Consider the following 485,824-nt stretch of genomic DNA (forward strand, 5'->3'; position numbering starts at 1 on the left):
CAATAAAACAATTAATGCAATCAATTTGGTGTGATGTGTGTCTTGTCTTGTAAACCACTGGGTCGTTAACTTTAACAATGTCACTGTGCTCTCACTATCAAATTCAACTAAATTAATGTTCACGGAATAGGTATGAAGAATTCATTTTGCAGAGAGAAAATGTTTAATGCACTGATGACATTAAAGAAACAAGTCACCTAACCTTCAATTTGTTTGGAAGGGTTTTTGGCAAGAACTGCATATCAGTAGAAGGCAAATAAGAAGAAAAGAAAGAATGCACACCTAATGGCAGGCAGAAATAGCTCTTGAAGAAAAATGGGTTCTAGCAAAAAAGACTCTTCTTCTACGCACTCTTGTAAAGTCTGCAGGGAGGGAGGGAGGGTGTTGCTGTAGGTCAAGGGTGGCTAGCTTTTGTTCCCCCATATATTGCTGGGCTTCAATTCTCAGCATCCCTGAATCCCATTTGTCATGCTGGTAGGAGCTGATGGGAGTTGGAATCCAGCATCCTCATAGCACAGGGTAAACAAACCTGCTGTAGTGATCAGGCTTTGTATCGGGAGCTTTTGTGGCAGTTGCCCGTAGTTTCACAATACCTGAGATTTGACCATGGGGTCCTGTGAGAATTCTAATGAGAGACATGAGAGGGACCTACAAAAATTCTATCTCTACCTTGCCTTAGTACAGTTTGGAAGGCAGAAGTGTACCATACTCAGCCAACAGCTTTTGTGATGGAGTACTCTGGGCTATGGCTGCTTGCTTTTAATGGGGTCTAGAAATGATTTTTTTTTAAAAAAAAATCTGATCCTGGTTGCCTGTTGGCACATTTTTGACTTTTGCTTGGGTCTTGTGTCTCCCAGGTGGTCTTTATTTTGGGCTATTTGGATAATTTACCAGTACTTGCTGTGGATATGGGAAAAACACCTGCTTAGATGTGTGCATGGGGGGGTATTGGAAAGTATAAGAGTAGAGATGGCTACTGAAGCTCCAAGTATGCCCCAAACGAAGCCTCTCTGCTTCCTAAGACCATTTCTATGCTGTGTGTGCAAGAAACCTGATTTGCCATGCTTCTCATCACTTAGCATCTTCACCTTGCTCTTGGAAATTGCTTTCCCCTTGAGTATCTTGCCCTTCTCTTCAGCCATATTCAAGCTTATCTATTGTTTCAATTAATTTCCCTGCTATGTGCTTGGGTCCAAGGAAACACGTTGTTCAGTCTTCATGCTTCAAGCTGTTTTAGTCTTTGTGGAAACACTGTGTGCATTGCAGCATTGCTTCAACTCCAGCTAGTTCCTCCTTCCCATTCCCATGTCTCTTCTCCATGTTTGCTGTTTTCTTTTGGATAGTTAGGACCTTAAAGGAACATGAAGCTGTGCTCTCTCTTGCATTTCTGCTTTTTGAACACTTTTGCAGTGAAACTTGCTGACTGAGAATGCAAATACTGTACGTGCAAAAGAAAGATTTCATCTAAGCATAAATGCTCCTCTCTCACACTGGCAATACTTTAAGTAGGGACTGCTAACATAGAACCCTCTTGTGAAATAATGACACTGCGTAGTTGATTTCTGTGATACATTTCTTTGGTTCAGCAACCTTGCGCAGAATTCTCTTTTCACACTGTTATTTCCTTTGTCTCCCCAGTATGATTAATCATTGGTTCAATGTATTTGTATTGACTGGGTCGAAGATTTAATAACTCTCCCATGTCAGAGCTATGTACAAGCCCTTCCCAAGGGCATTCACTGTACCATCTCTGCTCGCACTGTTTACCCACCCAGCTACATGGTTTAATATTAAAGGGCAGACGTAGCATCCCTCTCCATCTCCTCCAGTGCATGAGGACTTGAAAAACATAGTAAACATTACAAAGAAACTTCAGGATAACTTGGTATACTGTTCAGAATTATTTCTGCCCTTGTTTAATAGATAGCTATGGTATGTACTCCAAACTTACTCAGAAATCAAATTAAGTTTCAGGGGTCTTCTCTACACATCAAGTTTACCGCAAGTAAGTGCTAAGTTAAAAGTGTTATGTAGAGTCCAAATTATGAAACAGACACATCTGGGACTTGATGAATACTAAGGCTGAAATAAAAAAAAAAGGGGAGAAACCGCTCCTTCTAGTTCTTCTCAAAACACTCCTTTCTGAAGTTTAACAGTGAAACTTTTCTGGATACACACATTTGGTAGATACGCTCTCAATATTTAACACTGAGCATTAGCATTTGACACCCAAAGACTTCTTACAATAGTGAGCCAGCCAGACTGACTCTAGAATTCGGAAGTTCCTTGACATCCGTCTCATTGTGAAAAGATCCACATCCTTCTGCAAAATTGTTAATGGCCCCATGATTCATCTACACATCAGATGAAACTAACTCCCACGGTTCACATTGAAAAAAGGGGCTTCTGGAGGCAACAAGAATGTTGTGCAGCAGGGCAGTCTTAAGCGTATCTGGCGCCCTGGTGCCGTGGTGTGAAGATCCCTCCGGCGCCCCCCGGTTCCCAGTGTGGCTGTCTGGCGGGCGCGGCGTGGCACCCCCTGGCGGCGCGGCACCCTGGTGCGTTGCGCCACCCAGCCTTGCCTTAGAGCCAGCCCTGTTGTGCAGTGATTACAGTGGTGTCGCTTTCAGTGCTGTTAGCTGCAGTGAGGCTTGTTCATTTTTGCAGGGGTGTGTATGCGCTGAGGCCTGAGCATATAAGAAATGCTTCCACTACCACCACCTTCACCACATCTCCTTGCCTAGGAAGTATTATCAGTTACTTGTTGCAGTCTTAAGTATACAGCTTCTGACTCTCAGTGGCAGCCTTAATGTTCCATTATTATAATTTTCTTTTGGAATTGTTGTAAAGTAATCTTTCTTTCTCGTATTCAAATATTTGCAGACAATTAGCATGCATCACAGAGATAGCTGGCTCTGCATAAGTAATAACCACAATGTCGACTATGTCTTTCATGCACCCTGGTTTTTGTGTAAAAACATTGTGGTACTTAGAAGGCTCTATTTATAATAAAACTAGTTATTCAAATGTTGGCTCCGTCTTTAGTGGAAGTGATGGACTCTTAGCTGAGGAAGTGCCTTGCCCCAGTGCAAAGCATCAAGGTAACAAGTGAGTTTTTCAGTAGGGCAAGGAGCCAGAAACTCATTAGACAACAACAATACATATGCAGGTAGAAATGTGGCAGCAGGAATGTGGGAGCTATTCTGTATATTGTGTCTTGCTGGACAGAAGTTGCATGTGTCCAGTGCAGTAAGCTCTTGGCACTAAGGACATAAGTTTGTTTCATTGAGTCAAGATAACCAGAGAAAGTCAGTGAAGTTGCTGGATGAGGTCTTAGGGACATGAGCGTGCTTTCCCACTCCCAAGTCAGAGTGCTATCATAGAGATTGAGGGTCTTGGGAATGTGCGGATTTTGGTCTTTCAAAATTCAGTGGTGCCCTGTGCAAGGCCAAAATTCGGTGCACACTCCCACCTCTCACCTTCCATTCTGCTCAATTCACTAAGTCATAGTTGTGACACCTTGTGGTTCCCCCTAGGCTTGGCGCTCAGTGCAGTGGAACCTGCTGTGTTGCCCAAATCCACCTCTGTCTTAAGAAACAAGGTCATCAGTCTGAAGAAGATGGAAATGATCCATTAGGAAAGAGGGACCCAATGCACAAGTTCCTTTCTACTCAGGCATCTATTGGGTACAACCCACAGCCCTCTAACTCATTCTATTTTATAAGTGGTGGGCTGTCAGGGGGTGGGTATCATCTCAGTTTTACAAGCCTAGCTGGTATAGGTATATCAGTATGTAGTAAGGGTATAACAAAAGGCCATAGGGGCATACAGCTTAGTATCCTGTTCCCACAGTGGTCAAGCAAACACTCATCAGAAGCCTGCATGCAAGACCAGTGCAGCAAAACCCCTTCTTCCTTGTGATTTAATTTCTTTAACCAAGATTATAATATTGTATACAATTATATATTAACAACAGTAAATTGTTGTAATTTCACAGCCTTCTTTCCTGATAGTAGGCGTAGGATCCCCTATTTTCCCTTTCCTCCCTTTTCTTGTCATGGTTGACAGCTGCCATTGGCTTTCCTGACAATCTGTTGAAACAAAAAAAAATTGCTTTACATTTTCGTCTGTGAATTAATGTGGAGAACAGGTCAGCATCTGCATCAATATTTTTTTACTGCCCAAGGGATAGGATAGTACTAATCAAATTTGGAAATATACCACCACCAGAAATCGTACATGGCATGTTGGTCTCATAATGAGTGCTTAGTAATCTTAATGTTACAAAGTTGCTTTGTGTACTGTAAAAATTGGCAGAGAAAATAATTATCCCAGTAAAAACAGCTTTTAAAAAGCAACGAGTAAATAAATACATATATTTATGTGCAGTGGGGTTGCTGTTAGTCGATTAGATCTGGCAAGATGATGACATCACAGATGATAAATAAAGCTAAGGGGACAATGCCCCCATTCCAAATAGCTTCAATTGACCGCAGTGACATCATCACTTAACCAAATGTGATTAACTACACCATGGCCTCACTGTTTCCAGAACGAAAAAGGTCACTACAAATGGGACTGAAGCAATAGCTATGCAAATCTGTGTCTAGCAGCAAATTGGCTCAAAAATAGTATAGCTCTCCGGAAACTTTTAACTTCATCAAAAAGTCCCTTTTTGCACTGAGATTCGAAACCTGAATTCAGCACAGCAATCTTCTGTATTGTATTTTTATGTAATTTATTTAGCATTTTAACTGCTTAAATGTGTAGAGGTTCTCAGCACACCTGACCTCTAGCTGTAAGAAGCTTCTTAGCATGAAAGAGCTACTGGTCACAGGGTCACAGTTTTTCTCTGCCATGAACTTAACAGATGGCCTTAGGTGAGATACTCTCAGCCTCACTCCCCACTGCCTTCCTCATTCTGGATAATGATACTGACCTGATGCAGCTTTTGCAAAGATTGTGGCAATAATTCATGTGAAGGAATTGAACACTCTAAAATGCTATATAAATGTCAGCTATTATTATGCTGAAAACCAAATGTGTTTTTTTATATATAAAAAACAACCTGCATCTTCTTCAGCATATGAAATCCTTAAAAAATTATTTTCACTTAAAAAGTAAGTGGTATATGTTTTGTAGCTATCATACAGAACCTATTAATGCAAGAAGTGCTGACAATAACAACAAAACACACATAAGCCAAGGTAGTTTACTTCTGATTAGAAGTAAGACTTTTATTCCAGAAGTCTTCTAAAGCAGAAAAAGCTGGGGAAAAGGTCATATTTACTAGGCTATAGTTGTGCAGCCCAACCCTATACATGTTTACTCAAAGGTAAGAACCTCTGAATAGCTCTCGTCAAGCATCGATCCTTATTTACTTTCAAAGCTTATGTTGAGGTTAGATATGCTTGTTCTTTATTAAGGATTCATTCCAATTTGTTTGCAGATAAATTAATGACAGTCATTCTTGATATGCTTGCATGGCATCCATACACAGGGTGAAGGAAGGGTAGGTAATTAAAAAAACAATAATAGTGCTTCCTGTCAATCATTAATTCACCTCAGACTTTCCAGTGCATTTCCTCATCACTTTCCTAACTGCAAAAAATGGATTTGTTGTGCTGGGTGACAGAATGCTTTAATCCACTTTAATTGTGCAAACTGTACAACTGTACATTGCCTGTACATTTTGCTTCATAATTTTCCTTCCAAGAGGGGACTTCCTTCCTTCCTTCCTTCCTTCCTTCCTTCCTTCCTTCCTTCCTTCCAGCTAAGAATATGGGGTTCTCTTATAGACATGGACCATGATGCAGTTGCTCCAAGTACACCATTATAATACAAAAAGGATTGTGTGACAAAGAAGACTGAAAACACAATCATATGTTCCTCTTTCTTTATCTAGTAAGCTCTCAGCTTCCTACCTACCGTGTTTCCCCTTTTTTAAGACACCGTCTTATAACTTTTTTCCCTCAAAAAAACACACAGTGGCTTATTTTCAGGGGGTGTCTTTTTTTTAAAAAAAAAGTGCTGGTACAACTGGGACCCACTGGCTCAGGATGCTCGGTGCTCTCTTCTGCACATTGCTGGGCGCGTTGTTGGCGCTGCCAGTTCCGAGCGCCTGCAGGGTGGGGTGGGGGTGGCAGTGCTTTAAACCCCCAACCCTGTAGAAAGCAATGGAAGTTATGGACTGTAACAATCCTTAAGAGGCGCAGGTCTTAAAAAACCCCTGGTATCACCCTTGAAGCACAGCCTTCCAAAGTCAGGGGGGAATAGGTCTGTTTAGACAAAGGAAAGGATCGGGGGTGATTCTGTGCCCTGGGACCCACAGAACTACTTTAAAAATCCCAACCTGGGGGGGGGGGTCAAATAGTGAAGCCCCATAGCCCTGTAGCAACAGAAGGCACATTCTGAAGCACCCGAGCTGTTCGGTTCCATAAAAAATCCAGGAATTGTAAAATTAACAACAATAATGGGGGGGCACTCTATCCAAAGAGTTAAGAAGGAATGGGAAAGTGTTGAGTTATATATGGAAAAATATGGAAAGGAAAGTTAGTTAAAGATAAAAAATAAATAATTATCGCAAGGGGAAAAATAACATCATAAAGGGTAATAATATTAAATATAAAATAGACAACACAACAGAAAAAGCAAGTATATGACTAAATGAGATCGCACAGGAGTGAGGGAAGTGGGGAGAGAGGGAGGGGGGTAAGGAATGGAAGGAGGCAATGGTTGGAGGAGGGTATAGGGGGATGAATTAAAGGAAAATTAAGACTGAGAAGCGCATGGTTTTTGTTTTTTAAAGATGCAAAGGCTTGCAATCAGCCAAAGTATAGAGCCCAACTTCTAGGAGACTGCGATCTACTTGCGGATTTATAAACTGGAGGTGATCTACCCCCGTTATATTGGTGTTCAGGTCAGAGTTGTTTTTAGAGAGAGGAAATATCCCATTTTTGAGGTTAAAGTAAAAGTTCCTGACCTTTTTTTTATAATGAGGAAATGCTGCTAAAACTCCGTTCTTCATTCCACGAAGGGGAGAGGGGGCGGGGCCGGGTGCTCAAAGACAAAAGAAATGGAAAAGGAGATAGCGATCAAATCCAGCCTCGCATTCATGCAGCCGTCGGGAGAGGCAGGGGCTGCAGCCGAGTGCTGCTTCACAAACAAACGGGGGAAAGTGCTTAGAACCCAGAGAATCCAGCTGAAAAACACGAAGCAGCAACAGCAATTGCACACACACCATCCCAAGCCAGCACAGTAACCAAGTCCCAAAAGCAAGAAAGGACTCAGCAAACACTGCTGCGGCCGGCGTTGCTGCTGCTGACTCGGGGAGCTCAGTGATCTCTTCCGCACAGCGCCTATCACTATGGCTTATTTTCGGGGTACGGTTTATATTTCTCAAATGCTTAGAAATGCTGCTATGGCTTATTTTATGACTACGCCTTAAAAAGGGGGAAACACGGTACTTTGAGCGCTCCTTGAAATAACAAACAATTTGCTCTCCTAATGGCTGTTTGTTTATTGTATTTGTTACTTTAAAAAAGAAGCCAGATTTAGAATTAGACCACAAAAATACTTTTTAAAGCCCTTCTGATTTAGCTCACTGTAGTCAGTTTAAAGATAAGCATTTGAACAACTCTGGGGGTATCTTTTTCCCTTTAGGAATTTCTACACAGAAGAAGAACAAAAGCCACGTATTGAGGGAACAATCAGAGCCATTTGGGTGATTGCATTTCTAGATTTGACAGGTAATTTTGGACATGACCATAAACCTCTATATTTTATTAATCCATTCTCTGCAGGATGGGATTTCTTTTTCAGAAAAGTGTGATTACAACTGCAGACCTACTTTTTCATATCTTTTTGTCTGTGGCACTTAATATGCTCACAGTAAGACACCATGTCAGCCAATACACCCATGGGCTCAAATACATTGCTTCATTGAGCTGTAGCTTGGTTCATTCAATGGTTTTTCAATCTCTTGGTGAATTTGTTAAATAAAGCGTGCAATTTTTTCCTTATTTCCTGCTTTCCTCCCATCCCAATATAGTGATAATACAGACAGCTGCTAATACTTTAAATATGGAAGCTTTTCTTTTGAACAGTTATTACCGAGAAAGCCAGCCTCAAATGCCATTTAATTCTTCTGATTGCTTAACATGGCTCTGTAAAACAGGCCATCTTAGATGTTGTGATAGTTATAATTGAGCGTAAAATTCTCTGCAAGGATAATACAGTAGGTTACTGGGATTCGTGAGGAGTTAGCACAAGATAAAGAGGTCAATGAAGGGTTAGTGGAATTTGATAGGATGCCCAATATAAATATCCAGATGAAACTACAGCTAGTTACTCAGTTCTTGATATCATGCCTTCACTGGTGGGGGTAGGAATCCCCCTCCACCAGGCTGTTCAAGGCTTTAAATTGGTCATTCATAGTAAGAATTGTGATAGAATGATATGATTTCACCACACAGAAGAAACAAATCTGACAGCTGAAAACAGGCAAGGTATTAATCTCCGAACACCACATAAGACTTTCTTTTCTTCCCATTCTGCAGTAGGAACAAAACCAGCTTCTCTTGTTTTTATTCCAGCTCAAATGTCATTGCTCAGGGAAAGGGTGATGAAAGAAAAGGAGAGAGAGAAAGGATGAGATGTGACAGGAAAACAGGCAAAAATGGAGCCCGTTGGTCCCTCTCAGTTTGCCTGAGGCCTAACATAGTAGACGGCTTCCCAGTGATTACATTCAGCCAAAAGAGCCCAACAGAGCAGCTTGCATACTGCATATCATGTGGGCATAACTGAGTGGAAAATTTCACAAAGTACAGTCTCATCACTGAGCGAGGCAATTATTATATTCTTTGGTGTTGCATTTGGTCTTTGATATTTTCTGACATGAGGAGTAGAAAGGGACAATTCTATTGTCCATAGCAGAATGGGTCTCTGTTCCAGTTTCTTTGAAGAAACCACCTTTTGGCATGTGACACATGGAGTCAGGTTTCATTCTCTTGGAGAACTCTTTTAAATACCACCATAAGGTTACAAGGCCTAAGCCTCCGTTCTGACATTCCTGGAATGGGAACATTAATGGAAGAGGACTCTCAGCACCCCAATTCATACCTTATGCCAACTGTTACCGTCTTCTTTTCTGCTGCATAAACCTATGCGCCCTGACTTTGGTGTAAGTCCCACTGAACTAAGTAACTTTATTCGATTTCAATAATAATAGATTAAGTTTATTTTAATATCAGTTAAGCTAATATTATAGGGTGGATTAAGCTACTATGACATTTAAACCACTGGGTTTATCACAGTATATTTTTCTGAATAAATTCTGTTGGCCTTCATCCCTAGTTCTGATGCCATAGCAGACAATAGAAAATCTCTAATTTCCAAAGGGAAATAAAAACTCCCTAGATGCTATTTTAGAGCCCTAGAGCAACAGATTGCACAACACCATAAAATAGCCTTTTCGTTTATGTTGCACAAATTTACCAACCAAGATTATTTGACCTTACTTTTGCAGGGTACTACTAATCATGGATTAGTTTCAGACATTTCACCCTGTATGGGCATTTGCCTGAATGCAACTGAACTTAAAGTGGGGAGAGCACATAAGTCACAAGTCCACCAGTTCCACTTCAGACCTTACTGTGTTGAAAAGGAAGTTCAGAGGGGAGATTCTAAGTATGTTCACCTAGATGTCCTTAGAAGCCCCTTTTCAGAACTTCTTTCTTAATAGATGAAGTTCTGAATTGGCACTGGTGTGCATGGGGAAATTGGGATGAGGATTGTGAACACAGTCCTGCCCCTTCCAGTTTTTAGCCTGCATGCATTCACCTCAAATGTCTGAAAACAAAGCCTTTATCCTCTCCCTATGCTTTCAGGATGTCCAAAGCTCAGCTTACATATTTCCCCAGGGAAATATTTGTGCATATGCTGTCTCTTCATCTAGAGCAGACACATTTCCCCAAAGGAATAGTTTTGGATATTCTTTGCATGCAATCTCAGGTTTCCCTGAATGGAGCTAGTCCTATCAACATTCTGAAGATGGTAGACACAAGCATGTAGGAATGCAATTAAAAATGTCTTCCAATTGGAAATATTTTTCAGTCTTTGGAAGATCATACAGTTTGAGCATCAAGCACCACCATTAACCCAATATAGCTCTCCCCCACTTTGCTAGTTAATATATCGTTTCCTTTTTGCTATATGGAGCTTGGATAGCTCATTTCCTATTATTATGTTCTTTTTTACAATGAGTCCTGCTGACAATTTGCATAATGGAATTGTAAAGCAGGCCCAAAGGTAAAAAGAAAAGAAAAGTCTAGGTGTCTCTGATTATGTGGAAGAAGATATTCACATATATTAAAACAGAATTGGAAGAACATGGCTTTATTCTGGTTGCTTAAAAGTTAGGATTTAGATGATAGTGAGATCATGGTAGAATCAGATATGACTTTTTATCCTGGGCTAAGTATAACTATCAGTATAAATTGGAGATTTATATTGAATGTCTTTCAGAAAACAGATAAAGATGCTAAATCAATAGAAATCTTTTAAAACTTGACTTAGGTTTGATCTTATTGTCATAATAGATTTCTCCCTAAAATAAAAATACAATTGCACAGTTGTTATTGTTCTTGTTTCATTTAAGGTGCATTGAGTATTTTGCTTCTCAATGAGCTTTAACTAAAAGGAACTTACAGGCCACTTAGCAAATATGGTGATTCATGGCAGAAGTTGAGATCCAAAGCACCATACACTCTTGCATTAACTTGAATGTAAGTGGTGCACAATAAGCATGCAAATGTGGATCAAAGACCATGGAAAAATCCTTACATTTATGGGAGGCCAATATGCTCACTGGCAAATCCATGCATGCAAGAAATCCTTCATGCTGCTACAAGGTGACTTTGAAATTTATTTATGCATGTTTCTTAATTTAAAAATGCTCATGGGGACAGTGGATCTTAAATACTTTTATTTTAGTCAATAGCTTCAGGTGTTGTTGGACTCTAACTCCCATCTATCCCAGACAGCATGGTCAATAGACATGACAGAAGTCGACATTTAAGAACACCAGGAAGGCCATGGTTCCCCATGCCTAACCTAAAGGTACCTGGTGGTCAGTAGAGGATGGTACTGAGAACTGTGGTGAGACTTCCATTTTACATAATGCAGCATTTGCTTATTGGCAAGAGTGAAATATTGAGAGCTTGTAACATTGGCATAAGGAGAACTCTACTGGCTCTCACTGTCTTTCTTAGCACAATTCAATTCACTCTTGTAAAACCCTGATAATGAAAGCCAATAGCACAAATCCAACAGCTTCAATAGACTAGGCCCAAGGTATATTAGCAAGCACCTTATCCTTTGCTTGTTGAATTGATGGGAAAAAGAAATGAGGTCCACTGAGTTGCAACATCCTTTAATGAAATCCCTTACCCAGAGATGCAAAACTGGTAATTATTGCTCTTTGTTGCTGTGTTAATTTTACTTAATTTTTATTATATTTAGAGCACCATTATAAGGAAATGGTGTACTGTATATTTTATATTGTAGTTAACTTCTCTGAGTGCATGGAGGCAGGATGTATATTCCAGAATCCATAGAAATAAATATAAGGTTCTTTCATTCTCTAATAAAAGACCTCTGTCAGGGATGTATAACATTTTGGACCCAGCAGGCCAGGTTCTTATCTGCCCTTAATCCATGGGTCAGCTTTGACAGGTGGGCAGGGGCATCCACCTGACCATCATCTGACATCATAATGCTAATTAACTATTTAGCTGAGTTGGTAGAGCATGAGACACTTAATCTCAGGTTTGTGGGGTTGAGCCCCATGTTGGGCAAAAGATTCCTGCATTTCAAGGGTTTGGACTAGATGGCCCTCGTGGGCCCTTCCAATTCTATAATTCTATGGTGTCAAGTGATTGATAGATGGCCCCATCCACTGGAAAAGGTGGCCCATAGGTTGGGGGGGATTGAACTCTCCATGCATCAGTTGATGTGCAGAGTTCAATCCTGCTTTCTAAGGTTGGGAGAGTTCTCCATGGGGAAGGTGGTCTCAAACAGGACCAAAGGCTAGAGGAAAAGACTTCACCATAAATAAATAAAATAAGTGTATTGTGGAATCTGGTTGTGGATGACCCTGAAAGTCTTGGCCACATTTTTAAAACTGTCTGACTCTTCTTGTTTTCAAGTTCAAATTCGCGTTGAGCTTTCATAGTTGTTCTCCCTCTGCTTTGTTTTATAGTGGATACAATATTAATCACCTTAGAACACATTTACCTTAATAGTGAAAAGGGAACTATTATTTGTTGTAAGGAATGCTTTGCAACTCAATCCATCCATTTCTCATTCATTTTAATTGCAAGGCAATATTTTACATTACTGGATAAGGAAACTTTAAGATGTTTAATTATTGAGCCTATAAAACAACTTATGTTGTAATAAGGTTTGCCTGGGTTTGTATTCAGGTTTGTAGTATTTGTGTGTAGGTATTTGGATATAAACTAGGCAGCTCTGCCCTGTGTACTGGCTAGTCCTGCAAGTCTTGTTTCCTCTTGGTGTCTTAGTGCAGTGTTTCTCAACCTTTTTTGGGCCACGGCACACTTGTTCCGTGAAAAAAATCACGAGGCACACCACCATTAAAAAAGTTAAAAAATTTAACTCTGTGCCGCCCTATATTATAATTATGACTCTAAGAAACACTTGCCAAATATTGCTTTCTGGCGGGCTAGTGCTGGGTATTGGCGGCCGCCAGGCTCGCTTGCACTGAGCTTTGGGAAAGAGGAGGAGAAATATTGCTTTCTGGCAGGTAAGTAATGTTTATTGGCGGCCGCCAGGCACGTGACAATGCAAATCGCCCTTCTCGTCGCGGCACGTCGCGGCATACCAGCCAGCGTCTTGCGGCACACTAGTGTGCCGCGGAACAGTGGTTGAGAAACGCTGTCTTAGTGTATCCTCAGACAGCCTCCACTGTTGCCATTACCATACTAGAAGTTGTATGGTACATGTACAGTATGGTTCCCCAGATAGAAACAATAAACTTCATAAACGTACCAGAAACAAAGGGTGGGACAAAGTAAGAGTGGCTTTGAATGGTCAAAAAACATAGGAATGGGTTTTTTTTGGGGGGGGGGGTTCTGAGAACCCAAAAGTTCTGCTTAAAAGCTTATCTTAATCTGCATATACAATGTTTTTTTAATGGTACACAGGTGATATAAAGTACACAAAAGCCCCATTCACACATTTACTCCCACGAAGCAGCAGAAGTGGGGTGATGCCTCTGGCTCCACCAATAACATTATATTGTTGTCGCCATGTTTCCCTAGATCTTCAGGTATTTACTGTGGAGGACTTTCTGTGGACAGCTACTAATGCAAAGCTATCCCTTTTCAGCCTCCTGTGTTCAACATGGGAAGGCCATGGGAAGCATGGCAATAGGACTTAATTTTGAGGACGGGGCCATTGCTGCTATGTGTGAGTGTCCTGCATAAATGCATGAACAGAGCTAAACATGGGCTCAAAGCAGGTACACAGATAGGAAGCTGTCTTATACCAAGTCAGACCATAGGTCCTATCTAGCTCAGGATTTTCTACACTGACTAGTAGTGGCTTTTCAGGGTTTCCAGCAGGAGATGCTGGGGATAGAATTTGGGGCCTTCTGCATGCACAGCAGACACCCTGCCACTGAACTGCAACTTAGTGCATCCATCAAGGTTTTCTCCCAGGGTTTAGCCTTTTTTTTTTTTTTAAATACATTTTATTCCAATTTTCCAAATTCGACAACTTAACAAAACCAATCTTTTATACAAAATCTTATATTCACATCTTTTACCTTGCTCCGCCGAGCTATGACTTCCCCCCCTCCCTTCATGCGGGTTTCTTGTTAATTCCCTTTTTTGCAGTTCCTTTTTTAACATATTGGTCAATTCGTAAGGTTTATTTTAATCCTGCGAGAGTTTTTAATGATCTACAGTTTTTCTCCATATAGTCCACATATTTACTCCAGTCCTTTTGAAACCTTGTCTCCCCCTGGTCACAAATCTTGCATGTCAATCTAGCAAGTTCAGCATAGTCCATCATTTTCATCTGCCACTCCACAATTGTAGGTAATTCCTGTAATTTCCATTTTTGGGCTAACAAAGTCCTAGCCGCGGTTGTTGCATACATAAACAGTGTTTGATCTTCTTTTCTAATCTCTCCTCCTATTATTCCTAACAAAAATGCTTCTGGTTTTTTTGGAAAGGTATATCTAAACATCTTTTTCAATTCGTTATATAAACTTTCCCAAAATCTTTTAACTTTTTCGCATGTCCACCACATATGATAAAATTCACCATCTTTCTCTTTACATTTCCAGCAACTTTTATCACTCATTCTATACATTTTAGCTAATTTAACTGGAGTTAAATACCATCTGTACATCATCTTATATACATTTTCTTTCAAGGCAGTACATGCTGTAAATCTTAAAGTTTGATTCCATAATTTCAACCACGCATCATATTCAATATTATGCCCCAAATCTTTTGCCCATTTAATCATCACTTCTTTTGTCAACTCATCTTTTGTATACCACTCCAACAACAGATCATACATCTTTGCCAAGGTTTAGCCTTAGGGCGCTGAAATGAATAAAATATGGAGTTTCCCTTGGCAGCTTACCTATGCAGGCACAACTGCTGAAGAACCATAGACAAAACCCTTCCTTTTTGAATCCATTAGTAGCTATTCCTCAGAGTGTGCTCCCTTCCTTCTGTCTGGGGTTATATCATGACACATGGGAGGCAGAAGGAAATGGGAAGAGCAGCTTCTGGAGGGCAGGAGGCCCTCGTCTTTCAAATCTCAAGTCCCACTGACATGAGTGGGAGCTGAAGGTGCCTGGTACCTTGCAGGACCGCAGCCCTTCAGAACGGCATATGATTAATACATGTTATGAATATCTATTAAATGTTACAGCAGGTTGGTGACACTCAGCCGTATCGCTCATTTATTACGAGCAGCTCTTCAGTTATAGGCTGAACAGGGGGTGAGAGAGCAACTGCACTGCAGTCTTAGATTGATGACACTTCTAAAAATTGTCCAAGCATGTGTGCAAAAATCTATCAAAATAAGAGTGTAATAAATGAGAAGGTAACTCTTACTGTGCACAAAAGCTGCAATCATGCCTCATTTCTCCTCCTCTATACAGGGGAAATAAACAATAGTCTACATAGGTAAATAACGATCTTGAAAGGAAAGATGGTATAGAGGAGGAATGGCACAGCTGTGTCAAGAGTCGCTTCTTTGTCAGGGTGAGGTTCTCAGCCTGGTGTGAGGAGCTGAACTGTAGCAACATCCAAATTGGGCTGTTAGAGGATTTCTTGCCTCAGGCCCCTCAAATTAATGTGAATAACTTCCATTAATCAGCAGGGAGCTATTCTGAAGAGTTAACACTCTGTAATGAAGGTTGTGGTCCTGCAGGACAACTAGATTGACAATAATGGAGAAGAGGCTGGGTTACTTATACCTGTGAGCAAGATCATTATGAACCAAGCCTTCAAGCCACATTGTCTGCTAGGCTGGGTACATGCCATATATTGAAAGCATATTCTCCTCTCCCCAAGAATCCTGGAAACTGTACTTCACCCCTCATGGAGCTATAATTCTCAGCACCATTAACAAACTACATTTCTGAGGATTCTTGGGGTTGTGCTTTACATGTTTATCATGTGCATAGCCTTAGTCGTGATGCTTATAGATCATCTCCAGAATCGGAGACAGCATGCCTCTGAATACCAGTTGCTGAGGAGAAACAGAAAGAGAGGGCTATTGCTCTTGCATGCTGCTTGTGAGCTTTCCATAGCCATAGGTCTTTGGTCTGATCCAGCAGAGCTCTTCTTGTGTCTTTAGGGATGTTTCAATATCAAAGCACCTTACCTATGTTAGATAGCAGTGCTGTACTAGTTGGTGCATGAAAGGATTGTGGCACATTTGCAATGAAAACACCCTCCCAAATCATTACCAGCCAGCCTCTTTGAAAACTTGAGATGATCTTTGGAAATGGTAATGGTTTGGAAGAAATGTCGTCTGGATTCCCTGCAATAAATGAGTGATGAATAGTGTCAAAGCCAGTTTGATGGGCTGCTACACAAAGGCTAGTGCAGAAACACTCAATTAACACGTTTAACATGGAACTGTGCACTGCTTAGTTGCCAGTTTGACAGTGTCATTTAATAGGCAGCATATGTGGCCTTATGCTGTATGCTTTTGCCATGGCTAAAATGGAAGAAATAGATCTTCACAAGCAATTTAGCACAGCAGAAGGAAGGAAATGTAGCTGTCTGGCATTTGTTTTCATTTCTGAATCTAATTGCAATAGATTTTGGACTAACGACACAGAATATGACATTCATGTTCTATACGTTTTGCAAAAACCTGACGCCATTGGAGAAGAAAAGCTACAACAGTTTTTATGACTACATGATAATACACACATCATAAATACCTTTATAAATAAAGCTGATCTTGCCTTTGACCATTAATGTTGTAGTGCAGGGCTGAGAAATCTATGACCCTCTATTTACAGGTAGGTAGCCGTGTTGGTCTGAGTCGAAGCAAAATAAAAAAATTCCTTCAGTAGCACCTTAAAGACCAAGTAAGTTTTTATTTTGGTATGAGCTTTTGTGTGCTGTTTCAAGTGTATCTGAAGAAGTGTGCATGCACACGAAAGCTCATACCAAAATAAAAACTTACTTGGTCTTTAAGGTGCTACTGAAGGATTTTTTTTATATGGCCCTCTATGTAAGAGCCAGCCAGTATGGCCAATGGTGAGGGACGGTGGGAGTTGGGAGTTCAATAATATCTGCAGTCATGTGGGCTTTAGCCTCAATTTATGCTGATGGAAAGGAGTGGGAAAGGGAGTGGCAGAGAGAGAGAGAGACACACACACACACAGAGGGATGGAGGGGAAAGGGGATGACCAATCACTTTGGACTCAGTTCCTGCCTACCATCTGCATGAGCACCCATCCTCCACTGGCATGCAGACCCTGACAATTATCTCAAGACAATTATCTTGACGGGCATGGGGGCATAGCTGCCAAGTTATCCCTTTTTAAAAGGGATTTTCCCTTATGCTGAATAGGCTTCCTCGCGAGAAAAGGGAAAACTTGGCAGCTATGCATGGGGGAAGGTTCCCTACCCTGCTCTCAGAAAGAAGCAGTGTTTGACACACTTGAAATAGCATACCTGCTTAGTTTTGGCTTACTTTCCCCCACTCAGACTGCACCACTGTGCCTAGAATGCATATTATGTTATTGAACCCTCTCTGGCCTACAAAGCACTTCTTCCACACATATGTGGGTGAAATGGGATTTAGCTTATCTGACTTGGAAATTTTTGGATTTGATATCCCGCTTTATCACTACCCGAAGGAGTCTCAAAGCGGCTAACATTCTCCTTTCCCTTCCTCCCCCACATCAAACACTCTGGGAGGTGAGTGGGGCTGAGAGACTTCAAAGAAGTGTGACTAGCCCAAGGTCACCCAGCAGCTGCATGTGGAGGAGCGGAGATGCGAACCCGGTTCACCAGATTACGAGTCTACCGCTCTTAACCACTATACCACACCACTACTTTTCTCTTTGCAGATTTTGTCTATCCAACAATCCATAGCTTCACCACAGTGAGAATATGCCTTTATTTCAATACAGGCGCATTTGTTTCCTCTTTAAACAGGGTTTCCCTTCTTGAAAGCCATTATAAGATTGACATTAAAGGAAAAGTAAGAAGTAAAACAATCATTTTCATTCACCTGTTTGGTAAAAAAACAATTAAATAAATGCTCTGGCTGATGAGATCTAAGTACTTACGCTTCTTCATGATGGAAAGTGAACACCCACTTCAGATTAATATTTTGTCGTGCAGAATGAATGTAAAGGTGCATCAATTTGTCTTTACTGTCTGTAATGGAACAAAACTCGTTTGATCAAAAAGTACAAAACCTACATTTACTAAGCATTTTGATCCATTGCCCCTCTGCCTATGATGAACACAGTATTAAATTTTAAATGATCCAAATAACAGAATAAACACCTCCTGGGTGCAATTTGTAACCATTTCCTGTGAATGCACATGCCAGAAATATAAGCATCCATTTGTAAGCTTGAGTCTTGCCCATTGTGGCTAGTAAAATATAGAAGAGAAGGCATGGCTGGTTGGGCCAAGGAGCTGATTAATATCTCCTTGTGTGAGGGGGCAGCCCCAATCATGTGAAAAAGGCGCTAATAAGACAATTATCTGGATCTGAATAATTACAGACCAGCCACAAATGTTCCCTTCCAGGGCATGATTCCCAAACAGGTCCAATCACTCTTAGATGAAATTGATTTTCTAGATCCATTAATTGGGTTTTGGCACTGAAACTGCCTTGGTCACCCTGTATGATGAACTTGTATGATAAGGCACCTGTTGATTCTCCTTGGTCTCCCAGCGACTTTTGATACAATTAATCATGGCATCCTGGAGTGGCTGTCTGATTTCGGAGTGGATGCTGCTGCTTTGCAAGAACAAGACTTGCTGAAGCAGAACCAACATGGTTTATGCAAGGGTGAGTCCTGTCTCACTAACCTTTTATAATCCTTAGAGATCGTCAAAAAGCACATAGACAGATGTGTTCCAGTTGACACTGTGTACTTGTATGAAGTATACTTGAGTTCTGCACCAGAATGCACAACTGGCAGGTGGTATAGCAGGTGGCTGTATCAGTGGTGGAGGATGGGACTAGCTAACATGCTCCTTCAACAACATCACAGGTGTTTTCAGAATGTGAAGCAGATCACATGAAGGCCACTTACCACATCGAGCTTCTGTTTTCCATGCTTACCTCGATACTCAAAATATCTCATTGTAGTTGGTCACATTCCAATTAAATAGTTATAACAGCAACAACCACACTGATTTGGTGAAAATAATCTCAAAATTAATGGTGAGTTTTACATGCCCCAAAATAACTTAAGTAACTGCCCTAAACTGGTTAGAAATGGCAGGGGTTTGCAAAGCTTTTGCTTGAAGCTTTCTGAATAGTCTACTAAGTGTGCAACAATAAGTAGGAATTTTATTTTCTCTCGGCTTTAGTGAGCCTGTTTCACACCTCCATGTGTAACTCTATGGAGAGTGAGGTTACTTCAGAAACATGGCAACATGATATGATTTTGTTGCAGAAAAAAAATGCATGTATGTGGTGAATGTACAGGTCTATTGTACCACAAAATACATGCCACATGAGTATTTTTCCAATGGAATAGTTTACATGGGATACATGGGAATTTTCCTACATCTGTTTATTTGAGTCACTTTTGGTTTCCTCTTCATTACCTTCATTCCCAGAGTGGGTTGAAACATACATGGAATTCATATATGGCATTGGTGTTTGTATATGGCAGTGATGTCAGGCCTGAGATGTCCCTCTTTCTTTTTCAGAGCTCTGGCCTTCAAGGAGCTTGGCCCACAAAAGTTTAGCGGACTTGCTCTAGAAGTTGGCCATCGCCAACAATAAGGACTTTATTTCTATAGGTAACCTTCACCCCCATCTATTTTTGGAATGCCAGGGAATCAATATGTTCTACCCAGAACCTTCTAATTTAAACCATCTTTAGAACACTGGTTGTTCAATATCAATTACAGCTCTTTTGCTTCACCTGGGAAGAATAAGAGATGAAAATAGTGTCTAGTTGAGCAATTACTGGGCTATTTTGAAAAGGTATGTTGAAGGCCCTTTTAATATTTAATGGAAATCATTGCTGGAATGCAGATTGGTTATCAATATATCAACTATCTAATAAATCAGTTAACCCCCCCAGCTGGCATCTTTTAGTGCATTACTCATCTTCAGCAAGTGTAATTGAGGATAAAAAAGTGTAACACTGATGGAGGCCTCTTCTTTATCTTCAGAACTCTTGTTTTAATTCTTGAACTGTCAATGGAAAGGGAATCTTCTACATTTAATTTCACACCTGTTGGATATCTTAAGAAGAAAAAGCCCTCCAGTTTAGTTGAATTAAGGTCGTGTGTGTATATGTAAATGGAAAAATCCTGTTAAAATGACTCTACCAAATTCATTGGTTGTATTCCTAAAAACTTAGTTCTACCAAACTGTTTTAATAAATTAATTCAAAACTAAATATGTAGGATCAGTGAAGTTTGGAGGTGTCGGCTTAAAAAAGATGTGTTCTCCAATAGAGCAAAGCCATACAACCCATATTACCTGCTCTAAGTTCCTGGACACCAGCGGTAGCCCATACAGTAGCCTCCATATATTGTTGGACCACAACTCCCATTGTACCTGGCCACACTGGCTGAGGCTGATGGGAATAATAACTCAGTAACATCTAAAGAGCACCATGTTAGCTATGCTAAAAAAATATTAAAGCTCTCTAAGCAAACATGCCACTATAATTCCTACTTGAGGCTAATTCATCTTGAAGGTTGGTTTCAAAGTTTGTTGAAATAGTTCCAGCTGCTTCAGTTCTATCTTCTTTTTCAGAAGAGCTTTGACATCTGAGGAAAGCATTGTGTTGTCTTCCTTTTTTTTGTCTTTTCCTCCCTGGGGTTGCCTGTTGCTCCTGGGAACTCTTTCTTCTGTTTAATGAGATATTTCTTGTCAGTTGCAAGGAGTAACCTTGATGATACCTTGATCTCTGTGTCTGTCTCTATATCCTTTTATTGCTGCTGCTGAATGGTGAAGATTTCTCCCAGAGATCCTTCACTGTCATAGAACCTTTCTAGAGTGTCAAGGATTGACTTCCAAACATCTGGTGGTCATTGATATTTTTGTTAGAGAGACATGAATGCTTTTAAACTTGACTATAGAGTATGAACCAGGATGCAATCCCTGGAGCTCTGGAGGGAACCCCACTTCCTCCTAAGCAGTTTTCTGAGTAATTATGTTTGAATATTTTTAAACATATTTGAATCTCAAACCAATGTTTGATTGTTTGACGAATAAACATCAAGGATTCCAGGGTACTGACATGGAGCTCATAGCACAGTCAGTGCATGTTTATTGGTACAGGAGGCTCCTCACTTCCATTTTGTTCAAAGGTTCTGAAGAAAAGTGAGTGCAAATAATAATAAGAATAATAATCCATGCTCATTTTGCTCTGTACATTCCACCCCCAAACCCGGGAGTGAATGCATTAATGCATTAATATAATGAACCTGCAGCATAATGTCTGAATCAAAAGCAGAGTTATCTTTTGGTATATTGCTCAACTCTTTTGTTTGTATGTTTATTCAAAAGAAGGCACTCATGAAGCCAGTGTCTCGGACTGGCCATCTCCTTATGTTAACTAACTTTGGATTCAAGCTACTGTACTCTGGTGAAAAATATGCAAGGATCCTTATCAAAAGAAACACCCAGTTTTTCTTCAGAGGCCATACTGCAGTTTCAGTATCAAACGTGGGGGTTAGTGCTAATAATTAGAATCAGAATTTCTCACCCGTTTTCTTTAGACCTTTCTGAAAACAAGGACTTCCGTCATTAATTAAAAAAATATAATCACTGGGCCTCGGCACTCAATTATGTCCAGAAACATTTGAATAATCAAAAATTGTTTGTCGGTTCTAAATATGACTCTGGTTTTGAGCCCTAAAAATTCAAATGCCATGTTGTAAAATTGTGCTAATGCAAAATCTGATGATATTTGAATTTTTCGTGTATTTTTTGTTTTCACATTCTGAATTTCATTTTACATTAGTTTAAGATTGATGGGGCACTACCACAGGATATACCGATTTAACTATGAGAAAGAAAATGTAGTCTATTGTTTCATAGGTAAACAGAATTTTAGCAAGTCTGACTTTTGAAACTCTATAGCACTTTGCCAGAATCCCTGTTATAGCCAGCAGTTAAAGTTACAGGTTCTACAGTGTTGAAAAGCTGGCTATCCTGGCACAGAACTATACTTTAAACCTTGGGAAGGGAAACTATGGTGCTCTAAATGTTGCTGGACTACATCTCCCATCATCCATGACCATTGGCCATGCTAACTGGGACTGATGAGAGTTGGAGTAAAAAAACAACAACTTAGAGTCACAGGTTCCTTACTCCTAACTTAAGCAACAGTTTGAGCCATTTTGAATGATTTATTGTTCCGGGTTAGTAGAACATAAATCATTTGGCTGAATCAAAAGCATTATTTCTGGTAGCAGCGCATAGGTTCAGAATAGTACATGATATTTCTTCCTGTACATCATAATTAATTGTACCAGCCACACCTAATGATGCTTACTGGTTTGATTCTTATTGATGTTATCCACCTTGGAGATTTCTAATGAAATGGAAAGGATGGTTTAAAAACCTCTCAATCAATAAGAAATAAAAAATATAACACTTCTGTAACTTACTGGTCTTTTCTGTGAATAAAATAAAAGCACTTGGATTATTTAGTGTAGAAGAATGTAAAGTAACATCCACTTAGTGATCTGGCCATGCACATCAGCAGATAGTTTCCTGAACATGGTGAAACTGACTGCATCGAGCATTTCATAGGTGATAGCAGTAATATGTTAAATTGAAATCTGTTACTTTGCGGATGTTGTTAGTGTTGTAGAGAAGCTTAAAAGACCCAGTTGAAAAATGAATGTGCAAGGCAGCTTTTAGACTCTAAATTGCAGACATGAGAAATGCAAGGATTACAGCATCATTTGTGCAAATGACCATAGAGGGTGACTGGCAATACATGTAGAACAATTGCTGCGAGAAGAGCTAAGGGGTGTAAGGGGACACAACAATTACATGGAGTCTAAAAACATCTGGCAACTATGATGTGTACATCTATCAGCACAGCAAATTTGCAATTAATTGTCCTAAAGATGGATGTTTGAGGAGGCAGCAAAAATTGGCCTGATATGCTGTGTCAAACATTTCTGCCAAGCTTCCTTTAATGCTAATAAATCATAAAATGTGGCCCAGGCAAGCTTTTTCATATTTAAAATGCCGCCCCCCCCCTTTCTACTTGTATGGGGTATGCTGATTTAATTTCTGTATGATAATGTTGCAGTCTAGAAGTTGCCGTCAGTAACCCCACACACTTGTGGATCATGTGGTAGACTTGTACAGGCTGAACAGGAAAGCTAAGATTTGGAAAGGGTGGGATGGAAACATTTTTATTCAATATTCCCTCAGAGGCCCAGTGCCCATCTCCACTGTTGACCTATATGCAGAACACAGCATATTTTAAGTATCTGTGCTTTGTGGTTTGGTCAGAGTTTCTAACTACTCGGGAACAAACAAAGCACTTAGGATTATGTTTGTTTATTTCATACTCAGAGTAGACTGATTCAAATCAGTTGATGGCTATATTAAGTCAATAGGCTTACTTTGATATTATTTAGTTGGATACAAAACCAAGTTTGAGTCAGGAAAACATAGCTAATAATTTCAGGTACATAGGCATTCCAGAATTCCCTCTCTGAAGCAAATGGGATCTTGGCAACTACCGTATGTTCCATAAATTGCAGAATTATTGTTACCTAGAAGTTTCTTAGATAGCAAACCTTGGCCTGTTTCAAGCAGGGCTTCCAGAAGGAACTGGGCAATGAAAACTCAATTACTGTCATGAGAACCCAAAATTCTTTTGAAGGAGGGATGATATCACAGGTGTTTTCACCCTCTTTTGAACTCCTCCCTAACAAAGGGCAAAAAGCTTAAACAATGAGCTTGTCCAAAGACAGGGAGAGTATATTTTAATAATTCTGTTAGCATAATTATAATAGCCGTAATTATTAGTTACTGGTGTGGCAGTGCAGGTGGGTCTGCAGTGCTGACCTGGCTTCCCAGCACTGTGAGCTGCTACTGGTTACTGAGAGCTGGGAGGGAACTACACCAGGAGCATCGGATTGGGTCCACCACTGCTTCTGCACCATGCTGCCTTACAGTCCCCTCTCTCAGCTGTAGTGTGCAGCACTGGAAAGCTAGTTCAGCAATGCAGGCCTGCCTGTGCTGCCCACTGCAACAATGATGGTGGACCTAACACATATACAGTGGCACCTGGGTTTAAGAACAGCCCTGTTTAAGAACTATTCGGTTTACAAACTCCGCAAAACCGGAAGTAGTATCCCAGTTTGCAAACTTTACCTCGGTCTAAGAATGGAATCTGAACGGTGGAAGATGCACTGGTGGCAGGGGGCCTCATTAGGGAAAGCATGCCTTGGTTTAAGAACGGTTTCGGTTTAAGAATGGACTTCCAGAACAGATTAAGCTCATAAACCGAGGTGCCACTGTATCTCGAAAAATTTTGAATGGGTTTTTAAAAAAGAAAAAACCCAACAGAGACTGGGTGAAATGTGGTTCAATACATACGCCAAAGTGAAAGCTTAGTCTGAAAAGCACAGCTTTTCACCTTTAGGCAAGGTTTATAGCTAAGATGACTACAAAAGCAAATATATTCTATGCATAGCTGCCAAGTTTTCCCTTTTCTCGCGAGGAAGCCTATTCAGCATAAGGGAAAATCCCTTAAAAAAAGGGATAACTTGGCAGCTATGATTCTATGAGCCTGTTCGTATTGCCCTGACAGACAGTAATTTGTATAATTTGTATTTACCAGTTCAATATATTAAAATAAAATGCAACCTTTTCCGTTTTAAAAAAAAGATTTTGAGCAGAAGATGTCCTTTAAGTAGGTGGAATATTGAAATAATGAAAAAAAAAGTTTTTAAACTCTTCATAGAATAATCTAAAGGAGTTTTTATCAGAAAGAGATAATCCATGGTCTATGCACATATTTTAAGAGGAAACATTTGGAGGAATATTCCAATAAATGGCAAAGAGTGCTATGCATTTATTCACTTCCATTGGAATAAGATTTCTCAATTATCAGAATGGATATGCCCCCAGTTTCACTGTATCTTTCTCAGCCACTAAGTGTATTCCAAAGGTTATTGAAAGCATGTTAATGCAAGCTCTGAAGCACACAAAAGCTCTAAAGATACTCCCTCTTCACCATTCTGAAGGCAGAGAGACTCAATTTTACAAATGAGTCAAAAGGATGCAGAGCCAAAGCAAAGACCCCAAGCTAAAGCAGAGGGTGGGAAACCTTGGGTGTGGAGTCAGTGTGTGTGTGTGTGTGTGTGTGTGTGTGTGTGTGTGTGTGTGTGTAAAAACCTCTAACTTTTGCATGGGTGGAATGTAGAAAGAATCATATCCGTTGCTCCTCTCGCTTTTGCCTCTGGCCCCCCACCCCCACTGGTTGCAGGAAAATTGTCCTCAAGGGAACGTGGTCTTCAGATTGAAAATGGCTCCCCATATCTGTCTAGAGTTCTTTCTGTTTCACTGTGTTACAGTGGCAATCATTCAGTTTAGGTAAATGACACAAGTTAGCAATCCACAGTAACAATGATTTTGTAGCTACCGTATCTAGCATGCTGACACGCTCTTCTCAATGTGGTACTAGAAGTTTTCAGGCTGCAAAATGATTGCCTTTAATCTTTAATATGGTTAAGCAGCAGGAGGTAAATAGACATTTGAACATAGCTTTGCTTTTTATAAGTGGCATTTAATATGTTCAGAATCTCCTAGACAACGTCTCTTCTGTACGATGCTTTTGGCTTTTAGGGTTTTAATTTGTACTGTATGCTAGTGAAATAATGGAAAGTTCAGAATATTTCCTTAGGGGGAAGCATGGTGTCTTGAGCCGGACCATCTGCTTACAAAATGGAAAGATAATTAATGGATACATTTCACCAGGACCTTCTCTCATGAAGGTCCCATTGAAATGAATGGGAGGTGTGTATGAAGCAGCATCTCTTGTGCAAGTGCTTGCTCAGAAAGTGTTCTCACTGGATTGTGGCCAATAACAGATCTTTATGAAAGAGAACTATGACTTAAAAAATGAAAACAAATGTTATTTCCCCCTTCACATTTGCTATACAGCTGCCATAGCTGCACCTGGCAAACTGCTTTAACAATTACTTCCTCTGCTCTGGGAAACCTGGGAACTGTAGTTCTGTGAAGGCAACTTGGGAATGCTGGGAATTCTTAGCATCCTCACTAAACTCCCATTTTCAGAATTGGAGCTCTTATGCACATTTGCACTGTAAATACAACAGGTGATTTAGAACTTCCCCTATGCTGCTGGAAAAACAACCTGAGATAGTATTACAGAGATCTGATCACCTTGTGAAATTAATACTCTGTTCTGAAATATCTACTTCTAACCATGACATTTTATGTTATTCCATGCTTGCTGTGTCCATACAAAAAAGGAGTTCTGCAGGCCAGGACTGGTGGGTAGGAACAGAGCCGGCCCAACCATTAGGCAGGGTGAGGCCACTGTCTCAGGCCACTTTGACTCTGACCTGTGGCTTACTCCTTACACCTGCCTTCTGGCTTGTCCTTTGGTTCCGACTTCTTTGCATGTCTTCACAATGAGTGTGTACTATAGTTCCTGGCTCACCTAATTCAAAAGTACCACTCATACCTTTAGTATGTACCTTTAGACTCATGCCCTTTAAAACATTACTCTTTTTATTTGAAAAAAGCAGGATAAATTTCTAGCCTTACTATTCAGCTGTAAGGCTCCCAAGGAGAAAACCTTTGTTAAATTACTGGTTCCTTCTGAACTGAATGCCCATGGGCTTTTGAAAACAGTGTGTATCTAATTTTTTTGTTCCTTTGTTTCTTCATTAAAAGAATCAAGGTCTCTTGACCCTGAAATGAAAAAAGAAAAAAACCCCACAACACTATCACAGTCTTTCTCTGCACACCAGTCTTGTGCTGATAGAGAATTTTAGCTATCATGCTGTGTCGTTCTGAACTAATCCTCCTTGCTAAGAAAACTTTGATAGATTTCAGCTTCCTTTTATTTCCCACCCAATAGCGATCATTGTGGCGCAAAATAATTTTGGAGGTTCTCGGGTAAGAAAAAAAGTGCTATTAAAGTAAGCTTTATTGATCTCTGTTGCAGGAGGTCTTATCACAGCTGACACCATCTGCGACTGCAAAAATGGCTTTTAACCAACCATAGAATAGTTAGTGCATTTAAGTGAAGATGGGCTTTTTCCTCCTTTTAAAGAATCAGATACAACAAACCTATCCTGGTGTGAAATTATAGATTCAAATGACTTGATATTTATTTCTTTAAAGTTCATCCATTATTGTATTCATTTTCTCTCTCATCTTATTTTGATTTCTGAGGCTTCTTTTAAAAAAAGAAAAAGAAAAGAAAAGAAAAAGAGGATGGGAAGAACTTAAAAAGTTAATTCCAGCTTATTGCAAACACATGGGATGCCTTTGTCAGGACGAGGAGGGTGAGCATATGGGAATTCTTCAAGGCTGCACTATACCATATGGCACATTATGTCTTGTGCACTGCAGTATACTTCAATATTCTCCCCCTAAATGGAGAACTAAATTTGCAATAAGGACGTCTTTGCTCTTTCAGTTCCTCAAGAAGTTGTCTTGCCTTAACTCTGATATGCATTCAGGCTTTGTGAAAGGGACTGCTATGGAACACTGCCATGCTCTAGGCACTATGCAGAGCATAGGCGATGTGGCACGTTTCCATTTTGGAAGTGACTTCTGTCGGACAAGGTTCACAAATCTTCTGGGCACTGTGCGCAAATAGGAAAACTAGACAAACTGTTGCGGGCACCGCACACCCCTGACAATGAAGCACACACTGCAGCCTGTTCCACGGGCTAAAGCTGAATACTGCTTTCACTTTGAAGTTCATCTGGAGGAGCGTTGAGGAGAGGACACTATGGGTGGCAGGGAGGCCTCTGTATTCCCATGTGTGTTGATGCCATGTCAGTAACACCTGCTGTAAGCCATTGGCCTGTGAAATGCAATTTAGAGTATTACTGATTCACTCAGCCGCATTGCCATGACAAGTCATGTAACTTCTTTTCCATTTTCCATGAACCAGAAGGCCGCAGATGTTGTCCGGCAGAACAAATCTCTAGGCAAGCTTAATGAGACAAATGACAAGTCGTTATTGAGGACACTAAAGTTCCCCAATAAAGGTTGGATTTCTGCTCAAAATCTATTAGGGCACTTTATGTCCTTCTCTTTCATAGCCTTCGAAACCTTCCATAAAAAATGTGTTTACTGCTGTCTCAGATGATGAAGTCAGATTTTAAGGTGTAAAAAAAAAAAGTTTTCCAGAGCATTTTCCCCTCTGTATTTTTGATTCATATTTTACTGCTTTGAATGCAAACACAGATGAAACGAAGTATGAGTCGTAACCGGAAGACTTGTCTTAAAAGATGACGCAGTTTTACCTTCCCTTAATGAAATAAGACGTTACTTTCTCAAAGATAGATGGGCTTACATTAGAACCATAAAATCAATAGGAAAGTCATGAATCCCAGTCCTCTGAATCAAGGTAACTTTCTTTATGTTGAAACATCCCAAAGATTGTAAAAAGAGCCCCATGGGGGTCAGTCCAAAAGCCTACATAATACAGCAATTGATGCCCACAGTAGCCAACGGACAGGACAAAAGCCTTCTCCCACTGTTCGTTTATTTATTTAATAAACTTATGCCTACTTTTTCAGAAATCTTCTTTACAAAGCAGCTAACACTGTGTTTAATTTTTTTAACGAGCATTATGATACATAAAACAAAAAATAGATGGAGAGGAAACTTTTATTCCATAAATTAATCAAATGAATAAAACAGCAAAGCAACATTAAAACCCAGAGCCGCACAAAATCATTTTCTCCATATATGTTACCCACTAAAAGCCACTGAAAGGAGCTGGGTCTTCCATGCCCTCGTAAACGTTGCAAGAGATGAGGCCTGTCACACTCTGAAAGGGACAGAATTCCACAAGAGAGGTGCCACAGCGGATAAGACTTTATTACAGGTGGTCAGCATTCTTAACAGGTGGACACCTAAGCCAAGCTTCTGATGTTGATCTTGTGGAATGGGCAGGTTGACATGACTGCACACCATTCTTCAAGTAGCTTGGGCCAAAACCATCTAGGGCAGGTTGGTGCCCATATTTGGTAGACTATCATAAAGAACTATAATTTCCAGAGTTCTCTGGGAAGAGAAATTCATTGTTAAACCACTCCAGGAACTGTGAGGGAATTAGGGTTCTTCTGAGAACTCCCAGCCTCCTTAATAAACTACAGTTCCCGGGATACTTTGGAGGAAGCCACAACTGTTTAAAGTGATATGATGCTGTTTTCGATGTCTAGTGCAGATGGTGCCCATGTCTCAGCATGTAGCACCTCACAGTTAGACAAATATCAATATTGTAAAGACATTTGTGAACATTTGCTGGGCCAAAATCCAATAACCCAACTGAATTACACAGTTATATTTGACGTAGCAAGGTCTTCAACAGCTTGCTCAGTTTTCAAGCATAAGCCCACTTGTGTGAAATTCAAACTGAAAATTCACTCCAACACAGAAAACGTCTTTCACATAAGCACTTCCACCTCTCATCAGCAAATACCTGTAGAGAGATGACATCTAGCCCTGTGGAAGACAATGAAAGGATCTGGTTGACTTAGCTGATTGCTGGTGACTTAATCAGTGAATTGAGGCAACATATTTCAGAGATAGGGAGATGCTTGCTTCCATGCAAGAGACATGGACAATATAGGTATATTTTGCTCACTCAAAAGAGGCCAGCTGAAGAATAGATCAATATGTATTCGTAGAAGATGCTTGCCAATACAGCACTAGTTCTTCAAGGGATCCCAAGCAACCAGCTGTTGGGTGCTCTCAGAGTTGCTAATGTCAGTTTCAAATAAGCAGCCCCACCTCAGACACCCCCCTCAATATGTTAAGGAAGAAGGAAAAGCATGTTGCTAAGCAACCACAGCACCCTGTTCTACTTACTCAGCACCTTGGCGAAATGGATGAGCTTAATATGGTACATATTTTATCAAAATGCTATAGGTGGGACAATTCCCTTGGGACAGTGACTAATCAGGTGTGTCTGTGTGCTTGGAGCTTCCCTTCCTGTCCTGATAAGGCCATGGAAAATGAAGTGCAATATACACTGCCTAGCTGATTTTCAGTCATTTTGAATTTCAAGTCCCGAACCTCTTGGTTTACCTCATTATGAACTATTATTATTATTTTTTAAAGACTCATCATGCTGGTATTTTCCATGTGAAATTGGCTGCTTAGTTGGGCACACAGTTATGGGAGCAAAATTTCCCATTTCTAATTGCACTGTGCACTCCAATTATGCTTATAATAGCGCATATATATATATATATATATATTCATTTGAATGTGAAGTTTCCCCTTTGTGATGAAAACAGAAGCCTTTGGAAAACTAATGTGTTTATTTATGTAGATGCCAGGATGCATTTATGGAAAGTGCTTTAACTCCAGTGATGCCAAGGCACTCTGCCCGAATGAGCCTATAGCAGTCTGCGTTCTGAAGCTGCCATCTCCCCAACAAAATATGTCTTCTAAGAACAGTGAAAATGAAATAATGTTTCACTAACCCCATGTGGAAGAGGGTGGGCAATAGCTCAAAAGAAAGATATTTTGGAATTTTATACAGTTCAAATACCGTGTTTCCCCCTTTTTAAGGCGTAGTCATAAAATAAGCCATAGCAGCATTTCTAAGCATTTGAGAAATATAAACCGTACCCCGAAAATAAGCCATAGTGATAGGCGCTGTGCGGAAGAGATCACTGAGCTCCCCGAGTCAGCAGCAGCAACGCCGGCCGCAGCAGTGTTTGCTGAGTCCTTTCTTGCTTTTGGGACTTGGTTACTGTGCTGGCTTGGGATGGTGTGTGTGCAATTGCTGTTGCTGCTTCGTGTTTTTCAGCTGGATTCTCTGGGTTCTAAGCACTTTCCCCCGTTTGTTTGTGAAGCAGCACTCGGCTGCAGCCCCTGCCTCTCCCGACGGCTGCATGAATGCGAGGCTGGATTTGATCGCTATCTCCTTTTCCATTTCTTTTGTCTTTGAGCACCCGGCCCCGCCCCCTCTCCCCTTCGTGGAATGAAGAACGGAGTTTTAGCAGCATTTCCTCATTATAAAAAAAAGGTCAGGAACTTTTACTTTAACCTCAAAAATGGGATATTTCCTCTCTCTAAAAACAACTCTGACCTGAACACCAATATAACGGGGGTAGATCACCTCCAGTTTATAAATCCGCAAGTAGATCGCAGTCTCCTAGAAGTTGGGCTCTATACTTTGGCTGATTGCAAGCCTTTGCATCTTTAAAAAACAAAAACCATGCGCTTCTCAGTCTTAATTTTCCTTTAATTCATCCCCCTATACCCTCCTCCAACCATTGCCTCCTTCCATTCCTTACCCCCCTCCCTCTCTCCCCACTTCCCTCACTCCTGTGCGATCTCATTTAGTCATATACTTGCTTTTTCTGTTGTGTTGTCTATTTTATATTTAATATTATTACCCTTTATGATGTTATTTTTCCCCTTGCGATAATTATTTATTTTTTATCTTTAACTAACTTTCCTTTCCATATTTTTCCATATATAACTCAACACTTTCCCATTCCTTCTTAACTCTTTGGATAGAGTGCCCCCCCATTATTGTTGTTAATTTTACAATTCCTGGATTTTTTATGGAACCGAACAGCTCGGGTGCTTCAGAATGTGCCTTCTGTTGCTACAGGGCTATGGGGCTTCACTATTTGACCCCCCCCCCCAGGTTGGGATTTTTAAAGTAGTTCTGTGGGTCCCAGGGCACAGAATCACCCCCGATCCTTTCCTTTGTCTAAACAGACCTATTCCCCCCTGACTTTGGAAGGCTGTGCTTCAAGGGTGATACCAGGGGTTTTTTAAGACCTGCGCCTCTTAAGGATTGTTACAGTCCATAACTTCCATTGCTTTCTACAGGGTTGGGGGTTTAAAGCACTGCCACCCCCACCCCACCCTGCAGGCGCTCGGAACTGGCAGCGCCAACAACGCGCCCAGCAATGTGCAGAAGAGAGCACCGAGCATCCTGAGCCAGTGGGTCCCAGTTGTACCAGCACTTTTTTTTTAAAAAAAAGACACCCCCTGAAAATAAGCCACTGTGTGTTTTTTTGAGGGAAAAAAGTTATAAGACGGTGTCTTAAAAAAGGGGAAACACGGTAGTAAATGAACCTGACACTTCCCCAGAATCCCGCAGATAATGGCTCTTTAAGTACCTTCCTTACGAGGTCCTAGAGCAGCTCTTTCTCTTAATGTAATTTTCTTAAAAGCCATATTTCGAGCAGGAAAAATTATACTATTATTATTAATAATAATAATAATAATTTATTATTTATACCCCGCCCATCTGGCCGGGTTCCCCCAGCCACTCTGGGCGGCTTCCAACAAAACAGAAATTCTAAAATACAGAAATCCATCAAACATTAAAATACAGAAATCCATTAAACATTAAAAGCTTCCCTAAACAGGGCTGCCTTGAGATGCCTTCTAAAGGTCTGGTAATTGTTGTTCTCTTTGACCTCTAGAGGGAGGGCATTCCACAGGGTGGGTGCCACTACCGAGAAGGCCCTCTGCCTGGTTCCCTGTAACTTGGCTTCTCGTAGTGAGGGAACCGCCAGAAGGCCCTCGGAGCTGGACCTCAGTGTCCGGGCAGAACGATGGAGGTGGAGACGCTCCTTCAGGTATACCGGACCGAGGCCGTTTAGGGCTTTAAAGGTCAACACCAACACTTTGAATTGTGCTCGGAAACGTACTGGGAGCCAATGTAGGTCTTTCAGGACCGGTGTTATGTGGTCTCGGCGGCCGCTCCCAGTCACCAGTCTAGCTGCCGCATTCTGGATTAGTTGTAGTTTCCGGGTCACCTTCAAAGGTAGCCCCACGTAGAGCGCATTGCAGTAGTCCAAGCGAGAGATAACTAGAGCATGCACCACTCTGGAGAGACAGTCAGTGGGCAGGTAGGGACTCAGCCTGCGTACCAGATGGAGCTGATAAACAGCTGCCCTGGACACGGAGTTGACCTGTGCCTCCATGGACAGCTGTGAGTCTAAGATGACTCCCAGGCTGCGCACCTGGTCTTTCAGGGGCACAGTTACCCCATTCAGGACCAGGGAGTCCTCCACACCCGCCCGCCTCCTGTCCCCCACAAACAGTACTTCTGTCTTGTCAGGATTCAATCTCAATCTGTTAGCCGCCATCCATCCTCCAACCGCCTCCAAGCACTCACACAGGACCTTCACCGCCTTCACTGGTTCTGATTTAAAAGAGAGGTAGAGCTGGGTATCATCAGCATACTGATGGACACCCAGCCCAAACCCCTTGATGATCTCTCCCAGCGGCTGCATATAGATGTTAAAAAGCATGGGGGAGAGGACAGAACCCTGAGGCACCCCACAAGTGAGAGCCCAGGGGTCTGAACACTCATCCCCCACCACCACTTTCTGAACACGGCCCAGGAGGAAGGAGCGGAACCACTGCATGACAGTGCCCCCAGCTCCCAAGCCCTCTAGACGGTCCAGAAGGATGTTATGGTCGATGGTGTCAAAAGCCGCTGAGAGATCCAGCAGAACAAGGAAACAGCTCTTACCTTTGTCCCTAGCCCGCCGGAGATCATCGACCAGTGCGACCAAGGCAGTTTCAGTCCCATGATGAGGCCTGAATCCTGACTGGAAGGGATCCAAATGGTCCGCTTCTTCCAGGCGTGCCTGAAGTTGTTCAGCAACCACTCGCTCAATCACCTTGCCCAAGAATGGAAGATTTGAGACTGGGCGATAGTTGGCCATATTGGCCGGATCTAAAGATGGTTTTTTAAGAAGCGGTTTAATAACCGCCTCTTTCAGCGGGTCTGGGAAGGCTCCCTCACGGAGAGAAGCATTTACCAACCCGCGAAGCCCATCGCCCAGCCCTTCCCGGCTAGCTTTTATAAGCCAGGATGGGCAAGGATCAAGGAGACAGGTGGTTGGTTTCACTCGTCGAAGCAGCCTGTCCACATCCTCGGAGGTAACAGATTGAAATTGATCCCACAAAACTTGACTAGACAGGACTCTAGCACTCCCCCGCCCCGGCCCTGCTCCCACGGTGGAGTCTACCTCTTCCCGAATCTGAGCGACTTTATCTGCAAAAAACTTTGCAAAATCATTGCAGGAGATCATGTGGCCCGTACTGGGCCCGGATGGAGCAGGTGGTTCCGCTAAATTGCGAACCACCTGGAAGAGTCTCCTGCTGCTGTTTTCTGCAGATGCGATGGAGACGGCGAAGAAGGTCCTCTTCGCCGTCGCCATTGCCACTTGGTAGGCTCGAAGTTGAGCTCTAGCCCGTGTCCGGTCTGATTCAAAATGAGTTTTACGCCACCGGCGCTCTAGCCGTCTCAATGACTGTTTCATCGCCCTCAGCGCCGGGGAAAACCACGGGGCTGTCCGGGCTCCATGCAATCTGAGAGGGCGCTTCGGAGCCAGACAGTCAATAGCGCTGGTTAACTCCGCATTCCAGCGGGCCACCAGGGAATCAGCTGAAAGGCCATCGACATGGGATAAAACATCCCCTACCACTCTCTGGAAGCCAATTGGATCCATTAAGTAGTGGGGGCGGACCATCTGAATCGGTCCCACCTCCCTGCAGAGGGGAAGGGTTGTGGAGAAGTCCAGTTGCACCAGAAAGTGATCTGACCATGGCACTTCTTTTGTTTCGCTTTTACTTAATGTCAGATCACCAACATCCATAGAGGTAAACACCAAGTCCAAGGCATGTCCGCGGCTATGAGTTGGGCCAGACTTATTCAGGGACAGCCCCATGGTGGCCATGCTTTCCACGAAGTCCCGAGCGGCACCTTGTAAGGTCGTATCGGCATGGATGTTAAAATCCCCTAAGACAACCAAGCTAGGTGTCTCCAGGAGCACATCCGACACGACCTGAAGCAGCTCGGGCAGGGAATCCTTGGTGCAGCGGGGAGGTCGGTACACCAAAAGGAATCCTGTACTGCCCCTATTGCCCAACTTCCAGAACATGCACTCAGAAAACTCAGTCTTACCAATAGGACGCCTGGTGCAAACTAATGACTTCCTAAAAATCACTGCAACCCCCCCTCCCCGCCCAGATGGCCTGGGTTGCTGTGCATAAGAGAAACCTGGTGGGCAAGCAGCGCCAAGAACGGGCCCATCGGCTTCATCCAACCAGGTCTCTGTCACACATGCCAGGTCAAATCCTCCATCCACAATCAGGTCGTGAATGGCAGTGGTCTTATTCGTCATCGACCTGGCATTGCACAGCAGCACCTTCAGGTCATGTGGGTATCCCTTGCTGATTCCAATATCCGTCCGGTCAGGACCAGACCCGGAGGCAGGGATAGTCCTCAGACAACGACTAAGTCTGCCTCCTCGGTAATGACATGGTCTGGTCTTAGCGTAACTCCTCCTCCTACCCGTGACCACTGAGATCGGTTGTCCCAGTGCATCACCCCCTGTGGAATCTGCCCCAGCCATTTTGCTTGCTGGGACCCCCTCCCGGGCAGCCCTGACCCCTCCCCTTAAAAACAAAATAAAACCTCTGTAAAAAACAGCAAGAACAGAACAAAAGAAAAACACAAAAAACACAATAAAACCAAAAACAATAAAAATTACAAATACACTAAAATTTAACAGATTCCCACACCCAACTAAAAAGCCCTCCCTAAAACCTATGTAAATAAAAAAATACAGTAAAACAATACAAAGACCGAAAATTACAAACATGTTATGACCATCAGCTTCAGGATAAGCTTTGCTGCCTCCCATAAAACTGCCTAGAATAAAGTATATTAACTCCTGGGGAAAGTGTAAATTTTCTTATAATTACAGATTGATTCTGGTGTTCTCACCTGCTCTAAGGCACTGGGAGACAGCAGGGGAAAAGGAGAGGATGGCGCAGCCAGCGGTGACTTTGCAACAGTGGAAAAGCAGGCAGCCACAACTCTCTTGGCGTTGTCGCCTTTCTCCACAAGCAAGCTGTTGAACTGAAGGTACAAAGAGATTGTTCACCCCCAATTTCTTGAGGCTCACAAAAGATCATGCATCCTATGATCTTGCCCCTAGTGTAACCGTGGAGGAAACTAAGTACAATGCTAAGCAGCAGCATAGCTCCTGGTAGTAGTAAGAGTTATGCAGTTCCACATTTGTAGTGGGACTGGTGCCAGAGTTCGTGTTGCTGGGCATCTGCTGTGGTCTGTACTGCCCATTTCCAGGGCCTCCTCTGCCCCTCATCCTCCTTGCTGTTGCTTCTTGTTCACCTGCCCTCTCCAAAAAGCAGTAAGGAGAAGGAGTAGTAAGTTTTGCATGCCTTGTCCTCTAGCTCCATGTGCTGGTGCTGAGTGGGCCCAGAGTAGGAGGCAAGCAAAGAGGGCATGGCAATAGTAGGAAGGAAAAGGGGCAAACTCAGGGAGATGGCTCTTGAAAGTATTTTCCTCAAGGATCTGCAAAAAACTGGAACCAGCAATATGCTCTAGCATGCATTCCCCAGATTCACACATTATGCAATCATTATGTGCTATGACAGGGGAAGGTAGCCCATCTAGGAGAAGGAAACTCTGATCCTAAACTTCTGCTATCTTGTGGCTGTACTCATTCTGTAGACTTAGGCTGCATCCAGACAGCACTTTATTCTGTTTTCCTGATGTCTCTTTACCTGAGCATTTCTGTGTTTTATGTGAAAGTCTTACACCGTGTAAAGGCCACTTCCGGAAATCTAGTGGAATCTAGTGAAAGGCCAGCATTCATTTCTGTTTTAATTATTTCCAGAAAAAAGCCCATTTGCAAACCCATTAACTTGGGAAATTGTAGAAATTTTGCATTGCAATTCCATGTGCTGAAACTCAGGACACTATTCTGGCATACAGTTATTTCCTACCATTTAATATTTAGCATGACATGTTGGTATACGGAACAAAAAGCCACTGTTGCATAATGCAACACTTGCAACCAGCTGGGATTGCATGACAGAGCCAGTTGCATGAATTGGTAGTGCCACAAGAGGATAGGCTTATTGCAATGAATTTTCATGAATACATTAAAAAAAAGCAACCTGATTCAGAAATGTGGCAAACTGAATTTAAGATTTGGAAAATGGAGATAAACCAAAATGGGCAGATCCATTCATCCCTGATCTGATCATCCTGACAGCCTGTGAAAAGACCCACAACCACCCTGTAATTTGGCAGCAGCTCCCCCTGGAGGTGCCAATTCATACACAATCCACACTCCCACAAGCAGCCACGTGAAAGTCTAAGAGTACCGGAACCTCAACATTTAATTCATAACCTACCTCATCAATTTAAATACTGACTTTCCCTGCAGACTTTGCTACTGTGCAGCAACTTCCTGTGCAGAAAATGAGTTTTTGCTGTTCTGAACAAGATTAGCGAATCTTAAATCAGATATGCTTGGCCTATAATGGACTTGGAAACCTTATAAATACATTTTCATTGCAAACATTGCTGGGCTGACAAATGTCGGTTTTGCAGCAGGTTTGTAGGGAAATGAAGAATGTATCATACAAGGAGGGCTCTGCTGCTGGTATGATCAACTCTTAAAAGCAAGCCGAGACCACCTTATCTGAGCCCTTTTATTTATTTTCTGACTGGGCTCTCCCAATCTGTGATTTTCTTCCACAGTTCTTGTTTTGTACATTATGAGTTGTAGCAAAGGTTGTGTTTTCCTGAGTACCGTATGTTGCAGGTTGATTGGACTGCAGAAAGTGCTACAGATAGAGGATGGTCTTTTCCTAAATCAAATTGCATCCAGCGAATGTATACCTCTGACTGTCAAGGAAGTGAGACAAGCCCAAAGCAGTGCATTATTGGGAAATATTGTAAACAAAAAATGTTGCCTTTCTTCTGTGTAAATCTGTGCAAATATCTCAAAAGAAAGGCTTCTATACCGAGTGTTGTGATAAAAGGGCTCTAGTGCCTAATCTAAAGCATCTTAGTGGGCAGTTCAGTTGAATGAATGACTGACTGAATGAATAGAATTTAAAAATGTCAGCAACACCACTGGCCCAACTAGTATGTCTTTTGAACCTGGTCAGCAAGCATATTTCTAAAGAGGGGCACAAAGGCTTCACTTACTCCCATGTGACCTGAGGGCGTTTTCAGATGGTCACTATTTTCCGGTGTGATTCAGTCACCTGAAAACATTATTTCATTACTAGGCTGAACAATTAGAGTCACCTACGTAACTTTTTTTTTTTTTGCAAAGCAGTTTGCCCTAATATGCTTTTTAGGTGTGCTACTTTAGCTAATACATGAATTTTTGCACATGTTACTTGGCTGGAGAACTGCATTGCAAAATTCAGAGAAGTGTGAATTTCAAAGGATGGCTGAGTTTCAGTCTGCCTTTTGTTTTGAAAAGTGTGTATTACATATATGTGAACTGAGTTCAGTTTCTCCCCTGTCCCCTCCTCAGGACAAATAATAGTTCTTCTCATGTGCAAAGTCAGGCTGTAGTAATCTGTCAGCCTTATGACAAAAGAACCTGAAAGGAACTGATGGAATATCTAATTTTAAAGTTGATAAATGTACGAGTTGTTCAGGAAGCTACCTGGATATTTGAGGAGAACTGATAAGATGCATAGGAGTCTTCTGATTACACATAGATTTCATTTAAAACCTTGTTTGTTGCTAGGGCTGTTTACAAAACACAGTGGGATGCCAAGGAACAGCTTTCCAGTCTGAACAAATAGATCAAACAAGTCTAATAGTAAACAATATGTTGTGCGTGCGCATGCGCATGCGCACACGCACACACACATTACTGACAATCTCAGAAGGATTGCAGCAGGAAGTTTACATCACTAACCTTTTCAAACATTTATCTTGACAGTACTCTTTTGGTCAAATTTTAGAGGGGGTGAGTGGCCCTATTTTGTAGAAAGGCATTGCAGCATACTGATAAAAAATGTTATTATTGGAGGATAATGACCATTGTTGGTGCCTCTTTATAACAGCGGTATAATGTTAACAACACAGAGGATTGCTTCAGTATAAATGAGCTCTGGTAAGGTCTGTTCAAATGTTTGCTTTCCTCCTACCTCCTCCTCCTCCTCCTCCTCCTCCTCCTCCTCCTCCTCCTCCTTCTTGTTTAGTCGTTTAGTCGTGTCCAACTCTTCGTGACCCCATAGACCAGAGCACGCCAGGCACTCCTGTCTTCCACTGCCTCCTGCAGTTTGGTCAGACTCATATCCTCCTATCTAGCTGCTGGCATTTCTAACAATCTGTCCTGGGTTTCCTTTTTACTTTCTACAAAGTTCTTGTATTCATATACAAAGCCCTGGAAAAATTGGGCCTAGGATATAAGGACCGCCGGAGGCCTTATATCTCAGCTCAGTTCCTGAGAACATCCAGAGGAGCACTGTTTGGTATCCTCCTGTGTTGTGGAGGTCCAGCTGGCCTGAGCTAGAAGACAGGTATTTAGTGGTGCTACTCCCATGCTGGGGAATTCTCTTCCAGCAGAGATTCAACAGGCGTCTTCGCCTTTGACCCCCAGGTATCTCTGGAAGAGCTTTTCCATTTGGTGGTTTGCATTTTCTTAATGTGAGTTAGTCATTTCTATGATTATTCAATGATGTGAGCAGAAGTGACTCAATTGGTGGAGCAGAGCTAAAGCAATGGCCTTCCTGCAATAGTATTGCTACTGCTTCCAGAAAGGGGAGATGCAGGAATGAGGTTCAGGCTGTGTATGGTTGTACCAGCGGGAGCACCACATTGGCTCTGCTATTGTGTCCAAGAGGCCCTGAAGTCCTTGCTTCCTCTCCCTTCCACCTGATGTCTCCAGGAGATTATTGCTGAAACTCCATTCCACTAGGTTTGGTGAATGACCCTCCATTGTCTCTCATGGAACTTCCAGGCTGTCCCCCTTTTCAGTTGGGATTCAATCACATGCTGGCAAATTCAGGTTGTGAAACTCAAACTGAATTGGTGCTGCTATGTAGCAAACCCACTACCCCCACCTTGCAAGCAGACATTTTGTGATCAGAAAAGTGATGGGGAAATGCAATGGAAAGTGCAAGATAAGAATTGCTTAGTCTAACCTCTCCACAAAACAAATCAGAACAACATTGTCTAACCTCTCCACAAACTTTGTGGAAACAAATCATAATGAATGCTCAAGAAACAGCTCATCTGGAAGCAATTATCTTGTTCTGGAATCTGGAGGATTCTCCCATGTGCTGTAGGACAGTGTTTCTCAACCAGTGTGCCTCCAGATGTTTTGGGACTACAACTCCCATCATCCCTAGCTAGCAAGACCAGTGGTCAGGAATGATGGGAGTTGTAGTCCCAAAACATCTGGAGGCACACTGGTTGAGAAACACTGCTGTAGGATATACTGAGAGGTTTCTAAACCTCAGACTGAAAGATTTCTGAATCAAGCAGTAAAATATATTATTGAATAAGAGGCATTTCCATTAACAACTCTTTCGGAAACTAAAACTTAGTAGAAAAGATAAATTATTCAGTAGGTTTTAAATACTGTTTGGAATTTTTTTTGAGGTTTTTATTTATTTATTTAAAAAAACCAATCATAAAGAGACGATGCAAGTATTGGCTTCACAGCAATGCATATGCCAACTGTGTACCCATGCGGACATGAGTGAGCATTTAGAGCCACACGCCATCTCACAGTGGAAAGAAATGGAAAATTAAACCTCTAATTATTCCACTGGAAATTATAGGATTATATGCAACCACCCATAGCAGATAGCGGATAAAATGCCCAGCTTTGTTTAGTGTGCTTATAAAAGTGTGCCGGAAGAGTGAAAACTCAGGAGTTACTTTAATTGTGCATGTGTGTTTTCAAATAAGCAAGACAATTACAGGAAACCATTTCCCCCATGAGATAAATTGTCAGGTACACTTTGCGACCACAGTTCCACAAACACCTGAAAGTTCCACTGAGCGCAACAGTATTTACTTTTGAGTAGGACTAAGGTTACACTGTTAAAAGACAGTGTATCAACATGTGCTCAAGGGAAATGAGGTTCTTAAAATGATGACTAACAGTCTATGTCCTTTTAAATGTGTTTGTGAAAGGCGGGCTATTAGTTTGTTTTGTTCTTTTTCTTGTTCATATTATGTATCTTGTGGTTTTGTTCTGTATTTTTGTGCTGTGAACTGCCCTGAGATCTTTGGCTGATCTTTGTTAATTAATAACAATGATATCCAATGTATGGTTGATTTAGAAACCTGAAATATGTCGCTCTCCTTTAGTCAGGATATTTGAGCCATCTTGCTCCAGCTGATAAGCAAATGAGACTGTATAGAACAGGAAAGGTGAACTGGGGACAGTATGTATGCACGTATGACTTTGTATGTATGACTGTTTATTTTCTCAATTTTTTATATAAATGAATCCACAAAACATCTTACAAAGCTACAGGTGTGCTTTTTGTAACTATCAGCTCAGGGCTTTGTATCGGTATACTTCTAAAGACAGGACTGTTTAAACTTGTAATGCCCATGATGCCTGGGATTGTTCTCCTCTTAAGGTCTTGGGCCTCCAGAAGGGTGGAAGTGAGCTGTAGAAAGCGGAAGAAGCAGCTTCCTTAGTATGGGGATGAAGTCTTTAAAGGAACAGACAGGAACCAAAAAGAAGGGGTGGAACAGGGTGAGAATGAGGAGGAGCAGAGCATAATTAGGGCCCGAGCGGTAGGTCCATCTTAGTTGGTCACAGGCTGTGCCTTTTACTTGATGTATAGAAAGATTAACAAGCTGAGTTGTGCATATTGATCCACTGTGAAAAGCACAGGTGCAAGCTGTCTGTTTTTCTGATCAGTTGGCAAGCGTAGTTGGTTGGCTGTTGTATGGCCCAGTGTTTGGGATTCCCCATGGCATCTGCAACCCTTGCTCTGCTCTGACATCATTGCCAGTATGTGTGGGTACCCTGTGTTGTTGCAAGGACGCTGTTACCACGATGGCAGACAATGCTGGCAGACAGCAAGTTGGCTATCCCTGCAATGGCCATGGAGTACAATTAGGCTCAGTCCCCTGAAGATCAGGACCTAATAATGTGAGCTACTGAATCATCTGGGTCAGGTTTTAAGTCCAATTATACAAACATAACTGAAGAGTGAATTGCAAAGGAGTGTAGTTCATCAAGCATTTTCTGCATTCCAGAGCCTTAAGAGATGCCAGCAGTGAATTATTCTCCTGTTGAAATAAACAGAATAAGATAAACCCAACTGACCTTTAATACTTTTGCTGCTCACAGTTTCCCCAGTGGAAATCATTCCCAAGTGAAGCTGGACTAGATCAAGCAAGTGACCTAAGCTTACCATTAGGCAGAGTGAGGAAGCAACATTAGAAAACAGGTACTGGGGGTGCCCCCTAAATTGTTCCACCATTACCATACTTCTGAGCTGGTATCCCAGTAGCGATAACAGCATTTGCTTACTGTTCTTCTGGGCTGCCCTGCCCCGACTCCCAGCATATGATGCACAGCACTGTTGTGAAAGGCCTCAATGAAGCAAACAGGCAGAGAAGCAGCCACTCTGTGCACGCTTGCTTGATTCCCACTGCCATTGCAGGGGGAAACAGAGGGCAGAGAGGTGCCAAGGGAGTGAGAAGTGGTGAGGCCTCTTGGCTGGAGTGGAAGATAGCGAGGAGGGTGGGTGCAGAAAAGGTGTGGTGTACCATAAAAACAAAAAATGTACATTAGTTGCTCTGCCTGCTTTTGCCTCTGGCCCTACCCACTCCTGGCATGTGGCTCTTAGAAGGCTGCCCAGCAGGGAATGTGGCCCTGAGGCTGAAAAGTGTTCCCCATGCCTTCTTTACTCACTGCTCTAACATCCTCCAATCACTTCCTCCCAAAGCAACTTTTTAAGCACAAAAAGAGTCCACTCTTACTGTGTTGTGTAACTTTTTTGAGTGTGTTTGGGTTCAGTCCTCCCCTTCTTTAATGTAATCCTTGAATACCAGGGATGGCTGCTATATGGGTGACCCCAGGCAGTTAGGGATGGTAGGATCTGTAGCTGAACAAAATTTGCAGGGCCATAAGTTAGCCACCTCCACCTTACCAACAGTAGATATGCACCCATTCTACTCTAGTTAGGTTGATGCCTGCTTGATTTATGCAGAGAGCCCTTCTTCTCAAAATACAATTCACAAGACACCTTTTGTTACTCACTAAAAGATAAAACCTGTTCCATTGTACTGAGAGTTTGCTTTAATGTTTTATTCCTAGACTCTTCTTTTTCTACAATGACTGTGAATGCTAAAAATACCCCGTCTAGACATTGATACTATCCCTTGCAAGCACCATAAACCCTGGTGTGAAGAGCTGGAAAAATAAGTTTTGTCTCATTGAATTCGCCCTGGCCCTCCCCAATGTGCTGTACAACTTTTGCATGTATTATGTTTTCAAAGTTGTGCAAATGCCTTAGAAACTGTTTTAATAATAAACTGATAACAAAAGCTGCATGCACACCAGACAATTAAAGCATCTCCACAAAAGAATCCTGGGAATTATAGTTTACTCCTCACAGAGCTACAGATCCCAGCACCTTTGACAAACTACAGTTCTTATGATTCTTTGGGAGGGGTGTGTGTGATTTAATTGTACAGTGTGTGTAGAGTCAAAATCTCTGAATTACTTCAATAATGTAAGGATATAGAGGTAGGTAGCAACTTGATCAAACGGAAAGTACTGTATTGTTGTTAAATGAATGACACCTGCTTAGATTTCAGAAGTGTGCCCCCCCTTTTAATAAAACACACACACACACACACACAAAACAGATGTGGGGGAAGAAAGATTAAAACTAACTTCAGGAACAGCTATGTTTGTTTACTATACCAGATGCTGATCTTATGTTGTTTATAATCTGGCACCTCTGAGAGAACTCATTGATTGTAATAAACCTGCTGTAGAGAAAGTGGTTACTAGGCTAAAACAAAATACAATGGCTGTTGCCCAATGAATCTACTATGGTACGTAGTGAGTCACTGGTGTCATATTTTGCTCCAGTCCTTCAGAAGCTTTTGTTGTGATAGGTCCTTATAGCCCATGCCAAGCCCACCTTAATAAAGTAGCAATATAGATTTGAGGCTAGTATTAAAGAGTCTCGTTTAAGTGCAGCATCTAACCCATCGTTTAAGCACAGCATCTGCCAAGGCAAATTCCTTCCAAAATATAACAGGTTTTGCCTGCATTGTAAAGATAGAGAGGGATGTGTATAGGCAAGCTGGAGGTACTTACAAAAGAGCCTCTTTAGTATCCCAGGGCAGGTGTATGAAAGGAGGTCTTTCTTCAAGTACAGTGGTACCTCAGGTTAAGTACTTAATTGGTTCCGGAAGTCCGTACTTAACCTGAAGCGAACTTTCCCATTGAAAGTAATGGAAAGTGGATTAATCTGTTCCAGACGATGAAAAACACCCCCTAAAACAGCAATTTAACACAAATTTTACTGTCTAACAAGACCATTGATCCATGAAATGAAGGCAATAATCAATGTACTGTACTATAATATAAATAAGACAGTACTGCAGATGAAAAAAATTAACATTTACAGTGGTACCTTGGGTTAAATACTTAATTGGTTCCAGGGTGCCATCCGCACCGCAAAAAGTACTTAACCCGAGTGGATAGCGCGCATGCGCGAAGTGCCGATAGAGCACTTCTGCGCATGCGCAAAGCACTCAGATTGCTTCTGCGCATGTCATAGCTGCAAAGTTATCCCTTTTTTAAAAGGGATTTTCCCTTATGCTGAATAGGCTTCCTCACGAGAAAAGGGAAAACTTGGCAGCTATGGCGCATGTGCGTGTGTCAGAACCCGGAAGTAAACACTTAACCTGAAAGTACTCAACCTGAAGCGTACTTAACCCGAGGTATGACTGTACACAGGACCTAGTATGTGTAAAGAGCTTTGAGAATTCAGGTTAGCACTTGGAATTCTGACCAGAAAGCAACAGGTAACCTCTACAACTCTTCAAGGACATATGTAATGTGGTCCTTACAATCCTACCCTGACTGCTGAATCCTGGGTCAGTTGTACTTTTTGACCAGTCTTCAAAGGCAGTCCTATGTAGAGGCTATTAGAATAACCTAGAAGTTACCAAGACATGAATCAACGAAACAAAGTCTCAATTGCCAGTTGCCCAGCTGGATTACTTAGCCCAGTGCATTTGCTGACCGGCCTGTACTTGTCGTTTGCAGTCTATGGAAGCTGGACCCTCAGGGAAACTGCACTATACATTGTTTCCCTCCCTTAACTGGCAATTCACAAACAGTGCTTAAGCCTGAGTTGTTACTTCCGACATTTTTATAATGTTTGTTATAATAGGATGTATGCATCCAGTTCTCCCTGGGTAGGCTGAAGTCGCAATTTAACTGTCTTCAGTGTGGAGACCTTTCCATGACCTGTCCTGCTTCTCAGATTAAAACAAAAAACAAAAACTCCCCCGCAACAATTTGCAACCACTGAGAGTTAGAAATTTTGGTTAAATTGTGGAAACTTTAAGGGAAAATTCTCACATGCTCCATTCTGGGTGTGCAGAAGTACTCTGCATGAGTCTTTCTGGTTTCTAACCTATATGGGGTTAGAAGACCTGTAAAAGACCTGATTCTGACAAGAGCTAGATCTGACAACAGCTAGATCACCCTTGAACCTGCAAGTAAGTGGTAAAGTCCACTGGAATCTCAGTCTATATGTTTGCAATATCAAGTTGCTTGTGGGCCTTCACTTTTATGAAGTTTGAGAATCTCTAATCAAGTTTAATCTGTTCTTAGTCTGTCAACATAACTCTCATTTACTTGCAAGGATGCAACTTCTGTTTGATCATATATGCATAGAGCTGTAGGGTTTTCGCTGTGTGTATATTTTAAATGCTTGGTTGTATAGCTCACGACAGCACCAGCTTATAAAATGTACAGATTGTAGACCAAGAAGAAGAAATTTTCATTAACTGCTTATGCATGTGGAATCAAAGCAAGCGAACATATTCCTTTCTCCTGAACAGGGGCAGGCTGCAATAATTTGCAGGAAATTAAAGCCATTTTTCCTTGCTTTGTATGCTTCATATAATGGTGTGCCAAGTTTGAGCCTGAAACAGATTTTAATGGGTACATTGCAAAACTTTGAAAAAGGTTATAATGAAGACGCAGGCAAACACTGAACCATCTCTGTGTAGCCCACTTAGATATGACATATGAATCTTTTTGTTTCGCATACAAGGATAGAACAGCTCAATCATCCATGCTGCCTAGCTACACTAGCCTTGCTGCCTCTGGCTACACTAGCCTTGCACAGAGTGAAGTAGGAAAGAGGCCACATTCTACAGCCATATCCCGACCCCCTCCTAACGTAGGACATCACAGAGAGGAGAGAGAATTTGACATCCATTATGCAAGCTAGCCTCTTGAAACAGCCTTTCTTGCTCGAATCAGTTAAATGTCAATGTAAAACCTATATTGGTCTGAATGAGAAATGCCTCTTTTCTCTGCTTTCTATTCTGCATGGGCCATGATCAGGCATTCATATAGTGCAGGAGAGGCTCAAAATCAATTTCAGCCTCATGGGTGGAAAATGCTTTCTGACTCCCCTATCCTGCCTTGCAATGATCATTACAGGAAAAATAGGGATGGAGGATTCAGTTCAATGCGTCCTCCTTTTTCTAGATCACTCTTGCCTGTCACACCCTCTGTGGTAGTGCATATGCTTTTTACAGTGGCAGATATATAATTTCACACATGTACAGATTGGGGAGATCAAGGACAGGGATTTGCAAACCTGTCAATTTCAGTTGTCTCAGTTTTCTAATTCCAAGTTCAGTTTTCTACATTTCTGCCGCATTTTCTTTTAAAAACATAGTCTTGAAAACAGTGTGATTTTCTCCTAATAAACACACATTTTGCATTCAGAGAGGATGGGCAAAAACTTGCACTTGGTCTCCAAAGGTGGCCAGCATATCCCTGCAGCACTGCACTTACAGTGGTGGTTTTGTGGGTACAGAGAAGAGCTAAAGTGGCTGGAGACTAGAAAGGATCCACCACAATGGGATGCTTAAATAATGGAGTGCTTTGCAGCTTTCTTAACATTCACAAAGTGGGGAAATCTAGTGAGGAGAAAATTACCCAGTCTGCTTAGCAACAGTTGATGTGAGCCCAAACTGCTGAACCTAACTTTAAGCCTCTGCCCCTCCAAATGTTGCTGAACCATAACTATCATCATTCCTGTCCCTTGTCTATCTTGGCTGAGACTGATAGGAGTTGGAGTCTCACTATCTGGTGGCCTACTGACTTCCTACTTCTGTTATAACACAATTATATGATCCTCCTTTGCACTGGGGCACTGTATACATTCACCCCAGACATCACCCCTCAATTATTTATGAATCATTTCCCCCTTCTTCATATGCCACTGAAGTTAAAAATATGATCCCCCCTGTCATCAGTTAAGAAGATTTCTTTATAAAGGGAATATACTAAAATGATACCACCGATCATGAATTTATCTTCATGAGATAGGGATGGCTTCATCCTTCATAAGTGTCATTGTGAAGCAAAGTTGAATAATGAAGCCACCTTTATCAAGAATAGATGGATTCAATTTCCTCTGCACCAGAATGTCATACTTGAAGCACATCTACTTCTTAAAACTCGCCTGTGGGTTTTTGCCCTCTCTTGCTCTGATGCAGTTTCTCCACTTTTCCCTCCACCATCCCTGCTTATTTTATTTTTGGTTCCTGCCACATAAAGCAAGTCTCAAAGGTCAGTTGTTCTCTGTCTTTCTTCATGTTCATCATTACATTTGTACATCACCTTTCCTTTGAGGAGCTCAAGGTGGTGTGTATTTCATCCTCATTTGGTCTTCATTTCATCCTCACAACAACCCTGTGGGGTAGGTTAAACTGAGCAATAGTGTCTGGCCCAAGGTCACCCAATGAGCCCCATGGCTCAGTTGGGATTAGAACTCTGATTTCACAGATCCCAGTCCAACACTCTAACCCCTACACCATCTTGGACCAAAGGGAGAATCATGCCACATGGCTTTTCTATGCAAACTGAAATATAGTTTGAAATGGCAATTGGGAGTGGCAGTTATACACCTGTGAATATGTTTATAACGATATTCTAGCATGTGTGCATGCTAAAAAAAAGTTGGAATGAACTAAGGCAAAAAGCATTCTTAGCAATAGTCCATGTGGGGATTGGGTTCAAAAGAGTACACAGGAGAAACACCACTTGATAGTTTGTTTTCAGCCATTTCCTCTGATGTCCCTAGGGCTGCCGCTATATGGAGAATCTCTGTGCCTTCTGGCTGCTGCCAGAAATGTGGGCTGGAGGCATTGAGAGTGGGGACTGCCATGCGACACTGGTCCTTTTCATGGGTTTTGGCAGCATTCCAGGGAATGTCTCATGTGTGGCCTGGTCTTGTGTTATTCATTTCCATGTTCAGGTGTAGCCAGTGCTTTCTCTCTCTAGAAAAATAGGTGCCAGTACTCACCATGAAGTTGTTGTAAGTGCCACACTTTTTAACAACAACAAAACAGGTGCCGGTACTGCATACCCTTTAGTACCCCTGGAAAAAAGCACTGGGTGTAATCCAAAACTGAAGGATCTGTAATATGGTGCAGGTGGATGAAGAGAGCAAACAGACCATTTTTTAATGAAATAAATTGGCTAGAAATAAAAGTATGGAATTAGGATTGGGAGAGTCTTTCATGGGGAGACTGTGGCAAGACTTTGCTCAAACTGCTCCAGATTCTAGTGCTCTGGACAACAGGACTTTGAGGATGCAGTTGCAGGAAATGAGTACTTAGGAAAGCACTGTAGCAATTGTTCCTGCTTCTCAACTCTTCTGTTTATTTTGAAGTACCTAAGATCTGAAAATGGAAATGCAGAAATAGTGATGAGAGGTGAATCCTTTGTACCAGTAATATATTTCTTTTTGTACCAATAGATGGAGCTCTTCCTTTTCATCTATGTTTTATCCCACCCAGTACAGCCACCTTTCTCTGGCTATGTTCCCCACAAGATATAACCTTCATCTAAACACCAGTCAACAGACATAATTATATGAAAGTTGCAGAGGCAGTCTTTGCCACACTACCTCTGTACATATTCATGTAGAAATGCCACTTAGCTTATTACACATGTATGGTAGCCTGCTGAAAATATGAGGGTGTTTTCTTGCAATCTGTCTCTCAATCCAAGAGAGCCTTAATATAATACCTTGCTGAATTCTCTGCAATATTCATGCCTTTTGCTCATCAACACAACAGTTGTACTGTCACAGCATATGGAGGTGGATCAATCACATTCTGCACTTTCAGCATTCGCTTTAAGAGAAGGAAACACACAGAGACTCAATTTTCAACCCAATTATGTACTAGGAAGGAAATTCTGTGGGAATGACCTTCCAGGTTTTAAACTCCTTAGAGAAACAAGGAAACATTTTCACATTATATTTACCTAATTGAGGAGATTCAGGCTATTAGATGAGATATAAAATAAATTAAATTCCATGGCAGGTGAACACCCTAAGGGTTCTTTGGTGCATTACACTATATTAATATTCTCCAAGACCGCTGCGTAAGCTTAGGAGAGCTAACTTCAAAATGAGCTGTATAGGCCACCTGCAGCAATTCCCCCCTCTTCTCTCGCTTCCCTAGTCAAGCTACAACGCTAGATAATTTTGCTCCAATTATTGATTAAATAATTGGCTTGGAATATGTCGGGTTTTAAAGAAATCTCATTCTCAGAACACAAAAGCAAGCTATGCAAGCATATGATAGAATGTCCTAACCTTGCAATTCTAGTTCCCATTAATGCACACATTGAAAAAGGTAAATACATTTTTACATATCCCTCTAAAGGCGGAGAAAGAGCAAAATATCTTATACTGGGAAAGGGATATTAATTCACAGGTCTTCTTAGAACCTGGTCAGAAGAAAGATAAAAGGTTTTAATGAGCAGCAAGGTTTTTTCCCCTGGATGTGTGTGCGCATCCATATGCATTTGCTGATAGGACTTTAAAACCGAGGGATTTCGTAATGCTCTTCCAAAAGGATGACTGGTGAAATGGAGCGCTTACTGAGATGATAAGGGACTAGTAGTTGGTGTTCCTTATTACTGCACTTTTGGTTAGTGGGGAACTTTTAATTAGGCTCTAGAATTTTAAAACTTGCAAGGTTATCAAGAAGAAATAATCCCAGTCACTAGACAGCGTCTTTAGTGGGGAATAGAAGGCGCATTTCTACTTGGAAGAAAGCAAAGCATTTCTTTACAATCCAGTTCTTCTTTCATGCCAAAGCTTGGCAAAGAGATCAAGTAGAATTATTCTCAGATGTCAGAATTTTGGCTGTTTTCAAAAGATCTTAATGATATTTTGGGAGCAGGTCAGTAAGTCCCCCCCCTACATGCCTATTTCTTTCCATCCCCCCATCCCTTGATATTTCCAGTTTCCATAGTTTAATCATTATGACTTAAAAGCCTGTGCCTCCTTTCCAATTATAGCATAATATAGGTATAATCTTTGCATAGTTTCAATAGATGCCCTACTTTCTGACTGTTTCTTTCTTTATAGTTACAGAGGCAGGCTGTGATTTCACCGTTGTTTAAGAGTTCATCTGCTTTATGCTCCAATCAATATATTTTCCTTTCTTCTCTGCTATATGATGAAATCAAGTTTCAAAAGGAGCAATGAGAAATGGGGTTGGCAAGTGCCACTGAGGTTATGGATTTCATCTTAATTCTTATTGCAAGTGCCTCTTCCGTGGTAGGGCTTACATTGTTCGTGCCAATTTACATTTAATGCTACAATGGAATGCAATAGTTTTACATCTTACTTTAAACTGCTAAAAATTTCAATATAAGACTGCTAAGAAATATATCTTTCCTGGGCTGCCACATCCCATGTTCATTTTATTTTTTCACATTGCATTTTTATAGGTAAAACACATTACAGGCATACTTTAAAACAGGGGTAGGGAGACTTTGGGCTTGACGGCTCTATTTTATTTTTTTGGGTAGAACCCCAGGACCTGTCAGCTAGAGCCAGGTACAAAAGGCATGAGGTTAGAATCAACCTCTGAGCACATTCTGAGTCCAGGAATTGATTTTCAGTACAGTACTGTGAGCACACAGTCCTTGCACACAAGTGTGCACTCCTGGCTAGCTGACTTATTTTAGCAGCATAGCCTAGGTAGAAGAGAAAAGTCATTTTGTTGTTGGTGTTGTTCAGCAACCTATATCTGCAAACATGCAATTGATTTAGAATTGGAACGCCTTGTTGATCTACTGCAAATCACCCAGAGCTCCACCAGTAGATCCCTATCTGCCTTCTGCCTTAAATCATTTAACATGTGAATCAGATCTGGTCTGTGGCCTTGGGCTGTTTAACATCACTCGGGCTAAGTCTGAAATTACCTCCAAGGTCAGAATGAAGGTGCTGATCCACCCTGCAGCTTCTTCTGTGGCACATCTGAGCTGGCTGCACATGAAACACATTATTTGCCAGAGTAAACACCAATCCAAGTGCTCCTGCTTTAAGAAGAGCCAGTATCTCTATTGGAGAGCTGGTGCTTTGCCTGGTTCAATCTCTAGCATCTCCAGTTAAATAAAAGGATCAGGAAGCTGGTGGTGTAAAAGATGTCTGCCTGAGAGGTGCTATCAGCAGAGCAGACAACAATGGGCCAATAGTCTGAGACATATCCAGAAGAAGAAGAAGAAGAAGAAGAAGAAGAAGAAGAAGAAGAAGAAGAAGAGTTTGGATTTGATATCCCGCTTTATCACTACCCGAAGGAGTCTCAAAGTGGCTAACAATCTCCTTTTCCCTTCCTCCCCCACAACAGACACCCTGTGAGGTGGGTGGGGCTGAGAGACTTCAGAGAAGTGTGACTAGCTCAAGGTTACCAAGCAGCTGCATGTGGAGGAGCGGAGACGTGAACCCGGTTCCCCAGATTACGAGGCTACCGCTCATTAACCACTACACCACACTGGCTCTCTATGAACAGAACTCGTTAATTTACAGCCTCCTGAAAGAAGCATTGCATGGAATGGTGGGCAGGGAATCCATATTGCCCACTGGTCACCCTTTGTAGGAACTTTGGAAGCTGCCTTATACAATCAGACCATTGCAGTGGCTCTTCAGGGTTTCGAGCAGGGAGTCTTTCTAACCATGCCTGGAGATTACAGGGATTGAAGCCTGGACCTTCAGCTTCCACAGCAGATACTATACTGCTGAGCTATAGCCCTTCTGTTTTAAGCCTGGTGTGGAGAACACATTTAGACTGATCCTACTTCTGTGAATGCTGGATGTTATTTGTATATACTGGGTAATTTGTGTTGGCTGATTAGATTTTAACTTGCACAGTTATTATAACTTTCACAGTGTTCTATGTATAGCTGTTCCATTTTTGCGGTAGGCTTTAGGACTTGCAGAGCTCAGTTGTTTACTTGCATTAAGCTAAGATACCTGCTTTATCATACCGAAGCTCCCATCTGGGGAGACATCTGGCAACCTTGAGATGAAAGGGCGCAAAATAAAATTTAAAAAAGAAGGAAGTTTCCGCGACCTCAGTGAAACACGTTCCTGACTCCTCAAGGGCCTGGGAGCATCAAATTGAAAACCTTGATACATTGCAATGTCTTTAAAGCACTCTTCCCCCCTCCCCCACTTACACCTTGGCCATACTGTAAAGCTAGAGAGAGAAAATGTAATAAATGACCAAAATCGAGTGTAGTGACATTGTATGGCGAATAAATTGAAGCATTTAGTCATAAGACTAGTAACAGAAGGAGAAGGAAATTAAGAAGCATAGGCAAGGGAGACAGAGTATCTAGCAGAACAAATGGATGCCATCATTTCTGAATGTGTCATTTTGAATTGAAGTAAACAATTGCTATCGGGATGCATGCTTGGACCTAGAAAGTCCCCCCCCCCTTTCATTTAAACATTACAAGAAATCTAAGTGAGTTGTAAACATTTGGGAACATAACATCTATCTATCTATCTACTTTTTAAAAAAATCCTCACTGATACTGCAGTACTAAAATTAGCATTACTACTGTATATTCCTGTGTATAAGACTACTTTTTAACCCAGGAAAATCTTCTCAAAAGTCGGGGGCCGTCTTATACGCCGGGTCGTATTTTTTATATGGCGAGTATATCCCAAACTATATATTTTAACTGGAAAAGTTGGGGGTCGTCTTATACTCCCAGTCGTCTTATACGCCGGAATATACGGGTTTCTCCAACCAGCTTCTGAAAGTATAACCACAGACATCTAAGTGTCACACAGAACCCCCAGCCCCCAGCCCTGGAGCAGCAGAGCAACACACCACTGTACCCCAAGTCCCAATGCTTGTGCTGGCCAGCGTGGAAAGGGCATTTTTATGCAATGTCATCTCTAGGCTGGGGCATCTAAGGGGACTTCAGATCCCATGGATGCAAAGACTCTGGTGCCACACCTGTTGTGGATGTTTCTCCCAGCTATGACCACCAGCAGAAAAACCAGCAGTAATAGCTTCCCATCCACCATGGCGATGCTAAGGGGCTCCACTGTGGAAGACCCTGCCCCATCAACCACTCTCCTCTTCACTCACAGAGACCAGTAGAGAGGCATCTGCACACCATCTTAAACCCTCCTCCTTCTCAGGCATCAACATCAGGGAGTTAGACATGTGCCCTCAGTGTGCTTTCCTAATAGCTTGGAGCAAGTGCAGGTCAAATTCATGTGGGATAAATCATGCTTGGATAGAGTTTACCCAGATCAGAACTGGGAGTCTGATCTGCTCTGACAGGGAAGCAGAGAATAAGTCTTCTAAAAGGGTACCTGGCATCATAGGTCAGGATGCCGCATTAATATCATGGGTTGGAAGGAAGACATAGGAACACAGGAAACTGCCTTACACTGAATCAGACCTTTGGTCCATCTAGTTCAGCATTGTCTACCCTGACTGCTGGTGGTTCTTCAGGGTTTCAGACAGGGTTCCTGTTCCTACCTGGAGATGCTGAACCTAGGACATTCTGCCTGCAAAAAAGATGTTCTACCAACTGAGCTATAGCCTATTTTTATTTTTGGACCCCAGAACTGGTGTGGTAGACCAGAGGATGTCATGTGGAGTTGGTATAAGTATCATAACAGGGAGCAAAAATCACAGCTCATTCTGATAATACAGTGGTACCTCGGGTTGCGAACGCAATCCGTTCCGCGGAGGCATTCGCTTGCCGAAGGCACGCTTCTGCGTGTGTGTGAAGCACCATTAGAGCGCTTCTGTGCATGCGCGCTCTGCACAGATTGCTTCTGCATATCCGAGCCCCGCGGAACCTGGATGTAAACACTTCCGGGTCCGCGCCATTCGTAAACGGAGGCGTTCATAAACGGAGGTAGGCGTAAACCGAGGTTCCACTGTACTTAGAATGTAATGTCTACACACAACTCAGAGATGGCATTGAGGCAATCCAATATAATACATGAGATTGTGTTCCAGAAGAAGACACATTTGGTATTACTTGCAGGATACAGGGATGATGGGAAGTTGATTTGGCTCCCCTTTGACATTTCAACATCATCTGATGACAATTAGGAGCAAAAAGGCACTGACTAGAAAACACTTGTTTTCTTGCAATTGAGTATGGACACAGGTTTGGGTGTAGATATAAAAATCTTCGCCCATAAAACCAGTTCAGGCTTTAAAACTTTAAAACTAGTGAGCGAATGTATTAAGTTCATTGATTAAAAGTTTGGGATCCTGGTCTACATCCCCTGGTATCTAAGCACAGTTTAGGCGATGCTACCCTTATAAGATGGGCTTGATAGATAAGGTGTCTGCTAAGTTGATTGGCTATATATCATGTGCTAACCTTTAATCTTTAAGATGACATTTTGTACCTCTGAAGCTTTAACTCAGGCAAGGTGGGAAAATGTGCTTCTTGATTTATTCAGTTTTAACTTGCTACTCTTACAGTATTTATAGACAACTTAAATGTCCTGGTTGTGATCTTCAATCATTTTAAACTGGCACCAATCCAGAAAATGTTACTAGGTCTTACGGCAACCAATGGGACAAGTTAGTTGCAACTAATTTAAAGCCCAAGAATTTTGACAGGATTTAGGTACGCCCACCTTTCTTTATATCTGAGTATCTATATCTTACTCATCACTGGGTAACTAGGACTTTAACCAGGATCCAATAGTTCTGTTATCCCCACTAAGAGAAATAATTGGTGGGAGGTAAATGTTTGAGTAGTGAGTTAGTTATATGATTGGTTAATCAAGTATCTAAATAAATGTCTTTTAAAATGTTTTAACTGAATCACATTTTTGAAGACTATGGGCTGGACATATTTTATTTTCCTTTATGGAAGGAAAAGTTCTACGTTAGCTTTCCTGTACAGTATAGGAAATTTAACCTGTATATTTATATTTAACAAGGGCTGGAATACTGTTATACATGCTGCCTCATGTTATTGCTTTATGGCGGGGGTGGGGAAACAGGCCCATGCAGAACTCACCTGAGGCCCAGGGTGGGAATCTTGTTAGAATAAATTATAAATGCAAACAAAAAAGCAGCCAGTCTATGGCAGGGCCCCCCCAAGGCCCGGGGAAAGTATACCCGGCTTTCTGCCCCCCTCTTCATGGGCCTGGTGGGGAAGGGACAGGAAAGATCTACAAACTGGGAGAGGCTGACCATAAGTCATGAAGAAGGGATGTTCCCATTCTATTGCGGAGTGAAGACATTTTCCCCAGGGAAGTTCTTTGAAGCATCATAATAAGGAACAGATGAGAGGGGAGAGGCATACAACTATGGACAAAGTATGAGCACATGTTAGAAACCTCAAGCTTGAAACTCATGTCAGAAGGAATGGTGAATCTTCCCAAGCTCTTAAAGTATGAGGATTCCATCTCATAATGAGGTGCAGAACAATCCTGGCTACATGGCTATAGCTTCTGCAGTTGTCTAGCTTTCCATCTGCTTTCTGTGTTTTCCTACCTATGTAGAGCCTACCTAGACCAGGGGTCAGCAACCTTTTTCATCCGTGGGCCGGTCCACCGTCCCTCAGACCATGTGGTGGGCCGGACTATATTTTGGAGGGGAAAAAAATGAATGAATTCCTATGCCCCACAAATAATGCAGAGATACATTTTAAATAAAAGGACACATTCTACTAATGTAAAAACACACTAGCTCCTGGACCATCCGCAGGCCGGACTGAGAAGGCGATCTGGCCCACGGGCCTTAGGTTGCCTACCCCTGACCTAGATGCTTTCTGCACGGTAAAACCCATTTCTGTACACTCAGTTGCTTTTCTAGAGTGCAGACATTATTGGTAAAGTGGTTGGAGTGGTTTCACATTTCCGTAATGGTTGGTTGTTTCTGCACGAAGGAGTGCTTCCGATATTATTACACATTGAGGTAAGTTGTGCTAGAAAGATTAACGGAGAGGAGAAAGAGTTACAGCTATGGACAAAGTGTGAGAGTGCTAAATGACAGAACTAGAAGCTTGAAATGAGTGCTGGCGGAGATGGGGAATCGTTCATGTGCTTAAAAAGAGCTGTGTCATAATCATGACATTGGGAGAGACAGTGATATGACTATCAGGCTTAAAGCAAATTTTTCGCTGGAGCAAATTTGTCCTATTTAGAATGCAGAAGGCCATTAGTGGAAGTAGTTGGCATATATCACTATGGAAGATGCATAGGTGAATGACCCACCGATGTTGTGGATAACATTATTAGGTTATATAACAGTGCAGCCAGACTAGAAATAGGTATACAGTCATACCTCGGTTTAAGTACGCCTCGGTTTGAGTATTTTCAGTTTAAGTACTCCGTGGACCTGTCTGGAACGGATTAATCCACTTTCCATTACTTTAAATGGGGAAGTTTGCTTCAGGTTAAGTACGCTTCAGGTTAAGTACGGACTTCCGGAACCAATTACACTCATACCTCGGGTTAAGTACGCTTCGGGTTGAGTACTCCGCGGACCCGTCTGGAACAGATTAATCTACTTTCCATTACTTTCAATGGGAAGTTCGCTTCAGGTTAAGTACGCTTCAGGTTAAGTACAGACTTCCAGAACCAATTGTGTTTGTAAACCGAGGTACCACTGTACTGTATTGTGAATGAAAAACTTTTCTGGCCAGCTTCAGAGATAACAGGGAATCACTATTTACCACTACATGTACAAGAGCCAATGAGAACTTCAGGGTCAAAGTTGCACTTTCTCTGTTTTTCCTCTGCTGCATTCCAGACAAGGAGACTGAAAGCTTCTATTTTTATTTTATTTTAAGCTAACCACAGTTCTGGATGCTTCAGAACTTTGGCTTGCTTTAGCTATAGTTAGCAAAGAACAAACTAGGATCAACTGTAGATATAGATCCTGGGTTATTCTTCAACTATGGTTTAAAATATAAACCTTCATTGAGAAAAAAACTATGGTTAATTTAAGACTGGAAGGGGAAGCTTTCAATCTCCTCTTCATGGTTACGAAAACTGAAGGTTGCCATGGTTGATACATGTAGTAGAAAACCAAGGTTTCCTCTTACACTTGTACCTGACCTAAGTGTGAAGAAAAAGGTGAGATTAACAACTGCAAACAATTTTAGATCTGGAAGTTTGTTCTTTAGGATTGTGTATTGTTTCTAGCCTTAATCATGCCCTATTTAAATATATTTCCATACACCCTGGTTTGGCTTTTGGTGACTATTGTCTTTTGATTTTGCCCTACATGTGTATTTACAAATTTGTCACAGTGACCTTGCCAATGTACAAAAATTAAAAAAAACTGGCACACTTCTCTACAAAAGATAAACACATACAAATGAACATACCATGCAAGATCAGTGCATTTTAAATTGTTCTGCCACTTTTATTTCTAACATAAATCATTTTATCTAGGTCTCACAGTGTGATCCTGGCTAGATAATAGATTTGAGAACGTTTGATGAAGCACAAATTGAAGACTGAAGGGTATAAAAGCTTTTGCATTTCCTTTAAGTTTCTTGGAACAAACCTGGAAGCGTCCACATTAGTGGGCATTGCTGTCAACTGGCACGGTGGTGATTTAAGGTTCTGATGACACATGCCATATCATGATTCTACACAAAGTTATGCAGCATCAACAAGTAGTGATATAATTGTTGCTATATGTTGTAGATGGATATAGTAGGACAAAAGCTCAAGTGATGTAACTACAATTTGTTTAGTTGGAGACTTAGTTCCTCATTTTCATGCACACCCAAGAGGACATTTAGATACCTTTGGGAATCCTGCAAACAGAACATGAGCACAAGAGCAATATCTTCTGCTGCAACTGCTATTCCGAAGCATTCCTACCTCCAGCCATGGTGGCAGAGCATAACCATCATGGCTAATAGCCATTGATGGTTTTATCTTCCATAAATTTGCCTGATTCTCTTCTAAAGCTGTCCAAGTTGGTGGCCATCACTGCCTCCTGTGGGGAAAAGTTCCATAGTTTAACTACATGCTGTAGGAAGTTCACACTTTTCTGAATCTTCCAACATTCAGCTTCATTGAATGTCCACAAATTCTGGTGTTATGACAGAGGGGAAAAGCATTTTCTCTCTCTCCACTCTCTCCAGGCCATGCTTAATTTTAGAAACTTCTATCATAGTTATTTTGGTTGCTCTTTCCTGAACATTCCCTAACTTGGCAATATCCTTTTTGAAGTGGGATCACAACTGTACACAGTACAGTTGTACCTCTACTTATGAATGACTCGACTTACAAATGTTTCTACTTACGAATGGAGCTCCGTCCGTCATCTTGGATGCTGTTTAGATAGGATTTTTTCTACTTACGAATTTTTAGATAGGGTTGCTTCGACTTACGAATGTTTTCTCCCAATGCATTCCTATGGGATTCGACTTACAATTGTTTCCGACTTACGAATGTGCGTTCGGAATGCATTAAATTCGTAAGTAGAGGTACCACTGTATTTTGAATGTAGTCACATCAAAGATTGGCATACTGGCATCATGGTATTGGCACCCCCCAGTTCTTTTCCTAATGATTCCTAGCGTGGATTTTGCCTTTTTTTACAGCTGCCCCACCGTGGATTGATATCTGCACTAAGCTATCTACTATGACCCAAAGGTTTTATTCCTCGTTAGTTACTACCTTTAAAGACCCCATGAACATATATGTGATATTAAGAATTTTTGCCTCAACAAGCATCATTTCATACTTGTTTACATTGAATTGTATTTGCCATTTTATTGCCCGTTCACTCAGTTCAGAGAGAGCTTTTTGGAGCTCTTTGTAATTTCTCTCTCCCTTTTTTAGAACCCTGAACAGTTTAGCATCATCAGAAGACCTGACCACCTCATTGCTCAGTCCTAACTAGATCGTTTATGAACAAATTAAAAAACACAGGTCCGAATACCAATCTTTGGGGAACTCCACTTTTTACATCTCTTCATTGCAAAAAAGTGCCCATTTATGCTTACTCTCTGGCTCCTGCTACTTAACAATTTCCTGATCTACAAGAGGACCTCTTCTCTTGTTTCATGACTTCTGAGCTTTCTCAGGAGTCTTTGGTGAGGTACGCTGTGGAAAGCTTTTTGAAAGTCTTTGTACATTATGTCAACAGGATCACTTCTATCTATATACTCTATCTGGCAAAGCTTTTGCAACACAGTGAAGAGCTTTGGAAGACTGAATATAGTAGGAGAAACAAGGGGATGATAAATATTCAAAACATGGGGTTGTTGGGGTTTTTTTGACACTGCAGGTGTAGAACACATTATTTTGATCCAATCCCATGATTTCTTCATCTTTTGTGAAATTCTTTAATTGGCACATGGCTGATTCTGTGGCACTTTGGTTGATGCTGAAATGTTTAGAATTCTGCAGCATTCTCTCGGCAGATATATGTTGATACAGAATCCAAACCATTCAGATCGGTGGAAAGATCTTCTCAACTCCTTTTGAACTTTATTTTCAATATATGGGAAAGCTGATGTTTTGAATTGTCTCTGATCCCTGTGGCCCAAGGGCTAGTTACGCATCAACTGCATTAGTGAATGTATTCTGAGGGAAACATTTGTCAGAAGGGGGTAGAAAAAGTGATCATGGGGAGGAGGGAAGTATTATGGGGAATGGAGTGAAGGGGCAAGCCCTCTGATTATAAATCTAAAATATTTAAATGATGGATTCACAGAATCCCTATTAGACATCAAAGCTGCCTCCTTATTGAGGGTATGCTTTTAATTTATAGGGCTTGATTCAGGCCAAAACTAAGTCTGATAAACTGTGTGGTGAATTCCCAAGATGATTAAAAAAACCTGACTCTGGTTTGTTGCTCTCCACAAATATGTGAAGTTGGGAAAGCAAAACTTAAATGGCTAATTCCTGAGGTAATTCAATGAAACTTAATGGATATGGCCAGCAACTCAAAAAGACACAACACTCCTTTTGATAAACACCAATTAGGCCACCATGTCGTGCTATTTCGTCTTTATTGTTCAGTTTCGGCATCTCCAGCTTATAGCAAAACAGAAAGCAAGTCTGTCCAATAGACAAAAGCAGCCTCCTCTTACAACTAACAAACACGAACGAGTCCTTTAAAAGAAGGGTAAGAAGGGAACCAGAAAAGGTGTAGCAACTGAGGTTTACAATGTAGCTGAAATACAATTTAGAAACTTCTTTCATATATTAAATTGTTAAAACGATGTGAAACTCTAGGCCATGAAATTTTTTAAGATCTCAGCACTATTAGTTTAATACGAAGGATGATGCTTGTTAAAGGAGCAGTCCTGACCAAAATGGCTGAAAGCTATAGACATCTCTGTTCCTTATTTGGGGTACTTTCTCCTGCCCTAGGTCTTTGGAAAGCAATGAAGCATTCATTATCAATGTGACAAATGATGAATGTTTCATGTATGAAAAAAATTAAGGTAAGCTTCGTGCAGATGATTGATCACTAAGAGGAAGGGTGATGATACATGGGGTTGCCAGATGTTTCTTCTGCTGAAGGATCATCATTTTTTGCTACTACACCACAGCCCCAAAGCACGTATGAGATGCTCCATTTTCCCACACATCACACTTCCATTAGAACATAACAGATTACCTTTATTTCAGATACCACATCATAAAAAATATTGCTTGCTTTTATATATATATAAAAGATGAGCCAAAGTTACTTCTGTCCAACTTCTGACCCACAAACACAGCCTAGCCAGTCAAGTTAGTATAGCAACCCTCCAAGGATTCTGTAAAACATGTTTTGGTGTCTGCATAAAAGAGCCAGTTGCCAAGTGTCTGGCAAACCACAAATGATTTGCCCAGTCACAAGTCTAATCTTAAGTCAGAGTGTGAAGTCATTGGCCTCATATGAAACAGCTCCCACAAGGAATTCTATTTGGAAGGTGCCATCGGTGGCTGGCTCTATGGTGCAAACTTTCTTTTTGTTTCTTTTTTGAGAGTTTTAGTAGAATGGAGAAGATTCGCAAATTTATCTACAGCTTTTATGCAGCTCATACAGATTTGTTTGTAGTGAGTAATTCTCAGCCAGTTGCTACTTCCTCAGTTAAGTTTTCTGTTACCAGCACAGCAGAAACAATCAGAAGAGGGCATAGCACCATTTTTTATGTTGTATAATATATGCTTTTATTTTCTGCTGGCACACACTCTGTGATTCTTCTGTAACGAAGGACAGTCAAAGCATTTGGTAAGTAAATCAGTAAGTAACAATATACACCAACTTTCCCCTCTCTGTAGCACCAGTAGACAATTCAGGAACAAAGGGCAGAGTCTGGTAATGCTCTGATACTATCTGCTTCTTGACAGATTGGAGACAGGATTTACTGCTAGACAAGCCAAGCCACGGGGTAGAGGAGGCTGTACCAGGCTTGTTATTCCTGTCTGCAAACTTTATCCAAGAACATTACTCCTGTTCTGGGTTGACTTTATCTCCAATTTCAGTTGCCGTCACCTCTTGTACATGTGGCAATTCAAGTTCAATGAGTTATGATGGTGACCATAGGAGGTCTAGCAATATGGTTTGCCAAGGCTGCCAGTCTGTTCATATATCTATTAGCTGCAATAGTTCTGATTTGGCACTCTAAAGATACGAATATGCTGATGACCCAAAATGTAACATATTTCTGCATCCTTACCATGTTCCAACATCAGGCTTCAAGCCAAATCAGTTGACCCCAGGTTGCCTTGCATTGAGAGCATCCTGGGAGTGAACAGCTGATTTGGGACTATTTATATGGAAAACAGAGGGAGACCACCAGAGATGAAATTAGGCCAAAGCTGATGCTTTTGCCCCAAAGGAACAATTTCTCTTTGCTAATGACAACTGCAGCACTGATGGAAAATTCCCCGTTCCTGTGTTCTCAGAGTCAGCTCACTAGACTACATGTAGATCTTCTTTTTCTTCCTCCTCTCCTTCCTCTCCCTCTTGATTAGCTTTCCTTTAACCTTCCAAACTGACTGTGCCTGCAGGATCGTGATGTTTTCATCAATTATATATTTTCATTTCATACCGGTAATCAATACTACTTCAGAATACTAATGTCATACAATATCTTTGTCTCGACTCCTAAATGAATTATAGCTAAATAATGCATTTTCAAGCAAGAGAACAAATGTACATTCTCCCCCCGAGCGCACAAAGAAACATGCAAAGAGAAATCACTGAACAATAAGGCATTGATTTTTCTGGTTCCAAAACTTTCATCTTGCTCAAAATAGGTAAAGACAACACACTACTGCAGGCAGTATAAATCAGAGAAATGATGTAGTGTATTATCCTCTTTCAAAAGCTGGCAAAAAACGCAGAGAGGGGAAAGCTCCAATAATGTCTCTTGTTTCTTCAGAACCAAAGTCAGCAGTAGCATTTGAAAAAGAAGGCAACAAATAAAAAAGGGAGGCAGAAGTGGAAAGACCCAAAGCTTACAGAATGTTTTGGGTTGTGTTTTTTTTTAAGGAGCTGCTCATTACAATTCTGTTACATTGTGGGAATATTACAAAAGCAAGAACATTCAGATGCCCGAAGTGACACAACATTGAGTCTACTCACCCAGTGCAATAGGACTGTGCAACTACCATAGCTACACAGTGAGTGGTGTTCAGGGTGCAAAATCTAGGCATTTGACAAGTAAGCATAGGTAGCACACATAATTTCAATCTGTTTTAAGCAATCTGGCACAGTATATCACCACACCTTGAATTAATTGTTGTATATATGGGAGTATTTCTATTTGGGGTTGATGCCTGTTGAATCAACATACAAAAATAGGATGATAATAGATAGAAATGTATGAGTGCAGATCTGTGAAAATATTCTCGCATATTATATTTTTTGCCAAAAGGATCGTCCTCGCTCACAATTATTTCAGTGCTCCAGGTAAGTGTTCTGTGTGTTACCTTCTGGAACGGACATGGAGGGAGCCAAGTAGCTCAGTGAGCACATACTTTGCTTGCAAAGGTTCCAGGTTCAGTTCCTGACATCTCCAGGTAGGCTGGGGAATACTCATCATGGAAACTCTGGAAAGTCAGTGCCAGTCAGTGTAGTCCAGGGAAAGTTTGCATAGCATCTTATGGATGTTGTTGAACTATGATTACTACCACTCCTGACCATTGGCCATATTGGCTGGGGCTGATGGGATCTGGACTCCAACAACAACTCTGGAGGGTACCACACTGGATACTCCAACATAGACAATACTTAAATTGACCATTAGTATAAGGCAGGGATGGGAAATCTGTGGCCCTCCAAATATTGTCCATTCCAGCCACTATGGCTAATACTCATGTATGAGGGGAGTTTGTATCAACAATTAGAGAGTCACACTGCTTCCACATTCCTGGTATAAGGCATCTTCCCGTGTTCCATCCATACTGACAAAGAGGATAGTCAAACAGAAGCAAAGGATGTGGAACATCAAATGAGCACTGTACCTTTCAGAGTCTTGTAGTTCTCTGACTGTAGCACAAGGGGAGCTTGCATGTGCCCTCTAAATTTTTCTCGCCATCCTTAATTGTAGGCAATTGCAACCCTATGCATATCTGTTCAGAAGCAAGCTGAGCATGACAAGACTTAGCCAGAAAATGTTTCTATAGATAGGGTAAACATCATGCTTATATCCAGACATATGTTTAGTGGTATCTTCTAGAATAGGGATAGGAAACATATATGGTCCATGGCTGCCAATATTTTTTACCTTGGACTGTGCAACACCATGAAGCTGCCATATGGAAACTCACCTGCAGGCCAATTGTTCTGAGAAAAAGAAGGGAGGAAAGCTTTTCTGAGAGAAAGACCTTGGCAGGCTCAGCGTAGCACATAAGCTGTGTGTTGATTACCTCTCTTCTACTTCAATATGCTTCTCTTTATGAAAACCATACCGACAGTTTTTAGCACAGCCGCAGAACGCTTGGGTTTGATTCCTCTTAACACATGCATCTCGTTTTCACCTTGCAAACACACACACACAAACACACCTGCTCCCAAATCAGTATTTTGACAGCGATGGTGTGTTTGCATAAATTTATTCTGCAGTCTTATGGAAACAGTGTATTAAAACAGAAGTACAGTTGAGATTAATTTTCCTGTGGGCTTTCACTAAAATACGATTATGCAGTCAATATGCAGTAAAAGTATAGATGAGCATCTTACCATTATTACATCAATAAAAGAATATGGGCTCTTGAAAGCAGGACCATTCATTTATTCTTTAGTCTTCTGACACATTCATGTTTTCCCTTATGTGCCTCTTGTCTTCAATTTGATGGCCACAAGGTGCCTTCAGATTCTTAAGGAATGTCTGGGGTTTACAGCTCAGCCTTCTTTTCATATGGACCCAATACTTCCCCAGGATATGTGCAAAACTGATGATCCAATAAGAGTCCTTAGGAATTCACTTAGAAATTTAACTGGATCTTTGGTAGCTAACAACTTGATTCAGGAGTTGTTGAAATGCACCTGCGGCGAGGGACTAGCTAATGTTTGTACAGTATAGATTTTCAAGACTCAGTTTTGGAAGTAGGAGATTACATTTAATAGGATTTAGGCACATGAGCGGAATTTGGACAGGTATCCCATAAGTACTAATTTATAATCCTTTAACTGTAATGGTGGGATCATGCAAGGGGAAGGGATTTTGTAGGCCAGGTGTTGGGGACCTTTGGCCCTCCAGATGTTGCCAAACTACAACTCCCATCAGCCTCAGCTAGCATGGACAATGGCTAAGATAAATGGGAGTTGTAGTTTGCCAACATCTGAAAATACAGCAACACTGGCTGTATTTTCTACTTGAGGAAAACAGTCTAGCTTATAAGGTGGAGCACAGGACAGGACTTTAGGGCAGACGTTGAGGGCCCTACTCTGGGGAATGAGCAGGGGGGGGGGGGGCTCCCAAATGCAGCAGGACTGGCTTACCACATTTTGAAGTATATATGCTACCATCTATTAATTAAATGCAGAGATTAGAATTCCTTAAATGCAGTACTGGCTATATGGCAAACACAACTCTGTTCTCCAACCCCTTGTGCCACTCACAGTCTCTACCATCTGTTGCCTGAGGTGACTGCTTGACTCTGCCAAATGGTAGGGCTGGCCTTGCCTGAACTCTCCTTTCCCTACCTTGATCGACTATAAGCACCTGCACCCTACTGTTAACTCCCAGATATTCTTTGCACTGGACAGAGTAAGGCTAGATAGGCATCGGGTGTGGTGTGCATGATTGCCCCATCTTCATGTGTAACAGAAATGGTTGGTCATAATTCAAAACTGTCACATCAAGCCTGTGAAAGACCTGGAAACATTAGAAGCGTTGCCCTCACCTGGAGTGTCCCATTTGGCAATGAACCTACAGCAGCTAATAGCCAGTGGAATAATTTGTTTCATATGGCAAGTAATTCACGTTGCCTACAAGTTTAACATAGGGTAATACTTTCATCTTCAGTTTAAGTCACTTAAATTCTTGAACATATAAAACTATATGGAATACAGACTTTTACTGCAGAAAAAAGATCTCATTGCTGGGGATATGTGGAGCGGCAGCTGCTTTGTTTATGGCTTTTGTGTTTTTATCTCAGAGTGTGAGGTTGGGTTTTATGAGTTAAGCGAAATGTTGGATGAGAATAATGGAGCAGAGACAGACCGACCCCCCTCCTCAGTGTGTTTAAAGTTTAAAATTCCTAATGTCATTTCCCTAGCAACTATGATGAATATTTTATATAAATTACTCATTACTGGGCAGGGGAGAGACCTTAAGAGGATGGAATGTTGTAAGGAACAGCTCTAGAAAACCCTGAGACATTTCTATATGCTTTAGATGGTTCCTTAAATCAGTGTTTCTCAACCAGTGTGCCTCCAGATGTTTTGGGACTACAACTCCCATCATCCCTAGCTAGCAAGACCAGTGGTCAGGAATGATGGGAGTTGTAGTCCCAAAACATCTGGAGGCACACTGGTTGAGAAACACTGCCTTAAATAGTTAGCAAATGTAGGTTGTATAGCCTTTCATGCCTCGTTTACCTATAGGGCCATGCATACAATTGTTGTACACAGAGCATATATTTAGGAATACAAAGCCCCCATGTGCATAGAGCTGGAGCAAGGCATCTGTTGTTGGGGTTGCTCTGTTTTGGAAATCGATGCCAACTCTTGGGTCATTGCCCATAAATATTTGCAAGTGTTTGGCGAGCATCCGCTTGCACTTTCCTGTCTTTGCATGATAATGGTAGTAGCACTACTTTGGATCATTGGATGAATAAATGAAAAACAGAGATGAACAAGGGTTGCTTTTCAAGTTGCTATTTAAAAAGAGATCAGCCTCCCAGGGCTGTTTCTTTTCATGTCAATGGAACTGATGCTCAAGGAAGGTTTTCATGCCCTTCTCTTCCTCCCTGCAGCCACTGTGATCTCCCCCAAAGCCTCTCCAGAGTGAGCGGGGATGTTCTCCTGAACAATGTGGGATAGGATGGGACACAGAAGTGTGGGTTGCTGGGAAGGAAAGGATAGGTGGCTACTTATGCATTGCCAAAAAAGGAGGAAATGCATCATAAATACAGACGGGGCGGAGGGGGGGGGAAGAGCAAACAGATTTGCATAGATTTGCATATGCTATTTTATACATATACAATGTTAAAATAATCCAGAGAGACCTAACAACTTCATCCACAGAGGGGGAAAAACTGTGATTAGGTGAACTATAATCTATAGTCGAAACAAAATAAAAAAATTCCTTCCAGCAGCACCTTAAAGACCAACTAAGTTTTTTATTTTGGTATGAGCTTTCGTGTGCATGCACACTTCTTCAGATACACTGAAATAGAAGTCCCCAGACGCTTATATGTAGAGAAAGGGTGGGGAGGGGTATCTCTCAGAAGGGTAGTGGAAATGCGTGATTGACTGACTGATAGCTGTTGACAACTGTAAACGACTGCAAATGGTCTTGCATGAAAAAGCAAGGGGTGAGATGGCTGAAGATTGCTTTATCATGTATAATGAGATAAGAATCCAACGTCTCTGTTCAAACCAGGTCTCTCCGTCCTGACTCTTGTGCTTGATATATGAAAGGGGTTGGGCGAACCCTTTTACTTCAGTCTCATTTCATTAAACTCAATTGCAAAAATCTGTGCTTTAGTCTGATAAATTCCGGTGGATGTTTTCCAAAATTGAATTAGAACAAAAAGCAGCTTAATGACAAAATGTTTTATTTCCTTACGTTTTTTGGAAATTATAGTTGACATAACTGAATCTCATGTGATAGCTTATTAAATCTTCGCTGGGCTTCAAGACCAGGAATTGTTTTTAATCTTCTTGGTGTAAAAAGTAGCGTCATTTTTTTTTGTTCTCCCGCTAAAGCACCACAAAAGGTTTGGAGTGGGTCATTGGACTGGGCTGATGCATTCTGATAAGAAAGTCTGTTTGACACCAGGAAGATTATTTTGTTCTTGGTTAGTTGAGTCATCTGGGACACTTGTCTATACAAGTGTATAGGAATGTGGGGTGGTTAAGTGATGATTTGAGTGCTATGTAATGCACATCTGACTTGCATGGTCTGAACTGGAAACATCTGGAAATTAGTGCTGTTATGATGCTCAGAACTGTATCATCTGTGTGGGAAAAGGACAGCTTAACGCACCGTAAAAGAAGAAGAAGAGGGGTATCTCAAAATTCCATTATTGATGGTGGGATCATGACTAATGAATGCAGAACTACACAGTTCTAAAATAATAAAAATAAAAAGGCGCGGTAGAATGTCGGAAATAAAGTAACATCCATGCATTCCTATAGCCATAGGTCAGTGGTAGAGCATCAGTTTTACATGCCAAATATAGGGCTAGGAGAGACTCCTGTCTGAACCCCGGATAGCTTCTGTCAGCCAGTGTAGAGCGAGTGTGTTACCTGTGGGTGCCCAAGGAAGGTCTTGGTAAATATTGCCTCAAAAATTCACAATGCATGATAGACCTTTTGGTCTTCCTGTTTAGAGCTTCTGTCTGTAAGCAAGTAAGTGCAGCAGTGGCTGATATAGGTGCCTCCCGCTTCCAACTGATAGTGAGTGACATACCTACACCATTTTGTGGTTCTCTTTTTTCTGCTCTTTTAGACATGGTAACCATTTTGTGTTAGGCCATGTCCCCAGAGCAGCTGTGACTGGCACCCATGATACTTTATCAAAATTCCAACTATGTCTGCTGACTTCAAAAGGTTACAGCAGAGAATACTGAGCTAGATAGACCAACGGTCTAATTTGGTATAAGACAACTTTCTGTGTTCCCTTTCCAATAAATATATTTTATGATTTTTGTCTAAGTAGATAAAAGAGGTGCAGCTATTAATAGGATACTGATAGGCATGGTCTAGGTCACAACCCAGAGATTATCTTTTAAAAGCTCTCAAACCTCATTTGCTTTGTGTATTTTCGTTCATCCAAGCCTTCTTTAGCATTTAACTTGTTCTCCTTCCTATGCTGAACTCACTGCAGCAGTCTATTGTCAGTATCCACCTCTGCTTCCTTCGCTTTTTTATGGTTGGCAGGCTTCTCCCAGACCCTGTTTTAGGAGATCCTTCCCCACCACTACCCAATTATGCTTTAATCTATTTCCAAATAAATATCTTCAGGATCTGAGGCAAGAACTCTGCATGCTTCCTACTCAAAGCAGTGATGGATGTTACATACTTAACATGTTCATTACATTTCAAAACCTTCCCTAATTGAAACAGCTCCTGAAACTTTCTTCCAGGGTATAATAAATGCTAGGATTTATCTGAAGCTTTATATTTTAATCCATTCTTGGTCTCATTGACTGTTTGACCTTCCTGAGAGATGCTGCAATTGCTGCCAAGGTCAAGCAGGCAGGAGGGACTCTCACATGAGACATGCCACAAGATAAACAAAGAGAGGATTACTCTGTAAGACCAGCACATTTCTCTAAAAGGTCATATTTTATGTTGAATAAAAAGACAGCATGGGCACTGCTTGCAAGGAGCGTTCAAAGAGCACTTTAAAGCATTTTTACACTTATTCACAGACATCACAAACCAGGTTCTAAATCCAAATTCCAGGAGCAAGCTCGTAATCTAAGATTTCAATTCCATTTGCCAGCATCCGAGCCCTCTGAGTTTCAACTTTTGTGCGTATGTCCATAAATTATTTCTACCTACAGTGGTACCCCCGGTTACAAACTTAATTCGTTCCGGAGGTCCGTTCTCAACCTGAAATCACTCGTAACATGAGGCATGCTTTTGCTAATGGGGCCTCCTGGTGCTGCCACACTGCTGGCATGCGACTTCCACTCGCACCCTGGGGCAAAGGTCCTAAACTGGGAAATGCAAGCTGTTGGGGAATGCAAGCTGTTTATTCAGAACAAAATGCAAAAATAATTGTAAATCAGGTGATAATGGATAAATGCAATATTCAAAAAGGAACAAGACAAGGATGTCCATTGTCACTGCTGTTGTTCGTCCTGGTACTGGAAGTTCTGACAAGAAGGATAAGAGGAGATAGAGAAGTAGTAGGAATAAAAGTAAAGAAAAATGAGCATAAATTGAAAGCATTTGTGGATGATTTGGTAATAACTGTGGAAGAGCCAAAATTTTAGACTTATTTTTAAACGTGGAGGAGTTTTGTGTGCTTTGCAGTGTGTTTTAAGCTTCACAATTTGCTTCAAAGGCATTGCCAAGAAGTAGGGCAAGAATGGAGAGCTAGAATAGAATAGTGGCTAAGAGAATCCTGGTTTGAACCTGTAGTGAACTCCATAGAGGTGCTTCCAGATGGGTATTTATTGTGAGATCAGTGGAAGACCTTGGCATCTCAAATTTCAGTGCAACACCAAAATCTGGCACCCTATGCCTCTCAATTTCTGTTGGACATTGTAGTTGTAGCACCTGCTGCAGTGCCCCAGATGCTCCCCTATTTGGTAATATCAGTACTTCTCATGCATGCAAGGGTGGGTTTCCCCCCTGAATCCATACAACATTGTTGGCATCAGAATACCACCCCCTCCCCAATTTAATCCAGATCTATCCTTTCCATAGGAAATCCCTTAAAAAAAACACCCTGTTGCCATTTACTCACTTGTGATATATGGATGACCTGGTGACTTCCAGCCACCATCTGAAAGAACTCAAAGTGGTGTTAGGCAATACCCACTCCCAGCAGAATTTGCAGAATGGGGGACCGATGTACCTTATGGGGTTGTTGCAAGAATTACAACTAGATAGGCATATGAAGTGCTTTGAACCCAGGAAAGTACTATACAGTTGTACCTCGGAAGTCGAACAGAATCCGTTCCGGAAGTCCGTTTGACTTCCGAAACGTTTGACTTCCAAAGCATAGCTTCTGATTGGCTGCAGGAAGTTCCTGCAGCCAGTCGGAAGCCGCGGAAGCCCCATCAGATATTCGGCTTCCAAAATAACGTTTGAAAACATTCTGGTTTTTGATCATTTGGGAGCTGGAACGTTCAACTCCCAAGGCGTTTGGGAGGTAAGGTACGACTGTACAAATACTACCTAGTACAATTTCCTCTATTTCCAATGTTCAGGCTGTGCGTTCTGTTGCTTATGTAGGCAAAACATTGCACCCATGCACAAGAAGAAGGTATCAGCAGGCTAGGGGGAACCCCAATGTTTACAAAAATACAAAAAAAAATCCTAGTGAACACTTTCTTAAAGTGGAGAACCCCCAAAATTTTCCAATGAGATTGGAGAATGCTCTGCAGCCTTGGAATGCTGATATAGGAGGGACAGAAAACCAGGACAGGGAGACAGAATAGAGCGACTAGAATCCTGAATAGTAGAACTCCACACTGCAACATTTTATTAAGTCTTTGAAATTGAACCATCCATCATTTTGCCATGTTTCTCCTGACACACTGACCATACTACAGTTCTTCTGCCAGAATCCAGCTTCAGGACCCTGCGGAATCTAACCAGGCTCACCTATCTCTACCTGGCTTATTCCAGTCACAGTTGTACATAGCTTTGCATTGTTGAGGAAGCCGCAGGGAGGTAGCACCTTTGTTGTCAAGCTTTGAAGCAAAAGTATTACAAAAACCCTGAATGCTGCATATTTAGGCAAGCAGCACATCATTCCTCCCGCTAACCTTTTAAGAGAAGATCCATGATTTAGCATACAAAACGGATTACCTTTCACCCCAATTAATGTTATAATAATGAGTACCAAAGGCAGAAATAATCTTTTGCCACTTATTATAAAGTGTTGCCAGCACAATCCCTTAAATTCAAGGCGTAGGTCATCAGCAGCTCTGACACAGTGGCAATCACACAGCTGAGGTTTACACCCTCCCAAAGTTTTTAAATAAAATGGGTCAATTTAATTTCCGGCGCTATCGGTATGGTGCTTGGAATAGTGAAGCTCAAGAGTTGGAAATAGCTAGAGGTCTCTCAAATCTGCTGAAAGTCGCACACAAAGTTTCAGGCTTAAAATGTTATGGTTTCCCCCTCTTAAAAAAAAAAGTAATAAAGAGTATTTAGTAAAGAGCATTTAGCCTTGAAACAGAATGGGGACAGCTTAGGAGGTAAAATTAACAACAGCTTGAGCTTTCGTAAACCCCTTGCAGTGGTTTAAAGGACCCACGGTAAATATTTTTCTCCAATTCCATTTTCAAGCTTGCCAAGTCAATTCCTGTTGTGCTCTCACAAGCACCGGGAAGGATTGTACAGCCATTATCCCCGTTGACACAGTCTTTTTGTCCTGTGCAATTCTAAACAACACACACACACACAGAGGCATCATTTTAATTGTTTGGCTTAATCTGATCCCCAGCCTCCTTTGCATTTTTTATCGCTACTGTTATTTATCTAATGAGTAATTATACTTGAGGGGGGGAAATAATGTTGGACGGCAAGCAGACACAGAGGGATACCTTAAATGCATTGACATATTGAAGCAAGGCTTTTAAAGAATGCCCTTGGACTTTCTCATAAAGGAGCAATTAGGCTGCCATTGGAGAGTCAGACTCCAAAGCAGAGGCATATTAGCCTCAAGCAGGAGTTCAGCAGTCAAGCCCGTACTCCCTTTGCTAATAAAAGGAATGCTGCTGGTTCAGAATATCCTGCAGTGAAGTAAAGAATTATACAAAGGACAGCAGCTGCCCCATGCCCACTTGGCGTCTCCAACAACTGACATTGTGTGGATTCAAGCCCCAAAGCCTGTCCTCCGTTCCAGGGCTCAGTTTGGGAACCTATGAAGAAACAATAAAAACACATGTTAATGTGTCACTTATCCCAGCACTTTTCTCTAAGGCAGTGGTTCCTATTTGGTGGTCTGCAGAACCTAGGGGGTCATAATGAATAAGTAAAGATTGGAGTTCTTGACTGAAGGTCACATACAAATACTGTACTGTAGTGGTAAGGCCAGAACTCATGCCGCCGTAATAATGTATCCCTGTGGATGGTTCAAATGGTACAATAGTTTCAAATAGTCTCGTCTGTGGTTGGATTTATTTATAGAAGTTTATAGTCAGATGAAGTGTATATACCAGGACAGGGCCCTGTTTCGGAGATTCTTCATCAGCAAGTCTTATAGTCACACGTGTGCATGTAGATCTACGTGTTTCTGTTTCCTGCCATCTTCTCTCACTCTCTTTTTTAAAAACAGTGGAAGTTAGTTGCACTGTGACCAGATCGCTCTGACGCCCCCACCCTCACAGCGTGCAGCATGGCTTCCGCGCGGCGCCCCGCCTGCCGGACCGGCGCCCTGGCGCCCCACACCACCGGGACTATACCCTGGCTGTGACTCCATGGCAACATGGTACCCTGCTGTCCCTAAACAAGTGTACTTGAGTGTAAACTTGCTGTCTTTCTTAGGAATAAAAAACAGACAGAAATGCAAAAACCAAGTGTAGGCTCTGTTGTGATCCTGACTTTTTGGGATGTGGGGAAGGGAAGACTGTTTGTGCAAGAGGTCAGGTAACTCTAATTAATGAACAAATAGGCTTTTGTTTGTATGTTTGGTTAAAGTGGACTTGAACATACTAGGATCCGCCAAGCCAAATGGAGCGCATCAGCCACAGAAGGCAGCACCCTGGGAATTCAAGAACGCTCATGGTGTACAAGGAGCGACTCCACCCCCATCGCTCTGCCCGGACACTGAGATCCAGCGCTGAGGGCCTTCTGGCGGTTCCCTCGTTGTGAGAAGCCAGGTTACAGGGAACAAGGCAGAGGGCCTTCTCAGTAGTGGCACCTGCCCTGTGGAATGCCCTCCCACCAGATGTCAAAGAGAAAAACAACTACCAGACTTTTAGAAGACATCTGAAGGCAGCCCTGTTTAGAGAAGCTTTTAATGTTTAATAGATTATTGTATTTTAATATTCTGTTGGAAGCCACCCAGAGTGGCTGGGAAACCGAGCCAGATGGGCAGGGTATAAATTATTATTATTATTATTATTACAAAAAGAAGGGTGAGGTAAAAAAAGCAGACAGGGAGGTTACAGTTGGCTTGATGAGCAGCAAGTTGTTTGTGAATGATCTAAACCAGCCTTTCTAACCAGGTGCCCTCCAGATGTTTTGAATAAGGGCATTTTTTCAGCCAGAACTGAGTTCCGGCATCTCTTGGGTGAGTTTGGCACCTCTTTTTCCAGAAAAATAGCACTGTTTGGGACTGCAATTCCCAGCCAGCATGCAGGAAAAAGCTGGTCTAAACTATTTGAAACCTTCCTCTCTAATTTGTGTCCGATGTCACGGAGCGCACAAAAATGTCAGGTGAATGCTATTGATGGACTGAAAATGCATCATTTGGCACTTCTTTTTTTGTCTCTATTTAGTGAAATGTAAAAGCATTCTATCAGTTTCTTGCTTTCAGTTCTCATCTCCTCTGCTGGTTGTAAACCATTGCAGAGGTCATTTTTAAAAGGTGGGCCTTTTGCTCCCTGGCAGGCCTTTGAATATTAGACTTCAAGTTTTATCTTACCCGGTCAGCATTATTAACTACATAAATGACTGCTGCTGTTTTCCTTTGCCATTGCAGTGAAACCTGAGCTACTAATTGCAGTGAGCTAATTTGGCAGTGGTATATGCACTTCCTTGAAGGCATTAGTTAAAGTCTATACCTTTATGTGCACAAAGAGTGCTTGAAAGAGAAAGCATACTGCCAGGGCAGCAAAAAGACGGAATCCTGTACCTGATACCTAATAACATACCCTATAATTAGCTGGAAACGGGGATGGATAGATTGCAGCAAATGGCAGGAGAGCCCGTACCTTCTGCAGTGGCACAGCTCTGTGAAACTTGGAGGTACAATATTTATGTTTAAGGATGTGCATTGAATATATACTGGACTCCTGATGAACAAGGCAATCTGTATCACTTTAGGTTTGTTGGTTGGTTTAATTAGATTCTCCTCTGTCTTCAAGGCACCATATAGTCATTTTGCAGCAATAGAGACTTAGTGTTGCCTTATTAAATAAGCGGACTCATTTCCTCACCCACCTCCCCAGCTTTTGTTAAGGAGAGAGTAGATAGCTGAGTTTTAACAAACCTCTCAGAGCAAAGTGTATAATGTGTTAGCCAAAACAATTTCAGGGACAGCTATTTGCTCAGGCTCTGCTGTGGAATGAACTCAAATGATCTGCACTCCATTGATGAGCAACTTCTGTACCCTGTTTCAGTAAGGGCAGTCTGTTGACTGGCTCTTCTCCACTACACCCACCCAATAGGGCTGTGGTCATCTATGCAGCACACTGCTCTCTCCTTAGGGTGTGGGGCAGGGCTCAGGGTCATTGGGCACCTACTGAGGCCCACACCCCAGATGCAAGTCCTCTGACTCTGCTCTTCTTTGCCCTTCACATCTCTCTTTGTCCATCCGCGCTGTATGATGCTTGAACAATACCTTACTATTTCAGCAGGCATCTTAAGGACAGTTTTCTGCTTTTATGATGATTTTGAATTGATCATATCCTCTGTATGACTTTGGTAATTTGTATGTACACCACTTAGAAACTTTGCCAATTAAGCTGTACAGTGGAAGCTCGGTTTGTGAACACCTCGGTTTATGAATTTTCAGTTTACGAACGCCGCGGACCCATCTGGAATGGATTAATTCACTTTCCATTACTTTCAATGGGAAAGTTCGCTTCAGTTTATGAACGCTTCCGTTTATGAACAGACTTCCGGAATCAATTACACCCATGCTTCAGGTTAAATACGCTTCAGGTTGAGTACTCCGTGGACCCGTCTGTTGTTGTTGTTTAGTCGTTTAGTCGTGTCCGACTCTTCGTGGCCCCATGGACCATAGCACGCCAGGCACTCCTGTCTTGCACTGCCTCCCGCAGTTTGGTCAAACTCATGTTCGTAGCTTCGAGAACACTGTCCAACCATCTTGTCCTCTGTCGTCCCCTTCTCCTAGTGCCCTCAATCTTTCCCAACATCAGGGTCTTTTCCAAGGATTCTTCTCTTCTCATGAGGTGGCCAAAGTATTGGAGCCTCAGCTTCACGATCTGTCCTTCCATTGAGCACTCAGGGCTGATTTTCTTAAGAATGGATAGGTTTGATCTTCTAGCAGTCCATGGGACTCTCAAGAGTCTCCTCCAACACCATAATTCAAAAGCATCAATTCTTCGGCGATCAGCCTTCTTTATGGTCCAGCTCTCACTTCCATACATCACTACTGGGAAAACCATAGCTTTAACTATACGGACCTTTGTCGGCAAAGTGATGTCTCTGCTTTTTAAGATGCTGTCTAGGTTTGTCATTGCTTTTCTCCCAAGAAGCAGGCGTCTTTTAATTTCGTGACTGCTGTCACCATCTGCAGTGATCAAGGAGCCCAAGAAAGTGGACCCGTCTAGAACGGATTAATGCACTTTCCATTACTTTCAATGGGAAAGTTCGCTTCAGTTTATGAACGCTTCAGTTTAAGTACTCCGCGGACCGTCTGGAACAGATTAATCCACTTTCCATTACTTTCAATGGGAAAGTTCACTTCAGTTTATGAACGCTTCAGTTTATGAACAGACTTCCGGAACCAATTGTGTTCATAAACCGAGGTACCACTGTATATAAAAAACTGAAATAAATGAAGTAACTGGTTTAAGTAATATTGACCATGAAGACTCTCTATGGATATGTACACTAGGTAATTTGTGTTTTGTGGCTCCCAGTTTCTTAAGTTCAATGCTGATATCTCTCTTCCCTTTCCTCACTATGTCCCATGGCCTTGCAAACCTCTGTAGGTACTTCTGCATATCTGACTTTGTGACTATCTAGATCAGGCTTCCTCAAACTCGGCCCTCCAGATGTTTTGGACTACAATTCCCATCACCCCTGACCACTGGTCCTGTTAGCTAGGGATCATGGGAGTTGTAGGCCAAAACATCTGGAGGGCCGTAGTTTGGGGATGCCTGATCTAGATCATTGTTGTGCTCCAAAATTTAAGGAATTGTGATTATACATTAATCTTGCAGCAGTTTGCGCTTTGAAATGGTTAAAACACCTGAAGTCTAATATTTGTGGTATACACATAGGATATGTAGGTATGTTGGGTATGTATTATATGTAATGTATCGTATTGTGTTTGTTAAGTTCTATGTAAATTGATGTATAATAAAGATTATTTTTTAAAAATCTGAATGTTTATCTAGCTGCAAGAGTGGATTCTCTATATAAGAACAGACCATATTTTGATGAATCACATGATTTGTGACATTAGCACATGCTCTGTATGTTTTTATCATGAGAAGAGAGTCATTGGTACAAGAAAGAAGAGTTCCTTCATGAGCTCCTGTAATATATGTGACACACACAAGGTGGCAGAATGAGCATAGGGCTACCTAAGTAAAAAGAATGGAAATGCCGCAAACGAAATGTTTTCCCCTTATTTTTGTTCATATTTCTCAAAAGCCAAGTGATTTCTAAATATGTAGAAAGGTGGATATGATTATTTAAGACTTCAGTCTTGCCAATCATCCCATCCTCTCCTAATAATTGGCAATTAAATGCAAATGTTCAGAGCTCACCGGCTACTTCTGGAAATTAATAACCCGGGCAACTACTCACACCCTCATTTTTATTGAAAACACGATTCTATCAACATATTGATTCTCTAAGTGAAGCTGAACTTTCCTCAGCTGAAGGACAGCTGCAAGAACATACCCCTCAATAACATTTCATTTTGCTTTATAGATTTATGGGCAAATTCACCCCTGATGTAAAACCAGAGGGTGTAACCCAAACAATCTTAATGGAGTTGTATTCGTTTACTTTGAGTATGAGTCTCACATTTATGATTAACTTTAATTCATCCATGTTGCAATCTACTTGTTTGGGCACAGCACAGTTGAGATTAAATCCATCCCTTGTCATGTCCAATAGAGTTACATTTTATGCAGCCAGCCCTGCTACTGGCCAGATGGACATCTAGCTAGAATGAACACAGTGCTCTCTGTCCTGCTGCAAGAATACATGCCAGGTTGATGCCCCCTCTTCTACTTTCCCTGTCTGTTTGTTTCAGTCTTTGAGTAGGAATGGGAGTTAAGGTGTGTCCAACTGCATGGATGTGTTGCACACACCGTTCAAACACTTCTTGCCCTCTAATGCTGTTGGGCCCCTTTCCCCAGAAGATCTCAGCCCCTTTCCTCTTCTACAACTGGTCATTTCAGTTAATAAGCCCATATATCTTTCATGCAAATGTTGGCAGTATATAATGTATCCATACATTACGTTTTCATCAAAATAAATTTTCTGAAGCAAAAGCTTCATGGGCTAGAGCCTCTGTTATTGTATGCATGAAATACTATCCTTGGGAAATATGTGTGTGTGTGTTGCAAAACAAAACAAAAAACAGGATGTCATATCCAACATGTCAGTAAAACTACAATTAACCTGTGCACACACTTTAGAAACCACAAATCGGCACTTTAATTCTTAGAACTATAGCCTGCCAGAATGATCAATTATTGCTATAGGGATGCCAACATATCCAACAATGTTAGTAAAAAGAGAGAACTTCTGGATACACACACTAGACACATTACCAATGCATGGCCTCAACCTCTTTGAGGATAGTACCTTAGCTTCAATAAGTTAAACCCTTCTGAACTTTCCACCCTCAAAACTCTATAACCACTACTTTGGAAACAGCATCATTTTTCTCAGAACAACTGATAAAGGTGGAAGCTGAAATGTTATGTTAAAGCCCAGATCTATTCTAAATATGTTGATGTTATGAAAGCATTGCAGGGTTCACAATGCCTTTGTGGGTGGCAGCAGGAAAGCCCTGCTACCTTGGCCTGTGTTGGGATGCTCATTAGATTGGAACACTGACCTGTGGAGGAGAGAAAACGTCTTGCTGCAGTTGGTTGCAGTAGTCAAGGAATATCAAGTCCAAACACAATGGTAATATATGGAGGTTATTATGCTACATTTTGTTTAGGCCACATGAGTGACAAATGGCCCCTGTCTTAAAGGCGAAAGGGTTTTTATCAAAGCTGGAAGCAACAGTAAAACTTTTATCCACTTACCGAGTCAGCCTTTGAAGGGCAAAATAACTCTCATTAGACAAAGAAAAGTTCTTTGATCACATTGAGTAGTCATTCCTTTCGTTTGCTCTTTCACTGATGGGATTTGGATAAAAATGCCTTAACTAGATATGATAAATGTACTGGGGTTCAGTGGCCAAGATCTTTACTCACTGCTCTGAATTCAAAGGCTTTCTCCATCTGAAATGTGAAATTATGTGCAGGCCTGACCCTACTCCTGCTAGAGAATATGTGGCTCATGGAATGTGCTCCTGAAAATATTAATGGCAAAAATGTCGGGTATGTGTTCCTGGAGCAGCGTCGCTACATGTCACCTGTTTCTGAGGGCATCTTGGAAATGCATTTACCTGTGCTAATGAGCAGGATGATTAAATTCCTGCTGCCTGTCATTAGAAAGTAGATGCTGGGTTTTCCCTCCCCCTCCTTTTAGCAGTTCATCCTATGTACAGCCACCCCACCACTTAGGTAGCATGTAAAATAAGGGTAAGTGTTCATCTAATGTATCTCTCCCATGGAGGATTCTTTGAAATGGATTCATATATGGATTCTGGTAGTTCTAACACAATCAAGCTTTTTCTGCATTGGACTGCCCCTTGCGTCAAGTGTCTAAGCTGCTTGTGCTTTGCCAGTTTCCCCATCTTAATTTTTTTAGAAGCTTGGCTAATAATATGAAAAATTCTATGCAAAACATACATACATTATACAAGCAATACATATAAAAGTCTGCATCTTTCTGTACTGTACTTATGCAACATATCTCTGCCTCAATCTCTACTGTACATCACAGTTATTTGCATTCTTGTAGGTAATCTGTTTATGTACTGGGTTGAATATGTATATAATATGCATAGAATATTATACATATAACAGTACATATGAAATGCAAGAATTGTTCATATTTTAAGCGGAACTGTGGGAGGGAAGTGCCACAATGAGGACTATGAACAAGAGAGGCCATTTGGCACCAGACCCAGCTAGTACTGGAACAGAGTGGAGGTTTGTCCTGTGGGGATTCTCTGTTTTATACAAAGGCTTCCTGGATGCCTGACTGCTGTAGCACTCTCTCTCCTGACCTGGTTGGCATTTGGTGTTTGATGTACACCAGTTGCTGAGAATCACAAGTGAGGAAGAGTGCTGTTGGGCTCAGGGTCTCTTTGCGGGCTTCCCATGGACATGGTGGACAAGATGGGCCTTTGACTGGATTCAGCAGGCTCTTCTTGTGCTCTTATGGGCATCACACTAATAAGGCCCAAATTTAAATAACATTTTAAGAAAACAATCTCTTAATTTATCTGTTTCTTATGTTCTCAATCTGAATTCGGTTTGACACGTTTCCATATCAGTTTCTGATCAAGTTGTTTTAAACTGTTTTTAATATTGTGTTTTAATTTCAAAACCCACCTTAGGGTGATGGGAAATAAAGTAAGTAAGTAAGTAAGTAAGTTCTTATGAAAAATGTTTCTGAAAGCATTTTTTCTTAATTTTTAATGCACACTTGGCCCTTTCACACATTTTTGAAGTTGGAGAACTGCACTGCAACATTTGTAGAAGTATGAGCTTTGAAGGATAGCTGTGTTTCAGTTCACTTATTGTTTTGGGAAGTGAGAATTAGCATACTGAACCAAATTTCTCCCCCATCCCTACTTAACCTAGTTCTCTGGGAAAGGGTATGATACAAACGTTAAAATAAGTAAATATATTTGTCCAGCTGCATTAAAGAGTTAAGTAGAAAGATGTGAGCATTTCAAGTGTGACTCAATAATCACAACAAGCTCAGAGACCCGGGTAATGGGCATGAAATGAATACTGTATTTTCTCTAAGATTGTACTTGAAGTTGCTTAATTTAACTGACTATGGCAAGCAGTTTATTTTTAGATTATGGATTATTTCTCTTGATGTTCCCCACTCTTTTCTCACTGCATATGTACATGCTACAGAACAGGCTGGCAGAATTTTTCGTCTGGCTTGATTCCTATCTTAAAACACAAGCTTATTTGATTGGTGTGGTGTATCTTAAGACTCTTTAAAAGATAAAAATAAGTAAGCACTTCATCAGACTTCCTTGTTTGTTTTGCTTCAGAGAAGGGAAGAGAGGATAACTGTGGAAGATATTTCCAAGCCAAGAGGCAATGGCAGTTCTAATTGTTCATGTGAAACTGTGCACATTTGTTGACAATGCTGCATTAATCTTTATCTGCAAACACATGTTTTCGTGAAATGCAGGTGAATGCAGTCAGGTAGATACTTCCAAGAGCTATCTTTTAATGTAAAGGGTTGGACCTGAAACAAAGCTAGAATAATCCAGCACTGCTTTGCTGTGCTCAGTATTTGTCATACTAATCTGTTCCTTTCATTTTATGTGAAAGTCATGGGATGGGGAAAGAGTATGTTTGGGCCAAGGAGAATGACATTGGATTGAATCTAGTCATCGCTGAGATGGTGAAAGAGACTAGAGGGGAAAGAGGCAATGTTACTGGAAGGTACTGAAATGCTATCTCTCCCTCTCTTTCCCAACTGGAATATATTCTCCAGTGCTGCACAACAGCTACCTTGACATAAAGGGGTGTCATGAATTTACCACATATGTGATTTGTAAAAGCCACCAATTCATCCTTAAGACTGTGCAATGCACAAGTGTGGTATGGAATTTTGTTGGGGAGGGAGTGGAAATATGACCAGCAGGTGAGGTACTGTTATTGGTGACGTGGAGAAAGAAAAAAGTGAAAAACAAATTCTGGAGAAAAAAAATCAAGATCCCCTCTAGTTCCATTAGTACAGGGACTTCTGGACTACCGGTATCTGTCTGTCTGTCTAAAAAGTTCAGGAGAAGGTATATGCTATAACAGATTATGACAGATTTTACTTTGAGCAGCAATATGTGACGCATGCATTATGAGTAAATTACTGTGAAAATGTAGTATAAGATGTTAGCCTTTACAGTTTTTGAATGAGCCAGTCACACTTTGTTTTAGTATTGATAAACCAGATGCTTTGAAATACGGTCCAGAAACCTGAACCTCTAACCACCAGGAAAATATCTCGCCATTTCTAATACTTGCTCAATGTTGGGCGGGAAAAAAAACCCTTCAACCAAATCCAAATTAATCTGCTCTTTTCCACCCTGTTTCCTGCCCCTTTGGAAAAAAACAGCAACATTTGGAATACACTCCCCCCCCAATCTAATTTTCAGTTTTCTGTAAAATGGTCTGATGTAGAATGGCTTTGTAGAATTTGGATTTCCAGCAGCCAATGTGGCTTCACTGGCATAATCTCATTGGCCCCAATGCAGTGGTGAAATGAAATGAATTTCTCCCCCTCTCAAGTTAGGATGCAGCAGCAGAGCCCAGCTCACCCTCCTGTATTTGCTACTGGAGAGTTTAGCCCTGCATCCTGCCCTATAGTTTGTTGAGCATCATTTATAGTCCACAGCAGGGGCAGAGAATCTTTCTCAGACTGAGGGCCCCATTCATATGTATTTCTAAGAACGAGCTAGCCTTACATCACAATAACATATTTATCTCGGAATACAATTTGTAAATCGTTTGAATCGTGAAACTTCAGGGGTTTTTTGTGTGTATTAATGCAGATCAAATATGGAAATGAATGCACCCCGGGAAATATTTCTACTGAAGCACAGATAATATGGTGAATGTTGTAATATTAATCCTGATTAGAGCCAATTTCTGATACAGATAGGAACAAACATGCTGTCCGGATTTTCTTTTTCTTTTCAGACCTATGTTCCTCCTTCAGCTCTGATCGAGGAGGTCAGAATGAAGGGCAATATTTGCAATCGATGGGTGGATTGCATTGCCTGGTGCTATTCCCACTGAAGGATGGGACACACTCTGTCCACAACATTCTCTCAAATCCTAACTCATGTGCCTTGAAATAAATCATCTACGGTAAGGGTGGAGCTTTTAAAGCTATTTTTACAGCCCATCTTCTTATGCAATCTCCTCACACCCTATCTTTTAATACCTTAAATGAAATTTCTCCTCAGCAAAGGCAACAACGGAACTAAATAGTGCAGGATGAGCAAGTGACTGATATGCCAGAATAACAAAAACAAGAGCATTAGGAGAAGTGAATGGCTGAGAGATCTGCAGCATAGCTGCCAAGTTATCCCTTTTTTAAAGGGATATTCCATTATGCTGAATAGGCTTCCTCGCGAGAAAAGGGAAAACTTGGCAGCTATGATCTGCAGATATCTGCTCTGTGATTAATGGTGGACAAAGGGAGAGACCAGGGTGATGTCCGTTTGGAACACAGAGAGAGGCAATTTTCTGTGATCCCTCCTCCCCCTGCAGTCCCCCTAAATTTGACCCAGAGGTCTGAGGCAACTTCTAGAGCAGACTTCAGGGTGCACAGGCAAATTGCTGGAGAGAGAGAGAGAGAGAGAGAGAGAGAGAGAGAGAGAGAGAGAGAGAATGACCTCTTCCTCTGTTCTGCTGATGGGTACCTCCCATCAACTGAATGCCAGTTAACTAGGGACTGACTTTCATGGCCTCAGACTGTGAAGTGGTTTATACCTATGTACAATAAGTAAGTAAGTAGATAGATAGATAAATAAATCCAGTGTGCATTAAAAAGCCCTATGTAGTCTTTTGAAATGATTCTACCAGAATATGGATCATTTGTTGCTGTTGTGGGCATCCGCCTGTCTTGAGAAACAATGGAGTGCACCTCTGAGGGTGAAGTCAAACTGCTGGAGAATCACAGTGCCTGCTGTGGCTGTAGAGACTTATAACTTGCAATTGCTGCCTCCCATGTTTTTGCTGCAATAGCAGCAGCTGTTTAATAAGGGTGATGAGTTATTTAATTATTAAATAAATAAATTTATATACTGTCCTTCAAGAGATCCCAGTGCAGTTCACAGAATAAAATACAACAACAACAACAACAACAACAACAACAACAACAACAACAACAACAACACCGCCAACCCTTTATCGGGAAGTCCCAATGTGGGTTACAGAGTTAAAACAGATTACAGTCATGGGAATAGGCTGGCCCCTGAAAATACACATCTTAGGTGTCAGGCAGTAAAGAGTTGCATTTTCAGCATTTGTCGGAAGCTGTATAGTGAAGAAGCTAGATGAACCTACCTGGGAAGGAAATTCCACAACTTAGGTGGTGCCACAGATAAAGCCCTTTTCTGGGCCACCCCTCACAACAGAAGTTGTGGAACTACCAAGAGAGCCCCTTTTGCTGATCTTAACACCTGAGAGGGGTGTGTGTGTGTGTGTGTGTGTGTTTGTGACTCTTCAATATTTGGGGGCTAACTTGTTTAGGGCTTTAAATGCTAGTGCAGCCCAGAAATGAACTAGCAGCCAATTATAATAATAAGAGTGCAGCTCCCAGGAATCGTTGAGGTGGGGAAGGAATGTACTTTAAATGCATGGCGTGCACCCAGTGTAACACAACTACCTGTCTGAAATCTTTCTTTAATATTTTTTAGCAGATGGGTGTGTTGTCAGAGAATCCCTCCATATTGGGGGGAGGAGGATCTCCCACTGATCTCAGTTTGCCTGACTAGCATGAAAACTGTATAAATGGCACACTTAGCACTGGAGTTCATCTGCATGAACTAGGCAACAGCAATATAATTTATATTCTAATCCACAAAGTCTCACGTCACGTTGGCATAGTGTCAACCCTTGGTGTGAAACGGCTTGCAACTTGCTCTCTTCCGTCTGGGCCTCATTACCCAGCCTCTTCTAAATAACCAGCATCTTAGCCTGCACATTAAGACATAGAAAGTCACTGACTGTGAATCAGAACTGATGTGACTGTTGCTTTGTGTAAGGCTTTAGATGTTTTCCTAAAGGGATTACCACTCAGCCATTAAACAGTGTTAGAAATGCTGATGTCACTCAGCAAGTTAAGGATAATACATATCCTTACAATCCCAAAGAAATAAAAGCACACCATTTATTTGGCTCCATTTTTAGCTTTCTCTTCTTGTTAGGGGTGTGGAACCACCAGTTGCTCCAACAAGGAAGAAGTAAAGACTGGAACTTTCTTTCTTTCTTTCTTTTAAAAGCAATGAGTTCACTGGAACTTCAATATACTTTTCCTGATTGTTACTGCAAAAAAACCGCTTTTGCAAAAAGCAACTGCATGGGTACGGATTGGTGCTATTCTTTAAAAATCCTGACCAAGCAAGAGCCTTGGTCAACTGTAGCATTCCCCAATGGATTGAACTCTTGCCCTTCACTCTATTATCTCCCCCTGCCTGCTGCAGTAAGCATGATTTCAGGTGTGCTGGTCAGCACAACAGAAAGGAGGAGGTGAAAACAGGCTGTAGAATAAACAACAACTGATCTCTCTCTTAATAAGGGGATGTAAAGAAGCCAATTTCTAGGTTGCAGCAGACAAACCCAGATATGACACATCAAACCAAAATGTCTGGGTCTGTTGGAAATGCAACACCAGAGATCAGCCAGTTTGTGACTTGAGGGTTAGTTCTGTTATCAGTAAGTCAGCTAACCAAGAGAGGTGGTGGTGGTGGAGCTGTTGCCAGGCAGAGTGGCCTGATGTTTGCTGCTGTACTATGTGCCCTGATTGGCTGTGCAGTTCTGAGGGAGCGACTCCTCTGTATTTTTAGTTGAATGCCTACTTGCTATGTTCAAGGCCTCAAGACAAAACCTCTCTGTTTATTTCTTCTCAGATTGTACACCACTTTTGTTTAGTTTCCTCAGAAAAATGTTACTGGGATTTCTTTTCTCTCTGGACTCTACATTATTTAAGCACTTTTGCAAACATGGAGTTCTAGTTGCTGCATACTGCTTACCTGAGAAATAGTTTCTCTGAGCTCCTAAGGTGGACAGATATAGAAGATTCCAGCGTCCTCCGTAGGAATGTCTACTGGACCTGGATATATGGTCTTTGTAGCACTGCATTCCCTTCTGATCTAGTCTTCTGCACAGGACTATATAGATGGCCCAGTGAGCACTGACTAGCCTCCTAGTTTACCTTCTCAATGGCTGCTAAATATGCATGAAACACTTCTAAGGAACATTCTTCCCTGTAAGCGAATGGGGTCATTTCCAGAGAGAGTAAATGATATTGCAAATGGGAATGGGATTTGGCTCACCAATCTGAACTCATGTAGAAGTGATTGTGGTGATCACGCACAAAATGGGATAGAATTCATTAGACAGTCTTTCTATACAGTCTATGGTTGTATATAAAAGTGTGACTTGGCTCTGTTTATGGAAAGAAAGAGAGATTTATGCATTTATGTAGCTGACAGAATCCAGTGATGTGCCAATTTCTTTTCTTCTTCATCGTTTCAATTGCCACAAGTGCAGTTTCTTTTTAATTCCATAGGATAGCTTGAAAATGGGGGTAATACACCCAAGGTAACACGAGTACCATTATTTTAATTATGTTTAACTACAAACGAGTGCAATCATGCTCTAATGGGAAGCATTCAAGTATCTCCTCAATAAGAGATTTAGAGACAGTAGATGTGATCATAGTCTTCTGTGAAGCGTTCCACCACTGAACATAAGGAAAACCGCAAAAAAGCTCAGTCCCCTTTCAATTAAATAGTCAATGAATATGTTAACTTATAAATATCATTTATTTACCACAGAGTTGATTGCACCTGAAGAGAATTTCCACAGTGCAGCCAATGCTTTCCTACTTTTTAAGCTTTTCCTCAAAACGTCAATAACACTATTAGAATAATGCAACTTTAAATTGTAGTTTCTTATTGCCACAGAACTCTAATGCAGCTCTTGAAGGGATTTAATGGGGTGTTGTGTTAAACAGCTAATGAAACGAGTGAAAATGACTCTATACATTGCATACATATGCATGAGAAGCGTATTCCCTCACACTCTGTGCCTTAGCACAGAATTTCCTGAGCACACAATTCATTCTTAAAACAAGTGTGGAACTTAACTTTAAAGGGCTTCCTAGATTGCCCCAAGAATCTTACCCAGAATAATACCTTTGGCAAATTAAACAATTGATAGATTTTTATGCTATGTGTTGGTTTTTGTTTTGTTTGGTTACTATGTTATGTATTTCTGTGTTTTTATATTGTAAACTGCCCTGTGATCCTTGGCTGAAGGATGGTATGTAATAAGTAAAAGCTAAATAAAACCTCATAATATGTGTCATTCATTCCAATATAACACTTCAAACTAAGCATAGTATTTGATATTCTGCCCACTTATGTTTCTGGCCCCACGCAGCACTGGTATATGATGCCCCCTAAAATGGTTGCCCAGAAGGAAATGTGGCCCTCAGGCTTAAAAGGGCTCCCCATCCCTGTTTTACATTGCCTTGGTAAGTTTGTGAGTGAATATGATCTTATGCAGTTGCCGTAACTCACATTCCCCCTTCACCATTTAATATGCCTGTGTGCTTGGAGACAAGCACAGATTTCACCTACTCCTTGTGTGAAACCGTGATAAGGTATGAGTCTCTTAAGAGTAGCATCACTGATTTGGAAACATGGGCTTGTGGAAGAGCTGAGGGGATGGGTGACAGTCAAGACCTTATCAGGATTACACAGCAACCTCCTGAAATACGTTCAGCTCAACTCCAGCTGCCATAAAATACTCAACCTACATTTTGACATGCAGTATAGGTTATTCATTGTGGCCCTCAATAATGGAATCATATGAAATTTGTAATGCTAGAGAAGACATAAGAAACACTGGTTTTGTGCAATTTTGTGAGTGGGTTTTTGTTCACGCTTCTTCATCCAGAAAGCCTTCTGAAACCCACCCCCCCTCCCTTTCCAGTAGCAGGAGATTGAGAAATGAGAAAAAATATTTCAGTGCTTGCTAACCATGACTGCCAGTCATTGTAATGTGTTGTTGTCTTGTGATTGGCACCCCACTACTTCCTTCCTTAGTTGAAAAGGATTTTGGCTGCCTCATTCCTGAGGGCACCACAGGGTCACTTTAAGAGTCAGGCACATGATAACTGTAGAGTCAGAATTCCTATACTTGGAGAAAAGCAACAACACCAAACCTTTTCAGATAAATGAAGCAGTTGCCTGTAATGAAGATGTCTGTTTCCACACCACCCCCACACAAACTTTTTTGGTTTCAAACACTCCCAAAAGCATTGGGGGAGCCTACTAACATTTTACAGACCTTGGGAATTCATTTTGTCTTCATATGTTCTTCATTCCCTAGGCATAGCATGGAGCTCTATAAATTAAATGTCTGTTTCTGTAAGCAGCCTCTTGTGCGGATGGAGGTTTGATTAGCATGTGTGTATCCCGCTGACGTCTGTCCGCTCCCCCAGCCACTTTGACAAACCCAGCCACCGAGTGGCATAGGCTTCACCGTCATTAACATTCTTTAGCTCTCCAGGAAATATACATGAAAGGCTAGCGTTTCCATTAGGCGAGGCAATGCTTGCAGGAAATAAAGACTGACATTCTCACTGGTAACTGAAGCAATCCAATGTCCTCCAAACAGAAAGTCATTTAATGAGGGAAGGCATGACCTGGCTTTAGACAGCTAATGACTGCTCTGTGTACAGAATATCTCCCAATGGAGCAAAAGTTTATTGGTATGAAAAACAATCCTCTAGGTTGTGTGTATATGTTGTTTTTTTAAGGGTTATTTTGGTGCTTCTCATAATCATGCTTTCATACTTCAGAACCAGAATATTGTTTGTAAAAGTAATTGAAAAAAAATGGCTGCCCACAAAGTGCTATTATTTTACAAAAACACAAAAGCATTAAAAAATAAACAAGCCCAGCACAATGGTCTTGTACATTGATCACATTTTAACTTCAGTATTGTGTGCTAATATATTGTTGTTTCTCTACCAGATTTGAAAAATGACAGTTATTTGTACTCCTGACAACTCTTCCTTCCTTCCTTCCTTCCTTCCTTCCTTCCTTCCTTCCTTCCTTCCTTCCTTCCTTCCTTCCTTCCTCTCCTCCCCAAATGGCCTGAGTATGTTAGTAATTGTTTTGATTGTTAGTGGTCTTATTGTTTAATTGCCATTTGTTGTGTTTTAAGTTATTGAGCAGTGGAAAGATAGAAGTGTTTAAATAAATGTATGTGGGTATCTATCTATCTACTGCCTGAAACCTACTCTACCCCAACTGAAAGCAGTTCTGGATTTCAGTCTTTCTCAGCCTTACTTGGAATTGTGGGGATTGAAACTGGAACCTCTTGTGTACAAAAGGTGTCCTTTAAATGTTATTACCTCAAATGCTTTTGAAGAAACAAAGTCATACTGTATTTGGAAGTGCTCTTGTGTGAACTGATGGAGTCTCAAGCCATATTTGGATATTTTCCTTCACATAATTACAGTGGTATGATGGCGGCAGCGGGGGTGGTGGAGGCATGTTTCCTGGCTCCACAGGGGTGGCATGTCCCATTTTGTCAGCTGAGGTGAAATGGGCATGTACTACTTCCTGCCCTCCTGCCACACTGCAGCCCCCACTTACGCTGCATGCCGGAACACCCCCTCACCAAACTTGGCAAGAGGGGAACGCTCCACAAGGCTTTGATGCTCCAGGGGTGCAGAAAACAAGCAGCAATCCTGTGTGCTGGAATGCCCCATGGCGAGAGGGGGCTTTCTGCTGGCAGCAGAAGCAGTGGGGCAGGTGGGAAGCTGCCTCTTGTTCTTTCGCTGCTTGAGGCAGCTGCTTCACCTCACCTCATGGGCCAGCTCTGTGGCCTCACCTCCTCTGCCACATGCTTGTTGGCCAGTCCATCCGCCTCTCGCTTGTGTGATGGGGCTTTACTTCTGAGAAAATGTGCATGGGCGGGGGGATGAGATAGAAAATAGCACAGGGCTCCTGCATCTGTAATAGTTGTGTGGAAGGGGGAAGTTGAATGGGTGTAGCTTGCCATGTTGGCTACACCAGCTGAAATTCTGTCTTCAACACAAATATTAAATTTAGTGCCTGGTCTTTTTTACATCTGGCCACTAGTCCTTGGGATGTAACATCTCCCGTATGTATTCAAGCTAAAAAAATGCAGTACACTAGTAGAAGCAATGATGGGTTTGCCAAGTGCTCTGTTCAAGTGTTGCAGGTTTAACCTTTTTTGGTGTTTTTTTTGGGGGGGGGGTAACTTGAAGTCCTACAACTACCTGCAGTCAGCTTGAATTTGACCCATCTTACATGTAACTGAGAAATCCCTTTGGTTTTCAGTAGAGGACTATATTTGCTTGGAAGATTTTGACACTTATTTTGGAAAAAACCTTTACAATATATAGTTCCAACATGGTGTATCTAATTCCTGGTTTGGCAGCTTGCTCCCCTTTGCTAGGTCTTTAATCTGCTCTGTGTGAGTGAACTGTGTTTTACAGATCAAGTGAATTAATGCACTAAGTTCTCTGGTGGTAGATTTCAATGCCTTCATGTACAGAGAACTTGCTCGTAAAGTGTGGCACATAAAGGAAATGTATAACAGACCTCCATAAAGTTAAATCTCCTAGTACAAGTAAACTCTTATCAATGGTAGCTTTAAAGAGCCATCTCTAGAAGCTGGACTGGATTGAAACTTCAGAATAACTCTTATGTTCTAAGATTTACAGTCCATTAGGAGATCTATTTAATATTTCCTTTCCTTGGCGCCTAATGGCCCTTAAAAAAAATGTGAATGCCTATTAACCACAAAAGTGACTCACAGCACTTTAAAAAGTGGATGATTCCATGCAGTGGGACATTGACAACTCCTGATTCTGCTTCTCTTATATAATGCCCCTTTGAAGTAGTGTTCTAGCGATTTGTATGTTCACAAAGGAAACCATCACTGACATCTTGTTTGAGATAGACATACCGGTACTTGTTTAGGGCATGGTTGGGGAAACTTTGGCCTTCCTTTTGTTTGTTTGTGAAGCATAACAACTACATTAGCAATCTGGCCCACTATCTTGCATCTTCCATCCACAGTCATTGTGGGGCAAGGAAATGGTGGGGAATATTCAGGTAAAATTCTGCAAAGTGACCTTCTTGGGGGCATAGCTGTCAAGTTTTCCCTTTTCTTGTGAGGAAGCCTATTCAGCATAAGGGAATTTCCCTTAAGAAAGGGAGAACTTGACAGTTATGCTTGGGGTGCGGGGAGAAAAAAGGAAGGCCAGACATTTTCTCTTAGGAGTATCTTCCTGGAAATGTTGACTCAGCTTTAGTAGTACCAGAGAGGAGAGCGCAGCAGATGCTTCTTAGGTTGCAGTGCATCACAGTCGGTTTTCCGGCAGTCTTGGCTAGCGAAAAAGTGGGGGAGTCCTCTGCTTCAAGCCAGTTGAATGCCCTGAAATAGGGTGTTGTAGGGATGGGGCCTCAGAAACCCTCAGGCCTCTCTGCTGTGCCAGCCCTGGAAGTGAGGCACAGCTTCTGGGGCTATGCACGTGATGGTGGTTCTGTCACTCCAGTTTTCCACAACTGCTGTTAGCCTGCCAAGGTATGCACACCTTCACATGGGTAAGGTGCATGGATTACAGTGAGACTTGCATTTGAGTTAGCCATGCAGTGAAATTGGGCTGTCTTGTCACTACACTGCATTGGCTTCTTAGTGGCCCAGGAAAATCATAAAACCAACTTCTGTCAGTAATGGGGCCATTGCATTGTTTGACTTTTTGCCATTACTTTCATTTTTTTTACAGCTGCAATGTGGCCTGTAAAGAAGGAAAATTAGGCTGTAACAACAACTTGGATGAATCATTATGTAGCAATAAGTTGTAACACTCCTATTATGGCTCCTTTCGTTTGCTGGGTAAAATATTGTTGCCGAAAACCTAATTTCCAAATGCATACACTTCCATTATTACCACATTGGTTTGGTTTATTTCAAACAACTTCCCTATTAAAAAATACCATTTTGCTAGATCAGACTTTGGCAGAAGTTTTGAACTCCCAAGTTTGAACTGAGACTAATAAAATGAGCCTTCTCATTTGTTTGCTTGTGTCTGTGACTATGTATATTGTGTTTTTGTTGGATCTAAATGATGTTAGATTGAGGCTTTCAATACAGTATTGGCTGAAATTCCAGCTAACTGTAATACAGAGACTGGAGTTATTCTTTTCTAAGAACTGAGGAAATAACTCAAATTGTTGCCACCCTTCTTTCATAAGTGAGTTCCGACTGACTCTTGTCTATCTGTATTTGTGAAGCCCTGAAAACATAACGAAGCTATTTCATTAAAATGCATCATTTGAGACTGAAGAGATGTCTGAATCTCTTTGAAAAATGTCCCTTTTGAACATTAAGAGGACAACAGGAAGAAATCCTTCAAGATTTCAATAGAAAGAAGATGCTTGATCCTGAAGGATCAATGTTATACATAGGGTGGATGCAAGGTATTTTTTCCAAGTTCATTAGTGATTTGGAAAGATGATATTGTTATAGACACATCTGAGGTTGTTAAGAAATGGCTTGCATTTATGTATGGTTTGTAAGAAGAATAGGAATACATGGATGTGTTTACTTTGTGCACGCCGTAAATAAAAAAAAAGTAAAGTAAAAGAGAAGGAGAAGCTCAGCTGGTGGTAGTTGCTTTGACCTGTTTTTGAAAACATCTGGAGATGCTTCACATTTTCTTCTTTAAAGTATAAGATGAAGGCAGGATCATTGTGATGACTCAAAGAGCTGCCTGCCTTCTCCGGAGTACAAGGAGGAACATGCCTTTTCTTTCTTTTCCTTTCTTTTTACAAATAGCAACTTGAAAACATTTGTAGCTATTAAATGCTCTGGAAGCATCTGTCTCCATCCTGCCAACAATGATGACTGGGGAGAGTGGTATCTACAGCAGTTTGATATATGCCCTTCCAAACTCTTATTGGCTTGTTAATAAAATATTCTGTGCTGCGCACTGATATCTCAAGTAGAGGAATTTCTCCGCTTTTCTCTTTCTTTTCTTAGGGGCTGGATTTGGCCAATTACAAGTTGCTGCTGGGAAGCCCGCAAACAGGACATGAGTGCAATAGGTCACTCCTGAAAAGTGACTAGAAACTACAACGTAAGTCTTTCATGCTTCCATTAAGTTTATGATGGTCACTTGAAATTTCTGTTCGTTTTGGCAACCTGCGTATTGGCTGCAAGCTGTATGCAGTCACTTCCAGCGACAGGGTTTAGCTTTTTTGCCTGCCATTCAAAAACTATGTTTTTGGTCGAGAACATAAGAATCTTCTGGATCAGGTTAAAGGCACATTTAGTACATCATTCTGTTCTCATAGTAGCCAACGGGTTGCTGATGGGAAATCCATTAGCTGAGAGCTTGCAAAGTTCTGTGGAGTCTTTTGGACAGCTCTGTTTGATTTGTGAGTACGCATCCATCTTGTGTACTATGAGAGAAGCCCAGAAGGCCTCAGATTGTACAACTTGGTTGACCTTGCATGTGAAAAATGCACAGTTGTGCAAGATTACATAAATTGGGTTCATGCGCGTACACGCCTGTATTTGTTAAATTTCATTTGTTCATTTCACACATTTTTTATTATTTTATTGTTTGTTAAATTTCTATACCACCCTGCATCTGAGGATCACACAGTGGGTTATAATATAAAAACACAAAAATACATAACATATTAACAAACAAAAACAACCCCCACTGAGCTTAAAAGGCCATAGATTGTTTAATTAGCCAAAGGCCTTGGAAAAGAGGAGTGTTTTTGCCTGGCACATAACGATACGTAACAAAGGTGCCAGGTGGGCCTCCACAAGTGGGGAGCCACCACAGAAAAGGCCCATTTCCAAGTTGCCACCCTCCTGACCTCTCATGGAGGAGGTACATGAAGAAGTGCCTCAGATGATGGGTCTGGGTAGGTTTATGTCATGGTTTTCACCCCCACTACCATACACACAAAGGGAATTACCCGCCTGGTAAGAATTGAGCGAAAAATTCACTTCTTCTTCTTCTTCTTCTTCTTCTTCTTCTTCTTCTTCTTCTTCTTCTTCTTCTTCTTCTTCTTCTTCTTCTTCTTCTTCTTCTTCTTCTACAAATGAATTCCAGAAAAGCAGTAGAAAAGCAGGACCTGATTTCTTTCTGCAGGGCCTGTAAAACAGAGTTGTTCCACCTGGCATTTGGCCTGGAGCCAACCTTATCCCCTCCCCCATTTACCTTTTCCTTTCCCCTTTTGTATGAGGCTGCATTTTTATTTTATTTAATTTTTTTAATTTTAATTGTATTTAGTTTTGTTGTTGAACTGTATTTTAACTAGTTGTTTTATATTTGGTGTTAGCCACTCTGAGCCTGGCCTTGGCTGGGAAGGGCGGGGTATAAATAAATTATTATTATTATTATTATTATTATTATTATTATTATTATTTTATTAGAACACAGATCAAGACCAAGTATGTTCTGCAAAAGAGAATTTGACTTTGCAGAAAACAAATGGGAAGCCAAAGTTTTTTTGTGACTTTGAAGCTTTCTGTCTGCCAGTGGGGTGGTAGGGACAGGACTCATTTACAATTCAAATGTGGCTTGGTTAATAAAGGATAATTTGGAGCTGGATGTGCATCAAATATGTCCTCTGGGTTGTAAAGATGGGACCACCCAGGCTTCAGCTAATATTAGTGTTTACATAATGTTAGAAGGAAGCTACTCTCCAATTAAAAACCCACTGTCTAACTAGATGCTAACTGGTTATATACCCTGTAGTCTAAATGTTAATAGCTTTGACCTCGTTCAGCTTTATCTTAATCTGCTTGACAGAGCAAGTGAACTCTTGGTTACACTATCCATGACAATTCCTTTTCCTCTCGCAGCATTTTTCTAACAGTGACAGAGCCACCTATTGTAGGCTGAATGAAAGCCTGTCCTCCTCCCACCCCCAGTCCCTGCAGCTATAAGGCTAAGTATATGAATGGCAAAACCCTTGTGATTGACGCTCTTTCAACAAAAGCAGATCCCGTTGACTGATGATAAGAGGCAAAGTCATACAACAGTGTTTACAGAACAGTGCAGGATAGCAAAAAATGAGCGATAAAAGCACTAATCTTATTGTTTCTCTAGATGAGACAGTGACCTTTTGTATTTGCACTTGCACAAGCCCACACATTGTACTCCCCACCCTCTATCTGAGCTTTTGGCTGCAGAAAAAAATTCCAGATTCTGAATGCAAATGTGAGCCAGTACCTTAAGCCACACAGCTTGACTATACTTTAGTTTTCGGAAAGCAAAATGCTCATTCTTTAGGATTGTTGTGCTTCTATTTGCTGTAAATCACCTCTTGCAGAAAAGTTACATTAAAAAACAATAACAAACCCTCTACATGTATAGTTGTAGAAGTAATAAAACATATATATCCCTCCTTTCCATCCTCTGATTCCTAAGTCAGACATAATGCTGGGCAAGTTGAACTGCCATTAAAGAGGCAATAACATTTTCCTATAGAAAACCAATGGGTTTTTTTTTTTGCCTTGTATTGAGTTGTCACCCTGGTTATGGGATGCTGCGTTCATTTCTGGACTTCTAATAAAAAGGATAGGATTTATATATGTCCCACTCATCCTTCAGAAAGACCAAAGTTTTCATCTAATAAAACCATCTACTCACTCACTGATCAGGCTGAGACCTGACATAATTTCTCACCACCATCAGTTATGTCCACCAATATGGTCTTTCCACTGCATCACATAGGCAGAGCAATGTGTGCAGTGCCTGATAAAGTTCATAGCCCGGGTTGGTGCTTCCCTGCCTGCTTGTTTGCTGAGGGTCCTTTTCAATGGTGCTGTCTGTGATGCAATGGGAGAAGATGCATTGGGAGAAGATGGCTAAGTAAAACAGCCTGCCTTCTCAAGTCAGCACCAAGCAAACATTGCTATGTGAAATCCCATCGAGATTGCAACATATACCCAAAGGAACCTAGAAGATCATCACTGTGTTGGTGGGTTTCCCTTGCTGGTTTAGGGTGGCTCTATAGCTCCTTTCGTACAGTGTTCACATGTTCATACTACTTATGGAGCAGGAGAAGAATCACAGCTCTGGCATCACCATGCCCTGCTGTCTCGGCCCAACACCTCCTTGTATGGAGCTGAAGGTCCATATGTACAGCTGTATGCCTGTAGATGCTCCACACAACCTGCTACAATTAGGACTCCCAGTTGCATGGTCCACTCATGTGTGTACAACTGTATGCCTGCAGGTTGCTTCTTTCTAGATGTTCAGCACTATGTGGGGCAGGGCCAGTGGGACATGGCAGTGTCAGGGCAAGGTCAGTGGTATGATACCACTCCATCAACACGTAAGGTGGATGCATGTAAGATATGCATAAGGTATGAAGGGGCTTATATAACTCAGTGGTGTCTCTGGTAGCAAATGTACAATATGATAACTCTGAATTCAGGCTAAAATGACCAGCATTAATTCTGTATTGTACCCCTTCACCTTTCTGATCTGTAAACTTACAAAATCTCTTCCCCCCCCCCCCCGCGCTTATACTGGCGATTTCCTCACAGCTCATTGCTCCAAATGTGTCTGAGCATTGAAGGACAATGCCATGCTGGCAGGCAAATGCTTTGGTCTCAAGGAGAAATGAGTTGGCAACACTCATGCAACAAACTCACATGATCTGTGGCAGGGCAATTCAACTTCAATTGCTGAATGAACAAAGCTGCTTGCCCCTGCTAACTAGAGATAGGAATTAAGCCACAAAACTAATGAACAGTATGGAAACAAGGATACATTGTCCTTCACTGGGTTTTTTTAAGGGGGGAAACTAGCATGTATTCCAACCCTGATGGTCAAAAAAGGCAACCACAAACCAGATTTTTTCAGTTACCAAAGCTCTGACTTTTATGAGCTGATTTCATCACTGAAAAAAATCTGTCTTCACAGAGCCATACAATTTTCATTAGTTAGAGATGTCCTGTACATTCCCATGTGTTGGCTATTTCAGCCTGTACAGGGGGGTTGGTTGGGAGGAAAAATCCCCCAAGAGTGAAATGCTACATGAAAGAAAACTTTCCAGTGGGCAACATCTGAGGGACAGAAACAGATTATTCCATCCGTGGGCAAGTAGTTTTAAATGTTTATAAAGTTTCTGTGTTCTGCCTTGTTCCAATATATTTAAGGGTCTAGTTCAGGGGTAGCCAGTATGCCCCCCCCCAATGTGGCTGGACCAAACTTCCTAAGACTCTCACCAAGTTGGATGAGGCTAACAGAAGCTACAGCCAAACAACGTTTGAGTACATGGAAATTCCATAAGGAGGTAGGAGCAGGCACAGGTCAATCTTTTAAAAATACACTGTGCAAATTAGGCACAATTCAAGTGGTGAATTTGATGTGCACACAGTGATGTAGCCCTTGACTATGTGAAACTCCACACAGGATTACTATGCCAGAACTGCTGAGTCTCAGCCATTGTGTCAACTTATGTGCTGTAAGTAACCAACTGGCATGAGCCAACTCACATAGAGATTCCTCTAGCAATAAAGTAAGGCTCAGATGCTACATAAAGCAGTACAGGTCCAGGGCAAATCCACTTGGATTTTGGCCTGAAAGACCAAGGGAAATGTAGGTGCATGGAAGGTAAGTTGTAAGCAAGCACAATTTGTGACACTGCACAACATTATTGCTGATCTTGGGAGATGTCTGTCAAGGCATCAGCCTTAGCTTGTTGGAAATTGCATTAACTCTGCTCTTAAACTGGCAAGTATTTTAAAATATTAATCCAATAAATGTATATCTCAAGGCAATTCATATTAAAAAGCAATAAAGTACCAAAATGATCAATAGAACAATGACAAAGCTAATTCATTTCAGCTGACACCTGACGAAATTCTACATGGTGTGTTTAAGACTGATGTGCCACTTTTTCAAGTTATACACGATGAGTCTGGTCCCCCATACCTGTAGGGTCTTAGATGGTTCTGGATTACAGGGCATGAACGCTTTATGTTGAACGGTATTCTGGAGTCCTGTATATGAACCACATGGGGCATCTCATCCACAATTACAGAGAGAGATCAAAATTATCACACAAGCACCTTTACTTGCTTTACTGTGCTTGCTGTATTCCACTTATTATGCAGGTGGCTGCCATTTTAATTCAGCATAACACAAAACTCTGCCATTTAATCAACATGTCTGGAGTTTTAAGGTAATGCTTTCGGGATGGCCAAATGCCTTTCAGAACTTTCTGTGCAATCAGCCGAACACAATTCTAAGTCTAAATTCAGTGGGATTGGAGGGTCAGCTATTGTGATGACTAGAGATCAACCCTTCCCTGGGAGTGGGATCAGACACAGGCATAAAAGATCTGGCATTTGGTTCAGGGAGTGTGGTTGAAGTTAACTGCAGTACCAGACAGCCAATTATACAGCCTGTTTAAATAGTTACCACCCTCAGTGGATAAGCTCATGCATTGTGTTTGAGGTCCCATTCTCCTGCATGTTTCCTTCTCCAGTGAGAAGCAATATAGACATATACTTATGGAGATCACAAAATCTCCTTTGAGTGGCAAGACAGACAGTTCTACCCTTGATTTACGGAGATTGGCTAGGTGTGTGCTAATTTACACAACCAGAAGTTTAGTTTGCAGGTGTGCACATTCATTCAAAAGTGTTTTGTTTTTCAGTAACTGAAGGGGGGCCTGAATTTTCCTGGGGATGACGGGTAGGAACTTGATACAAATGACACTATTATAAAAAGAAGAAGAAAAGTTTTGCAATCATGACAATTTCATTAGATTTAGCCTACATTTTAATTAAAGTTAGTAACATTTGCATCCTTCTCATTTTGCACAACTCTGTTAATGAACTTTTAAATGAAGGAAATTCAGTCTTGACTTGTGGGTCTCAGAGTTCCAGTCCATTATTGATATGCTTGTTTATTTATTCACATGATCCATCAGATGGTTTTCAGAGAATAAAAGTATATTTAGTGCTGAAATAGAATTGTATATGTAGCGTTTCGAAACAGCAAGAGATAAATTGTGGCTTCATTCCAGGTAACATGGCACCAAGATTTGGTTGAAATTCAATGTTCTCAACTCTGGCAACACTGCATTAGAATAGGGGTGGGGGATAGGCCATTAAAAGAATTCAGAAAAGATTTAATGTGTTGAAAGTTCCCTTAAACCCATGGATCTTGCAGAGATCACTTATGGATACACAGAGAATATGCCCAGATGCTACTGGAATTCAGCTGATTGTGGCTAGAATTCAACCATTCTATTGTGCTAGCAGAAGCCAGTGCAAGGATTCCCGCAAACACAGTGGGACTCCACTCCCATCTTCCCCCATGCACACTGTCCTATTAGCAGATCTGCTCTGGAAGGTCGGGAGAACCCTGATAACAGATTTAGGGGGTATGCAGGAAGAGGAACAGGAGAGAAGGTTCTGTTGCACAAGCAGAAATCCTTGCACTGCTGAAATCTTAGTCTTGGTGCCATGTTGCATGCAACCCTATAAATAATAAGGAACAATTTAGCACCTTGCAGCAGCTGCATGTTGTTGTTTAGTCGTTTAGTCATGTCCGACTCTTCGTGACCCCATGGATATTTTGCTTTATTGTCTATCAAGTATATTTCTTTTGTAAAAGTTGTTATTTAAATCCCACTCCTGGTATTTTCTGTACTGGGAAGATGTCTTCTGGAATGAGTATGGAGGCGCCTCAAAGGGAAATGAACAGGGATGCATCTTTCTGCTTCCTTTGCAATGTGTGTGTCTGAAGTATAGCCAATGAGAGGTAATTAGAGCTGTAAGCTTTAATCTGTTAATTGGTGCGATTAACTGATTAAAGCTTTAATCACAGATTAGGGGTTCAGCAGGAAGCAGGCAAGCAAAAAGCTCAAATTTTCACACACACCCTTCTTGGGTACTCTCAAGTACATTATTCATATGTTAACTGAGAGTGTGATTGTCATTGCCACCTGTAGCCACCTGTATTCTAAAAGGACTCCTCCAGACTGCTGGGTTTAAGGGGTGGTATTTTGAAACATATCACTGATGCAGTAGTGGACTTTCCACACACCATCCCAATAGTTGTTCTGCAATGCTTCCCCAGTGCTACCCTGTCACTGCTGTTTGGAGGTGTGTGACAACCCGGGTCCCACTCTCTCTTACTATCACAGCGACACAGGAACCCAGAGGGGAAAACACCCACCCTCTTCTCCTGCCGCCTCAAAAATAAACCCCTTTTACTAATGGGTTTCTAAGTAAGGAGAACCTTCCAGCCTGCGTGACCTGGTACCTTAAGGAACTCTAGGCTGTCCCACGGAATAACCTCTTGCCTCCAGTAAAGGGTCTCCCTCAGTTGGATTCCCCACTGCAGAAGTTTGCCCTATGCACTCTGGCAACTCCTTGGCACCTCAGGTTACCCTTCTAAGCCTCCTCCGTGTAACTTCAGGACACAAACTGCCACCTCCCTGCCTGAGGTGAGTTTTGCCCTCTCTTGAGTCACCACGGCTGTGAGTCCTGGTACCTCGCTGGAAAAATAAAGACGGAGCTCTTTTTGGCAAAAACAGAGATGAAGTTTTATTGTGTTAAAAACATAAGTGATTCTTTAACGTGTCATTTATTAATTAGCTTTGTTCCAGTTGTACAAAATAAACTCAGTCAAACATTTAACTTTAAGTTTTCCTAGCCTCTTCACTGTCTTCATACAAGCCACCTCATAACACCTCACCACACCTTCCTCCCTCTCCCTCCTAACTGACCAAACCGACACTCCCTCCTTTCAAACCGGGCACAGTCCCGCCCCCATCAGAGTTCTAAGTCAGTCAGGCTGGAGGTGGGTTAACTCTTTGCCAGCCGGGCAGAAATAAACATTTTAAAAGTGCTTCAATTTGTCACAAGGTGCCATCTCGTGCTATAGTGCAACGAATGCTGGACAACCCCCACCCATCCCCTGGAACATTTCTGTTATGAAATGTTACAGGATTTCAGCAGCTAGCTCCAGGACATGCACCATTGGGAAACAAAGCATTATGTCCAGCCCAAAACTTTTTGCAGGTACAAACAGTAAACACTATTGTAAGTTGGGTTGTGTATAAGCATCCCAATACCATCATGAACTAAGGGCATCTGGGGCAGGGGGGGTCATCCCTGAACCATAATTCCCAGCTTTTTTATTTGTTTGCTTAGAATAGAGAGCAAGTTCCAGCATTTGTAGAACTTGAGGTATGAGGCAAAAAGTACAGGCAGTATTCTTCACAATTTTGGTGAGAAACGGGCCTGCTCCTCCTTTTCCATGTTTTACTTTGCTTGTCCTCCTGGAAAACACCCCATGGACACCCATGATGTGAACACACATTATTAGGAATGGACACAAGGGATCAGACATAACAGTGTTTGAAACTGCCAGGTCAAGTGAGATGGAGGGATGGCATGTGAAATTCTCTTGCCAGTACAACTTTTTCCAGGAACGGTGGTGTAAGAATTGTAAGAATTTCCCATAAGTTATCCATTTTGTATGCATTTTGAATTTTTTAATACTGCTTGAATAATGTATTAATTGGGCTTATCTCCTCATTTTTCACTAATACTGTATGGAGTTGGATCCAATTGGTGCCCTTAAACTCATGGTAGGGTTTTTGATCTAGTGGAGGTATTCACTAATGTAGGCATCCCCAAACTGCGGCCCTCCAGATGTTTTGGCCTACAACTCCCATGATCCCTAGCTAACAGGTCCAGTGGTCAGGGAAGTAGGGAATTGTAGTCCAGAACATCTGGAGGGCTGAAGTTTGGGGATGCCTGCACTAATGGAAGCGGAGGGGGAGCAGTTTTTGAATCCCAGTCATATTCTGCAATCTCTTTTTTTACACCAAAGCAAGAAATTTGATCATCTACCCCTGAAACACTGTCCTCTGCCAATAGTTACAGTGTTTCTGTTGCAGATAAGATGTTGCAGTTTGGGGGGGGTTGGGCTAGAAAGGCGTATGGAATGATCCAGGACGACTCTTCTTATGTTTGGACCCAATATTAATATTCCAGGAGCCAAAACTGAGCATGGCTATGAGATAGTAATGATTTCTGATGGACATTTTCTTGCTCATTCCAGTGAATAAGTAGAAGCACATAAAAATGTCAAGACAATTACCTGTGGGGATATGCCATTCAAGTAGAGAAAATGAGTAAGTGTTATTGACAAAGTACAGGGGGTAAATGTGAATTACACCACTTCCAGGTTTCACTGCTCCAGGTTGCTAAACAAATAATATACAGAAAACACTCTGAAAGCAGGCTGTATCATTCTTTGAAAGCCAATTCAGCTGTAAGGCATCTCAGAGTCTCCTGGGGGCCCAGCATCATTCATCAGGAAGAGACCTGGCAAAGTGAGAAAGGAAATTGTGGAGAGGCCAGTGTGATAACTGCAAGTGTCATTGCTTTAGTTTATTATGAAAGCACGAATTTGTTTGCTTACTGAAAAGCTTCCTAGCTTCCAAAGAGAATCTAACCATGATGCAGTGTATCTTACACACTGTTTATTCCATGCCCTTAATGAAGTCCAAGAAAGCTTATGCCGTAATAAATTTGCTGGAACTTAAGGTGTCACTTTAAGCAGACTTGAAGGGGTAGAGCAGATGTGGATGATGGAGGTCCATACCACTTCCACTACACACTGTATGTTCATATGTGTTCTTCTGAATGCATGGAGCAGGTGTTAATGACTACCAAATGGCTTTGTTCCACTTGTTGTTTAGTTGTTTAGTCGTGTCCGACTCTTCGTGACCCCATGGACCAGAGCACGCCAGGCACTCCTGTCTTCCACTGCCTCCCGCAGTTTGGTCAGACTCATGTTCGTAGCTTCGAGAACACTGTCCAACCATCTCGTCCTCTGTCGTCCCCTTCTCCTAGTGCCCTCCATCTTTCCCAACATCAAGGTCTTTTCCAAGGATTCTTCTCTTCTCATGAGGTGGCCAAAGTATTGGAGCCTCAGCTTCACGATCTGTCCTTCCAGTGAGCACTCAGGGCTGATTTCCTTCAGAATGGATAGGTTTGATCTTCTTGCAGTCCATGGGACTCTCAAGAGTCTCCTCCAGCACCATAATTCAAAAGCACCAATTCTTCGGCAATCAGCCTTCTTTATGGTCCAGCTCTCACTTCCATACATCACTACTGGGAAAACCATAGCTTTAACTATACGGACCTTTGTAGGCAAGGTGATGTCTCTGCTTTTTAAGATGCTGTCTAGGTTTGTCATTGCTTTTCTCCCAAGAAGCAGGCGTCTTTTAATTTCGTGACTGCTGTCACCATCTGCAGTGATCAAGGAGCCCAAGAAAGTAAAATCTCTCACTGCCTCCATTTCTTCCCCTTCTATTTGCCAGGAGGTGATGGGACCAGTGGCCATGATCTTGGTTTTTTTGATGTTGAGCTTCAGACCATATTTTGCGCTCTCCTCTTTGTTCCACTACTATCCACTATTGAAACTAGTATAGGTAATTTGTTCAAGGTCATTTGATGAACTTATAGCTGGACTTGGACTTGAATTGGTGTGTCTTAGGTCCATGACCCTCCTCTGGCTATTGGACCGCATTGACTGCCTTATGTCACAGCGAGTGATTTGAGAATTGCAACAATAGTCATAAGTTAACAATTTTATAATTACAAGGTTACCGTAATACCCCCAAAATGCACAACAAACACAAAATTATATACTCTCTATATTAGCTAAAACCCAGACAATGCATATTTTCAGCCAGCATCTGTGGTCTGGCATCACTGCCATCATCAGAGAGTCATGAATATGGTCTGCACCTGTCCAGATTCAGCTGAACTTCCAGTCCATTGTCTTCAATGCCACAAATAGAGTTTCACTCAGAAATGGAAATTCCAGTGCTCAGCTAATGACTGAAAACCTGGAGCAGATTATCTCGCCTTAATTGTGCATCTGTTTACAGAGTTATGATTTCCATTCTGTGTCAGCTGTGTGTATATTAGCAATTGTGCTTATTCACCAATGATGAAAGGGTTAGTGAGAAAATTGACTGCTGGCTTGATATGTGTGTAGTCCAAAATCCTCTTTCAAAGTTCTTACAATCTTGTCAAGCTATTCAGCAAAGTGTTATCAACATTTACGGCTTCTTTAACTTTCTTTTGAAGATGGGAAATGATGAAAAGAATTTTTTTTTTGGATAGTGTGGAGGATCAGCCACAGCTGTGGTTCTATTTTCAAGATCCTTACTGATCCAATCATTTTGTGTGACAATTTCCCCTTTTGCCTTGAAGTTTAAAATTATAGTCATTAATTTTGTATGTCAGTTTAGTGATGCAAGCCGAATCAGCCAAACACCGTGGATCACTAATTTCCACGCAGTCGTCACCTCTGAATTTCAAACACTAACATATTTCTCAATGAAAGGTTTGGAATCTTTTCAACATTCTATTTTGGCTGACCTTTGTGTAACTTGATGTGAAAGATAAGAGAAACTGTACTTTGGAACTGTTTTGTGTAAACACATTTGAAAAGGTGCGAAAGAATTTGTTATGCTTCTGAATCATGTGCCATCGGAAATGGATTCATAGCAAACTGGATAGTGTCTATAGCAAATGGATAAATTATCAACACAAATGAAATTCCACTGTCATTTCTCTCTTTTCTTTTCTTTTTTTTAAAGTGGGCCTGTTCTATTCACACATGAAATAATATTTCTTTTCTTCTTCTTTGAATAAAAAAAAATCAGGCAACTCAAACAATATAGGTGAAGGAATTTATATGAGTTTTGCCTTCAGTTTTTTAAAAAAGTTTTATTCCAGATATGTTTCATTTATATACAACATTAACAAGAAAGGAAATATACCGGTATTAGAAAACTAAACCCTAGAGAGACCCATAAAAAGGTGTGTAATCAAGGCTAAAGATGGGTAAAAAGGTAAAGGGACCCCTGACCATTAGGTCCAGTCGTGACCGACTCTGGGGTTGCGCGCTCATCTCGCATTATTGGCCGAGGGAGCCGGCGTATAGCTTCCAGGTCATGTGGCCAGCATGACAAAGCCGCTTCTGGCAAACCAGAGCAGCACATGGAAACGCCGTTTACCTTCCCGCTGTAGCGGTTCCTATTTATCTACTTGCATTTTGACGTGCTTTCGAACTGCTAGGTTGGCAGGAGCTGGGACCAAGCAATGGGAGCTCACCCCGTCACAGGGATTTGAACCGCCGACCTTCTGATCAGCAAGCCCTAGGCTCAGTGATTTAACCACAGCGCCAGATGGGTAGACTGCAGTTAAATCAAAGGGGGGGGAGTGAAAGGGATTGGGAAATTGTGGGTGATATCCAAGTCAACAGTTCTGTTAGTGCAAGGACTTCAGCCCTCCCCAGTGCTCCTGGCACTCCCTGTACATCTGCTGGGGAAGGTTGGGAAGAAACCTAGAGCAGATGTAGGGGTGGGGTGAGGTGGAGACAGTGGGAAGGGTGGGGAAGTTCCATTGTGCAGCTAAAAGTCCATGCGCTAGAAGAACTGTTGAATTGAATACAATCCAGCATCAGGAAAGGGAAAGAGATGTTTCAAAAGAGGAGAAGGAAAGGCAAAGGGCTGACAGGAGGGAAAGGAATTTGAGGTGGGTGTACACGGTTCCTATGGTGTAGTAACTCTCAGTTCCTCAGTTCTTGTTTTGATGGTCATATTGTTTGGAGAATTGTTTCTGTTTGGGTAGGTTTTTTTCCAGGTTTCCTTATGACTGTGTTTTTGCGAAGAGACTCTTATTGCAAGGCTAGTAGATTGTGGTCCATTTTTTGCTTTCATTATCCTCCCCTTTGTTTGCTAATTAGATGCTATTAGGTCTTCCTTTCATTTCTCAATCCTGGATGGGAACATCTTATGATATTGCAGTCTTAAGTGCTTTGCAACTAGGCTTGCTCATTTTAGTAATTATATCTATTGTTTATCGCTCACATTATCAAACATGTTTCCTTGGACTGAAGAAACTGATGGAAGCAATGGAAGGAATAATTTTGTGCTTTTGCTAACCCCTCTGTTTTATAGACCACAAGGTATTCATTAACTTAGCAATTATTACCAGTATTTATTAATCACATTTTTAATCTACTTGTCCACTACGGAGCTCAGAATAGCATACATGGGATCTATTTCCTATTATTCCCACAACAACTCTAGAAGATGGCTTATGCTGAGAGATAGCAATGGGTCTGATATCACCCATGAGTTTTATTCCCAAGCAAGAATTTGAACCAGTGTCTCTTTGGTCCAAGTTTGCCACTATATCAACTGGGCAACTGGAAAGAATGCAGAATGTGGATATGTTTCAGTCAACTGAATGAGTCATTGGAAACAAATAGTCTAGACTGAAGAATTAAACTGAAGAATTGGTTCAACTCAGGAAGCTAGCAACTAAGTCGAAATTAACATGAGCAAATGTTGATAGATACACCAAATATTGATGATCAAAGGAAAACAGCCTATTTGCAGGAAATCAGATGTTGTCCTTGGCATTTCATGATTTGTATGATGTAAACTTGCAGGGAATTGTTCTCCAAACATAAGACGAGCCTGATGGATCAAACCAATGGCCCACTCTGTTGTCACTGTGGCCAACCAGATGCCTGTGGGAAACCTACAAGGAGGACACAAACACAGGAACTACACCTATGCTTCCAAGCAACAGGTATTCAGAAGCACTACTACTACCAATGGTGGAGGCAGAGCAGAACCATCATGGGCAGCAGCCACTGGTAGCCTTGTCCTCCATGAGTTCATTTCATTCTCCTTTAAAGCCATCCAAGTTGGTGGCCATCACTGCTTCCTGTGGGAGTGAGTGTCATAGTTTATGCACTGCATGAAGAAGTACTTTCTTTAATCTGTCCTGGTATTCCTGGAGTAGATGTGGTCAAAGCGTCATGAAGGCTTTGCCAACTTTTCCTTGTTCTCAGGCAATTTTCATCTGGAGTGGAACAGATTTATGGTATATCTGTTATTCCCAAAGTCTGTAATGCCAGCTGGGTCTAGGGTGCTACCATGCCATAACAAAAGCTTTGATGTATGTCAGCATAACGTTTAAAAATTGCTGTGAAATTTGGAACCGTCACTTACTGCTAGTGAAACATAACAATGCAGAAAGGTTAAGCACTTGAATGCAAAACCAAACAATGAAACAAGCAAGCAAGCAAGCAGCAAACAAGCAAGCAAACAAACAAAGAAACGGGGGGGGGGGGTGTTCCTCAATCTCTGCTCTAGAGAAATATATGACTACTATAATTTGTACATGCTTATAATAATTTTAGTCTCATGGGGTGTTTGACCAGTAATACTCATTTATGCTTCTTGAACCAAAGGCGCCACAAAGAGCCAGACTTGATTTGAAAGGCTAATAGAGAATTTGGCTTCTTTCCCGTACAAGAGGCAGGTATTTTATCCACTGGGTGCTAATGAAAAATTACAAGGTACTGTGTCACAAGCCTACAAATGGATTAGAAATTAAGAAAGGAAACAAACTCCATAGCACAGGAGGGGAGAAATTGGACTCTGGCAGCAAATGTGATCTAGTAAATGGAGAAATGGGATTAGATCCTAGACAGTAGCATTTAAGTCTTGCCCTTAATAATTCAGTGTGTGACCTTGATAAACTTGTCTCTCAGACTGTTGTTGTTGTTTTTAATAATCATTATAACTACTGGTTGTTTAATTTACATGGCTTATGTATTGCCCTTTGCATGGGACAGAGAGCAGTTTACAATAAAAACAAGCAGGTAAAAATACATAAAATCAATAAAACCAGAATCCATTTAAAATGTAGAACAACAAAAGACCAAAGGACAGCAATCAGGTCTCTCTTCATCTAAATGCCCCTTGAAACAGATGTGTCTTTGCCAACCATATACCATCAGTGTGCATTGTGCTTTGGGAGGTTACAATCTCTAATTTGACACAGAGGAAACAACAGAGAAAGGGGAGGGATGTTCAGGCTGTGGGCAAAACAAGGAAGCAATGTGCAGAGTTTTTGTTGGTTGTATGTTATGAGGCTTATTTACAGACTGAGTTACAGTCTTCTTCTTTCTTCAGGACATGGTGGAAGAGATTTTGAGGAGTTGGGTGAAGTTTAACTTGCACAATTTCAACTTCATGTGTATCACTGAAAATAAAAGGGGTGGCAGTGGGTGTTTGGGGGGGGGGGAAGCCAGCAATTCTACCTGCCATTGCACTTACCTTGGGAGAGCATTTGAAGGTGCAGGAAGAGTGTTCAGCAGAATTGGGAGAGTCTCCAGAAGGCTGTTTCGACTATATGTGATTTTGGCTTTATGCGCTATCCTTGGAATGTAATCCCTGTGTATGTTGAGAGTCAACTGGACCAGAATTGTTCCAAGAAAAACTTTGTGGCATAGGAGAACCCCCCCCCCCAGTACATTTGGATCAGAAAGAGTGCCTGCAATTAGTCCTATCCTCTTTGCAACTGGGATGGGTATGGCTCTGTGGATGTGACTCAGCACTTGTGCAGACTGTTTTCAGGCAGTGTGAGATATTTCACCAGGGTGAGGAGGAAGCACTCCATGAAAAGCTAAATGAAGAGGCGGTGGAGGATGCCAGGCAGTTGAAGAAGTAATGGGAGGAAGAGAACTATCAAGAATGGAAAGCAAACTAATAGTTCATTTTATGCTGCCTGAAGAAAGAAATCTTGCTGGCAGCACAAAGGCTGTTTTTTACAAACTGGGTCTGTGTTTGGATGATAGCTGGGAGATAAATATAATGTGGAACTTGGCACAAAGGAATCAAAGCCTGCCCAGCTTCTAGAATCACATCTCTTTTAGTCCTCATTGTAGAGAAACAAAAGAAGCCTTTAAAAGACCTGGTAAATGTGTCCATAAATTTTGCTAGCTTAGACGGAACAAGTAATGGTTTGAACTAAATTAAGCAAAACAAGCAGAGAATTCTGTTCTGTTTTCTTGGACTGCCTTTGAAATGAAATACAATTCAAGCCCCCCCTCCCCCCATCTCTAGGAACATGTTTGTCAGGTGCATTACAGATTATTTAGGCAAAGTCAACTGACAAAAGTCTCTGAGATGATAGGAAACCCGTGTATTAAACAGAAGAAAAAGCCAGCTCCAAGGCAGCAATCATAAACATACTTGAGTCAGATTATACCCAAGTGTGCTCCATAAAGGCCACATAACTCCTAGCAGTTAGCCTCCAGAAACATCCATGGTTATTAAAGGTGCCCACAGGTACTCCCCAGTTTTCCTTATTCCCATTTAATTTCCCACATCTTCCTGACAAAATGGCTTAGCCTTGCATGGACTTAAATGACCCAAGGACCTTCTTGGCATCAACATGTGCATGCATGTACATGTCAGACCAACCAGTGTCTGTCCTGGCCCAGCCACAAAGGATGCTTGCCAGCTGCATCTTTGCACTGACCAGGGGACCAGCATTCTTATTCAATTCCAGTGCTCTGACCGGCCTCTTCTATCCTAACAATGCTGCCTGAAAGGGATATGGAAGCAGCTTTTGGTACTTACCATTTTTACTGTGCCGGGGGGCCATGTGGCCGGAGAATTTCTGCACGAATTCTCATTTATCAAAGGCTTGCTAGATAATCCACCTCAAGTAATATCCAGCACAGGGATCCTTAGTGATACTCCCCATCATATTCTTGAAGCATCTTTTCCTTAATGTTTGCAGTACTGGAAACTAATACGAAGCTAAAATTCATCCATAATCCATCTTGGAAGTGATTTGATATACCCTGCTGAGAATTAAACACTGAAATACAGCACGGTGTACAAAATAATTCCTGTCTTAATACATTTTATGGCCCTCAAAGGAGTTACCACACAGTTCAGATCATCATTAGCTTCTGTCTTACTCAGATTTCTGAGTCTTTAATTTGAAAAGAAAATTAAACAATTTTCATTTGACCCACGACAAGGTAAGAGAGCTTTAACTCCACCCCCCCCAGAAAACTCCATAAATTTCAAAAGGCTCCTACTCAGATTATTTTAGGACTCTCACCCCCACCCCACCCCAGCTGTTTAACAACAAAATTGGGTCTCTTTTGCATTAATTTCACAGCTGAATCACGATTTCTGTTTCATGCATGCTGGTTAACCTACTACTATGTTCTCATGCATCAAGAACAACACTGGAGTGGGGAAATCAATTTGATACCACACTCCATTGAATAATTCAAGAGGTTTTGCTGGATCCCAACACTTCTTTGTACAAAAATGTTAGCATTAGAAATTGCTCTGAAAAATGCTATTGTTGAACCCAAGCAACTATTATTTTGAATAAGTCAGGTTGGTTCTTTAGGTATTTGATCATGATTCTGCAAGTAGCCAGAGTGCCAAAGGATTCAAATTGAATAGGTTTCTTCTGCTGATCTATACATTCTGAACAAAATGGAAGACATAAGCAGAAGGTGGTCTATAAAGACAGAAATGGTAATCTCTATAATTTTGCTTGCAATCCTGAGGTTCACTTAAGGAGGCAACAGTCTATGAAAAAGGTAGAGTTTTGAGGCAGTCTCTCTGCAACTCCTGGATGGTGGTGGATTGAGCAGAGGGGTCTTGGCTGTTTCACTGCTCACTGTATATCACTAGATAAAAAACAGTAAAAACACACACACACCCCATGGGTCCCAATATGGATATTTTATTGGAAAGCTACTTCTTACATCACTGCATTGTAAAAACTGTTCATTCCTACTCACAGCTTCCTGTTCTTTAACCAGTTACTGATACATAAGAGGACTCGTCTTCTTACATCATGACTGCTAAGCTTACTCAAAAGTCTTTGGTGAGGATGGTATCAAAAGCTTCCTGAAAGTCCACATACCTTGGAAAACCGCATTGCCATTTCCAGACCTCCTTCTCCCAAAACAGGTAGCATCACTTACCATGACATCACAACATCGTGCATTTCCTTGCCCCTGTTCGCAACAGTGGATTATCATGGTGAAGAAATGGTCAGCATTGTGATGGAATGGTACAGGGCAAAATGTTATTACTTGTTAGAGTGCTGCTGTAAATTCACTCTCCTCATTTGTTACCTGTTTCACAAGTAGCGAATCAGGAGATTTCAACATTATTATTATTATTATTACCGGTATTATTATTATTATTAGGGGGGCAGCAACCTTGGCAGAGCTTTAATATATATTTTTACACCACTAGCGAAAGTGGTTGCAGCATATTTTCCTTTCAGCAGCACTCACCATTTTCTCTTTCCCAGAATGCACATGATATTTGGGACATTCTGAGGGAAAAGTAAAAGGGAAGCCTGCAGTCAGAAGAAGCTTTGGTGCCACCAGCGCCTCAGTGGCACCCCCCCAAAAAAAAACATTTAAAAAATGACTCACTGTAACCATTACTGCCACCAACCTGTTATGAAATGTTGGTCTCCCTCTAGATTCACCTTTTCTGTGTGTGAATCCTCCCCCCCCCCATTTTCAAGCTGGAAGTTCCTGTTTGAAAACTTTTGAGTCAGCTAAATCTATGAACTGGAAAAACATTTTCAGCAACATTCCTGCCTCCTCGAGATGTACTGTTCCACCCTTACATTAGATTTTCCTTTACAAAAGTTTAGATGGAAATGCCTTGGTTAGAAATGATGGGAGCTTCCACATTCTATGCTTTACAAGGGCTCTAGGAGGGTAGCATTGCTTTCAGGAAGCTTTGGCAAAAAATCCAAAGAAGTTGTAGAACTGAATACTCTAAATGATGAGGAAAGGTTAAGGACCTTGAGTTTATCCTCATTAAAAATAGAAGACTTTGATGTGTAAAAATTACCAGAGAATTATAGCAATGAGAAATAAGAAAGAAAGGGCCAATTATTCTAGGGTAGTCCTTCTTTCCACCAATGTAGCCTTATTCCCTATTGTACAGTTAGTGGTGCTTTGCCCAGACCGAATGTAAATGCTGACGGATTGGGGCTTTTACCACTTCCTATGGGAAACTGTTGCACAGTATAATAGAAACTTAACTTTCATCGAGCTTTTACACCCCTGAATTTCACGGTCCTTTGCCTTTTCTTAATTTCATCCCATCAGACCTAGTTTTAACACTTTGAATAACTCTTAAGTAATTCCGCTCCCTGGGGTGTATGCCTTCAAATACATTATACCATTCCATTTGTCATTTCTTAGTCAAGCTCTCTCATACATATTTAATTCCTTCACTTCAAATTAATTTTTCCATCCCCCTAATAATATTTCCATTTGTCTATATCCTTTGGATTATAGAGTACCTAGGAGGAAAGTTAATTTCCGAGAAAGAAGTGCTTCAGAATAAATAAATAAATAAAGGAACAAAGAAATTGGTTAGGATGGCTGCTTTGTTATATCATGATATAATAGGGGCCGAGCAAGTGAAAAATATTTCAAGGACCAGCCCTCAAAGCACTTAAAGAAATTTAATTGCTCCCATATGAAGGAGTTCTGGTATAAGTGTGCTGAGAATATTCTGTTTATTCTGATTCTCAATTTGTGCTCAGTTTTTCAAGTAGTCCAACTGGAAACTGAAAAATGCTTGAGGGTTTTCACAGGTAGTGGTTGGCCACAATTAACAAGAACAGAAAGCTAAACTGGATGAGCTTTTGGCCTGGTCAAGCAAGACTCTTATTAGGTTCTTAAGAATATAAATATATGGTGTGTGTGTGTGTGTGTGTGTTACATCCTATCTCAACACAATGAGCCGTCCAAATGAAATGTGAAACTTCACCTAGATTTAAAGGCATGAACTTCCTAGGATTATAGTCTAGGATTGTTTCACAATATGACAAGTGTGTTAGTTCTGGGTCAAATGTAGCTGGGCTGGACATGAGCTTAATGCAGCATGTGGAGCAGAGCTGTGCCTTCTTTCCTGTGATGTGAGCCGAGCCAGGGCTTCTGCCATCCACACTACCCACTGCCCACGCTGTCGCTGCATCTCCCTCCTCCTCCCCCCATCACTGTGAGACTCTTGAAAGTAGTGGCTGCGGTGACCACAGTTTGGGTTCGTCCACAAGTGGCCAGCCCTCCTGCAGCTGGGAAGCCATGCTGCAACACTCCATTGCCACCACCAATTCCTTTGCCGTTGTTCCCAACATGTCTGCTGTGGTCAGTGCACTGGGCTACACACAGGGCCTCCTCCTGGCACCGTGCAATGTTGGGTCCAAGCCAGTTCTTCTGGCAGCACATTATGGCAGCAGCAGTAATACCCTTGCCTACAGTTCTTAGTCTTTCTCATTACTTCCAGCTTGCCGCTTCCTGTTTACATAATGTCCTTGCCATGTCACTGGCGTTTTTTACGTTGTCTAGGTGCTGAGGCTGGTATAGTCTATCAAAAGCACATCTCAAATTAGGACCATGACAGTATTTTCTTATATAAAGTTTATATAAATAAGGCATGCTCTGCTTCCAATTACATGGTTTTCTGATAAAATATATCGGCTAAATTGGCCTTTCCCCTGTTTCGAAAGCCTCTACTTACTGTAGCTAAGCTATCAAGAAGTAAACAAAGGTTATCAATGCCCCAAAGCATTTATATGTGATTCCGTTGTAACCCCATTTAATCTCGTTTCTTATCCTAAATTCTAAGCAGATGGGTGGTTGTGTCTTTTATCTGTCAGGTGCAAGAGTGTTGGAATTAGCTTGGAAATAAGCCTCTGTGAATTCATGCTTTAACCAAGTTGTAGCCTCATTGGCACACCAGACTGGCATTTACCAGTGATACTACGACACCCTGCAAGAGCATAGACAGTTTCTGCCTGGGGTTGCTCTTTGATTATATAAGTAAAACTCTGTAATGAGTTCAGATTGTTATGAACTGCTTTTGTCTTGCCGGAGCAATGCAACCTTTGGTTATCAACAGACTAAAAGCTGTTTAATTGTGGTGAAGTTTCCTTACAGCCTGGGAGCTGGAGTCCCCAGTGACTCTCTGTCGGTTGCACAGAGGAAGGAGGAGCAAATTGGCCTTAGAGACTAGGCTGTGGTGTAGAGAGCCAGTGTGGCGTAGTGGTTAAGAGCGGTAGACTCGTAATCTGGAGACCGGGTTCCCGTCTCCGCTCCTCCACATGCAGCTGCTGGGTGACCTTTGGCTAGTCACACTTCTCTGAAGTCTCTCAGCCCCACTCACCTCCCAGAGTGTTTGTTGTGGGGGAGGAAGGGAAAGGAGATTGTTAGCCGCTTTGAGACTCCTTCGGGTAGTGATGAAGCGGGATATCAAATCCAAACTACTCTTCTTCTTCTTCTTCTTCTTCTTCTTCTTCTTCTTCTTCTTCTTCTTCTTCTTCTTCTTCTTCTTCTTCTGAAAGAGGGCAACTGGCAGGAAGGCCCAGTGATGGTTGTTGGTTTCCCAATATTTGTACTTCTGAGAGCTTTTCCAGAGAGTTTGTGTACTTTCCCCAAGAGCAATGGTGAAGTGGAATAAGAAAGTGAGGAGTGCAGCTTTGGTACATTTTCTTTTATGATTTGGTGGCCTTTTATTTCATATACTAATGACAATCATGGAGCAGAGCTATTATCATCCATTCAATGGCAGATATGGCTATAATAACATCAGTGCTTCTGATTATTCTAAGTCTTAACAGAGCGCTAGGGAGGCAGGAGGGCAGGGAATACAGAATGATTTTATTATTATTATTATTATGCCTTGCTTATTGATTCCATTTTTAGTTTTCTAAACTTATAAAATCCATTTTTTTAAAGCAGCTGATTTTATTTAGCCTCTAGTGCAGTTTTCTGCCCACAGATTCGGATGACAAGAAGAGAAAAACCTCAAACAACACCAAGCCCTCTTGGAGGCTGCTACTGCCATTGTCTCTGCAATTGCATATCCCTATATTTCTAATACGTTGTGGAGACAGGGTTAAATTTGCCTCAGGGTTGGACACTATGGGCAATAGGTCTCCAAATCACCACATGGAAGTGAGTTTATACGCTAGAACTGAACCAAACCAGTCACACAAATCCTTCTCAAATTTCTTCTCTGTGACTTTTGATATCAAATATTCACTGACTATTAGAATGTCTGCCACCTGCCAAATATTTGTGGCTCGGGGTTAGTTTGTGATATCTGATTTCAATATGTCATAGTTGACAGCTAAGGAGTCAATTTTATTCAATATTTGCCAACATTTGACTGTTGACGAGCATGAGTATTTACTGGTTGAGGGGGGAAAGGCATGTAATTGGTGTTTGACAGTATTTGACTTGACAGGGAATAATATGAACAGGAATAAATGTTGACATTTCTTTGTATTTAGCATTTGCCTTTATTGATTGTTTCTACCTTTGTGGTGGCAATAGCTATTTGATACCTAACACCAGCACCCCAACATTACTGGCCTTTCTGCACTTACCTTTTATAGTTACTTGGTGGTTTTTTCTTTGTTGTTACATGCTGCCACATGTTGTTATTCAGCTGTCGTTCCAAAACAAGGTTCTAGAGTAATCCTTTTTTCTCCTACCATAAAAATCTGACATTTGGGCCTTTCTGTAGTTACTTTTTAATGTAGTATAGTTGTTGTGGATCCAAAAATTTAAAGAGTGAATTTGTAGGTGACTGTGTAAGCTTTGGGCACATGCTGCTGTTATTAGAGAGTGCGTGTGGGGTTTCCCTTTTCAAACTAATGGTGGGTTGTGCCTGTGCTGAGAAAGGTTCTACGGCTGTAGTCACACCCCTAATGTACCCTTGCATTCCTCCAGCCTGTAAATGTCATAAATATCCCACGAAAATTTAACAAAATAGATTGCACCACTTTTCTCTGAAGCTGGTGTTGTGGGACAGTGTCTCTGTGTATGATATAATCAGTTGCTAATGAGCCATTAGAGAGTTCCCTTAAGTGATGGCTCGTCCTCAGTTTTGGGGAATAAATCCATATGCATATTCCTCTGTGCATAGGGACCATGTCCCTTCACTGCAGTAAATACAGACCTCCCGCATGTACAAGTTATCTAGTGTGAGTGCAAAGGGTGAGGGCGGACTGAGAACATATTCATCATCCCAAGTTGGGTCACACAGAAGAAGTGTTTTGCAGATATATTCTAGATGGATGTTCCTCATAACTGGCCTCTATGTGCACTATTCTGTTGCACAATGCACCAGTTGATGCTGTGTGGATCATCCTGAAGAGAGACTCTGATTTTTTTTTGCTTCCCACCAAGCAGCTGATTGGCAATATGCAGTATTTTAACCACAGGTTGTTTTGCGTGAAGCCTTGGATATGAGCCTCCAAAATATCAGTAAATTGTATGGTTTGAGAAGGACAACCAATGTTGTGCCAAATAAGGATAAAAGAAATTGCATTCAAAAATTATCAAAGGGGCAAGAAAATGTTGCTGAAATTGTAAAGTGTGGGGTGCAAGATTTTTGTTGCTGTTACCTGACTTTCAATGTAGCTGAGGGGACCTGTGAATGTGCTTTCTTTTCTTTTACAAATTGTCCCTCCGGTGGTCTGTATTCAGCAGCTCCTGAAAGTTCAGTTCTGTTATTATACACATTTTTGTATGCTGCTTTCACTAATATAGACATTTTTTGCAAGTAATTTACCCTAACATAATGATTTTTTGTATGTTATTTCCATGCACATATGCCTCCCTCCTCCAACTTCCCCTTAATGTACCCATTTTGGCAAACATTGTTTGACTAGGGAACTGCATTGCGAAATTCAGGCAAGTGTAGATTTTGAAGGATGGCTCATTACAATGCAAGCAAAACCAAGCAAAATCAAATTTCTTCCCCATCCCTACCTGTGTGTGCTTTATTTTATTTGAGAAATCATCACTCCAGCGGTCTACATTCTGCAGGGCTCCTTGGTGCCCCCGTTCTTCCTCCCATGGATAGACTTTTCTGTGAGTGAATGAAGTTCGGAAGGCTGTAGACCATGGTCGTGACAGTTGTTCATTCTTTTCTTTTAAGTCCTTTTACTTTTAAACAAATCAGTGCAAAATGATTGTTTTCAAAGGTAAAAGGAAAGACTTCCCTTGAGAACAAAGTCAATGAACACATGAATCTCAGGCCCTTGGTATCCAGCCTTCCTGGCTTTCCACATGTCAGTTGAAGCCTGGGGGATGACACAAGGTAACTCCTTCTACTGGGCTTTTGCAGATCAGAAAACATTATCAGTGGGGAGCAGCAGAGATCATTGGAGAAACATATAATTTAAATAAAAAATGCACACAACTCTTGGCTACCTTGCAACAGTACAGGAAGCTCCAGCCTGAATTGTAGAGTTGGAAGTGACCCTGAGGATCATCTAATCCAACTCCCTGCAATACAGAAATATGCAGCCATCGAATATGGGGATTGAAATCTAAAGAAATTCTTATGTGCCCTCGGAATGAGTTAGAAAAAAGGAAAAATCTCTTGGATGGCAGGTTTCAGCATAGCACAAAAGAAGACAAACCAACAAGTTAATTTAAAACAACAACAACAAACAACAACAACAACAACAACAACTCTTTTTGTCTATATTTCTAGTGGCATGATTGTGCCTGCAGTCTGTGCTGCAAACATCAGGGAACTGTTTCCTCCCTGATTCCCTTCTTGGATGTTATGCGATGTGTCAGCAAGACACAATTTGCTGTACTAGAAATATCATTTACCTTAAACACTGGAACCATGTTTCCCTAAAATAAAGTAAATAGAGTTAGAGAAGAAATTAATTTGGCTCCCTGCACATTATCTAAAATGGGTTTGGGATTGCCGACTGTGTGTGTGTGTGTGTGTGTGTAAGCTGATATGATTGATTGCTGTGATTTCTTCAGCTCTGGCATTGGACAGAATGTGATTTCTGAAGGCAGTTCTACATTCTTTCATACTGCCTCAGTACAAGGGTGAAATGTGATGGAGTCAGTACCGTGAAAAATGCAAGCTATGTTGTAAAGCAGGGGTGGGATCAGGGCCTTGGGTCTCTCTGTAGTCCAGGGCCTTCACCATTATTGCTCCATCCCCTTCTTAAGTGTTTCTGCCAGCCTAAACAGTCATGGTAAATGCTGTGTGTGTGTGTGTGTGTGTGTGTGTGTGTGTGTGTGTGTGTGTAGAAAATCTGGCTTTTGTATGGTTGGAATATAACCTACGGGGGTAAAGGGTAGTGTGCTTCAAATAAAGTAATATACAGTACTATTTAAATGCATTTGGGGAGCTTTACTGTACCAGTCCAGAGATCTGTCTAGTCCAGCATACTGTTTCTTTGCTTTGCGAACATTAGTGAGTCTCCATGAGCATGACGTTTCACAACCAGGGGGAAAGGCCATTTCCTTTCTGTTATCTCAGATTGCAAGGACATCTGTTTCAGGTGGTTCACAATCTATCCGAACCACCTTTGTCATCGGGGCCTGGTAGGGACCCCAATATCTCCTGCAATGCATTTGCAAAGTTTTTTGCAGATAAAGTCGCTCAGATTCGGAAAGAGGTAGACTCCACCGTGGGAGCAGGGCCGGGGCGAGGGAGTGCTAGAGTCCTGTCTAGTCAAATTGCATGGGATCAGTTTCAATATGTTAATTAATCCAGAATGCGGCAGCTAGACTAGTGACTGGGAGCGGCCGCCGAGACCACATAACATCGGTCTTGAAAGACCTGCATTAGCTCCCAGTACGTTTCTGAGCACAATTCAAAGTGTTGGTGCTGACCTTTAAAGCCCTAAACGGCCTCGGTCCAGTATACCTGAAGGAGCGTCTCCACCTCCATCGCTCTGCCCGGACACTGAGGTCCAGTGCTGAGGGCCTTCTGGCGGTTCCCTCACTGCAAGAAGCCAAGTTACAGGGAACCAGGCAGTGGGCCTTCTCGGTAGTGGCACTTGCCCTGTGGAACGCCCTCCCATCCGATGTCAAAAAGAAAAACCGAGCTGCTTTCGCTAAAGCAAAGCCCTTTCCACTTCAGTTTTTGGAGGGGAAAAGTGTTGGTTATGGTCTGTAAAATACATTAATTTTTTGCTTCAGGGGGGGGGCAGCTGCCCCCCTGCCTACGCCCATGGGCTTAGTGAAAAGAAAAGAAAAGAAAAACCTGGCTGATGTCCTGCTAAGTCATACTCTAGAGCTGGCACATCCAACTCCCAAGAGACTGTGATCTACTACAAGTATATAAAAAACTGGCAGTGATCTACCCATTGTCACTGGAAGGGACAGAGTTTGGCTAGAGTTGTTGAGCTTTTTTTTGGGGGGGGTTGTATAGCTATTGGGAGGGTTGGCCAGAGTTGGGGATTTTTTTGGAGGGAATACCCTCACTAGGAACTGAAGCACTTACAATATCACGCATCGATAAAGACAGCATTGCTTCCATTTTTTGCATCAAACAACATTAACTGCTTCTGCAGCGCCGATGGAGGAAACTAGCACCAATGGCAGGAAGCAGGGTCACTACTTGCCCGTGATTGACCACGAGCGTGCGGTGATCTACCTGTCGATTGTGGTCAACCGGTTGGACAGCACTGCTCTAGAGCAAGGGTGACAACTCCCAAGACACTGCGATCTACCTCATAGAGTTAAAAACTGGCAGTGATCTACCCCCCTTTTGGGGGGTTCAGGTCAAAGTTGTTGAGCTTTTCTTTAGGAAGGAAAGCCCTGTTTTTGGGGGCCAACACTGTTGAAATGTTTTAGGGGAGCCAAAGTTGTTGAGCTTGTTTGTGGGGAGCTAGTGATCTACCAGTGATCTACCACAGACATCAAGTGATCTACTGGTAGATCACGATCTACCTGTTGGATGTGCCTGCTCTAGAGTATACCTACTGAATTTAGTGGCATTAAGTTATTTAAGACCATTGATTTCAATGGGCCTACTGTGAGTATGGCTAATGCTGCATATCACTCAAAATTACCATAGTATTTACTGCTTCATAAGAAACTTAACTTTTCCCCCCCATTTCTCATTTTAGCTGGAATCAGCTTTTCATGCTATGAATACACTGAGGTTTTGTTATCCAAGGGTCTTAACTGATTGTAATCTTGGTTAAGTCCCTGTTTACCACTCAAATAATAGATATTTAGATTGCATTTTTGTTACCTAATCCTTATCCCTTTCCCTCTTAGCAAAGCAAATTAATCTAACACTTTGCTTTGGTACTACACTTGTCATTAATTTCTGAAAAGCAGGTCTGGTATTCATGATTTCCTTCTGTCATGCGAAACTAATAGACTATTTCTCTATTGTATTTTTAAAAAGTTAAAAATAGGCTTTTGGTTGTGGGGAGGGTTCTAGTGGGAATGCTAACAGGAACTACTGATAGTATGACCCATACTTTTAAAAAGTAATGAAAGCAGGCTAACAGCTGGTTCAAACATTGCAAGCAAACAGAAGGTAGAAGAGACATGCACATCTTACTTAACCTTTATCCTACATTTCTGGGTCTGATACAATAGTGAACAAGGTCCCTCTGCCCTGTGGTGATCCTCAAACAATTAATAGAAACATAATGCTGGAAAGCTGTAGCACAACATGGATATTAAAATAGGCTTTAGAATACAAAACTCAACTTCTAGGCTGGAAAGAAGGCATTCAGCTTTTGGAGTGTTACAGAGAAGGGCTAAGAATACCTCTGAACTGTCAGGATTTTGTAAGAGGGATTCAAGAGCATACTGGAACTTCAGCTTTGCACAGAGCTCTTTAGTAATTAAATCATTTTAAAAATAACAACAAATGGGACTTCTTGCAGTTTTGAAAGTGATGGGATGAATAAATGTTTAAAGGGGAAGCATGTAAATCAGGCTGAATCATATATAGGGTATTACTGTCCCATAAACAAATCAGAACAAATACACAATAAAGACTGGACATAGTTTGACCACCCTGTAAACTACCGTGTTTCCCCCTTTTTAAGGCGTAGTCATAAAATAAGCCATAGCAGCATTTCTAAGCATTTGAGAAATATAAACCGTACCCCGAAAATAAGCCATAGTGATAGGCGCTGTGCGGAAGAGATCACTGAGCTCCCCGAGTCAGCAGCAGCAACGCCGGCCGCAGCAGTGTTTGCTGAGTCCTTTCTTGCTTTTGGGACTTGGTTACTGTGCTGGCTTGGGATGGTGTGTGTGCAATTGCTGTTGCTGCTTCGTGTTTTTCAGCTGGATTCTCTGGGTTCTAAGCACTTTCCCCCGTTTGTTTGTGAAGCAGCACTCGGCTGCAGCCCCTGCCTCTCCCGACGGCTGCATGAATGCGAGGCTGGATTTGATCGCTATCTCCTTTTCCATTTCTTTTGTCTTTGAGCACCCGGCCCCGCCCCCTCTCCCCTTCGTGGAATGAAGAACGGAGTTTTAGCAGCATTTCCTCATTATAAAAAAAAGGTCAGGAACTTTTACTTTAACCTCAAAAATGGGATATTTCCTCTCTCTAAAAACAACTCTGACCTGAACACCAATATAACGGGGGTAGATCACCTCCAGTTTATAAATCCGCAAGTAGATCGCAGTCTCCTAGAAGTTGGGCTCTATACTTTGGCTGATTGCAAGCCTTTGCATCTTTAAAAAACAAAAACCATGCGCTTCTCAGTCTTAATTTTCCTTTAATTCATCCCCCTATACCCTCCTCCAACCATTGCCTCCTTCCATTCCTTACCCCCCTCCCTCTCTCCCCACTTCCCTCACTCCTGTGCGATCTCATTTAGTCATATACTTGCTTTTTCTGTTGTGTTGTCTATTTTATATTTAATATTATTACCCTTTATGATGTTATTTTTCCCCTTGCGATAATTATTTATTTTTTATCTTTAACTAACTTTCCTTTCCATATTTTTCCATATATAACTCAACACTTTCCCATTCCTTCTTAACTCTTTGGATAGAGTGCCCCCCCATTATTGTTGTTAATTTTACAATTCCTGGATTTTTTATGGAACCGAACAGCTCGGGTGCTTCAGAATGTGCCTTCTGTTGCTACAGGGCTATGGGGCTTCACTATTTGACCCCCCCCCCAGGTTGGGATTTTTAAAGTAGTTCTGTGGGTCCCAGGGCACAGAATCACCCCCGATCCTTTCCTTTGTCTAAACAGACCTATTCCCCCCTGACTTTGGAAGGCTGTGCTTCAAGGGTGATACCAGGGGTTTTTTAAGACCTGCGCCTCTTAAGGATTGTTACAGTCCATAACTTCCATTGCTTTCTACAGGGTTGGGGGTTTAAAGCACTGCCACCCCCACCCCACCCTGCAGGCGCTCGGAACTGGCAGCGCCAACAACGCGCCCAGCAATGTGCAGAAGAGAGCACCGAGCATCCTGAGCCAGTGGGTCCCAGTTGTACCAGCACTTTTTTTTTTAAAAAAAGACACCCCCTGAAAATAAGCCACTGTGTGTTTTTTTGAGGGAAAAAAGTTATAAGACGGTGTCTTAAAAAAGGGGAAACACGGTATGTGCAGCAAATCAGATGAATGCTGGAGAAAAATATAATCTGGAAGAACTCTGGAAGACCAATCTTCATGTAATCAGTGGTTTTGTTTGTTTATTTATTTAAGATAGTTATATTCTGCCTACTTATTCACTTATCTAATTAACATACATAAAATCAATCTACAGAAAATGGGAAAATGAGACATTAAAGAGTGAACATAAAATCAAACGCTACCTTAAAACACCTGCAGAAACAAGAAAATCTTAGTGCAAGGAGGGTGCTTGTCTAATCTCAGATGGGAGGGAGTTCAACAGGCTTGGGAACACTACACTGAATGCATGGCTTCTAGTAGTTATGAGCTTGGCATCTGAGCCATGAGGACCAACAGCCAAGACTTCCACAAAGAGGTTAATGATCAGGTTAGAATATTAGGGATCAAGTGGCCCTTAAGATATCCTGGATCCATGTTGTGAAGGGCCTTGTAAATTAATACACGACGTTTGAACCTGGACAAGGAGTGTATAGGCAGCCAGCCAGTGCAAGCATGATTGACGTTTGCCTTTATACCCTACCTTTTCCTCCAAGGAGCCCAAGATGGTGTACATAGTTTCCCCCCTCCGTAAACAATCCCTATAATAACCCTGTGAGGCAGATAAAACTGAGAGGCAGTGACTGGCTCAAGGTCACCCATGTAGCTTTATGGCCAAGTGGGGATTTGAACCCTGGTCTCCTCAGTCCTAATCCAATGCTGTAACTGCTATGCCACACTAGCTCTCTTTTAAGGACTGGGGTTTTGTGCAGGCAAAAGTCTGTCCTCATCAACAGTGTAACTGCAGCATTTTGTACCAGCTGCAACTTCCATTCCTGTTGTTTCAGAGGGAGACATAGGAACCAGTCACCCACAGATCCTTTGCCTTCCTTGGATTAAAAATCAGTCTAGCTAACTGTGTCCAAGCACTGGTTAAGTTACTGCAAAACCACACAATCCAGATCTTATAGAGAAATAGAGTTGGTGTCTGCAGTATACTGATGATACTGTGCTCCAAAACCATTCAAAGCAATGTGCCTTGGGATTCCAACAAGATTCGACTTCCAGCTGATTGGCTTCTGTAGGTGGAATTGCGGGGTGGGGAGCATAGCTGCCAAGTTATCCCTTTTTTAAAGGGATTTTCCCTTATGCTGAATAGGCTTCCTCGCGAGAAAAGGGAAAACTTGGCAGCTATGGTGGGGAGCCCCATCTTGTCCTTTGCTCCAGGCAGCAAAACATCTTGGGCCAGTCTTCCTCAACAATAGACAAGGTAGCATGACAAATATGGGACAATGATGATCCACATTTAATTCTCAGAGTAATTGGAGTGTCAAGCAGAAGAAAACAAGGGAGTTTTTGATTTTGATTTTTTTTTAAAACCACATGGATACAACTAGACTATAGCATGGAACACAATAAGGCACTGAAGTAATTTCCCCCAAATAGTCTCCATTCCGTTTCAAAGAAACACTTTTACAGACTCTTTCAGTGGAGTCTGCCTTTAGTAGCAGATTTCTATTTCGCTTGTAGCTGAGCCCCATAATTCACTTAGATGAGTATTTGTGTAGTCTGTATTATTTGGGTGATGCTAAAGAACATGAGCCAACTTCTGACATTTAAATGTCTTGGTTCTTTTTTATGTATGTATGTATTTTAATAGCACAAAGGTTAGCCGGGCCAATGTTAGACTTGATGAAACTCCAAGAAGAGTGGCGAGAACTCTGCCCATAAGAAATATCTTTTCCAGCTTATTATCATCCTATCTTATATTTCATATCGCTGTCATCACAGAGTTTCCAGTTAAAGAAGACTGCAGAACTAGATATATGAGGGAAGATCAATGTAATACAAAATGTCTCCTCTGCATAAAACCCAAAGACCTTTTATAGTTAGTGGTAGATATGGGGATTGTGAGCTACAAATCCAGAGAAGGTAATGGAAATATGTTCATTGACTTCAATCAGGCACAGAACATGGGGTTACTCGACTCCAATCCAGAATGTTTACAATAGATGGGGTAGGGGTCTTCAGACATCAGTGGAGTCGCTGATAAGATGGGGCTTTGGATAATTCTGGCAAGACTTTCCTAAAGAAGTGGGTTGTGCAGCGCAGATTGGGGGCCTGGCAAATAGTTATGGGGGCACCCCTGCAAAACCTTTGCATTTGGATAATAACTTGAGTTTGGTGGGAAGAGAAATTTTTTCTCTCTTCAAGTTTTATTGTAAGGACAATTTACAATATGCCATAAAGGTAAGCAATTGCCAATCCCTTTAAAAATAAAAATAAAAATTGCTTACATATATTTCCCAAAGGAAATGGAATAGGTTTGTAAGCTTAAGAGTTACATATTTTTGAAGCATGCATTAAAGAGTTTATTTAAGAACAACCTAGCTGACATGCCATTCACACAATTAGCAATTTTAAAAGAAGGACCCTGATGTTACTTCTACTGTTCCAGAAGGTAGGACCTGAACCACTGACTTCAAGTTACAAGAAAGGAGATTCCGACTAAACATCAGGAAGAACTTTCTGACAGCAAGAGCTCATTGACATGGAACAGACACCCTCAGAAGGTGGTGGACTCAAATTTGGAGATTTTTGAGCAGAGGCTAGATGGTCATCTGCCAGGGAGGTTGGACTAGATGGTCCTAGGGGTCCGTTCCAATTCCACCATTCAATAATTTAATAATTCTATTATCATCTCAGTTGTCCTCTAAGGTGGCTACTATTTTGGTACTATTATATAAAAGAAAGCATAGGAACGTGCCATATGCTGAGCCAGACTATTGGTCCATCTGCCTCAGTATGAGGCAGCTTCCTCTGTTCCTTTATTGGTCACTAAAGTTGTTTTCTGTGATACCGTGTTTCCCCCTTTTTAAGGCGTAGTCATAAAATAAGCCATAGCAGCATTTCTAAGCATTTGAGAAATATAAACCGTACCCCGAAAATAAGCCATAGTGATAGGCGCTGTGCGGAAGAGATCACTGAGCTCCCCGAGTCAGCAGCAGCAACGCCGGCCGCAGCAGTGTTTGCTGAGTCCTTTCTTGCTTTTGGGACTTGGTTACTGTGCTGGCTTGGGATGGTGTGTGTGCAATTGCTGTTGCTGCTTCGTGTTTTTCAGCTGGATTCTCTGGGTTCTAAGCACTTTCCCCCGTTTGTTTGTGAAGCAGCACTCGGCTGCAGCCCCTGCCTCTCCCGACGGCTGCATGAATGCGAGGCTGGATTTGATCGCTATCTCCTTTTCCATTTCTTTTGTCTTTGAGCACCCGGCCCCGCCCCCTCTCCCCTTCGTGGAATGAAGAACGGAGTTTTAGCAGCATTTCCTCATTATAAAAAAAAGGTCAGGAACTTTTACTTTAACCTCAAAAATGGGATATTTCCTCTCTCTAAAAACAACTCTGACCTGAACACCAATATAACGGGGGTAGATCACCTCCAGTTTATAAATCCGCAAGTAGATCGCAGTCTCCTAGAAGTTGGGCTCTATACTTTGGCTGATTGCAAGCCTTTGCATCTTTAAAAAACAAAAACCATGCGCTTCTCAGTCTTAATTTTCCTTTAATTCATCCCCCTATACCCTCCTCCAACCATTGCCTCCTTCCATTCCTTACCCCCCTCCCTCTCTCCCCACTTCCCTCACTCCTGTGCGATCTCATTTAGTCATATACTTGCTTTTTCTGTTGTGTTGTCTATTTTATATTTAATATTATTACCCTTTATGATGTTATTTTTCCCCTTGCGATAATTATTTATTTTTTATCTTTAACTAACTTTCCTTTCCATATTTTTCCATATATAACTCAACACTTTCCCATTCCTTCTTAACTCTTTGGATAGAGTGCCCCCCCATTATTGTTGTTAATTTTACAATTCCTGGATTTTTTATGGAACCGAACAGCTCGGGTGCTTCAGAATGTGCCTTCTGTTGCTACAGGGCTATGGGGCTTCACTATTTGACCCCCCCCCCAGGTTGGGATTTTTAAAGTAGTTCTGTGGGTCCCAGGGCACAGAATCACCCCCGATCCTTTCCTTTGTCTAAACAGACCTATTCCCCCCTGACTTTGGAAGGCTGTGCTTCAAGGGTGATACCAGGGGTTTTTTAAGACCTGCGCCTCTTAAGGATTGTTACAGTCCATAACTTCCATTGCTTTCTACAGGGTTGGGGGTTTAAAGCACTGCCACCCCCACCCCACCCTGCAGGCGCTCGGAACTGGCAGCGCCAACAACGCGCCCAGCAATGTGCAGAAGAGAGCACCGAGCATCCTGAGCCAGTGGGTCCCAGTTGTACCAGCACTTTTTTTTTTAAAAAAAGACACCCCCTGAAAATAAGCCACTGTGTGTTTTTTTGAGGGAAAAAAGTTATAAGACGGTGTCTTAAAAAAGGGGAAACACGGTAGTTACTATGTGGTTAGGCTGAATCCCCACCTCTGCAATGCGATCACAGTGCTGCACTGGACAAGGCACTATATTTTTACCTCAGCTATTCATCTATAAAATCAGAAATGGCGAACTACCTGACAAGGTTGTTGTAAGAAGACTGCACACAAATCTTCCCATACAGGTGAAAAATAGTAGTTGGGAAATTTCTGACAAGAAAGGCAATAAGTTCTGGTCAGTAACTATTGCTCAGGTGTGTTCACGTAGATTCCTTTTAGCTTTTTGTAAATATGAAGTGTGTGTGTGTGTGGGGGGGGGATCAGTTTGCCTGGTTCATACAGCAGACCTGACAAACCCAGGCTCTTCTATGGCATTTTGAAGGAACAGACAATTTTCACTGGGTTTTGTGTCTGGACTAATCTGTAAAACAAACCTTGATGTGCTGCATTTGAAAAGCAAACTTATTTTGTGGAATTTGTGCATTGTCATTTCCACAGTAACAAAAATAAGAACCAATTTAGCACTAGAAGAACCAATTTAAAGTGGAGTTATGAGGCTGTATTTGTTTTGGTTGCTCTATGTCATTCAGACTCCAGATGGAGAGCTTTGTGTATTTAAAACAAAACAAAACCAAGCAAACAAAATCAGTTATTTTTGTTATCTTGGGTTATCCAAACGAAACAGGAAGTTAAATATAATGTGCCCCCCCCCAAATTCCACCTTTAAATGCATCAGGAAAATTCTGGGTCCTTCCTTCACAGAACATGCTATGTTTAGGCTTCCCACAATGAACATCACAAGGTTTCAGACTGAGGCTCAAAAGAAACTATGACTTTATTCAGAGACTAAGGTGTATATAAAAGCAAGAAAGCAGCAGGATGAACAAACATAGAAAGCCTGCATTCTCTCTTAGATGAAGCATCACACAGAGCTTATATCATCATGGCCTTCTCTTTTAAAAGTACAGCAGCCACACTCAAACTATAGTCCCACCCACCCATTGTTTTACAGTTTTAACCAATGGTTTTGTTTTAGTTTTGCCCGAGGACATCACGCATCTCAGGAAAAATAGGTATATCTGTTGAATCTCCTTCTTTATCATTCGGTCCTGCCCTAACACTATTAGAGAGTCAGTAATGGTGTAATGGTTAGAGTGTCAGACTAGGACCTGGGAGACTGTGGTTCAAAACCCCACTTTGCAATGAAGTTCACTGGGTGGCCTAGGCTAGTCACTGCCTCTCAGCCTAACCTTCCTCACAGTGTTGTTGCAGGGATTAAATGATGAGCTGGAGAACCATGTACACCACTACCTTGAGCACCTTGGAGGAAAAGGTGGGATATAAATCTGATAACAAAAAAAGAAATGATAATTAATACCGTATATTCCACCTTTCAGTCCAAGAAGGAATACCACTTGGTTTATAAACAAACAAAAGCCAAAGGCAAAATAATAAAAATAACACCAATTAAAAAACACAGCTACCTGTCACTGAAATATATAGTAAAACAATATCCATTATTAAAACATATAATAAACAAGCCCATTAAAAATAAGGAGGTGGTTAGGCTAATGTGATCAAGCCTGAGAAAGCCAGACAATTAAAGGCTATTTTAACAGGGCCAGTCCTACCATTAGGCAGATTGAGGCAGCCACCTCGAGTGGCTGGTTCTGGGTGTCAATAAGGGGTAGGAAAGGATAGGAAATGGTGAGTTACTGAATTGCTTATGCACTCAAGGGAGAGATACTTCTGATTTATTTTTATTTTTTTGTCTGGGGTGCCAAAATAAGTTGTCCAGCCTTGGGTACAATGTACCTTGACTTGCAAGCAATGCCACTTGCAATGTCTTGGGTGAGTCCTGCATTTTCACCACATACCCGCACTATCCCCTTTCCTCTAATGGCAAAGTGGCAAATAGGGGAGCATGGTATCAGTGTACACGAGCACAGAAGCTCACATGAATGCTAGAAGCACAACGACTGCTCTCAGTTCCCTGCCTATTAAAAACAACAACCCTGGAATATTAACATTGCCTCTTCTTTCATAGCTTCTCCCTATCTTTAATTAATTGTTAGTGCCTAAACCCTGGGACTACTTAATGCTGTGCCTCTCTGTACTGCTGAGCACAAAGGGGCCTTGATCTTAGCTGAGAACTATAGATAGTGCTGTCATATGGTGAAAGGATAATGGCAGTATTCTAATGCTAATAGATGTTTTTCCTGCATGCAAATTCAAAATGCAGTGCTTCTTCATGCACATGCAAACAAAATCTTTTTTCAAAAACTCACATCAAAATCTAGCAAGCAACTACTACGCTATGAATAATAGATCCGAGTACAGATTTAGACCAGAAGTGAACAATATATTTAAAATTAAACTCTGACCTTATGAGAAGGAGAACAGCTCAAAAAGGATGGTCATTATTTTGTAGGTTTGTGCTGTAATCATGCAGATAATGTCTTGGTCACTGTGGAATGTTTAACTGGTTAGAATAGAACTAAGCCCCCCCCCCCCGCCATCATTATTTTTTAAAAATAGCCTTACCGCTACATGTGCTGGTATATGGTATATGGTATATGGCTATTATCAATTATTATTATTGAATCACTTCCCATGAGGTATCCCAAAGCATTTTACTATATATTAAAAACAAATGTAAAAATCACAAAGACAAAAACAGTTAAGATATACAATTAAACAATGACATATATAAAATGAGTTTAAAACAATGGTAGCCCATGCATGAAATCTGTTCAAATCCAAGACGGGTAACAAGTGAGATAAGGATTTTAGAAGGCTTGTTTAAAGAGGAATATCTTTAGCAGGTGCCAAAAAGACAATAGATAAAGTGCTTGTCTGATTTGGAATAGGAGAGTGTACAGGCCTGATTCTGACATTGTGCAGAATAGACCTTGTGGCAGGATGGTATCTACAGGAAGCCCTCTTCTGAAGAACACAGTAATGGTTTGGTACGTAAAGGGTACTGGAGGCCGGCCGATTAGGGCACTGCCCCCCAACCTGTCTGGCCTCAGCCAGCCATCACCCAGTGTCTTACAACAGATCCAGGAGCTGCACTGGCCAGCAGTTTTCTCCTCCTCCTGCTTACTATTGAGTTCCATGCCTTCTGCCACACCAGTCACAATTAGAAAGTGAGATGATCTTTTAGCCAGCAGGCCTGTGCTCCCTAAGAGAGTCACAAGTAGACATAGAGCCTTAGACAACCGACCATACAAGGTGTAACTCAGTTGCCATAGTGATGGGCATGCAGGTAGGTTCAGCATGTTCACAGGTAGGAAGCAGCTTTCATGTTTCATTTTAAGCAAGCCTACATATTATACTTAGATTTCTCAAAAACTGCAACTGCAAGGGCCCGATTCTTTCCTAATCACCGCATTCGTGTATTTTGCAGAGAACAGGGGCAATTCAAGCACACACCTGCACAATGTGCAATTGAAGGGAAAAGAGAGACTGTATTCTGTGTTCAGGCATCTGTACTCGAGTGCGGCACTGCATCTTATAAGAAGTGGCCCTCAGGCATACTTAACTTTGTGTAAGATATGCTCATTCACCTTGGCTGGGAAATTGCTCTTCGCCTCACAAAAAACCTTTTCACAGGTGGGTCATTGGTACAGCTGTAGATTAACTCTGAAGTTAACTTTAACACCTGCACCCAATGCTGAAGTAAGACTCTCCACAGCATCACAATAGTATGAATGTAACTTGGATGCCTACTTCTAATATAATTAAAAGCAGATTGAGCAAAGTTCTCTTCTGTGCTGACTGATTTACAAAGACTGAAGGGTGATAATAAGTGTTCGTTTTAACATTTGTATGTCACCATTACTCCAAGATGGCCTCTTGAAATTTTTTCCATTCTAAATAAATAAATCACAGAACTATGAATAAGACTCCAAAATAAATGCAACGAAATCCCAAAAGATTAGTAGAATACATTAAAAGTGGCAGCTTGTTGAACAATATTTGGGGCAGTTAAATCCATTGGACAGATTGAAGAAGGATGTGAAATACTCCAGTCTTTTGATTGACATCCCAGTCCCAAGTTCAATAGCAAGCCAGCCAAACACTCTGCATAACGAACAACCAACTGGAGAATTTTGCTCAAGCTGTGGAAGCTGTTTTTCAAGGAAAAATAAATATAAAATGCAATGTCTCTTCTTAGGAAGGTGGAAGAATCTGCAGAAATAATTAAGAATTCTTCCCTACCCTTTTTCTTTCCGCATGTCTTTTCTAAGCATGCCAACAGCACATAACCCTGCAGAGGTCAGAGGCGTTTGCAGGAAGAAACCTCAACTTCAATTGTTATGGTGGATAGATTTCCCTTTTTCTTTTGCCGCTTTCTGACAAGAAGGTTCACATCCTTGAATCAGAAAGGGAGCTACTTCAGACTCATAAATCAGTATTACTAAAGTGTATCAGCCGATCTGAAACACTTTTACTGCAAATATTAGTGATAATATGGGCCTCTGGATTGCAGTGGAATATGGATGAGCACAAACCATTTAGGAACAAATATTCTTGCTGATAACTGACAGCCAGCCAAAAGCAGACCCTGATAAAGATAAATAACCTGTACTCAGGGAGATTTTTTGCATCATTAAACATGGTGAGCATATTAGCTAGCAGGGGGTGGAGCTGAATCCCTAAAGAGATAAATCTAAATTATGTGCACTGCAGTGATCATAACGGTAATGCACCATCTTGGCTAACTAGCTGACATCAACGGGGAAGGGAATTTCAGATTTAAATGAACCAAACTAAAGAGCATTGCAGTGCATGCATACAGATTAATTGGAACATATTCACGAACTTTGTAGCCCTTGGTCTACCTTTCATTTCACTCAGTGTCAAACTCAAGGAGCTTAGAATTTCCCTGTCCGTTCCTCTGCCCTCCCCACCATGCAGATTGATTAATGGCTCTTCAATTTGCTTTCTATTAATCACCCTTCATTACATTTGAATCAGTTTCTGCTGAAAGAGCCATTTGGGTGTGGGTAAGATGGAATTCTCTCAGAATTAACGGAACTTTCAAAAACAGGTAAGCTTTGTGTCTTGAGGATTCCTCTCTCATCCTATATACACACATTAAACTTTTGGGGACTGGAATAATTACACTGTATGGTATTTTGCTAGTAGTGCCATCTAAACTGAAAAATCGATAGTGTTTGACTATAGCCATGCACCGTAGCATTTATTAGTGGCAGTAGCAATAGCAGCAGTGTTTTATGACTATCCTGGCAGGTCAATAGAGATACCCAATTGAATAGGGAAATGGGATTTCCCTGCGTACCTGACAGTAATCAGCTCTCAGGTTGATGGCTGAGAGTGGTGAGCATCATTTGGTAGTGATATTCAACAGGGAACTCAGAGAAGCAATGAGTATAGGAAGCAACATGGATCTGTAGCGAAAATTGCAGGGGTCAATGTGGTACAGGCAAGTATGGAATTAAGTGAGTCTGCTTGTGCAAACCTCTTTCTCTATGGGCAATAGGACGTTGAGGCAGATGTTGAGAGCCCCAGTTGGCAGATTAAGCTGGAGAGTCCCCAAACTCAACCCAGTCATGTTCTCCCTCCATGCATTTAGCCCTATGCTTATGAGCAACTGTTGAAGTAGGAAAGCATAGCATCTCAAGAAGAAAATCTTTAGCCTCTCCCTCCAAAGAGGACAAACAGTGACCTTTTTGGGAATCTTTCTGAAGGAAATAAAGATAAGAATGATAAAATTCTGGCCATACAATTGCATTCCAGCTCACACTTCCCCAATACCTTTGGTCTACATTCTAAATAATCTTCAGTAGGTGTTAATAAATCACATTGACCTTTGAGGTCCACAGAAAGTTTGAAATAAGCACATAGAGATTAACCATCTTGTTGCTTCTGCTGCTACAATATGCAAACTATTATGTGCTAGGTCATGCCAGGGCAGGATTGATATTGCTTGCCAGCCAATTTATTAATGAAACCTTTGAACCTTTGGTTTACTGTGTATCTGCACAGAAAAATCCCACAAGAGCCTCTTATTTATAATCAGTAGCAAGCTGGTGCAGTTGCATTTCCCTTTCCTATCTGTTGGATGCCTGGAAATTCTTTAGATCCATTGTTAAATAGTGTTGGAAAGCAAATCTATCACACACTAATTTCCATTTGAAAAATCAATCATATATTAATTTCCTTTTAATTATGAATCTGCATATTATGCAAATACAAAGACAGGAATCTGCATCAAGCAATCCATACGTAATTATGGGGATACAAAAAAGGGGGCAAGTTTAACCAGTGATGTCAGCGGCATACATTTGGGTGCATCCTTAATGGTGTGCATATACTATCCATCATGCACCTGTCCCCATAGAACAACCTGTCCCAGGTTCATGGAAGAGGAATACTTGGGTCAGGTTCATCAAGGATGTAGCTCACCACATGCTTTGCAAGCGAAGGTCCAAGTTTAATCCCTGTCTTGCAGCATCTTCAGGTGGGGTGGGTAATACTCCTGCCTAAAACCCTGGGGACTCACTGCTAGACCTGTATGCAGCTTTCCTTGTCAGGTGGGGCAGCCACATTTCTTAGTGGGACTTTTGTGGATAGCACAAGCCAATCTTCCTGTCACTCACTGGTGGGTGGAAAGTGAGGGCCAGGCCAAGGGATGTGAAAGGCAGTGGCCTTCCTCTTCACTCCTCCTCCACGCAGAGGGTGTGCTGATTTACACAATCAGCTATGCTAAGAGAAAAATTAGTATGAACACCATGAATTAAATGACTTGCATATTTTTTAAAAAGGATATTAAGGATGCAGTAAACAAAGGGATACTAAAATATATAAAACAGACAACCAGACAACTGTAGTGTGTACATCAGTGGTATTCCTCTAGGGCTGTTTTCATCAAGCACTCAAGAAAAATAAAAGATAGTCACTAGGGACCCAGTTGGCGCTGTGGTTAAACCACTGAGCCTAGGGCTTGCTAATCAGAAGGTCGGCGGTTCGAATCCCTGTGACGGGGTGAGCTCCCGTTGCTTGGTCCCAGCTCCTGCCAACCTAGCAGTTCGAAAGCACATCAAAGTGCAAGTAGATAAATAGGAACCGCTACAGCGGGAAGGTAAACAGTGTTTCCATGTGCTGCTCTGGTTTGCCAGAAGCGGCTTTGTCATGCTGGCCACATGACCTGGAAGCTATACGCCGGCTCCCTCGGCCAATAATGCGAGATGAGTGCGCAATCCCAGAGTCGGTCACGACTCGACCTAATGGCCAGGGGTCCCTTTACCTTTACCTTATGTGAGTATAGTGAGTTCTTTAAAAAAGTATAGGGTAACTTAGCGTAGATATTTTTTCCAATCACTTTAAGTTATCTCTTTATTTCACCCTTTAGCAATAAGTACTCAATCCTGCTCTACTAATAATAATGACTGCCAAATAAAGAAACTCTTACTTCTTACTGCAGGCAAACATACTTCTTTAATGCACACAACAGAAACTGAAAAGCAGAGCAAAGGAAACTCCATGCCTATAATGCAAAGTTCTAATATCGAACTCAAGGGTCATGTGCTGTACAGATTGTTTCCCCCCCAGGATCACTTAAGAAATTATAGGGTAATTGTGATCATGAAAAATGCACCCACAGACAGGGAAAGTCTTGGGGCCTCCTCATATGTGGCTTTTGTTGTGCACTAGACCTGCCTTGTTTGCTGAATTTTTCAGAGGGTTCTATTCTTAAATTGTTCCTGTTCTTAAAGCAAGTTGTGACATAAAAGACAATGCCAGCTTCCATTTTAAAAGGACACACACACACACACACACACACACACACACACACACACACACTCCTATGGAGGGATGAAGCACAGCTCTTGGGTATGTGTTCAGTGGATCCTGGCTACTGGACTGCCCATCATTGTTGAGCAGGAGAGACCAATGATCTGACTAAGTATACATTCCACCTCCATCCCTATGTTTGTGCTTACTGCTGGAGCAGGTTGTTGTAGCCAAGGTTGCTTGAGAAATTCAGTCTTCAGTCACTCAAATATGAATGAGTCTAATCCACATCTCCCAGATTAATGTGTGGGTTGGAAGTTAACATGACTCTCAGTTAGGTATGACATCAATGTCTTGGCACAGTTCTTAGCATATCAAAATAGCTTGCAAATGTGGATTCCAAGAGACCACACATTTAGAAATGTGAACCTAGGGACCAGCATATGAACCCCCCCCCCCAACTCGAGGCATAATAGTAATCTCTAGCCCAGAGTGTCAAAGGAATAGGGTGGGGGAAACCCAGTCCATCCCTCTCTTCCATGTACTCTTATGATGCCAAAATCCTAGAAAAGGAACAGGCTCTGAGCCATTCACACATCTCCCTCATGCTCTTTTTGTTGGGCTCTTCGCCCAGATAAGTCATCTCCCTCCCTCTCTGCAAGGAGCATCTCGACACAGCACCAGGAAGGTTCAAGCTGAAAGCAAACAAATTCTTAAAGCACAGAATCCTCGGCCTAGACACCTAGTGCGGGTATCAACATACATCTGCAGACAAACACACACACACACACACACACACACCATTGCTTCTCATTTACAGCTGGAATAGGTGAGCACTGGCTAGGTGAACTATTACCCCATTTCCTGTCTTCCACAGTTCCATGTCCTCTCGCAGGCAAGCAAGCCCCAATAAGAAGTAATGACTCTTGGCAAGTTTCTGTACATTTATTTACAAAAAGATATATCCAGAGCCTGGCTTCTTGCCTGCTCGCATTTACGTTTGTTGGTCAGTCTGAAGTTTCGCCCCTTCCACAGCAGGAAGGACGTCAGACTCCCGGCTTTCTCCTTTTGCCCTTCCATTGCCATCTGATTTTATCCCAATGTCTAGATCGGGGACTGAGAGGCTGACATCCCATCTCCTCCCCACTCTCACTCAACACAGCCTCAGATCCCTGTTCATCTGTTCATCTGCTGATTGCCTAGCAACGCTCTGGCTGCCTTCCAACTCTTCCTCCTCTTGAGAGCTAAAAAAGTCTTCCCAGTGGGAAGGGGGGGGGTGTCACACAGTCCTTTCTCAATTCTGTCAACCAATTCTCATCTGCAGAATAGATCCCTCATTCACTTAGTTCAATCTCTGAGTCTAACTCATCCCCTGTGCTCGGGGGGGGGGGCATATTCCTGACACCCAATTGCCATGCTTCTACCTCTTTTCAGCTCTCTCTTTTCTCCACTTTACGAGTGTGAATGCAGTGGATATTAGGCACAAGTGGATTTATGTTTTATATATTGTACCAATTAGTGCATTGTATTAAATAATAATATGGGGGGAGTTATTGTGATTGTTTGTTATTATGGTATGTGCTTTTGTGTTTTTCTATTGTAAACCACCCTGTTAAAGTAGTAAGTATCCCTTCCACATCCCACTTTAATAAATCTGGAGCTTTGGCAATCAATGTAAGACCTTGGTATGGGTGTGAATTTCTGGATCCTGAAGTCTCTTAGGCACATGCCTATGGTGATATGGAATAGACCCACAAAAAGATTCCCCTTCTTGCAAGCATATTTAAGTGTCATTTGTGAAGAGTGTGCACGCACAAACACACACACAAGTTCCCAGAGACACATATGACAATTGGATTTCAGAGGTAGCTACATTTTTTAAAGTGTCAAAATAAGTCAGTCCAAGCATCTTGGCGTAATAGAGACAGTTCTATTGGTGCCTCTTCTACATAACCTATTGATACATGGTATAAAAGAGTGGGGAGGGAACAACAGTGTTAAAGGTGAATGGAAAGCAGACAGCATAAATCATGGCAAAAGTTTAATCTAACATGCTTTAAAACCAATTATATTTTTAATGCACTCCATCCTCAGCGAGCTCTCAGGAGGCATACACATATTGCTAGTGCTTTCGTTAGGATTCAATAAGTGACTTTAAATCTTTCAGCAGCAAATATTTCTAATCATTTGTAAATTTAATTAGCAAGAACCTGGGTTTTATTAGCATAGTTTTGACTTGTAGACTACAAAAGGGTATGCCAGCCATTTGCCAGATATAGTCTATCCTCTCTTTAGTTTCCTGCAAAGCTCGGCTCTGATTTTCAACCTATTTATGAAATACCAGTATGAGAATTGCAAAGGTATATGCTTTATGCATATATTCTTTCCTGGCCTCCTGCTTTCATATGTTATGAAGGATGAATAAGTCTTTCTGAATCTCAATTAACATAATAACTCTATTCAAAGCCTACAGTTAAGAAATACCTTCAGTAGGGCTAACTCTAGAACTTTTCAGTTCTAGAGAATATCAGCTAAGATGTTACACAAGGTAGGGACTGGTTTGGTGAGGAAAAATAAACAACAAACAAACTCTGAAAAAGGCTGAATGCCATAGCCATGATGTCTGTTTACAAACTAAATCCAAGATGGGTATCGTAAAGTAATTCTGAGCTTTCAAATTCAGAGAGCAATTCAGATGGGGAAAATTCCACAAGCGTCCTCAGTGCCAAGGAGTGTGGAGACGCATAGGAAACTGGTATGCAATGCAGTGTATTTCAGCAGAGTATGGTGGTGCCTGCAATTTGCTCTTATTTGTGGCCAAGGAAGAGGAGATGCGGAGTGGGAGATGTGGTCTTTGTGCAATCCAGACTATGTCCAGCTTGTGGTTTGGGGTGGGGAGTTGTTTTGACAGGTGAAAAGGCAATCTGAGCATTTTGGGAAGGGGATTAAGAAGGGGGGGGGGAGATGGGATGTACACAGATCTGGAATGGGGGAGCTTGCAGCTAGTGATTTGGGAAAGCTAACATGTGACAATGGAACTGGATGATGGCACACTTTAACTACAATAGCACTGTGACTTTAGGACGAAACTTTTTGATGCAACCTCTGAACACCTGGTAGGTGGCATGTTTGGCTCCCTGCTATGTGGCCATTGGAACACCAGGACCTGCAGAAGTTTATGAAGGATTTCCCATTCACTTCAGTGGAGAGACAAGTTTTCATGCAGAAAGGGCACAGATGTTCTCTCTGTTGAATTGCATGGGGAATCCCATTCACTGGTGCAAGAGGACTGACACATAAGTGCTGATGTGCATGGGTGGCAGTTAATCAGATCACCAATCTAACAAGATACCACTGTCCTTCCATGCTTATTGAATGTATTAATCTGCTACATCACATGTAGTGTTGTCTTGAAACTGAATTGAACCCAGTCATATTACTTACCAGGTTCCTTTGCTTTAAAACTAAAGGTAAAGAGATTTAACAAGTAAACTCAGGAAAACTGAGTATATCTAAATATTTGCAAACTTTTCATCTTTTAAAATCACATAGTATGTTCAATATTCAGCAACATTCCTTTCCAAATTTAATATTCTAAAGAGAAGATGAAGATTGAGGTCCAGAAAATGCTAATGTTCACCTCCGATGAACCAGTCAAAACCCAAGCACTTGAGCATAATATTTAGCTGGCTAATCGGAAATAAATAATAGTTTTCTATGATTAGCTGCATTGGCATGAGTACAGATTTTAAATGATATTTACTATTTTTGTATTAATCTTGTATTATTCATATGAGAATATATATAAACATTTCCCATATTGGATGTTCTGAATAATAGAAGTCATAATAATATGAGAAGAAATTATTTTAAAAGACACAAATGAAGATTGTTATTATTTTAATGTGCTCCAGTAATCTGTGTGGTGCTGCTATGCACCCATAAGGCCTTTCCCATTAACAGCTCATATAAATATTAGCTTTGTGATTGGCTCAAAAAGAAAAAGAAGGAACCTTTTATTTTGGTATGTCTTCTCATCAGCTGCCTATTCTTCACAAAACTGGAAAGAGTCACTCTCGCTTTTAGTTTTAATTTGATCAAGACAGAGGAGCAAATATAAAAAGGAAATTATAATTAAGCAGCTGCTATGTCGTGTATCTGAGCAAAGTTCTCTTGGCTCCACAATCAATTTTGTAAATGTAGAATCATCATAACCAAATCAACACTCAATATGTGAGCTTTTTCTGTGAGAAGGATGTTCTGGGTATATGTCATAGAGATGCCTACAGAATTTGATTTCTCTGAATCTGCAGCTCCCAAATGAAGCTGCAAATACTTGGATTTCACACACCTTTTTAGTGATACAGTTCTTGGCTCAAAATGCATTTTAAAATATGTATTTAATGATAAAATACATTGAGATAATATATATATATTTATGTATATAAATCACTATTTTGCAACAAGTATTTAAAATATGAATTTTCAAGCAGGTTTTTCTAAAACTTTTCTGCAAATTAATACAGAGTAGGATGGGATGGATTATGAATGGGTGAGTGAATGGGAAGGTGGCACAGACTGGAAATAATCTGGCAAATAAGTCACCTTTGGCATTTGCTACCACTTCCCACCTTAAGGTTGTATCCAAATCAGCATACTCAGGGTAGACCCACTAATATCAATAGACAAGCTAGTGTAATATAAGATGATTTCACTGGGTTTCCAATGAGTCTAATATATCTGGATTCAACAACAACAACAACAACAACAACAACAACAACAACATATTATTATTATTATTATTATTATTATTATTATTTATACATCCTACCTTCTTTGAGGAATGTGGTATGGCTATGTCGGGAACAGCCAATGCAGTGTTCTAGACGTTTTTGCTGGATGACAACTCCCATAATCCCTGACCACTGGCTGAGGCTGATGGGAACTGTAGTCCAATAACATCTGGATGGCACCACATTGGCACTGACCTATACCAACCCTGCATAAATCCCCTGTTTCTTGCTATTTTCCTCCCTCGCTTTCTTAAACAAAGTTTTTTATTTTGTCTTACTGACTTGTAGCCATGTAAGGAGCCTATGATGTGTCTTGCACTTCCTTTGCATCTCAGGACTTCTCATATGTCCTTTATAGCAAAGTCAAGGAGATTAATTGTGTCTGGTCAACTAGTTTAGAGCTTTACATCTCTCTGAAATCAACTCCCATGCAGATGGTATATTTTACAAAAACAAGAGCTCCTTAGTGGCTTGCACAATAGACTGATGTCACCTTCAAATTTATTACCAAGTTGTTCTCAACTTTATTATGCCTTTATAATTAAAGCAAGTAGTGGTATCAGACATAGAAAAGAGAGCCTTCTGTCTTAGTTAATTGACAGTTCTTTGGCTGTTCTGATGGGGGGGGGATAGCTTTTATGCTAGCCATTCTTTTTAACAGCTGTTTCCTCATTTTTCACATGTAATCCTAAAAACACTACTACAAGATTGTGCAATTTAAAAAGTAATGAAAATTTCGTAGCCGGCATGGATTATATTTGAAGACAGTCCCACTCTATTCTTTGAACTAGTTAATTTCACCGAAAAGAACCTGTAATGTGATATTTGTAGATGTATTAAAATTATTAAGGAAAAGAAGGCAGCATCATAACTTTTGTAATACTTTTGCATATATTCCTGGAAAGAGTATAGTAAACTCTATGACTTTGACCTATTCAGTATTTTACAATTTGGTATGCTAGCCATTTTCAATTTACTTCTTTTATAGCTTCGGTAGTCTATGAGGGGGATGTAAAGTGTTGCTCGTGTAATAGAACAATGAAAAGGTAAGCACATATAGTTAGGTGTACAACAAGTTGTGAGGGAGTTGGTGGTGCTGAAACTTCCACTTCTGAAAAAAAGACTTTGCAAAATAAGAAAGCAGTCCTTTACACTCAGAATTTTACTATGCTTCACATCCACACTTGTGTCATAGTCAATATGGACACATTGGAATCAATAGTATTTAGCTAGACGTAACTTACATCCCCCTAATTTTAAGGCCTCTCCTTCAAGTATTACTAAGTCTGGGTCTAACCCTATAACTGTGCATGATTTTTTAAAATTGTATCAACTATTCTCAGAACAAACAAAACTGGGCATTTTTCAGCCAACGATGACTTTCAGCCAACATCCTATTGAATTTAATTGGATAGATTTAAGAACATCTCACTCTTTCCCAAAGTAGATAATTAGTTTGACATAGTAATAGTAATATCCTATGTATTCTATTTTTTATTTTTAAAAAAGTTGACATGGAAATGTGAGTCACGGTATGCTCTTTCTAGCATTGACTTTTTTTTTTAAAAAAAGAGGCAGGATCCAGCCAAAGCTAAACATTTTTTGGAAGCACATTCCTAGAATGTCTACTCAGATGTAAATTCCATTGAGTTCAATGGTGCTTACTCCAAGGTAAGTAGGAATAGGATGGCAGCCTAATTTAAAAAGTGTAAACACAATCAAGTTCCGTCAATTGGATTTAGCAGTATACTCTGGATGTATATTGCTTGATTGTCAAGTTGGCAATAAGACTGTATTACACATCTCTTCAGGGCACAATACAATGTTTTAAACTTCCATAAAATAGAGGGCTACTGTAGCACAAATGGCTCTGCTTATGGGGTTGGGGACTTCCCAGAGTGCTGGTATCCAGATTTCTCTCAGTGTTACTGGGGAAATGGAGCAAACTAAATAACTGCTTAGCTAATAAAAACATCACTGCAGTTTAGTAATAGTTTTTGAGTTGTATGGCCTTATTTTAAGTTAGACACAATAAAAAAGCACCTGAAACCATATGGTAAAGGTAAGCACCCATTCAAATCTGGTGGAGACATGTGGTCTTTTCATTGACATACCTCAAAATAAGGAGAGTGATATGGAAGAGCTGCATCTGTGGCAATGGGCCTCAGCATTGGGACATTTTGGGAGGATCGGCCCTCTCTGTTGTCAGTATAGTCTGGTGGAAAGACAAGTTGCTGGCCTTGGTGCTGTTGGCTTGACTTGCTAAAATGCAAAATCAGTGAGCTGTTTATCAGTGTACATTAGCTAAGGGCCAAACAAGACAACAATGCAAAAGATCTCTATGCAGGGTTACTACCATTTTTTAAAAGTATTAGCAGCCTTTGCTCCTCTTTCCATCCTGCTTAGATGCTCTGGACACTACCAACATTTCACTTGATAACACAAATAATGGTAACATCAGAACAGTCCTACCACAACATGCTGAGAAATGCTTCTGTAGAGCTGATGTTGCAAGCAAAATGTTACTTAAGTTTTATGCCCCTACAGCCTGCAGTGTGACAATATCTGACTTCCTTATGAAAACCTTGGAAGCTATTGTCTTTCAGTGGTTCCATGTCATCCTGCACAAAAATATTCTGCCTTCCTCTTCCCACCTTACTGCAGACAAACCCACCTGTGGTGTGTCTTTCACATGGCAAAGGCTATTCCAAGTAACTTCACGGGGACTCTTTTTCCATGCCAAGCATTTTATTTAGCTCAGAAACATAAAGCTGTACTCATTACACCTGTACTGACCTTGCATCCCCTCTCTGGATAACTTCTTTTGGACTGCTCTTCTGCCAAGTTGCTTATCCCACAGTTTGATCAAAGTAAGTCATCAAAGATCCCATTAAAAAGGGTTGATGTCTGTAAAAGATGCAGTAACAGGACAGAGACCAGAGAGGAAATTAGGTGGATCTCTTTGATTAGGGCGAGATGCTAAATTCTGGGGTGGAAATGAGAATTTTACTTTTATCTTGGTGGGGTGGGAAGTGTATGAGGGACAAAACATTATTTCTTCTCCAGAAAGGATGTAATCAGAAACCTTTAGCACACCTAATACCAGGAGATTGTGATGAATAGTAGCATTCTTGCATTTGTTGCCAGTGACATCTGTTTCATCTTGTCCTGTTGCTCTCTTGCTGTTAGCATTAAGAGCAATTTTTGTTAGGAGATATGTTATCCTGATAATGCTTTCTTTGATTTAAGGGTTATAACAATCTCTCCTGTTCCACAGAAGTGACTTCTGAATTTTACAATGACAAAAATTGTCTATTCCATGCCCCCAATACTGGTGTAGCAGGATTAGAATTTTTCATAATAATACTGCTAGCAAACTACCAGTGTTTTAAAAATAGTATTATTGTAAATATTTCTACTGGTTCTTATCGTGAGACTACTTGATCTCCAGTCTACTTTTTTTTTTACCCATGAACTCCTGTTGTTGCAGCTTTCTTGTGTGGTGAATTTTCTTCATTTTATTGACCTGCTGGTGGTATGGCTAAACTCAGATTAACATAAGAAGATTATGCTGGCTCAGGCCAATAGTCCACCTAGTTCAGCATCCTGTTTTCTCTGTGGCCAACCAGAAGCTTGTGAGAAACCCACAAACAGGATTCATACACAGGAGCACTCTCCCCTCCTGTGGCTTTCCGTATAGGTTCAAAATGTGTGACTTGGGTGGTTTATATAAAAAATGCAAACAGAATTGAACCCCCCCCATCCCTACCTTGAGCTGTTATTTCATTAGTAGTCACACAAGTTCTCACTTAATTTGGGTGGCATATGTTTGAACATTATGGTCCATGGGGTCACGAAGAGTCGGACACGACTAAACGACTAAACAACAACATGTTTGAACATTGTTTGCATGACATAGAGTTAAGCCAGTTCAGCACTTCCTAAGGATGCGCCACCAGCTGGGATGTTGATAGAAGGATAATAAAAGTATGCTGCTTTAGATCACTAAAGATCACCGTGATGTGCTCCTTACCAGAGCTATGACGAGCGCTGATGACTGCTGGACGGATCACCGACTAATACGCTCCACGATGGCTATCAAGATTATACCTCAACACAGGCTTCAAGGAAGGAAACCAAGGCACAAAATGAACACTCAAGCCTGTCAAGATCCCATTAAGTGGAATTGCTTCCAAATGACTCTTAAGGACCATCTGCTTTCAGAATTCCTTGACATCGAGGAACACTGGACCAAGCTAAAAACATCCATTATTGCAGCCTGTGAACAAACGATTGGATACCAAACCAAGAAATACTAGGGCTGGTTTGATGAAAATGAAAGTGAGATTGAACGCATGATTGACAAGAAAAAGAAGGCCTTTCAGATCTGGCAAAGATCTTCCAAAGCAACTACTCTATTCCGAACTTAAAAATGGAAAGCGTAATGCTGGTGGTCAACAAAAGAGGTTTAAAGACAAGGCAAATCTAAAAAAATGTAGTATAAACACTGACAACTGGGAAACACTGGCCTGCGAGTGCTCCAGTTGGAGAACAGCCTTTACCAAAGGCTCAGGATGCAAGGGAGAAACATGCTAAGAGGAAGGCACACTTGGCAAATCCACACCGTGATCAACTCCCTCCCAGAACCCAATGTCCCCACTGTGGAACGATGTGTGGATCCAGAAATGGCCTCCACAGTCACTTACGGACTCATTGTTAAAACCGTGTTTATGGAAGACAATCTTACTCGGCTACGAGTGATCGCCAAATAATAATAATAATATGCTGCTTTAGGTACTGTGCTACAAAACTTTATGTTGCTATTAGCTTTGTTATTTAGAAGCAGACCATCTAATCTTTTTCTATTTGGCATACTTAAACTGCCTAATTGTTCCCGATTCCTCCTTAAGTGCTCCTAAGAACCTTCATGAATCTCTAGGGAATCTAGAAAATGGATTTGCTTTGTTGGCTGCAATCCCCAAGGAAATAATATCTGGATCATTTAAGTTGAAAACCAACTCCCTATGAAACCCCCATTTGTATGAGGAATGGGGTATGTGGCATACAATACGGCACTCAGATTTGGCTTTAATATACTTGGCTTCCTACAATCACTCTGACTTGAAAGGTGACTATGGCACAGGGGACGGGAGATTATTATTTATTCAATTTGAAGCTCCCGCATTCCCCAAAATGTGGGATAGAAATTACCTGATAGAAAGATCATTTGATGTCCTGGGCAATGGATAGAACTTCCCGGAACCCATGCAGCTATCAATCACCCAACATAACTGTGATGTAAGGGGAATTGTTTTTCTTTGCCCACGCAATTTGAAATCAAATCATGCAGGCAAAAGGTCATGGGTTTTCAGGTGCATCAATGAGCTGATCAGCAACACCTGAAACCCCCACTTCTTTTGCTCAGGGGGTTTGAAATTAAGCCATGTGGGGAAAGGCTAACAAGTTTGTTGTAGAGGCACCAGCTTCTCAAGATGATTAAGGGGCCCAACGCAACGTCCCGATGTCATACACACAACATTGCACGACATCATGATGCACGCAATGTCATTAGGAGCCAAGGGGTGAAACTTGATGCCCTCTGAACATTGAGGGGGGCGGTCTCCTAAAAAAACGTAGGCCCCCAGGTGCTGGTGGCTATGGTTTCTTGGCACCACCAATCAGATGGTTTAGGGATCATGAGTGGGGTGGGATTCACCTAACCAGACCCACCAGTGGAAGTCTTGCAAAAGGACTTCTACTTGAGCAATAGGGTTTCCTCACCTCTGCTGTTTTTGTATCCTCTGAAATTGACCTGGGGGGCTTGAGAGAACCTCCAGAACAGTACACGGGGAAGAGAGGAGGTAATTCTGTCTGGCAAGCTTAAATCCCCAAGCAGTTGGAGCAACTGGAAGAGCACAATGTTGAATTCCATCTCTTGTAACTTGCATCTTATTTGGTGGCTGTGTTTAGCTTGATTTCATTCATTAAGAAGAATTATCAATGTGTTTAAATAAACCAGACATGTGAATGGCAAATTGACCCTGCAAGTATAAAATCTGCAGTCTATCATTCTCTAAATATGGGTGGTGGTATGGATAGCTATATCCAATCTTTGGAAGATATGAAATCTTTGTATAATAATATGTTGCTGCAGTTGAAAAATCTCTGAATCCAACAAAGGTCACTTAAGAACAATCATCTTTCAATATGTGTGGGCTAAAGGGAACTCATTTGTCCCTGTCAGAACCATAAATTTTGGTGCTTCAGATTTTTCCTGTTACTGGTTGTGGAGGAAGTAATTGGTACTGGTGCTATGGTTTCTCTTCCCAACTTTATGGAAAATATGACATTTATGTCATATATTTGAGAAGCAGATGTATGTGTCTGTTGTGAATGTGTATTTTTATGTCTAAGGCTACATTCCACCTACCTGGAAGTAAGCACCATTGAGCTCAAGCGGGTCTTACTTTTGTGTAGACATGTAGGTGAATATGTTGTGAATTTTCAATTATTCTTGTGGTCAGAACAACCTGAACGATTAATATTTATATGGTGCAGGAAAAGACTCCGGTATATTATTGTCCCTCTGTGATTATTTCATTCCTATACTAGTGGAGTTTTGTGCTAAAAGAAATGTAAGCTCAAGAAGTAGAAAACGTCATTGGGGAGTTTAACAGATAAATGAATAAATAAATAAATAAATAAATAAATAAATCGTGCCTAGAGGAAAAGGTGACAGGAAATTGCTTGCAAAGAATGAGTACATTTGAGCATTTCTGAAAAAAGAAAATGTTCCTGGTGCCAAGCTTATATTTAAAGATGCTCAAAGGCTGGAAAAGAAAGTTCTTGTGAAATATATGAGGTATTTAGAACCATTTCGTGGCTAGTAAAAACTCTCCTAATGAAACAATGTATTAATTGGTTGGTGCTGCTCAAAGCAAACTCATATAAAATATTTAAATGTTTAGAGATACTCAGTGGCTCGATAACCTACTTTTAATAAACCATTAGAGTTGATCAGTCGATGGGAACCAGCGAGTCTTTCTTGGCAGTGGAAACTTTGCAGGCTAATAAAACCCAGAGCCGCTCAGTGGATGCAGTGCTGCTTTTAAGCCTAGGCTAAAATTAAGGAAACTAAATAAAGCAATAACTGTTGGCACGTAGGGCACTTTTATACGATTAATGACTAGCTGAAAGGAGCTGATGGCCCTGCATTGCACCTCAGTCCATTAACCCCAGCCGGTCATTAATCCTCAGGAATTGCCCTGCACCAAGAACCTTATTGCTCTTGTATGAAGCCAATGAGAGAAAGGCACTAGACATATCGCACTATGTTTTTCAGAGTAAGCCAGCTTTGGAGTTGGGCTTGTGCAGTTTTGTATAAATGACCACTGATCTTCTAACCTGTGTGTTAATGGGCAGAATGTTTTGAGTTAATCCTTTGACTCCCTTGTCATTGAAAAGGCCAACTGCCTCCTTAGGTGGCCTTCTGTTACTAATGTATTTAAAAAAATTTTTGTTGTTGGTCTTTATGAGTTCAGTAATGTGCTCCTCAAATTCTTGTTTAGCATCTGTTATTGTCTGCTTGCATTTCTTTCACCAAAGTTTGTGCTCCTTTCCTTTTTGTGCCACTTATATTTGGACAAGACTTCTATTTTTTTTGAAGGAAGGCATCTTGCCTCTAATAGCAGCTTTAATTCTGCTAGTTAGCTGCTCTGGCATCCTTTGGGCCTTGGCGGCACCTCTCCTGATCTGTGGTATACATTCTGGCTGAGCTTCTAATATTTTCATTTTAAGCAACTCCCAAGCATCTTGGAGAGATTTGAACATCTTGACTTTGCCTTTCAACTTCCCTTTTTACAATTTCCTTCATTTCTGGCAAGATTCCTCTTTTGAAGTCAAATGTGTTCATATTGGATTTTCTTGGCAATTGTCCATATATATATAGCTTGATAGCACTATGGTCACTGTTCCCAGTCATTTCACTGATCCCAGTCAGTTCAACAACACGTGTCCTGGGCACCACTTAACTCCAGGGCTGATGCCATTCTGGTTGGTTCCATCATCTTTCATCTGCAGCTAGCGCAGAAACTAGGTGGGCTGATGGAGGAGAGATGTAGCAATTCACAAATCCACTCTCTCACTCACTCACCTGCATGGTATTCCTGGTTGCCTATGTCTACCAAGCAAGTTTTTAAAGTAAGACTACAATGTTTCTGCTGTTGCTAGAGTGATCTCTGCTTTAGTAACTTCCTGGGTGGACTAGAACAGAAATGGGGAACATCTGGCTCTCCAGATGTTGTTGGTCTCCAACTCTTATCAGCCTTAGTCAGCTTGAACAGTGGTTGGGGCTGATAGGAGTTATAGTACAGGAACTTCCGGAGGGCCATTGGTTCACCATGCATGGACTGGAGCAATGCAAAATTTCTTTCCAAGGCTATTCATAAACTTCAGTTAGTTCAAGAATTTGCTGGATGTATCAAGAATATTAATCCCATGATGCAATCTTTTCCATTTGCCTTCAGGTGCAATTAAAAGCATTTCCTTTAATTTGGCCCATATCTAAAGAACCTGGGTATCTCCCCCCAACTGACCCTGTCAAGTCATTGAGATCCTTCCAAGATGTCCTTTTCTAGGGACCCTTCAGAGGTGGGTGGGAAGCAACCAGGGAATGACCTTTTTACTTTGATGGTCCCTCAACTTTGGAACGTTTTCCTCTGAGATATTTCTTTGGCACCCTCTCTCCCATCTTATCAATATCCACCGAAAACACTTTTATTTTCTCAAGCCTTGGGTAAACCAGTTTAAAGAAATCCCTCATTGATTTATTGTGGCTTTTAAGAGTATTGTAGTTTGTTGCTACAATACTGTAGTGATGTATGGAAGTGAGAGCTGGACCATAAAGAAGGCTGATCGCCAAGAATTGATGCTTTTGAATTCTGGTGCTGGAGGAGACTCTTGAGAGTCCCATGGACTGCAAGAAGATCAAACCTATCCATTCTGAAGGAAATCAGCCCTGAGTGCTCACTGGAAGGACAGATCCTGAAGCTGAGGCTCCAATACTTTGGCCACCTCATGAGAAGAGAAGACTCCCTGGAAAAGACCCTGATATTGGGAAAGATTGAGGGCACTAGGAGAAGGGGACAACAGAAGACGAGATGGTTGGACAGTGTTCTCGAAGCTACGAACATGAGTTTGACCAAACTGCGGGAGGCAGTGCAAGACAGGAGTGCCTGGCGTGCTATGGTCCATGGGGTCACGAAGAGTCGGACACGACTAAATGACTAAACAACAACAGTTTGTTGCTCTTAGTGATTCTATTGAATGTTTTATTTGGGGAAAGAAAGAGGGGAAATGTTTTAAAGAAATCAAGATTAGATAAAACAAATAACTTTCTCTGCGTAGCCAAGTTAAACCTCTTGCAGACAAAAAAGGCTGTAATATATGCACGTGTGCTTTTAAGCATGCATGCCATGTGCAGTGGCACATAAATCTGCAGACAATGGAAGGTGGTCTGTTAGGGCAAGTGAGGCACTGACATACCAACCTCAGTCTCTCCTTACCCAGCCCCCCACTTGCCTGCCAACTTCTTACTCCTTAGCCTCACTCTTGTCCCTTGTAGAACTCAGTTGGGAGGAAGATGGAGACAAAACTAGAATTATGTCTATCAGCGTCTTAAGCACCACTGATTGTTTGCCTCCCTGCCTTCCATCCAATGGGCACCAGCTGCCACTGCATGGAGAAGATTGTTTGAGGCTGGAATTTGAAAATTGAAAATAACAAAGCTAGCTTGTCTCACCCTAATACCAATCATTAGAGTCACTGACTGCTCTGAACCAGTAAGCCACATTCAGGTGCATATAGATGTTGCAAATCACAATGTACCTACAAAATGGGGCAACTGACAAAGAATCAGAACCATTTTAGTAGGAAGAGGTCTGCATACAAAAGCCCGATGTTGTTTAGCCAAACAGGGCCCAGAATAATACTTCTTAGCACTAGAGGGAGTACATGGTGATTCACCATGAAGACATCCAAGTTAATTTCTGTGCAGTCATAGTGACCTTGAAGACCACCTGGTATCAAATAATCACAATGATAAGAACTAATTAATCAGACTCCAGAGCACTGTACCCAGAAATCTAAGCAGAAGGCCATTTTAAAATAAACCAGGAAAGGAATATTCTTTAATGGATGCTTTTCACCGTCCCTCTTTTAGAAAACATGGATGGGCACATTTTCAGCTTAAAATGTGGAAAAATATAAGAACTGGAAGAGAAACTTCCAAGTATAACTATTCTCCATAAATTGACTGATGGTGGGATGTCTTCTTTTTAGGTATGTTACCTGTTTAACATTACACTTTCTACACATGTTAAGAGTCAAGTGTGCATATCTGTGTTTTCTAGAAGGAGCAATTATCCTTTGAATACTGCTGCTTCTCTTTTACAAAATTGCCTTTTCTTTTTACACTCCTGCTATTCCCATATAGTACAGACCTCACAATATATAACTGTAAGGACCAATATTGAATTTAAGTTTAACCCTATAGGAATGACCCTGGCACCCAGATGCAATCACTGACCATTGGACTACAGAATATATAAAGCTTGTTGCATTTGTCTTAAACTGCCTACAGGATCATAATTCTATAAACTATTAAATAAGCCACTTATGAATCCACATTAACAATTTTAGCAATCCCTTTTCGACTGCTGATAACATACTGGTGACATAGCAAAGGGAAATGAAAAACGTATTTAAGCCATATAAACAAGCACGAAAGAAATCAGTTTTCTGCAGTGAGAAAAGTTTAATTTGGAGATTAGAAACAATAGGTTTTGAGACAGTTGTTGAGTTTTGGATTTAGCAGCTCTAGTGATCAACTGGGGGTGGGCATATGTTATAGAGGATCGATGGAAATTATGAAATTAACCTTCCACCTGAAACTATCAAAATGGTGGTTTTGGTGCTAAATAGGCTCTATAAAGTTTGATGCAGGTATGTTCAAATGCCTGCAGCGTGTTTCTCTTCATATATCTGTCCTTGTTAACCTTGTTCTCTGTGCTGACTCTTAACTGGTTGGAGTGCGGTGTTTTTCCTGCTGTGGTAGAGGAAGAAAAATATTAGGCGGCCTCGAATGCACCATACTCAGGTCTTTCATGTTGATCTTACATGGGGAAATCTTTTTACAAACAAGGCAGGAAAGACACTTCAATCAGGTACTTGGGATAATGGATTTTGGGTTTGATTATCCAGCGTAATTAATGAGCTCTGAGTAAGAAGTGCTCATCATCACAAATGCTGCATAGTCCACCCATTAGAAAGTCAGTGGCAGTTCTGTGTTATGAATCAGTAACAAGGCTGCCATCTAATCGGGGTTTTCAATATATAGCATGGGCTGCATAGGTTGTTGCCCACAAAGTCAAAGGCAGGACTTTATATAGCTTCTGTTCTTTCTATTTGCCTCAGAGTGTAAACATGTGGTTTTGTGGGACTTGTCATGTGGGAGGCCACCAAAAAACAACAACTGGTGGCCTGTGGTTGCTTTTATGGGTCACAAGGTGTGCAGGCTTAGTCTAGAGATTTTTCAGAGATAAAGCAAGATATCCTTTGTGTCCCAGATGGGATATGTTTACAACCAAATCTAAAAATCTGTTGGATTGGGCCAAAGGCCCATCTAGTTCAGCATCTTGTTCTTATAATGGCCAACATTTGAACTTGCAAAAATATGCGCAAATGTTTGAGCTACTGTATTAGGAAGGATGGAGTAAAAATATAATTAATATATCAAGCAAGATTACAATAAAATATGTACAGTTGGAGAAATGCACACTTAAATCCTGACAAGTATTTATGAGGACCCTTTTGTCCATTTTGTTTTTGGTCACAAACTATATAGAGAACTGAACCTACGACATGTTTTGTTGAATCTAAGGCAGATGAAAGTATCCAGTTTCGCTGTTACAGATGCAGAATGGCATTTCTTTTGTCTGTGCTGCTCTCCTCTGGTCACTGCTGTGGATACACAACTTGACTATCTGTCTCCAAGCACTGCGGTCATCTACAAGGGATTCCCACATGGCCTGAAATAATGGATTTATGAATGAACACATGCAAGAGGGGTAGGGACAATTCTTAGCAGTAATAGCTAGGTTCTTTTAGATGTTTTCATGCCTCTGCTTGTGCAACAGGCTTTATAAGCAGTTGTGAAAGTCAAGTAATGTATTTTGATTTAGTTTCACTTTTCTTGCTCAATGTTCCAGTCCAGCGGTAGCCAACAGGGTGCCCTCCAGATGTTGGATTACAATTCCCATCATGGCCATGCTGTTTGGGGCTGACAGGAGTTGTAGTCCAATCACAAAGGGAGAGCATAATGCTGGCTAACTCTGTCTTCTAGTTTATGAGGTATATCAGGCCATCCATCAGCAGAATATGTCTTCTGTATATGGAAGGACACCTTTGGAGCCAAATTATTGCCAAGATTTGTTCCCTGTTTCCTTCCTGGGTGGAAAATAAAATCCATCAAAAAGAGCTTCTACCTTTAACTGCTATGGCAAAAGTGAGCTTGTAAAACCAGTGGTGAAATACAGTTGCTGCTCCACTGGATATAGGGCAGTCTTTAAAACAGGAAGACATTGTGACTACAGAGAATGGATAGGTTAAAGCTGCATTTAAGCTGTTTTTCTTTATTGGAGCTAGTTTGTCAGAAAGAGAGCAGCAACCATTCTGTCAGTTATCTGTAAGAGCAGAACTCTAATATAGGAGGAAGTAACAAATTACTATATACCGTAGGAAAGAGAAATGAAATGAACTTAACTTCTATCTAGAGCACACACAAACACAAACATAGAGCTCATCTATGGCAGTATGTTATTGGCAGATAACATTCTTAGCACAACTATGGGAAGAGTCATTTGAAACAAGGGCACACAAAATAACTGAAAAGTACATAAAGTCTTTCTTCCCTTCCTCCCATTTGGCACCCCTGAACACCTTGGGGGCAGAGTGACTTAATACAGAAATGCCTCTGTATATTAGAACATAGGGAAGAAAAATTGCTATTCAGAAACATCAGGCATATCAAAATATTGAGTGCTTTTAGAACTTGTTAATGAGAAATGGAAGGTGCTGAAAGATCCACAGCTGTGAAAGGAGTAGAAGGCTTTATGCCAGTGGTTTTGCCACTAGGAACAGAATTTACTACTGTTACTGGGTTAAATCCAATCCTGCTATTCCATGTGTGGAATGGTTTCTGATCTAGCAGAGGCATCTGCCAATGTAGGTTAAGGAGAGGTGGTTTTTTTAAAACTCATTTTCCCATATCCACTTCAGCCCTCTGCACCTCCCAAAAATCTGTTCCAGTGGGCTAGGGGACTGTCTAGAACAGCATGGAAGATGCTGTAGGGCAAGAAGGAATAATAAACCATCTTCTTTTATGCAAATAGATGCTCTGACCGGATCAAAATCCATTCTAGAAACAGAAAAAGCAGCATTAATTGCCACCCACTATTTCTACACCTTAGCATTCACTGGATTTGGTACCAACATTCACTGGATTTGGTATTTATAAAATAAAATATTTATTTTATGACTACGTCATATGACTACGTCATATGGGGTCACGAAGAGTCGGACACGACTAAATGACTAAACAACAACAACAACAACAACGTCTTAAAATAGGGGAAACAGGGTAAAAGAGCTGCTCAACCCAGTCTAGGTCAAACAGCATGAAATCACTGCTGCTGTACACACTTTACATGCTAGCCTCCTTACATGCAAGAAACCCTGCCTGGACTCCCCCAGTTGTGGAGCAACATCCACATTGCAACCTCAGCTATGCCCCATGAGTGACCTATTGCACTTACTAACTGCTTTAATCTCTGAGAAAAAACTGAATTATTAGCTTGCACTTTGGGGGTGTTATCCCCAGCCATCACCCTTCTAACACTGTTAGGATAGAAACAGCCTATATTTTGTGCTTAGTATAGAACAGAGATTTCCTATATGTGTTCTATAGGATTTATTTATTTACAAGAAATATTTTGTAATCACAGGGCGCTTTACAATATAAAAACAATAAATAAATAAATAGTAACAAACAAAAACAAATACCCCCTACAGTTTAAAATGCCATGGGTTGTCTAATTTGCCAAATCAGGTGGGAGAAGGCCTGGGGTGGGTGCATAAAGAGCATACCCTCCAACATCTCTCCGATGAAAACAGGGACATCCTATTCCATAATACAGTGGTACCTTGGGTTACAGGTCCTTCAGGTTACAGACTCCGCTAACCCAGAAATAGTACCTCGGGTTAAGAACTTTGCTTCAGGATGAGAACAGAAATATCGCGCGGCAGTGGCAGCAGGAGGCCCCATTAGCTAAAGCGGTACCTCAGGTTAAGAACACTTTCAGGTTAAGAACAGACCTCCAGAACGAATTAAGTTCTTAACCAGAAGTACCACTGTAATAGCAATAGCAATAGCAATAATTGTATTATTTTATTATTTTTGGTATACTCTGCCCCTCTGACTAGGTTGCCCCAGCCACTCTGAGTGGCCTCCAACATACATAAAAACATAATAAAACACTAAACATTTTTTTTAAAAAATACTTCCCTATTCAGGGTTGCTTTCAAATGTCCTCTAATGATTGTATAGTTACTTATCTCCTTGGCATTTGAGGTCGCATAACTCCATACCCTCCAACATTTATCCAATGAAAATAGGGGCATTCCAGGATCAAATCAGAAACTGGGACATTTTCTGTAAATATGGAACTGACCCTGGCAAACAGGGACACTTGGAGGCTCTGAGAGAGGGGAAATTCATCTGGAAGTGGTCTTTGCTTGCTTGCCTGCCTGCCTGCCCCTCCTCCTTCCTTCCCTCCTTTGCTTTCTCTGTCTGCGTGTGGAGTATGGATGGAGGAAATATGTGTAGTATGGATGGGGAAATGTACAGGGACAGACAATAGAGGCTGCCACTTTTATGGGGGAACATAAATACAACCTGTCATACTGACAGGCTCTTGAAAAGCCCAACTGCACTATATCTAAGCAATGCTCCAAAAGCAATTAAGCAAAGAAGGCGAGCAGATGCAGACATACACTTCCAGTCATAAGCAGCACATAAAATTGTTGCCGCCGAGTCTCAAAACTCCAGAGTGGTTCAGCGCCCACTCTTTTAACATTCCTTGTCTGATTACCCTGCTGTCCTGTTTAATCTGCAGAACCACAAAGCCTGCTATCTCTCGCTCTCTGGTTATCGTTCATTGTACCTACAAGATGCTGCTAGTTGGGCTGATAGCAAACAGCACACACAGAGCAGGTGGCATCTCCTGCTTCGTTATCTCATTCCTAACTAAATAAACCTCTTCTCCCTACAAGTCTATCAATAAAGAGAGAGAGAGACAGCAAGTAAAGGCTCAAAACATGTTGCTCATGCGTGTGACTCACTCTGTACACTTTTCATCTGAGACTGACAGCTCCTAGAGTTGGAATCTTTATGTTTACGAAAATGCAGGCACCTAAGGATGTCATGCTTTGAAGCATGCCATGCCTGAATTACAAAAGGGCAGATCCCCCATGTTTTGCTGCAGCTCTTTAACTACTGTTTCAGAGCTTCTGTGGGACATGATATAGATAACGAGTGTTGGGTGCGTTTCATTAAGGCCTCCTTTCTATCATCCCCTATTTGAAGCATGAACATTCCCCTGAGTTTCTTACCCCTAGCTAAGGAGTCTGTTTTTTAAAATAAATAAATGAAAAGGACCCATAGGAAATGTGCCCCTGTGCATGCAGGGAATTTTCTTTGCCCGATTCAACAAACTCTTAAAAAAAAAACATGTCAGGTGGCATTGTGTGACTTCCCACAAAGGCAGCATGAAAGGCAGACTGGGCTGAACTAATAGGCAGTTTTTTCTACAGTAGTACAGATGCAGCCATTGCTCCCATGTGGCACCTTTGAGCACACCTGGGCATTCTAGCATCCCCATTCACTCATTCTCCATGCATGGAAGAAATGCATACATCACACACACAGCCGGCTCCACGTCCTTGATGCCTGTGCATTTAGCACAATGTATCTAAAGGAACGGGACGCAGGTGGCACTGTGGGTTAAACCAGTGAGCCTAGGGCTTGCCGATCAGAAGGTAGGCAGTTTGAATCCCTGCGACAGGGTGAGCTCCTGTTGCTTGGTCCCAGCTCCTGCCAACCTAGCAGTTCGAAAGCACGTCAAAATGCAAGTAGATAAATAGGAACCGCTACAGTGGGAAGGTAAACGGCGTTTCCATGTGCTGCTCTGGTTTGCCAGAAGCGGCTGTGTCATGCTGGCCACATGACCTGGAAGCTGTATGCTGGCTCCCTCGGCCAATAATGCGAGATGAGCGCCACAACCCCAGAGTCAGTCACGACTGGACCTAATGGTCAGGGGTCCCTTTACCTTTATCTAAAGGAAGGCTGCTCGCCGAGACTGCATAAACAAACTATATGATGGGAATTTTCAATAATGCAAGGGTTAAGATAGCACAGAGTTCCAACGCACTCTTAGCTGAATGTGAGTATGCTCCCCTTTGCAGATGTCCTGCTATACGTATGAATATCAGCACACACCGTGCCAGGGCAGGTCCAGTAGCACAGTCCTGAACCTCCCTTGTTTGTGATGTGCTAATAGGAAAGCCACTCACACTTAACAGCAAGAATGACTCAGCAATTCTGATACCTGTCCAGTGAGGGTAAAATCCTGCTGAGATGAGCAGGATTCTAACTGAGCATTTGGGGGAGTTTAATTCCTGTGAAAGAGAGTTTCCAAAGTAATAATAGTTTGGAAACCATGTCTAGACCCTTTTTAGAAAGCAGTGCATGGAAGAACTGCATCTTTTCTTCTTTTTCCCAAGCGATGCTAACTGGGATGTGCCGGCCACTCTGAAATGTGAAGCAGAGAGATTGACCTGAAAGCTGTTTTTAGTTGACCTCAGACCTGCACAAGGAAAGTAATCCAGTTCTATTCTTTTTCATTTCCTACAGAACACAAAAGCTCATAAGCTACGGAGCTCGCTCGCAGCAATAAGAAAGCAGTCAGATTCAACCTTTACTTCACTTAAACAACAATTTAGCAGTTTACCTGCTTGCAGCTCTCCTGCTAACAAAGGATGAAAATTCTGTTCCTAAGCCTTTTGTGCCTTCTCTCTGCAATACCATGATAAATGGTGGCATAGCTCATTCCATCATTGAAATGTAGAGTCCTGTTCCTTCCCTGTGATTCCCCATGTGGTGCACAGTCTATCACATATCAAATGCTAAAATTTATTTTAATACACTGCTTCTAAAATAGAGCCTATTAAAATAAATCATTGACGTGTTTTAACCCTAGCCGCTCAATGCAAAGTCTGATGCCATTTCCAGATGGTGCTTAATCGCAGGCAGTGGTGGGCGTTGGGAGAAGACAGTTCCGTAATTGTAGAAACACCTCCAGGAAACACACTTGACCAGCTCATATGGACCAGACCATTGCATTTTTTTGGTTCATTCTAGTCCACGGACAGATCTGCTTGGATGTATGTCACAGAGGATAAGTAATGACTGTATAAGAGAGAAAAAATGGAAGGAAACTCAATTCTTGGCACCACGATTTAAGAAGGAAGGCAACTAAGATGATCAAGAGTCTGGATAGCCATCTTCAGATATCTGAAGGGCTGTCACATGGAAGAGGGGACAAGCTTGTTTTCTCCTGCTCTGGAGGGTAGGACTCGAACCAATGGCTTCAACTTGCAAGAAAGGAGTTTCTGACGAAACATTAGGGAAAACTTTCTGACAGTAAGAGCTGTTTGACAGTGGAATGGACCATTCCCAAATGGTCGGGAAGTTGTGGACTCTACTTCCTTGAATGTTCTTAAGCAGAGGTTGGACGGTCATCTGTCATGGATGGTTTAGTTGAGATTCTTGCATTGCAGAGGGTTGGACTAAATGACCCTTGAGGTACCTTCCAACTCTACAATTCTATGATGCTATGATTCTTAAATCTAGGGGAACTATACGCCTCTATGTGGGCATCAGAGACGTATACAGCGGTTTGTGTTCAACTGTGATATGTCAAGTTTATGGTTTGAGTGTTAGAAAAACAATTTCCCTAGCAACAGAGCTACATTTTGAATGAAAGTCTTCTATATCTCCTGTGATCAGTGCCTTGATCTCCTGTAAAACCTAAGAGACTATTTGAGGACTTGGAAGACATGATGTCTTTACTCCAGTAGTTCCAACAACCAAAACCTGAAAAAGTATGTATGTGTATGAAATAATATACTGAAATTTAAAATGTCCTAAAATGAGTTTTGTGACTTTTCTATCATTGCAGCCTTCAGTGGTAGTTTCCCATGAAATCCATGAGGTAGAATCATATGTCGGCAACTTTGTGTCACTTGAATATGTGCAAGATTCGTCAGACGTCTTGGATTGCTATGTATGCAATTTTGTCTGATCAAAAATCAGCATTGTTAATGTTATTTGCTTCTGAGGATCTTATCCCTAAATTTGTGGTATTTTCTTCTTGTCAGTTGCTACTCACTGAGAACTTGCACAATGTTGGAAGGATTCTAATGTGGGCTCTTCAGAGGAAAAGTGTATGGGATCTGAATATTGTTGTACATGTGCATGTTGTACATGCTGTACCTGTTGCTGAGAAGCTTTAGCATTTCCCCAAGTTATTTAATGTCATTTTATGCAGCAATGTGTAATCTTTCCAAGAGAAATGTTACTTTTGGGAAATCCAGAGCGGGGAAGATTGCCAGCCATCCCAACAAGGGCAGTCCATGTGAGATAAATGACTGAGCCCTCATGCACAGAAAGCTGTTGCTGAGGAATTGTGGCTGCTGCCACACCTAATCCTGGGGCAAGATATGCCCTTTATGAACTGCAACACCTTAATGGCCAATCCAAACAGCTACCTTCTCATTTCATGTTGTGAACTTTTGCGCTGTAAAGCTCACAATCAAGCCAACTTTAATTATATTTACTTTCCATTGATTTCAATGGGGAAAGCATTAAGGAAATGCTTAATTCCCCCACTAAAATCAATGGGAATTAAAAGTACTCCAGAATGTTCCCTCAAGTGTATACTGCATCAAGATACCTGCCCTGCAAATTAGCTAAATAAATCTATTATAAAGCATATTTGTGAATGTTTACATTCATAAATAGGGAAGAACTGAAACTGAACAGATGTAGGACTGAAGGCCAGAAGGGTTATAGCCCCATATTGACTAATTGGCTGATTCTAGGATTGTAAGTTTTTTTCTCTCTTTTTTTAGAAATCACAATGCACTCCTTCTTGGAAATAATTAAATGAGGAGAATTTTAAAGAGGTCTGACCAGAAAAGAGCTTGATGGATCAGAGCTTATGTGGTACAATAAAATCAGTAGAACATTCATACATATAGAATATAAGAACACAGATGGGTAACAGTACAGTGTATCCAACCAATATCAACAGGAGAATAATTTGGATAGACAGAAAGCAAATCTCACCAATATGAGGCAACAGAGCGGGGGAGAGTCATAGTGAACACTGACATTTTGGAAATTATGTTAAAGACAGGAATTAACTGGAAGTTGCTTGACCCAATGTTCTTATGACAGGAGACCTCTTCTGGTGTTCCCTTCTCCACACTGTTAACATCGGATGGAGGAGAAAACTCTCTTCTGTACTCTCCCTGCATCCATCCTCAAGTTAGAGGGTGACCATCTGCAGTATAGAGACTGCACTACCACGCATGGAGGCTCTGCACACATTTTGGTTGGTACTCTGCAATGCCAGGGCACAGGAGTACAGCAAGGCTTATGTGGCCACCCTTCCTTTGATTTGTTGTGGTGCTAGGGAGGTGTGTGAGCACGCCTACCTCCTGTTAGTTCCTTTGAGGGATGTATAGAAAGAGGTGCCTGAAGAAAGCCAGGGTGCTCAGTTCTCCTGTAGGCTAAAGTGGCCCAAAAACAGACAGTTGCTATATATATTGTTGATATACCTGCTTTTAAAACTTTGTTCCATGAATTTTTGCATTGCAGCTAGAAGCCAAGACATGGCATGAGCCAATGCACAGACAGGGTAGGCCGGATTATGAGGAATACAGATGACATACCTTGTGTAACAGATGCGGCAGAAGGATTTGATTTTTATGTAAAAGCTGTCGGGGGGAAGGAGGGGGAGTGACATGCACTGCCTTTCACACATTTTTGGTGCCTGCTCACAACTGGACTCCTTTGGAAGGAGGGGTGAAATAAAAATGTAATAGATAAAACTAAGGAAATAAAGGAGAGCACCTCTATAGTTCCAACAACTAGGGCCACTCTCTTCTTCTGCACTGTATAGTTATTTCATTGTCCACCTGTGCTAGGTGGCAAGATTGTTCCAGCTGTTAAGGTAAAGGTAAAGGGACCCCTGACCATTAGGTCCAGTCTTGACTGACTCTGGGGTTGCGGTGCTCATCTCCTCTATTGGCCGAGGGAGCCGGCGTACAGCTTCCAGGTCATGTGGCCAGCATGACTAAGCCGCTTCTGGCAAACCAGAGCAGCGCACGGAAACGCCATTTACCTTCCCGCCGGAGTGGTACCTATTTATCTACTTGCACTTTGACGTGCTTTTAAACTGTTAGGTTGGCAGGAGCTGGGACTGAGCAATGGGAGTTCACCCCATCGCGGGGATTCAAACCGTCAACTTTCAGATCGGCAAGTCCTAGGCTCTGTGGTTTAACCCACAGCGCCACCCTCGTTCCAGCTGTAGCTACACATAATTCTAGGATATTCACTGAAGCTTTGTTGTTGTTGTTGTTGTTGTTGTTGTTGTTGTTGTTGTTGTTGTTGTTGTTGTTGTACTGAAACTGTCCAGGTGTTCTGCTTGCAATCTAAAAATTGTGAATGGGGAAACATATCTGGATAAAAATCTGAATACACCTCACCACCTTATTTCTGTCTGTAGCTAATTAATGATGTGCAACTTGCAAGCTGCTCAGCAGCAGAGATGTATGCTTCTTCCTCCTCACACTTTTGCAAATAGTTCACCCTAGATAAGACATCACTTTAGCCGGGTTGGGAAAAACTCCTGCAAAAGGCATCCCTTTTACAGATGAGCAGTGCACAGAACAAGAACACTTGTTCAGAGTTCTGGCAGTGTTCAGACTGTTAGGAAGTTATCCTTCATTAGATGTACTCCTTCATTAGGTATACTACTGTACCTACTGCTAAAGGTAAAGGTAAAAAGATCTTCTGTTATCCTGTTCTGAACTCCCCCCCCCCGACTTTTTTTTAAATGTCAGATTCATCCACTAGGTGGCACCTGAATTCTTCCATCAGTCAAACTGAACCTTGTTCTCTTTATTGCAACATCATTAGCGTTCTCGTGCGCGCACGGCTATATTAGACCTAGGAGAAGTCAGCTAGTCAGAAATCTGAAGCAGTTTGAACAACTCGTTTTATATACTATTATATATTTATAAGTATCTTACAAGATGTTTATTTTGGTTTTGGGGCAATAGTGAATCATGTTTGGTGTACATTAAACCAGACTACGAAAGCTGTCGCATCCATCAATGTGCATCACTAATGCAGCTGTTATCCGTATATTTTTCCTTAATTAGGTTGGCTTTAAACTACTGCTAGCTTGTGAAGGAGATGTAGTGGTAATGGGAGTAAGTTACTATGTAGATTAAATATCGCAGACCTGATTTATTATTCATTCGAACCCCCGATGCACATGTGCAAAACAAAAACAGCAAAAGGGAGAGTTTCTGCACAAATTGGGACAGATTTTTTAATTAGGCCACAAACATGTCTCTCTTTGGAAACAACCTGCATTTGAAAGTTCAAAGACTTGGCTTGCAGTGGAAACGGATTTAAAGTTGATCAAGCCTTTAAATTACATGGTGTCCCTGTGATTAAAAGAATAGAGCACTAAACAGCATGCAGAGAGGGGGACAGATTTACAAGCGTCCTAAACCACATGGAATGCACTGTTCGCTAGTCCTTTGTTGAAATCAACTAATGTCTGAATGTTTTGTACTGTAAATTTTTGAGGGATCTAGAACCAGAGAAAGAATGTATGTTTTTAATGTCTGCACTGATTTTTTTTCCAGTCATCTGAAATCTCCTAATAAGATAATCTTGGTTTTGAATCTCTGTTTCTTCTCAATTCTCAGTCTTATTTTGACCCACTGTGCCATCCTCTGTGATTGGCTTGACAAAGGGCCAATGAGATTCAAATGCACAATATTGTTGGTTTGGATGGGGCAATGCCCATTCAAACCACTATTTACTTATTGATGCAAGTCACACATGCACTGAAAGAATATGTCAGGACACCATGCTGCATCATCCCACTCTCCAGTGCTGACTCAGGCAGCAGGCAATGTCTCCAGCCAGCCAGTCACGTGAAGGGGTCCTTCATGTGTACCAAGGTCCATATAGATCTCCTCCACCTACGGTAAGTGTGGAGTGGTAGAGATTTGGGCTATGTGGTATGACTCATAGGGATTGCTGAATTTGAGATTTTCTCATTTCCCCCAAATTAAGTTAAGTTCTCCACATTTTCACACAATTTGCGTTTGTTTAAGTCCTCATGGAATTGATCAGTATTTGCATTTGAATTTATCTATACATGTTCATATGCAATTTTGCCTAATAGACACATTTCCTCCAAATATTTTTGCATGCTATTTTTAGTAATATATGCACAGTTTACCCAAGTATATACATTTTTGTACACATGACTTGACCTAATTTTTTTTCCCTGCAGAAGTGTATGGTTTGGGAAACGGTTGTGTTTCACTCCATGCATTAATGAGAAAAGTGTGAATTAGGGGGTTCACCCTTAAATGCAAACTGAATCAGTTTTCTCCTCCATTGCTACTCTGTCTGTTCTTCCAACGTCTGACAGTTTACCAGCCTAAGCTATCTCAAAGTGTTGTCTGCTCATTCAGGTTTCCACCACCTGATTTTCTCAAATTCCCCCTCTTACTTCAATTCCCTCCCCTGTATCATATCCCATTTTTCATTTGGGCCTTCCAACCCCCAGTACAATTGCAGTGGGAGGAGACAGAAGTGAGAAGAAGCGGGCAAGAAAGCCATATTGCATGAGCAGTCTTCTGTTTGTTAAACATCTGGAAACCGCTCCTTGCCTTCATCTTCATGGGACTAAGCTGTATTACTGATTGACATTTCTGCTATTGAATTAAACTGGGATTCTGAACATGCTTATATATACGTTCCAAGACCACTGGAACAGACTGGGCTATTAGTAAATTTATAGCTGATGTGTTTAAAAACAAGGAAAGCTGCTTTTGTGGTTTGTATCCATCAAACCGAAAGAGGAAAACATGAACAGAGATTATAATAAGGGGCTGTGTGCACATTATCATTTATTGTGTCTCCAGTGTGATGCCATTACTGGTGTTTGAAGCCTTGCACACATGATGTTAGCTACAATCCCTATCTATCTAATAGGGTTTTTTAAATTTATTTTTATTAGAAAAGGAAACACTGCTGTTTCGTGTGGTTTCCCTCAAACCAGCTTCCATCTAATTTGAAAACACAAGCCATACTTAAGCTGAGGTGTGTACATTTGAGACAGCAATTGCACATGAGCAGATGACAACTCCATGAAATCAGAGTTGGGGGTTGCAGGTGTAGGGCATCCAAACAGGCGATGTGCACTGGATGCAGACATCCGTGTCTCCTCTGTGGTGTGTACAGCAATATGCAAAGGCAAATGCAGTGGGGGGGGGGGGACAGACTTGATGCATTTTAAGCCACTAATGTGTACATAGCAGAAATGTGGAGGGCAACAAAATAGCACGTTGACAGCAGGTCAGATCATTTTTTAAGAGCATGTAAATCTTCCCATAAAGGAAAGCTTAAATTATAAGATGCTGAATGTTCAGCCATTGTTATTCACCAGTTTTCTTTGTCAGTTTTACTATCCTGGAAGGGGGGAAGGATTTTTTTAAAATATACAGTAAAAGAATTAGCTTCTCATGTCATTGTGACCTAGTGAAAGGATCCCTATCACTTTCTTTTAGGCCTGCAGGCAGTTTGTCATTAATTAAGTTATCCAGAATGTAATTGTGCCTATATACATGAACTAGGCACATAATAGATAGAATCCTAAGCAAATATTAAATGTCTTGGCCAGTTTGAAAATGGCCTATCATATAATGAGAAAATCATGGCAAGTTTATGTAATCATATACCAAGTTGTTAGAGGCAGGCTGTATCTTCATCCAATTAAGCTAGATGATGGTACTGGGGAAATTGTGGGTTAATTTGTGGACCAAGAACATCCTTCATCACTCTTGTTTCTTGACAGAAAACAATTCTCCTTCACTGGAAGAATAAGCCAGATATTTCCCCAAAGGCCCAACTTTCCATTGCCCTGGAACTTCAAAATGCTGAACTGGCAATCTGACACCATAAACTTGCTCTCCCCAAAATATTAAAATTATCTTGAGGGATTTTTAAATAAAAAAATAGAAATCTGCACTTATAATGCGATATGCACCTTTCCTTTCATGCAGTTCCAATGACCTATAAATGGTTTTTATAAACTTCCTTAGTGTAGTCACAGAAGTAACAACCCAAGCAATAAAATCCACCCATCCTTAATACCAGAATTCACAGGGGACAGCCCAGCCAAAGTTAAGAGTTTTAAAGAGGGGCAAGCCAGAACTACTAGTGTCATTTTGCATTCTGCATGACTACTGCTGGGAGAAAAAAAAAACCTTTACCATTTCCAGGGATTTTAGGTCCTTGTTGTGAGCTCGTGAATGGGACGTAGAAAAAGGTGCCGAGAAATAGCAACCAGAGGAACAAAAGGGTGCATGAAATAAAAACAAATGTTCTGCAAGTTGCTGTGCTGCTTTTGAATTGCTTGCTTCATTTTGGTTCATCTCTTTGGCTGTGTTCATTGCGCCACTAGAAGAGAGGGAGAAGGAGCTAGCCTTTGAAGTGATTCATAAGATAATAGCTCTTGTACAAGTCACCTTCATTTCAATGGGACTTGAGCAATTGATCAGACACCTAGGAAAGTAAACTTTCTTTTAATATTGCTCAAAATTGTAAAATTGTGCTGCATAGCTACGAATATTGCCCAGGCAAGTGACATCATTCCAAATAGAGATATTAATTAGCCAATGCAGATGCAAACTCTGTTATCTCACAGCAGTTCAGACAAGTGTGTTTAAAGCTGAAGCTACCTATTAGCTCTACAATGAAGGTACTGTACTACACAACCTCTGCATTTTAATCCCAAATGCACTGGTCACCTTTGTTAAGTACATGTTCCTGAGCTGTCACTCACTGCCATACATACTTCCATGTCCTTGGTTGTTCTGCATCACAAAAGAAATGTGAATTTCAACACGACTCTTTTCAAGAAAACTAAAAGCTCCATTGTCTGGTGTTATCGATTTATCAGGTTCAAAGGCTCTTTATTTTATCCAAGCATTTATGAGCTAGGTGACCCTCAACTAAATAAAGTGTTTCTTCCTCAATTTGAGATGAAGTTCCCAACATTTAAGCCTAATACTGTCATTCTTTTCGACTTTGGCTACTGTACAGTTTTGAAGAGGCATATTTAAAAGGCATAAAAATATCGAACACCTTTGTCTTGGTTAACTGACATTTAGAGAAACAGTTGCAATATTTATTTGAGAAATTAAAAATGGTGACTAAATGCTCAGGTAGTAGCAACACTTTATAAAGGTCTCAGGCAGGTGGGGGGGGGCTGGTCAGGTGGGAAACATGACCTCTCAATGGGCTCAGCACAGTCTCTCCCCTGCTACAAATCCATCTCACTAAAGAAAAGAAAATTGATGCATTAACAGAAAATAGTGTGCCTTACTGGTTCTAAATGAATGCATTATCATCAGCATCATCCAGCAGATTCTAAACTTTGTAAAATAAGTAAATAAAAGCAGCACAGGCCCTGCCTACAGGCATACCATAGAGGATGAAAGCAAGTCAGGTTAGGTAGGAAGGTAAAGTAAAGCAGAGAGAACTCAACAACCCTTTATTTATGTACACTTCATTTTTCTGTATTTGATGACTGGCAAGTGAGTGTGTGAATTGATTCCCCTGAAAAACACAGTGCTTGAGGTGATATGAAGGGATATGATCCTAAATGCATCTAATTGGGTGTAACTCTTATTGATTTCAGTGCAACGTGCTTGCAAGTAAGGATGTATCACATGGCAGCCTTATTATTTTCAGGTGTAAGTTTCAGGAAACGGCTGGCTTTCTATTCCTCTCGTTCCCACATTATTCACAACCACCTGGTTTGCAGTGACATATCAGTTTAAGGCACCTTTCTCAAAACAGAATGGAAATGGAGTCCTCTTGAGTCATTGGATGTTGAATGTCTGTTTGATTTAATCTCAGTTTTAACAGTGGTTAGTGATCCCGGAGGAAAAAATGAAAACTGTTCACAGTGTTCTTGTACTTTTGCCAAAATGCCTTATTCTTAAATGTAGACGGTCAATCCAGGGAATAGGTGTATTGCAGTTTGGGTTTGTGGCTCATCTGGACTGCACCCAGATTATCAGCAGTCCTAACAAATGCAGAGAAACAGTGTTGCAGACAGGCTGCCAGGGATGTAAGGAAGCATTGCTTTCTGTTCTGCCCTTTTTCCATCACATGCAGTGCTGTTTCTCTTACGCTGCAGCTCATCTTCCACCAAAAGCTATGTTATTTGTCTTGCTGTAGATAAATTATGGAATGTACACAATTTACATTGTCACCCCATTATCACACTCCATTCAGTTCAATGCAAAGGAAACACAATGCAATTGGGGTTTGGGAATGTAATCAATAACACACTGTTTGTAGATTGAAAGCAGCAACAGCAGCAAATAGTGATTGAATTTACTGAATTGGCTTCCATTCCAGATAGAGGATGAATAAGCGAATAACAGGAACTTTCACTTCTGTTTCTCTTTTCTTCAGTTCAACAGGCATGGATGGGAAGACACATGTGTATGGAGCATGTTTTAGAGTGGCACCATCTCATAATTTGGCCCTGGCTCATGACACACTTGCCAGAAGACTGGCTACCATTGTTCAATTAAACTGTTTTGTTATGACAACATACAAGCAATCCTTCCTCCCTGTGGAGGCGGTCTCTTTACTAGACATTCAGATATGCAAATGCATTTATATACAGTATTGGTTAGTAACTAAAGGTAGAGAGGCCATCTTTCATGCATTGGTTATATATTTACTGGCATTTTATCTGGCTTTCCTTCATTTCCCAAAAGAAATGATCCTTTTGATGCAAACTGCAGCCCTAATTCAAGATTTTTTTTTTAAAGAGCTGTGACCTAGATTTTAAGGAGCAAAAAAGAGCTATTCAACTCTACTGTTTATTGGCTCTTCTGTTTTCACAGGAGTTGATGCTGTGAGGAATTTCAGCAATCTTGGTTCCTGTATTGAAGCAATTATTAAGGGAAGAAATGATCTGCTATTGATAAAGGGAAGAAAGAGAAAAAGGCACAGTTCATTCTTCCAGGCACAGGTTGATCTGTCCCCTTCTGTTCTCCCAGTGTGAACAGGAATCACGCTCACAAAGCAAATCGATAATCTGAATTAACCGGCAAATCTGCTTGGTGTCTTTGCACAAGTAAGACATGAGTAAATGGCAGTTTTCTTCACTCTGCTATGTCTCTGTGTAGTCATGGAGATATTTGGGGGAAAATTGTAGGAATCTATTTTACAGTATTTCACTTTCCCTACCAACTTTGCATGCAAAAATGAAGGATGAAGGAGAACTTTTTACAAAGTCAGTAGCTAAGAACACAAAGATAACATAGAACTATGAGAAAAGCATTAGATAAATAAATATGATTTTATAAATAAATAATATTTTATGTTTGAACAATATAAGGTAAAGGTAAAGGGACCATTGACCATTAGGTCCAGTCGTGACCGACTCTGGGGTTGCGCGCTCATCTCGCATTATTGGCCAAGGGAGCCGACGTACAGCTTCCAGGTCATGTGGCCAGCATGACAAAGCCACTTCTGGCGAACCAGAGCAGCACACGGAAACGCCGTTTACCTTCCCGCTGTAGCGGTCCCGATTTATCTACTTGCACTTTGACGTGCTTTCGAACTGCTAGGTTGGCAGGAGCTGGGACCGAGCAACGGGAGCTCACCCCGCCACGGGGATTCGAACCGCCGACCTTCTGATCAGCAAGCCCTAGGCTCTGTGGTTTAACCCACAGCGCCACCTGCGTCCCATATTGAATAATATACTTATCCATAATTTTTGCTGCGCTGAATAATTTTAATTTTAATCAGCTACAGCCCTTCCATGTATAGGCTAGCCTTGCCATGGTCCTATATCCTTTGGTTACCTCCTGTAATGCTACTTTTGAAAACTGTCCAGAAACTACAGCCAGTGCAGAATGCTGTTGCAAAGATATTGACTGTGCGGTATCATATAACATCCATCTTACAGGACCTGCACTGGTTGGCTGCGTGTGGTTTGGTTTTGTGTTTCTCAAAGAACATCCCCTCAAAACAACCAGGCCTCTTCTGTCCTTTGTTAACCATCACTAGTATGTGGCCCTCAGAAGGTTGCCCAGAAAGGAATATGGCCCTCTGGGTGAAGAATGTTCCCCACCTCTGTTATAAGGCCTCAGTCAGATTCCAGTTTTCATAGGAACAAGTTGCACACATGAGATGTTGCAACCCAGCCTGAATTGCTTCCCTACCATGCTGTGTGGACTTCTGCCGGTGCCAGGATGTCAAGACATGCATTTCCTTCTCCCTGCAGCTTCTAGCACAGGAAGGGAGGGAGCATTAACAGCTTTGTGCAGGCCCGGCTCTAGGGGTAGTCTCGGTGGCGCAGGGTTCCAGGCCGGCAGGAGGGCGCTGCATGTTGAAGCCGTGCGGAAGCCATGCTGCGCGCTGCGCCTGCCCACCAGGGCAGGGGCGCCGGAGCAATCTTCGTGCCAGGGCGCCCGGCCGGCTTTAGACAGCCCTGGCTTTGTGCACAGTGCTGGAAGATGGAGGGATATACTTGCATTGCCTTGGTAATGCAGGGGAGCTTTTTCTCTTGCTGCCCATTGGCTCAGGGTCACAATACCTCAAGGACTGCCTCTCCTCATATGAACGTATACAGACCCTGTGATCATCATCTGAGGCCCTTCTTTACGTGTCTCCTCCGCAAGAGGTCCGGAGGGCAGCAACATGAGAACGGGCCTTTTCTGCAGTGGCTCCTTGCTTGTGAAAAAGCCTAGAAAGAATAATGTCATTCCAAGCCAAGAGAATCCCCCCCCCCCAATTCTAAATGTGATACATTTTCTGTTCAAAGACGAAAGAAACCCACTGGGTGTGTGCCATCTAAAATACTTTTGGATTCGTAGAGAAGAAATAGGGAACAAACTGCTCCTTTTAAAAAATGACACATGGATCCTGTACTACAGTCTAAGTAAAAAGCAGGACCATGATCAAATCTTGCCCACCATTTCATCAGATGCCATTTTGCATTGCACAGCCAACAAGAATCTGGAGCAGAGTGGATGACAGCTTAACTGGGAAAAACAAAATGCCTTGAGCAGTCTCTTTCCTTGGTGCGACAATTGTTAGACTAATCTATGATCCTTGAAATCCTTATATCTGTCCCTTTGCTAAAGGAATGATTGTGTGTGTGTGTGTGTGTGTGTGTGTGTGTGCGCGCGCACACACACACACACACACACACACACAATCTCCTTCAGTAACCCAGTTGAAGAGGAATCTGATGAATTGGCAAGGTTAGCATCATTTGATACAGGTCAGCATTTTCCTTCTAGTTAAGAGCCTGACTTACATGAAATACCGTCATCTCTAATAAGCACTATCACAGACACTAGAGCCATGTCATTTCGTAAGACCTGATCCTGTATTTCTCTCACACCTTACAAAATACCCCTTCCGAACATAGTGGTCTAAGCATTTTTCTTGTCTGCTGGGTAGTAATTGACTTTCCAAAGATGCAGCAGTTTTCATTCTGAGCAGCCACCCCTCCCCTCAGTGCCTTCTTGGGAAAATGCTGCTGATATGACAATCAGGTGGTCGTTACACGAGTCACTGTCTCTGATGCAAGGGTCTCTCCATTCCTCATTTACAAACGCATTGTTTATCAAAGGATGGAATTTCCCGTATGCTATAATGATCAGTTATCATTGGCAAGGGGATCCTCTCACTCCACTGCAGCTACTTAAATTCTTTTTTTGGCAACAGAATAGGGTGATTACATGTCCTTTTAAAAATTATATTCTCTTTCTCACTCTTCCCCCCCTCCACTTTTGGGGGGATAGTTTTCATTTTGCTGAAAGTGACCATTTTTCAATTGTTACTGATGGGCTGAATTCTTTGTGCTGACTGCCAAGAAACTTTTGGAAATGTGCCCTGTTTCTCTCAAGAGACTACTGTAAAGTTTTCAAAGTAAAGTGAAAGAAATTGTATTTATTTGTGTTTAAAGAGCATTTTCTGTAAGTGAGACACACTGTTTCTGGTGAGCCTGCCTTGCTGATATTAGTCTTCCAAAGTCAGTGGTTAACCATTTCTAGAGACCATATTTTATCATCAATCTCACACCTTTAATTTGGCCCAGAAGTCAGGAACACAAGGAGAGGCTTTCTCCTGGTATGTTTTCTACTTGTATTTCATTTCACTAAATGTGATATTTAATGCTGATTGATTGTGACACCAGAGAAAAGTTAGAATTAGCTGGCTGAAATAACGATTTCCAGTGTCTTGTTATTTTCCTCCAAAAATACTGAATTAGTTTAAGATAATATGCATATGAATGTAATTTAGGAGTTGTGCATTTGATTATGGCTGCAATCCTTTTAATACATTATTGAAATAAGCTCCATTTAACTGAGTAGGACTTACAATAGGGTTGTGTTGTGAATATTGGTAAAGACAAACCAACAGACATACCCTGAATGCAAATTCACCAGCAGTTATTCTCTCCTTGTATAGGAAATGTTGTTGTTTGGCCTGCAGCAGTTCTGCAGTATCTAGCCCTGAAGATACCATAAGCCAGGGGTAGCCAATGTTACCCCTGTACCAGAACTCCCTCTATCCCTGACCATTGACCATGCTGACTGGGGCTACCATAATGGAGAGTTTCACCATATTTGGAGGACACCACATTCTCTTTCCCCACCCTTCCTATGAGCTATCTAGATCCAATAGTTCAGGATGGGTGTGGCACTGAAACTGCAATGGTGATGTTAATCAATGATCTCAGTCATCCTGTTAGAACTTTCTGTGACCTTTGAGAATGTTGGAAAGTCAGCAGATAGGTTACTAGGAAACTGCTTTTGAGTGGTTCCCATCATGATTGGCAAAAGGTCCCAGGGGTAGTTATGAATGCCTGGCTATAATCTGTACTGCCTGTAGGATAGGTATGGCTTAGCAAAATAAAAAAATTCATTCAGTAGCACCTTAAATTCCTTCAGTAGCACCTTCAGATACATCTGAAGAAGTGTGCATGCACACGAAAGCTCATACCAAAATATAAACTTAGTTGGTCTTTAAGGTGCTACTGAAGGAATTTTTTTATTTTGCTTTGACTCAGACCAACACGGCTACCTACCTGTAACTAGGTATGGCTTAGTTCATTTGAGCCCTGTTTTTTTTTTTAATAATATTTTATTAATTTTCGCATAATAAAAAGAACATACAAAAGCAGACATAACATGACAAATTTTCCACCTACTTCTGTCCACCCTCCAAGAGCCCTCTCCTCCCACAAGAGGATCCCCCGAAAAACAGGCAGTCGATAGTGGTTCATTTTTATGATTGAATTTCTCCCCACTCCTCCCTCCCACCCCCAGAACCCCCCCCTGCCACCAAGAGGCTCCAGGTTTGCAGGAGAGATGCAAGTGGGTATCCATCCGACCATCTATCTAGTCTTAATACTCCCTCATAAAAAAAGAAAAGCAAAAAAAAAGAAGAGGAAGAAAAAAGTAGGAAGAAAAAAGGCAAGAAAAGAAAAAAAAATTATTATTAGCTAATCATTTTTCATAAACATTATTTTTATGTGGGCTTCCCCGATCTCCCCTCTATCTGATTTTCATTTTGAATCATATTTAACAGTTATCTTATCATATTCCTCAATCTATTTTTAATCTTTCAAATCTTATATTAGTCTACTATCCATATTCTTTAATAATTCTCTTTTATCCCCATTTCTCACCCCCTTCCTCCCCCGCCCCCCAGAACCCCTCCTGCCACGAAGAGTCCCAGAGAGCGGAAAAAGGAAGGGAAGTGAGTCTTTTTCCAAAGTGGGTCCCTCCACCCCCCGTCCCCCCCACCCCAGAAGCCCCCCCTGCCACCAGGGGCCCCCAGCCCGGGGACGACCGACAAGGGGGGGAAGCCCCCAACCGTCCCAAATCGTCTTGCCAAAACCATCATACTCCCAATTACTATTACATCCAGCTTCTGTCAAACATACATCTTGTTCCCTCCCTTGCCACAATTTTCTTCCAAGGACCTCCTTATATTTTAGATCTTTTTTTTTCATTCCCAATCTTTAATTTATCAATTATTCTCAATTTTCCCTCCCCCTCCCCCGATCATGGCTATTCCCTTCCAATCCAACAAGTTCCAAAATCAGCAATCCAGTTTTCAATCCCTTTTTTTTTTATAAAGAACTTTATTCAAAAAATTTCAAAGAGTACAAAAACACATATGCAAATCAAATAAAGGCAAAAATACATTTAAAGTTCGTAGTTAAAAGTGGAAAAAAGAAAAAGAAAGAAAAAACAACAAACCTATACATAAAAATGCCTAGGCTCTACGGTACGGAGAAGAAAGAAAAAAGAAAGAAAGAAGAGAAGAAGAGAGGGAAAGAAAAAGAAAAAAGAAAAGAAAAAGAAGATAAAAATTTGATTCCTATTATTTGTAACACGCGTTCCTAGATATATTACTTATCCCTTGCTGGATTCTAAAGTAAATCTATACACAATTCATAACTAATAAATTCACATTATGATGAATTCTCCTCTTATAGTTTCTTTACTCTAAGCACATCATTAAATTACATTCTAAATTCTCTTTTTCCATATAATCCTGTACATATCTCCATTCATGCATAATTTTCTGCCTGGGTACGTCTCTAGTTATAGCTGTCAGTTTCGCCATCTTCAAATATTCGAGTAATTTTTCCTGCCATTCTTGGATTGTAGGTAATGCATCTCCCTTCCATTTCATTGCCATCTGAATCCTAGCTGCGGCACATGCATATAATAGAATATTCACTCTATCTTTTGGAATGTTAGAGGGAGTGAGACTTAACAAAAATAGTTCCGGGTTTTTTTCAAAGGTACATTTTAGCATTTTTTTAATCTTTTCGTAAATTTTATTCCAAAAGTTGGCCACCTCTGGGCAAGTCCACCAGCAATGGTAGAAAGTTCCAATTTTCTTTTTACATTTCCAACATTTGCCATCCCCTACTTTGTAAAATTTAGCGATTTTTTCCGGGGTGGCATACCACCTGTGGAACATTTTTAACATATTCTCCCTGATAGACATACATGCTGTAAACTTAGAGTCCACTCTCCATAATTTCTCCCATTGGTTTACAGAAATCGTTTTCCCGATATCCATAGCCCATTTTATCATGACACTCTTGGTCAATTCATCTTTTAATTCCTCTTCTAATAGGAATTTATACATCTTCCCCAATGGTTTCCCCCCCTCTTTAATTATCAATTCTTGGAGTTTGGACTCTTTCTCCGGAAAACCCTTCTCCTTATGTGTTTTAAAAATACTTTGAACCTGTCCATAGTGTATCAATTATTCTCAATTTTCCCTCCCCCTCCCCCGATCATGGCTATTCCCTTCCAATCCAACAAGTTCCAAAATCAGCAATCCAGTTTTCAATCCCTTTTTATCCATCCTATTAAACAATATATATTCATCCTCCTTCATCCCTCCCCTTTCTTAACATGTTTTTCAACCCAAATGTCTCTGTCCTCCCCCCAGTGTTCCCATCTTGTTTGCACATTGTTTTTCTTGTGGATTTCCTGCCACTCAAACAGCTCTTGTTCCACCCCCTCCGAAGGGGGGGGTATTCCAAATCTGAATTTGATCTTTCTTGTCTTGCATATCCAAACCATCATCGTCTTCTTTGATTAAATTATTGTTCGATTCATATGTCCTCTCATCTTCTTTCGCTGTTGATTCACTTATGTCCTGTTCCTGTACATCCTGATTTAATTTTTCCATTTGCTGTTGAGTCTTATCCATACTGATTTTTATTTCCCACAAGAGTTCCATAACTTTTCTCTGGAAACCAGGAGCGTAGCCCATTGTTGACATTTTCCCAGCTCTTCAAGGACAGAGCAGAAGTTGGAAAACAGGAAGTGGTCACCAATTGTAACTACTCCAATTTGAGTCAACTGGATGCAATAAATCCATTCCAACTTGTTACCTTGATTTTTATTTCAATCTGGCTGCGACAAATCCAATTTAAACAGTCCAATCTCTACTTTCCCTCAGTTCAGCCTTTTGTTCACTTAAAAGTCTCTAAAAGTCCGTTCCAATATTTCTTTTAAATCCTCCCCATCCACTTGCTGTTCTGTCCGGGTTGCCGCTTTCGGGAGGGGGGGGAGGGGCTTCTCTCTTTAATTTCCACTGTTTGCAGGGGTTTTCCCAGCTTAGTACAATTCTCCCCCTTTGCCCTGCCTCTGGGGGAGAATCCTATTTTTTCCAATCCTTGGAATTGTTTAGGCTGTAAACTTCCATTCCCTGGCATCGGGTAATACTCCTTTTACTGCTTCTTCTTATCATCAGTGGGGGGAGATCGGCTTCCGTTTTTCTGTCTCACCCCCGTTCCGAATTTAAGGTAAATTAAAATTTTAAAGTCCTTTTACTCACGGTTCCCGATCTTTTCAATCCTTTTTTTGAAAGTATCTAGCGCTCTCCGCCTCCGGTTCGGAGCTTCTCTCCGCGAGGGCAACGATCGCGCTCAAAATGGCCCCCACGACTTCAACCCTTCCTGCACCGGCGCTCTTATTAGAGCTTACCGGCGAGTTGGGGAGTCGGAATTGGGGCTACGCTGAGCATTTGCCCCAGTGACGCTCGACACTGGGTTCTATGGAGTGCAGCGCCGCTCCCGCTGCTTCCCCCCCCTCGCAAAGTCGGGCTGCCTCGGAGCTCGAAGCAAACCCCACCGGACGGCGCTGGCGCTAGACCGGAAGACATTTGAGCCCTGTTTTTAAGCAAATCGACTTGATTTGCAATTCCCAGACTAATATGATGACTTCTTCCATTATTATTTTTTAGGACTTCTCAGTGTTTTGCAATACACTTTTGGTTTAAAAAACACAAACATATGCATATAGAAAAATGCATACGAAAAGTGTATTTGTGAATGTTAAAATACATAAAGTGTATGTTAAAATACGGTCTGTCCTTGTGTTTAAAAACAAAACAGAATGGTGTGAAATGGGACAGAATCGATTTAGGAATAAAAATTGACATGGAGCATAGGAATAGATGGATCCATCCATCTTTACTACCATTCTATATTCTTTCTTGGACAACATGTATATGAGACCACTACACAAGATGTAGACATGGAGGCTGATGCCAGTGTGAATAGATGACACCCAGGCTTGGCTTTATCATTCATCTGGTTTTCCTGACTAAAGTTGAAGACTAGTGCTGAACAGAAATAGGTAGTCATATTGCCTGAACGTCACACCCTAAGTGAAGGGTATGTGATCCTTTTAACTGGAGATGTATGGGATTAATCCTGAAACCCTCAACACACAAAACATGCATTCTTCCACTAACCTGGAGGTTCCACTAACCTCCACATCTAGTCCAAACCTTATGTCCAAAAGCAAGACAAACTACCTCCTTTCCCCACCAAATCAGATCAGAAAGTCTCAGAAGCAGGGAATAGTCACTTACAAGAGGTATTCATGGAGCAATGCCTTCATATTACTCTTACTTGGTTATAGCATGTAATATCTCATTCAGAAGTTATGGGATAATTAAACCCTCGGGTTTGATATTTCTTTTTTTCCCCATGAAGCATTAAGGTCAAACTAATGCCAATGACATTATCAGACACCAGACCTGAATGTGTTTGTAGTCCTGATTAACTGTGATTCTTCATCCCAAATAATTCGATCAATGCAGATGTGAGTAAATTTGCAATACCTGTGTGTGCAAAGATTTGGCCATTCACTTCAGTATCAGGGACAGATACCTATATCCAGATGTGTAGAGCAGACCTCCAACTTGGAGGTGAGTGGTTGTTCCTTGGGCACGTGGGAGCTCTGCATGAGCAGCAGAGTTTATTCATTTATATTTTATTTATAGAATGATTTATATTCAGCCTTTCGGCTCCCCCAAGGCGCCCAAGGCATATATCTTTGTAGTGGAACCCTTATTTTATTTATTCTCATGGTAACTCCAAGGGGCAGAAATATATATCACATTTTACAAATGTGGAGTGGAGTGTCACCTATAATCATCCAGGTTAAGCAGAGTTTTAAACCCCAGTTTTATGTACTACCAACACACACTGAAATATTGAGAGTAAGATTTAATATGCCACCATAAACTGAAAAACACCAGATAAACTAAATGATGCAACAAGGTACATACAGCGGGACTTCATCTGTTACATGCTGTAACTTGTATCAATTGGACCTTCTCCCTTAACTTCAATTGATCTTGAAAGCAAGCCTGTTTGAAGAACCTAATTTAATAATTCAGAGTTCCTGCGGGGCTTGTAAATAAGAGATTAAGAAAAGACATTTAATTTAAATTAATAACAGCAAGCTAAAACTATATGTTTTGGTCTGTAAAAGTCAGAGATAATTAATATATATAGCTAATAGCGCAATTCCATTAATACAAAGACCAAAGTGGATTACATGTACATTTTCCTGATTTATATGGCCTCCTTTGGGTAGAATGGTCTACTGAGAAGATTGCAATGCATTTGAAGTTAGGCGAAATGGGTTTTGGGACTCTCCTTCAATCTTATGATTTTATAACTGTAAGGCTGAATTCTGCAGAAAAAGTGACTGCTAAAATGGTCAAACCAGTTTATTTGCTAAGTAAATAGCCTTGCCAGCTATGTTAAGTATCTGCTTTGTACAATGAATAATAGTCGGAGCCCCTTCTGGAATGTGAATGGAAGAGGTCAAGCCTTACCACCTCTCTTGGTTGGATAAGGTGTCTGTGTCTGAAAGAGAGCAAAGGACAGCCCATCTTGGGACTGAAACTAAAAAGACTCACCTTGGAACTTCCACATATGTTCCCCAAACAGAAAGGCCCTTGGATGTTCTGCTTGTGGTGCTGCCCTGCTAAGGTCAGCCAGCCATGGCCTGATCCTACCTCCCATAGCTGGTTGCCTCTTGTGTGCTCCACACAGAAGATGGTCTGATCAGGCCAAGGCTTCTAGCCAGTTCAACTCAGTTCAGTTTGCTGGAAAACTGGCAGCAGAAATGGAGAAAGCAGATGGTTAGAGGCTGTTGAAGGGACACTTCCTCTGTCATTGCTGCATCACTGTTGCTGCTGGCACCAGCACTGACTTGAGCAGCATGGTCTCACCTCTCTGAATGGGTCCAAGTCCTCATCATGCCATCCATTTGCCTGCCCTCTTCCCCAGAACCCAGTCAATACAAACACCCAAAAGGAGAGTGCAAGGAAAGTGGAGGATGCTGTTGCATCTCCTCCACAAGTTCACTGTTTGTCCGCTCAGTTCAACAAGCACTGACAACAAAGAGGATAGTCAGGAGGGTGAGGAGGCCCTGGGAATCAGCAGTGAGCCCCTGGGCAGGTGCTGTGGGCCCAGCAATACTTACACCTGATGACAATGTTGTTCAGCACAGTGGACACCCCTTGAACTGAGCCAACCTACTCCATTAACCTGAGCAAGCTGTCCCTGAAACCAGTGCCTTCCTACCCATCTTCTCCCCAAGTTACAAGCTTGGCATTACCACGCAACAAAAGGGTTCAGGGCAGGGCATTTGCATTTCCATGATCACAGCCTGAGATTCCTTTTTTTTTCTTTTTCTTTTGCAATGCGTTTTCTGAACAAACATAATGTAGCTAATCTAATTGCATCACACTTAATTGCAAACATTTGGGGATGGAGTAAAACAGACGGAATTGCGATTGTCACATACAGGCAATACTCTCTTAATTCTTCCTTAAAAGTTGGGATCCCCACTCTTAATTGCCTGGCATTAATGATCTCTTATGTCAGAAAAAGTTCAGTTTTAAAAAAAAAAGAGAGGAAGAAGTCACAGCGGAAAAAGAATGAGGAAATAATCTTCCAAAGAAAAACTTAACATGAATCTCTCAGTGTCAATAAAGATTCAGGAGTAATTAGTTACATGGATCACTGCTCCTGCTGAAGAATATCAGACACCCCTGGAGCTCACTCTACCTCCCTCCCTCTTTCCCTCATACATCCATATCTCTGGAGATAAAGTTTTATTTCATGCACAAAACAATATGTTTAAGTGCCTTTATTTTTAGCTTATCCATTATTTGGGGTCTGATTCTCTTGAAATCACTCTCCTCATTGAAATGCAAATAGCAGCTTTGGAAATGTCATTTATTTTTTATTTTTTATTGCCAGGACTATGGCAGGGGGAGAAAAAGTGACATTCCCATTCCTGCTCGCCACAGTCCAGAAATTGTTAGGTAAATAGCTGCTGCATGGAAGCCCAAACAAAAACTATGCACACTATTTATACCCCCACGCAATTAACAGTGCTAGGTTGGCTCTGACTTCTCAGAACTGCTTGTAAGCAAACTATGTTAGGTTTTCAAGCAGGCCTTATTTTGAAGACATGGTGGCTGTAAGGAAATGATCCCAACAACTCCAACATGAATCAAGTTGCATTGAACTAGCCCTTTGCACATGAGTTTACTGCTGCATCACAGTGATTATTGCTCTTTTTTATTGCTCCATTGCAATAAATATTGGAGAGAGAACTGCTGGGCAAGCATTTGGTTGGCCACTGTGAGAAAAAGCATGTTGGACTAAATGGGCCATTGCTGTGATTCAGCAGGGCCATTCTTACGTTTGTATGGGTTATTTTGCTCCACTAATTAGGTTTTTTTTTAATCTGCTAGACTACATTGAAAAGGTTCATCATAACTGAGGGGTACAATGCTTCTTATTTTGGTTGTGTGGGCCCATTCCCAGGAGACACTCTCAGAAATGCAGGGTGTGGGGCTGGCCACGTCCCCTGTGCTTTGTGGTTCCCAAGCATCCAACAGCCAGCTGGCTGACAGGCGCTTGGGAACACCACGCAAGAGGTTTGGAGGCCGGTGTGACAACTCTCCTGTCAATAATGTCCTGCTCACCGTCGCTCATATTTGATCTGTAAGACTGATCCAGATAATGACCTGGCCCATGGAGCCAAAGAGCTTCTACACAAAACAATGGAGTTCACTACCACAGGAGGTGGTGAGAGCAACCAATGGGGATGGCTTTAAAAAAGGACTGGGCAAATTCATGGAGAACAAGGCTGATGGCGGCTAGCTACAATGGCTATGCTCCACCTCCACAGTTGGAAGCAGTAATGCTTCTGAAAATACCTATTGCTGGAAACCACAGGAGGGGAGTGTGCTCTTGTGCTTGGGTCCTGCTTGTGGATTTCCCACAAGCTTCTGGTTGGCCACTGCGAGAACAGGATGCTGGGCTTGATGACTCATTGGCATGATCTAGCAGGATTGTTTTATGTTCTTGTGTTACCACTGAGCTGCATACCAACTCCATATAGATCTTTCTCACCTTCCTGACAAAATCTGTTGCTGATTCCAAAAGCCTGGCCCCATTCTAATGACTTTGCTACAGATTAAGGGTTCTGTGAATTACAACTGAAAACTTCCCAATGGACAGTGCAATACTTTTTCACTCAAATGCCTGTAAAGCTTACTCAAGCCTTCTAATAATTTTTTTGGTCTTCTTACCTGTCGAAACATTTTTGAAAACACTTTTGAGACCCAAGAACAAGTACACATGCCAGAAAAACATGCTCCAACTTTTCTTGACCTCTCTCTCTCTCGCTCCCCCTAATCCCACTAGAAAAATTCCTTTTCTATTCCATGCGTTATTCTAGTTACATAAGCAAAAATGCCCAAGAATGACCAGGAGTTGAGATTTTTGCTCTCTTGAGCACATGTAATCCAATATGAGCTATGAAAGGCTGATTCATGGATCTTTTTAGGTATCAGCAAGTTTTCTTTTAAATATTTCACTACAAGTTCCTTTTGCCAATGACTATCATTGTTACACATGAAATCCAAGAGAAAATAACCTACATTGGAGAGAGGAGGGGAAAAAAATTCTGCCCCAAGGAAAAGAGAAAAGCTGATTTTAACTAAACGTCTCATCAAAGATGCCATTACATTTCACAGAAAGCAATTAGCCTTTGTTTGTAAGCAGTCTGAGAGAGTAAATTGATCACATTTTTATAATAGCCACATAATCAATGTAGCAGATCAAGTCGCTGTTTCATTAGCTACACGCAAGAACGTTTTTGAAACACCCCTGCCCTACATAAACTTTCATGGGATCTCTTTAAGTGCAGTGTCTACTTCTGGGGAAAGACTTTTTATATGACTTCCCCAGTGGATCAGACATCCTTTATGTTATAAAAATGATCATGGGCTAGCACCATCCCTAAGGTTGCCAGGATAGAACCAGTAGATCAGTCTTCTTCAACCTGGTGCTCTCCATGTTTATAAGACTACTGCACCTTAAGCTGTAGCCAGAATGGCCAATTGGCAATTATTATGGGAGCTGCAGTTCAAAACATCTAGAGGGCACCCAGGCTGTTTAGATTGATTATATACTTTTACATGACCTGGCTCATTAAGAATTGGCAACATGGTTTAATCCACCCATTTACCTTTTGGGGTTGTCCCTTTCCAGCTTGTTATGTGGCATGCCTCTATTCCTGCTTGTCACAGCAACTGAGGAGAGTCAGTGAAGGATCAGGAGAGGACTAGAAGGGAGAAACCACACAGCTCAGTGTCCTAGTACACTGGGCCAGTGGTGGTGGTGGTGGTGGTGTCAGATTAAAGAGAAAGTGCACATGTTGCCACTTAGTGGCCATAGCCAGTTCTGTTTTGAACTAGATGTACATTTGTATACTTTGCACTTTTGATAAAATATTCAAAACTCATTGTTTTGACATGGCACATTTCTCCCCTGAAAAAGACAGTGTGAATACTCATATTTAAGGAATCCTGTTTTTATTCCACTGGAGGCCATTATCTTCACTAGGTCTAGTGTCTATGGCATCATTTTTCTTCCTCTTGGCTGCTGTTTCCTTCCTCCTGGGTTTGTCACTTGATGATCCCACCCAATCAGGGATCATCAAGAGAGTTGGATGATTACATGATGATAAATTTTCACTCGGTAGGTCTGGGGCATCATTGTGGGCACATAGGGAGAATTTTGAACAAATACGTGGGCATTTTTACAAGAAGTATCTTCACAGGGTATTTTCATTGGGATGATGGCATCACTGCAGCTAATGGGGAGAATATTTAATTATATGGGCATTTTCATGAGAAGTATGATAAATAGAGGACTTAAAACCACTGTCAAAAGGTTTACAAAAACCCAAGTGTTGCTTCACCTCAGCCCTCATGCGAATATCGTTTGTTAATAATTTGAGTAAGTGATCATGATTGCTGGATCCCCATGCCTTCCTGAAAAGCTTCTTGCAGCCCCTTTCAGTCTTATTTATATTCTGCTCTTGTACATGCTTTGTTTAAAGGCACTACATAATTTAGTATATGTAAGAAAATACTGCACTCGGCTTGATATAGATAGAAATCTGATGGGAGAGCTTTTTGCATGGATGTTGTGGAGTTGGCAGGGAGTGTCTGGAAATCTGATGGTACTCTCTGCTATTCATTTTCTCCCACCTCATCGTAAGTGTACTCTTTTCCTTGTGACCTCTGGAAAAACTGGTGTTACTGTATGATCGCAAGTGTGCAGCTCTCTCTAAAAATAAAACACTTCACATTGTTCAGCAATGGCTGCACACAGACATCAAGTGTCTATAGTGATAGGGAGGACAAAATTTCAATGCAGAGTATTCAAGTACAGAAATGGTTTCTATGATTGACGAGAAGAGAAAGGGCTGATTAAATTTTCCTGATAGCCTCTGAGGAAAGAATGGAAACCTGGAGTTTGTGTATATGAGTTTATCACTGAAAGCTTCTGTTCAGTCTGTGGTTGCTCTATTACAGTTGAAAATCTCTTCTCTTTTGGATTTGAAAGATTGTGTGTGTGATTGGGGAGAGGGGGAGGAGAAGAAACTCTTACTGAATCTGTAAGCATGAAGCCATAAAATGCAAAGGACGACGATGGGGTGGGGAATGCCATATTATCTGTGTACAAACTAAGGTAGTAGAAGGTTGAGGGGAAAATGTAATTTGTGAAAAGTACAATTGAGCTACAACTTGTATTATAACAAAACAAAGTGAGTCGAAAAGGAAAAGGAAGCATTCTGTGAAGCCAAATGAACAATCCCAAACTAGGTTATCAACGTATGATTTAAGCTCTTCTGCTGGGCCAGCTCTACCATTTGACAAACATACTATTGCCTCAAGTAGCAGATACTCGGAGGGTTTCAGCAGCAACCTTTCTCCCAGCCATTCCTCCTCAGTCAGAACATTTCCATTCAATGGAGATCAAAGCCAGGGCCGTCTTAAGCATATCTGGTGCCGTGGTGCGAAGATCCCTCTGGTGCCCCCCGCTCGTCCTGTTTCCCAGCGTGGCTGTCTGGCGGGCGCAGCGTGGCTACCGCAGACGCAGCAGCGCGGCACCCTCCTGGCAGCCCGGCGCTCTGGTGCCCTGCGCCACCCAGCCTTGCCATAGGGCCGGCCCTGATCAAAGCTATGTGTGCCACAAAGCCTGTTCTTGCCTCCTGAGCTTCATTCATATCAGGGGCAGGGGCAGATGCTGACCTTTTCTCAGTGTTGAAGTAAGATTCAATTCCCTGACCAGTCAGTTTCTGTACATGGAACTGGTGTGGAGGAGGTTCAGTGTTGTTCTTTGCTTCAGAGAGCAAAATGTCTAGGGCCAGTCAGGCTTGTCTCTTATTCTGGTACTTAAATGAAAAGGACTAGGCATCAGAGACTACAGCAAATGGGCCACTCATGGAGAACCAAGGGCTTACTTCCTTTGCAGTTTCGTGCAGTTTCTTCCACAGTTTCCTCTTCTTGTAGTTTCTTCTGCATAGTACCTCTCCTGTAAGTGGTTTGTGCACTGGGATGCTGGAGAGAAATGAGGCACTGGCTAATTCAAGGTGAGGTGTGAGACGTCCTTGTCTTCCTGTTGCATTGCAATATTGCAATCCCAGTGCCATGGCAAAAAGAAGCGAGCGCTAATACAGGCCAGCTCTTTTGCACTTTGCTCTCTCTGTATGATTGGAACGTAACTTGTTGCAATATTTTGAGGGAGAAATAAAGCACCAAGCAGTTTTTTTTAAAAAAGTGGGGGAACCCAGCTACTCAATATTTAAAAAATAGAGGCAAGCAAGCATTAAGAATCATAGAGTTGTAGAGTTGGACTCACCGGGAATGGCTTTGACTGACCAGCTAAACCATGTGAAGGTAGCTGATGGGTCTCAAACCCTCAGTGTGTTAGGGACTTCCCTTTCATGAAAAGATTGGTTCTAGCAGATTGAGCAGACAATACCAATAGTGGGTTCAATGGTCAAGAAGGAAGTTCCTTCATGTGCTATAGAGGGGAGTGAGGGGCAGATGGGGCTCATCAACCTGGGAAGGTAGCCCATCTAGAAGGAAAACTATGATCCTAATCCTTTACTGCCTTGCAGGGTATCTTAAGGAATAAACCCTACACAAATCTGTAGTGGAGTCTCTAAGACGGTTGGATGGTACCTTGCACACCTCCTTCTGGCAACTCCTGCAGCCAAGCTGGTGCAAAACATATTGCTCTGCTTTCCTATGGACCACATCAGTGAGGCTGAGAGGCAGCCCAGATTCTCCATACACACTGCCTGGGCTTGTGTCCCAAGCAGGTCACTTTGGTGCTGCTAACACAGCGGTTTGACTTCACCCTTGTAGGCACTCTCCATTGTCTCTCGAAGCAGATGGATGCCAACAACAAGGGCAGGGCATTGCATTTTGAGTACTGTGGATAGGAACCAAGTTTTGCTTCTCAGTGGCATAGCAAAGGGGGGTGATAGGGGTGGTCCGTCCCAGGTTCCACTCTGGGGGGTGACAGTCAGCACCCCACCCCACGACTCCCAACTGAGCCCCTCCAGCCTCCTGGTAAAAAGCCCGCTAGGCGCGGTGTGGCACACTGCGGTGAGCGGGCTTTTTACCTGGAGGCTGGAGGCTCAGGAATTGGGGGGCGCCGACTGTCACCCCCCTCCAGCTCCAGGGTGGCACCCACCCGACGCGCCGAGCGAGGCTTTCTACCTGGAGGCTCCATTTAGGCTCCGTTTTGAAGTCGCAGGGGGCACAATCCCCCTCTATGTTGTACGCATGCGTTACATAGAGGGGATCGCCCCCCCCGTGACTTCAAAGCAGAGCCTAAACGGAGCCTCCAGCCTCCTGGTAGAAAGTCTCACTTGGCGTGGCACACCCACTCCACCAGCGGGCTTTCTACCTGGAGGCTGGACACTCCGTTTAGGCTCCATTTTGAAGTCGTGGGTGTGTGTGTGACACCCTCTACGTTGTACGCATGCGCAGCTTCGTTACGTAGCGACACATGCGTCATTACGTAGTGATGCCCCGCCCCCTGGGCACGGCAATTTGCCGCCCCGGGTGACACAGCGGCTTCCTCCGCCACTGTTGCTTCTATTCCGAAGTGGCACATGCTGTCCAGGAGCCCTTTGGGGAGGGCAGGGTGTGGTGGTATGGCTGAACCAGGCTGATGAGAGACGAGAGACCCTTCTGAGCCCCTGTGACTATCAGCCAATGCCTCAGCAGGATGACAATTGGCCTCAGGCCTGGATACATCTATCAGTTCCCAAGACACCCTAGTTTTTAATGAGTTTTTAAAATGCTGATTAAAACTCAGGTTACAAAGGATGGAAGTGTGCAAAATGTAGAATATTATCTTGTATCCTGTGTCAACTCTTTTTTGCGACTTGTGTTGTTTTATAACTGGAAGATCACATCGTTTTATTCATTTTCAGTCCCCGCAGCATCCTAGTTTTTGTTTTTAAAAAGAGACAATCTGCTGATCATATTCACTCATATAAGTAGCTACATTTTGGAAAGTTCCAGCTTATTAGCTTCCTTACCTCATTCCTTCTGTTCAGTTTCCTTTGGTTTGGAAGGAAACAGGTCGTTTCTTAAGTTTACTGATAAGGGAATTACTCTATAGTCAATTAATAGGGTTTGTGTAGCAGACTTGAACCTGATCATTAAAAGAGTGAAATACACAGAATAACCTTGGTTTACAGGCCTCTGTGGGCAATTTATAAAACTTTTTAAGACATAAAGAAAAATGCTCTAATGGTGTATGCTTTTGTTCTTTACAAACCAAATAGTTGTTTCTCTTTAATTTCATGGCTTTTATAGTCATGAGGGATAGAGAGACCTTGAGTTGGTGATTCCCATAATGTATTTAAGTCTCTATAACTAGTTGACTTTTATGTTTTAAAAATCATTCTTTCATTTGCAGTGCAGTATTTTGCTGCTAAGGAGAAAACAAAACTGTCTTAACTCACCGGAGATCCAAAACACTTTGTACAGAGAAGTACTCAGATTAAGTTAGCTCTGGGGTGGCTAGCCTTTTGTGACCTGAGCACCATGTTCATGTTTTGCCAACCTTCTAAGGCAAGTGAGGAGAACCTTTGGCCTTCCAGGTACTGTTGAACCTCACCTCCCATCTGCCCCAGCAAAAGGGACCAATGGCAAAGAATGATGGGAATTGTGGCTCAGCAACACCTGGAGGGCCAAAGAGAGCTACAAAAATCTGAGCATGCTCCATTGTATGCTTATTTCATTTTTATTCCACCATTCCTCCAAACAAAGGAAGGTAACATACATAGTTTTCACCCTCTTTTATGCTTACAAAATGGGCCAAGATAGGTAGGATAGGTTGAGAAGTTGTGACCAGCCTAAGGTCACTCAGTAAGCTTTGGGGCTAAGCTGGATTTGTTTCAAAGCCCAATATGCTATATAAACAATGCTAAATAAAACCATTAGATAGATAGATAGATAAACTTTATTTCGGCCACATTAAAAAAAAGCGGACATGCTCTTCTGAGGCTGTGTAGTAATAATGGCTTCTGAGAACTCGAAGGCAGTGTGATGGAGTCAAATTATTGCCGTTAGTGAATATATTATCTATATTCCAGGTAATGATGGAGTCAACTTTGCTTGGGATAAAGAGATTAATTTTCTGTCCAGCTGTGGTTTCTTGTTAAACTAATTTTTACAGGGTATACACGGTGCTTCAGTGTGTTGCACCTGCAATAAATCCCCCTTTTCTCTGCCAACCATTAAATGTTCAGGAGCCCTATCCCTCTTGCCTCTGGTTGCCCGAGGCAGTGCCTCTCTATCACATCCAGTTTTAAATGGTGAGTAAGTTGGGTTAATGATCTCTCATGCAGTGTGAGCGCCGGTACATGCCATAGCAGATTGAAGCATAGAAAAACTAATTATCTGAGCACTATGCTTGGAGGTTTCCACATAACTGTTCTTCAGGCTGAAAATAAGAAGCTGAAACAGGTATAAATACAATTAAACAGGCTGTGTACCCGTTGAGAGGGTTCAGCCTGGGTTCCGTGCAACGGAAGGAAGTTCAGAAGCTATCGGAATTATTGGCTCATTAAGGAAAAACATTTGTAAGGAGAGGAGCCCTGCTGAATCAAACCAAGAATCCATCTTGTCAAGCAGTTTGTTTCCAACTGTGGCCAAGCAGATGCCCTCAAAAGCAGTGAAGGAAAGTAGCAGCCTCTTCCACCCACACTGGTTGTCCCTGGCATCTGGCTTTCGGATCTTGGTTTGGACACTTAGTGCAGTTTGGTTTTAAGTATGGCAACTGAGAGCATTATTATTATTATTATTATTTCATAAAATTTGCATACCACACTTCAGCTGAAGATCACAGTGCAGCTATGCAAAAAGGTAAGACAAAATACATAATAAAACAAAAACAAAGCAATAGACCCCCTCCCACAAACACATTTAAAATGGTGTGCTGTGTCTTGTGGATGATTATGTGGAGCAGGGCTTACCTGGGTCTCCCAATATTTGATTCAAGTTCTGGGCACCCCTGCCCAGAACAGAATGTAACCCTCAGGGTGAAAAGGGTTTCTGAGCCCTAATTTAGAACTGACTTTAATAGTATGCTGCTCTTACTATTATACTATTATTAATTATAATTATAATTATTATTAATTATAAACAACTTTTTCCTTTCTCCGACATGTAAAAGCTACTGGCAAGTATAAATTTGTGATTGCTGACTACTCTATATTTGGCAAAGCTATTGTAGAGTTTCCATTCTGGATCTGATGCCTTTCAGCACTTCTAGGAGTCAAAGCACATCTATTATCACCCCCGTGGTGGAAATGTGAGTTTATCGGGTTTTTTTTTTAGAAATCTAAGCCTGGATCAGTTTCCTTTTTCTTCTACCCTTGAGCTGATGCTACTGAAATGTTACTGGCATTGTTACTCAAAAATAAAAGTTGATTGTAAGGTGTAATGAACATAGCTGCCAAGTTTTCCCTTTTCTCGCGAGGAAGCCTATTCAGCATAAGGGAAAATCCCTTTAAAAAAGGGATAACTTGGCAGCTATGGTAATGAAATCAATGGAATTTATAAATAAATTGGAGGAGGAGAGGGCCAAAATTTAGTACATTGATCTCTGGTGTATTGAAGCTTTGATATAAGATATTTCTATGAAGCTGGAGTATCTCCAAATGGGATTAAGCAAGTCTTCCTTGGTAGAAAGAAACAAAGCTGTTTTGTCTTTATAATATATTTGTACAAGAAAAAAAGGCTTCAAAAGTTCCCCTGTCATGTTTCTGAAAACAGCCAGAGCCTCTAAACTAGAGCTTTGAACATACTGATGACACTAAGAATAATTCTATATTCCCAACTATTAAATGTACCCACAACTCTGTACAACATAATAATAACATCTCATCATAGCTGCCAAGTTATCCCCCTTTTAAAGGGATTTTCCCTTATGCTGAATAGGCTTCCTCGCGAGAAAAGGGAAAACTTGGCAGCTATGCACCTCATACAACACAGTCCATGGCTGTATACAACATAGGAGTGGTGATCTTTCTTCAAAAGCAAATTAGTTTATGTCTACTGAGTAAACATCTTAGCTACAGGGGGAACTCACAAAAATTTAGATCCAGCACTTCTCAGGTGGGTGGATATCATTGACTACAGTTAGATGTGATCTGGCTAAGAATGTCCATCTAGTCCACCAGCCTGTTGTCACAGTGACCAACATTTGGCATGTTAGCACCACTTCTGCTATTTCCCCAAACCTTCTGATCATAGAGCCAGATACTCCCCCCCCCTAATTTGTTGTATCCCTATCATACTTGCATTGATGTTTTCTGGTGGTATCTGTGGGATTATAGCTAAGCAGTTCAACTTTCTCAAAGTTGCTTCCAAACCTCAGGTGCCTTAACTAAGCTTCTCAAGAGGGAAATGAGTCCTGGATTATTTGTTTTATTTGCATTTAGCAACCCAATTATATTTTTGCTTTACGTAAGCTGCTTTGGTTGCTTTAGAAAAGCAGCCTAGAAATACTTTAAATAGGATCAAATCCTATATACACCTCTACTCAGAAGAATGTCTCAATGAGTTTGATGGGACTTGGTGCCAAGTTTTAGAAACATCAAGTGAAGGTTTGCTTGAAGAAATATTTACTAATCTTGCTGACATTCTGTAAGCCGCCACCTTCTCAGTTCCTGTAGCTGTTTTGCCTGCCGTCCAAATCAAATATTACTTGATCCTAAAGAGTGTTATATCGGAGTATACAGAACAAGTGAATCTCTTTCCGTAAAGTAAGGCAAGTCTTTGGTGTTGAAGACACCCAGAAGAGACTATAATAGTAATTACCATCTGTAGGTTTCTAGAAAAGCTCACTACAGTAATCCTTGATATTTTATTTAGGTGGTCACAGCTGCCAGCACAGATTGATGAATCTCTGCATCATCATCCTCCTCCTCGTCACCACCATTGTGCCTACATTATTTATTAGATTTCTTAGTCTCCAAGTGACTTACAACTAGGGTTGCCAGACTCAATAGAGGACAGGACTTCTGTGCCTTTCATTGCCCTGCTCTCTTTTGAGTCTGGAAACCTTAAAGAGAAACCAGCAGACCCTTTGTTTAATTTCCAAGCAAAGGGTCTGCTGGTTTCTCTTTAAGGTTTCCAGACTCGAAAGAGAGCAGGGCACTTAAAGGCACAGAAGTCCTGTCCTCTATTGAGTCTGGCAACCCTACTTACAACACATTAAGAAACATAAATACATTATACCCTTTTAAAAATCACCCAGAACACCTGTAGCAATTTTGGAGTCCTGCCCCCCCCAATTTAAGATTAACTCTGTGAGCCATGCATATATCCAGTGCTTTTTTTCCCCTTAAAAATGTTTAGGGGTACTCTCATTTTGATGGAAGAAAATCACCATTTTATAGTTCAAATTGGGAAAAATAAAGGCAGTAAATGGACAAAAGTACAAAGATTCACAAAATGTTTAGGGGTATGCGTACCCCTGCGTCTCTTCAGGAAAAAAGCACTGCATATATCTATTCAGAAGTAAGTCCCAATGCATTTTATACTGCTTGCTCCCAGGTAAATGTCCATAGGATTGCAGGTGGGTAAATGTTTATTATGCCTACTTATATCAAATACCTGTAAAATTACACAGTAAATTATTGTGCTGTTTTTCATAGCTTCCAGGAATGTGTGAAATATGTCCTCATGCGTGAATCAGAGTGAACAGGCTGATTACACACACCCTTAAGTGTAATATACTGATTTGGGTTGGTAGGCCAGAATTCCTGGCAAAAACAGCTACAGCTTTCTCCTTGTGCCTCTACTTATCAGCAAAAAACAGCTTGAGAGTTATTCTCCCAAGGAATTTTTCTGAAGTGGCTGGGGGGAAATGGTGGGGTCCTCCCCCCCCCCTTTTCAGAATGTTTAGCTGGGAAAAGATCTACTGATTTTGAGGGAGACCATTATGTGTTGCCTTTTAAAAATCCTTCAAGATTCGTTTTGCTCAGCTCTGATGATTCTGAAGCAAGTTTTAGTGAGGACCACCTGAAAGTGAAACATGCGACTACAGCAATTGTTGTCATTACTAGTACTTTGTCCTTGGAGCTTAAAGAAAGAAACTCCAGGCCAATTGGTTTGTGACGGTCCAGATCTGTGGTCCCACCCTGAAAAGCACAACTTTACTGCTCAAACCTAATCAGTGTCCCATTGTCGTTCAACAGCACACTTAACAACACTGAAAGGACGGTAAAACCAAATGAGCTCTAAAAATGAGCCCTTTTCTTAAATAAGGATCTTTCTAATCTGTTTTTAACTGGTCTTTTTAATAATGGTTAATGTCGTTGCTTTGTCACTTTGGATTATTTTAAATAGTTTTTTTATTTAGTGTGTGTTTGCATTTATTGTGTTTTTATTATATCTTGTGCTCTTTTGTGACCTTATATGTATGTGTATGTATGAGTTTGACCAAACTGCGGGAGGCAGTGGAGTGGAAGACAGGAGTGCCTGGCGTGCTATGGTCCATGGGGTCACGAAGAGTCGGACACGACTAAACGACTAAACAACAACATGTATGTATTTAAAATATTATTGTACTGCTTTTCATTTAAAAAACATGAAGCAGTCAGTGTGGCCCGCAACTTTGTACACACATGCAGAAGTTCTTGTAGGGAGCAGCAGCTGCCGCCAACATCACACCTATACCTAATCCTATAAACCCTGCAAAGGTGACCCTCAAAGTTGAACAGCCCCCCCTCCTCAAAAAAGAACCCTGATGGTATAGTGAGACAACCAACAGAAATCATGTGGAATATTCAAGGGGCGCGTTTTGCTTCTTTTTCAATAATAATAATAATAATAATAATAATAATAATAATAATAAATTTTTTATTTATACTCTGCCCTCCCCAGTCAAAATCGGGCTCAGGGCGGCTGACACCAATAAAATTACAATAAAACATAAAGAAGGAAAAACAATTAGTTAAAATACAGGTTAAAATACAATTTACATTTAAAATTTTAAATGCAGCCTCATTTTTTAAAAAGGCCCAAGTCAAAAACCATAAAGGAGGAAAACATAGGGACATGAGGATATTCTTTAAAAACATTTTAGTATGATATACCGTACATAGGACCAACCTTCTCAGGCAATAGCTTATGTGGCATGGAGTTTGAGAGTGACCTTGATTTAAAAACAGGTACCAGAATCCAGAAAGGTGAACATTCACATAACCATGCTGTTCACATAATTATTATAATCAGGCAGTACACTTATTTTCCTGACACTTGCCTGATGCGTGGTTCTCCCAGTGATTAACTTTTCATTTCATGCAGATGGTAGTCATCAGTGTAATAAAAGTTCATCATTGATAAAATCATCAGAACACGAATGGGTTGTTAAAGGGGTCATCTGATTCCACCAGAATATCCCACAGTCTCAATGGAATGCACCCGTCAAGGGCAGGGATTCTTCTTAAGAGGAAAATCACCTCTCGCATCAAGCTATTCTTGATGATCCTTGATGCCCTTTTGCTATGAAAGAATTACACAGGCATCTATTTTTTAGATGCGCATCTCCATTCCAGCTTCTTTTTTTATGCACAAGTAAGTTCTCTTAAAAATGTGCGCTCTTCTACCCATCTTCATTTTTTTAAAATCCATAATCTTTTGTGCTAAGCAACACAAAACCACATTACAATATGCGGCAGCTAGACTGGTGACTGGGAGCGGCCGCCGAGATCACATAACACCGGTCCTAAAAGACCTACATTGGCTCCCAGTACGTTTCCGAGCACAATTCAAAGTGTTGGTGTTGACCTTTAAAGCCCTAAACGGCCTCGGTCCGGTATACCTGAAGGAGCGTCTCCACCCCCATCGTTCTGCCCGGACACTGAGGTCCAGCTCCGAGGGCCTTCTGGCGGTTCCCTCATTACAAGAAGCCAAGTTACAGGGAACCAGGCAGAGGGCCTTCTCGGTAGTGGCACCCACCCTGTGGAATGCCCTCCCACTAGAGGTCAAAGAGAACAATTACCAGACCTTTAGAAGGCATCTCAAGGCAGCCCTTTTTAGGGAAGCTTTTAATGTTTGATGGATTTCTGTATTTTAGAATTTCTGTTTTTTTGGAAGCTGCCCAGAGTGGCTGGGGGAACCCGGCCAGATGGGCGGGGTATAAATAATAAATTATTATTATTATTATTATTATTATTATTATTATTAAAAAGACAACAATGAATGGGAAAAAATAATTTGCCTTTTCTTTGTGGCACTGAAAATCTTCTGTCTAAATCAGCCGCTTCACCCTTTCTCATTCAAGTTCCACCTTGCAAGGGTAAGTGACTAACTGTGTTTACCCTTTTGCAAAAGGGGGTGTTTTTCATTGCCCCCAATTATTAGCTCAAAAATGGAAGACAGAAGCCCAGTGAAAACAGAAATAGAACTTGCACATTTTTCTTTAGTGCATTGCAAAGTTCCATGGATTTTACAGTTGTTCTGTATAGATTTTTTTTTTTTTACTTTGAATCTGTCTCAGGCTTCACATCAAATATATTCACGTTGGCCTCCTGATGACCCCAAATAGGTCAGCTCTGGTGATGCATATTGAATAATGTGATTATAGAAGGTACAACCAGGCTAATAAGGTACAGTGTATGGAACTCTCTAGGAGCTTTGAAGTACATCTTTCAATTTTCTATCTTGCATTTAACAAAAAATAAAGATTTGTGCCAGCAGCACTTTTACCATCTTATTAACACAGCCATGTTGCTGGAAACTGACAAGAATTGTACCTGTCTTGTTTCTCGTGGTTATGCCCGTTTGGTCTTTTTGCAGTTATGAATGTCTGCGACATTCCTACAAATTACTCCACTGATTTTTATTTTATTTTAAAATAATAATAATACACCAAACCTAAAATGTTATCGTATCATCTTTTAACTTTTAAATGCACTGTCAAACAATAGAGTCAAAAATATGGGGCTGCGGCAGTTATTTCATATTAATGCTCCGAGTTCAAACAAAGTGTCAAGATGACTAAGTACAAGGGATTTTCAAAATGCTTTAATGTTGCCTCATTTCAAATCACTTCATAAGCAGCTTGGTAATGAGCTCAATAAATTCTGCTGGAAAAAAAATACACTTGCTACAAAAAAAAAGTAGGTTGCTATTTTATAATTAGCCCTCTGGGCTTGAGGGAAGGAGCCGTATTTCCTGTTTGAAACCCACTTTGTTAGCACTGTGATGTGGAGATGGCTAAATGAGTATGAAATATTGTAATTAAGTACATCAGAAGCTGTTTATCTTATCAGCAGTGTTTTTCTGCAAAGGCTGCTCCATTGACCATCAGTGTATTATCTCGCATGCACATATACACATAAATACAAATTTGTGACTTCCCAAGTCTAATAGGCACAGTTTTCACCAAACACTGTAGGGGGTGAAAGTGATATGAGAGCAAAGTTGTGGGTTTTTTATTTTAAAAAAGTCAGCGCTGGAGGTATTCCTTTCATGTTAGTTCAGCCCTGTTTATTCAAAACACAAATTCAGTTTATTAAAACTTCATTTGTTCTCATGAAAGGACATATCCTTTCTTAGTTCTGATGAAAGGAAATACACAGTCAGCTCCTCATAAGAATGAATGAGGGCTTAGACTGGTGCACACATGCCAAGCCTATCCCAAGATTCCCTGAATGCACCAGGTGTGCCTGTTCCATCCCTGAGATTCTTCAAAGGTCCGAAGGGAGCTTTTATCATGATGATAGCAACCTGATTGTGGTTTAGGCCAGCAAGCATGTTCAGCCAAATCGAGCTCATGTGTGGATGCTTTGATGAGGTGTTGTTTTTATCCATCATTAGAAAAGGAGCTGAACACCAGCCTTGATAATTTGAAAAGTAAGAATAGGTTTACTGTTATTGATTGACTGGGTTTTGCTGGTTTGCTCTGAAGACTGATGAATCTAGGTGGCTTTCTAGCATTGCTAGGGAATTTTCCTGCTGGTTTAGCTGCCATTTCAGACAAATTCTGGGTCTTTGCTTAGAATAAGGGGAGTGACTAGAGCCAGCAATCTAATTGCTTTCAAACATCATTAACCCAGTTGTATATTGGAAGGAGTACAACCATATTGGTTCTCCTAGACCTCTCAGTGGCTTTCAATACAATGGTATCTTTCTGGGATGCCTGACCATCCCATAACCTTGGCTCTATTTCCTATGGCTCTATTTCCTCCCCCAAGCTTTTTGACCTCTACCTGAAACTTCTGGGAGAAGTCACTGAGAGTTTGTGCTAAAGTGCCACCATATGTGGATGACGCAAAGTTCTACCTCTCATTTCCACCTCCTTTCCCGAAGGTGACTGTGGAACCTTTAAACCAGTACCTGGAGGCAGTTTCAGGGTGTATCAGGTGAACAAGCTGAAACTTAATCCAGACATTGCAAGGTACTATGGGTAGTTTGCCACACAACATGTACAGAATACTAAGCAGAACAAATGAAAGACAAACTGTTGGACTTCCATGTAGATGTTTAAGTGTGTTACTAGAAGGGGATTGAAATTTTCAGTGTGTATCTACCGGGCCTTAAATTTGCTAACAACTCTGTTCTGGACTAATTTAATTCTTTAAACAGTTTATTCTGCAATTTCTTTAAATGGAACATACCAAAATGATAATGTTTTCTCCCACTGGGTTACAAAGTAGAGTTTGCCTTCTTTTAAAAGTCTAACCTTTTAGTCTATCCAATCTAGCAACTTGCTTGCAACAATAGTCAATAAGTTGTGCCTTGGGGAAAATGGCACAATGCGATTGGAGCACAAGGCAATTAGGCAACCCAGTGCACTGAGAAAAAAACTCTGAGTGGGCTGCAGGTAGTATGAGAAGAACCTGGAGAATGTGATCTGATTATATCCTTTATCATGGCAAAAATGATCACTCATCTTAAAATAACACCACCATTAAAAATAAACAAATCCCTCTACAATACTTTTGAGGCATCTTTTAACTGCTGTAAATCACAGACAGCTTTAAGCTGCATGATGTACTATTTAGTTTTGAACTTGTGCATTTACTAGGTATTATCTGAAGCAGTTGACACTCCTGTTTTGATATGGTCAGGATAAAAGGGGGGATCTTTGGTTATTGTGTTGGTTATGGCAAACCCCTTATGGACTCAAGAGACTGGTAGGCTCAATAAACTTCCAGGATTTCCCCCCTAATGATTATATATTTAGCTTATCCTTGCTCCAAATAGCATGACATGACAAAAGTGGGATTATTTCATTCTGTCATCACAACAATCCTGTAAAGTAGGTTAGGTTGAGAGGGTGTCTGTGCCCCATGATTAGTCAGCAAGCTTCATGGTTGGATGAACTTCATGTTTGGACATGGACCAAAGTCCTGGTCCAAGTGCAGCAATCCACCCTCCATACTACAATCTCACCTGCTGGTGCCTGTTGCCTTCTGGAATGATAAAAGTATTTAGCGGAGTAAGAGGAACAGCAAGAGAGATAGAACAAACAAAGGAACGCGTACTGTAAATAACAGGAAGTGATTTTTTTCGTTTTCTTCCTTTTTCTTGTTTATCTTGATTTGTTTTTTGTAAATGTATTCTTTTGTTCTTTAAATTTTACTTTGTATTTTTTTCTGATTTGTTTTCTATGATTTGTAGTATTCATTTTCTGTTTATTTCTTTGTTATGTATGTTTTTAAAAACTGAATAAAGATTTGTTTTTTTAAAAAAGTATTCAGCTTTTGATTATGGCTAATGCCTCTGAGACTGCAAAACTCTACCCTGCGTTGCTTGCATAGCAAAAATATTTGCGCATTACAGACATGTTTCAGAGTTTCTCATAGTTCTTAATTCCAGGCTTATTGAATGAATGACACAGATTTTAGTGACTTTATATTTTCAATTACCATGACACTTCTGGAGAACATGGAACAGGAAAATCTTATAGGGAAGAAGATTTCAATTGAAACATCCTATGGTCTCCTTCACATGTGGAGCATGCTCCAGCTGCTGCAGGAATCAGATCAGGGCAGCAAGAAGAGACATTTTACACATCAGGATGAGTTTTTGATATAGAGGTACAGAGGCTCCTAGTCTAATTGCACAATACACAGTTCAACAGCCAGTCCTCGGCTCAGAAACATTTTCTGATATGAGCCTTGACCACAGTCTGTTCAGCAGAACTTGTGTAATCAATAACTCAATATCACCTTATGTGAACAAGCACCTTTTGAACATGTCCGGACCACCATTACTCAAGTCACCTTGCCATTACTGCAAAACTGTGTAGCCTATAACTATTATGTGGTCCAGGATTCTGACATTCTTACTGAAGGAGTGCCATTAAAATCAATGGAGCCTTTATGGAGTAAGGTGCTGTTTCCCATGAATAATGGCAGAAAGCAAAAAGAGGCTCAGAACATTTAAACTGGACTTGGGTATGAAGTACCAAAATACCAGCAATAAGTTAAACCTGTCACCCTTTCCTTTCTGAAGTGGCAGTGCTAAACACTAGACCAAAGTGCACTGTGTAGGCTTAAGAAGATGGAAGCAAACAGAGAAAAGAAACAGACATACAGTAAGATTGAGAGAGATGGAATATTCCAGTAGACTCAGATATTCAAAAATCAGAGGTAATAGCAGCAGCATGAATCATTGCAAGAACAGTTAACATCACTGTTTTTTCTTCTTCTGTTAACTCCTTGCATCGTATGAAAAACTTTGGCTTATTTTATTTACTGAAGCATCTAGTAGAGATAGTTGGGGAATTTATTCATAAAAGTATTTCTATATAGCTGCCTCGTAAAGTATAACGCAGCAACAAAAATGCGAAATAAGTGATGAAGGGGAGGCGGACAAGTCACAATAATTGTGAAGTCCAAGTCCATACCTAATTCCACCCCCCCCCAAAAAAAATTAAGTTCAAGATATTGCAGTGTCAGAATACACACACAAACACACACTCTCTCTCTCTCTCTCTCTCTCTCTGTGTGTGTGTGTGTGTGTGTGTGTGTGTAACTCACACAATTGCTTTGCCTTCTTGGTCAATTCTCCTCCTTTCCTTCAGAAGAAAACAATTGCAAAATACCAAATCCCTCACACTGTGTAGGGCAGCATTGCAACATACAGTAGTGGCCATTTTCACTGTAAAGAGGAGAGTGAGAGAATCACCCAATGCTGGATTGTTCCAAAACAGTATCTCTTGTCTCTAGAAATCTCTCTCATTATCCTCACAAGGACTCTTTGCCACAGATTTATCTAGTGACCGTTCAGTGCTCCCAGTCCTACCCCCCCGATTCTCTGGGATGCATTTGACAGCAAGGATATAATTGTTCCATTGAATTAGTCTAGCCATTTTCAAGCAAAACTGGTTTCCCCTTCTTTGAAGTTGGCAGATGAATAAATTTGTTTAGATTCCAAGCCTGTTCACATTCCCAGGACTGGGCTGGCACTTTCTCTTAGCAACCATGGGGGCTGATACTGTGGGAAATGCAAGGTAGATTGCAATTTACAATGAAAGATTTACAGAGAAGGAACTTTCTTAATGGCGGACTTGAATATCCTTGATTATCATGGCAGGAACAGATCTCCGAGCAGTGCCAAACACTCAGCCACAGAATTCCTCCATTGAGAGAGCTCCTTAATCTTCCTGTCACATTTGAGTTGCAAGGGAAGAAATCTTCTTCTGCAATAATTATAATCAATCGTCTTTTGCAGGGGATGTAACTTCGGTGCCATTGTTTACTTTTGCAATTGCAACCATATTGCACTTAGATTGCTGGAATTTTGTGAAATGTCATTATCTGACAGTTTAGCCATCTGCCCTTAGCCAGATGCTCCCATTCTCTAGCATGGCATGTCACTGAAAACAAAAGAGCATAAAGTAAACTAGTCTTGAGCTATTTCCTATGAGGGAATGTATAGTTTGATTTCTTTGTCATCTGGACGCTTTACTTCTGGGGTCCCTCCCCCTCAGAATTGAATGGTATTATTGTTCCTTTTAACTTTTCCTCAAAAAAAAATCCCATAGAGAATAACAATGGCTGTTTATCTAGAGCGGACTTGACATATTTTAACCCACAAATTGCATTTTCCGATGTGGTTATGATATTGTACTTTATAAATGTGTGGGAAAATAGGAAGCCAGTGTGGTGATTAGAAAAGAGACTCATGCTTACCAAGTCTGCATAGCTGAAGCTGAGCAAGCCAATCTCAACTTGAAGAGGTAGTTCCCAACAATGTTTAAGGCTATGGGGATTTGTGATACCTTAAAGTCTCAAAAATTATTTTAGTTATTACATTTTTCTTCTGTTTTTCTCTCAGGGCTGCCCCTACCATTAGTCAGAGTTAGGTGACTGGCCACCTCAAGCAACTGGGTCACATCCGCACAATACATTTAAAGCACATGGCTTCCACCAAAGAATCCTGGGAATTACAGCTCTGTGAGGGGCAAACTATAGTTCCCAAGATTCTCTGGTGGGGGCAATATGTTCCATGTATGGTATGGCTATGAGCATATTTTTTGTGTGTCATGAAAGGGCACTAAATATTATTTAAATGTATTATTGCATATTTACCACCAGTGATACAGAGAAGTGCTTGGAATATTTTCTACCTCTGGTGCTAAAAATGACTCACCCAGCCTTGGATACCCACCCCAAGCAGAAAAAAAAATGTATTGAGCCAGCTCTGGACAGCATATATGATCTCTTCATTTATCCTCAGTACAACTCAGTGAGGGAAGTTAAGCCAACAGTGATTTAACTGGCTAAAATATATTGAGTTTTGTGACTGAGCAGACATTTGAACCTAGGTATTCCTTAGTCTGAAGCCACCACTGATGCCCATTTCATCAAACCTGTCACTTTGATTTATTTGAAAAGAAATTTGGTTTTTAGAAATTTAACAAGCACAACACAAAAGGAAAGGATCCATAAGATATAATAGCATATATGGCTGCATGGTGGACAAGGATGGAAGGATAAGAAGATACTGGATGCAATTTTTTAAAAATGGTTGAGAGCAATTGAAATCTGCCACTTAAACCCACAGTGGCTGAAAGCTCACTGAAATCTGTAGAACTTAACTGAGCCTTCAGCCATGTCTATGTTTCTCAAGAGCTTGGCTTAGAAATTGATGAAGAGATTCTGAGTCAGTAGTGTTGAATTAGCTTGCAGAGGTAACACCCAGAGCTTGGAAGCTACTTGCATACTCAATACTTGCTGGTGGGCACTCTTTAATCCTAAAGCAATCACACTGTGAGGTGAAAACAACAAAGCTAAGTATAGTATAGGAAATACATGTTGTTGTTGTTGTTCTTCATTGTTGCTGTTGGCTATTGCTGGATATTGAAGAGATCCTATTCTAGCTAAGCTGGGTGTCCAAAGGAGCCATGCTTGCTCTTTGATCTCTGCAGAAAAGGAAGACAAAAGGAAAGATGACTCCTTCTCTCTGCTTCCGAAGTAAGAGTGTGATGAAGGGGGAAGCAGGAATCCTAAGAATATCAGCCTAGCACTTTTGGAGAGAGAGTGCGCAGATTAAGTTCAAAAGACAGTCTAGGAAATGTGGAGGTTCCTCTCCCTCCTTCTCCTATGTAAACCCCAGCAGCCTTTATAAGAGCAGTCTGCTGGATATGTACTCATCCCAGTGTTCAGTTGGATTTTTTTCTGCAGTCTTGATGCCTCATTGATGCCCTGCCCACCTCATCCCGGTGCTAAGTGATGCTAGTGTTGGGAGGATGGTTCCATGGCACTGCCCAACCTTGCTGGCCGTGCCTGTAAACAAATGGAAACCAGCATCCTTGTGTGATCTACTGCAAGCTCACTTTTTTTGCAGCAGCTATTTCCTCCTGTTAACAATACCTAGAAGAAACTTGTAAAGGAATGGATGAATTTTGTTCTGGAGAACAGAAAGAGGTATTGCCTAGTCTAGTGAAAGACATATGCAGATCTGATGGAAGCACCCTGTCCTAGTCTCTCCTGTTAAGATTCTAGTTGTTATTTCAGTGTCTTACTCATTTTGTACAAGCTGGTAAAATGACCTTGTAGAAATTAGACTGACCCTTGCTTGATTTATATGTCATTGCATGATAATCATTACAGCGATATCTCTTCTAAAAGGCAGAAGTGAAAGAGACAACCACTCCATCTTAGAAGGAAAGAAAAAAGAAAAGAAAAAAGGTAGCATGTCAAGAATAAATCTATTTATTTTCAAATCTCCCAAACGAGTTTTGATTCTGAAAGGATCATTTTCAGAGAGGAATATGGCCAACCCTCTCCCCAGAGAAGTGGAATTCAAGGATATACTTCCAGGGGATTTATCAGAATATTCTTTTATGGTTTGCCAATCAGACTGTGACTCTCATTGTTGCAATTTGTTTTGACTTTTTCCATCTTAGGCTATTAAAAAATTGTGTCTGCCATATTGAGGTGTAATAGTTCTGTCAGGTTATTTGTGTGCGTGCTGCTCCATGTAGGAGTGTGTTTAGACATAAGTATGCTGTGATACTCTCACAGATAATTCAGGATTGCTGTTTCAGAATTACCAACAAAACGCTAGCAGTGTTGGATTTTGAGTCACAGAACCCAATACAGTAGCAATATTCAAGAACTATTTATCACCAGTGAAATGAAGTGGAATACTCAGAGGGCATACATGATTACCTTCAGTTTGAAGGGCACTATTTGTGCATGAGTGTACCTGCATGTGAGAGAGACAGAGAGAAAGAGAGAAGGAAAGGGAGCGAGAGAGAAAGAGTAATTGTGCTAGAGATACACAGACTATTGCCCCCAAGGAAATAAACCAAATATATATATATAGAATACACAGAGGAATTATACCAGAAAGATATGGAGGTCTCGTACACCTCAGGTAGTGTGGTTGCTGACCTTGAGCCAGACATCTTGGAGAGTGAAGTCAAATGGGCCTTAGAAAGCATTGCTAATAACAAGGCCAGTGGAAGTGATGATATTCCAGCTGAACTGTTTAAAATTTTAAAAGATGATGCTGTTAAGGTGCTACACCCAATATGCCAGCAAGTTTGGAAAACTCAGCAATGGCCAGAGGATTGGAGAAGATCAGTCTACATCCCGATTCCAAAGAAGGGCAGTGCCAAAGAATGCTCCAACTACCGCACAATTGCCCTCATTTCACACGCTAGCAAGGTTATGCTTAAAATTCTACAAGGCAGGCTTAGGCAGTATGTGGACCGAGAACTCCCAGAAGTGCAAGCTGGATTTCGAAGGGGCAGAGGAACCAGAGACCAAATAGCAAACATGCGCTGGATTATGGAGAAAGCTAGAGAGTTCCAGAAAAACGTCTACTTCTGCTTCATTGACTATGCAAAAGCCTTTGACTGTGTCGACCACAGCAAACTATGGCAAGTTCTTAAAGAAATGGGAGTGCCTGATCACCTCATCTGTCTCCTGAGAAATCTCTATGTGGGACAAGAAGCTACAGTTAGAACTGGATATGGAACAACTGATTGGTTCAAAATTGGGAAAGGAGTACGACAAGGTTGTATATTGTCTCCCTGCTTATTTAACTTATATGCAGAATTCATCATGCGAAAGGCTGGACTAGATGAATCCCAAGCCGGAATTAAGATTGCTGGAAGAAATATCAACAACCTCAGATATGCAGATGACACAACCTTGATGGCAGAAAGCGAGGAGGAATTAAAGAACCTTTTAATGAGGGTGAAAGAGGAGAGCGCAAAATATGGTCTGAAGCTCAACATCAAAAAAACCAAGATCATGGCCACTGGTCCCATCACCTCCTGGCAAATAGAAGGGGAAGAAATGGAGGCAGTGAGAGATTTTACTTTCTTGGGCTCCTTGATCACTGCAGATGGTGACAGCAGTCACGAAATTAAAAGACGCCTGCTTCTTGGGAGAAAAGCAATGACAAACCTAGACAGCATCTTAAAAAGCAGAGACATCACCTTGCCGACAAAGGTCCGTATAGTTAAAGCTATGGTTTTCCCAGTAGTGATGTATGGAAGTGAGAGTTGGACCATAAAGAAGGCTGATCGCCGAAGAATTGATGCTTTTGAATTATGGTGCTGGAGGAGACTCTTGAGAGTCCCATGGACTGCAAGAAGATCAAACCAATCCATTCTTAAGGAAATCAGCCCTGAGTGCTCCCTGGAAGGACAGATCGTGAAGCTGAGGCTCCAATACTTTGGCCACCTCATGAGAAGAGAAGAATCCTTGGAAAAGACCCTGATGTTGGGAAAGATTGAGGGCACTAGGAGAAGGGGACGACAGAGGACAAGATGGTTGGACAGTGTTCTCGAAGCTACGAACATGAGTTTGACCAAACTGCGGGAGGCAGTGCAAGACAGGAGTGCCTGGCGTGCTCTGGTCCATGGGGTCACGAAGAGTCGGACATGACTAAACGACTAAACAACAACAACAATATTATGCTCATATGGCACATTAAATTAACATTATAGCACATTTTTACAGGACCTGTTACGGTTAGAGACATGTTGCCTGGCTATCTGCCAGCACACATATAAACAAGGGGTGTTCTGGGTGTTTTTGTATCATCTTCCAAACAGGGAGGGAAAGGTCCTTATTTGTGTAACCTTTCTCCCTTCTTTGTTTATTCAAAGGTGATAGGATGAATTGCTCTCCGGACCAGCTGCAGATAAGGCCTTGAGAGATTCCATTATATTGAACTGCAAAGGGTTGTGATTAGGATGCCTTTGAAGTCCTGGGCATGTTGCCACTGATGATCTAACAACTTTCCCTGTTTTCCTTTATCTCCTTGCCCTTTCTAACACCTTGTATGTGGGATGGCTTGTGAACTGAGGGAATTGATAAATAGTATCAGGGGAATAGATTTTCTCTGCATACTATTGCATTACATGGTTAACAGATTTCTTCTTTAAAGTGTTCTTGTAGTACTTTCAACTGATGGTGATTTAGGCTAGAGAATAGCAACTTGAGGGCCACTGGTTATATATATATATATATATATATATATATATATATATATATATATATATATATAAACTATTATGAGACTGGACCCAAGCAGAGAAGATACGCAGCAAGTAGGAGGCTCCTTTGGTGAGTTTCACAATGATCAATGAGAGTTTCATCAACAGTAATGGGCTAATATTACAGAAAGAGCTTTTGTGCATTTGCCTAATGAGGTTGGCTAATCATGAGTTGGCTTTATAGTTCATATAGTTTCACAGTGATCAATGAGAGTTTCATAGCAAGTAAGCGTGTTAAAGAACTTTTGCACTTATGCCTGACCATGCACATGAAGAACCTAATCTTTACACTTCAAGCTGGAGAAGAATTTCTCAGAGGAAAGATACTCAATTCATAGTATGCCTGAGCATTACAAGCTGAATAAATGCATATTTCAAACAAGATAATAGGTGACTTCACCAATTATTCCTAATAAAAATAAGGAACAAAGAACTAGCTCTGCCAAAACAAACAGCTGTGTCGTGCAATGTAGTGTCTAAGGCTGCAATCATATAACACTTAAAGGTAAAGGTAAAGGGACCCCTGACCATTAGGTCCAGTCATGACCGACTCTGGGGTTGCGGCGCTCATCTCGCTCTAGTGGCCAAGGGAGCCTGTGTACAGCTTCCAGGTCATGTGGCCAGCATGACTAAGCCGCTTCTGGCGAACCAGAGCAGCACACGGAAACGCTGTTTACCTTCCCGCCGGAGCGGTACCTATTTATCTACTTGCACTTTGATGTGCTTTCAAAGTGCTAGGTTGGCAGGAGCTGGGACCGAGCAATGGGAGCTCACTCCATCATGGGGATTCGAACCGCTGACCATCTGATCGGCAAGCCCTAGGCTCTGTGGTTTAACCCACAGCGCCACCTGCGTCCCTTCATATAACACTTCATATAACACTTACCTAGGAGTAGATCCCAGTGAATTTAATGGAAAATACTTTTGCAGACGATTGTACTGCAAGGATGTGCACAGAGAACTTACTAATTCAAATAGTACTCTTATTAGGCAGTCTATGATATGCTTTAATTCTGAAGCCTTAACCTTCCATCTTGAATGTATACAGGTACATATACAGACTACTTCAGAGGGTTGTTATAAGAATTGCTTAGATAATAAACTCACAGTATTTTGAACACAGGAAGCATCATATAAAACATGGGCATTTCTGTTATTTGTGATTTCTCATGAGCCCAGGGCAGATGCTTTTCTGATTCTAGTAAGTGATTTGCCAATAAAGTCACAATGGCTCTGGGCTAGGGAAATGAAGGTAAGTCTAAAGAGAAACTCACTTTAATATTGGAAGGTAAAGAAGTGCTCCTGGCATGTCCCTTTGTGGCTTAGAAAGTTCAATATACATATTAGAGCTTCTCCAAGGAGCTGGTGACTTTACTGATTTTAAAAGACACTGTAATAAGTCCAAGGCTGAAAACACCCTGTTACTCTTCAGAATCTCATTTTCTGTCCCCAAAACACCCTCCGTAGACACAATCACCTAAAAAAGCTGATACATAGCCACTGCGTGCCAGGATTCTCTCTCTCCAAGTATGCAATGGTTCCTACTGTCCAGCCTGAAACTCAAAGATGGATATTGTTTTGGCTCTCAGCAGGTCAATTGGCAGGCTAATACAGGTGTTGGGAGCCTTTGGCCCTCCAAATGTTGCCACACTACAACTCCCATCAGCCCCAGCAAGCACAGCCAATGGCCAAGTATGATGGGAGTTGCAGTTCAGCAACATCTGGAGGGCTACAGGTTCCCCACACCTGGGCTAATAACTGATCACCTGTGAGTGGATTGCAAGTGGATTCCCCCAGATTGGTTATTTTCCACCACTGCCTCAGAGTTGTGCAAGGTACTAGTTGGTTAAGTTTTTGTTTTGATTTCTTCTTTAAAAAGTCCTCACTTTTGTACTTCTCCCAGTTTTACCACTTAATAAATCTATTTCCAGAGGAGTTGTTGGAAGTGCCTGGTGAATAGTACCACAGATTCTCTCCCACTCACTCACCTAAACCGCTGAGCCAATCTGCTCAAAATTCTTATGAGAAAATGTCAGAGTCAAGTAGCTGGTGGTGACTGGTGAGCTTTAAAGAGGTGCACTTATGAGTCACCTTGCAGTGGACCTGCCTCAGAGTTAGGCCCGGTGGCAGCTATTCTTGTGTAGGTAACAAGCAGTGCAGCCAATCCTCTGTGAAGGGCATGCAGGTGTTTCATAGGGTTCCAGTAAAAAATGAAGTAGATCCTGCAAGGGAAAGTCTTTTCACCCCTGGCATACATCCCTGAAAATTTTCAGGCAGCAGAGAGAACAAGGGCTCTGGCAAAATGCAGCTGTCAGTTCAGCTGGCCCTTACAGTTTCTGTCTGCGTTTGGATATAGTTACAGAAATAATAAAGAACAGATAAATCAGTTGCTGCTCTATTGTTTTGTTAGTACAAGGCTGCTTTCCCCGCCCTCTAAAACCCTTCCTTAAAGGGAGGGAAAGTAAGCTCTCACCATGAGGTTATGATTTGGCCTCTGCTACGCATTCTCTTGACGCTGCTTTCCGCAGCCACCGTTTTGCAATTTCGTGACACAATGGCTCCCCTCTCTGCTACAGCAATCTGTTTCTCCTGAAAGCAACAACAACAACAACAAAACATTAGATAAGGGATCTAGGGCAAAGCAAACTGATATTGGATTAATACTGCATGCTAATCCCGCTTCCAGCACTATGGGGAGAAGCGTATTCATGAATAACCTGAAGAGACTTTTAAAAATCTGACTGCTAATGAAGAGGTGACTTCGTTTGATAGAGGGCTTTGACGCGTAAGTGAGGCTCAGTTCTTCAACCGGAGGCACTGCAGAGGTGATGCCCCCAGCAGGAATCTCCAGCTGCTCCAGACCCTCTGTACACAGCAGGGAATACGTGTCCTCATGTATTAAACACATTTTAATGAAGAAGAGTTATCTGAAGTCACTTTCCATTTGGTAAATGGTCTCATTTTTCCTGGAGGGGGGAACCACCCATGTTGAGTCAGGTCTGCTGGGCAGAATCCCTAAGTTCCTGCACAGGTGGAAAACTGTACTGTGCCAGGGGCCTAAATTTCTGCCAGTGCAGTTAATACTCTTGGTGGGATCCCACTGCTAGAATAAACCTTACACCAGAGCCAAGGAATCTTTTAACCTCCAGCTGTTGCTGAGCAGAAGCTTCCATCAGCCCTAGCAAGCCCGGCCGGCGGCCAGAGATACAGTTCAGTAACACTTAGAGAGCCAAAGGTTCCTGCTTTAAACCACTGGAGCACTGTCAGGGCAAGTGGGGAACAGTACGTGGAGAAAGGGTGTACGGATATGGAGTGGAATAGTGAGGGAATCCTATATACACTCAGGGCTTGTTGCTATTCCCACCCCTTGCAATGGCACAGCTTTACACAAGCAAAAGCAATGGTATAAGTTAAAATGTTTCCACTGCAGTCAAGGGAGATCCCCATAGCTGCAGGAAATGACAGGATTCTGGCTAGCCCTGCAGCCAGTCATAGCGATGTGATGGGGTTAGCGATGGTGGGTTTTTTGATTCAATTTGCATTTAAAGATGAACTTAACCAATTTCCATTTGTTGAAATAGTACACAAACTGAAACACAGTCATTCACTGAAATTCAAGCTTCTCCCAATTTTGTGATGTAGTTCGACAATCAAGTAATTTGAACTGCATATACAGTATTAGGATAAAGAATGCAGATAAATGTATGTATTGGTGAAAACAACACACAAAAGTAACAATCAAAGACTCCATTGCAAAAATGTATATATTGGACAAAATGGCATACAAAAATATGGTTGAGAAATTCACTCTAAACTGCTGGTGAATTTTCATGAGGATGTTAAAAGGATAATAATAATAATTCACAAACTGATGTGGAAATGTGGAGAACTGAATTTAAGATTGGAAAAATGAGAAGTTGAGAGAAACTGAACTTTACATATTAGTTCATCTCTACTCTAGGTCCCAAGCTAAGAAACTCTGATATGCTACATCAGGGAATGTAGGCTGAAAATACATTGCTTTATCATCATGTCTATAGAACTTGGAACACATAACTAGTTATAACTAGTACACTGGCAAAGGGACATTTTGCACATGTGCATGCACCAGGGCTGGCCCTACCATTAATCAAAGTGAAGCAGATGCCTCAGGCAGCAGATGCCAGCATAACTTTTATGTAGTAATTGGCTGGAATATACTGGTGTTTCTAAAGTGCTGCAATTAGAATAAACATATGGTTTATTACTGGAACGGGAAATGGCCATGGCATTTCAGATAATCCATACATCAGACACACAATGGAGTATTTCACATAATGATTATGTGATCAAACAAGAGAGCCTTTGTTTGTGTGACTTAAACTTACAGCAATTGATTTACAGTCCCCCATCTTCTATCTCATCTTCACAACTATAGTTGAACTGTTTTATGCAGGTGAAAATTGTCATATCTCTTAGCTGGCATCACATGAAATTCTTCACACCTCAAAATAAACCTGCCTTTTCTCCATATGCATTTACCACTCTCCAGAGTCTCTATTTGATCAGGTTAGAAGAGATGGCCAATTCCCAAAGACAAACAACATTAATGAACTCCCTTCTTGAAATATATCTTGAAGAGGAGGCCACACTGAGAGTGCATAACAACAGCTCTTTAAATATAAAACAGTTTATGGAAGGAACAAACCATCAGGTGGTTGTTTAGAACTGAAACTTAACTGCACGCTGCTCCAGAGCTGACTTAGCTCTTCCTGGTACAGCATCCCAGGAAGGCCAATACTCTGCACTTATTCTCCTCCATTCATTCTTAAATGATGATCTTGCCAAACAATTATATCCATGATGTGGTGGCAGAATGACCTACAATATAGATCATTTCAGCTGGCAGTCAGCCCAAAGATCAGTATACTTGAGTTCCTAACTACTGCTACTGCTTCTTGAATTTTGATTAAGCGTTGATTAAACACACGTACAGTATTCAAACAGTCTGGAGCAAACTTGGGTAGCTTTCAGATCACTCCAGAGGACGTTCCAGAAAGGCCCCTAGGAAGTTAGGCATTGTCTAATGAAAAAATTAATCAAAATGAACTAAAGCTGTGCATTGAATCTAGTTTATTAAAACTGGATTAAGTCTCTATGTGGATGTTGCTAATAGGCTTTTAGGATATGCTAGATTAGTTTAATTTAGCTAGGAGAAAGTTTAGCAGAGAGCTTTTGAATCCCAGTCTATGCAGCTCATGGGGGATTAGTGGGACGATCTAGTTTAATTAAGGGAGGACAAGTGTCAATGATCATAAGTCCTCAGTGACATATAAGTATTGTCAAATGGAGGAGGAGGGAAACCAGCAATAAACTTATGCAGCAGATGTTATCTATGCCAAAGGTGCTCAGCATGAGGCATGACAAGTCAGGCTTGTGGCACCTGAATAGAAACTTGGGAGCTTACAGGCTCAGCTCTGTTATAGTCAGACCTGCCAATTTCCCCCCTCTTCTGTGTTGCTCCATGTTGCATCCCAATAGGCTAGAGGCAAAACAGACACCAAAAGCAGACAAAGCACAAAGGATCTCTTGTTCCATGCACAATGGGGACTCAAGTTTCACTGGAACCCTTGCCAAACTTTTTGGTCAGTAATGATCTATACTAGAGGTGTGTTTCATCCCCTCCATGCATGCACACACATGCACATACTATCTCTAGGGCTCCCCCCCAAAAGTGTCTGGCTGTCAGCCCACCAAAATTTGTGAACACTGTTTCTGCTGACTCTCCCCAGACTTAGGAGAGAGGCAAGGTCCTTTCCCAAGCATAAGGAAGCTTGTCTAGCTTCTAGCACTGTGCTGCAGCAGTTTTACTGCATTGTGTGGAACCCAAGCAAGCTTCTCATATAACTGGGGCAGGAAACCTAGTGTTCTCCAGATGTTATTGGACTCCCGTTAGCCCCAACCTGCATGGTCAATGTTCAGGGATGCTGGAAATTGTAGTCCAACAATCTGGAGGTTTCCTGCCCTATTATATGGTCTTGGCAACTGGCAATGCTACTTTTTGCCTGTGTGAACTATCTTCAGATTATGGTGCCTAGGTAACCCCTAGACATTGTCTTCTCCCTGTACTGTTCTAGAAGGAAGGGATACAGGGAGGGAGAGGTGCATTTTCATATAACCTAGACAACACGGGAATCTATCCTTCCCTCTCACATCATGGGTGAAATTTCCACAAGTCTCCCAATGAAGCATCTCCCAATGAAACATCAGTAGCCCATGAATGAGGCTATGAAGTTATGTAGTTGATTTGCATCTCAACCCCAGTGAAACTGCCATTTTGTTCTAGAGCCTAAGAGCATACAGGGTGGAACCTAACAAGAATGGAGACCACACCACAGCTTCCTATAATCTGTGATCCTATGGTTTCTGAAACCTGATTGTGCCCCTACCATGCATGTGAAGAAAGAGCCATGGGTAGGCCTCTTTGCACAAGGCTGGGGTAGAGTGTGAAATCCATTGTGGATCCTACAATCTCTTTCAGAGCTCTGTCGAAATGAAATGGACCCATTCCATTCCCAACCAATGTGTTTTTGGGTGAAATCAAGCAGCTTCTCTATCCTGGTGCATCTTAAAATATGCTCACACAAATTGGACATATGGGCTTGGATCCTGAGAACTGCTAGTGGAAGGGGATTGAAGACTGATGACTTTTCTAACCCTCCTGCCCTGGAAATCCCCAAGCCCAGGAGAGTCATATCCCAAGGCTTGGGGGGGGGGCTCTTAATGAGGTAGGCTGTGGCTCAAGAAGCTTGGGGGAAAGGGGAATAAAAACTCCATAACCCACTCTATTTAGGAGTCCAGAAAAAAATTCCGAGAACTCAGGGGGCTAGCAGGAGAGAGGGGTCAGGAAAGTTGCCTTTCAACAGCCCTCTTCCTCTAACACTTGTTGAGAGCAAAGCTATTCACTCATTGACATAAGCACAAAACTAAGTTCAGTGGTCCACTGCAAAGCTCCCTAAAGTCAATTGAGTGGTGATGCGCTAAATTGCAGTTTGCTATCAACTCAGTCAAGCAGCTTTACACCTGAATCCAAGCCACTGGCCTGGATAGGAAACAGTATTCACCATGCACCTCAGGGCTGCATGAAGCATCTCAATGAGCATGCATTGCAGAATGAAAATTTAATTATAATGTATCCAGATATCAATTTTGTTGAAATACAAGGAGCTAAGACAATGCTGTAATAGCTTCCACTTCTTTATCAGATCAGGTGTTAGGAGGCTAGCACTATTATAAGCAGACATTTCTCCCTGCCCATTCCTGTTGCATTTGATTTCTTCCCATAGGAGTAACAGAGGGCAGCTCACATCCACAGCAGTCAAAACGAATAATGAAGAGGAACATTGGATTTGCTGGGAAGCAGGCCAGAGGCAGCCTATCACCACTTTCCCTGCTTCAGGTTAAGCTTGTCCAAAGCTTTGACTGCATGGGAAGTTGGACTTAATCTGTTTAGGGTTCCAAAGGGCAAAGACATAGATTTGAGATGAAAATAAGTATGTAGCTTCGTGTATTATATCATAATGACTTGGGGTCAGATTAGTTTATCCGTATGGCTACAGATCTCTGTCTAGGAGAGTTAATAATATCAGCCAGCATTTTCCCAAAATAAATGCATGGTTTTTTTTAAATAAAAAAAATACTTATATTTTACTATGCTGTAGTGTTGCTTGATTGCCATGGCTTACAATAAAGATCTTTGTGGGCCAGCCAAATACACTGCATGTTCGAGAGAACAAAACAGAATTCCAGACTCACTGAATTATTCCTCCCTAAGGTTTGCCATTCAAATTTCTTAATAACATATAAGAAAAATGTAAACTACCATCTCTGCTGATTTGTAGCTTAGACATGACAACATTCATAATTTCCCCCCAAACAATTCCAACCAGATCAAGCATTAATTACTTGGCAATTTTCTGAAGTATGATGCAATGTCTGAAAGTTGTCTGCTTTTCCGTTTTAATTATGTCAGTGGCACTGTATCTCAAACAGATGAAAATCCTATTGATTTCAATGGTACTACCCAGTAAGAATACTTTGGATTGAAGCCTAAATTGCACAGCAAAGGTATTTGTTTAATGTACCGTTGTAAACAGCTCACTCAAAGTTGAGAAAATGTCAAAATTGTCTACATGCATAATAGAAAAATTGAGGGTCCTTAATAATTATGGAGCTATTAAGCAACCACTTAAAGCAAATTAATCATGTCTCCAAGTATGACTGGTGATAAGTTTTAGACAGAATGTTTTTCTAGCATCACTGCCTTTGATGCCTGTCAAAGGAGGATGGAGGCAAAATGCAAAGATGGGTTATAAGTTCAGCAATTTGCTGTCTACCTAACCCTCGTTTCTATGTACATATATTTCTGAGATAATCTATGTGAAGGACTTCATACTCTCAAAAGGGTAGAGGCCAGATCTCAGCCTTTAATGGTCTAAGGCACTCACATAGGTAGGGTGGACAGCATTCTTATCTCCATAATAGGACAGTACCATTATTTGCACAAAGCAGAAGACAGGCTGAAGCTAAGAAAAAGTGGCTCACTTGTGGCAATGGTAAGAAGTGCAAAATTAATATTTTTTTATTTGTAGCCCAGTCTTTGCTACAAAATGCAGTAGAAATCACATCCATGTTAATTTTTAATCATTATTTTATTTCCATCTTGAGTTGGGTTCCTGGAAAGGGTCATGGCTGAGTGGTAGAGCAGCTCTTTAGCATTCAGAAGTCCCCAGGTTTAATCCCTGACATCTCCAAATTGGGCTGGTCTGAAATCCTGGAGAGCTGCTACCAATTGTGTAGAGAGTACTGAGGTAGATGGAACAATTGTTCTGACTCAGGGTAAGACAGCTTCCTATGTTTCTGTGAATATACGTGTTTTAGTTTTAAATAATTTCTTAAATGTGCATGTTGAAAAAATAAGTTTCTGAAGGAAAAGGCTTTGTGATGTGTTTGCCTAGTGCATATAAGAGTTACAGCCAGTGGCGTAGCATGGGTTGCCAGCACCCAAGCCTGCACGGAGGGTGGTGGGTGGGAGAGAAGGAAATGGACGTAGTATGTATGCACATTCAACTGCCTAATGGCGTCCGTGTATCCCAGGAGACTGCAGCCATAGAGATCAGGAAAGAAGAGTTGTTCTATTGTCTGGAGAGGTCACTTCCTGGTTTGCAAGGAGAAGCCATTTTCAACAGAGCCCAGCAATGGAAGGGGGCAGCTGTATTGAGGCAGCATTGGCTGTTGAAATTTTGCACCCTTAACAATTATGCACCCAAGGCAACTGTCCTTGTAGTCCCACACTCTATACCACTGGTTACAGCTGATACCTTAGAACAGGCATCCCGAAACTGCAGCCCTCCAGATGTTTTGGCCTACAACTCCCATGATCCCTAGCTAAGAGGACCAGTGGTCGGGGAAGATGGGAATTGTAGTCCAAAACATCTGGAGGGCTGAAGTTTGGGGATGCCTGCCTTAGAAGAAAGATTTACCTCCTATGGCAGTGTTTCCCAACCTTGTGCCTCCAGATGTTTTCGGACTACAATTCCCATCATTCCTGACCACTGGTCTTGCTAGCTAGGGATGATGGGAGTTGTAGTCCCAAAACATCTGGAGGCACAAGGTTGGGAAACACTGTCCTATGGAAGAGAGGAGACAGAATGCTTAAAAAAAAGATGGCAATTGCTGCCTGAAGTTTTCTGTTAAGTACTTGTATTAATATATATTGTGCACATATATATCTATATATCTGCATATATCTAAATCTGCTGCCTGAGTCAGCTGATCAAGAGTGTTTTCAGGGGATTATTTGTGAACAGTTAATCTAAGCAGTTAATTGAAGGTTGCAATCCTTCCAGCATTAGTTCTTTTTTTCATTTTGGATTTGAAATTTTGATCACATTATTAGGCCCTGAACGTATCTGTGTGGCAATCTCTCATCATGCTCATTTAGTAAGCAATTTGTCTCTTTTGTGAGAAGGTGCTCCTAGAGATCAGAGAAGCTTTCATAAACTTAACCTCCCTCCACAATGAAACCCTGTCATAATCCCTCAAAAATTGGGATCAAATGTGTAGGTCGCATGATACTTCAGCAGGCGGCCTAACCAAATGATGGGAAACTACAACAGTAGCATATTTACATGAAATAAGGACAAAAGATTGGGAGTTCATAGTAAGTCAGTTAGGGAAAGCTCAAATCATTTTTGAAAGACATTGGCAGTTGAATACTATAACTGCTCAGAGAGGATGGATAGCAAAGAGCTGGTATATTGCAGAAATAAAAAAAGTTCCCTATTATTCAACACTCCAGTGATGGAGAAATAGGTTTTGTATCCTTTAATAATGACTGGATAAAGGTGGTCAGATTTTGGAAATTACTGTCACAGGTATCACCAGATCCCTTTTGCCAGTCTCCTAGCAATCATTGAATTTTATTTATAGGAGGAGATGAGCCATCCACATACTAATAAAAAAAGATGAGAACATGCTCACCTGGAGAAGAATGGCGGAATCCCCCCCCCCCCTAGGATCTGTGGAACCATCATGTGACAAGCCAAATTAAGAAGATCCAAATGCATGGGTTTTTTTAATCCAAAATTTCCTAACCCCATCCTTAAACTCCTGTAGCCTGTCATCAAGCAGGTTAGAAACAACAATTACTGTGTATTTAATTGAATTCCCCAAAAAGTTAATGAAGTGGCAGGCTCTTTCGTCACATCAGAAGACAAAGAGACATCCAATTCAGATGCTAAATAAATAAAGGCAGGCATGATTCATCAATGTTGCCCAGGGCTGCCTTTTCTACAAAAAGGAAATGGCCCAAATAATGGTAAAATAAATCAGGTCCTACTCATTTCCTTGGTGCCTAATCTGGGGATGGACTAAACTCTTGGCTGCACAAAATATGGAACAATCCATTGGCACTGCCTTATCAAAGTAAAACTTGTCTTGAAGTGGGAAACAAAGCAAATAATAATAGAAGCTCAAATGGGTAAGCAGATTTCATATGGCCAGTGAAGCCCCATTCCATAGCTGTTGATCTTACCTACTTCAGAATAAAAATATCCACCATGAACTGATCAAAAGTAAAGAAAGGTGGCATCATTAAGTAATGCCCCCCTGCAGTATGACTAGGGACGGAAACTTCTGTTGATTTTGGTTCGCTCCATTTCTCATTGTTCCAATCTGAAATTCAGTTCTCCATACTTGCACTTTTTAAAAACACAGCAATTTGCACTTTTTAAAAAGAGAAATCCTCATGAAAATACTTCAGCATTTTACTGTCAATTTCTCCTAATAAACACACATTTGTGTGCAGTTTTGACTATTGTACTTGTGGTTTTTTTTGCAAATGATTGCTTTTAATATAATGCATTTTTGTATATTACTTTCACTAATATATTCATTCTTGTGCACACAAGGTTACTTAGAGAACTACATGGTGAACTTTGGATCCACGCAGATTTCAAAGGATGGCTGAGTTCTGGATCTCATATTGTTTCATAAAGTGTGAGTTTATCAAATTCAGCTCTAAAAGTGAACTGAATCAAATCCACCCCCCCCCCAATCCCTATGTATGACATATGATGCATTAACCAGAACTCATGTGACAGCTTTGGGGCAAAAATCTCAAAGAAGGGAGAAGGCAAAAGGGGCAACACTTTTGACTTTACCAATCCCCCACTTAATTTTAGAACCAGCTTTACTGCAACACTTTACTGAGCTCAAACACTAAGCAGCTATGAAGCCAAATTGCTTTTTGAACTCCTGTTCAACAATAGGATCAAATCCATGAAAACCAATGGAACCTATTTAAAAGTGGGCACTTTCATAACAATTGTATCATGAATTCTTTTTTTAACGGGAAGAGTGTGACATAATGTAATAAACCATGTCCTTATCTCTGCAGATAGCCTGGTTGTCCTGGAGTCCCTCCCCTGTGGACCGAAGCCTGTGGCAGGTGCAAAAGAAGGGTTTTTAAAAGCACAGGACCTTCAAGGTGAACTGGGAGAACCGGGTTGAGTCATGGTGTGGGATATTTCAAGATACATTTTTAAAGGATGCATCATTTTCTCCGGGGAGATTACTCAGAATGCAACAAAGGAAGGCCTTTCCTAATTAAATGCAACAGTACTTTTGGCAGTAAGGGGGCCAAGCTCTCAGACTCCGAGTCTCCTTAGATGGGCTCATTTCTTTGACAGTCTTTGGCCTTGACTTTCTGTCCTCAGAAATTCATTTCCAGCATCTCCTGCCAAACTGTCTTCTCTTCCTTCCTCTAGTTTATTTATCCTGAGCTCCTTTTGCCTGCCCTTTCTAACGTTTCCTTCCCTTCCTGCTGTCAACTTGACAAACCCCTCACTTGGATCTCAGCTCTTTCTCTTTGTTTTCCTCTGTATCCTTCCCTCGGCTTTTTGCCTCATCCACCTCCGAAGCTGAAAATGATGGAGTGACTTCATTCTGTATACCCACCACATCAGTGCGCACAGAGGCTGGTGTATGCACACAAGGATTGGTTTCTCCCCACATCACCCAAGTGAGAAGAAAAGGAAACAAGAGATTTTGTTTCCTACCCCCAAACCCTCCCTGATGAATCATTTCATGATTCTGCCACAATCCTTCACAACCTTCCATGACTTATTCCACTTATCTCACTTATTTCAGTGGGATTTTGAAGCAGTTTAGCACTGTGCAGGATTTCAGCCCACATCTATAATTTTCCTTGGACTAAATGTTTTTCAGGGGGGCAGGATTAGAGACAAAAAGAAAGTATTTGATGTGGAAGATCAAATTAATTCCATATAAGTAAAAAAACAAAACAAAACCCTCACAATTCTAGAAATGTACAAATTAAATTTTACTTGGCCATTTTGTTGTCATTCTTGATCAGGAACTCAGTGTTCCATTACAGTATCGGTAATGAAAACACTGTACTTTCATAACAGGCTGTTAGTATTCCACAAAGATTGACTAAGCGGGCTAAAATTGGATGTATTTGCTACATTTGATTTCCTAAGAAATGTATGTGTGAAAAAAGAGATTAGCAATCTATAGTGTTTTGTTAGACAGCATAGTACTTTGTGGTTTTCACCACATGTCTGAAACATCATATGCAAAACAAATTGCTTATCATATTGTACATGTCACTTTTCCTCCCTCCTTTGCAAAGCCTGGGTCCTGCATGCAATCTCTGAAATGGGATTGATCAAGTCTTAAGGAACCCAGACCTTTAGCTGAAATTCCTGCGTTGCAAAGGGTTGGACTAGATGACCCTCATAATCCTTTCCAACTCTATAATTCTATGATTCTAAGGGACCTTCCTCTGTCCCACTCTGTTTCCCTCTGTACTTGGCGGTGGGAAGTTGTGGAAGAGATGGTTTCATTTGTAATACAAAGGCTGCAGGAGTGCCTAAGATTTTCTTATGAACTTGCAGTGTTGGTGGGTTAAATTTAGGAGCAGCTAGGGTGAAGGTGCCCTGCCATTTACCAGACCTCCTGGCACTGCCATCACTGTGGGTTACCAGGAAGGGGAGATGGTAGGGAGGTTGCTCAGAATGGGCACATTAGTGGGAACACCAGAATGGCTCTACCAGAAGGTCCACTCCACACTGACCTCCCCACTACCTGGTCCCTTCACCCAGTAAGCTACACTGGCCCTAGTGACAGCAGGCTTGCACTAGATGCCCATATGCTCTCAGACCAGATGATCTCTGGCAGGCTAGACACAAAGGTGAGAGCTGTTTTCTATTTCTGCTGGATCTCTCAGCAGCTTTTGGCACCATCGACCATAACATCCTTCTGGACCGTCTAGAGGGATTGGGAGGTGGGGTCACTGTCATACAGTGGTTCCGCTGGGCTGTGTTCAAAAAGTGGTGGGGGGATGAGTGTTAAGACCCATGGGCTCTCACTTGTGGGGTGCCTCAGGGTTCTGTCCTCTCCCCCATGCTTTTCAACATTTACATGCAGCCGCTGGGAGAGATCATCAAGGGGGTTTGGGCTGGGTGTTCATCAGTATGCAGATGATACCCAGCTCTACCTCGCTTTCTAATCAGAACCAGTGTAGGTGGTGAAGATCCTGTGTGAGTGTCTGGAGGCAGTTGGAGGATGGATGGTGGCTAACAGATTGAGGTTGAATCCTGACAAGACAGAAGTACTGTTTGTGGAGGACAGGAGGCGGGCAGGTGTGGAGGACTCCCTGGTCCTGAATGGAGTAACTGTGCCCCTGAGGACCAGGTGCACAGCCTGGGAGTCATTTAGACTCACAGCTGTCCATGGAGGTGCAGGTCAATTCTGTGTCCAGGGCAGCTGTTTATCAGCTCCATCTTGTACGCAGGCTGAGACCCTGCCTGCCCGCAGACTGTCTCGCCAGAGTGGCGCATGCTCTGGTTATCTCCCGCTTGGACTACTGCAATGCGCTCTATGTGGGGCTACCTTTGAAGGTGACCCAGAAACTACAACTAATCCAGAATGCGGCAGCTAGACTGGTGACTGGGAGCGGACGCCGAGACCACATAACACCAGTCTTGAAAGATCTACATTGGCTCCCAGTACGTTTCCAAGCACAATTCAAAGTGTTGCTGCTGACCCTTAAAGCCCTAAACGGCCTCGGTCCAGAATACCCGAAGGAGCATCTCCACCTCCATCGTTCTGCCCGGACACTGAGGTCCAGTGCTGAGGGCCTTCTGGCGGTTCCCTCACTGCAAGAAGCCAAGTTACAGGGAACCAGGCAGAGAGCCTTCTCAGTAGTTGCTTCCGCCCTGTGCAACGCCCTCCCACCAGATGTCAAAGAGAAAAACAACTACCAGACTTTTAGAAGACATCTGAAGGCAGCCCTGTTTAGGGAAGCTTTTTATTGTTTAATAGATTATTGTATTTTAATATTCTGTTGGAAGCCACCCAAATTGTGCTTCTCAGTGCTATTCCAATTCCAGGCGGAAGGGTACGCAGGCACACTGGATGATGTCATTAGAAATGTTATGGAGCCTAGAGGCCTTCACTGTCTCAAAATTAATTTTTAAATGAGATTAATTTTCAGGCACCCAGCAGACATTTTTAAAACATCAATTTAGAATTGGATGCTAGAGGGAGGAGCGGGGAGGGTCTGGTCATTGCCATCTGCTTTTGTATTCAATTTTTTTGTAAAGGGCTTCCAGCTGTGATACCAGTGTAATGGGAGTTATGGTTCAATTGTATGGTTATTGCTGTTATTATTGACATGAAAATTCTATGAAAGTGGTCAGCCTCCAAGTCTGTACCAAAGCAAATATATATAAACACATGCACATGAACTATTGATTAGCTAAAATGGTGATAAAATAATGTGCGTAGTCTGGCCCCCGATAGCTTTTTACCCTAGATAATAACTCCAGATATTATATGTATTAATGATATCTACATTAGTGCCAAGTAGAGTTCATTCTGGTTCAAGTTAATAAAACAACCGCTGAAGGAATTAATAAGAGCTTGCTACTTGTTGCAAAACAATTGAAACCCAGGAGGACTTGATATTAGAAAACTCCTGGGTGGTTGCTTCTTGTGAAAACTTTTGAATTAATGGTATTAAATACAAACATTTCTTAACTCCTGCAAGATTTACATTCCATGTCTCTCTTATAAATGCCATTCCTAACTCTTACTGCTCCTTTGGGACTTATTTAATTTAGCAATTGCTCCAGAAAGCACTTCATAAAAAACAATTATTGAATTAATTGTGATATTTCTAGCATAGCATTCATTTATGACATCCTCACCACCTGTAATCCCTTTCCACAATTCCCTTATAGAAGCAAAATTGAGTAATTTTCAGTTCCTGTTATACTCTATATTTATGATTATAGTGGAAATCTTGGCATGCTTTATGTTCAGTTCTTACTGTGCAATCTTACCCAGGGAATATACCAGTTGGGGCTCTTTTCTAGGGTCCTATACATGTTTACCCACAAATATGCCCCATTGAGTTCAATGTGTCTTGCTACCATTTAAGCGTGTTATGTAATTGCAGTCTATAGATGCGTACATACACAGTCTTAAAGTGCATTAACTGCCTCTTGCTAATGCTTGGGGGGGGGGGCAGAGACATCTGAAATCTTGTGAAGTCATCAGTCAATTATGAAGGCCATCAATCTTTGGACCCTTTCAGACAAGCAATTTATACTGGGCCTATCGTGCAAGGTAACAGCACTGCAGTAACTCATATCAATCTGTTCATACAATGAGATCTACACCTGAGGCTCTTCTTCAGACACTCCCAGCAGCAGAAGGTGGGAAGAGACCAGGAAGAGGGTCCTTTCAATGGTGGCATCTTGCCGGTGGAAGGCCTTCCTCAGGAACGGTCACTGGTGCCCACATTGCTATCATTTTGGTGCAATACAAAGACCTTTCTATTTTCACAGGTTTTTAAACATTGCTGCTATTACCAGCTTTTGCTAACTGTGACTATGCTCTTATTAATCTTCCTTAGTCTAAACTGATGACCAAGATCTAGCAAGCTCAGTGTGAATCACACTGCTACCATTTTCAGCTTAGAATTACAGTAAATCAGCCAAACTGGATTCTTTCAAGTAGAACAGCCATGTCCAAAGTCCGTTTCGGGGGCCTAGTCTGGCCCGCCGGTCTGTTTAATCCAGCCCCTGTGACAGTTTATTTCCTAGGATAAAATCCCCCAAACCCTCAACAACTCCAACCCTTAAAAAGGTTCAACAACATTGGTTGGCCCTTTGGTTGGCCCTCACAGCCCTTCACTTCATCAAATCTGGCCCTCTTTGAAAAAAGTTTGGACACCACTGACCTAGAAGCAGCTTTAAATAAGACAGGACTAATTCTCACTGTAGATGCCATGTTGTAATTACCTTGGTTCAGAATAGGAATTGGTTTGACTCACAATGCTTCTATGTATTATGAGTTGAACATCATTTCTCCAGAAGCTCTTTGCCATCTCGGAATATTTCATGAGGTTCTTCACATGTGCAGGCTGCATTCAGATGGACCAGCCTCCTTTGTAGATAAAACCATGAAGTTATGTACTGTTAGGTCCTCCCCTCTCAATGAAACTTCTGTTTATTACTGCAAAATTATTACATAACCAGACCACCCAACAAAGCAGCCTTTTGTATTATGAGTATTCCTTCTATTTGGCTCTGGTGTCTCAGCTGCTCCTTGCAAATGTTTTATGTGGTTGCTGCCCCCCATCCAGACCTAAAATCCTCTCCTGCTTGGGGTGGCGATGGGGACAGGTTGAATTTCAGAGTGGCTCTTAGCCATGGCTAATACTAGCAATAACAGTTCCCAAGGGCACTGTTGTGTGTGTACAGCCTCACCAGAGCTCTTAGAAACAGATGAGCTTTTTTTTTTATTTTTGGCTGAACACTCACAAAATAGTCATAAATTCCAAGCTGGTTCCAATAGAAATGGATTGGTTTTTCACACAAACAGCAGCTGAGGCAATAAAACTGCTCCTGGGTAGCTCACTACTTCAGACTGCATGTGGGGGGTTATATAAAAAAGGAAGCATTCCCTACAAATGAATAACTAGTATATGAAAGAGCTATGCTTAAACTCTTTCCCCTACTATCTAAGACATAGCTGCCAAGTTTTCCCTTTTCTCGCGAGGAAGCCTATTCAGCATAAGGGAAAATCCCTGTAAAAAAGGGATAACTTGGCAGCTATGATCTAAGGTCACATTCATACCGAGCATTTAAAGCACTGTGATACCACTTTAGCAGCCATTGCTTCCCCCCAAAGAATCCTGCGAATTGCAGCTTGTTAACTGTAGGTGTTGCAATTGTTTGGAGACCCCCCATTCCCTTCTAGAGTAGTTTAACAGTCAATTTCTCTTCTCAAGGAACTCTGGGAAATATATTCCTTCCAGTAGCACCTTAGAGATCAACTAAGTTTGTCATTGGTATGAGCTTTCGTGTGCATGCACACTTCTTCAGATACACTGAAACAGAAGTCACCAGACCCTTATGTATAGTCAGAAGGTGGGGAGAGGTATTACTCAGAAGGGTGGTGGGAATGGGTGATTGGCTGATAGGAGTGGTAAACCTGTTGATGACTGTTAACAACTGCAATCGGTCTTGCAGGAAAAAGCAAGGGGTGAGGTGCTAAAGAAAACTTTGTCATGTATAATTAGATAAGAATGCAATGTTCAGACCAGGCCTCTCCATGGTTTTAAGCTTGGTAATGAGTTGCAATTCAGCAACTTCTCTTTACAGTCTGTTTCTGAAAATTGTCTGTAATTGAACAGCTGCTTTTTGATCTTGTATAGAATGTCCTGGGAGACTGAAGTGTTCTCCTACTGGTTTCTCTGTCTTGTGATTCCTGATGTCAGATTTATGTCCATTTATCCTTTGGCGTAGGGTTTGGCCTGTTTGTCCAATATAGAGAGCTGAAGGGCACTGCTGGCATTTTCGACTACGTCAGACCAACACAGCTACCTACTTGTAACTGGGAAATATATGTGAGGGTAAGAGGGGTCTCTTAACAACTCTCAGCACCTACAGTTAACAAGCTACAGTTCTTGGGATTATTTTGGGATTCTATATGCATGCAGTTTTGTTTTCATGAAGAAGCATTATACCATACAATGCCCATAGCTGCCAAGTTCTCCCTTTTTTAAGGGAAATTCCTTTATGCTGAATAGGCTTCCTCGTGAGAAAAAGGAAAACTTGGCAGCTATGACAATGCCCCACCCCATCTGAGGGGGTACAGTCATAGAATCATAGAGTTGGAAGAGACCACAAGGGCCATCCAGTCCAACCCCCTGCCAAGCAGGAAACACCATCAAAGCATTCTTGACATATGCCTGTCAAGCCTCTGCTTAAAGACCTCCAAAGAAGGAGACTCCACCACACTCCTTGGTAGCAAATTCCACTGCCGAACAGCTCTTACTGTCAGGAAGTTCTTCCTAATGTTTAGGTGGAACAGTCCAGGAACAGTTTTTAGGACCCCACCTGATGAATGTGTGTCAACTATCTAAGACATCTCAAATAGGAAACTGCGTTATATTGATCCAGACCCTTGGGTCATCTAGCTCAGTATTGACTCCATGGACTGCTACTGGGTCTCCAAGATTTCAGACCCCACATTCCCAGCCCCACTAGGAGATGCCAGGGATTAAACCTGAGAGCTTCTGCATGCCACGACCCTTCTCAATGAAATGCTACAGCTGCTATGGCCACCTTCTTTATAGCCTAGGGGGAACTTCATTGACCATACAGCCCTCCAACGCACTGAACTGCACATAGAATGGCCTCTTCATGGTTGAACTAGCTCTTTAATAAAATTTGCTCCATCTCAGTAAGCATTTCACAGTTGTGGAGCTAAGAAACCTATTAAAGTGTGTGTGCTCAGCTCAGAGTCTATCAAAAGGTAGTGTTCTTTGGCATTCTCTTCTCTTCCAATACAAACACTTTCCCTCCTGTGCACATGGATAGGTCCTGTTTTGTTTTATGACATACTGATTAAAATCTGGGAGGATCAACAGGGACCAGTAGGAGTTTCTATGTTTCCTTCTTACCACTTCAGGCAAATACCCCAATGTTAAAATCAAGCCACTGGGTGATTTGAATAGTAAACCAACCTACCAACCAGCCAATCTGAAGAAGTGTGCATGCACACGAAAGCTCATACCAATGACAAATTTAATTGGTCTCCCTCAGCCAGTAAAGCGAGATGAGCGCTGCAACCCCAGCGTCGTCCATGACTGGACCTAATGGTCAGGGGTCCCTTTACCTTTAAGGTGCTACTGGAATGATTTTTTAAAATTTTTGTTTCAAAATCAGATGTATGCAAAAATTATGTTTGTTGGATTTTGAATGCTAATTTCACCAGATGACTTCTAGGTATGTTAATTCCAGCCCCTCCTTTGTTGGAACCTTATTGTTCAATCCCATGCATCTTTACTCAGATGTAAGTCCCATTGCGTTCAGTGGGACTTATTGCATAGGATTGCAGCCTAAGATGAGTTTATGTGATTCAATCATCCTTCTAATTAACCATTCTGTTCTTAAATTAAAAACCCATAATTTCTTAGCCTAATAAATAACTTTTCACTACAATATTTTCTATGGAATTTTTTTGTGGAAAGCACTTGTGTACTGTATTACCTATGAAAGGTTTACACACATTTGAAATAGGCTTCCACCCCTGCTACAATATGCTGAAGCATTAAAAGAAAGGGGAAAGCACTACATATGTCTTTCCATACATTTCAAAAGGGAAAATCTATGTTTGCAACACTGATGTGCCTTTCATGGCTGATGAAGAGCAGTTATGTTCTGTAAGTATTCATACCAAAGTGTTATGTAACTTGTGAGAAGCAGGTATTATAATGTAAGACATTTCATACTGCTAATTGTTGTTATTACTCTTCCCTGTGACCCACCCTGGACACAGTTCTGTTATATCATTTCTGAAACACGATTACCATAATGCTGTTTCCAAGGTATAGATCAACTACTGCTTTAAATAGCCCAGTACCAGAATTTTATTTTCTCTACTCTCCCCTTCCTGTTTCTACTAATCCATGGATCATGCAGAACCTTCATTTAGACTGTCTACCTCATTAATTTCAATCAAGAAAGTCAGTGCTTGCCCATATTCCTTTGCTGATGTGGATCAGCTCCCCCTGAGATCTATATGAATATCTGATTGCATGCAGATCTCTGGAGTGAGGCAATAATCTTCAGATAAGCCATTTTCTGTCATGTGTATCATATGAATTACAACTTTAAAATAAAAACCTGACATTGCCTTCTCACAAATATCAGGTATGTTCTTTGCATTGAAAAAAACAAACAGGTTCAGAATATCTGGCAAACTGTTGTTAAAGTGGGACATTAAAAAGAACTCACATTCCAGAAATCAACAAAATTAGCACCAGAACACTGACTCATCTTCCCCATAATTCAGGCGGTGGAGAAGAAGAGTAAATGTATTCAAATGAGAGTCATTCCCTCCTCCTTTCTGACACACATTCTAAAGGGATGGAACACATTGTGAACTATTAGCACATTGAAAATGGCAGTTGATTATAGAGCATGGGTGCCATTATTGGAAGAGTTTAGTCTGTCATCAAATGCCAGTCAGAGCACAGTGTTCGAGGAGCAGGAACATCAGATGTAGAGAAAGTGAATAGCCATTAGGCAGAGGTTGAGGAAGAAGAGTGGGAAAGGAACTGAAGCAGAAAATTAAATGGCCAGATACTGACGTTAAATAATAGCTGTGGGTCACCCTGAATCTTACTGGCCTGATAGGGAGCACACATTAACATTCCTTAGTTGTGATCAATTTTTGATGTGCTGGGTACTTTTCACTCTGCTCTTAGATGAACTGGATGGCTTCTGCTGTTTAAAGGCTCTTTGATTATCTAATTTTGCTTCATATCCTTTGTGAAATTTTGGATACTCCACCCTCCTTTCATTAACTCTTCTTTAAAAAAAAATTGGCCCTCCTCTGGGTCCCCCTCTCATCAGTCTCTAATTATTATTGCCATCCATTCTGGTTTGGCTGCTGAGGCCTAGCGATCTGAGGTGGCCACATGGGAAATCAGTGCTGCTGAGATATGTGTTAGAGCTGCCAGATTCATGTCTAGCGGGAGGTTCTTTTTTCCCTGGCTTTCATTAGCTCTTTTGCTTTTTTGTTTGTTTGTTTGCCTGAAAGCAAAAAGTGGAAAAAGATTACAGCGAAATCTAGAAGGGCTTGAATGGAACGCTCGTTGGTTTCAGGACCAGGGATTCTGGCAGTTTTGCTACCTGGTCTTCTCTGTTCTAATTCAAAGGCACATTTTGTATTCCCTCTTTCTCTCTGTGTGTGTGTGTGTAAGAGAGAGCGTTGCTGGCTTTCTCCATGAAGGGCTAGATTAGTTTAAGGAAGAGTGGTCTTTTCATCCCTTGCCCCACTGACATCAGTGAGAGGGGAAATACCTGCAAAAGCTTCAGGCTGGTGTAGGTAGGAGCCCCAGTCAGTGGTGCACTTGGGTACTACAGAGCCCTATGCCCTTGCACTGCCTTTCCAAAGGCAGGCAAGGAGGCGCCTGGCTTTGGAAAGGAAATGTGAATGCTCTGGCCAGGTCCTGAAACCCTCCTACTGCCTTCTGAAAGCTGGGGAAGTTCTAACTAGGCTTTGAGAAGAAGATGGGAGGACTCTAGGACCCTGTCTGAGCCTCATGCCCCCTTCCTAAAGCTCAGCGCCTCACTTAGCAGGCTTTGAGATGGTGCCATCTCGGCTCAGTGCCTAGTGCACGTGCCTCCCCCTCGCACGGCCCTAAATCTACCCCTGACCCCATTCCATGGGCATGTTAGAGGAATAAGGGAGCTCTGGATGTGGTGGATTCAGGCTGCTGCTTGTTTCTACCACTGACAGTGAGATTGCTGGATGCAGAGGGGGAAGGGTGTATCTGCTTTTCATGCAGAAGGTCCCAGGTTCAATCGCTGCCATCTCAAGGGCTGGAAATGTCCTCTTTCTGAAAACCCTGGAGAACCACTGCTAGCCAGAACAGATAATCCTGTGCCAGAAGTACCATTAATCTGACTCAGTATAAGGCCACACCTTCTGATTTATTTCCATGGAGCACACAGAAGGACTCTGGGGGTAGATGTGCTACCCCACCAGAGGAGCTCAGCCGGCCTTTGGCAGAGGTTAAAACTGCTGTGCTAGTCCCTGTCTGATAAGTATTTTGCTCCTCTTGAAATCTTATTGGTCCACCTTCTCCTCATACAAAACTCATACTCATAACGAAACTTATTAGCTGAACTGTTCTGAGTCATTTTCATTCTGAAGGGCTCTCGCATTTATCTGAGTGATTTTTAAAGTCTTTTTTTAAAAAAAAAGAAAGAGAAAAAGTGGGAAAGTTTTCAGAAATACTTTTCTTAATTTCCCCCCTAATCACCTCTAAACTCAGATTTCTTACTTATCAGCATGCCCTCTGTACCATAGAGTATTGCCTTGCAGAACTGCTGACCAGCTGCAGTTTTGGGTGCTTTCATGTTCTCCTCAGAACTTCTGCCTTTTTAATTTTATTTCCCCTCCGTCCCAATGAGAGAGGCACGGCAGCAGCAGAATGCAAATGGGAACTGCCAAGAGAGGAATACACAGTTTGTCATTTGTCACTGCCAAGACTCATCAGTAATACAGTATCACGAGAGAGGAAGAGGGAGGGGAAGAGGTGATTTTACTTCAACATTTAAGCATGATATTGAAGTGAGATTTGGATAAATTCCCCCAAAGAAAACTAATGCTTACTTTGATAGTTGCTGTGAAGCAAAGACATGTAGACAGGGAGGCATCATTCATTTTCTTACTCCAGAGACTCCTTTCAGTAGCTTGCTTGACGTTTTTAAAATTCCGCCTCACTTTGCATACCTGCTCCTAAAGTTCTGTTGAAGACAGCAGATGTGGCATAATTGACCAGGAAGTTCTCCTGCACATGCGGATGCTCTTGCACAACTTCCATTCCTTTCGAGGGGGTTGTGTGTGGAAGAAGTTCCTGTTAAATGGTGCCCAAAGTCAGTAGGAACTCCCAATAAACTATCTGCCCCATTTGTAAAAAAGTTAGATAATCTCATTTCACCTCTAATGTTAATGGGGGTGAACCTATATCCATTCAGCAAGACTATATTCTAAGAAAACAAACAAACCCCTGTGTTGCAAAATGTGACTCAGCAATATCGAAAGCAACACGATGGCCAGAAAACAATTCCACTATAGAAAACTTCATGGAATAATGCAAAACATCAAAACTATCAAATTGAAGTCTCTGAAAGTCCTTGAATAAGTCGCGGTGCCAGACTTTTCCCGGTGGAGATCAAGCTTGTAAAGCTTTGCTCATAAGATTCAACAGTGACTAATCGTATGAGCACTGTTCCAGAGTATTTTTCATTCTCATGTATATTATATCAATTCGAAAAAAGATTGCTTAATGAAGAAATTACACATCTTTCTACTTACGAGTGTTTGTTGAACTAATTGGCTGATGAAGAACTGAACGAAACAGTAGTTGCTATCCGGAAACACTGTTCAGCAGAGTTCAGAGCTGGACATCAGAATGGGATATTTGCCAATTATACAAAGTTTGATAGTTTTGATGTTTTGCATTATTCCATAAACTTTTCTATACTGTAATTGTCTCTGGCCATCGTGTTGCTTTCAATATTGCTGAGTGCTATATTCTTAGAAAGGCAAATAAGAACAAATTAGGTGAAAAAGTAATAAAATAGGCAAAGATTTAATAGATTTGTGGATTATGAAACTAAGTGCTGGCATGCTGCTTCATATACTAGTACCGATTATTAATACTGAGTGTTGCTTTTGGCAACATAACCACAATTTTGTAGCAGGAAGTTAAGAATTGTTTCAAAATGTCTTTTGAGTGATGGCATTCTGTCTGGCTATTTGGTGCCGTGCTTGTTATTTTATAAACATTGTATGTTTTATTAAATTTTAATACCCATTTATATGTGGGTCTTTATTATATTCCGCTCCTGCAGTGCCCAAAGCATTTTTGAATATTATGTTTTGGTTATGTTTATGATCAGCATGTTGCTTAATACAATCTGGATATGGGATCCAACTTTTCTTTAGTTTCTCTTCCTGATTTTCTTCTCTTAGATTTGAAGCATTAGTAGCCGAGGAAAAGAAGCACACTTTCACATAGATAAAACAGGTCCTAAAGCAGTTCTACATAACACTTTTTAGACAGGTTTATGATGTGTATGGAGGTACTAATGTAGCAAATTGGCAGTCTTGTGGCAGATGTTTGAGATTCTGGAGGGTAGGAAAAACCAATCGCATTCAACTGACAGCCAACCTGCCAGTTGTTGATTGCAGCATCTATACATGACAAGGAAATACAATGAATATTTTATATCAGTCCACTGTTGTTTGGAGGACTTCTTTGGAGCCTGCTGCTTTTACATGACTTCAGTGCTGTCCACAATTGCTTGAGAGGTCTTTATGCAGCAACCAAGCATCACTGGGTTCAGCATCATGAAGAAACATACCTTTAAGAGATATGTGTGGTCTAATGTAGAAACATTCCTAGTGGCAATCAGCATTCATGTCCCAAAACTCCTACATTGTTGGATATTCTCACCAAAAGTGGTAGCATGAGCCAAATGTGGAAGTATGCATATATTTGGAGATATTTATTGCCAATGTCCAATGACTGTACAGGCAGCAGATGCCTGGAACACATGGGGGTAGGAACAGACAGGAAGCAGGAAAGGGTAATCAAATGGCTCCCTCAGCATTGAATTGCCAATGTAAAATGGGATAGGGACCAGATGGTATTGTGCTCCAAATCTCATCAGCCGGCATACCCAATGATCAGGGACGATGGGAATTGTAGTTGATCAAAGTAGTTAGGCACAGGTTCCCCATCAAGTTACACAAACAGAGAGACTGCGGCATCTTGGAGTTACAAAGCAGACAATGGGATGGGATTTTCTCTTCTTGATAAGCTGATTACCAGGGCCAGCAGGGCTTGCATTTCCAATGTGACTATCCTAGATTTAACTACCAGCAGTTCTCTCAAGCGGGTGGTTCAAACTAACTATGGCTTTGATTTTCATGACGTGAATATAATGCATTCCCTGGAAAGCTCATACGCCCAGTCCACTTGGTTTCAATGGGGTTTGAATGCAAGTAATTGAATGCAAGCTTGGATATCTAATTCCCCATGCCCTTTTCAAGATCCCATCTTAAATTTAACGGCATTGACAATTGTGGAAAGGCAAATTGGGACTGAAATCATTAGTGTTGGCCAATTTCTACTTTAATAGTAAATAACATCATTATGAAATAGTGGTCTTATTATTTACACTTTTATGGCAGGCTTTAGCCAAGACATAACCCTGCATCTAGACCACTGCTTCAGTAGTTGCCAGGGATAATTCCAGGTACTAGCAGCCATCATTTCTGTTTCCCTGCACATTTAACCAGAAAAGTAGCATAGAATTATGATTCACAGTAGGTTAGTTGTCAAACATTCACAGTCCACGAATGTCTGAATATAATCTGATTTTTTAAAATAAGCCTTCTGGATTCTGTACCCTCACCCCAAACCTTTACAGCTAAATAAACAGAGTTGTGCCTTAGGTGTTCATTTGGTTTCTGTACTGTTCTAAATCTGTCTTTAGCTGGTAAATTGCCTTGAAACACATGTAAAAGGTGTTGTAGTGATACTGACAACTTTCAACCCATCATGAAGGTGCTAGTAAAGCCAGGTGGGGTTTGGGGATGGGAGGGTGCCTGGTTTTCTAAGAGTGTGACCATATAGCTGTCTGACCATAGACACGGGCAGAAAAAGGTCTTCATTAATGAAGTTGCCATTTTTCTAGTGCTGCTTAATGATTTCATTTGGTTCACCTTTCTAAGTGAATTGACATGTGCCACACTTCCAGACAAATTCATGGATCAGAATGCAATTATCGCCTCCCTCTCACACTTTCACACTTCTCTGAATCTTGCCCTACAATTCTTGGTTAAAACAATGAATCGAAATGTGTATAAAAATGTCCATTTAAGGTGTGCAAAAAACCCACATTCTAACGAATGTGAATTTTCATGTAGTTCCCCCCCCCTTTTAATTACAGTTTGATGCAAAAATAGGATAGAACAGATTATGAATGAATACATACAGTACTGACACAGATGAGAAATAAGACTGATCTGGCCATCTCTAAGCTTCCTCCAAATAACTCACCCTTGGCAGTATCTGTATGGATAACACCATAATAAGACTCCCATGGCTGCAAATTGTATCCTTTTCGGAGTGTCCTAGGATTTGAAAAATATTTAAGTAATCACTGTTTCTGACTTATCATCTGATAATGCCTGGGAATTGGTGACCCAAGGGACTAATTCCAAACATTACCAGAAAATGACACTGCTTGTGTCAGTGGAAGTGTATTGGCAAATGTAAACTGTAATACAAGAGCATTTGCTAGCAATCTGGACATCTGCTGCTTCCCACCATTATTACTTAAGGTGCAGAAGGTTGGAAAGCTGCTTTCAAAAGACTTCCATACTGTACTGCCACTTGTCCCATGTCTAGAAAATAGGGATCCAAGAGGATCTTGTTACTGATAGGTTCTTAGGCTTCTGGGCATGTAAACTGAAGGCTAGTTGAGGCTAGGATTGTGCAAAGATGGTATTGCTGGACTATGCCTAGAGGTTAATGGAATATATCTGAAGGCAGCCCTGTTTAGGGAGGTATTTAAGGTTTAATAAATTATTGGATTTTATTTTTCTGTTGGAAGCCGCCCAGAGTAGCTGGGGAAACACAGCCAGATGGGTGGGGTATAAATAATAATAATTTATTATTATTATTATTATTATTATTATTATTATTATTATTATTATTATTTCAGATTCCATTTCCCATCAGGAAATTGTTCTACCTCAGCTAAATCCTGGATTCTAGTTGTGGTGGATTTGGGTGCCATCTGTACAGAAATTTTGTATAAAGATGAACAAAATCAACTATGAATGTCACTGAGTGTTCCATATATTTTAATGGATACTTGTTTACATTTTTATGATGCATAGAGTAGGAAGTAGCAGGGGGATTTGTTACTCATTAAAAACAAGCTTACACCCTGTGCCTAATGAGCCATCGGTGTGTAATTTATTCACAGACAATTTAGGAGAGAAAGGACAGCTGTACTAATATTCCCTATCTTAACTTTTCATCAAATTCTGCATAGCTTATAAATCATTTCAACACACACACACACACACACACACACACACAGAGAGAGAGAGAGAGAGAGAGAGAGAGAGAGAGAGAGAGAGAGAGAGAGAGAGAGAGAGAGAGTCTCACTGCAATGACTACCAGTCTTACAACAGTGCCCTTCAGCTCTCTATATTGGACAAACAGGCCAAACCCTACGCCAAAGGATAAATGGACATAAATCTGACATCAGGAACCAGAAGACAGAAAAACCAGTAGGAGAACACTTCAATCTCCCAGGACATTCTATACAAGATCTCAAAGTAGCTGTCTTACTACAAAAGAATTTCAGAAATAGACTGGAAAGAGAAGTTGCTGAATTGCAACTTATCACCAAGCTCAAAACCATGGAGGGACCTGGTTTGAACAGAGATATCGGGTTCTTATCTCATTATACATGATAAGCGATCTTCAGCCATCTCAACCCTTGCTTTTTCATGCAAAACCATTTGCAGTCGTTTGCGGTCATCAACAGCTATCAGTCAGTCAATCACCCATTTCCACCACCCTTCTGAGTGATCCCCCCTCCCCATCCCCACCCCTCCCCACCCCTTCTCTACATAAGTGCCTGGAAACTTCCATTTCACTGTATCTGAAGAAGTGTGCATGCACACGAAAGCTCATACCAAAATAAAAACTTAGTTGGTCTTTAAGGTGCTACTGAAGGAATTTTTTTATTTTACCAGTCTTACAGTTTAGGTGCTGAAAGGTCAGGCTACCATGCTTCCCAATTGAATCGATTTAAGATGCAATACCTGTTTTCTCCATTTGTATACAGAGATTGCCAATGTGAATTGACTTTGAATTTAATAGCAGGTAAGTACCTGCCAAGTAAACCTATTTTGCAGCCACAACTTTTGTTCTATTTTCTTTTCCATTGTGATCAATGGAAAATAATTAAATATGTCAGGTCTAAGGCTGGCATCGCTTTGGGATCCATTTTATGCTGGGGGAATGATGGAATGAGATCCTTGGAATCCTGTGAATTCCTGGTCACTTTGACATGCCCTGACACTTTGATTTGTCCCTCTACAGCAATACTGAGAGCATCCTGGTGCTTCTCTGTTGGTTGGTGGAGCAGTAATTACGACACATGCAGCAGTCCCTCATCAGGCTTTGGGCTGGTTTAGAGATTACATTGATGGTGATGAACAGAAGCAACATAAAATCTGCAGAGTAACAAAGTATACAACCAGCTAAAACAATATAGTATTTTTTTTATAAAAAATATAAACCTGGACAAATAAAATAAATCTTAAACTGGCACCCAAAAGGGCCCAATGTCACTCTGGAAGAGTATTCTAAAGTCAAGGCACAAAGACTGAAAAGGTTCTCTCCTTTATAGAGGCATAATGCACCTCTTCTACAGGTGAAGAAGGGCCTTATCTGAGTATCTTAAAGAACAAGTTGGTTTTGCGATGTTATGAATCTGGACAGGGTTTGATTTATGTATTTATTTATATATTTAATAAAATGCCTGGATAGTGTATAGCAAATGTAAAACACACACACACTAAAAGCAGTACAGGACAATCGTTAAAATGACTGGTTACTTGCAAAAAACAAACTTCACAGGCCTGTCATTTTTGCCTGTAATGTAGTAGTTTGTTGATGTCAGGGAGCAGAAGTGTAATTCCAAATATTCTGTAGCAAGATACAGAGTTCACGCTGAACCAGCTCTGGCTTGATTCCCAGGATTTCTCTTTCTCAGTCCTTTGCAGCAATACCTTTTAGTGGCATATGGTATACCATAAACATTGGTGTTCAGCTGGTCCAAAGGCGTACAAAATGTACGCAAGATATATACATTAGGGTGAATGTTTGGTTTGGTTTTAGTTTACCTGAGGGAAGCATTATGCCTATATAATAAAAAGTAGACATGTAATGTCAGCTCCGTGTCCTGAGACAATAAAAAGGGCCAGGTCAATAGGAAGAATTATTAGGAAAGGGATTGAAAATAAAAGTCTGTCACACAGTTGATTATATACAATCACATCTTCTTGTACTGCAAATCTGAATAATTGTTCTGCATCACACACATATTACTATCTTCAACTGGTTCAGTTGAGCTTCCAGCCACTGCTTGTGTTGCAGGCTTGAAAGTAATATTCTCAGGCCTGCATGTTTAGCAGCCTATACCTTTTCCAAATAAAAATAGAAATCAATAAAGCAAGCAACCCACTTCAGAGTCCAAAAGTGGTTCAAAGCAAACTGAGCTGCTCTTAATGCTTTGGACTTACTTTGGACATTTGGAGAGATAAACTATTCCTTGAAAGGAAAATGACTGGCGAGAGGGAGGGAAACAGGTCACACAGTTTTGTGACTGACAGCTGTAGCTTCCAACCAGGAAATGGCTTTACCAGGGCTCTTTTGTATTCAACCTCCTGGTGTCCCTAGATGTCTATTCCAATCTATAGCATGCCTTCCCACTCCTTACATAGCAGCCACTAGACTCTTCACAGCATGTCCTCCCTAAAAGAGGGCACATGTTGCGGTGAGACCTGGTAACTGACCTCCTGGTTGTGGGTGGGTTTATTAAATAGCAACAACACCTGATTGGTAGGTCCCTCATTGCTGGGTTTAATCTGGCCAATGGGATGCAGTCTAAATGGATCAAGGGACCTATATATGCACGTGACCCAGAGCTTCCTCTTGTGGCTCGTGCATCAGAACACCCGCCCACCTCTCCCTACTTTTAGGGCATTTTGTTATTGACCTTGCTATGCCATTGTGTGTCATCTGTCATTGGGACAGGGGCACGACAGGAATTTCCCCCACTTGGCTGATTGGCTGTTGCCATTTGGGTTTCACCTGCCGCGTAGCAAATCATCACAACTTGTAAGGTTGTGGATAGGCACTGGTTCAGGTGATAGGGATGGGAGAACGGTCTCGCCATCCCTATGTGAAGGGTATTCCGTTAAAGGAATCCAGGGACTCAACTTGGTTTGAAAGGGGGTTGTGCCCGTGCCTGAGTCCAGGGTAGCATCTGGGGAGTGAGCAGAGTCTGTTCCTGGGCTTTTCAACTACCTCAGACGTTTACCCTTGGCTGACCTATGATAGAGCTCTGGGTTAGCGCTACCTGCAAGACTGCAGGGAGCTAGTCGAACCAGAGCCTATGCCAACCACTCACTTTTCTGTAATCAATAACGTTGTGGCCTAAATTCTGCCAAAACCAAAACTAAAATTTGAGTCAAATGTGTTTTTATTTAGGGGGGAGGTCTCTGGGTCTGAACATGCAACTCCATCTGTTTCTTTCTCTCAAATGGAAACAAGCTAAGTTGGTAACCAGTGTTTTATCTTGATACATAAGTATCATGCCATTCTAAAACATTGTGTTGCAAAGCACACATATAAACAGGACATGGCCGAGTGTTGTAATGGTAGGGTTGCCACATTTCAAAAAGTGAAAGTCCAGATCCAAAGCTTGTTGAGCCTTTTTTTGGGGGGGGGAATTACATAACTCTTAGAAAATTACGTTTATTCAGCTGGGGACAGGAGAATAGTGAGGTGTAGGTCTCTGGACTGAGCTCTTCTCAAGAAACCTCAAGGTTTTGTGTGCAAATTTAGATTGGGCAGCCTCTCCTCCCCCCCAAAAAAAAACCCCACAAAAAAACTTGAGCAACACGCCTGCTGAAAAACTGCTTGTAAAAGTTTCCTCAGTTTCAAACCAGTTTGCCATGTGGTTGGGAAGGTGAAGGTGCTGTTTTGGAACCTGAAACATTTGAAAGCTCCCTTGCGTACACAGAATTACAACTATGGGTCTTGGGCATCCCATTCTCCTGAGCTACCCTTTCCGATCTTGCATGCCAAAATCCTCTTCGGCATTGCTTAGCATGGCAATTGTAAGCATAATGGACACTAGCAAATAATGGACCTTTGAAGCCATCACAGTGTATTATAACAATGAGGCTGCTAAGCAAGCCTACTGCAATATTAAATTTTTGATGAAAATTATTTTTGCACAGCAGGTGCTTTTGTAAATGAAATAACTCAGCTGATTTAATTTTCTCTCCAAACCCCTAAAGGCAGCTGTGCACATTATTGACTAATGACCTGAAACACTTGTTTTTTAAAAGTATTTTTAAGGCTGCATTTTAGGTCACATGATTGATAGGAATACCTGAATTGTTTAGGTTGGGTTTTTTTTTAAAAAATAGTTATTTCAGTTGTGTAATTTATAAATCACCAAAATACTTTTTTTAAAAAAAGGCCTCCAAATGATCACATGCATAATGGTTTTGGTTTGTTTGAGTTTGAAAAACAAAACAAAAACCTCCTTCAATACTAGTCATGAAATGTCAACAGTATAAGTGGTACCTTTATAACTGCGTTAAACTGATCATGCATCTAGGCATAATTTTAATTTAACTCTTAGTCTTAAATGAAAATGATGAAAATAACTACATTCCCTGAACAACTCTGGCTGGCATACAATTTTCACTTTGTGATTTGTACAGGCCTACCTGTACATTTCTACCGTGGAATATTCAAATTAAAATATTTTTCTGTCACTATCTCTATGGTAAGAAGGATTCAAGTACTTTTCCTTGCTTCGTTTTGTCTGATAGATTTGTCAGTATAAGTGGATTACTCCCAAAAGATTCATCATACAAGCAAGGGGGGTGGTGGATCCAAAACTGCAGTGAAAAAATGGAAAGCAATTTTTGCTACCCCTTCCCCATAATGTGTCTTTGTTTCAGGGTGAGCAAAAGACTGCTTTTCAATCAATCTCTGCTCCCAGCATCTTATACTGTGGCAGAAGTTGGCTTCTTAAGCCATTTAAGCTAAATGAAGCACCTTTGCATATATGGGAACCTCTGGAGATCCAGATGTTGTTGGACTCCAACTCCTGTCAGCCCCAACCCACATGGTCAATGGTCAGGAATGACGGGAGTTGTATCTAACAGCATCTGAAAGGCTCTTGGGTTCCCACTCCTGTTTTAAAACCTAGTACCCTGTTAAGCAGTATACCCCTTTGGTACAAGCACATGAGATCTAAAGGTAAGCAGTGCTGGGGTCGATCTAGGATCTTTTCAATATCAGAGGAATCAATGACAAAGACTCATTGGAAACCTCCTGTTTTCATATATTAATGTGAATTATTCTAGATATACAGTACTTGAGAAAATATGGTTTAATTTCAAATCTAACCTCCCCACCAGAAATTAGAACCTATATCAATTGCATATTCCATTCTTGTGATATACTGTTGTTCTGCACCATCCCCAAATCTCCATAGCAGTGTGAGATTCCAGGAGCTCTGGGCACACTTTATGCTCCGGTTTCTGAGTTTCCTTGGGAAACACAGCGGAGACTGTGGTGTCTTTATGATATATGGTTTATGTACACATATATACAACCTGAACCTATGTCAGAGGGGCCCACAACATTCATATCTCAAGAAGTTCTGGGTTCTTCCATAGCCACAGCAGACTTAGATTTAAGCAGACCCCAACTATCGTTCTCAAACATTGCTCTTTGCCTCTGTTTCTCAAGTCCACTGCTTCCTACTCCTAACACTCTGCACTAAACTTCTGCCCACATTGCTTCCCCTTCCCTTCTATAAGCTCTTGACTTTTATCTCTGAGTCAAAAGAGGCCCTACCTCTTTGTTTTCTATGGTGAGTATCTTTGATCCCTGTAGTGCTAATGACCCATTATCCAAGACTAACACCTCACACAGGAGGTCAGTCCTGGCTTAATTAGCTCTTTTGGGGGTGCACCTCCAGGGGTGAAGTCAAACTGAAGTGACTTTTCCAGGGCACAAGCCTAGGCAAGTATGTATGGAGGTCCTTGGCTGCCCAGATGACAGTGTGCCCCTGTTGGCCTTGCTGATGTGGTCCAAAGGAAAGCAGCACAATATATTTAGCCCCAGCTTGGGTGCACAAGTTGCTGGAAAGAGGCATACAATACACCATCCAACTGTCTTAGGGACTCCACTCCAGATTTGTATAGGGTTTACCCCTTAGCCATTTCTTCTCCTGATGATGTCCTGCAAGGGAGCGGGTATGAATTTTTCTTTAGGGTTTACTCCTGAATCCTCTTTCCATGAATGAGTATAGCCACAAAGCAGCAAAGACTTGGGATCAGTTTTCCTTCTCCTACATGGTCCGTCTTCTCAGGTTGACAAGCCCCATCTGCCTCTAATGCTTAATTAAAATATTAGCAAGGTCTAAAAAGGTTCAGCCACCTCTTGGTCTATCCCAGGCATAGGCAAACTCGGCCCTCCAAATGTTTTGGGACTACAATTCCCATCATCCCTGACCACTGATCCTGTTAGCTAGGGATGATGGGAGTTGTAGTCCCAAAACATCTGGAGGGCCAAGTTTGTGTATGCCTAGTCTATCCTAAATACACATGTCTGGCTATTTCCTAGCTTTAATATTACGTAATGCAGAATTTAGGGTGTCTTGCACCCTCAGATTCATAACACTTTTATGACTTTGGTTAAGAAAACAAGCCTTCTTTCACTCTTTCAATGTCTGACACAGGTGTCCTCAAGCGGGTTACTCCTTGGTTGAAAATGTTGCTACCAGCATTTAAGTTACTTAGCAGAAACTGGTAAGTGTATTTAATTTCACATTTGGAAGAAAGGGGGTGGCTCGAGTTTTGAGGAATGAATCAGGGAAGGAGCAAGCAGTGAGAAAATGATGTGTTGCTCGAGGCAGTATTTGCTGTGTGTTTGTGTATACATCTAACTGGGGATCTGATCAAGACAATACTTTGCTGAACATGAACAAGTTCGGACTTTGTGGCGGAGTGAAGAGGAAATGAGGATTATCACACACAGTGTCTTCCTCTTGCCTTAGGCTGTTTGATTCATGTTTATCAAGGGCAAAGAAGCTAGCAAAAGTGAACAACTGCAGTACCCCTGCCACCACCTAGTTCACAACAGCATATATTCATGTGTTCAGCTTTTTTGCCTTTTATTTGACAAAGAAGTCTTAGGAAAGGATTTGTCAGATGCCTATCTTTTAAATATGTGGCACTCTTATACCCTGGGGTGCTTTGTTTGTATTTTCCCTGCATGCCTCTGGTTTATGACAAATCAGAGTCCTCATAGTTAGGACTGGAGGACAAGTCCATTTTAAATGTCCACTTATATCTGTTTTTTTAACCCTATTAATTAAACACAAATTATACACAAAATTATATGCAGACCTCCGCCTCCTGTATATTTTTACATTTAACTGAGTCAAGGCCCCTGTGGTATTATATTTCTGCAGCATAATTTTACAAGTTGTAAAACATAAATATTATTATATACTTATATGCTTTGTTGTGTAGGTATCTAGTTACTTTAGGAAATCTCTAGTGTATACTAGGCATTCATTACATATATGTATATCATAAAACATACAATACAGGCAGTTTATGTGCGTTCAATCTGTGTGCGACTGTGTGTATGCGCATCACGTTGAACCCAGAAATGAGCCAGAAAGATCATAAAGATGTCACTGAAATGTCACTTAAATGGCAGAATTTCTAGGGGGTGGGGTGGGGGCAGAATGGGGTGTTCGCAGGCTTTTTCAATGGGTTTCAATTATATGTGATTTCATGGAAGTGTGCAGTGCCCTGGAACATAACCCCCTTGTAAACAGAGAGCTGCCTGTACACACACACAGTGGGAGCCTTGTGGTATGTTCCATACTGCCAGCACTTCCTGAAGTGGCAATGTGACATTCCGTCAGGCTGGAATCTCTTTCCGTCAGGCTGGAATCTTGTCAGTAAAGAGCCCCACCGAAAGTGAGCATGGGAACCTTTCTTACTGTTTGTGGAGCAAAAAGGAAAAACCTGATTCCATCTTCAGAGAAACCCCACGTTTGCTAGCTCTTAGCACACGCTCCATCTTGGCATGGCTTCCTTGAATGGTCATGTGTCCACACAGTATTGTTTTAAGAGTGAATCAGTAAGGCATTGGGTAGATTAACTGCATTCAGCATGTTCATAACTTAGGTATTTAACATAACCTGTGCTTGCTGAGTGTGTTAGTCACAATGATGTGAAGTACCTGAAACGTCATTAAGAGGTTCCTTAAACTGCAATGCTAAGGTCACCTAAGGACTATCAATGTTTCATTAATGTTTCATTAAACAATGCTGGGCACGAACCTAGTGAAGAGTTCTTATGTCTCCACTAATAATCTACGGGCATTTAAAGACAGAATCTAGGTCAGAGGTGATTTATTTCCTTTTATAATTCAAACAGACCTCTAGGTGTTGCTGTACTTTCAGATTTTTATGAAATAATTTGGGTTCTTATGTCCTAATGTGTAGCAATTTAATAGCTGCAGTGATCTGAAGGATGATGGTGGCTTCACTGAGAATAATGATAAATGTATTGAGGAGTGATGGATGCACTTAAGCAGGAGGAGGTTAATGATTGGTGCTCCTAACAGATTTGATGTGGGAGTGATAAATTAAAGGTGACTTGCAAAGGTAAAGCACTAAATTCCATTAACTTTACCAATATGTGCTTGAATACCCCTTGCCCCAGTACCATGGCTCAGCTAGGAGGTGAATTTTGCAAATTGTTACTTGAAAGGTAACTTTATTATTCTTCAGTCTAGTCATAGCCACATTCCATCGAATGTTTTCCACTTTTGTTGTCCAGATCCTGTTCAAATCTTATTTCAAATGAGAAATTGTGTCTCAGATACCGTAGTGATGTTGACAATTGCATTTTCAGGGTTCACAACTGAATAGCAGCCATGTTTTCAACAGAAGTGCTAATAGCCCAATGTTTGGCTTTCAGTCAGGTGGCAGACTCCATCCACCATCCTCAGTGTTTGCAACAGCTCATTGTTATAAAATCTCAGGCTTTCCGGACCTCAAATTTTAGAAAAATACACCTTTGCAAAGCAAGTTCTTTTGGCCTGCATTCTGATTGCATGTTGACGTGGTGGTATGTCCCATTCAGCTCTGGTCTTTCTAGTTATGCCATTGCTGAGCAAAGCCCAGGCTACCAGGACTCTGTCTGGTAATCTGGGTCACCTGGTGAGTCTGGAATGTTATAATACGGCTGAAAGAGCTATGCGTAGGGAAGAGACAGAACAACAGCTATTCTAACTTTTATTTTAAAACTTTGGCATAAAAGTTCCTAAAAGATAAATGCGGCTGTCACAACACTTGAAAATGTGATTTCCTTGGTCTCTAGTCTTGAAGCAGCTTGGCTACCTTGCGATTCCACCTGGCCCATTAGGTGTCAGATGGGGCATAGAACTGTCAATATTACAATACTGTAGAGTAACGGGACTGAGAAGCAATATTGCAGCATGCAACAAGGGACCAACAAATGCATGCTTTGCTCTTGGTTTTAAAAGACTTGCATGGTGATCCGGTGACTGAAGAAGATTCAGTTTGTTTGCTGTTAATTCAACTAGGGGAACGAACTTCTCTACGCTGAGTGGTGCAAACAGTTCACAGAAATTAAGCATCAAATATGAGGCATGCACATCTGCTTAGTGTGTCCTCTCCACCTTTCAGAGCCCCTGGCACAATGTTTCCCAAGGGTGCAACAGCAAGTTTCAAGTTGGCTGCTTGGGAATGCCATTATGCTATATGTCTTTTTGTGACATTGGTGCAAAGTCATCATGCCATTATTCCAGTGCAGTGGACACCCAGTTTAAATACTCATTTCCTGCTGTGCCAGCTCATGGAATCAGGCCTTAAATCGCTTTAAAACTATCTGTTTCCACTAGTTGTGGTTCATCAAAATGTATCAGGAAGACTGATTGAAGGATTTATAACCTGCAACGTAATTAACAAAGGCAACTTACTGTACTCTGGGCTGTTTAAGCAAGTAGCTAGTGGCAATCCTAAATAGATTTAACTTGGAAATAAACTAAAGTCCTTTGAAATGAATAGGACTTACTTTCAATTAAATTAATTTAACTGATGTTTGCAAAAGGTGATTGACAATTGAATTAGCTTACCTCATTTGTATAAGCTCCTTAGTACACAAGATTAACATAGGCTGCAGTATGTTTATTTATGTATGCATTTCTCTTTATATATTTAACCTGCCTTTAAGCCCCCAAACAGTTTAAAATACCAAAACTCCAAAGCCCCAGTTAGAGCAGCAGCAGCAGCAGCAGCACATTGGAATAATCACATTTAGCCAAGCCCCCCCCCCCATGAGTCTGTTGAAAGTTCTGCTAAAACTTATTCCAGAATGGGGAAGGTCTTTAAAAATTTAATAGAACAATGCAGTGCAAGTTTATTCAGAAGCCTCAACATACAGTAGTTGCAGTTTATCACTGCAACATCACTGGTTAGTACCTCTCTTCAGTTTTTGACTTCCTCAGGGACCTTAAAGAAACAAAGGGTTGGAGCCAACATTAGTCATGCTCTGAGTAGACCCATTGAAAATAATGGCCATGGAATCTACTCTGAGTACAACATAGTTGGCTACAATCCTCATATGGTCACTATAAGAGTTGTGTGAAAAAAGAGTGCATGTTTTTTCATGGGAAAGAATTGTTTAACCCTTGCCTTTCTGTCTCATTACATAAAAGGAAGTGTATATGTACACACACCAGCCATATATTATCAGTGCTTCCCCAGTCCCAAATATCGGTGCTGCTATGTCAGCTTCCCATGGAAAAATAATATTCTTGCAAAAATGCCAACCAACATCCTGGTTTTTATCGCCGTGCTGGCATAGCACGACAGTCTAAGCACTTGTTTATTGGAGCAGCAAATCTTAAGATTGGAGAGTAAATGTTACACACAAAAATATCATGCACCGGAAATCATATTCTGTTGTCTTCAGTATGTAATTACACTGAACAAAAAGGGATTTCCGAAGTGATCGTGGTGCCTCCCTGCCGTCAGCACTGACAGTTCAAATATTTTCTCTCCAGCAAATTAGTGAAATCATAATAACTGAAACTTCTCTACTTAACCATTTCTCTTTCTTCACCTCATTTTCTATTTTCCCTCCGCTATTCAGTATTAACCTTAACCCCATCTTTCAACAAGTTATCATTAGTCTAAAGAATGAGTTCCACATTCCAGTTTCCTTAGCGCTAGCACCACTAGGTTTCCTTAAGTCAGGTTTCCTTAAGTTGACCTCACCATGTACTCCACTTGTTGGCTTTCTCTGTATACTGAAGACACAATTCTACTCACAACATCATTGTGATTTCTCTGCACTTTTCTTTGGAAATGTATGCAGCCAGAGGTCAAGTTTGGATGGTTTTAGAAGAGTTTGGATGGTTTCAAATTCATGAAAAATATGTTTATCAGTGGCTACTAGCCACAGTGGTTAAGTCCTACATAGGGAGAAATTGAAGTAAGTTTGCATTTAAAGATGAACCTCCTAATTCACTCTGTCTGAAACAATACGCACACTGAATCAGCCATCCTTCAAAATTTGCCCTTCTCTGAATTTTGCAACAGCCACATAATGTGTGTGGGGAGAAAGCATATATTTGTGAAAATAACACACAAGGATGCATTATATTAGGGTAATTTGTTTTGCAAAAATGTATACAGTAAGCCCTCAATTTATGCAGGGATCATGCCTAAAGGCAAAATTGTGTACAGTGGTACCTCAGGTTACAGATGCTTCAGGTTACAGACTCCGCTAACCCAGAAATAGCAGCTTGGGTTAAGAACTTTGCTTCAGGATGAGAACAGAAATCGCGCCGCAGCAGCGCGAGACCCCATTAGCTAAAGTGGTACTTCAGATTAAGAACACTTTCAGGTTAAGAACAGACCTCCGATACGAATTAAGTTCTTAACCAGAGGTACCATTGTATAATCAAAACACAAGCCAGTGCTTTTGCATCAACTTTCCTCCCCTATGAATTCAGGGGACTGGTTTATTCTAACTCAAGTGAGTTAACAAACCAGCATACCAAGCAAATGACCTAGTATAGCTTTGGCCATACTGCTATGCAGAACTAAAGTGTATTCAGAGGTTAATTCAGCAGAACAAGGTGCAGATAGAAGGTACTTTAGAATATTGCATGTAACTTAATTTAACCCACCTAACTGTTTTATGTGAACCATTATGGCTCATTCAAAGTCTCTATCTTTGAAAGTGACATGAATATTTCACAGGGAGTCATGCTCCAATCTAAACACCATGTTTGTTGCTTTAGATGTTCCTCAAAACCAATAAAGAGTGAGTTAGACATTGAATGTATTAAGCTGTGAGCTTCTTAAAGGAAATGCAAATCAACACTACTAATCCCATGATTTTCATATGCACACACTTTTAAACTGTCTGATCTTGAAAAGAGTTTACACAGCAAGTAGCATTACAATTTCTGAAAGACCATTTCATTTGTAAGGATAAGGATTGCAGTGTTGTAATGCACAAGCTATGCAGTTCTGGTGATTATCCGTAACCTATCTGTTTGATATGCTGGCAAATCGTCTTTGTGTAATCAAGACGTGCAGTCACACCATATATTTGTGTGCCTGGGCAAATCATGGACAGAACTAGACAAATATTTAAAAAATCTTGCTTGCAAATGTAGCCTGTTATTAGAAACAGGATTCAATTTCTGATGCTAGGTATCTCAGCTGACATTTTTATTTTGTATCTCACCTGCCCTATCCCTGAAGTCCCTTGCATACCCCCCCAAATCTGTTCAGGAAGGTTTGGGGACCACCTGAAACAGATTTGGAGAGATGCAGGTTCTGGGGGGGAGGAGAGGAAGGAATGAAATCTTGTGAGCAGGCATCTGCTTGTGTGATGCTGGATGTCTACCCAAGTAGACTCCTATCTAGGTACTAACTAAGCCCAGTCCTACTTAGCTTCAGTATACATCATCTGCTTTCTGACCACACCCTGGAACCTTTTTGCAAAAGGAAAAATGTGTGTGAAGTGTGTATGAGAGGGGGAAAAACCCTTGGCTATATAAAGCAGGTGTTCTCCAATCAGAATACCAAAACATCAAGTTAGGAATATTTTATATGTCAACAACATTTCATTTCAAGGAATTAATCAAGCTGACTGTTCAAAGAGAGGTTTTTTGGGGAGAATGTTCATTATTTCAGCAATTAATTTTTAAAACTGGAAATGTTGCAAGTCATTGGCATCCATAAAAATTGATTTATTGTGCAATTTATTTCATGCTACTGGAAACAGACTGCAGATTTTATACATCCTTCTTGACACCCACTGCATGCCAATTATCTTATTTCAGTTTTAGCTGAGAGATCCTATAATACTTTTTGAATTTGTGTCATTCACATTTGAGTGGATGCAACTGACCACTTCAAAGAAATATTAAGAAGAAAACTTGAAAAGAACCTGCATGCTGAGGCAATTATGCTACCCTTTATCCTTGGCAGAATGGTGCTATAAAATGATATATGATTTTCAGGAGGAGGATTTTTTGGAGCCCAACATTATCCATGTTTATTTAGAAGTCCAGTTGTGTTTGATGGAGTTTACTGCTAGTAAGTGCACTTTGAATTGCAACTTCAGTGTAGTAATTAGCCTCATTCTGGGCACATTCCATGCAAAGAGACTTTGCTCAGCAGCACATAACCCGGTGCACAATGAGGGCAACAGAATTCCACCTCTACATCAGGGCTCTCGTGGGATCCTGTGGGAGGGAACCATTCCATGAGGTCTTGCAAGGGGAGGGGGCAAAGCCCTTTAAAAGGCCTCACCCCAGAGAATTCAGGGCTATATTGTCCCACAAGCTTCGACCTTCAATGCCTTAAGCTCAAGTGGGGGTCACAAATTTTGCAACACTGGAAATTGTAGGAAAGGGAAGAGGCAGAAATGAAGCAACCACACATCTTCTGCAGAGCATGTATAAAATTAAATTTCTCTGCCTTAATTTGATCTTTCGCCCAAAGACCACAGGGCTGAGGCCTAGGAATTTGGTGTGTGCCAGTCCAACTGAAAACATCACCAGTGAAGGGAGAAGAATGATAGAAGCAACCTTTGATTTGTTAAAAGTCATTTGCATGCCATCCCCAATTAAAGCAATTCTAACCCTCATAGCCACCTTTGAATAGTGTTTATGAGTTTTGGCCGTTGAAGAAGATTGTGGTTCTCCTTCTAACAAATTATATCAGTGATAGCTATAGAAATGGCAAGAAATATCCGAGCATGCAAAAGGTGTGTGTTATCTTCATGATATACAAGGAGTATTTGCACTTTCTCCTACATTAATAACATAAAGCTTCTCAAAACCAAACAGCTTGTGGCATGAGACCTTTCTAAGACTATTATGTATGTTCATTTCAGAGCTTTTATATCATCTGTGATTGGCCATTCAAAGATACCAGAAAGGGACACCTGTAGGGGGCTTGAGGATTAAATAATAAGTGTCAAGTCCCCTATTGGGACATTGCCCTTATCATTATCATCTTGGTAGCAAAAATATTCATACTGGTAATGATTTTATGGTACCTGCTGTGTGAGATTTCAGCTTCAATGTAACATTTAATAAGCATTATCAGTACTGTTCAACAGACCTGTATTGATAAGAGCTGTCCTTAGAAGACATTGGAAAGCTTAGCTGTGGCGTCAAGGGAACACAAACACTGGAAATAATGCAATTAAAAGAAAGCGACCAGCAAGATACTGTACATGATACACAGAGACAAAATTTCTACTGAAACTAATGAAGAAGAATAAACAGCACTATATCAGCTGCGGCGGAATGTGTAAACAAATAACTGAATTGCAAAGAAGTGAGGCAAATATTGTGAGCAAACAAAGCAATGACTAGCAAATAATAAAAGTAATACATTATGGAAAATATCAAAATGTAATTCAACAATAATCAGTGTGAAAAATGGGGAAGGCTGGAGGGCCTTTTTGGCCTAGCTGAATATTGGTGCATGTCCCCACTGAGACTTGAACTGAGCCACATTCGTAAGTAAAATAGGGTTGCCGTATTTCAAAAAGTGAAAATCCGGACACAAAAAGTTGTTAAGCTGGAGTTTTTTACATTCATCAAAATCTACACTACTGACATGGGCTGCCATACAGCCAGATTTTCCCAGATATTCCAGAGATTTCCACCTGGACGCTGTTTACGACGGCTGAATACTGGCTATTTCTGGGAGATTCTAGATATGTGGCAACCCTAAGTAAAACAGTGTTCAGAATGGTTTTACTTGCAAGCATGGCACTATAGCACATGCAATAGTATTTGCACAAGAACTTCCTTGTGGTTTGTCAGCTTTAACATGGTAGTTAGGGCTGAGTGGAATTTAGATGGATTTTTACTTATATTATTTGTGTCCTGTGTTTCATTTGTGCTCTTTGGGGATAGCCCAAGGACCATAAAACTTCCTGACACCTTTTTTAAAACAACAACACCCACACATTTGCAGATTTTAAAGAGTTCCATCAGAGAAGGGTTTGATAGCGGGGATCTGCATGAAAAACAACAAATATTTTGAGTAAATATATATAAAAATGCATTCGATGGTTCGATAACTGAAAATGCAGGAAGATGGGTTCAGCTCGTGTCTAAATAAGGTCTTAAAGAGAATGTATATGGTTGTTCTGAATAGTATTTGCACTTGCCTTGAATCAGGGTAGAGGCATTGCTTTTGTTTGTTTCACTTGGAGCAGGAATTTGGATGGGAAGAAGGTGTACATATTTCAGCTGTTGCTTGTGCTGGTTCAGGAATAAGACACTTAACTTTTCTGGGTACGTGTGGCAGACAGCCCTCACCTTGTAGGCATAAAGCATTCTTGGTCCACAGCAGAAATTACTAGTTATACCACAGCCGCTACACTGACATATTTAAGGTTGCAAATCAACCACTGCACTTGCAGTTTCAATGTTATTTCTTTCTATGTTTTTGCAAAAGAATACCAACACCAACACTCAGAATTATGTGGTTTTCTTTTTACAGGAGCTGCCACCAGGAATGAGAAATTTCCTCATATTCTGCTGAGTAGTTCCCAGATCCTAGTAATTATAGGAATCTGTGGGACTCCTAGGGATATTTGAAGGAATCTAGCCAGGATCTAAAAAAATAGACACATTCTTCTAAGCTTGATTTGCAGAGCTGGAAGTTAGGCCTTAGTCACCATTCTCAGCTAATTTTTTAATTAACCATGCCAGGTCTGGCTCCATATATAGGAAGACTGGCACTCTACATCTCCTGTCTTCTCTGCTTTGCTCTTTCTTCGCTCTCCTTGACAGTAGTGGCAATGACAATACTATCATCACTCATCACTATGTTAGGCGTAGTGATAGCAACATGGGTCAAAGAAATCATAGATCTCTGTCAGCGGTCCAATGCTTGACCCTGCTCACTGAGAACCTTCAGGCAAAAAGGGAATTCTAGCACTTTTCTGAGAAAGTTCAGTCTTCAAAATAAGAAACCAGGTGGCCTGGTTTGAAAGGAAAGGAGACTGGAAAGTGGCATCAGGGCCACTGGTCGTTGGTAGACATCCTTTTCAAAAGAAGTGTTGGTCATATATCTGACATGGGACCTCCGTGACTGGAATGTGTTTGTGTGTATCTGATGTGCTTTATACAGATGTAGCTTCATTTAGGTAAATAGATTTAGGTAGTGAAAGCAGCTAAACAGCACAGTACAGTGGAACCTCGGTTTATGAACACCTCGGTTTATGAATTTTCGGTTTATGAACACCGTGGAACCATCTGGAACGGATTAATTCATTTTCCATCACTTTCAATGGGAAAGTTCTCTTCAGTTTATGAACGCTTCAGTTTATGAACAGACTTCCGGAACCAATTACACCCATGCTTCAGTTTATGAACGCTTCAGTTTAAGTACTCCGCGGACCCGTCTGGAACGGATTAATCCACTTTCCATTACTTCCAATGGGAATGTTCGCTTCAGTTTATGAACGCTTCAGTTTAAGTACTCTGCGGACCGTCTGGAACGGATTAATCCACTTTCCATTACTTTCAATGGAAAAGTTCACTTCAGTTTATGAACGCTTCAGTTTATGAACAGACTTCCGGAACCAATTGTGTTCATAAACCGAGGTACCACTGTAAACACATCGGTACTGGATACTAGAAGGATACTGAGAATTGCTCATTTGTAATGTATGTAAATAAGTGAATGACCAAAAGATATAGGTTTAAGGTGGTTTTACTTAAACATTTCAGCTTCAAATTATCTTCAAATTCCAACTGTTTTACAATGTTTTGAAGCCAAAACATTGATCTAAAAAGCATCAAACCTATCTCTGTTCTGTCATTCCCTTATTTACATTTATAACATAAGAAGTGTGGTGTGAGTGGGTTTTTTTTAATAAAAAAAACAGTTTTGGACACCCTATGCCTTTCTTGATTAAGGTAATCATTGCAAGCCTTAGAAAAAAGTTAAAGCGTCATTGAGGAACAGGAATGGTAATGTGGCCTGAGTGATATTCATATGGCCTCAGCTGCCCATTTTATTCTAAAAGCTAAATGGTTTTAATATACATGGGCTATCATTTACATAGCAAGTGTCTATGTGAAATGAATAATTTATTTCATGACAAGTGCCTGATACCTGATGCACTGTACCAACTGATACCTAAGAAGCACCTTATTTGACTCCCGGTGTGTAAATTAGCATTAGAGAATTCATGATCTTTGGCTATGTCACACTGAAGTTCCACAGAGATAACTGTCAATAGAGAGCCCTAGGGTTACTGCAGCTTTTATTTAATTGGGTCATTTGCAAAATTGTCTTGCCAGAATAAGTGAAAAGATGGCTTAGCCCCACCCCGCCGTCCTCCACCAGTGGAAAGTGTAAAATCTGATTTTGTACATAGGGACTGTGTATAGGTAAGACAGTAAGGCAAGTCAATGCTTTCATCAAGATGCTATGCATTAAAAAATAATAATAATGAGAGCAGGATATTCTGTCTCTTGAAGATCAGAGATCAGGATATATAGCACCCGAGATCAACAATAAAATTCAGTAATAAAATTCAGGCTGCTTTTCCCAGGCAGTAGGCGTTCCTGATCTTGTAGAGGCAGATACATGTTTACCTACTAAAAAGGCAACGGAAGTCTGCTTGAATAAGAAATGGTATCATTTCAGCTTTTTGCTGTGTGCTATTTTATTCATCCCCACAGAGTTCGCATTAATCTTTGATGCTATCTCGCTCTCTGTGAAATCTTGATATCATATTATCAATTTTCTTCATTCAGAATGTCTTCCTAGACTTGAGATTCCAGGGAGCAACTGAATACTAAAAATTCTAAAGTTTGGGGGAAGGGGAGCTATTTCCTTTTTCATTACGACTAAAGTGTATCTGGTTTGAGCGCTTAGCTAAATGCTTTAAGATTCTAAAGCCAGCATTGACTCATACATGAGTCACCAATTTCCCTTGGTTTTTTTCCCCATCTTTGACTGGAACATGCATGTAGGCATGGGCCAAAAAATGTTAAAGAGGGGAAAGAAGCCCTTTTTTAAGATGCTGTGGTCTCTGCTTGGACAAAGGAGATGACCTAGGCCAGGAACATGATCATTCCTGAATGTCCTCAATCTGAGCTTCTTCTTTTTTACCTATTGAGACAACTGAATTAGCGCTGACCATCTAATCCTATACAATAATGTCCATGTTGTCCCTGCGTCCAGATGTCCCGTGTGTCCCTGGGGTACTGCGCATGTCCCCCAGAGACACAGGGATTGGACGGAGGGACAACCAGGGACACAGGGATTGGACCCGTGCTCTCGGGACACAGGGAACAGCCAACTGCCGCTCCGCCAACCGCCGCTCCGAAGCCCAGTCTCATGCTGGAGGTGCGCGGTGAGGCGGCGGGGGAGAGAAGCGCTCCCCCCCCCCGGCAGCCTTGCCGCACACCTCCGGCATGGGACGGCGCTTCCTCGGGGAACCCGAGGAAGCCGAAGCGGCAGCGGGCGCGGAGGGAGGCCCGCTTTGGCTTGGCAGCGGCGGGAAGAAGGGGAGGAATTCCTCCCCTTTTTCCCGCCGCCGCCAAGCCAGTCCCGGAGCCGAATTGCGGCGCGGCGGGGTTTTTCGCCGTTTGCCTCCCCCTCGAGGGAAGGCAAACGGCGAAAAGCCCCCGCTGCGGACTGGCTTGGCGGTGGCGGGAAGACCCGCCACCGCCAAGCCAGTCCCGGAGCCGAATTGCGGCGCAGCGGGGTTTTTCGCCGTTTGCCTCCCCCAGGGGAAGGCAAACGGCGAAAAGCCCCCGCTGCGGACTGGCTTGGCGGTGGCGGAAACATCCCGCCACCGCCAAGCCAGTCCCGGAGCCGAATTGCGGCGCGGCGGGGGTTTTCGCTGTTTGCCTCCCCCAGGGGAAGGCAAACGGCGAAAACCCCCCGCTGCGGACTGGCTTGGCGGTGGCGGGAAGACCCGCCACCGCCAAGCCAGTCCCGGAGCCGATTTGCGGCGCGGCGGGGTTTTTCGCCGTTTGCCTCCCCCAGGGGAAGGCAAACGGCGAAAAAACCCCACTGCGGACTGGCTTGGCGGTGGCGGGAAGACCCGCCACCGCCAAGCCAGTCCCGGAGCCGAATTGCGGCGCGGCGAGGTTTTTCGCCGTTTGCCTCCCCCAGGGGAAGGCAAACGGCGAAAAGCCCCCGCTGCGGACTGGCTTGGCGGTGGCGGGTCTTCCCGCCACCGCCAAGCCAGTCCCGGAGCCGAATTGCGGCGCGGCGGGGTTTTTCGCCGTTTGCCTCCCCCTCAGGGGAAGGCAAACGGCGAAAAGCCCCCGCTGCGAACTGGCTTGGTGGTGGCGGGAAGACCCGCCACCGCCAAGCCAGTCCCGGCAGGCCGCTTCCTCTAGCGCCCGTTTTTAAACGGGCTAAAATCCACTAGTTACATATGTTATGGGCAATGAAGGAATGTTATGTATTTATTTTAAGCATTTTTTTGCCTTGCTTTTCAGCCAAAAACGCTCTCAGGGTGGCTTACAAATCAATACAAAACAAGACAGTCCCTGCCTCCAAATTTACAATCTAAAAGACATGACCAGAGAAAGATAGGATGACAAAAATCAAATTCAGCAGCACTAGTTCTTAGTGACATATTTGTTTGACTCCCAACATTCATTAACAGTTATCAGAGGTGGCTGAAATACAGTCAGGCTCATGCTTTGTCCCTCCCTCCACACAAGTAGGGTTAGAAGATGGAGGAGGGAACCACTTTTAGACCACTGTCACTTAGTGGTATGTGAAGAAGGCCCATGCATTAACAGAGTCACTACTACTACAGTGTGGGGGAAACCAGGCAAAGGGTGGCAATGTCTTGTAAAATGAACATATTTCTATTCATTTGCCAGCTTCACTGCAAGGCATCAAAGATGCAATCCCATGCCCACTCACTTTCAATAGGAAGACCTATTGAACTGAAGTAAGCTAGGGCAGGGTAGGGGTTGCAAGAGATTCAGTAAGCGGTACCCATGCATTTTACTCCATATGCCACCATGGCAGCCTGTCAGAGAAGGGAGCTCCTGAACTTCACTCTGCCATGCTTCAAGGTCACGCCTCCACTGCAGATGGCCAGAGAGTGGTATGACATTTCCTGTATACATGGAGCAATGATGAATAAATTGCTAATAACAAAATATAAATGGCTGCATTATGTATTGCAGTGGCAGCTTAGGCAGATAAGTTGGCATATAATATCCAGTTTCTGGAATGAATTAAAAAGTTGAAGCATATTACAAAGCCAGCTGTATTTTTTTTAATAACTTCATTTTTATGAATAAATGTATTTAAGTGCCAATGAATTCAATACTTGAACTTTCAAGCATTTAAAGGAATCGTTGTTATAACAGTCTCATGAATTGAAATATTTCATTTGATGTCAATAAATACTTCAGGATATATTCACTCTAGCATTTAATCTAGCATATAATCAAGGATTGAAACATGATAATTAAAATAAATTTGAACAGATGATATAATAGACTAGAGACACGAGAAGTCAGATTTTTTTTAAAAAAAATAGAGGCTGGAGAAGAAATGATCACCTACTGCGTGAACCACCTATTTGGTTTAATTTATGGCCCCTCCAAGGACCCATTAGCCTTATGAAGGCTTCCTTAGGAACACTGCATAAATGTGCCAGCTGTAAATTTCAAGAAATCATAACAAAATTCTGTGAGCTTTTCATTTGCATGAAGATATATTATTTCTGTACTAGCAAACAGACTAGTGTTAATATATAATACATTTTTATTAAAGGATTTCAAGTACTGGAGAGAATTAGGTGAAACCTGACATAGTTTTTAAAAGGGAGCAGCCTGAATTTACCACCATAGTTTTTAGTAACAGGTACATCATTATTAGAGATGCGGGTGGCACTGTGGGTTAAACCACAGAGCCTAGGGCTTGCCGATCAGAAGGTTGGCGGTTTGAATCCCTGCGACAGGGTGAGCTCCCGTTGCTCAGTCCCTGCTCCTGCCGACCTAGCAGTTCGAAAGCACGTCAAAGTGCAAGCAGATAAATAGGTACTGCTCTGGTGGGAAGGTAAACAGCGTTTCTGTGCGCTGCTTTGGTTTTGCCAGAAGCGGCTTAGTCATGCTGGCCACATTGGCTCCCTCAGCCAATAAAGCGTGATGAGCACCGCAACCCCAGAGTTGTCCGTGACTGGACCTAATGGTCAGGGGTCCCTTTACCCTTTACAAAGATTCTGTTTAACTGAGTGGACTCTAAAATAGAAGAACACACAATGCTGTGTTTGGGGTTCTTTACTGCCTTTTGATATTTTATATGAAAGTGCAGTTTATAAATATTGAAGTATATAAATAAATAAATGCTTCATTAAATACTTCAAGTATATATTTATATGCTTAAGTATTTATATTCTTAAATTAATAAATAAAGCATCTAAATAAATAAATGCCAAATTAATTTGCCCCAAAAGCTTGCATGAAATGGTTTTTTTTTTTTAAAGTGGCACTAAAATATATTTTAAAATGACAGCATTAACACAGATGGTTCCACTGTTTCTTCCTTAACACCTCTAACACATATATTACCAGAGCATTATGGGAAGGAGCTGCACAACAGCAGCAACCCCACAATTATGACATTATTACTTCTGTTAGTAGCAATAGTAGTAGCAGCGGTAACTAAATCTACCTTTTTAGCAAGGGACACATAGTGGCATACATGTTTCACTGACTCATCATTATATCAATGTTAGGCTGAGAGACAGTGGCTACCCCAAGGGTGAGCTTAATGGCTGAGTGTTTTGCATGAAGGCCCCAGGCAGAACTCTGACACCTCCTGTTCAAAAGGGACCAGATAGAAGGTGACACCACCCGTCCTGAGAGCCCGGAGAGCTGCTGCCTGTCTGGAAAGGCTGCACTATGCTAGATGGAGGAATAGTCCAGAATAAGGCAGCTTCCTATATCTGGTAACATTGTAAGTGGCTTCCTTTTTGCATTCGGTCATGAGCAGAAGCAGAAATGAAACAAACCTTCTAAAAATGGTTTGATTGACTGATGACATGCAAAGGAAGGGAGCCGCCATCAGTGAAGGACGATAGCTGCCACCAGTGGAAGATGAGAGCTGAGTAGGGTAATGGCATGCGTCAGATCTCTCTTAATCAGGAAGGAGGCCACCTGCTCTGCTCCTATGAATTGCTTCTGAGCATGTGAGTGAAAAAAGGTTTTCTAGGTAAGCATGGCAGTCACCTGGGTTTGAGAAATGGAAGTAATTGGGCTGAAAAATACACATCTGCTGCTGATATTGAGCAAGAGCAAGGTTTGGGAATTTTTTGCAAAGGCTTGTGTAAGTGTGCAGTTGGCAAACTCTGCAAAAGTAGGACCGTTTCACTGATCAAACTCAAGAATATGCCTGTAAAGTATCCTATGAATTTCATGCACAAGTCATGACAGCATGCTAGGCTATTGCATATCCCCAAGGACTTGTCAACTTCTTACGCTGAATGGGGCCACTCAGGCAAATCAGTGGCACTGAAGTTTATTGACATTTTCTTTGCTTTTATGCTTTTGTCTGTAACATTTACTTTGTCAATTACATTCCTCTTGGTATTCATAGTCAATTCTGCCTCTGTGTGACTCTAATTGTATTTTCCTAAATTAAAGAGGCATTATAAAGTTGTTACCCTTTGATTTGGTAGCTTTAATTTCATTTTTCTTTAATCTTTGGAGCACACTAGATTATCAATTAGCATAATAAAACACTGCAGAATTTAGTACGTCTACTGGATATTCTATAAGGGGGCTGGCTGGAGCCCTTACGCTTCAGGAATGCATACAAAAATGTTTACAAAAACACATATTTGTCATTGGTGTTACCTGTCAGAACTCTAAACCCTCCAGTTGCTGCTGCTTCTCAAGCACAGCCTCTGTTCCACTGCTGAACCACTCATACTGTCAGAGAGTTTTTCCAAATGTTTAATCGGAATCTCCTTTCTTGTTCCTTGATATGACATAGCTCCCCAGTCAGTGGTGAGTAAGCTGGGGAGCTATGTCATATCAAGGAACAAGAAAGGAGATTCCGATTAAACATTTGGAAACAAGCATTTCCCCTAAGCAAGCTTCAATGCACAACTTGTAGGAATTGGAGGGCAGGCACAAGTGCAGTTGAAGATGGCATGACCTCACTGTCTCCGTCTTATGTGTGGAGCCGCCTTCACATGACTGAACTTTGAAAGGGAAAGGCTAAGCCCTTTCCCACCTCAGAGGCAGAGCATATAATCTGGAAGACCCCATATCCAATTCCTGGCACTTCTAGTTAAACAAAAGCCATGGTATGTGGCTTTTTTCTGTTAGCCTCCATTTTGCGTTCTGGAATGAACCAAATATCCGTTTGGCTGAAGTGGATGACCTTAGGAAATAACCTGTCAGCCTTGATCTGACAGATCCAGAAAGTTCATTCCTGAAAGGTTCCCCAACCCTGAGTTAAGGCATCCTGGGAGCAGTCCTCATAAAGAGATCTCTTTCAGGCTGTGGATAAACCTGGTGAATCAGGTAGGTTGGCTGCTCCAGTAGACTCGGGTTAAAGCAACTCTTTCCCCATACTAGAGCAGTGTTTCCCAACCTTGTGCCTCCAGCTGTTTTCAGACTACAATTCCCATCATTCCTGACCACTGGTCTTGCTAGCTAGGGATGATGGGAATTGTAGTCTCAAAACATCTGGAGGTACAAGGTTGGGAAACACTGTACTAGAGAATACTGAGGAAGGGTCACAGTCTGCTTCAGAAGGCTATAATTTGTAAATGCTTGTCGCTAACTCAGTATTCATTACAAAGTATTGCACAGGGGCCAGCCCTGTGGGGCATCAGCCAAGGCCCTTTGCCTAGTCTGGGGCCCATTTCTCATTCCAAAATGCCCTGATCCTGCCACATTCCCTCTGTGCTCTTCCTGCCTGCTCACCTACCCTCTGAAAGGGAGTGATTGATGACAAGAGCAAGGAGAATGACTAGCAGCCTCTGTTTGCTTCGCCCTCTATTGAGTTGAGAGGGACAAGACAAGTAAATGGGTAGCAGCAAGGAGGTGAAGCTACCCAGGGATAAGGCTTTTGTGTAAATCCTTCTCCCTCAAAAATCAAATCAAATCCTGAGCTGACACTGCAGGCATGTTATGCCAACCCTGTTCAACTCTTTAGCAGCCCTATGAGAAACCAACACAAAATACCTTAATTGGCCATTGACAAAGCAGCCCTCCTGCCTATTAGATAGATACCCTGAAGTCAAGGACATGTAGGATATCACTGTAACAAAGAGGACTGGGATCAGGATTGGGAAATGGAAGTAAGGATCAAACTTCAAATGTCTCCTTAAATTGGAAGGTGTAGGCCGGGTGGGTGAGGAGATGCAGCATAGGCCCCTGCAATTCCTTGTGCTGATACAAAATATGATTTTCACCACCTCCTTTCATTCTGGACAGCATGTGCTTCCCATTTGTATTCACCGTATCTGTTCTATAAAAGCACTGAAAATAATTTCGGTAATTGGCGAACCGCAGGGGCACTTACCACGGTTGCTGGCCTATTTTTTGGATGGCTCATCATCACCTTTCTAATTGACGACAGGCTTCTTGCTTTCTTGTTTCCAGGCAATGCAGCAAGGAATAGTAATGTGCCCAGGAGGTTCTTTTGGTCAACTAGCTCTCAGATGGCAAATATAAAAGGAGAGGAAGGAAGGGGGGGGTGCCGAAAAGGGTGGAGCGCAGAACAGGAAAACAATTCTTAGAAAATGTCCTGAGTCTGTTTAATATTTCATTCTCCTTAATTATCTGATAATACAGAGTTGCTTTGCTTGTAGCAAGAAGTAACTTTTTCTGTAATGGCTGAAGTCCAATCCTGTGGTTGCATTCAGACAGCACTTCATTTCATTTTCCCAGTGTTTCCCTACTTGGTAATTTTTAAATCATCCATACACATAATGGCCACTTCTGGAAATCTGGTGGATTCTAGTGGAAATTTGGCACTCATTTCTCTGTTAAATGCTTCCGGGGAGGGGGGAATCTCTGCAACTCCATTAACTTTGAAAATCAAGGGAGAATTGCACTGCAATTTTCATGATCACACCATTGCTGGTCATGTGATGAAATTTGGGGTAGAATCCCGATGTTCTCCATCGATTTAAAATTTAATGTGATAATGGCACTATAACAGGCATCCCCAAACTTCGGCCCTCCAGATGTTTTGGACTACAATTCCCATCATCCCTGACTACTGGTCCAGTTAGCTAGGGATCATGGGAGTTGTAGGCCAAAACATCTGGAGGGTCGCAGTTTGGGGATGCCTGCACTATAACAAAAAGCCGCAGTCCCATAATACAACAGATACTGTAATGCAAAAAGAGTGTTAGAAATTGTGACAGAAGTACCAAGATTGTATGGAAAACTAGCGCAATAAACTACACGTCTGAATCTTGGCAAGTAGTGCTCAGTGTATCGTCGAGCAGATTGTATGAGTGCATTGCTTTGTGCTTTAGAACAATGATTCATATAGGACTATTGAAGCAAAACACAAGAGTATTCTGTTAGTTTGAACAGTGTGTATACTCAAGAACTGATGCAAGATGTTGAGAAGTACCTATTCATATGCAGAATGGGATTCTGATTCATTTTAGGGCCATTTAGTATATTCATTTCCCAGCATGAATGATAATATTTTGGTTGGCAAAACCATACCCAATGTAATGAGTGAGTGGCCATATGTCTTTTTGGTTTTGCTTTGCATTCACCCTGGATACATATACAGTATCAATAAGTGGATATGTGCAGTGGTGAAAACACACACACACACACACACACACACACACACACACACACACACTTTTAGTTTCTTTTTTGAACTAAGTATTAGACTTTTGGGAGGTGGTGGGAGAAATGGTTGTAAAGGTCCTTAACTAATTGGGGGAAACTAGTACCCTCGTCACAGTGGTGGTAGGGAGTATGAGGGAGTTGAAGAGGCAGAAAGCAACCTTTGGAGTCTACAGCTAACCGAATCACATAGCATAGCTGCCAAGTTTTCCCTTTTCTCACGAGGAAGCCTATTCAGCATAAGGGAAAATCCCTTAAAAAAAAGGGATAACTTGGCAGCTATGTCACATAGACCTGAGATTTAGTCCCAGTATCTTGTGAGAGTTGAACTGAGATGCAGAATTGGGGCATATAGAAGCCACTGTTTTCTCCCAGACCTCTCATCCATTGGAAAGGCAGACAGCACAACCCTCACAGGCCTTTGAATGGTCAATTTTCATAAGGGTCATGACCATAGCTGCCAAGTTTTCCCTTTTCTCGCGAGGAAGCCTATTCAGCATAAGGGAAAATCCCTGTAAAAAAGGGATAACTTGGCAGCTATGGTCATGACATACTTTTTTTTTTTACCATAGTCCTATTTGGTAATTGGATTGGTGTATTCAGCTTTGTTTTGTGTCTTCCCCAGCTTGTTCTTCTGGGTGAGGCTGCTCTCTCTCTCTCTCTCTCTCTCTCCTCCCCTGCCTCCCAAAATGACAAGTGGTAGAACAAAAAGAAAGAAAGAAAGAAAGAAAGAAAGAAAGAAAGAAAGAAAGAAAGAAAGAAAGAAACATTTGCAATACACATGCAAACTGGGGAAAGATCTCAACTCAAAATGCTATTGCTAGTTGGACTGCTTTGCAGCAAGATCTGTAGTGCAGGAATCCTAAGCAGCTTGCAAGCGTTTTGGCCACAATGTGACTTTTCTCTAGTATTCTGAATAATTCATGTTTCTTTAATGCGCACTGATAACCAGAAGACGACTGCTTAAATGAATATTGATGACTTTGGATAGCTGGTGGCTACAAGTTACTAGACAAGCCTCACTGAAGCAGGAGAGAGACTGTAGGGCAGGCATCTCCAAACTGCGGCCCTCCAGATGTTTTGGCCTACAACTCCCATGATCCCTAGCTAACAGGACCAGTGGTTGGGGAAGATGGGAATTGTAGTCCAAAACATCTGGAGGGCCGAAGTCTGGGGATGCCTGCTGTAGGGCAATTGATATAGAGCTGGTAAAGGATATAGACACCAAAGTTTTGAGTCAACAGCCAAAAAAAGGGGGGGGGGCTCAAAGAGCAAGCCTTTTCCTTTGGGGTGAATTGATGCAGCCTCATTCCACACGCTTTTCTTGACCATTGACTCAAAACGGAGGTGTCTGAATCCTTCACAACAGCAATGGGGAATCTCAAACCTGCGTAATGAATGTGGCCCTCCAGGCACCTGTTTGGTCACTGGAATTCTCTCCAGGTCATACCCATCCTTGGGGCCTTGTATTTCCATCCCAATCCCAAATGTTTCTGCCTGGGTGAACTTGTGCCCTTTATCCTAGGACTCTGATAATGCCTCGTGCTTGGCTGGATATAGAATGGAGAGGCTGGTGTGGAAGAAACTAGCAACATTTGTTGCCCCGCTTACTTTTGCCTCTGGCCCTGCCTACCACTGGCATATGGCCCTTGAAAGGTTGCCCAGAAGAGAATGCAGCCCTTAGGCTGAAAAAGGTCCCCCATCCCTGCTTTGTTAGCTTTACTCAGCCGTCCTACAGTTTCTCTCCAGCACCTCTCTCTAGCTACAGCAGAGCTTGTGCAGTAACTACCCGTAGTAGCCACCAGCTATCCGAAGTCATCAATATCGCTTGCTTTGATGTGAACTGATGATGGTTGAAAGCCCAGCACTCTCTGTTTGGGTGTCTCCTCACTCTCCTGTTGACCTTGTCTATTTCAGTAAATTAAAGGCTGTGGTAGAACTTCATTCCACATGGGGAAGTGGAGAATGTAAAACACTGACTTGGAGGGGGGGGAAGCTAGCTGATGGAGGAGGAACTTGTTGCAATATCAGTTCCCTTAATTCAATTGGTATGGGAGGTTTCTATTGAAACCTGACATGAGTAAATTTATCTTAATTAGGGAAGAATAAGCTTGCAATGCACACACACACACACACACACACACACACACACACACACAGAGAGAGAGAGAGAGAGAGAGAGAGAGAGAGAGAGAGAGAGAGAGAGAGAGAGAGAGAAGACAATAACCCCCACTAACCTTTCTTGAAAACCACCCAAGCCTTCCTCTTTAGTATTTTCCTTTGCAGTTTTCACACCAGTGAACTCTCAAATAGCTTGGGTCTGTTTCGGGTTAATCCTGTTCACCTTACTCAGCCAAGTAAACAGATTGACTTTAATGTGCCCTGAGGAGGGCTGCCTCCTGGTGAGGGATCTGTGTGTTTTCTTTTGTCTTCACCTCCCCGCCCCCCCAACCCCGTCTTCCTGGTCATGTTAAATGAAAGGGCACAATAAAGGAAGAGTCAAAGGCATTCGCTTCATGCTGCTCTTGCTGTTTCTTTTCACTTCTAGTCAAGAGCACATATATGAATGGTTTCGAAGTCATTTCAGACTTGCATCTCCTTGACAACCATAAATTTAGAACCCCAGGTCCCGCGGGCTCTCTCTTTTGTCAGCTTTCAGCCAAACCTACACCGACTCAGGGAAACTGGAGGAACTTTGCATCAGCCAATTCTTTGCATACTTTATCCAATGTTGCAGCCAAACTCTGATCTCTTTATGATCCTCTCATTCCCCTAATTCCCTGTTGGTCCTGCAGGTTGCCCCTTTTCTGTCAAACAGAAAACCTTCTGCATTTCGTGGCCAACAGCAAACCGTATATGAAGGCAATGTGCTGAGCTGTTAACTCTCCCCTCCCCCTTTGGCTATTTTGCAGTCTGCACTGACATGCTTGGTTAGGCTAGAATTAAACTACTAGTAAGTTAAGTTCATGCTGCCATTGGAAGGATAATGGGACAGATGGTGGATTTTATAAGGCAATGATTTGGCTCCTCGGCAGAACCCCGTTTCCAGCCCTGCTTTAAGGAGACGTTCAAAGGAATAAATCTCTCCCCTCCTTCTGGCCTCGCCTGCTGTGCCTTCTGCTCCCGGTGCTGCATTCAGCTCGCAGTCCGGAGACCACCCCAGTAATTCAGCACTGCTCTGAACCACTCGTCCCTGAACCTGTCAGCTATAATTGGTGCAGGAGAAGGGGGAGGCCTGAGCCCGGGGTTGCATTTAACATTTTTCTAAATCAGGCTTGAAAGGATCTAAAGGATGTAATGAGATAAGAAAGCATCAGAGGAAATGTTATCTTTATTCATTAAAATGAAATTTGCCGGCTTCACATTCTCTCCCTCTCCCCAACTCCACAGGTTACTGCTGAAATCCCACTGAAATCAGGCGCTTTAAAGGGCGGGCAGTTGACACAGCAGTAAAAGGTTGCAGCAAAAACATTGGGAGACATTACAGTGATGAGTCCCAGTGCAGGTCCGTTGGCCAGAATCCACACAAATCTGAAATCAGATCTGCCTTTTCTCCTCTGTCACCCTTTTCGTTGCCAAAGAATTTCAGGTTTGGCACTTCGAGCCAAATGCAAAATTAATTCAGTGCAAACTAAATGCAAACCTGCTAGTTTGCACTTTTTAATCTTGTCACAGTGAAAGGAGTGGGTTTTTTTTGGGGGGGGCATATCCCAACAGTTCCCTGTATGGGTTATTCCAGGCAGTGGTTCTGTTGATCACCTACAACAGGGATGAGAATGTTTTTGACTCCATGGGTGAGATCTTTATCAGGATTAGTCTTGCAGACCCAGTTTGACATGTAGGCAAGGCTGCCAACCTGACATCACAAGGAAATCAGGTGTAAAGACCTTTGAAGTCCCAACATTGAGACACTTAAAAAAATAATAACAGCAGAGCATTCTGACGCATAGAGATTACTGATTAGGGAGAAGGTTTCACCGAGGTGGGTGAAGGGGAGAAATTGAGAGACACACTTGAAGGTGGGGAGGTTCATAATTATATTATCAGAGGAATCCTAACAACAGCCCTATAGCACAGACAAGTTTCCTCATTCCCATTTTACAGATTTTTACAGGGGGAATTCTGAGGCCAAGAAACAATGATGTTCAAAAGGCTATGAAAGGATTTGTGAAAACAGTGAAATTTGAACCGGAGATGTCATTGCTCATTCTTCTAAGCAGTATACTAGGTAGTAACAAGCAACTCCAATACTTTTTAACAAGATAAGTGCAAATGGAAAATTATTCTGTTCATATATTATACATTATGAATAGGAAATTAATCCAATAATATATCCTGTGCTATTAATATTCCATGCTTGGGACTGCAAGCAGAGGAATGGCCACAGGAAGTTTCATCATTCCTTCCAATATATATTTAATAAACCCTAAATTAAAAGGAAAAAAATAATTAGAGGGAACTTTAGATTATTATGTAGTCTTTTCCTCTGACTGACCATTCTCTGACACGAGGCATTTTTAGATATAAAAAAATAGTGGCATCGTGTGACCCTTTTTGCACATTATCACTGACTTGCTGAGATGATTCCAGCAGCAATCAGTGACAGAGGCTGGAAGAGAATACCTGAGTCCTTTTACTCAATTTCCATTGCTCTGCAGCTTTAATATTTTTGTTCTCAAAAGGCAAACTGGTTAAATACAGTAATCATGACTTTTTAAATTTAACCTCTGCTCTTTTTATTTCACTTCTAATTGAAAAAAGTCCATTCTTTTAAAAATTGCACCTAGCACATCAATGGTTTATATTTTTTATTTTTTAAAAAACTAAAACGTTAAAGGCTTTTCTGGCTCAAGGGTCACACTGATGACAGCACATGCTTATAGTCACATTAGTTTTACTCCATGCTCGGTCCGTGGAAGGCTGTTCATTTTCCTTTCCTTTCCTTTTATTATGTATTTGGTATTAATAGGACCACCCTTTCAAATTCTGCCCAGGAGTTGAGTATTTATCAGCTGCCTTACTCATCTGCAATTTGATAGGGGCTATTTCCAGGCCATAACACCCCTCCATCTCTCTCTCCCTCTGAAAATCACATTTGTGGCACCTCCACTGATGTAATTGATCCAGAGATTGCTTTGATACGGACCCTTTTGTTGTGTTAATAGGACCACTCTTCCTCTTTGCTTTGACCTTGTATGTTCTTTTGCTATGACTGTTTGGGCTGAGCAAATCGCTTGCCTGCAATACCCTCTTAAATTCTGAAACATCTTTAGCTGCTGATTTGCACTGTTGAGAAAAGTGAAGTGTGATGGTGAGCATGCATCCCCCACCACTTTTGTCTGCTTCACTTAAGGTTTTCATTTGCAGGGTTGGAATTGTTTCTTCTGTTTACGTTCCTTGTCTGCTTGAACCTGCTGTTTTATGTCCATGGGGTGTTTGGGGGAGTGAGGTGGGCGGGTGGCAAGAACTACCTGCAGCCTACTTGGAAACCTGGAACTTTACTCAGTTCTCACAAGCTATTAATCTAGTCAGACATCCCATTCATTTTTATTTCACTGAAGTTTTTATCCTACCAAGATCTTTGTGGTGTAAATCTTGTCTCTGTGTGTTTGTGTCTCTGTTTATGCCCAGCTAGACCTCAGAGTTATCCACCACCAAACAGACACCTAACAGAAGAAAACGAAGCACTCTTAAAAGGAGATACTACCTTGAGATTGTTCTCCCAAATAGGTACATCTGGCATTACTTTAGAGCAAGGACATCAAAGGAACAGAATTCACAATATACTTCCAGAACAATATCACCTCTATCAATATCCTCACCAGCACCTCAGCATTAGTTCCTTTGACCTTGTATTTCTCCATATTTTACAATAATTGTCATTCATATAGGCTGAATTTCTCCCCCCACCCCCCAAGTCCAGCTTCAATAGCCTTGGATATAATCTCTTTTTAACTTCCAGGATCTCCTGGATCCCCAAGGGTCATGAAACTTCCATTTCCTTTCATGAATCAACTTTTTTTCTTTTTGCTTCTTCCTGTTTGTGTACCTTGCGTGCCGTTGCAAATGACAACACTTGTGTGGAGACCATTCAGGAATGTTTTCATTCATTCACAATCCTGTTTTGCACTCTGTGTCCAATCTACTTACGGAGACACGTGCATGTGTTCGAGCAGTATTCAAACCCTGATGTCATGGTAAATAATTTCTCAAGTTCAGTGGCCTCCATGTTTTTGATCGCTGCTTAGACTGCAGTACTGGTACAGGAAAACCCACCTCACTAAATCCTTTAGAATGTAGTCTCTATCAAGAACAGCCTGCTAGATTAGGCCAATGGCCCATCTGTTCCAGCATCCTGTCCGCACAGTTACCACCTATATGACTATGGGAAACCTTCAAGCATAGGACCCAAACACAAGAGCACTCTCCCCTCCTAGGGTTTCCTGCAACGGCTGTTCAGAAGCATTACTGCCTTCAACCCAACCCTCTTTTAAAGACATCCAAGTCGGTGGCCATCATTCGGTGGGAGAGAATTCCATCATCTCTGATTTTATGGATTTTAAGTTTGTGCTACATATTTGTTTTGGTCATGACTAGAAATCATCAATAGTTTAATGACACAAAGGGGAAAAAACCTATACAATGTGTGTCTTGCTATGTGTGGAGTCTCCACCAGGAGCTTTCTAGACCTCATGATCCTTTGCTGACTATTTGGGTCAACAAAAGCAGGGAAATTATAATGTCAGGTAAGTCACAATGAGATGTCCAGTGAACTGTTTTCAGCTTGGGAGGCCTAATGTAAAGAGAACATTTCCTTTTAGAAATGCCTAATTTGGCCGAAGCAGAAATACAGTGCACATGGAATTGATTACGTGACTAAAGGAGTAATAATTCTATACTGAAAGTGAAATCAAATTCTTAAAGCCATTTTATAGCGAAGGATGAATGCAGAAGAAAGGAACTCAGTAGAGAAAATATTAACATATTGTTATCGCTCCAGGTTTTTTCCTTCTATTATTGCCTTTTAAAAAAGAAAACACATAATTTATGGTATTGATAGCATATGAATCTTGCGGAGAGGTCTATTAATTTTTGTCGTACCTTATGCATAATGATATGGGAGGGGACAAGTTTTATTATTTGTAAACTCTGTAGAGTAAATGAGTCTAAATTGGCTTAAAATGTATACAGAACCTGGCCTCATTATGGATTACACAGGCTATAAACACTTGAACACTCTCCCTGGATATATCCAGACCGTTTGTAAGCAAATTAGTACCATATATAGAAATAATGAAGTTTCTCAGGGAAGAGAAATACCGTTGTTCTATAGATCACTTGGGCCCATTGAACTGCATATTATCTGCCGCAACCTATTGATATTCCAAGTGTCCTGGACTGGAATCTGCTACAGCTAGTTTATCTCTTCAGCGAGTATTGCCAGGAATACAGCTGGTGGCGTAACTTTTGCTCAGAAGTTCTTTAGGGATATAAAACATTCTTTTGCTGGGATTCTTTGAGCTTCATTGCTTTCAAAAGTGCATTAAAGCAAGGTTATAAAAAGTGTGGGAGACAAGCAGGATGAAAATTATAGCAGAGCCCATATGAGCTTCTTCCTGGATAGGTTTGAAAAGTCAATTAAATTCTTGATTTCAGTGTAATTTCAGGGTTGCTGGAAACGTAACCTTTGTATATTGAATTCATTGCTGTGTTAACTTGCTATTACCAGGCTATATAATACGAAATATGGGAGCAAGCATTTCAGTGCTGGTAGCTAGCTGGACAGGAATTCTTGCCCAATGTTCAGTGGTAGAATAAATGCTTTGCATGCAGAGAGTAACCGATTCACTTCCCAGCATCTCGGGAGCAGAGATCGAAACAATGTCTGCCAGTTGGAACAGACTATGCAAGGTCAGCAGGACCAATGGTCTGGCTCAGTATAAAACAGAAGGATTGCTCACACATTAATCCTCATGAACGTTTCTGACTTTTGGGGTCCAGGAGGTGTCACAGGAATAACTGAATTGTGGAGGCCAAGCCTTCCTAGCACTGCTACTTTCTGATGCTCTTCCTATCATTCTGAATCAGTATAGCGGTTGGATAAAAAAAAGGTAAAGAACCCCTGACAGTTCAGTCCAGTCACGAATGACTCTGGGGTTGCAGCACTCATCTCGCTTTACTGGCTGAGGGAGCCGGCGTTTGTCCACAGACAGTTTTTCCGGGTCATGTGGCCAGCATGACTAAGCTGCTTCTGGTGAAACCAGGGCAGTGCACGGAAATGCCTTCTACTTTCCCGCCAGAGCGGTACCTATTTATCTACTTGCACTTTTTTAAAGAAATATTTTTATTAATAAAATTCAAATCAATACAATTTATCAATATTACAACCAATTACATTGTTCCCTCCTCCCTCCCCACCCCCCCTACCACCCTCTTTGGACTTCCCTCAGCTCCCTTATCTGATTTATTTATTCATGTTATACAATTATCATTTCCCTATTTGTTCATATTCTTCTAATAAAAAGTTGTGCATGTTTATTCAAAGCCTGCCAGTGAAGAGCTCTATCTACTTGCATTTTGACGTGCTTTCGAACTGCTAGGTTGGCAGAAGCTGGGACCGAACAACCGGAGCTCACCACATCACGGGGATTCGAACCACCGACCTTCCGATCGGCAAGCCCAAGGCTCAGTGGTTTAGACCACAGATACTGTAGCTGGTCAGAAATGGGGCATTTTGGGGAAGGTTGGGGCACTGGCTGCTTTGGATCTGTCTCCAAAATGCTGCTCCTCACCCAGAGGTTAGGATTGCTCTGTTATTGTAACATTGGGTTTTATTTGTTCAAGACTAGACCGTCCAGTATAATGCCAATATTCAGCTATCTTCTTTTTTGTCTTTTATTGTAAAATCTTCATATGCTATTGTAATCCTTATTCTGGATCAACTTGCTTCTTCATTTTTGTTTTGTTTTTTTAATAGATGTCTTTGCTCTGTGTTACGTTTTATGTAGATGGACTCTTTCAAACACTCAGAGAGGTTCTTGAAATGTTTAAAATATAAAGCATTGTGAAGGTGTGGGGAGGGAGTGGGGGGCCTCACAGGCAAAGCTTGCTTAAAGATACCTTCTGCTTAACACACAGCTGAGATTTAGCCTAAGCTTTAAAAAGATTATATCCTAAAAGTTCACAGAGGGGCTTAGCAAAAGTTGAACTTGACTGTTATCTCAAAAAGCTTTCCAAGACAGAAATCATCAACACCATCCCAACTCTCATCTCAGGCAAACAATTTTAAGCTGCTTTAGGTTTCAGATAGGGAAGCGAGAAAGGAATTTCAGGACTGTTTCTCTCTGTGGGTTTGCATTTGGAAACTAAGTGTATATGCTCTCTTCATCCAGAGGAAAGAAGAAGCAAGGAGATTATAAAGCAGAACCGAGGAAGTGTCAGTGCCGATTTCTTCAAAGCTGATGCTGGGCCTACTCAAGCCAGTTAAGAGCTCTCTACTCTCGATGGTAACTAGCCTAGCCTGAGGTCATTGTATAACTGGGAACTTGGAGCTTATACCACTCCTTCCATCTGCATTTCTCAGGCCATGGCTTCAGATTTAAACAAAGGGATTAGGTGCTGTAAAAATTCAGCCAGTTGTGAAGCAGGTCCTACACTTTGCTGACAACTGGAGGACTTAACATTTGTTGATGGATTGGTCATTTTGACTAGAGGTGAAGCCAAATGGAACATCTTGTTTCTTGGCCACTTGAGTGAATATTGTCTAAGCTCTTCACATTTTGATTACTGCTTGCTTCTCATTTAATAAAGCTAGCAAAGATTGGCAGATCTGAGACTGACAGGTTTACGGTTGCTTCTCACTGGAATAAAAGGTTTATAAAATAATTGCCTGCCTGCTGCGGGTCATATTCTTATTCCTCCGAGTCAGAGAAAACATTGTGGAGGGGGAAAGTTTGTTTCAACACTGCTGCTGAATCTGAAAGGTCGGTGTGTGTGTGTGTGTGTGTGTGTGTGTGAGAGAGAGAGAGAGAGAGAGAGAGAGAGAGAATGAGAATTTAGGTAGCGCTCCATGGCGTTGGTCCTTGATCCAAACCACTGCAAGTGCTGTCAGTCATCAAAGGAGCTTCCTCATGTAGTTCAACAGCTACGCATGTGCAAAGAAGCCTGCATTAAAAAGCCCATTGGGTATTGCGGAAGAGCTTAAAGAAATCTGGGAGGGGGTGGGCTGTAGTTCAGGCTGAGTCATGGGGGCATGTAGCTGTATTTGATTGACAGGCTGACCTTACTTAAGCCCAGTTACCGTACTTTCGTTTCTAGCCCACTCTCGAATAGCCTTTGAATCTCCCGCCCGCCCGCCGCTTTCTATAGGCCTGACATTGCTTTGCCTTTCCAGGGGTCGCCTGTATTCAGGGGCCCAGTAGGAATTTTGCCACTTGGCTGATTGGCTGTTGCCATTTGGTTTTTGCCTACTGCTTAGCAAATTGTCACAACTTGTTAGGTTGGCCGTTAGGCTTTGGGGCTCAGAGACTCTAGTCACATACCCGCCAGGTGGGAATGATGGGCCATTACAGAACCAAACCTTGGGGGACATTCCGGGGTTGAGGGGAGAGTGCCTGTTGAACAGTACCTCCACTCCCTTGGGGGTCAGATGGAATGGTCCTGTCCCAAATGGGTCAGATGGAATTGGTCCTGCCCCAAGAGGGGCAGATGGAATGGTCCTGAAATGGTCCTGTCCCTTAGAGAGGACAGATGGATTAACCAAAGCCTAAGCCAACACTCAGAATAAAATTGTATTTTAAATAAAATTGTGGCCAAAACAATACCAAAAACCCAAACCTAAAATAATGTGTGAGTTGTGAGTTATTTAGGGGGGATTTTTGGGAGCTTCGTCACACAATGAATGGAAAGGCTATGTGTGCATGGCAGGTTCGTGTGAACCCATGCGTTCCCTTAGCATCTGAATGGTTGGATTGAAATTGGGAAAATAAATGGGTATAGAAAGCAATTCTGGTCTTCCAGGTCCTAGTCCAACACTCTAACCACTGTACTACATTAAATGTGAACTGAGGTGAGTATCTTCCCCATCCCTACTCCCCAGAGAGGTGTGAGGTAGAGTTCTTCAGAGAGGGATGATATTGGCATGGTGAGCAACCTTAGTGTGCCTCTCAAAATGAGCCTCAAGTAACATATACAGCATGTGGAGCCGTCAGGTGGATGTGACAGCCTTGCTACTAAGGTTACATTAGAACCACCCCTTGTTTTAACACCCCTGCACCCTTATCTACTGAGGCCAAGCAGAAATCTCCATCTTTGCTACAGCTGGGCATGCCACTGATCATGCAAGGCTGCTGCTGTATTGAGATCAGAAGCTGATACTGCATGCTGTTTCATAGGTATCCCATTTCCCCACAGGCAGCAGCCTGGCATGGCCTGACTATATGACACACAGTCCGCACACCAAAAGCTGTTTCCCACACGAACTGCTCTCCCTGGATCCCATTTTAACAAACAGCCCAAGGATCCAGCACTTTTTTTTCGGATATCTTTTTGGCATCCATAAAAATCCTGCTTTGCCTTAAAAAGAAGAAGACTAGAATGTGCACATGTGTGAAGCAAATGCTCCCGTGAATGAATGAAACAGAAAGAAGACCCAACTTCTGACCATAGCTGCCAAGTTATCCCTTTTTTAAAGGGATTTTCCCTTATGCTGAATAGGCTTCCTCGCGAAAAAAGGGAAAACTTGGCAGCTATGCTTCTGACTGTTGTGTGAGGCTTTTTGGTTTTGTTTGGTTTTTTTAAAAAATGCCCTTTAGTTAATTAATGAGATGTCTAACCACAGAGTGTTACAGGGCTCTTTCAACTAATTAATTTTGCCTACTCCTGTGCACATTTTTGCATGTCTGATGTATTTAATTACAAGGTACATAGCCCAGCTGTTACCACCTCGTTCAATCACAAAAGGCATTTACACTAATGGCTATATCTGAAAACATACTAATATGGCTTGATCCAGAAAGGAAGATCCACATGCAAAAATGGGCTTCTGCCTGCCCATCCCAATGCTTATTATCACATCCTTTCGGGCACCACTCTTTTACTCTCTTTTTGCAGTACAACTCTATGCAGGTATACTCATAAGTAAATCTTTCTAAATTCAACAAGGCGTAGCTACAAGCAAGTAGATGTTATGAGGGCAGCCTCATCCTAGAATTGCAGATGTAGGATTGCAGCCCCAGTCATTATACTGATATTCATCCACTGTACCATTTGAGGGTCCTCCTTTTTCTGCTCTTTAAGATACGGTACCCATTATTCCCATGCCCCTGGGGGTGCTATTTTGTGATTGGTGTCCACACAAAATTCCAAATGTGCCCATTCACACATTCAGGAAGGTTGGCAATCCCTGATCTAGACCCTCTAGATCTTGTTGGACTCCCTATCACATCAGCCCTAGCCAGCATGGTCAGGGCTGGTGAGAGTTGGAGTTCCACAGCATCTCGGGGCCCCATGTTGGCTACCCTTGAATTAGTCCATTCTCAAAGGACTGTGACTCGTACATGGTACAAGACCACACTTTCAGATTATGCAGTAAGCTCTAGAAGAACAAAACTTTTAAAACAAATTAAAAATAACAAGGCTAATGCTGTTAATGTTTTTTTTTTAATTATTTCATCCATATTTCTGTTATCGAAAAGCAAAGCATGAATGTCTTTAAGAGTCTGCAACAGTCATAATCCCTGGAGAACATTGCTTAAGATGCAGCAATTTTAAAATGAATTATCTAAAATCTTCCTGGCACCTCAACACTTCTTGAGTCATGTTTAGTATGTATGAGGCAAGGTGAAATTGCTCCATTCTTCCTGTTCTCAAGTGACCTCTTGGCTGTCTTTCAAATCCCTGCAGACCACACACTTCTTCTGTGACACTTTTCAACTGTGACCTCTCAGAAAACACCAGCACAATGTCATGATGAATTGCCTTCTGGAACATTTTATGCCTATAACAGCTTTATATCTGTTCGCATTGGATTCTCAGATTGAGGTTAGAGTTTCTGTCTCTATAACTTTGTACACTACGAAGCTCAAGAGATGTCCCTTAAGGCATGCCAGCCCAAGTGTTTACAAATGAATAGAAGATGTTTTGGCACACCAACTTGATATGCCTTGATGCAAAACAAATTAAGAAAGAAGAAAAGATTTCTAATGTCTCATTCACAGGCAGAGAACAACAAAAACAATTTTATTATTATTATTATTATTATAATATTATTATTATTATTATTATTATTATTATTAGGGGAAGGTGGAGAATTCCAGGCTGAAGTAGTGTCACAGTGTTATAATGCATATAATGTGCTTTATCATTACAAATGTAGCTGAGTCAGAAATACTCCTAAATTTCCATAAGAAACTCCAGTCTCAGCACACAAAGGACCAAATCACCTGCTACATGGGGAATTTGTGGTGGTGCTGGTTCTTGCCCATAATATAATTGTTGCTGGTAGTATTGGTGCATCTGCACTTCAGAAATCCAAAGTATTATTTGTCTGCACATCTGTGTCCCCCCATTTTTCTGCAGCATATGACCCATCATGAATTGAAGCATATTTTATTGAAATCAATGGGGCATATTCCTAAGTACACATGTTTGGGTTCACAGTATTAAATGGCTTCTTTTATCTTTGTTTTCACCATAGGTACTTTCTCTTTGCAATGAGATTGCTTGTTCTAAAAAAAAAGAAAGGAGAGGACTGATTCTTACATCAAATGTCCTTGCTTATGGTACATCACATGGTTGCAGATTCTTTGTGGAGTTTGTTTTATCATGCCAAGAGTTAGCTCTTTTAAAAAGGGAAAGAACCATGGAGAGTTGAGGAAGGGGCAAATCACATTTTATTCCATCACGGGCTCCGCTGACTTTTACTTCAAGGGCCAGCAAAGAATAAATGAAAAGAATTTATTTCTTGAGCAATCTTACAGCAGTCTTTGATCTCCGTAAGGGTATTCATGGTCTCAATAACTACCACACTTTAATAGAAATAACTGAAACCTGGATTTGAAATAATTGACACCAAAGGGAAAACATATTAAATATAGTAATCTTGACTTGCCCCTTGCATTTCTTTTTCTAGTACCAACATTAAAGGTAAACTAATCCTTCCTTTCTTTCACCTAAACTAGTGATTTATTTAGGCTAGAGAGATGACTGTATGCTGTTAAAGAAGACAAGTCCATCCCACTCGCCGGGAAGATGTTTAGAAGAGCTTCAGTTTGGGGAAATTGGTCCCCTGCCTTCTCCCATTTTTTTGACCAGGTTGTCAAATGAGCAAAATGGACAAACAGATGCACAACGTAGCAATGTTGGAATTTAGATTAGAACAAGATTATTCTTTTTGTGTTTCTTTTTAGTGGTCCCCCCCCCTCCCATTGTGTATATTTCTGTCTTTGTTCATGGAGTTTTCTTGGCAGGGATACTGGAGTGGCTTGCCAGTTCCTTCTCCAGGTGGATCACGTTTAGTCAAAACTCTCCACTATGACCTGTCCATCTTGGGTGGCCCTGCATGGCATAGCTCATAGCTTCTCTGAGTTATTCAAGCCCCTTCGCCATGACAAGGCATTGATCCATGATCCATTGATCCATGTTCCATTGATCCATTGATCCATGATCCATTGATCCATGTTCTCGAAGCTACGAACATGAGTTTGACCAAACTGCGGGAGGCAGTGCAAGACAGGAGTGCCTGGCGTGCTATGGTCCATGGGGTCACAAAGAGTCGGACACGACTAAACGACTAAACAACAACAACAACAACAACAACAACAATATTTCTGTATTTTGTATGTCATATGTTTTGTTTAATCTTATAAAATCAATGAATATATTGGTGGGGGGGGGGAGAGAAGAAGAACCCAGATGAAAAAGGAAATGTATAGCATAAAAATATTATTTCTCCCAATGAAATTATTCCATAATTAACTTGGATGAATAATCTCCAATCCAGACCAAGTGGGGAAACTCAGATGGAACCCAGGGGGGGGACACATTGTTTAATGCTGGGGTGCTCTTATAAAACTTGGCCTTTGCACACACTATTTCCTTGGCAGATGCAGGAAGAGAGGTTCGGCTGATTAAGATAGGTGGTACTTTTATGGCACCTCGATGCGTATAATGAAATGTTATTTTGTGTGTGTGTGTGTGTGTGTGTGTGTTTGTGTTTTTTACAGTCTATATAAATGGAAATATTATCTTTTTAAAGATGTCACAGAAGACAGATTCACCCTATTAAGCCCAGATTGTTTAATGCAATTTTCTCACCAAAAGGCCAGATGTGAAATGAACACAAAAGTCCCAGCCAGGCACTTTAGGTTCCCCGCTCGTCTCTCTCTCCCCCCCTCCCTGCAATCCCAAATTATTTCTTAAAGCAGTACTGACAGCACTATACAGGGGAAGCAGCCGTTATTCTATTGGGAGGATTGGATCTCTAAAAGATTCGCTGTGTCTATAGCCATTCTCCTGTTATATATTCTGTCTGTCATTTATGACTGGCCAAAGATGTAACATTTGATCCTGCATCCGCTGAAGCCGATGGCACAATCTCCGAGGTATAAGGCGGATGCAGCGGTGACTTTTTGCCTAAAGTGACTTCTGCAAGAGCTCAAAGGAAAAAAAATGAATCTGAAAAAAGTTCAGTGTTAAATTGCAAAGTACACTACAAAGAAAAGAGGGGGAAAGTTGGTTATTCTTATAACTTTCCCTTTCCAAAGGGTCAGCAGTTGACAGAGTCTCTGAGGTCATACGTTGCATTATTGTACCAATTTGTCACTTAAATTAAAGCCATTTAGTCCATTATTTAGTGCAGAGTGGCAGAACAAATGTGTTTTATTGTATTTTTAATGTGCTTTTTCCCCCCAGATGGGGAAATAAAATTTTAAAAAACCGAACTGTGGAGGCAGATGTTGGGAAGATTTCACCAAGAGACCCTACAGGAATAATTTCTCTGAATAGAAACAATAAAGCGAGCATCTCTAGCTGTAGGTCTTGTGCCATTTATTTTTCATTTCTAGGTTAGGAACAGAAGTGCCAAGGCTGTGGGGTCTCAATGCAAAATACTTACATAGCAACTGGATATAAATCTCATTGTCGGTGGCTGGGCTTAGCTGAATTTAATCATGTTTTTACGCTGCCTTCTAAACAAACCCAGAGCATGTTTAGATCATGATCCTTGCTGTCTATTTTATAAAATGATGTTTCTGTAAGTGGTAAAAACACACACATTTCTGTCACCTTCTGGCAAAATCTAGTGACACCACAGACAGTTTTTCCCCCTCAATGAGAGAAACTTGCCTTATCCATCTGTTGAAATCAATGGACTTAAAAGTGCTTAACGGTGCATTCCTCTGCAGGCCAACTCAGAAGAAAGTCTCACTGGTAGGGCTGAGTTTGTCTGGTATCCTATCTGTTGTCTTTTAATAGATTCATCGTCACTGTCATTTAAACTGCAGGAATGGAAAGCAGAACCAGTCCATTGTCTCTGAGGAGAGACCTGCACCATCAAGCTCTTCCTCAACTACTTATATAGCTGAAATAACTTCATGACTTCGAGAATTGCCAAGAAAGCATCTTGAATGTTTCCCCAGAACCTTGTTTCCAAAGGGCTCAGTTTTCCATGGGAAGGTGATCTTACATATCACCAAGTGGAGAAAAGGTTGCAAGTACCAGTGATTTTCCTCTATGAACATTCCCACTCTATTTAGGAGACCCGAGACTTCTGGAAAATGTAAGTACCCTCAGTTCCAATCTAATCAAGTCATATCATAGAATCATAGAGTTGGAAGAGACCACAAGGGCCATCCAGTCCAACCCCCTGCCAAGCAGGAAACACCATCAAAGCATTCCTGACAGATGGCTGTCAAGCCTCTGCTTAAAGACCTCCAAAGAAGGAGACTCCACCAGACTCCTTGGTAGCAAATTCCACTGCCAAACAGTTCTTACTGTCAGGAAGTTCTTCCTAATGTTCAGGTGGAATCTTCTTTCTTGTAGTTTGAATCCATTGCTCCGTGTCCGCTTCTCTGGAGCAGCAGAAAACAATCTCTCTCCCTCCTCTATATGACATCCTTTTATATATTTGAACATGACTATCATATCACCCCTTAACCTTCTCTTCTCCAGGCTAAACATACCCAGCTCCCTAAGCCATTCCTCATAAGGCATCGTTTCCAGGCCTTTGACCATTTTGGTTGCCCTCTTCTGGACACGTTCCAGCTTGTCAGTATCCTTCTTGAACTGTGGTGCCCAGAACTGGACACAGTATTCCAGGTGAGGTCTGACCAGAGCAGAATACAGTGGTACTATTACTTCCCTTGATCTAGACGCTATGCTCCTATTGATGCAGCCCAGAATTGCATTGGCTTTTTTAGCTGCTGCATCACACTGTTGACTCATGTCAAATTTGTGGTCTACCAGGACTCCTAGATCCTTTTCACATGTACTGCTCTCAAGCCAGGTGTCTCCCATCCTGTATTTGTGCCTTTCATTATTTTTTTGCCCAAGTGTAGTACTTTACATTTCTTCTTGTTAAAATTCATCTTGTTTGCTTTGGCCCAGTTGTCTAATCTGTTAAGGTCATTCTGAAGTGTGATTCTGTCCTCTGGGGTATTAGCCACCCCTCCCAATTTGGTGTCATCTGCAAACTTACTCAGGATGCCCTGAAGCCCATCATCCAAGTCATTGATAAAGATGTTGAATAAGACTGGGCCCAAGACAGAACCCTGTGGCACCCCACTAGTCACTTCTCTCCAGGATTAAGAGGAGCCATTGATGAGCACCCTTTGGGTTTGGTCAGTCAGCCAGTTACAAATCCACTGAATGGTAGCATTGTCTAGCCCACATTTTACCAGCTTCTTTACAAGAATATCATGGGGCACCTTGTCAAAGGCCTTGCTGAAATCAAGATAGGCTATATCCACAGCATTCCCTTCATCTACCAGGCTTGGAATTTTGTCAAAAAATGAGATCAAATTAGTCTGACATGACTTATTTTTCAGAAACCCATGCTGACTTTTAGTGATCACAGTGTTTCTTTCTAGGTGCTCACAGACCGTTTGCTTAATGATCTGCTCTAGAATCTTTCCTGGTATTGATGTCAGGCTGACGGGGCGGTAATTGTTTGGGTCCTCCCTTCCCCCCCTTTTGAAAATAGGGACAACATTTGCCCTCCTCCAGTCTGCTGGGACTTCGCCTGTTCTCCAGGAATTCTCAATGATTTTTGCCAGTGGTTCTGAAATCACCTCTGCCAGTTCTTTTAATACTCTTGGATGTAGTTCATCTGGCCCTGGAGACTTGAATACATCTAAATTAGCCAAGTATTCTTGTATTACCTCCTTACTTATTCTGGGCTGTGTTTCCCCTGCTGAATCATCTGCTCCATATTCTTCAGGTTGGGCATTGTTTTCTTCTCTAGCGGTGGGTGGGGTCAGAAGCAAAAGTGGGCGGAGTAATGGATGTGACACCTACCTTTATACAGTGGGTGATTTTTGGAGGGATTATTTGCTAAGATCTTTTGTGGCTATGTAGGAGGTCCTGGCAGGCATACTGGCACCCACAGGCAACACATTACAGTTGTACCTGGGATCCTGAATGCCCTGGAACTCGAACGTTTTGGCTTCCGAACGCCGCAAACCCAGAAGTGATTGTTCCGGTTTGAGAACTTTCTTTTGGAACTCGAACGCCTGTCATGGCTTCTGAGGCTTCTGATTGGCTGCAGGAGCTTCCTGCAGCCAATCAGAAGCCACAATTTGGTTTTGGAAGTCAAATGGACTCCGGGAACGGATTCCATTCAATTTCCAAGGTACAACTGTAGTGACTTCTGCCCTTGGGGATACGAAACAATTCTTAGTTTAATGCAGCAATCAAAAACCTCCTTGAACTTCAGCGGAATTCCTTCTACTGAGTATACAAGTATAGGATTGCATTGTTATTTGGGTAGGGGGAGGTGAGAATGGAGTTTTACTCTTCTTTCAAGTCATATAGGGAAATTACAATCCTGCCCAAACAATTGACTATGTCCAAACCCATAACTTTCTGTTTGGGAGTTTCTATGTAGCTTGTTATAATTTAGTCATTTTATTATTATTTAGTTAATTCATCTCCTGCCCTTCTCCATGAAGGAGCCCAGGATGGCAGGGACAGCAATAAGGAAACATTAAAAGCAAGCAACAATTAAAAACAGTTTTTAAAACTTAAAAAAAACAAACAAAACCAGTTGAAAACACGTTTAAAAACTGAACACATTCTTAGTCCTCTGTTGGCCCAATAATAATAAAAAACATGTCATCTTTGTCTATTATTTCTATGATTAGAAGTAATCTGATGATAGGACTTTCAGAATATGTATCCTCTGACCTTCATATCCAGGAAAGCACTAAGGACAAAAACTGTTAAATCCAACTAATTTAACTTGCTCGTCTAGGATGTTTAATGTAATTGTGATTTAACAGATCTGCACAATCTGAAACTTCTGTGCTTTGCATATGGGGATAAAATTGGAGAATTCGGATCATTTTTATTAGTTAAAGAATGTGAAGACCTGTAATCTATCACTCCTTTCTAATGCACAATTTAGACAGCTCATGCTGCCTTCCATTAACATTAAGTATGAAAATCTATGTTTAAGTAATATTAGGGTTGTGACACAAATTAACAAATGCTATGCAGTTTGAAGTTAAAGCTTTTTTAAAAAAACATTCCTGTTCAAAAAAACCCAAATTGAGGTGAGGACACTATCAGTTATTTTCTGTGTGGGTTACATTTCCTTACACCCAGTTGTAACCTTCTCATTCTTACTTGTCCCCAGAACCTTCTCATAATTATTGGAAATGGGATAAGTGTACAGCACTGAGCACCTTTAGTCTGCACTGATTTCAGAAAAATAAATAGCATGTTTCTTCTCGAAATGATTTAAAAAGGTCTACAGAGCGTCCGTACTCTGTAAGATAAAGCACCTCCTGTTTTTCCACACATTAAGCAGGCCTAACTGTAAAATTTACATTCTCATCGGTGAGGAGTTTCACAAGAAACCCCATTGATTTTAATGGACAAATTAGTCATTAATGGGATTAATGGTCCAGTACTCAGTACTCTGAATGGAGCAATCTGTGATTCCTGTCTCTGAAGCTGGTCAACACTTGTGCTATAGAAAAGGCTTAAAAAACAATATACCTGCCAAGGAAGGTATGAAATGCTTTCCAAAATAAACATTTTGCTCACGAATGCTACATTTATTGGAAAGTATGTTATTGACTGATTTGTACATTTGTTGCACACTATCGTGTAGGTGCCACAATTTCACTTATTAACATTTGTCTCCAGCACAGCCTGATTCTAAGCAGGGCATATCTGCTGTTCCTATTCATTTCTGTTCCTGAGCAGCAAAAGATAAGGCTGTATTGTGGTCAAGCAAATGATGCAAAGGTAGCCTGAGCAAGCCGCCAAGAGCTGCTATTAATTCCTCTCTTATGTCTGCATTGGAGTGTATGGGGTATCGGGGGAGAGATAGTCTTCTGGTGATCTGTGGCTCCTAGAAGATAAACCAGATGAGGAGAGTCAATGGGTCTCAAACCCTCAGTGAGTTAGGGACTGCATGTGAAGACAGGCTCCAGCAGGCTGAGAGGACAAGACCAATATAGTGGGTCCAACAATCAAGAAGGCGGTTTCTGCACATGCCATAGAGTGCAGTGAGCAGCAGATGGGGTTCATCAATCTGGGAATGTAGCGAATCTAGAAGAAGGAAAATTATGGTCCTAAACCTCCAATGCAGTGTGGGATATCTTTGAGAGAAGAAAAAGCTAAAGAGTAAATCCTACACAAATCTGGAGTGGAGTCTCTAAAATGGTTGGATGGCGCCTTGTATGCCTCCTTCCGGCAACTCTTGCAGCCAAGCTGGTGCCAAACGCATTGCTCTGCTTTCCTTTGGACCATATCAGTGAGGCTGAGAGAGGGGGTCTTTTTGTCTGGGCAGCCCGGGACCTCCATCCATAGTGCCCAGGCTTGTGCCCCATGGAGGTCACCGGTGCTGCTAACACAGCAATTTGACTTCACCTCCAGAGGTGTAGCAAACATGAGAGGGCAGAAGATTCAGAGTGATATTCTATTGACCCTGCAGCTCTTCAGAACTTGGAACTCAGGCCATTCATATCCTTTGAATGATGGGCATTGAGACCAGACCTTGTGAGTGTGCACCTCTGGCACCATGTGTGTGATGTTTAGTGGAAGCAAAGTACCTAGGAAATGTATACTGTACCTATCCATGAGGAATGTAAAGGTGATGTGCTCAGTGTGTGTCATACAAGTATGGTGAATCATACATGCATATTCATATGTGGCTGCCTTGCTCACAATAAATGTTTTGTGCATGGTGGAAGAAGTCCACATGCATCCCCCATCATGCAAGGCACATTGTCACAAAATCTGGGCATGCAATATCCCTGGCTCCAAAATGCTGATAATGAGAATCAAAAGTAATCTAAAGAGTTCCCAACCACTGAGTAAAAAAATCTCAATTTTTCACTGACCTTAAAGCAAATAATTAAATTACAATCTCTTCAGTACTGTTTACTAGCATCCCGTGTAAGGGAATATATCTAAATTATGAAAATACTCTCTAAAGGCACTATGTCATGACTGTTCGTAATGTATACAATCAGCTCTCATGAATTTGCTATCATACAATGAGCTGCATCTTCTTTTTATAGTCTCTAATACAATAAATAAGATCTGATCGCAGACCGATCTTTGACAAGAAGTCCATGGTGACAGCATCTGATAAACATGCCATCATGACAACTGAAATTTAGCATGCAGGATACAAAGTGCAATAGAAATAAACATTTGTTCTCCCTACACAATCCCACACACTGTAGTACTAAGTGTGTTCTCTGGCTTCTGCAGCTGCAAATAAAATGAAATGTGCAAATTCAAAGTATAGGAAATTGCTAAGCTACAAAATATGGCTGCTGTGTGTGTGATATATATATGTTTGTGTGTTTGTGTGTGTGTGTAAAGCTCTTTGTGGTTTAGTTTTTTCATATAACCTTAATGATAGAGCATTCTGTAAATCATGTCCTCCCTCAAAAAGGGCATGTGTTGCGGTGAGACCTGGCAACCAAACCCTTGTGTTGTGGGTGGGTAAGATTGGATAGCCACAACACCCGATTGGTAGGTCCTTTGTTGATGGGTTTAATCTGACCAATGGGACACTAGCCAAATGGATCAAGGGACCTATATATGCGACTCATGTGACCCTGAGCTTTCTCTCTTGGTCAGTACATCAGAACACCCGCCCACCTCTCCCTATATTTAGGGCTTGTGTGCTTGACCTTGCTTTGTTGTATGTCGTCTGTCGTTGGGACAGGCACAGCAGGAATTTTCCCCACTTGGCTGATTGGCTGGTGCCATTTGGGTTTCGTCTGCCATGTAGCAAATTGTCACAACTTGTAAGGTTGCGGATAGGCTCTGATTCAGGTGATAGGGATGGGGGAACAATCTCGCCATCCCTATGTGAAGGGGTGTTCCATTAAAGGAATCCAGGGACTCAATGGTTTGGTCAACCCTGTGAGGGGTTGTGCCTGTGCCTCAGTCCAGGGGGACTTATGGGTGGTAGACATAGCATGTGCCTGGCTTTCCACCATTCCAGGTGTTGACCCTTGGCTGACCTATAAAAGAGCTCTGGGTCAGCGCTACCTGCAATGGTGCAGGGAGCTAGTCGAACCAGAGCCTATGCAACCACTCACTTACTGTAATCAATAAAGTTGTGGCCTAAATTCTGCCAAAAGCCAAACCAAAAATATGAGTCTTGTGTGAATTTATTTAAGGGGGAGGTTTAAAGATCTGAACACGCAACAAATTGAACCTCTTGCTCACTGGGGTAAGCTTTCAAAAAATGTTAAGATTTCCATCAGTGCACTTTTGTGGTTGACAACAAGAGTTTACTTATGAACTTTGGGGTCACTGCTCTATTATTTGCTACCCTGTCCCCTGTGAAGTAGATGTAAGATCTATATAGCTATTATTGTCTTCCGGAAAATATGGGTGCATTGCCTATTAAAATTGCATATCCTTTTATGCAGTGCTATTTTTCTAGAAAAAGAGGTGCCATAACTCACCACGAATGCCTCCCTTGTTCTCTTATAATAGCAATGGTGCCCACCTGAGAGGTGCAAAAACTAAGTTCCAGTGAGTTCCGGCTGAAAAAAAGCTCTGCCTTTATGGAATAAACACTGCCATCATCACAAAATGAGTGGGACAAACAGGTTAAAGACCCTAATTCTTTGAGAGTTCTTGAAATCTTGATTTGAGGGTTTACAATTACATAATTTGATTTTTCACATTATCCTTTGAAGATGTTGCACTGCAGGGGTTAGTATCATGTCCTACTGCAAATGATATTTATACCTGACTTACACTCTGGCCCATGGTTTATATACTGTGCTGATAAATAAACTGAACAGAAGCCACTATGGCTCGATGCAGAAGAAATTACTTATGACCTTGAAGGCAGCATCTCCCCCCCCATAAGTCATCCCCCCCCCAAAAAAAATGTTTGAACGGGCCGGATGTAGTAGACTGCACAAACCAATCACTTGGCTGTTAAAGAGCGTGTCTTTCCCTTCCTGGAGACAGCTTTGCTATAATTGAACTCTCATTTGCACGGCTTACCTAGTTTCCCTGCGAAATAGATGATTTCTTCTCAAATGTCCCCTTATCGGTGCACGTCACAAAGACATCTGCAGAGAAGATGACTGCAGTAGCTCATGTCTGTAAATTCTTCCTCAGAGTGCCTAGCTGATGAGTCTGTTTGACAGTCAGTTCAAACAAAGGCTGCCTGTGCAAGAATCACACCGTGCACTATTCACTCCATTTCAAAATCTGATCTATTAAAAAAGTTCCTCTCCTATTAAGCACCATGCACCACCACAGCCAAGACAAATATTTTGTGGCTGTCTCCATCTCAATTGCTATAATAAATTTGATCCCTTATTTGAGGCTGAAAATAGCTTTATTGTTACAGGTAGTGAATAAAAAAAAATAGAGACTTGCAATCATTCAAAGTAGTGGAGATCACTGAATAGCCTTGTCCTGAATGAGAGTATTTTAGAATAAATCAAAGACATCTACATGACAATGCACACTCTCTTTGCAATGAAGCACACTATATAGGTATGTAGGGAAATTCCCCAAATCAATTTGCAGCTGCATTATTCAAAACACATCATTACTGATGATTGCATGGATGGAAGTTGCCACAGAATTAGAGTAAATCATTTGGGCTTTTAACAACTCAGTTTATGAACTCCCATGTACCGGAAATAAATTGGGGGAAGTAGCTAAAGAAATGACATTTCATTCTTGTGTTTAGTTGGGCCTTCACTCAGTATCCCTGCAGTTGCGAAAGTATTTAAAATGGAAAAAGTAAAATTATAGCAGTGCTATTTAGAGAGAAATGGAGTTAAAACAAATTTAACATTGGCAATCCTTTGGATTCAAGAAACGTGGTTCCAAGAAGAGGTATTCAAACCCTCTTTCGAAAGGTATAGTTCAACTCTGAAAAGTTATACATTCTCTGTACTATACATTTAAAGCATTATTGTGCCGCTTTAAACTGTCATGGCTTCCCCCAAATAATCTTGGGAACTATAGTTTGTTAAGCTTGCTTAGAGTTGTTAGGAGACTACAGTTTGTTACTCTTGCTGAGTGTTGTTCAGAGCTACAGATCTCCAAGTGGTTTGCCATCTACTCTTCCAGGGAACTCTGGAATTGTAGTTCTATGAGAGGCATAGGCATTTTTAAACAACTCTCAAAACCCTTTATGGATGAAAGTTCCTTGGATCCTTTTGACAGGGGCAAAACAAGGCTTTATTTCACCCGCGTCAAAGACCCAGTTTGGTGCCCCCCCCATTTGCATGCACACACACACTCACAGTCACACACACACTTCACCCAGAGCAAAAAAAAACCCCAGCTTCCCCCCTCCCTACATAGCTATGGCCCTGCTTTGTAGGAAGCCAAGACTGTTTAAAATGGTGTGATACTGCTTTAAATGCACAATGCAGATGGGGCCAAGATAGATAGATACTGGTATCTCAAATGAACCTGGGAGAAATGAAATAAAATCATTCAATCATGAGAGACCAGAAGTTATGAATTCCTTCAATTTATGCCATGAACAGTTTCTCTGCATGTCAACTTCCTATGGAGAAGCTTAGAAGAAACAGCAAAGTGAACCAACCCACTCTCTACAGGGTCAGCCAAGGACATTTTGATGCTTGAGGCAATAGGCTGGGTGGGACCTGTCCACTTTCCATACCATGTACAAAAGCCTACTGAACTAGCTCATAGAATTGTAGAGTTGGAAGGAACCGTGGTGGCCATCTAGTCCAAATGTCCTGCAATAGCAGGAGTCTTTCGCCTAATGTGGGGCTTGAAGCTATGACCCAGAGATTAAGAGTCTCCTGCTCTACCAACCGAGGTATGGTGTCTGAGGTTGAATCTTACTTCAGAATTGATTAATAAGAAGTCCTCCTCCACTGCTGCTGAGAGCAGGGGCCACAGGACAGGTCCAGGGACACACACAGCTCAATCCCCTATACCTTTCTGCTGCTGCTCATGCTGCCTAATGGTAGAACAGTCAGTCCCCTCATAAGTCTATAACATCCCAAACATGAAGTGTGAAACAAAGCTTATTCCACACACACACACACACACACACACAGCCTCTTGAATCTCCTTGGAGCACAAGTTTCTTATCTCTCCCACTTCCTTCAATACTGTCTTCTCTTGTTGTGACGTCCGACAGATATGGGGAAAACCCATAATGGAAAATCATTATGAAATACATTTAACTAGAAAAAGGGGAATAAGTGGCTTTCCAAAGAATAGCATGATTTCAGCAGTGTATCTTTGAAATATTACAAATGTGAAAATCCAAGAAGGTCTAGACATTGTGAAATCTTAACTTGGAAACTGAGCCCATACCATTAGGAAGAAGTTTGCCTGGTGCAATGCGAAGCTTTCAAAGCAATTGATGCAATGCCCTTTGAAGAAATATGGGTGGGACAGTAAATTAAAGCTTGAAATTAAAAAGAGAGTCAACTGACAATGGAAATTTGCTATGCCTTTCTTGATCAGAAGCAGCAGCATGACAGAATCTTAACAGAAAGCAAGAGAATCTGAGCTCCACTCACCAGGCACCAAAGACGTTTTTTTTTAGCGTAGCAGATATGCACATCTGAATGTAATGGCTAAGACTGCCATGTTCCTATTAACATTCACAATTGGTTGTTGTGAAGCATCATTTGGGAAGAACAGGGCCCACACTGCATATAAAGAAAGTTTTATGATAATTTCCCAGCATTTGTCACCCAGGTTTCCCATTTGTAAAAAGGGTGTAGAACTGTAGATGATGCCACTTTATGTTAGAGACTGGCTGGATCAGGAAGAGTGGTGGGCACTGCCCACCCAAGAGCCCCCCAGGGATGACACAGATGATGACGAACTTGGACCCAGGACAGTGGTGGTGTGACACAGGGGACCAGTTTGTGGAAGGGACAAGCTGGGGGATTCTTGATGCAGGAGGGTTGGGTGATCAAGGGGAGTTCAGAAGAAGCAGGCCATTTCCAGGACAGGGCTGGGTGGTGAGAGTCTCAGTGTGAGCACAGACTCAGACAGAGAGGAGTCAGAGGTTGCCCCTGCTTCCCAGCAGCTGGGCAGTCCCAGTCCTGCTGGCTCTCCTCCTCCCTGACACCCCTTTCATGACATCTATTTCTTTTCTACATTTTATTTTTTTTCTTAATCAGTTCATACACATACCTGCTATTCATATTCAAATTCTGTAATTCCTCAACAGCACTAGGAACTTATATATATTTGCTTATTTGTGCTTTGCATAGTAAAATAAACGTAAAATAAGAAGTTCAGTGCATACTGTTTTCTCTTGTTTATTGTTCACTTCCTATAATCACAGAATTGGCATTAGCAATGTCTCTTACACAAGCCCTACTTTCCCAGGACTCTTGTAATTTCTGATATATATTTTTAAAAGAAAACAGAATGCATTAGAGTTTTCAACTCACATCGATGAAATCCGAAGGAAATAGAAGGCAGTGGGAGAGAAAACAAGGCCAGGGAGTCTGATTATCCTATGAATCTGCCAGTCTCCTAGAGTTCTTTAAGGTGCTACCGTCTTGAATCACAATGATGTATCCGGAAGCATCTTGAGTGTGGGAGTAATAATTTCACAGAAGCAATTTGAACTTCCTGACAGCTGTAAAGGAAACTTAATGCTGGACCTGCAATGGGTGAAACAAAATGGAATAACTAAAGAAAAATTAGAAAGAGGCAGAAAAACCGGGAGCAGGGTTGAAAGCATAAGTAGTAGAAGAATGATTTTAGAAAGCTATAAAGATCCACTGAATTCTTACTTCAGAGTTAATTTTACTGTGCTCTGTAAATGGTTGACTTATTGGATTGGTAGAGTCTATAAGGCAGAAAAAGGAAAATAACAGTTTGTTTTAGTCATTATAAACATGTTGTAGTATTTCTGTATTGCTTACTCATTAATTTTGAGTGAATGTGCATTTTTAATTCTATATAGTGCTTTAAGGGCCTTCCTGTGTACACGCCTCCTCTCCAGATAGCACACACCAAGAAAGAAAATAAGTCAAGGGGGGCTGAATAGTTGGGGTAATGATACAGTGAGAAATTGAAATGTGGTGCTTGAATGGGTGAACCGGCACTTGATTTCTCTGAACAGATGCAGAGCAGCTAGTAGAGCTGGCCTTAGGCAGTTCTCTCACACATACAGTGCAGTCCTGGTACTGAAGAGGGAAAAGTTCGCATTGGACAGATTTCTTCTTCTCTGGTGCGGTGGGGTGGGGGCGCAAGAGAAGCTCTCCTTTCACCGCCTAAAGACGACCCTGTGAATATAATGGCATCTTGCAAGTGTTTTTCCTCCAGGAATCATGATGTGAGAATGAGTTTCTACCTATGGTTTCACAAAATGTCAAATCAGCAGCAAGGGAACTATCTTGATATCTGGAAGTGTACTGAAAACATGCTACATGTCTACTTGCCTCAGGATCCCCACTGAACACTACTGAATATATAAAAAAAGCTAAAGCACCACTAATGAGGAAAACGGTAGTAAACTGCTGTGTTGAAATTGCACAAATGTGCTACATTTGTACAGCACAGTCTTGATTTCAGAAACCAGCGGCTAAGAGAGCAAGGAGCATAGATGGACAATGTATCATACATACACGTTGATCACGTGCTTGACAAGAGATGTAGGAGGTTAATTTTAATTATTCAAAGAAATGCTTCGCAGAGTATAGCTGTTGTAAATGTTCCATTGCATATTTAATAAATGTAATGAAGTTTTATGGGCAAATGCTGGAAGAAGTGTTCAGGCAGGCTGCTTGTAAAAAGTTTTCTGTGAGATGTGGGAAAGGTAAAAGAGATAGGGCCAACTCCCATCAAAGACTCTCAAGTTTCCTGTGCGTTTGCAATACTCCCCCAACACAAGGAAAGCAAAAATTATCATTTGTCCAAGGTGACCAGCAGCCTTTCCTCCTGCTTCAGCCTTTCCTCCTGCTTCATTGCTTTTTTGAACCTTTTCCAAGATATGTTGAATATCAACAAGTGTGTTCAAGCACTTGTCTTCTTCAGCCTTATAGTGTACCCATCATAGATTTCTAGCCTGGGAGATGCCAGGAGGCGATCCTGAGTTTGTGCTAGGATAAAGAAGATGATCAGCAGCGATGCACATCTTGCGTTTACAAGAATGTGGCAGTGCATGCCTACTGGATCGTTCTAGTCTAGTAGTCACATTCTTAAGCACAATCACTCACAAGTAAATCATTGTTTCCCACTATTCTTTTTTGTTAGAGATGAACACGATGTTGACCATTCTTGTTCACCGTTAAGAAAACTGACAGTAGAACTTCCCCTACCTCATTCCTGCCTTTACCTGTGTGTACGTGACAGGGGTAAGGAAATTCTTCAATCCTCATTCATCCCCACCTCAGAGCTGGAACATTTGTTGGGAATAAGGTTTAATAACATTGGAACTGTCTGCTGGATCAGACCATTGGCCCATTTAGTCTAGCATCCTGTTCTCATGGCGCCAACCAAATGCCTTTGGAAAGCCCCAAAGCACAACCTGAGTAGAATTCATCCCCTTTGCGGTTCCCAGCAACTGGCATTCAGAGATGCTGCATCCAAGAGAGGAGGTAAAACATAGCAATCATGGCTAGCAGCCTTGTACTCCATGTTTAATCTTGTTTTAAACCCATCCTGGTTGGTAGCCAGTTCTGCTTTCAGTTTCTCTCAGGACTAAAGAGGAGGCAACACAAGGGTCAGCTCTCTAGAACCTGAATACCAGCCTATGAAATAATAAAAATCAATAACCAAGAAGACTTATCTTGATGAATCAGTCTTCAGTGGTAGAAAAATAATAGCAGGATTTTAAAATTAACTTACATCAGCTGCTCATGAACTTTACAATTCCAATGGAAAAAAACATTGTTTGAAGTGTTTAAAAAAGGAAACACACAAATAGTGCGTAGCATACAGCTACAGATCTGTTATTTTTTCTTATTTGACTGCAAGCATGTGTGTGTGTGTGTGTGATCCTTTTGGGGAAAATAACACAGGATTATCTCTTCCCCCTCCAGTGCATCAGAACACACACGCCCCAGGTGTTGATAATTGGGATTCCACCTCCCCAGGCTCCTAGTGGCAGGGTGTTCATTCCAGTCACACTGGGGGTGAAAAAGATAGGACTCCCTTTCCCTGTTCTCTGTCTTCCCAATAAAAATCACACACTCCAGGTCCTAAGGGAACAGTAGATATGGTCACTGCATGCTCAGATCTAGCAAAGTTATATTTTGGCCCTTAGTCTGTACATACTGTCAACATTAACTCATCACCCATAGTTAGATCTGACACGTGAATGGAAAGTTACTATCAGACAAGAGAAATACCAGAGAAGACGAGGTGCACAGAAAGTAATAAGTTGTTCAGAGGCTTATTATTCGTTGCCTTGTCTAACAAGGGATGAGACATAAAATATTACCTTCCATATCTAGAAAGCTCTCATACCAGCTCTTTTTTAACCCTGTTCACACCACCTTAACTTTGCAAAAGTACAGCCCATACTGCAAAACCCCAGAAGGGGGTGGGATCCAAGCTAAATGAAAAAAGCTATATATTTGTGTGATGTGGTCTCAGCTGTGCATGTTAGTGAGTTGTTATTTTCTGTAACGTAGTCCAAATGTTCAACCAAACCCATTAGAATGCATTTTCGGGCAATCGCTGTTCTGCAGCCATCTCAGGAAGCACATCAAGGCTGATTAAGCTGATGTCTAAATTGCACTGGTTAATTTTGTTAATTCCTAATTTGCAGGTTTTCCTAACAGTGGGAAGTGTTTAAACACTAGAAAGGCACAGCATGGTATAAAAAGAGAGAGAAATCCTTTGTTTAAATTACACATTATGGGAAATGCTCTAGAAAAAACCTCCCACAATTCAGTCTTCCCGTGTAATGGTGCCAGCAATATTAACAGAACACTGGCGGCCATATGTTGCCCAAGGTGTACAATCCACACTCATATTGGCAGGAATTCCAGGGACTCCAAGTGAGGTCTAAACAGATTCCAATTTAAATAGCCAAACTCCTGTTATTTTAATTTCCAATTAGGATTGCTGTTATTAAAGAAGGTACTTTGACATTATATAACTATTATGTAAAGGAAAACCAGGGGTACTGAGTATAATCTTGAATTATTTTAGACTTTAAAACAAGTTATTTTTGAAGATTTAAAGAGTTTAGGGGTCAAGTCATTCCATGAAAATAAGTTTAATACCACTTCTGTAGGAAAGTGGTAGTTCATGTGGAGAATAAATAGGCAGAATAAATAAATGTTTGCATGTGCGAACTTATATTCCCCTTCAGAACAAAGCAAAGAGTCATACTAAGCAGACAAGATCACATAGTCTCAGCTAGGCGGCCAATCTCAACTTTCTGACAGCTAGAATTGCTTTCATGCACCCACCTCATGCTTTACTCTTGATACCAGTCTTCTCTTGGAGATCAACAATGGGGCTGATTGCACTCTGTTAATCTTGGTTTTAAGTTTTGCCAACCGTTGGTCATGAAAGGCTAGACACTCAACTGCTTGGCCATTGGCATGAGTCCTATTTAAGAACATGAAAATGTTAAGAAGTGTGTTGCTGGATCAGACCAAAGGCCCATCCAGACAAAAAAGGGGGGTTGTTCCACAGTTGTTGTTGCGGATTCTCATACGGTAAGAGAAATACTAAACAACAATGTTTGTGAAAATAAGAGTTGGGGGGATAATTCCAAACATGCTGGGCATCATGGATTCCTGCATAGCAGGAGATTGGACTAAATGACTCTCAGGTCCCTTCCAACCCTAGGATTCTAAAGCAAAAATGTTTAAAATGGCAAAGTGTGAAGCAGATTCAGGGGACAGACACTGGAAGTGATGCACACAAGAGTCAACAAGGCAACATTTCAATATTTGTTCCTTATGCACATTCTCCATATTGCTAGATTTGTCTCTTTTTCTTTTGTGCATGTTATGCGTATTTGTAACAAATTTATTATAAGGAGATGGGGTTTCCTGAATATTTCAAAGAATTAGGAATAATGAAATGCACATCATATCACTAATTTAATACTTCCATTGTTTTCCCATCACTTTCCAGTTGAGTTCAATGGGACCTATTGCTATTTAAGGCAATTTGATTAGTTTCTAATACATATATAGAAATTCAGTGGATAATATTAGAATTTGCCCCACTCAGGGTTTTTTCACCCTTAAAAATACTTCTGCAAATCTCTGTCTGCTAGTACGTCCCTGATGCTTGAAGTTCCCACCATTTTTGTTGCCTGTTGTAGTTGTTTAGTCGTTTAGTCGTGTCTGACTCTTTGTTGCCTACAGACCAGCTATTGCTATTCATATATAATAAACCACCTTTGCAAGCTGTCTCACTCACTCACTCACTCACTCACTCACTCACTCACTCACTCCCCCTGTCTGTTTTCAGTTGCCCTCTAACTTTACGCTATATGCAGAGAGAGTTAAGTCATCATTATCAGTGGTTGCACTAAATGAAAAATTCTAGGCATGACTTGGTAGTTTGCCCCCTGGTCTTGCGTTCCGAACATTTGTGGAACAACTGCATCATGTGGGAATAAAGCAGAATACCAAATCAATACAACAGATCTGAGAGTGTTCAAAGGAAGTTTTACATTTGATCTGGATTTTTAAGCTTATCTACAAATGCGGAAGCACAAAGGAACAGAAGACTGACAAAACCCAGAAGCCAAAGTAATAGCTTTTTGATGCTCTTGATCACCTTCTGTATCCATAGCTCCTAATAAACGTTTCGTGGTATGGTTGCAGCATAATTCCAAGGTGACCACCTGTCAATTAGCTCCCAGGACTGCTCTCGAAGTCCTTCTTACAAGTTAAACTGGGATTTGTTTGCCCTAAACATTTTTAAACATAGCAGAAACCTATCAGGGCTAAATTGTTAATGGGATCAGGAATCGTCAGTGATAAGTAAATAACATGAATTCTCATCTGATGCAAGAACACATGCAGGGATTGAATGATGAAGGTGAAAGCTATAATGGAAATTTGAATCAAATTTATTAGCAGATGTTCAGTTGTGCAGAAGAATTATACATAAATAATAAAGAGCAGCTCTAGCTAAGAGATCTCAGTTTCCTTTTCCCCAGGAAGCACATTACAATGGAGTCTCCCCCAATCAACATTTGACAGTGTGTTGAATTATAATTAAGCTATATTGAGAAAATATTCAAGTGACAATGATTTACAAACAATCAAATTATTTTTGGGCTTACCTTCAGGCTTTACCAACTGGAGTGAGTTTTCTTTTATGACCATATGCCTGTTAATAAACACGTTTCAAATGCCAAGTTGTTCCAAGGGGTTTTGGAGATAAAGCTGACTGAATAAAAATAAAATAGATTAGTATAACTCTATGGCAAATAGAAATGAACAATAAACATAAGAAAGAAAGGGGTAGGCAAGACAAATATATGCAAGGTTGTCTTATCTGTAAGCACAAACCTATTGGCTGATGGCCTTACTTTGGATGAATGTCAGTAACAAGGAGGCAGTTTCACCTTTCAATTAAATGAGCTTAGTGGGTGGTAGTTATGGACAATTCCGCTTCCCTACTGATAGTGTTGTTTTGTGATAATATAATTCTCTTTTTAGCTTTCTTTTAATTTTCTACTGTATTAGGGCACATTAATGGATGTGTGTCAATGTGAGAGTGTTAATGTCACCAGGTACTATAATATGGTGGGCTCTCTGATCACGTGAAGGAGTCTCCTTGTGTTCAAGAGAGCCCGGGAGCGTGTGTGTGTGTGTGTGTGTGTAGATGCCAGAACGTGCCCTGAGGGGTGGGGGTGGGGAAACCCTCTGACAACTGAAGTTGGAAGGTGAAGTAGAATGGAGCGGCTGGAACAGCAGGCCGGAAGAACATTATATACATATTTTTATCATGCTCTATATCATAGGATCTGAAGGTGGGTTGCAACTCAGGGAGAACAATAACTATAAAGTACTGATGAAACACCCATAAAACCATCTGTAAAATCATCATACCGATCCACACAAGGCTCCTAATTGCTAAAATAGGGTATCCATATGGTAGAAATCTTCCTCTCATTTTCTGGATAGGTTACATCCTGGTTCCCACTGACAAGCTATTTTACAATGCTCTCAGGGTGGAAGAGACAGCTGTCCATAGACATCAATGGATAAATTAAAGAAGTAAATGAGGCAGGGATTGGGCACAAGTGTGCCCACACCTTCCCTTCTAAAGAATACCAAAAGGATTTTTTTTTGGGGGGGGGGCAAGCCAGTATAGCCTGAACATGCTCAGTGGGCACAGAATGCTGACAGACTGGGGAACGGGATGGAATCCTGCAAAAGCACTCCACACAGCAATATTTTTGATGAAGAGCTCCATTTGGTTTTATATAAAATATCAGTTGTAGTTGTTCCTCCTGCAACCCCCCCCCCCCACAAAGTGATAGAAGTGGCAAAAAGCCATTAGATGGAAAACCAGAGGTTATTCTCCTTGTTCATCTTCCCTATTCTGATGGAACGAATATTTAATTCAGATTCTGATTCTAGTAATTCTGTAGCTGTATCAGTTAAGTGACAGCGGCAGCGGCATATAATGTGATTGACAACATAAACTGCTTTCTTAGGGAGTCCTTTGTAGCTCTGCACCTAATTGTGTTTCAGAGATGAAGCCAAATGTGGTCTTTTGCCCGGGGGGGGGGCAATATCTGACAGCACTTGATACAAGCTCTACAGAGTCTGCGTTGGTGTACACTGGCAGTCTGAACAGAATTTAAGATCAGCTTTTAATATTTAATATTTCAAATGTCCTGGGCCTTTCATATGTTAGAGAGTCTTGCAATTCCTATGTCTCACTGCAATCTCTCCATTCAGCAGTGAGTGACACTGGGAAAGTCTGTTAATTTGAAAATGGAAATATTTTAATTGCAGTCCTTTGCATGCATGTATTGGGTTCTGTGGAGAAAATGGGTATAGAGCTGCAGCTTCCTGCAAGAGAAGGGAATGGCTGTCGCTCAGTGGGGGATCATATTATAGCCTTCATTATGCCGTGGAGGACCCACGAGAGCAATGCCCCCCAAAAATGTGTCTTGTGGGAGCCACATGATTCGTACGAGAGCATGCCCCCCCAAAGCAGGAAAATTTTGGGGCTGCACTCTCATGGAAGCCAGAATGGGACATCCCTGGATCCAATCAGAAGTTGGGGTGGCTTTTGTAATTCTGGGGTGTCCTGCTCAGATTGGGATAGTTGACCATTACGTCATCTGCTTTTGCAGGTTCAACCCCTGATATTTCCTTGTGGGACTGGGAACATTCTATGCTTGAAACCCTGGAAAGCTACTGAGAGCCCATGGGGGTGATGCAGAGCTATATGGACCACTGGTCGGACACAATACTGTAGAAAACAGTTCCCCATGTTCCTATGAATGGGAATAGAGAAAGAATTATATATTTGTATATGATTTGTATATATAACATAGCTGCCAAGTTATCCCTTTTTTTAAGGGATTTTCCCTTATGCTGAATAGGCTTCCTCGTGAGAAAAGGGAAAACTTGGCAGCTATGATATATAATTGAGAATCATGCAGAGTATGGAGGGGCTTGGCTATTGCTTTTTGAAACAAACAAACAAACAAACTGGCAAACCTTGTTCCTCTGTCTGTAACTTTTCAAAATGGGCAGTGACCCACACTTCCTGTCTTTGCAAAGTACTTTCTTTCCTTGCTATATTTTTAATAAAATATGCAGAGGTTTTTAGGCTCACTGCTCAGTGAAGACTGTCAGTAGTGATGGTGCATTATTCTTGTGAATCCAAATGTGGCTATTATTACTATCTCCTATGAAGGTGCCTTATGCCGTCTGCTTAAAGAGGGGGAGCTGGAAGTCTGTGGAGATGTGTTTCCTAATACCGCTGATTAGTTTTGACCATTTGATTAAAGGGACTAGAACTGGGTCTCCACACCAAATCACAGATGTGTCCTTCAGTTGCGTGGGATTCAAATTGTAAGGAAAAACCACTGGGGTAAAGCTAATCATATTTAAAAGTGGGCTGCATGACCCAAAACATATTAAAGTTGCATTTGCAAAGAATGAAAGGAGTCATAATCACAGTCTGCTAGGGCTTAGAGAAAGAAATCTGGAGGAGAGTTTAAAAGAAGGATGAATCAATAATTAAATTATGGCCAACCATAATATATAATTTGAGAAAAATTATGCTTTCTGGCAGGTTTCCCAGAACATAGTTATAATGGACAAAATTGTGGCATCTAAAGTGGTGTTTTTTTTAAAGGAATCCTGTGCTTAATATTTGGGATATGTTAACGAAGGTGAAAGCATTATTATCTTCCCCCACCTCCCAAAAGTCATTGCTTAGAATTAGAACCATTATTTGGTTTGCATTACTGATGTTAACTGTCTATGGAATAGGCAGTTAACATCACCCTATTTTTTTATACTTTTGCTCTGATAAGTGCACAGAAGTAGGTTTCTTTTGTCTTCCTGAAATAGAATGTATTTGGGTTCTGTTTTGTGCAAATTTGTGTGGTAACAAGAAGGGATTTTAACTACTGTAAATAGATAGTGGACCATCAATCATTCTGGCTACTCAATCATTTTGAAATGCAGATGTCTCTCCGTGTATGTTAAACAGACCTCTTCTGTTAGACTGGAAATTTTTTTTTTATGGCTGTTCAAATTTTGTATTTCTCATGTTATTTTTGTGGCTGTTAGCTTGTATTTAATATTGCATTTTATTTCTGAAATATAAACTACTTTGAATCGTTGGGGGAAATGAGTTTAGAAATATTTTAATAACTGAACAAAGAAATACCAATAACCTTTGTTGGGTTTTTAGTCAGTGACACATATCTTATGTAACATGGTATATAGTGGCCGAGTAAAGAGCTTGGACCGAAATGTCTGCAATCAACCCTGAAAAGATATAAAAATCCAGAGCTACATTGGGAGATACCTAATCAACATGGAAATATAAACAATTTGGTCTGAAACTAGATTTATGCTTATTCTGCTTAATTCTCAGTTTATCACCACCACCATAAAATAACCCTGATTATCGTTATTTTGTACAGTGAAACAATTTTTCTTCATCCTATTGCAGTTTCTGTTATTACGGTTTTAATAATATTTTGTGTTGGAAAAGTTAATAAAGCATTTCAAAAAATTCTTTGGCTTTCCTGGGGCTATACCAGGTACAAGCACAACTTGTTGAAATATTCCTTTGTAATCGCATGGATTGGATTTCCACAGAAAACAACTGCAAACTTTTGTGGATAAGAGAACCTCACAAATGCATTAGAGAATTGCATTTAGCTTCAGGAATGGGGTGGATGTTTGCAAATAGATTTCAACCTGGGAATTTTATTTTATTTTAATGCTCAAATTAAAATAATTCTAATCAACTGCTATAGGTTTTTTGTTTTTATTTTGCTAAGCAGTATGAAGTTTGTTCTTCAAGTATTTGTATACAAATTGAATTTCTTATGTGTTAAATTGATCCAATAAGCTATCTAGTTTAATTATTAAATCCGGTTCAATATTTAATTTGGTTTAATAAAAGTGGTCCTGCAAAATGTGTGGATTTAATTGATTGGCATTAGTAAGATATAATTTAGACTAGATTAAATATTTAATATAGAACACTTCTTTAAATTATTCAGCATTCAGATGAGATAACATGGATATTTTCTGTCTCAAAAGCTATATTTCAATTATAAATCCCCCCTCCCCAGATATATAAAATAGAATCATTGATTCATTTGTGGAAGGAACAACCTTTCTTTGTTTAATGGAATCTTCCATGAGTGAACCTATCAAAAAGCAACAAAAACCAGCAGGGTGCTAATATACCGTGCACATAAAGAGACAATTAGGATATACAGAATATAATACTACTGCTCAAAATGAATGAAAACACTACTTAAATTTCCTAGTTAGGATATGCAGCTAAATGTGCCATAAGTTTCATCCTAATGACTATTCAGAATTCTGAAGGAAATTCAGAATAATGAAGTAGACTGCCTGACAATTTAATACTGTGGCACAGAAGGAAGTTATGAGTGTTCCAGCTGACTCACAGAATTGTGAAATTGCGGTGCTGGAGAGAAGCAATTTATGGGAACACCTGCCATGTGCTCCAGTATCACTGTAGGAGATTCCATCTTCCTTCAGGTATGCCACCATCAAAATCCCATTTGCAGCATGCAGAGACTGTGGGAGAGCCCACCGACAGCTAGGATTTCCTGGAGTATGGTGAAATTGCTACTTGCATACATGATGGTGCTGGATTTTTAATTATTATTGTTTTTATTATCATAGAAATGATATCCACGTGGGGTATTAATCTTGTGTGCGGATTGGCCCTTTATTTATTTCAGATCTGCTCAATTTGTAATCCACCAAGCCAAATGAAAGGAATGAACCATGCATGTAAGCCTGCTCAGAAAAGGAATGAGAAATCTTCCATTATTGCTTGCTTTCCTGGACTAGAGAAATGTGTGCGTGTTTAAATGCCTGGATGGAGGCCTGAAATTGATTTAGTAGATCACTGATGGAGCCTACCTCCTTTGTCCTGTTCCTGGATGTTCTGATATCACTTCCTCCTTATTGTCTTATATATATCTACCTCTGTTTTCAATCATTTTAGAGCCACTACATAGCAATTAATTACCATTTATAAATTTAAATTACCATTTATAAATTAAAAAAAAACCACTTGAGAATTTAAAACATAGATCCCCAAATTGCACTAGTGAAGTGAATGGGCCATATATCAGGCAGGTCCCGTCCGTTTTGGAGGCCTAATTGTAAAAAAAAGGTCAACAACTTCAATCCTTAAAAAAGGTCAACAATTTTAGTCGGCCCTCACGCATGTTCACTTCATCAAATCTGGCCCTCTTTGAAAAAAGTTTGGGCACCTCTGGCCATATATAGATTCTTGGTGTGTGTGTGTTTATACTCATCAAATTACTCTGCATTATTGCCTTGGGTTCCCAGTATTTTATTGTCGATTCTTCTCCAGGTGTGTCTTTTATGCAGTATCCCCACATTTCCAGCCACTGGAACACTGCACATTACACAGCCTGAACATTAACTTCATTTTGTCATTTGCAATTTCACTTTTTTTTTTGCTGAATTTCTGATGGTATCAAATCATAAATCTGCAGCTAAAAACCGAGCCTCTTAGTGATCTCAGGCAAGGCAATGTAAAACGGCTGAGATGCAGCTTGGGGTTAAATAGAACAGGGGTCAGCAAACTTTTTCAGCAGGGGGCCGGTCCACTGTCCCTCAGACCTTGTGGGGAGGCCAGACTATATTTTCGAGGAAAAAAAATGAATGAATTCCTATGCCCCACAAATAACCCAGAGATGCATTTTAAATGCACACATTCTACTCATGTAAAAACACGCTGATTCCCGGACCGTCCACGGGTCGGATTTAGAAGGCGATTGGGCCGAATCCGGCTCCCGGATTCTACCCATGAAATAGAACATAGGAAATAGAACACACACTTTTGATTCTGATAATCACAAAATGAAGCCATAAGGATAAAACACCCGAGAACAAATCCATCATCCATATTCTGTAGAGTGCTCTTACATTGGCCGGTGGTACATGAAACAGCACCCAAATTTCTGATGGGTTTAGAAAGAACAGAACTCCCAGGAAGAAGACAAATATCCTACTAGCTTGAGATGTAACTCATACTAATATGTTGGGCTTGCATTAGCAGTGCACTGGAACCATTGTTACGGGAAAGATGATTTAGCAATCAAATTAACTTCACAAATCTTTACATAAAGCTTGAAAAAAGTCCGCGTTGCAGCAGTGTTAATAACCCATTACTTTAACTTTTCTTTTTCCTCCCTCTCCCCCTCTCTAATGGATGAATTCAATTTATGGCAATAGAAGCTTTTAACTGTCCGGTTTTGTTTGCTTTAAATCTATATAAACTTGAAATAAGTCCCCTTGACAAATGAGGTTACGAGGAACTAAATGGAAAATCTTATTTGCCACCACAGCGGTGACATGAAGAATTGCAGCCTTTAGCTCAGGGCTACTAAGCTCTTAATAACAAAAGAGAAGTACTTTATCTTCACCCATAGGCACGATTACAACAGGGAGGAAATAGATGTCAGGGCTATATGTATATATATATATATATATATATATATATATATATTCATGACACTGTGAAAAATATTGATTTTTAAAAGCATAAGATGAAATGTCTTATAAAATGTTCAGTTCAATCAAACTATTACATTCTAAAAGAAATCAACGGAATAGTAAAATATTCTTCAGAAATCTTATTTAAAACAATGGGGAGGGGGAGGGCAATTTCTGAATGGTGGGGAGGGGCAAGACAACTGAAAACATCTTCATAATTGGTTATAATTCTTAGAACTGATTTTACACTTTGAAACTGTCAGCTGCAAATATTGCATTGGGCATTTGAATTATCTTATGCAATAAATGTTCAAAGTCTCTGTATATCTGCTTGCCTGCCTTCTCTTGAGCTGCTTCACCAGGTGACAGAAAGGTAAGGGTGTTGATAAAAAGCTAGAAGACAATTGTACTCGGCTACGAGTAATCACCAAAGAAGAAGAATGACTTAGAAAACAATGTGACCGGCAACCTTCTCAGTGTCCCATCCTTCTAGGAACTAGCGAAAGGCAACAGTCTTCAATGCATCACGAGCCGATACACCAATCCCCCCTTTCTCTCACAGCCATTTGCATCATTCTATTCCACAGCACTCTACAGCTGGGAAGATTCTGGGGGAACATAACATCAAGCATTATGAACCTCGAGAAACTGAGCAATACAATGATGCTTGTAATCTCATATATTTATTCATTGAAATATTTATATAGTACTGTATCACAGAAATATATCACAGCAGTTTACAATAGGAAAACATTCAACCATACAGTCAAACAATAAATAAATTGCTGGTTGTGCTGGTAAATCAGGTTATAGTTGAGTGGTTGTTTACAGAGTGTAGTTGGCCTTCCTCTTCCTGGTTTCTATTCTAACATATCCAAAATTTCAATGCTCTGGAATCAAAAGATGTGCCGACTGACAGGGTGCACTCCGGGACTACATCCCTCAGTCCAGCATGTGCATAACTTGCAAGAAAGGCCACGGGTAAACTCTCACTGGGAATCCTTAAACAGAGTGGGTTTACTTATCACTAATACTATCAAACAACCGGTAAATAAAACACGCTGTAGCCGTGTGAAGTGCTCCTGTTCAGAGCTCAGCCAGATGCCCTTGCCCTTGCCCTCTTCCAGCGTATTACATCCTCTATTCTGCTTAGGCAGATGAGTCCAAAAACATCTGGGGTGCCACAGGTTCTTCACCCTTGGCATACAGGATTTTTGAATAGTATATGGGCATCCTTCTCCAAATTAAAGACCAGAGCATACAATACATTTCCCAGCCATCGCGATCATTTCTACAAGTGGTTTTGAGGTCCACACAAAGGTAATATGTGGAGGCAAAATGTACATGGAACTTTTCTATAAATTACGTACTTGCCTACAAAAGAGGCCAGTAAATACTTGCATAAAATCTGTTAATGAGAGGTGTAAATTAGTCATTTCTCAGCAGAAGCACAGACTTGGTGGAAGGCAATCTTTATGAAAACTATATTCTGTTTTCAAAACACGATCAGTGCATCCTACTATAAACTCTGATGCTAAAACCTTCTAAAATATGACTTACGCATCTTCATAATGGCCATGCCTTGTGTCCCTCCCCCCCTGCTTCTGTATTTCCTCTCCTCAGAGATGTCTGGAAAACAGGTGTTTTATTGTAGCTTAATTCCCCTTACATTACTTGAGCTCGATTCATGTAATTTGCTTTAATTCATTAAATTTATTTAATTATTCCTTACAAAAATCAAAGTCAAATGAAGTTGGCCAAAGGACTTTTTATATTAAAAATAATGATTCTCTTATCCAGCCAAAGTAATGTTACCTTCAGCTGAAGATACTTTACGAATTGACAACAAGCTAGAATTAGAAGCTGGTAGAATGGAAACCATTAGGCAAATCACTGGTAATTATTACATTTGAAGGGGTTGGCTAGCAGCCTTATTAAATAGCTAGCAGTCTTAGCAAACAGCTCTTTTATTATTACATTTCATTTTGTTTCATTTTTCATTACATTTGTTGTAGTATATCTGTCCCTTTTGTACTTATTTATTCTATATTGTTATCACCAACTGATTACAAATGACAAAAGTTGTATGGTGGCTTATAAATGCAGATTCAATGTTTTTGCAATACTTCAATTAATTGTGTTCTTTGCTAAAATGATAGTGAATACAGGCAAACCCCACCTATTTTCATGCATTCGACGTGTGTGACTGCACATACGCACATTGTGCCGAACCTGGAAGTGAACCCCAAAACATCACAAAATGGGGCTGAATTGTGTTGCGAGAGTATGTGGGTGTGCGCAGAACATGGTGTTTGCAGGCTTTTTCAATGGTCGCTTCTGGCGAACCAGAGCAGCACACAGAAACGCCATTTACCTTCCCACTGTAGCGGTACCTATTTAGCTACTTGCACTTTGATGTGCTTTCGAACTGCTAGGTTGGCAGGAGCTGGGACCGAGCCACAGGAGCTCACCCCATCGTGGGGATTTGAACCGCCGACCTTCTGATTGGCAAGCCCTAGGCTCTGTGGTTTAACCCACAGCGCCACCCTCGTCCCTAGGATGAACAGGACAAAGCAGTAAATAGTTCCCGAAGGCCAACTGAAACAACTTTAAAAATAAAAATATTCATGTGCCGTTGGAAAGACAGATGGGGCGATGGCATTCGGCTTTCTTTCTAAAGAGAGTCTGCAGCAGAAAAGGCCCTGATCCTAGTTGGGGCTTCATTAAAGGTAGATCACATCTTGCTCACTGTGGAAAGCCCACTAAAAAGCCCACACAGTCTCCATTCACCCCACATATTTCCTCATCACGCATGAAGACAGTCAGAGATCTGTGTGAGCTTCAGTATTTTACATTGGTGTATTGTGGGCCCACACATTGGAAGCACAAAATGCAGAATATTATAGAAATAAAACTCTGGTAAACCTGAGGAGGGTACCTAAGTGCTTTGCTGTAGATTTTCTATTACGCTGAAAGTATTCTGTGAGTAGAACAAGATGCCTAGGACTGTTGTGAGAAAACCTTTGCTCCTGAAATGATTTTAAAGAACTAATTTGACAGGCATCTGTCATGGAAGGTTTAAATATAGGGTGCTCTGCCTCAGGGCAGGAAGTTGACATAGGTGATCTATGGACCTCTTCCACTTCTGAGATTTTGTGACTCCATACCCACATTGCAGGGGGTGGGGAATAAGAATGTCAGCACGATGAATATTCATGCATATTCTGAATACTTTTAACATTTTCACAGCTGGCCCCTGACTGAGCAATCACAGCAGCAGTCAGAGGGTAATACATGTGAAATGCAAGCTATTTACAGCCTGTATTTTTTAAATCAAATTGCTAAATGAATGCTGATAGCTACGAATCAAATGCAGCAGTGCTCGGAAGTAATGCATAAGCAAGGGCTGAATGAGGACTAAAAGATGCAATCCAGTGTCAATCTGTACATTTAAATGAGTATTCTGCAGTCTATCACATTTCTCACACGCACACAAACACACGCACACACCCTCCACTTCTGAGCGAGTAGTGCCTATGCGTCAAATGTGAATTAAAGCAATCATTTTCCTATGTGACAGAACAATTGCTTTTAGTCATATATTAATCAGAGCTAATTAGCATTGTTTTATGGAAAATAAGAAAGTAATTTGTGACAAGCCCCCTAAGTAATGGCTGTATGGGAAGCAGAGGTAGGGGGGACTTCCATCATTCAGCCAACACAAAATTCTTCATTTTAAATCATTTATACTAACTATATAAGCTGATGACGAAATAATAATAAGTGGTCCCAAATTCCAAATGGTAGATTTAATGATGTATCATTCTAGTTGTTTGCTTGAAAATGTTTGCTTCCAAGACTGAAAGCTAAGCGGTCTTTATATAACCTGCAATAAGGATGTTAGTTGGCAAATCACATATGAAGGATAAATTTAAATCAATAGGCAAGATACCATTGCTTAAACCTTAATGAATAGTGTGAACTAGTGTGATCCTCAGTTGCTTCTGAATATTATATTATATCAATATTATATATTAATGCACACCCACATATATAGTAAACAGAAATGTGATACCAAACATTTCAGAAGAGAAGTTTCAAATTTGCAGTTTTGTTATATTGTGCAGCCTTTTCCCTAAAGAAGGCTACTTTGTAGTTCAAAACAAGCAAACAAAAACTTGTGACAAATAAATCTATATATTTGCACAGAGGGTTAATGCTATTCTGAACATGAGACACTGAATCTGTAAGTACAGAATTTTAAGTACGGAATTTTAAGTGCAGAACTTGGCCACATGTGGTCTGTTCCTTGCAAAATTGTTGGAAACCAGGGAACTTTGTAAAAGGGATAAGAAGGTCTAACAACCTATATTCCTAATGCCATACTGTTGCTCAACTTTTATGAGTTCAATACTCTGCTACTAGGGCTCTCTGTGTGCCAATCCCACATTTTGAATCCAGAGCCCCAGCTGATTCTCCTGTTGTTCGCCCATACACATAGGTCCACAGGGATTCATATATTTAATTTCTCACAGAGAAACTGGAGCTTGCAGATGATTGTGCATTTTTTTTAGCCTTTTAATACAGTACATATAAGAAAACTGTAGTCTAAGTTTGAGTAGAGAGGGAAATTGCAGGCAAACCCCTATTAGCATGTCTTTTACTCACTGAAATGAATGGAGGAGTCTCTGCTTAAGCGAAATACTATGTAAATTACATACAAGTGGTGACCATTTTAGACTTGTCCAATTGATGCGCGATCGCTGACACGTGGGTCCTTTTGGACCAGGAAGAAGACAGAACGGGGGCGTAATGGGGTGGAACAGGGGTGGGGCAGGGCAGAAAGGGGGCAGGTTAGGGCGGAACACAGCATAATGGGGTGGGCCATGCTTATACACACTCCACCGATGTGTGCGGGGGCCAGGAACGTAACCTTCACACAAAATGGTCACTGTTTGTACATGGAAGGCTCCTCACACACACAGAGGAGTGCCTGAACTGGGTATACTCTTTTAACATGCTGTGGTCAAAGAGAGGTGTTTGAATTTTGCATGATGGTGGAGAAAGTAACATAGCAATCCTATGTGGAGTCAGGGAGGAATGGAGCCGTAGAATCTACCCTGACAGGGCAGAAGGAGGATATTTTTCTTACTTTTCCACTATACCAGTGCCCTGCCCCAAAACCTCCCGTGTGATGCTGCCAAAAGAACAAGTGGCAGAAGATTTCTACCACCCCTTGACCACATCTGGGGGCCCCTACTGCGGCAGAGCCACCATGCCAAGAATGCTCACGTTTGCCATTAGGGGGCAGTGGAGAGGCAGCAGTGGACCATCCCAATTACCTCCAGCCATCACTGGGGCGGATAATTTTGTTGTGTAATAGCGGAGAGAGAGATAACTTCTTTGTGTCTTTGCAAATCATTTAAGACTCCTAGAAAATATTTGCTGAAATGCTTGAGCAGTTTCTAGAAGCAATGCAGATTGATCCTATATTTAAATAACGAAGGAATATTTTTTATTCCTCTTTAATATATAAGCCCAAAGGATCTGAAGTGGTAACAAAAGAAAACCCTAATAAATATATATTTGAATTTTAGACAAGAAAATGAGATTTCCCTATTCTGCCTCCCCACTGACACCATGGTAAAATAAAGATTGTTGAAGCAGTAAATAGAACAAAGTGAGAGTAAGATTGAAGTAAAAAATAGTCATTTCTGTCTTGAATAAGAAGCAAAAAAAACAACAACCCACCAACAACCCCTCATAACATTTTCTTTCAAACCAATATAGCTATTATGAATAAGGGCAAAAGTTCGTAGGAAGGGAAAAAAGAGTAGGCAAAGCTGCAGAAAAATGACAGAGTCTCCTATGATGTCTGGTACTTTTACCCAATTAACTCAAATGATGGCCAAGTTTAAAGCCTTTTCACAATGAGACTGTGATAGAGAAAGAGGTTTTCTCATGCTGTGCCCATGTCTGCAAAATGAGGCTGCACGGCAAGGCAGGCCTGTTGTGTTCTTCTTTTTATAGATTGAGCAGCTGTTCAAAATGGGAATATTCATATCAATTCAATTCTGGGTAAACGGCAGACGATATTCCACAGGAGCAAATAAGTAAGTAAGTAAGTAAGTAAGTAAGTAAGTAAGTAAGTAAGTAAATAGACAAATCTCTCTGTGTGTGTATTTGTGCACTGTGTGAGCATGCAAACTTTCACTGATAATTTTTGAGATACAACTCATGAGAATGATGGACTGCTGTTCTACCTCAATATATTTATTCTGATGGGCACTGTAAGGGAGAGACAGTATAGAGAACCTCCCCCTTGCATCAGAAGCAGCTCCTCCCCAAGCAGTGACGGTAGCGAGAGCGCTGAGGAAACCAGTCATGAAGTGGAGAGAGAGGGCCAGGGCTCTGGCAGCATGGGAGAGCCCCGGCTACACAGGAGGGAGGAAGAGAGAGATGGGGAAAGGGGGAAGGAAAGCATGGAGCGTAGATCCTTTCCTCCGGTTCCGGAATTACGCAGGAGAAGGAGGGGAAGGAGGTTTGCTGTCCCAAGACTCTTATGTTGGAGGAAGTCATGGGGCGGGTCAGTGCCGGATTCTGCATCGGACTGAGCAGACATGTTTTACACACCTGTCTCACTGTAAATAGATTGCACTAATAAAAACTGTTTAAAGACAAGCATGCGGAGTGTCGTTACTCTAGAGTAGTCGCAAGAACCTCTGACAGGCACAAAATAAAATTGAAGGGGAATACAAACAGGACAGAATGTCCATTTTGCATATGAAGAGTTAGCAAACATAGTTTTTAGTTTGCAGTCCTAATCTCAGCTCAGTGATTTCTTATAGTCATACAAATGAAACCATGTGGAAACATCAAATCAGCAGTGAGGCCGAGATGGGTGTCTTGTTGTCTGGGCATCCCAGGACCTCCAAACACACTACCCAGGCTTGTGCCCCAAAGATGTCACTTCATTGCTGCTACTGCAGCAAAAACAATGTGGGAGGCAGCAGTTATGAGTTACTGGTGTCTACAGCCACAGCAGGCACAGGGATTCTCCAGGGTTTGACTTCACTCCCGTAGGCCCCCTCCATTGTCTCTTGAGACAGATGGATGCCAACAGCTGTCACCTGGGGGCAGATATTCCTTTAGACTGCCTCAGTGGGAGAGATGGGAAGCAGGACTCATTCCGTCATCTTTGCTGAAGGGCCACCTCCTACCCCAGGACAGTGCCAGCTTGTCACTATAAGAACTGTTTAAGAACTGATGCCTGAGTTTGGTAAACCTTCAGAATGTTACTTTCTTAATTGATTGTGTGTGAGTAGCACTATTGGATGAACAGTAGAGTACAAATCCTCTAAATAAAATGAATAACAGCATTTATTTATTAATTACATCAATATCGTGCCCATCCTCCCAAAGGAGCCAAAGGTGTCAAACAACATAGGGTAAAGCAATAAAAACACCTTTAAAACAATTCTTATTCAGAATGAGACTGGGAAAGATCTCTACTTTTAAAAGGCTTGTTCAAAGAGGACAGTCTTCAGTAGGTATTGAAAAGGCTACAGACATGGAGCCTGTCTGATATTCAAGAAGAGGGCATAACAAAGGAAGGCACCACAGCACTAAATATCTGATTACTATGTTGTGCAGAATGGACCTCTTGATTGTATCGGCAAGAGGTCATTCCACCTGCGGTGTGTAGTGGTAAGCCACCAGTTCCTGGGTAACTGTTTGGACAAACAAAGAAAAATAAAATAAAACAGCTGCTTCCATGTACCTATGAGGGAAGCTGTCTCCCCCTATGGTGTCTCTGAGGTTGTTAAGTAAAGTTATATTCATGTTTGAAGTAAGTTCTTGATATTTACAAGCAACCATATTACCTATCTCTTAGAAACAAAATTATCTACTCATCTCTGCCCTTGCACTTAAGATTGCAACTTCTGTTTGAAGTATGTGGCAATATCTGTTGCAGACATGAATAGCTAACAAAGTCCTCGTGATCCTGTTCTATCGTCTTGCCCTTTTCCTGCTGATCCCAATCTGTTTGGAATTGGCTGATGAACTAGCCAGGGTGAGCTGATGCAAGCTGAACGGGTTCTGAGAGAAAGTCAAAGAAAATATGACTTACTTCTAAAGGAAGGCCTGATATTCTTGTAACTGTGTATCTGGTCTGCGGGTGGAATTTTAAAAAGAGTGTATTGTCATATTAGCCAGAAGGATTTGACTTCAAAATAAACAAACCAAATTGTAGGGTGATGAATAGCAAAGGGCATAACGTTTCTGTTTCATCTTTTTTATTACTCTGCCCCAAACCAGTCCCTGGAATAATGCCAATTTCTGAAGAATCACTTTCCCGCTCATCTGTTCTGCCTTACCCTACAATGAGTTGCATTTGAGAGCATGAAACATAATATTCATGCATAGGGGGGAAACCCCCAGCAACCTTCAGTGGGTAAAACAACAACAGCATCCTATCTGCAGATGTCTTCAAGCTTACTCTAGAAACGTGTAATCATGAGGTACTTGTGCTCATGAATAATAATTCATTATGAATTAAAGGCACTGCTAGAATATTTCTTTGGAATTACTATGGCATGAACAATCAGGTTACAGCCTTCTAGCCCTCAAGGTTGAAAAGAAAAAGTTTAAAATGTGAGAGCAAAAAAATGCCCAACTCCTAAACTGAGGCTGGAAGTTGGCTAGAGATATTCAGTATTGGGCAGCAAATGAATCAAAGTAAATAAAAGCATCATAATAACCACCCCTGCTCCCTTTACTTGTTATCTGGGTAAGTATAATCAGGATGAAGGCACCCCCATGTCTGATTTTTAATCAATTGTGCACCACTGGAGGCAAGCTGCTGAGGTAGCTGCATCTTTGTTCTGGTTCAAAAGGCACTTCACCAATTTTTAAAAATCTCCTTTCCACAACGCCACAAAACCAACAGCAACATATTCCTACTTGATTAGCATTGTAAAAAGAGACCTTTAAAGAAAATAAGATCTGACATAATAGCCTTTTGGCTGTTAGAAGACACTGCCAGGGGAGGTGAACTATGCCTGCATTGTCTGTGAGGCAAAGGCAATTTCTCTCTGAATTAGTTGCTGAATTTTTTTTACTTAAGTCACAAGAGTTAAAAGGCCTTATGTTAATCTTGACCTCTTACTTCATTGTGTCATGTGTTGAATCCTGTTAGTAATTTTTCCTTATTGTCTAGTTCACCTTCACCCCCAGCCCTCCCCAAAAAGATTGCTAGGTGCTGATATCTCTTGGATGGAGCTTTAGGGCTTACCAAACTGAAAGAAGTAAGAAGCAGATTTTATGCGCGCATGTGCCACTGTCCTGCTTTAAAAAAAGAAAAACGGGGGGGGGGGGAGATGATTGTAGTGGTGATCATGATAGTAATAATAATGTCAGACCTTTGGTATTAGCTATGCACTAGGTTAAACCACAGAGCCTAGGGCTTGCCGATCAGAAGGTCGGCGGTTCGAATCCCCATGACGGGGTGAGCTCCCGTTTCTCGGTCCCAGATCCTGCCAACCTAGCAGTTCGAAAGCACATCAAAGTGCAAGTAGGTAAATAGGGACCACTACAGTGGGAAGGTAAACGGCGTTTCCGTGTGCTGCTCTGGTTCACCAGAAGCAGCTTTGTCATGCTGGCCACATGACCTGGAAGCTGTACGCCGGCTCCCTCGGCCAATAATGCGAGATGAGTGCCACAACCCCAGAGTCGGTCACGACTGGACATAATGGTCAGGGGTCCCTTTACCTTTACCTATAAAGTAATGCATTGGTTATGAAAAACATGCCCAGAGAGGTTTGCCTGACCAATCCTTTTCAGTAGGGGCAGCCCATCCCGTTTCACCGCCTGAGGTAAACATGAAGCTGTTCCCCTGTGCATGCACTGCATGTTCTACCCATCTGCACTGTCGACCCTGCCAAAGCCTCACTGACTGGGGTTGCAGAGTTGTGTCTTCCTGGTTCCAGCAAAATCCCGTGAGAGCCCTGTGAGATCACACAAAGACCCCCAGAGTCCTCATGCGACCTTCCAGCAGCTATGGGCCTATTCACCAGTGCAATGCTCGAAGCCACTCAGTACAATCTGATGCTTGTTTACTCAGAAGGAAGTCCCACCAATTTTCCATGTGAGTGTACATGAAGCATTAGGCAAACAGTCTATTTGTCAGGAAAAGTGAATGGTCATTATAGCTGGAAAAATTCCTTAAGTGGCCAAAGACAATAGGGAAAAGATGAAGGACAGGTAAAGAACAACAAGTGGGACACAGGATCATTTGTGGATTATAGAGACCCTTAATTTGATCAAATGGGAATCTTCTTTACTGTTATGCTACTCAACCAAGGGGGACAGCTCTTGAGTAGGGTTGAAGGTCTGTTGTTCAGTACTTAATGCTGTGTGATGTCTATAATACTTCTGTATTAAACCAACTTTCCCCAACCAGGTGATACGGTATCCAGGTGTTTTAGACTACAGTTCCAATCAGTTGTAGTCCAAAACCTATGGATGATGTTGGGAAGGCTGTATTAAAACAGCTATTTTCTTCCTCCAGAAAATTTGCTTGAATTTCTAGCAGTTTTTAAATGCCATTAACTTCAGAACAATAGCTACGTCCAAAACAAATGCAAGCATTTACTATTTGTCATTCATACTCCCACCCCCATAGCTATGGTGACAAATGTTGTGTATCCATTAACCTTTTAGCAAAGAGCACAAGGTAAGGTAGTTAATATTTGGCAGATTTACAGGGTCTATTGACTTCTAATGAAAAATTCAGCAGTACAACCTCTTTTCCTTATACCTGTCTATTTCACCACATTAGCCACAGGTTCAGCTATTACAGTGACAGTGTTAAAAAGAAGCACACAAAGTATCTGGCATTCTGTTTGCATTTTCTAACAGAAACATCATTAAGATTTATTTACTACATGAGTTTTAAAAAGCTCACTCCGTAGCCTCTCACTTAAGGATGAACTTTGGACCATGTTGCTAGCAGAACGTACTGTATACACGGCAGATGTTCTCCTGTAAGTGGCTTTAGGTACAAGTACTAATGCCTGTATAATTAAAGGGTGTCACCTTAATTTTAACTTGCAGCATTTGCTGAGAACAAGAAAATAGGTGAGAATGCCCTTCTCTCACTTAGCGGAAGGCACCCGGGGAAATTCCAAAAATAGTTTTAGAATAAAAGTGATGGTGGTATCACACGTGGTACATGTTTGGAAGGACAACGATGTCATTTCGAAACTTCTGTGGGTAGTTTCTTACAGATAAGGAAGGTGGAATCATCTCAACCTTTGTACAATGTAATCTATCTTTGAGCATCTTCTCTGGGGTTTAATGAATGAATGGACATGGCACAGCAATGATCATTAGTATAAAGTTTGCCTCTTTTTGAAACTAGTTCAATAATCTCAGTGTTTGTTGACAGTCATTTCTGCCCATCATCCCCCCCCCCAACAGTACTTCTTTATTTTGTTTTTGTCATAAATCCCAGAGGGAAATTTGGCCATTATCTGCTACAATAAAAATGTAGGCATGTAAAATGGAAGAACTGAAACAAGCAATCAATGGAATGTGATTTCAATAGTAACTTTCTGTGAAGTTCACCTTGATGAGGTGAATCTATTTCTCTCTCACACAGATTGAAGTATGGTCAGGATAAAAGATGTTAGATGTGGACCATCCCTTTGGGTTTTGACCAAATCTGAGCAAATTTTGGAAAGCTTGCTAATATTTTGACAGCTGCTTAAAGCCCCCAAATGATGGATTCATTTAAACTTTCTCAGGGTGATTTAGGAGTAGTTTCAACATTTACACTTTTTAATGGTCTTCTTAATGCAGGAGCTCATAATCTAAAGTGAGTGATGATGAATATGCCAGAAGATGAAAGAGACAAATGACCATTAAGGTTGGTGAATAATAGATATTAACTTACCCTTCTGGTGTAACTCTGGCACATCTGTGGTTTTTTAACTGCACATTTAATTATATCAAATATCAGATTTCAAAATCTGTTTTGCTCGTTCAGTCTGCATGCAGATCCTGAATAAAGTGACCATTATACTCAAACACCTTTTAAATGTGTTTTCCCCACCCAATACACACACACCCTAATTGCATTCCTGGGGGTTGAATATATATGCAAAAGAAAAGTCACACATATTTAAGCACATACATAAGTAAACAGAAGACCAAGACTAAGCAAGAAAGATAGGGCTGCCATATGTCCGGAATTTCCCGGACATAAACAGAATACTGCTGTCTCTAGCAGTGTCCGGGCGAAAATATGCCAAATGTCCAGGTTAAAGCTGAACAACTTTGAGCAAAACTATAAAAAGAAGCTGTTTGAAACTGTTTGAATCAAAGACCTTTTAAAAAACCATTGAACATTGTGAATTTTCTCAGTGAGCAGCATAAATCTGCATTACTTCTTTGTAATTCTGAAACAGTGTTCAGAATACCTATAAACTTCTCAGAAGTATATTAAGCTGAAAGAAAAATAAAGAAATGCTCTGAAAACTTAATCTGCTAGCAACAAATCCTATAATTTTAATATCTGAATCCACACAATCTATCAACTTGTATTTATATGAACATGAGTCTGAGCAAACTGCGGGAGGCAGTGGAAGACAGGAGTGCCTGGCATGCTCTGGTCCATGAGACACGACTAAACGACTAAACAACAACAAATATATATACCCTGATTTAGGTAGAGAATGCAAGCACAAAGACTAGTTCCTAGCGTTATGGTGAATGGCATGTGTAAATGCATGATGTGTACATGTTTCTCCATTCATATACAGGACTCGTGTATGAGCATAGGTTTCTGTAAACAAAAAATCCTGCCAACCTTCTGAATGAGAGGGGCTCTAAATTGTGTCCCTTCTGTGCCAAAGTGGTGGGGTTTAAGCTTTCTTTAAAGTTTATGAAAGAGACCTACCCTGTTGTGGTGGACAGAATGCCAGAAACCCAAATTTAGATCCCTACTCAGCAATGAAGCTTACTGGGTGACTTTGGGCCAGTCATCTTCTCTCAGCCCAACCTATCTCACAGGGTCTTGTAAGGATAACATGTGGAGGGGATCGTGTTTACCACTTTGAGCTGCTTGAAAGATATACAGTGGTACCTCGGTTTAAGTACACAATTGGTTCCAGAAGTCTGTACTTAACCTGAATTGTACTTAACCTGAATTGAACTTTCCAATTGAAAGTAATGGAAAGTGGATTCATCTGTTCCAGACGGGTCTGCTGAGTACTCAACCTGAAGTGTACTTAACATGAAGTATGAGTGTAATTGGTTCTGGAAGTCCGGACTTAACCTGAAGCGTACTTAACCTGAAGCGAACTTTACCATTGAAAGTAATGGAAAGTGGATTAATCCACTCCAGATGGGTCCGCGGAGTACTTAAACTGAAGGTACTCAAACCGAAGCGTACTTAAACCGAGGTATGACTGTACCTCTGGTTACGTTTGCTGGGGTTGCATATTTTCAGCAGAAGCAATCTATCGGTGCTTTGCACATGCGTGGAAGCACCGTTCCAGATACGTACTTTTTGGGGTGAGAACGGCACCCCGGAATGGATCAAGTATGTATCCAGAGGTACCACTGTACAGGAGAGGTCCATTTCTGTGGCCGTGCCTAGGTTATGAAATCCTCGACATCTGGAAGTTCCCTCTCTCCCACAATCTAAGGCATTTATATTCCAGTAGGGGGGTTGAGGGGTTTTGTGCTCAAATTCCTTGCTTTTAGGCAGTTTTGCCTGCTGTATCTGTTTTTATTGTCACTGCCTCTACAATGGAAAGGTGAGAGTGAGATTGTCTCAAATAACTAAATAACTAATATGTGCAGCTCTCATGGCTGGCGCATGGATTGAGGCTGTAGTGCAATCTTGTAATTCAATTATGATCTTGAATGTAATTTTAATGGGTAAGCTTCATTCCTCTGCTCCTACCAGTATTGCAACCAAAAATGTTCAAATATTTTTTAAAAAATAAAATAATTCTTAGGACATGCTGAACGATTGAGGGGATCATAATGCCCTCTGAATGAGCAGGTGCACAGCTTGGGGATCCTGCTGGATCCATTACTGTCACTGGAGGAGTGACTACCTGCTTTGATGGTGATCCAGTGGATCCCCCCACTTAGATGGGGACAACCTAGCTCCAGTCGTCCTTGCAAGAACATATTTCTGATCAGTATCAATCAATATTTTGAAGTGTGTATTGGATTTTTATCCATGTAAATTCTTTAGAGAAGTTTTTGTGGGAAGTGGAAATAAATACATAAGCAATAGCGGGTTTTTTTCCTCTCCACTGAGACAGGCATTAGAATAAAAGACAACTGAGCAAAGTTTAACACGTGAGGGATCCTGGTAACTTTCCCCTAGATCTAAAGCAGCCCTTTGCCCACCTTCTTTGTGTACTTTGTGGAATGACCACAAACTGAGCTTTAAAGGGATTTATGAAAAGGGTTATCAAATTATCATTCTCCCTTTGTGTAAATCAATTAAAAGCTTGGTTTAGCTTGCTATGTGTCAGGAGAGACAGAAATAAGGAGGCCCTATTACTTAACCTTACTTCCTTCCCAGCACATACAAATCTTACTGGTCACTTTGCCGGTTTTAGTTTTGTAATAGTGCATGAAGGTACAATAAGAAATAGAAAATGACATTTTATGGCATATAAGGTAGCAAACTTTTTTTTTTAAATAATACATTAAGTACCTTAGCCAGCCAATTAAGGTTTCCTAATAAATGCTGATGATAACTAACTTCAGAAGTCTTAAGTATTATGCATTTCTCACCTTGCAGAAGCAATGGCGGGGTTCCTGAAGAAAATAATATTTTTGTTCATAGGGCAACTGAGAAAATTAGTTGGCCTCAATTTCAATTGGCTAATGGCCAGCTTAACTGAGATCAAAGCACAGCAGTTTGGCAATTCAGGATGATACACCTTGTTAATGCGTTCAAGCATACTATTTTTTTTCCTGTTTAAGAACCATGTAATTGATAGGCATCAACCCGCAGAGTTTCAATTATCTATCTCGGTTAACACATATTTTGCTTCCTACTATACACATATGGGTTCTTCTATCCTAGATATCATTTTTCATAGTAAAGCCATCCCCTATAGTACAGTTTCCATTAAGAAACCAGATTACAAGGAAATGCATACATAATGATCCACTTCTGTCACAAGAGTGGTAGCCAGTGGTGCCCTCTAGATCTTGTTGAACTACAGTTAATATCAGCCCCATAAAACATGGTCAATGGTCAAGGATTATGGAAGAGGCAGTCTAGCACCATCATAGCAGCTACCGCTGTTGTAATGTAAGCGGATCCTGATATACCATATTTTTCCATGTATAACACGCCCCCATGGTGGACTCAAAATTAAGAAAATGGGGGGAGATTGCCCCATGTATAAGACTACTCCCCCTTTTTAACATTATTTTTTAGTTAAAAACAACAACAACCCTAGTCTTATACACAGAAAAGTATGGTATCTCCTTTGGGAAGTTGCCAACTTGAATACTCATAGGTCCCTTTTGCTATTGTTTCTAAGGCTGAAACAAAATGTCACCCCAAATTAGCTGCCCTATTCAGAGGTGAATTAGGAACACATTTTGATAATTGTGGGTGGTGGGGGGTTGGCTTGGGTTGGGAGAAGCACATATTCCTCCTGGAGGGCCATATTAAAATGATAAAATATGTAAGATAATAACATAAACAAAAATAATATAACACTAACAATAATGCAATAATGCAAAAAAGAAACAATAGACCACAACTTTGCTCTTCGGTGTCTGCTATGAATGTAACAGCATTACATTCTGACAGGGTATTCTGGCAGGATCATGGCTGCCGTCACTGACCCACACTACGCTGGAGCATTTGTGCAAAGTTTGCACAATACATGGGCAGGGGGGAGAAGGCCAGCAAAAGAGAGAGTGTGGTTCCACCTCTACCTCCATGTTTCACTCCTACAATCTTAGCTGAGTTTTTTCACTGGAAAAAAAAATCCCTTCAGTCCTAGTTTTATCATTCCTTGCATGTGTGCGGTTTTCTGTTTGATTTTACCTTAATTTCCCCCCATTTTCGTAACCTCAATTTTTCTGCTGATATCACACATCATCTTCCTATCTTTAGCTTCCTTGGAAAGGCAGGATACAAACAAACCCATCTATGTGAAAATAGTCCTTTCTATCCCACCCAAAATTAACTTGTAGAGGAATCCTAACTAGGGGGGGGGGAAGTGGAGGGGTGACATGGTATACCATTTGCCAGGTTGTTCCAGTCACAGTATGAAGTGGACCAGGCATTTATTTTCTTCTTTTTCTCCGGGCAATTCTTTGTTTTTAGAGGTATTGTAGCCAATATTGATTGTGACACCTGTCTTCTTTCTCATTTACCTCTTTAAAAGATAATTTGAGCATGCATATCTGGCAAATGCAGTTAAAAAAAGAATATGGTAACACACACACACACACACACACACACACACACACACACACACACACTAGTTTTCCCCCCTCTCTCCTCCCTCTCTCTGTGCATCTGTTAAAGGAGCAATTTCTTCTATAACCCTTTAAAGCCTACATCCTTTTAGACCAGAAGATGGAAGTCCTTTCAAGTGCCAAAGACTGAAGGTAGACATGACCCTTTGGAGCAAAGGCAGTTTATCATTCAACACAATGTGTACCTGCATTAATCTACTTTTAATTTGCTTAGTGTTCATTTTGGGTTTGGCAGCCTCCATGTTATATTCATTTTTCCTCTGGAATCCCAATTATTCTCAATTGCAAAAATGTAGGAAGGTTTATAGGGCACAGAAATACATAACCATGGGGGGGGGGGGGAGGTGACGACTTAATTCTCAGAAAACAATACACAGCACCCACAGACAGCAGAAATACTACTTCTACTGTTTCATAATTTCTGCATTGCATTCTCTGCTTTTAAATTATTGGACAGATGCTAATAATTCCTTGGGAAACTTAACACCAAATCATGCTGTGTGAGGAACTTTCTGAATAAGACATCAAGTTTCTGGCCATCAGAGGATAATTTATTGATACTTGTCAAAAGGAAGTATCAGTCTAACAGAAATCAAGACAAAAGGAATGCCTGATGAATTTCCTTTGAAGTGCCTTTTATAAAAGTCCTTGGTAATACATATTGATGAACTCCAAATTGTCTTGCCTAAAGGGAAAAGAAAGTAGACTGCTTTACACTGTCTTATAAATATTCATCAAAAGAACAAGACTTATGTTTCCAGGCATGAGGTGAATGATTACGGTTGTATGATTGCCTTGGAAGCCAGATAATTAGTAAAACAGCATTTGACAGTTGGAGAATTTTAAACTTGGTGTCTTGCCATCACGGCACTTGGATTTTAAGACAAATTTTTGAAAGGAACCAAATTTAGAACTTGATGGATTGATACAATTAAGCTCTCCATCAGTTTCATCTACTGTTTTCATGTTTGCTTAGCTAAAAAATTAAACAGAAGGCTCTACACTGCATTGGTAGTCTGGCTCCAGGAGAAGGAATCAGCCTAAATGCAAGTGTTTACGCAAAGCCAATGAGAAGTCTTCTGTAATTAAGTCTGATACAAAGTTAAAAGGGGGGGGGGGTGAGATAGCAATGGTGCTGCTCTTCCAGTAAATGCCCGCAGAAGGCAGAAAGCTTGGCTCTCTAATTTATTCAGGATGCATTTATTTATTTATTTTGCTCCATCAATGAATCGCTTCCCATAAAATACCTCTAAACAATTTCCCAGAAAAACACGCATCAACAATAAAATCAATTAGAAACAATTCTGTTTATATATATATATATATATATATATATATATATATATATATATATATATGTCACTTCCATCTATACAAACAATTGAAAACAATTCCATATGCAGAAATAATTACAAATTCAATGCATATACGGAACTGGGATCAAGATCTCCACTTAAAAGGCTTGTTGAAAAAAAAGGAAGGCATTCAGTAATTGTTGAAAAGACAATAGACACAACAGTATGCTTTCTGTTTCAGGCATTTCACATTTTTGGATTGCACAAGCTGTTAGGAAGCTGGCTTACACCACGCCAGAGCATTGGTCCTCAATATTGGCTACAAAAACTCAGCATTGTCTGCAATGGATGTTAGTGACTGTTTCCCGGGTGGTAAAGGAGAAAGGATCCGACCATTTGGCCATAACTAATAACTAAAGGAGTTGGAGTTCTTGATTGAAGCTTACACACACAAAAATGTAGAAAGGCAAGAACTCTGGCCACAAAAGTAAAATTGTGTTGGACTAGTAGTATTTAACTTATTCCAGCTGAAGAAGATTTTTCGAAACAGGGCCTTGTCCTGGCACACCAACTTCACCTGGCATATAAACTTCAAGAAATAAATCTATCCATAAGAGACTATTTGAAAAATTTGAATCATTCGAACTACTGTTGTTGTTTAGTCATTTAGTCGTGTCCGACTCTTCGTGACCCCATGGACCATAGCACGCCAGGCACTCCTGTCTTCCACTGCCTCCCGCAGTTTGGTCAAACTCATGTTCGTAGCTTCGAGAACACTGTCCAACCATCTCGTCCTCTGTCGTGCCCTTCTCCTAGTGCCCTCCATCTTTCCCAACATCAAGGTCTTTTCCAAGGATTCTTCTCTTCTCATGAGGTGGCCAAAGTATTGGAGCCTCAGCTTCACGATCTGTCCTTCCAGTGAGCACTCAGGGCTGATTTCCTTAAGAATGGATAGGTTTGATCTTCTTGCAGTCCATGGGACTCTCAAGAGTCTCCTCCAGCACCATAATTCAAAAGCATCAATTCTTCGGCGATCAGCCTTCTTTATGGTCCAGCTCTCACTTCCATACATCACTACTGGGAAAACCATAGGTTTAACTATACGGACCTTTGTAGGCAAGGTGATGTCTCTGCTTTTTAAGATGCTGTCCCCTTCATGGATCACTGCCTTGTCGTGGCGAAGGGGCTTAAATAACTTAGAGAAGTTATGTTTTGACCAAACGTGATCCACCTGGAGAAGGAATTGGCAAGCCACTCCAGTATCCCTGCCAAGAAAACTCTATGGACAAAGACAACAGGCATTCGAACTAATAGTTCAACACAATTTTACTTTTGTGGCCAGAGTTCTTGCCTTTCTACAATTTTTTGTGTAAGTGATTCTTTCCCAGCACTTCCTGAAGATGCCAGGGATTGAACCCTTCCATTTCCTACTTATGTTCTACTGCTACCCACATGCAATTCTCTTTAAAAAAGGGTTATGCCTGCTTTTGTCCATGGGTTTCCTTTCTGCAAGCGAAGGGCTAGTTGCTGGCACTCCATCGACTCCTTCAAAGAGAGATACAGAGACAAAAAGGGAGGCACACTAGGGCATTCGCTATGTCACATTCTGCTCAGAAAGGGAGAAGAAATTAGAGTTTCTGCCGTTTTCTGGTAAGTCACAGGCTTATGAGGCTCATGAGGAGAAATTATTGTTGAATGTTTCAGGAGCAGATCATATATGGATTTGTGGATATGGATCACACTTCTTTAAAAAGAAGAGATGTCAGTTCTTCCAAGGGAAAAAAAGGGGTGGGGCTGACATCAGGAGATGGGGGTGGAGCCTAGAGAGAATCAAGGGGCTGGCACCCAGCGCAAAAGCTGTCTGTTCATCCAAGTTAGCAGTGGGGAGGGAACCTGGGCCTTGCAGATGTGCCTGGTTCAATCCCCAGTTATCTCCAGATAGGGCTGGGAGGGACTCCGCATTTGCAACCCTGGAGAGCTGGTCAGTGTAGAAAATACTGAGCTAGATGTACCAAGACACTTTATTTGGTATAAGAAAGCTTCCTATTCTCCTATGTTTGCAACAGCTCAGTTCAATCTAGACTGGTTTATAACATACTGTAATTGAGGAGTCAGCAGCTTTCCTTCTGTGCTCATTTAAGACCTGTGATAAGGATATCAACTGGATGAAGGAGCTCTCTGCGCTCCATGGCATGTGCGTTTTTGATGATTTATTCAAATTAATAGCCAATTTCGATCGGCCCTTCTTGTAGGCAGGGAGCTTCCTACTAGGTAAAGAGACAAGAGAAAAGCCATTCTCAGGAAACATTATCCTTTACAATGTTTAGCACTCAAATGCAATTAGGCAAATATAATATCCTCTTTGAAGGCAAGGAGTAACTGAAACTAATTATCTCTGCCAAATGAAGGACACTCGAAGTATATTCCTGTAGTGTGTGTGCTGTGCCAAAAAAAGACATGGGGACTGGGGGGGGGGGGGGGAGAAGGCATCTTCATTACATTACTAGAAGGTGGGACATGTGCTTACTGAAAAATCCTACACTAGTGGCCAAAATTGTGGGAACCTTTTGGGGAAAGTGTGTTTCCGAGGTTTGATGGCTTATAACACCTGATTGGCTCTCTAAACTCATGCTCATTGGCTACATTCAAATGAAGGAAAGCTACTGCATATCAACCTAAGCAAGTTGTGCTCCCTTTTTCTGCTTATTTTCTGGTTATTTGGCTATAACCTTTGATAGAATACAGATAATTGAACAAACTTCATTGCATTACATTCTTCATTAAATTACCTTTCCATTGATATATGATTTTATGGTATTATTCCAAAAAAGAAGTGGTGTTATGAGCCATTAAACCTAAGAAATACAGTTTTTCAAAAGGTTTCCACAATTTTGGCCACTAGTGTAAGTGGGCATGTGCGGAAGACCCATGGTGGAGACACCATCATAATTTAGGGATGCAGGGAGCTGCCTTATGCCAAGTCAAACCACTGGTCCACCTGGCTCCGCATATTCAACACTGGCTGGCAGTGGCTCTCTCAGGTTTCAGGCGAGAGTATTTCTCCTAGTCCTACCTGGAGATGTTGGGAATTGAACCTGGGGTCTTCTGTGTGTAGAGCAGATGCTTTACATCTGAGCTACAGCCCCTCTAAAAACTGGGAACAGTTTCTTAGCTGCAGTCCGAAACCCCCTTATGCCAGGCTGTGAGAGGGACATAGGAAGCTGCCTTGTTCTGAGTCACCCCTCTGGCCAACCTGTTCAATAATATTGTCAGCTGTTTTTTACAGTGAGGCTTACTTCTGTATGTCCAACATCTTCTTCACAACATGGCTATCCAGATACTTCTGGAAAGTGCAAAACCCAGGCGTGGAATTATCAAAGCTTCCTCCTGTTGTTTAACCTCTAGTAAAGGTAAAGAGACCCCTGACCATTAGTTCCAGTCATGACCGACTCTGGGGTTGCAGCGCTCATCTCGCTTTATTGGCCCAGGGAGCCTGCGTACAGCTTCCAGGTCATGTGGCCAGCATGACTAAGCTGCTTCTGGTGAACCAGAGCAGTGCAAGGAAACGCTGCTTACCTTCCTGCCAGAGTGGTACCTATTTATCTACTTGCACTTTGACGTGCTTTCGAACTGGCAGGTGAAGATGAAGAGGTAACTGGGCTTAGTGTGAAGGGAGAGTCTGTGGCAGAGAAATGTCCAGAATCAGAAGTGGAAGCAGGAGAGGAGGGAGGCCAAGAAGCAGAGATGTGTCAGGCTGGTGAAGAAGCCTTCTGCTGTGAAAATCTTCCCTCCCCATTGGTCTCCCAAGACAAGGAGAGGTATGGAGAAGGAGGAGCAAAGTCAGAAACACCTGTGTAGTCTCAAATTGCTTTGGAAATATCCAGGAGAAGAGGAAGCTGTGGCAAGGCAGGGATATTCAGTCTCTGCAACTGCCTCCCAGTGGCAAGACCTACCCGACAAAGAGTTGCTATGCTCATAGACATGGCACTCCTGAACAGACCCTGTTTCTTCTAATAAAGAATTAACTCCACTTATCTTGTGTGATTTACTGCTGGCTCGCTCCTGACAGAGGCAAACAAAATAAAAAAGGTTGCTGCTCTAGAGTAAGATACTTCTGAGAATCTGGTAAAGTGATGGACTTGTCTAAGTTTAGGGAAAGTGGGTGGTGTTTTAATTTAATTTAATTTAATTTACAGAGGACCCGCCCTGTGGAATGCCCTCAAGGAAATGAACAACTACCTGACTTTTAGAAGACATCTGGAGGCAGCCCTGTTTAGGGAGGTTTTTAATGTTTGATGTTTTATTGTGCTTTTAATTCTGTTGGGAGCCGCCCAGAGTGGCTGGGGAAACCCAGCCAGATGGGTGGGGTATGTATGTATGTATAAATAAATAAATAATATTACTTAATTTTCTCATTCTTCTCCATTGGCAAATGTACTGGTTTGCTGTAATGTTTGCATATCTTTTTCTTAAAGGTGTATATATTTGTTTTCATAAACTTTTGTTCTGATTTCATAAGCTTGTTGTGGTCTCTACTTATCTGAACACAGTCATGCTTAGAACCATAAAAACACACTACTTTGAGGGGCTTCAGGTCACCCAGCGAAGGTGATTTACACCAATTGATAAAAGCCTTGTAGAAATGATCCCCCCAGTGGCAGCAAGTTATTTAAGTGAGGAAAGGGAGGAGTACAAGAGAGGAGTGCACTTTTTTCATGGGTTATATATCAGTAAAGACCTAGAGTGGCTGGGAAATGGTTATCACAGTTCTCTTTCAGCCCACATTTGGCCCTATTGAGGTGATTAGCTAACTATTCAATAACTAATCAATAAAAGTTAAATGATTGCTACAGGACCCATCTTCATGCTGAGAGACTGTGTGCCTCTCGTTGATGGCTTCTGGACACTGGGACAGTTAATGGATATTGTCATGTTTTACTAGGGGATTTTTTTCTGGAGCATCCATCAGGCCATTACGGGCAGACAAAAGACTGAGATGGATGGATTAAAGATCTGACCCAGCACGACAACTCTTATGTTTTCACGGGTAAGGGCATATTTGTAAGGAAGGTTATTTTGCAGGGAAGAATTTTATCTCATTGAATTCCATTTATAGTTGTGAATGATTCATCCTCTGAAAATGTTTGGTAATGGGTCTCATTGACAAAGCTTTCAGAGAAAACAGTTTGGGACCGTTTAAACCCATCACAGAGAATGCCTTAAAACACACACACGCACAGAGGCAAAGCAAGCATGAGAAAGAGCAATAAGATCACTTGCGTGTGTGATTTCTCTGAAATTATTTCCAGAGCTTTACAAAAACAGTAGGATAGCCTAACGCAAGCTATTTCAAAAGTCTCCACACCGCCTGCCACAGGAACCCGCAATGTCAAATACTGAACGATGAGCAGTCTTAAGCAAAAATAAACAGATTCAGGACGCACAGTGTCAATGGCATTTACAGTCCTGCTAACATCTAAATAAAAATGCTCACATCAGATCAAATAGTCTATAGCCAGCAGAGATAAATAAAATAAAGTAGAAGGAATAAAGGAAAGGAATAAGGGGAAAAGGCCCAGCATAACTGTAGGGCCACATTCACAATTATACCACTTTAAGCAGTCATGGACTTATTCATTAATTTAAAGGTCAAACATGAGACATCTTGTTTTAGAATCTGTCTGAATAGTGTGCTGGCATTGACTAAGAATTATAGGTACCAGCACTTGCTCTGAAAACTCATAGACACATGTTGTTATTAATTCTGCCCTAAAAAAAGGTCATGCTCAAAATATGTAGGCTCTAATTCCTAATAACTAATGGTGGCTGCAGTTCCAAACTCACTTACCTGGCACTAAGTCCAATTGAACTAAGTGGGACTTACTTCTTAAAAAAGAGTCTTACAACACCTTTCCTACAATGAATTGACATGGCTACTTGAGATGGACAAAATTTCCCATTTCAGTTTCTCTCGGTTTCTCATTTTTCCAGACTTGAATTAAGGTCTCCACATTTTTTCAGCAATCTTGAATCCCCCCCCATTGATTAAACATATTTTTGTGTGCAGTTTTGACTAACATCCACATTTTTGCAAGCAATTTCCTCTAATATAATGCATCTGCAATGCCGTTTTCACTAATGCATAATTTTTAACGTACACTTTCCTTTAACTACCGTATATGCATTTTGTGCACACAGGTTAGTTGGAGAACAGTATCACAACTTCCAGAGATTTTGTGTGAATTTTCAAGGGTAGCTGTTATGGTCCGTGGATTGGTTCAAGAATGCAAATTAAGTAATCTAATTTCTTTCCTACCCCTAAGGGCTATCCCTCTGAAAACCACTCCTTCTGAGTAGATGTCTATAAGATTGCTCTGAGGTAGCTCTGACTTCTTAAAATGTCTTAATCCACTGTGCCACCGCAGGGACAAGTCTTCTGCTCCCCCTGTCCATATTTACATTCCTGCTCAGCCACAAACTTGATTGCCTTTGGCAAATCACTATCAGTGAGCTGAACAAAACCCATAAAGCTCTATTGAAGATAAAATTGTATGCTGCAATCTGCCCAGAACTCTTGGGATCTAAAAGGGCATGAAAACACATTTAGAGGAAAAAATGCACACACATATATACTAGAACAATGGTCTCCACTTTGTCCACTTTTCAGGCATCACACACACCTAATTAGTAAACTTCCCAGTGCTCAATGTCTTCTAAAAGGCAGATCACTGCATCTTTGCTGATAAGACCAAGCAACAGGCATTTAGTGATACACTCTTCACAGCAGCCTTTTTGATTGACCAACAATTTCCCTTTCAGCCTCCAACCCACGCTAATTTCTGCCCCAGGTGACTATGTTCAGTTGGTGGTAAATAGTTCACATTCACTCATAGCAATCAGAGCAAAATTATCTTCATGACCTTGGTTGCAATTGCATCAAATATATTGAGCTGGCAAGAGAATGGAACACAAGTCTGTACAGCTTTTCATCTCTCTGTTTGGAAGTTATGGGGTTAAACAATTCTAAGCAATGCATTTGTCCAAGTGTCCTCCATTGTCCCAAACTCTTCTCTCTTCTTCCAGTGATTTAGCCAACATTCCAAAGGTCATTAAATTTGAGTTCACCTTCAGAGTTACTTTGTTTTATATCATAGGCCACATCAAAGCAGAAGACTCAATCAGCAAGAGAAAGCATAGTTTGACAACACAATCCCAAAAAGAAATTGAAATGTCATTCATATAATATATAAATATTATAGAGTGGTTGTTGCAATAAACTGCACCCAGCATCACAAAATGAGCATTGTCTTCATTTTTCAGTAGAAAGTATAGCCGTGTTCTAGGTACCGTAGTAGATCACATTTTTTTTAAAAAAAAAACCTATACCAATAGGACAGATATAAAAGGGACAAGACAAAAACAAGTGGGAACGTAAAAACATAAGAAGAGGCTGCTGGATCAGGCCAATGGCCAATATGGTCACAGTGGCCAACCAGATGCCTGTGGAAAACTCACAAAAAGGATTTGAGCTCAAGGGCTCTCTCCGCTCCTATAGTTTCCAGCACCTGGTATTCAGAAGCATTGCTGCCTCCAACTGTGGGAGCAACGTGCGGTGGCATAGGAAGGGCGGTGGGTGGGGGTGGACCGCCCTGGGTGTCATCACTGAGGAGGGTGACCATGGGGCCTGGCCTGCAGCATGCCCGAGCCACACGTCCCCACACTGGGGAGTGACGTGGTGGCTCGGACACCTGCAGGCTCCGCGCTGCCCGAAACAGCAACGTGGGGCTTGTGGACTCACTCCGTGGAGGTTCTGCGCAGCGTGCTCTGCTCTGGCTACGCCGCTGGCAACATGTCAATTAGTGCTCCTGAGTGTGCTACACTTCTTTCTGTGCATGTGTTTGCACACACTGTTCTGCTTTGCCTCTTGCTCTCTCCTATCTTTATGGTTCACCAAGGGTGAAAGAATCCTTCTTACTCCTCCTCCCTATGCAGACACCCAGAATGGAATCTCAAAGGAAATGTGGTGGGACTAGTTATCTCTCTTGATTCTCTCCACACCCCTGCCTTCAGTTCAGTCTGGGACAGGTGCTACTCAAATGCCCACTTCAGTAGAACCTGTGGGTGGATGGGACAGCAAACACACAAACCACTAGGAGTAGCACCACAACTGCTTTGCCTTTACACATGTTTCTTCTCCCCATCTGACAGTCCCATTGCTCACTCCCTCTTATTCATGAAACAGCTTGCTATGTCGGCCATCTTCTTTTCAAGAGGCTTTCCTCCACTTAAGCTTTGTGCAAGGAAAACAGGACAAACCCTGAATAAAGTGGTCTTCTGGAGGAAACTTTAAAGGTCAAAATGAACACTTTGAATTGGGTTGGAAAGGGACTGGAAGTCATAAACTACTAGGTGTAGGCTGTTAAAAGCTAAGCTCTTTCAGTGGTAAGCATTGGAAATGTGGCCTCACAGAGGATTGAATTGTACAGTTCTCAGTCATTCTCTCTCTCTCTCTCTCTCTCTCTCTCTCTCTCTCTCTCTCTCTCTCACACACACACACACACACACACCCCTTTCCCCTCATTTCTCACAGATCTTAGCAGTCAAATATTTATCTCTCAGGATAAACAAGGGCCTTTTAGGCAGTTCTAACCTACCACCTTCTCAATGCATTTTCCTTTCCATGTCACGAGACAGCTTTGTGTGACAGTGCAACAATGCATCTGCCAAGGGTGGCTGTTATCAGCATAGTGGTGTCGATGTATCCTTTGTGGCACTGATTGCCATCTTGAGGTGTCTGGTGACAGGCAAAAAGCAGCAGGTCATGGTTTTGCACCTGCAAAGCTCTGCCATAATAGCATCGAAGACTTTAAAAAAACCCAGGTAGTTTTCACTTCTGCTATTGTAGCTGAATGGATCCAATTAATAGGTAAGTGGCATTAAATTCTCCTGATTCCTGAAGATTGTTCTGAAAGCATGCACACATACAATGAGAAAATATGGCTGTGTAGCCTTGTATAGGAGGCTCAAGAGGTAAACAAAGGTGCTGGAGGCCAGGGCATTTAACACAAATGGGAGACACAGTCCCTGAGGGAGGGCAGTGGAAGCATATCAGGTAAATGACAATCTCTTCCAGCCAAGGGAGGTCAAGCTTTAACAACTCTCTGGAATCTTTTGAAGATATATCCATGAAATGACAGATAAGTGGAATTCGGTGGCTATAATAACCTTCATATTTTTTTCAAGAGGTACTTGGCAAACTTCCATATCCTCGATTACTAGCAAGGGCACAGCTAAAATTGGGTGATGAATAGGAAACTGGGCAAAGAACGGGAAAGAAAGGGTAGCCATGCAATAAAACATAATACATTAGGAGAAAAATAACAATAATAAGCAGCAGAGGTCCAGTTCTAAATAGTACGTTTTAAAACTACAGAAAATTGCAGAAGTTTATATGGTAACCATAAGCAAGTCTTCTGAGTGTTCTTTGATCCTGGAAATTAGGCTCGCAGAACCAGACATTTACTCCATGCCATCAAAAATCGTGGAGAGGGGAAAGTGGGGCATTTACAACAGAGTTTCTCTCAAACACATGGATGGCAGTGGTGAGACTGGGCCAGCAAACAAAGCCCCGTCCTTTACTTCTAAGGCAGAGATTGTTAATTGTGTAGCTTCTGAAAAGGACATTTCTTTCTCCAGGGGTCCCAAATCTACTACCTGACTTGAGCCCTGCCCCAGTCTGCTCTCTTCAGTTTGCCAGATTAACCTCTGAACTTTTTGCTGGCAGTACAGGCAAGAAGGCTGAAATGCCTACATATCATTGCACTGCATTTCACTTATGCAGGACCTTTATTTATTCAATACACAGCTATACTGTTTTTCAAGACAAGTCTTCTCAAAGTAGTTTATATTATGTATCAACATACAGAAAATGAACACAGAGCAGCAGCATAGGAAGATAGGGACGGTGGGGGTGCGGTGCCCCAGGCATCGCAATCCCAGGGGCGCCATCGCGGCTGCCCACCTTTCATTGCCTACAGACAGCCACCAAATCTTAAACAACTCCTCACCCACAATAATACAACCACCAGACTTAACATGGACACTGGTACCAGAGCCTGCAATAAACCCAGATGCCAACTTTGCTGCCACATACACCCGGACAACATCATTACTGGCCCCAACAACATCCAACATACCATCTCAGGACTATTCAATTGCTCATTTTCTAACATTGTGTATGCCATCAAATGCCAACAGTGCCCTTCAGCTCTCTATATTGGACAAACAGGCCAAACCCTACGCCAAAGGATAAATGGACATAAATCTGACATCAGGAACCATAAGACAGAGAAACCAGTAGGAGAACACTTCAATCTCCCAGGACATTCTATACAAGATCTCAAAGCAGCTGTTTTATTACAGAGAAATTTCAGGAACAGACTGGAAAGAGAAGTTGCTGAATTGGAACTAATTACCAAGCTTAAAACCATGGAGCCACCTGGGATGAATAGAGACATCGGATTCTTATCTCATTATGCATGATCAAGCTTTCTTTAGCGCCTCAGCCCTTGTTTCCCCCCCCCAGGACTAATTGCAGCCATCATCAGCCGTTAACAGCCATCCACAGGTTTACCACTCCCATCAGCCCCTCACCCATTCCCACCCACCCCCACCACCCTCTGTATATATATATAAGGGCCTGACACTTCCGTTTCCAGTGTATCTGAAGAAGTGTGCATGCATACGAAAGCTCATACCAAAATAAAAACTTAGTTGGTCTTTAAGGTGCTACTGAAGGAATTTTTCTATAGTCATCTCTGTCGTTTGCTAAGGAAACCTCAGCACTAACTTCCCATGATCCTTGCTTCACTGGCAACAACCTTGACTGCACCACTTCCACATTTCGATTAGGGTTGTTTTAATACTGGGATCTTTAAGCTGACTAATATTTATTTCTGCAGCAGTTCACTGGAGCATGGTACCAGTTTGGATGAGAAAAGAACCACTGAAATCTCTCTTTACCTAACTTCTCCTTAAAAAAAGGACTCCCACAAGGAATTATTTATACATCCAAATTTTTATTTAGGGCATGGCATGAGTTGCAAGTCATTATCACCTGTTTTAAAACTGATTTTGCGAGAAGGAGTCATTTCAAGAATTATTTTGTTTTTATTGCGTATAAACAACTGTTTCCGAGCAACTGTTTGCAGTGCTGCAAAGGCAGCAAAAATGCATTCAGAATGTCAATGTAAGCATGCTAAATATTACAAACTCTTCTGCTATACTTTTTGCTATCGCATTTGCATGATTATTTAAGGGTGTTCACTGAGACCCATTTGGAAGCCAAATTTCAGTTTTCAACAGGGAGTTCTGAACTAAGGGAAATGATGGGAAATTGAAACATTGATCAGTCTGAGTCTGATCATTGCTACATCTAGACTAGGCTCAGTGCTGGATTTAGGGTGGTGTGGGTGGTTCCCTTTCACAGGGTGCTGAGCCGAGGGGGTACAAAATGGGCATCTACTCAAAGTTAGGGGGCACCAAATTTTGTCCTTATTCCGGGAACCATATTACCAAAGCCTGCCCCTGCTAAGCTGATCGGGTGTACCTCTCCAGGGTTTCAGAAAGGCAAATGTCCCAGCTTGTCACTGGGACAGTCTTGTGCAGAGAGGGAACAGCAGCTGTGTGCACGTGCCCCGGGTCTTGAAGGGCTAAGCTGATCTGGGAGTCCTGGCAGGGACCAGCTGCTTTTTTTTGTTTGAGTTTATAACTTTCTTCTAACAAAACTCCTGCCCTGGGCCCCAGACAAGCTCTGCATGGGCCTGTAGTTGGTTGCAGGGCTGGCTCTAGGTAGACCCCCGGTGGCGCGGTGAACCAGGGCGCCGGGCCAGCAGGCAGGGCGCCGCGCGGAAACCATGCTGCGCCCTGCGAGGGTGGGGGCGCCGGAGCGATCTCCGCCCCTCTGCACCAGGGCGCGCGACCTGCTCGAGATGGCCCTGGTTGGTTGTTCCATTTCTATCAGCCTAGCAGCAAACAAATGGATCTTTAACAGGTGCATTCTTTCATACCATGATTCTATTTTTTATTTCCATCCAAAGGGATGGAAGAGCTGAGAAGGTTTAAAGGGATAATATCAGACACCCCTAATCTGCATGTATTGTAAATGACTTAAGAGTGACTATAATGTGTTTCAAGATGGTGCTCTTCATCAGGAAAAGGACCTATAAAATTCTATTTAAAAGAGAATCTATAAAAGAATGAAATCACAGTATTATAGCAAGTATTCCCTCTCCCTCCCTCCCTCTCCCCCCCCCTCTCTCTCTCTGTGTGTGTGTGTGTGTGTTGAAAACTGTGTTAGTCTTCTAGGATAAAGAGAAATGCGATGGCACTTTAAGATGAACTTTTGATCAGCTTTGATTGCAAAATGGCATAGCATTTTGCAGACAACAACCTGCTTCTTTCGTTACTGATTAGTAAAATAAACGGTGCTTGGGAATTCTAAATGAATCCTAAAAGTGCCCTTCAAATGAAGCAGGAAAATGGGAGACTCTTTCATTGAGAACAATACCTCTGAGGAATTGGAAGATGGGTTTCAGTACAGCATGAGATTAGATGATATTTAGGATCATTACAAGGTCATATGCCTTTTCTCCTGTTCAGGTTTTATCTGATTTTTCCACCTTGCTTTTCCCATTTCCAACACAACATATGAAAAAGCAGGTTGTCTCCTACTTGTGGCATTTTGTGATAAAACAAACTAGGAACAAAAGGAGCTAGATGCCTTAGACCAGGTCGGATCGTTGGTCTACTGAACCTAGCTCCACAATGTGTACAATGCCTGGCAGTGGCTCTCCAGGGTTTCAAACAGGGAGTCTTTCCAAGCCTTATCTGGAGATAACAGGGATTAATCCAGGGACTTCCTGCATGCAAGGAAGTTCAAGCAATGAGCCACAGCTCTTCCTTGAACTATTCATAAGTTAACTAATCAAGGTGCCACAAAACACTTTTAAAACATTATTATAAGGGTCAGTGCAACCAAGACTGTTATTGTTGTGGGTGTGCAATGGCTCTCTGTGGGGATAGATCATGAAGAAAATCAGGGTGATTCACATAGCTGCCAAGTTATCCCTTTTTTACAGGGATTTCCCCTTATGCTGAATAGGCTTCCTCGAAAGAAAAGGGAAAACTTGGCAGCTATGGTGATTCAGGGCAATTCCCCCCTCCTGAGTTGAAGTGAACCTACCCCGTTTCTGTCCTTTTCTATAATGTATAGCTCTATAATTCCTATATGTTTCTCTAGGTCCATTGGCTTCTGAAGAAGTGAGACTATTGCCTAGGAAACATTAATAGCTCTAGAGGAGGACTTAAAAACAAGCAAGCAAGCAAACCCCCAAACTTAAAAGCTTCATTGGAGTTATTAAAGATTTCTACATTGCTCGGATTTAACAAAAAACAACCCAGCACTCTGTAGGCCGTGTTCAAGTCAGCTTCATGTTGTGAGATCTTTCAGATGCCTGTAATGCATCTCAGAAGACATGCACAAGCTCTAGAAAAGAAAGGTTAGTGTAAGGTGCCGACATTTTAAAAAAATTATAAAAATGTACAAAGAGAACTACATACTATTGGCCATCTCTTACTTATTCTAAGGTAAAGCAGTAGAAGAGACAAACCCCAGCTACATCACCACCATAAGGGACTATGGTGGAAAGCAGTTCCTCTCCCTCTCCCCAAAAGCCCCTGGACCTATTTGCCTTCAATTTGACAGGCTTAATCCATTTGGATGTTGGTCCTCTGCCTGCAGATTTCATCCACTTTGGCTAAAAAGGAGGAGGGGGGTACCAAACAGTTATAGATGCTTTTTAGATTCCCCAGTATTGTGAATGGGGAAAAACAGAACTTCATTTTGTATGGAGTGGCTCACAACCTGCATTAAAGAATCAAGTAGAGAGAGTGAAGGGCAAATCTGAAACATATCACAATTTTTAAACTACACAGATATAAAGCAAATATTTTGTCTTGAAGCACCTATAATGCACTACTTCATTCTAGCAGTTGGGGAAACTATGAGAAAGCTTTAACCATAAAATAGCAAAACTATAGTTTCTAACCCCACCCCCCCATAAAATAGCAGGTTTTTTTTTCAGGGAAGCTGTATGAAAAGCAATGTAAAATATTGTGCAAAGCCAGTTGAATCATGTAAAGCAATGTATTAGAGCTACCCAGTTTTGACGTTGCCACACATGAAAACAGACAGGTACAAACTAATGTGCATATATAAATCTATAAATGAATCACACAGTCTCATACCCCCAACAGAAACCCATTGATATTCATAGCCATGCATACATAACCTGCATAAGCATGTCTATACACAGGGGACAGTTTTATGTATATAGTGGTTTATTCACAATGCTAGGAGTGAGATTACAATGTTTTCAATGACAGAGCCACGAATTTTTTGACCTAAAGATGTAGAATATGAATTCATAGTGCATTGAAAGATAAAATTAAATTTGAGTATCCCAGCGGACTGCTCCAGATTAAATAAAGCTAAATAGCCTGCTCACTTGTCCAAAGAAACATACTCTCATTTTCCTACAGATGCTGCAATAAAGACAGCTCTAATCTAATTATAACATTTTAAATACAAATTGTTTTTGTGGAGGGTAGAAAATAATGGCTAAGGCTGTTGGAAACGGCAGTTGCTCATTAGAAGAGGAAAGAACAGCAGGAAATCCAGAAATGAGTTTGCACTTCCTACCAGTGCTCACCCACTCCAACTGGGAGAGACAGCATTAATGTGGAAACTCTAGCCAAATAGATATGCAGTGATCCACAATTGTGTAATGGCTAGAGTGTGAAACAAGAATAGGGGAGACCCAGACTGAAATCACCACTAAACAGTGAAGCTCACTCAGTAACCTTGGGTTGGTCATTATCTCTCAGACTGGGGTTGTAACAAGGATAATATTAGGGGAGGTTGTTACATTGAGATTCATGGATGTAAATTTATTTGTTTGGTTTGTTTGTTTGTTTAACAATTTATGTACACCAATTCTCTTTTTTAAAAAAGGATATAAATGGAAGAATCCCCCCAGCATGAACTCACTGGAACTCAGTTCCAGCACCTCTCGGGTGGGTGCCATTGCCATAATAAGAGAACAAGGGAGGCATTTGTGGTGAGTTCCAGCACCTCTTTTTCTAGAAAAATAGCACTGGAACTAGCTCCCGGGCTTAAAGGTCAACATAATAAGTAAGTCTCAAGGATCACATGATATCTTCATTTGGCATGGAATAAGGCATGCAAATGAAGAGTTCCTGGTATTATTTATAACTCCCTTGAAACAGAAATATTGGTCAAGAGAATTTTTAGATTCATAAGGGGTATACAGACACTCAAAGAGTAGAGATGAGGGAGAGCTGTGTACCCAAGCCTTTGCCCCCAACTTAATAACATATGTCCCCCCCCCACTCAGTCTTGACGTTTCCCATGTTTTTTTTGCAGTGAAAGTCTGCAGGAGGCTTCTATGTAGAACCTCCATGTGATAAAACAAGGTTCCCAGTGGGATGGAATGGAGAGGACTACTTGTGTGAAGTGAAGGCAAGTAGAAATTCCTGCAGATATTCTTCATGCAATATGGGAGAGTTCATGAACTGGGGATGGGGGAACAGCACATGTGAGCATGTTGGCTTGTTCATCCACAATTTGAGGATTTATGATTTCAAGCAAGTGCCTGAACATGCCTACAGTGTCTACATTTTAATAAGGGGCCAGGGATTCTGACCTTTCAAAAGCTCTGAAACATGGTATTTAGTTGTTGGGTTTTTTAAAAGCACCTTTACCACATTAGTTTGTAACACTAGGATGGAGCTGCTAAAGAAAAGAAGCCTTATACATTTTTCTCAAAAGCATGGGTTACCCTTGTGATGACTTTAGTTAGGTGTTGCAAGACAGTTCTTGCTTCTGATATGAGTTGAATTTCTTCTGTATTTCCATCAGGGCTGGTCCAACCACAATGCTGTGGAGTAGAGAGATTCAGACAGCACTGATGTGCACAGGACAATGCAGTGTGTTTCCTGGGTTTCTCATATCCATGTGCAGCACTCGAACTACTGCACTGAACTAATTATCCAGTGTGTTTGTATTAAGAGAACAAAAAAGGAATGGCGTGTCTGATGCCAACTTTTATTCTAGAGAAGCTTTGGGGCTGAGATGTGTGACTTAAAGACTTGTCACTCACAGTGATGTGAAGATCTTGCTATGAATGTTGTATACAGCAGAAACTCAGCCATTCCTCTCTGATAACATGAAATTATTGGTAAATCCAGTGGGTATTTTTAATCTGATTGTTTTTAAGAACAGAGTGTGGCAAACTGGGATGGCTAGCACAGAGCAAACCTTTTATTTCCTGAAATATAGGAACTATAATATGCTGTTCTCCATTATCTTCGTTATCATCACAGATTTCAAATGAATGTCTGAATAATGGTGATGATTCACAAAACTGAAACTGTTGCAAGTTTGCTATATACCTAGAATGAACTGCACAAGTTTATCAATATGGAACTCATCATGCAAATCAGGGAGAGTTGAATTGTTTTCCTTATAGCATATTTTTAAATGATTTTTTTAATTGTATTGCTTTACAGTTTTTCTTTCCTATAAATCAGATGGAAAATCACCTTCCCCTTAGAGCAACCATTTCTTTCCATGTCTGGCAAGGTATCTCAGTGTTCTATGAATATGAGTGGTATGCTTCAATGAAATTCTCTCTTCCCAAACATTATCCTTTGAGCTTTGTAATTTGGAATAGAAAGTGGATGCTTGGATACTCTTAGACACTTGGTCATGGTAGAATAAATAAATGTGCAATTTTCCCAACAATGATTTGCAATAACTTCCCTTTCTACAGCCTCAATATGGACTCCATTATTTTAGCATGATTGTCTTACAAATGTTCATTGCTCTGAAATTCTAATTTATTGAACCCAACAAGGAGTTTGCTATTGCTTGCAACAGAGCTTCCTTGTAACCTTCCTTCCGATATTGCCTCAGTTTTCACCCACTGCAAGCAATGGGAATTCTGCTACTAATTTCAATGAACTGCAGTGCTGTAGAATATCAATCTACTGCTACATCTGCTGGACAAAGGAATTGAACCAGAATCTTCTAAATCTAAGTTGGTATCTTAATTATGGAACCATTAGGTCAAAGTAATGTGATGGTCAAAGTAAATGTGTACAGAGTGATTTTTGTGTCAAAAGTCCATTATCTGCATTAGAATGAAAACAAATGTTTCCTTGGTTTTTCCCCAGGGACTTTTCTGTCCTACATACTCAGTGGTTTCATATTCACTTAATTCTAACAGAGGGAAGTCCCTCTGGAAAAGAAAGACTGTCATAGGAATGACAAGACTAGTACACCATGCAGAGCAAATTTTAAAGTCTTAGTGCCAAAGAGAGTGCCCTCTCAAATACCTAATGTAAGGTATAAGCCGCTTTCAAAGACAAAGTACATTGGGCTATGATGACTAAGCCGGTACAGCATCAAGCAACATAAAGACAGATGTTCTCCGACACTGTCTGAGTGACTCAAGCAATAACAAAACAGCAAAAGGAACAACAGACAGAATTACCTATGTGAGCTGCTTATACAAATAAACATGTTGGGGATCATCTAAGGCTGACAGAAATGTTGCGCCAGTTCCTTCAAGTAGATTTGCTTAAAGAAAAAAGCACAAAAAAGCACAGTCCCTTGATGACATCTGCAGCTCTTCCCAGCACATAAATTCTGTCTCCTTGAGACCTTGCTGCTTGCACACTTCCAATGCAATGGAGCATGGCCGCTCGAGAAAGCTTATTCCCGACGTTGAATAGATTGGAAGAATAGCTTCCCTCTGCGAAAATGAAAGAAAGGTCCTAGTTTGGCTTGGCTACCTCCAACGTCAACTGAAAGTGAAATAAGAGGATTTGCCAATTCCATGTTCAGCTCCAAGACTGATCTTCTGAGATGTAGCCGCTGCATCCGGCTGTCTAAAATGTCTGAGGAACACATGCATATGTTCACGCGCAATCTTCCTATATGCTGACTTTAACTCCTCCCAGAGCCAGCCTGTGGCAAACATGCGAGTGACAGCATTATATTCATTAACCCTGTGAAGTGCTCCGCAGAATTATAGGATTTCATTCCGAGAGCTTTGTGTGTTGTTTTCTCTTTTCGTACTAAAATACTGGAGTGGTGGGGGAACAATTCTGGTTGCCTGCAAGCCTGTCACAGCCCGCAGATCAAAGAATCAAGGTGCCAACACGTTTTCTTAATGTAGACATCACTTCTTCTTTACTGCCCATGTATTGTCACATGGCGTTTGGATGTTTCTTCCTGACTCAGACTTGATAAACCGGTTTATGCGGTGACCTATTTTTCTTTTCTGTGTCGCAGGGGCTGTTCATCAAAGGGCAAGAGCAAATGTAATAAAAAATTCACTATGCAGTTTCTCCTGAAGTCTTATCCACTAGATTTTGAACAGCATCAAGGAGGGGAGAAATAGACTCGAGAATGCTCGATGGCTTATGCTTGACAGTGCAACCCCCAGCACATTTGACATGTTTATTCCAAAATGTCCCACATAGTTCAACGGTACTTAATTCCAAGCAACCACGCACTCTCAATGAGAAAGGTATGCCTTAAAATGCTCCATCGATTGCATCATTCCCTGTCATATTCAGCAATTTTGTGTTGGCTTTGCTGAGAGAAAAGTGGCTTATTTTGAAGGGTGGGGAGCTTTCCATTCAGTGACATGCCAACAAATTAATTCATTTTCTTTAATATCCTCTACCACTTGGTTAAAAGCAAAGCATATTCAGGAAATTTCCTCAGACAACTCTGCCCCTCCACTGACACAATGCCTGTGCCAGTAATTTACAAGTAATGGGCTACAGCTGTGAACTCTGGCACCTGAGTTGTTTTGGTAGCTTGAGTAATTACAACAGTTTCATTAACATTTAAAGGGAATATTCTGCTCAATGCCAGTTAAGAGGCTTTTACGCTGTGCAGATCCATTTTATATTTGCATTTGACATTTGATAATCTCTACACAGAAGCTCTGAGTCATGAAAATGAGGTGACTTGAGAACGCCAAAAATTAACCCAAGTACAATCTCTGTCTTTATCAAGGAAGCTTCAGAGTTCAAATGCGCAGGACAGGTGGCGTGACATATGGAATGCTGCTATGGAGGCACATGGATCCATTTAAGAGCCAGAGGACCATTTTGCCCTCTTGTACCAGATTTTGTGCTTGCAGTTATTATGACATTTTTTTTTTATGATAACAAAACAGGGAATATATTTCCCAATGCAAGCTAGGGATTTGCGACAGGTGATATTTTAAGAAATTATGCTGTCCCCCCCCCCATTTTTAACCTTTCCTCATCACAGCTTTATACTATTTTATTAAGGTATATGTGTCTTATTGTCCAATTTTTTATAATACAGTGGTACCTCGGTTTATGAACACAATTGGTTCCGGAAGTCTGTTCATAAACTGAAGCGTTCATAAACTGAAGCGAACTTTCCCATTGAAAGTAATGGAAAGTGGATTAATCCGTTCCAGGCGGTCCGCGGAGTAACCGTTCATAAACTGAAGCGAACTTTTCCATTGAAAGTAATGGAAAGTGGATTAATCCGTTCCAGACGGGTCCGCGAAGTACTTAAACTGAAGCGTTCATAAACTGAAACATGGGTGTAATTGGTTCCGGAAGTCTGTTCATAAACTGAAGCGTTCATAAACTGAAGCGAACTTTCCCATTAAAAGTAATGGAAAGTGAATTAATCCGTTCCAGATGGGTCCGCGGCATTCATAAACCGAAAATTCATAAACCGAGGTGTTCATAAACCGAGGTTCCACTGTACTGCTCTACAGAAAGGTGATTAATAAATGCATATACCACGGATAGGGAACCTATGGCGCTCTCATTATTCTTGACAATTGGTGAGGTCTGTTGGGACATGAGGTCCTAAAATGTTCCACATGATAAAACTTATTCAGTCCATTTTGGGTATATAATAAATCTACAACAGTTTCTGTCAGGAGTATGGGCAGGAGTCAGGCTCTGGGGCCTGTAGTGCTTTGCAGGACTGGGGCCTGCCTCAGCTTGTGCTGGAGAAGCAGGGAGTGGCCACTCAGGTGAGGCCTCAGCTTGTGCTGGAGAGGCAAGGAGTGACCACTCAGGTGAGACCACTTGATATCTCACTGCACCTGGTGGCAGGAGCTGGGAGGGATAAAAGCTCAGCATTTCCCTTCAGCTCTTTGCCACAGCAACGCTATCCCTGCCTGGTTGCCTCTGGCCTCTTGCTCCTTGGACCCTTGCCTTGCCGACGCCTTGATCCTCGACCCTTGGACCTTTGCCTTGCCAACGCTTTGCTCCTTGACTCCCAGACCTTTGCCTTGCTCCTTGACCCTGTGACTGCCTGCTGCTGGACCCTCAACCCTGCACCTGTTCCTGCTTCTACACCACCATCTTGCCTCTGGTCCTGACGCCCTCAGCCAGGGCTTCAACCGTCTGTCCGCCCGCCGTGACAGTTTCAGTTTTGTAAATCAGCACACAGAGTCTAGCATTCATTTGAAATCTACGGTGCAAACTTCCCAAAGATAAAATAAAGAAAATGAACAACAGCACATTATATTTCCTATATTTCAAGAGAAAAAAAATTTGTTCTCTGCCAGTCACACCACGTTTATTAGATTCATTTTTCAAAAATGATAACTAGATAGAGAACCTATTGCACTTACCAATATTTTTTTGTGGCATCGTATGGGAGTGGCTGACTTTTTTACTGACTTCTTCCACAAAACAGTTTCTTCCACAAAACAGTAAAAAGCCAACTCCACCTGACCACAAAACAGAAAAATATACAGGACAGCCAAGCAATAAACTAGCATATAAGTAAAGTTCAGAAACAGAATATAAAACATAGTTCATTAAAACAAAAACTAACAAGAATTAAAATGGCAGACATAAAATAAAACCAATTTGGAAGAAAATGAAAGTTTATACCGGTAGCAATAATCCAAATTCGAAATAACTCTCTTCTTTTAGGTATTAGGTGTTATTTGCATGGGTTTGCCAGTTCAGATCAAGCAAACAGAGCATTCGAAACCATTTCTAGATCACTTGATGGAGAAGAGAGACATTTTATATATTCTAACACCTTAGTCGTGGGATCATGGGAAATACATAACTGTTATCTGAAAAAATTGTATGTGTGTGTGTGCGCATGTGTATACGCATCCACACCATATTTTATGCGCTCTCCCCCAGGAGTATTTTTTTTTAACACAACCAACATAAATGAAAAATGGCTGGCAATTTTTGCACCACATTTCCAAGGCCTAGTAATTGTTTCATTAAAGTGACAAGCTAGCATGGGTTAAGTATCACTTGAGCCAAATTGTTGTTGTTGTTTTAAATCATATTTATAGAATTGTTAACCAGGATCCAGATTCCATATAGAGATTATTTTATTTGACTCGTTCAGCCTTCGGCCCACTTTTGTTTGAGCTTAATTAATGTGTTGTTTGGCATGCTTTCCAATAACAACAAATAGATTTTTCTTAGGCACTCCTTTGAGAACAGATAGCCATAGCAGAGCTTTTTAAATGATGTGAATTCTCTTATGATCCTTGCTGGTTAAGAGATACTTGATATGAAGAAAATGATAGATTGATAACCCGAGAATTGCTTTAAGACTACATCATTATTAGATTTTGGATCCAAAGAAACTGTTGTACAAATGGAAGACTCTTCTGTTAGGGTGGAGTGAGCTATTTTTTGATGTCTGTGGATAAATGGAAGGATTGTCTCCTATTATGTGCAAGCAGAAATCCTTTCCTCTCATTTAATGTAAACTTTGGATCCAATCTCGTGCCTTTTAAAAATCCCATCACAACCCAGTTTTACCGAAATTAGGATTTTAAAATATTGACAACTAACGAGAATACAAATGGTCTGAAATATGAACAGACTTTATCTTCAATCTTAACAGATGAATTAAGAATTATTTTTGTGTGTCCCTGCAAAGGTCCTGTTGTTCACATCCAATATAAGAATTTTATCTGTACTGTTAATTTATCTTGCTCTGCATATAAAACTCAGTGTCACTAAGTCTCCTATCAGTTGTTAATATTAAATTCCTGTGCTGTAATATTCATTTTTAAACCCACTTTAACACTGACTGAATTACAGTTACCATTAAAAACCAAAGGTTGGCATTCTCATGCAAAATTAGTTCAGATGCACATAATCAATATTGAGTGCAAGTGAAAGTATACATCTGGAAATATGTTGAGCAGGGGTAATGAGCAATATGCAAATTCTATAAATGGGACACATGTTGAAATAAATAAATTAATACACAAACAAATAAAGCTGGATGGATAAAGTTGGTTATGTAATTCAACCTGTTCTGGAAATAGTAGTCCTACCAATACTATTTGGTTTGAGTAGAGTACAGGGGAAATTTCCATTTTAAATCTAAACCAATTCTTGTAGCAATGAGTAGCATCCTGATCAATTCTTTATGCAATGAAAGCAAACTAAAATTAGTGAGCTTATTCAAGAAAAGCAATTCTGCATCTTAAGGGACAACAATACCAATAATATTATTAGTTTCTCATATCACCACTAGCCCCAAAGCACTGCCCTATGGGCAACTCCACTACGAACAAAAAAAATCTCCAAACTAGTTAAAGTTTGTCCCCCCCAAAAAAACCCCCATTATTCCTGTCCCCACTATAGGCCCTTAGGGGTAACAAACAATTTATTATAGGTTTCAACAACAGTTCTGATTCTTGTTTCTATATTTGGGGCAACCCAAATTCTTGTTTCTATATTTGGGGCAACCAATCTGGAAGTTGAGCAATTTACCAAATTAGAACCTTGGTTATCCCAAATGCATCTGCAAGGAAATAATAAATAAATATGGACAGCCTTTAACAAGTGGGTTAGCTTAATTGCTTTCATCTGTAAATATGTCCTATTTCCCACCCTTTTAGGAATATCCATGGTCTTTCATTATCTTGTATTGTGATTGTGGTGATGAAGCCTTGCCATGAACTGTACAGATATATTTACAGGTAGGTAGCCGTGTTGGTCTGAGTCGAAGCAAAATAAAAAAATTCCTTCAGTAGCACCTTAAAGACCAACTAAGTTTATATTTTGGTATGAGCTTTCGTGTGCATGGTATCTGAAGAAGTGTGGTATCTGAAGAAGTGTGCATGCACACGAAGAAGCACATACCAAAATATAAACTTAGTTGGTCTTTAAGGTGCTACTGAAGGAATTTTTTTATTGTACAGATATATGACTCTTGTTGGTTATTTAGTTTGTTCATTCATTCATTATTCAGAAAACCAAGCCTCCTATCAGGCAGAACCTTTTTTCAGCAGATTGGCATTATTTTGGGGGGGGGGGAATCCTCAGCTGCGGCTGGAAGGTAGTAATGGGAGGGGAAAACTTGGAAGTGGACATCTTTGTGATGGGAATGGAAGAATTTCCTTCTAGCCCCAGTACTGGAAAGAGCAGCCTAGGCTGGTCTATATCAGAATACACCCCTGAGTTTCATGCAAAGAGTGCATAAATTAATGAGGGAAGGATTAGAAAGAACCTTTCTTTCAAGGTCAAAATAGTATACAGCCCACACTCCTCCAATTTATTTTCACATCAACCTGTGTTTTATTCTTAAATATTATACTGGCAAAATATGAGGGGTGGTTCTTTTTTTTTCCACACAAATACAAATATAATTGTGGTACAGCTGCTGTAACAATCGTAGCATGAACTCTGTAAGCATATTTATTTAATAGTTTCAATAAGCTGTAGCTGTTCAGTAGCTAAAACTCATAATGCACAGTCTAAAAGAAATCACCTTTGCCTCACACATCCTACCACTCTGTGTTGATTTTTTTTTTTTTAGAGCAGATCTGAGTCCTCCATCCCTGATGACCATCAAAACACAAATTAAGCACTGGGCAGGACATAATTTCTTCTGTGGTTTGGGCTTCTTCTTTTTGGATACAAGAAATGTGTGTGTTCCTGCAACTCTTGCTTCTTGAGCAGCAGGGGCCTAAGGGGAACACGTGCCTTGAATGAAAAAGAGATATAGGCAATAAGTTGACAGCCACTAAAAAAAAGTGGAACTGAAGTATTTTCTAGATTGTAAACCCTTCAGGCCAAGGAACTGCCTTCTCATTCTTTGTAAAGATGGTGATATATCCTATGAGCAAATGCAGGCACAGTGCATTAACTAAGAGGTTTAGGCTGCATTCCTAGCCCCACTTACTTGGAATACATCCCATTGAATTCAGTAAGACTTATTTCTGAATTGTCAGGGTTATGACTACACAATTATAGAGCCAAACTACACATTGAGCTAGGAAATTCATGGGTGATCTCCCAACCTTAAAACAAAAACCAGAACCCTCAGTGCTGTTGTAAAGACCTGTCAATTTAATTGAGGAAGTCCTATGTGGACTTCCCAATCTAAAATACTCCCAAGTCTGCTATTTGCTAAGTAGAAGTACCATAAAAACAGAGGCACCTGTAGCATAACACTCACAATATGAAAATTTTAGGAAGAATGCATATGAAAAGTTGTTCAGCCAAGTTTCCTCATGATATCAACTTATTCAGAGTAGTTAAAACTAAAAGAGATCATCAAACTTGGCGAATGGGCAGTAAAAGAGCAAATGTGAGTCAACGTAAGTGATGCACACTGGGGCAAAAATTCCTAATTTCACACATTCGCTAATGGGCTCTGAACTGGTTGTGACTGATCAGGAATGAAATGTTAAGGTCGCAATAGGTAGCTCAATGAAGATGTTGACCCAGTGTGCGGCAGCTGTGAAAAAGGCAAATCTCATGTTAGGGATCATTAGGAAAGCAATTTAAAATGAAACTGCCAATATCATAATGCTGTGTTTTAAAAGGTAGTTTAAAAAAAAAATATTTCAGCACTGTAGTCTATTTGTAAGTTCAACAAAAGAACAGCTAATTATTAGCTGGAATGCCCTTGCTTACCCCACTGCAGTTTTCCAGATGAGAATACTGTAGACATCTTTAGCACTATCATAAGGCAATCAATTTCCTGGATCAATATGCCATCCTTTCCCATTTCCCCTCCCATAGGAGCAAAAATGATGCTTTGGCATCTCTACTGCCCGTCTAAGAATAAGTTTTTCGCTGCCCAAAATTTCTGTTGCAGCTTATTTATTTTCCCTTTTCTCTCATTGCCTTTGTGTAGCTGATTTGCTATTCACATGCGGTCTTTTTAGGGTGATAAGAAGAAAGGGCCCTGTGTTTGTCTTATGTTACAAGGGCAATTGAGCTTTAATCTCGTCCAAGTAATTTGAGCTGAGCCTCTGAAATACTCCATTGAATATGTGTTGCAGGTACATTAAAGTGCAACAGCTTTCACCATTTTCATGCATTTTAAACAGATTGACTTGCACATTCGTGTCCATTCTTCAGTGGCTGCATGCTTCAAAGACCCTCATTCCCAACTTCTTCTTTTTATTAAAGCCGGTGGGATTTCTCTTAAGTAACTAGTGACTTGAGGCTTATTACTAGTCACATAAATACCTGAAGCCTCGAATAAAATAAATGGATTGATTGCAATTAACGACATTAGGAAACATTATTTGCCCTCCCCAAAGCAAGAGCATTCAAATTGTCTTGAAACTGTGATGCTCAAAGATAACTGTTTTTTAAAGTCATTTTTATTAATTCTCCAATACAAACTGCCAATTAACATCTAATCATATTCCAATAAAAACAATAAACAAAAAAAGAACCAAATTATAGTCCAAATTATTAATTATTAATTTTTCCTGGGCTTCCCACAGTCTGGACCTCTTGAAGAACATCTCTCATTTCTCATTCCTGCCTTCTTCTGTTGTTCTCCTATTTTCCACATTCCGATTTTATCATTTTAAAGTTCTCCGTCCCTGGCTATACGATTCTCAATCATGTCCAAAATCATATATCCTTACATCCATTGAGTACAGCTTTATTTGTAAACATACATTTTTCCAACTGTCTATTTGCCAGCGCCGTTTCATGATGCAGTAACTCCCATGTCGTTAAATTGTTATTCCCATCTGGGCTGTTGTCCAAGTCTGTCTTTGATGTTAGGCATTCTATTTGCTTATTGCAATGTAAATGAACTGTATTCCACAGATATAAATCATTTGACAATTGATCGGCTTTCGGAAACCACACAATCCCCCCTCCCGGGCCCTAGGAGTGGAGCTGCTAGACATCCGTTTAGTCTTATCTCACACACTTAATGAAGAAATTCTGCAAACAGAGGCAAATATTGTCCCAAATTATTGTCTCAAATCACTACAAAGTCAGCCAGCAAACATCTCCCACTTCTCTTGAAACAAGGAGGAACTTGTGCTGCGTCACAAGCGCCATCTTGTTTCTTCTTTTCTTTATCAAGTCTTATCAAGTCTTTCAAACCAAATTAAGCTCCGCAGTAGAATATTTAATTATAAATTGAAATCCATCTGTATTTCTCAAAATAAATTAGGTTTCTTAATGAGGCTTGGCATAGAAGACCAATTGTAAGTGTGGAGAAGAAGAAAAAGAACATACCATCCTCCATAATCCAGACACCATGATGAGAATCTCTTTGAAGTCTGAGCTTAAACGCCAGCATCTGTACAATTCTGCAGGTTTTTCCTCAGTTTTCTTTGGTCCAGACCGTGTCTGTTTATTGTCCAAATCTGATTATTTTATCAAACAGATATTTCCGGCTATGAGAGTGGCTTCGGATAGTGCCAGCCGTGTCATGCTCTGGGACCCAGTGTCCTGCCTCTTGCACAATGCAAGCTGGCAATCTCAGACACGCTGCAGGTCTATGAGACAGTCCTCCCTCACCCTGGGGAGTCTGCCAGGGCCAATTACCCCCATATCAGCCCTGAATTACTGCCATGGCTGGGGTCTGATCGTATGGGAGTCAGCCATTTCTCACCATCGGAAACAGGAAGCCCTGCTCAAAGATAACTTTGGAGGCAAGTCTATAATAAAGGAAAAATTCATTCCGAAAATCCTGCTATCTTCTTTGTAATGGTGCAGATGAGGAATAACAGAAACATCAGAGGAGCCAAAGATCCCCCCCCCCCAATCCCAAAGACTTCCTACAGTGGTCTGATGCCAATACCCCATCTTCCACCTTTCATCTATAAATAACGTATACAGTGTTAGCAAAGATGAAGAATGTTATGTGTTCAGAAGATTCAGTCTTTAATACAAAGGAATATGGAACCCCTCTGAACATTATGGAGCTAGAAAACTGCTAGGTTTAGCTTCCTGTTTTCAGAAAGCCTAGTCAAATAAAGATAGTTTTCCACACATGTGGTTTGGAGGTGGGTTTGCCCTTAGGTAGGGGAAGATCTGAAGCTGAGGCTCCAATACTTTGGCCACCTCATGAGAAGAGAAGACTCCCTGGAAAAGACCCTGATGTTGGGAAAGATGGAGGGCACTAGGAGAAGGGGACGACAGAGGACGAGATGGTTGGACAGTGTTCTCGAAGCTACGAACATGAGTTTGACCAAACTGTGGGAGGCAGTGCAAGACAGGAGTGCCTGGCATGCTATGGTCCATGGGGTCACGAAGAGTCGGACACGACTAAACGACTAAACAACAACAACAAAAGGGGAAGATCTGTTCTGAGTCAGCAGTTTATTCTTAAGGCCTTTCATAATAACTTGAGTAATTGAGCAAATACTTCTTCTACCTTCTATCTTTTACTTTACACATTTTTAGAAGCATTTTTAACAAAATCAGATATTTTGTTATGTAAAGAGACAATAACATATCTTTATTTGGCTCCTGATTATAATTTTTTACCACTTTTTTAAATTTACACATTGGCTGGTGTTTTGTTTTATAAATATCAGGAATAGTGGTAGACTGAAATGTTTGGCAACTGCAGTTTTGAGATTTTACTAGGAAGATTCAATTCCATATTTTAAAAAAGATTTCTGATATTACATTAAAAAATTCGTTGTGCAAAAGGCAGATCTAGTCATGCAAAGAATCAGTGCAAACTGAATGGAAGCTCTTACGTACCAAAAACACATCAAGTCAGGCTCTAAGTATTTTTAAACTGCCATGTAAAGATATAGGAACTTGTGCTTTCAGTAGTTGGGGCTTTTGACTTTTATCTTTGGGGAAAGCAAGGATAGCTTTATTTATCAGTTTTCAATATTTATGTTCCACCCTTAGTTTTAAAACTACCAAAATTGGAGCTATATATATTGATATAGGATGCAGTGGTTCATCATGCAAATCAGGACATTTTCTACACAACACAGTATAACTTTGTTGTTGTTGCATGTGAACAGTTCATCTCATGGTGAGATGGCAGCCACTCTCTGGAAAAAACGACCTTCAAGTTGCTGTAATGCTTTTCATGAATCTCACTGAATTTGGAAGAAAACATTAAGTGCTTGGAATAGTAATACTTGCTCAGCCTCACCCTGTCTGCTGCTGAGCAAGTCACTTTCCTTTCAAGCTTCAGTTTTCCCCATCTGTAAAATGGACGTGTTACTTATCTACCTCACTGGCTATTGCATAGATGTGTCAGATAATCAGCACATAGAGTTTTACCCATTAAAGTACAATATTAATCAGTACAGTAGTAAAAATGATGATAAGTATGTTGTATTAAATAGCAATTGTCTAAGTATTCTAGTCCTTCACAGTATGTATTTACCAGAATTTTCTAGATAATTATATGAATGGTCGTGTTGCTAGAATAACTTGTAATTACAGTCAGGAAAAAAAATGTCTTTAATAGGCTGACCATTATTCTTGTTAAGAACGCAGTATCACATGTTTTAATAATAGGCATTACCATTTCACTGGCAAGGGACATGGGGAGGGTGCTATTAAAGAAAGGAATGATGTATCAGAATTTAGCAAGGAAATTCAAATAATAGTAGGCGAATTAAAAAAGAGAGAGGGAAGAAAATAGTCCCAAAAGGGTTTTCTGCCACAGAAGCTCATTACTGAACAATCTATAGAAGACAGGAATAGATCAAAATATCATCACTGCAGTGCAAGAAACAAAATATTCAAAACTTACAATCTTTCAGGCTATTTCCTTGAAGTAGCAGTATTTCTTGGGTTTGCTGCAAGAAAAAAACCTCTGCTTATATGTTCAATAATTGCCTAAACAATATTCAACATTTGTGTCCATTGTGTATGTGAATGTTCTTCGTATCCTCTTCCTGAACAGCTGTAGATATGGGGAGAAAGAGAACCACACTTGCAAGCTCACTTTGCTTCTCCCAGCAGGAATGGACATCTAAATTCTTATCTCTTCCCCTATGATCCGCAGTGCATAAAAGGACAGAAATCTGTGTAGACTTAAATGCCTTTAAAAATATCAGCAGCTATACCACTATAAATGATACATGTAGAAGGCCCTCTGAGAAGGACTGAATTTATGATTCCAAAATAACATGGCCCGGGGGTGGGGGTAGCAATGTTGCCTACTGTAGCCAAAGCAATGATGTTTGTTTGTGGCACCTTAAAGCTTATAAGTGTGTTGTAAAGTATTGTGGCATTAGGTTTTGTAAGAGTCTACTTTGTCCTTACGGTAATACAGTGGTACCTCGGTTTACAACCACAATTGGCTCCGGAAGTCTGTACTTAAACTGAAGCGTACTTAACCTGAAGCGAACTTTCCCATTGAAAGTAATGGAAAGTGGATTAATCTGTTCCAGACGGTCCACGTAGTACTTAAACTGAAGCGTACTTAACCTGAAGTATGAGTGTAATTGGTTCTGGAAGTCTGTACTTAAACTGAAGTGTACTTAACCTGAAGCGAACTTTCCCATTGAAAGTAATGGAAAGTGGGCTTCCGGTTGACCGCGCCATCTTGCTCAGACGGGGGTCCGTTCAGCGGAGCGGACCTCGGCGCTTCAGAGGTGGAGGGAATCGCTCCAGCGAAGCGAAACCTCCTTAAAAGCCCCAAATCGAGCTTTTTGGGGACGGATTTTGCCTGGCGGCGCCAAAAGCGGGCTCTCTCCTCCCCGGATCGGCTTTGTTTAAGCCCCCGAGAGCGAGGAGGTGAACCGCGGCGGACAGGCTGACACTGCTGCTCTGAGAGCACGAAGCTGCGTGTCTGGGAAGTGGAGGCGGCCAATTCTTCCAAGAATATTCAGCAAATGAATAGACTGTGAGTAATTTGGACTGTTTGGAATTTAAATTAAGGCAATAATTTGGACCTGGGAGAGAGGGGGAAAAGAGGAAGCCACCCCCCCCACGGTAACATAAGAGACAGTAAACAGAAACCCGAAGCCGTAAATAGAAGATTTTAACTTAAAAGGATCCCTCAGAGGCATCAAAGAGAATCTCCCCTAAATGCAGGGTAAAAGGGGAGAGAGACTGTGGTTGTGATTGCCCTGCAGAAAGAGGTTAAGACTAAGAAAGACCTTTCTTTTCCTCGGGAGCCGGCAGCCCAGACAACCCAGTGAGCTGATCAGGATTTATAAGTCAAATTTTATTTCTATCTTTATTTCTGGACTTTCAGGAAATTCCTTTTTGGTCTATATGCTTTTGAAATGTGAGTTCGAACTTTATTTTTAAAAAAGACTCGAAGAATGCAGCCAGCTTGTTAAAATGGAGTCGAGAAAATAAACTGTGATCATATTCCACCCCATGTGACAAGTTTTGACCTTGACAGGATTGAACTATGTCAACAAAAAGGTACTCGCCTGAGTTCCAGCGGACTGTTTTGACCTTAATGTGGGAAGTAAGAATAGAACTATGTCAAGAGGAGACACAACAGCGAGAGTTACAGCAACAATTCCGGATGGTGATGGCAGAATATGACTTCATAGAGGATGAAGCTATTGAAACTGAAGAAGACGAGAGAGAGAATGACAATGATGGAGACTGTGATTTGGAAGGAAAAGAGGAGGATGAGGACTGTGATAATATAACACAAAATGAAGCCCACCAGGAAAAAAATGATGATTTTATTCTACAAAAAGTCGGATGGAGTGCCTCCCCTTCGAGGGGGGCACGATTGGATTTACTGGAACTCCAGAATGCCCACAGGGAAGAAGGAAAAATTAAGCAGAGAAGAGAAGAAGCTCAGGGGTCTGATATGGAGGCCTGGATGGCAAAAGACTGTAAACAGGGGGTGGGATGAAGGGAAAGTGAAGTTGTGATTGTAAGGATGGGTTAATAGGATTATAACTGGACTGCTGACTACGGAACTTGCTGGATTGGTGGGGTGGAGCCGGTACTCGAGGGTGTAAGGTTAGATTGGGAATAGTTTTAGTTTTAAAAAGTGAATTGATTCTGGAAAAAGGTGAAAATATGGAGGCCTATAGAGGGGGTAAAAATTAGGCACGGGAAGAAAAAATGGGAGTTTGATTTTTCAGTGATTGGACATTAGGGGAAAATGATAATAGTTAGTTTAAAAGTGGTATAAGGTATAAAGGTGTATTTTATAAAATATGAAACTGTTGAAGATGATAAATAAGGGAGGAAAACCGGGGAAGGGGGGAGGGTGGGGAAGCCCACAAAATATGGTTTAACAATTATGAATTTAACAATTATGATGAATTTTTTTGTCTTTTTTTCTTTTTTGTCACTTTTTTCTTCTCTTTTTTCTCTTTTTTTTTCTTTTTTTATTCCTTTTTTTGGTATGACAATAGATGGTTGGATGGATGACCTCCTGCGTACTGCCCTGGTTTACTGGAGCTTCCTGGTGGAAGGGGGGGGGCTTCGGGGGCAGGGGAGGGGGAGGAGGACAGAAACCCAATCATAAAATGGACCACTTCTGACTGTTCACCTGCGTGGGATACTTCTGTGGCAGGGGAGGACCCATGGAGGGGGGTGGGAAGAAGGTGGAAAAGGTGTTTATGTATGTACCATCTTTTGTAATTTGTAAAATCAATAAAAATTATGTTTAAAAAAAATAAAAAAAAGAAAGTAATGGAAAGTGAATTAATCCATTCCAGATGGGTGTTTGTAAACCGAGGTATGACTGTAGGATTCCACTCCCCTAGAAAGAGCAGGTTTATATCCTTGATCCACCTTCATCGCCAGAGGCTTGGATAGCTTTGGTGATGCGGAGTGCCTTTTACAAGCTCTGCCAGAGGCACCAGCTATTCCCTTTCCTGGACAGAGGTGGCTTATCAACAGTGACCCATGCACTAATAAATAGGCTGGATTGTTGCAATGTACTCTATGTGGCAATGTGCTTAAGGTTGGTTTGGAAGCTGTTGCTAGGACAAAATGAAGCAGCTGGGATGCTCAGTGGTGTAGCCTACCATGCAACATGTGACACCTATTCTAAAGGAATTACAGGTATGCTGCCTATTTCCTACTGGGTCAAGCTGAAGGTTTTCTTGTACATTCATAAGACCCCGGACAGCTGAGAGCAAGGCTACATGCTTCCTTCTGTACAATTCAGTCCATTCAATGAAATTGCTGGAGAAGTCCCTCCTAGTCCTGCTGTACCCAGCAGAGGCTTGCCTGGCAGTGACTCAAGGGTAAGGTTGCCATATTTCAAAAAGTAAAAACCAGGACACCCTGAAAGTGACTTGCCTAAGATCCAGGACAAAGCACACACACCCCGATGTCAATTTCGTCTTAGAAATCCCGGTAATATCCAGGGAAATCTGGACGTAGGGAAGCCCTACTCAATGCAGTGACCCCCAAACTCTTGAATAGCCTTTCCCTTTGGCAAAGCTGTCCCACCGTTTGCTGTAAACATAAACAGGGCATTCCTGAAAACTGATGTTCCATACCAGCTGCATTAAATTTCTGATTCTCTGTGGTATTTGTGTGCAAGTTATTTTAAGTATTTAAGTACCTTGTTGTATTGATTTTATCTTGTAAACCACCTTGTTATTTATGCAAAAGGCAGTTTATAAATGTTTTAATTGGCAGCTAAAAGATAAAAAACTGACCTGTGTGCAAAAATGAACATTGTTGCAATACTTCCTGATGCATTAGACATGTCCAGGTTTTCCATCCCACTTCAGCCATGTACAGTACTTGCAAAGAATAAATTCTCTCTCCCTTCCTTCCTCGGTCTCTCCCCTGTTCCACATATTGTTCCCTAAAGGTGTCTCCGCTCGGCTGTCTGCTTTAGTGATGAGTGGTTCAGACACCCAGTGTTATCAAGCAATGCTCCAAGTGTCTCTGCAGTCCTCGATCTGACAGCTTGATACAGGGGAACCACAACAAAGAAGCTGACACCAAAGGGAAAAGAAATGTGAGATCTCCACATATTTATATGATGTCTGGGAAAAGCAGAGGAGGATCAGGGCAGCAGAGGAGTGGTGAGTGTCAAATTGGAAGCAGGTGAAAAGAAACCTATGCTAATAAATAAAAAATCCTGGAATGTCCCAAGACTTCAGCTTTGTGTGAGGAAGAAATAAATGGAAGATGGGGACAGATGCAATGAGACAAGGGACTATGTGCTGAACCACAATGTGGGAGCTCATGTGCTTCTGAGTCAGAGGCTCTGTTTTCTCCTCAGTCTATATGGAAAGACACACATGGAGCATTTCAACAAATATTTTGGGGCAACTTCTTCCACTGCATGCTCTGTGCCTATCATATATTTCCATAAATGGAGGAGAAAGGCAAACATAGCCACTGGTATTTCTGATTTAGAATGTTTCAAGTTGTTCACATCCTATAGTAGCTTATTTCCAAGAGCTGCACATACTATTTTGTAACTTGCCTCATGCCAAAAGCTTAGGAAGATAATTTAGATGTTGGCCAGGAAGAAATTCAGACCCAATGTTTTTAATGTATTTATTTGTATTTATGGTGCTTATATCCCACCTTTGTCTCCAAGGTGCTCAATACATGGTCCTCCTCCTCAACATTTAATCCCCATAATAACCCTATGAGGTAGGTTAAGCTGAGAGTCAGAAACTGGCCCAAGGTGCAACCCAAACCTGCATCTTTCCAGAAGAGGGTAGGTGGGTGCCAAAATATCAATCAGAAACCAGTTTTTCTATGCCCTCTTTCAGAAGGCCTTTGTATGAAGGCCCCATACAGCTGTATGTGTGGATATGATGGGGTGGTACTACTCAGCATGGCCCCACTCCCCATTCATGTGTTGACAAAAGCTGTGAGGCATTTTCCTGAATAAGTCATAATCTCATGACTGAATTATCCATAGCAATAACCCCTTATCTTCAGGGGCAAAGATACCAATTCATTATGAGGGAAATGGTTCCTGTATTAAGGATCATTTAGACATCCTTCTGCCCCCAAATCTTTGGTGTGTATAATAGCTGAGGGACTGTGTGTGTGTTTTATGCCTCCTTGTATGCACATCCCAACCTCATAGGTAAATTTTCCCCATTTTGTTCAAGACTTGTTTGTTAACTATGTGACATTCTGGATCTTGTAGCTGAAAATATATAAGTAACATATGAATTCCCTATATTTTCTCATTGAAAAGAAGCAGATTCATGCAAAGGCCACAAAGCATTTTATGCACACTAATCAAAATAAATATTTGTTATTTTAATAAGTTCATGAGTTTAACGGATCTTAATTAAAATTCAGGCGAGAACTTTCCAAGAGAAAAATGTCAACACTTACATTTCTCTCGCGCACGCTCACTCTCCAATCGATCTAGCTCGCACATAAAAATGTCAGAATTACACGATATAAATATTGGCAGGTTTTCTGCCTTTCTTTTCCACCCCCCTCCCTCTGCTCCTCAGCTCCACAAGGTGAATGGTGTAGCGAATTAATTTCTTTTTCTTCTTCCTCTTCTTCTTCTTTACCTAGTGGGGCTGACTCATCTTGGATGAACAGTCCAATGGAGCTCTGGTGCTTACAAAATGTGTCAGATGGATAATGTTCACTAATGAAGGGGTATATTAAAGAATAGCAATTCTTCCCAGTTTTATGATGTTTTAATGGTACTGGTAATAAGGGAGCTGAAGATGGATACCAACAATAAATAAGCATCCAGTTCTGAATTAGTAAACAGTTTGCTATGCTATAATATTATCACTGTATAATGAACTAATTTAAAAGGAAGCATACCTATATCTGCATCCATTGTACACTAGATAGCCCCATGCCATTTTGTGTATAACCCTTTTAATCTCTTTTATAAAGAACTCCAGGCTCAGCAAAAGCTCAGCATGCACAAATGCTCAGAGAAAAGAGAGAGAGAGACACTTGTACATTTGTAGTAATCCTATGATACAGCTTAGATGGCAATGAACTAAGTAGTGACTTGCACCACTGCAACAGCTTAAGCACAATGCTACTGATGGCAACTGAAGCTTAATCTAGTTAAGATGGAGTCAGTGTTAGTGGGTGGACCAGATGGATGGGAGGTTGGCAGCTCTTGGGGTTACTGTCCCTCTGAAGGAAGGGATATGTAGCTTGTGGGTACTTTGGAATCTTTTGCTGTCACCTGAGCCTTAGGGGTCTCAGTGGCATGGAGTGCCTTCCATCAGCTTCGGCTGGTGGCCCAGGACAGGTATAGCCTAACTTCTATTGTTTATGCTCTGGGCACCTCTAGGTTAGATAATATGTAGGGCTGTCTCTGAAGACAGTTCAGAAACTTCAGCTGGTGCAGAATTTGGCAGTCAGGTTGCACACGGTTTGCAAGACAGTTTGTGCATATTACACTGATCTGGGCCACAACTCAAAGTGCTGGTTTTGACCTATAGAGCTTTAAATGGCTCAGGACACCAATAGGCCTACTTCAAAGATTTCCTTCTCCATATGAATCAATTAGAACTCTGCAATCATCTTCTGAGGCCCTTCTTCGTGTGCCTCCTCCGTGAGAGGTCTGCAGGGTGGCCACATGAGAACGGGCCTTTCTGCAGTGGCTCCCCTTTTGTGGAATGTGCTGCCCAGGAAAGCTCGCTTGCCGCCTTCATAACATATATTTAAGCACCAGGCGAAAATCAGCCTTTGGCTGATTAACATTCTATGTTCCTTTTAAATGAATTTATGCGAGGGGGTTTATTGGTTTGCTTTTGTTCTTATTCCTGTTTTTATTACATATTTTGCATTCTCATTTTGAATTTTTAAATTGTGATCCGCCCTGTGATCTTCTGAGGAAGGACGGTATACCAATTTAATAAATAACTAAATGAAAATAATTTACTCCTTTCCAGCAAAGGTGGTGGAAAGGGTTGTGGTAGGGCAGCTGCAGCCTTTCTTTGATGACAAAGATGATTTAGATCCATTCCAATCTGCGTTTAATTTTGACTGGAGTATGCTGTAGATAAAATAAATAATACACTTTGTCACCATTGTTTATTGTTAACCTCTCTATGAATTCACAGTTTGGAATAATGATAAAAACCAGTGATGTCAATCCTTCTGACTCTTCTCCCTTACTAGTCTATTCTAAATAATAATAAAAGTTGGTATTTAAGAATCAACCAGGGTGAGCAGGAGGTTGCGGGGAGGGGGAAGAAGAAGAAAAGACCCCTGGCACGCAGTAGAAGCCACAAAGTAGTTGACAAAATGGGTTAGAGAACTTACAGATGATGTGTTCTCCCTGAATCCTTTCATCTAATATTTGTAAGCTCACAGCAGGCACAGCCAAGAGCATTTTGCAGTGAGCCTTATTGATTCACATAGGAATAACAAATAATACCTGAGGCTGCACTTCTTCCAAAATATTGTAGCTACCATAAGGGAATAAAAAAGAATCCCATTGCTCGATCTGATTTAGGCTACAATTTCTCTAGTTTGTGGAGCATTATGGGGTTTTTTTTGTGTTTTTTGTTTTTGCTGTTATTGCTGAAGAAAGAGGTCTTTATTGTCCAAACTCAAAGCGATGAAGAACACTCCTTCTGGTAATAAAATCAGTTGGGGAAAATCTGAGATTTTACAGCCCATTAAGCTGCTATTAAAGACCAATGGCGGGGATTTCTTTCAGAAATGAACTTGTGCCATGCGAGAATTCAACAGTGACACCAGGAGGGAAGGAAGGAGGAGGGGGTAAAAAAAAAAAAGAATCCCAACACGATTCTCATCAAAGTCCATGCTATTAAAGAAATGAAATTGGAGCTATACAAAGCTGAAGACACCAATTATGGGTAATGGTGCAGAACCAGGTTACATCAGCATTGAGTTTCAGGCCGCTCGCATTCCATTTTACCTGCATTTGCAGAAAGTTGAGCCAGTGTCAACTTCCACTTAGAATGCAGTTGATCACAGAACTATAGAGAGTCTGGCTGACACATAAGAGGAAGAGAAAGGTTCTGGGTCATGTCCCTGCTGGATTTTAATTCTTTCTCATTAGGCACAGCAATAAAGCCAAGTGCCTGTTTGATTTTTGAGACTTAAATTCATGAATATGTAGAACAGTGGTTCCTCAGCTTTTTTTATTTTTTAAAAAACATGGACCCCTGGAAAATTGCAGAGGGTCTTGGCAGACCTCTTAATGATTTTTCTGCATGTTGTAGTAATTGTACTGCGCACTGTGCTAGATGCTGCATAGTCTTCAATTGTATTTTAGTGCTTCTTGTATTTATATTGCATCATGCAATTTAAATTCTTAGGAATTCAAATTGAAATACAATATATCAGAGAGGCAATAAAATACAATGAAAAAGCAACATGGATAACCAAGGCAATGGATGTGCACAGGGAACAAAAATGGGAGGATTTGTGTGTGAAGGTGGGATTGGTTGCAAAAATCGCCTGTTTAAGGGGTGGGAAAGTGACAAAAAGACTTGTACTCAAAGTCGTGATCTCAGTTATCTATTTTAAAAAAACCTTAAACCTGTTCATATCTCCCCTTTTCCTCTTTAGCCTTTTCCTTTGCAAGTATAATTGGAATTTCATCTCTCTTCTCTCTCCAAACCACATCATGCAGCAGATCCTGTGCATATTTACTCAAAAGTAAACCCTACCAAGATCAGTGGCAGATGTGCAGAAGAGTAGAGCCTTGGAAACTTGATACCATACACTATTACTCTAAAACAGGCATGTCAAACCTGCGGCCCTCCAGATGTTTTGGACTACAATTCCCATCTTCCCCAACCACTGGTCCTGCTAGCTAGGGATCATGGGAGTTGTAGGCCAAAACATCTGGAGGGCCGCAGGTTTGACATGCCTGCTCTAAAACAAGGCTAGTTTTGTACTATGTTGTTCACTCGCAAATAAGCACCATTGTTCTCAGCCTTAAATGCTCTCGGTTTTAACTTTCCAAACCTGGTCCTTATCGAAGCAGATAGTACCGTTCGATCAACATTTTGGCTATCCGTGATGCCCAGGTCATCTTTACCCATGTGAACATTATGCTGTTGGAAAGTGTGCATGATGCCCAGGCCTCCCTGCTTCTGAACACACTGGAGACATGGCCCCCTGACTGCAGCTGGCTCCTGAGTAGGCAACAGGTGACTTTGGGCAAGGTGGGGGACCCTAATAGCTCTCTCCTTCAGCCCGTCACTGACCACAGCCTGTTGCGTTGTCCCTTCTTGATGACACCATATCCAGAAGACAAGCCTGGATGCATCTTTCAACACAGATGGTGCTCTAACACGCTTTTGGAGCCCTCAAAACAGGCTTCTGCTGCCTGCTGCATAATGTGGTGAGGCAGCAATGGCTGCCCATGGACACTGAACTTGGCAAGCAGGGGTCCCTTGGTCCTGAGGAGCAGGGCTAGGATGCAGGCAGGTTGGAGTCACCCCTCTCACAATGGTCAGGACCTGCTTGGAGGTGCCACCCACAATCACATAGCTAAGGATTTATTTAAGCCATGTGTGCCACTTGTCCATCCTGGAAACCAAGTGTGCCCTGTCTTTCACAAGTGGGAGGATTCTCTAGTAGTGCAATACACCAACTGGATGCAGCCCAATGTGTATAATACCTTATGGTTTTTGAACACACAGTCTGAAAAGAATTAAGCAAGTTACTCAAAATAAACCAAATATTTTGTTTAGTAAAATGAGTCTGGGCTTCTGCATTCAGTTCTTTGCTTGAGACCATTGAAGTCAATGGACATGCAGCTTCATTGCTGTGGTCTTGGAAATCTATTTCTATGCTGACTGAATTATAACCGTGTTTGTGTAAAAGTCAAAGATGTATCATGCTACTGTAGTATGACAGCTTTATGCTTGTATTTTGTTCACCACTCTGGGTGAAACTTGGTCCAGAAAGGTGGTTTATAAATATTTAAATTAAAACAAAGAAGCAATGTTTATTCAGTCCCACTTTGTTTAAGAGGGCACACTGCCATGTAAATATGTATGTATAGGCTTATACCTTAAAGCGTGTGTGCTGAAATAAAGAATCGTTTGTTCTAAACTGTATATACTTTTGTGCTGCTGTATATTTTATTAGGCAAAGAAAAAACCCCAAAACTTGGAGATCAATATGTTTCCATCTCTTCTAAATCATATATGGTGCAGTTCAGACTAATACTGCAGCCATAATAATACTTGTGTGGTAAAAGTTCCCCTAAACTCACTGGGACTTACTTTTGAGTATACGTGCACATGGTTGTATTTTAAGGTCACAATCCAGTTGATGCTCTACAGCAGGCAATGTTTGCACATGATACTCAGGGGAGCATAACTTTCCATGGGCAGAAAGAATGATAGGAATTGGTGGGTTGAGGTCAGTAAGGGAATCATGAAAATAGAACATCATACAGCGGTACCTCGGTTTAAGTACACAATTGGTTCCGGAAGTCTGTACTTAACCTGAAGTGTACTTAACCTGAAGCGAACTTTCCCATTGAAAGTAATGGAAAGTGGATTAATCCGTTCCAGACGGTCCACGGAGTACTTAAACTGAAGTGAACTTAACCTGAAGCGAACTTTCCCATTGAAAGTAATAGAAAGTGGATTAATCCATTCCAGACGGGTCTGCGGAGTACTCAACCTGAAGCGTACTTAACCTGAAGTGAACTTTCCCATTGAAAGTAATTTATGGGAGTACCCATTGAAAGTAATTTATGGGAAAGTAATTTATGGGAGTACTTAAACTGAAGTGAACTTAACCTGAAGCGAACTTTCCCATTGAAAGTAATAGAAAGTGGATGAATCCATTCCAGACGGTCCGCAGAGTAGTCAACCTGAAGCGTTCTTAACCCGAAGTATGAGTGTAATTGGTTCCGGAAGTCCGTACTTAACCTGAAGCGTACTTAACCTGAAGCGAACTTTCCCATTGAAAGTAATGGAAAGTGGATTAATCCGTTCCAGACGGGTCCGCGGAGTACTTAAACTGAAAGTACTCAAACCGAAGTGTACTTAAACTGAGGTATGACTGTATATGGAAAGGAAGCAGTGAATGACTGGATTATCCCCTAAAGTCCTAAAGGGCTATTTAAGATGCTACGTATTTTATGATACATTTGGGAGTTGGAATCATTTGACTTTGATCTAGAAAGCCTGTGAAGTTTATTGTGAAATTAGGGGTGTAGACGTGTCTATGCAGAAGAAGAAAATGGAGAAAACAATCCTAGTGATTAATTCACCCACCTCTGTGTTTTCACATGGTGGCATTCATTTTAAGCGCACTTGGTATAGCTACAGTCATAATTGCATATAATATCCATTATCTTTTAATATGAATTATCCTTCATTGTTGGTTACATTTATCTGCAGATCCTTCACAAAACTCACCAGAAGCTCAGATTCCAATTTGTTCTCTCAGCTTGACTAATGATGAAAAGTATCAAAAATGACTATTATGTGTTTATAAATCACCTCTTTTATCCTGAGGTGACTTTGGAATTTCATGCTTTTGAGTATTGTTTGTCTGTGGAATGTAAATGCAGCACAATAATGCAAAATTTAAAGGAAGCATAAAAAGTCATTATATTTGGCAGGGAAAAGAACATCAAGACCCGGTAATTTTTCATGTACATAAAATGGAAACATTTGATAAATATGTTCCCAGTGTATTCAAAGCACAATATTTCTTTTCTGTTTGTTGAAAATGTGTTTGCTATCATGGGTCAGAGCACCTGTGTCATTTCGGTGAGCGTTATCTAAAATGCAAAAGCACTGGTTCACACATTTGCATACCTTCCCACATTCTGCTGATAAATGACACACACAAGAACCACTAAGTAATCTTATAAAAGAACTAGTAAAATAGGCAAGAAAAATGTACTCCCTAAGTAAGTAACTAAACAATACAAACTTAAGATACAAAATATAGGTAAATGATACCAAAATCCTGATAAAAAGTAAAGAGGAAAATATCATCAAAAGGTTTAATAAAAACATTATCTTTTAATTTACAGAATGGCAAGCAGATTCATCACATTTTTTTGCAAACCAAATGAAAGGTATTAAGTAGAATTTTCTCCCATTTGTTTTATTTTCTTGCTGAAATTCTTAAGTTGATGTAATATTTTTCTGCTATTAAATAAGCCCAGACTTTTGTGTGCAAAGGAAACAAGGAAACACACTGTTTGGTTGTGAGTCCTAGAAGACCTGCTCCCTGCCTTGCAGACCTTTTTCCACCTGCCCTGGGAGGGCGGGGCCCAGACTGAGGCTGCAATACCTGAGGCTGCTGAACAGATACTTGGGCAGGGGTGCTTAGTGGGTTTTGTTAGGTCGAGGTACTTGTTACTGTCACTGATATTAATTTTTGTATCTTTATTTTAGACTTCATTATGATGTATGTGGAAACTGTTCAATTTGGTTGTGTACTTTTTGATGTTTTATTTATTGTTAATGACTACTTTTGTTATGTTTGAAATTATGTAATTTTTTCATGTAGTGAGCCTGCTTGAGCCTAGTTTGAAATCTGGAAATGTGGGATACAAATAAAAGAATGTATGTATGTACTTTGTGCCCAGGAAAGACTTGGCTACCATCAGAAGAAAGAAGATAAAGTCACTTAGATGGCTTAAAAAGGTAAAGGACCCCTGACAGTTAAGTCCAATCGCGAACAACTCGGGGGTTGTGGTGCTCATCTCGCTTTACTGGCCAAGGGAGCCGGCGTTTGTCCGCAGACAGTTTTTACGAGTCATGTGGCCAGCATGACTAAGCCGCTTCTGGCGAAACCAGAGCAGTGCACGGAAACGCCATTTACCTTCCCGCCAGAGCAGTACCTATTTATCTACTTGCACATTTGACATGCTTTCAGGCTGCTAGGTTGGCAGGAGCTGGGATCAAGCAACCGGAGCTCACCCCGTCGCGGGGATTCAAACCGCCGACCTTGCAGTTGCAACATTTTGAAATGTCAAGGAATTATTTGGAAGAAGAATCGCACCTCCCAACTTTAATGGTTAGCTACTTGAGCATCAAAGCTTTAAAGGGGGCAGAATGGAGTGATCTTTTAGGATTAGGAACAAGCCAGATCAGAATCAGCCTTGTGTTCACAGACAGTTGTTGCCTGGCTCCATTTGGTTATACAGTCTCTAATTTCTTCCATGTTTTAAAATATCTCTGCTGCATTTTATCATGTATGGATGAGGAAAGAAAGAATGAAACATCTGGGAAATGGCTATAACACTGGACATACATTGAAGCAGCATTTTTATAAGTGAAAATACAGGCCCACAAGATAGCAGCAGTATGACCCATTGTTCCATAAACCACAGCAGCAGCATGTTCAAGGATACTTCTTCAAATACAGAGTGAAATGTTATTCCACATGATTAAAATTCAGTAATTTTCTTGTTTTGATGGCTGGTCTTCAAAATGCCTGCTTCTGAGTTTCTCGCTACTGAGTCAGACTGTGAAAATAAATAGGAAGTTGATATTCCGTCTGTACTTTCCATTTCTTCTTGCATTGACTTCAGTGAAGGCTTCCTAATGTGTTTTGCTGCAGGTCATTGAGCCATGTTGGTACTGAGCCTTTGCCTCAAGAGGTTGAAGACCAGTGGGTTAATTAACTCTGCCAGCCATTTCTGCCTTTTTCTCCCCCATTTTTTTTAAGCAACAGAAAAGTTACTATTTAAATTTTGGTAATAAACATAGCTAATGGGGTTTTAAATGGTATTTAAATTATGTCTAAGTAGATCTCTAAACTCATTTAGCAAACAAATAACTACTAATGGTTTTAGATGAAAGACTTCTGTACTGGGTAATGGTCTTTGAAGGGAAAGCAGAAGGGGTCAGTGGAAAATTCCCTATAATATTAGTCTACAATTTATGTTTTCTTCCGTTTGAAACATGTTTAGGCTGGACTGCTTCATCCTATCCTTGTTTGTCCTACCAATGAACCCTATGGAATCTAAAACAATTACAATGGGTTAGAGCCAGACTAAGTTAGTTAAACATGGGTCCCATTGATTTCAACTTAGTGAGCTACCCTGCAATGAAACATAGTTTTAGTGATTACATTGCAAATTTATTTTTAAACCGTATAGAAATGAAAGGCCCGTGCAAAAGATCCCAGCTACATCTGTTCTCAGACCAGACATAGGCTTAGGGCACTGAGAAGCTTGGAATTATATCCTAGGGGTGGGTGGTTGAATATATTTGTTCCGACTAGCTTTACCAGCTGGTTAAATGGGACTTTGCCATGAATATCTATTTTGCATTGTTTTAGTAATAATTAATGTATCTAGTGCTACTTTGTGTTTTAAAGATATTTTTGCTTTGAGACAATTGTGTAGAAAGCAATTAATAAATTGGTGATGATAATAATATTTCCAATCTGTGTTGATTTCACATTTGTCCATTCATCACAATTCCACCTCATCTTTCAGTAGTGTGTGTTTTTATTATAAAACATTTATTATAAAATACATACACACAAGCAAGTATGTTACCTCTTTAATTATGTATTTTGGAACACTGCCCAGACCTCATTGGTTGTGGTTAATTCAGTTGACTTATTCTGATTGCAGGTTCTATAGTTGTTATAGTTTAATAAATATAACCTGTTACCTCTCTTTTTGTCTCGAGTCTTCTTGGATGTGTTGGCAATTGGGGCAGGAAATAAACCAGCAACAATGCAGCTCATTTAGAGCAGGGTGACGCGCAGCGTAAATTAATAACACAGAGTCTTCTTCAATAAAAGAATAAAAGTTTTACTGAGTTAAAATAAACTTGTTTGCAAATAACAGCATGGTGAACAGAAGATTAAACTAGCTTCAGAGCATACACAGAGTTACTAGTGGTACCTCGACTTACGAAGACGATCCATTCCGCGGCTGTCTTCTCGAGGTTTTCGGTTCTCGAAGCGCTGCTTCTGCGCATGCTCGAAGTGCGATTTTGCGCTTCTGCGCATGTGCTGACCGCGCACGCCGGGCGCTCATGGTGAAAGGACTTCCAGGGGTTATCAACTTTGGAAGTCAAAACCTTCGGAAGTCGAAGCGTTCGGATGTCGAGGTATGACTGTACTGAGTCACAGTCTCCATTGAGCACAGGCTTCACAGAGCACAGGCTCCACCTTTCACACACACAGACACACACACTGACAGACTGAGTCTGCCTGCAGGCAGATATAATACTTATACAGAGAATGAGTCATCCTCAAGATGAGTCACAGTGATTCAGCATGCTAAATGATTCTGCAGCTTTTCAGCATTTCACAACATTTCTAGACTCCTTTACTGCTTCCTTTATGGGCTCTGCTCTCAAATACCTTTGTCACATGACACAGGGGTTATGAGAGTTGTAAATAGAACCCTGGCCAGTAGAGTAGTACCACATAGAGTGGACTCCAGTAATCCATTTGGAAGTTTGCAAAGCATGGAGTTCGTTGGCCATAACATCTCTGTTCAAAGTGGGCTGCAGCTGGCAAACTAGCCAGAGCTGGAAATAGGAATCAAGGCCACTTGAGCCTCCTGTGACAATGCTGAATCCAGGAGTGGCGCCAGGCTATATACCTGTTCAAATTGCACTCTTGTCTCAAGATCTTCCCAGACTCAAGACTTTGAAACACAGAACACCCCTGACTTTTCAGTATTCAGCTTCAATTTATTGGCCCACAGCCAGCCCATCACCAGCTTCCAGCACTGGTCTAGCACCTCAACTTCCTTTCCCAATTCAAATGGAGTAGAGACAGAGCTGTGTGTCGTCCACATATTGGTGATGCCCCATCCCACATCTCTTGACGACAGCTTCCAGAAGCTTCAGATCACAGGATGGACAAGATGGAGCTCTGTGGGACACTGCAGAAAAAAGTTCCATGGTGATAACAGTGGAAATGACCCTGTGGGTAGAAGTGGAACCAGTGAAGGGAAAGTGCTTCCAATCCCAGCCCCCTGAGCTGCTCCAGAAAGATATTCTGGCCAATACTATTGGAAACTACTAAGAGGTCATGAGAACCTCCTCAATCCTGCATAATCAACATTTCAGATACATAATGTCTGTAATATACATGTGTAATTATGCTGCCAATTACAAATTGTTATTAGGGCAACATAGAGGGGATAGCATCTGAACCAGGGCAAAGAAAAAACCCATGGGATTTCATGGTCTAAAACTGAGAGGAGGGATGGTAAATGGCAGTCAGTTTTGCAACAGCCACACAAAACAGCCAAGTGACATTCCACAGCACGGAGTGACACCCCATGGGTACTAGGACAATAGCTTCTATACAAAACAAGAAAGGAATACTAAGGTGTTTCCATTTGACTTTAGTAGGAAGCTACCTGCAAGGCGAGTGTGTGTTTTATGAGGCTGTCACAATAGCAGGGATGGGGAATCAAATGTGGGTGAATAAAGCCAAACTTGTGAATGGAATAAAAGACAAGTAGCAAATAACTTCATACATAAACTCGAAAGAAAAGAGAATCTTTTTCATGGGCTCTTGAAAAATGATCATCATTGCTGGATTTGCTGAGTGTGCAGGTTGGAGTGGCTTGATGACATCACAATGAATGCTCCCCGGAGTGCTGAATCTCTACTTTCTTCTTTGTGTGAGTCTCTGCTAAAATAACTCAACCGCTTTGCCGAGATGGTAAGGTTAGTTTCACACCAAAGGAACGGAAGCCTTGCGGTTACATGATAAAACATCAAGTCCTGTAGTGAAAGTGAAGTGGCTCAGTGGTATATAATGATTAATGAAGCTGTGTGTTATGGCATTCGAAACAGCAGTGACACTTTGGTACTCCAAGCATTGCTAAGAAACAAAAGACTAGCACCTTGGAATGAAAATGACTAATGAGGTAGATGCATAGCTGCCAAGTTTTCCCTTTTCTCGCGAGGAAGCCTATTCAGCATAATGGAAAATCCCTTAAAAAAAGGGATAACTTGGCAGCTATGGGTAGATGGAATGCAGCCCAATCCTATCCATCTTCGCTCAGAATTAAGCCAAATTAATTTCAATGGGATTTACTCCTGAGTAAATTTGCATAGACATGTATCCTCATAAAGCAATATTATACATGTTCAGAAGCAAGTTTTAATCCGTCCATTGATGGCGCCATTAGTGGGTGCCTTGGTTTGGACTGAGGGCCACATTTTGTGTAGGGTAACATGGAAGGGGCCACATGGCATCACTGGAGACAACAGAGATAAGAACAAGTCAGTAAGGGGTAGGGCAGTTCCAAAAGCAGCTAGAACAGAGCCAGAATAAGTCCCCTCTTGACATGAAAAACAAAACTGTTCCAAGTATAACTTTGAAATAGATTCATGGTTTCATATGGAATATACAATATTCAACTCTTTTAATATGATGCTCATGCAAGCTTTTCCCTCATAAGCTTCATTATAACGGGTTCTCCAAATTCTCGTCTTATTCTTGCACAGTGGAAATCCTTTGCAAGGTTAAACTTTGAAAAGACAGTATGAAGCAGTATGAAGTTCAAAAGAGAGATGTGCATGTGTCCCTGGGTTTGAAAAATTTGCAGCACCTATGTACAGTCTGTAGAATTCCAGCAGTTCCATGCTGTTTTAGCCTTGTACTTCACCTTAAGTTCCTTCATGCTTTGCAGTTCTGTGAGTTCATGATGAAAGTGCTTTGGAACCTTGAGTGATTCAGCGTCAAACAGTATTGAAAAACATGTTTAAATCCACAGAAGGATAAGTCAGTAATCTGAGTCAGGAATTCAAGTCAGGCAGACACAAGACCTTGGAGAGCTCCCTAGCTCCTAAGACATAGCATATACCAGGACCTCTAGCTCCCCAGAGGAGCTGACTAGCTGTTAAAGGGTCGTCGTTTTATTTTGCAGTCTTTGACTCCTATGGGACTGGGGAGACATTTCCTCTAATTCACAGAGCAGCAGTGAGGCTGTGTCCTCCAACCATGTGGGTCTTGCAGGTGGTCTTCACTGTCCTCCACCCTGAAGGATCTGAGACTTCCATCACCACAATGCATGATGTCCAGGTTTGTTTGAGGTGGCCAGGGGTTTTTCCCCCCTTAAAAATGTTTAGGGGTACTCTCATTTTCCTACTCATATTGAAATACTGCCCCTCAATGAGGCCAAACTTAGATTCACAAAATGTTTAGGGGTATGTGTTCCCCTGTGTCCCTTCCCCCCAGAAAAAAAAGCACTGAAGGAGGCTATTAAGAAAACCTGTTTGGGATTTGCTTAGGTTTTTTGTTTAGCTGCTCACAGGTAGAGGAACAACATATTGGGTGCCCAAAGATGGGGTTTAAATTTCACTACTTGGGGGTGGTTGCTTACCTTATCCGAACTTGCTCTTGTCTTGCTGCTTTGCCCCGAGGGAAGCTGCTGTTTAGTGCTTAATAAGAGCAAACAGCATTTCAACTCAGTCCCATGGTCAGGCCTGAACCCAGACTGGAATGGCTAAATAATCTATGTCATCCAAAATGCCTTGCAGCCACCCCACCACAACTCTCTCCACCACCTTTCCCAGAAGGGGAACATCTGCAATTGGTCATCAGTTTTTTTCCAGCACAAGGGGGCTAGAGCCTGTTTCTTTAGGTGAGTCCCACTGTCTCTTCCAAGATACTAGGCACCATCCCCTCACACAGTGAAGCAATAACCACACTGTGGACCCAACCATTCAAACCCCCTCTGCTAGATTTAACAAACCAGGAGCAGATGGGGTCAAGCAGCTTCCATCAGTATCCATATCCTTCACTACAGGGCTACTCTTCCTTAAATACTAAAACTGAAACCTCTCCCTGTGAAGAAGGATCTCATAATACAGTGGTACTTCTGGTTAAGAACTTAATTCATTCCAGAGGTCCGTTCTTAACCTGAAACTGTTCTTGACCTGAAGCACCACTTTAGCTAATGGGGTCTCCTGCTGCGGCCACGCCGCCAGAGCACGATTTCTGTTCTCATCCTGAAGCAAAGTTCTTAACCTGAGGTACTATTTCTGGGTTAGCGGAGTTTGTAACCTGAAGCATTTGTAACCTGAAGCGTTTGTAACCCGAGGTACCACTGTAGATGTGTTTGCTATCTAGGACAGTCCAGGCTTTAAAATGATGGTTTGGGACATTGCCTGTCATAAATGAACTGGATGACAGCGAGTCTTGAAAAAAAAATCTTCCTATCTTAATTTGATTTATTTTTATATGAAGAACTTTATGGGATGTATTACATCTTAATTAATTATAAGTCACCTTTTATGGCATATAGCTGTGAAGTGGCCCGGTTTAGGAATTTTAAAAACAAATAAATAATTCAATGAAAATTAAGAACTTTTAAGCCCCATTGAGAGGGACGCAGGTGGCACTGTGGGTTAAACCACAGAGCCTAGGGCTTGCTGATCAGAAGGTCGGCGGTTCAAATCTCTGCGATGGGGTGAGCTCCTGTTGCTCGGTCCCAGCTCCTGCCAACCTAGCAGTTTGAAAGCACGTCAAAGTGCAAGTTGATTAATAGGTACCTCTACAACAGCAAGGTAAACGCCATTTCCGTGTGCTGCTCTGGTTCGCCAGAAGCAGCTTTGTCGTGCAGACCTCATGACCTGGAAGCTGTACGCTGGCTCCCTTGGCCAATAACACGAGATGAGCGCCACAACCCCAGAGTCGGTCATGACTGGACCTAATGGTCAGGCGTCCCTTTACCTTTACCTTTAAGCCCCATTGAATTCAGTGGCAGAGTTTAAATCTTTCCCAAAGTATTTTGCTTTGGCTGAATTGTGCTCTAAATGAATGAATGGTGGGCATGATCCAGCACAATTAAGCATTTAAGACCCTAAGGGCTTCAATGGGAGATGTGATGAAATAGACCAGGGGTGGCCAGCTCCCAAGAGACTGCGATTTACTCACAGAATTAAAAACTGGAAGTGATCTACCCACTTTTTGGGGGGTTCAGGGCCAAGTTCTTGAGCTTTTTTTTTTAGGGAGGAAGAAAATCGATTTCTGAGAATTCAAGCCTAACCTCAAGGGAGAAGGGGGAACAGCCACTCACCAACAGATCACTAGGGATCACTGCTGTTCTGCAGATCGTGCAACATTGGAGGGCGGAGCGATGGGGCGGGGGTGGTTTCTATGCTAAGGAAAGGGACCCAGCAATTGACTGTGATCTATCAAAACCTCCCGGGGATCTACCAGTAGATCACAACAGACCTGTTGGACATGCCTGAACTAGACTGTTTACTTGTCTCAGATTGAAATGTATGCAATTTAAATCTGCATAACCTGGCTGGACCTCCCGTTTCAGCCTGGCTTTTGAAGCGTGTGGTCCAACAACTCAGCAGCAGAGCTCAGATTAAAGTGTTACAATTTATTTGTAATTGTTACAATTGTTACAATTAATTTGTAATTGTAATTGTAATTGTTACAAAACACACACAAACACATTGTTACAATTGTTACAATTAATTTGCAATTGTAATTATTACAAAAACACACACAAACACACACCCACACACACCCATGATATTGTGATCTAGTTTCAATTTCAGACCAACCCATTTAAAGAATGTTGCTTTAAGGCATACAACATTTGTTAATTCTGGGTTTCACATTTCACTAACCATTTGAGCCAGTAGTGTTCCATCCAAATGATTATTATTGTTTTGGAACCAAAGCCAGGAGAATGCTCAAGGAAACCAATTATTTTTTGTCACTATTCATAAGGCAGATGAAAAACACACACAGGAGGTGGTATGCCAGTACTACTTTTGCCTGCATCTAAAGGACAGAATGGGAAAGTGACCACACAGCCTCTAAGAGACTTGAATTGCACGATTGCAAATACCTTATAAAGCTTAATATTATATGTCTCCTTTAATCACCAGAGCGCCTTTTAAAAATGTTCTGCAAGAAATGAATAAAGCCAACACAAAACCTATGTAAAGTGGGCATAGCCAATACTAAATGTCACATTTTACTGGTTGACACACACTTATCACTTCATTTCACAGTATAGTACACAACTCATAAGTCATTGGGTAACTTGATTGACAGTAGCCTTGGGCATTCCTCTGCGAAACATTTACTCTCCAGCAGTAAGACGTCCGGTATAATCGACTGGAGCAATAAAATAATAATAAAAAGATTTCTGTAGTCAACTTTCAAAGGAGAGAAAGGGTGGGGAGAATTTTAAAAAACAAAACAGAACCAAGAACAATAAATTATCAAAATTTCTCATTTGAGTAAGTAACAGTTTTAATAGTTTTCCCTAAGCACTGAGAGCACTCAATTGAACATCTGCTTTCCAGCTGTTCCTATTGATATATTGCTAGAGCTTTATTCTCTTATATTTTAAATGTGTCTATAAGGTTATGTGTGTGTGTTTTTTAAAGAGCCACACTACCTGACTTTCTGACAATGCCTTGATTGTGCAAGATATAAAAATGTCAAAAATTCTGTAGGCTATTTTATGCCCAGGATATTATTTTTCAATTGAATCCAAAGACAGATGTCCATGAACAATTAAACTATTCTCCAATCACACCTTGTTCCAGCTGGGAGTATAGAATTAAAAAGAAATAAGTCATCATGATTCACTTATTACTGGTGTTCCTAGAGTTTCCTGCATTGATGATAGAGCCTTATTAAACAATTCTGTTGATGGAAAATGTATATTGTCCGCTGCTTGAACTTCTACAGTTCAATCTTTGATATTAAATTTGATTGTCTTCTCTTCTTATAATTCATACCCTTAGCAACTGGCTTACAAAAAAATTCCCATTAGACAGAGATTATGTTATCTAAAGCCTGCTAAATCTCACGTGAAGTCTCCAAGAGTTTGGTTCTAAAGTACGACACCAGAAGAACCTACACTGGAAAGCAGGACTTGCTAATCGAAAAGAATGCAACTCAATATTTAATGGAATGGAGGACGGAATATTTGTACCTTTCCACCTTTTAAATAAGATGTTACCATTTTCCGGACACTTGTTCTCTCTTCATTAGTTTTATGTTATCACAGCAACTAAATAACTCTATGCAACAGCTCCAGCAATGGACCATATAACATTAACTTATGAGCTGCAATACCGTTAATATTCTATTGGAAGGTAGCCAATGTGGTGTCCTCCAGAAGCTGTTGGACTACAATTCCCATCATCCCTGCCTGCATGGCTAATGGTCAAGGATTATGGTAGTTGTCCAACAAGATCTGGAAGGTACCACATTGGGTATCCCTGTTTTAGAAATTCTCAGTAATTCTCATAATCAGAGGAAACATTTCAGTTCCATATTCAGTCCAAGAGGACGGTGAATAAAATATTGCACCATATCTCTGTACTTTGTACAGAGATACGCCTCACACTGTACAACTTCATACCCTGAAGGAAATATAAACACCCCATTTTCCCTCATTGCTGTTTAGAACAAGACTCTTACGTTTCACAAAGCTAATTTAAAACTGAAGAACAAATCTTCTGATTGATTTGTTTAATTTCATTAAATGACACTAAAGGAGCATGGGTTGCTTCTTTATCAGTGTGAGCAATTAAAAGGATATATTAAAACCCATAATAGATATAGCTTTATAGAGTATAGGAACACATATTGGTTTTTTGAGCAAGGAAATTAAAATCTAGCAAATGGTGATTTCCATTGCAAAATGAAGATTCTTAAAGTGTAAAAGAACATGATTATCTGAAAGACACTAAAGAAATTCTAAACAACAAACTTGCACATACTTTGCATTATTGTGTGTTATTCTCAATGGGCAAAACAATTACCTGCATCTACCCAAACCTAATTCAGGAACACACTAAGCCAAAGACACTGATGAAGCAAATCACTGGAGCATGTTGTTCAAAAGAGGGCAAACATAAAAATATAGTTGAACTGATTTTTGAATATTTATTCCTTTAGAGTTTTTCTGTGTTTGCACTGATAATATCAATGTTTTGATACCTTATGAAATTTAAGGGAAGTGTAGTTGTGATTATCATCTTGTGTTGGTTTCTCTTCCTCATTCATCAGCAGCAAATGACTTGTGATTACTATCGGAGCCATCTCCTCTCCCCTATTTTAATATTGATTGTCAAATGGTTAAAATTGCTAAAATACCATTTCCCCCATTTTATTGTATGCTAGGCAAAGTCTGCCTCTCCTCCCAAAAGCAATCTGCCAAACCTTGTCTCAGACATCTCTGCTCTTGCTGTGAATGGTAGGCCATGGTGCAAAGATAAATATTCTTTCATAGAGACACCCCCTATCCTGTCCCCATCTGTTGCGTCCACCCTGTTTTCTTGTTTCACAGTAGAGTGCACAGTATAATGGAATCCCTTGTCTTTTGAGTGGAGCTTCTATGCACTTCTTAATTGCTTTTATTAATTAATGTTCAGTAATCACGCTTCTCTTTTCTCTTCTGAGACCAAGACAACACAATCCACAACTAAAGCAGAAAGTTTTGGTCCTATTTAATTTCACAAGGTCCACAAACTTAGCTACAAAATGGACGCCCATGCCGTGCTACGGAAGTTGCTGGAAGTAAGGCTCCAATCCTGAAGGCACACCTGCAGATATACAGCTCAGAACTACCGGTATAAAGCTCTCTGTAATTCCACTTTGGGCCACTCACATTATAACAAAGATCACTTCAGTGTTCTGTACAATAATATCTACTCGGTAAGATGAGGGTTTTCCAAGAAACCAAGACGGGCACCATTAGCAAATTTAGTCATGACTAACAGACTACAGTTGTAGACCTTGAGGTCTCAAATTTCAGCAGCGTCCTGTGCAACGCCAACATTCTCTCTCTCTCTCTCTCACACACACACGCACACACCTGTTTCTCACACTCAATTCTGAATCATAGTTGTGGTGTCCCCTGTGACGCCCCAAAGGTTCAGCATCCAGTGCGACCGAAGCAGTCACACTCCCCTAAATCCGGCTTGCAGACTAATTCTAATTTGCAGATCACTGGCTGCAGGGATTTAAGATGGAGTGGAGATGACTTTATTTTGGTGGAGAAGAGCTTTGCCAATGGAAGAGTACATCCACTGCAGAGGCTCCAACTCCTTCTTGAATAATGCCAGAAACAGAATTTTTGCTTATGGTTCTCTCACTTGCGGTTGCTGGAGTGAGGCTCCAAAATGAGTCTGCTAGCTCTAAGGTTCTTTCATTTGTCAGACAAGCACCAGCATCAAGCCAGTCCTAAGCCTACCATTGGAAGTAATGCTGGGAAATTTTAAAAAAGAGATCTGCATATTCTAATTCCAACCTTGTCAACACAAACACCTCCTGCCCTGGTTAGTGACCTGTCACTTCACCTCCCTGCCTCTCTCACACACACGCTTAGGATTGCATGAAAACAATTAGTCTCAACATCGTCATGATTAAACCATTAAGCCAGTCCATTGATTTCAATGAGACTTAGTTGTGACTAAGTCTGGCGGGGTTGTGCCCAATGTATGCCAAAGAAATGAATGTTGTAGGTTTGTAAAAAGTCAGACTGAAATGGCATTGCTCTTGTGAAGTGAAACTAAGACAACTTATTCTCAATCACTTCTATGTGTTAGTGTAGTAGGACATAGGACCCACACAGGGAATTGCTCCTAATGGTTGCTCCACAACAGTGCAGCCCATTTTGCTTGGAGATTGACTGAAGTCTAAGGAACACAATGAGGAATTGCTCAGCTTCTTTAATTTCAATGATGTTTGATGATTGGTTGTGTTGTTGCTGGGACAGAGGCAGTGGTTTTAATACTTGCTATGTGATGTAACAGACTGGCTCTTTTCTTCACAGTGACACGCTGAAAGTGGACATAAAAATAATCTGAACTAAGAAATGAATGCCCAAAGGAATGAACTCTCTGCTTTGCATACCTGGACTGCTAGCAATCAACATGCTTGGTATGACCTAAATGAGTTGTTCTAGGGTCTCAGATTGTCTTTCAAGGAAACATGATTTAATATTGATTGCAAGTATTGATAAAATGGACTTATTAAGACAGAAATAACCACAGACGTGAGAAACAGACATATTGCTGCTACAGGTTTAACATTTGAAGTCAGGATTGCGATGCCTAATTTGCATTCAAAGGGCTCCTCGGATAAAAGGAAGAGTTGCTTCTTGGGCAGGAAAGGAAGCAATTATTCACAGAGGAGAAAAAAGTCACACTCAAGTAAACATCAGCATGATATTGCTGGCTTGTTTCAGGCGCTCCAAAGCCACTGCTTGTGGAAATATTTGAAGCGTTGGGAAAAGGCCTGATGCAGCTAAAGCCACTTTGGGGGGTAAAATGAGAGTGGGGCCAATGCATTTACCTTTGAAAAGAGGGAATGGAACACTGAAATCTGGACTATGTCACAGGAGGCATGGTGGCTCTTGAAGAATAATGGAGCTGACATAAGAATTTCTGGATGTGACCCTTTTATAGTGCCAGCTGGATTTTGTGCCTTTATGAAATCTGGCCATTTTGTTTGCTGCTGTGTCCATGAGTCCTGGTTGCATGTTGGGGGTCTTTTTTATGCTTCTGATGAACCTGGTATGTGTTGGATAACTTGCGTGGAGAATAGTTACAGTCATACCTCGGTTTAAGAACGCCTCGGTTTGATTATTTTCAGTTTAAGTACTCCGTGGACCTGTCTGGAATGGATTAATCCACTTTCCATTACTTTCAATGGGAAAGTTCGCTTCAGGTTAAGAACAGACTTCCAGAACCAATTGTGTATGTAAACTGAGGTACCACTGTATATATGTTCTACTGTTAATTTTGACCCATTTCATTGTAACACTGACAACAATGTCACTTTGCGTATTTGCATTGGTTAAGTTTTCAAATGAATAGGTTTATGATACCACATTTTAATATTTTATATCTATTGCTGTCCATATTGAGTACACTCTGCCATGAAAGGGTAGACTATAAATTACACTTGGATATTAAACTTTAAATTGGCATATGATGTGAGTATGTCTTGTGGCATAGTCCTTCTGGTGAGGAATTCTTGTTCTTTTTAGATCATTCATTTATATTTGCAAATGTTCACACATTTTAAAATTATATTTTCATGGTGTGAGGAGTGACAGATGTACAACAAAGTGGATTCAGGAAGTGCTTATGGTTGCAATGAGACTTAGATTTCAAGGCTGGAAGGATAAATGCCATCTATCCATCACTCAATGAACTGAAGCTCTCACTGCCCTTTATATATTTGAATGTATATCTTATAATCGTCAATCTGGTTTGGATATCTATTTTGACATATGAACTACACATTAGCTGATAGTGTTTCTTTCTATCCTGTTCATTATATTTCCAAAATTATGTATGTATATCACTTTAAATTAACTCAGTGTTGAATAGCAGCCCATTCTGCATGGAGCCACTGCATCAAGGTGACTTGAAGGACTTAGACAACAGTAAATTTCATCTATCCTAAAATAACTTGAAATATTTTGAATGTGAGGCCTATAAAATATCAGATATCCTGTAATTCTTTTTTTTAGAACAAGATGCATCTTTGCATGTACTGTTTGTTGTACAACACTATATCCTCTGCAGAGCATTGTAGACAGATATTGTAGGGCATCAGCAGACATACATTTCTGTCGTGTCACACACTGACTTACTTCCATGCCTACATATAGGTCAAAAGACTATCCATGCTGATATGAAATGCATCTGGTATTTTTGGAGCTATCTCCTCCATGTTTTCTTCCTCTAAAAGGCCTTCTTTTTCACTTGGAGACTGCAATTTTCCTATTTGACATGCACCATCTCATCGGCTGCTTCAGGTAATTACACAGTAGAACTCCTGAAAACCCCTGGCCTTTTATTAAAATCTGCATTATCTTCCACCCGTCACTTGCTAAGTGTTCACTACCTGTGGGAGTCTAGATGACACAGCTCAGTTCTGCATGTCAAATAGTCACTTCAGCCCAATTAAGGTCTCATTGTGTGACATTTGGGGCCATTGGGGAAGGTATAAAAATGGCATTTCTATTACTTCTTTTAATGGTATAGGGTTTTTGACATACGGAAGGTACAAACATTGTAAGTCGAAATTGTATGGCCATTTGCTTTTTTAAAAGTAGTGATGTGACAGTGATAGGATTTACTTGTTTTAGGAGCCGTGAGAGCGAGAGAGGAATATATATTGACTGTTTAATATACAGAAGTTTCAACAGTAAGGTTTGTGATTAAGTCATACTCACAGAACTTGAAGAAAAGATGCTTTATTGTGGTGGATGTTTGGCTAGATTGCCTTCTAGGTTCCTTAAATATTCTTCTGTGTGGATGGTCTTGGTTTCCAGATGGGTTCCTGCAACAAGGGAATGGCAGCTTCAGTTACAAAGGATCCACCAATCTATTCCAGTGAACAGATCGATCTGGGGCCTAGGTCTTGCACTGTCATTAGCCACCATCCAGCTCCAAGCTAGTAGTGAAGCTGGAAACAACCACAATGTAGGATACCATGCCATGTTTAAATAACACCTCTGTTAAGGATGTGCTCCTTAACAGGTGGTGTGAATTCCCACAATTTGGGAGATTCATTGAACATGCAAAGCCTTTAACAAAGACATTAAACTGTAAGGTGGTTAGTTTATTAGATTTGATTACACACAGGGAATACTGATTGTTTCTTGACTTAAAGTAGGGCTGCCACTCGTCTGGATTTCCCCGGACACATCCGGGAATCGGGCAGCAGAATAATGTCTGGTCGGATTTTCGCTAAAGCCCATTGCACTCTTAAAGGGCAGTGGGGGTTGTGGACGAGCTCAAAAGAAATCTGGGAGGGGTGGGCTGTAGTTAGGCTGAGTCATGGGGCGTGCCACTGATTTTGATTGACAGCAGCATTTTACTTAATGCCAGGTTGGTTTCGCTTTCCCTCTCACTCTCGGCAAGCCTTCGAATCTCCCACCCACCCGCCGCTGCTTTTAGGCTTAGGCGACACTGCTTGCCCGTTCGCGGGGGTCGCCTGTATTCAGGGGCCCAGTAGGAATTTTACCACTTGGCTGATTGGCTGTTGCCATTTGGTTTTTGCCTACTGACAAGCAATTTGTCACAACTTGTTAGGTTGGCTGTTAGGCTTTGGTTAAAAATTGGTATAGGAGGGGCATGGCATAAAAATGCCTACCCCCTTATTTGCTCCTTATAGAAGTATTCCGTTAAAGGAATCCTGGGGCTCAGGGACTCTAGTCCATTCATCCTGCCATAGGCAAGGATGGTGCGGCCATTACAGAGCCGGTCGGGCCTTGGGGAATATTCCTTGGGGGAGGAGAGTGCCTGTGAACAGTACCTCCAATCCCTTGGGGTGTTTACTTGACTTACCTACCATTGGGTAAGTCAGAGCTGGTCCTGACCCAAATGGGTCAAATGGAATTGGTCCTGTCCCTTACAGTGGACAGATGGATTAACCAAAGCCTAAGCCAACACTCAGAATTAAAATGTATTTTCAATAAAGTTGTGGCCAAAATAATGCCAAAAACCCAAAACCAAAAATATCGTGTCAGTTGTGAGTTATTTTGGGATTTCTGGGAGCTTTGTCATGCAAATTTACAAAGTGTCAGGGAGAACACGGGCATATGGCAAGGGTGGTAATTAAATTTTTTAAAAAAATGGGGCGGGTGGGGGGGCGGGGAGATGTTCCCAACAACTTTAACCTAAAAAAACCCACAGCAACAGCAACTTAACTTTGTTCGGATTTTCACTCTTGGGAATATCACAACCCTAGATTGTTTTAGCAGAGCAAAAATAGCAGATTAAGAGGAATTCATTCTCAAATCAGCCTTACAATTTATGTGAATAATTATAAACTGCTTTAGAAATGAGACAATCAAGGTACATAGTAATTCACTAGCTTTCCAGTAGGTTTCCAGACAGCTAATCCACAAATTAATGGAAAAGCATAATTACATGCTGCATAAAGTTATTCTGGTATGTTTCAGCCACAGATTAAGAGAAAGGGAGGCCTTAAGAGGAAATATGCAATAAAGAAGGATGGCTGACTAGAGTACTGGATAGAAATGTCTAAGATGCAACCCTAGAGGAACTCAAAGGTGGTTTAACCATGCATCCAACATCCTGCCAAGCTCGTAAAATCTGGGTTGAAATGACATTGTGCCCATCCATCCATTCTGCAGTGTTGGCTCTGTAAAAAAAAAAGAAAGAAAAAGCACTCCTCCCATTGAAAAAAAGTGGGAACCAAGTGAAAGGGGAAAATCTAGACCTCCCTCCCTTGAGCTTATCTTAATATCTTCCCTTTTTGAGGATTTGTTAGGCCACTGCGGTGACTTTGGAACCTTTTGATCCAAGCTATTTTCTAATCCTGTCCAAATGTGCCCAGCACACTCCATCTTTGGCTCTATGAACATTACCACAGAAGTTACAGCTGGGAGGTTATCCAGCACTGGATCTCCCTCTCCAATTTTGGAGTTCTGTATCTTTGCCAGTATCCTTTCCCGACACTTATTTGAACATAGGAACACAAGAAGAGCCGTCTGGATCAGGCCAATGGTCCATCCAGTCTAGTATCCTGTTTTTACAGTGGCCAATCAGATATCGAAGGGAAGCCCCAAAGCAACAGCACTCTCCCTGTTTGTAATTCCCAGAAACTGACATTCAGCAGCATACTGCCTCCGACATTGGAGGCAGGATAGCACCATTAGGGCTAGTAGCAGTAGGCAGCCATGTCGCCCATGAATTTGTCTAATCCTATTTTAAAGCTGTTCCTCCATGCTTTCCACGGAGGGAGGGGGCAGTTCTTTTCCATGTGAGAGATAAGAGAGAATCAACCCAACAAATAAATATACAAATAAATAAATAACCTTGGCAAGGAGAAAACTACTCATTGACTTAATCAGTACTTCACATGTCTTATCTCGCTGAGCTCAGAGATGAAAGTCTGTTCCTTCATCATCATGCAAGCAAAGTCTGTCTTAATTTCAGAGTCCATTACTTCAGAAGTGCCTTTGATTAATACTCTAAGGAGAGCCGGGCAGGGGAGAAGTCCAGTCTCTAAAGTTAACAGCATGGTTTAATAAAATAAAATAAAAAAGCGTTTGTAAGTAAATCCTTGAAACAAGTATCCAAGAGATTGTAACAGGGAATAGTGATTACAAAAAAAGTGCTGAACTAACTTAATCACCCCATGTTTGCCCAGCGTTGTAACTCAATTAATTTAGAGGGTCTGCATCAGAGGTACATGCCTTTTGCTGCATGTAAAATGCATAGTTGTACCATTATACCTTCCCTTGGAAGTAAGCTTTATTGAAATCAATGGGTGGATTACTGACAAAGCCAAATGAGGTGGAGTTGGGAGAGATTCGGTCATGGATTCATTGCCAAGAGAGAGAGAGAAAAGAACAAATCATGCCAACAATGAATAATAATAATAATAATAATAATAATAATAATAATAATAATAATAATAATTTATTATTTATACCCCGCCCATCTGGCCGGATTCCCCCAGCCACTCTGGGCGGCTTCCAACAAAATATTAAAATACAGAAATCCATAAAACATTAAAAGCTTCCCTAAACAGGGCTGCCTTAATATGCCTTCTAAAGGTCTGGTAATTGTTGTTCTCTTTGACCTCTGGTGGGAGGGCATTACACAGGGTGGGTGCCACTACCGAGAAGGCCCTCTGCCTGGTTCCCTTTAACTTGGCTTCTCATAGTGAGGGAACCGCCAGAAGGCCCTCGGCGCTGGGCCTCAGTGTCCGGGCAGAACGATGTTACATACATAACATGTAAGCCAGCGTTTCTCAACCGCTGTTCCGCGGCACACTAGTGCCGCGACGTGCGGCGACGAGAAGGGCGATTTGCATTGTCACATGCCTGGCGGCCACCAATACTCACCGCTGACCCACCGGAAAGCAATATTTCTCCTCCTCTTTCCCAAAGCTCAGTGCAAACGACTGGAGGGTGGTTTTAGACAAACTTAAAGAAGCTCAACCTGAAACTTGCTGAGCAAAGGACTGTGCTGGCAGAGAAATCAGCGGCTTGTGAAGCCTTATTACAGGAGATTGCAACCAACACAGCAATTGGCAAGTGTTTCTTACAGTCATAATTATATAGTCAATATAGGGTGGCACAGAGTTAAATTTTTTAACTTTTTTAATGGTGGTGTGCCTTGTGATTTTTTTCATGGAACAAGTGTGCCGTGGCCCAAAAAAGGTTGAGAAACACTGGTGTAAGCAATGGAGCCATGCCATCAGCAGAGTTGTTTCTGAGTCCAGGGGCTTCTGGGGTTTAGTTTTGTTGACCATGAGATGCTATATATGCATCATCTAAGTGCCTACATAGTTTGCATGCTGCATGCCATGAACAAATAAAAAAAGTGATTGCGCCAAACAAATCCTATATATGTTTACATTTGACAATAAAGCAAGTATATAAGAGCATTTAAAATTTTGGTATATTATTGTGACCTGCTTCTGACTCTGGATAATCCGGGGGGGGGGGGTGGACCTGGGATGAAAAAATAAGCTTACTGGAAGAATGCTAAACTGAATCTTTGACCCTGACATGCTAGTTTTAATATAATTTTTTAAAAAATTAAAAAATTAAAAATTATACATACTGTTTTTAAAAAATGCAATGATTTGTTTTGTTTTGTTTTTCAAAATGCCAGCCATCATATTTCACTTGGAGTCTAATGTGGAAAGCTTTGCCACTCGATTCTACTCATGACTGGTGCGTCTGCAAGACACTTGAAATGGCACCAGAATTCATGTGTTCTCTTGATGATAAATGCTTCTATTAAATTCAACATTCCTTTTTTCTCATCTTCAGATATGATAGTACATTTGTATTTTCAAAAATGAAGCAAGAAGCAATCCTGAAAGCAAACCTTTTATTTGAGACAATTGCTATGACAGCCATCACAAAAGGGAGTAACTCACAAAAAAACAAAAAACACGACAGAGAATTTGGCTCCTGTTTGTAACTGATGTAAATAACTAAAATCACATGTTCCAAAGTCATACAAATATGACTTCGTGCTTTGCCTTAATTGCTCACTGAAGATTTTATTATCAGTTTTGTTTATATCTAATTATTTCATATATGTGTTCAGTGTAAAACTAATGGTTAAATGAAAGTGGTTGTAATATACAATGTTCAAGGGATTGAAACATCCTGCTGTGAACACATCTCACTTATTTTAACACTGCTACGTTCAGAATGGGTTCTATGGAAGTAATGTGTGCTCAAACATTTCTTTTTAGCGTTAGAATGAGAAAATAATTCTACTTTAGCATTAGTACTCTGTATTGTAATCACAAGCCTCTAAACAATTTCTCAGCATTTCAGTTCTTTAAGGCAAATTTTATTATTTCTGGGGGGAAGAAATGGTTTTGAAGTGTGTGGCACTTGTCAAAGTAGAACAGAACTTCAGGTTTTCTCCCAGGTGTTACTGGCACTCCAAAAGAGCAGTGTAGATATCGCAAGAGGGACCAGGAAACCGGTCAGACCATGAAGGTTACATTGACAGTCTATAATGCATAATTCTTCCCCAAGGTGTACTTGTGCATCTGTTTTAGAAATATTAATACTATGCATATGGCCTGAAAGATATTTTAGCAGGTGAGTTTCCAGGACACATATTTTGACTTTTATATCTTAGTATTAGTAAGAAATAATATTTTAATAATAAAAACAACAACAAGAACTACTTCTACAGTGTCAAGGAATGTCAAGAATAGGCTAAAACTTATTGTTGAAGAAAAACAGTGTTGATAAATTACTTGGAAATGAGCGGTGCAATTTTTTATAAAATGTTATTTCAATAATATATCTTTTAAAGTTTTTTTAAGAGGCATGTTGATTGATTCCCTCCCTCTCCTTTAAAAGCTGCTTTCACCACCTCTGAAATATCTGAGGATTACTTCAAGCATTTATGAACATCACTTAGCTTTTTATTAGAGCAAAAAATTATCAGAAGACATTTCTCAGTTTTTTTTAAAAAAGGTTTCTTTTTCTTAGATCCCCTACTAAAAAGAAGACATTTTCTCATACTTTTCTTGGACTACTGTTTCCCCTTTTTTGTGTGTGGAAGCAACTATTCCCACCCTGACCTGGGGTGAAACTAGGTGTGGGACACTGTGTGAAGGATGCATAGTGCTGGCCCATCTGTCAACACAGCTGCTTGTACTGGCTGCCAAAAAACCACAGCAAGGCTCAGGGGGAAAGAAAGACATTGTGCTGTTGCAAGCTTCCCCCTGAGTAACTAATGGACACTTGCTCCTCCCCTTTGGTGAAAGGGTCCTCACAATTTCTCTGCCCAGAAATTGGCTGTAGCCTAGAATTTGCTCTGAAGCCAACCAAGCACTTGCTAGGGCACATAATCACATCTATCAAGCCTCGAAGATCCAAAGGAAGGAGACAGAGAGGTTTGCCACCCCTTTTATCCCCCTGCTGCGTCCTATCCAGGACTGGCAAATGTCAGCCAGCAGATATGGAAGTGGTTTCTTGCTTTCCCACTTCCGCCCGCAAACAAGCTGCCAATCCAGGCTCTTTTCAGAGTAGGGTGGTGGGAAGCAAAATTCTGCTAATAATCACCTTTTTGCACTGATCATATTTTATTATAAAGCTACAAAATGCTGGTGAAATCTTGTCAGATCAAAATGGGAGATCCTTTCTCAATGATTAGAAAGATTTTTCCATCTTGCAATTTCTCTAAAAATATAGTGTTCACTGTATATTTATATTTGCCACTCTTAATACCATAAGCCAGAAGTTTGAACAGTTGGCTGCCTTCTCCTGCCTTTCGGTTTAGAAACACCTCTCCCCCACATATAAGATGTCTATCTCTCCCTGTGACACAAACATAACTGCAGCTGAACTTTTCCAAATGCATGCCTGGGGTTGTGCAGTTATTCTGACAGTAGATTTTAGTACCCATCGTTTGTGCTTCCTTGAAACCCATGCTCTGGAAGAAGTGATTACATTTAGAACTGACATTTAGAAGTAGCACTGCTTCTCCTGCAAATTGCTTGTCACTTAAAATAGATTGTTGATACTGTGTCATCAAATGATAATGTAGGATATAATTAGTCCTTTTCGAAATTTTCTGCCTTTAAATACAGAAATTACACACATTAGGCATGCCTCTCAAAAAATACGATGTATCGAGGCATGCAAATCACGGTGTCTTTATAAATATTTTCTTAGGAAGCAGAACATTCCATTAATACAGAACCAATCAGAAAGCAGCCATTAACCACCACAGGGTCATTCCTTAGCCATTTTGAATCTGCGGCAATCACTGCCATGATGAAATGTCAGATACAGTCAGAGATAACTGAGAAGCTCTATTTTGTGAAAGCTGGCCAACCACTTATTGAACTTGCCATTATCAGCCATTTTTCTGAGTCAGAGGTTAAAAACATTGCAAGTATGGCAGCAATGAAATAAAAACTGTGAAATTTTTCAGCTTCTCTGTGTGTATGTGTTCTAAAGCAGAGTTTCTCCAGCTCCATCAGAAAAAGCCCCATTACGAATAGAGCATTCATCAATTTTCCCCAGTAGTAACAGTACTATAAAACTTCATATTCTCAAAAAGATTCCGCTAAGTATAGAGAATACATATTAAGAGAAGTGTCATTATTGTTCTTTGACAGAAGTGAGAACTCATTGCATGAAGATGTAGTGCGCTCAACTTTTTAAGAAACAGTGATGTGTGCTTTCACATTAGAGCTGGCTTCTGCAAAGGTTGGTGTGGGGAGGCAAGTTGAAAGCTGGATTTTGCCTACCTATGCTATCATAGGTAACAGCCAATGGAAAGTCCTCTTGTTGACCAAGAAGCCAACTTGACCTTGAAGATTTTATAGAGTTCATGTAGTAGTATATCTTCTTCTTGTTGGCTCTATTGATGGTGGTGAATGGTTGGTAACTTGCTATCAAATAATTTTCCTTGCTGCTTTCCCATAGTTCTTTTGGGATTGAATATCATAGCAACACATAAGCCGAATGGCATGGATATGACACGAATCAGCATGTGAGCCAGTGCCTGCCATGTGTTAACAACCACCCAAAGGAATGTTCTAAAGCAGCCTATATGTGGGAATTGTGCCACATAAGCAACCCTTCAGCCATTTCTTCACATAGCATTTTCTCATGCACCTATCATTTACACACAAAACCTTCAGCCAAGCCCAGGTGGTTTCTCCCGCTCCCACTTTCCTTTCCTCGAGACACCTATATCTCTCCTCCTCGTTCCCCCCCCCTACACCTCATCCTTTAATCCTTTCCTGCACAAGTGTTGCTAGGTCTCTCCTCCTGTAGAGTCTGGTATCTTTTTCACTCTTCTCCAAGGGGACAAAGGCATTTTCTTAAATAGCAACAACTTTTCTGGGAAGCAGTCAGCAGCTGGTGATAGCCAGGTGAGTTATTTAGGAAATATTCACAGTGACTCAGAAAGTAGGGACTGAAAGTGGGGGCAGAAGGGAGCCTGTGTCTCCCCCAAGACTTGCCTTGTACTTTATGAATTGTACATCTGAAATATTGTATTTTGATGATTTCATTCTCATTCATTCATTCTCATTATGATATGTGAGCCAAAATTTTATACCTGTGGATCTGGCAGATATATCTCCTTGAAAAGAAATAAAAAAGCTTTCAGAAATAGCCAATTGATCTACTTCATATATTTGCGCATGTGGAATGCATAACAGATTTGAGTGAGATACTGGAAATAAATCCACCCTTGAGGCAATAACATACATAATTCCCTCAGTTCTCAGTTTATCTGAGCCTATCATGTGCTATGTGTCTCTTACACTTGTAGAAATCTGTCATGTTTCGCTCAAACCATTAGCTCCATGGGTGGATTGTAAATCCATCATATAAAACTATTTTTGCAACCTCGGTGAAATGGTAAAAATTTATATTGTTTTTACAAGTTTTGCCTCTATGTACATTACATCCCTTGTAGCTAATGCTTCAGTGTGTACTAGGACTGGTATTTGTCTAAGGCCACCTTTTTGAAGTTGACACCTATGAGACATAGATTTTAAAGTGAGCTGGCTCTACCATGCCATCTAAAAAGAACTGCATGCATTACACCTGGACTATTACACATTTCAGGAGTGTGATACAATCCCTGATTCCCTCACCACCTTGGTCATTCCTCTCCCCCATTTCAGTCTAGAAGGATTTGGAGAATCAGCATTTCCCCCCCATTCACTACTGCCACTTCACACAACTTGAGTGCAGAATGGACTTCCATGTAACATATTACGTGAAGCCTTTATGCTGTTCACCTGTGGGGTGGAAATTATTTTATGCAGAAGTTTATTTTGCTTAGGTTTTTTTTATATAGATTAGATGGATGAATTCTGACTTTCTATTAAATGTTGTTGTTGTTGTTATTATTATTATTATTATCATTAGTAGTACTAGTAGTACTTTATTAATCACCTTTCATGCAAGTTGCAAGGTGCAATTAAAAAATCAAATAACTTTAAAAATAATTTAAGATAAATGTATAAACAATGCATTTAAACATCCAAGGCAGACAGAAAAATAAATATTTATTCAACTGTAATAGCTTGTCACAAGATGGCTTTGGTTGTTTTTTGAAAGTATGCATAGTTTGTCCCTGTTGTGTTATATCTGAATAGGGATGCTGTTTCTGCCCAAGGTGGAAATATCAGGCTTCTAATATTTTAGAAACTTCATGGAGAGATTCTCCTGCAAAATGCAGGGACCCGCTCAGTATGTTTCTCAAATAACCTATTATAGTGCTTCTAGTACTATTGACTGGTGTAATCTAGTTTTCAGTAGTGCAATCAGTGATTAATCTAGTGTAATCAGATTAGAAAAGGAGTATAACATTGATAATTTGTTTTGTGATTGTTTTGATGTTTTATTCATTGCTATAATGAACTTCATTCATTGTCATGTTGCATATATTTGTTTTGAAGCAACTTCATTAATTGCAAGGTTTCAATGCACTACGCAAGCCATTGCAATGTCATGATTACATGGATCCCATACTGTGAGTTACACGATGCAAAGATATAGGTGGCAGAATTCTATGCGACCACAGAAGCACTTTTTTCCCAGCTACTACAATAGCTGGAATCACTGTAGCTCTCTGTGTACAGAGTTTTCACTGCGCTTGTGGCTGAGGAAGGAAGGTTGTTGTCATTGTGTGAAGTGGCCATAATTTAAAGGCTGATAAAATTTAACGCTGCTTTTGTTTATCACACAATTAGACGGTGCTAGGCGTTCCTTGCTTAAAATGCATCTGCTTTGTGGCAATTGTGTGAGATTTTCAACCTTGTACTGCTTGCTAAACAAGAAATGACTACTTACCTACCCATAAGCAGCTTCTCTGCTAAAATGTGTCTCAACCACCTATTCAAGTAGCCTTTTAAGGTTCATTAAAGATCAAATGCTTTCTGAGAGCATTAAATCAGTCTGCAGAAGACTCTTTTTAATTAATGTGGTGTAGCTAACCTCACTTGATTGTATTATCCATGAAGGCATGTTAAGATGCTCTCCCTATATTTATTGTATCTCTCGGTCACAATTCATGCTTTGTGTGTGGAAATGTAGCTGAAAACAAAGGGCCAGTTTCAACTAAACCAGTGCATTAGCAGAAGCCAGTACAATTGCTGCTTTCCCTCTCCCCAACCGTTTGTGAACCATGCACTATAGGAGCCAACTCCAGGGGGCTGTGGGTGCTTGGGCACCCACAAAGTCAACGAGCACAGCTGGCAGCGGTTGTGCCTCCAAGAGAGAAGCAGTTCAGCTCTGCCCTTGTCAGCCAGCCAGCAAGACACCCTTTTCTGGGGGCTTGTATGAGGAGGCACCCTGTGGAAAAGGGTGCATTGCTGGCTGTGGAGAGAAGGAGGAAGAGGAGCTGCCGCTGGCTGCCACAATGTGGATGTGCACAATACGTGCAGGTGTGTGCATTTGACATTCCACATTGACGTTCTGTCGCCGGGCACCCACAATCCTGAGGGCAAGATGGCACCCCTGCCATGTACCTTCCCCAAATCTGCTCTGCAGGGTCAGGAGACCCCTCCAGAACAGCACACAGGGGGAGGGGAAAGAGACATTGTTCCGTCTAGCAAGCAGAAATGCTTGCAGTGGTGGAATGATCATCTTTGTGTAATGTTTAATTCCACCCTTTTCTCCACCTTCTCAGTATCATTGCACCCAAAGCCCGTAATGAAGACATGGAAAGCCAGAGTTAGGGGTTTAAATGAGCAATAATTTTCAATGAGATCTGCAAAACTTGGTTATACCTTGTGGTGAGTTTGGAGTTATATAAACACTATTCTCAGTTTGAATGGCATGCTAATTCAAAAAGTGGCTTAGCTTAACTCAGCACAACAGAAAGTAAAGAACTGGGGGTGGGGGGAATAAAGTGGCTACTAGCTCCTGTCCAGGACTCCACGTGTTTGTGGGGTCTTGCTAAGCCTTGGCTTGACTTGGTGTGCTATGTAAACCATGCCACATAGATATTAAGGAAAAATCATGTGCAAACATATCAGGAACTGGAGTGCTTGTGGCCTCATTCTCCAAAAACAAATTCTTTGGTTTTTAAAGGTACACGTAGAAATACTTTAGATGAGTATTAGGCTACAGAGCCTGGGAAATAAATATCAAGACTTAATCAAATATTTTCAATATCCTTATTTAGCATACTGCTCTACATCCCTCTGCTCCCCCTGAAATTTCCATGACATCCATTATTTTCATGCTGTTGAAACAATTTATTCTGGAACATAAGAATAATTAAAAGAGAAGGAAAGAAATTATGATCAATCAAAGTGAAATAAAGTAAGCGTAGGGGAAATCAAGCCTATTTCATACCTTTGCGGTCTTTTCAGAATAATGTAAAAAAAAGAAGAAGAAAGAAAGAAAGAAAGAAAGAAAGAAATCTTCAATTAAGTTGATAGAAGGGGAAATGTAGACACTGAAGAGCTGGAACCAAAATAAATTACGACGGTATTTTGGAATGTAACAGCAGTTTTGAAAATGCAATGTGAGCTTTTGGCTGAGCAGTTACCTTTCAAAATACCTACACAGTGGTCCCAATCCATGCATTAATTCCTGGTACAAGTGCTAATTCACATATGGAGCTTCTATGCTTAGAATGGTTTCTTTTTTTATTTAAGATATAAATATTTAGACACATACACATGCTGTGTGTTGTTCCTCCAATAGGAGCAAGAGCGTGGCCTAAAATTTTGGATCAGGGCAAGAATACTATTTATTAAGAGTGTACACCAACCACAAGGTTCATTTTAAACCCCCTTTTAGAAAACAGCCTACTTTAGCCCAAGCTTATAGGATGATTTGGCTAGGCAACCACCAAGTCTGCTTTGTGTATCCTACCAAATCCACTATGGGGAATTTTTTTTAAAAGGCTATAACTTGATTCATTTTGACAGAAATGAATAGAACTTTCAGGCATACTAGCCACTCCAGAGTGATTATAGCCTGCCAAATTATGTTTGTGCTGGACATGTTTCAAGTTTGTGTATTAACATTATTTTAAAACAGAATTCTGCAACTTTTTCTTTTTTAAGTTTTGGGCAGAATTTGATGATGTTTTAGGCAAGGTCCTGCTTCTGAAGGCGTTAATCCTGCTACATTTCAGATGGCTACAGTGTTTCCCCCCCTGCAAGGGCAATTGGTAGTTTTAGGGTAGGCAAAAAGAAGAGAATCACTTTCTCTGTCTAATGTTTTGTGGGAAATTGGTCTAAAAAATGCAGACATGAAGGAAGTGCACCTGGGTCAGAAAACTGCCAAATTGCAGGAAAATTGGTCCAGGGGCTATTGGATGGATGGGAAGAACTAAAAATGAGCTGCTATCTAGGTAAAACCATTCCTGGTTATTTGATATTCCTGCATTGCAGGAGATTGGACAAGATGACTCTTGGAGTCCCTTCCATATCTATGATTCTATAAGATTGATGTGTCAATCATAATGGATATATTCCATACTCTGGGTTTTTCTCACACTTTCTCAATTAGCCACCCTGGCAATATGGCGAGCCTAGAGACATTGCTTTTTTTTTCAGCAGACACCTGCAGTAGTTGTTTTACAGCTGGATCACCAAGGCACCACGAAGCAATTTAGGAGTTCCCTTTTCAACTTGTGCCAAGTTGAGAGATCCCGCTTCACATCTTACAAGCCCTAAATCTCTCTCTGTCTCTCAAAACAACAACAACCCTTCTTTGCCTCAGGATGGATAAAATAAAGTACCTTTTAATGCACTGTTGGCATCTGTCTGTCTTGAGAGACAATGGAGTGCGCCTCCAGGGGTGAAATCAAACCACTGCATTAGCAGCACCAAGTTGGTCTCCCTGGGGTACAAGCCTGGGCAGTGTGTATAAAGGTCCTGGGCTGCCCAGACCACAAGACCCCCCCCCCTGGCCTTGCTAATGTGGTCTAAAGGAAAGCAGAGCAATATGACCTTGGCTGCAGGAGTTGCCGGAAGGAGGCATACAAGGCAGTGCCCAACCATCTTAGGGACTCCAATCCACCTTTGTGTAAAGTTTACCCCTTAGCCTTTTATTCTCCGAAAGATATCTCTCAAGGCAGAAGAGGTTTAGGATCAGAGTTTTCCTTCTCCTAGATGGGCTACCTTCCCAGGTTGACAAGCCCCATCCTCCCCTCACTTCTCTCTACAGCATGTGCAGAAACTGTTTTCTTGACCATTCGACCCACTATTGAGCTTGTCCGCTCAATCCACCAGAGCTTGTCTTCACATGCAGGAGGATATCCCAAACACACTGAGGGTTTGAGACCCATTGACTGTTCTCATCTGGTGGAAGAGAAGCGAAATTGTACTGTTCATTGAGTATGCAGCAGTGCTTATTGATAACAGTGATTATGTGTTGAAAACAGCTATGAAAGTGCAAAGCAGCCACTACAAAATGTGCCTTAGTCAGGAACTGGTCAACAACTCTACAGGCATTGCTTAATGCCACTTCCTAATATTATGCATTGTGTTCCTTTTTACTAGCACCAGTTAAGATGAAAAGGCACTGGAGTTTTCCTTTGAAGTGCCTTTACAATGCAAAAGATGCCCTTAAACTGTGAAGGTGCTGCAGAATGGCAGAGCATCCCCGACTGCATTTTCATGTGGTCTCAGAAGCAACAGTATTAAACTATGCAACCCATTTGCATAGCATCATGCTAATCTAATGCCATGTCACAATGAATAACTAGAACCATCATGGCTGGTAGTCACTGATAACCTTATCCTCAATGAATTATATTTTAAAGACATCCAAGTTGGTGACCATCACTGTCTCCTTTATCCCCATTAACCTCAGGATAAAGTTTGCTTCTGAGCAGACACATATAGGATTGCACTGCAACACACCTGTAAAGACCTAACTCCATGGAGTGCAATAGAAGGACAGAAGCAATCAGCGCCACTGCAGGGTTGGTGCTAGGAACCATACATTCCCATGTCAGGTTTTGGATCAACCAAATCATTCAAAAGGCACTGCGGAGGAGGGATGCATCTGCAATCATATCAACAGAAATTGGATGGGAGTTGCATTTGTTAAAATGCACAAAATGAAACATCTAATCATATAATCCTTTCATGTTGTATGTAATTATATTTACCATGATTTTCATAGCGCAAGATCTGCATTTTTGAACAAAATTACCCTGAATCAGTCAGTTTTACATTTTAGCTCTGAAGAATGAGTTGGAATATGAAATTAATGATAGGATACAGAGTAGTTGCTTCCCCCCCCCCCTAACTTTGTTGAGCATTTGGAGCCAGCTGGGATGCAGAATTATAACAATATGACACCATTTGCAATCTGAAAATTCATAGACTAAATTCAGCCCTATTGGAAAAAAAGGAGACTCTCCTATTAACTTGAGTGGTTGGTAGGTGACTTCCTGTGTGATTAGTTACTTGTAGAACTGGACTGAAAGTTGAGAGCAAAGTTCAAGGATTCTTCTCCTGGCTCTTTTGGGCTTTGAAACCATGTATACATGGATTTAGAATGATCCCATGCCCAAAATAGATCTTTCTAGCAGAAATGCAGTACCTGGTTTAACTACCTATAGCAATAATAGCTCTGTGTGTGAACACTAATGGTGTCATAAAAGCCAACTCTTCCCTCACACCAGAAAAAAAGCTAGTATCCAGCATTCCCGCAAACTTCAGAAAAAAACCAAAATCAGAGGACTCAATAAATGAAAGAGTAGAGCAATGCAGATGCAAGCATGCTTGACTTTAAAATACTGAGATCACCAGTTGCAAGGAGGATTCTCCCCAGTCTTACCATTGCCTCAGCCATTTGTATTATTCAAAACAACTGAATGTTTGCTCTTTATTCCAAAGAAAACGTGCTGCTGCACTTGGTGGTCTTGTTGTGGTGCCAGAAACTGTTCTCCATCCTGTCCCATTCACACAAAGGCTGAGCTGGGATTTCCTGGGGACACAGGAAAGGCGTAGGTGGCAGAGCAAGGATTCTAAGCAGCAAGGGAGCCATCCAGCCAAGAAATTGAAACTGGAATCAGGCAGAAGGAAGGGTGGTAATTTGTACACCACCCTTCATCCACAGATCTCAGGGAAGTTCACAACATAAATTACACTATAAGAATCACAAAAGGCGTAGCAAAAATAAGAGCAACAACAAACCAATAATCTCACCCCTCCTACAACACATTTTAAAGGGCATTGGATGTCAATCAGTCAAAGGCCTGGTTGAAGAGGAATGTTTTTGCCTTGCACCTAAAGGTTTATAATGGAGGCACTAGCCGAGCCTCCATGGAGAGAGCATTCCACAAATGGGGAGCGATTGCAGAAAAGACCTGCTCTTGTGTTGCCACCCTCCAGACCTCTTGTGCAGGAGACACACAAACAAGGACTTCAAGAGGATGATCTCAGGGTCCTGGTAGGTTCGTATGGAAAGAAGTGGTCCTGGAGGCATTGTGGTCCTGAGCCATTAATGGCTTTATAGGTCAAAACCAGAACTTTGAATTGCGCTTTGAAAACCAGCACTTTGAATTTGTAGTAAACTGGAAATCCTCAATCCACAAGGTAACAAAAGAGTCTACTTACTTCTTCCCATTTGCATTCCACTGGTTTTTAAAATTCACAGTAAGAAACAGTTAAGTGCCCACTTTAAGGGAGGATCTGATTTATCCATAATGTGCATGTGTTTTTAAACACCATCATGTTATTGAGAGATCTTTTTTGTGAGGAAAGGTACTCTCCTAGATCCGACTTATTAGATAATCTTCCACTTTTTGATTCCCTTTTCATGTGTTTAAAATCATATTATAATTTGCTAAATATTCCCTAACTTACAAATGCTCCATTACAGAAAGGTAATAGTTCTGAAATGGAAAAGTTTGCTAGTGAATGTCTCCTGATATAATTGTCTGCATATAAAAGAAATGATAACACAATTTTTCCACATTTCCCAGGAGCTCTGTTACTAAATCTTAAAATCAGCTTATGCCAATTAAAGGCTTTTATTATTTATTAATATACTTTATGCTTTAGGATTGACATGTTTATCACTGGTTATCAAAATGATTATAAAATATTTTCTCCAATTATTTTTATATGAATAGAATCATAGCACACCCGTTTTACTGTTTCTAGTGGGGTTTTCCCCTAATACATTTGTGTATCACAGGACCATGTGATCATTCATGCTTTAAAACAAAATATTTTTTGTTATATTTACAAACAGGCTAGATCAAATTCTAAAAATGAATATGTTTTGCTTTTATTTAAGATGGCTCAAACAATTTTGCCTCAAAGGATAGTTTTTAAAGTGTTATTAATGGATGATAAATAGTTAAAGGTAAAAGGTAAAGGACCCCTGGACGGTTAAATCCTGTCAAAGGCAACTATGGGGTTGTGGCGCTCATCTCACTTCAGGCCGAGGGAGCTGGCATTTGTCCACAGACAGTTTTCCGGGTCAAGTGGCCAGCATGACTAAACTGCTTCTGGTGCAACGGACCACCATGACAGAAACCAGAGCGCATGGAAACACCCTTTACCTTTCTGCCACAGCAGTACGTATTCATATACTTGCACTGGTGTGCTTTCAAACTGCTAGGTTGGCAGGAGCTGGGACCGAGCAACGGGAGCTCACTCCGTTGTGGGGATTCGAATCGCTGACCTTCTGTGGAAATGACATGTTTGGCACTCAAATCAAGTGATAGCAGCTCAGTGCAGATTAGTTTTGAAGAACTCTGTGTGAAACATGTTACTATATGGAAAATGTGAGTAAGGCCGCTATGTCATTCACACACACACACACACACACACACACGCACACGACCATTATCATATCTATACTGTATCTATAAATCACTTTTCTTTCCAAGCACACTCAAGGCAGTAAGTACAATAATGTTAGGAAACATTAAAGCAGAAAGTTCAAAGAGTAACACTTCTTGTTTCACTCACCCAACATGTGAACTTGCTCATGTTGACCTAATAGAATATTTTGATTTACTTTTTATCTCCCCATGTTCCCCTTAAAATCCACCAATTCACTGTAGTTTGAAGTTTGTGAGCTAGGACAATTTTCTACTCTCTCTCTCTCTCTCTCTCTCTCTCTCTCTCTCTCTCTCTTTCTTAAAGCAGTTGTTTGGAGTAGGAAGGAATAGGATGTGGAGAAATGTAACATTTCATATAGGAACAGGGAGGAAGTTTTAAAAATATTTTAAAATCCATTAAAACATCCCGGAACATAAAAGAAATGTAAACATGATAATAAGAAATAGCCATGAAGAAATAAAAGAGCACTATTCCTCCAAGGGAGATCTAAAGGAAAATGCCTGAGCAAAGAAAATAGTTTTAATTGTTACCTCTGCAACTAAGAGATGTAGTCTCCTGGCAGGCAGAGCTTAAATGCAATATGTTCCCTTATGAGTGTGTGGCTGGAGGTGGAGCCATTGGGTTTGACCTCAGCCTCTTTCCAGAGACTCTTATTCATGTATCACATATGAATAGGCAGAATAATTTCTTCCTCGTTTCTCCCAACAGTAAAAGGAGGATTCAGGGCTAGTTAGTTCCCATGTAAGAACAGAGGCACGGAGCCCAGTCCTATGTATTTTTATTAAGATGTAAAGTGACACTGAATTTGCTGAGGGGTCACTTCCCCCAAGCAAGCGTGCATAGGATTACCGCCTTATGTTTATGTAATATCTGCTTCTTTACAAATATAGAAATTGAGCAAGGGGGAACAGTCACGCACCAGGATAGTAATATGTTCCTGAAACGTAATTGGTGGATTTCATGGCATAGAAAGGTGAATATTACTTTCACAGCATGAGAATTACCAGCCCTTTGGAGTGTATGCAGTTTTCAGTCTGTTTTTGCTAACAATCTGAGTAACTGTATGCATTCAGTATGCAAGGGATATTAACTTTTATTTTACACTAACAAAAGAAAGAAAGGGGGCGGGGAAACAGAACAAAAATGAACAGGAGAGCAAAAACAACAAGAAGAAAAAAAACGACAATTGTGACCATGGGATAACACAGCAGGCATACAGAAAATAGCAGCTATTGCTCCTGTCAGGAAACTTCACAAAACAATGAAACCATAATCATCACAGACATATAGCCATATAGGATATATGCCTATTATTATTTATGGCTTTACATCATATGACTGAGAAAGAACTTGCTTGAAGAGGCAAAGGGATGTTAAAAACAGCAGAGATAAAAGTCTATAGTTCTCTGGCACATATATGATCTGAGCGACAAAAGAAATGGAATTGGAAATGAGTGGCAGTCCGGGAAACAAAGTTATATACAGATATCTTCAGCCTATTTATACTTAAGCTTATTCTGCAGGAGCAGAATGATGAAGAGGGGCTTACATAATGGCATCCTGGGATAGTAGGATAGACTGCACCACTTCCGACTGGGGTTTGGATGATTCCAGACTGGGGTTTGGATTATCCCTACATTAGTTTATTTTTTTTAAAAAAACCACATAATTCAACTCATTGCAAGTAAAGAACGAGCATCACAGTAAGTGAGGTGTGCTGGATTATTCTTTTGCAACTCCCTTTCTTCCTTGCGAGTTCCCTAATCCCCTCAAAAATAACCTTTACCAGCAGTGAGGGAAAGGAGAGCAGATCTAAGAGGGCATCCTTTTACACAGAGGAGCGCTGAAAATGATATGTGGAACATCTCTCCCTATTGAGAGATGATGTGTGTAGGTTCTGCCCATGTGATCTGGAACCATGCCAAGAGCAGGACGCCCCAGCTCTTCTACAGATAACAGTCTACACATGTACGGTATGTTTTCTGCATGTCTTGGCTTTTTCACAAGCTATGTCAAACAAGCATAGGCAAGGTGTGTGGACAACAGGCACAATCCCTCTCCTTGCAATTGTGCACATGCCTATAAGTTATTATCACGTTCTTCATTTCTCTGTGAATTGGAGAAGAGAGCTCAAAGTGAAATCATGCCATTTTGTGTGAGCATTTATACAGAGTCCATCAGGCTCATGCTCTCTCTACTGACTGGCAGTGGCCAACATCAGTATGTGAGGCAGTGGAGCAGCGCCATTCTGACTGCAGGGGGGGTTGCTGCTTGCTGGGACAGGGGTGGGATAGGCTGTGTGGTGCCCCATCCTAGTTCCAGTGAAAGACATCCTCATATACCCTGTAACACAGGCATCCCCAAACTTCGGCCCTCCAGATGTTTTGGACTAGAATTCCCATAATCCCTGACCACTGGTCCTGTTAGTTAGGGATCATGGGAGTTGTAGGCCAAAACATCTGGAGGGCCACAGTTTGGAGATGCCTGCTCTAACATTTCTCTGGTGAAATGAGGGACATCCAAAAGTGGGACCTTCCGGGATCAAATCTTCTGTAATTCTGGGGCTGTCTCTGGGAAATTGATACATTTGGAGGGTCTGCATCCTGGCTGCTGCTCCACATCCACCCACCCCGCATTTGCCACTGCTGACACAGGTAGAGCAATCCCTCCCCAGGTAGGGCTGGAAGGGTCATAGCTCAGTGGTGGAGTATGGAAAAGGTTCCAAGTTCAAATTGGTGGCATCTCAAGTTAAATGGTCAGGGAGAAGATGGAAAAGACATCCCCTGGGAATACTAGAGAGCTGCTGCAACTCAGTGATGGGTTAGATGGACCAATGGTCTATCTAAGACAGTTGTGTGTGTACACATGTCAGGGGTTGAACCCAACATTCCCCTAGGAATACAGTTGTGCCGTGGTTGTCAAATGCCTTTGAACTTGGACATTTTGGCTCCTGAACGCCGTAAACCCTGAAGTGATTGTTCCAGTTTGCAAACGTTCTTTTGGAACCCAAACGCTCAACGGGGCTTCCGCAGCTTCTGATTGGCTGTGGTAGCTTCCTGCAGCCAATCAGAAGCCGCAATTTGGTTTTCAAACATTTTGGAAGTCGGATGGACTTCCGGAATGGATTCCGTTTGACTTCCAAGGTACAACTGTAGATGTGTTCTGCCACTGGTTTAGGGCCCATGCCTGAAATTATGTTTTAAAAGGTGTAACCAGAGGAACAGCAGAGGAAGCAGCAACGTGGAATTGTTTTAGTGGCGACTTACGTAGCTTCCATAATGCCCAATTAGGCTTTTGTAGAGGGTTCTTCGTAAAATGACTTTCAGTTCTTTGAATTGTGTTTGAGCAGTTCCTCAATCTGATTGTCAGTGAAAGCAACCGCAGGCAGCAAAGAAGTCAGTCACTGCGTATGGCTTTGTGATTGATAAGCTGGATCCAATGTGTAGCCCTTTTAAAACTAGGCCAAAGAGCAGGTGTAAGGCCTGTATTCCTGGTTGCTCTGAGGATTGTTATTATCTTTGCAAACAGTCAGTATAGTGGGAGTACCGCCGATAACAGACAGTTCCTCCCTGAGAACAATCAAAGGATTAGTAGAATTTGGGCAGAGATTCAATCTGCATGGAAAATTGTCCATGCTGAGTTCTATTAGAAGGCGCTGCTGTGCAGAATTTGTTACTAATCATAAGGCAAAATTACAAGAAGCTGCAGCAAGGAGGTACTTGTAAACAAAATAATATACGAGTAATTGCCATTATTAAGCTGGAATTTTATAAATGATATGCCATCCATCAGTGTCATTTGTAGCCTTGGAAAAAAAGAATGAATCTATAGGCACTGTGCACTTTCATTTAATTTTTCATAATTAATTACTATCATTCGTAGTTTTTCAAAATATCAATAATCACCATATTACAGCCCATTTTTACCAGCCGGCTTCAAAAATACAAAGAAATGTTAAAGTTATGCGGATATATTGACTAAAGTACACAATATTTTTGTTAAGACATTTTGGATACAGTAGCAGATCTTCACACAAATGCTAAATAATGTGCTGCTTTTTAAAAATAGCCCACTATAGCGAGCATAGTGCCCTTCAGGCATTGGAGCCCATGAGCCCCAACCAGCATGTCCAATGGTTAGTCACAGATGATAGGGGTTGCAGAACAATAACATGGAGGGTTTCATGTTAGCTACCCTTGCAAAACCTCATGTGCAATATTTATTCGTATAATAGGCCCTTTGCGATGCTCCTCACATTTATTTTAAAGGGGTGTGAAAGATAGAGGTGGTCTATTGATAAATAATGTTTGACCTGGTGGACACTTTTGGTAAGGAAAATAAACTACAAAACGAAGTCAGGGATTAAAATGGTACAACTTTAATATATATAGTTTTGTCTTGTGCACACATGTCATTTTTCTTTTTTTTTTCCTCCTGCATCTGAGCCAAGATGGAAGCCAATTTACACAATGCGAATAACATTCTTTGGCATCTTTTCCGACACTGGGGGGGGGGGGGCGGTATTTGGGCATCTGTGCTGAAAGTTACAATTTTTTAAAAGTGGTGACACCACCACAGGTGTAACCCACCTCATTATTAGTTATGGGTAACAGCCAGCCAGGGGAAAATGTAACACCATCAAAACTGGGAGAACTTGGTAAACGATAAGTTTGGCAAATTAAACTTAAAAGTAAGAGCTATTTTTAAAACTACCAATAACCAAATCAATATGTTCTGATGCTGTCTGTCAATTTAGTATCTATAGGGTAGTTGGTCTTTTTAAGCCACAAAATCCATTGTACTGTACAATAGAGCATTACTCATCCCCAAATCCAATCAGCATATCCTGCTTTATAATTCAACTACACTCTACCAAATTTGAGCAGAACCATGACAGAAGGAGAAAGCAACAAAAGGGAATAAAAACACTCAATTTAGCAAAAGGATTCCTTTTAATGAATGTTTAGGCCTAGGCTATGTCTTCAAACTGATCGCGGTAACTGCTGCCAGCTGTCCCATATCTTGGACTTGAATCAGATGGAAAAGTACAGTGCCTCACAAAGTGCTGCATTTAGTATAAAAGTGGTTTCCATTACATGCCCCGTGTTTGCAGATGGTGCTTCAACACTAAAACAGAGTTGAATTGATTCATTCATTACACTTTATACAGTGTACATAGAGAGGAAACACTATCAAAATAGGTGAAAATAATTTTTTTAAAAAAAGTGCTTCCCAACACTTAACCCTTTTCCCCTGCCCGTTGGTTCTGCACTGAAAAAATGGGTCAGATCATAGAATTGCAGAGTTGGAAGGGACCCTGAGGATTGTAGTTCAATTCAGGAATATGCAGCTGTCCCATATGGGGATCGAACCTGCGACCTTGGCGTTATCTGCACCATCCTCTAACCAACTGAGTTATTCTTAGGAAGACTCACATAACCATTTAAAACAATGTCTAAATGGATGCAGCAAAAAATAAAAAGTAAAATAAAAAATAAGAGAGCCAAACTAAGGGAGAAATGAAAGCAATCCAGACTGAAGGGGAATTTTCAGTGGGAAATACCAGTAAGTAGCTTCAAGAGAGGGGAGGTACTGACTTTGCCCACTGAATCTCCCTATAAATGACCTTTATTCACACAGAGATTTTGGAATTTGCTTTTGCTGATACAAAGTAGACTATAATAGTGCTGAACACACTGATGTTGAGGTGAGCAGGGCTATCATGGTGCCCTTCCCATTACCTATATGTTTCAAGGTACAAGTTGAGGAGGTTATCAGAAGAGAGCATACAAAGATTGTGGTGCAGTTTCTTGATTCTGTAGCTTTATTTGTATGTGGATCATAATCCCCGCCCAATGTTACTCAGATACTTTGGCCAGATTCACAATTAATTCTAAGCCAAACCAGATGGGCAAGGAATAAATAATAAAAATTGTTATTATTAAATTATAACCATAGTTTAGTGTAAATGCACAAGCTCCTTGCTTCTCCTCAGTCCTTTGTGTTTAGCATGGCACAGCAAAACTTATTTTCAGTTTTAGGAGAACATCTAGAAATTCAAATACTTCTTTTTCTTCTCCTGCTTTTCAACTTTGTACAAGAGCTACTTAGGCACGATCCAGTCTGGCGGTTTTAACTATATTCCTTGCGGCAGAGGTATTACAAGCAGCTTTGGAAACTGTGTTGGGTTTCAAAAGTGATACACTGTGCAGGTGCAGAAAAGAGAAGGGCTTCTATATGGCAAACACAAGGCCAACATCCTGCCAGGCTTGCAGAGTGAATCACAACATTCTCTGAATTGCAGCCAATGAGGGCTTTGTATGATATAATAACAATTCCATCCAATTTGCTGTGGGTTGTATTTGGACAGCTGTATATTTGAAAACATATTGAACACCATACAATTTTCTCCTTATTTCCACTCAAAAGATCAAACTATCAGCTTCTGCTTCAGGTTCAAGCATATTTTAGGAGGGATGATAAAAAAAGAGGCTTGTCTTCAATAGAGAAATGAGTAGCAAAGATGTTTCTTATTTCTGTAAAGTTTGAGCGGTGGCTTAGAACTCTTTGTACTTCCGAACTTCCTTACCTTGGTTGGTCTCTTCTTCTTTTATCCCTTCAGCACCTCACATTTAGAAATTGCCTGTGCTTCGTGCTTCTCTTCATTAGCTTCAATTTACGTAGTCAGCTTTTCCTCTGCCATTTTGCTGAAAGGGTTGTTTTCTTAAATTGCTTTGTCAAGCACTCTTTGTGTGCTCCTCTTTCTCAGCTACTGTACTTTCTTCAAGATATCAGTCCCTCAAGACAATTATCCGGCAGCGTGCATGCAGCCATCTTCCAAGCAGCCCATGGGGGCAGCCATCTTCCTCCCCCACCTGCAAGAATGGGAATGATGCTATGCCATGATGTACCAACATCTCCATGGAGCATTCTTTCCCAAATTCCAGAGGCAATGCTGTTGGGCTGCATAGGATAGCCAAGTTGTAGCTTTCTTCTCACGAAGGAGGGAATCTCACCTGAAAGGTCCTTGGTTTTGCTAGCAGCCTGAATGTTACAGATATCCCCCTTGCTTTTCTTAAGGATTAATCATATCCCAAAAGGGGGGCAGTTATTCAGCCCAGCTTGAGTGTTTTAATTCTATACATGAACATGTACAGATAGCCTTTTAAGGAAGAAGTGTGGAGGCCTGGAACTTGTTTTCATATCTCTTGGAATATGCCCAGAATGGCTGTGGCAACCCAGTCAGATGGGTGGGGCAGTAGTAGTAGTAGTAGTAGTAGTAATAATAATAATAATTCCAAAATAAGTGTTAGCATTTTAATGAAATGTCCCATCTCTTTCAAAGGATATCAGTGGAGATTGTTGGTGCTGGTTTGAACCTTTAAAGCCATGAACAGTTTGGGACCTAACAATTACTTTTCCCGTGTTTCTGCTTGCCATCATCTGAGCCACTGAGAGTGACCACTGTGTTGGGACATCCCTGCAGATTAGGGTGATTCATAAAAAACCCTTTTCTTTTCTTTTTTAAATGCCTTCTCCAAAGGTCTTATCTTACTACACTAGGGATTATATAGCTATATCTGAAATTTCATGCATATCAGTTACTGTAATATCTTGACCCAGCTCCACTGAATTGAAATTTCAACCTTCACAACATATTGAAAACAGCCAAGTAAACAGCTATTTTTGTGGGGGGGGGGGTCAAGATATTAACTGATATGCATTTCAGATATTGCTATATAATCAGTAGTGTAGTAAGACAAGACCTTTGGAGCAGGCATTTTCAAAACAAAAGTTTTTTAATGAACCGCCTTACTGCAGATCCACTCTTCCAACCCTGGGATGGTGTGGTATGGGGAAATGTCAAGGCTTCCTGGGCACACCAGCATGAGGACTACATTCTCACCACTGCTGTACTGGCGGAGAAAAAGAGATCACTTTTAGTGAATCATTATTTTCAGGTCAACACCAATATCCCACAGTCCAGCCCTTTCCCAACCTCATGCCCTCTTGATGCTTTGGACTACAGCTCCCATCAGTCCCACCCAGCACAGGGCCTGTAATCTAGGGCTGATGGGAATTGTAGTCCAAAATATCTAGAAGTCACCAGGTTGGGGAAGGATATCACAGGCCATCAGGTTACACTCGTCTACAAATTAGAACATTGCAGAAATTATTCCCTTGGCCCCCAGCCACACCACAGGGTGAAGAATCACAGCTACCAGGGCTTGAAAGACATACTAGAGCATATTATTTCCCCTCCCCCTGAACATTCTTGGGTCCCATTGTGGTATTGCCCTCCCATTTATAACTTATTGATCAAAGGAAAGAATGTCTTCATACAAGGCACAAGAGGACATCACGCAAGTAGCTAAATTACTGAATTTCTCTAACTCATGACATACTGGATGGGTTCCATTTGATTTTATGACATTCAGCCTATCATCACTTCTAGCACTACCACTAATCATAATCACTGGCAGAAAAGCAAAATAAAATTGTTCTGCACCAAATTGCCTATTTCCGTGAAATACACACAGCTGAGAACATTTAAACAGTTAATATACTCAGGTATATGACTCCTCTCTCTCACTCTCTCTCACTCACTCTCACTCTCTCACACACACATGCTGTTTCGTCTATTCTCATAACTTGACTACAGAAGTTTTTGACAGGGAATGACAGGTATTACACGATGGGAGGGAAGAGTGGCTTAAAATTGTATTTCCACTAATTAACTGCAAAAAAGGTTAAGGTTTTATCTTTAAACCTGCAAGGAAAAAATATTTGTATGGTTCACTATACTTTCTAGATGTCAGAGTGAATTATACATCGGCAATTCCTTGAATGTATAAAAATAAAAATACTAAAACCTTGAGATTATTTCTTACAACATTATTGCTTATTTGCTTATTATTATTGCTTATTTGCAATTGCAATATTTTGAAAATATGTGTAATTTACATATTTAAACCATATATGCTGTAATCTTAAAACTCACTCAGCTATGAATGGTAGAGCATGGCTTTAGGCAAGTGTCTCAGCCTAAGCTAGTTCAGATGCTTGAGGTGAACCTAAAATGATATCCCTTGTGAGAAAGGTAGGATATAACTATAACAAATAAATTTAAAAGAGAAACTCAAAACCTTTTGGTTCGTAATTCAGATTCTCATTAATCTTACCTCCAGGAAGCTGGTAACTTCAAATAAATTTATGTAACATAAGAAGCTACCATATACTAAATCTAAGTATGTTAAGAAAAGCATCCTAACAGGTAATGGGTTCAGCAGAATAACTAACTGCCCTGGGTGGGGTGGGCTCCCCATCACTAAAGATATTTAAACAGAAGCTGGATGCTTTGTCAAGGATAACTAGAGCAGCACCTTACATTGAACAGGAGGGTTGAAGTAGAGCAGCATTTCCCAACTTTGAGCCCCCATATGTCGTTGGACTGCAATTCCCACCATCCCTGACCACTGGCCCTGCTGTCTAGTAATGATGGGAGCTGTGGTTCAATGATGTCTTTGGACACCAAGTTGGGAGAAGCTAGGCCAGGCCATTTCCATGGCCTGCCTCTTTTATTCTCATCGTGTGATGGTTCCCAGCCTGAGAGAACTCAGCTAAGGACAGCATGTCTTGAAGCATGTATAAGGCAGCCAGAGTGCTGTAGCACCCAGAGCATTCAGAGTTAGCTTCCTTGTTGCCTCTCCCCCACCCTTTTGACCCTTTGCTCGAGATTAACAGTAAAAAAATAGCAAGGTGCATCTGCAAAGCAACTTGACAGCTCCTCCTCTACCCCTTCCTCCGCTAGGTGGCATGTAGGAGCTTCTGGCACACGCAGTAAACAACATTAGCAATCAGCATTTCCAAACATAACACAGTTCATTGGCCAAATAATATTTCAGTCTCTGTAAAACATTGATTAGAACATTAACAACACAAGGCATATTTGCAACACAAGGAATATTTTTTGTTCATAAACACACACACATGTGCACACACATATATAGGCATATAATCTCATCAGGACTGCAAGTTCAGCAAGAGTTTAATTAAAGTCAACAAAGGAAGCTCAAAATAATAATGAAGTACTTAAGTGCCATATATTATTAACGTTTTCGGCTTACTGTGCTTGTTCATACTGTCTTCTCTTGATTTGGTTTTAAAGTATTCCATTCTGTAAAGGAAGTGTTAGCGCTTTCAGTAGTTCCTGAGCCAACTAAATTTAAAGAAGTTGGCATCCCCTCCTCCTTGCACCCATCTGCATCCAGCCAAAAGCCTCTGTAGAGGGTCGGGGGGGGGTCTTCTATGGGAGGCTGAAATGTATGGGAGGAATCACTTCCAAATTAGAAGACATCACTCTAATTTTGGGATGGTTTTTCTTTTTGCTCCTAACCCCACCCACCCCCATGATACATTCCACATTGTTCAGGAAGTCCCCCAATGCTCTTGGTAAGGTTTTTGGGGAGATGCAGATGACTGCAGGGAAAGGAGGGGGTGCTTGAGACAGGTCAAGAGTGAAAAGATGTAAAGACAGAAATTAAGTATGAAGAAAGATGAGGGACATAGCTGCCAAGTTATCCCTTTTTTTAAAGGGAAATTCCATTATGCTGAATAGGCTTCCTCGCGAGAAAAGGGAAAACTTGGCAGCTATGCAGTGAGGGATATGAAAATACTCTGAGTTCTCTTCAGATCATATATATTGTTCTCCTTTTATGAAAGCAAGCTAAAAATGAAATCAGCAGGAATAGGTGCAGCAGTGGAAGGAGACGGATGAAGCAACTGAGAACAGAAAAAAGGACAGTGAGCAACTCAGAGCAAAAGAAGAAGTGTGCTTGTGTATGTGTGTGTTTCTAATACACATTGTTACTTGACTTGCCAATCTTTTCCCTGAAGAAGACAATATCTTAGGTGGTGAGAAAGTATGTGCATGTTCTGTTAAACTTATTTGCCTCATCTGTAGTTCAGTAGGATATGCTAATGTTTCTATTTAAAATTTCCATAGAAATGCAAATATCTTTTTGCTCGTAGACCTCAGACAGATGTTGAGGATGATTGCTGAAGGGCAGATTCACTGAAAAAAACCGGACCAAAAAAAAAATCCCAAAAGAGAAAATGGTTCAATGGAGGCACATATAAATAGGTTACTTTCCACTTGATATACAATGGAATCTAAGCTCGTTTTAATAAAAATCTAGCATACCACATTTTTAAAGGGTTTAGTTGAAGTACATTATACAAATTAAGCCCTTGTTTTTGTGCTACAGAATATTTTTGCAAACTAATAGTAGGCTTGCAAACAGCTCAAAACCTGTGGCTAAACACTCCAGGGAATAAACTTGTTCCAGCAGGTCATTTATTACCCTGAAGAGTAGAATATAAAGAAATAAGTGTGGTGTGTGTGTGTGTGTGTGTGTGTGTGTGTGTGTGTGTGTGTGTGTGTGTCATTATTGTTTTCTTTCGGTTCTAATTGGTATGCACCAAATACTCTGGAAGAATTAAGTGTCCCATTTCTTATCCAATCTGATTGATGGAATTATCCTAAGCATTCCATTTGGTAAATCATAATTAATGCACACCTGTAGTGATAGCTTGAATAATAATAAAGACATCAAAACTCTGTTTCATTTATGAGCAGCATGCGTAAATGTGGAGAGTTTACCATAAACATTGAACATTCATCTTATTAACACTTCAGTTTATGAAAAGTGAAACACGCCATCCATATTAATTCTGATTGTGTAACAAGGCAGGAGGCAGAAGACATAGTACAGTGAGAAAATACCTGGCTTGGTTGTTTGTTTCTCCCATAGAACCTATGTGTGAGGTGGGCAAGTGGACAAACGCATTATCCTCCTCACTACATCTGTTGCTACACATGAGGTGAGCCTTGGCTCAAAGAGTCTTCCAGGTGAGACATGTCTTCCATCCTCCAGAAAAATACCTGCTGTCTTACTACAGCCTAATAAAAGACTATTTGCACATGCGAGGCACCATTTATTCCTGGCATGTGACTATACAATTAGCATAGCTTTAGGTTGCGTGACAAAGCTCCTAGAAATCCCCACTAAATAACTCACAACTCACACATTATTTTAGGTTTGGGTTTTTGGCATTGTTTTGTCCACAACTTTACTGTATTTAAAATAAAATTTTATTCTGAGTGTTGGTTTAGGCTTTGGTTAATCCATCTGTCCTCTCTAAGGGACAGGACCATTTCCATCTGACCCACGTTGGATCAGGACTATTCCATCTGCCCCGCTTGGGTCAGGACCAGCTCCGACTTACCTATGGGTGGGTAAGTCAAGTAAACACCCCAAGGAAGTGGAGGTACTGTTCAACAGACACTCTCCCCTCGACCCCGGAATGTTCCCAAAGGCTCTGCTCTGTAATGGCCCATCATCCCCACCTATGGCGGGTATGTGACTAGAGTCCCTGAGCCCCAGGATTCCTTTGGCGGAATACTTCTATGAGGAACAAAATAGGGGGGTAGGCAATTTAATGCCAGACCCCTCCTATAACCAATGTATTAACCAAAGCCTAACGGCCAACCTAACAAGTTGTGACGATTTGCTAAGCAGTAGGCAAAAACCAAATGGCAACAGCCAATCAGCCAAGTGGCAAAATTCCTACTGGGCCCCTGAATACAGGCGACCCCTGGAAAGGCAAAGCAATGTCAGGCTAAGGCCTATAGAAAGCGGCGGGCGGGCGGGAGATTCAAAGGCTATTCGAGAGTGGGCTAGAAATGAAAGTAACTGGGCTTAAGTAAAGTCAGCCTGTCAATCAAATACAGCTACACGCCCCCATGACTCAGCCTGAACTACAGCCCACCCATTCCCAGATTTCTTTAAGCTCTTCCGCAATCCCCATTACCCTCTATGGAGGGTAATGGGCTTTGCCGGGTCACTTCCAAGCTCAATTCAATGTGCTTGGATGGATGGATAGATAGATAGATGATAGATAGATAGATGATAGATTTGAAGTTGTGTCTCTGCAGTTCATGTGTATGTTTTTAAGGAGACAGGGGCGTAGCCAGGATGAAAATCAGGGGGGGCAAGGGGCGGGCCAAGGGGCGGGGCCAAGGGGCAGGGGAGGGGCCACAGTGGGGCAAGGAAAGCTCCCTTTTCCCTTGCCAGCTTTCCCTCCTCCTGCCCCGGCAATGGCGGAGGGTTAGGAGGGGATCGGAGCAGCCCGATTTCGGGCTGCTCCGACTCCCTCCTCCCCCATCGCGATCGGCAGGCGCGAGGGGGAGCCAGGATCAGCCCGATTTCGGGCTGCTCCGACTCCCTCCTCCCCCATCGCGATCGGCAGGCGCGAGGGGGAGCCAGGATCAGCCCGATTTCAGGCTGCTCTGACTCCCTCCTCCCCCTCCGCGATCGGCAGGGGCAAGGGGGAGCCAGGATCAGCCCGAAATCGGGCTGCTCCGACTCCCTTCTCCCCCTCCGCGATCGGCAGGGGCGAGGGGGAGTCAGGATCAGCCCGAAATTGGGCTGCTCCGATCCCCTCCTCCCCCTCTGCAATCGCCGGGGCAGGTGGAGGGAAAGTCCCAGAGCCGCGCAAAGCGGTTGCCTGGCTTTCCCTCCGCCCGCTCCACAGCCAGCCAGGGAGAAGGGAGACGGCACCGGGCGGGCAGCGGGGCAGGCTGGCCAGCGGCCCTGCTTCTAGGGGGGGGCAATTGCCCCCTCCTGCCCCCCTGCCTACGTCCATGTAAGGAGAACTTAGAATTGAGAAGCTAGAGGTTGCTTCTGCATATGATCTGTACTACCTGCATTTGGGGGCAGTTTTCAAGCTTTGGGTACCATCGCTTGATAAGATTTTTTATGATAGGGAATGGAAATATATAGGGGGTTCCCAACCCCAGTATATCCACAGCAATGAGAATGAGAACAAGATTGATTTCCCATTCTGAGTTGATAAAAGGTTCTTATCTCATAACTCACCATGGCCTAGAAAACGAATTTATGCATTCTATGAGTGTCAGCATCTCAGGAAGGATTCTTTATGGTCCAGCCTTTGAAATGTTCTCATCTCATTTGCAGACATCTCTGTAAGCCAGTGGTCTGAGGCAGACTTCTGTGCTGTAGATAACTAGTTGTAATTTCATTTTTAATTTGTCCAGTAATCATTACTGCAACTAAATTAAATCATTTTTACACAAAAGAAAACCAGTAGTAATTGAATTGAATTGATTAAGTTATCTCATCATACAAAATGTGTTCATTCTATATTCAACATTATTTATTCAGATTTCATTCCCACCTAGAGTTGATTACAATATATGGTTACACCATTTTATCGTACAATGAATTTAGTCTAGCAACATCCCCACTGCTTCCTTGAAAGACCTAGGCCAGAACAAAATCTAAACCTCAAAGCCAAACTAAATGTTGTACAAGAGATCCCCAATTAAATCTCCTGATGATTTTTTAATATTTGTGTTTATTTTAAAGCAGCCATGGAAGGGTTCCAAATTTGTAAGGAGCAACAGGTTGGGCAGAGAAAGAAAGAAAGAAAGAAAGAAAGAAAGAAAGAAAGAAAGAAAGAAAGAAAGAAAGAAAGAAACCAGAGGGAAGAAGCGGTGGAAGAAGACTGGAAAAAATTCAAAGTGTATTCAAGAAATAAACATATTATTGGATAGAATTAAGAGAAATTTAGGAGGTACAGGGAGGTTGTAGAAATAAAAAATGTTTAGATAAATATTGATATTGAGAAGTATATATAAATAAATAGTAAGTGTGAGATGTTGTGTTAGGATAAAAGATAAGATTAGAATAAGAATTGTTATATGGTATACAAGGTATAAGAATAAGATTTAGAAATTACTAAAGAGGATTTACAATGTAACGCAGTTGGAAGGGGCATGAGGAAGTCACCCATATTAGAATAGATATAAGTTGAAGTTTTGAAATTTTTTGTTTGTTTTTGTTTTTCTTTGTATTTTGTATATTTTGTATTTTGTATTTTTTGTATGTTTATGCTTTTGTGCCTTTGTTTGTTACAGAATAATAACTATATTTGAAAAAGAAATAAAGAAAGAATGAGAAAGAGAGGGAGAGAGAGTTCAACCCTTTGCCATTGTGCCATTTTCCAAATCCGACTTATCACCTATACTGTATGTACACTCCTGCTAGTCTTGTAGGAGGTGGGGAACACAGGTACCCTGTCTATGATGGGGCATTTGAATTTCTGAAATAGAAAAGAAGGTAGTGGTTAAAAATTCCTAGCATCAATTTTAATCAAATTTGGTATGTCACTTCCCTTCACCAGTTATCTTTATATATGCATGCAGACATCACATGCATTGCTCACTGCCAGTTAACTACCAGACTAATCCTGAGGTGTTAGTCAGTGAAAACCCTATACATCTTTGGACGAGGATACTGAAAAGTTTGTCTCACCCCTCCAATACCTAATTGGTCCCTTTTATTTTAGTTAGGTGCATAATAGTAATAAATGTGGAGGGAGAGCAGCTCTCTTCCAGTATTAGGTATACCTGTATTCAAAAGACACATTTATGAGTAGTGGGCCCGTGTGTGCTGCCCCCACCTCAACAGCTCCATCTCTATCAGTTCCACTTCTTCCCTCCATGCCTTGAACATAAATGTCTGAAGGGAGATTCTAAGTACGTTATGCTTAGGACTAGTATCGGTTTAGCTGCATTTATGACAGATTATGAGACTTGATCTCCACTGCCATTCCTGTTCTTGTTCCTAATATTTAGCATGGCACATAGCTCTGGGCTTTTGCCTCCTTTCCTGCCTCAGAGTTATATTCTAGCCTTCTTGATTGGTCTCACAAGGTTTCAGCCAATCACTATCTTCTCAGTGTCCCCATCTTATGTCAGCAGTCCTTCATGTAGGCAGTGTAGGTCAAGGTTCAAGAAACCAAACTATCTCCACAGCCAGCTCTTCACTTTCAGCACCCAGATCTCTCAGCTAAAGGTCTGTCCTTCAGTGACAGGGAACAATGAAAATGCATGGATCAGTAGGAGTGGATAGTAATCTGCGGACTAGAGGAGGTGTGGCAAGCTCTCCATCGCATCTTGAAAATGAGTTTTGGGAAGGCAACACACTTCCCAAGATGACATGTTTGGCTTCAGACCTGTCTCCAACCACCACCTGACCTCCTCCTTGAGTCCGAGTGTCCCCCTTAAGCCTATGTGAGTTGAGATGGTGGCAATAGTTCTTCCTCTGATCCAGGGTCTCCTTCTGTAGGGAGAGCCCTGCTTCAGCCGTGTAGTCCCGACAGCTCAAAATTCCTCCTGGTTCTCCTCATCCTGTGTGTCATGTTCTTCCTTGTGACTTTGCCTCTTCCTGTTTGTCCTCCTTCTCCTTGGAAACCTCCTCCCTCTGGTGTCTGTGCAAGAATGCTTCTTGTGTCTCACCTATAAACTCTCATTCTATCTGATCAGCTGAATCATAGCAATATGTGCCTCAAGTCCTTTCACCTCTTCTAGCAGGGATGCTCACTTGCACTTGCTACCAGTGTAATGCATTCAGTTCTCAGGCAGGAAGACAAACCTGGCACACACCTTGCAGGTCAACAGATTGCCCCCCTCAGTGTTGATAGTGCTCAGATCTCTAAATAAAACCATCTCCCCAGACACTTCCTCAACATTCCCCACACTAAACTACCACTCAGAAATCCCCTGTTGACTTCCCCTGCTTGTTCACCCCAGGAAACTGAGAGCTTTCTTATAAAGCTGACCTACTCCAGTTACATCAAAATGTGGACTGTTGGCCTCAGGCTTCATATAGCTGACTAAGTCAGGTGACCTAGACCTTTCACATTACATTTCTAATTAATACCCTCTGTGTTTGTAAATATATGGAATTGGTAATACGAAGCCCATCTGTGAACTGTCAGGCTCTGAAACCAGTTTAACAGTTTGCATATCTGTTTTGGATATTCTTATCTGATTTATCTATTCACGCAAGTTATTTGCTCATAATTTTACACATCTACATCCCATTAAAAAAAAATGAAGTCCCCCAAAAAAATTACAGTAAAAGGTATTCTGCATTTTCCATTCTTAATTATTTTTATTTGTCTTCTCTCAGTACATTTCTGACTTTCTGCTTGAAATACCTAATGCTAAAAAAGTATCCATTTGGAACAACTGGTGAATTATAGCCAATCATTAAATACTTGAATTCAGTTCCTCTCTAGTTACCTTGGAGACATTAAGTTTTAAAGGAATTTTTTCATAAGCAACATGCAAATCAACCACAGCCATAAAGAAATCAACTCCCCCCTTTCTTTTTCAAACTTAAACTTTGACTCCATAAACCCATCCCCATTCTCATCTGGTGAACATATGGGTATTGCTCATCCCCCAAGATAAATGTGGTTTTTGGATGCACAAAAACTTTTTTTGCAATGTTGTTAGAACTTCTGTCCAGACCAGTCAGTGATTTGATTTTTTCTCTTCAGGTTGAATCAGGTGGTGGGCGATGTATTATCCCAGGAATTGCCACTGGGATTTATGCATTGTTTCATTCTTGGTTTAGAGCCTAGGTGTTGGTTAAACATAGACAGACATCAATTCCAATACATATAAAAGTTTGACCTTTAGCTATGAAGTAAGGCCAATTTGTGTTGGGATTTGCAGGGGTATTCTGCAACTTATGACCTGTTCCCTGGCTTTTAAGAAATTAATCTTGTGTTACTGTTTGCATATAGAACAAGGCTTCCCTGAAAACCTTATTTTACATATTACAGAACATATCTCCACATCTCTCTCTCTCCCTATCTCTCTCTCTCTCTCTCCCCACCGATGAGTTCCACATACACTTTGTTGTTATATTCTTCCCCACAAGAAGGAATATATCCTTTATATGTGACCTGAGGAAATTGACATCCAATACATAAACAGAAATAATCCAGCAAAATTTGATTTATATAATTTGTCTATGTGTTTTATCTAGCAGGATCTAATTCAGCACTATCTGATTGGTATTGGTAAGAGGATATATTAATTATATTTAATCCTCTACAGACCCACATGTGTAGGTCAGCACAGAAAAGAAAAATGGCTAGTGTCTGTTTTTAAAAACTCAGGGCTTGCACATGAATAGCCCTAGAAACAGAGTTTAAATCCCATTGTTAGGCAGATTTGGTGAAGCACAGAAATAGACCTTTAAACCTTTTTTAAAAGATGTCCCAGCTACCTGAGGCATCTGGCTCCCTTTACCCCTTCTACAGAGAAACAGACCACACGCTGAAGTAAGTTTAAAATATACTTTACTCACAGTCATGCATCGTAGTTAGCAGCAACAATAAAATACAGGTAACTGATCTTTGTTGAACATTATAGCAAAAGTAGTCTCAGGCACATGCCTGAGGCAGAAAGATATCTTGTGGCATGTCTGCCTCCATTGCATGAAGTGTGAAAAGTGAGCAAGAGAAAGAAACAGGAACAGGAAACAAGCCTTACTTCTGGTGATGTGACATCACTGAGTCTACTCTAGCAATTTAAAACTCTGTGGTCCAGGGGTCAGCAAACCTTCTCAGCCGTGGGCCAGTCCACTGTCCCTCAGACCATGTGGTGGGCTGGACTATATTTTGAAAACAAAAACAAAAAATGAATTCCTATGCCCCACAAATAAACCAGAGATGCATTTTAAATAAAAGGACACATTCTACTCATGTAAAAACACGCTGATTCCCGGACCATCTGTGGGCTGGATTTAGAAGGTGATTGGGCCAGCTCCGGCCCCCGGGCCTTAGTTTGCCTACCCATACTGTGGTCCTTTATCAGTTCACATGCTAATCAGCATTGTCAGGTCTGTCTACAAATCTCCCACATGGCTGATAGTACACATTATATGACATACAGTTGCACAATGACCGCTCCACACATCAAATGGGGGACGACCTTTGTGTGGTCGCACGCAGCCCCCTGATTCCATAAGGTGACTCCCTGGTAGTTTGGGGCTGGCACCGCCTTCCCAGGTAGGAGGCCAGGGGTCTCTGCCTACCCCAGCCTAGCATCCAATCCTGTCTGGGGAGGTGTTGCCAGGGGATGGCCAGGTAAGGGGAGGGACTTTCCAGCTCACACAATAGAATTTGAATCTTACCTCCAAGCACCAGTTGGCTCCAGAGCTTCTCCCACCCTCCACCCTCTCATTCAAGTCTCTTTTGCAGGTTAACCTTTTACAGGCGGGGGGCACCCACGATGGCACCCCCCGATCTTGCTCTCCATGCACTCCTCTTCCTCCGCCAGTGAGGCTGAGTGTAGGAGGGTGTAGGAAATGTTATACAGCACAGCCAACTCTGTTGTTCTTCTCTCTCTCCCTTGTAGTGCTCATTATTAATGTAATGTTTTCATGCTGCAGCAGGCGATACTTGCTATGCACTTACGTCATAACAAAAAATTTAATTTTGGTATTTTAAATTTTACAGGGGAATCTGTGATCAGGTCATTTTATTTTCCTTAATGCAGTCGAGTCATGGGGAAGCAAAGTCTAGATGGAGGCACTGGGGAGGCACAGATCTAGGCAACAGAGCATAGATTCCTTGTTCCCTGCACCACTAGGACAGCTCTCAGACTAGGAGTTACCAGCAGAAATGGCTAGAGCTGGAACTGCAGCCGTTTAGTCCAGCCAGTACCATGTGATTTGAGGAACCAAGAAGCCAGAGATGGGGAACCTTGGATGTTAAGTCCAAATGCCTCCAGGCCTCTCTATCTCCAGGACTTTGGGACTTTGCCCAGGACACACACACACACACACACACACACACCTCGAGCCATAAATGTCACTAGCTCTGCTTTCTGCCCTCCTCTATTGACTTTACCTGGCTGGAATGTGTCCTTGAACTCTTGTTTGCCTGCATGGAGAATGGAGTGCTATATGGGTTTGGCCACCCATTTTGCCAAACTCACCACTGCCATGTGGCCCTTGGAATGTTGCCCATGGGGAAATGTGACCCTCAAGCTGAAGGAGGTCCTCCACCTCTGCTATAAGGGTTCCACAAGCTGGGTTCCTCAGACTGAACAACTCATTGAACAGAGTCACAGCTTGGATTCCCTTGACCCAGCAGATATCTAACACCTGGGTCTCTTTTGACAACATCACTCCCTCTGGCCCCTTGGCTCTCATCTGCCCAGGCGTCTACCAGAATACATTTGACTGCATCTCTCCATCTGGCCCTTTTCTGCCTGTTCCACTTCCTGACCTGCAGCCCGACAGACAGTCAAATGTCCATCAGCAGATGATGTAAAATCCAACATAGAGTTGGACATGCTCGGGCCTATGCTGAACTTCCTGAACTTTGTGCATCTTTGTGCATCAAACACCTGTTTCACATACACAAATAGATACATATACTGTATACATAGATGATACCCTTTATATTGACACTTCCTATACACTTATGGCAGTCTTCTATTAAACAAAGTGCTATCCAGGGACTTGTAATGTCAGACCTTCTCAGGCATAAGGAGATAAACTACAGTCAAGGAAAAAAAAGGTTCCCAGCCATCTGTTTATTCCAGTAAATTTGCAATATACAACTAATTTCCTCAGCTTGCAGAGCAGCAGGTGCCATCTTTTGTTTCGTCTGTCTGTAATCTGTTACCTAACAGCTCCACCTCTTCTCCCCAAAGAACACTTGTATTACTTTGTGATGCAAATTTGGGTAGGGAGGGGGAAAAGAAAGTACAGTGATATTACTTTCCATCTAAATTGCAAAGATCTGCTCTTCACAGAGGACCACTGGCTGAAAAAAGACAGAAACCCAGCATGACATTTGCAAGCATTTGGGTTTTAAATAGCACAGGGCCAATGCCATGCTACTGTGTAGTTTAAACAAACAAGATTGTTCCACTACTTCAGCTGTGATTTATTCACCAGCAGTGGTTCGCCTAAAGTGAAGTTAGAAGTGAGTGAGGAGGGGGCTTCTCATGTGAAATTTCAAAAGGCTTTCAAGGAAACCTGAACAAGTGTTGATAAAATGGATGGTATTTGTCAGAAGCGTCTCACATGTCTCCAGTTGCAATGAGTATTTGCTGCAATCTCTCCTCCCTTCCTCCACTAGCTGCCCCTTTTTACCCCTGAAAAGACACTCCTGAAGACTGGAGCACCCTTTGGTGCAACACTTGGTGGAAGGTGAAATAGGTTGCTCCTGTTAATCAGCCACGGGTCTCTGCAAAGAAGCATTTTGCGCGCGCGCGCGTGCACACACACACACATTTCCTTCAAGCTAGAGCAGTAAATCCTGTGTCTCCAGCATTGTTTCTGAATAAACATTGCCCAATGTGCCAAAATATGCAGCTATAAATTGCCTTAGTGCAGCATAAATGTTGCCCTAAATAAATGAAAAGCCTGAGCACAAAACAATCCAGAAACATCTACATTGTTCACATCCACATCTTAAATTTAAAGCAGAATGCTTTCTGAATAAGATCATAGGAACTGTAGTTTGCCAAGGGTGCTGGGACTTGTGGCTCTGTGGAAGCCATTAACAGTAATTATTCTTTAATAATTATTCTTTAAATGGGTGCTGCAGATGTGATTGTTGTTGCCTCCCCCCCAGTTTATTTTACCATTAACATAATCTTTGGTCCTAAGAATGGGAGCATCCCACCAGCAGGAAGGGGCAGCAACATTTACTTGACTTCCTATCAAGTCAAGCAGGAAGGTGGGAAGTGGTGGGGAAATTAGCAAATTGGTGCACCTACTGGTGCCATGTCTGTGCCATGTCAACCTCCCCACCATTTTTCCCCTTCCCCTCTTGTTTTTGGTAAGCCACATGCATGGCGATTCCAGGAAGCCAAGTAAATGCCACTGCCCTTCCCGGCCAAGCATGTCTGCTTAAGAAGCTGCAGTTTGGAGAAACTCAGCTACTCAAAAAAAAGTGCTTTCCTTTAGGGAACTTTCCCATTCAAGTTTATAACCTTGACAAGCCTGATTTTCTTGGAATGTTTTTAGTGTTTGCCATTTTACCATGCATGTATTCAATTCACCACAAAAGACCTAGTGAGTTAGAAAAAGTTGCAGAACTAAAATGTGAATGCGGATTCCTAAGTCTTTCAATGGGGAAAATATCTATGGTCCTCTTTCTCATGCAGTGACTTGGGTGACCATGTGTCTTACTTTACAAAGGATTGTTCTCTATTTAAAGGTGCCTTCTATTTCAATGCAGGCCTGCCAAAGTTTGGTTGAAAGATAAAGTTCCAGAGAGCGAGAGAGAGCGAGAGAGAGCGAGAGAGAGCGAGAGAGAGAGAGCAGGTGCTTTGAAGTTGCCCTTAGCGAGAGGCAGATTTAGGGGAGTTTGGTCACATTGGACATGGAGCCTTGGAAGCCCCACACCAGGCATCCCCAAACTTCGGCCCTCCAGATGTTTTGGACTACAATGCCCATCATCCCTGACCACTGGTCCTGTTAGCTAGGGATGCTGGGAGTTGTAGGCCAAAACATCTGGAGGGCCGCAGTTTGGGGGTGCCTGCCCCACACCTATTATGTAGAATGGAAGGCAAGAGGCAGGGGTGCCGAATTTTGGCATCACACAGGGTGCCACCACTGCCTTAGCAGCACTTGGTCAGCAGATTTGAAGACATGCAAGTCACCTGGTGTCTTCCTCACTATGGCAAGATGCACAGCATTTCCACTTCAAGCAAAGCAATTGCTTCTAAACTGATGCCTATGCATATAAATTGCCACATGCAAATGTTAGGCAAATTAGTGCCCTCTATTGCCCTCTTTTTTGATGATGATGCAAATACCTTTTCTGGCAATGCACAACTGCCTCCCCACCCCCCTCCCCGGTGATAACTAAAATACTTGTATCCAACACTAGTCGTTTCAAACTCTGAGCACGGACTGCATTTTTGCAAGGATAGCTTTTTTCAACAGGGGCAGATGTTATATCTTAATAGCTACCACTAGACAAATGATTTCCTTCAATGCTGAGATGGGAAAACCTACAGCCCTCAGATGTTGTTGGACTCCGACTCCCATCAGCCCCGGACAGCAGGGACAATGGTCAGGGATGAAGGGAGCTATAGTCCAGCAAGATCTGGAGGGATCTATGACTGGCTTAATGGGTCATTAGAAGTGTAAATTAATCCTATAGATCTTTTTTTTATGGGTCTCAGACACAGCTCATATTGTTAAGCTTAACAGTACTTTCTTTGGAATTTACCAGTATTGTAGAAGCATTTGTAAGCCAGAGGGTGTCTGAATTCAGGTGGCTTACAGAGCTATACATCTGTCCCTTAGTGCATATGCATTACAATTCTCATTTTAATTATATGACCTCATATATTTCACAAGTCAGGGAGGATGGGTTTGTGGTTAAGCAGTGGGATCAGAACGGGGTGCAATTTCCTGCAGAGTTACGGCTTTCCTTTGTGACCTTGGAGGAGTCACTTAATCTCCCTATGTCTGGTCCTCATCTGCAAATGTGATAATAATACCTCCTACTTAAATCTCTCAGGGAGACAAAAAGAAAAGAAAAATCAATTAATATTTTGAGGCACTAAGGGGGGTGGGGGAGGCTGCATATAAGGATACATGAGGTGTTACAGGGGTTTAAACATTTGCATCACATCTGGTAATGTTGTTCTCTGGGTTTAATACATGCTAATCTTGTATCCAAGTGACACAGAGATATGAGGCCTGTGCTTTTGGAAATGGTATCTAATATGATGTCACTTGAACTAAGAAAGCAAAATGATCCCCTCCCCCAATAGCACTTAAAAGAAGACAAGAATGATCTGTAAACAAACAAACAAATCCCAAAATAAATTAGTGTCTTCCCCCCCAGTTAAAACTGGGGATGAACTTACGACATCTTGTGGATATGGAAATTCAGGTGTGAATTAAAAAGAATGATTCAGCAGCTGAGTAACTACAGGGTAGGTACTACTCATTTATTTGCTTAATTAAAGCATCACCTTAGATAAAGGTACATTAAGAACACTATGTGCAAGGAGCAAAACCTTTCAATAACTTATCATTCAGGAACAAAGTCCAACAACATCTGGAAGGCTGCAGGTTCCCCAGCATTGGCTCATACCCATCCAAGCCAGATGGGCGGGGTATGAATGAATGAATGAATAAATAAATAAATGATGATGATGATGATGATTGGGGCTGATTCAGGGCTGCTCAAGTGGTGTGTACCCACTGGGCAGTGAGCTGAGAGGGCACCGTCTCAGAGCCCAGTGGGTGAGGCATTGGGCTTTGGGAAGGAGGCGTGAGGCTCTGACAGGATCCTAGTTCTTCCGCCCCCTTCCCAATGCCTGGTTAGCACTTTCCCAGCTTTGGGAAGGAGGTGGGAGGGCTCTAGGACCCTGCCACTTCCTTCACAAAGCTGGCCACCTCCTTACCTGCCTTTGAGAAGACAGTGGAAGGGCTGGGGAGGTGCCAAATTTTGGCTTCACACAGGACACCATTGTACCCAAGTCCACCACTGCATATGCATTATTTGAATGCCTCAAATGCACTACAGTCGTGCTTTCATGTAGGATTGAGTAATCCACCCATCATTATGTTATCATTAATAGTTCCCAGTGTTTGCGTACAGGAAACATGAAAGAATGGTAATTATGTTTTCCTGGGGTTCATCTATGCCTTAATTGCTTCCTCAACCTCAGCCTTTGTCATTCCGTGATGCAATAAATGTATAAGGAGATGAGACTGTCTTCCTCCTGTAAGTGGGATTTGAAAGGAGCATTCTTGAAAGGAGCATACAACTAAGGCAGTTATAGGCTCAGAATCTTTGATGTAGCAGGATGGAATAATAAATAAATAAATAAATAAATAAATAGAATATGCTGTCCTCTCCGATACTCAAAATGCTGATTCCTTCAAATGCTGTAAGCTCTGTGCTACTAGACAAGGCTAAATGATGAAGATGCATATGCAACTTTCCCATTATTAAGAAGAAAAACTATAAAAGTAATCTAACTACATATAACAATCTTTATGTACCCCTGGCAGGCATGTATTTCCCCTCTTTTTCTAAATTGTAGGGATATATTTTTAAAACGCACACAACAGCCTTTGAGCAGAAAATGATGCCAGCTATAGGCAACCTATTTTTTTAAAAAAATATAATGCATTTTATAAGAAAATGAAACAGCAACTTCCATACAATTCCATAATTTCATGGGCACTGTGAAATGCATATTTAAAAGGTGTGTGGGAACAGTTCATTCATTCAAAGGCAATGAAAAGTAGCTAAAACTTTATTTTTAAAAAAATAACTAATAGTCATTCCAGATAATTGAACTGACAGCTTGTTTTGACAGCTGCAAGGGAAATGTTCTTGCTCCAAACAGTGAGAGTAAATCTTTTAAATTTTCTAGAAAGTTGAATGATGTACAGGTTTCACTTTAATCAGTTTTTAAAAGTTCTTTTTTGTTGTTTGAAAAATTGGAACTCTTTCCCTACCTTGTGGATGTAACAGTAATTGGGGGTGTTGCCAATCAGCTGAACTGTGTGTCTAGAAATCAAGGAACAGTTTTTAGACAGTAGGAAATGTATCAGGTGGGCATTGGGGAGGGGGGAACCAGCCCCAAAGTTACAACTAGTCAAAGAGTGAACTAAGAAGGCCAAAAATACAAGGAGGGTCTTGCTCATAGCTGTCATTTTCTCCCCTTTTTATGCTGAATAGCTTCCTCACGAGAAAAGGGAAAAATTGACAGCTATGGTCTTTCTCCTTCTCAGGATGAAAATCTCACATACAGTTCAAACTGAATCCAGAGGACTATTATTCCCTGCCATAAACTGGGGGGGGGGGCATCTTTGCTGTACCACAATGATGGAGAAAGCCTTGTGTTATGTCTTTTCAAGAGGAAGGGACTCTATCTATGTGGCCTAGAATGGCCTACAGGTTGAGTGGAATGGGTTGCCTATAAGAGGTGGCCCCTTCCCTGAGCTCTCCTCCTCCTCCTCCTCCTTTCCCATTGTTCCACCCACCCACCCCAGTCACACTTGGAGTGAGTTGGTTTTTTTGGGGGGGGGGTGCATCCTTATCAGCATTGAGTGTCAGCTCAGTCTTGTGAAGTAAATGAGTCTGACTGTGTTACATTAAGCTACTTTGCGCTTCTATATATCTGTATCTCTGTTGGCAAACCTACAAGCTGTATGTATATATCAATGTCCGGAACTGTACTATTGGTGCCTTACCTTTTGCAGCAGTAAACTCTGTGCCTCTGTGAACTGTGACTGGAAGTGGGAACAACTTCCAATGCATAGATGTCTCACTTCAGATTCCCAACATATCTTCCACGGCACATTGCTCTGCTTTTCTCCCTGGCTATTTTTGTTCTGTTTCAGGTGATATTGGACACTGGAACTGAGCAAGCTTAGATAGGAAATAATCCTCCATGGAGATAAGCAGCAAGTGTAGGGAGGATTTGGGTTCCCAGCCAGATGGGTGGGGTATAAATAATAAATTATTATTATATTGCTGTATTACTTATCCAAATACCTCATTCACCCAACTTTATATATGAATGGTTCAGACCCAAGTTTAAACCAGAAGGCCTAATGATTTCACATCTAGTTTGGACTTGAACCAAAATTAGGCAGATAACCTCTTGAATTCTGCATTTCCAATTTAACCAAGTTTAGTGCGGAAGAAATGGAGGCAGTGAGAGATTTTACTTTCTTGGGCTCCTTGATCACTGCAGATGGTGACAGCAGTCCCGAAATTAAAAGACGCCTGCTTCTTGGGAGAAAAGCAATGACAAACCTAGACAGCATCTTAAAAAGCAGAGACATCACCTTGCCTACAAAGGTCCGTATAGTTAAAGCTATGGTTTTCCCAGTAGTGATGTATGGAAGTGAGAGCTGGACCATAAAGAAGGCTGATCGCTGAAGAATTGATGCTTTTGAATTATGGTGCTGGAGGAGACTCTTGAGAGTCCCATGGACTGCAAGAAGATCAAACCTATCCATTCTTAAGGAAATCAACCCTGAGTGCTCACTGGAAGGAAGGAACATGAAGCTGAGGCTCCAATACTTTGGCCACCTCATGAGAAGAGAAGAATCCTTGGGAAAGACCTTGATGTTGGGAAAGATGGAGGGCACTAGGAGAAGGGGACGACAGAGGACGAGATGGTTGGACAGTGTTCTCGAAGCTACGAACATGAGTTTGACCAAACTGCGGAAGGCAGTGGAAGACAGGAGTGCCTGGCGTGCTATGGTCCATGGGGTCACAAAGAGTCGGACACGACTAAACGACTAAACAACAACAGTGCGGTAGATTCTTCTGTAAAATTTCTGAGGGAGAGTTTACACATTGCAATATTCATATAACCTTCAAATGCCTTTGAAGATTTTTCATGTAAACGAATTCTGAAGACTGGCATCCTATCAAAAAGCAAGCAATGACAGCTTCCCCTGACTTCCCTAATTCCTTCCACAGAGAAAATAAGATTCAGAGTGAAATGGAGCACTCATCGTAGCTATATCTCTTGAATCACACTGTTACGATAATGATAATAGTAGCTAACAAGAGAATGAGCAAAAACGAGCATATTACATGGGCAGATAAAAAACCCTATAAAAATAAAAGGGTTGAAGAAATAAATCCAAATGAGATTCTACTATATTGTCTATAAGTACAAAACACTGACATTTCTTTATTCCCGTTTTCCCCACACATAAGCAATAATATGAGCAATTCTGGAGGATATATTCAATTCTGCCAGATACATCAGAGCTGTACTCTCCTGTACAGTGGCTGAGACAGAAATCTACATGGTGTTTGGAGAGATTTATTGGATTTGATTGTATAATTGTTTAGTCATTCCATTGGCGGCCTAGTGTTGCTGGAAATGTGTATTTCACAGATGTCAATTTTGAAGCCACCTCTTACAGTGCACGGGAGAACAACTGAAACATTGAAGAATAAAAAGCCATCTCCAAATACAGCTTGATTGGATATTTTTAGATTTCTTGGGACTAGATGTGACAGAGTTTTGTATAAATTACATTTGTTTAAAATGTAACAGAGCTCAGAATTGCCAGGAACAATTTAAAGGCCATAAATGTTTCCTCTAAATTGATTCAGTAAAGATTCTAAACACAGTATGGGGATTCGGGAATATGGGAAATTGTTTTTAAAAGTTTTAAAAACTGGAGCCTTGCCATTGTTTAGAATATTATATATTCACAGAATTAGCGCCATACCATCACTAACACCTCACACAAAAATTTCCATATTCTTCCTAATTATTTTTGCTGAAGGCAATGGCACTACTATCTGCCTTCTGGTGGTTCCCTCATTGCAAGAAGTTACAAGGAACCAGGCATAGGGCGTTTTCAATAGTCATGCCCATCCTGTGGAACACCCTCCCATCACATCCCTCATGCTTCTCATACAACCTTCCATAGGCATATGAAGGCAGCCTTGTATTGGGACGCTTTTAATGTGTGATGTTCTGTTGCGCAAATGGCAACAAAATATTTGTGAAAGGAAGAGGAGCAGGTTTGCTCAGGTGTGTTGCAGGTAGAAATACTATTTGTAATAAAATGAGAGCAGTAGTTTACTTGCTCAAATTAACAAATAAGAAAGTTTTGATAATTTAAATTCTATATTAAAATTGATTTATTAATTGAGAAAGGGATTGTAACAAAAACACTGGGGCCTAATTTTAATAGTAGAGTGCCTGGTATCTGGTGGGCAATCTCATCCTTTATTTCCACACTGTGGCTGCAGACCAAATCACCTGTCAGGAGAGTTATGAGATTCAGGTGAGGGTCAGATGCCTTTTCAATCCCAGCAGGTATATAAGAGGCCTTCACCCTGGCCAGGCCTTTGCCCACGGTTTTTTTTTAAAGAATAACATTACAACTTCACTTTCCTAAAAAATAATGCTTATTCCACAAAAAGTTACAAAGTTCAGTTAATGCAAAAGTTTTTCAGTGTTAATTTTATACCTTTTTAAAAATCACCATGGTATTTAACAATACAGTGGTACCTCTACTAACGAATGACTCTACTTATGAATGTTTCTACTTACGAACAGAGCTCCGTCCGCTATCTTGGATGCGGTTTAGATAGGATTTTTTCTACTTACGGATTTTTAGATAGGGTTGCTTCGACATACAGATTTTTTCTCCCAATGCTTTCCAACGGGATTTGACTTACATTTTTTTTGACTTACGAATGTGCGTTCGGAACACATTAAATTCGTAAGTAGAGGTACCACTGTAATTCCTTATGTCCTTTAGAGGAGAAAATGTGAATTGCAGAATTTTAAATACCTGTCATCTTCCTTGGCTTCACTCAATTTTTTTTATAACTCTTCCATTTTCTTGTAGTTGTGAGGGTGGGGGTGCGGAGGGGCCTCACAAGTGGAGTAGCCTAGGAGCTCTCTTCATCTAAATCTGGCCCTGCACCCCACCTTTCTTTCAAGGAGCCCAGGAAGCATATGTAAGTCTCTCTCCCCCCCCCCCATGTAATCCTCATAAATGGCTTGTGAGGTAAGAGAGAGAAAGAGGGAGAGAGAGAGACCATTATCAGCAATCCTAGTTTTGTAACTATTTGAGGTATTCGAAGTTGATTTAATACTTTGTGTATTGAATGAACTCATGTGTTAAAAGGGAACTAAATTGATTCTGTCCAAGCAATTGAACCAATTGTTCCTAAAAGACACCTGACTGGATAAAACTGAGGCAACCTCCTGTGTATGTACCACAGGAGAAAAATACTAATCAAGATTTAATAACAACAAAGGCTCATCAGCACAAAATGACTTTAATTTTAGTGATTGGTCTACAGATATTACAGACATTACAAAGTCTTAAATTAGAAGAGGAGGAATCATCAATTTGATAGAATATGCTGTTTCCTGTAGATAGATTTTGTGCCGGAGATCTTAAAGTTATTACATTCATTATTGAACAATTACAGATAGGAAAGTAGGAAGCACCACTAGACTGCAGTCCTAGCCATTGTTACTCGAAAGTCAGTTCCACTGAAATCCGATGGCTAGTAGTGCTTAAAACACAGGCAGTCACGGCTGCAACCCTTTACAGTTGCCACAAGCAAGCATGCCACCCCAAGCCCTGAGTGGTGGTGAGATTTCAAGGGTCAAGGCCTTAGCCAGGGCTTGTGTTTTCCCTGGAAATGAGACACAGCAGAGGCTTATGGTGTCTTTAGGATATATGGTCTATTTACAGATATATACAGCTGGAAATTGTGATGGAGAGGTTCACAACATCACACTCTGAAAGGTTCTTGCTTCTCCCATGTCAACTGTTTTAGATGCCAGAAGATATCATCCACGGCCCTCTGTCCCTCTGCTCAGTGTGCTGACTTTAACAGACTGAAACTTTTCCCCTAGAGCACGCAGCCCTAAAAAAGCAACTGTTATCCTTCCGACTCTAAAACTACTTCAAATGCCTTTGCCTTTCTAACCAATTCTGAGTTGAGAGAGGGCTCCCTCTCATTTGCCCACTGGCACAGAGCCATTCCCTTTGTCCCCCTAATGATTCATATTTAGCAGTCCAATACCAGGCTACCTCCTGGCTTGTATTTCAATATGCTAAATCTTCGAATCGGAAAAGGGGGTGGTGGTCCAGGAATTAGAGAGGGAGTCCAGGCACCCCACAAACTCATAGCAATATTTTAAGCAATAGTTTGCAATGGCTTCCCTCTTTGTTATTAACAACACAAGCTCGGGCAATTCGGGGCTACAAGAGATTTTTCAAAATTGCCTGGGGGGGCATTTGAAACCAGCCCGGGGGGGGGGCGTAAGTGGCCCCTGGGCCGAACTTTGGACATGCCTGCTTTAGAATAACAAAACTGTAAATAAGGGAAGAATATGTAAAACAACAGACTTTCACCCTGAACATGAACTTAGGACAATAATTTCCTCAAAATGCGACAACAGCATTTCTAGTATTTTTGGCTGCCAGTGACACAGTCTGCCACCCCCACCCCTGGAACCCTTAGGCTGAGTTTGGAGTCAGTATCTTGAGAGGTGGCCAAACCTACACCCCAAATTGAGAAAAGCCATCTTGATTCAAAATTTCCCAATAACAATTTCCCAATAACAATTAAATACACTGTCCCATAGCTGCCAAGTCTCCCGTTTTCCCCGGGAAATTCCCGGTTTTCCAGCTGTTCCTAGCTGAAAAAACGGATTTTTTGTTTCTTCCCGGTTTATTCTGGCGCGGCGGCCATTTTGGAACTGGGCGGAGCATGCTCAGAAGCGACTTTTGATGCTGCTCTGCCCAGTTCCAAAATGGTGGCAGCGCTACTTCTGGTCTGCTATTTCCGGCCCGGTCCCTTATTTCTCTGACAGCAACTTGGCAGGTATGCACTGTCCAAACCTGTCCCAAACCTCAGGAAGCCTTGTGCTGAACTTGGTGATATCTTGGGAGGCAGCCAAACCTATAGAGAACAGACAGACAGACAAACCACTTTCTAAAATATATAGTAGATGAAAGAATTGCTGTTTAATAAATGATTGACATAGTGAGTTTCAGAACTTGTTTTTTAGCCTTGCACACATAATAAAGACCCACACATAAGAGAGCATTAGCATAGTACCTGAGAGGTGTTCTCTTATCACTGCATTACAGATCTCCTTTTTTCAGTGCAAAAATATGACAGCAAACACCGGTTCTAAAATGAACAATAATTGCTTTGGGTTTCAGTGCCTTCTGTAGTTGTAAAATGCCACTCTCAATTAATATGCATTAGTTCAAAGAAAGGCAACCATTAATATTCAGTGGTTTTGAGTGACAACTTGGCAGTTACTGTAAATGTGTATTGAGCTTAGACAAGTGTATTTCATTGTGAAAAATAATGGCTGAGCCAAAAAATAAAAAAGAAGGCCTCATAGGAATAGAAATGGTTTGGATTCAAGAAAATACTTTAATGAATAGTTAATAGATTTCAGTGGAAAGTTAATAGATTCAAAAATATGTTGGAAGGAAAATCTATTCCAGCGTGTTATTATTTTCCCCCTTTTTTCTTCAAAGTCAGGCAAAGCTCAAGGCAATCTTTAATTTTCCATATTTTAGCTTCTGTAGCTTAGCCATATCTAAACACCACAAACATGCAACAACATTAGTGATTGACTGATATTAATAAAAAGTGTCAAAAAATGTGAGTGTTGGAATGTGTTATAAAAGTTTTATGTTTCTTGCTTCTACCTAGAGACCTGAGAGTTCAGCCTTTGCCCCACGAAGTACAGTATATGATCAACCCATACCACAGGGAAGGATAGTGCTCCAAGAAAGAAGCAGGATTAAAGCCTTCCACAGCACTTCCAGGGTTCTGTAATTGGGTTAAAACCAAAGCATGAAAAGAACCCATATTACTCATCCACAAAGTGCTGAACTTGGACCACAAAGACCTGTGTTCAAATATCTATGCAGCTAAGAACATTGTTTTATTCGTTCGTTCGTTCCTTTATTTATTCATTTGAGGCATTTCTATCTTCTTCTTTAGGTAAAAAGGGATCCCAGAGCACCATTGGTAATCAAAACAAGACATTCCTGCCACAGGCTTACAATTCAGAAAACAGAACACTTTATTTATTTATTTATTTATTTATTTATTTATTTATTTATTGTCATACCTTGGAAGCAGAGTGCCTTGGCATTTGTACGTTTTGGTTCCTGACCACCGCAAACCCGGAAGGGAGTGTTCCAGTTTCTAAATGCTCTTTGGAACCCAAACATCCGGCATGGCTTCCGCGGCTTCCGATTGGCTGTAGGAGCTACCTGTGGAAGCCATGCCTTGTTTTCCGAATGTTTTGGAAGTTGAATAGTCTTCTGGAACAGATTCCGTTCGACTTTCGAGGTACGACTGTACTGCCCTCCATCCAAAGATCACAGGGTGGTTGACAGCATAAAATTACAAACCTCTTCCCACAGACACAATTAAAAGGACATAGAATGTTTATTAGCCAAAGCCCTGGTTAAAGAGAAATGTTTTCTCCTGGCACCAAATGATATGTAATGGAAGCGCCATGCGAACCTCCCTGGGGACAGCATTCCACAAATGGGGAGCCACTGCAGAAAAGGCTTGTCGTGTTGCTGCCTTCCAGAACTGTTATGGAGGAGGCATATGAGGAAGAGCTTTAAATGATGATTGTAGGGTCTGGGTTGGTTCATATGGGGAGAGGTGGTCTTTGAGGGATTGTGGTCCTGTGCCATTTAAAGCTTTATAGGTCAGAAACATCACTTGGGCCCAGAAACTAATTGGGAGCCAGTGCAGTTGGGCCAGGATTGGTGCAAAATGCTCAAACCATCTTACCACAGTGAGTTTGAGTCATTTTCCATCTTGCTCCTCACCCTAAGCTCTAGAATATACCAAGGAGCCAAGTGGGCTCCACGAATGGGAGTGGGAGCTCGGGGAGAGCCATTTGGCTCTTCCAGAGGTCTGCCAGGGCTTCAACATGAGTGAAAAGGACAAAAGGATGAGGAGGGAAGGGGACCAAAGGACAAGGGGTGAGGAGGGAAGAAGGAAGATGAATGCAAGCAAACTCAGGCCCCAGTGTACAAAGTTGGAATAGAAATAGACCAGAGAGAAGCAGAATCAAACAGAAATAATAATAATAATAATAATAATAATAATAATAATAATAATAATAATTTATACCCCGCCCAACTGGCTGGGTTTCCCCAGCCACTCTGGGCGGCTTCCAACAGAAATATTAGAATACACTAATTTCTTAATGATTAAAAGCTTCCCTAAACAGAGCTGCCTCCAGATGTCCTCTAAAAGTCTGGTAGTTATTTTTCTTTTTGACATCTGGTGGGAGGGCATTCCACAGGGCCGCTGCCACTACCGAGAAGGCCCTCTGCCTGGTTCCCTGTAACTTGCTTTCTCGCAGCGAGGGAACCACCAGAAGGCCCTCGGCACTGGACCTCAGTGTCCAGGCAGAGCGATGGAGGTGGAGACGCTCCTTCAGGTATACTGGACCGAGGCTGTTTAGGGCTTTAAAGGTCAGCACCAACACTTTGAATTGTGCTCGGAAACGTACTGGGAGCCAATGCAGGTCTTTCAAGACCGGTGTTATGTGGTCTCGGCAGCTGCTCCCAGTCACCAGTCTAGCTGCCACATTCTGGATTAATTGTAGTTTCCGGGTCACCTTCAAAGGTAGCCCCACATAGAGCGCATTGCAGTAGTCCAAGCGAGAGATAACTCGAGCATGCACCAGTCTAGCTAGATGGCCCACGGGCAGGTAGGGTCTCAGCCTGCATACCAGATGGAACTGAAAACAGCTGCCCTGGATACAGAATTGACCTGTGCCTCCATGGACAGCTGTGAGTCCAAAATGACTCCCAGGCTGCACACCTGGTTCTTCAGGGGCACAGTTACCTCATTCAGGACCAGGGAGTCCCCCACAACTGCCCGTCTCCTGTCCCCCACAAACAGTACTTCTGTCTTGTCAGGACTCAACCTCAATCTGTTAGCCGCCATCCAATCTCCAACCGCCTCCAGACACTCACATGGTCTATCCTTATCATCTTTCCCTCTGCTGCCACCAGGTGGAACATGATGCAGTTTGAGAAATGAGGCAAAGAGAAGCCCAATGGAGTTCTCTCATGAGAAACCAGCAGAGCAGCCCTATTTTGCATTTGTTCCTCTGCTTCATCCAGCAAAACTATATTTTCTACTATGTATTTTGGAAAGGTCGTCTGTTCTTTATGCATTTGAACAACTGTTAAGATATTGTGACCACATTTTGCATAATACTGCTTGAGATCAAGGAACAGGTTTTTGTCTGTGTTTTGATAGAAGTGGACAACATTTCAAATCAAGATGGCAGACTGAATGTTTCAGAACTGCACTGATTTTAACCACTTATCTCAAATTGGTTTCTTGGAATTCTTGAACCATGCCAGGTACATGACTGCTATTGTGATGAAAAACGTTGGCTGGGTGGTTTGTTGCACAGGAGTACCAAATCATCTTTAATTGCACGGTCTGAATTAGTCAGTATGTGACCGAATCCTACCTGAAAATAGCAACAGCCTGGAGGTGCCCTGGGGGTCTCAGTAGCAAGCACTAATATATGTAACAGCCTCTCAATAGAGGGGAGGTTTTTCTTTTCTTTTCATTTTTTAAACACAGTATTGCAAGTGTGGTCTGACTAGGGCAGAATAGAGTGGTACTGTACTATCACTTCCCTTGATCTGGGCACTGTACTTCTGTTGATGCAGCCTAGAATAACATTAGCTTTTTTTTGCTGCTGCATCACAATGTCGACTCATGTTAAGTGTGTGGTCCACCGAGACCCCTAGATCATTTTCACATGTACTGCTAGTAAGCCAGATGTCCCCCATCCTATATTTGTGCATCTGGTTCTTCCTGCCTAAGTGCAGAGCATTACATTTGCCCCTATTGAACTTCATTTTGTTAGCTTGCACCCAGTTCTACAATCTGTTAAGGTCCTTTTGAATTCTGATTCTGTCTTATGTGGCATTAGCTATCCCTCCTAGTTTGGTGTCATTTGCAAATTTGATGAGCATCCCCTCAATTGCTTCATCCAAGTCATTTATAAAGACGTTGAACAACAACGGGCCCAGGACAGAACCCTGCAGCACCCCACTTGCCACTTTTTTCCAGGATGCCGAGGAACCATTAATGAGTACTCTTTTGGTTCGGTCAGTCAACCAGCTACAAATCCACCTCACTAGCTTCCTCGTGAGAATATCATGGAGACTATCAAAAACTTCCAGATTATTACACTTTGGAGTGTCCTTTTCTTTTCTTTTCTTTTTTTGGTTTGTGTGTTTTCTTTATAGTCAAGCAGAGGTCCACGTCAGGCTTCGTCAGACAAGCTTTTCAAATTTCCCAGATTAGAATCTTTTGTTTCCATGGCTGCATATGCACATTATGTGCATAATTGGAGAACATTGTCAACTATGAATAATACACTTTGACAAGTCTCCATTTAATTCAGTTCAGCAACTTAAGACTTCATTGAATTTGTTTGGCAAGTTTGGACTAATCTCAGCAGACACTTTGTTTTCACAAGCCATGTGCGCTCTGAATTTGAAAATAGGCAGCAAATAATATACTGACAACGGCCTCTGGAAATCTCAGATTCAGAATTTGCAGCTGCGATGAGACTTCCAGATTCAATTTCCCACACAGATTCAAATTCCCAGGTGTGAATTTTAATTTCAGCATATGTCTGAAGTCATTTCAAAGGGTTTTCAAGGTGTAGTTGTGGCACAGGAAAAGCTGAGCGAAAATTGGTTTCCCATCCATTTTTGCAGCTACATTTATAGGCTGGAAAGTGGGATGGGAGATATTTTGGCAATTTGGGGGGATGCAGTACATTTGATGGGGGGGGGGTTTAGTAAACTTACTTGACTTTCCTTGCAACCCCGTTGGGCTGGTGACCGCCATCTTCTCCTCTTCCAAGTGCCTGATCTCACTATAAGCCACCAATTTTTGTGACAACCCTCTCCCACCACCCCTCCCACTTGCAAATCTTGCAAGAATTTCAGCTGCTTGCCCTTGAATTCAGAAAGTTTAAACAAAATGTGAGAGAAGTAAGGTGTTTTTGCTGCCCCTATCATCCAAGCCTCTGTCATCCAGATTGAACCCAACCATGCAGCAGCATGGAGGAAGTCACTCATGTACAGTAATCCTGGATTGTAGCAGAAATGATTCCTTCAGCATAATGTACAACTGAGTGCTGAAAACCCTGAAAAGGAAATCACCTTCTGCTTTGCCTCTGTTCTCTGCTGTTGTCTTTCTGTACTTCCACATCTGCTCCCAGTTCTCTGTACACTATTTGCAAAACAAACATACTCTATTATGCTACAGGGATAAATGAATCCATCTCTTTCTACTTGTGGTCCATGTAACGTGGTAGCCAGCGTGACACAGGGGTTAGAGTACTGGATTTGGACCTGGGAGACTAAGATTCAAATTCCCACTCAGCTGTGAGGCTCACTGGATGACCCTGGACCGGTCACTGTCTCTCAGCCTAACCTATCTCACATCCTTGTTGTGAAGATAAGATGGAGACAGGAAGAGCAATTGAGAAAAGGTGGGCTATAAATGTAATAATTATTAAATAAGCAACATTTTGGATGCAAAAGTCAATGATAACAAAGTTCTTTCCTGAACATTAGTCTTAGAAATGCAGTTGAGGTCAGTTTATATTGGAATTTGCTAAGATCAAATCCCTTAAGCATCATGGGAACTCTGCTGTTCCTATAAAATTTTTTGGGTGTTTTTCCTACCTATACACCTTTCTTGTTTCCTGCTTTTCCTTTCCTTTCAACTGTCTGCTAAAGACTCCAAGTCAATCCAGAGCCGAAAAGAATTTGCCTCTAAGAGTTCTCCTGTGCAAACATTGGTGGGAAAATAGGCTCCATCGCTGGTTATGTGGAAACTTGGTGAATCTTCAACATCAGCATCTCACCTGCATTTCACAGCTCACAATTTTACAGGAAGAAGAAGAGTTTTATTTGATAATCCGCTTCATCACTACCTGAAGGAGTCTCAAAGCGGCTAACATTCTCCTTTCCCTTCCTCCCCCACAAAAAACACTCTGCGAGGTGAGTGGGGCTGAGAGACTTCAAAGAGGTGCGACTAGCCCAAGGTTACCCAGCAGCTGCATGTGGAGGAGCGGTTCCCCAGATTACGAGTCTACCACTCTTAACCACTACACCACACTGGCTCTCAGGACCTGCCAATATTTGATAACATCTGACATTTAGCAGTCAGTCTTCAACAATATTTGATAGCTGACATATGATTGCAGTTGGCAGCCCTTAACATGTATTCATTAACTCTTCATCTGACGGTTTCAAGTCACCTTATTTGCGGCCTGACCTACAGTATGGAGAGAAAGCTTGCATCTTGTGTGAATTTTAAGGTGCATGTAAAAATTGCTTCGCACACTTGCTTTATGCTCTCTCTAAGTACCCTGTTCTGTAACACGAACCTGTGTTTTCCTGGGAGCATGATAATATACAAATAAATGCCTCAGAAGAGCTGGTTATTGGCTAGAAGATGAGTGGGTATTAGTGGAAAGCTGTTTAATCCAGCCTCAGTACTTTGCCTTATAGGTAAGAGTGCTGTGTGACAATCTGAGAAACACCCAAGATCATAGCCTCTTGTGGCAGATGATTTGACTTCAATCTCCCTGCATTAGCACCTGTTACAGCTAATATTTTTGGGAAGGTGCCATGCTTCAGGGGTAGAGCGCATATTTTGCATATATATTCTATTTCAGGGATGGGCAACCTGTGGCCCTCCAGGTTTTTGTTGGATGATAATTCCCATCATCCTTGTCCATTGACCATGCTAGCTGGGGCTGATGGGAGCTGGAATCCAACACCACCTGGATCTTAGCAGATTGCCTGTTCGGCTGTAGTTCAACCTCTGGCAATTAAAAGAAGCTCAAGTATCAATGTTTGGGGGAAAAAACCTCTGTCTGGGACCATGTCAGTCAGAGAGATGATAATAGGCAAGAATAGGCCCATGCTGGTGTAGCTCATCATAAGGTAACCTGAAACTGCATTCTTATTTTTCAGTACATTAAACTAGGTCAGCATTCTGTGTGTGCCATGAACCTAAAAGCACAAACACAGGGAGTATGCCAGGCTGTTGATCATTTAACGGCATCTTCTGGCCTTCCTATAGTGCAAGGATTTTACCTAGCGGGAATGGAGCTTGTTTGACAAAAGATTTGAATTCCATTGAACCATGCCCTTGAAGAGCACGAGTTTTAGGTTGTGAACATCACTGCCAGTCTTGTGCTCAATGTGTGATGAAGGGCAAATGAAAATTACGCTCGATAGCCAAACAAGCTGCTAAAAATGTCAAACAGACCTACGCTTGGGAACTAGTGGAGCGAATAACAGACGCAAGGCGATGTGCAGAATGCAACCACTTTAATCACTATCAGGTTTTTGAATATGATTTTGCAAAGTGAGGATAGATGTATGTGAAAAGAATTAGGAAATGCCAACACTGAGAGCGATGGGGGTGGGGTGGGGGTGGAATCCAGCTGTCCTGTGTATGCCACACAGATAATAATCTAATGTGGCGGAAAATTCCTGATTCTCAGAAAGGGGCAAAAGGCAATCTGAAAGAAACAACCGCCTAAGGGGAGGAACATCTCACATGAGCTTGCCAAGGCCACCTTTTATGTACTGGTGCTTTGCACCTCTAATATAGGGATGAGACAAATTTAAAACTGCAGGGTCAAACCAGTCCCTCTACAGATCAGCAACTAGAAACCCCAGCAACAAATCCAGGCCTCCAGCTGCTACAATCCATAGGCAAGAGAATTGTGTGTGCAAGAGAAGAAGGGGTGACAGTTACCACAGAACTTGCCGACTGTTCGCTTACAGCAGATATGGGGAAACTGCTTGGCCTTCAGATGTTGCCATTGCACCATCCCTGACTATTGGCCATGCTGGTTGGGCTGACAACATCCACAGCTTACCCATCTCTGACTTAGGGAAATTGGAAGGGGGCTGGCTGGCCCCACACCTTCTGAAAGTAAGCCTCTGGTAGATCCAGTTGCTGGCCAGGACTACAAGAGGCTTGCTTCATGCCAGCAGTAGAAATCGAGTTGAAGTGCTGCAAGCTGCCCCAGTTTTGTTTCTGCCTGTCTGGCCATAAAAAAGATGGCCAACCCTACATTGTTCACCCTGCCTGTGTCCCAAGAGATCCACCCATATGAGCTAGAATGCAGCAGACTCAAGAAGAGAGCAGGTGTACTCTGGAAAATAAAAGGAAGCAACTCCTGCTTTTAGGCACTGGTTTCTCCCACCAAATTGCTGCACTATGTTTAGCTGTGCACATGGAGAAATGTGTTTGTTTAGGTCCTGGTCTTGTGCTATTTGGGAGGGGGGGTGCTGCCAGTATGCATGGTGAACACAGGGACAGCTTGCCATGTGAATGCAAGCCTGCCAAGGTAAGTGCTTCATTACAGCCTCCATGTGGCAACTACACCTTGGGTACCTAGCCTATAGTAGTGTTGCATGCCACCCCAATCTCTGAGTGGTGTGAAAATCTATTGTACATTAGTAAGCTGCTGCTTTATGTATCAACACACCCATACACATCCTTTTAGCTTCCTAAAGGTTAAAAGTAATGATTCATTTTAGTACAGAATTCTCCGAAAAGGTGTATGATTCATCATTTTGACAAAAGTATTGGCCCTTGTCTCTCTTGCCCTCCACCAACAAATATACATAATAGAGAAACATAACACAGACAAGGCATCCTTCTTATTGCTGAGACAACTCCGTACCCCAGACTATCCAAATTTTGGTGCCACGTCATAAAAAAATTTGTGTTTATGCAATTTAAAACATGTGTTTAAAAGTTAGCTTTGATCCACTAGAGGAGGGGAAACAGTGGACACTGCAGCAGCCCCTAGAAATGGCCCAGCCTTCAGCAAAATTTAATTGTGGCACTTTGAATTATTTTACATCACAATAATCTCCTGTCCCCTAAACTGAGTTTTGGTGTCAAACTAAATCATCAGTTCTAGATGACAGGGAAATGAAGGATCATCACTCCCCAAAGTTCCAGGGAACTGTGAGACAGAAGAGCAGGGGGGAAGCAACAAAATTGTCAAGTAGATGGATATGGTCTCTTAATACCAGCCGTAATGGAGAAAGCGATTGCCGTCATGTAAATTTGTGCTTAGTGTGTGAAAAACATTCTCGGAGGCTTTACATCAATGTCAGGCTGGTACCTACCATGGATTCCAAACACGTGGGGAATTCTAATGTAAATGTATAATACATCCATTTCCTGATTTTATTTTATTTTTAAAGGTGTTCTGTTTTAGTGAATTGTAGCCTAGATGTTTGGGGTTGTTGTTGTTGTTGTTTTTTAAAAAATGTTAGCAGTGTTGCAATATAGTGCACAGTGTTTTGCAAAAACTAAAACGATAAGCTTTTGGGATGATGGTGTGTTGTATTTGTATCAAAGCAAATGGATCTGATTTTGAGGTGGGGGTGGGAGTACCCAGTGCGAACTCTCCAGTATGCATAGAGCTCACTCGTTTCTGTGAATGGGATTTCCCATTCATTTGAATGCATTGGTCTGTTTCTATGAACAGGAATGTAATGGAAGCATTATGGTTCCACACAGTCTTTAAAGCTCCAATCCTATGCCCACACCTAGGAACAAGCTCCACAGAACTTATGGAGACCTACTTCCGAATAGACTGCACACTATAAGGCTAAAATCCTATGCATATCTTGAAGTTAATGGGGCTTTCTTCTTAGTAGACATGTCTGTAGGATGTGGTTGATGTAGTCCGCTGTTATTACTGTGATTGTTTGTATACTGTATTATTGTTTATCATCATCCTTATTATGTTATTATTCTATTTTATTTGATCTTTTTATCTTGAGGTTTTTTTTCTTGTTATATTTCCACATTAAAAAAGAAAGAAAGAAAGATATTGAGCTCCTTTGAGAAAATAGGACCTGCAAATGTAATAAAGTAATAATAATAATAATAATAATAATAAATGTTTTTTTTCTTGGTGGGTCACAAGCTATGCAAGCCTGACCTATAATAAGCATGTAGGTTTTTTTGAAATAATTTTAGTGGAAATAATTTAAAAAGCATTAATTCCACATTTCATTTTAAACTCTTTTTGATCCCCTTTTCCTCTGTGGTATTGTGATTAATGTCCCATCCTTATTTCTTTTTTCTTCCTTGTATCCAAGGCCACCTGTACTTTCCAACTAACCACAGGCACCAGATCTTTCAAGAAATGCAAGGGAAACTTGAATTCTTCTGCTTTAAACAGCCATTTTGCAAAGTTCTCTATTCTTCTTCTTTTCTTTTCTTTTACTGAGTGACAGCGATGGCTTCAGTAAGGCTGGAGTCAAACTTCCTGGATTCAGGGACAAAAGAGTTTCAAAACTGCCTGGGCTTTCTCTACCTATTCTTATGACAGATAAATACGAAGGAAGTACTATCAAAGCTCAGAGCAAGTTCACTATGCCTGGTACATACACTAATGGTATATAATCAGCTCCCTATTCTCTTGCATTACAAAAGCAATGCATTCAGTGCCCTATTTGCGCAGATTCTTTAATTCCATCCTCGTTTTCTTGCTGAATAAAACTGACTGCGCTTCTCAAAAGCACTACCCCAAACACCTTAGATGGATAAGATCCACGAGAGCTATAGAGCTCTCATATTAGGTTTGTTGTTGTTCAGTCGTTTAGTCGTGTCCGACTCTTCATGATCCCATGGACCAGAGCACTCAAGGCACTCTGGCAAGCCACTCCAGTATCCCTGCCAAGAAAACTCCATGGACAAAAACAACAGGCATATTAGGTTTACAAACAACAAAAATATCTGGCCGAAAGGCAGATTTCAAAGATGAAAAATGACACAGGAAGTTACCAAATACCATGACAGACCATTGGTCCAACTAGCTCAGTATTGTTGACACTGACTGGAGACAGCTCTCAAGGGTTTCAGGCAGGAGTCTCTTCCAGCCCCACCAAGGAATGAACTTGGGATATATTTAGGCAAAATATTCTATCCCATTAGGGATGGAAAGACATTGGATTCCGTTCTCATTTAAAAGCAAACCTACCTATTTCACACTTTGTGAAACAATGTGCACAAACTAAAACACAACTGTCCTTCAAAATGTGCATTACTCTGATTTTTGCAATGCAGTTTTCAAGCCTGAAAATGCATATACAAGGGTCAGTTGTATGCATAGACACACATATATTATTGAAAATAACATGCAAAAATGCATTGTATTAGGAGGAATTGTGTTGCACAAATATGTGTTATTATACGAAACTGCATACACAATGTGTATATTAGGAGAGTTGTGCACTAAAATCCACTGGTGACTGTTAGACCTGGAAAAACTGTCTGCAGAGTGGACAAACGCCAGCTCCCTTGGCCTGTAAAGCGAGATGAGCGCTGCAACCCCAGAGTTGTTCGTGACTGGACTTAACTGTCAGGGGTCCCTTTACCTTTACCTTTACAAACTTCAATGAAAGACTAAGCAATTAATTTTTTGTGTGTTGTGGTGGAAGGCTAAGGAAAGAAATGGTGTGTGTGTGTTTTTCCCCCAGGCATGACTTCCTTTGGAGAATTGTTGAATCTTTAAATGTCATGAAATACATTTCTGAGATTGGCTATAGGCATTTTTTGTTCCTACGTCATATTAGAGTACAGTCAAGGCTACCTTGCTTGAAGGATTAGCATTTTTTGCATTTTGGCATGTAAATTGCCCTGACCTTTGGACTTAACTGTGCTTCTGAATACAGAGGCCTTCCTTTTATCTTCTATGTTTGAAGGATGACTTGGGTCCTATTGAAAAGTTCCTCATAGACGTCTATAAGCAAGAGCAAGGTAAGGGTTAAGGAAATGCCAGTCTGTTTTGACACATATTGGTTTATTCCATATAAGAGTCTAATATTAATGCACTTGAGGTGATTATTGCTGTTGTAAAATATTAAATGAAAATACATAATGCAATGTGACATGTGAGAGTGCACATTTAAATGAAAGCAGGGCTCGCATATTGTTTTTACACAGTACCTGCCAGTCACGCCAAAACTTTATGAAGAGCCAAAAAGCAATTTTCAGTTGTGTAGACTATATCATCCAGGTCAGAGTCTTTTATGTAAATCCCTTTCACTTGGGTGTTTAAATTCCAATAAAAAATGGTACTATTAAAAGTGTGGCTTTTATTTTGCCTTCTTTTCTTTAATTCATTTTGAGTTTTGGAGAGCAAGTGTTTTATTGAGCGTGACGTCTAAAAGAGGCACTGTTTAAAGAAAATGTTTAAACAAGGGCTGCATATGCTTTGAATAACAGCAGCATTGCAGCAGTGGGCCTCCTCTCTTCCTGTGTGCAGAGTCTGTTTTCCATAGGTGAGCTCAAGGTCATTCAGGTCGCGACAAAGGTTGCAATCTTGAACTTGAAAACTTGCTCACTACCAATAAAGCCATTGCCTTAATTGGATTTTGATTCTTCAGTCTATTTATTCACTCACTCACTCACTCACTCACTCATTCATACAACTCACACAACTCCTGTTGAAGTCATCAGAGCTACCCTGTTCATAAATTTATACCACTTTTGAACCTAAACACTGATAAATTTTAGTATCAAAACATTGACCTCATGAACATATGAAGCAGCTTTATATACTCTGTCATATCATTCAGTTGTAGAGCACATGTTCAACCAGGTTCAGTGTCTAGCATCTCCAGGTAGGGATGAGAGTCTCTGGTGAGCCACTGCCACTCAATGTAGATAAGGGGATGGCCTGCCAAATGTTGTTGGATCATGACTAACCATTGCCTTTGTTGGTTGGCTCTTGTGGGAGTTGGAGTTGAACAGCATCTAGAGAGCCACAGGTTCTGCACTACACAAGCTAGTGTAGATAATGCCAAATGGTCTGATTTTGTACAAGACAGCTTCCTATGTTCTGAGGTCCATCAAGTCCAGTTGTCAAGGCGGGACCAAGACATTTTCCTGCCTGAGGTAAAGGATGGCAATATGTCACCCCCTGTTTCACACGCAGAAACCAAGTGGACTGGGAGTTGAATTGTACTCCATACTGTCAACAAGATGGCAGCAGGCTAGTCTAGGGGGTATGCAGGCTTAGAAGGGATGGCTCAGGGAGGTGACGCTTCTGCCTCACAAGTATCTACTACCCAAGGCAGTCACATCACTTTGTCTAATGATAGGGCTGGCTCTGCCATTGCTCTGTTGCAACTGCCATGTCACCTGAGATATTGACTACACTGCTTTGGGTACTCTGGAAGCCGAAAAGTGGCTAATAAATTCTATAAATAAATAAATGCATGGATTTTATATGGAAAGTAAAGAAACTCAACCTAGGACCTTGTGCAAGCAAAGCATGCGTTCTGCTATTGAGCAAGTGGGGCTCATGAATCTGGCTGAGACCAGTATCAAAGATGTTTGAATATGGAGCAAATAAGATCCCAGATTTAGGATGTATTCCGTGGTTTTAGAATATTCACTACATTAAATTGGTGCTGACATAGCTTCATCTTGGGCCGACAGGATCAGTTTTTATGGCTTGAATATAACTTTTGATAAAATGAGAAAATCTGGATTTTATGGGACACTTTTGATGAACTAGGAGTCCGAGAAAAACTAGTGGGAGAGAAACATGCAAGGTACCCATACCCAAACCTGGAATTCTGGTTCTCATATTAAGATGATGTTGAAGACATAGAGACGTTGGAGCAACCTTGCTGTTGCGCTGCTCTGCTCATGGCAAAACATAGCAGGGTTTGTGTAAGAATCTCTCTTCTTTGCCAGTGAAAATAAGCAGGTAAGATTATCCGCTGATGATTATCTGCCACATTGTACTGAAGTGGCTCTTAAAAGCATCTGAACTGCCAGCCAATTAGCATGAATCTGAATGGATTTTTTTTTTTTTTGCCTGATTGGCAATGGTAAACCCACAGTGAAACTGTCTGAATTGGAAATGGGTTGAATTAAAACCAAGACACTGTTCTGAATTATGATGGACTAACATCCATATCCTTACTTCAGTTAAAGTTTTCAAAAAAAAATAGTACAATATTTAGCATCAGGACTAATGGGGGTAGTTTTCCATTTTTATATGAGACTGGCAAAGCCATACGTGTAACCCCAGCACCAAAAAATCAACCAACTTAACAAACATAACACTTTATAAATACAAATACCAATACATATTAGGAACAATGATCACATTCACACCTTTAAAGCACTATGATACCCCGTTAAGCAGTCACATCACTTCCCAAAACATCGTGGGAGTTGTAGTTTGCTAAGCATGCTGAGAGTTGTTAGGAAACCCCTATCTTCTTCTTCTTCTTTGGTAATCACTTGTAGCCGAGTAAGATTGTCTTCCATAAACACGGTTTTAACAATGAGTCCGTAAGTGACTGTGGAAGCCAATTCTGGACCCACACGTCCTTCCACAGTGGGGACATTGGTTTCCGGGCAGGAGTTGATCATGGTGTGGATTTGCCAAGTATGCCTTCCTCTTAGCAAGTTTCTCCCTTGCGTCCTGAGATCGAGTGTCTTCAAAGCCCATGACACCTTTGGTAAAGGCTGTTCTCCAACTGGAGAGCTTGCAGGCCAGTGTTTCCCAGTTGTCGGTGTTTATACTACATTTTTTTTAGATTTTACTTCTTTAAACTTCTTTTGTTGGCCACCAGCATTACACTTTCCATTTTTAAGTTTTGAATAGAGTAGTTGCTTTGGAAGACGATCATCAGGCATCCGCACAACATGACCAGTCCAACAAAGTTGATGTTGAAGAATCATTGCTTCAACACTCCTGATCTTTGCTTCTTCCAGTACACTGATATTAAAGGTAAATGTAAAGGGACCCCTGACCATTAGGTCCAGTTGTGACCGACTCTGGGGTTGCACGCTCATCTCGCATTATTGGCAGAGGGAGCCGGCGTACAGCTTCCAGGTCATGTGGCCAGCATGACAAAGCCACTTCTGGCGAAGTAGCGGTCCCTATTTATCTACTTGCACTTTGACGTGCTTTCAAACTGCTAGGTTGGCAGGAGCTGGAACCGAGCAACGGAAGCTCACCCCATCGCGGGGATTCGAACCGCCGACCTTCTGATTAGCAAGCCCTAGGCTCTGTGGTTTAACCCACAGTGCCACCTGCGTCCACTGATATTAGTTTGCCTAATATAGGAAACCCCTATATCTCTCCTAGAGCTACAATTCCCAGGGTTCTCTGGGATGAAGGATTGCTTGTTAAACCACTGTGGAAATTTGAATACCTGTATGTTTTCCCTTGTGAGGGAAAAAAGCAGCTTGGGAAGTGGCAATTTTTACAGGGAAATGATTAGTAGCGGGGAAGATTAAGCACCTTCTTCTCTGCCTGCCAATCCTCTGCACATGGCTGTAGAACCCTGCATAACACATCAGTCAGGCAAACTGCCCGCATGCAGCCACATCTAGCAACAATATTAATGTGGTATCCAAAGGTAACTGACTTTATTTCCAGCGCCTCTCTTCTACAAAGATTTGTTCATGTGCTTAACGACTGGGACTGCAAATACTTAGTTTCATTGATTTCAATAAGATTCCCTGTGGTGCAGAAAATGAAGGATATGTATAATCCATTGCAGGATAGATTACCCCGTAATACTTAATAATGTACTACATAACCTAGGTCCCAAATAGGAAGCAGCTGGGTGTTGGCCTGCTGAAGTCATCGGTGCTATGTGGGTCAGTGCCTCGGGCCACTGTTTATGAATCCCAGAGCCAGGTGTGGGCTTTAATCCAGAGCAGTCTTGTCTAGAGGTGAAAATGCTATCAGAGGATTCACAATGGGAAGCATAAAAGCAAGAACAACAGGTTTATTGTTCCATTTCACAAAATGGGCTCCACGTAACTGTAAAAGATTATGCTGTTTTCATGGAATATCATAAAGACTGACAGGCTCCCCCCCCCTACATATTTGAAACAGGCAATCTCTTTTGATGTTGCCATATATACGTGACAAAACACACATGTCCTTCGACACCCTTGTGTCACATTCATGGTTACATAGAGAGGGAGGGCAGAGGGACAGGTATAGGCATGGGTAAAGGCCATAGTGCAGTGGTTAAGCATCTGCTGTGCATACAGAAGTGTGCAAACCCTGGCATCTCCAGGCAAGGCTGGGAGAGAGCCCCGTCTGAAATCATGGAGAACTGCTGGCAGTCTGTGTAGACAATACTGAGCTAGATGGATTAATGATCTGACTTGGTATAAGGCAGCTTCCTATGTTCTGATGACTCCCCATATTACAGAAATCCACTACTGCGATTATTATTAAGGCTGCATGAACTACAATTCTGATATCATTGTACCCGGGACACCTGACAAATAAGAAAGCAACAAGTTACCAACTTTTGGTAACTTTTGAGCACTTCGTCTTATTTGTTAATATTTTACTTATTAAATTTACTTGCTGCCCTTCATCCGAATATCTCATGGTGGTTCACAAGATAAAAACGCAGGGTAAAAGCACAAAATAAACAGTTAAAAACAATAACAAAACAGTAACCCCTTTGTGGTGTGAGCTCCTTTCGTGGACCCCTCATGCAACTTGCGAAGGGTGGCAGCTGCGCCAGGACCCCAAGGTGGGGCTGAGCATATAAGACCCCTTTATTGGGATTCCACCAGCACCAATTGCAGCATCTGGATTGATAATAATAAAGGTAAGGGGGAGGAGTAGGAGCAATACTGCACTTTGCTGCAAAGAAGTATCAATTTCCATTCAATCTTCCTGATACCTGTAATTAATGAATGATTGGAAAATGTTCAGTGTTTAAGATTTCCAAAACATTGTGGTTTTTGTTGTTGTTTCAAATCTGGAAAGCATATCCACAAGGAAAATTTCCACTGGGAAAGTTAATTAGCCTCTTTCTCAAAACTTTCTGTGCCTAAGAACTTTTCGCCATCTGTAGTCGTGTGATGCACAGGGAGGGGAAAGGTTAGTCAACAAGTCATTTAAATGAGGCATAAAATTGTGCTTTAAAAGTCTCCGAGTGCTTGGTACCAGCCCTGCTATGCTAGCCAAGTTCCAATTAATTCTGCTCACTTTGATTGCCATATTGGGGAGCTGCATTTTTTCCTGTGCCTTGCCCCCAAGCTATTCCTCACTATTTCAAAAATATGATGTGTGGTTGGTGTGTTGGATATTTTAAACTGTTTGGTGATCTTAGAGATTAAATATATTACAGCGGCTTTTCATATTTAGTTTTTCAAGTCTATTGTTAGATTTTGAAGGATGCTGATATTCAGTATGCTGTATCGTTTGGGATAAATATTTATCATAAGGTTGCCAGTCTTTACTGGCCCTATTCCTAGGTCTTGAACACAAACCTGGCACGCAAAATCAAGCATCATTTTAATTCCATGCCCTGCAGGACTGAACTTCACTTTTATAAATTCTGTATGCCAAGAAGTTCTTCGAAGGACACAGCAAGGCTAGTAAACAGATGACAACCAGGGCTGGTCCAAGGTGCTTTGTTGCCTGAGGCAAAACGACAAGATGATGTCTCCTCCCAATTCCATGTATAGAAACCCATTATACTGGCAGTTGAACTTTACTTTGACAGTGGCAGCAAGTCAACATCCTCCACTTAATCTGAAGGCAGCAGGCTACCTTAGGGGGTGCAGGAAAGGCCATGCATCATGGTACATACAGCTCTGTCCTTCACTTTGCTACCACTCACAACCACCCACCAGCTGCTGCCTGAGGCAGCTCCCTTACTCTACCAAAAGGTAAGGCAACCCTATCCTGATGGCATCCCTGCTAAAACCTGGCAATCACAAGAAAGCTGTCGTTGTCAGTGGGTAACTGGGATGTGTGCCAGCATCACCCCAGCAATCCTACCACCTCAGGAATCAGTCAAGGCCGGTTCTCAAAATCTGCACACAAGTGATAAACAAGAAAATGTGTTCCCTAACAGGGTTAGGGAAGAAGAAGAAGAAGAAGAAGAAGAAGAAGAAGAAGAAGAAGAAGAAGAAGAAGGAGGAGGAGGAGGAGGAGGAGGAGGAGGAGGAGGAGGAGGAGGAGGAAGGGGAGTAGTTTGGATTTGATATCCCGCTTTATCACCACCCGAAGGAGTCTCAAAGCGGCTAACATTCTCCTTTTCCTTCCTCCCCCACAACAAACACTCTGTGAGAGACTTCAAAGAAGTGTGACTAGCCCAAGGTCACCCAGCAGCTGCATGTGGAGGAGCGGAGACGCGAACCCGTTCCCTAGATTACAAGTCTACCGCTCTTAACCACTACACCACACTGGCTCTCAGGACCTGCCAATATTTGATAACATCTGACATTTAGCAGTCAGTCTTCAACAATATTTGATAGCTGACATATGATTGCAGTTGGCAGCCCTTAACATGTATTCATTAACTCTTCATTGCTCTTAACCACTACACTGGCTCTCGGTGGGAAAAGATGGCATCATTAGTTGAGGGGCGAAAAGAGACAATGAGCTTGGATAACTGGCTATACAATTATCACCTTTTCTTCAGCCATTATCTCCTGCACCTTTAGAAGCTAAATGGAAGGCAGAAGTTTGCCAAGAAAAAGCTGGATGTCATCATTTCTGTTTGCCGTACAGGAGGGGTGGAAAGTCCTGGCCCCTTGTTGGACCACAGCTCCCATCATTTTTCAGTATTGGACATGGGGCTGATGGGAATTGTAGTCTAACAACATCTGGATGACCACAGCTTCTCCACCACCAAAATACAGCAAGGCACAGGAGTCCTAAGAGGGAAAGGTAGCAACTATAGCAGTGGCTATAGTTTTGAATTATGGTGGTGGAGGAGACTCTTGAGAGTCCCATGAACTGCAAGAAGATCAAACCTATCCATTCTTAAGGAAATCAGCCCTGAGTGCTCACTGGAAGGACAAATCATGAAGCTGAGGCTCCAATACTTTGGCCACCTCATGAGAAGAGAAGAATCCTTGGAAAAGACCCTGATGTTGGGAAAGATTGAGGGCACTAGGAGAAGGGGACGACAGAGGACAAGATAGTTGGACAGTGTTCTCGAAGCTATGAACATGAGTTTGACCAAACTGCGGGAGGCAGTGCAATACAGGAGTGCCTGGCGTGCTATGGTCCATGGGGTCACGAAGAGTCAGACACGACTAAACAACTAAACAACAACAACATAGCAGTGGCTTGTTCCTTCCAGCTAAAAGAGGTGACTCCTCATTATACTGAAAGTGCAGAGAGAGAGAGAGAGAGAGAGAGAGTCACATTAAGTCACATAAAACTATTCCAGGAGGCCTCTTCAAATATTCTGACCTTCTCTATGACATTAAGCCTTTATATCTAATGAGGGCTTCTATTGTCACAAATCTTTGTCATGTAGTTCAGTGAAATGCCTCTAACCACATAAACTTGGATTATGGGTCTGTATATTCAAGCAGCCCGACCTCAGCAAGCTTACTTGGATGTAAGTCCCAATGGGTCTGGTCTCTTAGTAAGTGTTCTTAGCACTGTAAGCTGAAAGCAACAGTGGGGCAAATAAACAAACACAGAATTTCACTATTAGGTTCCTAAACTATAAAGCATTCACTGCATTCTGAACTCAGTGAGAGAATTTCTACTACTCATTAATATGTCAACCCTTCAAAACTTTATTGGTTGAAAGCATATTTTAAGATTTCTTGGCTGAGTACTGTAAGTAATGGTAATGGCGAATCTACTTTTGCTCATAATTGCTCCTCCCCACCGTCAATCACTGTCACTGGGGAGTGTGACAGAAGTCATTCATCTTGCTTGCTTTAGGCCAGATTGCAGATTGCCCTTCATGCAAGAGAGCTGACAATGTATAAAGCATATCCCTGTTTTCTGGCACAAGTTCCTGTTATATCATTTCCCATGAGAGAAAGGAAGTTGGCAATGTTCTTCCTTTGTGTTGGTAAACTTCCTTTGTGTTCAGCCAGGTCAAAAGCTGGCTTTTGCATGTCCAGTGTGGTTGGGCAAGCATGTTAGCCCAATATGCTAGCATGCTAGCAACAAATTTTGCACTCCATTTCCCCATATTTTGCATGGTGTCCTAGTGACTGGAGGTGACACTTTCAAGAAAGGAGATCAAACTATTACGAAATGACATATTAAGCATGTTGAAAAACGGTGGCTATCATGACCATTTTGATCCATGGCTGCCAATTTAGATGGCTTTAAAATAGGATTAGACAAGTTCATGGAGGGATAAGGCTATTGCTGGCTATTAAATCTGATGAATATGTTCTTCCTCTACTACTGGATGCAGTGTGTTTGTGACTATCAGTTGCTGGAGACCACAGGAAGGGATGCATGAATGCCCCAAGAACCTTCTTTGGAACAGGACTGGAAAAGTTCAGACTACGGGTTGTATTCAACAAAATCCTACTCAGAGCAAACCCATTGGAATTCATGAACCTAAGTTAGTGATGCCCATTAGGACTAGCATTGACTATTATCCCTTCCCTAATTTTTCCTCTGGGTTTCATAATATCTGTAGGGCTTGTCTTCTTTGGCAAATTTATGCCTCAAGAAGCTATGCTGGTGATTACAGTCAGTGCTCAGTGAGCTCAAGGAGTAAGCTATTTATGAGATGTGCCAGAATATTTCTGTATACATCAACACATTTATTAAAGATACTGCAACCTGCTTGGCATATCAGCTCAGAGGAACAGTGTTGAACATGGAAACCTCAGCTGGGAACTGGAATGGAGGTGACACTTTCAAGAAAGGAGATCAAACTATTACGAAATGACATATTAAGCATGTTGAAAAACGGTGGCTATCATGACCATTTTGATCCATGGCTGCCAATTTAGATGGCTTTAAAATAGGATTAGACAAGTTCATGGAGGGATAAGGCTATTGCTGGCTATTAAATCTGATGAATATGTTCTTCCTCTACTACTGGATGCAGTGTGTTTGTGACTATCAGTTGCTGGAGACCACAGGAAGGGAAGATGCCATTGCACTTAGGTCCTGCTTGTGTGCTTCCTTGGGGCCATTATGAGAGGAGGGTGCTGGACTAGATGGACCCCAGGCCTGGTCCAGTAGGCTATTCTTATGTTCTTATGTTCATCATGTCCTTCTATATTGTGGCATACCTTGCACTTGTACAAAGCTCTATCTATTTCACCCTTCACTTCCCTGCATTTTCCAGACAGTCCTCGATAGCAAAGTAATATAGTTTTGCCCGAACTGCCCTAGACCTGCTGGACTTTGTGTTTATTGGTGAATAAATTGAGGCCCAGAAAGGTTAAGGCCCAGCATAAGCAAAAGATTGTGCATGGATTTTGCAGTCTCATGTTGCTGATGCTAGCATTTTGACCTTCTGTTTGGTGGTCTTGCACTTTACCACTCTTAAACCACTGTAATGGGGATCTGACAAGGGCGCTGATAAATAGGTTGTGTGTAAGAAACACATATTTTATGATTTTATCATTGGATGTTGGCTGCACAGGGCAAAGCACTGTCTCTATAAATTAAATGGATAACTGAACGTTATTCCCTCTGGAATTGTATCTCTAAATTATACACACACTGAGTTTACTAATCCTGTTTGCCTAGGAGATTACATATGACATGTAATGTTTTCTCCAATACAGGTAAATTATAGCTTCCCCAGGTTTGTTTATTCCTAGAACAGTATGAAATGCAAATCAACCCATTCAGAGCTTAATCAGAACTCGGGCTCCTAAGAACCTGGTTTGATCCAATTCCAGTTGTGGGCGATTCATCACATATGATTTGCAACGCCATCAGTTTCCAAAGACTTATCCAGCCAGTTCAGCTGGGCTCTAATAAGCATTGAGCTACATTATGGAAGTACCCATTTTATGTGAATGGCCACTGCCACATGTTGGTATTTTTTAAATAGAGGCATGTGCAATGTGCATGAATGATAGTCATCCCAGCATAATTTATGGGGCCCCATGAAGACAAAACTCCCAGACCCTGCCCCAAGTAAATGGAAATTCATAGCCAGCTTGGACGTATGTTGCCTTTGCCTCACTTTCCAACCTCTATCATGGGCTGAGGGCCAATGATGCAACCCACTTTAATGAAGCTAAACAGGTCTGGCACTGGTCTCATATCTGCATGGGAAACTACCTGGGAGTGGACTGTTGATGTGCTCCAAAGAAATGCAGGGCAAAACATTTGGCACCAGCTTTGCGGCAGTAGTTGGTGGATGGAGGCGTACAAGGCACCATGGTTGTTTCAGGGATTCCATTCTGGATTTGTGTAGGGTTTACTCCTTAGCTGCTTCTTCTTCCAAAGATGTCCTGCAAGGCAACATGCATGGATTTTTCCTAAGGGTTTACTAACAAAGTCATTCTCACAAATGAGTATAGTCGCAAGGCAGTGGAAGTTTAGAATCAGAGTTTTCCTTCCTTCTCCTTCTACCTTCCCAGGTTGATGAGTCCCATCTGCCCCTCATTTTCCTTTACAGCATGTGCAGTAGCTGCCTTCTTGACTGTTGGACCCATTATTGGTCTTGTCCGCTCAATCCACCGCAGCCTGTCTTTGCATGCAGAGAAAGTCCCTAAATCATAAAGGGTTTGAGATCCATCAGCTACCCTCACCTGCAGGGCCGCCCCTAAGGCAAGGCTGGGTGGCGCAATGCGCCAGGGCTCTGGGCTGCCAGGGCGCGTCATGCTGCGGCGCCCGAAGCAGCCACGCTGTGCCCGCCAGACAGCCGCACTGGGAAACGGGGGGGGGAGGGGCAGATATGCTTAAGACGGCCCTGCTCACCTGGTTTCATTGTTCAATCGAAGCCATATATCAGTTTTATCCCTATATTGTAAATGGAGTGGGTGGATCTGAGGTTGCCAGACATAGGTTTGCCTAAGGCCACCTAATGAGTTATACACAACTACTGCATAATGCGCCCTACGGGATCATTAACAAATGATCTGTGAGTGATCTCTGGGCTAGATGAGGGTGCAAATGCTTGCCAAGCTCATTTAAGACAGCTGTTGCAAACGTTCCTGCATGCTGGGTTTGTTTTATCTTGTCTAAATCAGTTGTGATCCCATGATATCTGGAATGGATGCCACTTATGTCTGCAGGATTCCTACACTTTGACTAGCTGGTGAATTTTTAGTAAGCACTATGCTTGCCTGCGACCACAGCCTAGAACTCTTTAATCTTTTCTGGTAACCCATCTCAGCTGATCTGAGATGCTAAAACGCCTTTGGTAAATGCTTGAAAATAACTCTACACCAGGGATGGGAAATGAGTGGAGCTCCAGATATTGCTGGACTACAGCTCCCATCATTTCTGCTCACTGACTAAGCTAGCTTGGGGCTGATGGGAGTTGGAGTCCAGCAATATCCAGAAAACCAAAGGTACCCCACCCCGGCTTTGCACTCTAATCCAAGAATAAAAGCCTTCCATTTTGATTTATTCCACCTACAAATCTCAGGATTGAAGTATGCACTAATGAATCACTGAATGCATAGTCCTCTTTGGCATGGCTCTCCAAAGAGGGACCCTGAAAGGTTTTTCCAAATTAAAATCCTTTTTTTGGGGTCATGAATAATTTATGAATGATTACGGTTATAACGTTGATAGTATTCAGCCATCCCAGGTCATTGAATGATATCACATTACACCAAACAGGCAGGCTCTATTAATGTTGCCTACTGCCAATATAAAACGGTCTCTGAAGAACTGTAGATAAATGGGTACATCAGTTCATATTGGTTTACGGCTGCATCTGGGCAATGAAGGTTCATTCAGCCATCTTCATTCCCGAAATATGAAGGCTTATTTGCTTCACATTTCATAATTAGGTCAGTGCACTGGTTGCTATTATGGCTCACATTAGGGAAAACATTTTTTCCCACTGAAAAGGTTTGAATGCTTTATGCCCTTTTCAGTGCTGATGTAAGAAATTTGAGCTAATTTTTCATCTGTGGTTATATTTAATAAGCTACTGACTGTCGCTTCATCTGTACAAGCAAGAAAGCACACATTGCTTCATTGTACTAGAGGACAAGTAAATTCATTTTCCTAATTTAAACCAATTGTGGTTCAGAAAATATAATTTGTATCCTTCTATGGCTGAGACAGTGAGAAAGCTAAAAGCCAGTTGGACAGAGCCCTATTCAAGGGTTCTTACCAAAATGAAAGGAGCGAATGGAGACATGCTTGCTAGCTCTGCTCTCTTCATCATGTTGAGACCATTACCAGCCAAACTGCCTTCCATGCATTAGAGGGTGAGTTTTCCATTCTGTCCTGTGTTCATACAGCAATGTTTATGTTATTCTGCCCCAAACTTGTTATTTGTTTTACTATCTGTTGTGGGAAAATTACATAACTTACATAATTAATTACCTAAATTATGTCATCATTATGTTCTTCCATTCCATTCATTTCAATGCAAAATAAATACAATGCAAATGAGGGGAAAACATAACCAATTAGCTGGGAATGTGAGAGAAATTTAATTCAGTGTGCATTTAAAAATAAATTGTCAGATTTGCACTTTCCTAAGCAACTTGTGAATGAAAACAAAGCTAACCTTTGAAATTCACACTTATTCGAATTTTGCAAGCAGTTCTCTAAGCAAACAATGTCTATACAAATTTTCAGGGAGAGTGTGTATTAAGTTTAAAATATTATTTAAAATAATGTACAAAATGCATTATATTAGGTGAAATTGCTTTCAGAAATGTGTTCAATAGTCAAAACTCTATATGAATGTGTTTATTAGGAAAAACTCACACTGTAATGCTGATGAAGTTTCATGAGTCCCCCACCCTAAAATAATGCAAATTCCTGCAAAATATGGACAACTGAATTTAAGATTGGAAGAATGTGAAACTGAGAGAAGGAAACTTGACAGATCTTTTGGTCCTATAATTATGTATTGTTTGTGGATTTGAAAGCAACAACAATAGCAAATATTAGTAGTTTGCATTGATTTCCATACCACACGTGGAACACAAAAGTACACACCCACAAATTCCACTCACGTTTCCATTTCTCTCTCCCACCTGCTGTATCTGGATTCATAACCTCTTACAATCAGCTAGTTAATTCATCCCCACTCTCCCCTCATGTGTTTTTATTTACTTATTCATTTAAATGATCTATATACCGTCTTTTGTACAAGCCACAGGGTGGTTTACCGCAAAATCAAACAAGATAAAAATGATACATAGACTATATAGAATAATCTAACCCCCTGAAATTTGGGGCCTAAATCAATTATTCTTCCAAATGCCTCCCAAAAATGTATCTAATCACTCACTTAAACTAGACTGGAAATCCCTTCCAGTCAGGATTCAGGCCTCATCATGGGACTGAAACTGCCTTGGTCGCACTGGTCGATGATCTCCGGCGGGCTAGGGACAAAGGTAAGAGCTGTTTCCTTGTTCGCTGGATCTCTCAGCGGCTTTTGACACCATCGACCATAACATCCTTCTGGACCGTCTAGAGGGCTTGGGAGCTGGGGGCACTGTCATGCAGTGGTTCCGCGCCTTCCTCCTGGGCCGTGTTCAGAAAGTGGTGGTGGGGGATGAGTGTTCAGACCCCTGGGCTCTCACTTGTGGGGTGCCTCAGGGTTCTGTCCTCTCCCCCATGCTTTTTAACATCTATATGCAGCCGCTGGGAGAGATCATCAGGAGGTTTGGGCTGGGTGTCCATCAGTATGCTGATGATACCCAGCTCTACCTCTCTTTTAAATCAGAACCAGTGAAGGCGGTGAAGGTCCTGTGTGAGTGCTTGGAGGCGGTTGGAGGATGGATGGCGGCTAACAGATTGAGATTGAATCCTGACAAGACAGAAGTACTGTTTGTGGGGGACAGGAGGCGGACGGGTGTGGAGGACTCCCTGGTCCTGAATGGGGTAACTGTGCCCCTGAAAGACCAGGTGCGCAGCCTGGGAGTCATTTTAGACTCACAGCTGTCCATGGAGGCACAGGTCAACTCGGTGTCCAAGGCAGCTGTTTATCAGCTCCATCTGGTACGCAGGCTGAGTCCCTACCTGCCCACTGACTGTCTCTCCAGAGTGGTGCATGCTCTAGTTATCTCCCGCTTGGACTACTGCAATGCGCTCTACGTGGGGCTACCTTTGAAGGTGACCCGGAAACTACAACTAATCCAGAATGCAGCAGCTAGACTGGTGACTGGGAGCGGCCGCCGAGACCACATAACACCGGTCCTGAAAGACCTACATTGGCTCCCAGTACGTTTCCGAGCACAATTCAAAGTGTTGGTGTTGACCTTTAAAGCCCTAAACGGCCTCGGTCCGGTATACCTGAAGGAGCGTCTCCACCCCCATCGTTCTGCCCGGACACTGAGGTCCAGCTCCGGGGGCCTTCTGGCGGTTCCCTCACTACGAGAAGCCAAGTTACAGGGAACCAGGCAGAGGGCCTTCTCGGTAGTGGCTCCCACCCTGTGGAATGCCCTCCCACTAGAGGTCAAAGAGAACAACAACTACCAGACCTTTAGAAGGCATCTCAAGGCAGCCCTGTTTAGGGAAGCTTTTAATGTTTGATGGATCTCTGTATTTTAATGTTTGATGGATTTCTGTGTTTTAGAATTTCTGTTTTGTTGGAAGCCGCCCAGAGTGGCTGGGGGAACCCGGCCAGATGGGCGGGGTATAAATAATAAATTATTATTATTATTATTATATAGTGAGGGAATTCCAAATAATAATAATAATAATAATAATAATAATAATAATAATAATACGCCACCCTTCCCAGTCAAGACCAGGCTCAGGGCGGCTAACAACAAGAATATCAAAGCAAGCATAAAAGAAACAATTCAATTCAAATGCAGAATAAATACAATGTTAAAATTCAGTTTTAAAATTAGGAATCTACAAGTGCAACCTCATTTAAATATCTGTAGGATAAAGCCTTAGGGGAGGGTAACACCGGGGTCAGACATAGAATCCCACATGCCACAAACTTCATCCTTGCAAGTTTAATTGTGGAAGATGAAGAAACCTTCATAGGGCTAACAAGGCTATAACTGTCAGCTTCTGAGGCCAAAGTCCTTGTAAACATAATAAAAGTACAGAAGGTAGGAAAAATAGTTACAACTCTATTGGAGCAGCTTTTTTTAAAATCCCCAGACTGTATATAGACTGCTGCACATGATCAGTTTGTCACACTTATTTTCCTCATAGATTGCCAAAGCACATGAACACCTGCATGCATTGATTAAATCACAGTGCAAAGGGGGCATTAATGCACAGATGCAATTTACCAAGATTCCTTTTGGTGCAGTGTTTTAAGTCAATGCACTTATGCACTCTTGGCACAATGGTAATCAGCAAGGAGGGGAACATGTGGATTGTGGCACACTGTGCCTGCAACTGCTCATAATGGCAGATTCAGTGGAATATAGCACAGAACCAATCAATGAAACAGGAGACGTCTTGTACTATTCGTTCCTAACAAAGGTGAACAACGACCAGGACCTCGTCCAACTGCAAACCGGACATGGCTAATTATAGTGAGTTATTTCAAGGCATCCAAATGCTGCTTAGGGCCAGGATACTAAATTAAGCTAAACTAGGCTGTCTTCCATATTTATTGTTTTGATTTAAACAACCATTTTTTCAGGCTCTTTCAGCACCTTACACTGTGAAATGTCAGTGGAACTTTTTTTAAAAATAATAATACTTAGGATTAAGGTTCCAATATGTCTTTGGTGGCACAAACTTTTCTCTCTCTTTTTCTAAAAAAAAATAAAATATTAAAATGAAGTCACATTTTGTCAGGTTGCCAGAGATAACCATGTGAATCAACATGGGCTAATGTGCTAGAAATAAACCACAGCAGTGTAATACATCAACCCTGAAACAGCACAGGAGGAAATTGATGCATCTTGCCCTAATGAAATACACATTTAGACTATCCATTTTGCTAATTAGTCAAGTACACCAGATCTGATTATTAAATCTATCTTTAATATGCTTGCTTCACCCTGCGCAACATGGGGGTATAGCCAAGATAATGTTCCACGAAATCAAATGGAAGTAATCACCTCCAGTGGTACGCTCACTTTCCATGTTTCCTAAAGGAAAAAAGTTTCATTATTTTCAAGTCTCAACATATGCAGTTGACTAAAGTGATACTCACATTGGTGCATAGACTGCTCATATTATCTCATAAGCCAGGCACGGGGAACATTTTACCCTTTGGCCACATGTCAATATGGATGAGACCAGAGCCCAAAGTGAATCGGAACACACCACCGTATTTCAAACACACACACCACACCACACCACCCATCCACCCACACATAAAGGTAAAGGGACCCCTGACCATTAGGTCCAGTCGTGACCGACTCTGGAGTTGCGGCGCTCATCTCGCATTATTGGCCGAGGGAGCCGGCGTACAGCTTCCAGGTAATGTGGCCAGCATGACAAAGCCGCTTCTGGAGAACCAGAGCAGCACATGGAAACCCACGACGGGGTGAGCTCCTGCCCACCTAGCAGTTCGAAAGCACGTCAAAGTGCAAGTAGATAAATAGGTATTGCTACAGCGGGAAGGTAAACAGCGTTTCCATGTGCTGCTCTGATTCGCCAGAAGTGGCTTTGTCATGCTGGCCACATGACCTGGAAGCTGTACGCTGGCTCCCTCGGCCAATAATGCGAGATGTGTTGAGGTGGCAAACAAGACGCAACACAAAGGTAGTATATTCCGGGGGTGACCCAGAGCAAAAGCAGGAGCCCCCTTTTATTGAGATTTTGTAACCAAGTAAATCATTAACAACCAGTGCAGTCCTCCTCCAATGACAGCCAGGACATCCCAGAAAAGGTGGAACTTCCCCATGTGTCACATCCTGCCAACACCCAATTTTCCCTCCATAAGGGAAGTGCCTGATCCTCACGTATCCCTCAAACACCTCCTTGTCACATGTGTGCTCTTTACACATCCCCCTCCCCTCAATCTTGTGACTGCCGCTAGTCTCCCAAAACCTCCTCCCCATTCCATTGTTTTCCTCCCAACCTGGGTTCAACCTCTCTGGCTTGGACCTGCTTCCCCTGTTATAACTTGCCCAAACCAGTTCCATCCTGTTCTCCCCACCTCTGCCCAGTCCTGCGGTGACCTGCTGCCCTGCTCTGTCCCAATGACCCAACCTATAGATACGTGTGTGCTTATACCGACATACAATGTGGCTTGCCAGCATTGCAGCGATAACCTTTTACATTTGACAGCTCTCCTGCCAGGCTTGATGCGGCTTGCCGACATCAACCCCAGGATCACTCCCACATAGATGAGCGCCACAACTCCAGAGTCAGTCACGACTGGACATAATGGTCAGGGGTCCCTTTACCTTAGGTAGTACAATTGGGTTAGAATGAATACTAATTGGAAAGGTGGAGAGTAAGAAAAAAACCTACTCCCTTCTTCCTTGTCCTGTTTTGACAGAGAATGACAAAAAAAAAATGCTCTTACTAGGAGTGGTCCATAACTTAATCCCAAAGTATGTGCCTTGCATTGAGAAGCTGGCAGTTCAATCCCTGGTATCTCCAAGCAGACCTGGGAAAAACTCCTGCCTAAAATCATGGAAAGCCACTGCTAGCCACTGCATACAATACTTGTATCACTGGCCTAAGTACAAGGCAGCACCTTATGTTCCTATGATGGAGGTTTGATGGTATAAACAATAAAATTCTGGTACCCCCCCCTTTTGTACAATGGCAAGAGGTCCTAGAGTCTCACCACAGTTAAGCATCCCAGCAATATTCAAGCATTGGCTTTGATCCATAGCATGTCTATTATCCAGGAAAAAAAGGAAATGTAATGCCTAGAATATGTCATTCTGTGGTTCTTGCCTTTACAGTAACTGTTATTAGGCTTAATTAAAAAATGCACCACCCATCAATATTCATGGGGTTCTCTTGTTATTTTAAAGGGCGAGGTTATGAATTCAGCTCTCTCAGTATTCCTCCTTGACCGATTCCGTCATGTTTTCAAATCGTACCAAATATATATTTTCAGATGCGAGTGGCTGCATTTCATTTAAGAGCTCATTTTCGAAGGAGAGCAACGCAGAGAAAAAGTGTAGAGTTAGCAAAAAGAAATGGATGTTGCAAGCATGTCTGTTTTAGGTATTTTGTATTTTTCTTTTTTAAATAACCTTTTTGAAGGTGAGGATGAGCAAATTGCCATTGCTTCGTTTTAGCAGCCAGGATAGGTAATTACAGAAATTTAAATTGCAACACCTAAGCTGTTCAGAAAAAGAGGTAACAGTTCCACCAAAAAAAACACACACAGTGGTTCAACTTGTTATTTGTAATTATTTGAGATACCCAATCATGTAAACAATAACAAGACCTAAAATGCAATATTTTTCATGTCTACTCAGAAGCAAGCCCTGTTGAATTCCATAAGATTTACCTCTAGGTTAGCATGCATAGGATTGCAGACTAAATTACATCAGTTTGGGAGAGTTTCATAGATCTTTGTGTTTGATTTGACTATATGTTCTCATCTCCCATTCCTCACCACCATTCCTATCCCACTTGTAATGGGAACATTTTGAAGGAAAGAAAATGGCAAGCTTAGCAGGGCTTAGCAGTAGCAGGAAGGAAACTTAGAGCAACCCATAGGTTCCATTTAAATTTTGTACTGGAATATTGAGGGAAGGGCCATAGCGTGTCTGCTTAGCATATGGAGGTTCAATCCCTGGCATCTCCATGTAGGAACAGGAATTCTCCCTCTCTGAAACTCTGGAGAGCTGTTGCCAGTCAGTGTAGACAGCACTGAACTGGATGGATCAATGGTCTGACTCAGTCTAATGCCGCTTCCCATGTTCCCAATCTATCAATATTAGTCTTGCGATTTGTATTAAGGAATGAGTAAAGGATAAGAACAGAAAGAACAAAACAACCCCATTTAAATCAGCTATAGGTTAGGCCGGAGTAGAGAACCAATGTGTAGAAAGACAACTGCATAATTTCCTGGACTCTCATTTTGTTTCAAAATGCCAGCAACTCATTTGGCTAGCAAACTGTCAGGCAGAAGTTGCCAAGGAATGTTGATGCAATCATGTGCTCACATTCTCAAAAACACAGTGCTGGTTGGCGGGGGCGGGAGGGGGGGACAGGGACGTAGAGGGAGCGTGATGTCTTAAGCCTTGCTAGTGCTTGTTAGTGGTGTCAGGCAGCAGAGGAGCCAGGTAAAATGGGATTCGCCAAGGAAAATAATTGCTGCAACTGGGCACACGATCACATGCTCAAAGGCAAATGAAATGAAATAAATAGGACGGTGAAGTGTGCGCTTGCTCATGCATATAAATTAGCAGTCCCGTGGCAATTGGAAGGAAGGTACAGCAAAGCATGACGTGTGGCATCTTTTACAGATTCTGTAAATCCATCCTTGAAGAATGAATGGTGAAAGAAAGCACATCAGTGCCGCTCCACAACCACAATGAAATGCTAAAAATCCAGAATGGAAATATGCATTGAATTGGAAGATGATCAGGTAAATGAATCCCTGATGTAACAATTTAGTTCCTGTAACCCTGTAGGCACAGTACAGGGGGGGGGGGACCGAGTTGGTATCTGAATCTATTGTGGAGACTGGGTTTGTGTCTATATATCTGTTTTATGGCCTGTGTTGCTGGTGAGAATTTGCATAGGTTAGGGTGGTTCCAGCTGGGAACTGTAAGTAGCAACAAGTGCTATTCTGTCATTTTCTCTTCTAGCTCTGTTCTGTGGTTGATCGCTCCTGGGTACCAGTGTGGCCTTGCTGATCTGTTCCCCCCTTCACCCCCTCACACATACTTCTTTGGGTGAAATTTGAGGAATGCCAGATTTAAAACCTCATGATTGATGAGTATGAGCAAGTGCGATTGTGTCAGGAGTCCAGGTTCCCAGCTTGATAACACAGTAAGCGTAGGTAATGAAAAAGGAGGATTTATTTCAAAAACAGATAGCTCTGGATGGCTCTAACGCAGCCACTGGCATTATCACTCAAGATGAAGCTTCTGAAGACTTATTCTGGTTCCTACAGAATATATTGAACCGTCGCGCCTTACTTCTCTTGTTTAGCTTCCTATCTAGCAGCCTTCCCATTCGCCGACTCTTCGGACTTATTGGATTAGCTTCAGCCTCTTCCTGTTCTGACAGACTGTCTCTGTGTCTGTTCGCGCCTGTTTGAGCTTCCTGAGAGCTTTGGTTATATTCCATCCCGCCCTCAATTCTTCCCTTGGCAACCAGCATTCCAATGCCCAGAGGAGTCACCACTACCTGCTGTGTTCTTTGCTCAGCCTGCGTCAAATCTAAGCCTCTCTGCTCTGCAGCAGGCTGTAAATTTCCACTAGGAGCTGGCTCATTCCTGACAGATTGTATCATAGGGCTTGGCTATAGATAATGGATTCTGTGGCATGTTCTGATTAAAAGCTGGACACATGTAAATATCCTGCTCATCTACCAATGCAATAAGCCACCATCTGTCAGCAATGCGCTTCTGCATTCTACATAGGAGAAGCAAACCAGTCTCTATGAAAAGAATAAATGGACACAAATTTGACATCAGAAATGGCAATAGATCAAAAGTCAACTGGGAACCTGTAAAACTTTCAGGATGCTTCGTAAGTGATATTGGAGTGGTCAAGCAAATAACCTTCAAAGGGAGATTGCAACGTGAAACTGAAATGCAGTATGTCAACAGGTTCAATGCTATCACATGGTAACCTGAACCAAGACAACAGTTTTTTAACACATTATATGAGTTAATTCACTTACCAATGTCATGATGCCACTGCTATCAACAACTGTTTAGTGAATTACCACTGTTAATTACAGAAGTGTCAAGGTCTGTAGCTTTCTGTGCTTCATTTCCCTCTGGCCTGGCCCCTGACCCCTATAAAAAAGAACCCCACCTATACCCCTCTAATTCAAGATAGCATTTGATGCATCTTGACGAAGTGGATTGCAGTCCATGAAAATTTATGCCATAAATAAAGTTGTTAGTCTTTAAAGTGCCAAAAGACTCTTCCTGCTAATCTGAAAAATCTGACTTTTTGGAAATGCCCCTGAGGCATTTGCAATGCAGACATTGCAGCTACGTGCGTCAAAATAATTAGCCATACATCTGCATGACAGGAAGTCAAACTCCCATAAAGTTTTACATCGTTCAAAAATGAAAAGTAGAATATCTCACATCAGACAGCCAGTGATTCTGCACTAAAGGAGTATTTAAAACTATGTAAATCAGAGGCTGGCCAATACATCCTGTAATAAAACCAAGCAATACTATTCTGGCAGGGATCTGCCATATAAATTAATATAAACCATGAAATACATTGACCTACCTATTTAAAGACGACAACAACCACCAAGTGAGGTTTTTTATCTTCCTTCGTCTTTGAAAAACTAAAATTAGGATCAAGAAAAATGTTTTCTCCTCTTCTTCAGCTCCTGAATTCTAAGACTTCAAAGAATTAAAATATCTCCTCACATCAATTAAACATATGTAGGGCAAACCTATGTGGGTTTCCGAGTTTCACATGGCATTGGCGAAGTGTCCCTTTGTCCTTGCTTAGTTCCTGCAGCCCGAAGCTATTTATCTCTGTCACACCCGTGCAACTGAGTCCCAGAACTGCAGAGTCCCTGTTAGGGCCACGTTCCTGTGCTAAATGATGCACTATAGGATATTGACTACTGTGAGGTTGACAAGGCTGCCCTTTTGGCAAGGTGAGAGAGGTTGTTACAGTCACCTCTGGGAGGCAGACGGCATTATAAATCTAATTCTTAAGGAGGCACAAAGTATTTGAGACACGGAGCTCTGTGATGTAAGAGTCTCTTGGGCCCTGGCTACACAGTGTAGGATTTTTCAAACTGTTACACGGTATACACATAGTCAATATGCCTGGAAGCACGTTCAAGCCTGATTTTTCTATCCCTTTGCAAATCACATTGATCTACAGGACCAAACCAGAAAACTTTTAGAAACAGGTATATAAGTAACTGAACTCACCCCACCCACCCACCCAACATCCTGTACTGGAAGAATGAAACAAAGTAAAGAAACTAGGAAGAGCAAGAGGAATGAACATACATGGCCGATATAACCTTTGAGCCAGAACAGTAGAAAAACTGCATAAAACGATCAGCAGGATTAAAACTGTTCTTTGTGGTTCTGCCAAATGAGGCAATCATCACCTCAATTATATATTTCATATCAGCATTCCTTGTCATTTTCAGAAGAGTATCAGCATCGATTAGGGATGGTAGGGGGATTCAATTCAGTTCTCATTTAAAGTTGAACCTACCTAATCCACACTTTCTGAAAAACAGCTAGGTTTCAAAATTCGCACTTCTCTGAATTCGGCAATGGATCTTCAGCAGCGCTTTTTATTTTTTATCTAAATCACTAATTATTGTGAAAATGTGAATGGCTGGCAGTGGAAATATGAGAAAGTGGGAGAAACCGACATTGACAGATTCACCTATCCTGACTATTGGTAGTCTTCCAGCTATTTCTTCCCAGGAAACAAAATGGTCAGCTAACATGCTGAGGAGGTTTATTGAGATGGATTGTGTAAACTGGCCACCCGCTCCAGATTGGAACTGACCCTAGGCATGGATTCCTCTGGGAGGTCTTCTCCTATGCCTTGATTGCTGAGGGGAGTCATTTGTTATACTGGTGCTTCCCCACTTCCCAGAAGCCTTTTCACCCCCTCTTTCCCCTTACCTGTAGGCTTCTACCTCTGTCCCATCGAACACACTTCTGCCACTCCTTGTGGTGGTACTGTGCTGCCAGTGTTTGTCTGATTGGTGCCAGATAACCATTTTAATTTCTTCACAATGCCCCTGATGTAGCCCCTCTCTAGGGCTTCGCGTAGCCTCTCTAGTCTTGGGCTTTGTGGGAAATGTAAACAGCAAGTACCTAGTCACACAGAAGAATTAGTCAAGGTACCAGGGCAGACATCAGCAGTAGTCTCTCTCTCTCTCTCTCTCTCCCACTCTCTCGCTCTCTCTTAAAAAAATGAAATGAAATGAAATATGGAAACAATCCTTAATTTTCAGCCCACCCTGTCTTTCAGCCTCAGGATCGTTACTAGTGTGGGAAACACACACCAATAAAAAGCAAATGTGAATTCTGTTAACTTGCTTGTCCAAATAAACCTAGGCCACCTTTTTGTTGGTGGGAAAAGCAGGTGCGAGTAGGGACAGTAGAAGAATCTCACACTAAGAATCTGGGGATCTCACTTAAGGTGAGAGTTTTGGCAGGGTCCCAGCTTTGGTTTCAAACCAGTTGTAATGTTTGACCTAATGATTAATCCAGCCCTGTTGCCTTTTGATAACCTCATTCACATTATAACTTTCCAGATTGACTAAAGTTTATATGTGCCGTATTACTTCTGGCATTCTTTCCTTTTCATAACCCCCCCCCCCCCCCGCAAATGACATCATTGGATCAGATTTCATATGCAGGCATCAAAGAACTAGAGAGCATTCTACTCACTTCCCACCACATTGTTGTTCTACAAGTCACGAATCCAGGATACAAGATACAACCTCTTCTTTCTATGCAGCCTTAAAAATGAAGGTTTCAACCCTTCCTAGGCCAAAAACTGAAACAAACTACCTGAGACGAGAAAGTTGGGCATGGATGACTCAGAACACACAAACAGGATCTGTGAGAGAATATGATTTACATATTTAATGGGAAAGATCAACTGAGATACAGATTAGAGGTGAAAAATTTGTTTCTCTTAGGATCTCATATTTCCAACCTTAAATTCATTTACCACACTTCTGCATCAGTTTGTCCTAATGAAAACCTGCCAGCATTCAGTGCCCAAAATTATCTGCAATTTTGCCTAATATACAGATTTTTGCAAGTAAATTTCCGTAACAAAATGTACTATTATGTTTCCCACCCCCAATAATATATGCATTTCTGTCCATTCTTCCCTACATACACAACTTTGTACACATCTTTTGCTTATGGATCTGTACTGCCCAGACAGGTCACTGGATTCAACTACTGGAGATAGTATGAATATTGCATGTAGGGTTTTTCATTTTTCAGCTGGACCCTTGAAGACAATGGGATGAAGAAGGCTAGGGATAGGGGAAGTATAGAAACAGAGTGGAGGACACAAAAATAAATGTTAAATGTTATTACTTGAGAAATATAGAAGGGGAGGGGAAAATCTAGAGGTGTGGTATTAGTATATGTATATCCTGCTTTTCTTCCACAATGGAACCCAGGGTGACACATATATGCAAGTTTCCTAGGGGTCTTCCAACCAGGGACTGGCAACAGCCCCAAATTTGTGTAACTTCCTCTTAGAGTCCATGTCCTGGGACCTTTGAAAGTGAGGTAGTCAGGCTACAGTTCCAACTTACGTTGAAATGAAAAGTGGAATTCAGGTAATTCTTCATTTTCTAGCAGAGGAATGTTGTTACAAAGTACAAACTAGCTCTAGAAAAACTGGAATGACTTCAAGCAATTAATTTCAGCTACAGTCATGGGCGTAGGCAGAGGGGCAGGGGGGGCAATTGCCCCCCTGGAAGCAAAAGGCTGAGGGGCGCAGGCGCGGCAGCCCCAGGCTCCCGCTCCCGGCGCGAAGCTCCAGAGGCGTGCAGGGAGCGTAAACGGAGGAGCGCTAAGCAGGAGTGGGGAGCGTAAGCGGAGGAGGCAGCCACAGGCTCGCGTTCCCCGCGCGCCTCTGGAGCTTCGCGCCGGGAGCAGGAGCCTGGGGCCGCCTCCTCGGAAGACCGGGGAGGCACAGGCAATGTAGCCCCGCCCACATTCCCACTGTGGCCCCTCCCCTCCCCTCCCGCCCCTTGCCCCCTCCCCTTGCCCCCCTACTTTTTATCCTGGGTACGCCCCTGGCTACAGTCCTGTGCAAAAAGCTTCTTTCCAAAATTTACTGCATCCTCATGGAAACCTTCTCCTTTGAAGAAAAATAAAAATAAAATAAGAGGAGGAAATGAAGGCACCTCTGGAAAAACAGTGAAAGTAACATTTTTAAAAGAAAAAAATAGGTCTAATATACCCATCTGATGTAGCTATTAAAGAACATTTCTTTAATATTTTATTTGAATGGTCTGATATGCCAGCTAAGATTTAAAACAGTTTAGAAGTGCATTAGGGAAGAGCTGGAAGTGTCAAGCAAAAGAGGCATTGTTAAGTAATTTAAAGTATTGGAAAAAGAAGCTTGCTATAATTAAAGAGATAATAGGATTCCAACCTCCATTCGTGCTGTACATTTGTTCAATGATATCAGAGGCCACATTCGAAAGAAACATATAAACGAGTGGCAAATCCATTGACTATAGCTAAGATGATGGATGCTGAATATGGAAGGAGGAGTAAAAGTGGAGGATGGATTTAGGAAAGTCAGGCCTATAATATTAATGGCAGTATTTTCAGAAGAGGACTCCAGATTGCAAATGGAGCATTGAAATATCACATACTGGTTGTTGACCACAGGGTGGTGTTTTTTTTTAATAGCCTTATCAGGAACAGATTAAAGGCAGGGATGGAGGAAACAGGCTGCATTTGATATGTGTGTTGCCAACCCATCCCCTCCTAACCCCACCATCACCTTGCATGCATGAGGTGAACAACTGCCTGGAAGCACCCTGAATAAAATAGCATTCAAATAAATGTGAGTTGTAAATCTGGCTGCAATATTATTACAAAGTTGGCAATCATTTATTACATGCTGGAATAAAATCAAACCCAAGGAAGCAGTGTGGTGGTAACAGGTATTATTAATGCTATAATAAGTCAAACTAGCCATAGCAGAGTGGTTTGAGGTTTTTGTGGGGGAGGGTTGTACTTTTTCATTATATTCTGATATAAGGTATATTCTTTGGAGGGAAGGGTTAAGAAAAACTTAGACCCCTTAGATTCACTTTATCCATGATAAGCTTCTGACATAGCCATCATATGTGACAAATCCATGGACTCATTGTGCACATGTGATAGGAATCAGCTACTAAATGTGCCTTCTAGTTGTGTGTTCATATGCTGAAAAGGACTTGCATTTGCCACATTGTGTACACAACCATGCTAGGCAGAATCTACACACATATTAAAAACGCTGTGGAAATGTTTTTGTTAAAAAAAAGTTTTAAAATATATATTGAATTTGCTATAGCTCACTGTCACCATCTAGTGTCACATTTGTATGTTGCACTTTACAACACACTTAAAACATTTTATTTGCAGCTGTATCGCTGAGTCCCTAGATGCACTTTACAGCATGTAAGTGATATAAATCAAGAAAATAACCATGGATCCAGCAGCTTTTAATTTTGAAGGGGAAAAGATTCTCTCACACAAACATATAACCTTCCATCCCATAGCATATATGGACTGTCAATTATTACTGTATTTTTCTCTGAAATTTCTGTTATGGCAGTCATGTGTAAGGCAAAGGAGCCAAAGGTTTGTAAGACTGCCTTTAGAGCGTGACCCCTAACTATGTACAGTGGTACCCTGATTACAGGTAGGTAGCCGTGTTGGTCTGGATCGAAGTAAAAAAAAAAAAAAATTCCTTCAGTAGCACCTTAAAGACCAACTAAGTTTTTATTTTGGTATGAGCTTTCGTGTGCATGCACACTTCTTCAGATAACCTGAGTTACAGACGCTTCAGGTTACAGACGCTTCAGGTTACAGACTCCGCTAATCCAGAAATAGTACCTCAGGTTAAGAACTTTGCTTCAGGCTGAGAACAGAAATTGTGTGGTGTCGGCGTGGCCGCTGCAGAAGGCCCCATTAGCTAAAGTGGTACCTCAGGTTGAGAACAGTTTTAGGTTAAGAAGGGACCTCCAGAACGAATTAAGTTCTTAACCAAAGGTACCACTGTATATGTTAGAACAAGGTGACCGTGTGTGTGTGTGGGTTGATAAAGTGAAATGTATGAGACATGATGCAACTAAATTGGAATAAAAGTTGTGGGGGGAACTATTTGTTGAAAATGATATTGTAAACCATGATACTGAAACACTCTGATGATGGCTGGGCTCAGAGGTCTTATCAAAAAATGAAGGGAATATAGAATATACCTGGATATATGTATTAATCAAAACAAACAATATCTGCTATCTTCCACTGGAAATGTGTGGACGACAATTTAAATCTATAATACTTTCAACCTCACACAAACTAATTTACTTGAAGAATGAAGTACACCCATGATTTGAGGGCTGCTGCTGCTATTTCAAATGGGATAAAGGACAATGCTACTAACAGAATAACGTTGCTATGCAGCCAGTTTGAAAAGGAACAAGAAGTGCAGATAATCAGTCTCTTGTTTGGAAGGCAAGATCTTCTCTTTCTAAAGCTGACGCTTCACCGTGTTTCTCCGAAAAGAAGCCATACCCCGAAAATAATGCCATACCCCAAAAATAAGCCATAGTGATACTTAATTTAAAAAATAAGACATCCCCTGAAAATAAGCCACCGTGTTTTTTTTTGAGGAAAAATAAATATAAGATGGTGTCTTATTTTTGGAGAAACACGGTCAGATTCTGGATGCACCATACAACACATCCATAGGTCTTGACAGCAGATATTTCCAAGTGATGGAGATATAATTCAATAGAAAATAAAACCATAGAATTATAGATTTGCAAGGGACCCAAAGAGTAATCTAGTCCAACTGCCTGCAATGCAGGAATCGCAGCAAAAGAATCCCTGAGAGATGTCCATCCAACTTCTGCTTAAAAACCTCCAATGAAAGAGAGTCCACCACCTTCTGGGGAAGTCCATTCCACTGCCAAACATCTCTTGCCATCAGAAAGTTCTTCCTAATGTTTGGTCAGAATCTCCTTTCTTGCAAATCAAATCCACTGGTTTGGGACCTACCATCTAGTGCAGCAGAAGACAAGCTTGCTCCATCCTCCATGTGACAGCTCTTAAGATATTTGAGGATGGCTATCATATCTTCTCTCAGTCTCCTCTTATCTGGGCTAGACATACCCAACTCTCACTGTCAGGAGATTCAGTTCCACCTTAAGACTTAGGCATGTTGCTGCTGATATATGTCACATGTCTAGGTATATCCTTTTATGGACTTCTACTTTCAGTTCTGTACTGGTTCTGTTCTGAGTTCTGTTCTGAACTGTTTGATCTGATGGAAGAGAGAAAGCATCGTTCGCTCTCTCTTCATGCTGTAATATAGCTGTAAATAAACCACTTTAAAATGCCTCTCTGCTGCTGCCTTATCATCTCCGCTGCAACCGCTGAAACTGCGTGGGCATCTCTGCTGATTGCGTGCTCAGGTTGCTGAGACCCTGAGTCGTGTTCGTGTTCCATGGGAATCACCAGGACTGTGGCGAAGAGGGAGCTGCCGTCTGGACCTCCCAATGGTGAAATCCCAACAAAAGGGTTCCGGGCCCAGAAGTACAAGGGTCGTCAAGCCCAGAGGAGATGGTTGGTGGTCTCTGACCAGCCAGTTATGGATCCAGGAGCAGGCAGTGTGTTCCGAATGCGGCTTTGATCAGTGCTGAAAACATCGGAGCAATTGAGAGGTATGTGTGGAGAGCGATAGGCAGCAAAATGTTTATTCAGCAAGCTGCTGGCTGCTGCCGGAGAAAGCTTTGAAACAGACAGTCGTAAACCTGTCCCAGTGATTAATTGACTGTGAGATAGAGCTGGAGCGGAGGCACTTTTCCAAAGTGATTGCCTGTAACAGGTGGCAGGAAAAATGGAGAATATGCTTGGAAGCTCTAACCAGATAATTCTTCTGGATGGGACTAATTATCATACATGGAAAATATATGTAGAAGGCAAGTTAAGACTTGCAAAGCTCTGGCATGTGATTGAAGAGAACCCCCCCGCGCCTGTAACGAATGCTTGGACTCAATGTGACTCACAAGCTCGCGGTTTGATTATTGGATGTGTCTCAGCTACAGAATTAATTACCCTTGCTAACAGAGCGTCTGCGAGACAAATGTGGGAGGGACTACGTGAAGCCCATGAACGCAAACAAGCAGGGTCAGTTCTATTGTTTTTTCGGACTCTGCACAACATGAAACTCCAGCCGGGAGGTGATTTACGTGCCCACATTCTTGAAATGCAGCGGCTGAGGGAGGAACTGGTGAATCGTGAATTTGTTTTGCCAGAAGCTGTGTTTGCAGTGTTGATTCTGGACTCTTTAGACCACAGCTTTGATGCCATTGCTAGCCAGTTAGCAGCCCTCCCCACAAGAGATTTAACAGCAGCTAGAGTAATTGCTGTATTGCAAAATGAGTGGGATCGGAGGAGAGCTGAGGGCGCCAGTTGCAAATCACAGGAGCCAGCTGCTACGTGCCAATCTCAAGCTGATACCGCTAGAGCCTTCACGATCAAATGCTATGGTTGCGGAGGTCAGGGTCACGTAAAGCGAAACTGCAGAAAGAAGCAAGATAAGCAAAGACCGATAGCTGCTGCAAATTTCAAAGGCAAGCAAGGAAAGGGGGGTGGCAGCGGTGGAAAGCAGCCAAGTGGACAGCGTAAAGCTATGCTGGCTAAGATAACAGCAACTTCAAAGGCTAATAACTTCTTTGTTGTTGATTCTGGTGCGACTCATCACATCTGCCGAGACCGACATCTTTTTGTTTCATTTCAAGCCTATAAGGGGAAGATTTTACAGGCAGGTGGATCATCTTTGGACATTCAAGGAACTGGGACAATTGTGTTAGAATCTCTAAACCTAGAGATTGCTGATGTGCTTTATGTGCCAAAAGCAAAGGATAATTTACTTTCAGTTCCACAGCTGGACAGAAAGGGTTTTCACATCTCTTTCAGGAATGGCATTGCCATTATCACTAAGAACAATGAAGAATACGTACGTGCTGAAAAGGTTGATGAACTGTTTTTGATGACTTTTGATGATGTAAAAGTGTCTGAGGGTGAACCTGATGAAAATGTTGCTTATGTTGCTAACACAACTAATAGGCCTCTTCATGCAGGTTGTATTCACAAATACCACCGCATTTTTGGACACTTAGGCTGGCAAGCAGTGTCCAAGATGCCCAAGGTTGTGCAGGGCCTGAAGCTTAAACCCTGCAAGTATCATATGAAGTGTGTTTCCTGTGCACAACATAAGGTGAAAGTTGCACCCAAAGGGAAAGTGTCTGGGAGGAAGGCAACCCAGCCTTATCAGGTGGTCCATGCAGACCTGGTAGGTCCACTATCACCATCTGTGAGTGGATCTAGGTATTTTATGATCCTAATAGACTCCTACACCAGATATGTTCACGTGTTTGTGCTAAAACAGAAATCAGATGCCTTTTTAAAGTTCAAGGGTTTCTGTGCATGGCTTGAAAATGCCAGAGGCCAAAAGATAAAGTGCCTATTCAGTGACAATGGAGGGGAGTTCACTTCTCATGAATTTAAAGCTTTTCTGTCTGAGAAGGGAATTCAACACGATCTGGCATGCCCCAGAAGTCCTTGGGAAAATGGTCTGTGTGAAAGGGCAGGACAAACCTTACAGCAGGGACTTAAAACCTTGCTGCATGATGCCAATTTGCCAGAACAGTATTGGGCCGAAGCACTATCTAATTTTGTATACACTCTTAATCGCAGGTGGCATTCAGCGATTGAGTGTACCCCTTATGAGAAGATGTTTGGCAAACAGCCTTACATCAAACACATGAGGATCTTTGGATCTGACATGTGGGTAAACACCCCACAAAGTGGTAAGCTGGGGACACGAGGTGAACCTGGTATATTCTTGGGATACGAAAATGGAGCGTACAGAGTGTTAATGAAAAACACTCAAACTGTAAGAATCACCAAGAGTGTCCAGTGCAATCCCAAATGGGGGGAAAATGTGGGGATTTTTCAGATTCATCCTGTTGATGATGAAGAAGAAGAAGAAGCACAAGCTGAGGATGATGATGAGCAGAATTCTGGTTCTGATTCTGATTCAGTAAGAGGCGCAGGTGCACTATCAGCATCTGATAGTGACACTGCAGATTATTTAAGTGCAAAAGCCTCAATCAGACCATCAGATGCGTCTGACACTGAACCAGAAGAACCTCTGTTCACCATTGGACGCTTTTCTCCTAAAAAGGAGGAGTTAAGTAAAGATGAAGAACGGACTGTTCGAAGGTCCGAGAGGGCCACAAAGGGGAAACCGCCCAAGAGATATGCTGATGAATATGCAAAGACAGCTGTTGCTGTTCTTGGTACCTCTGAAAAAATCTTTGAACCTGCTAGTTTCCAAGAGGTTCAGGAATTGAACCCAAAGCAGGCTCAGCCATGGCTGGAAGCCATGAAGGCTGAAATTGACTCCTTAGATAGAAATCAAACCTGGGAGCTAGTTCCAGTTGTCCCGGGAATGAGACTTGTTGACAGCAAGTGGGTGTTTAAAGCCAAGACTAACCAGAATGGAAAGATTATGAGACACAAAGCAAGGTTGGTCGCCAGAGGATTTTCGCAGGTACCGGGGGAGGACTTTCACCAAGTCTTTGCTCCTACCGTGAAATACGAGACGGTGAGACTCATGCTTAAATTTGCGTCTGAACAAAAGTTTCAGGTCGCCCATCATGATATCGATACAGCTTTTTTATACGGGGTTTTACAAGAAGATATATTTTTACTGCCCCCTGCTGGTGTGGATGTACCAAAGGGAATGGTATGCAAACTAAAGAAATCACTGTATGGGCTCAAACAGAGTGCCAGGTGTTGGAACACCAAACTTACAGAAACATTGCTTTCCTTAGGATTTAAGCAAGGTATCGCTGATCCGTGTGTATTTGTCAAACAAGAGGGGGAGCAAAAACTGTATTGTATTTGTTTTGTTGATGATTTGCTGTTCTTCTGGAAGAACAAAGAGTTGTACCAGAGTACACTTGCGCAGTTGAAGGAACACTTCAATATGAAAGACCTAGGTGAAGTTTCCAATTATCTTTCTCTACAGGTTGAGAGAAACAAAGAAGGTACTTTTCTGGTACACCAAACTCAAAAGATTACTGATGTGCTGAACAAATTGAATTTAATTGACGCAAATCCTGTTGACACACCTATGGTACAAGGTTATAAAGTTGATGATGATGCAGAACCATTTACCGACACTACACTGTATAGATGTGTGTTAGGTAAGTTAAACTTCATCGCAAGAGTTTCAAGACCTGACATTGCTGTTAGCTGTAATTTGCTGAGCAGACGTGCCAACAATCCTACTGTTCAGGATTGGCGTGCTTTGAAACGCATTTGTAGGTACTTAAAAGGAACCATGCACTACAGATTGCGTTTCACAAGTCAAAAGACTGGAGGTCTGGAAATCTTCGCAGATGCAAGTTTTGGTAGTGATGTCACAGATAGCAAAAGCACTTCAGGTGTTTGTTATGTATACAACCATTGTCTTTTTGATTGGATGTGCAGGAAACAGACAACCGTTTGTCAGAGTTCCTGTGAAGCAGAGCTCAACGCTCTCTCACTCTCCTTAATGGATTGTGAATGGTTGTTGCAACTGTTCAAGGATATTGGAGTTAATGTGTCTTGTCCTATTCAGGTATATCAAGACAATCAGTCCTGTTTAGCTTTGCTAGCATCCGAGAGTTGCAAGCAGAGGACCAAATATTTGCAGATAAAATTACATCGTGCAAGGGAATGCATAAAGAAAGGACTGGTCCAAATATCATACATGCCAGGTAATGAAATTCCGGCTGATATGTTGTCCAAGGTTGTAAATAAAGAACAGTTGCACAGTTATATGCAAAAGCTACAGTTTGGAACTGCTGAGCTTAAGGTTTCACAGAATGGGGGAGTGATGTCAGGAGATTCAGTTCCACCTTAAGACTTAGGCATGTTGCTGCTGATATATGTCACATGTCTAGGTATATCCTTTTATGGACTTCTACTTTCAGTTCTGTACTGGTTCTGTTCTGAGTTCTGTTCTGAACTGTTTGATCTGATGGAAGAGAGAAAGCATCGTTCGCTCTCTCTTCATGCTGTAATATAGCTGTAAATAAACCACTTTAAAATGCCTCTCTGCTGCTGCCTTATCATCTCCGCTGCAACCGCTGAAACTGCGTGGGCATCTCTGCTGATTGCGTGCTCAGGTTGCTGAGACCCTGAGTCGTGTTCGTGTTCCATGGGAATCACCGGGACTGTGGCGAAGAGGGAGCTGCCGTCTGGACCTCCCAATGGTGAAATCCCAACACTCACAACTGCTTCTCATAAGGCTTGGTTTCCAGACCCTTGATCGTCTTGGTTGCCCTCCTCTGCACACTTTCCAGCTTGTCAACATCCTTCTTAAATTGTGGTGCTCAGAACTGGCGACAGTACTCCAGATAGTTCTGTCCAAGGTAGAATAGAGTGGTGCTGTTACTTCCCTTGATCTGGACATTATGCTATGTAAATGAGACATACAATTTCAAGCACTAGGTAAATGGTTACTAAATCTTCACCCCAAAAGGAACTCAGAATTGGGCAGTTTCACATATAATTTCATACCGATTTCAGCACCGCATCATCAAGACTTTGGAAAAAGAGGCAAACATTTGCAGTGACATTTTTGAATAATAAAGAGAAGTGACTGCAAGTGTCTGCAGTTAGCTTTTCATGTTAGCTTATTTGTTTAAACTGTTCATAGGCTGTCCAACAACCTGAGATCTCTGAGCAGGGCTCAATAAATACACATGAAAGCAGAGTACATTTACAATAAATAAATTTGAGAAAAACCATCAGATGCTGTGCAGATCAGCCGAAAACACAAGCCGAACATTAAAAATTATCAAAGGCTTCTTTGAATCTGGCATCTTAATGACAGTACAGTTCAATGTTTACTATCAGGGTTGTAAATCAAGGACAGGGGGCTGTGGTAGATGTCTATTAAAAAAAGGATGCATGGAATTGAGAAAGCTCCCCCTTCTCTTTATCTCCCATAATACTATACTAGAACTCAGTCCCGTATGGTGAAATCAACTACCTGTAGTTGTGTTTTGTTCTTTCTATTCCCAGATACAGTTGCAAAAACCATTCTCGTTGCTTAGAACTTTTTATATACTTCTTTTTCCTAAATTCTACAGTTTAGGAAATTAAATGCACCAGCTATCTTGCAGCCAAAACACACAAGGCAGAGAAATCAGTATAAACATTTTAGTAAAACGCTACAGCAAGTGATGTGTTTCAGTTTCAAGTAAGTAATGTAAAAATTAAATAAAAGTAAGTTTGTAACACTCCCCTCCTGCCCCCCAAAGGCTGTACAATCTCTATATTTTCTGCAGCAGAAAAGCTAGCTCAGCAATGTCAAGGAGCATCGTAATTCCAGGTACATATTTGAAATTACAATGTAACTTGAATAAATTTTAAGTTACAAAAACATAAAGTGGGAGGGAACCTTCAAAAACATCAAACAGCTTCTAGGACTTTTGGTTGTTGTTATATTTTCCCCCCTTCAAAGTGAAACTGTCATCAAATAAGACACTTTAAAAAAATCTTGTGCAATGAAGATTTTAACTGAAATGTGAGCAAGAGACTAGGTTGAATAGAGATGAGTGAAGTAAGCATTTCTTGGCCCGTAATAAAGTATTAGAATGCAGAAGAATGTACATAAACATGATCCTTAAGCATCCTTAAAAGAGAGGACGGTTTTGAGAGAGGGAGAAATTTTGAAACAGAGTGACAGGTAATGTTCTTTCTCAAGGACAATAATAGAACTTCACTGCATTGTGTAGAAACCAGGGATAGCCTTGCCAAAAGTTCTTTGCATTTAAACATTAATATCTCTACATCTGCCACTTTGCATACATTTCTTTAAGAATCTTGGTTTATTTTAGGGTTACCATATGTCCCCGTTTCCCGGGGACAGTCCCTGGATTTGCGAATAAATCCTCGGACAAATTCCATCCCCGGAATGTCCCCAGATTTCATCTAATGTCCCTGGGAAACACAGCAGCAGCAGCTGCTTCAGCAGCCCGGAGCAGTTGGCTCTGGCTGGCTTCAGGAACTGCTTGGAAGTCCCCATATGATGGTGGTGCAGGAGCTCTAAGATGCAGCTTCTGGGCTGCCTCCACCTTCCCTGACCCCAGCAACTAAGCTGTGGAGAGAAGGGAGGCTTCATGCTGCCTATTGGAGCAGCCTCCCAACTCTGACTTCCGTGCAAGCAGGATCGGGGCGGGGATCTCCCAGCTCTGCCTATCAGAGCTTGTGTGCAAGCAGGAGGGGGCAGGGATTTCTCAGTTAGGCAACAGGAAGCCTCCCTTCCCAGCTGAGGAATTCCTGCCCCTCCTGCTTGCACACAAGTAGGAATGGGAATGGGATTGGGGCTGCTCTGATGGGAAGGGAGGCATTGCGCTGCCTGAGAGATCCCTGCCCCCTCCTGCTTGCACGCAAGTAGGAGTTGGGGTGGGGCTGCTCCAAAAGGCAGTGTGAAGCCTTCCTTCCCAGCTGAGGGATCCCCACCCCCTCCTGCTTGCACGCAAGGAGGAATGGGATTGGGGCTGCTCCGATGGGAAGGGAAGCATCGTGCTGCCCCTAGCCTCGCTGCCATCACTGCTCTCAGCCCTCCTTCTCCGCCTTCCATGCACACTGCTTCCCCACCACCACCACTGAAGAACCAACATCTCAGGGGCTGCCCAGGCTCATGGAGAAAGGAGATAGAAGCCGAGGAAGAAGGGGAAAGGTGGCAGTTGAGGTCAAGGCGGCAGCCGCCCCCTCTGCCACCGCCATCGCTGCAGCATCACCGCCCCGAACGTGTAGTATGTAATTAATTCATTAATGAAAGTGTCCCCGGATTCATTGAAAAAAAAATCTGGTTCCACCCATCCTCGGAATGCTTAAAGCCTGGACAACCTGGCTGCTGAGACTGTTTCTCCCTCAATATTCATTTTCTGTGCAGAACTTATTTAGAATAAGGAAGGGAAGTTGGAGAAGGGAAATTTGAAGAGGAAAACTGGAAGGAATTTCCATGAGCCAGGGAGTGAACACTGTAGGATGTTGCCAGAGGAGGGGATTCTGTTAATAGATGGATGGGTTCGTTCCCCACAATACTATTTAGTATGTGGATGAGGAATAACTGTGGTTTCTTGTTGGTGAGGGGAAACAATTGCATCAGATCTTCCAGGGCATAGCCCTGATGAGCCTTGGAGGGGCAGAAGGGTTTAACCTTCCTGGGGACTGCTTGCCTGAGGCAAGGAAGAAAAGTTATTAAGAAGAAAGTGGGGCACATGGGACTGAAGACTTGGAACAGGGAGTAAATGAGTTCCATTTTTGCTGCAGAAAATGAAAGTGAAAATTGTTAGGAGGCTACCTTTTTATTTTAGAAAAGTCAGTGAGGTTCAGGCCTGTATGAAAGCTATGGTTTCTGTCTCAATATACAAACCCCATCCTGCAGTTTATGTGTCTGGAAAGAAGCAGCATTTAGTTAGGGAAAGGTACTCTGTACACGCTCAGATATAAACCATTTTTACATGGACATTGTTACATTGCTGCCCATGCTCAGATTAAATCAGGCATACCCAAACTTCGGCCCTCCAGATGTTTAGGACTACAATTCCCATTTTCCCCGACCACTGGTCCTGTTAGTTAGGGATCATGGGAATTGTAGGCCAAAACATCTGGAGGGCCGCAGTTTGGGGATGCCTGGATTAGATGGATGGAATAAAATAATCTATCAAATTCATACCCTGCCCTTCATTGTAAGACATTGTAAAACTCCCCCCTCCATTGTAGAGCATGGAAAATAAAAAATCCGATAAGAAAATGAAAATAAAAATCACACAATACAGTTCAATAAAACCAACCCAATCTCTGTCTCACTTCAATAAACAAGCCAAACTGTTGATCGGAAAGGCCAGGAAGAAGAGAAATGTTTTCAACTGGAACTGAAAACCAGCAAGTTTAAATCATCAATATGAATCACTGTTAATTATTTCTATTAGTTGGTGTTAAAATGCTTGATTTTTACACTGGGATAGCAGGGCTAAGAAGATGGGCTCAAGAGAAAAAAAGTATGATTGAACTGCTGATATGAAAAATAGAGTCACAAAATTATATTTAGAGATAGTGCTGCAACAGGCTTATTGATGCATACCAACATTAAGCCTGAAATGGATTGCATCTTATTGATTCATATGTCCCACATATCCCAAACCTTTAACTGTCGCATCAATGCTGGACAGGAGAATGGTTTCATATTCAACAGCAACTTTGATTACATTAATGAGAGAACATTTCTGCCCAAAGAGTAAACAGTGACTTTTTATCTTGTCAAGGATTTGGAATCAATAAATAAGAATGAATCACTTCAAACTGATCATCATTCACTGGCAATCCCTTTGAATTTCTGAGGGGACAAAACATTAGAATGGCTGACACCAGCCATTCTGCAGCTGGTGCCTTTGGTTCATTTCCTCAAAGTGCATTGCTGGCACACGACCCACTAGAACATTTAGATGTTAGATGTTTTCAGCTTTTGCTTGTAAATATCGCTAGGTTGTCTGAAAAAATGATGGCCACTCATAAAGTAGAGGAAAACAATGGTTCTCCGGAGACATCACTAGCTATCTGCCTATAATATATTTATTTAGTTTTATAGCCCCCGCACCCCCAAAGCTCAGAGTAAGTAGTAAAAGTAAAGGTAAGCAAAATGAGACAAGACTTCATCTAAATTTAAATGAAGTGTCCCCATCCTTTCCCAACTTAAGGTGGGCAAGTGCAGAAGAGACAGGGCTTAGAATCACATAATCACTGAATTGCAGAGTTGGAAAAGACCCTGAGGATCATCTCCTGCACCTGTAATGTTTGGGTCTTGTGGGAATTTCAGCACATTTAACTTGTCATTCAAAATACATCACACCTACTGAAAATCCTTCTTCTACACTACTACTAAAAGTGCAGGAACCCTGTTTTCTCCTGCATCTCTTCCTCCTTTCCCATCTTGACAGGTAGGCCTTGCAACCCTTTCCAAAGGTGCTGGTGTGAAGTTTAGTGTGTTCATACTGGGAGAGAATCCCACAATGGTGTAGGGTGGAGAAAGTGTTAGGATGTTTCGTCTGTGACTCATGTGCAGAGCTCATTAACAGGGCTCTTGGTGTCTCTTAATAGGTCACAAGGGAAGAAATGGTTTCTTGACTATAACTATTTAGGACTTAAGAAGGATTTATTTTTCTGATAACTGAATTAGTGTGGCCTGTCAAAATCTTGCCCACATACTTCAAAACGAGAAAACTGGTATTTAGAGATAGGAAGGAGAACAAAAACATCCAGAGAATATTATTCATCTCACACAGGCTGTACTAAATTAATTTCTATGGCTTTGCAGCAATCTATTGTCAGGCCATCTGGTCCAAAGAATTTCTTGCTTTTGGGTTTTTTTAAGTGTTATTAGTAATTCCTCATTTGAATGACTCCATTCATATTTTTCTCCTCCACCCCTTCTAGGACTTAGGTTCATTTATGTATTTCTGGTATCTCTGCAATAGATATGGTAAAATGTATATATTTATCTCCTTTCAGCAAATTCTTGTATAATTGCTATAATACACTTTTAATTGCTCCATTATTGCTTCTGATTCTCTTTATATTGTGGTGTTCATCTTCTTTAGTTCAGAAAATCATTATCAAAATGGAAGTAGCAGGATAATGATCCAACTGAACAGGAGGGAAGGAGGAAGGAGGAGGCAAGTAAGGGCAGGCTGGATTTTAAACTATGCTTCTGAGTTACAGTGGCTCCTGGATTTTACCCAGGTTATCCAACAATCCTAGTTCAGTGTACATCTGACCCTTTTTCATGCATTTGGCCCAGAGCGGGTGGTGCACTTTCCCCAATCTGGCTCCGTGCATGGAGGGGGATAATTACATGCCGCTCCTTGTCATCCACCTGCCATGGGTTCTCTGCCTCTCTCTTTGCGATGTGTCCATGTAGGGACAGGATGTCTGAATGTTGCCATAGCTACACACATACTGGTCCATTAGGGCACTGCCCAACCAGCCCTGCCTGCCTGACCTTGTACTTGCAATCAGTTCAGGGGATCATAGAATTATAGAACTGTAGAGTTGGAAGGCAGTGGCAGTGGTTGTCATGACACTCCTTCTCCTTAGTTTCAGTATTGCCCTTGTGGGCCTCTGCAGGATATAGGAAGGGTACAAAGCTAGAATCAATTGAATGCCTTGTCATTGGTTCTATGTCTATGAATTGTTGGCCTCTTTGCTTTCCACCCTGTTGGTCCCTGCTGTTCAATGTCAGTAGGCAAAGATTACTTGATGTATTCCCCTCCCCCTACTGTAACTAGGAAATTGTCTATGCTTCCCCCCGCTACGCATATTGGAATGTACATGTCAACTGCTTTGAGGTTTTATTGCAACCAGTGGTCCATAAGTTCCAGTCTTGATCCATAGGTTTTAGCCTTACAGGACACCAAAAGGCTCTTAGTTGTGTCTACCATCTTAGTGCTTACATTTAGCTGGAACATCCTGAAGAGAAGTGACTGCAATGCTTCTGCAATGCTTCTTTTAAAAGGTCTAGGTTCTCTACTTACCTGCAGCATATCGGTAATTGACTCTTTGTAATGCTGTGAGCAAGAATAGGACTCTCGAGGCCTGCACAGAAGCATCTTTAATTTGGGAAGCTATAACTGAGGTCGTGTAAGTTTAGCTGTCTTGAATTCTCTTGACCTTAACTCAATAAATTCAACAAATTGGGTCATTAAGTGAGGATTCCTTAATGAAATGTATATCTAAACCATCCTCAACATCTGAGTCCTTTAACTGGGGGGGGGGGGAGGCGAGTCCTGCTAAGCCTGCAGACCAATGGAGCTTTGGAGAAGAATTTTCCAGAAAATGAATTCAATGAAATTCAGAGGATGGGACAACTTATAGATTGCTTGAGGGAGTCTAGGGAATGCTGATAAGATCGCTGATAATCCCCCCCCCCTTTGATAAGGATAGAGGGAATCCATAGATGATTTTAAAGTATTTTTTTTTAAAAGCTATGGTAATATTTTAGTCTTGTGGTATTTTAAGTGTAGGAATCAAGGATACAGCAAAGGTCATACTATAATAATATAATAATAATTTATTATTTATACCCCGCCCATCTGGCCAGGTTCCCCCAGCCACTCTGGGCGGCTTCCAAAAAAATATCAAAATACAGAAATCCATCAGACATTAAAAGCTTCCCTGAACAGGGCTGCCTTAAGATGCCTTCTAAAGGTCTGGTAGTTGTTGTTCTCTTTGACCTCTAGTAGGAGGGCATTCCACAGGGTGGGTGCCACCACCGAGAAGGCCCTCTGCCTGGTTCCTTGCAACTTGGCTTCTCGTAGCGAGGGAACCGCCAGAAGGCCCTCGGCACTGGATCTCAGTGTCCGGGCAGAACAATGGGGAAGGAGACGCTCCTTCAGGTATACTGGACCGAGGCCGTTTAGGGCTTTAAGGGTCAGCACCAACACTTTGAATTGTGCTCGGAAACGTACTGGGAGCCAATGTAGGTCTTTCAGGACCGGTGTTATGTGGTCTCGGCAGCCGCTCCCAGTCACCAGTGCCACTATGTCTAAATACTCTTACTAGGAATGCTCATGGACATCAAAATTCACCTCATTTCTGTGCATTTAAAAATATATATTTGACAATTTCAATTCCTACCATTCATATCTGCTTGGTTTTAAAGAACGTTATTTTATTCAAGAAGTTGAAAAACAATGGATTAAAACAAGAGACAGCCAGGTGCAGGGGTGTAGGAAGGGTGGTGTGACACGCCCTGGGTGTCATCCCTGAGGGATGCCTGAAGCGCGCCCAAGCCACGCCTCTCTCTTGGGAGTGATGTGGTGGCTCAGGCCCCACGCTGCCCAAAACGGCAGTGTGGGGCTTGCGTCTGCCAGGCAGACTCCATGGGTGGATTGCCACTGCCCCCCCCCCAAGGGTGGCTCGCCCCACCTCTGGCACTCTGAGTGCTGGAGTAGCTAGCTATGCCCCTGGCCAGATGATGCTGGACCACAACTCCCATCACCCTCAGCCAACATGACCAATGGTCAGGCATGATGGGAGCTACAATCCAGCCACATCTGGAGGATTACAATCCCTCCCACCCCAGTTTAAGAACTAAAGTATTCAGAGCGGAAAGTAAAATTCCAGATGTTAAAAATTTTCGCTATTTGAAAATAAAAATAAAAATATGTTTACACACATGCTAAATGGATAAAGAGTTCATCTCTTTATGACATGAACGTCATCATATATTGGATGAACCCTATCTGCTCTGTGCAAGATTACAAAATATTCAGCCCTATATTAGAGATTATTGACCAGTTAAACAACAAGAGCAAGCCATACATTTAGTTCACATTACTGGCCTCAAGACTGAAGTGACCCGTGATACCTTCACACAGAATAAGAAAACACTGTGAGACATCTTGTTTCTTTTTGATGACATCTATCATTTTCAGCGGCAAGTGTTGAGCTCTTGCACCAGAGCGCTTTTTTTTTTTTTAAAAAAAGCTCCTGTCTCCCCATGGTAGCATGGTCATGGTTTGTATATTGATTGCAGAGCATTGGTTCTGGGTTGTTGAGCACTACAACTTCTAAAAAAGCCAAGAGGGTTTGGTGTGTGCCTTGAAAGTGCCCTTCACTCAGAAGGCTCACTGTGCAGAAAGAACACCTTTCCCACCTCTTCTTACTTCGAGTGTAGAGTCTGCACTATGCAGTCAATTAATACGTTCTCTGTGATGAAAGGGGGAGGGGGAGAAGGTTACTTTTTTGCTTGCTAATCCTTAACCTTTGCGTTAATGCTGGCAGCGGCATCCCATTCATTTCTCTCTCACTTCCTTCAGCTAGCACTTTTGCTCCATTTATAAAAGAATTTGTCCCATTTTTCTTTCATTACTTCCAATTGGCAGGAAATCTGATACTGCTCTCTTTGGAGGGCACAGTTAATTATTCATGCACAAAATGCTGACTCATACGTAACATTAATGGGAACCTTATCTGCTGCAAAGAAATTAATTATTATTTTTTGCCTTTCTCACATAGCTTTGTAGGCCCATATGGCTTTTTAGCCTTAGGGCTGAGCAATTTGAGAGCTATGACCCAGAGTGCCTAATTTGGGGCTATTGCATAGGGGAAAGCAGATTAATCTGATGTATCAGTTTGCTTATTTGGGTATGCGGCAAGTAACAGTATTCCCTCTGCTTTTGTAATAGCAGAATGTAACATGGAAATGGTGTACAGTGAAATCCGAACTGAGGTTGCCATCCGATGCATTACGGCCTTTTCAGCATTTAGTTAAAGATAAATTCTCCCAGACAAGTGATGTTAGCCATTCTCTAGGGTGCTCAAACAAGAGGTTCCGCCGTATGTAAAATCAATGGCAGTCTAATGTTTCCCATATGGGATTTCAGACAATACTGTGCCCATGATATCAAGTGAACAAAAGATTTTAAGAGAATATGAATATGTTTTACAGGGCTTGTGGGGTTATTTCTCCACAGTCTCCATTTACCTCAGCATGTTCATCATCAGGGCACAGTGATTCTGTCTTTTAGAACAATAAATTAGATCAGAACCTTCTGAAAAGATAGTGTAGGAGTTGCAAAAATAATTCCCTCAGTATGGGTAATGTATTTAGATTCAACTAAACATATTTGGAGGCATCAATCATTTGTGTGTGTTTTTTTTAAATAAACAGTCTGATTGAAGTTTGTGGAACATACACATCCCCTCTAAAGTTTCTGACATGAATCACACCATTTGAATTATTTCCCTGTCTCTTTCTCTTGTTGAAGAATAATTTGCAATATTAGGAATTGTTTGTGTGATTTATTCTGCAGTCCACAAAGTGCACGGCAAGCTGCAAAAATTGTAGGGCTCCCATGGGCAGAGAATATGGATGAGGGAATCATAGGGATTCAATTCACATTTTAATGTGATCCTATCTAATTGTCACTTGACCAAAGCAGTGCTTGAATAAAACCCCAGCTCTCCTTTGGAATTCTCACCTCTCCAAGTTTCGTGAAAAAGTTTTTCTACCATAAAAATGTGTTCACAAATGCACTTGCTAGAGGAAAGTGCTTGTAAAAGTGCACATATATGTGAAAATAACATACAAAAATACCTCATTTTGGAGAAAATTGCTTGCAAAAATGTGTATATTGGGAGAAATGCTTACTAAAATGCTGATGAATTTTTCTGAGGGCTTCTTTAAAATCACAAAGTATTGCATTTGTTGTCATTGTTTAGTCGTCTTAGTTGTGTTTGACTCTCCGTGACCCCATGAACCAAAGCATGCCCTGGAAACTCTCACTTTCTTCTCAAAGCTGCTCTTTTTTAATGTCCATGGAGTTTTCTTGGCAAAATACTGGAGTGGATTGCCAGTACCTTCTCCAGGTGGATCACATTTAGTCTAAACTCTCTGCTATGACCTGCCCATCTTGGGTGGCCCTGCACGGCATAGCTCATAGCTTCTTGGAGGTATTCAAGCCCCTTCACCACGACAAGGCAATGATCCATGAAGGGGAACTATTGCATATATGTGGCAAATTGAACTTAAGTCCGGTAAAATAATAAACTGAGAGAAACCAAAATTGACAGATTCATCCATCCCTAGTAAAGAAGTCCACTTAGGTGAAATACGTGCTACATACCACGTGCTACAGATACAGTACATGTCCCGAATACTCAATGTCATTTCCAGCTTTAGCACTTCCTGAGTTTATACTAAGCTCTTGGTGTTTTTGTAGAGCAAAGAGGGAATAGTTTCTCCTAGAGTTGTCCTGCCTCAGTAGCCAAAATGTTGCCTTCAAGATGTTGTGCTATGCCTTCCATTATCTCTAAGTTCACCTGTAAAATCTCACCTGTGTGGTTTGTGCAGCTTAGGTGCTTTGGAACCATGCCCACAATGGCTGCTGGACCAGGTGGACACCATAGGCATAATTCAGAATTATCTAGCAGGAACCTTGCAGAGGGAGATTTTAAAGGCAAATGTATTGAAATGGGAGCAACCACTTCTGCTGGCATAGGAGTAGTGGTTGTTGGAGGAGTGTGGGCAGGGCAGCATCCCTCACCTGGCTTCCTTAATGCTGAGTGCCACTATCAGTTATGAAGCAGGGATGGGATGAGGTGGTGAGGAGCGTGGTGTGTAGGCAATGCAGCGCTCCTGCTAGTGCATTGCCCGTCTTGTTCTCAGTAACTGGCAGCAACACTCACCACTGAGAAGCCAAGCGAGCAAAATTACAATGCCCAAACCACCTTGCTGGCCAATACTGCAGTGTGGGATATTACATAAACTGAGCCTATTTGCAACTCACTGGTGGAGGAAGGGGTGTGTGGGGTGTGTGTGTGGTGTGCACTGAGTCTCAGCCATGAGGATGGGTGACATTGCTGCACCTCCCCCTCGCTGCACAGGCAGCACCCCCGGACGCGCGCCACACGGGCGGCACCACTGGACACTCGCTGCCCAGATGGTGGACCACTGGGGCGATGCTGCCACGGGTGGCTAGTGGTGCCCCCCCCAACACTCATTGCACAGGCAGCTAGCAGTGCCCCCCATGCTCGCTGTGCAGGTGGCAGGCAGCTAAAACACTCGCCACGTGGGCAGCTAGCCCTGCCCCCATGGGCCAGCTAGCCCTGCCCCTACACCGCTCTGGGTGCTCCGCCCCTGTTGCAACTTGTGAAAGAAACAACCCTAGACGGAAGATTCCACTGTAGAATATAAAAACCCTCATATTTATACCATCTTTTGCACCAGGGATGCTGAAAACGCTTCCCAATCTCACCCTTGCCCTTGTATTTGTGAACTGATTCTGGATATGTTCCATGTCCAATCTTCTTCTTCACTATATATGTCAATATACCTCATGGCATGTTCTTTCCTCTTCCTGTTTATCAAAGGTTGTATTTGTAGTAACATCATTTTGCATTTTCAAAGCTCGCATTTCTTCCCTCATCCTGTTTGAAGGCATCAGTCAATAAAAAGAATATGAAGCCATGGTCTTCTTTCTGATGATTGTCAAAATGGACAATTTCTGAAAATATTGGGGTGGGAAAGTGCATTTTTCTATTGATTGACTTCAGATGGTGTCTGTTGAACGAGCTATTGTAAACCTGATGTGCTGGACAGCACAGAGTTGGTTTTAAATATGATTGCATTGCTTGTGGAATATCTGTCTGAACCAAAGCCTATCATTATATAGTATTGTCTAATCATTGTATGTTTAATATCTACATGAACGGTATCAAATTGTTTGTTACATGGATCAATTACAACAGAATTGATTCCAGTATAACTACCATGGATGCCATTGCCTGTTAAATCTACAGATCTAATGCCAATTAATATTAAGACTTCAGAAAGGTTGCATTAGTTCTTTATGTACATCCACATGGATGGGAGCCAATAAAGTGAAGGAGAATCCTAATAAGACAAAGGTATTATGGGTGGGTGTTTCTCATGTCTGGCAAAGAAATAAGTTTGTATTTTGGGAGCACCCCCAAATTCCAATCTGTCATTGCAGTCGCTGAAGAAGCCAGAGGGTCTCCCCTTCCTACTGTTACACAGGAAATCCTGGCCTCTCCTATCCTACTTATTTTTACCCTTCGTATGTAGCAGGGATGGGCAACCCCTGAGCCTCCATATGTTGATAGACTACAAGTCTCATCATTCTGACCATTGGCCATGCTGACTGTGGCTGCCAGGCGTTGGGAATCCAAAAAAATCTAGAGGGCCATATATTACGCATTCCTGATCTGTGGCATAAAAAGTTCTTGCTCTCTTAAATATATTCAAACTACAAGCTTTCCGGAGAAAAATTCGACTCTTAGAATATGGAACAAGATAACATCTCTATAGTGGGTGGTATTTAGCTATTATGAAAACTTGGCCAAGTTTGGATTTTTATGGTTAAATTATTTTTAAAGTCCCTCTTTGTCCCAAGAGCAGTTTTAGTTTCCAAGCAAGCCTAAAACTGGGACAATTGGCAAGGGGGCTGAAAGGGAGACAGGGTCAGGGCAATGCAGATTTCATTCATTGAAGATGGTTGCTCATACTTATCTCATGCTTCAATTTCTGCTGTGATGGTGTGGCTTTAAGATACACAAACTGCACACACTTCCTTTTGGGCTTGGTTCACTCCCCCCCCTTTGTACAACTAAGCTATGTATCATTTGGCAAGCAATTTTGCTTCGGAGTGAGACCTTGTATTCTAACTTCATGCCCTGAGTGAGTTTTATACATGCTAATTATAGTCTCATGAAAAATGAGATAACAGAAGTGCTGACACTGTCTGAATAGGTGTTGTGAACAGTTTGCCATACTCTGGTTGTACAGGCTTAGCACCTTCTTCTTTTTAAAATAAACAACAACATATATTAATGATATCAGAAGTTTTGCAGCAAAAAATGAAGGTTTTTGGCAACACTACTGAGAATCTTGGAATCCTGTGCTCACTTACCTGCGAGTACGGTAATCCCCATTGAACATGACTGGAATTGTGTTGTAAGACACATATCCAGACAAGAATATTATTAGTATCTTACATTATCCAATTTCCTAAATAATATCTACACTGCCAGACTAACTGCACATGTACTTGTGAGAAAACCTACAATATATCCGCTGTGGTGTCTTCCTTCCTTCCTTCCTTCCTTCCTTCCTTCCTTCCTTCCTTCCTTCCTTCCTTCCTTCCTTCCTTCGAAAACAACTCCTGCCTAAATTGGCCAGGTTTTCTCCCTCATGATTGGTCAACTTGCCCCAGGCAAACTCCTTCTCACTTCCGCCTTAGAAATGCCAGGTAAGCGGGATGGAGGGGCGGAGCAAGCTCACCCCAGCTAATGGCAGCAACACGATTTTAAGAGGTTTCCAAAACCAGGATCTTTGGATTACTTTTTGTTACCAACAGCAAAACAGTACTTCGATCCAGACCAACACGGCTACCTACCTGTAACCAGCAAAATATTAATTACGTTACAGAATAAAAGCATACGGTTAGTTCAGGATTACAAGGTTTATAGTGATATTAAAAAATTAATTAAACCTTAACAGATTGCTATCACACAAGCAGAAAGTTTTCCAGTTGAGAAAACTCCAAAAGTAACACCAGTTATTTGCCCTTTTATATTTTTCTCTAACAGTGCAGGGTTCTGGGATTTCTAATCATTATACACCTCTCTTTCATGTGCTAAATTAATTACAATTGATTACAACTGATATAATAAAATGCAAGCATAATTGAAACTATTTTCAAAGCAATGCATAATTGTACCAAAATATTTAGGTGGATCAAATGCCAGCAAATGTCAACATACAAACAATTGCCATTTTTAAAAAGCACCTTTAGATGCAATCTGCATAAAGTGCATTTTAATTTCAGCAATTTTCTGCATTCACACCTGGTGTCAAGGTCTGATTTGCCAATTAATGTATTCTTTTTGGTGGGGTGAAATCCTGCATCTGAAAAAGAAAAGAAAAAGCATTGAGTCACAAATGCATGCCTGATTCACTGATCGGAAACCTGAAACTTGCTGTTTTAAAATATACATATGCCTAGCTATCACTGCTTCATTCTCCAAGGTCAAATGAAACTGCTGAGTTTATTTCTTTGTGCAAAAATTTAATCTGTGTCTGGTTTGGATGAGATGCCTCCAAGACTAGCTTTGAGCCAATCAATTATTACTTTGCTTAGTCATACAGGAAAATCTGTGACAATATACCAGACCTTCGCTAAACCCAGTTAATCCACAAGTTGGTCAGTGTGTTGATGGCAACCTTATATATAGTACCATAAGTCACTGTAACTAACTGACATTAAACATAAAGGTAGAAGAGGTAAACAACTCAGGAAAAGATGTGCATTTGAACTTTCAGATTTCTCTTGGTAGCCCCCCCCCCCCAATATCTACACATACATGGAATGAGAAACCAGAACCAACATACTTCTGCACAACAATGAAAAGATGTCATTTTTCCCATTCTGATCCTATGAACAGAACTATAATGGTCAAAACAATACATGCATACAGGTCTTTGCATGATTGGCAGCACTACACACAGAGGAAAGAAGTTCCCCTTCAGTTATGAATTGTATGCCATTGCCAAAGCATTTGAGCAATAAACAATCTGCGGGCAATATGATGAAGCTGGCAGCATGTTTGAAATGTTCAGACTGTCTGCATCCTTCCAAAACTAATAGCAAGTAAAGAAAGCCCCTTGGCTTTTACAGTCTATATCTTCCTGCCATAAGTACTGGGTAGTGTCCCAGCATATCCTATGGCAATGAGGATTTTGCTGTCTGAGGGAAGAGAGCTTCAAAATGGCTTTACTACAATTTTCATTCTGCTTCCTGAGATCGTGTTTGGACTTTTTTTTGGGGGGGGGGGTTGCTCCTATGCCAAGTGGCATGTACCCAAATTATGTATATCACCACATGTTTTCCTTTACATCTTGCATGAAAGTGTGTGTGTGCACACGCTCACACACTCACCAATGGCTTTGCTCAAGATGCTTTGTCTTAGCAATCTGATTTCTTTGCACTCATAGAGAAAAGTCAGATATGGGACAAATAAAGAAAGCCATAATTTCACTTCCCGGCACAATAATATTTCCTTCCTCTTTTCTGAGTACATTTTGCATAAGATTAGCAATAACACAGGCAATGTTAAATATTTATGAGAGTGTTTATTTTTTATTTTTTAAGCAAATGTCATTCTTATTATTTATGTTTAAGTTAGGTAAGGAGGGGGGAAATCTCAAGGGAGAGTGAGAAGAAATAAAATGGGTGCTTTATTATAAGGAGAGAAAAGGCAGTAGAAGAGCTTCTGCCAGGACCAGTGATTCCGGGAATTACAGTGTGGGCCATGCTATGACTCCTGGGGGGAGCAGTGAGCAAGTGTGAGCACTCATAGACTCTGGAGCATCTACAGTGGTACCTCAGGTTATGAACTTAATTCGTTCCAGAGGTCCATTCTTAACCTGAAACCATTCTTAACCTGAGGTGCGTTTTAGCTAATGGGCATAGCTGCCAAGTTATCCCTTTTTTAAAAGGGATTTTCCCTTATGCTGAATAGGCTTCCTCGCGAGAAAAGGGAAAACTTGGCAGCTATGCTAATGGGGCCTCCCACTGCCACCGTGGTGCCGGTGTGCTATTTCTGTTCTTATCCTGGGGCAAAGTTTGCAACCTGGAGCAACTACTTCCAGGTTAGCAGAGTTTGTAATCCAAAACGTTTGTCACCCAAAGCATTTGTTACCCGAGATATCACTATACAGACTTTATGGACATGAACTTAGTGGAGAGGCTGGGGTTAGCCACACAGAAGTTAGAAACCCCCCCCCCCCCCCGGAAGTGCAAACCATCAATGGACGGCCCTTGTTGTCTGGGCGTGTCACAGAGGCCATGATGCCCTTAGGTCTAGAGTTGCTGGGCCACAGAGACAATAAAGTTCCGCGTCACAAGGTTACCCACCTACCCTGTGGTGCTGGGGATGACGTGGCTGTCCCAGCACAATCCAGTGATCGCTTGGGGACAGAGATCATTGACATTCACATCGGCGTATTGCCGCTTACACTGCCTAGGAGTGAGGATGCCCAACGCAGCACTGGCCAGCAGTGCGACAGCTTTTGGACCTCTCATGGGAGAGGAAGGACAATACCAGAAGGGATACCATTCATGAGCTTTCTCCATTATCTGCACAGCAGGGGGTGTTCAGTCAACAGTGCAAAGGCTGAGCTGAAGTGTTTCCTGCTGGTTACCTGCTTTCAGCAATAGGGGTCACTGTTTGGTAGTACCCAATTGGTTAGCTGTCAGATTCTAGAGTTCCCTATTGGTGGCTCTTAGGTAATTCACAAAATACAGAGTCCATTCATAAAACACAGTGTTCATTCATAAAGCAGTAACATAAATCTCCATTGCTACATATTGGGTGTATACTGTAGGTTTATGGCCATGCTGTAGTGTAGTGCTTATGTGACTGTGAATAAAAGGTGGCTGGGCTCACCGTTCTGGGATTTTGGGGGAAAGAGGTGACAAAACTGATTTCCAATAAGTGCCCCCCTTTATTTCCACAAGTCCTTGAGTCTGTACTCAATAGTGACACCAGGGACCTAGAAGGTGCAGGGCTTGTCAGTCCAACCCCTGCACAGTCTCATCATGGCTGGCCTTAAGACAATTGGAGGAATTGGGCCAACTGGGCCCCACGGGCCGCTCCTAAGGGGGCCCCTGCACCAGGGTAATCTAGATGGATTTTATTTATATCTCTAAGATTTTGCAGACTTTGGCTGTGAACTGGGGCCCTACAAAAAAAAAATCAAGTTGGGCTCCAATGCTTCAAATTGGGTCCCACTGGCTAGACCCGAGTCTCATAGTTGCTGGGCCCTAGTTGCCCTGCCCTTGCATGAAGTCTTGGGTTTGCAATTTTGGGAGAGGGGAGAGTACGGCACTGGGGAGCAGGCAGGCTGGCGAGGCCCCCTTAATTTAGAGGCCTGAGTGGCCCTGTCCTTGCATGAAGTCTTGGGTTTGCAATTTTGGCAGAGGGGTGACTGCCCGCTGGGGAGCGGGCAGGCTGGGGAGGCCCCCTAGATGTAGAGGTCCTAGGCTTCAGCCTACTTTGCTTATACATAAATCCTGCACTGACTGTGCCACAGTAACTTGTGTTTACCTTCTTGTTATTGTGCTAGCAGCATGCCTCTCCTTCTGCAGCCAACAGCAATATATCAGAAGCGCTCAGTGATTCTGTCACCTAGCTGCAAAAAAAAAAAGAAAGAAAAGGATGTGTGTAGGAATCTCTTTTTGCTATTCATACCATGTTTCTTGACACTGTGCTGCTGTGCCGCTAGCCAGAAAATCACGCAGGTAATCCAGCCTGAAATTTTGTCAGGACATCTGTACACAGCATTTCCCATGTGGGCATCAAATGGAAGGGCCATAGCAGAGCATCTCCGTTGTATGCAGAAAGTACCAGGTTCAATCCCTGGCATCTTCAGATAGGGCTGGAAGAGTCTCAAATCTAACATTCTTGAGAGCCCCTTCCAATTAGTGTACAGTGGTACCTCGACTTACGAACGACCCGACAACCGAATTTTTCGACTTACAAATGGGGGTAATGGTCGCGTGCTTACGAATGTCTCAACATCTGAAAGGAAACCGCGGCAGTTTTAGATAGGGATTTTTTGACTTACGAATTTTTAGATAGGGTTGCTTCGACTTACGAATTTTTCCGTTTGCAATGCATTCCTATGGGAAATCGCGTTTCCAATGGCGTTTTCGACTTATGAATTTTTCGACCTATGAAGGTGCCTTCGGAATGGATTAAATTCATGTCGAGGCACCATTGTACAAAATACTGAACTAGATGGACCAATGGTCTGATTCTATGCAAATCAGGTTCCCAGGTGTGCTCTGCACTCTTCATCTTTCCTGATCTCTTCCTCAACCGGGTTCCTAAAAACCCTGCCTGCGAGGTGGAATTTCTTACAAAATTGCTCAATCTTATACAGATCATCATAGCGAACCTTTCAGGCTGTCTGGGTGGGGTCCAAGGCATTCCTGTATATTATGTACACTACGTGTGTACCATAAAGTATTGCTCCTAGACTCATTTTAATTAGAAACTATTTTAAGTCGTAACTTCTGCTGGTAACAGACACAACACTAATAGAGACCACACATCTAGCTTATAAATATTCTGCCAGAAATAATGTCTGCAGTCTCTATCAAGCAAACTTGTTTATCACAGGCAAAGGGCATATCCTGCAAATACAGATGTTAATGTTTCGAAGAGATAAATAATAAAATATGCAACATTCTTTTAAAAAAGCCAATATTTTCCATGTAGAAATATTTCATTTCTCTCCTAAATGTATTATTTTGCTTCTTTTTTGACGCTACCTGCATCCCTGATGTAGATAAGAGATGGAAATCACATACTAATAAAAGTTTTTTGGTTTTTTTACCCTCTATTAAGTCATTAAAATAAGGATATGTGAAATATTTTAAACATTAGTGTACAGCATACTTGACCTTGACAGATTGGCAGCACTTACTGGAGAGAGCTGCATAATAAAATCAAAGGAGGAAAGAGAGATGCTTATGAAGTACCCAGTTACTAATTAATTTATTTATTGTAAAGATGATCTTCTTTAGATCTATTTACAGAGGGGCTGCACTGATGTCTATTAATCCATCTCATTGTGAAAATGACATTAGGAATTCCTTGCTTTCTCATTCCATTGTCTTCTTTCTTGAGGAAAATCTGGACATTCATCTGCAACATGACCAGGACCTAAGAGGCCAGAGTTCAGAAACCCACTCAGCCATGAAGCTCACTGGGTGACCAGTCACCAGCTCTCAGTTTAACCTACCTGACAGGGTTGTTGTGAGGAGAACATGAAGATGAGGTTATTCATGTATGCCGCCTTGGTATCCTCGAAGCAAAGATCGGCTATACGTCAAAAACAACAATAAATACTTAAATAATTATATACTGAACAGGAGAGCAACAAATATAAAAGTAGCGTACTATAAAAATCCTAAAACCATGCATATAATAAAATTCACAAAAAGTACAAATGGGTATCTTCTGAGGTGAGCTCTGCTCATGCATATGTGTAGATCAGTATCCTAAAGTGCACTGGAACTGTAGGATTGGGGTAACAGCCTCTTTGTAGTGTAATTATTCAGCATAAAGGGAGAGGGGTAAAGGGACCCCTGACCATTAGGTCCAGTCGTGACCGACTATGGGGTTGCGGCACTCATCTCGCGTTATTGGTCGAGGGAGCCGGCGTAAAGCTTCCAGGTCATGTGGCCAGCATGACAAAGCCGCTTCTGGCGAACCAGAGCAGCGGACGGAAACGACGTTTACCATCCCGCTGTAGCGGTACTGTACCTATTTATCTGCTTGCACTTTAACGTGCTTTCAAACTGCTAGGTTGGCAGGACCTGGGGCCGAGCAACGGGAGCTCACCCCGTCATGGGGATTCAAACCGCCGATCTTCTGATCGGCAAGCCCTAGGCTCAGTGGTTTAACCCACAGTGCCACCCGTGCCCCATAATTATTCAACATATTAACTCACAAATATCTCACAGCATTCAGCAGTTTGCTTCCTAAAAAGTCTGCCTAGGATTGCAGCTTTTTAAAAGCTACATTTTAACAATGATTGATCCTAAACTAATCTCAAAGGCTATTTTTTTAAAGTCAAACCATCTATCCCCATGTAGCTCTATGAATGATTAACCAAAAGATGCAGTTAATTTCCCCCCTTTTTAGAAAAATAAAATAAAATTTAGTGTTTCACGAGAGTGACAATAGGGCTAGTTAGATCCAGTCGAACAGAACGGAGGTAAGCGGAAGGCAACATGTCCACTTTATTGGTGTTTTATGACTCCAGCATTGTGAACAGTGGAAGATAGGAAGCCATGCCAGATTATTTGTTCACCTAGCTCAGCATTGTCTCATGTCATTGACAGTGGCCCTCTTGGGTTTCAGGCAGAAAAAGGTCTTCCAATCACCAGCAATTGGATCACTTTAACTGATCTGCTACCCAAACTTTTTAAAGCTACTTTATGTTGATCATGAATGTTAAAATAAAGAGGCACACTGTTAAAGTTAACCAAACAATATTTTTATAAATATTTTTCTAAACCTCTAAGGAGGTTTCAAGCTGCATGAAGGAAGTTTCAGAAGTCTGGTAAATTGCCTTTCCTTGCTAGAGACAGAAGGATTCCAATTCTCTCTGCTTCTCATTTTTTTCAATCCTAAATTCCATTCTCTATATTTCTGAAGCAATTTGTGCATTTTATTTACAAAAAAATCCTCATGAAAATTAGTCAGAATTTAGTGTGAATTTTTCCTAGTAAACACATTTTTTCATGCTACGTTCACTAATATAGTCATCTTTAAGAACAGTTTTAAAGAATGCATCCATTTTTGTAAACATTGTTTTGTTAAAGAACTGCATTGCAAAATTCAGACTGGTGCAAACTTTGAATGATGGCTGTGTTTCGATTCTCATACCGTTTCAGAAAGTGAAAATTTGATAGATTCGTCTTTAAACATAAACTGAAACAAATTTCTCCTCCATTTCTACTCCCTGCCCACTACAGAAATGTTTCCTCTATGACAGTGGCTGAACTTAATAATAGTATAGCAGTACTTCCCTGGATTTTCAGTGTTCTGCTGCCAAAAATAAACTTTTTCTTCTCCCTTTGTTCTTTATGGACTCTTCCAAGTATTTTTTTTCCCTCCACAGCATCAAAAATTTCAAAGGAACCACTTTTATATAATATTTTCATCAGAGCACAGAACTGGAACATCATAACAGCTTGATGGATCAGTGCTTTTTGCAAACCTTGTAAGATTTCTAGGATTTGATGTCCTGAATTTAAATTACTTATATATATCCCAGCATACATTAGCTCAGGTCCTGGCTACAGATCTCTCTGTAGTTTATCACGGTTATTTTGTAAGGTAAATTGTGAAGACAGAAGAAAAGATGAACTCTTTCCTTAATGGTTTTGGCCTGCATCAGTCAAACAACCATGATGTTTATGATAGACCTGTTTTTGTAGACATGCAAGAGAAGATGCTCCTTCTACTACTGGTAAGAAGAACAGCCCACTGTGTTCAATGTTGTAATCTCATCTGAAGTAAGTGGGCACTGCAACCTAATTCTTTCAGCTGCTATATAGACAGTGAAATCCGTGCATATCTACTCAGAAGTAAATTCCATTAAATTCAGTTGAATTTACTCCAAGGAGAGTGTGCATAGCATTACAGACTAACAGCACAGCCCTAATCATGGCTAATCAAAAGTAAACCCTGTTGAATTCAATACATCTTATTCACTGGTAAGTGGGGTTAGGATCTCGCCCTGGCCTGTGTATAGGATTGAATATAAGGATCCTAGTGCCTGTGCAAGAGGGGGGAAATCCCTTTAAAATCCCTTATTTTGGGGTGACGTTGATCAAAAGAGATTTTAAAAGTTGCAGTACTTTGCACTAGTGATGTCTTCATCCTCCCTGTCTATTTCCTAACAAAACTGGAACCCCACTCCTGAGTTCAACGTGGACACAACATTGCCTGCTTCTTGGTCCTTCTAATTGAATGTACCAAG

General features: G+C 41.4%; 1 long non-coding RNA gene across 2 annotated transcripts; it reads left to right on the forward strand.

The window, feature by feature from the left end:
- The first annotated feature begins 30,937 nt into the window (after positions 1-30,937).
- On the forward strand, positions 30,938-273,061 carry LOC132591889 (uncharacterized). 2 transcript variants are annotated; one of them, XR_015949303.1, is made up of 7 exons: positions 30,938-31,009; positions 35,733-35,893; positions 92,707-92,803; positions 213,647-213,734; positions 214,135-214,224; positions 236,444-236,513; positions 272,634-273,061. It is a non-coding gene; the product is annotated as an uncharacterized LOC132591889 (long non-coding RNA). The 2 variants fall into 2 exon arrangements; XR_015949304.1 differs by lacking the exons at positions 30,938-31,009; positions 35,733-35,893; positions 92,707-92,803 and adding an exon at positions 188,377-189,762.
- Positions 273,062-485,824: the final 212,763 nt, after the last annotated feature.

This window comes from Zootoca vivipara, chromosome 3, assembly GCF_965207765.1.
Source record: "Zootoca vivipara chromosome 3, rZooViv2.hap1.1, whole genome shotgun sequence".
Lineage (NCBI taxonomy): Eukaryota > Metazoa > Chordata > Lepidosauria > Squamata > Lacertidae > Zootoca > Zootoca vivipara.